Source organism: Pipra filicauda, unplaced genomic scaffold, assembly GCF_003945595.2.
Source record: "Pipra filicauda isolate LSUMZ 115617 unplaced genomic scaffold, ASM394559v2 scaffold129_size2064235_pilon, whole genome shotgun sequence".
NCBI lineage: Eukaryota > Metazoa > Chordata > Aves > Passeriformes > Pipridae > Pipra > Pipra filicauda.
In genome coordinates, this window is record NW_024103762.1 from 365,685 (window position 1) to 942,400 (window position 576,716).

The 576,716-nt window shown below is 42.5% G+C and overlaps 11 protein-coding genes and 3 long non-coding RNA genes across 29 annotated transcripts; 7 read left to right on the plus strand and 7 right to left on the minus strand.

Moving 5' to 3' along the window:
- Positions 1 to 19,257: 19,257 nt before the first annotated feature.
- GPR146 (G protein-coupled receptor 146) lies at positions 19,258 to 69,708 on the minus strand. 2 transcript variants are annotated; one of them, XM_027726156.2, is made up of 3 exons: positions 69,190 to 69,708; positions 47,155 to 47,196; positions 19,258 to 24,059 (listed from the first exon to the last, which is right to left on the minus strand). In XM_027726156.2, exon 3 carries the CDS (start codon positions 24,013 to 24,015, stop codon positions 23,011 to 23,013), a length of 1,005 nt encoding a protein of 334 aa, XP_027581957.1. In that variant the 5' UTR covers positions 24,016 to 24,059; positions 47,155 to 47,196; positions 69,190 to 69,708; the 3' UTR covers positions 19,258 to 23,010. The 2 variants fall into 2 exon arrangements, with proteins under 2 accessions (XP_027581957.1, XP_027581958.1); XM_027726157.2 differs by lacking the exons at positions 47,155 to 47,196; positions 69,190 to 69,708 and adding an exon at positions 26,755 to 27,958.
- A 78-nt stretch (positions 69,709 to 69,786) lies between these two features.
- CUNH7orf50 (chromosome unknown C7orf50 homolog) lies at positions 69,787 to 101,959 on the plus strand. Its single transcript, XM_027726162.2, has 5 exons — positions 69,787 to 69,879; positions 72,037 to 72,132; positions 75,935 to 76,134; positions 95,040 to 95,121; positions 99,411 to 101,959. Exons 1-5 carry the CDS (start codon positions 69,787 to 69,789, stop codon positions 99,591 to 99,593), a joined length of 654 nt encoding a protein of 217 aa, XP_027581963.1. The 3' UTR covers positions 99,594 to 101,959.
- Positions 101,960 to 121,372: 19,413 nt separating this feature from the next.
- Positions 121,373 to 130,985, minus strand: LOC113990599 (cytochrome P450 2W1). Its single transcript, XM_027726153.2, has 9 exons — positions 130,603 to 130,985; positions 128,616 to 128,778; positions 126,591 to 126,740; positions 126,339 to 126,496; positions 125,290 to 125,463; positions 124,159 to 124,300; positions 123,582 to 123,766; positions 122,959 to 123,100; positions 121,373 to 122,334 (listed from the first exon to the last, which is right to left on the minus strand). Exons 1-9 carry the CDS (start codon positions 130,954 to 130,956, stop codon positions 122,144 to 122,146), a joined length of 1,659 nt encoding a protein of 552 aa, XP_027581954.1. The 5' UTR covers positions 130,957 to 130,985; the 3' UTR covers positions 121,373 to 122,143.
- A 3,904-nt stretch (positions 130,986 to 134,889) lies between these two features.
- Positions 134,890 to 142,373, minus strand: LOC113990600 (cytochrome P450 2K1-like). Its single transcript, XM_027726154.2, has 9 exons — positions 141,910 to 142,373; positions 139,565 to 139,727; positions 139,240 to 139,389; positions 138,801 to 138,961; positions 137,694 to 137,867; positions 137,031 to 137,172; positions 136,293 to 136,480; positions 135,673 to 135,814; positions 134,890 to 135,286 (listed from the first exon to the last, which is right to left on the minus strand). Exons 1-9 carry the CDS (start codon positions 142,105 to 142,107, stop codon positions 135,099 to 135,101), a joined length of 1,506 nt encoding a protein of 501 aa, XP_027581955.1. The 5' UTR covers positions 142,108 to 142,373; the 3' UTR covers positions 134,890 to 135,098.
- Positions 137,292 to 142,083, plus strand: LOC113990608. The gene is made up of 3 exons (XR_005567162.1): positions 137,292 to 137,554; positions 139,201 to 139,340; positions 141,903 to 142,083. It is a non-coding gene; the product is annotated as an uncharacterized LOC113990608 (long non-coding RNA).
- A 6,953-nt stretch (positions 142,374 to 149,326) lies between the features above and the next one.
- LOC113990606 (cytochrome c oxidase assembly protein COX19) lies at positions 149,327 to 152,826 on the plus strand. Of its 2 annotated transcripts, XM_027726168.2 has the most exons (4): positions 149,327 to 149,529; positions 149,646 to 149,757; positions 151,070 to 151,183; positions 151,380 to 152,826. In XM_027726168.2, the coding sequence occupies exons 1-3, from the start codon at positions 149,448 to 149,450 to the stop codon at positions 151,155 to 151,157; spliced, it is 282 nt and encodes a 93-aa protein (XP_027581969.1). In that variant the 5' UTR covers positions 149,327 to 149,447; the 3' UTR covers positions 151,158 to 151,183; positions 151,380 to 152,826. The 2 variants fall into 2 exon arrangements, with proteins under 2 accessions (XP_027581969.1, XP_027581968.1); XM_027726167.2 differs by having other exon boundaries at positions 149,329 to 149,529; positions 151,070 to 152,826.
- Positions 152,827 to 158,765: 5,939 nt separating this feature from the next.
- LOC120325259 lies at positions 158,766 to 164,953 on the minus strand. Its single transcript, XR_005567175.1, has 3 exons — positions 164,847 to 164,953; positions 159,823 to 159,989; positions 158,766 to 159,167 (listed from the first exon to the last, which is right to left on the minus strand). It is a non-coding gene; the product is annotated as an uncharacterized LOC120325259 (long non-coding RNA).
- ADAP1 (ArfGAP with dual PH domains 1) lies at positions 164,022 to 212,722 on the plus strand. Its single transcript, XM_027726221.2, has 11 exons — positions 164,022 to 164,315; positions 173,658 to 173,788; positions 175,219 to 175,310; positions 183,953 to 184,035; positions 205,098 to 205,210; positions 206,974 to 207,120; positions 208,860 to 208,943; positions 209,830 to 209,892; positions 210,221 to 210,292; positions 210,737 to 210,965; positions 211,368 to 212,722. Exons 1-11 carry the CDS (start codon positions 164,231 to 164,233, stop codon positions 211,394 to 211,396), a joined length of 1,128 nt encoding a protein of 375 aa, XP_027582022.1. The 5' UTR covers positions 164,022 to 164,230; the 3' UTR covers positions 211,397 to 212,722.
- A 1,329-nt stretch (positions 212,723 to 214,051) lies between these two features.
- On the minus strand, positions 214,052 to 225,875 carry GET4 (guided entry of tail-anchored proteins factor 4). The gene is made up of 9 exons (XM_027726222.2): positions 225,659 to 225,875; positions 221,558 to 221,636; positions 221,061 to 221,142; positions 220,604 to 220,753; positions 218,881 to 219,019; positions 216,835 to 216,975; positions 216,676 to 216,751; positions 216,423 to 216,495; positions 214,052 to 215,380 (listed from the first exon to the last, which is right to left on the minus strand). Exons 1-9 carry the CDS (start codon positions 225,814 to 225,816, stop codon positions 215,292 to 215,294), a joined length of 987 nt encoding a protein of 328 aa, XP_027582023.1. The 5' UTR covers positions 225,817 to 225,875; the 3' UTR covers positions 214,052 to 215,291.
- Positions 225,876 to 226,416: 541 nt separating this feature from the next.
- SUN1 (Sad1 and UNC84 domain containing 1) lies at positions 226,417 to 255,699 on the minus strand. Of its 10 annotated transcripts, none has more exons than XM_039391038.1 (23): positions 253,612 to 253,851; positions 248,841 to 248,937; positions 242,993 to 243,187; positions 242,471 to 242,661; positions 241,367 to 241,393; positions 241,067 to 241,270; positions 239,276 to 239,398; positions 238,221 to 238,304; positions 237,798 to 237,908; positions 236,303 to 236,401; positions 235,545 to 235,638; positions 235,370 to 235,428; positions 234,051 to 234,196; positions 233,689 to 233,913; positions 233,108 to 233,194; positions 232,698 to 232,741; positions 231,588 to 231,723; positions 230,883 to 231,137; positions 230,276 to 230,360; positions 229,766 to 229,881; positions 229,122 to 229,289; positions 228,609 to 228,701; positions 226,417 to 228,184 (listed from the first exon to the last, which is right to left on the minus strand). In XM_039391038.1, exons 2-23 carry the CDS (start codon positions 248,915 to 248,917, stop codon positions 228,071 to 228,073), a joined length of 2,733 nt encoding a protein of 910 aa, XP_039246972.1. In that variant the 5' UTR covers positions 248,918 to 248,937; positions 253,612 to 253,851; the 3' UTR covers positions 226,417 to 228,070. The 10 variants fall into 10 exon arrangements, with proteins under 10 accessions (XP_039246972.1, XP_039246983.1, XP_039246986.1 ...); XM_039391042.1 differs by lacking the exon at positions 253,612 to 253,851 and adding an exon at positions 255,610 to 255,699 and having other exon boundaries at positions 228,071 to 228,184; XM_039391045.1 differs by lacking the exon at positions 253,612 to 253,851 and adding an exon at positions 255,089 to 255,296 and having other exon boundaries at positions 228,071 to 228,184.
- A 5,805-nt stretch (positions 255,700 to 261,504) lies between these two features.
- DNAAF5 (dynein axonemal assembly factor 5) lies at positions 261,505 to 287,237 on the minus strand. The gene is made up of 13 exons (XM_027726250.2): positions 286,676 to 287,237; positions 285,897 to 286,081; positions 284,735 to 284,859; positions 284,183 to 284,298; positions 280,580 to 280,812; positions 277,968 to 278,180; positions 275,718 to 275,861; positions 272,094 to 272,262; positions 269,237 to 269,384; positions 266,538 to 266,688; positions 265,036 to 265,192; positions 263,061 to 263,252; positions 261,505 to 262,543 (listed from the first exon to the last, which is right to left on the minus strand). Exons 1-13 carry the CDS (start codon positions 287,220 to 287,222, stop codon positions 262,404 to 262,406), a joined length of 2,520 nt encoding a protein of 839 aa, XP_027582051.1. The 5' UTR covers positions 287,223 to 287,237; the 3' UTR covers positions 261,505 to 262,403.
- A 2,006-nt stretch (positions 287,238 to 289,243) lies between these two features.
- On the plus strand, positions 289,244 to 383,468 carry PRKAR1B (protein kinase cAMP-dependent type I regulatory subunit beta). Of its 2 annotated transcripts, none has more exons than XM_027726230.2 (11): positions 289,244 to 289,406; positions 290,243 to 290,446; positions 299,865 to 300,035; positions 303,170 to 303,261; positions 341,947 to 342,008; positions 342,746 to 342,792; positions 350,576 to 350,734; positions 359,632 to 359,692; positions 363,189 to 363,310; positions 380,489 to 380,570; positions 380,997 to 383,468. In XM_027726230.2, exons 2-11 carry the CDS (start codon positions 290,270 to 290,272, stop codon positions 381,167 to 381,169), a joined length of 1,146 nt encoding a protein of 381 aa, XP_027582031.1. In that variant the 5' UTR covers positions 289,244 to 289,406; positions 290,243 to 290,269; the 3' UTR covers positions 381,170 to 383,468. The 2 variants fall into 2 exon arrangements, with proteins under 2 accessions (XP_027582031.1, XP_027582030.1); XM_027726229.2 differs by having other exon boundaries at positions 289,324 to 289,406; positions 290,263 to 290,446.
- Positions 383,469 to 406,574: 23,106 nt separating this feature from the next.
- Positions 406,575 to 442,653, plus strand: PDGFA (platelet derived growth factor subunit A). 4 transcript variants are annotated; one of them, XM_027726191.2, is made up of 7 exons: positions 406,575 to 407,747; positions 408,873 to 408,969; positions 416,247 to 416,351; positions 418,480 to 418,667; positions 425,836 to 425,962; positions 433,868 to 434,041; positions 440,817 to 442,653. In XM_027726191.2, the coding sequence occupies exons 1-6, from the start codon at positions 407,685 to 407,687 to the stop codon at positions 433,999 to 434,001; spliced, it is 714 nt and encodes a 237-aa protein (XP_027581992.1). In that variant the 5' UTR covers positions 406,575 to 407,684; the 3' UTR covers positions 434,002 to 434,041; positions 440,817 to 442,653. The 4 variants fall into 4 exon arrangements, 3 of the variants coding, with proteins under 3 accessions (XP_027581992.1, XP_027581994.1, XP_027581995.1); XM_027726193.2 differs by lacking the exons at positions 433,868 to 434,041; positions 440,817 to 442,653 and adding exons at positions 427,610 to 427,692; positions 428,905 to 430,127 and having other exon boundaries at positions 406,577 to 407,747; XR_003541683.2 differs by lacking the exons at positions 433,868 to 434,041; positions 440,817 to 442,653 and adding exons at positions 428,684 to 428,797; positions 428,905 to 430,127 and having other exon boundaries at positions 406,579 to 407,747.
- Positions 442,654 to 548,883: 106,230 nt separating this feature from the next.
- LOC120325234 lies at positions 548,884 to 557,259 on the plus strand. The gene is made up of 2 exons (XR_005567128.1): positions 548,884 to 549,022; positions 557,069 to 557,259. It is a non-coding gene; the product is annotated as an uncharacterized LOC120325234 (long non-coding RNA).
- Positions 557,260 to 576,716: the final 19,457 nt, after the last annotated feature.

The following is a 576,716-nucleotide window of genomic DNA, read 5'->3' on the forward strand; positions in this document are numbered from 1 at the left end:
TTAATCTCACTAATTTGAGCAGCTGCCGAACATTGTACCCTTGCTCTTTCCCTATCAGTTGCAGCTATTCCATGGGACTTCACAACGAGTGCCTGAATGATCCATAGTCACAGCTGTGACAGTATTGAGTCTCAAAATTCCACCTGTTGTACCTTATTGTGATTGTTCCTGAGAACAAGCACGAAAGCAACTGATGCAGTAGCATTTTTATTATGTCAGACTTCAATAACCCAGCATTCAGAATTCTCCTAGCAGTTTATTTTTAAATACAAGTAGTAGTCAACTTGTAAAACACTGTCTATATCTCAATAGACATGTCTACCACCCCAGAGTCTTTCAGGAGCAGTGATGTAATTGTCTGTGATGTACTTAATAGCACCAGGAGGCAGAATGTGTGGTATATTAGAAGATACTCTGTGTAATTTAGCAGACTTCAACATACGTGCCTGCTATTGTGCTGCTAAAAGGTGGCAGCTGAGGAGGAAGAAAGTGGGAGGTGTGAGTGTGGGAGAGAACAACGTTAAGAGGTCTGGTGCATCACAGCACTGCATGGCAGCCTCTCCAGCTGGATAAGCAGGATAAGCCCTGTAGGATGCAAGAGCTGTTGGATTCTGTCAGAAGTGTGGAAGTGCTTTGGGTATAAAGCTGTCGAGTCCTGGAGAAATGAGATCAGGGCCAGGGAGTCTAAAGCTGAAAAAAATAAGGTACTGTATTGCATGGAAGTGGAAGGAAGTATAAATTGAAATAATTTTGGAATGCTTGCAGTGTAATATAACCATCTGCAGAAGAAACAAGATTTGTGTAAGAATCTCTACTGAAACTATCTCCAGGGGAAATACAGATGCTGTTATACTGTTCATGACGTTTTGCAAGTACACTGATCTCCACATTCTCATCTTTTTCAACCACTGAATGACATCAGCGTCCATTACTCAAACCCCTGAAGGGTTTTTTTTCAAATGCAGACCAAAGTTTTGGAAAGACGCAAATATTACCAGTACAGAAGTAAAAGATTCTTCTTTGAATTTTTCCAGTATATCCCTGCATTAATTTTGACAGCCTGCCTATAAAAATATATGCTCTATTTCCTCTGGAACATACTGTTCAAATCTAGGTGAAGCCTGGAAGAAGTGAGAGTTCAACAAAGCTGTTGCTAGCATAAGGGAAAAAAGATCTCTCAGAGCAAGATTTTATTTTTTTCTTAAAAATGCTCTTAGATTTATTAATTATTTAAACATTATTACTTTAATCTTTGCCAAAGCTGCTTTTTTCTGCCTCATAGGAAACTCTTTTAGAATAGGGATGTTTGCTCTTATATTCCAACTGAATGTGAGATTTTCTCTAGGACTATATGTTCATTTTTGTAAACTTTAATATAACTTCTGAGTAACTTTATCAAGAATGTTTCTATGAAAACATTTCTGTATTGCAAAAAGTTGTATTCATAACTATTTGAGTTACTGTTCTACATTTTTCAACCTCTTCCCTCCTGTCTACCTTTGTTTTCTCATATTCAGTTCAAAGTCTTTTGATTGTACATAGAGATTTCTCTATGTCAATATAACCAGCCATCCAGAAAATACTCTGATTTTTTACACGACAGTAGTCAAGGACAGGGAAGAGGCCAGGGTACATGAACTCGAATCTCACAGATGGCAGCCAGGAGCTATACCCAGGAGTACTCACAGACTCACACCCAGTACTTCATTCTGACAGGACGTACTCATTCTCAAATCCTGGATCTGACAGTAGGTCCCTACAGGTTTTATTTCTCTGAGGCCTTTGGTTATGGTTCTGCTCTAGCTGTGTACCTTGCTGAGAGTGTCATGAAACATCCTCCTCTCCATGCTCAACTTTCCACCCATGCTCAGCCTTCTGGCTCCTTCCAGGTGTGTCACCACAATTCACTCACCATTAGACCAGTTTCCAGGTCCCAGCCAGTTACTGACCAGGTTTTCTTTTAGGCCCCTTTCACAGTAAGTCAAGACTCAGAAACAGCACAGTATTTATTCTTTCATCCTTAAATATAAAAGAGATGGAAGCTGTAAATAAAGTAGAATTATTTGTGCATAATTCCAATACTAGAAAATAGACCTCTTATCCACGGCACTGCTGAAACTATGACACTGAGGGATAAACAGCTTGCATCTTCTGACATTCTCCTTCTCTCAGTCTGTCAGCTTTTCCACTGATGTACAGCTCTTACAACTCATCTCTTCAAATTTCTTTCTGCATGGCTGATCTTTGGTCCATGTTGTTTAATCTCCCTCTTCTCAGGTGCAAAACAAAACCTCTGCTGCCATCTGAGAATCCTTTCACAAGTATGAATTTGGCTCTTGTATTCCAAGAGGTGATTCTTATCTACCTACTTCCTTTCTGACCACATTCTATAATGATCTGTTTATATGCAGAGTTTTTTAATTATCCATCTGTTCGTGCTGGCAGCAGAACAAAATTGAACAGGAAAACAGGCTGACACAATGCAATGCAGACATCTTAGCAGTTGACTTTTACATCTTGCAGAAATGTTGGTCCTTACAAACATAGTGAAACTACATATTGCCCTTTATTTGCATGTGATACAGTCATGGTCTATACATTTCAGGACTTGGATGACTAAGACTAGATCTGTATCTCTAGATACTAAATCTATATTCTGTATTATTATTGAACAAATGTCCTTTATTCTTCCATTTCTGCACTTGGCTGTAGTTTTGTGGAAGATGTTCATCTTCATCGATCAGTTCCTGCTTTTCTCTCTTAGGCAGCCTGTGCTGATCTGCACCAGCTCCCCACGCAAATCTGGACCCCATCAGGAAGACCTTTCAAAGGATACAACTGCAAAAAACCCTGTCAGTTCCATTAGCACCCGAGTGTCACGCAGAGGAACGGATTTAAGCATAAAAATGAGTTTTCTCAAAACTCTTCAGGTTGCTTGAGCCGTCCTCATCACAGCACCGTATTTTTATAACTTTGTGATCTAAGCTGACGTCATTATCCAAGATCTAGTACAATTTTGTGCTTTTCCTGTTTCCGTTCTCTCCACCTCTATGAGAGGAAAAGCTGAAACCGAAGCCAAATGTGTAAGGTGGCTCCTGGCCAGATTTGGTGACAGTAACAATGTGCTCAAAGTAAGCGGTCACAGCTTTGCACCTACCTCTCAGCTTCATCAGCTACTGATTCTGCAGGGCTACATCCCACCTCCTGTACCACAGCTGTTTAATTCTGATTCAGATTCTTTCCCCTTCTTGCACCATTGACCCATCAACTCTCATCTACATGTACAATGCTTCTGTCTTTTTTCCAGTAGAGCTTTGATTTCATTTAGGACCTGAGGCTATGCTTTTGTTTGCCCTCTTAAAAACACACCTCAGTTACACTGTTCTGGACTGGCATTTCTCTGGTTTTTATTTAGTGTATTGTTGAATGTGACTCTTCCAAGGCATACTTCTGAATGAACTCATCAGGAATGGCTTAAATCAGTAATTGCCCTAAGTCTAAATGCAAAGTGGAAGCTGAGAGGTCATTAACAAAAAGCTTTCATTCTTGCACAAAGTTTTAATTAGCCATCCTGTTGATCTTTCCAGTTCAATGCCTCACAAAGGACCAAAAGCTTTTCTTTATGGACCAGCATTTCCATTAATTTGAATTTTTTATTTTTTTTTTTGGCACAAGAAGTCAGACAGAAACTTCACTGCTGCTGCTACTGGGATTTACCAGTGTTATAAAAATAGTTTGTAGGGTAAGAAGTCAAAAGAGGAAGCATACCTGAGAGAATGCTTTGGCTGAGGATTTTTGCTTTTGTTCAGAGTTGCTTTCTGCCATGTTTTTGCTTGCAGCTTTGCTAGGGCATTGATATTATTGCACAAGCACAGTTCTATGGCAGCAGTACTCATCTTCCTGCTTGGCTTTGAAGTAACAGTTGCAGAAAATAGATGATTTTAATATATATGTGTATATATACATTAAAAAAACCCCAAACAACCCCAGACCCTACATGTGCTCTCAAAGATCACTCTAAATACTAGAATTAAAGATCTTTTTTTCTTCCAGTACTGCTAGCTGTAAGATGGGCCAAGTTTGGGTTCTAAAGAAGGAACAATCACCCTTTTTTAAAGAAGTGAAAAACCAAACCAAAACCCACAAACAAGCTGAAAAGTAAAGTGGGTTGACAGCTGTTCAGAACAGTGTTACTGAGACCCGCTTTCATGGGGCACGTTTGTTTCTGGTATTTCATGGTGATTGTTGGCAGTGGTTTTCCTTCGGCAGTTCTGTATGACTTTGAGTATTTCATCCTTGCATGGCTTATGAAGACAAAGTATAAACACCAAACTAGCACAGCTCTCACAGAACAACACTATTTCTGCAATATTCATCACAAGCTCGTTCTTCGTGGTTCCAGTGCTCTTCTGGAATTTCAGTGTTGTCCTGAAGAGAAGCATGAGGTTATAAAACAGGCGGCACATAAACATTGTTATGCTGATCACATACACGGCGGGGTAGGTATGGATGTGCTGTTGTAAGGCTGGAGCTTCAGCAGGTGCTGCTTTAGCCAAGAGAACAGTAAAACAGAGTATCTGAAGGAACAATGGGATTCCAAACCCAAATGTGAATTTAACGATCTCGTATTCAGGCCATGCAAACAATGGATCTAACTGGCAGTCTGTTTCCAGGTGATAGTTATCAGTGCCAACCAGCACTGCCTCAGTCAGGGACAAACAGAAGGTGTATGTGAGAACAATTCCAACACACAGGATGGGTCTCTGGGTGGCTTTGCAGAGAGCAGTCCGTGGTGGAAATCTCTTGAGTAACAGTATGAGAAGCATCAAAACGAAAACATACTGAGAATTGAAGTAACTGAAGTTGAAAAAGAATGACAGTACATTACAGGTGAGGTGGGTTGCTGTTAAATAGTCGGGTCTAGTAATGACAGTGAACGATAAAAGAATCATTATAATATTGCTGATGGTGAAGTGTAGAAGAAGCAAGTCCAAGTTTTCTATGACTTTGTGCTGCACATAATTCTTTATGAGAACAACCAAAATACAAATGCCAGCTATTAATCCTGTGGGCACAAAAAAGGCGATGTAGCAGTGCATGAGTCTGGATATGATGTTTTGAGAAGCTATGATGTCTTCGATTTCTTCTGGGGAGGTGAAAGCCAGGTTCTTACTTGGGTAGCTGATCCATGTCATGTTGTGAGAAGTCATCCTTCCTTCTGCTTTCCTGTTCAAAGGAGTTTGAAACTGAAATGGAAAAGGAAGGTGAAAGAGGTTTAACGTACAGTTTTAATATCTAATTTTTGCATTAAATATATTATGTGCAGTCAGGGGTATGAGCCATTTGTTCGCAATAAACGTAGTCATTTTTTAGGTGGGTTTTACCCTATGCTAATTTCAAGCTAACTTGCGTAATATTTTTAGCCAGATAAATCACCTTTTTATTTTTAGTGTGGGTTCTGCTCTTACCACTCCCCCCTTTTCCTCTCTTGGTGCAGCCAGGACTTTTACTGCAGCTCAGCCTTGAACACGACAGCCAGGATCCAGTGCACTGATGTCGCCTGTGGAATATATGGGAGTTGGCTGTTTGGGTGAGGAAGGAATTGGCTCTGGGATTAGGTGGAGCTGCTTTTCCTCAGCATCTTGCCAAAAAAGGCCAAGGCAGTGCACAGGGCAACTCCAGTGTGTGGGCAGCAGCCACAGCCACAAAAAGCTTCACTGTCCTGTTGCAAGGCGGGGAATTTTGGACAATTTGAACCCAGCTGCCAGTGGGGGCTCACTGAAGAAAATGCAAAGATAATCACAATATGAGGCACGAGCCACATTCCTTCCTTTGTTTTAGTTTTGTTTCCTTTCTGTTCTGAAATAAAGCCTTTCATAACTGCAGTCTGTACTGAGCAGCCCATATAAAATTAATGTGAGTGTTTAAGAACAGTTATGAACAAACTGCTTTTATACTAAAACATATTTATACATTAATAACACTGCCATTTCTTATATGTAGCTGTTGCATAAAACTGCAAAAAATAATGCTTTTCTGCATGCTCAACTTGGAGAAGACAATTACTGGTGCATTATAAACCTATTGATAAAGTTTTAGCAAGGAACATTTTTTACAGTTGTGTTATAAATTCCTGAAAATAGGGAATTTTAAGAGTAATATCAATAGGCTGTTAGCTGTAATGACTCTGTGATATATTGATATAATGATTCTGCTACCGTATAAATGTTTGGAGGCTCCTTTTTTTTTAAGCCAAAAAGCTTTTATAGGAACATAACATATACTTCTGAAAAACTGAGTGTAATGGGTATGGATATATGCATTTTACAGACCATCTAAAAGCATAATTAACTCAATTTCTGAAAAAAAATTTCTATGCACCTTATACTGACGGATGCAGAAAATAGCATTCTTTTTTTTTAGTAGCAAAGACGATTTTTAAACACAAGATAATGAGCTCTTCCTAATGAATTTTGAATGTTTGATTAAGGATGCTTCTCATTACTGGAAAGAGTTAAACATCTATTTACAGTGTAGAGTGTTTTCTGGGGAAAAAAAATTCTTCTTTATTCACACAGATTTCAATTTTGTGTTAGAGTTTGGTGTTTTTACTTTGTTCTGTTGTACATAGAGCAGGTCTGAACAAGTAGGCAAAGACAGGATGGTGGAGTTCTCCTTATAGAAATTTCTATACAGTCATACCAGTAAGAAGTGATTTACTTAGTTGTACATAATGCCTTTTCCATAAAGGGATTCTAGTGATGTTAACTCTTGAAGTGAAAGTAACTTTAAATTGGTAAAAGTTCATAAAGATGCATTAATGTTTTTAAGCAGTGCTCATTATAGATAAGTCAGTGTCTTAATACTATTTGACAGTTAATTTATGCTTGTTACCTCTGACACTACTTCACATTTCTGATATTTCTAATCTCTCCTCAAAATTGGAATTCTAATACTGGTTTTAATTAGAAAAGTTGACTTATCAAAGTGACTTTGATTAAATTGTATATAATCTTATATAATTATAATTTCATTTATAGAAAACCGTGGAGTTATGTTTTGATTCAGCAGTGTTCTTTGTCCCCTTTTAAAGACAGAGTTTCTTCCTTTCTAGAAAAGGTTATTTTCTGAGAGATTCCACTACACGAAGGACTGATGCACCCAGGGAAGATTTTTTGTGTTACAGGTACACTCACAGGAGGGGAAAAGTTGGCTGGTTAGACTCTGTTTATGTTCTGACCTCTGAGCTCGACATACACCATGTAGGAATGAACTGATGGGCAAAAGTGGTGCAAGTCTCTGAAGCAAGTCAAGAGTTAATATAATGTTGAAGCTTAAAAATAGTTTGTTAAATATGAACGATCTTAAGAAAAATTGTATGAAATTCTAACTTCTGCAATTCATTTATTCTTAAATACTCAGCAGAGGGAAACAGTGTAAGTCAAATTTTGACCTTCTATTAGTAGAGAGATTTGAAGCTTGATCCGATGAAGCATCTGGTGAAGGTACATTGTGGCTACTTGAGCATCTGAGAAAGTTTGTTGTTATCACCTCACACTGTAGCTTCAAGGTTAAGAAATGTTTACATTTTGAGCAGTTCCATGGGAGCCTACAGTGTCACCTTCTAATCCCATCAGGCCTTTTGCAAGGCTGAACATGAGATTTCAGCTCTGGCACTGTGAACGTCTCCATTATCTTCTCAACAACCATGGGCCAAATACCTGTGCTCATCCTCCTTGCAGAGAATCTCAGAATAACTCAGCAACATTCAACTTTTCTGGTAACATAATTGCAAAGGAAACAAAGGATGTAGTTTGTGGTTTCACAGGAAATCATATATGGCCCTACATCAAATTACAGGAAAAACAAGATGCCAAAACTTGGTTAAATTTGCTCAGGACCTGGCCTTGGTACTGAGACTGGGTTCAATTTTGACCATAGCAAGGGTATTTTTAATTTTATTTAGCTGCTCTTTGGGTGTTTAAGGCAAAGTAAGGAATATTAAACTTAATGCAGCATATTCCAATAGTTGCAACTTATTGTGTAAGCAAGTGCATCATCTTGGTTTCTCTTTCTGTACCCACCAGTTTAGTTTGCACATTGTGATATTTTAATGATGGACCAGCACAGTACTAAGGAGAGGCTGACAACTTATTTCAGCCTCATTTGTCATAGATGTCAAGATGAATGCCTGAAACAGTTTCAGGTGTAACCACAGACCATTACTTAACATAGTTGTTAAATAATAGCAGTGATGTTACTCTTCTTCTTGCCTAAACCTTGCTATTCTAACATAGATGTGTGTTTTAACTTCCCTCATCTGAGGAGGGATTTAAACTAAACAAAAGTAATCTATTCAACCTAGAATTAATATGCTCACTTGGGGGAAATAACAGTGCAACTATATAATCAATGTAAGTATTAATACTCTGAGCTGAGGAAAAATTTCTAGGTGTGCTGTTTTAAAGGGAACATCCCAAAAATCACTTTAGGATTCCCACACAACAAAATTTCACCAAAACAACAAACTTTTGTGGCTTTGCTGTGGTTAGTGGGTATGAGCATAATTCATGATTGAATTCAATAAAGTGTTTATCACAGAAAAAAAATTTCTGTTAATAGTTTGTAGTTTATTCAGAAATATTTTTGGTTGGCAAATAAGATAAAAGTCAGTTTTCCCCCCTTCAAATTATTCCTAGGAGCTTAAAAAAAATCACAATAATAATGTCAGACTATTTTCTTATTCGATTCTGGTGTCTCACTAAGTATTTAAAAGAGTAAAAGGCAATTCTGAGTTCCGATTTTGGTAGGAAAGGCTCATGTGCAGGGGCTGCAATCAGACATCCCAGTACTTCATACAAGCTGATACATGTGCACTCTTCTCTCTGAAGTGGTCACACTCCCATAGATATTTCTGACATGGCCTTATCCTACAATCTAATATTTCAGTGCAATTTGAGGATAGAAAGCACTTTCCAAGGTGCATTGTCACCACCTCATGAAGTGGCTGCATTAAGGTTTTCTAACTGATATTATGAACTGGGCCCTGTCAGAACAGCCTGACTCCTTTGCAGCCTCTGCACGTGATGGATTGGGAATAGTCACAGATGGCATAACCTCTCTGTACGTTTGTTTACATGGAAATGGGGAGCTTTAGAGATTCCTGTGACTGTAAGGTGCTCATCTATCATGTAAAGCAACTCTTAAGAAATTTTAAGTTTTTACAGTTTTAAAACATTCCCAAAGCATTAAGTTCATTCCCTGCACTAAAGCAGATGTATGCTTAGAATAACAATGGGATGAAGGAGCTCACAACTTCTGCTGGAGTAATGTGAAGATGTTTCCAAATTTTTATAGACTTGTGGTAATACTAATATAATTTAAAATAAAAATATATGTTCCAAGGGGGCAGCAGAGGGTGGCTCATTTTTCATGTGATTTTTTTCAGAATCTTCATACAACTGACCACATTTTTTGTCAAAGTACTTTGAGTTTCCATCATATAAAAATGAGGAATTTATTGTGTCATTTTCCTCTGCTCTGAGAAAATCTGGCATTCCCTCAGTTCTTGTCTGGTTCTTGATTTACTGCAGGGACTTTTTTTTTCCCCCCAAACGCATGTAATGTTTATGCTCTGCTTGGCAGGGGGGCCTTGTCCTTTACTCTTTTACTGGAATCTGTCAACTTAGAGTGCAACCACCTCACGACCTGAATTAATATTTTTTTTCCTCATAACTTGCTGTAACAAAAACTGGCTTTGTTATTTCTATTTACTGGTAACTGAGAGTAATATACAGTGTGTCATAGCTCACATATATTGAAGCTGTAGTGGAATCTTATTCGTGTTTCTCCGAAGATTAATTAGTGAGGGAAATCTGCAATATACTACTTGCATTATCTTTCTCTGTGTTGTCATGCTGCAGTATTTTGTCCCTTTACCTCAGCCCCCACCCCTTAAATTGGCCATCATTCATATGTTATGAATCCTTCCTTAACTTCATTTGGCCTCACTTTTTTTCTAGTGTTTTTTTTTTCCCTTTTCATATCCCTGTTTCACCACTATAATTTAGCAGTTAAATATGTTTGATTTTTGCTTCCTGAAGCACAGTGAATACATTCCCCATCGCTTCCAACAGATGGGGCTGAGCACTGAGTACAGTGTTCAGAAAGCAGTTTAAAAATAGCAAGTTGTGAAAGGACTTTCAGTATCGAGAGGACCCAGTCCTGAACACTTCAGTGGTTTTGGGCTCCCCATCCCCACTTTGATGTTTAACTTGCAAATGGAGAGCTTGGTTTCAAAGAAACTTGTGTTTATTTAAAGTGCAGAAAGAAGAGCTCCTAAAGCAGGGAGTTTCTCCCTGGCAGCCAGAACTCTTCCTCTCTAAAAGGTTTGGCAGGGCAGTCCTTTTGCATTCTGTCACCAGCCTTTAGAAGGAAAATATTCTTTCATCCAGTATAAAGCAATACACATAATGTTCCTTATGAAACTCTGCTCTTGGTGGGCATGTCCTCCATTGACTCATGAAAACACTGCACATAATTTGGGGGGTGAATTTGTCCTTTCTGTTTGCACTGCATCTGCAGAGTTAAAAGAGGGGGGGCATCTTGCATAAGAGACTGAAATGGGAAATACTGTATTCATCTGCCTTGTAAAGTCACAATTCCTGCACTTGGGCAAGTATCTGAACTTGTAAAGGTTTAAGAAACCCTACCCTTAGCTTGCAAAAAATTACCAGTTCCTGAGAAACCAAGAGCTTTTAGTTTTACTTTTGTAGAATATAAGCTAATCAACAGTAATTTAAACATAGTTTCCGAGAAGCATTGCTCACGTGTTTCCTGTATTATACAATTCCTGTAGTGTGGTATCGGGCAATGACCATCCTTTAAAAGACTGGTTTTAGGCAATGGTTGGAGTCTTTTTTGTCCAGACCACTGGGCAGTATTTCATCATCCAGCTCCCATCGGTTCAACAGGAGTTAAGTACTTACTGGAAAACAGTCTTCACATTTTCTCTCTTTAATGCCCAGCTTTATTGTAAATTTCAGCTTTATTAAACATATCAGCCTTCTGAGGATGTTTCCCAGATACAGTAGGTTACTTTGTGTAGTTCAAATGTTGTTAAAGAAGGGAAAACTAGAAGCTTTAAATTATAACCTTAGCTTCACAATTTGAGCCTCTTGTGATGAATAAAACATTGCATATTCAAAGTAATATAAAGCACTTACCTTTTCAAGAGAATGCTCCACAGATACAACAGGCTGAGACTTTCACTGTAAAATGCCAGATGAAATATAATTGTCGTTTGGAGCTTACAACCCTTTTTATTTCTGTAGAAAGCAGAGTGTATAGATTAGAATGACTTCTTTAGCTGCTGTACATCACGATGAAAAATCCAGGCGTTTGCTGACTAAAAAAACATTCAGTTCTGTAAAAAGGAAACAGGAACTTGGTTGAAGTCATTCAAACCATACACGTTGCATGTTTAGCAAACCTATGGTTTCATCATGTGACTTTAAAGTTCAAATTATCCTCTGCACTGAGATATTTTAGAACAGAAAAGTAGTGTTTGTCCCTGCCATTTCTAAGTGTGTGAGGCCATCCAGTGGATTTTATTTTCCTGTTCCTGAAGTGATCCCACAGGCACTGCACTGACCAGCCTTCGCAACTGCATTTTTTTCCAGTGCGCTGGTTGAAGTGCTTGAGGTCTAGAAAAGGAAAAGCCTCTTGAATAAATACCATGCAAGGCCCTTTTCTTAACATGACAAAAACTCGATACAAAGCAGGGCATGTAAAAAATATTAAGAGCCCTTCTTAAAAATAGGTGTCTTTCTATTTTTCCATGGGTTGGAACATTCCCAGTATTGTATACGTGCTATAAATTATTTTTCCAGATGCTCTGCAGTGACCATGAGGTGTTAAAAGACAGGATTTTGAGCCTGGAGGATGTTTTGGGTCTGGCTCAGCATCAGTTGTCTTAGTGACTGTTGAATAGTGTTCTTAAAACCTCAGATATAAATAGGCAGGAAAGGGTTGGCTTGTAATTTTTTTAGTGCATGCAGCCTGTCTGGGATGCATTGGCAGCATCACCTTTTCTCATATCGGGACATGGGGAAGAACATTTTTATTGTCATCTTTTAGTGACCTGCAGTGGCTTTCAGGTATTGAGAAGATAATTTGTGACCAGTGTTTGATCAGCACTCTCTGTTTTCATGGCTTCCTACTTTAGCAAGCCTCAGCACTTGGTCTGTGCTCCAGAACAGCTCTTCAGTAGGTCAGTGACTCTGTGAAATGTGATTTCCAATGAGCTTACACACAGTATTCAGAAGACTTCAATTCCCACAGGGACTTGGGTTTTGATCATCTTAGTGTAGCAGTTTGTTGGACTGGGTAGGTTGTTTATTAGTTCCTCCAAGCTGTTACAGATAAACTTGGGTAAAGCTGGCAGTGCCGTAACCATTTGTATAAACCATTTCCTTGTGAGATGTACCCTAATCCAGGTTCATTCTGTTGGTATTAGTTTGTCATAGTTAAGAATGGTGAAGAAAAAAATACACATGGTAATCACATGCAAATCAGCTGATTCTTTCCTTTTTCTGTTGATTTTCCATGAAAGATGCAAATTTGAAGTGTCACCTTATTCTCTCTAGGACTGAGGGCTGTGCACAGAGCACACCAAACTGCGTGAGCATAGTCAAAGGATTGTTTTGGAAATTACAGAAAAATTTCTGGAAGTTTTTGCTCATCACCTTGACCTTTCAGCTTCCAGAATGGATCAGGTGTGCACTTGAGGCAACGGTGAACAGTTGAAGCATCTCTTTGTTGCTGTACTTCCCATTGAAGTGCTTTGATTGATAACCTGGGCTGTGCTGAGGGCAGGGGGGGACTAAAATTATTTCTTGGCTGAGGGTCACCAGCAAACCACTGGGATTTGTGCATATTAGAAGTTGCATTGGATGGGTGTACACAGGGATATCTGGCTGTGCCATTTGTGATTATTAGTAAAATAAAGGCAAATCAATGACTGCACCAAATAAGGAATATTCACAAAGGTTTAAGTGACTCTGAGTTAATTAGCAGTCGATGAGCAGGGAGTAACCCCGATGTAGATAAGCCCTGTCACAGCAGTGTTAAGACCACATTTCCTGTTATTGAGTAACCTCAGTTCTGACAATGCGAGAGGTGATACAGCTGAACTCCAAGGGAGCTTATCCTCTAATGATTAAATTATATAAATAGAACCGGAAAAGCAAAAAGGGAGAAGCTATTTCTTATGCCTCCTGTCTTTAAAAAGAAAAAGTATTCAAAGAAAAAGCTCCCATCTTCATAATTGTGTTCACATTTACAAACATTAGTTCATACTTTGGCTGCAACCTGTATTAAGCCTCGTTATTCAGTGGTGTTTAGGGGGCAAGAACAAGTTTCCTGCTTGGAATCTGGAGCAAGCAGCACAATACAGTTCCAGAATGCAGACACAGATTCAGAGAATCACACATCAGAAAACACCTTACAGGTGGAGAAACTTGGCTACTGAGGAATTTATTCCAAGTTGATGGAACAAATTGAAAGCCAGGGAAGAAACAGAGGTTAGAAAATGAAAGTTGGTGATTCTGTATTCTTTATTATTTTTAGACCTTGCTGATTCCCATCTCCATAGCTGCCATTTTGCCTTATCTAAAGAAACAAAAAAACTTGGAGGTATCTTAAGAGCTCCCAGGTGGGGTTTTGGCAGCAGCTCCTGAGCTGTTACTGTCACAGTTAATGCATTACTAAAAGAAAAAAAAAATATTGCTGTTTTGTGCCCAATTGCATCTTTCCTTAGAAAAAACCTAATAAACTAGTTTTTTAAATTGCCTAAATGATCACAGGGTACAAGTCATATGAGAACAGTGGCAAACAGACTTGTGTTCAGTTGTATAAAGGTTTCATAAAACTGCAAAAAATGGTGGTCAAGTGATTGTGTTTGGGTTGATGCACAATGCTACTATTTTTATTAGTGATTTGTGGATTTATGATTTCTTGGTGAAATTTCTTAGCATGTATTAGTTTACTTGCTCTCAGTGGAAATTGTCTGATAATGGTATTCTGGATAGGGTGGAGGCAGGAAAGGTGGAAGTTGCAGAAGTGAAATAGTTGTGAGATACTGTGCCAGTATTTAGGGATTGGCTGATAACACACATAATTCCACCCACCACCCCCAGTGTGCTGTGGTGGGCAAAACTGGTTTATTTTTTAACACATCTTAGCTGTTCATATGGCAAAATAAATATATCCAGTACTGAGTGACAGATGTTGTTATAAAGAAAGCAGATGTGAACCACTTTTTTTTTTTTTTACCAAACCCAATAATTTCTCTGAATTGACCCATGTTACTGATGTGTTTAGCAGAGGACAGACCCCAGCCGTAGGTTTAATTTGAAGCGAGGGCTCCTTCTCTCACATCCATGTGTGCAGATGAGAGAAACCTCTCTGTCTTTTCTAACAAACACTCTTTGATACTTCTGGCCTGGGAGGTGCTGAAACCATGGAAATTTCAGGCTTTTAATTCTCTGGCTTCAAGCAGATCCAGCCTGTGAAGTACTATGGAGATGGTGATCCTGCCTTGCCTTTCTTCTGAAACATTGTGATCTGTTGTTCAGCAAAGAGCCACAACAATGAAATCCCAAGAAATGAATTGAATTGAAATTAAATTAAATTTAATTTGAATGAAATGAAATTCAATGAAATCCAATTAAATTTAAATGCCTAGACCCAGAACACACCTGGAACACAGGAACATGTGTACCTGGAACACATGGAAAACACACCCAGCACGTACCTAGAACACACCTGGAACACACCTGAAACACACCCAGAAACCCCCCAGAGCAAACACACACACATGTTCAAACACACCCGGACCTGGAACACGCCTGGAATACACCTGGAAAACACCCTGAACACGTTTCCAGACGTGTTCAAACACATCTGGACCTAAAACATGCCTGGAACACACCTACAACACACCTTGAACAAACCCGGAACACATTTGGAAACCACCTGGAACATGTTTCTAGGCTTGTTCAAACACACCAGGACCTGGAACATACCTGGAACGCACCTGGAATGTAAATGAAATTTCACGGAAATGAAGTTAAATGAATAATGAATAATGAATAATGAATAATAAAGTGAAATGAAGTGAAATTAAATTAAATTAAATTACATTTGTGTCCTTGATTAAAACACTGTGGAACATCAGGCCTTTGACATTAAAAAGGACACTCCCAGACAAAACCAAAACAACAAAACCCCAAACCACCAAGCCCCAAAACATGAGGGAAGTTGTACATAGAACTAAGAATTACTAGCTAGAAGAAAGTTAAAGGAACTTTGTGTATGGATGAATTCTAGAATAAAACCCCCTTGCATACCTTTATTGTATTATATTCTTTGCATGTTTGGTTTTGGGAGGGTTTTTTGAGTGTGGTTTTTAAAATGGAATTCAGATGCTTCTGCTGATTTATAAGGTACCCGGAGCTATATGAAATTGTAAAATTTGATAGTCTTTCTCTCTCTGCTAGGAAGGGGTTAGAAAAGCCCAAGTTGGTGATGTGCATCCATAAGAACTGGTATTAATAATTCCCTGTGCCTCAGAGGCTGCTGTAAATCAACATTTCTTCCTTTTATCTTAGAACAGCCATGCTTGGTGCTCTGTGACTGCTGCCTTCACATCTCAGGGTTGCTTGCCCATGATTCACTATTAGTGATTTTATATTGGCTTATTTGAGCACTGTTTGTAATGCAAGTTGTTTTATAAACAGCGTTTTATTATTATTACTCTGCAGTAATGTTTCTATCAATCACAAAATAAATTCCTCAGTAGGGGTAAATCATCTGTGCAACTCAGCTACAAGGGCTCAAAAACTGCCTGTATTTGCTAATAATACTCTACTTCTATTAAAGGGTGGAAAAAAGCTTTTTCTAATTGCAAATTTTATGAGAGAGCCGGTCTCTGCATAGCACTGCAGGTGCCAGAATGATTATTTAATTGCACATAGGCTGACCTGAAAAATTTCAAATGTCTGTATTAATTATGAAATCTATTTCATTGTGAACTAGTGAAACCATAACTTAATTAGAAGGATTGCAATACTCTGGAGCTGAATGGGAATGGCACTTCCTTTGGTCTTGGATTGGAGCATCTTGTCAACCACAATGACCAGTACCAGATGTTTCATAAAACAATACAAGAAACATGCTTTTTTAGAAATATTTCTTCCTTGTGAATAATCAGACCTTACAGCCTGGTTAAATATCCCTCTATTAGGTTCAAAACTAAAATTAACCATTGCTGAGGTTTGTTTCTTGCAACAGAATTGTCTCTTATATGCCTCACCCTCACAGCAGCAGTTGACTGTAGAAGTTGAGGTTAATTTTGTTTCTTCTTACAAATACTTGCAGCAACACCCTCACTGCCTGCAGACAGGACCAGTTAGTATATATCTGTGTTTAACCAGAAACTGGGACTGATTTTTCCCCCCTCAACAATTAATTTAAATCCTTTAACTAATTCTACAGATCTTTTGGGAACTGCAAGAATATTCTGCTAGTGGCCACCAGATGGAGTTTCTGAAACAGCTTTGATAACCCAATACTAGCATTCGTTTCAAAATGATCTTTCAAAGGTTTTGGAGATAAGAAAGAGTTGCAGAAGCTTAAATTTGCAAATTTTTTTTTTTTTTTTGCTAAAACTAGGCTTTTCAATTCACTTTGTAATTAGTAATTACAAATTGTATGGTGAGGTTTTGGTAGTGGAGGTGGGGAGAGGCTCCAGAGGAGGCTTCTGTGAGAAGCTGCCAGAAGCTTCTCCTGTGTCTGATAGATCCAGTGCCAGCTGGCACCAAGATGGACCCATAGATCACAGATCACTTGGAATATTCTGAGTTGGAAGGGACCCACAAGGATCCTTGACCCGCCGCTGGACAAGGCTGAGCCCACCAGTGCCGGTGGCAGCACCTCTGGGATAATGTATTTAAGAAGAAGGAAAAAAGTGTGCAAGTACAATTAGATAAAATAGATTCACCTTCTGGTTGTAAGTCTTGCCTTGAAGAACTTTTGATAGAAAAGGTTTTTTAAAATATATTTTTATACCTAATAAATTCACTTAATTTCATACTCCACTTATATACTTAATTCTGATAAGAATCTGATGTTTTAAAATATTTACTGTCATGATTTGTAATAATACAGAGGTTCTGCCTGCTTTAGACTGTGAATAACTTTTGACTGTTCTTGTACATGGAATTAGAAGTGCCAGTTCTTTAGAAGGAAGGAATATAAGGAAATCATATGGCCTTCCAAGTTAAGGAAAGGACTTGATGGGAAGAGAGAAGGATAAAATAGGAGAGAATACATCTCTGCTCTCCTGATGGAAAAAGAAGGTATTCATCATATGTCAAAGTGTTTTGATATAGAATGGAAAGCTAAAGGAAATACAACAGAACAAACATTTCACACTTCAGCCTTTTTGCCATGACAGTCTGCACAGCTGGGCTTGTACCACTAGACTGCTTTCACTTGGAAAAAGTATTGCATGAGATATTTTAGAAATACACAAGGTTTTGCTTATTAAGAAACTTCATAATTTAATCCATGAGCATCTGTTTCAGATTCATCAGTGCATTGAGCTCTTTACAGCTGCAGAAACTTAGGCAAGAATCAATTCTTCTCCAAGTCCTTGGCCCACAGCGGAACTGAGAACAGCACTTGGGCAACTTCTGCTTTTCTTTGGTCTTACCAGTCCTGTGCTGCTGCAGTGAAGCTCACGAGGAGGTCTCCAGCCTGGACACTGTGCTGCTTTCATTTTTATTTAGCAGTGATAAGTGGGGTATTATCTATGCATGTACCAACAGCACGAAAACAATTTAATTGCATTTCAGTTTTAAAAAAAAGGAAAAAAAAAAAGTGTTACCTCCCTTTGAGGTTTCTGGGAGCGGTGTCATATTTTCTTCACAACCTTGGGGCCTGTTTTCCTATTTATAATAGTTGAATGAGTATTTTCTGATTATGCTCAGTATTTCTGAGTATGCTCCAAAATGTAGTTGAGTTCTGTGAAATCTCATTGTATTGACAGAAAAGGGCAGATTCAGATGCCATGTCAGCCTGGTTTGTACTGGTGTAAACATCTTGACTTTGTTGAATCTGATCAACTCTTTTTCCTTGCATTTATGTAGTTCTCCCTTCACAAAGCTGTGGGCTTGTGAACTTGCATATGACTAACTCTGTTCTCACTGAAGATCCTTCAAGCCTCTGTTATATGCAAGGGGTTTTAGTAATCCAGCTGAGAAACAGCCTTTTTGGGTATGTTGGTTGTATCTTAAAGCTCTGTGGAATGAGGGATCAGGAAATCACTGCTCTATGTTTGTTCAGAGACGCTGGCTCTCCTATTTGAGTAACAGAAAACATCCTCTAAACCATTGTATGGAAATAAGGGAATCTTGTCACACACTAGGCTTTGACTAACTGGTGTAGTATTGCAACTTCCACTCTGACAGTTGCAATTTTCATTTGTTTCTCACTGAGACTTAAAACTCAGAAGCGCCTTGGACTGACTTTTTTTTTTTCTAAAGGAATTTACCAATAACTATTTTAAATAGAGTTTGCTATTATTTGCTGTCTTCCTACACTTTACAGGAAATTGAAAGGGAACAAATGAATAATTTGGTAAGTATAACTAGGAAAACACTTTCATATATGTGGGGTAAACTAACTGAACCATGGTCAGTGATCTTTTGGTTTTATGCAGTGGTTACTGCAATAAATGTGCTATGAGGTACATTATATTCTGAAAGCTACATTTTCTTTGGGATGACAGAGGTGTGGGTTACTGTATTATGTTGTTCTGGGAACCAAAAGGTGTTCTGCAGGGAGCTGACTGTGGCAGCACAAAGGAGAGGAAGTTGTCAGGATGTGGGCAATGTATGCATTAATCTCCATCCTTGTATTTTTGTGGTGCACTGTTACTGTCTTACAAGTTGCAGGATTTTTTACGCTGAAAAAATTTGGGAGAGTTATGTGCCTTTTTGCTTTCATTCTCAGCCAGCTTCATGCTGATGAATAATGAGATTTTAATGATGTCAAAATTATGGCCTGGAAATTTGATATCCAAGTCATGAAATTTGTTATGTTTGATTTAGTGAAGCAACACAGGTTTAACCTTGTCTACAATAGGTTTTTATCAAGAAAGCCAAAAAAAGTTCACACATCTCACTGACCAGATACACTTAAAACACTTTTTATTGAGAATGTATTATGAGTCAATAGTTCCTTTATGAAGCTTTCCAGAAAGTCCATTTCTGTAGTATTTTGACATGATATTGGAGGCCACAGTTCTTCATTGTAATAGAACCAGAAATTTTCTAGTGGCTGATCACTTTCTTCCATTAACTGAATTTACATCTTCAGAGACCAACACAATTTGATTCTGAAACTTTTGAAACTAGGACCTCTACTGAGTGAAGTCAACAAGGACCTGTCCTGAGTTAGCTGTGTTAATAACTCAAACAGAAGCAGAGCACGACAGTTTTGTTAGTTCATTGATTTGACTTAATTAGCGGTTCAGCAAGAGGGCAATAAGCCATAGATCAACTCAAATATTAAGTTTAATTCTGTGAGAAAATAACACTGTTAATAATGGCACTTAACTAGTGCTTACTTTCTAGTACACAGTATATACATATAGAAGCATACAGTACACCTTCCTGTTCAGAGGTTTACATTTAAATTATACACTTTAAGAAATAATTTAATAAACTCTTTGCAAATTCTTTTTACATCAGTAGGCTGATTTCTATCTTGCATATATACAGTATTTTATTCATATTTATTTAAATGTGAAATAGATAAGCCTCTATTTACAGTCATCAGAAACCTTCAGGTATTTGAAATGGAAAGGCCCCATTCTCGAGAACTTTGTAATTTGTCCATTGAATTTCTCTCTAGATTAAGATAACATGTATTTCCTTAAGTATTTTACTGCACTTGCTCCTCTACTCTTCTTTATATAAATATTGGAAAGCTCTCCCTTTCTGGGATACTGCTTTTTAAGAGATACCACGTGAGGGTGCTGCAATAAGTCCAGAATTTTCTTAAGAGAACAGCAGCCAGGCAGGTCCATGGCACAGTTGCTTTGAGGCAACTAATAAATCAAATTATCTCTTAAAAGAGGTTGAGTGGATACCAGTCTTGTTCATTAAATTATCAAAGCTGTTTGTATCTATGATTGCCATCACATTTAGTATTTATCAAGGATAAATGCAAACATATGTAGCTCTGTGGCAATAAAAAAAAAATAGGAAAAAATCAGATTTGATATTTCAAGCGTAAATTACATAAAACCCTGTCTTTCTCCATCTCTTAAACAGCAGCTTCCATTGAAATCATTGAATAATATTTGGGTCTTCATAAAGGAGTCATGCAAGTGAAGTAAACATGAGTGTAGAACAGTACCAGCTATACAAGTCCAAGCATGGATGGGAACAGGAGAGAAATGGAAGTTAAATAAATGGGGCAGAGAAGTGAAAAAGATAAAGAGAAATTATAGAAGAGCCATGATCTGAAACTGAGAATTTAACACAGAGAGAAAGGAACAGAAATAAAGGCAACAGTCCTGTTGGAGACAGAAAGTAAGATGTCTTAAGAGAAGGAGGAAATGGATGTAAGGAAGGAACGTGGAAGTTAAAATTGCACTTCGTGCTGCCTGTTCAGCCGCACTGTTCTGGCAGTGTCCCAGTTCTGAAAGCCCCTATTCACACCAGATAAGGCAGTTCCTCCCTGCTGGAACTCCTCCTGCATAATGGGACAGAATTTCTTTAACAGATTTTACGTGAGTGATTTAATGTGGTGCATTACGAAACCTAATTTTCCTCAGATGGGAAGGAGGAATCTCTTTGCTTGACAGCTGTAAGGAAAGATTTTTTTTCTTAAGCAGTTCTGTGTGGAAGTGAGTTTGAATGACCAAGATGTACAGAAATTCATAGAAAACCTTTCAAGAGGGAAAAAAATCAACCAAAACATCCACCATTGTATCAGCATAGAGGCACTATAAATGAGTGTGTGAGTTGGACAGAGTGATGAAGAACAGCTTCATTCCTTAACATGGTTTTCATCAAGGGCTAAAACTGTGAAGTAAACTGATGTAGTTATGCTGGATAGTTTTTGTGTGGAGAAAACACCACAGAAGTAAGATTATTTACTGTGTAGTCTTTAAGGGTTAGAAAGATTTCAATAAACTACGAAAAGCTGTTAAAAAAAGGACTAATGGAGAGTCTTCCACCAAAATGCTGACAACTTAAAGATGCTTGTGTATGAAGAAGATAAGCAAAGATGACTATGAGAAGAAATTGAGTAATGTTGAAGGGAAAAGGTATGAAAAGTCTGTTCCTCATCTGCTTTCCCCTTAGCACTTAAGCATGTGCCTCTGCTGACAGATAGGACCAGCTATCAGATGAGATTGTGCTCTAAGCAATGGAAAAGATTCAGATCTGGTTTTGCTCCATGTTTTTATTATACCTGAAGCTTGAAAAGCCACATTTTTTGCATAAGGTCACGTGGAATTTGAACTGTGTTGTGACAGATTAAGCAACAAAACAATGCTGTGGTGTTGCAGGGAGAGTAACAAAGATGTCTCATGGCCCCCAAACCAGTGGGAGAACCTCAGTTTCACTTGTACCCCTCTGTCATTAATAATGGAACAGCAGCACGGGAACAGGCAGTTCTTGGGTCAGTGCTTTGTAGTTTGTTGTTGTGGGTAATTATTTATGTGCTTCCTGCAGCATGTTTGTGGTTCTTATGTATTTCATCAAACCAGTAAAATTTGGTGATCTGGGCTGGATTTCTTCATCCCTACTGTGAAATACAGAAACTAGACTTTACTGTGTATCCAAGAATCCCATTGGGAGGCACTTCCATTTCTGGGAGGTCAGCAAAGGCTGATGCTGACTGGGATTCGTAGATATTACTCCCATTTTAAAACCTTGTATATATTGAGGAATTTTATATGGTTTCCAAAGCTTTAGTGATGCCCTAGATTAAAGAGAGTTTAATTTATTTGTTGCAAACATATCCCTTGAAAATACAAACTGTTAATCATAAACATATTTATTTTTTAAGATAATTACTCTCATTACATGAACATATGTGGACCATAACACTTAGCCAGACAATCTTTACTAGTTAAATTCTGATTTAACTTTGTAAACCACTGTGTCCTTCATTTTCATATGTGGAACAAACATCTTTAGGTTCCCTTAGAATTAGTCAATAAATATTTCTGGATTCTTGAAATGTTTTAGGATGCAAACAAAGGACTGGAAAATTAAAACACATTTTTGTTAATTGTTATAGCTAGGAAAAAAAATCACTTTACCATAAACTTTAAAACAGGTTAGTTGGTGTGAGAAAATAATTTCTGAAAATGGTAAATTAGGCTTCTTTTAGAGGGGATTCAGTGATGGAGAAAAAATTAAATAATTTAATTTATAATTAACATTTACTATTCGGGCATGTATAATTGGATCATATGATCTTCAGTAAAGATCATCTATATAATCTTCATTGAAAAACGCTATTTACTTCATCAAGGATAGCACTATCACTTCTTTGTACAGAAAATAAGGTAATACCTTTTTCTATACAAGATACAAGGTGCTGTGTCTTCAGTCAAGACTTCAATAAACTGCTTAGTGATTTCTTCAGACAGGAAGATTAGAGACATGAAGACAGAGTTTGTAACCAGTTCAGTGCACTGAAGGTATCAGATGTCACAGGTATTGCAGCACACTGGCCGGAGCCTCACGCGACTTCAGCAAACAACTATTTGAAAATTAAGACTGTTGCATTCAGCTGCAATGGAAGCTCCTTCCAGCCTCTTGGTTGGGACTCTTTAATGTCTCTGAGTGCCAACACAGCAGTATCACAGTCCCAAGAACACCAAGCACTGCAGTAACAGAGCACCAGGGGGGTTTGTCACACCTATGTCATGACTTGCTGTACTACTGTGCGCTCGTGAGAACACCCCTGATTCCCACAGTGTATCTTTTTAAGCAAACGTCGCAATTTGTTGGGAAAGTTTTTGTTAATGTATCTGTAGAGCAGAGGCATTACAAAGCTGCTTGAGAAAGCCAAGAATTTGGATAAAATCGTGGTAAAATGCAATATTCGAATGTAATTTATATCCGCAATTCTTCCTTGCAGGTTAGTAAACGTGCTTACCAAGAGAATAACGTAATAGGGTGTCCACAGCGTGAACTGTGTGCAGACTGTGGCAATCAAAAGCCTGTGCACTGACGGATCCAACCGCCCGGTGTCTTGATCCAGTGGCGTGGCCTCTTTGCGTATCCGCAGGATTAACGTGAGCGCGTAGAGCACCGCGATGGCGGGTACGACGTACCCGATGAACACCATGATGGCATCCGCTGCCTCTTGGTTCTGCATCTTGGAACACTCAATTATTTTGGTGGACACGTGATTGCAGACGTAGAACAGGAGAGATGAAAAACTCGTCAGCATGGCACCGCCCCAGATGAACCCACAGACGTGTTTGGTGTTGTACACACTCGACATGTAAGTTCGGGGGAGAGCGCGTTCGATGTAGTAGTCCAGACTGAGCAGTGTCGTAGAGTACATTGTAACTAAGGACGAGACGTTGAATAAAATAAGAAAGGTAATATAAACTTCATTGTTGGAATTCCAGATGGCCCATTTTGTATTGGCAACACCTAGAAGGTACATTGGTGCCAGAGCGTTGATGATGAGACCAGCAATGGCAATGTTGACAAAGTAAACATCTGGCATAGTCATGGTAGCTTTGTTGTAGAGGTTAACTAGGACCAGCAAGCCGTTGTAACAAAGGCCAATTGGGAAACATATAATGAGGTAGAGTAGGGAAAAGATGGACAGTACAAGGTCGAAGTCATGGCAGAGATGCTGGTCCTCACTGTTCTCAGTACTGTTGATTAAGGCTTCACAGCTCCACATAGTGATTTTAGCTTTTGTGTCTTCTTTGCTGGTTACCAGCTTTTCTGTAGAGAGAAAAATAGTGAAAGTGTTGTTGAAACATTATATTGTAAGTGAAATGCAGTATAGTGTGAAGAAAACATTTTAAACTTGAAGATTATATGCATCACATAGCTGACCTTGTTAGTCTAGGAGAAAGTAATCTGTGATTCAAAATTTTGTGAGACTAGTAAAGTTCTAACTAAAGTTCTAATGTCCTGAAGTTCTAACTGAAATGAAATTGGTTGCAAATGAGTTGATACAGGACACTCAACAGAAGTAAATTGTAAACTGTCTATAAGTACTGATGTAGTACATATGAATATTAGCACAATGGTATTTTTAAATTATCAAACAGTACCTTGTATATAGCTAGTAATATATAAGGGTAACTGCTGAAGAATGGAAGGATATAAACTGAAGCACAAATCTTTGTAATAAGATGGAGAATAGAGTTCTCTGAGGTGTTAAATAAGCTTTCCATTGAAAAGATGGTTTCTTGGGAGGCACATCCAAGGCAGTATGGTGGATGTGTACTGGATCACTGATAAAATTGACAAAGACTAGAGGAACTGGGAAGTGAGATGAAAGATTTAGGTTTTTTTAATAGGTCAGTTTGTATTCAGACTTCCAACCTATGACCATTTAGTTCTGAAAAAAAAACCAACAATGGACCTCTGTAGTCCAAGGAACCTAATATCAGGGCAGCCTGACTTTCAAAAAAGGCAAGAGTTAGCTATCATTTCCTCTCAAAATAGCATGAATTCTTTAAAGTATGCTACTATCAGTTGTTATCCAGCCATCTTTGCTTTATGGTCAGTAAGGAGATAACGTTTTAACTGAAATAACTGAACTTCAAAGCAATTGTGAAAAGTCTCTTTCCAAAATGCAGAAATAAGAAATAACCTCTAAAGTACAACTCAAAACCTGCACTTAAAATCACAGTTATGATTCCTGCCAGCTCATTTCTGGGCCAGTGTGGAGTTTATGCAGCAGGTGATTTCCCGTGTACTCCGACACTGTCACACACTCCTGTGGTTTTTTGCACACTTCCCTTTCAGCACGTACAGAAAAGTGTAAGCACACATACCTGCATTCTTTCCAGAGAGAGAGAGCAAGATTTAATCAAATCCCCAATAAACATTGTGCAATGAAAATGAATGCTACTAGACAACATGCTATACTCTGTGAACCATATGGCTGAATTACACAGCGTGGGGTTTGTAAGCTTATGAATACATGGGTGCATCTCTCTAGTGCTAATTCTTTGACACTTCAGTCACAGTACAGAATTTGCCCCCAAATCACGTCAACTTTCATGATTTATTTCCCATTGCAGTTGTTTTGTGTACATTTTTCTTATAAATACCATAACCTGTACCAGAAATCAGGCTAAAAATGCAGTCATTTTAGCTGGGCAAGCAAATTTTTATTCCACTGTCCTGTGCTGGCTTTCCTCAGAGAAGTGACTTCTGTGGCAGCAGTACCAGCTGCAGTTCTGTTGTTTTCAAAGCCTGTTTTCACCTTTGTGGGAAAACTTACTTTTTTGGTTCACTTTCTCAATTCAGTTTTTTAGCTATAGTACTGCATATGAATGGACTGTATCATATCTTTACGTTGTCTTTCCATCCTCATGCTATTTTTGAGCACTGAAAACAACCCAGTTTGTTTTCAGGAAGCATCTGTTGTTTTAAGTTTTTAAGAAAGAAAAAGCAAAGCTGTTTTTTGCGCAGTTGAAGGGAACCAAAACTACATTGAACTGTTATGACTTGATTCAAGCAAAGCAACAGACTGGAACCAGATATTGCAAATATATGCATTATGGTGAGTGCAAGGGTGACTAAGCACAGGCATGGATACAATCACGTAATTCCATTATGTAGGTTTATCCTTAAGCATGTAGCTTTGATTACTCCAGACTGAGTTACATCAGCCACAGAGTAACTTGCCTGTATATTGTCTCAGAAGATCAACAGTCTTTGCTACCACACTTTGTATTTTACAGAGCAGGGGGATGTCTGGTTTCACAAGTGTTTTTAGTAATTACCCCTTTTTTCTTCACATAGTTTAACACGATTCTGTTTCAATGAAATAGCAATAGAAATGGCAGGTGATTCTCTGTGTTAAACAGTCATCTGACGTGAATTACAATATTTACATCTGAAATGAGCAAAAATAAAATCCAAATAGAAATATTTTCGTAAGAAATTTTGTTGATGACTCCTAAGTTACCAGGTGAGATATTTTTGCCACTAATGCCGAAATCACCCATGTTTAATGGTCACTTACCGGCGAAGGCACTGAACCTGTTTGCTGTGCTGTGCAGGCCCAGCTCAGCATTTCTCACCCAGCCGTCTCTTTTGTCATTTTTAAAGGCAGTTTTGCCGTCACAGTTTTACCGTGTCTGGGTGAGTCCTTGCGATCCCTGAACGCAGCTTGACTCGCTCAGTCTAAGCTGACCCCCTTCCCTCTCCGGTCACAAGGAGCTCTGTCTGCAGTCCCAGGTTGACTCTGTTGCATAAGTGAACGCTGCAGCCTCTTGTTTACAGTGGCCTGACTCGGCCGGCCGCGGCACTTCCCAGGTTCTCCTTGCTTTTAGACCCGGGATCAGGTTGAAAATGAAAGCCGGCCGTGGGCAGGGAGCGGGGAGCGCTCCGTGCCCGCCGCCGCTCCGCGCCCGCCGTTCCCACGGCGCGGCCGCCGCGCTCCGGAGCCTCTTACCTTCCCTTCACATTGGCATTCCTCCGAGCCGCATTCCCGAGGAAGGAAGCCGGCCGCGAGGCCCCGGCGTGGTTCTCCTTGGGAACATGGTGCTGGCCGTGCCAGCGCCCGCCTGGGCGCTGCTGCCTGCGCTGCACTTGTTTTTGCTCTATAAGTTACTCACAAGTTTCTGCTTGGCTTGGCAGCCGCCTGGCCCCTCCCTTTCCCTGTTTACAGCCAGTTTCAAGAAGTGAGAGGCTCCGGTCGGAGCTGTGTTGGATCCAGCTCGCTTTTGTAGTCTCTGGGTTTCAGATTTACTACTTAAAATACACGGGGCTGCCGGAGCACGCAGGTTTGTCGTGGTATTGTCATCGGCGCTGGGGGTCTCTGGGGACGCTGCAGAGGCTGTGCCATTCCCTGCGACTGCAATCAACAGCCCCTGGTTCAAGAGCGTGGGGTTTATTTTTAACCCGGGATGAGAATGTGTAGCTTTGAGGTTTCAGTTTTATAGGCAATATATCCTGAACAATCGGTATTTAAAAATTCCCGTACTACAAAGTGCACAGGTGCTTGTGGTGCTGGTAAACATGAGCCAGCTTGTAGCACAAGGTAGGAAGAAAAGTTTCTGAGTGTTTAATTTGAATTTGGAGATTGTTTTGGTGTTGTGAAACGGCATTACGACATGACCCTCGTTTTGTGATGGTGTTATGGGGTTCAGTTCTGCTTCCTTTTTTAAAAAGTTGATTGCTCTCAAGAGTATTTGCATGTCACTCGCAGTTAATGGATGTGTGGATATTTTCTACAACTTTAAAATGCATCATTTCTCAAAAGAGTTTTTGAACTGCAGGTTGATAATTTATCCCATTCTGAGTTTTGTACTGTGGTTGTTCTGTTGTTTATACATAAACTCCTTGGACTAATGAAATAAAGTTAGTAGCTTTGAAGTGTGTTTTTAACTGATATCACCAATCAAAACAGTGTTGCCTTGCTTTCTCAAAATAATTTGTCATATTTTTACAAATTTGCAGGCTTTATTCCATAGCAAATAAACACCAATGTAAAACTCCTTCATGTAAAATTAAGCAGGTGTTTATGGAATAAATACCAGAAAAACACTAAAAATGGTTACTGAGTTTGAGTTCTATCTGACTGCAGTTTGGGTTGGATTTTTTTAGGTAAGGTCTGTCTGTGCTGCTTGGTTTGTATTTAAAGGTTCATTATCAGTATGTAAAACCACTGCAACTCCCAAATGGCAGAAATTTCCTAGGGTCCTGTTTGATACATTGTCCACAGACAGAATTGTATATGTGCTGTGGATAACTCCATATTACAAACTGTGGCATCAAGTGTTTGTTGCCTCAAAACTTTAGAAGGACTTTTATCATCAGAAGTTGACAGGAGAAACAGCAAAGTAGGAAAGGTATTTGTGTAGAAGCACTTTTAGAGTGCTGATACTTGGCCAAAAGCCAATTTCTTTACACTCCATTAAAGCTGAAGGTGGTTTTATTTAGATACAAATTTGCATAAGGTACTTAAGAAAAAACTTCTTAAAACGCAGCAGGAAAAGTTGAGAGCGCTTTGTGGCAAAGATTATTTTAGAAAAGATGCATGAAACGAACTTTAATTAATGAGAAAGAAACAAAGTGCTGCTCAGTTGTATTACAGAGTCCATAGCTGCAGTCAGGTTTTTTCAGGCATTTTCATTCATAATGCAGCACTAAGTTGCAGAGCAGGTTGGGTCACAGTTTGAAGCATGACCATTCTACACTCAGATTATTTTATTTGACTTAAAGACCCCAAACCTTTATCCAGCTGCAGCACTGTCTGATTTTTTTTGTTTATACACTAAATGGTTTATCTACTTGCTTGCTCTGTTATCATCTGTATGTTAGGTAGCTCTTACCTAGTTTATCAACCTCTGAATATGTGTTTTCACAAGCTGTAATATCATTATAAACTGTACATAGCTAATAAAGCTGGTGCCAACAAGGCAAGTTTCTAAAAAGGCCTAAGACTCGTACCTTCATCATGTTTTCTTGAGTTCCCACAGGATCTCTTAATTCTTACAAACTGAAACCCAAAGGTGCTGCCTAAGGGAAGGCTGGGCCCTATGTAGAGCTTTGCTGGACAGCACAGATTTGCTTCAGATCTAGACTGAGAAAACTAAAAATCTTGGCCAGAAGTGCTGCATTTATACATAAACCATGACTTAGTAGACTGTCAGCTCCTCATGAGGGTTTGAAAGTTTTTGAAAGTGTCGTGCTAAATATTACTTATGGATTAGTTCTTAAAACTTTAAATAGTGGATGATCAATATTTCTGGAAGAAAACAAACCTGCAATTAGCTGTACCTCAAGGGGAACATTCTCTGAACTCTCAAGTGTGAGAGGATGAAGTGTCACACTGCTGTAATGTCTCAGCCTGGGTAACATGACATTTCTTTAGGCTTACTAGCTTATGTACATACCATAGGGATTAACAGAAAACATGTTGGCTGGATATACAGAAAAATAAAACTCGATTGCCCAGGTTAGATGTGAGGGGCAAGAAAATGCAGCAGTGCAGGCAAGTAGGTTTCAGAATATATTTTCCTCATGCAATTGCTGAGTTGGTGCTGTTTATAATATAATGATACAGCTCAGATAAAATGCTTTTAACATGAGTAGAGAAGAAAATCCTGCTTGATACTGGGGGCTGGGCTGAAAAACAGGCCCCTTCCAACCCTATCATTTTATGTCTTTGTGGCGCAACCATTGACCAGTTTGGCGGGTGGTAAGTTTGTAATTGATATCGGCTCCATTTGTAACGTGGTTAGTTCAGTGCAATGCAAGGTGAAAGAAGGCACAACTAAATAGTAAGAGTAACTGATACAAAGAGCACTGAATATAAGTCTCTCTTGGATGCTTAAAAAGGAACAAATTAAAAAGCAAGAGTAGGTCAGTTGGAAGAGAGGGAGCAAGGAGTTGGCCACCCCGGCAGGTGAACTAATGGAAGAGCATGGTCCCACTGATTTCACCCTTCACTAGGCTCAGGGTTTAGAAAACCCTCTCCCTTTGCAGTATAACTTGCTTTAGTAGCGGCAAAACAATAATTAAAAACAAAACCCAAGGAAACCTTTGACTCATACAACCCAACTCTTGCCTACTCCAGCTTCATTCTGCACAATTGGAGTGCCCATTTCCACCTTTATAGCTTATTGCCTCCCCTTGGGCCAGCGTTATTTCTTAACTGTTCCTTCTGTCCAGGCATAAATTCTTATGTACATTTCCTTGTTCTTAAAAGAAGTCTTGCATTTCACATCTGCCTGGCTCTTGCTTTCCTCTTTATCTCTCCCTGATGACTCCTTTACAGTTAAAGTTGCACCTCCCACCATTATTTGCTCATACGACACACTTACGGTATCACACTCGACTTATGACAGGGTTTCCAAGTACTCTTTCACTTCTACTTCTCTTGTTATTTTCCTATGGGACATCCCAGGCTTTTCTTAGGCATGTTGAGTCAACAGGAAAAAGTACATTGTCAGGAACTATAAGGATGTATTTCTGTTGCATGTGGGATGAGTACAGAGATACCCATGTTTCTGAAACTGTTCTTTGCCCTTTGCTCATCCCTTGAGGTTGCTCACTCTGCTTTTCTAGAAATTCTGACTATATTTTGTCTTCAGAGCACTTCAAAGCTTAGCTCCTTCCTGTGACCTTCTTTATTGTTCCACATACGTTTGCAACCTCTGCCACTTGTTTATCCTTGCATTCTGTGAGCACAATCTTAGTGGTAAATCATCTGCATAGCAGCTGCCTGGTCCTTCAGATCCCACTTGTGCTATGATAATCTGCTTACTGTCCCTGGCCTCTTGGGAACCTAAATAGATGCACTTTTTTTCCCCTGTTTTGATGTTTTGGTGTTGTTGCTAAATATATAGATAATATAAGGTAAAGGTATTAACATAATATAACTGTTAACAATGTCAGCTGCACACTTTGTTGCTATTTAGACTGTTCAGCTCTTTGGAATCTGAGTTCATGTAAGGCCACATCAGAAGTAAGTCTCTGCAAATTGCTGTCACAGGTCACTAAGCATCAACAAATGAGTTCAGATGTTCTTTTGGTTGGAAAGAAAGAGGAAAACTTGATTTTAGGTTATGGCAACTGTTTTTTAAAATGTGCATCTTCTCTAATAGGTTAGATCTACAGAACTTTCTTCTGTTTTCAGAGTTCGTAGAGGATTGCTCAGAACAACGTGTGTACCCCTCAGACATGGATAACTGTATTTGCTTCAGTTTCTCTTCCACCCCTCAACATTTAAGCAGCTTAAAGCTTATGAGAACAGATAACGTACTCCAATAAAGAAAGACAAAAAAGATCAACTACTCTGGAAACCATAATAAAAACTGCCAAGTGGTGTTTTTAAGAGCCCGTTAGATCTGTTGGAGAGAGTCACTGTGACAGTGGTCTGGAAGGTTCTAATAACCCAGTGCTACAGGGTCAAAGTTCTGTGGAGAGGAGATAGTCCAGCGTTAGGGCCCCTAAAGATTCGTGTGGAAGGAATCCCATGTTCAGACACAGATATTATCTGCCAGGCACATCTGCCACTCTGGATAAATCCTCTTTTTGTGCTGTTTGTTTCTTTGCAGTGGAGCCTCTGCAGGGGTTCTGTTGCTGTGCCCTCCTGGCAGCTGCTCGGGAATGGGGCTCTGCATGGGTTAACTCTATAAACTCAATCATGTTTTGATAAGTTCTCTCAGTGTCCCAGTATCAGATGAGTGTGACTGGTCTCCTGCTCCACCTCTTCCCGACTCCAGCTTTATCACTGAATTCTGTAAGAGCCTCTAATATGGAAAACATGACATATCGTTTCTTTTTTAGTGTTTATGTGCAGCAAAAAAGAATTCACCTTAGAGTGAACAGTGCAGCTCTTAATACATCATATACGTGTGGTGGGTTAAGGTTTCACTGCTGCAAAAGGTGAAATACCTTATTTTTGTGCAGTTCTTCAGATGGGGATTCCATCAGGCAGAATGAATTTATGCAATGGTTACTTCTATTCACCTACAGGCAGCTTCACTGCCTGGGTTCCTGAAATGAGATGCAATTTTGAGATGCCCAAATAGCCACTAGATAATACTTTTTTTAAAAAAACTGAGTTATATGCAAAACAAAGCCCCTGTAATTTTCCTAGTATTCATATTTGCTTCCAGTAACTTACGGTGTATTAAATAACAGGAATAATTTGAATGAATGTAGTATTAGAAAATCAGCTTACATAAGGTGCTTTGGGTCCTGGACTTTATAAAGTTGACCAGTTGGAATACAAGAAGTGACAGCTTTTAATCATCAGCAGAGTACACAGCACCATTCAGAGTGCTGAACAGCCAGTTAGCACTGCTGCAGTTCTGGGCTGTGTTGTCAGAGCCCTTAGGAGCTGATTTTGATGCAGCTATCCTCTTTTAAAGCTAAGTGGCAACAAACTTAAATAAAATTCGGTGTCAAGGTGACTGAGAGTTGCTATGTATATATATATTATTTTTTTAACTGAACTATGGAAACCAAATTAAAAATAAAATTTCAGTTTCTTGTAGAGCACACAAAAAATATTTTCGTTCAGTTTAAAAGTGAATGTAAGTTGCAGATTCTTTTCATATGAAATATTTCGACTCAGTGGATCTAACAAGGGTTACATGGACCTTTGGAAGGCTGAAGTTGTGATGCTGATGTTCAGAACAACTGGGACTTGGTAGATTTACACAGTAGACACACTTTATCCCACTGTTTTTAGTTAAAGTATTTGTTCATTTATTCTGTTTTAAGGAATTGAATACACTAGGTGGGCAATATCATTAAAGAATCTTTCTTAAATGATATCAGTGTTTAACTGTAAGGGGTTTTGCCCCCAGTATGTACAGACACTTAAACTGGAGGGCAACAAGTCAGTTAATAGTGGTTTGAGGGGGAAATTGTTTATGAACCTTATATGTTCCTTTTTTAATATAAAGATCATCAGATCATGAAGACTAATTTAAAACTTTCTGCTAAGGCCTTTTTATTATTTGAGAAAATATAAGATTACAGGGCAGTTTTATGGTAAAATCGTTTCTCTAGGTAATTTCTTTAAATCATAGGTGCCACATTTGCACCTCTTACAAAATAGCAAGTGCCCAGATTTCTGCATTTCCAGCATTTTGGAGCTGCTCAGGTTCCAGGTAAGGAATGTCTGTACTTCTGGTTTATGTAAATCGGCATCACTCCAGTAAAGAAGAAAGATTCTCACCAGTCAAAATTAATGCAAATTATGCCAATGCTAGGCATTGCAGACTGAATTTATTCCAGGAAAAGAGTGTCAAAGGTGCATGGACTGTGCTGGAATTACTCTGTAAATGAGCTGGCACAGTGAGTTGGCAGGGTGGAAACAGCAGCTCTTATCTTCCCCCACTGTTTGTCAGCTCAGGGCTCGTGGCAGGGAACACTGCTGAAATTTGGCAGCACGGAAACATTCCCCACAGATATTTTGGTGCCAGTTGCAAAGACTGACAGGAGGCACAGATGGTACTTTTCCTGGAAACTATAATGTAATGCTGTTTCCTATTAGAAACGTCGGCGAAAGCTGACCCAGTGACTTATCAGCAAGACATCACGTTGGCTGTGTAGGAAACTGTTGTGGAACAGACTCTGACTGCAGGGACCAGGTTTCCAGTAAATGCAGAAATATTGACATAGTCCTGTATCAGATAACACATACAGGAATTAGTACGAAAATTGTTTGAGTTTTAGAGTTTGAAGGGAAAAATCGTCCCTCAGCAGATTTGCACTAAAGCTGAAATGACTTCAAAATTTGTCACATCCGTTGGAGATAAACATATCTTTCTGTTAATTGTCAGCAAGCCCGAGACATCTTGTTCCTGACACTCCTGTGGCTTTTCGTTTCCACTGCTTGGTGAAGGAAATAGCATTTTCTAGCTGCCTCCTGGATGAACTTGAACAATTACTGATTACATCTTATTCCATTTATAATGTCTGAAAAAAAATCTTTTAACTTTACATTCTGGGGGGTCCAAGTATAATATTAATGCTGATCTAAGGTTATTATTAGACTGCAAGATTTGGAGAAGGGGCTTGCAATTAATTAAGAGGCATCTTACAGATGTGAATGGGCTCTGACTTGTCCATGTACTGCTTGTCATGTGTCACTCCTCACTCTACTTTATCAGTGACAGGGTTTTTTACGCCTTAGTCATCAAAATTTTCTCCCAATAAACTTGATTTCTTATAGGGCTCCCCATTGCAGCCATATGTATATATGAAACCTGAAAAAGCCAGGAATAACCTTTAGCACTTTTTGTTCTGGGATACTGGCAAAGGGTTTGACAGGTTTAAGTATCTGATGATTTGATTTGAGTCCTTGGCCATCCTTTCACAGGTCTGTGGGTGTGGAGACTTCCTTAGATACTCCTAAAGGGTGTTGTTTTTCCAGCCCAGTATGAGGCTGGGAAAATGTTTCCAAGGGCAGAAAAACCCAAGTAGTACTAGGGGAAGAAATGAGCAAAGGAGTCTGAGAGCTCTGTAAACCAGGACTCTTTAAACCTAAAGCTTCCCTCTTCAAAAACATCTGTACCTGCAGCCACCTGTTATCCACATTGTGTCCGTTCCACGGTACTTTGGAAAGCCGTGGTTAGGATTTGTACAAATTCCTGGGACTACAGCCAAGTAAATGGCATGGAAATAAATACTAGTGCTTACTAATTGCAGTGTATTGATTCACATGCTGCACAGCAATCACTTCTTTAAAAAATGTGAACAGGTTTTTTTGTAGAGATTTTTTAGTGTCCTTGGTAGGTAACACGCTGCTTTAAAAGTCTTGCACACCCCAGGAAGCCAGCACGACTTCTGTAGCAGATTTGTTACTGCAGGAGCCTCCATATATAAAATTATATTGGGTTTGCATGGCAAGGTGTTCAGTTTTATTTCTCATTACCCTACTCTAATTTGATTGGTAATGAATTAAATTAATTTTTCTGTAAATTGAGTCCATTCTGCTCAGGATGGTAATGGGTGAGTGATCTCTCCCTGTCCTTCTCTTGACCCATAAGCCTTTAGCTATGTTTTCTCTCCCTTGTCCAGCTGACGAGGGGAGCAATAGAGCAGCTTTGGTGGGCACCTGGTGTCCAGCCAGGGTTAGCCCACCTCAAAAATAAATATATAATCTGCTTCCTCCTGTGCTAATGAGTGGAAGCCTGAGGAGTAATTAGTTTGTCACAGAGCCGGTTTCTTAGTAATGATTGATAAATGGATGTTTTTACAGAGCCCACACAGGCACTGGGTGCTTATGAACAGTAAAGCATAGTTTGCAGGGAGGTCACTGGAGCCTGCTAGTCTGTCCTCAGTTAAATGAGCCATACTTGTTGTAGCTGTTGTGGAAAATATGCAGAATATTCTGATAATCTCTTGTCTGATGTTCAGAGCCTGCACACGCGAGTTCAAATGAATCATTCTGAAGTGCAGATCACAAACATTGATGTCCACATGAATCACTTTGTCCAGACACTTGATTAACTTTTTTGCATCATTTCAGAATCAGTCCAGCTTCTGTAGAAATCCATGGAATTCTGCTCGGGCTGAAGTGATGGGGCCAATCAGACACGTGAAGGATGTGATGCCCGCATGACAAATAGGGTGCTGCCTTTTGTGCTGCTTTAGCATTTGTATTAGAACAACATAAAGTTCAGCTGACAGAGCCCTAAGGGAAAGTAGGTGTTCTGCTACATACAGTAGAAAACAGATTTGCAAATATCACGGTGATTAGTGTAGTTAAAAATGCTTAGGGAGGCTCAGAAGGCCAGCAGTTGTTCTGCTTATTCAAAGCTTCTGCTGAAAGCAGTTAGGAAATTTTTGGTGCTTTGTAGTTTGCCTTTGGCTTACCTTCTCTTATAATATAAATGAAAATGCAATTTAATTGTGAATAATTAGTTAATTAGTTACTGATGTGTCTTTTTATCTGCTTTGCAGTAGTATTTCACAGTATAGTTTGCTGTGTGTTTATTACTATGCTACAAATAAAAGATTCACAAAGATCTCACTTTCATTGAGAACTTTTTTCTCTATTAAAGGCTAACTGGATTAACTTTTGATCAATTCCTCTGCTATACTTCTGCTCTAGTACAGCTTCTAGATTTAATATACAAGAACATTTAGATCTTGTATATTCAGAGTGATTAATAAAAACCGTAAAAGCACATAGTCATTACCTAAACAGTAAGTGAGAAATCCAGCCTAATGTGCATGAAAATTGATATGCATAAGAAAAGCTACTGAACCTTTCTTTTAGCCAACCAGATAAAAGTGGGAGCATGACAAATTCAAACAATAATGTTTTCCCTAAAGAACTGTTACCTAAAACCCAAACACTGTTTTCTAACGATGGCACTATTCATTCATTGATCAGAGGTTTATATGCATTAGTGCAAAGTGTTTCTAGGCTCTTTAAAAAAAAAATGAAATCTAAAAGGAGAAGTGCTAAAAACCTCACCTGGTAGGCTCTGCCTTGCTGTCCCTTGACGGCCGGCAGAAACATTTTGGTCCCTCAAGTCGGACCCTTTCCCAGGAGAGCTCAGCAGAAACTCCAGTCTCTCATTTCTCTGGCAGGAGTGAACAAGGGCAGAGCTGGGGAAGCGGCGCTGCCCTCGGCGGTGGCACCGGGCTCTGACACATGTGACCGCCCCGCACATCCCGCACATAATCCCTTAAGCCTCGGCCGCACGCGAAAACAAGGGCCTGATCCTGCCATAGGGACAGCCCTGTGCCCCCTGTCCCTGGTTGTGAAAGGGGTTTGCAGAGGTCTTTTTGTTGTTTTTTTTTTTTTTTTTGAAAGGGCGAAGCGAAAGGACGAGCTGCGGTTCGGGGAAGGGTTCAGCCTTTTGGTGTCGTTACCCAACGGGAGACAAACATCAAACCAGGGGGGGCTTTGGTGGAGCAAGAGCTTTTTACCACGGGAGTAGCTGTTCTGCAAAGCTGTGCGTGTTAACAGGGTAACAGACCCAGAGCAAAACAAGCCAAGATGGCAAAAATATTCTGTTAGTAATTTCTGATTTTCTTTAGAGCTACTCATCACAGCTGTGTTTGCCAGGAGTCATATCCCTTCCCACCTCTGAAGCACAACGCTGTTTAGCAAAGGCCTGTAACATCCACTTGGCCTCTGGAGAGTTTAGACAGTAACCAGCATTAGGCTGAAAAAGAGCCAATGTGTGCTTTAAAAAGTACTTTACTGTAAACCTCAGAATTCTTTTAAGCATTCAGAAAGAACATTTTAATTGGGGAAGAAAAAAACATGTAAGGAAAATGCTACTGCTCTATCTTCTTAGTTTAATGAGATGGTAGGTAAATGTAAATTCTTTCCATTTGAATAGAAAGTGTGTAATATCATGATTCTCTCTACTTAGCTTGAATACAAATAGTCCTTAAATAATTTGCCTTTTTAAACTGTAATGTAAAATTAATTTATGTGTTTTCCTTCCTCCTCAAAGCAGTAAAGTTTAATATATGATTTTACTTATCGACCAAAAAGGAGTTGACCCATAAAATGAAAGAAGAATTTGTCATTCATGTTAGTATGTGTGTTTTTTTAAATGTATGTAATATAAATGTATTTTCTTATTTTATACCATTAGTTGCATATTTTTATTCTTACGGTATCTTAGAGGTTAAGTACCATAGGACTGTAAGACCGACTCTAAGCCACCTGAGAACTTTTTGAGTGTCAGTATTTATGATTAAGTATTTGCTTAGTTCAGTTATTTTTTTTGTTCCTTTTGGCTATGCTTCTATTGTTCATATTAAAGTTAAAGCCCCCCCAAGTCTCTATTTACAACCTCTATAACACAGAGGCTCTGTTTGTAAGTCCCAAGTTAGTATTTTCCATTAGATTCTCTATTGTTGGAGACTGGTCAAATTATTAAATAAACAAGTACCTCTTTAATCTCAGAAGTAACATTTCTTTGAGAAGACAATGGGGGGTAGCCCAGGATTATGCTTTTTCCTTTTTTTTTTTTTTATGGTTTATAGTATTTCATACTTATCACTCGTTTGGATAAGCTGTTATGTATGGTTTGTATTTTGAAACACAGAGGAAAAAACCCCAAACTGTGTTGATTTACATTTGATAAAATGCCAGTGACAGTTGGGTATGGAGTTGAAGGTGAGGTGTGCTTTCCTTTTGAAATTCAGACCTCATAAACTTTAGCGTATGGGCTTTTTGCAGGAGAAGAATGCAGGGACTAGGAGATGGAATAGCACTCCTTCTGTCTCCAGGGAGAGCAGAAGGTAATAATGTGGCTCCTTCAAGTCTGCTGCTCTCTGGGTTTTATAGAGGTAACTGCTTGTTCTTATAGGCCCCACCAGTCCATCACTTGTTTCAGTTTGCAGTGCCCACCACCTAATACTTTTTCCATTATCCTGGTTGGGTTTGTCTAGCAGGCTTTCCTGAGGTTTGTTTGAGTGTAGAGATACATAATCCCCAACACAATTATGCTGTGTAACTATTGCTTGTAGTGACAAGTGGTAGTTGATCATCTGTAGAAACCTGGGGTAGTTGTGGGGCAGAGGAGACCGTTGTGCTTTGACCGTAAAGGTCCAACTTTTAACAATATCCATACTTGTAGAACTTGCCCAGGTATTTCTTGTGTTTTCCTTTCTTCCCAAAGCAGTAAAGTTTAATATATGCTTTTACCTATCAACTGAAAAGGAGATTAACCCTAAAATGAATGAAGAACCTGTGGACAGACCCATGGATGTGGCTTTGTGCTGAGACTGGGTCCTGGCCAGGCAGCTGCGAGGGAACTGGGGGAAATGGCAAACAGACTTGTTTGAGGTTTACTTTAGTGACTTGTTTTTTAACTCTGCCTCACTGCAAAGTCAGCAAGCGCCAGCCTCAGTGAAGGTGGAGCCTCTTCTGTGATCTGTCAGGAAAATAAGCCCAAACTCAAAACACCTTTAAACACAAGCCAGATACTTTTGCTGTGCATGTGGTAGAAATTCAGCAGAATAGGACTCTGGTATGAGCATGACACACACACAGAACCTAATGCACTTTTTCTTTGCCACCACTAAGCAGCAGGGATCACTGAAGCCTTGAGGGTCTCTTCACCTGTTCAGTTTGTTGCAGTCTGCTGTTGCTATTGGCTTGATTAATGCACTGAATTAAATACAACAGTTCCCTCTCCATCTTCCCCCAAACACGGTTCTCATTGCTGATGGTTCTGCAAAGTTAATGCACAACCTTAAAGTTCATAATTACAAGTAACTTCGTTAATATGAAAGTGAGATGTGAGCAGTGCAGGTTTTTGTTTACAGAATGATCTGTAGTGATGAAGTCACCCTGACACACTGCTACATCTGATATGAACTCATAGACAATTCTAGTAATATTTTTTACTTACAGAAGCTAAATATGACAAAAATTAAGTTCTGCTCAATTTTGTTTGGCAGTATAATGACTTTCAGAAGTTCACCTTTTAGGAGTGCTCTAAGCAGTAACTTGGATTAAGGCAGGGTTAGTGATTCAGGTTGATCAAACAAATCACAGCGTTAAAGTGAAAGTAGTTATTTAGGACTGTGGTTGCCAGAGTATTATTTTTATGAGCTAAAGTGGTTTTGTTGAAGCATCAATACAACATTAGTGAATTAGTGGGTGTGTTTGAGCCCTTTATACCCATGTGTAATGTGTCTATAAAGAGCAGTTATTCATATTAAGGATTATCAGAAATATTTCTTGGTATACTTTTATCTTAAGCTGGTACCTTCAAAGGAACACAAACAGTTGGTGGCACCTGATAAAGAGACTGTGGTGTGGGCAAAAATCTACTTCCTCACATGGAATGAGGCCAGTCCCCACAGACATTTCTTCTTTTTTTCTAGTACTGTTGTTTTAAGTGTAAAGCAAGGTGTAATATTAATGGAATTAATTCAGGACTGTTTATTTCTGGTTTATTTTAGTGTGAATATTCAGCAAGTTCATATTTAGTCATAACAAGTCTGAAAAGATGTAAAAAAATGAAATTGAATATGCAAATCAGTTGAAGCAAGCAAGACTTATTTGCAAATTTTAGATTAGTTGCTTTGGAACTGCCTTTTAAATGGGCACAGCTTTTGAGTCCCTTTCATTTTTCATCTGCTACAATATTGCAGGTTGTAAGAACTTTGATGGAAAACTTTAAAAAGGCGACCACAATTGTCCCAGTGCTGCAACCCCATTAATCATACATTCATTCTGCAGAACAAGCATCTCTGGTTTGAGAAATTCACCCAGCTCTCCTAAGGGCCCTTCCAAAGGAGCTCTGCTGGCACTTGCTGCAGCACCTGCCCTGGCACAGCCTCCCTTCTGGTGAGGGCTGGGTGTCCAGGTGGCACCACAAAGCTCAGGGGCATTGCAGGGCACTCAAGCTGCTGAGACAGGTCGATGTTCCTCTCCTTGTGCCCCCTCCCTCTTGACAGGAGTGGGAACCTCCTCCCTTGCAGCTCCTTCCTCTGCTGACGTGACTCGGGATCCTCATGTGGTTTTAGGGAAAATCCCTCGGACCTGCTAACCCAGCTAATTCAGAGGAGCTTTCCCAAAGTAAGCTTTACCGAGCTTGTGGTTCATGTCAGTAGCATGCCTTTTGTTTATTTATTTTGAAAAGACTATGATTCTGTTTCAAAATAGAGTTCTCTGCTAAAAACACTGGAAAAAAAAGATAGTTGCATACAAATAGAAGTTATATTAATCAGCAAGGCAAGAATATTGGTGTCTTTTCTAGTCAGTAGGCTTGTTAACTTGGGCTCCTTTATATTTGACCCTGATCTGTATGGCCAAGCTGCTGAAATTCCATTAGGTCATTGCCTGTGTGGATGTATCAGAGACATTTTCTGCTGTGTCTGTGTGCATCTTTTGTCTCTGCATACCTTGGATAATTTTATTAGCTACTGTTTGAAAATGTCATTAGACATCAAATCAGTTTATTTAGCTATTGTGGGCTAATCCAAACATACAGAATATAATACACAGCTCCTGACCTTTTCCTGTTACCAGCAGCTCTTTCCTTTGCAGACCTCAGGTGGTGGGGATGGAGGAAGGGCTTTAACCCTGTGGGTATATTTTAGGAAGGCTACAGGACAGGCTGAAGGCACTCCAGCTCACTTGGCAGCATAGGAGAAACAGGAGAGGAAACAGATGTATAAGAAGAGGAAGAAAGTCCAGGGCATTCCTGTTCTCCTTAATAAATGCTTGGGTGCAGTCTCCCCACCTTTCAACCCTTTAAAGAAGTTGGAAAGCAGCGAGTTTGCCTGCTCAAGACTGTGGCTAATGAGCAGGATTTCACAGCCAACTGACCATGAAGCACTACCAGCTTCTGAGTCCACTTGACTGAACATTACTTCTTGAAATCTTCCAGATTTTGGGGAAGCTTCTTGCGCAAAAAGATGAGGTTGCATGTTTGTAGAACTGTTTCTTCTAAAGGATATGGAGAATCGAAATGGAGTTAAAACACCATTTCCTCCAGCTGTCCATTTTACTACTGACACTTTTGATCTGTGCTCATATGAAAATACGATTTATTAATAAATCTCTACCCCAAGAGGTATTTTGATAGCATAAATCTATTGTATTTGTTTTTAGTAGCAAATGTTAAAGGGAAGAAAAAAAAACAGAGGAAGAATGCAATAAAAATGTTGACCTCAGCTGGACTACTTGTACTATGAGAAAATGAGATAATTATGGCTATAAAATCCTGTGCCCAAAGAATGAAAATAAACAACAGAGAGAACCAGTACAGTAGGACAGATTCACTGAAATATTTTCTCCATAATAATTCTTAATAATGTGGGCACTTTTTTTTTTAGTAAAGGACTAAAACTGTCCTGGAAAGTGTTTGGCAGCAGTGCAAGAGGATGGTTTATAAACATTTCACGCCAGGAAAATTTTTGGAAACCAGTAATGTGGTGTTTTGCCACTCCTATTGTAAGCAGCAATAGATGCATTTTTTGTTGCATTAGAGCCATCTGGCAGGTTAGTGGTCCATTTATCTGTTACCAGACAATCATTCCATATAATTTTAGGCCAAATGTTCTTTTGAGGAAAACAAAAGTGATTAGAATAAAGGATTTCAGAGCAAGGGGTTAAAGCATCAGTTAAATACAGCACAATAACACTGGAAATAACGTTGCATCTAATATCTAGATTTTTAAAAGAATTTTCCTTTAAGCAATAGCTAAATGGTTTCCTTAGATTGTTCATGTGTTGCACGAACCATATCAGACCAGTCTGTAAAGTTCAGCATTTTCTCCAGTGTCTGAAATCCTACTACAAAAGAGTCCTTGCGTCTGAGAGTCTGACACCAAGTAGAAATAAAAGGCTGAAATAATAACACCACTAAATTGGTTTAATTAATTGTATGTTTCTGTACTTAAGCTTTTGAAGGGTGGAAAGTATTGCTTTAAAGACTACCTACAAAACTGGTGAATGAGCAGCCACTCAGGGTGCCACTTCAAAGAGAAACACCCAAAAGAGCAACAGAAGGGAAGCTGCTTTTGAATTCTCTCAGTTCCTCCTGGCAGCCCAGGGCTCACAAAGCCAGAAATGGTTATTTTCTTTTGTGTTTGTTAGTTACATAACCAGCTCCTGGCAAATAAAGCTGGAGGTGGAGCAGCTGTATAAAGATCCACTTCATAACCTGTGCCTACCATAGCTGCCAAAAGAATCTCACCTGAATTTAGGATTTTTTCCTTCCTGGCTGAGGGAGATTCCTTACACTGTCTGCAGACAGCCTGATAAAGTTCAGGAGGCAGATGCAGCTCTTGGTTGCACTGGTGGATATTTTGAGATTCGAGCCTTTGCATTTACTCCAGATTTATCCCTTATTGCTGAAGCTGTCAAACAGATCTTGGTTTCCACCATTTTTTATTTTTTGGATTTCCCTGTATCCAATACTGCTGTAGTTAATACTAAAGAAGTAGAAAAAAGTATCTGAAAATGGAAACCTGGATTTTACAAGAGTGCTCAGTCTTTCCTTTAGGATCAGTTGGAGCACCAAGAATTGTGCTTTCACGTTAATCATCCTATGCCATCTTTAAACTTTGCCTTTGCAGCCGTGTTGTAGCTTCCATAAACCAGCACCCAGGATGCAGGCTGGTGCTTTACTGCTGTAGATGCCAGCCCTGGCTTTGTCCTGGCAGTTGTGCTCTTTGCCTCCCCATCCACGTCCTCCATCCTCCCGCCTCCACCCTCTGCCCGCCGCGCGCTGACCGTCAGCTGGTGGATCACTGTCTCTGTCTCCCTCATTATTTCCTTCCCACAGCTCCATAATGGCCTGGTCTTGGCTGTGGGACTTCAGTTTGTGATTTACTGGTTATAAAATTCCGGGATTATGTGTGTGCTCTTTCATTGTCTTCAGGTGTCAGCTGTAACACCACTGCAGGGATATTACATTTTAAAGGATGATTAGGAGACCAGGCTGAGAGTAGCTACTGCTGATGATATAACAGGTAAAAAGGATCGAGAGAATTTATGCATCTGGCAGTTCTAACCATTTTTTACACTTACTTTATGTGAAATTAGACCTGGAAAGGAGGGACTTGTAATAAGTATGAAATTCTAAAATGTTATCCATGCCCAACTCCTACAAACTTTATTATCATTACCTCTGTATGAATTAAAAGTCAGTTCATGTACTCCAGAGCAGCAAATATTGTCAGACAATGTGTAATGGAAATTTATAAGAGCCAATATTTGACATCTTGAAATGAGAAGCATGCAGGATAACTTTTGAAATCACTCGAATTCAGTATATATTACAACAAAATATGAAGGTAAATATTAAGGTTTTTTCATCAGATGGCTTTAAATTAATCTTTGCATTTCCTTTAAAATAAGAAAATGAAGAACCTTTGAGTAATGGAGGGACAGAGTGCTCCTCATATTTCTTGCACCCTGAAGTATGGCACAGAGAGAAAAATTACTTAGAAATAATTCTATTTCTGTGTCTAAACTCTAGTTATTTGAGTCCAGAATGCTTTTAAATTGCCTGGTTTAGGCCTTGATACTGCAAATTAATTTTGGGTAGTTAGATGCATATAGAGAGGCAGAACAAAACCCCACTGAAATCAATAGGTCTCGTGTGGCCTGGGGTTCTGTCTCATAGGGCTGTTTGCAGGGGGGTTGTTTATTTTTAAAGTGTTTCAAAATGCTTTTCCCAGCTAAGTATGTGATGTTCCACAAATGACAGACGAGTAGTAGCAAACTTCAAGCCCTCTTACAAAGTAGCTTTCCTCGGCTTTGTTTGGGGAGATCTCTTTGATTCTGCTTGTATTTAAAGTGCTCTGCTGGGTAACCGTGGAACATCCATCTGCTTAAACCAAATTCAAAGAGTATCACGAACTGACACCTGCTTAGGTCTTTAATTAAAAGTGGTTTAATCTCTAACAATCTCTACATACATAAGCAGAAAGTATCTGTGTTTCATGTGCACTTTGAACTGCCATTCATTTAGAAATCAAAGATTTGTAAATGAAACACAGTATGCCAGACATGATGATGTTTGACTGGAATCTCTTGTTGGCATAGCCTAGTTTTCCTGATGCTGTCAGCCCCCGGGAATACATTCTTATTAGAAATTATGTATAGAGGGGGAAAATACAAAAAGAAGGCTATCTTAAAAAAAAGTGTATCAACTCTATAAAAAAATGTATTTAAAATAGACAAATATATACAGTGGGACATGTGGTGGAGAATTGTTCCTCCTTGAAAGGGTCAGCAGAAGGAATACTGTTTGTATTTCCAGATGTATGGACCCAATAGAAAGAGATTTATTTTCTCTATTTTTCCCAACTATGTGAATTTTGCTGCCCTAAGATGTCTTAAAATTAAAGACTGATCTTAGTTTAGTTAATGTTCATTCATGATAGTTCATTTTCTCTTTCTCAAATCTCTCATCTTTCCTCCTCCAAAATGAGCATGGTCTCATCTGACAGGGAGACTCAAACTGCATTAGGGAACGATGAACACAGTCCTTAATTTGTAACAGGAAGGAAGCTGATAGGGAGAGAGAGAATTAAGGTTTATAGTAATTGAGTATGAAGAGGACATGCAGCAGGAAGGATGTTGGGGCAAGCTGGAGACAGAAAGCTCCATGGTCATAAGTGGAGAGGAGTAAATTGGAAAGGAGACATGGATAATGCAGGAGGGCCTGGCATGGCTGTGGATGGGAAGGTGGCACATGTACCAAGCCAGTGGGGTGGGACAGAGGGATGTGAGGGAATCCCTAGTACATGCAGTGAGCTGAGAAGTGAGTAACCCTTTTGACCTGCTCATCTTTTCTACCTTGAACCACTGCACTGTCTGTGTTATGTTATGTGTTGAGTTTGTGCCCGGAAAGGAGATGAACATTCCTTGAAAACATTTCAGAGCTGATCTTTTGAGAATACAATGTTAAAGGCATTTGCTTTTGATTTACTTTTGACCTCCTGCAGAGCTCACCAAGCTCGTTTTGGGTAAGACAGGACGGCACAAAGAATTCTGGGTTGATTTTGATATGGGTAGTTTTACTTTAGGATGGAGACTTAAATTCTGAAATGTTAGGTGTCTGGTTTTTGCTTTGTTTAGATTTTTAGAAACTTTCTTTTCCCCTTTTACTAAGGTTTGTTTATATTGCTAGTTTTGAAATGTTTGGTATATTGTCTGGGTCACTGTCACCTGTTGTTTGTAAGTACATTTGTATTTTCTGGTACCAGTTTATACCATGATACAAAGAATCCAATGTGACAATCAAAAGGTCATGATGCTTCACCCTAAGTATCTGGCCAATGGGATCAGACTTTTTTAGTTGAATGTCTTGGGGGTGAATACTTTGGAGGATTCTTTCCTGTGCCAGCTCTAGGTTTTGGGGTAACAGACCTTTTATCTTTTTAACAATGGCCCCTAAAAGGATGGAGCTGCATACATGTAATGGCTTTGTGATCGGCCTTCAGTGAGGAATTTAAACTAAAAACTTGTCTTGCTGTAGCTGATATCTTACTCAGTATATCCTTTCTGGTTTTATACATAGTCTCTAAGATTAGTGTGGTTGAGTATATTGAAAGTAATAAAAAACAGACACAGAAAAATTGTTGCATGTTTTTTAAAAAAAAAATAATCATAAAATGAAAGAGGAAGTGCATCATTTATTATAACACCATGTAGTCTAATGAAAAACATACTGCAGGCTGGAAATTTGTTAAGAACTGTACTCAAAAAGTTTCCACTCCCAAAAAAATGCCTTGGGGCCTCTGGTTGTAAGCCTGTGGCTAAAGAGGCCCTGTGGTAAACTGACATAAAAAATAAGTACTCCATAAACAGTCAGCTCCTGTTTCACAATAGTTGGAAAGAAGTTTTATAAAAGTGTTACCTGTTGATGCTGACTGTACTTTATCAAAGTAAAAGGGAGGCCGTGCATTTATGTGCATTAACTAGAATGTTAAATTGGGAATTAAACACTGGGGAGAGGGACACTTGGCACCAAAATGTTATGTTCACTGTACATAGGAGAACATGAAAAAGATGAGGAGACTTGCTGAGAGCAACAGAACAGCACTTGGCACTGGCAGAGCTGGTATTAACATTAAATAATTCCTGGCTTCTCATCCCTTGCTCATTAACTAGAGTGGGGCAAACAAGTTCCCTGCTCCCCCACACTGAGCAGGTGCCACCCCTTGCACCCGAGCACGTTCTTCAGGCTGTGTGCAAATACACCCTCAGAGCATTGGTGGTGTTTGCACCATCAGGGCTCAGATGAATGGAATTGGCCACTTAGAGGAGACCAAGTTTTGTGTCTCTCCTTTTAATCTGTTTGGCTTTCTTAAAGGTGCCCCTTCCCAGGCTGGCCAACAAGGAGTTGGCTTTGCCTTCCTCCTTCTCCTTCATCAGCCCTTGTCAACATATGAAAGTCATTCCTGTGGGCTTTCAGACAGGTTTAAGTGTCATGATGCTCTCCTGGTGGGGAGAGCTTTACAGCCTCCATTCCTTCTTCACGTGGATTGGGAAGCAGTTTGCAGAAGTAATGCAAATTAAACCTTCTGATATTCCTCCAGTCTGTTTCTGCAGAGGTTTCCCTGCCTGGCAAGGAGCCCTGGAGTGCCTCAAGATCATGGGACACTTCCATGGAGCCCAGATTTCACAGACTTAGAAAGATGTAGTGAATTGGATGTACCTTTGTATGAGACTGCTTAGGTGGCTGGTTTGTGATCTTTGAGGACAATCTGAGACTTGTCTTAGTTAAGTCTTCAGTGAGGACTTGGTAATCCAGTACACCTTTTTAAAGGAGTAAATAGAAGGTCTAGAAGTCCCAATTATGGTAAATATTTTCACAGTTGTACCTTGGTTAAATAAATAATATTATTTATGTAGCTGTATTGCTACAGCTTTACTTACATGAGGTGCAGCCCAGCAGAATGTCAGTCTGAGATGGAGCCACTGGAAGGAGAAAAGAAAAAAATAAAAGGTGAGACAGTTATTTGTAGGTGGTTGAAAGAAATGAAAATTTAATCAGCTCTGATAAATATAGCTCACTTTCATTTTTTTGCCTTGTATCTCCCTGTACCGTGCTCTGTGTAGCATTTAAAGTATGCAGTGTTTTCATCCAGTGATTAGAAAATCTGTAACGTAATTAATTGTTCATGATGTTTGATGTTGTAACATCTCACAGTGGGGTTGATGGTTTTATTTACACTTGTGAGGTGAATTAAGGATCTTGAATAAAAGCTGTAGATTGATCTAAAAATAGAACCATAACTTCCTTCTCCTCATTGAAAATATCACACTTGGTGGGTTAAAAATTGACATGTAACAGTCCTGATAAGAAATATTTTTCATGTAATATGATACTACAATAAATGTCAGTTTGGTTTGTTACAGTAAAAAGTGGTGGTTTTGGCACCACAGTAATTCACTTTGGTTACTAATATGTGTCTGCTCCTTTGCACACTGTGGGGAAAAAATATAGAGAAGTATATTTTATTATTTTATTAAATTACAAGTATAATATATCTGTCCACTCAAAATTTGTAACCAGTGTTTCAGTATGGACATGTAACTTATCTAAAGGAGAAGAAAGGTAACTAAAGCACTGATTTCCCTATGCACTGCAGTAGAAAAAAATATATATATACACACATAAGGCATTAAAGAGGTTTTAGGTTAATGTTTGAACAGTAATATTTGGAGAGAAAGACAATCCTTAAGAGTAGATGAGTTTTCCCCTAAAAAAAAAAAAAGATTAAGAAGTTCAATTTATGACTGAATTTTGAGGTAAGTAGAATACTTCTTCTGGGAAAAAATGGTTGAAGATAACTGCCTGTGCCACTTCATTCCTTTTATATTAAAGTTTTATCGAGAGGTGCAACACTGGTCTGTTAAAGATCTGAGATCATTCTGATGCACATTTTTCCTTCCCCTTTTCCACTAGCACCGGTTATGGTTGTTATCACCACGTGTTTCAGGCAGAACTCCCCTGCTCTGCTTGGCCTCCCTCTGCCCTCTGTTTCGCATCTTGTGGTTGGCATTTAAGGACCCAAGAAAAACAACCAGTGCAACCAGTATTTCCCTTGCAATTTTAGTTTCATATTTTGATGGAGAATAGTAAATAGAAGGACAAACTGCTACTATTATTATGTCTTGATCTTGAGAGAAAGGGATTTCCATGGCTAATGTGTATTTGTGGTGTGTCACACAGGTGGAAATCGCCAAACACCAACTCTAGTGGTCTTAAAAGTGGTAGTGGCTGTTTGGTGACAGTCTCTGGCTGTCCTCTCTTCTCAGGAACAAAAATAAATGTGCCAGAAATCCATGCAGAGAAAGAAAAGAGCAGCTCTTCTGTTTATACTTTCATACAAATTTAAGTCGTGTTCAGGGATGTAGTGAGACAGCTGGTCCGTGCTTTAGAGCAGAAAATGGTTGGGGAGAGCTTTTCCTGGCTGGTACCTCTCACTGCTGAAGTCCCACCTGTGGAACAGCTGTAATACAGCTGGAGCTCTGGGAGCTCCAGCCATGGAAGGACAGGCTGTAGGAGGTGGCTTCCCCTGAGTAATGCAGCCCTTCAGTGCTTTAGTTGTGTCCTGTGGACTCATCTCCATGTGTGTATGGATATGATTAGAATTAAACATGTGAATTATTGAATTCTGCTGGCAGAGTTGCACGAGTTTATTTATATGCCTGGCATGGTGCATTGCTGAGATCTGCATTCCAAGGGCCACTGTTGTGTGCTCATGGAGCTCTTAGGGCTGGGCAGGGGAAACGTTCTGTGGTCACCCCAGTGGTCACCCAGCAGGCACCAAAGAGAAGCTTTGCTACTGCTGACCTACTCCAGCTTCCCAAGGATAACATGTATCTTGTTGCCTTCCTCCTCAGTGACTCAGTAGCCCTTCTGGATTGATTTTCTTGCTTTCTGATCCTTGTTGTTGAAGTACAATTTCTTTTATGTAGTAAACAGTGTTTCAGGATTGATTAAATCACAACATGAATCATAATGGAAATGCTGAGCTATAGACATCTATAAGACTGTGGAGGTGAATAACAAGTTCTTTAGTGACAGCCTTAAAGTGGGTTTGCAGTTTTGCTGGGAGCTGAACTCACTGGTTTTTGTTTTAATGTAGGCAGCTTGAGTGGAATAAAATGCTGGTTAATCAGTTTGAAATGAAGTTGTGGCATGGACAGAATGAGCATAGTATTTCTAGATAGCTGAAAGAATGGGGTATGATTTCAAAGGTCATATGTAATTATAATTTTATTCATGAGGCCTGTGTTTTATATTCTAACAAATGTAATTCATCTATTGTATTAATCACATAGAATTCTGAATCACATAAAATGTTGCAGTGCTATAATTAAGAAAAATGGAAGCGATAAGGAGTAGCAGCTGTGTAGCTAATGAAGGAGTTAATTTCAACGTGTGTTTTAGACCATTAAGTACTACAAAGCAAAAGGGTTGCTTTGCCAGCACAAACCAAAGGAAGGCAGTTAACCACCACTCCCTTCCCCAGCCAGCATCGCTGGGAATAACGTGGAGCTCCGGCTTCAGTTCGGGCAGGAGCGTGCACAAGAAATGTGGAAGATATAAATCATTAGTGCAGATTGTCATTTAGCATGGAAAATCTTTCATATTCTGCACGTGAATATGAATTTTTCTCTATGAAAATGTTTTTATCCTTTCAGGTTGGAGTACTTTTATAAAGTTACTTAACAGTTCGGGAGCCAAGAGCTCAGGCCTTTTTTTCTGTCAGGACTCTCCAGAGGCTGGGATCTGCAGGCCATCCAACACATCATTGTTCACTCTGTGCTTTTCTCTCTCATTTTTTTTTTTTCGCAAGTCTGAAACGTTTTCCTTGTGCGGTTTCGCAACCTCGTATTTTTTTTTTGCCAAACAGCATGAGTCCTATCACTAGATCAAATTTAGAATTCACTGCTTCCAACAATTGTCTAATGGATTCACATGTTTACACAGCATGACACTGGCGTCCAGATAGTGTCGTGAAAGTCTCGGACTAGTACTACCATTTCATGCTTCCTCCCTACTTTAAAAAAAAAAAAAAAAAGGAAAAGCTACAGGCACCTTTTTTTCTGGTATTCAGGGCAGCAGTGAATGGTCCTGCTATTTCAGCCACCAGTGCTATCTCACAGAAGTTTGGAAAAAGACTTTTTCCATCTCCTGTAACTGAAAATGCCAGCTCTCAGGTATTTTATCAGTATTTATTGTATCAATAAATAGATCTTAAAATCACACAGAATGGCCTGGGTTCAAAGGGACCTTAAAGATCATCTGGTTCCAATCCCCCTGCCATGGACACACTAGACCAGGTTGCTCAGAGCTCCATCCATCCTGGCCTTACTTCCAGGGCTGAATACTGCTAAATGGGAGCCTGGAAAATAACATTTCCAGACCCAATCCTTTTTTCTTTCCTGAGATTCCCAACTGGATGAAAACTTTTATGTCTGTGTGCCCCTCCTAGCAGCATAGGCACCACTGCCTTGGTGAAGCTCCAGCTGCTTCTCCCCAACACTGATCTTCCCTTCTGCTGATCTGAGCCTTTGTGTGGCCTTATGGTGAATCAAATCACCAAAATGATCCTTCTGAAAACCAACCTCAGGCACTTGGCATTTGCGTAGCATGGGAAGACCTTTGGTAATTTACTCGCCTGTGTATTTTGCAAAGTGTTTAATTCCTGTTCCCTGTGATTGTATGTGCATAAATCAGTAGCAATTACTTGGCAGGAACCTTCCACGGTCCTTTGCTCTGAAGAAACAGTCCCTGGTAGCATGAAGTAAAGGAAGGGGGGTTTGGCTTGGACACCAAAACCTTTCTTTTTTTTTTAATGCTCTCATGGGATCTTTCACTTCCACACAAGCAACTGCCCGAACTGGCCAAGCGGTCTTGATTTAGCATTGCCTTATGAACACGACTTGTCCCAGCTGCAGGATGTCACAACCTCTGTTTCCTTAGCTTAGATTTGAAATCTGGAGCCGTATGATTCAGATGAACCACAACTGCCCTTGCTTTAACTCAGTGTATTATTTGTTTTGAAAATACTGTTGTTGACTCCAAGTTTTAGCTGCTGAGCAAATAAGGCTGATCTGCACTGGTAAATGGGGAATACTTACCAGCTTCATTAAAAAACTACATAAAACCTGGGAAGAAAGCTCAAGTAATTTTTAGCTCATCAGTGCCAATGAAAACATTTCATTAGGGTAAATATAAAAAATGCAAAACTAGTTTTGAATACAAAAATTAGAGATTGTCCCTGAGATAAGTGTAGCTCTGATGCATAAAAACAAATTCTTAGAAAGATAACTGTATGTTGTACAGTATTTCAGGGAAGGACAGTGAGCTCACCAAAAACTGTTGCTGCAGACAGGATTCAGAATAGAGGATGATGAGCAGAACTGGGTTGGCTTTGCATTCAAAATTTGATTTTACACGGGCTCCTGTTCTTACGCAGCTTAGAAACAAGCTTTTGCATTTGAAGTAAAGCCAACTGGATTTGTAAAGATACTTATCTTATTCTCTGGCCCCATTCAAATCACCAGAAAAATATTAAGGCTGACAAGCCTAACTTGATATGCTTCTCAATTAATATTTTTATGCCAGATTATAGTACACACAAATTTGCACAAGTGCCAGGTTTGAAGTCACTCAGCTGGTTTTGAAGTGGCAGATGCTGCCTTCACTGTATGTCTGCTTTCCACAATAAAGTCACTGCAAATATTAGCATCAGAGTTTAGTGTCTTTTTTTGTAACTTGTTGCATTAGAGAAATCTTAGACAATTTTAATATGGGACTAAACTTTTCAGTTCTAGGTTCACATGTACACTGTGTGTCAGCTCCTCTTAATTCCTTGTTATTTTTGGCATTTTGTCTCCTGTTGAAATTTATGTGCTTATCAGTTGAGCAGGTTTTTTGCTGGTTTGTAAATTATTTTTTAAAGAGTAACCTAATCTAGAGTAAGCAAGCAGAATAAAAGCTGTGCCACATCCTTTCTGAAGGTATTCGATGGTGGGCCTTAGATGTGTAAAAATTTTTTTTAAAAAAGGAAAAACAGTCCATGCCTTGGACTGTTAAATTAAAAACAAAGAAACAAACAAACAAAAACCCCAAAGCTTGAAAACCACCCCCCACCCCCCTTTTTATTGAAAAAATTGAGACATGGCAGAAAAAGTGAAAAATCACCCAAGAGAGTCTGCCTGTTTACCCAGTCATTGGAGGTCAGCCTCTATTGCTGATATGTCCTGTGAGGGTTTTGTTATCACTTGTTATATAAATGAAGATGTATTTACAGTCTGTAATTTGTAGAATTTTTTTTATGATTAAGCTTATAAACATCATAATCTAATTGAATTCTTAACTTCCACTTTCTGTAATTGCCAGTTTGTAGTGGTAGTTTGTGAATTTTCTTGTTTATTTATTCATAAATGCTCAGAGAGACTAAACAAAAAGTTTAAGAGCTGGGATGCTTTCCCAAATATAGTTTAGAGTCAGTGAACTGCTTCTTCAGTGTGAAATAGAAGTAGCCCCAGCAGCACCTGCTGGGACAGCGTGTGCAGGACGCTGAGTTTGGCAAATCAATATTTGTGAGTTGATAACATGCTGGAGGATCAGTCTTAGGGCACCCACAGAGTTGCTTCTACTTGTCAGGCGTATTGTGGAGTGGAAAAGTGTTGAGGAAATCGTATTGAAATATTGAAAATAACCTTAAAATAAACAAGGAATTTTACTTGATGGATTTTTGGCAATTCTGCTTCCTTCCAAACTGCACGGGCTGAGTGAGGTTTTTCTTCTGCCTTCCATTTCCCCTCCCTCCCAGGGTATCGACATGAACTGGTTCAGAGTTTGGTGTAAGGCACTGGAGCTGTTCTGGACTTAAGAGCTGATGTTGGTGTCTCAAGGCAGTGCTATGGCCTGGGGACTTAGCTGAATTCCTTAGCAGTGGTTGCATGACCAGCCAGAGCAGTTTCTTGCACTTCACCATCCGTTGGCAATGGTTGCTGAAATTTATTTATGCCCTCCAAGATTTAACCCATCCCATACTGCACTTTGTGCAGGGTCTCAACCTTTTAGACTGACCTGACTTTATTTATGTTCACGTACATGCACGCAGACGCATAAAGCTGATATTTCACAGTCAGACCTGCAGAGCTGACAGCTGGAAGAGCTTTTTCTCTACCTTGCTTGCAGCTGAGAGGAGCTCCACGGCTCCATTGCTGACCAGGCAGCTCCCCAGGAGGGGACATGTTTGCCTCCTGGCTCGGTCACTGAGCTGAACACGGGCACTTTCTTGCCAAGCAACTGGTCCATCTGATCATGACTACCTCCACTGCCTCCCCTTCTGGTACGTGCCTGACTGCATGTGATTATTTCTCAGCTAACCTGCTGCTGGGACAGATAGAGCTGCCTCTGTGTCTGTTGTCAGTAATCGGCGTTGCCAGAGGGAGGGATTGCAGAAGGGAGGCAGAGGGAAGGACGGGAGCGCTGCAGTGCTCCTGCATGGAGAAGCTGGAGGTGGGTTGAGTGTGTTGTTGAGGCAGAAAGGAAGAATGGGATTTTGCAACAAGGAGGAAGTGGTGTGGTTGATTTGCCACATCACAGTTCTCAGTGGCCCACCCATTTGTTTTGACATAAATACCTACTCTCGAGCTATGTCCAGGCACGAAGACTAGACATGTACCTTCAGACTTGTGGTCTTCAGGGCTTGTTACTGCTCTTTGAAGCTTGAGCTTGATGTTTTAATGTTTTGTTTGGAGACTTAAGCATTTAGATTTGTAATTCTGCCCTTCTACTCATTTCCCTGATTTACCTTGCAGAGTAAACATTCTTTCGTTCCATTTCCCAGACTTCCTTTTCCTTTTCTTTGCTGTTGGCTTAATTTTGAGATATGATACTCGAGTCAGAGGTAAGTATCTCCTTGGGAGTGAAACAAAAAAACAGCTAAGGGTTTGAGTGAGCTAACTATTTTCTCTGTTTAGAAGCAGCAGCTTATTTTCCAGTATTCTGGAAGTCCTCAAACACAGATCCTGCCAAAGGCACTGACTTTAACAACAGCAGTGCTTAGGAGAACACGCTCAGGTTTTCTGGCAGCTCTTACAAGCCACTTAGAATAAATAGGCACATTGCTTTTAGCAAGTGCCCCAGAGCTTGAAAAGCACCGATGAAGACAAATTTGTACAGAATTTCTTCTTGTGGTTATAGTTCTTCATTTTCATGTCATGTACAGTGGGCCCAGTCTCCTCAGAGTTTGATATCTAGGATCTTAATAGCAAATCTGTAATTAATACAGCTGCATTTAGAGACTAAGACATTTGCAGGGTTTGTAGCAATAATTCACTGTGTGGCACAGCAGGGAACTCTCTGTGTTTTAAACATTCTCCACTTGTGCATGTACAGATTTTTATAGTTGAATTGAGAATTTATAACATGCTGGGTCTCATATTCCAGCTCTGTTTCTAAAGCTATACACAGAACTTGGACTAGGTCATAAATTTATGCAGATGAAATGAGGGCTGATTAGAATTTTAATATTAAGGAAGGAAATGGCCTTGGGTAGTGCACTACAGAGCAGAACAGACCTTCTGTTAATACACAAGAGTATTACTGTTTTCTTGAACTTTGCCTTCCAATCCAACTACAACTTGTGCCTAGAAATCATAACTCTGGTGCCTCCCATTTGATAATGTGGAATGTTATCCTTGTCCAAGCTTATATCATTTCCAGTAGTAAAAACTATCATAGTTATAAAACTGCTAGATAATATAGCCCTAAAATTGAATTATAGGCAGTAGTACATGGTCTTTGTTGATAAACAAAGCAGAGTCATGATGGTATATCAACTTGGCCCAGTTCTGTCTCTTTTTAAATTAAATGAAAGCAAGAATTTTTTCTTGTGACATGCATTTCTGGTGATGGCATATTGTATAATTCACTCTCCGTGGTAAGAATGAAGACAAAGCTTTCAGTGTAAATGATTTTTTTTTTTTCAAGTCAAGCAAAATAACGGGAATCTACGTGCCAGCTTTTGTTTTAAGCACTTCTGTGATAGCATCATGCTCACAGTATGTAATGAGCTCATACCAGGAGTAGTCCCAGCCAGCTCCTTTATCAGCATAAGCCATCGTAGCTCAGAACGTGTCCTCCCGTGTCCTCCTCCCGTGCCCTCACCGATAACTGGATTGAACTAGATGCTGCATAATTCTCTGGATCTGTATTTCCTGACACATCTTTGGTGCACATTCACAGCAGAAAACGTTATTACCGAAGTGTGGAGTCGCGTTCTGGTATTTGTTACGTGAAAATTGATTCCTCGGTATTTCAGAGTGTGTTATTAGCACAGTGAAACTAATCATTTTCTTACGAAGGGAATGACAATTGTATCCTTGTTTAGATGCTGATTGTGTATTTATAGGGTATAAATATATATAGCCCAATGTGGTGACTAAACTTGGCTGCTTTTCCTGCTGGTTTCTGTGGTTTCACTTCATTGTCCAGAAGAAGCAACAACATTCTTAACTCTGTTGCATCCCTCACCAGGATTGGTGTGATGTCCACTCTTGGCAGGAAAAGAACTATGTGTATTTGTTTATTTGGGCCTTTAAATGGTGTAGCAGACTTCATAGTTTGTTATCTATCTCTAAGAAGTTTTATTTATAGTTCTCACACCATTAAAATGCCACATTAGTGGCACAGTCTGAAACATATTTATCCCACTCAAAAGACTCAAGGGGTTGAGCTCAGGCTGTTATGCAAGAAGCTTTACTTTAGATTTCTTCCCTTTTTTCTTTGATCACTTGTGTAATGTCTTTGAAATGTATGTCTGGTGTTGATTCTGTGTTCCGTTGGGGGGCATTTGATTTTGCAGCTAAAAGGATTGAATACTAAGTGTTCTTTTTGCATGTGTACATAAGAGGGTGCTTCCTTCTTTCAGACAGAGAAAGGGCACTCCTAAGATTTAAGGCCCGATAAAGTAATTAAAAAAATAGCAAACCCCAAAAAGCCAACACAGAAATGTATTTTTATAATTTTGGGGATTTTATACTGTAAATCAGGACAGAAGGAACAAACTGGATGAGAGATGCTATTGTAAATTAAAAAATAAAATTATTAAATTATGTCATGCACATCGTAAGAACAGTAGGGATGAACTCTGACTTCCTTAGTGCTTTTTTCCCCCCTATATTAGCCCACAAGTGTTTCAGTAACCAGAAGTATACAGGTTTTTAATTACTTACTATAATGAATTCGATGCTGAGAAAGAGAGTTGTATTCAAAGATTTTTGTTTTCCCCTTCTTTCTTAAAGTAGAAAAATGCTAATGTTTCCTTCCTTTCTGAACTTCCAGACTGGAACAGCATTTGATAATACTGTTCCCAGGATAGAAGTGCCCTTCACAGATCCTCTTTGTAGAGCATATGAATTCTTTTGTTTGATTGTTGTAGTTTTTGGGCACAACACAGCAAGTTTAATGTCGGTATCTACACTGGGCTTGGCATTTCAGTGACATTCCATTTTAAAAGTTCTGTAGTGATTCAGTGCTGAAGGTGCAGTGAGTCTGCAGCTCTGGAAAGACTCCTTTCTTTCTGGTACCATATGTTATCTTTGATCAGGAAACCATTTGAACTGAGATGCCTTCAGATATAATATGAGCAAATATAGAAGTCCAGACCTTACTAGACAGTTTTACTGCAAGGGAGGATCCAGTTGTGGTTTTGCCTACAAACATTTTTTATCTGTTGAGTTACAGTTTTTAATTACTCACAACTGTGGGGGATTTTTATGTCAGCCATGTGAGCTCTATGAGCATTCAAAACTGAATTATCATTACAAATTTTCCCTGTATTTTTACTTCTTCCCCCTCCTCAATTCACTTCACTCAAAAGCTGAGAAGGAATTGTGACTGGATAGAGATCTCTTCCTTCAGCAGGCAGTAATGGAAAGCCTAAGCCAGTGATCCAGCTGACATCTCATACCAGAAGCTTCTCAAATGATCCAGGCATCATACAAAATTCTGGCATCAAACCAGCCCGTTGGTGATAACACAGAGCTACCAAAGCTGATCAATACCACCCACAGTGAAGGACACAGGAGCCCTGTGCTGCATCATGTGCCAGGAGCAGAGTTCCTACACTAACCCTGGAGATCTTCCCACCCTCAGTGGTACCTGCCTTGCTCAACATGGATAGGAAATAACCAACCAACTGCAGAACTGACTGGACACGTGTGTGTGTGTGTGTGTAGCCTGGTGTGTCCCCACGAGCACTGAATGAATATTTGCACCTCAGAGCTTCCAAAAGAACTGGTGGGAGTGCAGCTAACACCTTCACCCATATTCTTCCAGAAGAATTATGCTGTATCCAATGCTTGTTCTGGCAAAGACATCTTAATCTTATTGTAACAGTTTTTAATTACTCATTTCTGCAAGATCGCTGCCAGAAAGTCACCACGAGCCAGATACTCTGGGAACAATTATCCCAAGGAGTTGTTAATTACCGTGGAGCCACTACAGCTCTTTAAAATGTATTGCCTGTACCCATACCATAAATCCATTTTCCTCTCCACTTGTTATGGAGCCCTTTGTACTCTGGATTCTGTGTTAATGAAGGTACAGAAGTGCTGCTGTGGCTTATTCCTCGCACTGCTGCCTGTCATCTCTCTACAGACGAGCGTGTGAGATGGAGACATGGCTACAAAAGGCCCTGCTAACCCAGCAAGTTAGGTATTATATGGTCTAGGTTTTTTAATTCTGATTATCACTCTGGAGGAAGAGCCACAAAAATGCTACAAAATTGCCTGTCTTTGTAGTGGATTTTGCGGCTTCCTATTTGTAACATTTGTTGCGTGTAAATTTTTGCACTTTGGCCAAAACAAGACTGTTTTTATGACTTTACTTCCAAATGTGTTGAAAGCTTATGTTGGTGTGTTATTTATTGTGCAGCACTTAAATAACTTTACATACCAAACATATGCTAAAGCAGAATTCACAAATGGCATCTCCCTCAGTGTAACTTCAGAAGTATTTCAGAGAACCTGCAGTTGGTGTCCTACTGCAACCACGTAAATTTGCAAGGAAGACAGATGATTTAAAAGTTTTTGGACAGAAGTAGGAAAATTATAAATATTAGAAACGTTACACCTAATTTGATTGAAATCCCAATGCAAACCTTAATCTAAGAAGCTAAAAAGAGAGTAAAGAAATGCTTTTATTAGAGGCGAAGGATTTTAGAAGCCGTTAGAGATCTGTGTGCTCTTTTATATGGGTTTGTTTCTGGCACCTCTCAATGTGGATTTAAAGCAGCTTTTTATTTAAAAGGAAAGATATACAAGCAGTTTGGCAGTAGATCTGCTCTTTGAATGGATTAAAATGCCTCAAAAAACTTGACAGTTGCTTGTAAGAGGAGCTGTATTAGTTATTTTTCTGCTTTTATTTCTAGTAAATAATAAATCTAGTTATTAAATCACTCCTATTCCTAAAGCATTTCCCATTACCACTGGTGTCCCGACAGGAATAATCTGTTAGGAAGTGTCTAATATGAGACCAGGTAAAAAAAAAGAAACACCTTAAAATCTTGTGAGCTCAATCTAACTTTTGTTCTGTGGTGACCAAAGAGGGAAAAAATTTCTTTTAAATAAATTTGTTCTTTTACTAAATAGATAACTAGCCAAATGCATTTAAAATATTTGTTCAACTGATCAAATATTGCTTTAGGTTTAGAAAACAAATTAACCAAATGTTTGAAGAATTAGACATTTTGTACCTGAACACTTCTCTGTGTCATTACTTCTGTACCGATGACCCCAAATACTTTGGTCAAAATAAAAGACCCTTTTGATAAAAATAAGTCAGACAAATGTGTTTGCAACTTGGATAGTTCCTACTGTTGTGAGCATTCATGTTAAAATATCACACTTGTATGTTTAAATTCCAGTAGTTTCATTAGGGAAAGACCAGTCAAATTGCAGTGCTGTCCAGTGCTGGTAATAAGGAATTTTTTTCTGAAGGAACTGAAAATATAAACAGTAGTTAAAATTGCAGTGTTTTGTTAGTCTATAAGTATTGGGAAATCAGTTTCACATGCCTATATGGAACATTTGAATGAGAAAACAAAGTTGTAAGTTGAAGCAATTTTCCACCAAAGTTAAGTAGAATTACTAAGCTGGCTTGCTTACTGGGTTGTTTTGTTTTGGTTTTTTATTTCTTCATAAAACAACTAAACTGTGGAAGTTCACAATCTTTTTTTCTTTTTTTTTTTTTTACTCTCTTGCTTATGAGAAAGGCACACCAGTGTGTCAAATTTAAGTTCTTACTCCTGCTGTAGATACACTGACTGGCTGAAGTACTTTTAGATTAGCTATATATTTTTGGCAAAAGGATAACTTGATAGTTGAACATTAGTTTGAATTTGAGATAAACACATTTCTATGTGGGTGGGTTCAGAAAGCAGACCAGTCCATCCGGACACTAAATAAAAGCAGTTCCCAGGTGGAAATTCTCAATTTAGATGTCTGATAACCTTCTATCTCAGTGGCTGTGCCTCGAGATCCTGGCAGTGTTTGGATCATTGGTATTAGATACCATCCCTCTTCCTGTTCTGGAATTAGAAGCTGTGAACTCCTTTTTCACACTGTTAAGTGTAAGATTTTCTATGAATTAGCCAATAACATGAGTGGACTCAGAGACATATAGGCATATCTAATGCTCTTTTGCATGCTGCCTATGCCTAAGAGTTTTAAATAGACCAAAATAAAGTTTTGGCAGTAAGATTTCAAACTCTCAGTTGATTCTTACGATGGCTCTGCTCTGTTCTGCTGGTAGTACATTGTATCACAGTGTGCAGCTGGTGTGGGGTTACAGACCTTGGTGATTATTGGATGTTCTGTCTACAAAATTGTGAACCTTTCCAAAGGTTGCTAGAGTTTAACTCTGCTTGGAGTTGTTGCTGAACTGAATGATGTCTTCGGATGTGATGCAACTCCAAGAGGAAATGCAAAGGGAGGGACAGAGGATGGCAACACTTATAGTTCTCCTTTAACCACCTTGACCACATCTTGCAATGTATTTGTATTTGTATAGTATATGAAGATAACCTGTTTTCTTCATTACATTAAGTATCTTGATAAAGTTATGGGTACGGTTTATTATATAGATGGCAGCATTTGTTTAATTTCATTTTTAACTCAGTCATCATCTGTTAAATTACTGGAGCAATTCAATAATTGACTGCTACCACTACCCACCCCAGAATGAGCAAGCAAACCCATTTATTTCTGCCACAAATCCTTGCTTTTGATGTGTTTGTTGACCACTGATCAATAGGTACTGAATAAAGGGGATTTTCTTGCTCATTCGAAACTGCAGGAAGTGAACCAGCATCTTCTCATTGCAGTTGTACCTTGAAATGGCTGTAAAATCTGACAGCTCCATTGGAACCTGGCTGTATCCCAGGCTCTTTGTTTCCTGGCTGTGCCTCAGGGTTTTTGATGGGCAGGAAGTTGGTGTCTGTGCTGAACAGTCAAACCCTGTGATTCAAGGAGTCACAGCTCCAGCAGCCAGAGAACATCTGCTGAAGGGAGAAACTAACTGGACCAGCAGCTCAACTAAGAGGATGAAGAACAGAGGGGAATTTCACTTTTGCACAAATCCCCTCAGTATGGTGAAAATGAGTCCTGTACACTGTAAGAGATTTATAAATTCCTATACTGGTTATCTATTGCCATTTTTTAAATTCACTTGCTTATCTGCAAGAAAAAGATATTTGTCAAAATTGTAAATTTTTTTATAATATCAAACACCTGAGTTCAGGCCTTTGGAAACAAAAATTATTTTTCTGCCTTTACTAGACCCCTACTTCATTTTGAAATTAGAGGGAAATAATTGAAAGCCCATAACTGTGCAATGCATGGTGCTACTAAGGAGCATCAAATACCAAATGATCTGTGATAATTTAAGAGTTGGAAAGCTGAAGTTCATCATCCCTGTATGTAAAAGGTTGGGTACCCGTAGCAACGTTGTGTATTTTACACTTATATTTATTACTTTACATATTTTTACACTTATATTTATTTTAAGCAATGGTGTCTTCAGCCAGAGGCTGGAAAAAATGGGATCTCACAAGCTGCACATCCACTTGCTTCCACCTTTCTATCACTTCCTCTTTTTGCTGGCAGAAATGTTCACAGTACATCAAATTAAGAAACTGATTTGGTTTTAAAGTGACCTTTTTTAAGCAACAAAGAGGTAATTTTAACCCAAATGGGTTTTCAAGACCGTACAAACACTTGTGCCAACCCAAGGAAGAGGCGGGAGAAAATGGAGAGTGTGTCTTTTGGCAGCAGTACTAACTTATACAGCTTTAAGTTGTTGCTGAAACTATAACCTGAGATATTTATTCATAAGTGTAGAGCATTCTTTAGAGCCTAAACAGAAGTACTTGGTTGTGTAATCTTTCGCTGTAAGCAAAATATACTGCATCTAATTTATGAGCATTTGTTCTGCTGCAGTCAGTATGTGACTATATTTCTGCCAGTAAGTTAACAATTTCTATTCTATATAATGTGGGTATTCCAGTGTGAGGCGGGAAAGGAAGAAATCAGAGCTCTGTGTAATGACATTAAGCTTTTAGGCTATAGACAGCTTAAATGGACTCACAGCTGCTTAACATATGCCCTCTGCCTGAACTCGCTTTATCACTTGGTATCTGACTTCTCTCAACATATGAAAAGTTGATGTGATTGATAGTCGGTCATACAATATTTGTCAGGGGGAACTGAATCATTATGTGTATAGATTCAGGAGTATAGAAAAATAAAGCTGAAAGGACAACAACAAAAACTGTTGACATTTTTTCCATTCATTAAGCTTTCCTAAAGCAACTCTTTTTGTTTGCTGGAGTTAGTGGTTGCTGGTTTTTCTAAGCAGCAATTGCTGAGTGATTTAGAGTACATCTCTGCTCTTTTGTTTGGATTTCATTTGCGAAACCATTTAGAGTTATAAAACTGTCAACTTAAGAACATTCTATATATTTTGCCAGTGAGGGCCTTGTGTATGCAGAGTTTATGCATTTCTCTCCATTTTGTGTGCTGTTTGAATCTCAGTGTATATCACTGTTCTTCTTTGGGCTGGTTGTAAGTCCCATGGCCTTCTTTAGAGCAGCAGAAATCTTCAAGGTAATTATGAAATTGCATCTCAGATTAGTCATTAGATAAATGAGTGTGTAAGATTTGCTAACCACAACATCTTGCCCTTGGCCAAGCCTAACCCAGCAGTGTAGTAATAGAAGGCTCTGCTGATGCTTAAAAACACATGAAATTTAGAAGCCCTGAACTGCAACTGGAATTGAATCCTGCACCTAAACATTAGAAAGCATTGACCAGAACTGTTAGTTATGTTAATTACAGTTGTTAAGCCACAGTAGGGTACCTTTCTGAACTCTCAGATGCCCTATAATAACTACCAGCTGGGAGTTGAAAAATGTTATGCAAACTCTGTAGAGTTTTGCTCACTGTTTCTCTCCTGCAGAATTCCTTTGGTGGCTCAGCTCAGCTTTACATTGCACGGAAGCTGTAGGGCCCAGGTCCATCATCATTCTGCACAACTGTAATCTCTCATGGCCTTGCTGCTGTTTCATGTATTTCATGTATTTATTTCAGATTTTCTACTCCTATTTTTCATAGGGTATGGCAGACTTAAGATATCAGGTACTTAAATTATATAAATGCGGATGTGACAAGTCTGTGACATATTGTTGTGCTGAACACGTGCCTGAAGGTTAGAAATTTCTAAGCAAAGTTCCACCGTGGGTTTGAATTTATGTTACTTTGGGCAAGTTGCAAAGTTTGACTTGAACTGCCAACATGAACCACACATCCTGTCGTGACAGTTGTCAAGAGAGTGTTTGATGAATCAGGTTATTATCTTTCATTTCCAGTTGTATCCCTGGTCTAGTCATAGCAAGATCTGAGTGTAGAAGTAAAAAAAAAAAAATTAAAAAAATATTGCAAACATTTTCAAAGCAAGGAAAAGGATGGACCATGCTCCTGTTTGTATCTTGAAAGTTGGAATCTGTCACGAATTTACACCTCTGCATTTGTTCCTGGGTGCCTGGTTGATTATGAACAGTGGGAGATAAGTCAGTGCTGGAAAACCACTCTGGAATTTTTGGAGTCAAAAGTTTTTAAGGGGCAATGACAGATTTTATGAAAGCATTAAATAACTGAAGAGTTCACTCAGCGAATCTGGAAGGATCTGTGCAGGAAGTACAGTGTTTTGTCTTTGCTATCTTGAAAGGTTTTGGTTTTCCTGGCTTCCCTAACTTTTCCGGTGTTCCCTGTTCTCCTTGACTTCACACTCCAGTAACCATGCTGCCTGCATCACTGGCAGGAGATCATATCTCCATTTCTATCTTATGACCTTCCAGGACAATTTTAGCTCCCAGTATTCTAAGAGAAAGTATTAATTTTTTAAGAAAAGAAAAGAAAAGAATTAATGAGAAAATTTCTTCGTCAAACTTGATTTTTTTTCCCCTTTGCAGATCACAATTTTATTCAATGTGTTTTAGGAAACATATTGAGTTTTAATTTAACCTTTAGCAGAGAAGTATCATATCTGCTTGCTCATTTCACATTCATAATAACGGATTGTCTCTGGTTAAGGTAGAATCCTTATTTTCACTTTGATTTTAGTTTAATTTTTCCATTTCAAAGTATGTTGTATTGCTCCCAGGTAAACAGAAATATGAAGATTTTCTGTTGCCATTCAAGAAAGAATTCTGACATCTTGGCTTTTATCCAGACTAGTTAAATTTTTTTTAATTTTGTTTTGAAGATCAGGATTTCCCTTGAGATGGACCTTCCATTTGCTGTTAATCTCTCTCTTCCTTTGCTCTCCTTTTCTTCTGCCAAGCACAAACTACTTCACTTTCAGAGCTTTGCAGTCTAATCCCACTGTAGCCATTATCCCTGTGACTCTTGGTTCTCTAACAACTCAAACATTTACCTTTGACCATCTGCATTTTCTAATAACCATCTCCAGTGCCTTTTGCTGTTCTGCCCCCGTGTGCAGTGAAGAAGTTCCTTGTTGTTCCTATCTTAAAACTTTCTTTTGATCCCTGAAAAATTACATGATAACAGAACAGATATGTGATAAACTTAATCCTCCTGTTAGTGGGTGGGTCCATGCATTCTTGTATTTCACATGGTATTCCATCTGTAATTATCCACTCTATTTTGTAACTAACTTGAAAATTATGTAGGTAACTGCTGTTTTCTGTTGTGTTTGTCCTTTGTTTATCAAAGATGTAAAATGTAACTTTGGTAGGTAAAGCTTGGCTTTGAAACTATCATGAGTTGTAAATTCAATCCTTGTAAATTCTGGTATTTATTTTGTAAATATGTGTAAGCTACTTATTATTGAAATGTAGATTAATACAACTTTATTTTAGGATAACTTGCTAGATGCCCTAATTCCAAAATAAGCAAACACCGCCAACACCTTGTGTTGTGCTGCTTTTACAATGATATCTTTCAGTGTGGTCTGTTGGAATACAAACAGGTTTTATGGAACATTTTTTCTAAACAGTCAACAGGTTTTAATTTAGGTTCTTAAATCATAATTGTTTTTCAATTTTCTGCTCTGCCTCACAAACGCATAATGAGGGCACACCTGATGCTATAAAAACCAGATGTCATTTCAGTATTCCAGGGCTGTGTGATAAACTTGGAGAGCTTAAAAGTTGGTATCATAGATTTATAGTTATCGGGGAGCTCACAAGAGCAGAAAGCATGTAGAGTGTTGCTAAATAAACAGGATCTGGGAATGGATTGCACTTTATTTTCAGAGACTTTCAAAATGCTGAAATTATAGATGGAATTTCCTTAAGGAACTTTCAACAGGAGACCATTTCAAACTCCCAAACAATATATTCAAATTCTTTCTCCCTACCAGTCATGTTAAATGAGCCTGTGCAGTGCCACTTGCACTTGATCATGGTGATTTGAAGAGCAGCAAGCAGACCTGGAGGAAAATTAGACTGTGTAATTCATGCCAGCTCTTAGAAACTTTCTTCCTTTACCATTCTCCTTGAGATAAAACTTAAATAGGATGTTCAGTGGGAACTGAACTGTACCTGAGATACAGTTTTACAGTACAGCTTTGTAATACTTGTTTCTTTAAACAGGTTCAAATTCTGCATTCCAGTGTTCAGTGGTCTATTAATGGAAATTATAAATATTTAGAAGAAGAATAATTTCACAGAAATTAATTGTCAAGGCCTAGGTCACCCATCTCTGATTATCACTAGACATAAAGTCAAATGCAAAAATCAGTAACATCCATCACATTCATTCCTTATTTTGTGTTAAGATGTCTCTCTTTTCACAACCAAAGTGAGGGTCCAATCCTCTGTCTCCCAAATCCTTTATCCCATTGTAAAGCAAAGCAAGTGGCAAGACATGAGCTGAGGTTGTTGATACCCTTGCTTGGTTGTCATGGTATGAAACTGCAGGACGGTTGAGGGGCTGTTTGTGTTCTGGGTGTTACTGTGGGTTTCTGTTTTAGGGTTGTTGAATCATGAAGTGATCACATTCTGCTAATGAAATGAATCCTGCCCACTCTCTTTTTTTGAGTGTCTCCTCTCGGGTCTTGTTCACCACAAAGTGAAAGTTGCATGTTCCTGCATACACGTGTGTGTGCAGTTGAGTGTATGTGAATGTAGGCATGTATGAAATGCATTCTGCTAGGTTTTAAAAAAGATCTTAGTATAGCAAACTAGCAGTGATGATAGTTTTATCTAATGAGAAATTGGATAAAAGTTTTTTTGAGGTATATGTGGGAGAATATACAGAGGGTTTGAGAGTAGAGTGTATCTACCCCAGGACATTCATTCCCTCTAAGCCACACATCCTGTTGAACTGTGGAGCTGAAGATAGTGACAACTTGTTGGGAAAGAGGTATCAAGTTTTTTACAGGTTTTGATGACTTTGTTGTTTCTAACAAAAATGTCTTCCTAAGCCAAATGCAAGGATTCCCGTTTGAATTGTAAGGAAAACCACCTTTCTTAGGTATTGATAACCATTTATTTTTCATTTAATATTTTGTCTTCTGCTTCACTAGTCTTTCCAATAGATGGGAAAACTGTACCTTCTCCAGCTGTATGTTAATTACGTTCCACTTTTGAGGCAGAATGGGTACATTGCAGAGGAGCTGTCAACTTGAGAATGAGCAAACTAAATATGCTCAGCTGAGTGAATCCAGTACTGTGAATGTGAACCACTGGTGTAAATGAGAAAGGAGACACCTTGAAGCTTTACCACATTCAAGAAGTGTCAGATCATGTTCATTTGAAAGGGATGGCAATGCTCTTTCTCCAGCAGTGTAGGCATGAGTATTATGTTTCACCCAAGATGGGCTATCCAGGTGTTCAGCAGACTCTGATGTTTGCACCTTTATTGTTGAATTTCCACATTTTTTGAATAGCATTCAACTTGTTTTGTATAATACCAGATATTTCCCTTCATAAAATCTTAAATAGGTGAGATTAAACCAAAATATTTGTCCTTACACTTTTAAAATAATTTCATCTGCTTTGCTGACTGTTTCAAAACCTTGTGGACTGTTTTCAAACAGCTCTTTTACCAGCATTTGTTTCTGTAAGGACAATTGGCATGAACTATTAAGAACTCTTGACTATGGTGAAGATGTGATTCACTGTTGAGGACAAAGTACTCCCAAAGACATGGGACTATCAAGACTAGTAGAAATGGGAGAAATTGGTTCCCATTAGTTCTATTTTGTTGTATCCAACTCAGCAAAGCAACATGAGATCCTTCCAGATCTCCACACTCTAAAGGGAGAGTTGGAAGGACTCTGTCACTGTGCAGGGAATCTGCTTTAATAACATTGACATGACTGAGGAAGAGTGATAAATCCTGCCTTGTGGTATGACTGCTAGAATATCTGTATTTGATCAAAACTTCTGATTGAGAAAATACCTTTTTTTCTATACTGTGTGGTTGAAAAGAATATATTCCATTAACAGTAAGTGCTGTGGAAACTCACACCGCTTGGCTTCTGAAAAACACATCCCTTTGAACAAAAATATCCCGCACTCTGCTTTAAAGATAATATTTATATTTCTGCTGAGGGAGTAATGGGAGGGAATATCACTTGAGCTTGAGAATGTCAGTACAAGTGATATGTGTTGTGTAAGACCCACCTAAGCTTTCCTTGTTTGAAATGTTAAAAAAAGACTTCAATGAGTTCTTCTGCATAAGGATAAATTTAGCTCCAAGAGCCATGCAAAACAGACTTGTTGATTGGTGTGGGAGTGACTGCTGTGATTCCCAAGCTATGAAGGTGCTATCATTTCTGCAAAGGATCTGTGCAGGGGAGGAAAACACAGAACTCGTTCTGAAAAATGAATAATGGGTCTGTGGATATGACCAAAACCTCATATAGGGTCCTATTCTGTTATGAATCACAACTTTGCTTTTTTGTTGTAAATTGTTGTTCTTTAATTACATTTTGGCTATAATTTTGTGACTGTTTTGTGTGAAAAGTTCAAAACTGGATTAATAAATCCATGTAACAACTTATTACTATTTAAATACTGCCTCAGCTATATTCATAGATTTATTAGAACAGTTCATGCTTAAACTTACATCCTTTACTTTTGGTCATGGAAGTGTTCCCCAGGTCATTCTGTAAGTGTGTGAGTCATCCACTTCCATGTGTTGTGAAAATTATAAAATGACCCTTAAAAGGCGTGCATTTTCCAAGGAAAGAGCAACATTGCACCTGCAGAAATACATCTGCACTTGCTGTACTGAATTAGTGCATTCTGTCTTCTGGTACTGAAAGGGAGGAGATGCTTGGAAGTCTCATCTTTCTACCTTCATAGTCAACCAGGCTTTTGTACCCTACAGGTTGGGGATCATGAGGTGCCAAATAAGTGGAAGTGGAGGCATCCAGTCCTTCCCCAACCCTCTCTGGGACTGAGCTTGTGTGTTGCTGTCAACATCTAATGATGACCAGCATGGAGGGGACAAACACTGTTGCTCTTGCTCCACAGGCACCTATTTATTATCTGTTCCAGTGAATTCCTGCTGCTGCTGGAAAAGAGATGTAGATATCATCATTTTTGCTTGCTTTGCAGAAGGCGGGCTTTGATTTCATCCTCTGTGCCTCACTGAAGTCTACATAAATCATCTGAAGCTGGCCAAAAACTTTAGAAGAATGTTGTGATCTACAGCTGTTATCTGTGCCTTTCCCATTTTTGTTAGGGATAAAACCTGCATGCATTAGGGTAATGGCAGAATATACATGTGCTGCATAAACCTGTGTCAGTCATTCCTAAACAAGGTGCCAGAAATCCCCCTTGGCTGTATGAACAACTAATTGCAAAGTTCTTTTTGACAAAGCGATCAGCCTTGCCCCCGTGCATGCACGCTGCTGTAATTCGTGGTACAGAGCAGCACATGGAACTCGGTGCAAGTATGTTCTGTATGTGGCTGCTATGGTGATTAAAATACATAAATAAAATAGATAAATATGGACCATATTAGAAATCCATTACTGGCGCTGTCTCAGATCACAGTCTGCTCCAGCGTGCGGTGTCAGCCGTGTTTCCTTGCTCCGAGCGGGCCCTCGTGGAGCGGGAGCTCCTGGGGGGGGGCTGCACCCGTGCAATGGCCCTGTCCTACCTTGTCAGCTCGCAAATTCAGCACAAAACCGGTAAACAAAGGGCTTTTGTGCATGGTTTATAGTTCAGCGAGGATTAGTGGCCTGACACGGTTTTCAGACGGGACAAGCTTAGCGTTAAGTCTCCCGAGGTTAACGAGGGCGGACGCGGGGCAGGCAGGGGAGGCTGGGGCAGAGAGGTCTCGCTCCGGTTTCGTGCGCGGTACAGAGAGTTTTTGATAAAAGCGGGTTCTGCTTACCTGGGTCGGTGTGTCGGTCACGTGTTCCCAATGTTCCAGCTGCCTTAGGATGTGGATGATCTCAGGCGCTTGCTCGCATTCCTCCCCGCAGCTCCAGAGGTCCCCTGCGCCGGGCTGGACATCCTAGCCTGTTCCTGGGCTCTGGCTGGATCAGATTCCTGCTTTTCCTCCCCCTCTCACCTTTTAGCATTCTCCGACCGTAAAATCCATCCCTTTCCTGAAATGCAGGACGATGCACTTGTCCAATGAAGTTTTTCTAGGCGAGATTCAAATTCCAAACAAGCCTTTCATTTCCTTCGCGCTGGGGGGAGAGCGAAGGCAGGGAGGCGAAGGAAAGTGCTCGCTTCCTTTAAATCCCCACCAGCGTCTTCCCAGCGCTGGAAGCAAAGTAGCTTGTCATGGTGATCTTCAGAGTTTAACTTTAGAGGGGGAGGGAGAAAGTGGAAAGCAAACTGAATGCTGTAGTGGAGATTTCTCTCTTCCCCCACTGGGCCCCTTGCCGACTGTTTTTATTGATTTCAATCACTGGAGGCTAGCTGGCTCTCAGAAGAAACACTGTGTAATGTGTTCTTTCCTGGCTTTCATTAAAGAAACTCAATGCAGTGCGGTCACGCTGCCGAGCTCGCCTGGCAACCTGCCTACACCCTGTGGTACCTCTTTCATTGGAGGAGATCGAGCTCGTGGTTTGGGGTTGGTTTATTTATTTTTTTTCTAATTCTCCAGCAAGGATTTCAAAACAGCCCCTGCTCTGCTTCTACCTCCTCTCGCAGCCCAAAGCCTTTTCAAGCTTCGGAAGAAATTGTCAGCACCCCTAAAGGGGACGACTTTGGTGGCAATGAAAACGCCGAGTGCTGCGACAGTCTCGTGCTCCTTCTATTAAAATTCCTCCGTGTTTCTGGGGAGGGGTTAAAAGGGCTGTGTGTGAGCCACAAGGATGTGGATACAAATGACTTCCAAGGGGTTTCCTTTTCTTTTCTTTTTCTCTCTTTTTTTTTTTTTTTTAATTCCATCTCTTGATTGGTTAACGTGGTTTAATTAAGGGTAAGGGAGTAAGCAAAATCCTCCAACAAATATGTGAAAATTCCTGGCAGCGCTGTAGTTGCAAATGAAGCAAAACTGCATTCCCTGAGCCTGCAGTTGCGGTGGTGTCTGAAATATTTCTGTTGCATTCAGGGTTGTGATAGCAGTGGAGAAAAATGAGAAATACAATATGATACTAATTTATGCCTTAGAACCTAATCTGCTACAGTATGTACTTTATGGGAGCAAACAATCTATAAAGTGGAATTCAACAAGCTATGTTCTGTAAGTCGTGCATTCTGTGTGCCTGTAAATGCTTTCATTTAATTTGGTAAATTGTTCAATTTCTTCTTATTCAGCAGTTGCTAATGATAACACTTTATGGGGTCTTCACAGTTTTCTGTAAACCTATGAGACATGCAAAGATCACATAGTTTTAAATTAAGCTGGGTTTCAAGCTAATCAAGGTGCATCTATTCTAAATTACAGCTGCAGATTTAGAATGCTACCTGATCACTTGTGCTCCTGAGATACTATAGCTGTGTACACAAGGAGGCTTTTTTTTTTTTTTTAAAAAAAAAGGCATTTACATGACCACAAAAAGAATCCTTTCCTGGAGCAGAAAGATAAAAAGCCTGTTCTTATTTAAATCTGGTTTCCTTCAGAACTTGTTTGAGGCTTCTCTGCCTGGGTTGAAACTACAGAAACCTTTCCAAATCAACTTAATATAAATTATTCCCAGTGGTTTTGTTGCAAGGAGTTGAGATTCTAAAAACACCTAGCTTTTGTGAAAAATTTGTTATTTTTCTTTGAGCAGCATATAAATTTTAAAAAATCTTCCTCTGTAAGTGCGACAGACATGATGTAAGGAGGAGTACTTCCACATATTGCTTTTCATTTAAAATTTGCTTTCTGCATGATAATGAAATTTCATGTGGCCTCTCTGGTCATACTTCTTTTCAAAAGGTTCTAGATGATAGAAAATAATTATTTAAATTCAGTATGGCCATGAACTGTTCTATGCAAATTCTCTAGCTGTAGTTGGAGCACAGCCTCGAATAGTAAATCATTTGTCAATCTTTCTTTTATGAACCTTGTGTGTAAGGGTTTGCCAGCCTTTCTTCTCTGTGGGTTTTGAACTGTGTTTATAGATTCTGCTTTTTGTTTTTAAGCCGGCAGATGGCCAGTTATTTATCAGGGTTCATATGTATTGTGTAAGGCAGGAACAGGACGTTTTGCATGCTGATATTGTTCACAGGGCATTTTTGGGGCAGGAGGCTACTCGTAAGCAGAAGCCATTATGTGACGGGTCGGTAGCTCTTGGTCAGCGAACAAAGCCCCTTTTGACATTTCTCTGTATTAAAAGTTATGAAATAACGTGAGCTTCATGAACAAACAAGGTGATACAATGCTTCTACTATGAAATAAACCATATAATCTATTTCCCCCCCATTTTGAACTCTCTGGAGTTCAAAAATTTGACGCCCTTTTTATATGTTTGTCGCTGTTATTTTTCCCTTTGAATTTCTGCTGTTGCTTGCTTTGCTGTTGTACAGACTTGTGGTGCTGTGCTGGGAGGAAAGGATAAAAGTCTGTTGGTTTTGGAGGAGCTGGATTCACTGTTACTAATAAATAGTGAATTTGGTCTTGTGGCTTGGTCTGTGGTTACTGTTATAGGTTTGGCAGCAAAGCCAAACCCCTGATCAGGCAGAAAGTTCAGACCTACACAGGCGAATCATAAAGGCAACATTTAATGGACGAGTATTAGGTTGGTTGTGGCAGTTCTTCAGAGTTTCTGACTACATTGACTTTATTCTGTGCTGGCAGCAGGCAACCAGGGATGCAAATGTGGGAGGTTTGGACACGGTAATGGGCGAGGAGGAGGAACAGAAGTCTTCAGGAGATGTCTTCGGTTCTACTCAGGTATGAGACAGTCAAGGACTTTCATGTAACTATAAATCCGGAAACAAATTTAAAAATGCACTTAGTGCTCTGCTGAAAATACAACACAATTAGTGTGCTGTTAATCCCGTCTGGGTGCTGCTTGCTCAGCTATTATGGTTCATAGTCCCCTGGCAGTACAAGCTTTTATGCAGGTGCAGTCCCTGAAAACCTACACCTATTTGGTTCTGCCACTCTTGCTGAAATAAAAAAGGGTCAGATACCTTCAAGAAAACCTGTACATCTTTCTGCTGGTTTTCTCTTGCAGTTCTACTTATTTTTCTCTGCTCTGAATTGCTTAGCAGGGCTGCTCTACACTATTAAATGTTTCCCTTCAGTGTGAGCTGGCTCCCCATTTATGATGGGTAAGCTCATTTATAAAGACCACTTATAAAATGTTTCAAATTTGTGCAGTATTTCCAGATTGCAAAGAATGATGGAAAACTTTAACCGGTATCTAAAACTGCCACAGCTGAAGCCTCCGGATATTTTGAGGCAGATGTCTTAGACTATTTACAGCATATTGCTATATTTACACACAGTTCAGAAATTTGGAAACTGGCATTGATGAAAGGCACTGTATTGGCAGTCACAGCACTTTGCCTGCAGATGGACAGGGTACAGTATAAACTTTGGCAATTTGCTGGAAGATGCCCAACCTCACATCTCCGTAGCCCTGCACAGTTGACGTGGGTTTTTATGAGCGTAAGTGTGAAAGATTTGGGAGTCTGCCTTTTACTCAAAATATGGCATCCAGTGGCAATATCCCTTTTAGCACCTTTTCAGGCCTTCTGGAAAGCTTCCAAGTGGAAGACTCCCACCTCCTTAATCACGAGAAAACACTGGCTCTCCTCTGAATGTCATTCATTCAAGTGTGCTGACCTGGCCTGACCTTGTTTAGATTGAGATCTAATGAGCCCAGGATCCAAGGTGGTGTGGTAGCTCTCAGCAGGCTTTGCAAATAAGCAAGTGTTGTGTTTTTCTGTGTGCATGTGTTTTAAATTTATCACGTCAATAAACAAGTGTCTCACACACTCAAATAGGGACTTTACAATGTTGTAGTTAAGACTAAATTGCAGCACTACAAATTGTGATGTCACTTTATAAATATAGAAGGAGACAACGTGGAATATTTATGACCTCAAAACAATGAAGTCCTGTTGGTTGGGTTTTTAAAATTTAAGTAATGACATAACGCTAAAACTCTGCATCCAAATGGGTCACAAACTGGGAACACCTTTCAGAAGAACAGTCACATGAATGGTTTGGAGAAAGAGAAATTAAAAAATAAGGCTATTGATTTAAAGAGGTGCATCAATAAAGTAATAAATAATAAACACAGCTAGGATTTAAATTCCAGTAAAAGGTTTGGTTTTGTTTTCTTTCGAGTCCCAGGTTCGGGGGAAATGTTTTTTATATACAAATTGCGATAAAGTTACCCTCAGCCTCAGTAGGTAGAATGCAGGTATTTTCTGAAGCACATAAGGCTTTCAAATTAAAAACCAGTCAAGGACAGATTGTGGCACATACGATGACTAAATTCACCAAGTTGACATGGATGGATAAAAGTATAGTTGGAACCAGAGAAGTTGTTTGAGCTGTGAGGTTGTGAGGACTTTTCGTGGGGTGTGTGCTGGCAGTCCCAGACAGAAGCCTGATGAATCCAGTTTTCCTGGAATGATGCTGTGGGCCAGCAGAAGGTACCTCCAGCTGTAAACCCCGACTCTTTCAGGCTGGGACAGCCGCAGCCCTGCAGGAGAACAATGCTCTTGTGTCGGACAGCCCACGGCTCGTCAGTCGTGATGCTGGAAACAAACGTTGTTAGGGCCCGGTATTTACGTTGGGACCTACAGGGAGGGAGCAACTTGTTTTGTTTTTAATGGAGCGGTCGGGGGAGAGGGATAAAAAGCTTTTTGATAATGCCAGGAATGTGGGGGGGAAGGGGAGGCACCGAGATATGCATTTACTGTACGTATGAAGAAGCAGAGGCCTCTTTATCAGAGCAGCTCTAATGATGTGCCACAGTCACTTTATTTGAAAGCTTCATGGCTCACAGAAAAGTAAACAAATTCATTACATTATTTTTAAAAGAAGATTAACTGTAGTGTGTCGTCTGTTGGACAGCTGCTGTAGTAATCTTTTACAAACACTTTATAAATGACCACCCTCAGTGTTTTCCAGGGCTTTGTGTGGCTGGACTGTTATTTTACTAAGAACCAGGGTGGCTTTTCAAATGAAAACGTTGTTTCCTGTATAACAATTTAATTCTACCTTCACCCTAAATATTATTTTATTCTCAGCATGAACTATAAAATGCCTTCTATACAAATGCAACATATGTTGCTTTTTTTTTGCATGTGTTTGCAATGAATGCTGGCATTTCAACAAAAGTAGCTAAAAAGTGTTTTGGACGAAAAAAAGCAAATCCTCTTTACTTCCATTTATTCTAATTTTTGCTTTCTTACCCTTTCTTTGGTCTGTGAAAGCATGAATCTGAAAAGATGAGTCAGAGTAAACTTACATGGTAGGTGAATTGACTCTGAACAAATGTTTAGACCCCAGCAGGTGTCTTTGGCAAATAAAGATATGTTCAGGTATTGTCTTGTTTAACATCCTTTGGTTGAATGTCAGCGAGAATAACCTTATTTAGCTCTTTGGGTGGATTTGTGTTTGAAAGCACTCAACTAGCACAAATTGACATAACATTAAGGATTTGTGAGTTTATAATGTGCTTTTAACCAATCTTGCCATAAAGCAGTTGATCTTGTGCATTCAGGTTTCAGTTATGGGTTCCTCAAATAGGTGAGGAGGGAGCAGAGAGAGGAGGAAGAGCATTTCTTTCTCACTCAGTTGGCCTCCATGGGTATCCCAGGCTCTAGCAGAGAGTACCTCTTTCAGACATATAGGAATCCCTGGAGTCAATCTCATCTTGCTATGGAACAGTGTTTTATTTCTACACAGTGTAATCTCACACTGGATATGTGATAAACTCGATGTGTCTATTTAATGCTCTTCATCTGTACATGAAATATTTATTTTCATTTTCGGATAAGCTGATGCATATATTTATGGCAATATGGTTTCAGATGTGAATAATTAACTGTCTGTCTACAAACCTAAAGAAACGCCAACCTTTGTGCAATACTTCTCTGTATGTGTTTATTGAAGATATTGAAGATATTGTGCATATGTTCCCTCAAGATTGCTAAAGTTTCTCCAAGTGGTCTTGGATGAAGATGGTAGTTGTCACATCTTCTCCCTTGGCATAATCGAGCTGAAGCCTCTGTATGGCAGACAGAGGTTTTCTCAGTCCATGGAAGTGTGTGGCTACACAAAAAGCAGAAACAGAGAATCTCAGGGAAACCCTGCTGCTCCCACTGAAATGTGTGTATGCTAAAAAAAAAATCCAAACCCTTCTTCCACTATGAAACAGCCTCTGCTGTTTACATGCCCCCCTCAAGTTTGAGTGTGGGAGAACAAACAGCATGGGAAGTTTTAGATATGATGTTTAATACATAGCTAGAGGTGCTCAGGTACCTGAAGGTGCTCAGAACAGCATCATTATCTACAGAGGGCAGTTCGACAGATCTCTGCTGGTGCAGCATTTGCAGTTCTGTGAACTGGGCAGAGCAGAGAGGCAGTGGAAGTACAGTGAACAGTAAAAACATGAATCCTGAAGCTTGTTTTTTGAATATTACCTGTGCCTTTTATTTGAATTTATGCACATTTTGTTCCACTTTCGTATGGAAATATAAACACTTTATTTAAATGTCGATTATTTCAGGCAACAAAAGAAGAGGAAGAACTTATTGCAGAGGAAGAGCAAGAACTTACTCCAGAGGAAAAGAGGAAACTGGAAAGAAAATTAAAAAAAGAGCGCAAGAAGAAGGAGAAACAGCTGATGAGGGAAGCTGGAATCTCCATTAAAAAGGCGGCGCCCCAGAAGCCATCGGGATCTGAGCGGGCTCTGGCCTATTTAACCAGGTAAGAGCAGTAAAACCTCTGCAGGTGCTCCCTGCAGAGGGAATCTGTAAACCAGTAATCCAGAACAAGCTGCACCAAGTAATAGCACGTTAAAGGAAATTGCTGCAGTTTAGTACTAAGTTAATGTTTCATCTCAGTTGACACCCTGGAGGACAGTTGATCACCCCGTTGTATTTCTGTCACAGGAACAACAGAGAGAAGTGAAGTATGGTGCAAACATTTTACAGAAAGGCAGCTCCTGTCCTGAAGATATTATAGTTGCTATATGAATATCATGGGGTTAGCTGCACTTGGAGAGATGAAAGGCAGATTGCAGAAAAGATTGCAGAGAGCAAATGAGTTTTGTTTCTTGAGTGTGCTGTTCCAAGCAAAGGAGTTCCAGTTGTTCTCTTTATATAAGCAAATTCCAAGGAATGGTTAAGCATTATGGAGCATCTGAATTAAACCACCTGCATGATGTTTGGATATTTGTAAACTAAGATGGGATTATGCCACTATTTTAAGGTTAAATGTGTACAATGCCTGATTTTTGCATACCAAAATGTACAGCAAGTATAGTGGCTGATTTCAGATTGGAGGCAATTGCTTTATCTAGTTAGCACACTTATTTAGAAGTCTTAAAATTCCAGCACAAAGCAAAGTCTATGGTTAAACTAAAGAACTACAGGGAAGCATTCAGAGTACCCCACAGACAGTAAGAGGCCATGTATAAACAGGATGATGGTGTTTATTTTTTTCCAAACTGCAGAATACACCCTGTCTGTAAGACCTCCAGAAAGCTGGCATCTTACAAATAGTGGGTTACCACGTGGAGTAATTCTAGGGTTGCATCTCTGGCTGTGCTCAAAACTGAAGCATCCAGACTGTCTGAATTGTTACTTACCACTCACAGTGGGGAGGGAGGAAATTAATTGCATTCCAGGCAGAGGGACATGTGCATTTTTGTTACATAACCCTCAGCACGGAGCGATAGCAAAATGACAATAATATTTTTGATCTGGAAAACAGCTGGAGCAGTTCACCACTGTTTTGAACTGCAAATGGATTGACAGATAGCTTTGAACCATCTGCTCAGCCTGTACTCTGGTATGTGTGCTCTGGTAAGTGGTGGATCTCCAAATAATGGATTTCAGGTTTGGAAAGCAGAGGAACAAGCTGTGGGTTTTTGCTTGTTATTGCACTGTTATCTGTATGGATTTTTATCTTGTTAGGTGAGAGAACACGAAATTATATTTGAACTAATATTTGAACCAATTTGATTCTGTAGTTTCACTTAACCTGTACCAAATTACCTTGAAATAGAATACCTGGTCTGTCAATGGTCTTATAATACAGAGTCTATGGACTGTCTGTACAGTAGTAGGTTGTGAGGGATTCTTTCATCAGCAGACAATTTGAATTTTGTGGACTTAACAGGGATAGTCATAAGATGCTGAACTGCCAAGCAAACATAACCAGAGACACTGTTCTAGCCCCAGATACAGCAGGACCATCTTGCACCATTGTAAGTTATAGAAAAACAGCTTAATCCTTTTACATCTCAGACTTCTTTTCAACCCAGTAAGACTGCAAAAAGAAACAACTGGATTTAAAGGAATCACAGAAGAAATATATTAGCTGAGGAAGGGAAACAAAAATCCAGTTTCTGGAACTCCCTTGCAAACTCTCCAGCAACACCAGTGGGTCAAGGATTTCAGTCTGTGTGCTTTTGCAGGGCTTCAAGCATGAATAACATGTGTGAGGATAAGTAAATCTTGTAGATGCAAGAGATTAATATAATTGGAAGTAAACAAAAGGGTGCTGTGGATTTGTGTTTTGCCCCACCTACAATAAAAGGCTTACATGACATAAGGGTTGGTAAGTAGAGTGACATCTTAACTCCTTAATGACATGTAAAGCTCCTGTAGGACAGGTGGAACTTGAAGTACCATGTGATGACTGAAACTGTCATTTTTATTGATTGAGGGACTCTTTGCAGTGTGAGAGCACAGCTGTATGAGGCACGAGGTGACTTTCACAAAGCCGTGCCTCGTGCTGTTAGTTGATGGGAGTTAATGAAGGAGAGCATTGATGAGAGGGATTAAGGATCACAGTGTGCAGGGAGCAGGACTGCTCATCACATCCTGCCCTTCCTGACGCTTTCAGAGCAGCCCTGCAGCAGTGGAGCCAGGTTCCAAGTGATGCAATGCTGGACTCAGGCACGTGGGTGACGTTGGCAGCACCGCTGCTGTGTGCTCCTGCTGCTGGGGGTCTGTGCTGCTGGGCACAGTGTGCTACAAGCTGAGCTCTCCAGTTTCTTTATTTGAGTCTGAAAACAAATGGTCCTTGATGTTTTCCAGTCTCCAGAGGAATCAAATTATAATTTTATTGGAGGGCCATCCTAGCAATTGAGAGAGACTTTTTTCACCATGCACATGGCATGGCCACATGTGACAGCAGCTGATGCCAACTCTCAAGCTGCAGCCCCCACCTACTAAACCTGAGGTGCTGAAGGGTTTCCCCTGTGAGGTGGTGACATTCATAGCCCAGGCTTTTGAGCTGCTTGCCCAGGTAACGAGACCAGGACGAGCATGGCCAGGTTTTGCACTCCCGATGGAGGAGAAGCAGCCAAATGACTTCTGGCTTTTTTCCTCTCTCGCTTTCTGTTGGCCTGGGAGAAAAGGAATGGGGGAAGAAAAGAAGTCTTTGCATCAGCAATTTTTGTCTCACCTTTTCCCTCGATGAGATAATCTCAGGTGGTTCCCTAGGCAGTTCTGTCCAAGGAGCAGTCAGAATGTCTGTGGAAACAGAGGAAAGTTACTGCCATCAGACTCCCCAGCTTGGTGAGGGAGCAGACAGGAACAGTAATAGAGCTGAAGATATATAGAGGATTAAAAATAGGGAGCTGAAGCAGAAAGGTTATAAAACTCTGGAAAGGAAAAAAAGAGAATGTGAAATAATGAAAAAACCCAGAGTGGTACTGAGCAGAAGAGAAAAATAACTTGTAAAATTACTGCAGAGGAATAGGGAAAAGCAGGAGTGAGGAAGTGTTGGTGGTTGAATAAACTGCTGAAATCTCTTCCTTTTAATGATGACATGCCTTGTTTCTTTATGATGGCAAGTGATGATTCAGATTTAAAGCCAAGATTAGAATGTCTCATTACTGTGATTCTTGGAAAATCTTGAAAAATTCATCCTTTTCTGAGCATTAAGCGACTTCAAGTGAAAAGATGTTGCAATTCATGAGAATGGTAATTAGATTTAATTATAACCTAACTGACCTTCTGTGGTGTTAAAATGTTGGCAGAACTTGTTTGTCTTGGCAAGCCACTCTCTCGTAGAAGCTGCTGTTCTTGTGTTTGGCTTACAAAGTTCATTGCTGTATGGATCTGCACATATGGTTTTCTCCATCATCACATCAAAGGAGTAGACAGAGATCTGAAAAGATCTCACTGAAAGTATGTGGAATTACAAGATTGATATCATCTGAAGTAGAAGTAATAGATAATATCATTATGTGGATATTGCTGTGAATTATCCAAGCCTTTCAATACTGTTTAAAATATTAAAATTTTTAATGTGTTCAAATTTAAAAAATAAGGTGTTGGAGTACATGTTTTTAATGATTTGTATTATAGTAGTAATATATGTCACCAGAATGTTTCCCAAGGCTTTTTGCTTTTCTTTATAGATCTTTCTTTCCTCATCCTTGAATTTAAATTTAGGTGAGATCCAGAGATCCCTTTAAAATAAAAAGATGCTTTTAGAATAATACAAACCAAGGGCACGTCACAGAAACACGAAAGTGCGAGGCAGCCAGAATTCCCCGTGGCGTGGGGAAATCTTCTGACTCTGCAGAACCCAAGGTGGTTTTTGCTGAGTGTGGTGGCAGCTCTGCTGACAGCCCTGGACAACCCTGGGCGGCTGTTTATCTGCTGGGTTTGCAGGATGGAAACAGATCCCAGTCCTCTGTCCAACTTTATTAGAAACAGTGCCAAGCATGGGAGATTCCAAAGCTGAAACGTTGTTCTTCCTTTCGAAGAATACAGAAGTCTGAGGGGTGTTGCTGGAAGCATTTATTTTGATACTTTGGTATTTTTAAATATATATCATGTATTATATAGATACATAAATAGAACTAACACCTAGAAAGCATATCAGGTTTCTACTCCTGCTGGAGCAGAGGCCATGTGGAGAAGGGCATTAAGAGGTACCTTAGTGCTCGCTCAGAATTCACATCTAAGGAAGTTTCTGATTTTTCAAGGAACCAAGAGAGGCTTGTCCTGGGCTGTAAAGTGAGCAGCAACATTTGAGATTTGTGGCCAAACAGCTGAGATGACAGTGACCCTTCAGGAAATCACAAACCATTCATCCTACCCCACTGGGGGCAGGGGACTCCATTGGCAGAACTTCTGTGCAAACACAACCACGCTCATTAATGTTGAAAACCAGCTTCTAATTTTAAGTACTTCAAGCGGGCTTTTGTCAGATTTCGTTTGCTTTGTTCATCCATAACATTTTGAAGGTGTTTTTCTTCTCACAGGTAGAGTACTTTTTTAGCCGTGGTTAGTGATGTTCGATTTTGAAGATTTATTTAAGACATTCTTTTTGCTGCTGGCCTAAATCTTTATTAATTTCAAACTTGGCACTGGTGTTGATGTTTTGCCATTAATGGCTTAAGCTTTTAGATATTAAGGGTAACTGATGCACTAGAAATCTAAACATATACAGTTTTTAGTTTCTCCAGAGCCCAGCTCCTTGGGTTGGGTAGCAACTAACATTAGCATTTAGTGTCATTTTTCCTTCCTCCACCCTCCAGGTCGGAGATTGAGTTTCCTTCCTGACAGGGAGGTGCAGCATATATATAAGCTCATCAGTTATCTTGAATTTCATAAAATATTGGAGAACTGCTCAGGTGATGAATCTCAATTAGCCAGTAACAAAAATAGTATGTGATCTTAAGAGAAACTGTTGTAATTAGACATGGCAGCATTCCTGAATTCCCTTCAACAGTTGGGACTTTAAGGTGTCTTGAAAGAGCAGCTTTTCCTCAAAGATTAGGGGAATAGTGATGGAGGATAGTTTTGCTTTAATAATCATAGGACTATTTTTTAAATGTTCTGGGGCAAACATTAGCTATGGATGTGATTAATCTATTCATACATGCTTTTAGTCATTTTGTCATATTCATTAGTTCCATAAGAAGCCTCACGAATCCAGGCAGTCAAATACAGGATAAATTTGCATTTGGTGTTGTTCTGTGGCTGTTTTATATGAACTTGGGCAGGCACTTGCTGCTATCTGATTTCAAAGGCTTGCATTTTTCCTAATACTCTAGAGATCAATGAATTTGTTTTAGCACTTCTCCAACTTTCTATATTGCTTGACTTTTAATTTCTACTAGGGCCTGACCTTCCTCTAAGTGGGATTCCTCTCTTTGATCTAAGTCAGTGTCAGTGTGTCTGTAAAGCTGCAAGTTTTACATTTTATGTTAATAGTTGGGCAAATCTTCAGTTTAAAGGCAGCCACTCTCTCTATTTGTGGCAAAGGAGTCTTGTCTTATTGAGTTACCTTCTCATTATCCTGCACTCCCCTGTGTAAGTTCAGTTACATTCACTGGCATCTGCTGAAGCCACCCCGGTTTGTTTGCAGTTCCCTGGCAGCCCTGCCATTACTCAGGAGCTCTACAAATCTCTCTGTTGCAATGCCCACACCTTTCCTATTTTAGGGTGCCGGTATGCTGGCAGTTATTCTTGTGGGGGTAGGTGGAGGGGGCATATTCACTCCACAGATTTGGTGCTGCTTAGGGCTATTCTGTAAAGGTGCTCAAGCGTATTATCTTCTGCAGAAAGCAAAGCTTGCTGTTAGGGTATGTGAGAAATTGTTTCTGCTGTGTTGGACCTGTTATTGAGCAAGGTTTTCCAAATCACTTTTTTGCCCCACATTTGGTAAGTAACTTCTCCCATCCTGGTGTTTACAGCCTTCTTGTGTCTGTGTCGGGTTTCTCAGTCTCACTGCCCATTCAGTGAAACAGTACATCCCTGATCCTTCATCTGTTACTGCTCCTTCCAGACCCTGATGTGCTGTGGTGCTCTTCTTTGAACTCCTGTGTCTGTGATCCTTCTGGAAATGCAATACCTGGAAACAAATGTGCTGTTTTGCTGGCGCCTTCTTCCAGCTTCATGCAGAAGGGGCTGAGAGCCTTCAACTCCTTCCTGCTCCGTGTCACTCTGGCCTTGCTTTATGGGCAAAAACATTGGATTCATCTTTGGGCCATCTTTGAGTTGGGATTTCACACTGAATTTGCTGAACACTTTTCTTTTTTTTTTTTTTTCTCTCCCCGAACTGTTACTCAGTTTTGTGTGACAGTGTTGGCATGAACATGCCAACTACAGCCATAATACATTTGTCACTGACTGTCAAAGGGACAGAGCTTCTCATCCTGCTTCAGCGTGGGTGCAGCAGGTCAGACACGCTCCTGTTTCAGAGTTGGCTTTATGATGCCCATTTCCAGGTGTCAGTGTTCTCGTTATCATCTGATTATTCAAACCGTGCCTTTAGGATTCTGTGACTTCATGTTATACTCTGGGTAGCAGCACCATACAGCTTTTGCCTGTTTAATGAAGGTATCTGGTAACAGCCTGAGTTGATGATTTTCAGTCCCTGTGATAGAGTCATTGACTTCTGGATCCACTTTTCTGTACCTTGATGGCAGGCGATAAGCAGAACCGTGTTGGAGCCATGCCAGTGTTTTTCTAACCCCCACATGACATCCACAGGATGTCAGATTGTGCAGGAATTGCTTTTAAACTGTTATTAACTTCTTGCTGGGTTAGCTGCTTTTTATGGTTCTAATACAATTTCACTGCTTTGCAAGAAGCACATGAACATCTTACCCTTAATTTAGTGAGCTCATGCACATTACTGTTCCCTACATATATCTCTTCTCTTTTTGCACTTATAAATATTACAGCTGTCCATAGTCAGTGATCCAGGCTTTGCCTGATGAAGATCCACTAAGAAAAGGAAGGCAACAGTTTTGGTCTGCTGCTCTTCCATGTGAGTCCAGCTTTGCCGTGTAGAAGATGGTTGAAGAGATGCCTGCACAGGCACTGAACAGAGGCAGGTGCCTGTGCAGGAGTACTTGGATCTTGAAGCTGAATAACCAGGTTAACTCCCAGATGATCCCGAATTAAGAAGTCTGGGCTCTGCAAATGAGCTCAGACACTGCATGGAGCTGATTTATAAGTTACACCACTTCCAGAGCCAGAGTGGGCACCGAGGCTTCTTTAGCTGTTGCTGAAGATAAACTTGTCAGTTCAAGCTAATGCTGACAAATCATAGTATTATTTACTACATAATTCTAAAAACAGCAACCAAAAGTAAGAACCAAAAAAACCCCAACTTTAAGTGGCTCAGAGCCAATCTTAGCTATTTTTGCCAAGAATTTCTGGGAAGAAAACAAACTTTAGGAACATATTCTGGGTATCCGTAATACTATCCTGGAAATACTCCAGATGGACAGAATTACTTTGTAAAATAATTTCAGTGTAATAATTTCGAGGAAGTCCTCTCCATAGTGGTGGATCATGTTGTGAAGATCCATATGGGTGCTTAGAAATATTTTTTGATGTATTTTGCCATTTCCACCTTGCTGGATAAGCAGCTCTGGTTTCTAGAGACAAAACGCATGATTGCTTTGAAGATTCTGAAATGTTGGGTTCTAAGACTTTTAAGCATAATTATACATGAAAGTTCTTAGATGTTGCAGATATTTCTGTGGTATTTTCAACTCAGTCAGAAGTAGGAAGTTTTAGAAACATCAAGGATTGCATGATTTTCCAGCCAAATTAGTAAATGCTTATGATGCAACTCATTCAACTTTGGAAAAGCAGCTGGACTAACACAACCTTCCCTGAACCAAACTCTTATGGTTTAGCTATTAATATTATTCTGGATAAACTCCTTTCTATAGGGAATGGTTTTGGAGTAGCTTTCTCACCCCTTTGCCTAGCACTGATATGTGGCTTGAGAGGTGGAAGCAAGGGAAGTTCAGGTCCATGATAAATATTTCTCAGTCAGAGTCAGTAGCTGTCCCATCTTTCTGAATCTGCTCATTGTCCTGCTTAGTTTATGCAGAGGAAAGACATTTCTTTTTGTAATTTCCATAACTATAAATGGTCAGTAAATTTAACAGAAACCAAAAAATAGATTAGGAAACTCTAATCCTGCTTTATGGCTCCAAATCAAATTATTTGTCTTTCTAAATCTTTAAATTAATTTTATGGAAGGTCACAAGTACACCTCTCAAAGCGTATTTCAGTGAAAGCTGCAGAGTGATTTACTTTGAAACCTTCTGCCTCTTTGCATTTCTACAATTTTTTCAGTGTGAAACAAAGCTGTCAAAATATTTACTTGGGCATTTTGTTCAGACATTCTCATATGGAAATACTGTATTTAATAGCATCATTAACATGAATTCAGAAATCCTTCCATCTGACATCTGTCATTTACAGGATCAGCTGAAAAGTACCTTATTGACTAACCAGCCTCATCTTTAAATGGATTTTGAGATGTTGGGTTTTTTAAACATACTGTCTCTATCTTCTCCCCGCTGTAGTAATGATAATTTGCTTTTCCATTTTCCCTTCTCTGATAGCATATCACAACTGTATTTTGACAAAATAAATGAAAAATATTTTGACACTAATTTATTTACTCTCATTCTGGCAGCTTTTGAGAAATTGTTATATTACCCCATTTTTCAGATGGATAATTAAACACTGATGAAGTTTGTGACTCACCAAAGTCCTTGTACTATGCAAAGGTCTCCTTTCAGGCAAGTGACATGAGGGAAACTAGACACAACTTTCTTCTCGTCTGAGCACAGGCTCTGTTTTCTTTGGCCCTGTACCAGAGTCTGCTTCCAACAGAGCTGCAGGATTTTTGTCAATTCCTGATTTTGAAAGGGGAGCTTGCATGGATTTTGTTCTGTAGTGGTGTCTCAAGACATTCCTAAATGCCACCAGTCTCTGGGTGGGCGTGCAATGTATGGATTATTATTCCAAACCCTTCTATAGCTGTCTTGGGAGAGGCTTCTGTCTTCCATGGTTGGGGTCTCCTGGCAGTTGTGGTCCTTCATAGTATGGGTGCAGGTGACCAGAGCAGCTTTATTCCACTTCATTGCTGCTGATAAAACTAGGAATGAAAATTCCCAAGTTTGCCAGCTGGAGGTTACAGACAGCACTTTCATTCTCAGCCACATATATAAGATTTTCCTCCTGCATATGGTCTTGTATCAGATTAGGTTGGTGGCACTGAAAATGACTCATTCCCATGTGCCTGAGGAGGCTTCCCGTGCATTCTTGGTGAATTGATTTTTTTCCCCGTTTAGTTTGCTTTTATTTAGTAATAATTTTATCAATAGGATGGTTAGACTTCTCATAATTTTTCACATATATGTTGTCAAAACTGTTAGTTATATTAGCAGCAATTAACTGTAAAGTGATCTGTCAGATGGGGATAAATAGATTACATGTGTTAAATACATAAATATTGAGGCAAACATAATTAAGGTTTCTTTGCCTGATTCTTTCCTGTAAAATAACATCTTTATTTCCAAACCTGGTTAAGAAAATTTAATGTCCTCTTTCTTAATGACTCATTTCCAGTAAAAGAAAATTTAGTATAAATGAATTTTCTTAACAGTTCATTAAATGTAGCCATTAGATATTTATCGTTGAGATCCAGCTTTCATCTTTCCATAGTATTATACAAAAGAGATTGCATCTAATTGAATAATTAAGCACCTTTAATATATTATTTCATCTGAAATTACTTTTAGAAACCTTGTGAGATATATTGGGGAGATTCAGGAGTCTTTAAAAACAGACCAGTCTGCTCCAGGACTGTATCCTGAAGTTAAGTAGATGTTTTCAATCCTCACTGAAGTGCTCAAAACCTCACACAAGCACTTTGACCTTTCCCGTTTGTCTTGGGGGAAACCTGTGCACTGTTGGGGTCAAATCAAACCAGAATAATTAAAATAACTCGTTTCACATGTAAGTATTACAACAAACTACCTCTTGATATTTTTTAACTAAAAGCATATTTCAGGGATTGTTTACTTTATTGTGATAAAATGTCATTTGCAGTGAGGTTGCACTGAAGGAGTGGGAGGCACAGCTTTTCCTCCCGGCTTCTGAAGTCTGCTCTCCCCTGGCTCTCTGGACTCCTTGCTTCAATCCTGGCTCCAAGCCCAGGCAGCCCATCCCTAACCCCCCTTCTGGCTTTGAGAAAAGGCATTTTGTACTCACCCATCTCCTTCCATTCAGACTGTGTTCTTGACATGGCAGAAATGCAAAAGGAAGGTTTTATGTTTTCTCTGTGTCATAAAATTTTGATCGAGGAGAATTAACACCACTACTCACTTCCTCAAACACGTTCAAACTATTCATCTAATGCCCAAAGACTCGTAGTAGTGGCAAGTAGTTTTGTAGCTCTAGGGAATCATTTAGTCTAGTCAGCCAAAGCCAAAATTAAAATTTAAAATGCAGTTGGCAACGATTATTAATCAATTAGCTCCAGGGAGCTGTCAAGGCTTCCTAACCAGAGTTAGAATAACAAGAAGTATTTTTGAAATAATAAAACTAGATCCTTAATAAAACTTGTCTCTTCCTTCACACATTCATTAATATGATGATGCCGAAAAAGGTATCAGGAATTAGGTTTATATGAATGAAATTGAATTGGAATGGAAGCCGTCTGCAGGAAGCACTAATTTCTTTAAGCATAGATTACTTAAAATCTTAGTAGTACAACACGTGTCACAGGGTATTAGAAGAGGGGAATCTGATACTGTCCTGAACACCATTGTGCAGTATCAGATTTTATTATGCATTGAGAGATAACTGAATATCTCAGCTAAATAAAAAAAAAGTGAGTGGGCTGTCAACTGCTGTATACTTTTAGGTTGATCTTGATACTGATATTGGCCCTTTTTAGAACTCTTCTGCAAAAGGAAGTGTAAATCAGTCTGTAAGGTTACAACTTGGGAGATTCAAATGGCATGGGGTCTGCAACAGTGTCTCCATCTGCCTCTGCCATACTTCCTAATGAATGCAGCCGTGGGATGTCCAAACTGGGATGTAAAAAATGACAAGGATGGTTGACATGTCCTTTTTTTTTTTTTTAAACTTCTATATATGTTCTTGCCATCGGTCCAGAATAACCTCAAATGTGTTACTTCTCAGAGGCACTGTAAAAGCCATCTGTGTGATGGGTTATTTGAAGAGGGCTGTGTGGGGCTTCCTGTAACAGAGATGAGCTTTGTCTAATTAGCCAACAATACAAATACTTGGATTTCATATAAAAAAAAAAATTATATTTTTCTTTGAGGTGCTGGGGGGGGGGGGGGGGAAAACCTTTAAAAGTTTTTGTAGCTGATTTAAAATTTTAAAAGTAATGAAAATGAGCTACTCAGCTTGAGTCTGTGCCTTGGCAGGAGTGTTCTGCACCACAGTTGGGTGTTATGTGGTGTAATGGTAAAGGAGAAGAGAATTGACCCTATTTGTTTTTTCTGGGTCTGGTAGCATATCCCTCATCTGATCTTCAGAAAGCATTTATATAACTGGATTGTTGCCAACTTTTGAAAATGATTTTACATGCAGCTGGCTTCTTACATGATTTTCATACAGACTGTGGGGCCCTCTTTATCTCCTCGTACCCCCCAGGATGTTCTTCATGGGAGGGAGGCATAACAGTTGTTTTCATTTTCCCTTTCCCTTATTTCTGGTCCAGGCATCGTTGTGACCAGAATTAAGTGCAAGAAAAGATGGACATCTGGAGAGGAGATGGGACTTCAGCACAGCTTTGAGATAGCACTTGGTTGTATATTCCTTGCAGGAGCAGAACAGATTGGCTGTGAAGGGCTCAAATTCTATTTTTTATTCTTCTGTGATAATTCAACTCTTGCTTTCTGTTCTTTTTATGAATGTATGTAAAATAAAAAGCACATTTAGCTTAATAATAAAGTAATGGTAGCTGTGGGCTTTCAAGCCTGCTGCTGACCTTTTTGTTATTATTGAAAACAGCAGAAAGTGCTGAGCATATTATTAGTGCTATATATATTCTAGTATACAGTGCTATATATTTTTCAATATCTATTCTAATATATTTTTTTTCCTAATATATATTCTAATATGTAGTGCTACATATTTTCTAATCAAAATGCAGTTTTGCTGCAGACAGGCTAATGCAGATACCAGCAGCTAAATAACTGTATTAGGAAAATAATTTTTAAAGCAACTGTGAAGGTTTTTTTTCCCGGTGGAATGCTGTTGGCATTTGCAGGTGGGTTGGTGTCTGTGAGAAGCTGAATCACAGTAAGATTCCCTACGTGTGCTGTAGCAGATGCAGGAGAGAGGAGCTCTACTCACGACCTGCTGTATGATTTTGAGGCATTGTTACAATTTTCTGGGTCAACTTTTCTTTCCACTTATCATCTGTCTCATCTGTTTATACTTGAAGCTCTTCAAGGGAACGTCTCGTGTAGCATTTGAACAGAGCCTGTGGGGGGGGAGGAAGGGGATTTTTAGCTTGGCCGAAGCCTCAGGATGCAAACATAATATAAAACGTTACAAATAATGGCAAGTGATAAAAGTACATATAATAAAAGATAAGCTGCAATAAACATTTTATGTAGATTTAATCAAAGCTTTGCTTTGTGGCACAAAGGCCCTTTCCTTTTGCTTTATAAATACTTTCTAAGAAAATCCTGTGACCTGTCTGCTGTACGGATACAATCAGATACAATGTGTCCTTATCTTGGACATCAGGACAAAAATGGGACACTAAAAAGCACATTTATTTTTTCCTGCATGTGTGATTCCTAAATTAAAAAGAAAAAGCTTCCTCCCCTTGCCTTTTCACAAGTCTGTAGTCATTACGCTGCGTCTAAACCAGATGGAAGAATATATTAAAAATTGTTTTTAAACCACAGATTGAGAAATGGTGCCAGGATTTTCAACCAAAAATGTGGCACTGATTCTAAAATCTGTTGACAATTTTAACAAGTTTTCCTTTGGCAGAAGAGCTCCATTAGTGTCTTTTCTTCTCTTCCAGGAAAATAAGGAAAACCTTTATCTGAGTCAAAATTTATTTAGATTCCAAACTGGATCAGAGAATATCATAACTTTCTCCAGGAATTGGAGTTGGGAAATAAAAAGACTCATCCATAACATGAGAAAAACACAGTTAAAAATGAAGGCTACAACTGTCTCTTATGTCTATCTAGATCTTGGGTCCTGCCACAGATCAGTGTGTCCAAGATTTTAACTACAGCTGTTCCAGTCTAGTCTCTGAAAATCTGTCTAGGATTTAAATTTTGGTTATCTTTTTTTTCCAAATGAGGAAAATCAGCATCACATACACTTGAAATTAGATTATCTCTTGCCTTGCATTGAGTGCTGAAGTGTACCATGAGGTAGCTTTCTGGTCATGCAGCTGGGTACAAAACCAGACATTCCAAACCTATCCTTGTAAAAGTAAATTCACTTTAAATGCCCCCGAGAGAAATAGAAGAAACTCTGAATACCCCCAATAAAAATAAACACTTTTACATTTCCCTTTAAATAATTGTACGTGTTATAACTGGACAAAAAATTATTATTCCTGCCTCACTATATGCACTGTAAGGAACGTATAAAACTTCCACCCACATCCATATTTTTTTTAATATATCCGTATAAAACCTCTATCCGCAAAATGGCTCTTCTCCCACAAGAACAAGCTTATGCCCAATTTTTCCTCCCTCCATGCTGCTTCCAGGGGTTCCAGGGAGCCTCTTTGAGGAGCAGCATTGCCGTGCTCACCTGTTGGCCATATGTGCGTTGTGCTCACCGTTGGACTGACTCAGTGTTCAGAGTTTCCAAATTCGGGCCTTATAAGGGCAGTGAGTTGCCTTAAACACCGGTGCATGGGGTTTTAAAGTGGCTGCTGTTGTATGTATTGCACCATGAAATATTACAGCAGATCACCTGGGTGCCAAGTGTTTCAGCAAGGCTTTAAATATCTTTAAGGGGATTTTTTTTAAAGGACGGTGGTTCTTTATTGAGGAAACACCTGTGATCCACATTTTACTGATAGGATGCTGTTTGCAGAGAGTTTGGGCAATAAAGTGCCTAACTTGATTCCTGCAAGCCTTAGTCATGTGCCATAACTCCTGTTCAGCCTTCCTTGGGGGCCATGTAGAAGAACACAGGTGATCCTTAAAGACAGATTGCAGGGTGATGAATAACTGGTGTATCCAAACAGAAAACTACCCAGATAAATGAGGTGGGAGGAATGTGACAATTTTTGGGTAGTGTCATGGAATGCTGCTTTTAACGTTTTCAATAGACCTTCTCCATGAATGTGGTGCAGTGGGCCAGACCCGTGGCTCTGTCCCTCCTTGGAGGGAAACTCGAGAGAGTCAGACATGAGGGTCCTCATGGGTAAATCACAGGGGAGGCTGCACTCTGAGCTGGTCCTCAGGGCTAGAGAAACCTTTCCAATTAATTCCCTGATACTAAGCCTGGGCTATGTGCTGGAGAGATCTAAATTTGGTGGCAGTCTGCTTTTCCTTGGATAGATACCCAGGCAGGAAGGTGTATCTAAGCTGGACTGGACAGTGGCACACAATTGGAGCAGTGCATGTAGGTGTCCTTGCCTTTGGCACACAGCAGTGCTCTCGTGTCTTCTGCAAGGTTATCAGCAGTCACATCTCTGTCTGTCTTCCTGGTTTCTCCTACGCAATAATTTTTTTTCAAGTTGAATTAGTCAAATGGTTGGTTCTCAGCACAGAGCTTTTCTGCACACTGTGATTATTTACCAGTTGTGACAGCTTTGTAGTGTTTTGTCCTGGCTGGTAGTCTGAGCAGATGCATTGTGTTGACTTCCTGAATCCAATTTGTAACAATAATGTTTTTCTCTTACTGTGTTTCTGGAACCAATTTGACTACTTTCCCTTCCCCATCTCTTTCTACCAATGCACCCCAGAGGGTGTCCTGCCCTGCACGCTACCAATTGTCTTCTGTTTGCCTACTTATGCTGCCTGAATTCCCATGTTTTGGGAATAGATTTGTGTGAGATGACTACAGGCACTAAAAGTCATTTATGAGATAGACTAGTGAGAATCTTGGGCAGCTTTTCCACAGGAGACTCATGGTAAAAAAACGAAAGCCCAAATGTAAAATTTCCTAAGCTGCTTGATTTATTTGATTCACTTCCTCTGTCTCTTCAATTTCAAAGCCACTTGGGAAGATCATTTGCACAAACATTTAAGTTCTCTTTAACTAAAGTCAACCAATATGTTTTTTTCGATGAGCTGGAGCTCATAAGAAAGATTCAAACATTAAATGTGTAAAGAAGGCAATTAGTGTTTGTACAATATATTGAAAACTAGCCTAAGGCACACTGGAAAAAGACGTGTTTTACACATGTATATTTTTCATTCAATTCCATAGTTTATATTAGATCCTGACATAGATGATGCAGAGGCTACCAAATTAATTCAAACAGTGGAAGAGGTTGTGATTGTCTATAAAAAGAGGTTTTTTTAACTGTAACGTAGTTGGTCTTACTCTGTATATTTAATCACTCAAAGGAAAAGCCTTTTCTCCTGCTGTACTATGTCAAGGAAGATTATCTGCATGTAAACAGCAAAATGAGACCTCTCTTGTGTTGCAAAGGTTGAATTTCTGTGGTTGAAAAGTTGAACATTTCTAAAAATGTACTAATGATGTCATCCTGATAAAAGGAGATACCCCTCTCACTTTGTCATGGAGTGATACTTTCCATAGGTTTTAAAGCTGTCAGTGGAGTAGGAAAAAGCTGTCATAGGAATCAGTGGAAAAGTTTTATTTTAATAACTGTTGGGGAATCCAGTTACAGAGAGCAACTGTCATGTTATCTGCATTAAAGATTGTGCATCCATTATCCGGAGTGTTTTGACCACAGTTTGATAGGAATTCAGGTCAAGAGAAGGATCATTTTCTTAAATGGGGAGAAACAGGAGTTGATACAACCATGGATATAATACCAGTTAGAAACTTGGGAATATTTTCTGAAAGTACAAGTATAGCCATTGTCTATTAAGGAAAATACTATTTTTTCTTACTGTACTAATTTAGGATTTGATTCTAATAGGACAGAGCACAAAGCAAAAGAAATTCTGAGGTTCCAATGCTGTAATGGGCACAAATGTACTTTCTGCAGTTGATTATGTTAAAGTATTTGTTGTTTATATGAATTACTGTGGTGTATATAGAGCAGAACCTTTCAGGAAGACAAACTAAAACTTTTGTTTGTTTCTGCAAGAGAATTCACTGGATTGAAAGTCCATATGGGATCTTGGATGCAGGAGTACAACAACTTGCCTTAACATGTAGAAGAGAGCATATGGTTTTGGTAATAGGTTAATAAGAGCAATTAACCTTATAGTGCACTCATTTGCTGGTCTCAGTTGTTTATAAACTAGGTAATAAAAATATTTTAACATCCTATAGCTTTATGGGAGATTAGTGAAATCAGGCTGTGTTTTTGAACTTTAAATGCCAACACTACTCAGGTGATAGTGTAAGTGATGGAAACATAAAATTAGCAGAGAATAAAAGATTCAGAGTACTCTGTGGTGTGTCTAACCAAGGGATATTGCAAATGTCTAAATACATAGAATACTGTGGAGAAATACAAACATGTGTTAAAGGTTTTCATTAGAAGAGGGACTGTTTTCACAGGATGCAGTCACAGATCTGTCATTCAGCTTGTTCTTGTCACCTTGCAAAGACTATCATGTAAAGTGTTCCCAGGCTTAATTAACATAAAAAAAGAATTCTAAACTTACCTTCTTCTTCTTGAGGATGAACCTCATAATGGAAAAGGTTAAAAGAACAGCGAGCACTGTCTTTGGGTTTTTGTTTGTTTTGAAGGACTTCTAGAAGTTCAGTCACTTCCTGCAGAAGTCCCAGTTTCTCAGTCAGGAGCTGCTGCGTTTGCCTGGCAAACAGAGAAAGTGGGAACAAATGAGCAGGTTGTTGTTTGCCCCACAAATTGCACCTGCAAGAAAAGCCCTTTTTATTTCATCCTCTGTGGCCCCTCGCATTACAGGTGGTGTCATTTTGGCAGTGGTTTTTGTCCGCTTGGGCACCTTGCTGTGAAGGCAAAGTGACACCAAGGGTTGGATGGTCTTTGGTTTCTAGGCTGGTGGTGATGGGAGAAGGATGGTTTCCCTATAATAATAATAATTTCTTTTCCATTCTGTAAGTTTTGTCAGTCAGCTTTTTGGTCTCCCGCTTTTGTGCAATATTTGTTTTGGAAACTTCTGCCTGTTTATCGACAGTGTTCCAAAAGATACCTCTAAATCAGCTCATTTTTAGATTTTATTTGAGCATGTAAAAGATGATATATTGTAATTATTTGTCTGTCCTGGTTTACTGTTATTTGTCTGATTTTTACCTTATATGTTGGCTACAGACTATTGTATTAAGCTTAGTTGGTGATAACCCTAATGAGCTGTTGCTGCTTTTTCTTTATCCTGAGTTTGAACATCAAGACAGTATTTTTTTTCTTGAAGTTTTCTTCAGAGGCTTCCATGGAACCTTTCTGTGCAAATTTGTGGTCTCATTTTTTTCTCTTTCATTGAATTGACTGAACAATGTACTAGCTGGTGCAGCATTCAGCAAAGATGAGGACTCTTTTGCTTTATTAGACTTCACAGTGTTTAAACAATACTAATTCTCATACCCAGCTGGCTTTTCAATTGATTTCTGTGCTCTCTATTGCTGTGTAAAACAAACTGGAACATTAATGGCATCTTGCATGCTACCCTCTGGAGACTTATTTTTCTTTAGAGAAAAAATCAATTAAGTGTGAAAGTTTCTGGGCTTCTCCTTGTATTTTTTATTCTTTCATTTTAAATTCTATTTTAGTGTGCTGTCAGATTTTGTACATGTTAAGATGCTAATTTTCAAGCATGTAATTTTAAAAGAAGTCTTCATTTTATGGTGGGATTTGCTGGTTTGCTCATTTGTTTATAGAAATAAATGTCTCTTTCTTCTTCTAAAATAGAATATACCAGCTTGAAAAATATGTTCAAGATGTATGTAAATGTGCTATTTTAGCCCAGCTAAAATTTTGCATATTTAAAATGTGTTTGCTAAACAGACAAAGAACATTTGCAGATGTTAGCCATTTGTTTTGCCCCCTTGCTTTGAAGAGTATTGAAGTATTCCTTGTGAGAGAAACCATTTTTCTCTCCTGTAAACATAAATATTTAAGTCACACCTTTAGGCAAACCCAAGCCTTAAATATATGCTCCTCAAGAATGAATTGTCTGCTCTGAAACATCCATCTGTGATGGGCTCCAGCCATTGCTGAGGTGACCATTGTAGCACAAGTTTCTCTTTCCAGTCCTTCAGAGGCTGCTTAATTTTTTATAAATTTCAGTTCATTGCGAAATATCAACTTTCTGAAACCAAAATTTGATTCCTTGTCCACTCCACCTCCCCAAATAATCAGGTAGCCCTGCAACTGGGATAAGGATTTGGGGTGCTCAGTTGTTGTTGTGGGTCAAATGAGGGCAGTGACCTCTCATAAAGGACTGGCCAAAGCTGGGGAGTGGGGCTTGGTATTTAACATCAAGGAATGTGTGCTTTCTGAGGAAAACTTATAACATTCTTGGCTATGATATCTTCCTAAACCTTTCACTATTTGCACAGAAGCCAGGTGGCCTTGTACAAAATGTGTGCCAGTATCTGTGCCACAAAACTCCATGCAGTGCATACCAAGTCACTTGGAAGCATTGTAGGGAACATTTTCTGAATAAAGAATGTTTTGCTATCACAATATTTCATTCAAGCAAATTTATTTTTTTTTCTAATTTTCTGCAGCTGGTCTGAAAACCCAGGAGAATGGAAGTTTCAAAAGGCAAGACAAACGTGGCTTCTCCTGCACATGTATGATAAAGAGAAGGTTTGTATTAATGCTGCTTTTCTTGAGAACAAATATGATATAGTGTTATACATTAGTTATAGCTATTCTTTATTAACCAAAACTTGCTAGTACTAACCATGCACTTGTCTAATAATTTTTTAATAATTTATAAATTACTTTGTTTTTAACCAAGATGCTGAGTCATTTTAATTGCTTGTCATTGATATTTTTACTTTGTTGGTAATCATTCTCCTGTGTATGCTAGATTTTTATATTTGATGTATGTCAAGCATAAATAGGGCAGATTCATGTTTTATTTAAACCTAGAGTTTGCTGAGAATTTGAGTCATATCCTTAGTTTGAGTTTCCTAATGTGGAACCCAATACTGTAAACCATGATTCTGATATTGCTTCAGATATCTCTGGCTCCATAGAAGATGTACAGTCTTATTGCCAAGATGTTAAAATAGCTTCCTCATTAAAATATAAGTGAAACCTGATGTTGATTGTGCAAAACATAAAGTATAACCAGAAGCCAGGATTGCATCCATACTGAAATCCATTCATTTCATAACTGCAAAAACAACATAAATTGAATTTCCAATAAGCCTGACCATCGTGGTATCGAGTGGGAGTTTCAGGTCATTTATTTTGTTGCGTAATAGAACAAACATCTGCCTATTTGCACAGTGCCTTATTTATTGATTCATTTCATTGACACTCATTTAGGTTTTGCTGATGGTTTTGTGTGCACTTGAACATTTATTCATACCAATCTTCCTGACCCAAATTACTCAGTGGCTCTTAAGCCAATCACCTGACATAGGGTGTTACCTTTCCGGTTAAAAATACTTTTAGAGACCCAGATAATTAAAAGCAGAGTTTCATGAAGGCAAAAATGTTCACAGGGTGTAAATACATTAAAAAAGATGAGTTGCAGAATACAAATTTGATGGTGGTCTCAAGGTTGTTTGCTCTGTCTTCAGTTTTTAAGTTTCCCCTTTAAAAACCTTTATCAACCTTCCAAAATCAACATATGCTCTTCAAAGCTACCTAGAAATTGTTTGGCAGGCAGAACAATGTTTTTACTTTTTTACCTGTTTACCTTGGGGTTTGTGTTGAATTACACTGGGACATAATGAACCTAAAGTAGCGTTTGTTTTATGTATCAAAACACAGCTTAACCCCTTATTTCTCAACACTGAAATGAAACTTCCTTTTGCTTTTTAATCTGCTGAAAGTGCTGAGATTTATTTAAATTCACATATTTTGTGGTTTAATAATCAGAGAAGACTGAATATGAGCTTTAGAGAATGATGAACATCTGCATCCAGATTCATTTAAGTTAGTAGAACTCTTCAAGTGCTTATAATTAAGCATATGATGAAGTCTCTTCCTTCAGGACCATAGGGAGGGCACACCCAGCTTCTTTTGAATATTTTTTATATCCAAATTCAACTTCCTGTCCATTGCAGAATGAAATCTGTTGGTAATCCAAGCATGACTAAAGTACAAAAAGAGACATAAGACATAAGTTTCTTTCCTTCCTAAGCCATGTCTTTGATCTCATGATGTCACTTGGATGCCCTCTGAAAAGCCATGCAAAGCACTGAGTTGAGTTTTCTGCACTGCTATGCCTCTTTCTGTAAGAAATAATTTGAGATTTTCAAGTTGTTTGCTACATGAAGGGTTTTTTTAAGTCCCTTTAAAATCCATCTGGTGGTTGGCTGACAGCTCCCAAGCCGAGCCTGTGTACCTATGGTGTGTATACTTCTCCAGGATCCAGCATAAAACAAACACTGGGTCATTTGTTGATATTTGTCATCTGGCACAGCATTTTTAGGAAGTTATAGATCAGCTGTATTCAGCTTTGGGGCTGCAAGGCCTGGAGCTGAAGCTTCCTTGGAAGGCAACCCAAAAGGCAGCGTGGTGGCAGTGAGCTGAGGTCCTCTGTGCTGGGATCTGTGTTTGCTTTGCAAAATGCGTGGGGATCTGCAAGTCTCTGAGTCTGAAAACTTGTGAGTTGCATAGTTTAATTGTAAAGTGATAACTGTTCTTTTCCTGCTGCTCTTTTGTAGCGTTTCCCTCCTTTTCCCGATGAGAGGAATTATTTCACGTCGGGATATTTCCGTTTTAGTCAGCTCCAGTTAGAACAGAGGCAAGATTAGTGTGTGAGAGAGAAAAAGAAACGAGGAAAGGGTCAAAATGGTTTAACAAAAGAATAATAATAAAATCCCATAAGCATCACTTCCACTTCCAGAGCCGTGGTGGGAGATCTTGATCTCCAATTTCACACAAGTCTAAAACTTAGATCTTAGAAGAAGGATTGTGTTCCTTCTTGGAAAACCTCGCCAAGACCCCTGAAATTGCCGCTTTTGTAATACTGTATTTGAAGAATTAAAATTTGGATTTCGTTAAGTTTTTGCTGGCACTTTGTGTGTTCCAGTCCTTGCTATGGCTCTACTGTATAAGTCAGGAGGAAACATGACTTACCTTGCCTACAGGGTGCTGCATTGTGAGCTCCTGTTGAAATAAACCTCAGAGCTGTGTTAAAGAAAAATAATCAGCTGCATGTCAGCCTGTGCAGTTTGTATTTCTAAGTTTAGAGTAGGTTTTCAATTGCCCCTTCAAGCATTTTGCTTAAATGATATAATAATAACTGTAGTTCCACGGGTATGTCTATGCCATGAGGGCTGAGAACAAGAGTTGTAAATTACAGAGATAATTTAGCCAAGGTTTGAAACATGGAAATGTTGCTGAGCTTTAAAAGCTCAGTACTGAGTGCATTAAAGGAGCACTGTCACACTGAAATTGTTTGCATCTGAATGGTTTGTCTGTTATTAGTACCAGCTTAGTGTGAGTAAAAACTTTCAAAAATTTAGACATTTTTCATTATGTTTAAACATGTTTGATTTGTGTATTATAACAACACTTCATATATCATCCATTTCAGTGTTAGTCACCGTAAAATTAATATTTTTTGTAGCTATGTTGTTTCTTTAATGCAAGAGTGTTTGTGTGAAGAATTAGAAGGTTTTCTGTAGTGTACAAGTTATGAGGCTGAATGCAGACTTCGGTTTTGATTTATTGCTTTGTAATATGCCTGATTGATGAAGGCAGTGTTGGAATATTCTTTCTTCCTCTTCTTTTGGAGTGATAGAAGTTTTAGTGATCAAAGTTCTGCTGCCAAATGTCGATGGAGAAATAGGTTGTAAATTAAGTGTCTGTTGAAGCTCTGTCTTCTCTGAAATGTTGATACTTTGCAGGATTGAAACCGCCCTCGAATAATTAGTCTCCAATCCTTTAAATACTTACGTATGTGTTTGACTTGACTCATGTCAAGTTATATGTGTAAAGTTAAACATGGAGAAAAATATTTGCAGGATGAGGTAATTTTAACATCCCCTGATTCACAGCAAAATATATTCTGTTATTGGCTGAAACCTGTTCCACAGATACACAACATGAAGTCAAGATATGCTTCAAGATAAGTCTGTTCACCTATTATTTTGGTTTGAAATACTGAATAAATAATTCCAAAGTCTTTGCAAAGTTATTGCCAAGATTAAGGTAATGATCATTTAAACTGTATGTTCTACCAGATAAGCTAAAATTTAATCTATGACTGGTTAATTAGAAAGGGAGGGAAAGGGGGATAACACAACTGTAGATGACTAAAGTGCTTTTAATGTTGGACATGTTGGTTCAGCCTATCAGTTTTAGTCAGCGTGATTTTGAAATTATTTCCATATGTCTAATTTCAATTTGTTTTTCAAATTAAGTTCTATTCCTTTGTATAAGCATTCTGTCAAAGTGCATGATGCTGGGTGGTATCTCAAGTCAGCAAACAATTTTTGGGTAGGGACGAGGGTAATTCTGGCAAAATTCTTTCTTCAGGCACATTCATGCAATTCTCACCAAATTTAGCAAGATTCACATACATGTTTTCCAAAAGGAGGATTTGGCCAGTGTGTTTTGTTTTTTTCTTGCACCAACCCTCACAGCCTTGAGCTCCCTGTCAGGGAGTGTTTGCGTTTGCTGCTCAGCATTTCCACATCTGCTTAGCATTTCCTCTCAGATGCTCTGCCCATCCGAGCACATGACAGTCATCTCACCACGGTCCATCCCTCCTGGCAGCCTGTACCTTTCAAACATTTCCACTTGGAGTTGGGCATTGGCAAACACCAAAGCCTGTGCCCGTCTCCTGATTGCCTTTCAGGTGATGCTGTGACATGATTGCGAATGAGTATCGAGGGGGAAGAAAATAAATCAGATTTTTCTTTCCTTATTTTTTTGTTTGTTTGTTTGTTTGTTTGCTTTCTTTAAAGGTTCCAGACAAGTATTTCACCATTTTACTGGATTATCTGCAAGGCCTTCAGGGCGGGGCAAGAGACAAAACTGTGGAGAAAGCTGAAGCTTTTATGAAGGAATTTGATGGTTCTGATGGAGAAGACCCAAACGTGCTGGAGAAGTGTGAGCGCGTACGACAAGTTCTGCAACTGCTGTCCTGAGAGTATTTTTGTGTCTTAATGCTTGTCTGGTGGAGAGGAGGAGAGGATGTCATATACAGAGGCTATAACTGAGTTGTAAAGTCATCATTTTCTAAAAGTAATCCTAAGTTTTTTACTCATAATTTTTTGCAATTGCAAATATTTATCATGTTTTGAGGCGATGAAATAAAAATAACATATGTGGTCCATAGACTTGCTATTGATCTTACTGCACGTCTTTAACAAATAAACCTCTCTCCCTCTCATTAGTTTTTCTCCATCTGCCCCTGTAATTACTGTTAAATAAGAGGAGCTTTACAGTTCTTAATAAGAAGAGCAAAGGAACCAACAAAAAGCCTGGAGGGTCTTTTACAATGGCAGCTTTTAAAATGAGTGTACAGTACAGTGCGTGCTCAGCCAGCTGTAATCTATCACTTTCAGCTTCAGAAGGATGTCACTTGGATTTGGGAAAGATCATTTTCAGTCTGTTGAACATGGATTGTATAACACAGTTGCTTATTAGTACTTCACACGGTGATCTGGAGATACCATCAGCTTTGTTAGTTTTCCTTTTATATTTTAAAGTTTTCAAATGCATTAGGGCAATTTTTTAGGTATTTAGATAATGCACAGATGGGAACAGATCAAATCCTTGCTTATATGTGGTGAAATCATCAGATTGTACCTAAACTTACCCTACAACGAGAAGTTCTGTGCTGTATCTGGCCTGACAGTGCTACATTTTCATCTTTCTCTGGTAATTGGCATCCAAAAGAGTTAATTCCTCTTCGTTCATTTTGGTGTAGGACATTTGTCTCCTATGAACATGCTGAAAATGAGGCTTTCAAGTGAAAACCAAGGACATTAATTACTCAGAAGTTGGATGATTGGTTTATTTAATAACACTGGTATTCAGACAGAGTTCTTGACCTGATTCTTTAATGTTTCTGCAAACATTGTTCATACTTTACTAATAACAACTATATGAAATGTGTAGTGTTTTAGAAGAGTGTCTTTGGGAATTACAGCTTTAATTTGGATGGGTGAAGGAGGGGAGGATCTACAGATATTCAGGCCTGATTTTTCAATAAGAAGCATTTGAGTGGATTTGACAGCCTTCACAGCCATGGATTAATACAAATCTTTAAAAGTACGAAATATATTACTAATAACAAATAACTTATGCTTTCTGACTTCTTGAAGACGATGTTTGCAGTCCAAAAATACTAGAGACCAGCATGCCCTGCTCTAGCACAGTAACTGGGATGGAGTTTGGCACAACTTGGAGCGGGGCAGAATTGAGCAGCAGTGTCCAGGTTCTCCAGTGAGCTGCTGATGGTTCCTCGGCAGCTCAGGAGCTGTGGCAATACCACAGGGCAGCAGTTGGGTGAGGGCTGCAGAGGAGGCAGAGCCAAAGCCTTTCTGAGGCCCAAAGCTTCACAACACTGATCTTCCAGTGTGAAAGCTGGTAAAAAGTATCTGCAGTAAAAAGAAGCGATCCTGACATTTAGTGAACTCATAAAGATCATTGGATCAAGTATTTTGCATGTGAGAATATGCAGCTGGGAAAAGCTGCTGTCACTCCAAGCAGAAGCTGGTACTTTTTTCTTTCCGCTAGGAAAAATAGGAATTTCTCATGGATGAAGTTTTCAAAGTGTCCATTTGTGAGTTTTTCATTGCACTTTGTATGTCAGAGAAGAATTTTTGTTCTCTCTCAAGATAATTGAGCATTGCCACTTTTGATTTCTCTGTCACTCAAAACTGTGGGTCCTCATTGTGCACTTAACATACTTTGCAACTTAAAAGCACAAGCACATTGCAAATGCACTTCGGAATAGACTTGTAATAAAAAAGATGATAAAGGTAAGATCTGAGCAAAAAAAGTGTGAACCTTATATGATTTTGACAGCTTTGTCAAAATTTGCCTTTCTTGGACCTTGATTCTGACCATGTGCAAGTTCTGACAAATCTGTGAGAAGAGACGCTTTGTGGATCAAGAATGTCATGTTTCTTTTTATATCAGTTAATATTAAAAGCACACAAGACCTGCCAATCTGGAGTCCATGTGAACAGCAGTATTTGGAAAAGAACAGTTAGAGCCTCTCACCGGCACAGTAATAAACCTCTGGGAGTAAAGTCCTGCTCTGATCTCCTCTTCCTCAACTGCTGTTTCAGCTCTCCCTTCGCTCCTACCTATTGCTGGGTGTTTGGCCTCTGCTTCTTGCAGTTATGGAAAATTCAGAAGCTACAAATGAAGGTAATTGTTGCTGTGGTTGTGTTTGGCAGAGAAAGCAAAGCATGAGCTTTCTGCCTCATTCCTCTTGCTGTAGGTGCTGTTCAAAGGATGGAGGGGTCTTGAAATTTGATAAAAGGCTTGTCAAAATTCTGCTTGGTGGTGTTGCACGTGTCTTGTGTTTCCAAGCTCAATACGAAAAAATCTAAGAGTTGTCTTATACTTGATGCTGTAGTGTAAATAGGAAAGGATACTTTAATTGCATTTCACTTTTTTACTTTTCACCTTTTCTTAAGGAATCTCTCACTGGTTGGCAAACAAGTCACCTTCAGAACAGCCATGAAGTGCAAAAGCACACACGCTTTTGGGAGACATGTATTTACTGAATTTCTGTAGCTGGTTGAAGCTGTATGGGAAGATACAATCTGGCACTTTATTCACTGTGTTTTGTCATTTGGTCATGTAGAATTTTCAAATCTCTGCCTCACTTGTAGCTTAGGCAATCCTGTGGGTACAGATAGAACCAAATCACGTCTCTGCCTCTGTTTGAATCAGTTTGCTGTGTTAAGAAAAAATTGCATCCAAGGCTAGAAGTAACAGTGTGTGCAGAATGACAAATTACATCTCCATCTGCCTGTGCTAATCGTCTTCTAGTTGAGTTAATCTGTATTGTGGAGCTCTGTTTAGCAGAATGCGTGTCCTAAGAGAATGCTGAAGTCAGGATTTCTAGGCAAAATAAAGGAACATTAATTACTTAGAATTGCTTAAAGCTGGAACTGTGCCTCTAATGGAAGTACTAATTACTCAGAATTTGACAGTGTAAAAAGTTCCCTTTGATTTGGCTGATCCTTGCTATGGGTTGTGTGTCTATTTGGTTCTTTGCTGTCTGCCCACAGTTTTAATTTGTTATCACCATTGTAAAATAACTGGGTAAATGAACTCTCTGTTCCTATTTGGAAAGAGTGTCTCACAGTTGCTGAATGTGTAGTTTATTTCCTTATTTCCTCTCACTGGAGAATTGCTCTGCTGTGTTTCTCTTGATTTTAAAGCAAGGTGACTATTGACTCATCTCCCATCATTTCAAACAGCTTAGAAATTCACATCTTTGGGTTGAGCTTGGGGGTTTTGTTTTTGTTGTGTGGGGTTTTTTAAACTTTGCCACTGAATAAGACAAAATAACAAACATTAAAATCTAATCACATTTCTGCAAATCAGTGTCAGAAACAACAATCATAAAAAGAGATTTAAGTTGCAAAGTCAAGCACTCAGAAAATGAGAAAATGTAAGAATGGAAGTTGGTTGTGTAATTTAAATTTTACTCCTTCACACATATGTAGTATGAAGGAACTTCTTAATTATGTCATCAGGGCTGTGTTTTCCTTTGTGTGTAACTGATAAGTCATTTATTCAGTGTTTTTTCCTCACAGTTCTGCTGCTGTTCTTATTTTCAAAATTTAGGTCTATGAAGCAGTACTGAAACCAGAGAAGTAACTTTGCTGTTGGGCTTTGATCCTGCACAGAAGAAATAAGTAGGAACTTTCCTATTCCTTTGGTGTAGGAACTAGTCATAGACATTTCATCACAAATGTTCCCTTTAAAACATGTTTTAATGTTCTGATTCATTTACAGTCAAAATATTGAATTGATGTTACTTAATTTAAATCCAGTTTTGTTGACATAAAACTTTCCAGTGGCTTATTCTGGTTTAGCCCTTGGTTTCCTTTTATGTCTTCCTTTCTGTACAGCTGAATGAGCTCGTTATTTCTGTCGCTGCAAATAGGAATATTAGTTGTTTACAGTGATTCCAGTCATACAAGGACACAATTAAATGTCCTTGCCTTTGCAGGACAAGTTCATTTTAGCAGTGATTTATAATTATATTCTATTTTCAATTCTTCACAAGAACATACATAGTCAACAACTTAATGTGCTTTAAAATAGTAATTTTTTAAAAATATGGTTTTTTCCCTTACAAGGAGCAGGGAATAGCAAACTGAATGAAACTAATGAGTAACTGGTGGGGGAAGGGCAAAGCAAAACAGTGGTTTATCTTTCTTTGTCAAAACAAAGCTGAATAAGAAGCTTGTGCTACTAAGAAACTTTAACTGCTGTTACAGACACAGAGGGAGGGCCCTTTGGGTACAGAGGAACACTCATACAGCTGCTCTTACTCATTTTTTTTCCCCTACATGCAGAAAATTTTTGGCATTCCACAACAAAACCCACGAAAACACCTACGTCAAAAAGTTAAATAGGTTTCAAAATCAAATACTTAAAGGTCAACAAATGTCACATGTATATAAATGGCCAGAAGAATTAAAATTCTAACTCACTATGCCTCCTGCCTGGACAGTGAATGAAGGGGGGGATTGTGTTAGAGGCAAACAAGCAAAAACCCCTAAATTATGTGAGCACATAGTTAAAATTACCAGTTACCCTTCTATTCATAGGAAGGTGGAGTTACATTCCCTATTAATTTTTGTTGTTCAGATTTTTTAATGAAGATTTGCTGCTAATTGAAATTTCACACAGCCTTTTGGTGTGACAACTTACATCTATTCTCCTCATGGTCCCACGTGTATTTTATGAAATTGTAAGCCACGGGACACGGGATCTGTCACTCTTATTTGCTTATAAATAGCCAGACCAGCTACAGCACTGTGAAAATCATCATTTGCTTCTGAGCTCCTTTGGACCCAATGAATGTTGGCGCTGTGTTTCCCTGTACTGGTCTAGAGGTACAACAGGCTTTGGCAGCATCCTTTGTATCAGCCAGGCTTGCTTAAGCTCCATGAAATTGCCCAAGTCTGGTCCAGTGATGCTGCTGATGGAGGTTGCCAAGTGAGCAGTGACGTGTGTCTGTGGAGCACTGGGAGCAGGGAGGCTGCAGGGTCTCAGCTGCTCAGGATCTCAGGATGCTCAGCCCATGGCTTGCTGCTTGTTTTCAGTCTTGGGCTGCTGAGAGTTGTCACTATTTTGTTTGTCTGCTTTCTGTGGGCTTAACTGGACTAAAAGAACCGATGTTCTCAAACTAAATGTTTTAAAGCTATTTGGACATATTGAAAACTTAAGCTACAGTGATGGTGTTTGTCTGGTAGCATAGATACGTGTAAACAGACTTTATGGATCTCACAAAGACAGGACCCTTTATTAGAAGCAGAAGCTCTTGCAGGATCCTGGAAAGGACTGATCTGCACCCTGATTTACCTTGTTAAATAGGACTGGTGTTTCCGTGAGCTGTCACAAATATATGCTCTCAGATAGGCACGACAACAGGCAGCCAAGGAACCATGTATGGGCATCAACCATGCCAGGGGGGCAGGGATGACAGTGAGGAATGTAACCTCCTGAAGTTGCCTGGTTAAGGCAAAATGCCACCTGGCACAAATCCTGGCTGCCATAAGGTTAAAAATAACAAATAGCATCCCTATTACATAAGGAAATCTTTTGTCCTTGTTTAATGGAGCTGGAAAGAATAAATGTGAAGTCCTACTTGTGGTTAGTGCTCAGGGCTAAGCCAGCTGCAAATACCAGGGCTGATTGTAAGCCAGGCCCTGTGTATGAGCTGCTGGCATTAAACAGGTGAAATCTGGGTGAAATTCCAGTGTCTAAGTGTGCTCAGCAGGAGCCTCAAACCAGTTCACTGGTGACATCTCAGTGCCAGGTCTTAAGGTCTTAAGGCCCCCTTTTATGATGATTGCATTACTGTGACATAAATACAGAGGATCCTTGTGTTCAGAGCAGCCTGTGGACCCTCTGGAGGCTGCAGCCCATGGACCACCTTCTGCTGCTTATTGCAATAAAATGGATAATGGAGAAGCTGTGGAAGTTATTGTGGAAGAACTTGACCCCAGAAGTGGGATCATTTTCACCCCACCTCACCTGCCCACAGATCACTTCCAGTCCCAGGAAGGGAACACCTGCTTTGGTTTCAGTTAAAGAATTAACCTGAAGCGATAGCAATGCTCTTTCCTTTGTGTTCTACTACCTTCTCCTCCTGATCCCTCAGCATGAGACGCTGTCTGGGATGAACCTGCAGCCTGAGTCCAAGCCAAATTCTCCCATTTCATTGGCAGCTTTGAGGACTTCCAAAGGCAATGCTTATTTCCACTTTGACTGCACAGCTCTGCCTGTGCCAATCATCTCTTTGGCTACAATCCCTTTCAGGTCAGTACAGCTGTTACTTGGTAACCCTTACCAAAAATTTTTGGAAGCTTCCAGAGCTTGCTGTAAGCAGGAGCATTCATCAGCAGATGGTCCTCACATTTCCCTTTTAGGTCCTCAGCTGTACCCACACCATCTCCATGCACCCAGCTGTGCTTCCAATATCCATCTTTTTGTGAAAAGGTGCCCTTCTGATGCTTACCACTTCGGCTGGGATGGCAGAAGGCATTGGGGATTGAGAGATCTTGATATTGTAGTTATAAGAGTGGGATTATCCTTAAAATTTACCCCAAATTCCTTCAAGATGGCTCTGAGTTTCCATCCCATCAGCTGTTCCCTAGATAGATGTCCCACCGAGCAAATTCAGACCACATGGACATGCTTTTGTTTGGAAGAGACAATGCCAGTCTGAGCCTCATCCCAGACTGCATGTCTTGTAGAAACTGGGGGAGATGGCAGAAATTATTTAAACATTTTTAAAGTGCCTTAGGTGACTGAAAAGAAACCTTCAAATGGAAGGTCATAGTGCCCTGATAATGCCTGTGAGGCTCTGCCTCTTGTTGAGAGAGTGACACATGTTGGTGCTTTCCAGCATCCAGTCCATCCATTTACCCACCCTGGCTCCTTGACAGAGGTTCCAGACAGTATCACCCTCAGGAGGGTCATTCTCTAGGCTGTTCCTTTGTGTAAATGGCCAAATTACAGGGTTGCTCATGAGCCCACTCCATCCCTGTACAGGTGGTCTCAGCCATATGAAGGGTGAACACAGCAAAGGAACAGTCACAGGGAGATGCTGCTATTAGAAATTATGATTTCCTCATACAGTTTGTAGAGTACAGACACCTCAGTCAGAACTTGGACCTTTGTCAGATATTTTTATTATCGAAAAGAAGAAAACAGTTGGGATCATTTTAATTTGCAGTGCTTTTAACACGCTGTTTAATCTCAGAGATGGACATTCTGCAGTGAGGGGATGGTTGCATTATGAGTATTGCACCAGCATCCTTCTTGCCTTCCTGTACAACCTCCTGAGCAGATTATAATGTGCTTTAACTGATAGATGGAAAAGTTCAGCTGGCTGAATTAGCAAAGAAGATGAAGACAGCTCATCAAAAGGAAATGCAGAACTTAAAAATAGGCCAGGTATTGCTGTCTAGGTTCTGTGTCTGTGATATTGAAATGAAACTCATCCACCTGTGCAGCAATATGGCATGAAATAGCTCTCTGCACTTTGTTGTGTTACTTTTCTTTTGAGCAGCCAGGACTGCCAAGTGTAGAGCAGAGAACGTGGAAGGAAAACTACAGTGAACTTGGCAATTATTTCCAGAGATTGGTTCAGTCTTAGAAAATATCCACTGGCTCACTAAAAAAAAAAACCCAGGGGTTCCCCCGTTGTTTTCTAAATCCTTTTTTTATTATTGCAGCTGTCTTTGGACAAAGGGAGGGGGAAAAAGTGACCGCAGAGAGATCAGGAGTACATCTTTGACATTGCTTAATGAGGAATCACTGACTCTGGTTGAATCGCCCGCTAACGCAGAGCAGACAGAGTGTCTCAGTTCATTTTTGTCTGGCTTTTGTTTTGAGGGGTCCCAGTAGAAGATGAAAGGTGTGTATGGGTTTGTGCTGTTCCCTGCACAGGTGTCACAGATGGTTGCTGCTCCAAGAGAGGAATGAGGGGAATGTGACCGATGCAGTCCTTCTGCAAACAGCACGTCCTCGTGCTTTTCTGCTCTGCTTGTGCCAGTATTCCCCCTTCCTTGCTAATGGAAGGGCATTTCAGCCTGCAGAACGGATCAATCAACCTTTATTTGCATAGTTGCTGTGGCTGTGGGTCCTGTGTTCCTCATAAAATTGCTTTAATGGTCAAATTAAACTTTTGACCTGCTGTGCAGCTGCGAGCCACTGGTGGTTTGGATTGTCTGCAGGAACACTTCGAGGGTGCTCAGTGGGCTCCACATCAGTCCTGGGAAAGGGCACCTGAGTGCAGGTAGTGGGAAGCACGAGCTCCAGACGTTTTAGAGGAAACAAATTTCGCTGTAATGTGGAACTCTGTGCATGTCATTTGACACTGGCAATGGCAGCACGTGTGCCTTGTTGTGGGGGCCACAGAAGTTGCTGATACTTGTTTTTTTTGTGGTTTGGGGAGTGTTTTTGAGAACTGAGAGGTATTCCAGTTCAACCAGTTACAGAAGATATTTATCAGTCCCATAAAACTTTTTGCTGCAGACATTTGAAAATGACAAGATACTGTGCCCTGCTACTGCAACTCCATGGATTAAAATGTGCTGTAGCATTTCAGAGTGGTTTTTTAATACGTGGAAATGATAAAATAATTGTCTCGGAGGAAGGCAGACAGATGTCTCAGCTGGCTTATCTAGGAAATCCTGCCATTTCTCTCAGACATGCCCTTTACCTAGGTCATCCTGCCTTTCTTGCAGCTCAGCTAGATCATTATGATGGGCACCAGCTTGACATACCCTTGAAATGGATTCAAAATCCAGCCCAAGCTGTTTTGTGGATAGAAGAAAGTAAAATGCTTGTAGTCCCGTTCTGATTGTCAGGATGCTAAGGCTATAATTCAAATCATTAGGCTTAGTATATAAAGCCCTTCGTAATCCAAGTCTTAAGAATCAGAAAGGTCGCTTGTGGTCCAATAATCCTGAATAGTAAATGTGATGAGCTAGCGGTGACTGTCCTGATCCTAAAGCATCTCTCAAAATAAACCCCGGTCTCTGCCCCAAAAGCATATGCACGTTATTTCAAGATGATCCAAGAGGCTGTGCAAGGAATAAGCAGCTTGGCTGTTGGGCAGCATTGTGCAACACTGATTTGTTTGAAATTGTTTCATTAACTAGACTGAGGGAAAGGATAGAGGATGCTCAAGGTTTTAAAGACACCCTCCTGTGGCCACAGTAGTCCAGTGGAGAGAAATCTGCTTATCACCAAGATCTCCCAAATCCTCCCCAAAATGTGCCAGTGCAGCTGCTCAGGTAAATAAAATGAGCAAAAGTTGCTTAGATGATAGGAATGGCTCATCCCCTGGTCTGAGAGCAGTGTCAGACATCATTTGTGCAAGAGAGCATCCACACAAAGATGGGGACAGGGGGTGTGAAACATCTGGCCAGAGGTGCAGCCACTGGCATTTGGAAGGCAGGAGGCTGAGAAGATGTGGCAGATCCCAGGTAACTGTATCCCAGCTGTGAGCAGCTTTCAGGGATCCAAAAGGCAGCAGCTTTGCAGAGCAGCCCAGAAAGGAGGTTTGGTGCCTGGCGGTGCAGGACGGCTGCGTGGAAGGAGCCCCAGGGTAGTTCTGTGGGAGGAAAGGACAAGTGGCCATGAGGCAGACCTGGAGGGTGCAGGCATGGGCTGATGGGATAATTTACAGGGTTGATTAAACATGAGATGGAGGACATGTTTTGCTGTATTGCATTTAAGGAGCTCAGTCCTTTACCCACCTCCTTGACACTTCCTCAGGAAGGTGCCAGAGAGGTAAAGAAATGGAGGACTGGGAATATTTAACCATTTATGAGACCCCCTTGGTGCCTGACACTCCTTTTCATCCCTGTTTTTGTGCTGAGGGCAGTTAGATGTCAGCTGGGAGGAAAGCTGCATGACTTTGTTTTTCCTCTTAAATGTCTCCTTGCCTTTCAATTTGTTCAGTATTTGAACTGATTTCGTCTTTATATTGTATTTATTCAGTGGTGCTCTGGATATGGTTATTTTTGTGCCCTGAAGCGTCTACTTTTCCATTCCATATTAATATAAAACTTCTATTAACATTAAGACTTGCTGCATAAAGGGGCACTGAATAGCTAAAGTGTACTTAAATACCTGTGACCTCTTGGCTTTTCTATATGGAATGATTATTAATGCTTTGTCCTTGCCTTGTTTCATCAGAAGATGCTGCCACACAAGGCATAGCTGGGGAGGTCTGATCATCCCTTTATTACAGATGGGAAAAACAGAGGGAAAGAGATTAAAAGATTTGCCAGCAACACAGAGCAATCAGTGGCTGTGCTGAAAATAGAAACCAGGCTCCTGGTTTCCATTCTCCAAATCTGGCCTCTAGACAACACGACTATATTAAAAATGTAAATGCAAATATAGACAATATTTCCTTTTCTCTGCTATCATTTTGTGTCCTTTTGACTCAGTTTCACAGAATAAGCTGGTAGCACTTAGGTCGAAGGCTCAGGAACCAGCTGGGCTGAGCTCACTGGATGTAGCAAAGGGAACTGGGTTGGACCACCAAAACCTCAGAGTGACCAAAGAGCTCATGGCAGAAGGTGGGAGGAGACTTGTGTCTATTTTGAGACAGAAAAGTATTCAGTAGATGTAGGCTACATTTCAAAATACTTTGATTACTGTATTTAAGGAAGCCCAAAGTGATACTGTCGTGACAGCCAGTGCCTCAGCCTTTGTATTCTGGAAAATACTCTCTCGTAATGCTCCACAGATCCAAAGCTGGCAGTGTAAGGACATGCAGGCATTTTAACTGTTTGCTATTAAGTTTGCAGATGATGGGTAAATCAAACACAACTGAGGTTTGAGATGCATAACCAGAAGGGAGCAGTGAATTGGGTCTCAGTGAGGAGCTGCACAGCTGCAGCGCCTCCTGCTCTCCAAACCAGAGATGCCGGCAGTGCCATTGCTGTGCTCATTCCTTTGGGTTTGTCCCAGCTTTATTTCTGTTCCCATATTGTTCCTCTGTGCTGTAAACAGGCTTGAGGGTCAAAAAAAAATAAAAATAGTACGTGGATGCGACCCAACCAAACAGCCAGAGTAAACTTCATGGGAGAAACTGGATTTAGAAATGCAGCCCTGAGTCATGCCAAGGAGAGTCCCTGTTAAAGGCTTTTTTAAGAAGCAATTAGAAAGCAGTCTCCTTTTAAAGACATTTCCCAGGGCTCATTGCAGGGACATAACATGCAAATTACAGCTAAATTCTGCCAGTCATCCTCATGTGCATGTGTTTGTGTGAGCAGGGTACGAGATGTGGCTGCACTTGTTCAGAAGTCCCCTTGGAACCACTGGCAGCAGTACAGTACACAGCTCACTGCTGTGTCCAGCAACACTCTAAACACCAAGGGAACACAGATATGGCATCACTGGGACACCTCAAAGGGAAAGTGAGTGTTGTTGGAGCCTGTTGGGGATTAAGACCCCTGCAGCATGTCCCAAATTCCTGCTGTTTTTAATGGCAAGCTGTAATATAAAAAATGGAAAAACTCAGCTGAAGTCAAAGGGGCAAGGGTTGGCCTTGGTGAAGTTGGTGTGTCTTCCCTAAGGCATCACATCCCAGAGCTCAGCTCCTTCTGAATCCCTTTGCACTTGACAGAATCCTGAAGTAAGTGAGATGAAACGTAAACCAAGATGTTGAGCTGAGGACATCCCTTCTCTCTGGAGTTAGGAAGCTTCTTGCTCTAAGGACTTGTGGGACCAAGGGGTTGCTCACCTGCCCAGAGAGTGGGGACGTGGTGGTGAGCTGGGAGTGTCTCCTCATGTCTCTCAGGCCTGGGGCAACAACCCAGCTCACCTGAACAGGTGAGCTCAGCCTTGTTTGTGGAGTCAGTCAAGACCCCACAAGAACAAGGGATTCCTGCTTGCAATTTTTAAATTTTTTTTGAGAGTACAATGAGCTCTTCTTTATAAAAGGGAGAATACCTGCAAATACTTCAGAGTGACTTAAAAGATTTTATTCCAACAACTAGATTTTCGTTATCATAGCTATAAAATTGCAATACATAAGGTGCACTGAGTGCTTCTGGCTTCACTTCCCATGATCTCCTGTTTCACTAATGCTTTGGAGCTCTTAAGATTATTTTAATGTCTGGAAAAGCCTGTTTAGAAAAGATCTGTTGTATCATCTTCATGCTCGTAGTTGATATCAATAAAAAAACAGTTTTCATTTGCAAAACTGTTGCATTTTACCATTTCTGCTGGCTTAGGAGAGCAAAGTCTCACTGCTGAAGACTGAACGTGACACAGTTTTCAATGTGCAGCCCAGCAGGTTCTGAAATACATCCACATTTTGTGAGGTTTATAACCCTGTAGCCACTAATGTTGAAATTTTTACTGGTTCAGGCCATATGTCTCTGACCTAATTAGACTTTTACTGGCTAATGGTTTATGGAGCAAACCTCTAAGGATTTTGTGTCTGGTTCCTGAAGAATTGCTTGCAAGAGGGAAATGCACTTGCCTAGTGCTGTGATCCTGCTTTGAAATGGGCAAGTGCCTCCTTCACTGGCTGCAGGGTGATGCCTGTCCATGCTGTTAACCTGGGCAGCTAATACTCTACATTTTAACTTAAAATTACTGATTGGATTAAATATTTATCTGCAACCTCCAAAGGAGCACTGTGCCCCTTTGGCTGGTGGTGCTGTGCAGTGATCCATTAGCATTTCTGAACCCCACAATTTGTAAATCCCTGAAACGCTTCCAGGGGAGTCAGGGTTTGTTTAAAGATGAAGATGGGCTCATTTCTCAGTATTGCCGCTGCTCAGGCTACAGGTTTAAAACCACAGGCTGGATTTTGCAACTGCAAGTCATGTTTCAAGTACTCCATGGGTGATAAAATACCCAAATTGTGATAGATTGAGTTACTTTATTATCTGCTGGGGGCACGTTTACTGTGTCACCCCCTTTGATACGCCTGTTAGTGATGACTGCAGTCCTGATCATGTTTCTATCACTGTCTCATATGCCCTTTGAACTAATCTTTTCGCTTTTCCATCTGGATTTTTCTTCTCTAAACCAGAGATAATGGCATCTCTTTAGCTGGAGTGCACTTCACATTCAAGTGAAGGATATAGTGCTGCCTCTGGAGCAGAGCTGACATCCCTGAAATGAGTGACAGACCCCAGGCAGAGAGAAAGAGGATGTTGCTTTTCAAAGACAATCTATACCAGGCTGTAGAAGCTGGTGTTGCACCTAACACCATTTAAGCACTTTAACCTTCCTCTGACAAATGCCTGACCTGCAGCTCTGAAAAGAAAACCCAAAACCTCTCAAACTCAGTACGAGCCAGTGCCCCCAAGCTCTGTTCCGAGATCCAAGTTCACGATAGGCAGTTCCAGCCTGGAAGGCAAAGTTTGCACATGGATTCATGGCTTAAAGGCACTTGCAGGGTTCAGGGTCAGCAGCATTTTGGCTGTGGAAGGCGTGGAGGGGTTTGGACAGTGGATTTGGGCCAGAGCTTGCTCGGGGCTGTCCCAGCTCAGCTGAGCCAGGCTGTCATAGCTGTCGGCACATGTTAATTAGCTGAAGGGAAGGGTCTGAGGCAGCTCGTGCTGCTTCAAAGGGCTGTTCAGGGGAACATCTAAAACACAGTTTGCAAGAAAAATAAATGGAGGAGGGCTTAGTTTTCTCCTGTGGCTGGCTGCAGCCGTGAAGCAGAGCGAGTGCTGCCGAGGCCACCCACGCTGGAGGGCTGTGGGCTCCTTCCTGGCTGACCTGCCCTCCACACAGGTCCAGCAGCCTCCTGCTGATCCCACTGGCTTCCCAGGCACCTTCGTGCTTGCTTAGGGGCCTGCATGGAGACAAGGATGGGGAGGGAAAGCCCACTTGTGGAGAGAGGGGATGGTGTATTCCAGGATGCAACCTGACAAAGCCAAGCTGGAGACCTGACCCCGTCGTCTTGGCCAGGCTGCCTCCTGTCTGGTGTGCACCAGCACAGGGCTGTGGAGGTGGGAGGCTGTGCCTGCCCATGATTTCAGGTTTGCTTTGGAAGAATTACCAGTCTCGGGCTATGGAGGGATACATCCAGAAATGGTGATCTTCACAGTCTGAATTTTAACCCTACCTGCCCTTTGCTGGCTCAAGGGCAGGTGCAGGGAAAGAGACCTCAGCTTCTGTTCTCTGGTTCTCTTTGTCCAAGAGGGACTGATATGGAAGGGCTCAACCTCCAAATAATTATGCACAGACCAAGGAATGACTTTCCTTCCCAACTACAGACCTGTTCTGGCACTCTCTGTGTAAGGACTTTTCTTTCTGGGCTTCTTTTTCTGTGATTTCTCCTGTGACTTGTGACATGACCCTGCCCCGACTGGGGAAGTTTTGATTTTTTTAGAGAGGTCAGTTACTCCTAGATAAACATTAATTTTCATTTTAATTTTTAACTTAAGTCCCTGAGGTGACAATGCTTTTGTAGGCCATCTAAGAAGCTGTTATCTTTGCCCAGCTTTGCCTCTTTCATGGGTTGCTACACCCAGCAGGTAATGAGTAACCTGTCCTCGGCACTGGGCAGGCTGGAGGCTGGCAGAGGTGGGCTGATGGCTTCCTTCTCCCTTCTCTGTGGCAATCATAAACACATTTTTAGTGTCAGAGTGACATCTCTCTGCCTCTTGCTTTTTGTAATTCTTACAGTGTGTGATGATGCTGTTCCTACACCTTATCCTGCTCTTCATGGAGCCCAGGAGACCTCCCAGAAATGCCGATGGGGAAAGGGTAGGAGCTGATCCAGCCCTGGGGAGTGGGGCTCCAGGCACAAGGGCTGCATTCACAGCCCAGCCCTGACACACACCCCAGGGCACAGCCCTGCACTGTGCTCCTCAAAGCCACATAGGCAAGTCCTTGTCCAGGCAGGGACATGGACACACATATCCAGACTCCCAGTCTCCTGCTCTCACCACAGATGCTGCTGTTTGTAACACAAGTGGGTTTGGGGTGGATGGATGTTCCTGGGCGGTCCACAGGACTGGGTACAAGCTGAGGTCACGTCCTTTCCACTCAGTCCATATCCTGCCTCAGACGGGTGAAGAGTTCAGGTTTGAATGGGCGCTGTGTCCAGTGTAAGTGTGAACATCCTGCACCTGGGAACAGTCCCAAAACATCCTCAAGGCTGATACCATCTCAGACCACAGTACGGAGAAGAAAGATGATCAAATGCTCTTTTCTTACCTATGGGACCCTCGCAATGTTTGTGAGATCAGAGTAATTTTACAAAAGTGCTGTGTCTTTCCACTGATGTCTCTGACAGGTCTCACTCTGTCAGACACTGCCAGAAGGTAACTCTTCACCCACCCAGCAGGATGTGCCACCCACTGGTGACCTCCACACTCTGATTTGCCTCTGCTTCTACATATCAGAGAAGTACAACCGGGTGTTTGCTGCCCATTTGGGGTTTCAGAAGGTGGTGGTGGCTGGCTCTGAGACAGTAGGGGTGTCCTTCTGAACACAGAGGATGTGTTTGCAAACAGACCAGCTATACCAATATTCTATCACATCCACATGGAAACAGTACCAGCAGGTTGAACAGATAAGGCCCTGCTTGCTGTGCTGCTTCTCAAACGAGTTGTTGCAATTGTGATAGTATTTAGGAGTCCTTGAGCTGCATCCTTACTGTCAGGGCTATGTTTTGTAGGGCTTGGGGGACGTTGTTTGTTTTCTTAAGAAAAATATGTCTGGGGGTCTCCTTGTTTTCCTTATCAGTGTTTTGCTTTTAGTGGCACTCGGGTCACATTTCAAGGCTGGTTTTTTGCAGTGCAGATGGGAGGAAATTATTTTTCTGAACGCAAAGTCTGAGGGCCTTATGCAATCCCTTCTGCAGTTACTGGGAGTTCAGACAGAGCATGGATCACCCATGACTCATGATAAAGGCTGCAAGAGCTGGCAAGAGTGCAGTAGCACGGGCTGTTTGTACCTCAGACAATTACTTCTGTAAACAGATTTTTGGCGTGTTTCTGAATCGCATGTTAAAAACTAATACATTGCCCAAGACTAGACATTGAAAAACAATGAAGGGAATAATCCAGGGCTGAAAGAAAAAGATCTGGTGACCTAATACGTATATAATGCATACAGCATGTGTGTGGGGAGGGTTTCATCTTGTTTTGAAGAGTGAGGCCCAGTGTGAGGAAGGGTACACTGCACCACTTTCCCAAGCACTGTATGAAGATGTGGGCTGTGTTCAGCCCCGGAGCTCTCCTGGGAAGGGAGGGTTTCTGCACTGTACCCAAACACCTCTGTGGCCTCTTGACTGAGCCCCTTTTTTGGCCCCTGGTTTGTCCAGCTGGGGGAACTCCCCAGCTGTGAGCAGAAGGTGCCTCCCTGCCACCCCTCCTGTCCCCCTGCACAGTTTATCCTCTAAACCACAAGCTGTTCAGTGAAATCCCTTGTCCTGTCCATGGCAGGGATGGAGCAGTGTCATCTGCTCCCAGCCTTGCTCTCTGAAACAGCTGGGTCATTTTTCTGAAATAAAACAAGTCAGCCTGAGACAAATCCCATGCATTGAGCTTTTTGCTGTGTATGGCTGCAGAGAGACAGAGCTATAAACAAGCCAGACCCAGAGCCATGGTGTGAAAGCACCCAACTGCTTAAAATACTGCCCCCTGCCCAGGAAGATTCTGCATACCTGGTTTGTTTTGGGGGGGTTTGTTTGTTTGTTTGGGTTTTTTGTTTGTTGGTTTTTGTTGTGGTTGGTTGGTTGTTGGTTTGGTTTGGTTTTGTCAGTATTTTTCCTAGCAGTATCCAGAATAAACCACAAAATGTTATCGTGTTCTACTCCTTAGTGTTTCCAGTACAAGCAAGGCTCAGGTGGAAGAGACAGGAGGGAATCAGGTCTCTTTAGGGAAGGCATGGCCAGAGTTTCTTTCTTTAAAGACAGACCAGTGATAAAACTACTGAAAAACAGACTTTTTTGGTGGATGTAGAAAGAGAATTAGCCAGACTCATCTGTTTTCTGCTGGGTGCTGTGTGAACATCCCAAAATAACCTCTTGTCTTAAGGACAATTGTATGTGTATTTGGGGGTTACTAGGTTCAGTTTTTGCAGAAAACAGCAAAACCAGTTAGCAAGAGTAAAAGATTTGTGAATCTTATTCTGCAGCCAGTTTATAAGTGAGAAATGGTGTAAGTAACCTCCCTGCACATTAAATGCAACTGCTTATTGTGCTGTGAAATTTAACGATGCTGAGAGCTGAGTGTAATTGATTTATAATTCATGTGAAAGATAAAATCGATGATCTAACAACTCTAAAACATAAGTATTTTGGCTTGCTAAACACTTGGAGTTTTCTTTGCGTAATGCATAATGCTTTATCTTTTTGCTTTATTACCTCTTTAGAAATGTAATTTCATTGTTTCATGAGTTTAGTATCACTATCTCTTAATTGTATTTTTTTAATTCATGTTTATAGGTTCTGTCTAGACAAGTCTGATAGGCTCCATTCATTTCTGTAGAGAATTTTCACTAAGAGGAGGCACTTTTACATATTAACATTTTTTAGTTACCAAAAAAAGAGACTGCAACCACGTGTCATGTGTTTCCTCACATAAATGATTTCTCCATTATGACACTTGAGTGTTACATGGTAATGGGTGAATTTAATTTTTCCTGTGACTTTTTTTTTCCTGTTTCCTTTTAGCTATTTAATTTCTACTCATTCCTTGTATTTCTCCTCAAACCTCACAAGACCATACTAAAAAAGGTAGAATGGGGGGTGTGTGTGTGTGTGTGTGTGTGTGTGTGTGATCTTAAAGAACTGCATCAAGGAAAAGAAAGAGAGTATTAATCAAAACAACCTGACAAGCTACATTGATGCTTTGGTATTCAAACGAGCTATTTTAACAATATGATGATTCCTAGTGCCATATCCTATTCAGAGGTGCTGATTAGATTTCTGGTCTAATGAATACACTTTATGACAGTCTATTTATATAAAATTTATATATAAAATTTGTATTTAAAATATTTAAATTTTGGGTAATCATCCTCCTATTTTAATACATTAAATGCTGCATACTGAAGGAAAAGCAAGAAAAAATTAACTAGACCATATTGCATGAATGTCTAAAACTTGTCCTACAGTTCTTTCCTTGATGGAGAGCAAGAGAGAGGTAATGTCATTTTTCCAGCACTCTCCAGGCAGCCACATCCCTCCCTACAGGCATGGGAAGTGGCAGCAGATTCCCAGTCATGGAGGTGCAGAAATTCCTGTTGCTTCATAGCCTCTCACGTGTGCCAGAGCATCCAAAGTCTGAACATCCTGAACCTGTCCACCTCCATCCAAATGTTGAGTGCTGCCATTAAGGACCAAAGGATCTGAGGAGTTGTTCTCTATCAGCTCCCAGGGGCTGCAGACCTCCTGTCCTGGGGTATTTTGACCAGCAGGCAGCAGGAGCTGGGATTTACAGGTGTTTTACCACCGAGGGAAACTTACTCTCTTCCTTTCCTTTGTCCTGCAGAAAAGGTTAGCACAGAGATTGAGTGAGTTCTTGGCCCTGGCTGATCCCCTACCTCTGATGAGTGGAAAAACATGTACATGGGAAAAACAGATGCCAATGTAGTGATCTGTGAGGTGTGGAGATTTGTCACCCTCCTGCCACAGGTTCCCAGGTGCCCCTCAGCTGACACTTCAGAGGCTCCTTCATTCCCAAGGTATTTGCTGCTCTCCAGATGAAGGGGGGAGCAGCACACCAGTGACCCACAGGGCAAAACATCACAAGGAGTGAGTGAACTTCAAGCACAGTGCTTCTTGTGGGGAAGAGCTGGTTCCCTAATCCCTCATCTCCTCCACGTCCAGTCCGAAGGCAATATAACTTCAGGGTTACTCACACAACTTCCCATTTCCCAGAGCTCAGTCTTCATACCCTGGAGTCTGTTCCTTATTCTCTTCACTCTCTGTGGCTTTTCATGCCCTGCAGAGCAGTGCTGCCTCTGGGCTGCCAGGACATTGTCTCATTGCCTTGCTTGAGGGATGCAGGGAGGAGCTGGGCACCAAGGGAGCCTGGCCCATGCCTTTTCTCTGCTTCATAATTTAGGAACAGCCAACAACCACTGTAGCTTAATCACGGAATTGTTAACGTTGGAAAAGACCTTTAAGATCATCAAGTCCAACCATCGACCTAGGACCACCACCATGTTCACCACTAAACCATGTCCTCAGGGCCGTGTTTGCAGGTTTTTTGAACAGTCCATCACAAATCCGGATTTCCACCACCCTGCTGGGTTAGGGCCAGATCAGGCATTAGCCAGTAATTCCAGGGAACTGGGAATCTTCACTAATGAAGGGTCATATGGTTCTGTACAAGCCCAGAAATTAGTTGTTCTGAGGAAGAAGTTGGGTTACAGACACAGCCCAAAGGGAGGAACGCTGAGTGGGAAGCTGGAAACTTGCGACATCCACACATGCTACAGCAGAGCATGGTTGTGCTGCAGGGTACAACAGTGATCCTCTGCTCACCTCCGTGCTGCTGGATAAAATGGGAAAAATGGGAGATGCCGGATGAATTTAACCCCAATCATTCCTTGATTCCTTCAAGTTAATGGGAAATGAATGTCTTTGTACCCAGTCTTGCAGCAGGTGAATGCAGTTGGACTGGGGGGGGGGCATAAAACCTCAAGGCTGAGCTCTGCCCTCCTTACCTGGCCCCAATTTGTGCTGGCAGAGGGTTTTAGCCTGGGAAGGACCACAGGGCTGGGCTGGCTGTGACTCAGAGGGATCGTGGTGCCATCTCGTGGCAAAAGTAAAGTAGGAATTATATTCTGTGCAATGCTGATTGCTCCGGCCGGTGCAGAAGGGCTGCAGGTAGAGATGCTGATCATTGCCCCTCTGAGGGCAGGAGCTCTTGATCCCAGCATCACACAGTGCTTGGAATGGCAGCCTGGGCAATGGGACACGCTGCCATTCCAGCTGCCAGTGCCATGAGCCACATTCACACTGTGAATTGGGTTTGCTCAAATCTTATTTTAAACATCCAGCCACCTGTCCTGCCCCAAGGTGTTCACCTTTGATTCAGGTGAGTGTTGCAAGGCACAAACATGTTTTGCAGCTAGAGGGAAGACCCTCAGGGCCACCAAGGAACGTGGAAATGGTATTTCTACCCCTGAGAGCCAGTGTTTTCTGCTAGATAAATATGTAGTTGAGTCTTAATCAATGTTCTGCCATCGCTTGACTGAGCAAGTAAATGGGAGACAGGCACTCCACTTGGTGGAGATATATTCAGCTGTGTAATTCCGTGTGCTGGGGAGGGATCACTTCCATCCACCTGCCCACGCAGGCATGAGTAGGATGCGCTTTTCCAAGGAATCACAGAAACCTGTTTTCCTTGGATGTTTGCACCTGGTAGCTCCTGGCTCTTGTTGAGACAGAGGTATTACTGAATCCCTGTACCCAGCCAGCACTGCCGCCGGCTCCGCTCTGCTGCCGGGGATGCCAGGTGATGTCCAAAGAGAGCCAGCTCTGAAGGCTGCTGTGCCATGCAGGAAGGGATCCATCTCTCTACTTCCAAGCCATGGCAAGGGGTCAGGTCTGAGGTTCCACTGGTGAATTTGTGCAGATTTGAGCTCAGCCCAGCACTCTCCCCCAGAGCATTAGATTGCTGCCATATCTCTCTTTTGAATTCACGTTACTTTTGGAGGGGGTAGAGCAGGAACAGTTCTGCCCTCTCTGAAGCCCAAGGTAGAAGTATTTTTTTATTTCAGCAAGGCCAAGACTTCCTTCATGGAGTTGATATGTGGTTTGCTCCCCTGTCCCTCCCTGCCTTCCCTGGAGAAGACTCCATCCCACTGCCACCACTCCTCAAAAGTGGCATTGCCAGCAGGTGATGCTTTGGGAGGGCAACAGGTGAGAGGCTCGGGATCAAAGGCACTAAGCAGAGGACCAGCACCAGCATGAGGGAAGCTGTGATGGCAGCCTTTGATTCAGCCTCTGCAAGCAAGAGTAAAGAAGTGAGACTGTCCCCAGGGCTGACTCACAGCCCATAGCTGAGCACAAAGGGAGAGCAATTTGCCCTGGAGAAACCACCCTGCAGGTATGGAGAGTCTCCTGTTGAGCTGGTTTTTACTAGGTTGAGAGTATGCAGAACCTCTCATCCATGAGATACATCTGACATTATAATATTCATTGTCACTCTGGGCTCAGGATCAACCTTTCATGGCATTTTCATTTCTGTATACTGCAAAGTTGGGTGCCAGACATAGGAAATGTAATGAAGACGTGGGATTAAAACTTTATTGGGTTCCCATGAAGGGAGAAACAAACAATATGATAAAGCACATGATAAGAAAATGCATATGTAGGAGCGGGAATTCACAGGCAGATAAATGGATGAAAAACTGTGTGAGCTATACATCAGCTGGGATAAGATTGTGGAATATGATGGCAGACAAGAGTGTTACAGATAGGGATATCAGAGCTACAGATAGCCAGACAGAGCTTCAGAGGAAAGGAAGTCAACCAAAACCAGCTCTCATTTAATCCCTGATCCCAATTGTCTGTGCATGTGTGTGTGCAAAATGAGCACTGTGAAATTAGATGCCATTTTCAGGAAAATTGCATGGCTGGTTCCAAAGGCCAGACCATCCCAAACACTGGAATGACTGCTGACATGGGCAGGAGGTCTGAAGCGAGGAACAGTCTTTGCTCCTATTTAACAAGGTCAGGAAAGACAGAGATGCATAAAACTAGTGGTGGGTATAGTTTATTTTTCTGTATTATTAGCATCTTATGATGGGATGCTGGTGCAAATCTCACGTGGCCTCGTGATTTAAATTGCAACTTAGAAATGTGGTTCCTGTTTCATTCAGACTGTGAAGCACTGTTGAGCTTGGTGGTAGCAGCACTTCCTCATCTGGAAAGGTTTGCAGACTCTGGGCATCTTCCAGGATGCTATTCCAGGGCAGAAATAACTTTGTCCTCAAGTCACATGAATTGGTCTGTTTTTTTTACTCTTAGTGTTTGACTTGGCTGCCTGATGGGCAAAATCCTAGCGGGATTTTGCCAGAAGCTAAAAGTTCAGGAGGTACCTATGTGTGTGACCCACGGTGTATTTCTGTGGCTTCTAGCAAACCATGGTGTCACTTTCCTCAGGATTTTGGGCAGATTTCTGTGACATTATGAACTGTGGGAGCCTGGGTGTTACACCCTCATGGCTGCATCCCCGTCACCAGGCCAGCTGGTGGGTCCCTTCATCGGCTCCATGCACAGTCTGTCTTGAGAAGTGGGGTGTGATTGTCAGCACCATCACGGCTTGTAATTGATCCCACACAGCCCCCAAAGCACAGGAGCAAAGAGCAACCTATGGGGTGGATGGAGCAGTGGAGTGGGAGTGGATGGAGACAATGGGAAGGGGACGTGAAAGAGGGTGATGTGGCAGGACGGGGGGATGGCGAGTTTGAGCAAAGCTGGGTCTAAACAGCCTCCCAGTTTTTGGGGTGCTCTTGAACAAGGCTGTGGTTATTCACGCAGGACAGCACAGGTCGCCTGAGGCTGAGGCCTCAATGTGAAAGTTGTTTGGGGGACAGTAAGGTCCAAGTCAGACTCTGAAACTCCCGGCTGGGGTCGAAAAGTAAATGTCTGAAGCAACCCTACAAAGAAGACAAACAGCTCCATCTTGGCCAGGCTTTCTCCGATGCAGTTCCTTCGCCCTGCAGAGGAAAGCAAAGAGTTAACCTGATGGAAAAATCAAACTGGAATGTTTGCCATGGACACATTAGCATCTGAGATGTTGCAATGGGAGCAAGAGTGAAACCTTGAAATGCACTAAACCATTTTGGAATAGAGGAGTCTGTTGTTAAAGATAGCTGGCACAGTGTGCCTGCCTGGTCTTTTGTCACACAGCCACCTGCAGCAGCAGGGCACAGCCATGTAACGGGGTTATTACACATTAATGGTGTACCCTTTCCTCTCCTTAGCTCTTCCAACACTCTCAGCATCTTTAACCCTTTCTCTTTGAGAGGGGTTTTGAAAAGCCTGATAGATAAATGCCACCTCCTTCCAAAGTAGAATGGTTTGAAACTCACTTTTCCTGTGGAATTTATCCTAACGTTCCACTTATTTAAATGAGTGTGTTTCTTCTTTCCTACCCCTCTTTGTACTAGATTCAGTGGTTGGAGAGCTGGGCTCTGAAAGCATCCATTTGCCCAGATGCAGAATTGTTGGTTGCTTGCTTATTGACCGAGTTAAGGACCATGAAACCTCTTAAGTGTATATTGTAATGAAGTGGTCCTGCCATAGCCTCAGCTCTGTGTGCAGATCAGCCCTTTAGTTACCTGTGGAGAAGGGCAGGAAAGCTCCTTTCTTTACAAAATTCCCTTCAGCATCAAGAAAGTGGTTGGGGTTGAACTCATGTGGTGTCTCCCATTGTGTCTTATCCAGCAGCACTGAGGTAAGTGATGGGATTACAATTATACCCTGAAAGAAAGGTACATAAATTAATAAAAGAAAACAAAGTACTCTGTTTTGGTTCATTTTTGTCACACAGACTTTGTTGTCCCAGATTTGTTCCACCTGGAATAGGTGGAGACCCTGAGGGTTTTATCCCATCACTCAGTAGAGAGAAATCAGTGAGATTTCCCCACCAGTGCCAAGGACTGAAACCAAACCCCATGTGAAAACCTCAAGCAGAAGGTAAGATCGTACAAATTCTCTGGCAGCTACTTCACTGTGCAGATGGCAGCAAGGAGGTAAAGCAGGGTCACTCATGGAGTAAGTCCTGAGTATGAGAGGGAATGGTTTGAGTCCTATGATACCAGTCTCTCTGGATGCAAAATAGAAGCTCTTCTGGGGATGATTTTGGACTCTATCCTATAATTGCCTATAAAGAAACCACTCTCTAGTGACACTGGCAAATCTGAGGAGGGTGTTTTGTTCCTGGGATGGAGCAGGTACCTACCTTGGGGAGGAAGTAGCCCCTGAAGTGAGTATCAACAGCAGTGCACCGTGGAACGTGGGGCAGGAGGGTGATAAACCTCTGCACTTCGTGTAGCACTGCGTTTGTGTATGGCATGTTCTTCCTGTCCTCATACGTGGCCCAGCTTCCAGCTTTGACCGTTCTCCCGATCTCCTCCTGTACCTTTGCTGGAAGGAAAAAACAAAAGGGATGTTTGTCTCAGCAAGGAAGCCAACTCCCTCCTTGGATTTGGTTTTGGGACTCCATTATTCCAGAGTTTGGAGGGAGAGGATTCTCAAAGCACCAGTGTGGGTTTCCCTGCTCTGTGTCTAGTTCAGGCACATGGATGGGTTGTTTCCTCAGCATCATACTTTGGTCTCCACTCATCCTCTCTCCTAGCAAGAGACTAGCAAAGGGACTATTTTGTGACCTAAATCAGCATCTGGTTACATCAGTTCATCACAATGAAGAGGCAGGATTCAGCTCTTCAGGCAAAAGAGCTTCTGTGGATCTGAGGCCAGGCCTCTCCCTTCCCCATTTCAGCCTTGCCATGGATGGAGTGTAGGTAAAAGTTGCTCACTTTGAATCTCTGGGTATTTCATCATGAGCAGGATGGACCACTGGAGCGTGGTGGCTATGGTCTCTGTTCCTGCCATGACCAGGTCGAGGATGGATGCCATTAAGTTGTCATCATGGAAGAGGCTGTCTTTCTTGTTTTTCTCCTTGAAAAACACAAGAGGTAAGAAAGGTCTTAAAAACATCAGTCTTAGTATTCAGCAAGCTGAGGGAATACTGCAGAGCCTACAACACTGCTCAGTATGGCCTCGTGTTTGTGAACTGGGTGCTAAGATAGTATACCTGATCTTGAATGCACAGCACTCACCAAAGATGGGAGCACCACAGATGGAAAGTTTGGACTGGGGTTTGGGTTCAATATCCATCTCCACCCAGAAGCAGGAAAAAGCCCAGAGCCAGGTGCTGTTCACAGGCTCAGCCTTGCAGGTTTGGAAAGAGCCCTGTGCAGAAGGAGATTCAGCTAATCCTACCTCTGAGGGACTACTCCTGCCCAGGTTTGAATCCCCAACAATGTCCAAAATCACCTTGCAGGCCATTTTTTGCCTGGCCTTTAGAACTGTGCTAACTTTTCCTCCACAGAACTGAGTAGAATACTTAGTGCCTAAGGTCAGCCTGGATCCAGATGGAAAGAAGAAAAAACCCCAGAGCCCTAGTATTTTATGTTGAATGAAATCAACTGATGCGTGAAACTGCCAAATCTCTACTAAGTAAGATGCAGGGCAGGGTTAGGACTTGTACTGATGATTTATCATTCAAGTACTTTAAGCAGATCATTTATCTTAGAGCAACAGTATCAACGATTAATTGATTTGTTGTCGTAAAAAGAAAGGCAGCGTCAGCTTTCATGTGAATTCATGCATTTTCTGCTAGGAACAAGAAGCTCACATTATTAGTGCTGCTATTTCAGGAGTGCACTGAGACTGTAGCTTTGGTATCTTAATTTTGATAGAAAAATCCCTGCAGTAAAATGCACCAACTATAAGAGGCTGATGCCTGGTTTCAACACCACTAGAATAACAGCATGGATTTCAACAGATGTACATGACATGGCTGAAATCAAGACTTAGCAACTGTTTTAGCTAGAAAATCCAAAGGAGACATTAGAAACAGTCAATAGAGCTAAGCAGTCAGATACCTCTTGTTGCTTGAATATCAGTGCATCGATGTAGCTTCTCACACTGTTCTCATTGATATCCTCCCTGCTCGCCTTCATGTATTGCCTTAAAATGGCACGCACATCTTCTATTTTCTTAAGCATAATCTTGTGGGTTTTGAAAAGAAATCCAAGGAATGGGTAGAAATTGAAATACTAACGAGGAATTAAAAAAGAGAAACATTAGGCCTGCAGAAATATCACACAGAATCACAGAATATTCGGAGTTGGAAGGGACCCACAAGGATCATTGAGTCCAACTCTTAAGTGAATGGCCGGTAGAGAGATCGAACCCATGACCTTGGTAGGTGCTAAAACAGCTTCTTCCCAAGGCACAACATAACAGTTGAATTTTGTCTTCAGCATCCCAGGGACTTCCTGGGCAGATTTTCAATAGGGAGAGCTTTGCAACCATTTAAGTCTTTATTTAGTATGACCAAACTTTAAGCACTTGTGCTGTTCTGTGGGAACAGATCGTCTGCTGGTAACAGCCTGGTCAGCCTCCCAACAGAGTTGGGGCTGCAGTGTGCCAGGCCACCAGCCAGATTAGGTCAGTATGGGACTAGTTAGTTTTTTCCAGCATCAGTTGTGGAAGATCAGCCTGGATAGTTTGAAGATAAACCAGCTTTTCCTGGCACTCTCTAAGGAAGCATTTTTAATGCAATCCGTGAAGTGTCACCCACCTAAACATCAACAATGAATGTGCCTATAGAAAATGCAGCAAAGAAAGCCAGGATGGTTCAATTATGTTGAAACCCCCTCAAAAAATAATCTCTGGAGCTAAAGTAACCATAGTTCAGTTCTTATTTTAGCTCCACATGGATGTGCAGGATCAAAAGGAAAGTAGCAAAGGGGAATCTGGCAGCACATTTATGGTGACCGAGGTGGCACATGGAGAACTGTCACATTTTAGGTTTAATGGCTGGCTCTGAACATTTGAAAACTGCTGAAGCAAATCCTATGGTTTGTGTAGCTCACAGACGTGATGTGCCAGTGTAAAAAATTGTTAATCTGTGGGACAGGTCACTTACGTTTAAATATGGAGATCCCAGAAGAATCATAACTTCATCTATGAGTCTTAAGAGAGTGAGAAATGTTGGGTCCTTATAGTCAAACCTGTCCCCAAACAGCATGACAAAGGTGACGTTGATGGGAGCACAGTTGAAGGACGGCAGGGTAAAAGGTTCCCCTGCAACGGGAGGAGGACGGGAATGCTGTGAGATGTTGAGCAGCTGTGACACGTATGAGGCTGTACAGCTGTACAGTGATGGTTTCCAGCTCACCTTTGAAGGATTTGATCCTCTCAATGAGGAAGTGAAGCTCCTCAAAAATTCTCCCTTCTATCATCTGCTTCCCCATGCCGAGGTTGCGCATGCTGGACACGGTGAACCTCCGAGTTGTTCTCCACAGCTCCCCGATGGAGAAGAACAGACCTGGAGAGGCCGTGAGACATGGTGCTGGGCTCAGGCACGGAGGAGCCCCACCACACCAAACAAAACAGGGCTGGATGAGGCAGGATCTCTGCAAGTGTTTCTGCTGCCCAGTTTCCCATGGATTTAAGGACTAAGGGTCTCTCATTTCTATGGGCCCCATCCCTATATCCTCTCAGCTGCATTCTCCCAGTCTCACTGAGCCTGTCGTTTGAGGAAAACAAGCTCCCTCCCAAGCCAGTTACCTCAGCCCTCTCCTGCGTGGCAGATAAGCAGGGATGGCTTTCAGACCAGTACAGGTTGGCTGTAGAGCTGGAGGGAGATGTTGGTTTAAGTCAATCATGCGACCTTTCCGACCCCACTGTTTACAGGTCTAAGGCCTCAAGCAACAACCTTGTATCTCTGAAGCTTCTCCCTTTGTTCTATTCCAGTCATAAAGGTGTTTTATCTATACAGGATAGAATAATTTAGTCTTCTCAACTCTGGTCAGTGCTAAACTGTTTTACTGAGATTCCCAGCAATGCTGTATTTTCAGCAGTGGCAAAAATACTGATATTTTTGTGGATGTTTCTGAGCTCGTGCTTCGATGATCACTAAAACCTTCAAGCAGGGATGGGTGTTTCATCCCGTCAGAGTGCTGTAAATTAAAAATTGGGTGAATAATCAAAAAACTATCTCAGATTGTGTCAGTTGAAAAGCTGGATTCCAGCCCTTCACATCTTCATCTCGGCTGTGAGATTTTTATATGTGTTTGCTTTTTCTAGAGCAATCTCTGTTTTAAAACAGTGTGGTTTTAATTTGGAAAGCAAAACTTTTTTCTCTAAAAATCTCAAAGCGAATTTCTAAACTTCAATTATTAATTTTTCTCTAATTTCATCTGGATCATTCCTTTTCTGAGAACAGCTTCACAGTCAACAAATTGGCATTTTCTGGAGAAAAAATGTTTCATGGGGAAAATTTGTGACCATTGTTACTTAACAATGAGAACTTCCATCTTTGAGTCACCTCTAAGTGCCTCAGACTTGGGCTGAGAAGATAAGTGTGAAAGGACTTATGGTGCAATACTGTCAGTCTCCCACAGGGATATTTTACATGTAAATTAGCTCTAAAAAATACTTTTCTCTCCATCGATTCCTTTGATATATGTAGCAATAAATTCATCTATTGATATTATGGCTGGATAATTTTATTTCTAATTCTAATCCCAACTTCAGCCTGTGACCAGCATACAAAGCTTCATTTTGGGTTTAAATCTAAAGCCTCAGGTGAAGCAGAGGATGAACAAGGCAAAATGTCCTCTGAAATACTCAGGGATGTAGAGTTGTCTTGGAAAAATTATGGGATTGTTTGTGGGGGTGAATTTCCAGCCTCAGTCTATTGTTTCTGCCCGAACTTACTTCATGCTCATGCATCCAAGAGCCTTTGTGGGAAGGCAGAGGTGTGGGGACTGATAATGTCCAAAATTGAGGCACCTGGCAGTGGGAGAAAGGGAAAAACCCTACAGCTCCGAACAGCCAAACCACTTAGTCCAAAGGCCCCAGAAAACATGAGGAAGGTTCATAAACGTGGTGGTGGCAGTGAACTGTTCATATCAACACCTTATGGAAATTAACCCCAGAATCACCACCGTGCCTTTAAAAATCCCACTCCTCACCCTTGAACTTTTAGGATACGGATCAGCTGCAAGTGCATTAGCAAAAATGATGGAAAGCCAGGAGTCACTGAGCGCAAGCGAGGAAAGCCAAATGTCTTCTGTCAGCTTGGCTTCAGAAGGGCCCAAGGGGGATGTTTAAAAGCCGGGCTCCGGGGATGCACAGTTAGGCTGGCACTAAGCGATGGTGTCGTCCCTCCCACCCACCCCCATCATTGCTCTAGTACCGTTTCCGTTCTGAATTTGGTCAAATATTGGGATGGATGGTCTGTCTACAAACTCCTCTGTGTAGTTCACAAGCGCCTCCCGCACAACTTCGTACCCGGTCAGGACCACAACTTTCTGGAACCCAAAGTGGAGGGTGAAGATGGGGCCGTATTTTTCCGCAAGCTGAAAAAGAGGCGAGCTGTGATGGTCAGGAAGGGAGGGAGCGTGCATGCAGCAAGCACCTGTTGCTTTCTGAAAGGACATATTCCATCCTGGCATCCTGCTGGGAATGGCTGCAGAGCCGCTACCTGCAGAATGGCACCCATGAGCTGGAGCTCATCACGGTCAAACACCAGGCATCTCATACGGATGCCTTGCTGGCATCCATATGGAATTCAGGCCTCTTACCATGAAAGGACCCCCACCCCATCAGTTCATTATTAATCTGGTTTTGCTGTTAAGGAGGAAATAAATTAAAAACAATAAAACCCACCTAGAGTTAAAGACTGGACCACAAATGGCAACAAAAGTTGTCAAACCGGAGAAAGATGAAAAGAGAGAAGACAATTCAGTACAAATAATGATGCTGTTGCACAGGAAAATTCTGGTAGCACTCCTGCACCCCTGCTACTAGACCAGAGAAGCTGTGTATCTCCTCGGCACTGCACTGGGGACTGTGGGCGGATTGCTCCTGCCCATGTCTAGCCCATCCCTGCCTCTGTATCTTGCTTCCTGGCAACCTGAAAACAGCACTTGGGGACAGCCAAGAAGAGTTTGGGCTGAGCTGAAGCAAGGTGATGGGAAGCCACAGTCCAAATCTGCTGCCTAAACAAACACAAGGTATATATGTGCAGCCTTAGCCTGTGCTGGGCCACCGGCAGCTTTTGCAGGGAAGAGGGGACACCCATCAGTGCCCAACCAACACACACCAGCCGGTGCCTGCTGCTCAGTGCAATCACCATTTTTTGCTCTCTGTGGGGTGAGATGGAGGGATAACCCCTCTGGAGTAATCCTAAAGCAAAGGCAAATACAGGCAACACCAAATACAGAGTAGCAAGGGACAAAAGCGTGCGGAGGTAATTCCGAACCGCCGTTCCGAGGCTGCAGCAGCATCTGCCCAGCCCTGCTGGGTAAACTGACCCCAACCCTGACACTGCCCATAACAACACCAGGTGCTGGGGCCTCACCCCATGGCAGCACTAACCCCCCGAGGTCTGCTCCCACAACACAGCCCGTGTTTGCTGAGCACCAGTGTGACGGGAGCCGTGAACCGGCGCTGTCTGTTTGCTCACTCTCTCCGTGACCCTGGCGCGGGTCGGTCCCCGCGGGTGCCGTCTGCTAAAGCCGGGCTCGGCACCCACAGATCCGCCCCGGGCTGTGCCAGCCTCATCTTGCACCGAAGGACACTTTACCACCGTAAGTGGGGTAAGTTGTCATAATTACAGGTTAGTAGAAGAGCTTACAGGCTATTCATTCCGGTTCCTTAGCGCAACTTTCCCATCCCTCTCCTGTACTGCCATCCAGATTTTAACGCGTATCCAATTCATCAAGGGGATTTTGCAGTGGAGCGTCTGGATCTGGCCCTCTCCTCAGCAGTTTTGGGGTCACTGCATTGTGGAATTCCTCTTGCCAGATCTCCAGGGCGTACGGGAGGGAAGCAATTTCATTTCACGTTAGTTATGTCCTAACACTTTAAAAGATTTCTGGGTGTCCAAGCTGTCAAATTAATATTTCAAATCCCACAAGCATTATAGACTTCATGTACATCATCACAATTACATGAAGAAATCCCATATTACCCAGAGGTCTTTTTTTAATGGTTGATTGCTCCTAAATTACATTGCATCAACAAAGAATTGACCAGAAGAAGCCCAGAAAGATATTATAAAGCAATTTTCACACCTTTACAATTTAGTTTGAATTTAAAAAGACAAAAAAGTTCTCCCTGATACATCCCAGGCAGCTTTAAAATCTGTGAGGGTCTGGGTTAGGGGGTTTTTGTCCTACCTTCATTAGTGATTTATCTTGCCTTCTAAGATCCACCAAGTGCAGGTTACCAATGATCGGAAGAGGAGTTGGACCAGGAGGTAATTTGAAAGTTGAATTTTTATAGCCATTTGAAAAATAGACTACGGCTAATAATACTGTTGCACAGAGCAGACAAATTAATGTAGGATCAGAGAGAAACGAAATTAAAAAAGACATTTTTTTAGTAATAATCTGGTTTTTGGGGGTTATAAGCAATAAAAATGCAGTGGCACTGTTCAGTTTCTGCCAGCTGGCTTTCTGTTTGCTCTCTGCGATTGCTACAAGCACTCGATTCTTATTAAGGTTTGTAGAGTACCTAAATAAATACTGCATACTCCACCCTCTTTAAACACCTCAGAGAATGTGGTCTAAGCAGTTTGCAAAGCCTGTCCAGAAGTAAAGAGAGTTTCAAATTACAAACCCATGCATGTGTGTGCAAGAACATATACATGGGAAAAGGTGCTTGGCATTCCTCTATAACCTCCTCCTCCCCGAGACCTCAAGGTCCTTCATTAGCAGTACTATGACCCTCCAAGCACTCTGCTGACACAAGGAAATATAAAGGTTTTTATGAATCCTATTAGAACGTCCAGATTCAGATTGAGATAGGATTTGAGATCTCTGTGTTACTAGAGAGAAAAAATAGTATTGTTATGGGAGACTTTGGCTTTCTTGATGTCAAGTGGAGATCAAAGGTTGTTAATAATGGTAAAGCCCATGTATCCCTGGGGGCTTGTAGCCCATAAATTTCTTCATAAAGTCAGCTCTGAACTGCCCAGAAGGGATGTGATTTCAGACTTTGTGTCTGAAGCAGAGGACATGTAATAGCTAGCCATGGAAAATTAGCTTGGATCAAGTGATCATGAGTGGATTCATGAGTGGAATGGAAAGACAAAATTAGATTTGAAGCTTCTGGGAGGACTCTTCATTTTGTAAGAGCAGCTTCTAAGAGATAGAGGGAAGATATTGGGGAAGTTAATGAAGCCAGCTGACCTGACAGGCTCCGGAAGGGGAACAAGACAGGAGAATGAAATGATTTTAAGTCAAAGATGCTAAATACCTTGAGCTTGTATCCCTCATAAAGGTTTAAATCTTGTAGAAAATAACTGAAGTCTACCTGGTTGAATAGTGGTTTTCAGGAGGAAGTTGGAAATAAACAGCCAAAGGAATAAGATCGTTCGGGGAAGAATGAGCTCTCTTACATGATGAGGAAGCGCAAGGCTAAAGGTACGTTTGTCCAAAGGTTAGACGATATAAAGGCCATTATTCAGCAAATATGGTCCCTCAGCCTTCCAAATGCAAAGAAGACAGGGAAGGAAGAGGACCTGATCCAGAGTGGGACATAGCTTTGGTGAGTAGGGTCCCAGAGCAAACGGTGCTGTGTTGCACACTGGAGCTCTCTGTGTGGTGTGGAGATGTTACAGCACGACAGCCACCCAGAAGCAGAAGCAGCGAGTGTGTCACAACATTTCTGGGATTTATTTTTTTATTAGTTTCCAAGAAATGGGCTGGAGGCAACGGTTTCCCCCAGAGCATGCCTAGGATGACTCAACCCTGCCTGCTTCAGTGAGCGAAGAGGCAGAGGGGCTGTAAAGACAGGCAGGAAAGATCAGGCTGGCACAAGACACAGAACGTGGGCACTGTGATGAGAACTTGCACATGCTCTGCACTCTGGGCAAAATGCTTGTTCCTGCAGGGTTTTCTCTGATTGGAAGCCCCCTGTAGTGCAAAAGCTACATGTTGCTGGCGCTCTCCTGGTATTTCATCCTTGCCCTGGGAACCTCTGAAATCCTAAAAAGGTCTTTCAGAGACTTAAATTATCTCTGAAAAGCCAAGGGGAGTGTATTGTGGGTTTTTTTTTCAAACCAGGCTCTGAGTGCAATGCATTAAAATGACAAAGGTAAGTAAAACTCTTGGGATGACAAGAAATTCCTGTCTCAATAATGTGTCTGGTACGTGTTTCGCTCTGGAGCCGCGCTGCTACGTGCTGCCCTGCCTGAGCACACAGAGCCGAGCATGGAACACCTGCCAGGCGCTGACACTGCTCCGGGTGCATTCCTGGGGCAGCCGGGCCCCTCGGGGTGCTCCTGGCCGGGTTGTCCTCCATCCCTTTTGCCCACGTGGCACTCTGCCACCCCATGTGAACCGGGTGGTGCTGGTGAGGACGTGGAGCACGGGGCATCGGCCTCCTGAAGTGCAACCACTGCACTGCCAGCCAGCCAGCCTGGGGAGAGCCAGCCGGTGAAACACAGCCCTATGTCCTTTAACTTAAATCCTCCCAAATTTCTATGCCTCCCCTGCCAGTCCCATTCTTGACCAGCAGTGCACCCAGGACTGCAGGCTCAGATAACTCCTGATGGCTTTTATTGTGATGAGTTCCTTGTAAGCAAGGGCAAGAGACACAGGGACCACTGTAAGGGGCCACATCATAAGGCCATGCAGAGCCACATCCTGACTCACCCAGCGGTTGTGATTTTCTGGAATTAAAATTCAATTATTTCCTTTGAGCTGTTTGTGGTTATGAGTATTGCTCACTCTTTGTGTTGCCAAACATGTCCTGGCTGCATGTGCTGCCCAAGGATCCCTGTGCTCACCTCTCTAGTGTGGGTGTATTAAAGGTGGTGCAGTCCAACTTTATCAGTTTGACCCAAAATCAACTTCATACTGTAACACCAGATAGATAAACAGAACAAAATATTTAATGATTAAGTGGGTGATAAGGTCAGGCTTGCAGTAGTCAGACTGCAAATAGAGCAACAGCAAAACAAACGTACGCAAGCGCAGCGGCGAAGGTTTCCTTGTTGCACAGCTTGCCCAGCAGACTCCTTGAGCTGTAACCAGGAGCTGGCCCTGTGGTACAGCACGTGTACAAGTGCAATACCAGTACAAGTACAAGGTACAGTATAAATGTTAGAGTGCTGCCTTTAGTTGTGTGAACTAAAGCTAGTGAGAAGAGTCAGTGTCTTGGCCAGAGGCCACCCTACTTTGTCATCCCTTCATATTCTTTCTCCTTTCTTTCCTTCCATTTGCAGCACAGATCATCTTTAGGTGACAGCAACTTTAATTTTATGTTGTAGATTTGTTGTAACTGCCCCCTCAGTCTCTATAACTTTATTTCTCCCTTTTTTCGTTTCATCCTAACCTTCCTTTCTCACTTCCAAACCAACACAAAAGCAACTCTAGTGACTCACTTCTCCCTAACCCACGTGTGGTTTCCTGCCTGTTTCACAGCACACAAAGCAGCCTCCTCTCTTGTACCTGCACCCCCATTCGGATTTCACTCATGTAGTATCATGCTTCCCTCAATGAGTGTAGCCTTGTAGGTACAGCAACTTCTTCCTACTCCTAAGGGATGCTACATGAAATAAATCATCAATTGTAGTAATCAAACAGCTGCTCTAGGACAGCCACAGTCTCTGGGGTGTCCCCAGCTTTCCACAGAGATCCCCATACAACAAGTTAATAGTACAAGTAACCAAGTTGGTTACAAAGTCTAACCTGCTTCTCCTTCCAGACTCTATTATTAGTTCTACATCTGTTTTCACAAGGACAAGTGGAGAAGAGGGCTGAGCCTCTCCCAGCTCTCTGATGGAGTGTGGCAGTCCTGCTGCCCAGCCCCAGGCTGCATCGCCCTCCCACTGCCATGGACTTGTCACTTTAGCCACACTGATTCAGAAACTCTTCACTTGCCATGGCTGGTCATTTTCTGACAGTTTAGGGATCTATGATGGCCCAGTAAAGGATTGGACAAGTGCCAGAGGCAGGATGAAGCCAGGAGAGGTGAGGGAGTGGTAGAAATTCCTTTCTTAGCAGCAGCAGAAAGCTGCTAAATTGGCCCCATCATAAATAGGCTGTTCAGCATGAAGTGCCTGGTGTGAGTTGGAATGAACCCACTTCCCAAACCACTTAGATGTTTTCGATAACTGTCCTGTGCCTGGGTCTTGGCATCAGCCCACGTTACACCCTCATGTCTGGGACTCTGTAATAAAGATAAGGCAGGTTGTATGGCACAATGGAAGCTCAGTCTGAGGCTCAGCTGAACAACCGTCCTGAGGAGATTTCCAGATCCATTAAGTGTCTGTTGTCTCCAGCTGGGCCATCAGTAATTAGCTCCGCTGTAGAGCTTGGACTTTGGGCTGAGAAATTCCCCTGACAGAGGCTGTCAGGGGAGAGCCTCTGATGGGTTACATCTATAGAGGAGGCTTGAAGGCATTTCATTCTTTCAAACAGTCCTGAAAACAGCATCTCTGGTGTGCTGTTCCAGGAATGAATCACACTGCTTCTGAGAGCAGTATTCAGGGCTGTCTGAAGAGAGACACCACAAGAACTGTTGGAGAGAATAGCATGAATGAGAAAAATAGCAGTGCCTGGTGTCTTCCTTGCCCTAAAGCTCAGGTACAGATGGCTTTTCCCCCCTGTAACTAAACTTGCTTTCAAGCTCGAAATGTTCGCTACTCTACTGCCATGTTGTTTGATCATTCACAGGGCACAGCACAAACCAGGTGAGGCATGGGGTTCAAGGTAAAGCCGACATCAGCAGTGAGATCCAGGTCTGACTTATCCACTCCTGGAGGGGGATGAAAAACAAATTTGCGGAGCAAGCCCCCAAAAAAGAGGAACAGCTCCATTTTGGCCAGTCCTTCACCAAGGCAAGCCCTTCGTCCTGAAAACAACCAGGAGAGAAGTTAATGATCAGCACTGTAACTGTTAGTGTTGATCTCTGAGACCTAAACTGGAGATACAGTCTGTAAGAGCAGACTGCTGAGGTAGGAAATTTTCCCTTCCTTCTCTTTGTGTATTGAAGGTGCTACTGACTTAAGCTACACAGAGGGCTGTAGGTATATGAAATTATTCAGTGACTGTGAGTAAATCAGTGTCTCCCAGATCTCCTAAAGAACAGGTGGTTACCGACAGCAATGGTGGACAGAAAAAAATGACTAGAAATCCCTCATCTTCTGTTCTGTATCCCTGGCTTTCATACTTTCCTAAGTCTGGGGGAACTGCTGTTAGCCTAGCCCCAGGTGATACACACACACAACCCCCTCTCACCTACGGAAAATGGAATAAATGCTTCTCTCCTAATGAAGTTCCCGTTGGCATCCAGGAAATGGGAAGGGTTGAACTGATCCGGGGTTTTCCAGTGTAACTCATCATTCAGAGCAGAGGTCAGCAGTGGAATAATCTCAGTACCCTGAAAGGGATCAAAGAAACACATGGAAGAGGAGATCACTCTCCTAGTTGAGCAAGACTGCTTTCTTGTTTCTAATGTGAAGAGGCAAGTAAGATTGAGCCATGACAAACAGAACTGGGGATGCTTCCCTGCCCCACTGTGGTTCTGCCTGATATCAGTAGCTGCTGTTTTATTTTTTGGACCACAAAACATTCCTTTCTTACAGAGTCAGATCTTTCAAGAAAGATGCTGAAGTAGACGCTCCACATTTGACAAAAAAGATTCAAACCAGTGCGATTTAATTACGGTTATTCAAGATTCAAACAGCTGTAACAGACCACAGTCCATTGTATGCTGCAACAGTTATCCCGGATCCAAGACAAAGGGTCACATGAAAACATGTATCATGGTGTCTTTAATTATTTGTATTTTTCTTTGTCTGCTTTAAAGAAAAGTGTAAGGAATCTGTACAGCATAAGCTGCTGTCCTCAAAGCTCACCTTAGGAATCACATAGCCTCGGAAATTCACATCTCTGGGAGTTGATCGTGATACACCCATAGGGACAATATTGGCAAACCTTTGTATTTCATGTATCACTGCTTCTGTATAAGGCATTTTTTTCCGGTCCTCCAACTTAGGCAGCTCTCCTGGTTCAATGACACGGTTCATTTCTTCCTGAATCTTTCCTTGGAGGGAGGAAAGGATTAAGAAGCTGATAACAATCTTACCTTGCAACTGAAATGACTTCCAGTTTGGCAAAGATGAAGAAAAGGGAAAACTGTGATTATTTGGGAAGAGCAGAAGTGGGTAAGCCGGGGCATGGTATGGCTCTTTCAGGTTTGTAGTTGAGCCAAGGGAACTTGGACAGAGTCACTACAGTCCATCCCATGCCTGATTCTGACTACACACCTTTGTTACCCCATAACCTTCCACAGAAACCAGATCAGAATCAGCTCCTGAGGAGACCTTTAGTGACGTAAGCCCATAGCCTGCAGGCGAATAATCACAGGGGAGCTTTGCTGTAACTGTAGACTGCCCCTCAGCCTCTCCCACTTGGCTGGGCTGGTTTATTGCAATCCAGTTGAAAAAAATTCCTTTACAAAGTCAACGGTTGTTATCACTCTCAGAGCACTCAGAATCATTACTCTAGGCAGCACTGAATGAGTTCCACTCCCTTCCACAACCAAAGCCTTAAGCATACAACAAGGAATTGTACAAGAGACTTGTCAGCCTTACTCTGAATTTCTGGGTATTTCATCATCAGAAGGAGCCCCCAGCGTACAGTTGTAGATGTAGTTTCAGTCCCAGCAGCAAAGAGGTCCAAGGTTGAAAACATCAGGTTTCCATTGTCGAACATAGTGTGGGGTTTCTTTGACTCCTTCAAAACATTTGGGTAATGGCCATAAGTTCTACAGCAAGTGACACCTATATGTGACTGTGTTGCCACCATTTTTATCTGCATTTTAGCTCTCTGTGACTCTAAATGTGCTGGAAAACGAAACATTTAGCATTTTAGCAATACAGCCTGTGCTGTGTGGAATTTGTCTGGTCCCAAGCATATGGGCAATACCCAGCTCTAGATATTAGTTGGAATTTATTTCTTGCAATGCACTTTATAACTGTACCATTCTTGCAGGAAGGTTTGGGATGATCTCCTCTTTGTGCTGAGTGGTAACTTATGTCACACACATGGGACATCATGACAACCTTTTAACCAGCAGTTTCAGTGGAGCCATGGAGTAAGTCCAGCACAGCTCACTGTGAGTATAAGGTTTGATATATCCTGCTCACTGCAGTCCTTCTGTCTCCACGTGCTCCCAGTCCCTGACAGATGGCCAGTCCTAGGAATAAGTCATAGCTAAGAGAAGAGAAAGACTCTCAGACTCAGCTTTAAAGTACCTGTTGTTGCTTTACCAGAAAGGCATCAACAAAGCCTGTTAAGTCATTTTCATTAAGCTCCTCTTTGTGTTGCTGGAAGAGCTTCTGGAGGAAAGCGTTCAATTCACTGATATTTTGTAGCACAGTCTTGGAAGCTCCAGAGAGAAATCCAAGGTATGGGTAGAAATTATATAACTGTGGAGCAAGAGAATTCTTACTGTTAATTGACTTTTTGAACACATACTAGTATCTCAAATCACACTGCTTGCCCTTTGTCCCATGCCCTGACATTTCAGGCTGTAATTCCCCCACATTCACATGTACTGTCTAAGCAGCAATGGATTCCTGCAGAAGCAGTGTTCTGTTCTGTTATGCCTCTGCATGAGTCCTTGCCATGACTTTTGGGAGATTCACCAGTTTAAATCTTCTTTCAGGGCTTCCAGCTGTGTAGATGGTGGGACAGAGGGTTTCAGATGTGAAAGATTGGAATGAGAGCATTGTACTTATTCCAGGGAAGGTCCCCAGGTGTGCCACACCCCTATGGCAGCAGAAGGGACTTGAACTGGCCACCTTCACAGACAGACAACATTGCTCTGACCTGTGCTTGAGTGGTGCTTTTTGGGCTTTGCTAGTCTGGGGTTACAGACAGACACAGACCTCAGTGTGGCTCACTCCACTGGTGGTCAAAGCAGAAGCTTTGTGTCAGGAAGGAACAGGTTTATATCAGGCTGTTAGCTTGCTAAGGTTGAACTTCAGTGGCCAAAATAAAAGAAAAAGAAGTTTGTCAAACTTGGTAGTAGGGGAAGCAGAACTAAGAGAGTTACTGAATGTGGAATACAAGGAGGCAGGTTTGAGACTGTGCTTCTGCTCTTCAAAGAGGGTAAAGTTGTTCCTTTTGTGAAGACTTTGATGTTTTTTTCTTCTACTAATAAGCTTCACTGACTAAGTACAGGGGCCTGGGAATCTATGTGTTTCAGATACAGAACCACAGATGTGTTCTGTACAGGCTGGCTGGCTGATAATGTTCTTGTTTTCAAAAAGCAAGTTGTGGGAGGCCAGGAGAACAAATATGGACAACTTGATATCCCCAAAAAATCTGAAAGGTAAAACATAAAATAGAGCTCTTACCAGCACCATAGGGGAGCCCAACAGCTTAGCATTTTGATTTATCAGCTCCAGCAATGTTAGAAACACAGGATCATCATATTCAAACCTCTCTCCAAACAATATCGAGCAGATGACATTGGATACAGCACTGTTGAGTATCGTTTTCGTATCAAATGGTTTCCCTGTGTTTCAAGCAATTGAAAGAAAGGACATTGTGCTTTTTTTGGTCTGATTTCCTATAGAAATATAGTCCTGAGCTCCCAAAGAAAACTCATTCCCCACCCAGAATGCATAGCAAGGAACTTAGTTTCAGTGTTTTAAGGCCTCGGTTCAATAACCTACTGCAGCATATGCTGAACTTTAACCACGAGATACCATTTGCTCAGAGTTAAACTTTCATTAATTTTTATTGTTCTGCTAGACCTGTTTTCTGTCTCTGGAAGAAAGACTTGACACTCACCATGATAGGATTCAAAATATTTGATAAGGGAATTTACTTCCTCCAGGATTCGGATCTCCAGGGTTCTCTTTCCCATTCCAAAATCTCGCAGTGTGGACAAGGTAAATCTTCTCATAGTTTTCCATAGCTCTCCGTGGCTGAATGCTATGCCTAAAATAAAGATGTAACATCCTATGTCACCTGTTGTTCATAAACATTTTAAGGCTTTCTTACACACTGGTACCTCTTTCAGATCACAAAAATGGATCTGTAAGATGGCGATACCCTCTGCTGTAAGAAGGTACTGAAAAAACTACAAAACCTACCCAATCAAAAGGTCAATTACCATTTCCTTGTGTCATTTTCCTAAATATGGGTATTTCTGCCCTCTCTCCAAATTCTTCAGCATGATTTAAAAGGGCGTCCTTGATGGTTTCATATCCAGCCAGTACCACAGCTTTCCTGGGTCCAAAATGCACGGTGAAGACGTTGCCATATGTCTTGGATAGCTGACAAGGTGAATAAATATGTTCATTCAAAACCAGATCTGGACTCAAACAGTAGTACCAGCCACCCTAGGTGGATTTTAGACCAAAAGGAGCCTCCTAGCCCTGCCTGAAGTCTCCAGGTGCTGCTGTAATTCAAGTAATGAGCAACAGCTATCAATTTCCAGCATCTCAGCTTGCACCCTGTTTGCACAACAAGGTGTCTGCTATCACTGCTCCTATCAGAGGAGTCAATAAAATGCCATTGCATTCCTGTGGTGTTCTGTAGTAACAGGTCAGTGCAGTGATACCACACTGGGAGGCTGTTTGGAGAATGCTGTGGCAGGCAGGCCTGTTTATTGTAATGCTGTTGACCTGAGGCAAGTGGGCGTGCACACACCTTTGAGGCTGAAGCCACAAACACTGCAAAAACAAAGCTAGACAATAACTCTTTCTTTCAGGACAGCACTTGTCTCCAATTATGGCAAGGTGCATAGCGTTGCAGTCATTGCAAAATTATTTGCTGGCCACCAGAAACTAGGAAGCCTGTTCCTGTAGATAATGTCACAGGAGCACTAGGCTTTTACAGCAAATTAAATATGGATCATCTGCTACACAGAAAGGTAGCTTTGACAAGCTAATCATTCACTTGGTATTTTAGACTTCGTTTAAACACACTTCAAGCCACCAGCTCCAAATGTCTTCTTGTTTCTGATGTGCCTGGGTTACCATTTGCTATGCATTAGATACATTCCACAAATTGAATTTCAGATTAGAAGCAGCTCCTGTTATTACACCAGACAAATTGAATTTGTTTTCATCAAATGGTGGTTTGACGGCTTGGGAGATAACATTAGCACTGGTTCTTTCATCCCTGGCAGCTCACAGAGTGAGCAGAGCCAGGGGCAGGGAATCACAGCTGCCTCCGAGCCTTCCTTTGGTCATTTCTTTGCATTAGTGCTTCTTGGCATCCACTCTGTTTTTACTCAGAAACACAAGTATTGAATGTGGAAGGCCTGAAAGCCTAAATAAAGCTACTTAGTAGATTACAGGAAACGAGTCTGGTGCCATCACATGACATTTGTATTATAAAATCCCCCAGTACTGCCAAAAATAGTTGCTCTTTCATACTGACATCCTCAAACATGCCTAGGATCAGAAGGGAGCTCAGGACCAGAAGCCCATGACAACTGGTCTCTGCACTGTAAATCAGGGCAGATGAGCACTGCATGCCTGCTACAGGAATTCCATTCTTTTGCAGCCCAGAATGTCCTTTTTTCTACAATGAACTGGAGGATTTCAGTGTCTGCACTGCCCTCTCACTGCAGATGTTCAAGTGGCTGAAGGAGTGCACTGTGGACTGTCTTTCCTCCATTACAGTGTCCAGTAAGCACACACAGGGCGTATGACAGGTCACTCACAGCACCTCAGCTGTCTCTACAGCAACCAGATGATATCTGAATTCACACTGACTTGTCCCCACCTCCCTATGGGAACACAGCAGACACTTTCGGAAACAAACACTGCCCCTGGCTTTAAAATATTTAAGGGGTTTTTTTTCTTTCTTTTAAAAATAAAAGTATCCATGGTACTGTGTAAGAAAAACCAATTTTTTTAGCTAGACATATAAAAGCCACGTATCAAGTCCTTAATAACCCTGGCCAGTGTGTGTGTGCAGGGGAATGGCTAGGGAGGCAGAGTTGTGCTTTGCATTGCAGGGATATAATTAGCTTTGGAAATGTGTGCATAGGACCCCCTTCCCTCTGCTGTGGGGATGATACCCTTCCTTCCTTCCTTCCTTCCTTCCTTCCATCAATCCATCCTTCCTAGAGGTCTGGCTGCAGTGAGACATCTCTTGATGGCAAATAGTACTGATCTGTCAGCAGACTGGCCCAAATTGAGTCTTCTGCCTGCAGCCTCTGAAGGGCTTGAAACACCAACAATATGGAGCTGATTGCAAGGGATGGGGATCTACACTGAAGTGCATAAAAAGAAAGGAGTGTCTGTATTATATTTATACATATAAATACATGTTTGTGTGTGTACACCTCCGAAGGTAAAGTCATTCTGCCAGTCGGCCTATATGCCAAATATCTCATTTCTGCCCTCTGTGCAAAGCAAACACAATTGCATCTCCATTTCTCTAGTTGCATTTCTCACTTTGGGAATTGCACATTTTCCCCCTCTCTGCTCATCCAGACCCTACCTCTGTCAGCGACTGGAACGGCTTTTTCAGGTCCACCACGTTCAAGTTTCCGATCAGAGGAAGAGGCCGTGGCCCAGGAGGCAAACTGCAAACCGACTTCTTCGAGCTGGTGAGAAAGTAAAGAAGAGCAAACAGCCCTGCTGCCAAACAGAGCAGCGAGCTGGAGCCCACGTACTGCAGGAAACTCTGCATGGCCATGTCCAAGTCCAAGTGTGGGCATGAGCGTCTTGGGGTCCCTTTATAGCCCTTCTGTCATTTCCTGAACACACCTTCTGGGGAAGCGGCTTTGTGCAGAGAAAAGGACTCTGTGGTCTTGTTAACATCCATTTAGACCAGATGTACTTCATTATGCTGACAAATAAACCACCCTGTTTTATTCTGAACCATGGATTATCGTAATCAGGAGTTCGTATTTCATCTACAACACTGGGACAAGGTGTTTGTTTTCCAGTGAAAATCTGTGTTATGGGCATGTTGTTCTCTGCATTATTTCAGGGGCAGAACTCAAGAACAGGACCCAAGCTGGATTGCTGCCATGGTGCCAGGTCACAGGACTCAGCTGGACCACTGGTGATGCAGTGGAGGAAGCAGGACACAGGAAAGCCCACAATAACACATGGCCCAGGGTGCAGCTGGCAAGTAAGCCCTCAGGAAAGACAAGACTGACCATGGAGGAGTTGGAACGGTGGTTGCATAAAGATGTGCTAATTCAGGATTGCCAATGGGAGTAGATCTATTTACAGGTGACAGCTTTGATTCTCTTTGCTTTCCTGCCACCCCAGTGAAACCACCTCCTTGAGCAACACAGTTGCTAGCACTGTTATTGCTAGCACTGTTATTGATCTTTGTCCCAAAAATTCTCTCCCAGCAATCCCAAACCGCTCCTGAAACCACTTCAGTCATTATTTTGCAGTTTACTGTCCAGAGGACTGGGTGTCCATGTCTGGCTCTGTGTTTGGTGATGACTCTTTCTGTTTATGGGCAGATGCTTGTAATCCTCTAGGAGAAACCGTCCCCTCCAGGCAATCCTTCTGCCTAGATTGGAAAAGAGATCCCAAACCTTTGTAATCTGGGAGGAGCCAGGATCAGAGTGCAGCTGGCCAGGCAGAGGATGGAGGCTGCCTGGGCAGCTGTTGTAGAGGGGGTGCCAGGCAGGAGCAGCAGTTTTTTGGCCCTCCAGGTGCCATGAGTCATGTACCATGGCAGGGCAGGGGCCTGCAAGAGCCTGCGTGCCCGGGAGACAGCTCCCCAAGAGCCACCTACACCCTCTGCATCCTGGAGGGATGACAACAAAGCTGAAGTGATCATGAAAAATAGGCCACTGTTGAAATGGTAACTCTGGGGGAAAGAGTCAATTTGATGCTCTATCGCATATTCTCAAGTGGGGATATTTTGTTCCCCAGTTGCAGATTCTGTCAGATTACTGGGCTGGGCTGCTGTTCACCCCTTTAGAAATCTTTAGCTTTAATAATACTTTTGATAGAATTCTCCAAGGCTCCTGGGTGCAGGCTCCACTGATGGAAAAATGATGATTATTTATTAATAATAATAAAAGTACATTAGCTGAAGGCAAGGGGAATCAATAAACTCTAACTAAATTGACATGAAAAAGGTGCCTGCACATCTGCCTGTTCTCCAAGGCTTGTTATCAGGAGTGGAGTTTTTCACAAGGGGGAACTTTCCTGTGCAGGGTGGGCAAAGAAAAGAGGGCAATGGATGGTTGTGTCAGTCTCAAGATTTGCTGCAAAACTATGAGGTCTTTTTCTGCACTCTCTTCTCCCAGACATTTCCAAGAATATCAGATTCTTCTCTGAGAAAATGGTGTGACCACTGGGACTCCTGACACTCTGTAATACACAGTAAGAGGGAGGAAAAAACCCTACATGGGGCCAGTTGGGTACCAGTGGAGGAAATCTGTTGTTTCTGTTTACATACAGGTCTGTTGGAATGGAGCTGGCTGCTGCCATAGCAAGCAAAAGCACCTTCCCAAGGGCTTCCAATCTGTTTCAAGCTTCAGGTTGTACCTGGTGACAATATAGGGTGAAACCCTTTCTCAGATAGTGAGCCCATGGACTTGCAACCTGCTGGGCTGGTGTATGCACTGTGGGAAATAATGGAGGAGCTCTCCAGCGGGAGGGAATGATTGCAGTCTTAAAATACAGCCAATCTGATGCCTTCACCTCCACTTCTTCCTCATGTACCTTGGTTTCCAGTATGCAATTCCAAACTGCATTGCTGGCTTGCAGGTGAGGCATCCCACACAGGACTGGGGAGAAAACGTTGCTCCCTGCTCACGTGTCTTTGTCTTTCTACCAGCCCAAGCCAGAACTGATACCATCTTAAGGTAAGTAGACCTTGTGGGCACAGCTCAGTTCCTCCTAGAAAATGAGCCTGTACATTAAACAGCCACAGTAATTTCTGTGTGCTCATCTGGAGAAGGTCATATCATCTTCTAATGGGACACAGGTTAACAATGCTACAGTAACTGTAGGATAATGCAGGGAAAGAGTTGTTATAAGGCCATAATTCAGTCAATGACTGCTGATAACATAATAAACCATGAGAGTGAACACCAAGTGCTTGTGTGCCTTGCGAGGCTCTGCCACTGATTTACAGCCTCTGGAGATGCCTATCAGCCCGTGCATTGTTATCAGGAATATATAAAGCCTGAGCACACCCTATTAAACATTAACATTTTTAAAGACCCAGATGTGTTAAAACTCGGGCTGCTCCTTGCTAATGGATTTTGCTTGCCCTGACAAATGCCACTGCAAAAAGAAATCAAAAGCTTCCCGACTTTGACCTCTTTCAATTTTTCATCATTATGGCATTGTTTTATTGGATTACACCCACTTCTTCCCACCCTGCCAATCCGTATTTCTGCAGGATCACTACAGGGTGGTGATCAGTATCTCAAGTGTTCAGTATGCTCATTTTCATACAAATAACTCGTTAGTTTCTTTTCACTTATCTGTCAAATCAGTGTGGGCTGCAAATCTACTTTGAGAAGAAAGACTCCTGGAAAAATATTTTTAAAAATTGTTATTTCACTGCAAAATTGTTTTTTAAAGACTTATGGGGGTTTTTTTACATATTCTGAGCTGAAAGAATTTATGTGATGGGTCTGGTCACTGGGAGAAGAAAATAAAAAATCTGTGCGTGGGATTAGTGCATTGTCCCCGTGCAGAGCCTAAGGTGACAGTATTTTCCACTCCTGTTAAGCATTTACCATTCTTGGGAACTTCGGTGCTTTTAAAAGCCTTCTTCTTGTACTGAATGGAGGCCATTCCTTCCTTAGTCTCATTCAATGAGAAATGGGAGATCCTCGGGTTTGGTGCTGGTAATGTTACTTTTCAATATGCATATCTACAAAAACGTTTGCAGTAAAGTCCCTTGTGACCATAGCCAGAACCGTGTTCTTCCAGATCTCACATTTACACCAAGTCACAGCAGCCTGGCCTGGGAAGTCAGAAATCAAATCAAATGCCTTGTCATAACTCCAAGGATTTTTTGTTCAGGGTCTCTAGCCTCAGTCTATCTTAACGGGGAGTATTGCAGCAATTGTATTAATCCAAGAGAAATTTGGGACATATAATGAAGGGTGATTAGGAGGTAGGTATCTACAGAGCCAGCATCTTACTCTTGGGCCCCTGTCTGGATGCAGGTAGAGATGTGGATTTAGATAGCGTAAGATAAAGCAGCGTAAGATAAAGGTTTGCTTTGCATCTCAGTGCAGCATTACTATTTCTACAACATTCCTCTCTAACCTGATGAGGCTTTGGCTCAGTAATAACAGAAAATGAGCTATCACTCTGTACATCTTTGCAGAGCACATAACATATTAAGGCCCTGACCTCAACGGCATGAAACTACAATTTCCCTGTAAGTGCTAAACAATAATACTTCATTAATCATCCACAACAAAAATCCCCATTCCCCAGACTATTCTGGCAATATTCTGCATTTTTGCTTGTCTAGGAACCTGAATTAAAAGGGAGAAAAATGGTTTACAACAGCCTGTGGCAGTGATGTAGCAAGAGACCTTATGTAAGAGCTGGCGGCATGCTCGCCTTGCAAGGGTGAGGTGTAGGAATGAGTGATCCTGGAAGGATGTTTCTCTGAGGTGTGTTCTGTGCCTGGGCTGGGAACAGCAGTCTCAAGGGCACAAATTCCAGCATCTGAATGTGCTTGGTCTTGTTCACCTCATTAATTTCTTACAGCTATCCCAAGTGAAGCTACGAAATCCCCGAGTACTTTACTCAAAGCCTTTCATGGCTTGTCAATAAATTATTTTCAAATTAACTACCTGATAATTCGAGTCTTCAGGCTTTTAAAAGATGCAGCGTGGTGCAAGAGAGAAAATAATGGAAGTCACCAACTTTACCCTGCCCATAAAAAAGAATAAAGGTTCTTCTCTGACGTATTATTCAGTTTGGTGCTTCTGAAAAGTAGTGGTAAGTGTGTAATAACTTCTTCTGAAGAGACATTTGTACAACTGACAAATAAACATCAATAGTGGAATAAGTTTTCAGCGCTAACTGACAACATTGTAAAAGACCAAACAGTTTTTAAATGTTACTTTAGTCCATATTTAATGAATCTTTAGTCCCTAATTAATGACTAACAGCTCTGATTCAAGCAAAGGATTTTTTTTTTTTTTTAAATCTATCAACGTCTGTACCTTGAAAGAGGAAGATCCAAGATATTCCCTACTTTGTGAAGCCTTCTAATTTGAGCCTTCTAATTTTTGGAAAGGGCTCAGGACTCCAGACTAGAGATTCCGTGAAACACTACATGCTTTACAAATTATCTGATTTCTCTTGTAAAATGGGCACTTTTTTATTGAAGCAGCTATTTCAGATTTCCCTGATGCTGTCAAAGTCTCTCACTTCTTTGAAAGATAATATGGAAAAATCATTTAATTCTCTGTTTATGGCACTGCTTTGTTTTTATTGAATTTCCTTGGTATTGGTTGGCTTAATCTGCAAATGAGATTTTTTTTCTTCACACTGATTATTTAACAGGGGTTTCATTTGATCTCCTTGGGAAAAATACATCCTTAACTGCAAAAGCACGTGTACTAGGTTGTATGACAGCATGTACCTTTAAAGGAAACTCTAGAAGATACAACTGGCATTTGCAATAAAAACATTAAGTAACCATAACCAAACACCTGCTACTATACCTGACCTGAAGGCAGGTAACTACAAAATTTAAGGCTCCAAAGACAGACAGTTAATAAATAGGTTATAAAAATATTTGGATATAATAAAATATATCAACCTGATATAGCCTTTGCCTAGAATCATGGAATTGTTTAGGTTGGAGAAGACCTTTAAGATCATTGAGACCAACTGTTCCCCCAGCACTGCCAAGGCCGCCACCAAACCATGTCTCTCATCACCACATCTACATCTTTTAAATCCCTCCAGGGATGCTGGCTCCAACCACTGCCCTGGGCAGCCTGTTCCAAGGCTTGACAACCCTTCTGAGGAAGAAATTTTTCTCAATATGTACACTCCCACCCAACTGGGTGTCATCTACAAGTTTACTGAGGGTGCACCCAATCCTCTCATCCAGATTGTTGATATTAAGATATTAAACAGAACTGGAATGGATTGTCACTGCCTGTCTGGGAATAATTCTGCTGTGGGATTCCTGTGTATCTTTTTCCTTTGACTTCTTCCTTCATCACATGGGGAACCAGCAAGTCCAGAAAGTAAGGAACATAATTTGGGCAGTTTGCTAAAATCAAGTGCCTTGACACTTCAGCTAAACTTGTCCAGATGAACCAAAGCTGCTTCTCTGCTGCTCAGTCCTCTGAGATCTGGGAGACGGTTTGCTACATGTATTTATGAAAGAAGAGTATCTCGCTTTTACCACCAAGTGTTGTAATGAAGTCAAGTGGAAAAGTGCCATTTGCTGTATAATAAAAACCCTCCATTGTTCATAGCACTGAACACCTAATAATAAAACCTTAAATTTCAGGCTGTTTAAACCAGTTACTTATGTAATAGAACACGGTGTAATTTTCCATTTAGAATTTCAATACTGTAATAAGAAAGCAATCAAGGCATAAACAAAACACACTTTAAATAGAGCTGCAGGTAGTATTTCCATAATGACTGTCCTTAAAAATTGAAGCTATTTCTCTTTTTTTTCCCCAGCCTCGAATTCTTTCTACTTAGCTCAGTCATTTAATTAAAAGAAAAATCAACTTAAAACAGATGAAAGACTGTCTGAAACCAATTGCAGCTATTAGCAAAGAAGAAAAAATACTACTGTAATCCACTGTTAACACTTGGGTAGGTTAAATTAAAGCCATTTCTCATCCTCCTTTCAGGAGGAGATTGTGGATCTGCAGAGCATGTGCTGTAAACCTGCAGGCAATAGGGGTGTTTTTCTTGATTATCCATCCTGAGGACCTGGAAGTTCACCGTTTCCCAAACATCTGCCAAAAACTGCTTGGTTTTACCAGCCTCATCAGCATTCATGCCATGTGATGGGAACCCTCCTGCTCACCCATCCTTTGTAGGAGGCATAAAATAACTCAGTGCTGTCCATCAGGTTTGTGCACGGCATTAAACCATGGGGATTAATGAGGGATAAGCAACCATGTTATTACCACTACGGACAGCTGATGGAAGAGTTCATGTCACTGCAGCAGGATGGAGATGGCTCCTCCCAAAATCCTGCTGGGTTGCTGAGGGAAGTTCATACTGCCTCCCTGCAGGTGTTATCCCCAGGGCTCTGGGATCACACCAGCCAGGGCTGGGTCCTGAAAAATGTGCTTTTAAGTCAAGACTCAGCACTCTCAGAAGTGGCAGGTGAGGAACTTGTTCTTCATGACAGAGGGGAAGGAGGAGCCCGGCCTCAGCCTGGTCCCTGGATAGAAACGGGAGAGACTCGCTAGGGCTGGATCCTGTATGAAGCCGTTTGCTGTCACAAGATCCAAGTTTGGCTCTTTCCCCCTCCATTTCCAGCTGAACAAGTGCCAGAGACAGACAGTTTTTTCCAGGCCCCTCCGCAGGCAGGAGGCCGGTGGCCATCGCTCTCACCCACCCATTCACAGAACCATAGAATCACGGGATATCCTGCGTTGGAAGGGACCCACAATGATCATCAAACTGGCCAACTCCTGGCCCTGCCCAGGACAACCCCAAGAATCATTCGGAGCGTTCAGAGCGGAATTAAGACAGAACCACGGGTTTTTATGAGGAGGAATCGGTTTATTTCGCAGAAGCTGATGAAGCCCTGAATGCAGGGACACGAACCCCCCCGGCCCGACCCTCCCGCTGGGGCCCGGCCCAACATGGCGGACGGCGGAGGCGTCGTATCCATGGCGACCCGCCCATCGCTGCGGTTGCCATGGCCACGGGGACGCCGCGACCATGGCGGGCGGTTCCGCCCCGGTCACGTGGCCGCTCGATGCGCTCGGCGCGCGGCTCCCCCCGGCGGCGGGACGGACCGACGGACCGGGGCAGGGACCGAGGGACCGCAGGACCGTCCGTGCCCACCCCCCACCCAACACCGGCGACATGTCCACCGCCATGAACTTCAGCGCCAAGAGCTTCACGCCGCGGCCGCCGGACAAGGGCGCCTTCCCGCTAGATCACTTCGGTGCGGTACCGCGGCCGGGCGGCCCCGCGCCGGGCCTGCCTCCCCCCGCCCGTGCTGCGGCCCCGGTGGGTATCACGGCCCCGGTGGGTATCACGGCCCCTCGCTGTGTGTTACAGGGGAGTGCAGCGCCTTCAAGGAGCAGTTCATGGAGTGTCTCCGGCACAGCGGCTACGAGAGCGCGGCCTGCCGGCAGCGCGCCATGGCCTACCTGGAGTGCCGCATGGACAGGCGAGTGTGCCCCGACACCGGCCCTGCCCCATCCCGGCCGTCCCCGGGACACGCTGGGGACCTGGCGGCCAGCCCGGCGGTCCCCGGGGCGGGGGTCCCTTTGCGGGCACGGGAGGGGAAGGCAGCCCGCAGTCACACAGGAAGGTGTCCTTGAAGGTGCCCCGTGTGGCATCAGCATCACTTGGCTCATGTTTCCTTGTTATCCAGCCCGTGCGGTGGGATAACAGCGGCGCTCGGGCAGCTTCCATCCTGCACAACCGCATTTCTCGGTGTGAAGCTTATTTTTTTTCCCAACTGATTACAAGTTAAACTTTTAACTTGCACGTGCTTTGTTCACCTCCTGCCTGGCCTTCCTAATCAGCTCTGAATATGTCTTTAGGACCCCCAACAGGTATTTGTATAACTTAACCATGAATTATCAGAGCCAGTGGTATTTCTTTGTGTATACTAATGCAACCGAATCTTAATGCTGAGTTCAAAATACATCCTCGTATAATTCAATTATGTAATATATATTCCCATATAATATACATATATTCAAGTATATAATACATATTCAAGTATATAATACATATTCAAGTATATAATACATATTCAACTGTATAATATATTTTCCTGTATAATACATCCTAGTATAATTCAGGTATAGTTCAAGCAGAAGTACTTTGGCCTGTTAGCCCCTTAGAAATATGTGTCAAGCAGGCAAGTTAAAAATTTAACTTGTTCCTCAGGTAAAGTGAAAAAAGTGTTGGTGTTTGGTTTTCCAGGGATGTTTCCATTCTTGCATTGCTTTGCAATGCTTCCTGAACAAGGGTGACACAGGGAACTCTGGGAAGTAAACGAATTTCTCTGTATTTAAGGAAAATAGACTTTCATGGGCTGGTGTCAAGGAGGGCTGCAAATCAAAAACTTGTTTGAAAATCACTGCAGCAAAGGATAGTGGTAATTAAAAGTGGTAATTCACTGTCATAAATGGCACAGGTAGAATTTTAGAAAGGTCTTATGCAGTCCGTTAGTTAAAGATGAACCAAGAGTCAGGTCAGTTTCTGAGGAAACTCTTACTCAGTATCCAAAATCAGGAAACAACACATTTAATTGGAAAACCACTGTTAAGGAGAGAAAAAAATGATCCCAGAATGTTGCTTTCCGAAAACTGAAATTTCTGAGATCTTGCTAAGCAGCAATAACTCTCTATAGATGTCTTGGGTTTCTTTAGGGTAAACGATACTAAATGAAGTAAAGAATGCTGCTGTTCTTTTGTTTATAGACTGTGTTCTCTAAAAAGCTTTTTGTGTTCTTCTTTTTAACTTAGGCAGCTTATGGCTAATGAACCACTGGAAAAATTGGGATTTAAAGACCTGATAAATGAGAAATCAGAAGAAAAACCTGAAAAGTTGTGATGAAGACAGACAACTTTGCTCCTCATGTATGGAATGCATAACTCTAAATGTAGTACATATTGTACCTCCTATTCATATTGCAGCAGGAAATGTTTCCTAAAGGAACATTTTTTCCAGAGTTTAATTTTCCTAAAATAAGAGGGTTTTTTTAAATGAGCAAAAGTACTGCCTTTGTCTGATTTGCTCAAGTATTTCTTAACTTCTTTCTTTTAATTTCTCTAGAGGGAAAACAGTTACTGCCTGAAGTGTTCTCCATGTCTCTGTAAGAACAGTGAAGTCTTATTTTAAAAGGACAAAAGCCCCAAACCAAACAACCCTTTATTGTGTAGATCTTGAACTACTGATTAATCTTGTGTGGGCAGTACTAATATGCTCACAGGAGTTGCTTGTTAGGTGGAAATAAAGCTGTTGTGGTACTTGCAAATTGCTTTTCATTAAATACTGGTATTAGTGCCCATCTTTGGGGTGATCTCCTTCTCACCCTGCTATGGAAGACACTTGAGGTGGGTGGTTTTTTTCAGTCTTAAAATCTTCCATCCTTGTCAGGAGAGTATTTCTAGTTCCAGACACCAGTCAGGTGGTGATTCTGCTTTTAGTTACCATGCTAGCAGTGTTCACCTAACTTCATTTCATCATTTAACTAGGAATGTTTCATTCTGAATACATTCACTTATCCAAATAGAGCTGCCATATGTTTTGGGGTTTTAATATCTTAATGGTGAAATTAATGTGGAGACAGAAATGGTGTTTATTTGTGCTCTAAGTTACCAAATATACATAATGTGATTGGACAATTTTATTCTTTTAAAATCAAATGTTTTATATTAAAAACCAGGGTAGATCAGGAGTTAGCTGTCTAAGAAATCCAGTGTTTCTTCCAACATACGTAGCTGCAGCCCATACATTGAGAAGGCCATGCAGCAGGTGAGAAATCAGCTCTGAGTGTGTCTTTAAGATCCCTGATATGTGTTTGTATAATTTAACCATGAATTACCAAAGCCATTCTCTTGCATGTAGTAATGCAATTGAGTCTTTCTTAATTAATGTTGAGTTCAGGCAGAAATAGTTTGGCCTGTTAGCCCCTTAGAAATGTGTTTCAAGCAGGCAATAAATTTGTAAATCCTTTGGATGTATTTTCTACTGTATTTTCTGCCCTGTCACCCCTGTTCTTTTGTTTTTGTTTTTAATCCAGTGACTCATTTCTCTGCCTATCTGGTTCTTGAATGTTAAGCTTTAGGGTCAGGGCCTGCAGACAGTGATACAAACAGTGATCTGTTTGTCAAGGCAATTCTCCAACACTTTCCTCTTTATTTGGTGTCCTCTCTTTGATATATCTCCCCTTCCCTGCTGTCTGCTTTTGCTTCTGCTTCTCTCCACTGTGCATCTGCTCACACTGAGCTCCAGGAAAGGGTGGAAGAACATTTTCTGCTTTTCATATTGATCACTGGAGCTGAGATTTAAATTGTTGCTCAGGTCTAATCTGATGGAACAGAGTGCACACAGCTCAGAGCGGGTTCCTGTTTGAAAAGAACATTCGCCTGCTGCTGCATATTTTTATTCTACTTCATTCTACTGTTCAAATTATATCCTTTGGTGAGATTAGTACATTTATAGAAAAGAAAGCAGAGATTGTATTTCTGCAACAGATATTAAAAGACTTTATATTAAACCACTGAACAAGAGCTTTCTTTCAGTGATACCAAGTTAGAATTAAAATAATCTCCAGCATCTGCAGAAGAAAGAAATCAAATTTCATGCTTCTGTGCTCCTTGAATATTATAAGGTGAAGTGAATTCCTGGTAGGTGTGAAAGAACCCACCAGTGGTGGGGGAGTAATCTGGGCTGTTATCAATGCTAGTTTCAATTTTTGGGTGTTAGTCTGCACTGTAGTTTGGCCAAACAGTTCCTTCATGAGTTCAGTCCATGTTTTCCTGAGACATTGATGCCAGCTCTGTCCTCTGCAATGTTCTAGAGTAAAAGGGGTAAAGTTTTTGAGGTGTTGAGTGGTTGCCACTCTAAAAGGGACCACGGGGGTGAGAGGTTTGCACTTTTCACCAACCCTAAGATCACATCCTCATCCTGTCCAGATCCATAGGCACCTTTCATTCTGCTTCCCAGCACTGTGAGTCAGCTGCACAGCGCTGTCCCCTCATGCCAGGGCAAGAAAAGAGCTGTGAGTGGATAGTTGAAAACTTGGGGAATTGGCAGAAGCACATATTTCTTGTAAGGATTAGCTGGAGAAGAGAACATGTTCAGTGGAGCTGTAAGGTAAGCTCAAAGCTGGTGAGGGACATCAGACAGTGAGATCTAATGCAACTGAGATGTGGTGGGAAAAAAAGCCATTAATCAGTGCCAAACCTGGGTCAAACAGTTTTCCCAACTTGCTCTACAGGACAAGCCCCTGCGACACCAGAGTCATCGGGGAGAATTCCCAGAATGCTCTTCAATTAACTCCTGCCAACATACAGATCATTAGTTAAAGCCTCTCCATTTAAAACCTCTTTATTTTAGCTTTGCTTGTGGTATCCAGGTGTGCGCTCCTTTAAAATGAAAGCCAAAGGAAAGCTGTAAATTCACAGCCATCTTTCCTGTGCCCATACCAAGGAGAAACCTCTCCAGAAGCCTGTCACCAAGCTGGGAAAAAAATCTGTATTCTGGAAACGCTGAGCTGAGGTGTGTGTGCTAGAGGGGAGGCAGTTTGTCAGGGGCACTGCTTCCTTCGTGGAGCTGTTTGGAGTTGATGAGCTGCTCTGCTGCGGGAGTGGTCCCACGCAAGTGCATTAATCTTCCTGTGAGAAGCCTGCCAGGTGCTGCCTGAGCTGCTGAAAAGCTCCACCTGCTGACGAATCTCGCGAGCTGGAGACAGGCAAATGACTGGGAAATGAGGTTGGGCTGGGATTGATGCACGGACTGCCAGCCTGGATGTGCAGATGTGGAAGGGATAGCCCGAAGCAGGAGGCAGTGTTGACTGTGTTGGAGCGAAGATCTATTTGAGCTGTTACCGCAGCAATAGAATCAATAAGTGAGGGGGCTGTAATTGTCTTTTCCGTAGCTTTCCTTCAGCAGACCCTCATTCCCACCCTAAGGAGGCACTCTGCTGCTTGGGATCAGTCCCAGGGAGTCCCCGGAGGGCCCTGGAACAGCAGAGCTTTGCTGTTGGCACTGGGGAGAGCCTTGCCCATGCATTCCCCCTTTCTTTGCTCATATTAAAATCCACTCAACCACAAAGAGCTTAACCTTGATCACGGCAGTTATTTACAGAGGGAACATTGCTGCAAGCCAACCCTCGTTATGTCTTCCTGGGAGACCTTGAGCTCTAGGTGTATCTCTCCAAACAACTGCAGTGACCTGCAGAACAAGGAAGAAAGGGTTTAATAAAAATTTCCAAAGCTCTGGGTGTGCTTTCACAGAAAATCCTACACAAAGAGAGCCTCCTGTGCTTACTCTGGAAGTGGGCCATGGTCCAAAGTCCTTTGTGGGAGCACAATGAGCCCGTGCCTCTGGGCTGAGGAGGGATTGTTGCTCCATCTGCCACCTGGAATGGCGTACCTGGTGTAGCAGAAGGGTTGCATCTGTCAGCACCTGTGAAGTGAATATTTGGGGTTGTGCACAGTTAGAGGCAGGCAGTGGGTGTAGCTGCTGACCTTCACATTTGGCCCTTTTCCAAGGCCTTCTCCCCAGTTTGTCCTGCCTGCTTCAAATCCAAGGAGTTCCTTGTGCCTGGGCATTACACTTATGTCTAGTAGTCACCCACTTGGTTTCCTTTGGAGACCATGGAGTTGTTGGCCTTTGCTGATGATTAGTTGCCCTTTGGGGCAGCAATCAAAACAGCTTTCCCTTACTGCTGCTTTTGTGGTTTTGGCTTAACCAGCACTAACAGTGAGTGAGGGGTAACTAGAGTTAAAGCACCTCTTAAATTTCACCTTGTTGTCTTATTCCAAGCAGGCCTGGAGAGCACTGAGAGGCAACACTATTTTCACTGAGCCTCTGGAATGAAACGTATGTTGTGTGAGGCTATGAGAGAAGGAGCAGCCTGCTCCCATACGAAAAGTCTCTTTAGCATCGCTTGTTGCTGTAGGCTCTCAAAGTGCCTTGGATGTTCTGGTTCCACTGGAGAGCAGTATTTTTCTACATTTCTCATCCGTAATTCCTGGGATGGGAATGATGCTTCTGCTAGAATGCAGGAGTGTGGTCATTTCTGGTAGCATATTCAGTGACCCCAGAGGACTCAGTTGCTTTTGTGCCTGGAGGAGATCCATTCTGGAAGAGATCCTTCTGCTAAATTTGTAATGTTGTGTAAAGCATCGGGTTTCCCACAAAAATCAAAACTCTGACTCAGATTAATTAAAAACCTATTTGCAAGTGCACATGCAAGGGTCCATTTTCCCTTCCAGAGTATTTCAGTGAAAATTGGATGTCTGATTAATCTTATCCTGGTTCCCCCTTTTTTTTTTCTTCCCTTAATGATCCTGCTGCTGTGAATAACTGGCAGTGTTGCATTTTTTTCAGGATGCAGCAGATTTTCTAGCTTGCAGATTTTCTAGCTTACAAATTTCAAGACAAAATGCCTTTCTTCTGGAATGAAGGTGCCATATGGCTTGAAATGCATAATTGATCACTGCTCAAAATAGAAGCTTCATAGAAAGTCACCTAGAAGTTCAATGCATGTGTGCAGGGGACTTAATAGACCTTGATGCATTTTTTGTTTCCTGAGACTGATGATGATACAGGGACAGGTTTTTATGGCTCCTCTTAGAGGTTCTGATGCTTGTGCTCTCATTATTCCAGGAGATCTTGGGAGTTGCATTAGCAGGTGCATCAGTCTTATGCTTGCTGATCCCTGCTGGGCTTGGCTGGACGAAAAACACCCCAGAAAAGCCTGGCATTCACCATATAGCCCAACAAAGGCCACAGTTGTATCTGTGAGTGTAAAACAGTTCAGTTGATCAAATCTGGTGGGCTGAATCCAGCCCTTGGTGCCCCATATTTCCCACCTCCAGTGGGATGCCTCCACAAGCAGTCTGTCCCAGCTCCCACACAGGGTGAGGTAGGTTCCTACTGATGTGGGAGGGATGTTGGGGGTCCATCTGGCTGTGTGCCCTGCTTCCTGGTAATGAGCAACACCTTAGACCACCCAGTATTGTGGATGCTTTTCTGTTCTGGTCCTTATGAATTATGGCAAACTCTGATAGGAAGAGTGGTGGGAAGTTGCCTTGAAAAAAGAGAGCAGAGCAGGAAAGAAAGCGAGGAGACTACCCAGAATGATCCAGGCTTTTCAATTCACCTTGATAGGTTTAAAAAGCGGGCAGTGAAGGTGCTTCTGCAGCCCCTTTGGGCAACTGAGTCCTTTGTCTATTTTAGTAACCTTCAAGGAGTTGACAGCTCTGATTTCTGGAGGATTTCTAGTTTTCTCACTGCTAGCAAGTCCTGCTCAGCAAGAACCTGCTCACACACCCAGTTCTGCTCCTGCTTGCAGAGCTGCTAATCAAGGATAGCACGTGGGAAGGCAGCCACATGGGAGGGGGTGCTCTGCGAGGGAGTCAGGCCCAGTTTTGTTTGCTCAATTTACATTTCTCTGTTATTAAACCATGTTCTGCGTTTCAGCAGGGTTTGTAAGCACTGAATCTCTCCTTAGTGGACAAAGTAGGAGAATGATAGCACTACAGAATCTGGGACACCAGGATAGCCCTGAGGATTTGATGTGATGCTGTGTACTGCAGCCATCTGCTGCCAATCTACCAAGGACCTTTCCCCTCCGGGTTTCACTGGCAGCCCCAGGTAGTATGGCTGGATGGATGGTCCAAAGCATTTCATCACACTGAGGAAGCCAGTTTTGGGGCAGGCAGACTCAAAGGGGAAAAGAAATCCTGCTGCCACTCAGGATTGCAGAGAAGCTGCGGATCAGATCAGTGCTGAGAAAATTGCTGGTAACTCAGGATGCCAAACTAGGCAGGAGCAAAGCCCCCCACTGATAAATGAGCCTTCACAGACCCATGAACAAGCACCAAGCAGGAAATCCCAGGGGTGTAATGAGGCTGGCTGCTTGCAACTCTGGGATTGCCTCCCTTGGCTTTTGCTCTTTAGTGTCGAGGTGGGAGTTATGCTGTGCTGTAAACCCCTGGATGTAGCAGGTTGTCTTTAACCCCTCGTCCTCATCACCCATCGCTGTGGCCCAGCCCATAGAGAGCACACACTCCAGGGTGTGCCTGTTGTTTGGCACATCTCTGTGCATGCTCAGAGTGGTTGCTAAGGCAGCATAAGTCTGTCCCCTTTCTCTGTGCCTTCAAATGTCTGTCTGATCTAGAGGTATAGGTGTACTGTGTCCGTGCAGCCCCATCCCAGAGCAGTATCCCTATGGGAGAGCAGAGGCAATGCCACGGGTCAGGTGCTAACAGTCTGTGTGCACAGACATCAGTGTGAGTGGTACAGGAGAGTGGAGTGTGGGCTTCAGTTCAGTTCTCCCCCTCCCCAAACTGTGCTGCAGAGTCTGGTGGGAAAGAGGAACTATCCACTGCCACCTACAATGACACAGCATGGAGGTGAACAACCTGACAGGAGATGCATCCTGAGCTCTGTGAGGGATGCTCAGCATGTGCAAGGGCAGCACAGAGATGTTACAGGAACCAGGTCACTGCAGGGCTCTGGTGACAGGAGGTGTGTGAGTTCTGGTCAAAGGGACAGAGATACTGAGTTCACTGGCTGGTGAAAAAGAACCAGGTAGGTGAAAAATGAGAGCGTGTCTGGAACATCTACCTCCATCCTTCCAGCGTGCATGGCAGGAGACTTGCAGGTGTGGTGGTGCCAGCCAGAAGGACTCATTTGAACACAGAGATGTCTGGATTGATGGCTTTATTTCAGCTTATTTTAGCAAGTAATAGGCGGGGGGGGGGTGGGGGTGGTGATGTTTATCACTGAAACTGGAGCTGGTTGTACTTTAGATCACAGCTCTAATCGGTTAGACTGACTTGGACAGTAAATCACTTCAGCAGCACTAATAACACAGAGTGACAGGTGTACTAAACCCTCTATTGCAGCAATAACCTGGTCCTGCTGGTTCTTTCACTCAGGTTAGTGCTTCTGCTGTGGTTTGTTTATTAAAGCTCCTTCACAAAAGTCACCTGGGTGGCTGCTCTGACTCAGCCATTGAAATGGCTGTTCTCCTGCCATTCCCCAACCTGGCTTCGGCTCTTTTTATAGCCTGCTATAAAATTGTTTATTTTTGCACCTGTTTAGAAAGGCTTTTTGGCCACAGGGGTCTCATGATGTTGTTTTCATGGCTTCTGGAGCAGGGCTGCTCTGTTGTTGCTAGAAATAATTGCTGTTAATTAATTCTTTGCTGATTTTTCTTTGGCAAAGCATACTGAAATAAGCAGAGAAGTGAGCAGCATGCTCTGTATCTTGATGTTGTGGGAGCTTTTAGGAGGCATGCAGTGACATCCAAACAATCCCATCAGCAGCCAGAGGAAGAGTAGGACACAGTCCTCAACTTTCTGTGGACAAAGTTAATTGGGGGGAGGCTGAATTACCATCTCCAGCTGTTTGGCAGCTTCCTTCAGGCCATAATTTTTAATCTCTTTCTAGAGAAAAACCACAGCCTTGTTTCCATCTAATGCTTTATTCAAATCACAGTTGAGCAATGTTACAGAAAATTATGTGGTCTCAGCTCTCTGAGCTGGACCAGCAGCTGAAGGCAGCAGCCTATGACAAGAGACTGACTGCTGGGGCCAATAACTGCACCATTTTCTTTTCTGTGCCCTTTGAAAATGGTTTGTTCTTTTTTTTCTGAGGGACTTTCAGACCAGAAGTGAAGTGCTGGGCTTCAGCCCCTCTGACCTGTGGTCATGCCTGTATCATCTCCATCATTCTCTTTGCACTGGGCTCCTGGCAGGATCAGCCACTGCTTTCCCAGGAACCCAGAGCTGGCAGCAGCTGGCTGGGCCACTTCTGTCGCCACCCTGGAATGGGACATCATGCAGCCCTCTCTCTTGCTTGAATGTCTCCAAGCTGTTCCTGGAAGAATGAGCCATTTGAGCCAGGAAGAGATTAAATTATTGGAATTGAGCAAAAGCAATTTCCATGGTAAGTGCTTGCCCTGTGGTTGGCACATCGAACCTGTCCTGCCGTGCCTCTGACTCAGACTGAGTTGATGACGTCCTGCTCTGAATAATCACTTTGACTTTTCTTGGAGGAGCTGATACCCTGACATATGAGTGTCTTCACACATAGGTTGGCTTTCTCCATACTGAGATTCCACAGGCCTAAATCTTTTAATTGGGATAGGTGGGGAATAATGCTCAAAGCAGTGGTCTACCAGTGACATAGTTGAATTATTGATTTCATTGGCCTAATTTCATCTTCTCTGAGAGCATTAGGCCATAGAAATCGGCACAGCTCCAGACAGGTGCCTCATAGCTGCCATGGAGCCAATTCCCTCAGCTGCCCCCTCCATGTCATCTTTTACATCATATGAAATGGGTTTGGTACAACAGCAACATGACTGTTACAGAGCTGTTTTTCTGTGTTGAGATTTCCTCGTATGCTGTGGAGCAGACATACAAATATCCAACATCTTCAAGCTATCAATTACCCCCTTACTCTCTCTCTGAGGTCTCTTGGCTCCCAACAACACTGTCTGAGCAATCAAGCAGCCCCTGCAACCACATACCAACTCCCAAAGCAGCCCATTGCTGCAGTGAGCTGGCCAGGGGCAGGCGGAATGGAAGCTGAAAGGATATCCTGAGCACGTGACGGGCTGGTGATCGGAGAACTTTCCTTTTTGTTGGCAGTGTGGCTGTGAGAGATCAATGATCAGCTCTAGAGTGTTGCAGAAACCTAAAAAAAAGGTGTTTAAAGAAGTCAGCAGAGATTTTACTCTGAACCCCCTTCTTGTCCTCATTCTCCCCATTTCTGCTGCCTTACAGAGGATCTCTGTGTGCATGATGTTACCTCCACGACTATTAAATCACTGGAGCAAAGGATTCCCCATCTTTCACACTGGTAACACTGGGCTGCAACAGAGTTAACCACTGTGCAAATGGAATGAAACCCTGACCTGCAAATCACTCTGCAGTGAGGTACTTTTGGAGCTGCACCACACTTTGTCTTCTCTGAGGGCTGGTGCAGGTGCAGAGCAGCTCTGCAGACACAGGACTTCACTGTTATTTCTGCACCCTCTCATCACTTTCTCTTCAATTTGACCAACACATCCTAACCATGCAGATGCAATGAATGTGCTTTTCCCTGTTCCACAGAAGAACAATCCCACAGGATCCACACAGCAATTTGCTCAAAATCAGAGAAAGTTGGCATCAGTATTGGATTTTCAGTTCAAGAGTTTTTAATTCCCTTGATCTGAGCCCTCTCCTCTGTGGCATTCCTCCCTCTCAGCTGTTGCCACTCTTGATTTAACTGGATAACCCAGAAAACAAGATATGTAATTTTTTAAAGAAAAACCTCTAGGATTTAAGTTTCTTCCTTTTTTTTTTTTTTCTTTTTCTTTTTTTGTTTTGAACAGGAAACCAAAACTGCAACGGAAATGAGCTGCTGTAGCATAGGTGCAGCTGGCCAGTGCTGTAGCTTGTTCTCACAAACCTCCAGCTGCAAAAGCTGCCTCCCCTGTGGTGCTGAGGAAGCCTAAAGGATCCAGCCTGGTGTATCTGCTACTCCAGAGTTTTGCTTGAATGCAGTTGCGGTGGCATGAATTATTGATATCTCTGTTCAGGTTTGCTGTTCACGCAGGAATTTGTAATGCTTCCCCACCTTACGCTGTGAACGCGCTCCCGGGTCACATAAAGGGTTGTGTTTAACACCCTTTCACTTGCATGGTTCTGACATTGATTTAGCCATTTCAGGGCCGGGGCTGCAAAATTAACTAAAAAACCAGTGTAAAGAGCTCTTTCCTGACAAAACAAGGCAGTCTCGGGGTAAAAGGAGCTGATGTGGAAGGGCAAGGAGAAGGTATGGTTATGTCCGTCCATTATCAGGGTGTCACCACAAAGATGATGGAAAGGTTTCCTGAAATTTCTGAGCATTCTTTGCCCTGACCTCAGTATCTGGCATTTCCAGAGGCTGCCCTTGCTGCCACTGTGCTTACCACCTCAAGAGATCCCATTAATAACGTCCGTTTCTAAGGCAACAACCTTGTGGTTTAGAAAAGACTGAGTTAAAAGTGTGTGTGTTTACAAACAAACACATCTTACACATAAATATGTAAGTATTTACATACATATGTATATAAATTTATATCAGACCTACAAGTCACTTAGCAGTGGAGAGACAGAAAGCACCTGAATGATGGTGATGTGCTGACAGTGACAACGCATCTCCAGAGAGTTTGGCCAGAGACCTTGCAAGAAGTAGGAGCAAATTCATTTAGCATTCCCTGACAGGCCATACCCACGGGCAACTGTGGGGCAAAGCTCAGAGGAGGTGTTGACTCCTGTGGGTAGAGGCAGGAGGGAACAGTCTGACGTGGACAAGGCTCAGCAGCCTCTGGGAGCCTCTGACGGGGCAAACTTTGCCCTTTAACCCTCGTGAGACTATAAACTCGGATGCTGTCCCTGCTCTACACCAGGAATCACAATCCTTAGGAGCCAATGTCCCATCAGGAGAGCCTCACTGCCTGCCCTGGATCAACACTGGGACAATACCCAACCTCTTAACCTTGGATAAACCAGGCGTAAACTTACAGAGGTACTCTTTTATATGTGAGATTGGTTGAAGCCTTTGATTTTCCACTGAACAAAAGTTTATCTTCGATTCTGGCTCATTAAGTTCCAACTTTTCTCCCTGTCTCTCCATGTTCCCTCCGCCCATATGGGTTGTTTGTTTCCCCATGTGAAGTCTGGAGTCATTCTGATGAGACTTAAATTCTGAGGATGCTGCTGATTGACCCTTGCTGGCCCTGCTCTCCTGCTCTGTCCGTCCTTTATGAAATGCTCCCCTTTCATCATTGACAACAGGCTCTGTTTTATTTGATTTTATTACAAGATATAAATTTCTGTCTGCAGCCCTGGCTTCCAACACACGGAGGAGAGAGAGGGATTGCCTAGCAACCAGGAGAACAAAAAATTAAGAGAATCAATAAGTCTTAATGGAAAGCTAAACAGCGACTTTCAAACCAAACCCCCTCCCTCCTCCCAACCCTGGCCTGTGGTAAGTTCGTGATGCAGCATCCTGGCTATCATATGAAGCCTTCAGCAAGTGCCTCTCCTGGAAAAACCAGAGTGCAAATGAAAACCTGACCTAACTTGAGCTTAGGGAAAGCTCTGATCCTGTAAGCATTTACACTTCAAGCTTGAGCATATCACAGGTGTGGAGGATAAGGGCTAAGATAATGTGCTGAGCTGGTTTGTCTCAGAGGATGTTAGAAGTCAGTGCTCTGCTCTAGGTAAGTATTAGTGACTCAGAGGCTGAAGAAGGTGAGGGTCTGGATGCAGTAGCTCAATTTGCCCACCAAAGGCCTGTGTGTGGGACTGTGCCTTTGGTTAGCATGGGAATGAGTTTCCAGACGTTATAAGCCTATGTGTGTAAAACCAGCAAACCCAGCAGAGTCAGCAAGGAACAGTCCGATATCAGTTTAAAGCAGTCAGAAATCAGCCTGGTTACAGTTGCGTGTCTGGCAGCACAAATGCAAAGGTCATTTAGAAAAACATATTCTAGGCAAGTGGGGCAAACATAAATATGCCAGGCCCTGATTCTATCCGTATTTAAGAGTGTTACGCTATTTCCTCACACAAAGTGTCCTCTGGAACCTGCTCACATCTGGAGCAGGATCAAGATGGTGATTTGGTTGTGGAAGTCTTCCAGGATATACTGGCAGGCTCCTCCTGCAGATGCTCCTGCACACCCTGAACCTCATGGGCAGCATGAACGACATGAGTTGAACTTGCAGGAGGGCTCTGCTTTGTTGGAGGAAGTAGAGAGCGACAGCTTGAATGGGGGACTTGCTTTGCAGAACCAAAATTGTTTCTATAAGCAGAGATGTATGAACCACAAACAGGACACATCAGCATTGCAGGTGACCCATATCTGAGAGGAAGGTTTCAGCAGGAGTTTGGGCAGCAGCCTCAAGACACAGCTCCAAACCCCTCCTTGGCCAAAGGCTTCCCACATCGCCACCCACGGTCGCCCCCTAGTCCTTAGCTGGTAAAACAAGGACAGGAGCCTTGCCTGTAGGTGACATGACATGCACGAGGGGCTGCAGCCCTGGGTCCCAGCAACACAGACATGATGACACAAGGAAGCTGTGGTTCTTCCCCAGGGGCGTTTTCTGTCCTGATATTCCCTTGACACTATGGAGAGTGTGAAAAGCGTGGGAAGATGCTTGGAGGATGGTCCTGCCAAGACACAGACGTGGAAGGTGGTGGTGATGTGTGGAAGGACAGCAGTGAAGGAGGAGTGTTTTGGAGCGTGTGTGGCTACTAGTGAGATGTTCACAAGTACCCCCAAAAGATGCTGATGTTGAAAACGCTCCCCAAAAGTGCTGCCCGTGAACCTGCCAAGGTGCTTGAGTGGTGAGGCCATGGCCAGTGAGGGGTGGGGGATGCTGTGAGCTGCCACCTCCCCCAGGCAAAGACCCCCGGCATCCACCTCCCCCTTCCCCGCCGGCTCCCACCCCATGAGTGAGAGCATCCCCTCCCATCACCGTCACCCCGAGTTAAACCAGGGAAGGGACCACTGAGTGCTGGGGACACCCGGAGGGATGGGACGCCCTGAAGCTCGGGGACCCCCCCCAAGGGGGGGACGGGGCGCCCGGGCCACAAGCAGCCGCTGGAGGTCGCGGGCGAGCGGCGCGGGGGAGCCACCAGCCCCCCGGGGCCCGGCGAGAAGGCGGAACCGGCGGCGTGCCCGGCCGGGCGGCCCCGGCAGCGGCGGGGCCAGAGGCTCCCAGGGCAGCGGCAGCACCGCCCCGGCAGCGGCGCGTCCCGGCGGCCGGAGAGGCGCGTTCAGCGTGCGGGGCCGAATGGAGCCGCCCGGGCGCCGCCCGCCTCGCCAGCGCCCCCCGCCCGCACCATGAGGCTGCGGTAGCGCGGCGGAGCGAGCGGAGCCCCGCGGAGCCGCCCGCCGCCCCCATGGCGAAGGAGAGGAGCAGGAAGGCGCTGGTGGAGCTGCTCCAGCGGCCGGGGAACGCGGCGTGCGCCGACTGCGCCGCCCCGGGTAAGGGCAGGGCAGGGCAAGGGGAGGAGAGGCGGGGGGCGCGGGCGGCGGCCGCACCTGCACCTGTCCGCCCCGCACAGCACGGCACAGAACGGCACAGAACGGCACAGCACCGCGCGGAGGCAGCGACGGCGCGGGGGCTCTGCCCTCTGCGGGAGCGGCGGGGGTTGCGCCCCGCCGAGGGGGTGCCCGACCCCCCTTCCCCACCCCGGGGGGATGCGGCGGGGATGCTCCGCGGCCGGTGCGGGGATGCGCTGCGCTGCCGCGGTCCCCGCGGGCCGGCCCCTGCCGAGGTTTCCCCGGTCCCCCCCCGGCCCGGCCCGGCTCCTCGCCCGGCTGTGAGCGCTGATGTCATCCCGGCGGGTCCCCGCGGGCTGCAGCGCGGCCGGGGCCGGTAGCCGGGCGGCGGGGGCTCTGCCGGGGGTGCCCGGTGCTGCGGGGGCGGCGTGTCCTCCGTGTCCCCTCGGCTGCTACTGCCCTGTCAGCGAGCGGACAACCAGAGGCATCGCTGCGGCCACCCTGCCGACCAACCTTTGCCCAGCTGCCATCGATGAGTGCCTAAGCTGTGCAGGGAGCGGGGCTGGAATGTCCGTAGCCGTCTTCGTGCGTAGACGGGAGAAAATCTGGGCTCGGAACGTCTTTCTAGCCCTTTGGATGGTGAATTGTTGGGGTCGGGGTGTGATGCTCTTGCTGAGCAGGGTCTGCACGAGGCGGTGGGACCCGCCTTTGAGAACAACCTTAGAAAAATTGCAGAACAAGTGTCTTTCCTTTTAAAAAAAAATCACCATATAGAAACACCTAAATTTGTATTAGCTTGAGCAGGATGGCTCTGAAGAGGTGTACAGAAAGGATGTCCTTCTCAGCCTATGTCATTCTATAGGTTAAAGAAAACCCAACACTTCAGCTGAATCTTATTTTCCCAGATATTGATTTGCTTAGGATTTCAAGATCTGTTGGATACCCCTATCCAGCTCCTACCACTACCAGTGGTTTTATATCCCTAACCTGCATCTCAGGACACTGCAGTTCACTTTCAGACGTGTTGTCTCCCCCGGTACCCAGCTGGAAAGGACAAAGAACTTTCAGCACAGCGTGAACGGCTTTGCAGCGCCGCGCTGCTCTGCCTGCTCCCACCCATCTGCTGCCTGGTGCTGCTGCCTGACTGTACCAGCCCACCTTTGAGGTGCCTTGCTGAGCACAGCTTGGGCTCAGCGAGTAGGCGTCTGCCTAAATTGTTCCTTCCTGGAGAAAACTTTACAAACCTGGGTCTTTACAAACCATTCAGGTCTGTGGGATGATTCTCCCTACCCCTCTGCAAAATGGGAAGTTTCTCAGTGCTATCAGGGTGGAGGTGAGGCTGAAGGACAGTAAAATAGCTCACATCAGGGAAAGAGGGTTGTTGGTAAAAGCTCCAAAAGGGCTTGTAAAACAACAAAACCATATTTTGCTTTTAGTGATGTTTGCATACAGAGATGTCTTAGTGAATCTGAAACTCAGAGAGGAGAATTTGGGCCAGTGGCTTTTGTAACACAAGATGTGCTATATTAATACCATTCAGCCTCTTCTGAACTCTTGTGGCATTGCTTCCCTGGGACCAGCTCCTTGTTCATCAACCCAATTTCTTTAGTGACTACTTTGATTCAGTTCCTTTGGCAAACAAGAGCTACTCGTGGTGCGGAGTGTGCTCGTCTGCCTGGGAGTGACAATAAACTTGAGATGCTCTGGGTTACTTAAGATATTATCTCGTGTCTGGAGGTGATACAGAAAATATTCACCCTGAATTCAATTATTCATCCTGGGCAGGTGTGGCAGGCCAGGTCTTTCTGGGGATGAGGTAATGCAGATAGGCAGGATAGGGGTTAAGAGAGCCTCCAGAATGGAGTGCAAGTATATTCTTTGCTGAGAAGTGAGATGCACAGAGAGATAAAGGTGAGAGCTGGAACCAGGTGTGCAGCTGACCCTGGAAAAGTCAAGAAAATAAAGTGAGAAGGAAAGAAGTGGGAGGATGGGGAATGAACAGAAGATGAGGAAAGCAGGGTGGACTTGTGCTTTCTCACATGTGAGTATCGTCATAGGGCTGATTTAGTTCAGCTGAGGGGGAAGCCAAAGGTCAGGATCCCTCTTTTATTATTTCTACTTCTCAGGTGGGTGTGTGCCTTTTCCTGAAATCCTCAGTTAGAACAGGATCCACTTTAAGAGACAGCCATTTAGCTCAGGAATCCTGATAACAAAGAACAGGATGGATCAGAAATATAATTCTCTGTTAGTCACTTTAATTTGTGTATTTGGAAGCCAGCTGGGTTTTCTTTTTCTCTTGGAAATATTTGTTTTAGAAATCAACCAGCTAGTGAAATTTTGTTTGTTTCTTATCCCTTCCCTGCTGTCAAAAAGGGTTATTTTCTTTTGTTACTGTTTTGGCATTTGGGAGAGGCTCAGTAGCCAGAGCCCTGAAGTCACTGCTTGTCCCAGGTATTCCGTGTCTGTAACAAATCCCTGGGTTTCTGAAGCAAAGAAGCTCACAGCTTGGCATTGTTGGACTAAGCTGTGACCATGCAAAAATCAAAGCTGGGGATGGAGAGGGAACATGGAGGGAGGCAGTGCTTCTCCTCCTGGGCTGTGTAAATAACTTCATCCCCCGCAGGGTCATCACATCTCCTTGGGGGGATCCAAGCACAACCTGCTGCTTGCCTGGGTCTGGGCCAGAATTTGCCACTTAATCATGACTGAGGATTATTTAAGTGGCCAAGCCCTGCAAGCAAGGCTGCTGAGTTCAAGATGTGTGTTCCTCTGGTCTGTGTGTTCCTCTGGTCCGTGCACAGGATATGAACACTTGCAGCTGGGTGGAATGTGGTATTGAGTGTGATGTTCAGGAAGGTCAGATCTGGGTCTTCCCCAGGACCAGTGTATGTGCCTGGCTGCAAAATCTCTTGTGCAAAAAGCAGAGTTTCCAAAGATTCCTCCCAGGTTTTGAGGACATGTCTCAGATGGGGAGAACAGTCTTACAGTGACCATGGCAGCCGGGAATGCAGAAAGGATGCCAGAGCAGAATGTGAAAATCAGAGTGGAAAATAACCTGAGAGGTTATATTTTTCACTTGCAGGGTTTTTGTGGGTCTTATTTGATAACTTAGGTTTTTATTAATTGTATCTTTACAAAACCTTAAATTGCAACAAGAGGTTGTTTTGGATAAAAGATATTTCAGTTCCAAAAATGTCATCCGTCTGTAACGAGTAATGAGATTGCCTTGGTTACATCTTTGGAACTGAATGCTGGGGTAGAAGGCACTGTAATAAAGTCATTAGATGGGGCTTCGGGTCCCCTGTCACTACATACTTCTGTGTCCTGGGTGTCGGTTTGCAGCGTGTTTTTTTCATGTTTGTTTCGTGGGTTTAAAGCTGTGCTTTCACAGTGAAGACAGCGTCTGTAAATGCCGTCCTAAGTGCAAACTGAGCAATGTTGCTGAATTGCTGGTGTGTAATGGCTCTCTGTGCATTAGAATAATCTTTTTTTCTTCAAGACTAGTGTGGCAGTTCAGCCTTTTTTTTTTTCCTAAATGATTCTTTGTCTCAGGCAATCTTTCCTCGCATCATGAGACGGATGGTTATCTCAGGGCATAACAAGACCTTGAGTATTTCTCTCTTTACTCGGTTTTTCTATGACTTAGGCTTGTGTCTCCATGGAGTGAGAATCATTTTACATTGTAGGAGGACAGGGAGGCTCTGAAGACAGAAATGGAAATCCCATCAAAGCAATCCTGCAGTTTAAACCCTCCATCAGCCGTTTACATGGCTTGTTATCATTTTCATCTTTCTTATCTGGGATGGATTACTGGAACACAGATTCTGGGTAACAACAGCCTCTGTGCCCAAGGCTCAGAGGGGATGAAGGATGGAGGAAGAGCAGAAGGCACATGCTGGAGGGGAGTCTGGTATCCGAGCTTTGTGCTGCAGAGCTGTGCAGATCTGGTGTTTTGGTGTAACAATTCATATAAGAGCTTGAGGGTGGGTAGTGCATGGCTGAGGTGGTTGTAAACACATTTCCTGCAGGCCCAGCATCTTCTCAGTTCTAAGACAGGTGAAGCTTTTCCATTCCCTTGATGTCACCAAGTGAGGGTGGTGATTAGAGGGAAACACATGAGTGCTGGGGATTGCTTGATTTGCTCAGGATTAAGAAGGCGCTGAATGGATTTGATCTCAACCCTCTCCTTTATCCAACCCAGATCAGGAAGACAACTGAGTCATTGGGTCCTGCCTTGTGTTGCCATCTGCAGTGACTCTCCCCATCCCCTCAGGGGAGTGCTGGGGCTCTGCCTCGCAGCTCATTCTCTCTCTTGCCCCCACTGCCTCCCACTGCAAAGCTGTTCCGGAGCTTCGCCGCTCTAATGGCGTGAAACGGGCTTTTCATGTTCGAGCTGAAAGTGGAAACTTGTTCCCGCACCTCCATTGTCCTCTCACTTAAGTAGTGATTTTATTTATTTATTTATTTTTGTTCCCTGGGAGTTTGCCAGCCCTTCTCCCTGGCCATAAGCAGATTGGAGGGGTAAGAAGAAAAAAAAAAGAGTCTCACAGCAGTTTAACTCGATACCACTTTATGCAGGAGAAAGGACTTTTTGGAACAAAGGAGGTTTAATGTGACGGCGTTTTCTGTCTGGTCCTGGTGCCTGGGCTGCAGCACAGTCGTGGGCTGAAGACAGTGAGAGGGGGCTGCTGGGACCTGCCAGTTGAATTAAAAGACCTTGGCAAGTTTAGTGCCTTCACTGAAAAATTTTCCTACTTGAAAAGGAGTGTTGGTGGGAGGCTGTTTGGCTTCAGTGTTAATGTCTTTCATTGTTATTTTTCAGCGTGCATGACCGGGGTCTGTTTATTAGCCTCCTAATCTTTCCCCAAAGTAAATAGCTACAGAACTTCAGTGCTGAACACCAGGTTCTCTGACTGGGCCACGTAGGAAATCATCAGCAGCTGAGCAGCAAAGGCTTTGTTGCTTGTGTGGATCACATCAAAATCCCTGTGATTCTATCCTGAACCGATGATTTACCTTTCTAGTGTGGGGTAAAAAAGGTTTTGCCTACCTGGAGGGGTCCTTCTCTTCCTTTTGATCGGCCTTTATCACCTCAAACAGGAGAGAGATCAGGAAAATCCTTTGAATCTCCATCCCAACCAAAGACCAGCTCCCACCCAGCTGGGGTGGCTGGGGTGCAGCCAGACAGCTCATTAAGGGTCAGGCCATCATTTGTGTGCTGGAAAATGTGTTAAGAGCGTGTTGCTGTACATTCTAACAGATGTTTGCCTTGGTCGTCAATACTGTGCTATACCTAGTGATAACTGTAGTTTAAGACAAAAGGTGGAGTAGGTGCATCCAAATAAGTTTTGGGACTCGAGTTCTTGCTCTTGTCATGTGTCTACTTTGAGCCTGTTGCTGCTCTACTTCATGGGATTTTTCTTGGATTGATGGCATCTAGGGATTTTCAAACTGGAACCTTATGTTTATATTCTGGGTACAGGAAATATTGATTATTTATTTTAAAAATTAAATTCCATTGCCATTGCACTTCCAGTCTTTTTGGTTTGTGTGAATTGTCCTGTGTCTTCTGTTGATTTTTCTTCCTTAATATTTCTCTGGGTCTAGCCATTTTTTTCCCCTTTTTTTCTTTTGTTCAGTAACACTGAGTTCAAGCTGCAGAGTTCCCTGTTTTCTGTGCTGGGTTTTCCTGGGGCTTATGGAGGTAAAAGGGCTGGGTGGGGAAGTTAATTTTTGAATTTAACTGTGTTGCCCAAGGGTTTTAGTTTTGTTTCAGATGATTCTCTAATCTCTGGCTGTGCCTTCCCTTTCAGGTGAATGAGATGGGAAAATACCAGCCCAATGCCCTCCTTCTGAGTTTAGTTTAGCTTTGCTTGTTTGTTTAATTTTTAAAAGGAAGTTGACTCAAGTCTTTATTTTGAAAGTCATTATAATCTGTTTATAAGTGACCAGGAATCCTAGCACGTTGGGTAGTGAAAGCCTTTAAGAGCTGGAATCTGTTGTTCAGGATAAGAGACTTTCTGCACTTAAAACAGTGTATTTGGTTTAATATTCCCTTTGCTCCTGTTCATCTTTATTACTTTTGGCTTGAAATAATGGAATAAAGTAATTTGTGTGGAACTTAGGCATGTTGGAGAGTTTTCATTAGGCTTCACTGCTTTTTGCTCAAAACTCTGGAGGCTTAGGAAAAAAATCATCTTTTTTAAGCAATGCCCAAATGTTCCAGATTATAACATATTGCCATTTTGGTGCACCTTTTTTCTCCATGCCCAGACAGAATATCTTAAATAAAATTACTGAACTCTCAGTAATGTCCAGCGTGGAGAATGTGTTCCAGCTGTTGAAGTGTCTAACAGCAAGGTGGACTTCACCCAGCTATGGAGAGTTCAGCTTGCCAGCTGTGCAGCCTGGGGTCACTAGTTCACTAAACAGATGGTGCCGCCCCAAAATTCTCTTGTTTCATGTGAAGACACTTGTGAAAATTTATTTGTATGTTTGATAAGATGTCTTATCTCAAAGCAATGGTGCAGTCATTTGAAAGATGGGAGTCTGTGATGATGCCAAGGTCAGAGATCACTGGTGTTATCCACTGTGTTCCTGATCTGAGAATTTTTCACATCATTTGTGCATATATACCCTGTAATATAATCCAGCTTTTGTTCTCTTAATTAGACAAGGCTTGACATGGTGTAGAGCTGGGGGGAGCATGTTTAAGAGTCTGGTCTGAAGAAGACAGTGTTGATGTGAGTAGATTGCTTTAAAGCCATACTGTGCTTCAAACCTGTTGCTTGAGGTGCTGTTTACTCATGTCAAGAAGAGACAGCTTGGGTATGAGCTGCCTTGGTGTCCACTTGAGCTGGAGTCTCCTCCAGGATCTTTCTCTACCCAAATGTGTCCTTATGTCTGGTTGAAGGAAGGTGTGATATCTCCTGGTCCTGTCACACACAGCAGTGCAGGCAGTGGAGGGGTTACCTCTTTGAGAGGACTTTGGAAACCTGAGTCCAGGAAGTTGCAGATGACGTGAAGAAATCCATCTGCATGCCTAAGATAAATCTGTTAACATAAAACAGGCATTGGGACTCCCAGTAAAACCTGTTTTATTGGCCACTACATACTTTGACACCCGTTTCCCTGGGTCGGGCAGTGCTTTAATTGGATTTCATTTCACTGGGAAGGTTTGGAGCACAGTTATCCTGGGGTGGCTGTGCTGAGCACAGAGAGCTGCTGACCATTTAGCTCCCAGCTCCAGACTTTGATGCAATGGCTTTGTCATCGCTGCTCTGTGGCTGCTTCACCCTCTGGACACTTTCACCATTCCTTGTGCCTGATGCTGTGTGTGGAAGTCAGCGACGGATGTTTAAACAAGAGATCCTGGTGCTTTCACCTTGCCCAACTTGCATCATTTAGTCCCCCTGGGCTGCCACGAGGCAGCAGTGCTGTACCTTGGACTGTTTGTGAGAGGACTTTTGGCAAGTCTCAGACTTTGATTAGAGCCATGTGTTTGGAGATGGGAAAGGGCAACACGAGGAGTTAGAGCACAGAAACAGAAACATGCATGAGTGTTCAAAACTCTTGGTTCTTGTTGCCTGCCTACAACCCAATAACTGGCCACAGCCTTTGCGGTCGGAATAAGTGAGGGTGCCTGACCTGGGATGGTGTGTGAAGCCGAGTCACCCAGTGCTTGAGGGAGGAGCAGGGTGAGGATGTGAGGATTGGGGCTGGTGGGGCAGAGCACCCTTTGTTCTCACTGGCATGGCTGGATGTGGGCAGCACCTGACTGCTGCTGAGGTGCCCTTAGATCCACCTGACTGGTTTAATATTTGCCAGGCCTGAGCTGCAGTCATTGGGGCCTGGCATGAGGATAGGAGACCATGTGAAACAGAAAAAAGACATCTTTATTTGTAGTCTGCTGGTGCCAGCCCTGGGAGCCCAGGGAGCTGCGACTGAAGGGACTTGTAACAGCTTGGGAATTTGCTCCCCTCTCCTGGGTGGGCACTCAGCCACGACTGATGAGGCTGCTCGTTTAGCTCTGGGGTTTATATTTGAGCAGAGCCACCTCTGGAGAACCGAATTGGTCTTCCCTAGAGTGTGTTGCAGGAGGCTGGTGGCCGTCCCTGCGGGCAGGGCTGGTGGCAGCCCTCGGTACTTCGTCAGAGGAGCTGTGCTGCCCCATGCCAGCCTGCTCCCTGCACCGACACAGCCCGGGCATTAAATACGTATGGGGAGGAGAGAGCGCATTCCCTTGCCTTTTATAAATAATTGCTGCGCTGTGAGGAGCGAGTGTTTAGTGTAATCACTGCGGGGAATATACAGACGATGAGGATTTGTGAGAAGGGAAGACCTGCCCTTACCCCTCGACAACCCGATGTGATGGGGCGGCCGAGGGACTCCCGCCCCTGCAGGTTTGGGAAGGACGGCGCCAGGGGACGTCCGTCGGGAGGATTTAGTGGCTGACTTGGTGACTTGCAATGAAGCTCTTTCTGCTGGGGCGCAGCTGGACTCGCAGGCGCTGACATTTGCCAGTGGGAGTTCAAACAAAGATCTCTGTATTGGCTTTATTGGCGAGGCAGTGCCAGGGACACTGGTGGATATGTCCTGCCCCCGGCCCCTGCCCTGCTCCGGTTCCTCTCTGTCTTCCCGCTTCAGGCGGTGCCTCTCCCAAGGAGGAATTTGGAGGGGACTCGTGTTTAAAGTGCTTTGTGTGAGATGTCAGCTCGGGGCTGTAAACAGCATGCGGTTTTGCTCAGAGAAAGTACAGAGCTGCCACTGGCAGCATTTTTCCATTAAGGAAAGGGCTGGAAACCTCCTGGATGGTGGGCTGAGCTGCTGGGAGCTGCAGCTGTGGGAGGACAGTCTCTCTGTGGAGCATATATAATAAATAAATGATAATAAATAAATAAAAATAAGGCAAGGGAGCAGCATAGTGGTTTCCCTGAGCTGTTTGTTTTAATTTTCTGGGGTTTAAGTTTCTGTTCCATGCAGTTTTTGGGTGGGATTTGCTGATGAAAGATGGATATTCCCCTCTTCTCTTCGTGTGAGCATGGAGTGAGTTTGGGAGGTCTTGGGCACATGTAGTTGTCTGTATACTGGGGATTTGTGAATAACAGCTGCACTGGAGATTGCAAATCTGTTAGTTGTTAGTTTAATTTGTATTACTATTAATATAAACAAGCACATATCCTATTTTGCTTGTATATTTATTTGATGCCTTTAGAATCAGGGAACTTGCACCTGGTGACTCCTGAACTCCCCTACCATGCCCTGTTCTGCCCTGAATCCGAAAGATCAGTCAAGTGCAATTCTCTCTTTCCTTCTTGCTTTCAGACCCAGACTGGGCATCCCACAGCCTAGGGATCTTCATCTGCCTGAATTGTTCAGGAATCCATCGCAATATTCCCCAGGTCAGCAAAGTGAAGTCAGTCCGCTTGGATGACTGGGATGATGCTCAAGTGGAGGTACGTGCACCCGAGGCTGGCAGTACCAGTGAGTTTGGGTTCTTCCCTTTAGAGTCCTTTCTAAAGACGCCACAACAAATGTGATTTCAGAAAACAAGTCTAGATAATTCCCGAATGTGGGAATGAGGTCCGTGATGCTGATTGAGATAGAACAGACATTTTGCAAAGAATTTGTGAGGGTTTCCCCCACCCGTATAAAAACATCAGTGACATAGAGTGTGTAGAGATTACTAATTTTTAATGAATTGTCTTCTGTTTCTTACATTATCATATCTTACATTACTTACTAGACCTCTAGTCTAAACCACCCCTGCCCAGCTCAGCTATTTCTGGCTTTGTTCCCCTTACTGTTGAAGACTCTTAAACTCATGTCTTGAAAAACCAAACCCTCACAGCATAAATTCTCTCTATCTATGCCACACACCTGCCTAGATTTGGGTGATGCTGCTAAGGGCAGGCCTACCCAGGAAACCTTTCTGCTTTGACTCATGGTGTCTTTAAAAGCACGAAGAACACTACCAGTCATTGATCTCTGTCTTCTATGTGTAGAGTTGAGGTTTTTCTGAAAGCTGCAGCTCACGGAGTCATGTTTTTTCTGATAAAAATAGGCCTTAATGTTGCAGGGGTTTTTAATTCCCTGATTTTTTTGGGGGAATAGATTGAATATGTAAATGTGAGAAACTCAAAACCATGACAATAATGAAAAAAAGCTTAGCTGCTTGTTATGTTTGTATGCTTGGCATTTGACACAAAACAAAATGTATTTAGCATGACTGCCTGGAAAAGAATGGGGTTTTTACACTTGTAAAGTGACTTTCATTAAATAAAATATATGAATAAGAAAATAAGAACTCTTTGCAGAGTTCTCAACCATCCATTTGTATACAGGATCAGAAGAAGAAGAGGGCTGTCAGGGCAGATAGAAATATATTTATTTATTGGAAAGGAGGGCTGTCAATGCAGATGGAATATTTATTTATTTATTTATCACTTTAAACTCCTTTCTGAGGTTGCTGGCATGACGTTGCAAAAATAAAATTATCCTTTTGGCACAAGTGATGTGATCTCAAGCAAAGGATGTGTTGTCAGAGCCATCTCATTCCCATGCCAGTGAGGAAGTGCCACTGCATGCTGCCTTCTGCTCCTGTGGGAACCGGTTGGGATCATGTAGGTGTGACTGTGACAAGAACCTGTCCTGACCATCATATTAAACTGTAGGATCCCTGGCAATAATGGTCAATATTAACTTCTGAGCCCTGGTTTGCAGGAACAGTCTTTACAGCATCCCTTCTGTGCACAGTCCCGGGGAACCCTCTCAAAGTGAACAGATGCCCTATCCCAATCATTTTATTACTCTGTAAAAGCAAAAGAGGATAAAGGAAAATGCTCTTAACCTTTTATAATTATTGCTGTCTTTTCTCTTTTAACAGTTTATGGCCTCGAATGGAAACAATGTAGCAAAAGCAAAATATGAATCTAAAATGCCACCGTTTTATTATAAGCCAACGTTTCTTGACTGTCAGTAAGTAAATACCTCTGCTGGTAAACAGCATTTATTTGTTTGTGCAGCTGCAGCCTCTGTAATACTTTAGTTTTAGCATAATACCTTTTTTTTTTTTTTAGCCACAAAGGAGGTTTCATTTATAAAAGGCCCTGAAAATGTTTTTTTCTTCTGCACACATATGGTAGAGTTTATACTACGTGTGGGATCTTATTTAATAAGTACAGTTGAGATGATGCAAGGAAGTCAGTTGTTTGTCTGTTCCCCAGGCTCTTCCAAGTTTCTACAAAAACGCCGATTTCTACCCATTGATTTCCTCTGCTTTTTTCAAATCCCCCCTCCTGCATCAAAACAGAGCTTGCTGATCTGCTGTGTGAAATGCTGAGTTACCTGTAATGCAAAAATGCTGGGGTTTTATGCCAAGGGGGTGGATTTTCTTTTTTTTTTTTTAACTAAATGACAGATAATCCCTGTGAAGGCAGGTAAAACTTATTGTCTCCCATACAGTGTAGAGTAAACCTCCCTAGTCAGCTGGGGTGGACTTTGTAGACCAAGAAGCTGAGCAGCTGGAACGTGCTGTACCACCCAGGGCACAAGAAGATGAACTAAAATTGATTTTCAGGGTCCTGCCGAGTACCAAGGTGGTTTTGTATCTTTATGTGAGTGGTGCTGCCTGGCCTGGCAATAAAATCTCATCCATTTGTGCAATGTTCTGAGCTCCAGAATCCCAGCAGTTGAGCTGTGCCATTTTGAGACTTGTATGTGCTTGTGATCTTAGGGTTGGAGAAGCAAGATTTTTTTCCACCTCATTGTCATTAGTAGGAGAACCACAATTCTAGGGGATTTTATTTTTTTACTCCTAAGTTTCAGTTAAGTTCAATTAGATGCTGTCTATGTGATATTCAGGTTGTTCAGGAGCAGAGTCCTGGTTCTTTTCCGTGCCGCATCCCTGCCTGAGGGTGTGCAGAGCTTGTGCTGGAAGTGGGGCAGTTCCCTCTCCAGCTTGGGGCATCCTGAGGTCTGGGTGCAAATTGTACCCTACTCTCCTCGCACAGGTCAGGCTGAGAGACAGAGAAAGCTGGTCCTGCACTCAGGCAGCTTGGAGACCATAAGCATTTTCATTCCTTGTGCTGTCGGGCTGGCAGCAGTGTCTGTGGCTGGTTCTGTGCTCGGTTGGTTTGGCTCCCTTGGATGATGCAGCTCAGCCTTTGCTGCTGTGATATTTTCCTCCCTCCATCCTGCGGTGCAGTTGCACTCCGGGGAGCTTTGCCAAGCAGTGGCTGAGCTCCAGCCACAGCCCTGCCAGAGCTGTCTGGGATCACACAGGGACCGTGCTGGAGTGGCTGATCCACGCACAGCCCTTCCCGACGCCCGATGGAGCGACACACTGCTGGGCTGGTAACCTGTGAGAAACAGGAGCAGGAGAATTAAAGGATTTTTGTTGTTGTTGTTTCTTTGGTGGGATGAGGAAAGGCCAGTCTTGCTGCAAGCAGCTGGAAGACTAATTTTTGGCCCTTTTCTGGTCCCAACTTATGCCTCTTCTGCACTGGGACAATTAGCAGCCTTGCATGGCCTGATTTCTGAACTCAGCCTGGAGCTCTGCTCATGAAGGTGTTCTCCAGACCAGCACTGCTGGGTCTCTGCCATAGCAGCAGGGTGCACTGGGATGGATGTGACCTCTCCCAGTAGCAGATCTCCTGACACTGCTGCAGTATCAGCAGCTGTGGGCATGTTACACGTTGGGGGTGTCTCAAGGATGGTGTGCCAGGCTGTATTTTTCTTTCCCTAGTCAGAGGCTCTGTGCCTTTGCACAGATGCATGCTAAACAAGCGCAGGGGAGTGCTGCTTTTTACAGGAATATATATTTAGCTGTTTCCCCGCCTCACTGCAGTCCAGTCACTGCAATAGCATGAGCTGTTCCCAGCTCCCAGCCCGGGGTGGCATCGCCATGGATGACACCTCCATCCAGTGCTGGCACCGAGCCCTTGTGTCCCAACCCACGTTCTGCAGCATCAAGAGGTTTTGATGCTTCTAATTCCCACAACAGCATGTGCTGCTGGGCAGCTGCAGGTGGCTGGGCAGGCTCTGGGGGCTGCCCTCAGCACAGCAGGGTGCTGACATATGAGCCATAACAAGGACAGGCTGTTGGTTTGTTTGAAACTTCTTAATTTTATAATGCTCCTTCTGGAATTCCTCTGCTTTGGTCACTTGAAGAATTGTGAAGTTCAGAGCAAGAGGGAAGAAGTGCTGCAGCACCAGCTTGTCCTTTTTTCTTCTACACTACAATGTTGTGTTTGACTCCTTGAGAAGTCCATGGTGTTTGCCTGCTGCAATTGGCATCTGTATCCTTCAGGAACCCCATTGTGGCTTCCTGGTCCTGTATGACACCTGGCAAAGGCTAGAGAAATTGCAGGGTGCTCTGAAATTGCCCAGGGAAAATTTACCAGCCCCCCCCCCCAAAAAAAAAAATCCCCTTCTGTCCTTTCCTCTCACCTTCTGATTGCTAATACCTCAACATGTGCCTCAGGAGCAATGAACAGAGCCAACTTCTGTACCACTGGGGAGTTCCTGAGGGTGAAATGAGTCCCAGACTTTGGAGTGTTCCTACACCACAGCAGTGTTGGCCCCAAGAGCCTTGGGTGAGGAACTTAAACCACAAAAACCCTCTTTGGATGGTCACCAGTGGTCATGGCCCAGCTTTGTACACCGCAGCAGCAGACCAAGAGCTGTAAAACAGCCTTTCCTGGGGCAGACACATTGCAAGCACATGGTCAAGTTTTGAGTCATCAGTGAGTAACAGCATCGCTCTTGAGCAAAACCAAAGGAAAAAAGCTTTGTTCAGTCTTTTGCTGGCTGAAAACTCATAGAAGGAAGTGGAGATGATCTCTTATTGGACTTTTGCAGGACTGGAAGTACATCCATGTCCCTGCCTAACACTTACTGTTATTTTCTGTTGCCTTTTTGCTTGATTTGGGAATGCAGATCATCATCCTGCAGAACTGGGTATGAGCTGCAGTGCACTGTTCTGCTCTGCTCCTCTCTCTGTGCTTAGATAAGTGGGAGCTACATCTGCTCCTCATGCAGAACACTTCAGTGACTGCCAGCACATTTGAGCACCTTGGTAGGAAAAATGGGGCAGACTGCAATGGCATGAGTTGTACTGAGTGGTTGTCTTATCTGGAACGAGATGAGACATCAGTCAGAGGATGTATCCTGGTGAGGATCACATCTTGAAGAGTCACCCATGTAGTCATTTAAAGAACAACAGTTATTAGCTGAAGTGCCTTATTGTATTGATTGAAGTGTGCAGGGACAAAATTGCCTGGTAAATCTCTGGATTTTTTTTTCTTTATTGTTTGAAGTTTGGTTCATTTGATAGAGGAGCAACCAAGCCCACCACCTCAGTCTGGTGTCTGAAGGTCAGTGTGGCCCCCTCCTCTCCCATGAATGGGGCATAAGGATAGTCAGGGATGCAAACCAAATTTCCTCTTCCTCTGTCACCTCCTTTTCCTGGTCCTTTATACATAAAAAACTTCATTGCCTAATGTCCAGAGGGGTAAAATTGAATTTTGCTCAGGCTCTTACTTATTAATGAGGGTCTTCAGATTTTACATCCACGGCTTTCAAAAGTACCTGATTTCTTGGGTGTAAAGTTTGAGGTGCTGCTGTGTGGTCTGTCCAAATGGCTGGTGATCAGTTCCAAAGTGGTAGAACCTCCTGTGGTGGCTCAAACTGGGCACTCAGCCTTGGGAATTCTTTGTCTGAGCATCACCCTGCAGTCAGCTGAGTGCTCAGAGCTGCCCACTCCTTCAGTCCTGACCAGCCACAGGGTTTTCTTTCCTTGTTGTTCATTTTCTCTTTGCTGTTAGCTCCTAAGCCTGTTAAATCAAATAGATTCCTTTAATTTTCAAAGGAAATTGCTACAAGGTTAAGGTAGTACCGACACAGGCTGTTTCCTACATGTTTTTAATTGGTGTTTAACTGTTCTGAAAAGTAGCATCGGGGTGAACTGGACCGTGCGTGTAAAACAACCAAACAGAAAAGGAACCAGTTAGCGTTTTAATTGAGGATGTTGTGATTTTGCATACTCAAATTCAGCTTTAACTTCTCCAAATCCATCATGCAAGGGTTTTATGCCTTGTTAGCCAAAACCCCCCTGTCTTTTTTGCTCTCCTCTGGAAGCTTGCTGTTGGGCACTGGTCTTGGTTGGGGGATGGCACATCACTCCCCGGGGCTCCACGAGCTGAGGTGATGCACAGAGCACCTGGAAGAAGCCCCCCAGCTGCCTCATGCCTCACAAAGCCATTTAAAAGCAAGTTCTCACAGCAAGGACTTACTAGATAGAAAAAGAGTGTGAAACTAGACAGGCTTTTAGTCTGTGCTGCCGTAGCTCTCCCTGCAGTCTGAGCAAAAAATTTGGACTCGGGCTTAAAACTTCATTAAAGGAGTTGTTTGACAGAAAATTGGCATGGCTGCATCCACCAAGCTGTCTGTGGAAAGCAGATTGTTTTTTGCTGGAAAAACCTCTGACAAATTCCAGAAGCTACAAATTTGGCTTTTGGAAATGGCGTTCCTGGATGACATTCATTTCTTTTGTCTTTCTTGGACTTGGTGGTGCCTCACAAGGATGCAATTAGAAAGAGGTGGTGTATGGTGTTTGATGTCTTTTGGGCCACTTTCACCTCTGGCTGAGGTTTCTAGTCTGTCATAAGTCTCCAAAAAACCACAGCAGCTATGCTGCCTGTGTGGTGTGTGTTCTGTAGTGCATCAGCCAGGCCAGCTGAGAGTCTTGGGAAATAATAAATTGGAGACTCAGAATTTGGCTGCCCAGCACTCCTCCACAGAGCACACTGAAGCCACGCAGCCACAGTTTGATAATTAACTGCTTGAGCAGCTTTTCCTGTGGTGCTTTTTGCTGTGAGTGAAAGTCTTTGAGTAGGTGGAACCAAGATGAAGCTGCTCCAGTGGCTTCTTCTGGAACCTTCCTTGCTGGCCCCTGGGCAGAGAGCCCTTGTTTTCATGTGGGTGGTCAGGCAAGCAAACAAGTGCCTACAGTGAGATTTGGAGCTCTTGGTGTTGGCAGTACTTTGTTGGCCTCTGGACCTGCTGCCTCCTCAGTGAAGCCCAATCCTATTCCACCTGGGGGAGCGAATTTTCCCTTATTCTGTTGGAAATGTGGGTTTCCTTAGCGGTTTGTGTTGTTGGTGGGAGTTTGTTTTCTTTGCTCCCAAGTTTTTATCTTGATGATTAGCAGGACTTTTCTGTTCTAATTGCCAAAAAATGACATGTTCCCTGTAACCAGCAGCCTGACAGACTTTAGGTGGGCTGTTAAATCTTTTGGAGTCAATCCCAAGAGCTGCGCATCTCTGCAGTTTAGGAATGATGTGACAAACACAAATGGCATATTTGCTTATTTGCTACATTATCCCATCACCAGAAATGCAGTAAAATACTGGGAGACTGTTACTACAGTCCTTTCTGTTCACAGAACTCCTTTTGGGATCAAAGGTGTATTTGGATGGAGGGTCCTGTGTTCGGCATGTGATGTCTGCCCTGGATTATTTACACACATATTCACATCTGGAAAAGTACATTTCAACTAAAAAATAGCAACAGATATTTTAAAAAGCCCCTGAAGGCATACTTAAAATGAAATTAAGATCAGGTCTGCAGTCCACTGAAACAGTGACTGTTATCATACAATCCTTGTATTGTTTGAGGGTCTTCTGGATGGTCCCTGCCCTCCAATTGCTCTCAAATCCTGTAGATACCAGGACAAATTCCCGCTTCTGTTTGGATTCATCAAAGCTGTGCTAGTGAAACTGGGGTTTAACCCCAGGATCATAAGCAACTTCTTATGGCAGCATTGCATCTAGTCCATGAGAGTGAGTGTGGTCAAGGCCCTGCTCAGCTTCTCTTTTGCAGTGAAGGGAGCTGGTGGATTCCACACCGTCCTAGTTGGGGTTTTGTTTTGGTTTCTTTTGCTGGAGTTGTTCTGCTTTCTATAAATAACCACTGGAGCAGAAGCTGCAGCTACTGGCCCTGCACTGAGTTGTCCTAACTGTGGGCTGCTCTTGGTGTTTCTTGGGTTTTGGGAAATTATTGCTAAAGAGCTTGGGTTTGTGTCGATAAGGAAAGGGGAAGGGTGTGTGAACTGTCAGAAAGCACTTTCTGCGCGCTGGGAAAGTGGCACGGCTGGAGCCCTGTGTGCCGGGGGAGTTGCCTTTGGGGCCACTTGTGTTCAGGGCCAGATGCTGGGAGAGGTTATCAAGAGCATTTTGCAGCTTCTCAGAACGCCCCGGATGGCTGCCCAGAGTGTGCTGTCTTGCACACAAGCTCTGGAGACGTTGAACCACCGCTGTTGGCAGCGCCGTGGGAAGTCAGTCCCTGCAGAGCAGTGTTCCCCAGGGCGTGAGCCCGGCAGGGTGTGTCTGTTGTACGATCTGCATCCTACAGCAGGAGTGTTTTCCCACTGCTGCACATGAATCTTAATTTATACTGTATTTAAACATCCGTGCTGGAAGGCTGACTCGCAGAGACTCGGAGCAGCTGCAGCTCCTGCTGAATCCACTGACGTCAGCGGGAGCCGAGGGTGGTGTGAATTTTCATCCCCCTAGCTCAATCCCTAATCATCCTGTTGAAAAGGTCCAAGTTTGGATTCAGTGATAACAAGCTGTCCACAGCAGCTGGGCTGGAAAAATTGCAAGAAGGGTAGCAAATTTAAGTATTTGTGTTGATTTTATGATTAAATTTTGGTAGCTTTGCTGATGAGTTGCAACTGTATGGAAACAGGAATTTTGGTGCCAATTTTTGGGTCATCAGCCACCTATGTTTCTAAGCTACCACATTGTGGATATCAGATCCAGAAAGGGCATCCTGCTTGACACAGAGCAGCCCCTTTGGATGCTGGATGGGGTTTGAGCAACCCCATGGCAGGGGGGTTGGAGGTAGATGACCTTTAAGGTCCCTTCCAAAACAAACCATTCTAGGATTCTACAAAGCTTACCTGCACCTCCTGAGATGGACTGAAAATGTGTTGTACTCAAACCAGAGTGCAGCACAGGGTGGCAACAGAAAGGAGATGGGTGTTCATCTTCAGAGCTCACAGTCAAACTTGCAGATGTGTGTGTAACAACTAAAGATCAGTAATGAAAACAGAAACAGAAAGGGGAAAGGCAGAATTGGTGCATTATTTCTATTAGAGCAGAAGCTCACAGTTGGGGTTTGGGTGCAGGGAGCTGATGGTGCTCCTTGAGCCTTGGGGGAAGGCTGGTGCCCCAACCAAGGAGATGACACAGTGGGTGGAACAAAGTCTATGTAATTATTTCCTCCTTTATTGCCAAGAAACCAATCACAGCCACAGTTCTCACTGGATAGTGCCTCGAAGATTTGTTGAATGCAGTTGCTGTACCTGCAGGTGAATTTTTGTAAGCAGTGTTGGTATATTTATCTTCTTTGAGCATTTCTGGGATGTTTCTGCTGAAAAGATACCATTGAGTTTGCATCAGCAAAAAGGAAAAGGTGATTAAACATGTGAACAGTTTTCATTGGCAGAGAAGTTGATGTGTTGAAGTGCAATGGTTTTATAGAACACATCCAATGATGGGGGATCATTTACTGTCTTTGGTGTAGGCTGCTCTGAAGTGTCTGCTGTGAAGCTGGGCTAACACATGCCTTTATTTCTGTGTGTGATTTCTGCCTGCTTGGGCTATTTAGGGTTCTAGGGCAATTAAACCATTTTTAACTGCACTTAGTTCTTGAAGGAGTTTCTAGCATATTCTAGATCAAAACTACTTAATTTGTTCCAGCACTCATACTAAAATAAAAGAACATAAAATGTATTTATAATCTTTGGTATATTTTTAAGTTTTTGGAAGTTAAGTGTTTGGATCCTGTGTTCCAGCCTTTACATCTTTACCCATACATTTTCTCCTGGTCTTTTTGAGGCTTTTTCACTTTTCACACACCCCAGTTCCTTCCAAGAGGTTGGCCAGGGCCTGGGATATGACTATTCTGTGTTGTTCCTGGTTTGGGAGGTGTGTGACACCCTGCAGCAAGCTCCATATTCACCAAGTCAGCAGGTGTCACCTGTCCCTGGGCTGGGCATCTCCTGGTCATTACAAGTGTAATTTTAACCTGACACGTCACAATTTCTTGGAATAGCTGTCCATGCATGACAAGATGTTCCCTCTGCACCTTTGACTGCCAAAAGGCCATCACATACATGCATCACACCAGGCATCCCCAATTTCTGCTTCTGTATCGATGGCTTCAGGGCAATAATCCCTCTTTTGTCTGTAGTTTTTTGTTTTTTGTTTTTTTTCATTTACTGATCCTGCTGTGGTCTGAGGAAATTAGGTTTAAAATAGTTCATATACTGAGGGAGGTTTTTTTTACAGTCTGATTGGGTGGATGGGAGTGGGCTATTCTGCTAAACCTGTACATTTTATTAAATAAGTTTCCAATAAAATTGGATATACAATTACATGAATAATTATTGTCCAATTGTAAGCAGAAGAAACCCTTGACTCCAGGCTGTACAATGCAATTTTTAGAAGACTTCTAAATCACAGTTGTATCTTGATTGAAGAATTAATGGTTCTGGATTCTTCCTTAGTGTATCTTGGACCATGTTTCCTTTTCTCTGTATTTCTTTTTTCCAGACTGCTGCGGGAACAGTGGATCAGAGCCAAATATGAACGAAAAGAATTCATTCACAGCGAGAAGCAGGAGCCTTACTCTGCAGGTAGTGAAAGACACTTTCGACAGATAAGATTTTTGATGTCCAGCACCTTCCATTTTCTTTGTCTCTGTTTATATGTTCTTTATATTGACTATTGCTCGTATGTCATTAAGTAGGAGGAGCAAGTGTGGGTTTTTTGCAAAAGATCCCTCCTGGTATTCCCCGTATTTGCTTTGGAATAATGGGAATTTCAATACCTGATGGAAATGAATCGGAGTCTTTCTGTTGACTTCCAAGGGCTGTTCACCAACAGCAGGTCAGACAAAGTGCCAGTGGGTTCCTTGCTGGTGGGTTGGTGGAGCAATGGGTTGGATGATTTCCTTGTGGAATGGCAGGATTTGAAGAGGAGACCCAGGGCTCGACCGTGTTTGTTGTGTGGCTGCACCAGCATCAGGACCACATGAAAGTGCTTGAAACTAGCTGGGTATTTCTGTGCCATATGTAAGTGGCATTTAATTTACTCTGCATAATAAGTAGTTGACACCAGCTATGTGCTTGGATGACTCTGGGATAATTTTATTAGCAAAGACCGTGCTACAGATTAAAGGTTAAAATATTATTGTCATGATGCTTTTCAAGACTAATAATATGCAGGTAGCTCCAGCATTTTGCTGATATGAAAACCACAATTAAAGTCTTATCTCATATATTCTCAATTTATGTTTAGAGCATTTCTGCTCTGCTATTTTGTATACACGAGGCACACACATAGTGTGTGGGGAGTATCCATATTCATATAGAGAATGTTATACAGATTTTTATTTTAGATTTCTCAAAGCAGTTTGCTGGAGTTGGACATGTTCTGCTAACAATAAAAATAAACAGTTTGATTTCTTAGATAATTTTGGAATGTATCTGCCAATGTGTGTGTAATGTTCACCCAGGAATAATGTTTGTAATTTCTACCTTGCAACTTCTACATAGAAAAGCTCAGATTCAACCAGTTACTTGAGGCAAATGCATATTTTTAAGCACGTGATTAGTCCTTTCAACTCAAAGAAGAGCGTGTACCTGTTTAAAGTGAAGTAGGTGCTTCAATGCTGTGTGGGAAGAAGGGCAGTGTGTTTTGAGCATTCTGAAAGATATTATAAGAAGAGTTCAAAGGGGAGTTTATTTTAGCAGCATATTTTCTAGGTGTTCTTCAGTAATGTGGCTGCATAATATTTAACTGCATGGTGAAGTGACAGGGTTTTCTCCCCTCTCTTTGAAGTTCAAAAGCCATTAAATACAGCATAGAAGGGAAGGGGGTAAGCCATTTTCAGTGAACAGTGCTCTCGTGAGGAGGAGGGGAAGGGAAATAGGCTCGTGGGCCTTGTGTAGGTTGTGTATGAGTGATTTTAGGTTGTATCTTGTCTTTGAGAATTGCACTGTTGCTAAAATCCAGCATAGGAGTTGCACAAATGACCTGTGCATCTGAGATGTCATTCATTGATTCTTCTGGACAGGAAACTCCAAGGAGGTCTTTGTCCATGTAGTTCCTCCTTAGGGAGACCAGATTGGTGTTACAACAAAACAAAGCTGGGGAAATACACACCAAACTTCCAGTGCTAACTTTTCCCTTCTGCTGCACCACAGCAGCCCCCAAGTGTAGCTGCCCACCCGTACTTCACCCTCTGCCAGACAGTGCTCCCTCTTCCACACTGTCGTGCAACTCAGTTGAGGATGCTGTTTTCAGCTCTTGGGCTTTTATGCTGGGAGCTGGTTGTTTTCCAGGGTTGTTCCTGAGAAGGGAGCTCAGGGAAAATCCTGTGTCCTGTAGGAGAGCAGCACAACGAACACCATAGAATCATTTATGTTGTAAAAGACCCTTAATATCGTTGAGTCCAAACGTTAACCCGGCACTGCCAAGGACACCACTACACCATGTCCCATGTGTGTGTGGGGACAGTTCTTGCATCATTTGGGTGAAATGGGGCTGTTTTGACATTGTGTCATTCATGGTACTGGACCACCAGTTTGCCCAGCTGGTGCAAACCAGTGCCATCAAAGCCAGTCTGAATCACAGTGACACCCATGAGCCCTCCAAGACAGGCTGGAGCGTGGTGCTTGCAGAAGCCACACCACACCACACGCCCTGGCTGTGCCCTCCTCGCTGCTTGCAGGGGTTGGTACAGCTCAGTGATCACACCAGCAGCTCGGAGGATGCCCCCTCCGTGGGCTGGACCTCCTGGTTTTGCTGGGCTCAGCATGGCCAGGAACAGCAGAGGATCTGAGCTGTTGCTTTCTGCTGTTGACCTAAACTGTCTGTGAACACAATGAGGTGGGACGGACACCAAGGCACCCTCCTGCCCACCCCACACCCAGCAGTGTCTCACTGGAGTGTATGTATATCTCTGTTTTTTCCTAATGCTGTCTCAGACCATTTTTTCTCACCGTTCTGAATTCCCTGCAGCAGTATTAGATTACCAGTTTCAGAGCATGAAACATTTTGTTGCTAATAGAGATGTCAGTATCCATTTTCTCATGTTTGTTGGAAGATTTAATTCCATTTTCCAATCCCAGGGGCTATTTTGCATTCTGATATTTGTTCAATAATTGCATAAAAAAATAAGAAAATGCTATATTTGAGTAGTTTTGAGAAACATCCTTTTCCAGGCAGCCGGACGAAACCTCAGTCAGAAATTCAGTGTCTTTCAGAATATCCTTTGGGGAGAGACTGTCTGGAGCCTGCAGATGCCAAGCAGAAGCTATCACAGCCGAACTGACAGACTTAGGAGAAATGAGTCTCGGGACAGGAGTGTCAGATGTGCAGGTCAGAGCTGAGATAGTTGTTCAGGGAGGCCTGGCAGGAGGATGCAGCAAACTTCAGCTGCTGGGGAAGGGTATAAATAAGAGGCAGTGTGGGATGCCCCAAAAGGCACCTTGCATAGCCCCCAAACCACTGGGAAACATCTGCCTCATGAGATAGAGAGTGATGCGAGGTAGCAGAACCAGAATTGAGGAACAAAATTGGGAAACCAAGACACTTCCCATGTGCAGAAATCCCCAGTGTGGGCAGTGTTGAGCATTGGAACCAGCTCTTGAGCTGAGTCTTGGGAGGAGGATCCATAGCTCCGGGTTCAGTCCCTAAATCAGATGCCCTGTCCTGGGGATGTGCTGTTTTAGGTGTAGTCACAGCCGCTTACCCTCGGTAGGACATTGCAGTGAAAATTCCTGTAAGGGAGTTTTTAGAGAGTTTCTTGCTCCCCCAGGAAACCTTGGAGCACAAGCCCATGTGCTATTCATGCCTTTCAGCTCCTCTGCCTCCAGTTAGTATTTAAAACTCCAATGGTTTCATTGTTAATGAGTATATCAGCACCATTGATTTTAGTGTGAGGAGTCAGTTTGAGTTCAGATAGTGCAGAGAGATTAGTAAAACTGATTAAATGTTTTGGTGATCCACTATTGATTCTTAGATACACCCATTTATACATTTGAGCTCTTCATTCAGCTGTAGTGTGAGCTAAATAATTTGTTTGCCCTAGCCAGACTTTATGAAACAAAACATTATTTACACCCCAGCAATCCCAATTAACACCATAGCCACATCCTTTCCAATAGCAGTACGTTTGTTGCACAACAGCACAGAATGATAAGAGTTTTGAGACTTTCACATAAACGTGTTTCAGGTTGGCTTTATCCCTTCTGGTAAATGAACTGGTGAAATTACTGTCAGTCTCCAGCTAATTGTCCCTTTTAACAGAGTTTAATGGGGCACAGGTGCTGAATTCTCCTAGAAATGGGATGACTGTAATTGCCATCAAAGTCTGGATCTGTATCTCAAGGCAACTGCAAGGTTTGCTAAATTTTAAAAATATTTTGATTGGCTTTAAAAAGTTTGAATGTTTTCCCCTGCTGTTGACAGACAGCAGTTATGGCAGTGCTTTCCAAAAGTCCTGCTGTAAGTTAGTTCATTTGGGTATTTTTGATTTCTCTTAATCAAAGGGATTTATTTTAACCAAGGGAGACATGGAGGAAGAAAAAAGCAATGGTATTTGCAGGGCTGGAGCACTATGATATTATAAACTGGTCAAGGTGTAGCTGCTCTGATGCATCCCAGTCCATGAACGAGAGAATGGGAATGTGGATGTGGCCAAGAAAGAGCAAAAGGGAATTGTTTTCTCCTTGAACTTTGGTTCCACTGCTTTCATTCTTTAGTCATGGGAGATTGGAGCTCCTCAGCTGATATAAATTGCCATAGATCCCATGAAAAGTGTGGAGGAATCCAGATTTATACCAGCTAAAGATTTAAACCGTATCCTTTGGTGTGGAAGTTTAAGGACTCTCTGATTATTTGACTGGTAGTTCCATAGTTGGGTGGGATGGCCTGTTGGGCTGCACAGTAAGATAATATGGTGTTACTGCAACCTTATTTTCACTATTCAGATGAGCTCTGGTTTATTCAGGTAGTTACTAGGGGTAGCATTTCTCTGAAGGTACCTATTTGCTTGTACTATCTTTTGTCAGCACCCTAAGGATTTCTTGGCTTATATGTTATTTTGTATTTGTCTGTAAATATGATGGTAAAATAAATTACAAGACATAAAAGAACACCCCAAAATAGTAAAATCTGTTAATATGCACTTTCCATTCCATGAGGCTCTTGCATAATTTGGGCAGCAGTCTGAATTAAGTTTTCCCTGCACTCACACAGTTGGAAGGAGCTCTGACTGCAAAGCACTAGGGAAAATGCACGGGACACAAAAACGTCCTTTCTCAGTGTGAGGAAGAGACCCTTATTAGCTCAGTCTGACCTGCAGTGATGTAATGCAGTTTATTTTGAGCCTGGTCAGACAAAACAGTGAGCAGTGTTGCAGCTAAAACCCAATTATTTTAACTGACAGACCTCATCCTCTGCTGTCTCTTACCCCATTTCACCTGGCTAGTGGGGAGCTGAAAGTGTTAGAGCAACACCATCTTTGCAGTGCATTTTTTTCACAACCTCAGGAGCAAATTACAGGGCTGAGCACACCCAGAGAGCAAACCAGTGCTAATGGCAGCCTAAAAGGGCACAAGTTTTACTGCACTTCAGAGAGCCTGAAGCACCGAGCAGGGAAATAAGGCATCAGCTTGAGGGGTCCTGGTGCCCTTTGCTAAGCCCCTAACACACGTGGTCTTTAAGGAGATGCTCATGCAGAAGGGAGTGTGAAGCCACATGAGAACCATCCCCTCGCTTCGCTTTGCAAGCACACGCAGTAAAACCTGGTGGTGGAGGTGGCACAGGGAGAGGAGGTGAGGTGACACTGTGTGGGTGGGGTGGTGGGTGGCTGGGGACAGGGAGGGTCTTCTGATCTGTGGGTGTTTGCAAGAAGAGAGGGTGAGAGCAGAGAGGGCCCACAGGCTCAGGGAACAGGGCATGTTGCAGTCAGTAAGATTTTTATGCTGCAGACTGGTGGGGATAAAGTAGTGGTAGAGAGTGTGCTGGCTCCAAGGAGAGGCTGTTTTCTCCAGGAGCCTTTCACATACACAGGCTTACCTGTGCCCATAAATCACTGCCTGGCAATACAGCCTGCTTGGGCTCGGCTGCAGCTCCCTTGCAGGGGAGGACAGTTGAATCAAAAGGGCCAAGGATGCTGGTGAGAAGGTTTAAAGAAAGAGCACAGTTTCAGCTCAGGGCACTGCAGCTGTATCAGGGTCAGGGCAGCAGGTTGTTCCTGGATGGGAACCTGAGTGGGTTGTTGCTTTTTTTTCCCCTGCCCTATTCCTGCCTTGGCTGGGGTGAATCTGCATTGCTCCATCAATGCTTGTGCTGGTTTATGCTGTCTGCAAGTCTTAATGTGGGACACTTCTCCCTCCCACTGGAGCTGCTCCGTGGTCAGAGCATCGTGCTGTGGGTAGGGAGGTGCCCTGTGGGAGTGACTTGATAAGGGTGATACACAGCTGTTGTGTGACACCAGCTCCTTGTGAGTGGGGAGAAGTGCCATAGGTGCTTCCTGTGGCATCTTGGCTGACGAGACACAAGACATCCATGCTGAGTAAAACAGTTGAATCGAAACTCTATTCTTGCTAAGGTGTTATCAGCTAAATCAAAAGCTGCTTTTAGCGCTGGGGAGGATTTGAGCCAGCTCATGTGTGTGGTCGGGATGGTAGCCAGCTGCCATCTCAGCTTCTCTCATGCAGACCAGCCTGAAGATTATTTCATTGTTCTTTTTTCCCCCAAGTGCAGCCCACATCCTTGTCCGATGTTCCTCTTCGTATTTCCACCAACTCCAGGGCAGCTCTCCTGGCTTTTCCCAGGTGAAAGTCTGAGGGTGTCAAGGTGGTGCTGTGCTAAGCACTGTACAAACGCACAGAAGGATGTTAGTGTAGTTGAGTGTAAGGTGAGAGCAGGCAGGTGCCAGCTCCTCAGAGAAGAAGAGGCAGTGCCCCACTACAAGGGTAGTTCTGCAAAACACAGGGATGAAGATGATTTTTAAAGTGTGTAAATTATCCCATTGCTTTATAAGCAAGAGAGAGTGGTGTGTTTAGCAACACAGCAAGCCACATCTGGCTGAAATTATCCAAGATGCTGAGAAGCCAGAGGGAGAGACAGATGAATAAACCTTGGTTCCTTAGGAAACCGAGTTCACAGGAGCACTAAGAGAAACTATGAGATAAAAGCAACCATTTTGAGGGTTACCAGCAGCAAGTCGATGGGCTTTGTCCAGGCACCATGTGTGCCATAGGGGAGCGTGGTGGTGCAGAGCAAGGTCACCTGCAGTGCCTTGTGTGGCACGGGGTGCACCAGGGTGTGCAGGAGCATCCCAGTGCCTTTCAGGAGGTGTGTGGTGTTTGGCTGGTTTGGGTTTGGTGTGTCTGAAGTAACACACCACCATTTCCATGCTGTGCCTGAACGCCAGCGTGGCCGCCGGTTCGAGGGCGGCTGTGCCTGGCCACGGCACGGGGCACTGCTCTGCCTCCCTCCTCTGACCTGACAAGGTAGAGAAACACTTCGGCATTTTTTTTTTTTCCTCCCTTAAACCTTTCCTCCCTTCCCCCAGTCCCCTGTGAGCTTACAACATCTCCTCGTGCTAAAAATAGCCCTCGGTGTCAGCGCGGGCTGAGCGGAGCCGCTGTTGCTCCGCCTGCCCTTTGTTCGAGGGGCTGCAGCACAAACCCGGGGCAGCCCCCGGGAATGTTCGATGCCGGAGCTGCTCCGCCGGTTGATGTCACTGGTTTTGCAATGACAGCTCGGAGTGGTTTGTAATTGGGCCGTGAGCACTTTGTTAGGAAAAATCACTTTATAATCTCAGCTACCTGTTCGGTGTCTGAAGCAGTGGAGGAATCTCTGCAGAGCAGTTGCCATGGTTTGTATTAACGTACCCAGAAGCGAGTGATGGCCATGGAGGTGTTTCTGGTGAGAGCAGTGGCGTTTGAAATGTCGCTTTATGAACACTAAGTCACATTAGGCTCTGAATACCAGAATAAAAGCTTTAGTGCCACATAATGCTGCGAAATTATAAATGGCCTTTAAAGCCCTGGCTGCGTTATGCGCCTGTAAAGTGAATTGTGCCATGCAAAGAAAGAGTTTTATTTCCCCCTCATTCTGTTTTTTTGCTGGCACATTTCCCATAGTGCCAGTGGCTTGCCTCCTGATTTACACCATATATAGAAATGTAGAAAAAGCCTAATTATAACCGACTCTTCTAGCATTTTTTTGAGTTGAACTTCTGAAAATACTGGCTACATCTGTAACCTCGATCCAAAGGTTTGAGTTTTTCAGAAGTTTCTGTGAATCTAAGTCTCTGTTTAACCTCAATGCAGATGTGGCTGATGGGCAAACAGAGCTGTCAAAAGCTTTAGCAGGCCTTGATCTTAGTCCTTAGAGAGGAATTTTCAATATAAAGAAATAAGTTAATTTATTTCTACTTATTAGACCCAAAGAGAAGTTGCTGCTTGGCTCCTATTGCTTTTTAATGTCACTGTTATCTGATGCTAGTTGTAAAAAGGATTAAATTCTCTTCTGATGCTTGAAAGGCTCAAGTATTAGAGCTGAGCTTTGAGGGAAACTCGGTAATTTTCTGCTCTGTCCCTCGCTGATGGGAAGCACTAGTTTTTGTGATGCAGGGCAGCAGCGTGCGTCGGGAAAATGCAGCTGCCACGAGATCCCTCACTAAGGGATGCTTCCTGGTACTGCTGTCTTAGTCCCTCTTTCCCATCCCTGTAAAGCAAATCACTCATAGACCTAGAGATGGAAACAAAAAAATAGTAGTAGCATGGTTAAAAAGCAGCACAAATCAGGGTAGCCTGGTATTTCGTTGAAAATTCGTGTTGACTTTTGCAAAGCAGAGATTTGCACATGAGAGGGGAGATGTTTCATGGTAGGAAGTCAAGACACCAGTTCCCTGCGGTGTGTGCTGGTGCTTGGTGTGCAGGCTAGGATTGCATCACTGGTGCCTCCTGTGTTAAATCACAGTTTCCAGTGAATTCCCAGCAGCTGGTTCCAGTATTTGGCTGCACCAAAGCTCCGGGTTTGGCTCTTACTGGATTTCAGCAAAACTGTGTTACAAATCTCTGCACTCAGTCTTGCCCTTGTCTGTAAGGTCTTGGCTGCTGGGTCCCAAAGTCTGCTGCATTTTCGCTTTTCCCAGCTGACACCGGGAGCAGTTCCTCTGCTTGGCACTGGCACACCTGGCAGTTTGTGTTTGTGCCCTGGGGGAGCTGGAGATGGGACTGATCTCTGAACGCAGCTGGATTTATGTCTGAATGAGGAGCCCAGGGCACAGGGATGCTGCACCTCTTTGGCATGGACCTCTGCCCTGTCTCGGTGTCCCAGAGAGTAAAATGATTGGGCAAGGATTTACTGGAGAATTTGGCCTCTTGGCTGTTTTGCAGCCTGCCGTGAGCTTGGTGCTGTGCAGGTTCTGCCGACGCTTCTCTTCGTGGTCGTAGGAGCTGTGGGGGAGCATGGCAGGGAGGGATGCAGGGAGGAATGTGGGAGAGTTGGCTAAGTGGCAGCAGGTTCTAGCCCTCTCTAAAAAGGATGCAACCTCATCACAGTTTGCTTTTCAAGGGAGCATAAGAATGTTTTAGCGCTTCAAGGGTGCGCAAGAGTGTTGTGTGCAGATTGCATCCAGTGCTCTGGGTGCTCCATTAGATGCCCTGAAAAAGCAGCCCCTGTCCAGAGGTTATCACAAGAGGGCTGAGGGTGTGAGTGTCCAATGGACAACTCCAAACCCTGCAGTTCTCCCAACCCAGCACCAAGGTCACTGGAGGCTGTTGTCAGGAGGGGGTTAAAGCACAAGCATCCTTCCAGTGAGCAACCTTGCCTGGCACGGAAACCTCCTTCTCATGCTGCCAGAGCCACAGAGAGGCTTCTGTTCTCTGGGCACTGACATCAGCTGGGACATGAGTCACGCTGGGAGCCAGGCTTGGTGGGCGCTGGTCCTGCTGCTTCCCCACACCCTGGGTGATGCCTTGCTCGCTGGGTCCGAGCCCCCACACTTGGTCCTCACCTGTGCAGCACCTGGCACGTGTCAGGTGCAATGTTTGCAGCCCCAGGAGCATGGAATGATGCCCCAGTGGGTGGGTGTGAGGTCTGGTGTCTGCATCCATGCCCTGGCATTTGTGCTGTGGATTTTGGGTACAGAAAAGGGGGACTAAGGCCTGGGTTATTTTTTTCCCCCAAAACTTTTGTCTAATAGGGAGGAACAGTTGAAGATGAAAGGCTCTGGAAAAAATTTAAATGGTTGAAATAGGAAAGTCAAAAATATGTTCAGCTGAAGCAGATGGGACACTTTTGCTGGTGCTAAGTCTCCCTTTCATGTCTTTCCAATATAATCCTTTATGTGTTTAACATTACACAACTCCCTGTCAGGACTTGCTCCAAAAAAACCTTTCCCCATCCTCTCCTTGGAGGTTTGATGGAAATGCAGTCATTCCTTTAAAACAAATATCTACTTCTTCTTCCTCAGTGTGCCCTGGCACTGGTACCACAGGAAGGGGATGGGTTGGGGGGTGATGCTGTGCAGGTCACTTCTGCTCTCTGCAGCCTCATCCAGAGCAGGGCAAAAACTGACACAACAGCCTGTCTCCAGGGTGAAAAAATACTGAGCTAAATTGCCTTGAAAGGAAAGGGATCCACTTGAAAAAATCCACTCAAGAAACCAGCAGCAGATCTAATCCCCAGCCAGACTAACAGCATCCTCTGCAGCATCTGCAGTGGGTCTGGGTGGGGCTGTGGAGGGAACAGGCCCTCCTGGGGAGCTGCCTGTGGTGGGTCCTGCTCAGCCTCACTCCATGTTAACAACTCCACAATACAAATGATGTAAACATCAAACACGGACTTCGCTGCACTAAAGACGAAGCACATCAAAGAGCTGTTTAACAAACTAAACTCATGAGGAGGATGCAAGGGGAGATCACAGTGTGTTTGTCTTATTATTATTTTTTCTTGTGCAAGGGGAGCAGGCCCGTGGCATTGTTCCCGTGCCAGGATGCACTGACGTTTTCACAGAACTGTCATCACATGACCAGGAGCTGGAGCAGGCTTTCAGTGCCTTCCAGGAGCATTTGGAAGTGCTGATTCAGACACAGTCCAAGCCCTCTGAAAGAGCACGGCCGCCTCCTGAGGCTCTGTTAGAATCAAAGGAAGATGCTGCACCATTTCCCAGACTTGCTAAGGAGACACTGCTCAAAGTCACCACCAGAAGGCAAAGGGAAGGGCTCCAAACGCAAAAGCCTTTCTTTTAGAGTTAACTTTGGAACATTTTTATTTTTTCTACCTCTCTGGGCCATGGCAAGAGGCCAATGACTGCTGTTACGCTTTCCAGGAAATCCATGAACATTGCAGTGACAAAGTGATGGGGCGGTGATGGATCTTACAGATAGCTGCTGTAGGAAGAAAAACATCTAGCAAAGAGAAATACTCTGATGTCTTCAGCTCCCCTAAAGCAGAAAATCATTTAGGCAGCCAGAAATCACAGGTGAGGACCTGTGGGTCTGAACTTGGAGGAGGAGGAGCAGTTGGCCAAGCAAGGCGTTGGCAGCCGGCTCTGGGAAGGGGGTAGCACCACTGTGAGCTAAAGCTGGATGTTCACAGCTAGTTTAGGATCCAGCTATAATTTTAACAGCTGGTTCTGTCAAGCTGCCTTCAGCACAGCTCTGATCCAGCTTCTATAATTAGCCAGAGAGCAGCAGCTCTCGTGCAAAAAGTAAGGCAGCAGCAATGCTCGTTGCAGGGGAAGCAGAGCAACGAGGGAGTGAACCTTGCTGAAAGGGGTAAGGGCTGCCCCATGAAATTTTAAATAGTTAGAGGTTGGTCTTTTTTTTTTTCTCCATCTAAGCACTATGTGCAAAATGTTTCATTAAGGGTTTTTTTGGCCTCTCAGAAAAACACACCTAAGAAATGTTGTTTCATTTTGCATCATCCTTAACAGAAATGTTTACATTTGTCAGCTCAAACCAAAAGCATTTAATTTGTGGTCAGTTTGAGGTCAGTTGAATTTGCTGAACTAGTGCAGTTTCTCATGGGTGAGATGGTCTGAACCCTTTCACCCCTTGGATTCCCTTGGCAGCTGAATGTGCTGCCTGTGTCTTGGGGTGTGCTCTGGATGCTCCCTGGGGATGCCCTGAGCTGTAGGTGTTCCCTGGGAGAGTCAGGCCACCTGATGAGCATAGACTATAAGATCAATAAATATGTGAAACACCCCAACTATAATTATCATTACTCACTCCTGTCCTTGAGCTTTCCCTATTTGAGGTCAACCACCTTGAAATACTGTATTTTGATATCGCTAAGGCTGCCTGTTCTTGTTCAGCCTTCTTGGGTTTTTACAGGCAATAAATGGACCTATACCAACTGGAGAGAGATGGTTCTCCATGTTTTTGGTGATAAACATTTACTGAAAGAATAGAACCATCCCTTCCCAATTTCTGATTTATGAAGGTAGTTATTGGGGGTCTCCTGGTGTTTCTCCATGGTTTTATACTGTGCACGTTCACATTCCCTGTGTAGTGACACAGGACCAAAAGGCTGAGGCATCTTTTTTCTGCTAATGAGAAGGGAGTGACTGGGAAGCAATAGGATAACAAAGGACATGGAAAAGGCTGTTTTCATGGCAACTTGTCCTAGCTTAATTAAATTTCCACTAAAGAAAGATCCGTTTTGTGTTGAAGACCTGTGCAGGGTTGGGCGGTTTCTGTCTCTCACCAGATAAAGAACATTTTCTGGGGTGAGGTCATGTCTTTTTCTGGAATTTGCCAGAGATGTAGCTGAGCTAGATCATCCTCGACTCAAAAGTGGGAGCAAGCTGATGCTTTTCTTCCCACCACCAGCCCACTTCCACCTGCATTTTCCCCCTATAGGGAGATCACTCACCTTTTCACCTTGAAATCTCTGATGCAGCAGGGAAGCCTCTGCAGCAGAGGAGTTGTCCACACCTCACTTCTTGGATGCTTACAGTGAAACTGGACTTGGAGGTGGCTCCCCAGCTGACTAAATAGGACTGGTTTTATAAATCCTGCTGCAGTTGAGGTGCAGACAAAGCAGCCACCTCCAGTTTCATAACCAGGGCAGCCCATGAGGGACATAGTTATGTGGCACAGCAGTAACAAACAGTATATCCCCAAAATACCTAAAAGACAAGGAGGCTGCTCCACAGGGAGTGAATTTCAAACTTTCACGCATTGCAGAGGCTGGAAGAAAAAATTTTAGCCCAGCAAAGTCGATGAGAGTTTTGGTCAATGGGACAGAATTTATCCTTGATTTATATAATTCCAGGAGTTCATTAAGTGGGATTACATTGCTCCAGGGGATGGGGGGGTGATAGTTTTAGAAAAATCGAGGTGTGCAAATGTCCTTGTGCAACCTGGAGGTTGCGGCTGCGCTGCCAAGTGCTCCTCCCTTGATAGCACAGCTGCCAGATCATCCTGTACTGGCTGATTTCTGGGACAGCTGTAACACCAGCAGCCAAGAGAGGAACAAGTCCTAAATTTAAAAAAAAACACCTCCTTTCCTGCATAAAGTTTTGACTGTAAATGTATTGAATGCTCAATGAAAGATATTCAGGAGCCATTAGCACTGCAGCAGATATGCTCAAAGCCTTTTGGATTTCTCTTCAAAGCAAAGAAAGAGGAATGTTATGTGCATGTGAGAATGGGTTTCCATGATCTATGTTTGTGTGGCAATGCTGCCTGTGTGGGGGAAATGCTTTGTTCTAGGATGCCCTGGGCAGAGGGTCTTAAACCTGTCTGAAGTCTGTGGTGAACTTCTCTTCTGACTTCTGTAAAGCTCTGTTGGGGGGTTAAATTCATCTCATCCTTCCTTGGATTGATCTGTGTGAGCAGCTGCCCAGGCTGAGTTTTTATTTATTGGTGTGGGTAAGAGACACCTAAAGATCTAAAGCTATTCAGGGCTTAGAGGCTCCTGATCCCATAGCTGGGGTTTGAGGATGCCTCTGTGAAATCCAGACCTTCAGGTGGTCCCTGGTGCTTTGCAGGTGTTTCGAGCTGAAGCCTCAGCAGCAGGTTGGTGCAGCTCATCTGTGGTGTGTATGGAGGGTAGAACTCTCCTCATCCCCAGCTCTTTCAGGGTGTCACCTCTTTGCTTTCTGCACAGGACTCGTTGCAGTTGCATGTGAGGGCTGCATCTGGCTTCTCCCTTGCCTTGCAGAGGTCCAGGCAGGACCAGCTCTGTGGTGGGCAGGGGGGATGGGTGTGGGATGGAGGCAGCAGTTCCTCCAGATGCCAGGAGGGAAAGCTGCAGAACATCCTCCCGTGAGCTTCTGTGCAAGTAACTCACAGTGGCTGCAGCAAGGATTCTTTTTTTTTAAGTGTTTATGTCTTGCCCAAGGAGGATCCTTGCTCTGTGATTTGGGAGCGGTTTGGCTTTCAAAATTCAGCTCCTGAAGTGAACTGCTGTACAGGTGTTATTATGACTTAGCACTGCATGCCTGTCCTTAAACATTTTCTTGCCCAGCTCTCCATCTAAATCAGGCTTTGAGTGCACTCAGTGCTGGTAAATGGGATGAGCATCGCACTGGGAACCTCCCAGCTTTCATCTGCCTTTTATTACAAAAGACTGGCTTCAAAAGATCAAAACCTGAAGGTTATTTACCTGTAACAGGGTTTTTTCTCTGAGCAGCCAGCAGCTCCCAGGTGGGTATGCAGGGATGCCACTCGAAGAGGAAGCGTTTGATTTCCAAGTAAAATTAGATTCCACATTCAATTTTCAATAACGCAAGCGCAAGGCTTCCAGAAAAGACATTTTCTGTAGCAAGGGGTTGTAACATCTCCCAGTAGATACAATCGAATTGCTCTGCAGCAGTCAGCTATGGTCTTATCTTTAATATGTAAACACTTGCTCAGTAATTAAGTTACCACGGAAGTTGTACTGTGTCGATGGTCAATTATAAGATAAACTGATAAAAGGGAGGATGTGGCTGTGTTCTCTACCAAACCTGATATGCCTGAAGCAGACAGGTGAAGACTTGGGAATTGTATATTTTGGTGTTTTCTCCTGATATTTGTTCCCACGCAGCATTTTCAGGGGAGGTGAGTGCTCACTGGGAGATCACTATCACTCTGCTAAAAGAAGTTTTTTCTCCGATAAGAGTCCTTTGCACTACTTTACCTTGCAGTCTCTTGCCCACTGGCTGTCACTTCCCGATGCCGTGATTTCCCACCTTTCATGCTGCTGATGGCTTCCCTGGCTCCACAGAGGCACCTCGTGTGTCTCGTTCGTGCCACACTCAGTCGGCACAAGGGGAAAAGCGATCCCATCTGAGAAACCTTCCGGGAGTATGAATGACTGTGCTAATGTCTTTGTCACCTGAGAGCTGCTCCGTAGGGAATCATAACATGTGATTAAAGAAACCAGTTAAAAACAGCTTAGGAAGCTGGATTAGGTACATGATCTCTTATTATGGCTCCTTTCAGCTGACAACCCGGTGAAAGAAGGGGGGGTTTGGATTACATGGGGAAACATCAGACCTGACAGGAGTGTTTTCTGAATGTTCGGCTTAGTGGTGTCATGTACAATTTTAATCAGATTTAAATAGTGGCAAACATCACAAGCTTAATGGATTTCGGCTTTATTATTGGGGCTTTGCTTGCAAGCAATTTGGATTTTCAGCTGTGAGCCAGCAATGAAGTGTATTCACAATGACATTAAATGGGACTGGAAACCCAGGGACCAACCTTGCATTTAAATGCCACATGTGTGTGGGGACAGACCTCGTCTTCTTTCTGTCAGATCTTGATGTGTAGTTAAGCTCAGCCCCATTTTTTTCCATGGATATGGTGCATTTGGCTCTATTTTCCATATTTATCTGAGCAGCTGGGTAGCTGAACTAACACCTTTTCCTATTACAATAGTTTTGCTGCTCAGGATGAAGCAAGATGACAATGTCTTTTTGCAGTGATCTGGAGAGTTTGTTTTCCATGCTTGGCTTCAACCTTTAAGTTGTTCTACACATGTTCTAAAATGGTCTCTGTCCTCTGTTTTAGGGGACCTGGGTTGCTCAGCCCATGCTCAGGCTTTGAATGGTTTTGGCTGTGATGGTTTGGGGTGATTTGACCAGAGGAAAAACAGTCTCTGAGGACACTAACACCTGTATTTCTGCAGAGATGTAGTCCTGCCTCCAAACTGGCTCTTTGGGGGCATCTTTTTTATGTTGTGGGAGAAGATGCCTTGGAAGAAATCAATACTGAAGGTGGTTTTGTAAAACGTTTGACTTTCCTCAGAGGGCTGGTAATGGGAGACAGCCCTGTACCTCCAGCACTCGGGGACTGAGTATCCAGAGCTGTCAGAGACCAAAGGTACCATTTCATGACAGCTGGTAGTTGAGGTCTGGTCAACTGGTTGGTGCTCCGGGTCCTGCATGAGCAGAAAAAGGAGGAAAAGGGGAACATCACATCGGTGCTTTTCAAATTCCCCTTTATCGGTAAAGGGAAATATGTGTTCCTTCTCCCTTGTGTTTTCTGTGCCACCTCTCACCACCGACCTGAGGTTTCATCTACTTCCAGCTCTGAGCTGAGCATTAGTGATGGTGTTTTCCCTCAGAAGGCCAAGGAGATGTCTGTATGGTGTTATCTGAATCATCTACTAAATCCTGGCTTTCTGTCTGATGTAGCCATTCAAGCGCTAATTGCCTTTGATTAAGTCAATCGTTTGCAGAGTGAGTGGGTTAATTGGGTATTGTGGAAGCAATCAATCTCATCAGCTGCTTGCATCCATAGCTAAGGCTCGACAATGCAGCGGGACAATAATTGTTTTATGAGCTCCGGGAAGACAGCAGAGGCAGACTGGATGGCAACAGGAAACCCTTCTCTGCAAAATGGCCTTTAGGAAAGGTAATTTGGATGCTAAGTGCTCATTAAGAGAGGACTGTTTGATTAAGAGCTGGGAAACTTGCGCCTCAAACTGTGCGTGCCTGAGAAAGTGGCTGCTGTGGGTGTCAGGGTGCTGCACAAGGGAGGTCTTAGGCTCCTTTGCCTGGCTGGGTGAGATGTGATGAGGTTGTGTTGTCTTAGCTGGGAATAAAGAGTTCTCTAAAGAGAGGTGAAGGGAGATCACTCCCTTCTCAAGCCTGTGACTGTGAGGTGAGACATGCCAGGCACCCACCTTGCATCAGGTGCACCAAGAACTTATCTCCCAGGTGTCCTGGGGGCAGAGACTGGTTTGCAGGATCCCTGAACGCATCCTCATTCACTCCTTGCTGAGGCTTTAATTTCTGAAGCACTGAACCGTGCACGAGCAGTAGCAGCTCTTGGTGGCTCCTCACCTGGTCGGTGCAGGAGAAGCCCTGGGGGAAGGATGCCCATCTCATTAGCAAACCCTCCAGGTCCCCTCTGCCTCCCGTGCATCGGGATGCTGAGATCTGAGATCTCCAACACTCCTGTCTCTGCACTGCTGAACATGGGACCAGCACGAAGCGTATTTATCTGGAGATGACTGCAGAATTGTTTGTAGAGAAGTTATAAGCTCCTCAGCACAGCTGCAGACAGGGAAAACAAAGGCAAAAAAGCAAGCAGGGCAGGGTAGTGTTTGCAGCTTTGACTGAAAGCTCTGAGGGGTTTGACCAACCTTGACCCTGCTTGCAGGAGGGCTGCCTTATGTGTGGGGAGGGTGTGGACAGAGAGTGATGTTTTCACTGCATGAGAAAATTTAGTATTCCTTATTTTACAACTTGTATCGGAATGCAAATGCTTAAAATATTCAGATTGAAGTCATTGAAATGTCTTGCTTTGATGGTGGCTGAATGCTACAGGAAGAAATATATTAAAACTTAAAGCAATCAAACCAAACCATTTATATTGAGGCCAAACAAGAGGCACAGTTCTTTAGGCAGCCCTATTACAAGTCCAGTCTGTAGGGAAAACAGAGAATCTTCTCCATCCAGCCCTCTGACTATGGATGGTGGGGGGGTATTTTGGAAGGAGTGTCCTTCAGACTCTTTGTTAAAACAAAGGTTGTGACACCGGGGTCGGAGGGGATGTGGAATGTCAAGGATTCACCACTCAACTGCTCCCATAATTATGCAGTTCCTTAACCTCTCAGAAAGGGTGGGCACATCATGTCTAGTGAGTACCTATCCCCCATTCTGCCTTAATTAACATCTTACAATGCTAATACAGCAGAGTGCTCAGCTCCTGACACACAGAGGAGTGGAGATATATACCCTGCAATTTCAGCAGCAAAGGGATGGAGTTGTATTTGTATCTTCTCCAAAGCTCTGAATTGGGGTCAACACACTTTAACTGCTTAGAGGAAGGGAAACCTGCTTCTGTAGGAGGAGATGTGCTGCCTGAACTCTAGGAAATGGGACTGCCCTTGGATTACTTGCACAAGTACATTTTTTTCCTCCTATTTCAGCCTCCCATGCTTTGTCTTGCAGTGAGAGAAGGCAGAAAGAAGCCACATAATGATGCATTTGGGCTTGGGTATGGTATTGCATTTGAAACTGCAAAGTAAAGTGCCAAAGAAACTGAAGAGCAGATGTGGTTTTAAGTCCCAGTTTATAATGCCTTACTTAAGATGGCAGAAGCAAAGGCCAGGCCTGGTTTTTGCAAGACAGTGGATCTGATCCACTGCCGTCAGGAGGGTTTTTTCTTCTCTGAGAACAAAGGCTAAAACTGATTCTGAGTACTTCCTACAACCCACATTCTCAGAGACCAAAAACCCCCATCATTAACTAAGCACTGTAACAGCTTTCTGAGGTGGGGAAGTAGCAATATCCCTCTTCTTAAGAAATAGGGAACTTGAACCAATTGCTGGCAGAAGTCAGATAGAAAGATGGTGGCTACCTCATATTTTCGTTTTAGAAAGTCCTCTCCCTTGCTTCCTCTGCAGCCCCTCAGACAGCAAGAAGGCTGGGCTACACCAGAGCACCCAGTGGGTCCTGCCAGTTTTACCTGCCTGGCTTGAAGGAGCATCAGACACCAGCCCACCTGAGCTGACACAAGGCCATACACTATCTTCTTTTCAATCAACCAAGAGGGTGACCCTGTTTTCTTTGCCCCCAGAGTTTTAGCTGTGGCGATGGAGTGAGTGTGGAAGTGCCAGTTCCTTATTTTACCTTGGAAACCATGTTACAGGTCAAAAATACCCATTTGGGCTGTGTGGTTTCAGGTCATATTACATGCCATTTGTTGGCTAACTTTGTCACGACTGCTTGGTGGGTTTTTTGCAAGTGTCACAGGTTTGTGCCAGAGCAGCTTGCAAAGGCAAGTGGTTGATTTTCCTCCTTGGCAGGCAGCTGAAGTGATGCAGAGAACTTGACATCCAAACAGCAGCGGTGTTAGCAAAGCAAGAGTGGCATTTCTAAAGAGTGGCTGTAGGTGCTTTGCAGCAGGTAGTCCTTTCTCCAGTCACAGTTGGGTGCTGGTGATCAATGGGATGATGGCAGGCAGCTGCATTCCTCGTTCTGGGCCTTGGGAGAGTGTTGGTGACATGATGCTGCACAGTCTAACACCAGTGACCAGCAGCTGTTGTAGGGCTAGTGGTTGTTCAGCTTCAACACAAGCAGAACAGCCTTCATAGAGTCCCAGAATGGTTTGGGTTGGAAGGGACCTAAATCTAGTTCCAACCCCTGCTCTGGGCAGGGACACCTTCCACAGGTTGTTTCAAGCCCTGTCCAGCCTGGCCTTGAGCACTTCCAGGGATGGGGCATCCACAGCTTCTCTGGATAATGTGTGCCAGGGCCTCACCACCCAGCAAGATCTGGATGTGGCCAGAGAACTCTAAATATTGCTAAGGTGGTTCAGCCCACAGAGACAAGGAAGAGAGGGTTTGGTTTCCAACTCCAATGCCCTCTGGTGTGAGATCTGTTGCCTGTTCAGCTTCCTGCAGTTTTGTTTCTCAGCACCTTCTCTAGTTGTTTTCACAACCCTTTAGATCAGGACACTGAGGACATGTCTTGCTGACACACTGTTTGCCTGGGGAACCTGTTTGGGTTCATGTTGGGTTCAAGTCCAGTTCACAGTGGTTTGCACTGATGGATGTTGACAGGGATGCAGGCAGCAGGTTTGGGCAGAGCAGAGGAGCAGCTCCCAAGGATGCAGCCCTGGAGGGAGGGAGGGAGGGAAAAAGGAAAAAAAAAAAGAAAAGAAGCAAGCAGAAATCTGTACTGAAGAACACTGAAATCAGCAGCTGGCTTTGTCAGAGCAGCCAGGAGCTCTTTTGCTGAGGCAATCTGTCTGGGAAGAGCTGCCATGTGAGGGATAACTCTTAGTTGTGTTGGGTTTTTTTAGTTCTTCCTTGCAGTGGAAGGATACTGTGTTTTACCCCAAAATGTTAGAAAGAGAAGATCAAAATAATTAAATGTCCCTATGTAAGAAGGGCAGGGAAAACAGGGTTTCCAGCCTGACATGAACACTGGCTCACAGCCTTGTCCTGGGCAGCTCACCAAATCTCTTTGGGCTTCCCTTCCTTCATATATGCAGCTGTTACAGTGCCCATCTGCCAGGTGGCCATTAGGTAGACTTTACAGATTTGGAATAATTTGAGGTCATCTTTGGGGAGATGCAGAACAATTTTTTCTTCACCCCTTAAGAGCTAAGAGTAATCACAAAAGAAGGTGTTTTGGTGGGGAACAAGTTTTACCAGGAATGTCTGCAGCATCCTTTGCCATTCAGATGTTCATAATGAAACACTCAGGATGAGTGAACGGATGAGACCCACAGCCAGGACTTGTAGAGCTGAGCTGCTCTGGGAACTGAGCTCTGTGTGCCCATCGTGCTCTGATGTTCAGGGGGGCAGGATGAGGCCCTGCATTTTAAAATCAAGCCCTGCTGCAGCACATACCTTGTATAGAATAAAGAAACAAAGGAAAAGCTGCTGAGAGCTTTAAATATTTCCACCACTTCCATGCAGTTCAGCAAGGCTTGCATTCAGCATCACCACAGGCTTGGCCATTGGCTGTATTTGTGGCAGACAGTGATGACTTTGTCTGATGTTGAGTAAAGTCTCTTTGAGGAACTGGAGAAAGTATTTGGTGCAGGATCTCGTAAGTCCAGTAGAAGTCTGTGTGTGAATTTTTTCTTGCTTGGGTTTTAACGTCCTGGAAACATTTTATCTCACTTGTAACTGTGAAGTCAATTTTGAGGAACTAGTTGAGGGATTTTTTTCTGCATCTTTTCATCAGTGGTTTAAATCAAATCTGTATCAGGATGGACAAGTGAAAAGCAGGCTGAATAAGGAATTTCTGCACACCACTGGCTTGTAGCAGGCAGGTGAAGGAGAGGCATTAATGTGCTATTTGGCATATGGGAAAAAAAAAGGTAGTTTAGCTACAGTTTGCAAGTTGTTATAAAACATAATTTTTAATTTTAAAATCCTCATTCCTGAGAGCCAGTACCAAAAATCGAAAATAGGTGAAACTAAGAAAGGGAACACCATTTCAGTGGGGCTCTTTGTATAATTATATCTTAAATTGAGTGTCAGAGCAGGGACATCTGAAGCACAAGCTGTTGGAAAAGAACAAGGGTGGAATGAAAAGGGCAAAGCTGAAGGAGAAGGCCTGTTTCATTCGTGTCTCGAGCAAAACAGCCACGCACTTGGTCTGCTTAGTTCTGAAGCCAGGGCTCATCTCCTCTTTTTTTACCCCAACTCTTTTTATAAATAGAGGATTTTATCCCTGGTTCTCGGCCATTCCTTTCTGCTGCAGGGTACCGAGAAGGATTTCTGTGGAAGAGAGGACGTGACAACGGGCAGTTCTTAAGCCGAAAGTTCGTGTTATCGGAGAGAGAAGGTGCACTGAAGTACTTCAACAAAAACGACGTGAGTACCTGGGATTTTGCTCTGTGCAGATCACAGCTGTGACAGCATCTCTGAACACGGGATTCCTGGGCCACCAGTTTATTTCTGCAGTTTCTGTAAGCACTGAACCCCCAGTTGCTCCAGGACGAAAGCACCAGGTACAGCTCACTGCTCTCTTGAGTAGGGTTTGCTCGTGCTCCACCACCACAGTCATGGTGAGATGCCCCAACTGGCCAGTTCTAGCTTTGCACCATCCAGCTGACATGGGTTTCATAGTGATGGTTAGCTTGTGATGAAGGTACCACCACCTCACAGTGGTCACTGGGGCCTGAATCATCCTTTGCATAGCATGACATGGAATCTGGAGGGAAAGCTCTCTGTTTTTCAGATCCCATGTCAAGTAGTATGGAAACATTGGTCTTTTTCCCCAGAGCACATTTCATTATTGTAAGTGAGAAATGGAGCTGTAACCATGAAAATTGCATTTGTGATGAATGGATGGACACTCCACTGTTCTGCACCACATACTGGGGGGAGACAAGGTGTTTTATATGATCTTTGAGTCTTCCCTGAACATCACAGCTGAGAGCAGCCCAGGACAAGCCACCAGACAGTTTTCTCAAGTAGTTAATGCAGTCGTGGTGTCGTGATGAGCCACAACCTGCAGAGGAAGGGACCACCCACCCTCACTTCTCTGTGGCTTTGACAGCACCGTCTTCTCCTTCAGCTTGGTCTGTTACGGTGCAATTGCATCTCATGGAGAGGAGAGAGCCCGTCCTTACTGAGGGAGAAGTGAAAGTCCCACCAGCCTCATTCAGTCACTCTTGACTGCTCTGATAGTTTAAAGCTGCTTTGCTTCGTTGTTGACCACAGCTGTTGTGGGAACAGCGCTGTCTAGACATGTCCTCTGTGCTGGGATTTCCCCCTCCGTGGTCACCCATGAAAGCTGTGTGTCCATGGCAAGTCCCCAAGTTCCCAAAGTGACAATAACAGCTCTGCCAGCTCAAGAGTTCTGCCTGGTGCTGGGGACCATGGCACCACGACACGACCTTCTGCTGGCCCCTGGCTGTGCCCTAAACCTGGTGTTACCAAGTGCCTGATCTGTATTTGTTGGAATGTCTTATTCACACTTGCTGGTTCACTTCTCAGGGCAATCCTGAAAGATGGTAAACTTCTGAAGACATTTTGTAAGAAGATGAACAGTGCTATGGTGGTACCTGCCACAGAGGTTGCAGCTGGGGTGGTGCCTGAGAGGGCCTGATCCAGGCTCTCTGTTGGGCTAACCCACCCAAGAGATGGGCTGTAAGGATTATATTTGTGCCTCTGAAAAGAAAGTTCCAAGTTTGGAAGGCAAGGGGAGGAGAAGAGTCAGCAGCCAGTGGCTCATGTGAGAGGATGGGGACATGCACATGGTGTCCCTGCCAGCTGAGCACCCAGGTGTGATATTGGCAAGGGGGATAATCCTCCACCTTTTGGGACAAGGATGAACTGGCTGTGGGTGCTGGAGATGCAGAAAGCATCCTGGCCTGTTAGTTAGCAGTCTGTAGGATTTTTTTGCATCTCTGCTGAATTTTGCCAAACAGAGCATTTTTCCAGGCTGGCGGGAAGGACTCATTGATGCCCAAGCAAAGTCTCTGATATCTCATCACCAGGTAGTTTTGTGGGCTGGGAATCAGGTCTTTTTAGCTAATGGCCTCAATCAGGAGTTTTTTCTGACCAAGTGAACTGCTTTCTGGTTTGAAAGCCAATTCTCAGGTGTTTGCTCACTCAGCTGTGTTTTCCAGGCAAAAGAACCCAAAGCAATTATGAAGATTGAACACCTAAATGCAACTTTCCAGCCTGCAAAAATTGGGAACCCACATGGACTGCAGATCACTTACTTGAAGGACAATAGCACAAGGAACATCTTTGTCTATCATGAAGATGGCAAGGTGAGGGCACAGAAGTAATGAGAAGGGTTGGGTTGTGGTCCTGGAGGTCAATGCTGCCCAGAGCCAGCCTGTGGCACACCAGGCTCTAACCCAGCTGGAATTGTTGGGAGGGGGTGGAAAGAATGGGGGTACAGGATGTAGAACAAGCTTTGAGCATGTTTGTCATGTCCTTCCAAGCACAAAGGTGGCAAAATGTGTCTTTTAAGTAACAAGATGCAAATGGAAGGAATTGCTATTCCTCTGCTTGCAACTTGGAGCAGAGGATTCTTTAAGGGAGGTTCCTCAGTGCCTGGAGAAGGAGATGGGGTGGATAGAGCAATGAAAGATGAGGGGACTTAATCCAAAGACTCGCCAAAGGGGAGCAAACTGGATTGTAGGAGAAACGAGGAATTGTTGTTCTGCCTGTCTCATCCTTTATAAAATGCAAATATTCATGTTTGTATTGAAACAAATCCCTTGCTCTGATGCCTCTGAAGGGAGATGTGAAGAAGAGGGCTCGTGGGTCTGGGGCTGCTCACAAATTTACCCTCCCCTCCATCCTCCACTCTGCCTGGTGGGATGTGCAAGTCCCGTGGTGCAGAACAGGCACCACTTGTGCAAGCACAGCACAGTGTCATTCAGGTCACTCTCAGGCACCTTCCTGGCTGCAATTTGAACCAGAATAAGAGGAAGAAGCTCCTTCCTGTGAAAGCTGCATCCCACCATCATGCCTGTGTCTGTGGTTTGCTGGGCTTTGGTGGTTTGCTTAGCCAAGCTGCGAGGAGTGCAGTCAGGGTTGTGTTTTGGATTTGGGGTTTAAAGTGCTGAGGTTTCTGTAGGGGACTGGTGGAAGGAGAAGTGTCACCAGTCTCATGCTGTAGCTCCACTGTGTCAGTGGTTTGGCAGGATGTGCTCTCCTGCCATCCAGTAATGACCTGGCTGAATTTTTTTGGACTACCCTGAAATTGGTCTGTCCCTTTGGCTGAGTGAGGGCTGCAAGAAGATGAAACTCTGGGGTAAGCTCCTGCCCTTTGGGACTGGAGGCTGCCCCATCCAACATGGTCTTGAACACTTCCAGGGGTGGGGCAGCCACAGCTTCCCTGGGCAACCTGTGCCAGTGTCTTACCACCCTCACAGGGAAGAATTTGATCAAACCCCATTTCTGGTGATGTGCCAGAGCTTCTGGGAATTGAGCTGGGACTTCGGTGTCACTGTGGCTGTCTCTAAGGACTCGCAGACATAACTGATAGAGTGGGGTACAAAGATAAAGAGATACTTACCTGCTCTTTTAGCAAGGCACTGAAGTATGTTGCTAGATTTTGGGTGGGATTCAGGCATTGCTCAGATGTCCTGCCAGAGGGGCTGGGAGGGCAGGGGGAGTGAGGGAGCTGCGGGGGTGTCAGGCTGCTTTTGCACCAGCCAGCACGTGCCAAGCCATTTTATAAGGTCAGGCTCAATATCTCAAATGCTGATTTGGGGCTGGTTTTGCCAGTTCAGAGATGTGTTTAAATCCTTCCCTCTGCAAAAAGGCCCTTGGTGTTCACTGGTTGCTGCAGAGCTCTGTGCACATCTGGCAGCCCAGGACAGCAGGCAGATGTTCCCCATCCTTCGCCCGTTTGCTGCATTCTGTATTTTTTAGGACTGCTGCTACACTGTGCCCTGGCACTGGGAACAGCGATCAGAGAGAGAAAATGCAGCAGGACCAGGTTATTTTGTGTGCAGACTATGTTCCTCACTGTGCTTTTCTTTCTCTTTATTAGGAAATAGTGGACTGGTTCAACGCCATCCGGGCAGCACGTTTCCATTACTTACAAGTGGCATTCCCTGGAGCCAGCGATGTTGATGTGAGTGCTCCTGCAGTTTTGGTCGGTTTTTTAATTTCCTTTTCCCCTCTTGCTCATTTTTAGCATCTAGTTAACAAGCTGGAAGGCTTGGGGAGTGCTCCATCCTTCGGAGCATTTTACAATTACCAGGCTGAAATGACTGTGGTGGGATGTCGAGCCCACGTGCAGCACCTGCTCCCAGCATCCAGCCTTGGAAAGCATGTGCACGTGCAGTCACACATGTTCACCCTCACAACGTGAGTCGTGTGTGTGAGTAACTCCAGCACTGCCATGTGTGTGGAAGCTGTCAGCATCTTTCTGCTGCTGTAGTACCAGAAAGCTGAAACGAAGGCTGTAAGGTAGAAAAGATGAAAGCAGAAGGATGTCAGTGCCATACCCAGGCCTCTGGATGAGTTCTTGTGTGCAGGTCAATGCAGCCTGGCTTATGAATCTCTGGCTGTGTTTTCCGGGTGCTGGAGCTGCTAATTGTGTTACCCTTTGCTAATTTAATTCCAGAGGCTGCACTGGCAGCCAGGGCTGGGGGTTGCAGTTGGTAACGTCACTGGTGCTGGTTGTTGTTGATTACTCCCTGCTACCTCCTTGACCATAGATTTTGAAATCTAATTGCCTTCTACTAATTACCTGGGAGGGGTCCAGTCGGCTCTGAGGTGCAGGGTGGCTCCTTCTCTGGCTGCCCCGGCAGCCCTGGGGCTCCTCCTGGAGGCTGCTGGTTGTGCTGGTGAAGTGCTCAGAGATGTTTCATGGTTCTTGGGTGGGTTCAGGCTGGGGGCCAGCTCCATGTGGGCTTTCCTTCCAGTGACCCCCCAGCCCTGCCCAGCACCCAGTGACCCCCCAGCCCCCTCCAACCTGAGCTTGCTCTCTTTTCTCTCCTCTTTGGTTGCTCCAGCTGGTGCCAAAGCTTTCTAGAAACTACCTGAAGGAAGGGTACATGGAGAAAACGGGGCCAAAGGTAGGATATGAAATATTTCTTATGTATTATATTTTGCCAGAGAGGCAAAGCTGTAACACCATACATTTTTATCACCTGGGAGCAAACACTAAAAAAAAATCCAAAACCACTTCACAAACTCACTGCCCCTTCCTGCAAGCCCCCATGGTACAGCTGGCCCAGATCCTGGCTGTGGTGTCTCCTGATGACACAGAAGCTGCCTGTTCTCAACTCCCCCAGACCATCAGGGTCCTCCAAGTGCCTTGAGATCATGGATCTCCTGGATCATGTCTGGTAAGAGAGAAGCTGTGCTATTTCAGTGTGTAATCCAGCATTTTTGACTCTTCAGCAAACAGAGGGATTCAAGAAGCGATGGTTCACCATGGATGACCGACGGCTCATGTATTTCAAAGATCCCCTGGTAAGATGAAGGTGCCTGGGCTGCCTGTTGGGAATTATCTGCAATAATAATACTAGTAATTTTAATAATAGTAATAATAATAATGATAGTAATAATCTGCAGTGAAGCTCAGGCTGGTGGGAGAGCCAAGAGGGCACGAAGCTGTCACTGCTCGGTGGCTCTGCCTGGTGTCCAGCGTGCAGTAGCCCTGTTCATAGATACTCACCAAAAATTCTTTGGAAGCCCTGTTCACTGGGCATTCTGCATCTGGATTTTGGCTCCCTGGTGTTGGTGCTGTATTGTGGGTGCCCCTGGGGGATGAGCAGGGGTTCTTGGGGTGGCTGGTGCTGTTGGGGTTTGGCTCATGGGACTTGTGACTGATGCAGGGTGAGCCATGTCCCAACTGTCTGGGACCCAGCGCCCCCTTCACACTCACACCTGCCTGACTGCTCTGCTGTCTCCTAGGATGCCTTTGCTAGAGGGGAAGTTTTTATTGGGAGCAAGGAAAACAGCTACAAGGTGCTGGAAGGGCTCCCACCGTCCACGCAGGGAAACCACTGGCAGCACGGGATAACCATCGTCACCCCGGATCGGAAATTCCTCTTCGCCTGCGAGACAGAGGACGACCAGCTGGAGTGGATTACGACCTTTCAGAAAGTCATCAGCCGGCCCATGCTGCCTCAGGAATATGCAGGTGTGTTTCCTGGTGGGGGCTGGATGTCAGCCTTGGCTCTGCTATTTCCCAAGTGTTGGAGGATGCGATGGCTGGAGGGGCATTGGGGATGCAGCGACATCGCTCCCTCCTGTACGATGTGAGCGGGGCAGCCCATGAAGGATGTCGGGGGAGGATACAAAGGCTGTTTGAGCAGAGAGGGGCTCACACTGAGAGGAGGAGGATGGTATCCTTCCTTCTTGATTGCCTTTGGTTTGATGCCCATGGTGCTGTAAGGATCAGTCGTACAGTTATAAGAATAATCGGAGCCAAGGAGCATCAGCACAACAAGAACCATTAGCAGGGGGGGCTTATGCAGGGCTGCCACTGCCTGCCAGTGCTTATCCTGCTTTTAACTTTATTTTCTCTGCTTTTTCCTTTCAGTGGAAGCCCATTTCAAACATAAACCTTAGCTGGGACTGGCTGGGCAGACCTGAGGAGTGAGCTTCTGTTTACAACACAACGTGGTTTTATTTGAAATGTTTAAAATAATAATTAATAATAATAACAGTAATAATAATAATAATACTTCCCTTTCCCCTCATCATTCACTTGATCATGTTGGAAACCGAGAAGGACGGCAGCAGAACTTTGGAGAAGATGCTGATCCAACTTGAAATTCAGCTCTGTAGCTGCTCCACGGGATGGGACAGGTGGTCTTGCCCCCCCCATCACCCCACACCCACTGGAAGGGGTGTCCCACCCAGATTCAGCAGGATGGCAAAGACTATTGGTGGCTCATTCCAGGGGGAGATGGAGCTTTTCCACATGTGCAGGTCCCTGGGCTCTGGAGCTGAGCATCCCCGCAGTCCCAGCTGGCTGCCAGCCCTTTCCAGGGGGCTGCAAGTCCCCGAGCCGTGACATCCTCGTGGGATGGGAAATTGCAGCCTGGAAACACCTGAAATGGTGCTGTGCAAAACGGCTGGGCCTCCCCATGGCACTGGGGTAAATGATAAGTAAATTACCTCCCTGTGGAGGGGTGGTGATGCTGCACCTGGACAGGGTCAAAGGGGATTTAGAAATAGAGGAAATGGGCACGTGCCATCAGGCTCATTACTGCTTAGGGAAGGGCAGGGAGAAGGGGACTCAATGGGGACAGAGCAGTGTTGCCCCAACCCTGCAGCCCTGCAAGGGAGACACGAACCCATGAGGTAATGCTGGGGAAGCAGAGCTTTGGGGCCCAGGCCTGTGCTCTGCTCCCTGGGTCATTCCTCTGTCATGGTTGGGGGGGGATTGCACTCTTTTGGGAGCTTGGTATGGAGTTGGGGGGGGGGTTGAGCTTTAGGTGCAGTTTTGCTGATAGGCACATCAAAGCCTGTCCCAGCCCACCCCCAGCAGGCACGTCCCTTCTCCAGTCTTTGGTGGTTGCACTTTTTTCCCCAATAATTCTCTCAAATTTTTTTTTGGTTGATTTTTTTTTCTTTTTCTGCCAAGAAAAAAAAAGAAAAAAAAAAAAAGCTGCTTGAAGTGACGTTTCAGCGCGGTGTTGAGCACTGTAATCCCTGCAGTCGGGGCGGGCGGGCTGGGACCTGCACACCAGGTGCTGGATTTTTACCCAAAAATGAAATTTCTGGCGTCCGCGAAAGGACCAGCCCCGGACACGGACCCGTCCAACGCGTTCCTTAGGTTGGTGTGTGTAACTGAGAGCATCTCATCAGCTGTGTGCATTCGTTCTGTCACTGGTAAGACAACTGTGGTACTAAATGTCATTCGAACCAATAAATTATTATTATGTCAGAGCCGTGGCCGTGTGGTGCTGGGGCAGGGGAGGGAGGTGGGGTTCATAGAACAGGCAGAGCTCTGGGGGTGTGGGACACCCACAAAACCACCTGCCCCACCCTGGGCTGCTCTGTGGGGTGTTGGTGAGGAAGAAGCTGCACATAACATATTCCAGGTAAATATATTTCATGCAAGCTACACACAGTTATGTGTATTATTTTATATATTATTTGTGTATATGTGTGTATTTTATAGTGTAGATTCTATATATTTTCTGTGTAATACTCCTGTATGTATGCACACACATACACATATATATACATGGATATACATATATATACACACTCATACTAGTTCTTAGGATTATAGACATAAATATTCTTAAATGGTTTTTGACTATTCACAGACACAACTATAAACTGCATAGGACATAGAGTATAATATATGTGTGTATGTATGAACTGTTCATATGCACACATGCATGTATATATAGCACTCAGATACATACATTTAATTTACAAATATATAAACTAAATGTATTTCATACACCTGTCTATGTACATTTTTATAATTGCAATTTTATAAAATATGTAGTTATATAAACATGTGCATGCTTTTTATATAAGTATATAATTTATAAACATATAAATGTAAGAGGAATATATTGCATATAAACACAAGTATATCCACATGCACAACTCTAATGATATATTTAATTTGTATTAAAAGTATTTATAAATGTTGCACACACACTCAGGCTCACTTGTCCTTACTTACCAACCAAGGCACGGCAGAAGCAGGGAGAGGACAGATTGGACACATTGCTTATGTTTTATAACTAGCTGTAAAGATTGGTCTTTGTGTATGTATAATTAAGAATAATATATTATCAATTATATGCCATACAATTATTTAATTATAATCTACACAAAAGGCTGTTTATATGTGTGTGTATATACACAAATGTAACCTCACACTGGGTCATATATGCAGGACACAGGAGGGGACACTGCTGCTGGACACCTGTGGACACCTTACACCACCCATTCCTGGCAGCCAAAGGCAATGAAATGATGTGGTTCTAAACCTGTCGACATTCCAGATCATTTATTAAATGTCTGCAGCACCATCCTGGGTAGGCAGCTCTTCCTTAAACTTGCTGCAAATCAAAGCAATCCACCTCTTCTCCAGACATTCCAATAACCCCCTAGAATTACGCCTTCACTGCACAAAGGTGAAGCTGCAGCACTGAGGGCTGGATGACCCACAGTCAAATGCAGAGTGGAAAAAACAGCAAGGAAACTAAGATCTCTGCATGGAAATCTCCCAGAAAGCAGCACTATTGCACATCCTGGTATAAAGTGTTTATTTGAGACTTCACAATTAACACAAAGTCTTCCTGTCAATGCCTTTTTTTTTTTTCATACAGTCAATAAATTTGTATTAATCCCTCCCCCATGCATGATTGCTGTTTATTAATCTAAGCTTTTTTATTTTCATCGTGAAAAAATAAAGCATTGTTTCCCCACCCTTTCATCTGTTCCCTGCACCAGACTGTGCTGCATTACAGAGGAGACGGAGAATGGCTATGCCTACTGCTGGGGGTGAAGTTACTCCATTATTTATTGATTTATTCTTTTTAACAGAAAATGTTAAATGAATCAATCACCCAAGAAAAATAAATATATCATAAAGAACCAGGAGTTCTGCAGTATCCCTTTTCTTTACACACAGCTCAGTTCAAACACATACACTGCTCATGGCAAACTGTGTCACTCACTGTCACGCCGTCGCCTGTACGTTGTTATGGACTTACACTGAAAAAGAATCTGTTCCAAAGGAGAAGAGCCACAAGCCAGAGGAGGTATTTTAGATGCCAAATGGAAGCCAATTACCTACGTTCCACTGATGGGCTTTTACTCAAGAGCAATTCAAATCTTGTGCTTTTCAGGAAGTATCAGCTAAAAACACATGTGTGGGCTCGGCCAGAGCCAGACCCTGGGGAGAGGGACAGGCAGTATGAAGGGTGTGCATGTTACTCATGGCAGTGGAAGCGAGTTCTTGTATCAATGTCTCTTGCCTGTGCATCTCAAATTATGCTGCCTGGCTCGTCTCGCAGTACTTTTGGCACCAGCCTCGCAAATAAATTATTCAATTGCTCCCCCTGCCTTTCGAGATCTTCCTTGGAGAGGGCAGAGGTCAAGGAGGCTTTCTCATAACAGAGACGGTACTGGGCAGGCCATGAAGGACAAGACCCATGTTTATGCTTTATTGAATTACTGTGCAAAAGGGAATACTGCATCAGAAACTGCAGAAGACTATATTTTAATCAGTCACCAGCCGCTGCATCGGAAACCCACTAACAACTGCTCCGATTGGTTCGTTTGGCTACTTTTTGTTGGTATCTTTCTTTTTTTTTTTTTTTACATAAATAATATAGACCGACATTATAAACATTTCAGCAACCATTTCTAAAAGACCAGAGGAGCCCTTTTAGGCGCCAAGAAACAACCGCAGGATTCAAATTCCAAAAGTGTCTTTGGAGTCATCGAATCATCAGATTTACACGGCACCCAATGACAACAACATTCAGTCGAGCTCGATAGGACTGCTGTCTTCCTGACCATCTTCTGTGTCATCATCTTCTCCAGTTCCCATCAGACTGTTTAAAAGATTTCCTAGAATGAAATACAGGACAGTTACAATTGCTAATTTTACATTCTCATCTCAGAAACTTTTAACTGATCTCCTTCCATCCTGCTATGGTGCAGATTCCTGTAACAAAAAAAAAAACCCAAGACACACAAAACCCAACAAGAACACACAACCAAAAAAAAACCTAAGAGGAGAGTGTTTTTTGAAGCAAGACATTAGTATTTTCACACTGGTGTCCATTAAGAATATTGATTTGGGAAGCTGCACACTGTTAGCCCTACAAAGGACTGCTGCTGTTTACTGATACTGTTCCTTCTCTAACAATACACTGGAAAAACCCATCAAAGTTACATATTTATGTGCTACACTTGCACCCTGAGGGGAAAACACACCCAATCACATGAGCAGCAGTGAAACTCTCAAGAAGGCAGCAACAGTCCTGCGTCACCCTGTAAAAAACTCATTAGAAATTCAAATGCACTTAAAGGTGCCAGAATTGCTGGAAAGCAAATTACAGATGGTAAAAACATGATGTTCGTGTTTTTCACCAAACTTTGGGTATCAGTGAATTGATATTTGTAGTTAAAGCTTCGAGTCAGTTTACAAACAAAGAAGCTTAGTTCTCAAGGGAAAACATTCAATTTTATTCACCTTTTACTCAGGAGCCAGGAAATGAGGGCTGAAATTCTCGATTCCCTTTAATTTCTTGTAGAAGGGCAGTATTAGAACTCTAACAGAGCCCCAGACTTGACTTAAGGAAAATCAGCCACTGAAGTCTGAGGAAATTAAGCTTTAACACCAGTAAGACTCTTCTTTACACTAGGAAGTTATACCACAATGTCAAAAATTAACCATAAGAGTCATTTACGTGCATCTCCCCTTCTCAAAGATGAGAGGTCTACTAACTCCACCAAACTAGTATCACATGCAACCAATTAATCCTGTATTCTACAGCAGGGACTGTTTCTACAGGCTATGGAAAGAGCTATAAATTCATTAGAACAGATTATGTTTCCAGCACAGATGTTTTATGTAAGTCTGGTGGTCCCTATAAACCAACCATACCTAGCAATCCTCCGTAGGATGAGGTCTGCTTGGGTGGAACTCCAAAGAAAAGCTGTCCTATTCTATCTAGGTACTGAAACGACACAAGATGAAGAAAAATGTCATTTATTCCATTTACTGGTGGAAATACTATGAGCAACAGTCACCCACACAAGGTAGATCACCAACTTCTATTTACAAGTCACAAAACAGGAGACAACCAGCTATTTTTTAACTGATTCAGGAGGTTAAATCCTGTTTATGAGTAACTCACCTCATTATACATGGGATCCCTTTTCAGCGAAGGTTGATACTGTTCACACAATACTGTAAATACTGTTAGTTTTCCTCTAGAAAGGAAACAACCAAAAATGTAATCTCAGTAACAACTGAAAAATAAACCAAGAACAACATGACAGAAATCAGACTGTACCCATCAACTGCCAGCAACAGAAACCAGATGAAGTTTAGCAGTGGTTGAACAAAGGGTGGGCCCTTCTCTATTGAAGGATGTTTCTGTGTGTATGTCGTAAAAACAACTGATGCGCTGGTCTTATTTTTTAAGCAGAGAAATCTGAAAAAGGAAAGAGAACAAGGCAAGTTAAAAACAAAAGGCAGAAAAACAGTTTCACACGCAGAAAGAAAAAGGGAAGCCAAAAGCTCAACAATCTACTTCATTTGTGCACAGAGGCCATCTCAGGCTTAAACTGATGGCAAAACCCAACTGGTAGAGATGTACATCTTTGGGAATGGTTTGGCCATCAACTGAGGAAGGGGAAAATCACTACTAGAATACACTGTGGAATAGGTAGGTTAGGAGGGATAACAGACATTAAATAATAAAGAATGAGTTTAACCAGGATTTAAGCAGCTCGTACACAGGATGGTTACTAATAGAGAGCATCAATTTAATCAAACATGGAAACACTGGCCACCCTGTAATTTACATTTAACATGATATTGCATTTACTGGTCCAGAGATTACTATGCTGAGGCAAAAACTGAATTAAATCCAATCCAAAACACATCTCCTTTCAGTACGTATCTGTCAGTGTCCGATGACTCTGCCATTCTTTTGACACCACCTCAAAATAACCTGGCATCAGGACCATTAATAAGTTCAACACACATGCCTAAAAGTCTCATAATAAAGCTACACTTCGAGCTCCCAAGCCATTTGTCCCCAGCCAACAGATCGATCCCCCAAACCGATCAAATCTTCGTTCAGGTCCAGTTAATTTAAGTGGCAATCTCTGCCAGTCCCATTGGCCTAACGGGCCTTTATGTGGGACAAATGCTGTCAGCAGGGTCTAGGAAGGTTGCCACAAGCCATCTCATTTTTGATGGCAGGCTGGCCTCTAATTCTGCACCCTCACATGTGCAAGGGCTTGGGGCTCTTTTGCCTCACTGCTAGGCAAGGAACTGCAATTATTTTCATTAGAGTATAAACTGCTATGTAAGAGGATTTAGCACAGTATTTGAGATATAGGCCAGTAAAGGATGCAGTAGTAGTGCTGTGTAAACACTGAAAAAATAGTCTGTTACTCTTAATTTCTGCTCAGAATTTCCCCCCCTTCAAAGCAAAGCCCCATAAAATTGCTTAAGAGTCCTGCTTATACTGGATTTCCATAAAGGATTTGAGCTACTGCTCAAAATCACAGCAATCTATAGCAACCAGCTATGGAAAGGAGGACAAATCTGATATGACAGCTCAGTGCTGCCAAAAGAGAGACAAACTTGCTCGCACCTCCTCCCTCTCCCCCAACACCTACTCTCTCCCTGACTCCCTGCCACACAGTCCTGTCTCCACCTCCTCCTCAGACTCCTCCATGAGCTGCTTTCCCTGACTGAAGAAAGCCATCAGCTGATTAAACACAGTAAAATTGGCTTTGTCAACCTTCATTCTACATGAGCTCTGCAAAAGCACATAATTGCATTCCCACCTCCTACAAAAGAAATGCCTGAAGTAAATGAGAGCCAGCAGCAACTCTGTCAAACCAAAAGCCATAGTGCTGCTGCTCAAGGACCAGGGTGACCAGGATAAATTGTCTCTGAGGATGAGACTGAGAGCAAGAACTGTGCTAAAGGTAAATACAGAGCCTGCTTAGGTCCAGTCTTTGTAAGAACATCAAGGTAAGCCCTCACTGGACATAAAGTGGTATTAACAAAGCTAAGAATTGTGCTTTCAGGGTCAAACAGATTGCATTAATTCTTCAGGCAATTAACAGGATTTCAGGTTTCAACCTAAATACGTTGGTTGTTTTTTTTTTTTCCTCTCCAACCTGACCAATTTAACACACCAGTTTTCAGATGGTTTTCTCCTGTTGTTACCACGCAAAATGACTTTCAGAAGCTCTGGCCAGTTTCACAGTTTCTTTCGAAAAGGATGCATGGTTAAACCTACAGTTATCCTGATTAAACTGGCCCCAAAACACAATGTCATCTCAGCAAAATACTTGCACAGAAGTTTAACACCTACTGTAGTACTGCCTGAGCTACAAACATGTCCACCTCACTGCGGTATCCGCGGGACGACGAGTATTCTACCAGCATATTTGCACAGCCCTCACCATCTGTGGAGTGCAAGAAGTGATACCGAGATTCACTATAGTTTTGCTCTGGAAAAAGAAAAAAGAAAAAGGCTTTTAAGAAATCAGTTCATCATACCTGAGTGCAAAACCAAAATTTATCAGGCTTGCACTTTATCAGCTGGTAAAAGAACAACAGCTGCGCACGTGGTATATAAACAAGACAATAAGTAAAAAGTTTATAAGTTACAGACAACTTATAAAGGGAAATAATAAGAAATTTCAACTTAAATACATTTGAAAAACTGCTATTCAATACAGTTTATTCAATGCCAGCTACCACTGGCTTGAACTTTGGTCATATCATTTTATCTAACTGCATATTGACACTTCACATGCTTTCATCAAGAAATTCCACATTAGACCACGTGCACCAAGAAGTCAAACAGCACCTTCAGCGTCCTTCTTTCTAAGTGCACAGAAAGAAGGGATTTCCTATTTTTAGCTTAGCCCACTCTCGCTATCAAAATTAAAATTGCTTCCATATGCTGAACAGAACAGCAATTATACAGGAGAAAGGTGTAAGAAATGGCAATGATTTGTTAGAACTTGAAGCAAAGCATCGTGCAAAAATCACTGCAATGACAGAACCCGAGAGCTGCTAACTCTTGGAATTTGAAAACTTTGTTTTAAAAATCTGAGTCTTTTCTGATGAAACTCAAAAAATACAGACTAAGGAAATGTAGGCATTTTGCTCTTCAAGAGAACAGTGAGCAGACAGCTACAAAATGGAGATTTTTACTTCCAGAATGCAACTGTTTCTTATCCTAATTGTAGCTCAGCTTCTAACTCAAATGCTCTGAGGAAAATCCTCCCTTTCTGGCTGGCAGCAGCCATCAGGCTAATGTAAGTCCATGGGAGCAGCTATGGGATTGCCTATGGCAAGCAGACAGAAGATGAGCTGCAGTGTTGACCATTATTGGGGTCAGGATTGTTACATGAAACCACTGTCATCACTTGGCAGCTACTGAAAAATGTAAAATAAACAATCATTTTGCACAGTTACTCATGAGTAACCACAGAAGAAATGGCATGTATTCAAGTGTTCTCAATCACCTTTGTTATGTTTTGAACACAAGACTTTAAAAACTGGCTATCATCCACAATTAAAATAATTATTTAGATCATTTTGTGTTTATCTGACATCCCATCACAAGTGATAAAATGGCTCATAAATAAAAGGCAAGAGCATTCATTCTGGAATAAGCCTGCTGGCCAACTTCTCAAAAAGTACTTATTTACAGTCCAGAGACTGTTTTGGATACCAGGTGGAGTGTTTCAATCTTTGTCATGTTTATCCAGGATTTAAAAACAAAAATCCTCACCGACAAAACAGCTTTGCTCCCCAGCAATTTTCCTCCTAATGACACAAACTACCTCAATGTCCAAAGATTCAATCTGTCATTTATAGAGAGCCTTACAGCAGTTGTGATTTGAGGTTTGCACTAATGTAGAGCTACAGCTCCATTTATTGCAAAAATCAGATAATGGCAGAACTCAATCAATCACTTCTATCTCAGCTTCCTCAGATTATTTCCAAAGTAGATCTCATATAATATCTTGCTTTCAATATTTTCAAAGGGAAACACAAAAAAGCCAGTTGATTTTTCTTACCTTTCCACAGGGTAATAGCTAGTAACTGGTGTAGTTTTGGATGTCCAAGTTTTCCTGATCCCCCACTGGACCATTTTAGTGCTCTGGATACGAAAGCCACTCGTTCAGGAGAATTTGGATCCATTAAACTAAACAATTTAGCCAAGTTTTCTAGAAAAAATAAGATTCAAAAATATTTAGCATTAAGAGAAATAACATGATCTGCTGCTTCTAGTGCATTTATAAGATACATCTTTAAGACAGGCAGTGATGTTAGTTCCAAGCATCCACAAAGTTATCAGGAATCCATTATTCTCTAATAAACTTTCCCCTCAGTCCATTTCTATGGGGAAGGTAACCCTGAGCCATGTGGGAATGCATCCAAACAGGATTGCAGCTTTCAAGACTATTAACAACAGTCACTGTGAAGGGAAAGCACAGCTGAACACCATCAAACCGAGTGCAAAGGTCACCTCACCTAAAAGGTCTTCTGCTACTTTTGCATCCGATTTCTCCAAGGACTCCAGAACCAGCATGGACAGATCAGCAGCACTGTTTTGCTACAAAACAGACACACACTGGCAGTGATGAACATATGAGCACATAAAAGAAAACATCAGCCAGAATTTTGGCAGCAGCGGGTTTAATACTTTCATCAACGTCTACAGCCAAGGCACAGCATCAAGTCTCAGCCCTCCTTTATAAAAAAATTATAGTAATTTGATGGCATCAAAAGAGAAGCCTCCAGGAAAGCAAAACATGGTTATTGTTTGGATGCTCACAAACACTTCTGCTGCATGTTCCAGTTTGGCATAATCCTTCTTTGTGGAGAAAGGCTCAACAGAGAGATAAAACAAAAGATTACAAAGCAATTAGCCCAAACATTTACCCCTCAGAACTCACCATTCATCTCTCAAAATCTTGGAATAACAATCCCCTGCCACCCAAACCACACACACAAAACCAGTGACTTACTTGGTTATGACTGAAGAACAGCAAAGCCCCTGAATACATAAGTTCTCTTGCTTCTGCGTGTTTTCCTTGTGACATATACCTGAAAAAATACCAAAGCCATGATAAAAATTACCATGAAGTTAGTTATACTTAAAGGATTCAAAGATCACTAAAGTTTAAAATAAAGGCAACAAATAATTTATTTTTAAATCAGGTTAGTTTCAATAATGATGTAGCTTTAACTGCAAGTTGCAATTTGTTTTCTGCTGCAGACTTCATGGAACAAAGCAAAGGATACAAGAATGAAAACTGAGAGCTACAAATCTGATTTGGGCTGGAACAAAGAAAAGGCAATGATGCCAGGGGTTCACCTGAGTAAAATATGCCAATGCACTGAACTACACCACTCAGAAGGTGACTTTGGAGCCTTTACTGAAGCCATCCCAGTGAAACAATTTTTGGAACAGCCCCTGGAGAGCTCACACACCGCCCAAGTGACTCCAGCCCTCTCCTCACTGATGTCTCCTTTCCACTGGTTTAAGTCTCTCTGACCATTACAACTCTGCCAGGGGACATCAGCCAGCAAGATTCACCATACGACACTTTAAAAGAAACAAACTATAACACTTCAAAACACACCTGCTGCAGCTTCCATCTTCCTTACTTAAGAGTCAACCAAGAAATGAGGAATGAAAGAACTTGTTCTCAACCTCAGGAGCCTCTGACCACACAGCTGTGATTGCAGCCTCCCGCACATCATCACTACCAGTAACTAAAGCTCTAGATTATAAGCACAGCATTTCCCATAAAAGCCCAGTTTAGGTGTGGCAGCAGACATAGTTTCCAAATTCCATTTCTCTTAACTGCTTCTCAAGAAGTTTGTGTTCTCAGTAGTTAACAACAGCAGCTGATTTTCTCCTATCAGCAGAGATAAGATGACCATGCTGCTTTAGAACCTGCAGTGTTTGGTTTGTCCTCTGTGCCACACCTGGCTGGGCTGTGCCCGTGTCACCCCTTTCCATTCCCTGGGGGTCAGGGCAGCCCTTCTGCTCCTGCAGCCCAGAGGTCCCCCAAGGTGACCCAAAGCCTCAGAGTCCCCGTGGGGTAACACAGGGGTTGGTATCTCTGGGGTGAAGCAGTCAGGGTGGTGGGACAGAGGGGGCATGGGGGGTGTCACACTAACCAGGGGGACAACTGGATGGAGCAATGCATCCCAAAGCTCTTGTGCTGTGCCTGAGATTCCTGTCACACGTGACAGCTCCAGGAACAGGCCCTACTGGTAACATCACACAGACAACAAACAAGGAAGGAGACAGCCCTCCCATCCTGCTCAGCAGCTCCCACAAACCCCAAGGTCTCTTATACAAAGTAGCAGAACTGAAATAATGGATGGCACAATGGTGGTGTGCTGGAATAAGGATCCTCAACAATTTGGATTTGCAACCACCACGGTGAATGTTCCTCATGTGAGTCAAATGGATCCGCAGCTCCAATGTTTTTATAGTTGGGCTCACATCCAGGTTTGCTTCTAGGAGTTTGACTCAGTGTGGATCCACTTCCACAAGTTCTATTTCCAGCAGACTCACAGTGCTATTTGGGAGCTCTTAATCTGGGAATTATTACAGAAGATACTAAAAGATGCTGAAAACGGTTTCACAACATAAAATACATTTTAAAGTGTTAGGGGTTTTTTTTAAAAGAACTTTTATAAGAAAAGTTCTATTTAATAAAAAATAAATATTGATGGCACTGCTCTAAATGGTATTTAGGACAATGGAAATCCTGGAACATATTATTCATACCAGAAAAATCATTAGCAATGTCAGGAAAATAGAAATTGATGTCACAAGGATGTTACACTTGGAAGTTTGACTCAGTCACCAAATCATGAAGAGAGAAGGGTTCAGCCCAGCCAGCTTGTGGAGTGACACCAACCAGCCCAGGTGCTCCTCTCTTCAGAGGAGCTCAGGGTCAGGCAGGAACAGCAGTTTTCCACCTGCTCTGTGGATCACAAGGAGGGATAATAACTCTGCAGGAGGCAGGCTTATGGTAATCTTTCCTCCTCCACTTCTTCCCCTCCTCCACCCTCAAATTCATCTCAGTGTATAAAACTGAGTCAGGATTTCAAGTTTAACCTCTGACAGACCAGACTAACGTTTTACAGGCCAGTGTGTTTAAAAGGAGTAAGCACTGGCTATCCCAATCACAATTCCAGTGCTGAGGTCATCCCAATCTGTGTTAACGTGTCTCTGGAAAAATGCTGATATTTAACACATTTTACAGAGGACTGACAAGAGTATCCAGCACTTTCTTCTGGCTGCAGTGACTTTCCAAACAAGTTTCACAGTCACATTTCACCTTTTTGCCTAGAAGGAAGTCCTTTTCCCAGCCATGCAAATGTCACCTTTTCAATTAATTGAGCACCTCCTTTCACTTGCACTTAAAATTGAAAAGGCAGGATTTTTGATTCCAAATTAATTCAGAGAGGCTTAAGCAAAGTATGTGAGTTAATACATCCAGAGGACTGGAGGAGAAGTGACCCGCTGAGCCAAGACTTTTTGCACCACTGCAGACACCACATCACATAATCCCTACTATAAAATAGGCCAGGCTTTGTCTTAAATTTAGATTTATTCCCAAATACAATTTAAGTCTTAAGGCCTGGATGGTGCCTTGCTGATCCCATCAGAGGGTCATGGCAGAATGAACTGCTTTAATTTGATGGTGCTGGTACACGGGGGCAGGGCAGGGCAGGCTGTCTGATGAACACTGGGAGCAGAAATAGGACTGTGCATCAAGGACTTTCTTCTCTGGCTGCTATTCTTCTGTGCTTTGTCACAGGCCTGTTCCTATCCCAACTCAGATGAGGTCTGAGGACAGGAGTCACAAGACCAGGAAGGTGGAAATTTCTTCACAGAAAAGGTGGACAAGCATTGGAAGAGGCTGCCCAGGGAGGTGGTGGAGTCGCAGTCCCTAGAAGGGTTCAAGAAACAACTGGATGTGGCACTGAGTGTTCTGGTCTATTTGACAAGGTGATGACTGGTCAAAGACTAGACTTGATGACCTTAGAGGCCTTTTCCAACCCAATGGATTCTGTGAAGGCAATTTTCCCTCCTGACCTCTCTTAGCAGAGCCACAAGCAAAACAAAGCTGGGACCAACCACGGAAGCCCCTGGAACAAACACCTTATTCTGTGCCCCTGAACACAAGGGCCTATATTTTAAATGCTGATGAGAGAAAGTGTGACCACTGCAAGTTGCAGTGAAACATAAAATCTGAAAAAGTTTTGCAATAAAAATAATTTCCTTATGACGTAAGAGGCAGCAGCAACATTTCTGAATAAATGCCCAGGCCTGCTCTACCTAGTCTCCGTCACATACACAAATACTACATCAGATGGAATTTACTCTTAAAAACTCCTCCATGCAGGCGATTTTAGCCACGCTGAGCTGCCCCTTTCCCTATCTGACAGGGTGGCTGTGCCCTGTAACAAAGTAGCCCTGTGTCCCGGCCGAGCAAGTCAACCTTCAAACCCCGAGACCCTGACACAGCCCCTGCGCTGACATTTGGGCCGAGCTGGCAGCGCAGGGGCCGCGAAGGGCTCAGCTCCAGGACGGCCCCGCAGCCCGGGACAGGGGCGAGCCCCGAGCCGAGCCCCGAGGGAAGGCCGGGGGACCATCACTCGAACTCGCCGGGACGTGGGGCCGCCGAGAGGCACTGGGGGGAAGGGGGGGTTAAATTCCGCGCTGCCCGTGACCTCCGGGCAGTTTAACGCAACACCCGCCGCGCGTCACCGGGGCAGGGACCGGGCAGGGGCCCCGCCGCTCCCTCAGCCGGGCTGGGGTCGGGGTCTCCCTCAAGCCCCTCTCGGAGCCGCCGGGGCGGGGCCGGCCCGGGGGACCCTCCGGCCCCTCCGGCCGCCGCTCCCCGGCCCGGCCCGGGCCCCGCCGCGCGCCCGCCCCACCCCGCCCCCCTGCGGGCCAATCAGGGAGCGGGACTCCGAGATGGACAGGAGGGGTGGCCAATTGCAAGCGGCCGCGGGCGCGGCGAGCGACGGCGGAGCCCACTGCGTGGGAAGGCTCTGCAAGGCCGGGCGGGGGGGGCGGCGCGGCCCGGCCCTACCTGAAGAACAGCGTCCGGTACATTTGGTGCGCCTCGTAGTAGTCGCCCTTCTCGACGCTGGCGCGCAGCTTCCCCTCCACGCGCTGCACGCCGCCGCGGTTCCTGCCGCCGCCGCCTTTCGCGGCTTCCTGCTCGGCCGCCATGATCGCCGCCGCCATCAGCGCGAAGCACGGGGAGGGGCGGTGGCGGCGGGGGGGCGCATGCGCACGCAGCGCCGGCCCCTCGCTGCCCGGCTTCCGCCCTCACGGACGGCGGCCCGCGAGGTTCATTCCACGCGGCTGCGCGCGGCGTCACGGGGGCGGGGGGAGCGGTAACGGCCCCGGGAAGGGCGAGCAAGGAGCCCCCGGGAGCGGGTCCGGCACCGCTGAACCCGCCGGGGAACGGCAGAACATATAAAAAAATCAAGGAATAGGTGATGGAGCGCAGGCAGTAACGCTGGCTGGGCGCTGCTCTGGCTCAGGGACGGAGGCGAGGCTGGGGACAGGAATTAAACGACCCCCCCCCCACATTTCACACAGATGAAAAGTCATCCAGCAACTACCAAATTGGGCTTTTCTTCAAGAATTTCAGTGTGATGTTTATCTACTCAACACATGCTGCTCCTCAGAGCTGTGTGCCCCTGCCCCAGGAAAAGCCCGACTTAAGCCCTCTCTCCTCACCCAGAACACTCAAGAGCAATGACCCTGCTCAGGGAGGGGGGAGAAATTTTAAATTAGTCTTTTTCCTCAGTTATTTAAGCAGCTGATCAAAAAAAAAAATTTACAGAAAAGAAGCTTTATTTCTTGTTTCAAGTATTACATGCACTTTCAAAAATTAAAACTCTTTATTTAAACATCTGAATAGCATCTTGTCAGTTTGGAGGCAGCAAAGAATAACAGACATTTCGAAAAGCATTTACAAAAATACATTGCACAAAGTCCTATCTTGCTTTTTTTAAAAATAAGTTAGTGTTATTCAAAATATTCCCCCCCCCCAGCTACCTAATTTCAATTTACACAGGATAATTCTAATTTTAAATATGTAACCTATAGTATGAAAACACCTGTACATGTGTCATCTACTCCTCTGCGTAGGCCATAGGTTATGTCTCTAAGTCAAGTGAAAAAACAGTTCTTCACATGGAGACTTTTGTATTTAAACATTCGAGGACTGTTGTGCAACATACATAACTCTATTCAGAAAACCAGTCAGCAGGTCCGTGTGGTAACAGTTCTCTGTAACTACAAAACGCACTAGAACAGTAAGATAAAAATTCTGCATACAAGTAAAGTTCAGGAATCTTTTTCTGAAAAGGATCTTCAAAAGCAGCAATGCTAAGGGGGGCAATAAGCAGTTTTCATCTCGTTCTACATGGAAATGTTGCTTGTGGGAGCAACTCTAATCATCTCACGCCCGACTAAGGCTTCTGGGGAGGATCAGGAATGCCCGTGTGTTTGCAACAGCAGCGCTGAGCACAAGTCCCTCTTGTAAGTGTGACGTGGAGAGAATTACTTCAGTCTTGTTTTCCACACACTGAATTCTCACAGTACATTTATGGAGTGTAACAATGAACCAGTCTAAGGAATTCTCATCCCACAGAGATTGCTTTTGACATACTAATATTGTTCAGTTGCTGTATACCAATGTTTACTGAGCAATTTAGCAGGTTTATCAGCTCCGATCCAGACAGTCAGTACATCAAGGTCGATTCAGAATTAACACTAAAAAAGAACAAACTGGCCAAGTTGCCATGGTAAAATACCTTAAAATAACTTCAGTTACTGAAAGTTATCCCTGACTTTTAGAGCAATTCACGGCCACAAATTACAGTAAAGCATTCTCAGTCGCTGGTGTTTAAACTGGTTTTGGTTGTGTTAGCTTTCCCTGACAGTAGTATTCATTATATTCAACATGTACCAAAGAAGCCCTTTTGGATCCACCAAAAAGGTCAAAACCAAGGGTCAACTGAAGGACACCTTTAGCCACAGTCAGTGTCCAAAATATACCACAGTTTTTGGCTCATGGTGCCGAGCCAGTAGAAGGATGCAGTTAAGACCTGGATTAAAAAAGAACAGATTCCTAGTTGCAGAAAGTGTGGTTTATTCTTTTAAAAAACCCCTATACATTCATTTGTAATAAAATATGTGTCACCTGTTTGCCAACTGGGCTTTATGAACCAGAGCTGTTTGCATGCATTATTTCCCTCAGCATGGACACAGAAACATGAAGCGAACTGGCAATTACAAGCTGAGCGTTAGAGCAAATAAAAATCGATTTTTTTATACATTTCTGCTGACAGTCTTCTGCCTTTATCAGAGGACCAACAGTTCTGCAGTGTGTATCTTGCATCCTCGTCCTTTACAGGTTCCAGTGTTCGAGGCTCTCCGGTATATACAGATTAGGAACAAAATGTACAACGAGCTGTAGTGTGCTTTACTCGGCAGGTTTCCCGTGCACTCTGAACCGATAAAGGCAGGTGTACTCTGCGTGGCCCCAGTTAGAGAAAATCCTCAGCTCCACTATCTGGAATGCGTCTTCATTTTCCTCCTGGAGACGGGAAAAGCAAACACACGAGCCAGAGTTAGGTTTGCTGGTATAAACACCTGCAACTGAAGCTTTCTTAGATTCTGCAACTACCAACAGTCATTAATAGCTAAGTCACAGCTTGGGAATTTTCTGCCCCTTTGAAGAAAGCCTTCCTTGGATTACAATTATTTATTTATGAGTCAGAAGCAGCATGAAACAGACTCTTCATATGTTTAGCAACTTCACACCATTTGTGTCCAGATGGCAACAAGCCTTCCTCCCTTATCTCTTAAGGCCATTGGTTTTGAGGCAGATACTTTTATTTTCTGTGGTTGCGTGCAATGAGCAGTGAAGGGAAAATGCCTCATTCTCAGCTGGACACTGTAGAAGCTGAGGTAGAAAGTATCTGTCTCCTGACACTTTAAATCTAATAATTCAGACTCACCATCACTGGAAACATCTGCAGTGGCTCTCCTTCTTGATCATAGACATACTCTCCTAGAAGCTTGCCTTCTTCTTGATATTCATCATCCAGACCCTGTAACAACAGGATAAAGGTTTTTACTTCCATCAAATTTCAAATCAAACCAAAACTAGAAGCATGTCTACACAGCTGAGTATCAACAGACAGCACTCAGAAGACTATCAAGCCAGAAGAGGGAGGAAGGATAAAACAACAAAGTGTATGAAGAACTAGACCAAATTAAAAACCATCATCTCCCTCCAAAAATGTTTACTGTTGCATAAAGCAAGAGAAACAACTCCCCCAAAATTAATTTTAACACTTCTTATTCCTAATCTCAAATCTTACTAAAAATATATATTCAATTTTGAGAGCAATGACTGAAACACTAACATCATCTCATCTGTCCTCCCTCAAGGCATTATTTTCCAAAGTATGTAACACAAATATTCTTTATGTGTACAAACATCAACATAAATTCAGAGACAGACTTACATATACTGCAAAATTCCTAGGAGCACTGGTGATATTTCCTGTTGGTGAAAGTGTTTTTGGTATGTGTTCCACTGTAAAGGCAGTTGGATAGATCTTCATTGAAAGTCTCACTACAAGATAGCCCTGGGATCCTTTGAAAGCCCAGCAGTTTCCTGGATACATGTCCGGCTAGACAGGAGGAAAGTGGAGAGAACAAGATGAGACACAACAAGAGAAACAATCCATTATTGTAATGGAGAGTTGTAATGAATTCTGAATTCTTAGGAACAGTCTTAGATAGCAAGTGACAGAAATAATCTCTTTGGTGGAACTCTTCAGGAAGTCACCACATCCACCCAAGCTCCCAGCAGTGTTTTGAAGACCCACCATGAGATTACTTCTCAACAGGAACCCTCCCAGTGCTCACACTTTGCATAAGTCCAATGCACCACCCAAGCTTCCTATAAGGGTCTAAATTTTGCTAGAGTAGGACTTAAGCTGTGTCCAGGGACTACCAGAAGAATCCCACTCTTAGGAACGTAGTTCGAAGTACCTGTGCCCCTCAATATATTACAGACAGGAACACCCAGCATCCAAAAAAACCCAATCCAATCCACTCAACACAAAATAACATTGCTGAATTTGTTTACTTGGCCTTTAATTACCTGAATCACCACTCTGGGAGACTGAGAGTAGTACCACAGAGGAATTCCAAAGAGGCTAATTAATGCTGTCTTGGTCTCATAGGTTTCAGAACAGCGAGTACTCAGAATGCTGCCACCTCAAGAGAGATAGATCAGGTTAGCAAAAATAAATGTCTTCGGGAAGAAATGAGATTTATATAAAGCATAATGAATACCATATTAAATATATTTTTAGGATCAAACAATTTTCTGGGGGTACAAAGCTTCTGTCAAGTACAATGTTATTTTATTTTAAGAATATGTCAAAGGTTTTTAATTTCTTTCTTATCCAGTTGTAGATGTGCTGAGAACTGTTCTAGCCCTGTCCACACACACCTAAGCTGATATACAGCCCTGTAAACACCATCATAGATTGCATAGATTGCCTGATGATCAGGTAACACACAAGACTAACCTCTAGTCTTCACTGTAAGATTTCTAGTAAATAATGCTAAAAACATCAATAGGAAAAATGGTGTTTCCTCTATTTACCTCCAGATTCCAAGGCGAAATCCACCATTCCAGTCTTGTCTTGAGAGTAGAGTTTCAGTGCATTATTTACAATAATCTGTGCTTGCTGCAGATGTATACATAGGAGAATGGAAAGAGAAGTATTTCAACAAGATCAAGTGATAAAATAACTTATATATACATATCTGTGAAGTTACAAGCATCTTTTTGAGATGCTGCACTTCATCACAAGTCTTTGAAAGCCTCTATCAAGACGAGGCCATTTTTAATCCATGGTTGTCTGTCTTAAAATACAAATTCACACTATATATCTTGACCCGTTTTCTTAAAAAAGCTGAATTATTTCCCCCACCCTCCCAAGACCCTGAGCTGCATTTCTTTGGTATACTTGTTCTTTGGGAATTCTTCCGTTTTCAAGACAGCACACTGAATTCAAACACAAATGTTCACAACAGGCATAAGCAATGCTGTAAGAATACACTTCTAAAGCATTTTCTGTAGTTCTCCTCGTTTCAGTGAATGTTCCTGACATCCCTCAAAATCATCATCATTTATGTCGACAGTCATGTTCCGCGAAATGCCCATAAAAGAACTCTTTACAATTTAACTTTTGAGAACTTAAACTCACCGCTTCCGTGATCCCAGAAATCCCTGCATTAGTCACAGCATTTGTGACTACTTCAGATGTTAGTTTTTGGTTTGTAACAGACATATGGAGAGTGATATTCTTGAGGATCTGCAACTCCAGATCCCGCAGCAAAGTCTGCAGATCACTTTTGCTCACAAAATTGGACGTAAGCCACTGGAGAAGTGATTCAGGAAGGTCTTCTTGATGATCACCAAAAAGCAACAGCTTGACAGATTCTCTGACCTGGGCATCTACCTAGCAGAAGCCATTAATAGTTGTAATAGAAATTATTACTTTTCATAAACTGTTAAGTAATACTCATATAAAACAGGCACATAGCTAGACCATATTTGAGCAGTATTACAAGATGGTACTTAAGTCAAAGTTGATAATCCCATATATCAGTAATTACTGTTGTATTTTGTCAGACCTTTTAAAGCCTTCAAAAGAACTTAAGCATGTTTTTTTAGAAACAACTCTCAGATGCAAACCCCTGCCACTGCAGAAAACAAGCTATAAACTCTTGTCTAGTGAAGTGTTACACACAAATGGAAAAATGAACAGTACCCCTACATAAAACACTGTCATTCTTTGAGATTAATACTACTCCCATGTTACCCATTTCAGTACATTTCAGAAAGTCAGTGAGCAAAATTAAGTAATACCAAGTTTTGCTGGGATAGTTACAGAAGCTGCAGAACCTACTTTTTCATGAATGACATCGATTTTCTCGCAACTCGTCTTCACGCTTCCCTCAGATAACAGCTCTGATTTCATCTGAGACAACTCTAGTTCCAACATTTTAATTTTGGACATAAGTTGACTGTGTTGATCATCATCTCTGACAAAAACAACGAGACAGTAATTAGAAGGAGTAGTCTGAATCATTCCATCAAATCCCAAAGGTATGAGAATGTACTTGTCTAATACAAAGTGCTCTCCTAGTTTAATTATTCATCAGAATACACATAGTAAACTCTGAAGATGGTACTTTAGACATACACAGAATTAATATATTCAAAGCAAAGTATTTTGAACTTGTGGACAAATCCAGCAGGGATGACTTCAGATCATCAACAGGCTGCCAAGCTAATAAACATATATAGATTTGGGGGAATTTAAAGGTTTCTGGCAAAACAGTTTGCCACTGGTTAGAAAGAGTTTCAGGCTACCTTACTCAAACCAGAATAACTTCAGAGGAAGTGCTGAGTTAAAGTAGCAGCTCACATATGACAATAAAGATCAGTGCTCAATGCATGCTATGGAAAAAGGTATCAGCCATCACTCTAAAGCCATTTAAATGGCAATTCAGCAAATAAGTGTTTATTTTTCTCTTCTAATTGGGGAAACTACTTAATGAAGTGCTGAAGTTTTAATCCCAGCATTACACAGTACAAGTGGAAAGTAGCCAAAAAGTCAAAAACTAGTCAGAACTGATACAATTCAAGAATTTAAATATAAAGGCCATCAAAAGCAGTTACTGTCTACTTCACTAAATGATCTGAGGGAAAATTCTAATGCATTTATAAGAGGACAAGAAGTCACTCATTCTCCTCCACTAAATAAACAGCTTTCTCTAGGGAAAATGTAGTTGCAGGGTTGCCCCCACACTGGAGGTGGGTCTTGTGCTGATGTTCAGCATCCCAGTTGAAATCTACAGTAAGACAGAAGAGCTCTTGTTGACAATACAAACCCTCAGGGTCAGTTAACTGACACAAGAAAAGGATTGTTTTACCGGAAAGAACAACACACATAAATCACTGTCTGTTGTCACCAGAGCTGAAAAAGCAAAATGTATCTGAAAAGTGCTTATACCTCACTGTTTTTGCTTTGGCTATGTCAAGCTCCTTCTGGATGTCCTAAAAAATACAGAAGTTAGTTTTAACATATACAAAGAAATACAAGTGACAGAAATAAGAATGTTATATGAAAATAAGAGATTCTAGCACCACCCCTGCAGGACTGTGTGCCCACAATTATGTTTTTACCTCTTATAATAAGGTTTTATTCCAAATAGAACCTGCACCACTGGCCAAGTAAATAATTTTTAATCTTTGGACTGAAACCCTCTCCAAGAAGGGTGAACAGAAAACAAGTTTTGAGACTTAAAGAACTGTAATAGCCAGAGTAAAGGGAACTGGTGTTTGGGACAGCAAATAAAAAACTTGGTCTGTTTTATCAACAGATTACAATTAGAACAAGTCAGTAAAGCTCACTTTCAATACCTTGGATTCAGCAGAGAGTTTTCTAAGAAGGTCTTCCAGCGTCAGGATGCGCAACTCATGTTCTTGATGTAAAGCCAGGAAGTCAGTCTTAAAAAACAGGGAAGGAAAAGGGGGGGTGTTTGCTTTTGGAGTACAAATACTATAATTGATATTTTCTGCAAAGCTTTATTTTCATTCCATTTTGTGAATGTTTAAGTGATTTATCCTGCAGGTACCGTGAGAAATTACTGTAATAAACACAGCAGTCTGATTCAGCAGTAGTAGGGGCTATAGAGAGGGAAGTTTACCACAAAACCCCTGCTTTGTCACTAGTCCTTCCTATAGTATTCTTTATCTGTATGGAAACAGGATAAATCCAGCTACTTTTCAGCTATTTAAGAATCTACTTTAGGCCACCTGTCTGGAATTAATCCTTTGTCAGCAATAACAAAAGAGGAACAAATGCCCATGACTACTCCCAGGTACTTACCACCTATTGGTTAATTCTGTAGCAGAAAAAGAATCCTACAGTCAATTGATAACAACCTGTATTAGTAAAACAGAACACTTGAATCAGGATCAGGAACCATTAACTATCTTACCTTTTCCTCCAATTTCATATCTTTAATATATTGACTCATCACATTTTTTATAAGCTTCAGTGTTTCACTTTTGTCACTCATCTTGGCAACCTGATCTTGAAGATTATGGAGCAGAAGCATCATTTTGTTATATTCTTCATTACGGTCATGGCATCTGTCAGACACAACAGCCATTTGCTTTTCCAGCTCACTTATCCGACCAAAATCAAAGATATTTATGGTATCCTGAGGGATAAAGATAATTTTTTTAATATATAAAAATTACCCTTGTGCATCAAGTAGCTATTGCAAAATACTGAAGACAAAGGAGTCAAGAAGTCTTAAAATATATGCAAGTTCCTCCCTGGACTGTTCTCCCTTACCTTTGGAGGTTGCACAGAATGAAAAGAATCATCCTGTGGTTCAGGAACACGAATGGAATCATCTGTTCTCTGTATTCTGTCAACTCTTGTCCAGTTCAGTGGAGGTAATAATGAAATGAAGCCATCAAACCCCCAGAACCACATACCTAGAACAGAAACAAAAAGAAATGTGCATTCAAAATAATTCTCCCTCCAGACTGCTTATATCTACAGATTTCTTCTTACTTAAGGACAGAAGCTACCTTTAGTTTGCCAGATAGGTGCCACACAATGGACACTTCTCCAGTCTAAACAAAACTCACCATGAGTCAGCTTTAAAATTTTTAACTCAAGCACCCAAGAATATCAGGGAACATCCATCAGTACCACTCACACAGTTGCAAGGCAGGCAACTTGTGTTTATATATATGATGATATAATCTTAATCTCATACTACTGCTTCCCTGGCACCTTGATCACATTTACTGATTAAGACAGGCCGTGTTTTCTGAAGGCAGATGTAAATGTTGCTTTTTATCTCCATGGAAAATATGTTGCCTTACACTCCACTTACTACACACCCCATTGCGTAAGAGCTAATAAAATTGGGAGTAAACTTAGGCCTTTATGGAAATAAAATAGCATTTCACAAGATTACACTTCTTTTTGCAATATCTTAGTGAGAAGTAGCAGCATTTTCTACACAGGGTGAACTCTTCCTTCCTTATTCACCCTACTACAGAGAACTTTGAAACCCCACTGCAGGTTTCCGAGAAGCTTCGTCTTCTCCACAAAATAGCTGCAAGTTTTTGGACACACAAAGAATTGAAACTGCTTTTCTGAAATGGCCCAGCACTTTTACTAAATATTTTAAACTGAATTTATTTCAAAATTGACAGCTGATCTGAAACACTGTCTACTAACCAATTTAAAGTGAACAGTAACTTAAGCAACTATAACATGGTCTAGAGCATAGGAAAAAGACTTAGGATGAGTTGGTAAAAGAACCTAACAACACTTTTATTGAGACTGACAACAATCAAAGCAATCAGCACACAGCTCACTCTTTCACTGCTACACCTATGAAGGGAGGTAAAGAAAAAAGGACTTCAAAGCATCTACTCAGTCTCTACAAAGAGCTCTGTGCAATTAAATCAAGGGCATTCCTTTCATGAGGAAAGTTTATTGACTTGTCAGTACTCTGAAAGCTTGAATTACTGTCCTGTTCACAAATTTGCTCTTTTCTGCTTCTGCATCTTCTTCATAAACCAACTAAAACCGCTATTTTTAGAATAGGTGTAGTACACACATCAATTTGTATGATAACTAAATTGACATACCTAGTAGAAACAGGAGTGGGATAAGAAACAGTAATGACTTGTAGTTCTTTGGAAGGCATCTAGAGAAAGAGAGAGGAAAGTTTACAAGAAACAATACATTTATCATAAATTATTGTTTCATATTAAAACTGGTAAATAACTTGCTCATAAACAAATTTTTTCAAAGGATACACACCTTCTTACAAGAAACACCTTCAGCAAAGACATCAGAGTAACAAGTTGATACCACCCAGTTCTAAGCAACCTGTACATGCCAGAAGCTGCCCTCCCTAGAAGACAAAAAGTGGGAATGTGAAATATAATTACTGCAGCACATGTTCAAAGAAACCAAGCAGAGGGACAAGCAGCTGTGGCCAACAATGCTTTGCAGAGCAGAGAAATGCACACGTACAGGCAATGCATGCAGCTTACAGACATCTAGATATCACAAGTATGACAGCATTGTAACATCAGCTACTCAACAAAACCAACAGCCATGCAAAAAGGTGAAGTGCTCCTTTGTTATGACACTGCTATCTCACTGGAAACTCAGTATTAATGTTTGAACACAAGTTATCACGGACTGGGGACTTCAGTAGGTTTCAAGAATTGCACAGATTAGCAGCATCAGCTTTTGGTAAGAGGAATACCAATACAGGAAATGACTGCCAAACTAAACACACCCCACTGTTCTTGATATCCCACATTCAGTGCTATTCACACACTCATGCCCCCATGAAACAGCCCGGTTGGTCTCCTGTTAGGCCTGTGAACAGAAATATACTCTCTCATTAAGCCTAATCTGGTCAGTAAAGAAAGTAAAGTAGCGCATGCATTTCAAAATACAAAAGCTCCAGCACAAGCACAGCTGAATTAAGATAAGCCACATACTGCAGATTCCTAGTTTGTCAAAAGGAACAGGCAAGGCACACACACATGGATTAGAATAGTAACCTGGAGAAAGAATGGCCAGCCAAAGTAGAGACAACACCTTCTCAGACACAAGCCATCCCGTTGCTCCCACTGTTCGCAACACGTGAAGCATAAAGTAACCTGGATTATAACAAATTAACTCCATGTGGTAACTGACACAAATGAGATGAAGGTTCTTTTCAGTACATGCAGTAAAACACACTCAATCCCCTGCCCATTACATGCTCTGCAGAATTTTAAACTATACCTTTCAGTAAACTCAAACTTGGTTCTTCACTACTTTAAAGTAAAGCAAGCCACTAATAAATATGAAGCCAAGTAAAACCAAGAAAATTTAGCAATTGAATTCTCATGGACAGAGAGAGAATGAAAAACAGCATCTGTGCAGTTAGAATACTACTATTCCAAAATCAAAGTTTACATTTTGTTACATGTTTATCCAACAATGCCATGCAAAGTGTAGCAGAGGATAGCAAAAGAGTACTACCATAAAAACAAGCTTTAAGCACATAATTACTTTAGAAGCATCTTATTTGTTCCAAATTATACACCAAGTCTGTTATCTGGGTTACTGTGCAGAAGAAGGAACAATTAAAATTTTAAATTCCAGTGATGTCTAAGAAATATTGATAAATAAAGTATTCCCTACTAAAACTTGCAAGCAGTACATTTTCATTAAGCTGAGTGTTCCTAAGGATGTTCAACATGACAGTTTTGTATCTCTTAAAGAGAACAAAACCACCACCATCAAAACCCTCCACCCAAGGCACTATAATAAAATGCTGTAACTTAAAGCCCACTGAGGCCAAAAATTACTAAATCCACAACTAGGACTGGTTGTTCTACAAAACAAACTACGTAGTATGTTTAGAAAATAATCCTACATTTTTAGAATAGCAGATATGTCTGGGTTAATCTGAGGGATTATAGATATACCAACCCAATGTTTTGCAAATCATTTAGGTGACTGAAGTGTCCCAAATCATTTTCTTTTGCTGAATAAAGAGCACTCAACAGATCCTTGATGCCTCTGTCACTCAAGCTAGGGAACGCTCATCTCACAGGGAAGAGTCTATCCCTATATAAGATTCCTGTAAAAATTGACTATCACTAGAACAAAAATAAAATGTTAAAACTCCTTTACTCAAATAATCTGCATACCAGTATCTCATACCTTGCTTTTAATAAAAGGCAGCTTTTCAACCTATCAAGCATACAGATCTCCCCAAAGTGCAATAAATGAACCATCTGACTTGTTCTAACATACAACATGTACATGATTCCTACTAATTTTTACTTATAGGTAAGCATCCTGCCAAGCTTGTAAAACAGTCAGAATCAGAGCAAGAAGTCAGAAAAGAAAGGTGTTAAGTATGTTAGTTTTCTAGGCACTTTACACTTTTAACCTACTTTGACAGATGAAGGAAGGAAGAAAAACCCCAAACACAAATCCTGTATAGTTAACATTGTGAGACTGCGATGCAAAATAAAAGCAAACAAAAAGGTCCAAGTCAACCTGCAGAAGAAAAGGTGTGCCAAATGGTCCTTGCTACCCTTTTGGCCCATGAGGATTGCATGTGGTCTGTGGTGTACATTTCAAGATGTTTCTTCCCCTTACAGTCATCACCTGTTGGTTGTGGTAACAGTTGATTAATGGGACAAAGCCAGGATCAGCCAAGGTTGTTACAAGATAAGGTGAACAAGGCTATTTCACAGTATCAGTTATCAGACCAAAAACCCCTAAGGAAATTCAGTGCAATAAAACTTGCTTGGGGAAATACTACAACAACAGGTGATCACCAGTCACCCTCTACATGGAAGTGCAAAGTGAATATTTACTTTGTAGCTCCCACAGTGTCACGGGGTGTCTGATACTACTATTACAGCAACAGCCTGGTGTACAGCCCAAGGCTGAGACAACATTAATCACTATACTTACATATTGATTCCTCATTCACACCAAGATGTCTATCTTCTCTGTAAAACTCCTTTACATTCATGCTTCCACAGTAGTCCGAGTGAGCTGCAACACATTCAAAAAGCACATAAAGAATCTAATTCTCAAGTTCAAAGCCTTTCATGTATGTAGATTTTAGCTAAACTGCCTTGGTTCACTATTAAAATCAGGTTACTCACAGGAAACATGAAAAATGATTGAGGAAGAAGCCTACTCTGGGCAATCTTATTCTTTGTTAAATATCAGGGGGCCTCTTGGTTGAAAAATATTTCTGCTTCTTTTCAGATAGCAAAGTTTGTAAAAAAACCCCAAACCCTAAGTAACAACTCATCAAGTTCCCTGTTCCCAACATTTCCATCAAATGGGCCAACCATTACATCTCTGTGTGGTTTTTAACAGAGTTGTTAAAAGGAGGAGAAAGCATTAGCAAGCTATCTGAGCAGAGAGAATGGGGAAAGCAAAGTTCTACTCTCACACAAAAATCGGTTACCTTCTGCCTATGGCACTTTAACTTCACTCTCAGAGCATGTATTATAGAAAAGAAAGCACCGAAGAAGAAATTAGTGTTTTCAAAGAAAACAAGATGTGCTTCACAGGAGTGCAGAGTGATGATGGTAGTTTTAGTTTTGCAAGATCTAATCAAGCTTTTAAGTGCACAGCAGGTTTAAGGGTAACAAGATGGACCTAAAGACATTGAAAAGTTAGGATTTGACACTATCACACCAGGTTTTAAAAATCAACTTAAGTTTCTCAGTTTAAAAATTGCCCTCTATCGCTTTCTAGTGAAAATTGACGTGTGAATCCTAACCCTAACACAGATCTTGTATATGGGAATCTTGGTACTTTCAAAAGAGAGGGGAGGTATGAAAAGTGTAGCACAGCTGAGGTAATAATAAAAATGGGAGAAAGACAGGAGCCAGCCAAAAGACTATAGAAAAAGAACACTATAGTGCCAAAGATGAAGACCATAAGAAAGAAAAACCAAAACACACACTCTGGCTTTGTGTAGAGACCAAGGAGGACAACTGAAAAGGTACCTTTGTATTCATAACCCAGCTTCAGCAAAACCATTTGAAATAGTTGCACTAATAGTGATGCAAAAGATGCTGCAGTATGTTTGACCAATCGTAGAATCTTACTCATGTAGAAATAGGTTCCTCCTATTGAAAAAAACAGTGTGAATACAAATTATTCATTTACAGAAAGATGTAATTCTGTTTTCTGGACACCATTAGCTTGTGTAAGAGTGAGGATGAAGCACAGAAAAGCCTTTGTTTAGCCTAGAGTATGAAACTCAAGCAAGTCCGCTTCGAAAAGTCTGGATGTCTTAGACCTTACATCAAAGCTTTCATAAGAACCACACATCCTAGGGATAATGACTTCAAGGCAAAATGCATGACTTCAGCAAGAACACATTTCCTTAGTGAGAATGCAGAACTCTAAATAGCAATGAATTCCTTGCCTATGGAACTCAGGATTCCTCACTGATGTGAGCTGCAGACAAACTGCATTATTTTGGATCCGAAAGGGTGAGGATTTTCACTACCTTCTCTGCTGATACACCAGAGGAAGTTCCTACAGTGGCCTGCCTGAAGTGCTGGAGACACACCCAGAGTCACAGAATAAAGCAACAGTCCAGCACTGCTGCTTTCCTAGACAGCCCCCCTCCAAAAATCTGCCACAATTGTGTGCTCTTCCCCAACCACATGACCCCCAAATTTAACTCAAACTTCTAGATCAAAGGAATGTACAACGATGACTAAAATACTCTTATGTGAATACAAACTCAGGAGCATAGAAAAGAGTTTTCATGCAGTGTCACGTTAAGTAGTTGATTGTGACAAGTCAAAATAATTCCAACCTGTGCTACACAGTAACTAAAGTGAAATACTTGCCTCAAAGCATTTGAAGTCACATCCTATAGCCCAAACAAACTAATTTCTTGCAACTGAGAACACCCTTCATTGAAGAATAACAAACCTATAGAATCCTAAAATTGGTTCTTTTCTAATTCAAGGTCATTTTAAGAAACAAATCCTTTGTGGTAACTGTGGACTACCAACAATCCAGAAGCTCAAGATGCTGTGCAAGAGGCAGGCGGACAAGCCCAGACACTGAGGGCAACAATCCATTCAATGGAGATTGTCTTGGAAAGGCAGAACCTTATTTGCACAGACTCATTTGTTTTCAAGCTCTCAAAATGTAGTCACTAGGAAGACTACTTGGAATCAAGTTTTTTCCCCTGGGAGTTCAGTTTTTCATATAGAGGTTTAGCTTCTAGAAACACTCTAGAAAGCCACAAGGTTAAGTGAGGAGAAAAAAAATGAAGCAGGAAGTAAAAAAGCCTCAAGAGATTTCCTGAATAGCAGAAGCACTGCAAAGTAACAATTCTGCTCAATCTTGAAAGTTCAAATCATGTAAGAGATAAAAAATAACATGAGAAAAAGCATAGAAAGTTTCTATCTGAAAACCATGACCAAAAACTTCATAGACAGATCCACACAGACCTGGCATCAGATTAGGAGACTCTTACAATCAGTGCTGGTGGGGCAAATAATTTTATCGTTTAAGGTACCAGAGCATTTTCATTTTTGATTGTTTCATTCCTACAGCAGCACTGAAAATCAGTAGGTAATTAATTACATATCAGAAGCTGACAAGTACATAAAATTTCAACCGATACAGACAAAGGTATTTCATATAAACTGATCTCTAGAATTCCGTTATTGGCAACTTCACCAGGGCAGCAGAAGTGCTTAAATAACACAAGACAGAAAATGAACCAACTGAACCGTACGTCAGACAGAACACAAGAGAAAGTCACTTACTAGATGCATGTTTCTGGCTCCTGTCCCGAGTGTAGATCCTGGAGGATGGCACGTGAGCAGCCGAGTAGGCCGTGAGGACCTCCTTGCGCTCGGAGAGCATGCTGCAGTCGCTGCACGTGTAGCCATTCATCGGGGGCTGCAGCTCTGCTGCTCCTGCTATGTCACCATTGCCCTGCAGCAGTGTAGTGTCACTACCTGCCAAACCCAGAGCACAACACCCAGAGCACCCACGTCAGTACTGCCAGCACTGGGTGCTGTCACACAGAAGGCGTGTGGAAGGAAAAAGCAAAGTGTAGTTACCTTTAGGGTCGCCTTCTTCGTCAAGACCTTCAAAGGGAAAAAAAACAAACAAATTTGGTCCCAAATATAAGAAAGGCCTGTATTTAACCACAGTATCAGACAAACTCAAGTCAAAAGTCCTACTAATTTTAAGGCTTCAAAGAAAGGCACTTTACAATTAGCATTTAACATATTTTGCAGCCAATTAGAGAAACATGTATCCGCACAGTAGGGCAAGTTGTGAAAAGTATTCCACCATGGAAGGGGTAGACAAAATAATATGAATGACAACTACACCTTTACTTAACTTCCATGTGACTTTAAAGCACCTAATTACAAGCTTACAGTGTTTCTGTTGCTTGGTAACTACTTTGATACCACTGTATTTAAGATTCTGTTTTAAGGGCCAGGTAATTCAAGTTTAGAAGGGGTTCTACCAAGATTGAAACAATTCTTCCCATTAGGACTGTGGGAAGGTCACAAGTGTACTGACTAGAAACAGACAGTCTGAACTGGGAGATAAAATAAATTGTTGATCTTCTCCTACAGAAGACTTTCATAGATAACTCTCATATTTTTCTCTTTGTTGAAGAAAGCAGGTTCCAGGAAAGTATACTTTTATATACTTGCAAAACCAAACCAGCCAGCCACACACAACAACCCTTTAGGGAAATCCTCAAGTGCCACTGATTTGAAACTTTCAGATTAAGGTATGTTGAAACACACTTTTGCCTATAACAAAGAAGAAAATGCTTTTCCTTTGTATTTCAAAGACAAGTTATATGTTTACCATTCTTTAAATACAGTACTCTGTGTACCTTTTGAAGAAAGTAATGATAGGAGATAATTATGGTGTTGCATCACAAAATTATATATGTTTACTGGCATATTAAATTGACAGTACAACTTGTCTTGATGTTAACTATGCCAGTAAATCAAGTTTACATACTGGACCACAAATTTCCAGTGGGCATCTTAGCAAGCAGACACCTACAGCAGAAGTGTAAGTGCACACATGTTTAGGGACAGGATGGAAAACAGGTGGGGAAAAGATCGTGAATTTATACACACCAAACCGTAAACTGTTTCCACAGTTTGATACAAGAAATAGCAATCATTGCCTACCCCAGAAATGATCAACTTCTGTCTGCTCTCGAATCAAAGACTCGTCCAATATAGTGGATACCATTGATGTATCACTGGCATGGCTATTGAAACTGCTCTGGCTAAAAATAGATGAGCTGGACAGATTTTTCCTCGGCGTGTGTCTTACACTGACAGGCTGTTTGTTCAGACTTTTGCGTTGCTTTACCATCCTAGGAAACAAAGCAAAGACAGGTAAGACACAGCACTAAACACACAAATTTCTGTTAATCTCTCACTTTATAAGGAATAAACAGTCATTTCAACACTGATGTGACTACACAGAGCAGATTAATTTTAAAAGGAAATCTTCACCTTCCAGCACCTGTATTTTTACAAAGATTTCGTTGCAAACCACATACCGAACATTAATTTCAAAATATGGCAGTAAATACCGAGAACAAAGAATAAACCAGCAGGTGACCTGTTTGCATTATTGTGTTCAAACAGTAAGCCTCAGGATTCCAACCCACAAATTAACTTGTGATGATTAAAAATGCTTACTTAGAGGACTGTTCTCTGAAGGACACGTTTCCGGCGTAAGAGCTGTCGTGAAGGGAATCACTGCGTCCATCCTCTGCTTGGCCGTATCCTGCAGCAGCTAACCGTAAACTACGCCGGGACATCCTCGGGGAATCGAACACTGGATCTATTTTGTTTTCAGTCTCAAAATCCAAAGCAGATGAAGAATAACTTGAACTGCAGTAAAATAAGAACAGCGACGTTACTAGGGGAATTTTCAACCTGGTAATAAACATGCCCTTCAAGCCAAAGTTTCCATTAAAAGCAGTTTATTCAGGGTTACGGTGCAATTTCCACAAGACACGCCACGCAACCCAAATAATCTAGACATGTGTAGATATTCAAGGTTCTCCCAAGCAACTCATATTACAAGTTCTACAACTGAAAGCAAATCACAGTTAGAAAGAAACAACCACCATGGAAACCATGTTTGAAGTTCAGCCAGAGCAAGCACTCATTCTTTAGGGACCAATTTGAGAGTGGAATCCATATGACAGTTTCTTCACCACACCCAGCAGCAAATTAAAAATCATGACATGCTCTAAGTTGCAAAGCAAAGATTAGTTTTTAGTCAAAGTTTATTTTTGTCTATTTTTTGTTTGCCAAGTCCTTGTTTTGAGAACCAAAGATCCGTATGCCACATTACTCTGAGTTTCCATCTCTCAACAAGTAGGAACTTCCTCCCTTTAACATATTTAAAGACTTCCCTACTTCAGCTACTTCAGTTTAACTACTATAACTTTTTTTTTAAAAGCGGATTAAAAAGATTTCTTAATTTAATGCACATCATTGAAATATTTAACTCTGAGCAAACAAAAAATGTTTAAAGACTTTAATTTGTTTTTCTCCACAGAGGCAAGTTTACACATAGATAACTTTCATATCACTGTCCTGGGAACTTCACATTTCAACATGATTCTCTCAGAACCTCCATAAAAACTTACAGTGAAGACAAAGCAGCAACACAAGGCAAACACAAAGAGATTAAACTAAGGAGTCTGTAAGAAATACACTTGCAAAAACAGAAGTTTAGCCTAAAGCAGAATACTCATACTTACAACCCAGGAAAACATTCAGTTATGTAAGTGAGCAGACAGAGGCTGTTGCAAGAGCACAGCACAGCAGGTCAGGCTCTAGAACCACTCAGCCCTGTGACCCACAGCATCCAAATGCTAAGTGCCCTAGGACAGCTCTCCTAAGGGCTCTGTCCACTCTCAGGGCACAGGGATGTAACTGCAGTTACTTCAGTGTTCCTGGGGTTTTTCATTTGGTTTTTTTTAAAGAGCTGAACAAGATACTGTTAATGACAGCAGCTCCTTATCCCCAAAACTCCAAACAAAAACATGCAAGCAAATTAGATCTGAATGAGTAGATTCTGCTGTGCAATCTGTATTTGAAATAGGTTTCCCTTTAAAAATACAGAGAAATAGCTACTATAAAATGTATTTGTGCAAAAAAAATTTAATGGAAATAGTTTTCTTACACAATCATTAAAGATCTCAGAACACCACAAAGGAATAACATGATATGTATTGTATTACTTTAGCATACAAGTTAACACCAGAAGGCCTTGGAGCTACACTTACAGTAATGATGCAATTCTGACAAGCTGGTGCTTTTGAAGCAAGTTTCTTCATTGCTCCACAATGCAAAGCAAAGCACATAAGACAGGACTATGTCAGACCACATGAAATGCATTTCTTTCGGCTAAAAAAACTAACCCAGACAACACATTGCAGGAAAACATCTTGTGGCTCCAGCAGCAGCTGGGCATTCAGCCCACAGGGCCAGACCAGAGTCTGTCCAAAGTAACTTCTTCAATTGCCCAGAGGTGCCCAGATTTGGTGGCAGGTGTTTGGCACTATGTGCTGGATCTCACTGGCGTGCCCTGCTCACCCTGGCACGTGCAGTGCAACCCTGTGCAAGGCAGGAGCCTGAGCACAGCCTAAGACAAACCCAGCATACATTGCTATATACATGAGGCTTATTAATCCCTGCTTGCATTTGGCTGGAAGGGGGAGAAGAAATAAGACACTTTTTCTCATGTACCTAACAAATTGTAGACTAAAGAATATAACTTTTACAGTTTTCAAAAGCACTAAGTACAGATAACTCACATTGTGACAGATGTGAAGTGAGAATACGGGTTAAATGTGGCTCCTCCTGTTGTTATTCTGAAAGCATCAGAGGCACAACAGTTTTCTATTGAGTCCCTCCCTAAACAGTTGTTTCAGAACCCAGTTTTGCTATTTACACTTGCCACTACGCATTTGCTTTTCCTCATCTTCACCCAACGTTTCTTACAGATACTCAATTCACAAGAACACAAAGTACACAGAACACACTGACAGCTGTGACCAGCCTCAATTTGTTTCTGTTTATGAACACTTGCTGTTACCAAGTATCTCAGTGAGCATTATATCAATCTGGGTTGAACACAGAGCTTGGAGTTGGGCTCCACTGTCTAAAAAAACTATAAAAATCATGGAATCTTTTCCTTTTTAAACAAAAGGAGCTTGTGTCTCACGCAGGATAATAATTCTCTTCACATTTTCTGTCCTCTGTCAGGACAATACCTAGAAGTCTCCTAACTTGCCATCTCACTTTCCACACTTTGGAATGTGGCCTTTTTTCTTCTACAGAAAAGATTACAGTAAATAAAAAACCACTGTCTTTCCTTTTGAGGGTCAGAAATGAACATGTACATTGATGGTACTTCTATGCAATATGTACAGCTAACCAAAAAAGCATCTCAAGGTGGGATGCAATCAGCCCACGCTCTCAGATAACCCACGCAAACAGTGCAGACTTTGGTTCCTTCCCCCCACAAACAGCTCCCGTGGTTGCTGGCAGAGCTGCTGACTGGATCTAGTCTTACATTTCCAGCTTCTATTACCTTGATACCTCCTTCACATGAGCTCCTACAGAATAAGAATGTCCCAGACTTCAGTGGGTTTTCAAGTTATAAATATATTAGTGGAATGAGAATGAGGTCTGCCAATTTTAGCACACCTATAGCTTTGTCTGACAGACCTTAAATGTCATTTATTTTTAAGTATTCCTTAGAATGAAATGGGCAGTGCTGTTCTTGATTATTCAAGATAACAGATAAATGCAACACGCCCAGAGAAGTACAGCTAAACAGACATCATCTAACATGGACACAGGTACATGAGCACTATACAAACATTCATATGCTATCTGACCAGGGCATCACTTACACTACCTGAGCAAGGGCAGACACTACCTTGAGTTGTTCAGTTATTGCTTCCATCAGTCCCCAAACATACATAAAAACCCCCAAAGGATTTTATTCAACTACTGTGCAGAAAGTTACATCCTGATTGAATGCTCTGACACAGGAAAAAAAAAAAAACCAAACCAAATTCTTACTGATTTAATCCATACTTGTGAAGTGCTGAAGGCATCCAAATTGACAACACAACTCAAAAGATGAAGGTGACTAAAAGGAAAGATCAGCCTCAAGAGGGGGGTGTAAATTATATGTTGACAAGTGGGTGAGATTCACAAGTTTGCCTTGCATTTGGAGGAGGATAAAGATTATTTAGGTATATCAGTTTAATGTTTTTCTGCTTTGGAGGAATAAAAGCACAAAGCTGAAACACTACAGTTATGAACATGCAGTAATCCCAGTGAGTATTAATATAAGTTCTATTAATAAGTCATAGCCAACTCTATTAATAGCTTTGTGGTATCAAACTTCACTGCACTGCTTTCTGCAGGGCTACGTGCACAAGCCAATTTCTTTAAAGAAATTCTCAGGCAGATTTTGTAAAAATGAATTGTCAAAGGCAGAACAAACCAGACTGGAATATAAGCAAAACAAACACAAGTGAGCAGAGAGAAGGAATGAACTGCAACAAGAAAATATTTCTGATTAGCAACTCTCCCTTTCCTCAGATTCTTCAAACATTGTCTGACCCAAGGCAGGATGAGCTACAGTAATACAGGTCATCCTGCACGGGTTCAGCAAGCAGACACACAGTAAGAGGCTGCTCAAAAGACTGTAGTTTACTCTCTTGACACCCTGAAAGCAGCATCAAGACAGTGTACCAAGTAGTTTTCCCCTATTATTTTAATATTTGGGGCTTCACAGAATTTTTCATGAGGGAATTTTAAAGAAAGTGCTTGCCAATTCTTCCTTTCTACACAAGGAAGAATTACAATGAATTAATTCAACCTAGTTTAAGTATACTTGCCTTCATTAACTCAGTTATTAGACTTCAGATTATCCATCTTTATCCGTACTTGAATAACTATACTTAATACACTTTAACACAGCAAAATGGCAAACTGCAAAGTTTCAAGATACATAACCCTCCTTCTCCATAAATTCTCTTTTTTGCAAAAGAACAGTCTTCATTCCTGCAGGAAGACAAACACTCCAGTTGTCTTCTACACAAATCCCACCAGAGTAGTAATGAACTATCCTCTAGATGTCCAATTGGATTTATCATCCTGCATCTTCCTTTCTTCTTGCACACAGTTTTGTTGGACATGAGCTTTGGACAAGAACACCACAGGAGCAAAGATTAACCTGCCAGGAGTTACAATATTTCGGCCAATCTCTAAGGTACATTTGCAACACAGAGGTAACTAAAACATCTCAGTAATACAGGAGTGAAACAAGGCACTTAAATCACCTTTCCTTGTCTAGCATGCTTTTCTTCAAATTAGTAAACAAGCTGGTACTCAACCACATTTTACCAATGATTTTCATAAGATTCATGAAGAATTGTTATTCAATTGATGCAACATAAAACACATCACCTTTTACAACACTACTGACATCAGGCTATCGTTTAAGGGAAAAAAAAAAACCATGATTCCCAACAAAAACTGACAATGCTACAGTTTTGGAGCACACAAAAGCAAGAGTATTAGTCAATGATCTCTTAATTCTACAGTTTTTCCAACTTCTGTTTTATTGGCAAGTAGCCAAGTGTTCTCCAATCTATATACTGCATTTTGATATGCAATAGACAAAATAATGACTTACAGACACAGAACAGGAAGACAGGAAGATAATCTCATCCTGCATCCTAATGAACAATCTTTTTCTTTTAAACTTAAAATTAGCTAAACCAGTAACTCAGGTTCACTGACATATACTTATTTTGAATTATATCTATCTCAACATCAGGAAAAGCTCCACAGATCAAAACAGTACTAATCTGCTCTATTAATGCTAAAAATCTCAAATGGGCATCACAACATTTATTCTGAATACATAATACAAAAACTAGCAAACAGTGTTACTTTTTAGAGAACTGAAGCGATTTAAGAAAAACAATCTAATAATAGTCAGTTTAATAAAGAGACACAAGATAAAACAAGTTCATTAGAACACAGATTTTACATTCACACAACAACCAGTTTTGCCAAAAAAAGTAATCAATATGTTACTCCCAGCCACATTCCACATTAGCAGCAATGAGTGCACATCAATCAGTGTTTTAAAGTGAAAACAGTCCCAAGTCACAAAAGAAAGCACACTCAAAAGTTACAAGACACAAAACATCTAAGAATTTTGATGACATATTTATAGAAATCAAACAGCAGTTGTAACTAGGCGGGCACAAGTTATTCATAGCAACTAATAAACACTGACTCATTTTCTTAGTCATTGTCCTCTTAGTTCAACATGTCTTTTTTTTCCTCCATTTAGGAGAGAGTTGTTTTCAAACCACACTAGATAAAGCACGTGTCTTCAAACAAGTCAGCTACTTACCACGAAAGCTAAACTCTCCAGAGTTAGCAACGCTCAGAGAACATACAGTTTCTCTACAAGAAGAAAAAGAGTTCTCACCTGAGTGCATATGTATAGCCAGTGTTCTCTGGCAGACATTGGGGAGGAGTGTACGTATGTAGACGTGAAAAGTCCATGTTGACTGTTTCAAATCATACTGTAAAAGGTGAAAATAAAGTAATGCAATGACTTAAAATTATGCCAAATCAATGTAAGAGCCCTTGCACTGTTCAGCCTGTGTTATTAAGTACTGAAATAAAAAAGCTGTTACCAGAAACATGGAGCTCTCAGTATTGGAGCAGCATTGCTGCTAGTGCCAGATATCCCTTATCATTACTGCAGGAAGCTTGGGGTATTTCTGACTGAGACTTTCTTTATGATACTCTGCTTCCAGTTATTTCCGAGTTCTCTGGAACGCTACTGTAACAGGATCCAAGCTCTTATCACAGCTATACTACAACACTTCCACAGGAACCAAGTCAGGCTGGCATCCCCAAAACCTAAGCATAAAAATCTAAACAGCTACATAGCCGAGTTTCAGAGATCTCTTCACAAGGAGTTTTGCACTGAGAGCCCACTGGGCAAAGCACGGGCTGCTCTGTGCACCAACTAACATAATGCAGATGAAACTTGAGACAAGTTTTTACATACAGTCAAATCATTTCACTCTACAACCTTTGAACACCACCCACTAAGCTGCAAAGGAGTATCCTTCATTTCACATAAAATTCTAATATATGGTATTGGATAATTTATTCCTGTCATTAAAACCACTGACTACACACCCTGGCAGAAGAGCCAACTGCAAAATGACTCACAGGGCTAGAATTAGGCACATTTTCCAGAGTGCCATCCACTTCCAAAAAAACCCCAAAAAACAAAACTACCAAACCAAAACCACCCAAGCAACACTTGTAAAACTTTCCATGGGGTCTTTGAAAGCTTTAGGAAGAAAATAAAAACTGATGTTATCATTTCAACAAACTTGCAGAGCTGCACGGGTGACTACTTATTATATTATGAACAATTTGACTTTCAAGTTTAAAATATCTGCCAAATCCTTGAGCCCTTCTCAGTTTTATTAGCCACAAGAAAAGTTTTGCTTTTCTAGAAAGATTCTCTGGTGATGGTTTATTTGTGGTTAACAAATAGGGATTTGGCTATGCTGGATTTGCATGGTTAGCAAAGCAGAATCCTGGCTATTTTCAGATTACCTACAGCTCCTGTTTCAAGAGCAGTAAAAGATATTCCACACAACTGTGATGACATACCTAAACCAGGGTAAAAATATCTCCTGCTACACTCTAATTCTTATAATCAAAACAAGTCTCTCATTTTGGAGGTGCACTTTCCTACACTGAAATAAGAGTTTTTATTTGTATAGCTACCTATACATAAGAGAGAGGGACAAAAAGCAATGTCACAGGTACAGATTAAAGCAGCTCAAAAAGCAATCTGTACATGCAACATCAAAATGCTCTTAGTCATTCCACCTGTAGCCTCCAAATCCTGAGGTCAGTAAGGCAGGAAGATATTTCCATTACTACTGAAGTCAGTTTCCTTCTTGTTTTTACAAAAATAAAAACTTACAGGTCTAAACATTGTGGCTTTCTGAATGCAAGCACCTCCCTGCATTTGTGGGGTTAATGAAAAATAAGGTCTCACTTCTGCTATTTACTTTTTTTTTTTCAGTATTATAGAACACATTTCCATTAAGTGATCTTTCTCTACACTTAGTTCATTTGTCCCAGAGCTATAATGCTTTCACTGACTTGTATATAAAATTTGTTGTTTGTTTGGAGGAAGCTTAAATCAGTAGTGCGGAAGTATTAGCAAAGCAGCCTCATTCTCTTGCTAGAATAAGCAGCAAATTCTGCTACAATACATAACAACTGCTGCCTTACTTTATCGACAAATAAGAGCTCAATTTAGCACATAGGAAATGGGGACCAGAGAGCAACGGCTCTCCAGCAACAAAAGTGGAAATACTATGAATTTCAAGACGAGGGATGTTGATAATATCAGATAACACTTGTTTTAAAGAGCAGTAAAACATATTTCTCATACATATGCCTACTGAAATTCAAAACTATGATTGAGGATGATCAGTTTGAATTGGTTTATTTTTAACACGTAAGCTATGAAACCTTCTGTTAATTTCCACTGGAGTTGATGTGTGTGCTTAGCACGCATCATTTAATCACAAAACCTATTTTTTAACTGGCAACTCAGTAGCTGATATAATCCTTTTGACACTATGGGAGAGAGCTTTGAGTAGCTCCTCAGCTCCTCCCCATCTCTGCTGCCCATATGGGCAGGGCAACGGCCGACTTTGAAAAACAACATATTGGCTCAGTTTCTCTCCTGTCCTTTTCCCCTTCACCACCAGTTCTCTACTTACTTGACTTCTGAAGAAATCAAATGCTAGAATTTAAATAGTATTTCTTACTTGATAAGGTTTTAATTGTATCATTAAGCTATTATAGACAAAATATGTACTTGACAATGGCAGTGCAAACTGCAAAGCCTGGGAGGTATTTATGCGTAGGACTATTAATAGCCCGTTTTCATAGCACCCAGCTCTCCAGTAAAGATATCAGGTTTGCCATCTAAACACCACGGTTAGAAATCACTCTCAGAAGATTTAAGGGCTTGGTTTGATTCACTGTTTGTCTGATGTTCTTTATAAAATTAATTCAGACTCAAGGGGGAAAACCTTTACTCAATTTTTCAAAGCAACAAAACAGGACTGACTTAAAAAGAACTTGAAAAATCATCTTCAGAGATGACCACCAGAATTTTCAAAAATGGGCATCTAAAATTTACTATGCAACTGGATTTTTTTTAAAACCTGGCTATTAGTTCAGCAGCTTAATTTTAGTTATTCATCTCTTCAAAACAAATGATTAACCTGATTTATTTAAAAATATTCTACATGCTTATTACAGGGTAGGGGTGGGTAGGCAGAGGACAGTAACTCTCTCTAATTTGTTCACTCATGTTTAACAGCACTCCACCTTGCAGGTATTATCATTCTTCTTGCTTAGGAAACTTTCATACACAACTGGAACAGAAAGACACGCTAATAAAGTATTTTGAAAATTTAAAACCCACAAAACTTGGCAGAGAACCTGGGAGGTGGGCACAGCAGTTAGTTCCAGTTTGAACACTTCTAGGTGTGCAGCATGTTTCTGATTTAGGTACCACAGATCTGTCTGGACTCAGATCCAGAGATCTTTTAGCATCAGCAGTGTTGCAAGCATTACTAGGCCCAAACTTTAAGTAGCCTTTTTTTCTTCTTCAGAAGCCTATAAACATCTAAGTACTAAGGGATGTACAGTGCAAGAAGCATGGAGTTATATAAAATCCCTAAGTAAACAGAATACCTTTATAAGACAACCCAAATTGAAGAGAATTTATTCTCTTGAAATTAAAGAGAAGCACAAACTTCTGCTAGAATGCAAGGGGGTACTCAGATGGGCCTCAGCTTACAAGACAATTCCTATGTTCCTGCAGAGGAGACAGATGGATTATTTGCTTCTTTGCTGCAAATAACCCATCTTTTTTTTGGAAAGCAGACAGCAACAATCACCTAAAGTATCATTTCTCCCTTACGATTCAACTGAATCAGTGTGACAAAAAAATCAGCACATTAGAAGGGCAGGAGAAGACAGATTCTAACTTGGTCAGAACGCAAGGAAGTACAGGGACTCCTGTAATCAGTGCAGCAGAATTTACCTTCACACAAGGCCCCTTGGATGTCTCTAAAGGACTCTGAGGCATCTGAGTAAGAGATGAGACATGAGGCTGCCCCACCACCTCAAAAGCTTGTTTGTCTGACAGTCCCTTTCAAAACCAGGCAGCCTCAACAAAACCCCTAGTACCACAGCTTCCTGTACCATCCTGGCTTCCAGGGAGGGTGATGAGATGCTCCACGAGTGGCCTTTTTGCAAATAAGCATCACAAGGCAGGGGAGCAGCACCAAACACTGAACATGCACTACAAACACTTCCCAAGGACTGAGACAAACCCTCACTTATGGCTTTTGGGGTCCATGAACAGACTTTCACAAACACAGTGTCCAGGCGGTTCCTCACGAACACCCTTCGTGACAAAGGAAGTGGTTAATTGCCATTTCACAAACAGGACCCTGGCACAGCAGAAATACTCACCGAAGTCCATCAGAAAACAAGAAAATTTGCAAGACAACATGTCTTACTTTTAACATCACAAGGGGCAAAAAAATTTTTAATTGAAGTCTTAGAGAGATGTTGGTGGTATTACCTCACCTAGAACCCATGCTACTCTATACCTAGGAAAGCCAACTAAGTTTAAGTCACTATGATTTAACACAGTAATGCCACCAATACTAAGCAGACTTTTGGGCAAATTATTAATAACAATGAAACTGGAGTATGCAACTCCATCAATTCCTGAGAGCAAACCATTTTTATCACTTGTAATTTCGATTTTTATTTTCTTCTACTTTTCAGAATAACAAATAAAATACCTACATATACTCCACAAATGATGTTTCCACATACCAAATTAAGTATTAGTTTAAACAGGCTGAAGAGGAAAGAGCTCCAAGCTAAATCAACATTTTATTAAAACACACATTCATAAAACATTATTATTCCTTTAAAAGAGCAACACAGAAACAACAAACAAAAAAAATCCCAAGTAATAAGACTGATATTTTAAAGTAAATGTTAAATGTAAATTGAGCATCATGGCACAGTTCCCCAAACATAGGTGTCAAACCGTAGCGCTACCAACAAACCCCAGGTCCATCACAAAGCAGCGACATCCGCGCATTCACATTATGTACCTCTGGAAACGCTTTTTAAAAGGGAGGCCGGTGGAAACCAGCCGCACATTCAGCCGCGGTGAAACAATCAGCGCGCCCGTTCATTGTTTACACGCCGGGCCCCGCTGCCAACACACCATTTCGCAGCCCAGGCCGCTCGGCCCCCGCAGGCTCCGCGCTCAGGGGCTGCGCTCCGGGGCTCCCCCATGGGCGGGGGGTCTCGGGCCGCCCCCGCAGCCGGGCCGGGCTCGGGCCGGGCCGGGGCTCAGGGCGCGCTCCCCGGCGGGCGGGACATGCTGTTCCATGGATCCCAAAATGGCTTCCGGCCCCAACAAAGCCCGCAGGATCGAGGGATCCGGCCCGGCCCCCACGCTCCCCGTCACTCGGGGAGTTTGAATTCACTGGAGGCGGCGGCGCTGCCAACCCACCGCCTTAACCCCTGCGGCTCCCGGCACACAACAAAAGGCGTGTTTTACCACGCTCCTAGAACCTGCCCAATAAAAACACCACCAGTGTTAACTATCAAACTGCAACCCATCATCTTACTCCTTATAACCAACACCTATACCTGAATGCCTAAAACGTCCACAACTTATCGACACCAAGTCACAAGTCAGCCAATCACTGCATACTGAAAGATACATGTGTATATAAATATAGATATATTTACACACAAACCACATCTACTAACACATCAACGTAAACAGCCTACCAAGCTTGTTAATAAAACCCTCTTGTCCAGATCACTCACAACAAAAAAAACCCCTGCAACTCACTTCCACAACACTGCCATGAAAACCAGCAAATAGTAATTCACCCTCATATGTAAAAGCCGGAATTGGACATGAAGATTAACTTGAAAATTCAACAGAAGCATAAGCCTGGAATAGTCAGTAGCAAAGCACTGAAACAGAAAAATTTTTAAGAAAATGAGCAAAGATTTCACTTCCTTTTTGCGTAATGTTAAACTGAAAAACCAGACGGTGGGATGGGGGCACTGCAAGTGCCGCAGAAACACGGAATTTGCTAGCTAAGGCTTTCCTTCCCTATAACGTCTTATCAACAATACATTTTAAAATAAAGAAGCGTAGAATAAGGCAAACCAAATACTTTTTCTTCCCAGCAGACATAAAACTTCGGGAGACTATCAGAAAACAGGTGCTGCCTCCAAACAGTTCCGCGTTTCAGACGCTCCTACCCCTCCGGTCACTGAAGAGCAGACAAACGTGAGCACCACACGAGGGACACAGCCCTACAACCTCCAAACGAGCACCACACTGAAACAGCACATTCTGCTGTAAAAACGCGAGCAGTCACTCCCTCGCCGAGCGACGCCAAACTGTTTTGCAGTAAACCCGCCTGTTTAACAACACTTTCCCCAGAGAAGCAGCTCGCTGACACCAGCTGCCCCGAGGTGGCAGCCGGGGGGGACGATGAAAACAGGTTTGTCTCCCTGTGCTCCCCATCCCAGAGCACAACACCCGTCACAGCTCGGTACCTTTGCACCAGGGCTCTGCAGCTGCAGCGAGCGCCGGCACCCCCGCGCGCTTATCAGCTCGCTCTCAATCAGCGCGGAAAGCTGCAGGTCATAGTTTCTTCTGACAAGGAAATCCTCCAGGTGCCAGGCCCAGGGGCACCCGAGCGGGGGAGGTTTCCCTCTCCTCCCAGCGCCGACCCGCAGAACCCCGGGCTAACGAGGGGCCAGCGCTCACCCCACGCCCCCAGCGCCTCACGCCCCGCTGCCTCCCCTGCCCAGGACGGCGATCCCCCGCCCGGGGGAGGCCGCACACCGAGACACCGCGCCCCGAAGGGCTCCCACGCGGCCCCGGCCCGGCGGGAAGCGGCGGCGGGCGGGCCGGGGCGGGGGCGGGCGGCGGACGGGTGACCGCGGGCGGGGGGCGGTTGGCAACGGCCGGGGCGGGCTGAGCCCCGCCGCCTTCCAGCCCCGCGCTCCGGGGACGGGCGGGGGAGCGCGGCCCGAGCCCCGAGCGACGGGGAGACCCGGGAGCGGGGGTTTACCTGGTGCCGGTGCAGCGAGAGAAAGGGACAGCCGGCGGCGGCGGCGGCTGAGATTGTCCGGGCCCCGCCCGCTTTCCCGAGGCCGCCGGGAGCCCCCGCCCCGCCCGCGCGGCGCGTGCCGCCAGCGCCCCCTCAGCGCCCGCCCCGCGCGGCCCCTCACACGCCCGGCCGGGGCTTCGCTCCTCCTCCTCCTTCTCTTCTTTCTCCTGCTCCTCAAGCTCCCCTCGGGGTCTTCCCTCGGCCTTTTTACCCCCGGCAGCGGCCACAGCCAGGCCTCCGCCTGCCTCGCCTTCCCCCTCCGCAAAATGGAGCCCTGGGAGCCTCCGGAGCGAGCAGTGAACAGACGAGGAGAGTTACCTCGGATTTTCACTCCGGCCTCTGTTGCTTGACTCACTGACTTTTCCTCCCGGTGTTTTCCCCTCGCTGTTTCCTTCCCACGCTGCCTTTTCGAGGTTTTCTTTCCTTTTTATATGCTGTTTTCCGCTAAGGCTTCGGCGCTAGCCCAGCACACCCGGCCGCTTGGTGGGACTGAAGCGCTTCGGCTCCTGTGCGGTGCCCAAGCGAGTCTCACTGATGCCAACGCTGGGTTGCAGAAACGTCTGCACCAACTGCACAGAAATCATAGAATGGTTTGGGTTGGCAGGGACCTTAAAGTCTTTGCAGTTCCACCCTCCTGCAATGAGCAGGGACATCCCTCCCTGCTCAAGGTTGCTCCAAGCCCCATCCAGCCTGGCCTTGAACGCTTCCAGGAGTGGAGCTGGCTCTTGGCAGCGAAGAAACAAGCCCCATTGTTCAAGTATTTGGGGAAAGTATGCAAATAGATTGAATTTGAAGCCTGTGCCCGAGTCACGTTTTGTTAAGCCTTCAGTCTCCCCAAGCCCGCAGTTGCCTTGCGGGCCTGGCAGAGCTGAGCGCTGTGGGCAGGGGCAGTACAATGGCAGGGAACAGAACAGGGAATGTGTCACTTGGGAAAGGGTAATCTGGCCATAAATTGTTATTTACTTGTGTGTGAGAGAGAAATGACTCAGCTTACTGGGAAAGACTGGGTAATAAATATGTAATTATCAAATAATCCAAGTGTTTGGATACAAAATGGGTGAAAGCTAATCCTTAAGAAACAGAGATGCAAGATAAAGAAATTCACTTAAGGTGTTGGCTGATGTCGATGCAGCACTGATTTGGGGCAATTACTGTTTCTTTTAAAAGAGCTTTGCCCCAGCTATGTGACAGTTTTAAGACGCTGCAGCCAAAGTCCAGCTGGCCCCAGCAACACTTGGAAGCCAGCGCATGGTTTGGTCAGATGTGCAGCTCCTCACCAGTCGCCTCCTCCCTGCATATGGCTGAGGATTTTGCAGAATCAGTTTTCTGACTGCTCCTTCTCCTTCTGTACTTATTCCACACCTGTTTTCCTGTCCTTAGAGTAGATAATGTTTAAAGGCTTAAGATGCTCAGGGCAAAATCACCTCTTAGTTTAAATCTCCCTGACGTTCCTTGGTGGTGTGAGGCCAGGCTTTCTCGGGGATGTTTTCCTCCTTGTTCCCCGAGAGCCCAGGCAGGGCAGGCAGTGCTCAGCTCTGGCAGGACAAGGCATGTCCCTCTCCCCGGGCACTGCTCCAGCTCCCCGGGCTGCTCTGACTTGTCCCAGGCAGTTGTTTTTCCATCATGACCAGGCCAAAAGGCTGGATGGAGGATGACGACTTAAGCTCAGCTTTCCCTCCGCTCCTTAGCTATGAAGAGCAATAGAATATTTTTTTAGCCTCAAGGATTTAAGGGAATCTTGGTCAGATGTCCTGATTTTGTTAAAGGAAGCTGGTACATACAAGGAGTTAATTTTTCCACATTTCAAAAGAAACTGCTCTGAGGCAAACAAAAATTCTTTCAAAATTTCTCAGCATCTAACAACGAGCTCTGAATATAAAGTGGGCTCACTTATTTTATTGTCTAAGCTAAAGTGTGTAGAAAAAAGATCAATAAGAATAAAAACTGATCATGTTAAAAATGCTTCAGTTTTAACACTGTAGAGGGCAGCTAAGAATGTAGGGGGGGAAAAAGCTTTCTTAACTGACACCAGGTACAGGAAAACTGCAGTACAGGGCAAACCAATCCAAGGTGCACATTTATCTAGTTCTACCTCTTCTTCCCTTCCCATCACAATTCCCATATTTTTGCTCTCTTCCTTCCCACCGTGATTTCCATTCCCAGTGCACTCCTGCAGTCACACCTAGCAAACCTGTTCTGCTCCACATTCTGGTCCTTGCTATCAAAAGGGGGAAGTCCCCACAGCTGCTGAAGGTGTGGACTGACTGTGACAGAAACCAGTGCAGGGAGGTGTTTCTGACTGGTAGTACTGGGTGCTGGGCATGGCACGCTGCTGTACAGGCTGGAAGAGTGGTGACTTTTATGTCACTGGGGAGATGATCATGTGTGTGTATTAGTATGAAAATTTCCTAAAATATCTGGAAATATGATTTCTTGCTCAATAAAGTTTCTCCTCATCTGCATCCTTTTATGGTTAAGCTCACCAGGGCCCTCTCCCTACACCATCACTGCTGTCAGCCAAAGGCAACGAGTGCTCTGTAGAGGGGAATTAGGTTACCAGGTAAAAGGGGCTGCAAAGCACTTCAAGTCAGTTTTGCCACTAGATCTCCATCGTCCTGACTTACAGGGGATTTCAGACATTAACAAGAAAAGCCGATTACACTCAAGGCAGGCCGGCAGAGCAGCCGTTCTCCTCACAGCTCTCATCTGCTGCTTCAGCTCAGTTACTGCTTCTCTGGGGGACTGATCCCAGTAAATGGACACAAGCTTGTTAACTGTAATTTTTGTTGATCCTTCAGCTGCCTAAGAATGAAGATTTTTGTGGTTTATTTTTCTTGTCTCTTTTTAAACCGTGGTTAGACCTGCACATAAAGGGCTGAGACACAGAGCAGTCCGTGGTGTATCCACCAGGACCAGCTCTGATCCACTCTTTTAGCCAACAGCTGCTCACTTTCCCATGCAGGGATCCTAACACAGGTTCTGCAAATGAAACAGGAACTTGGCTCCTCTCAAACCAGCATTTGGCTTCCAAAGGCAAGATGTTACTTTATATCTGGGGCAATGTTCTCCTGTGTTTGTGTTGTGCAGACAAGGGGTTTCCCCCAAGCAAGATAAAGCCTGTGCAATAATCCATCAGAACTCTAACCTCTCTATATAGAACTAGAGCTATTATACAACTTATAAATAGTAAATAAATAAATAAACTTCTACTCTAATGACAGAAATAGCTATTAGGGTTATGCTGTGCTATAACAGGATAGTTTTACTACAACAGTATGTTGTAAAACTGTATTATGTATTACACTAGTTCTTTCTGGTAACTCCCAGTTTTAACTGGGAAGTTGTTATACTATAACGGCTAAAATTTTATATGTAGAAATTAGATTAGAGCTCCATAATAACTCTCCAACCATAACTGGAGGTGAGTCTCTGGGAGCAGACTGCTGACACATGCAGAGAGGTGCCTTAGTGCACCTTCTCCATGGGCTCACATGACTCAGTGCACCTGCAGACACAATGTCTGCAATCTGCCAAAGCATTTCCGAGGAAAACTGCAGATTGCCTATAAGGACCCACATGGATGAGAAGTGGGTGGATCTGGAACATACTTAACCCCCAGCCTCTCTCTGATGCAGACCTTCTCAGAAAGTCTAGATGCCTCACTTGTCAGTGCCCTGCCAATGTCTAATTAATTTAATCTATTTAAAGTAGTTAACAGATATTGGGAAGATTCTATATTCAGTTAGACAAATGCATGCACTTACCAAAACCCTTTTGTTTTGCTGAGAATCCAAGTCCCAGGATCCTCCACAACAGGTCTTCTGGCTTACAAGCACGAAGAGAGAGGCACATCTGTTCGTCACAGGAAGGGCAGGGCTAAAGCCTGCTTATCTAAAGTGTCTGAAAGTCTGAAAGTTCGAGATAACTGTTCTGCCCGAAAAAATTGTCCTTGCTTAAGAGTTACGTAATGCATATGGCCCTAGTGACATCCTGTAACGAGCACAAATTAAATCTAGTACATAAAAGAGCTGATCTGGCAAAATAGGAAAAAAAAAATGTATATTTCAATTGAGTTCCTACTGATGCAGTAAAAGACTGAAGCTGACAAAGTTGAGTCTCAAAGAAAATAACTTTAAAATCCGTCATCCACAGGAGACTCAATGGTAGTACATTTTTGTAAAGGGATTTGAGAAATTTGGGATATAAATGGAAGTGTGGTAAGCTATAAGCAGGGTCACCATATTGTCGAGTGCTACGTCCAGAAGACTCTTTAATAAAAGGATGCAGTGGCAGATATCTAGTTTGTCTCACACACACAAACAAGATCAGGCCGGTGTTTAACATCTCTCAAAGGATTATTAGGGTACTCAATTCAACCTCTTCTGGCTCTGAAGAAAAAGCTGGCTTGTTGGATGATGCAGTGATTTTTCTTTGGGAGGCATCCCACGATGGACTGCTCTGAAAGATAACAAAATGTTCAACATATGGAGACAAAAAATTTCCCAGTCTGCTGAAGACATCAAGCTTGATGAATACTTCAGCTATTACTATTTGTGTACCAGCTTTAGAACATCTTGAAAAACTTTGACTGGATTCCACTTCACCCAAGAATGTTCTCTTCTCTAATCCCACATTTGAAGTTGGGTTTGCAAACATCTCTTCTTTAGATCACAAGGGTGTTTAAAAGCACCTGCCCAACATTTGCACTGCAATATCATGAGGCTGCAGTCAGTGGTAAAGTAAAAGAATCTAAATTTTGCCAACATAGCAAGCTAATAACATCAGGCCAGTAGTAGTGATGTTAAGTAGGATTTATCTGGGGGACTTTCAAGGAAACTTTACCATAAGAACTGGGTTCTTGCTGCTGAAGTGAAGCTTTAGGTTGTATTGGAAGAATGTTCTTCTTTGCAGTGCTTTGAAACGCTACTTTGAGAACAAGGGCTCTGCTAGGATAGCTACATTCCACTTTAATTAAATTGGCTTTTTAATAATTGATTAGACTAAGGAAAACATTTTCTTGGAATCACAGAGGCCCCTGGAGATGATGCAGTCCCACTCCTGCCCAACAGGCTCAGGTAGAACAGGTTTCCCAGGACTGTGTTAACTCAGGTTTTGAATATTTCCAAGGCTAGAGACTCCACAACCTATTTAATGTTTTCTAGGGATTTTTACTTCACTCACATTGTGCCTTCTGAATTTCAGCTGATCCTCCAGTGAGGTAAATAGTTAGAAGTTTTTAGTCAACTAAAATGCTCAGTACAGGGACAGTTATACTTTGGCTTTCCATCAAAAGTCAACTTCAAAGACACTACAAAGGATCTAAAATGAGTATTCTATTCTACAGGAATGCACAATAGCTTTTGGATTCATAAGAAATGACTCAATTACTCTGTATTGTTAGTATTGTTGTCCCTTTTTGGAGAATTTTCAAAGCAACATCTTATTTTGTGGAGAAGTGGCCAGAAGTTTGCCTAACTGGTTTTAAGCTAGGAAGACAAGACACTTGTCTCGTGTCTGTAATCTGTCTCAAATGTTTCTCTGAGAATGCAAGTAGATACTGCTGTAAACAGATCCTGGGTTTGTTAACCATTATGTCACAGCCTGAAAAGGTAAAGTTAGGTCAGAAGGACAAACAAACACCAGGACTTCCTACAGCATAAGGAGTATGAGCAACCCCCACTGAGTCTGTTTTTAGACTTGATACAAAGCCAAGGCACTTGGGAATTAGAAGCCAAAGAGCACTTTCTGTCTGTAATACAGATGATTAAATAACCCCAGATCAGAATCCTGATTTCCCATTATTTGTGTGTGCAAATAATAAACAGCACACTACCCCACAATGATGTAGACAAGCAGTTAGGAGCTCACTTATTTTATTACACAGCTGAGAATATAAGACAACACTAAAACTTATACACTACAAAGGTATCACAAAACCCCCAAACAAATCAAGCTTTAACCTAAAGCTCCAGAATTTAATTACAAGGCAACATGGAGACAAATGTTGCTTGCTTTCCAAGGCACAACGGTATAAACATAAAAACTGCAAATGTGATATATTTAGTACAAAAATATAAATCTAGAAACTAAATATACAATCTAAATGACAAAACAGCACATTTCCTCCCATGTATAAACCTTAATTTAAAAAATTCAGCTTTACTCTCAGTCATGAAATGTAGTACAATAACAATAAAAACTATTCTTTTAGTGACACCTACTATGTCCCTATTATACCAGCATAAATATGAGAACTCAGAACATTATAAATTTTGCTGCATTATGCAAGAGAAGTTTGGCTGCTTTTTTTTCCCTTATAAAACTGATCCTCACAAACCTGACTCTGCAAAGTCTGATTTTATCCAGAGTTTGAAATCCTCCTTGAAAGACTGAGTCCTTGCTTTATTAAGTTAATAACTTTGACGTTAAATTGTTACTTTGTTAAAAAATCTTTCTTAATTATAAACAGTGTTAAATTCCTGAAAAAGCATTCCTCCTTTAAACCTTGTATCTGAAAAACTTCCAATGCAAAGTGAATTAAAACATTGTTTTATTGCTAGCAAATACAAAGAACCGTTCAAGCAGCAAAGAACACAGAATTGTGCCAACTTGACTTTTTAATGAGCCAACAGTGAACTTACAAAGAAAAAACAATCTATTTTCAGCTCAGCCTTTCTCTAGCAAAAGAAAACATGAAAGTAATCCAGGTCATACAGATTTCAGATCAGTTCAGTAAAAAGAATCTCAGCAGTGATTCACAAAGCTGATTCCTTGGCTGACTGAATGTGATGTAGTAGTTGATTACAATAGAGCGGCGTTTGATGCTTATGTACAACCCCTTCGATTTCTCTCACCAGCAGATCTGGATATAAAACACTTCCTTCCTTTAAAACTTCTGCAAAACAAAAATATGTTCTATAAATCATTAGCTGTTCTGTGTTTCTCTATTCAAGTTCTCTCAAAGGTAGCTGAAACCGAACGTGGAAATAGTTGTTCTATGAGTGGCGCAGTGATTACACCCCCATTCCTCCCTCCCCCATTTGCTGAGGTCTGTGTTTTGACATTTATGTTCTTGAACACAGGCTGACACACTAACAAATTCCAGGGGGCCTATCAAGCAGGCTGGGATATGGTCACATCCTGCAATGGTGGGGCTCTACGCTCCATATCCTGTTTACCATCTGTAAACTCTCTGGTAGTTCAGCTGCCCTGATATTTCTCCCCCTGTGAACACAGGACAAAACATTACATTCTGCACACAGGTAAAAGGTCGGAGCTCATACCCACTGAAACCCAAAGGAAAGCTCCAGCCTGTCAGGATTATCCTCTGTCTGGATGTGCCACTTTCATAGAACACTTAGAATGATGATTTAAAAAGTGTTGTTCAAAGTACATATGACTGAAAGTCTTACCTAGGACTGCATTTTGGAGATTTTGATCTGGGTCATCGAGATGTATCAACAGTTCTTGGTACAGAAACTCAATATGACCTTCCATTGCAGATTTCACAGCACTGTCCTTTAAGCACTTAAACCAATTAGCCAAGGTGTGAGCAGCTGCCAGTCGTACATCACACGAAGCATCATCCAGACGCTTTAAAACCTCTGAAAAGGAGCATGTAAATAACCAAACAGCTCTGTGAACAGGGCAGTTAGCTTTTGCATTCGAAAAAAAAAAAGTCTTCTGTCATCACTGAAATTATTGTTGCATTTATGACGTATTTCTGTCTTTTGAATATTATGAATACATGTATCACATTGTTATTGGATTGTTATGTTGCCAAAAACATTAATAAAGATATACATGGAAGTATTTAGATTAGTTGAACATTCTCTAGCACTCCTAACAAGGCACTATGAAAGTCTATTCATGCATTACAGAACTACAGAGTTTAAGTACTTCTATGCTCTATAAAGTGCAGTATTTCTATCAAATGTTACTGTTTCAGTGAATGACTGCACTGCAGACTAGTTGAACATGCAAGGTGCAAAGTTATACTTTGACAATTGTCTGGTCATGTACCCCTCCAAAATAAATATGTTTGTTGTTAGATTTCTACTGTACTATGTAAGAAAGGGTATCTGTCATTAAGATGCTGAGTTTGGGAAAGTCCAAGTTACTTGTATACATGAGAACATAAATTCTGGTACATATATGTGAATAGTCTGTCCTTTTGATTCATGGATTAGCATTTAAACTTTGTCCCAAGAAGCATTACAGATCCTAGCTCTATTTTACAGTACAGAACTCTAGACTAGGGTTCTCTTCTTTGGTTTTTCGGTTGTTTTTTTTTTTTTAGATAAAACCCCAACCCACTACCTATTCAAGTCTATTTATGGTACACTGAAATGGTTTGCTCTTGGCCCTCAAACACAGCACAGAGAACAATGTGACTTCCATTTATATACTGCAGCACTGTTCTGCTCTCACTATACTTAGCACATTATTTCATATAGACTAAACTCTGAAGCAATGCAGATGAGGTACTGGCAAGCCCTGCACAGACCAAAATATTGAGTGAAGTTCCATCTAGTGGCCTTAGTGGATAATGACGTTGGAAATACTGCTCAGTTTGGCCAAACTGGGAGCGAAGACATTTCCAAAGGACATGAACTTGTCTGTAATGCCCTTCAACGAAGTGAAAAACTGCCATTGAAAACCTGCTACAGTAAGGTCTTGCAAGGGCTGTTGGAGTCACACTCAGCAATGCCTGCTCAGGTGTTTCACACCTGGAATGTGTCTGTGTACTTTATACATTTTATGCAGCCCCTCTCAGCAGTTTAAAACCACGCCTCAGTCTCTGCAGGATTAAGAAATTAAAATGCCTCTCATAACCAAAAATGCTGCTAATGGTATGAGTCTGTGAGCACTTTACTTTTTCCATTTCCTTAGTATCTATAAAATTACTCTCTAGGGGAGAACTACCGAAATAGTTAAAATACTCGCTAAGAGAACACAGAAATAGCATTAGGATATGTCTATGGGAGTGAAATAAGAAGGGGTGAGAAACGAGTCTACATAAAATCTGCCCCTATTTGTACCTCAAATTGTTTAAAGGCTTTTTGCTCTTCATGTGGGATTAAAGCCAGATGCCACAGTGACATGCAGCAATATCTGTCATTTCCTAGTCTGTGTTAGTGCTTTCAGTGCTGCAGTGAGTCTGCAGGTGATGTGGACAACCTGCATAGTGATTCCTAAAGCCATACAGCAAATCTGCTAACTGCTCCAGCAGGGTGCTTTTCACCCTTAAAAGCTGAGCTAACTGTGATGCTTTGGGTAAAAAAAAGCAAATGTAATTCTTCCACATGGAGATCTTGATTTAAAAAAAACCACACCAAAACAACAACAATAAACAACCCCTCCAGTCAATTAAACATTTACACTTACCTGTGTAAGTGTTCTTAAATTTATCTTCATCAAACTGCCTCCCACAGGCTTTTAAAAAAGCATCAACAATACGACAAGCCATCAGTCGAGTAATTTTAGAGTCTTCATCCATGGAAGCAATGATTTGGGGCATTAGCTCATCTTTGACTTTTAAGATCTACAATTAATAGGAAAAGCATAGAAGAATAACAGCTTTTCAGTCACTTTAAAACAATATTTTTAGTGGTTAGAGCAGTTACCATTAGCTCTGACAGATACTGGTTTGCTTAGTTTAAAAAATTAACTTTAAAAGTGAAAATCTCAGAAGTTACACAGCTCTATTTTTGCCTCTAAGCTTGCTTGGAAAACGAAAATCCACCAGTCGATCATCCAGCTCATGAATGCTCAGTGTACATGCAGATGAGTTTTATGTAACTTGTAAAAGCTTTAAAACTTACTCGTCTGTAAAAAAACAACCCCCAAACTGTTGCCAGGGTTTAACCAAACCGGAGCTGAGGATGACGCGCCCGTACCAGGAGATGGCGCTCCGGCTCTGACAGCGAGCGATGGGATGGGATGGGATGGGATCGGATGGGATGGGATGTCTTGGGGAGAGTCGGAATTTCACTTTATTATGTACATTTCTTATCCATTAGTGAAAAAATAGACATTGAGGCGTCGATTCAGAAAAAAAATGTTCAACTGGAACAGTAATCTTGATACCAATGTTTTTGTATGTGTGAACTCAACCAGTCGTGTGTTGTCTTTTTTGCTTTTGTCTGTTACAAAGGCAATAAAGACTATGAACATTTAGTAACATTTTAATTCAATTTATTTTTCAGAAATGCCCTTATATTTTAAATATTTCCAGTGCATTATCTCCACATGCCATTTTTGTTAGCAAAGATGCTTCAGAAACCCCCTCAGATTCAATGAATCCTTAATCACTGGTGGGTAACATCTCTGTAAGTGTAGTCCTTGCTAGGTCTCCACTTCAGTTTCTACAGATATTCTTCACATTCCATCTCAATTCCTCCTGCCCTTTCCAGGAGTCTTTCAGATTTTATTTTTTTCCCCTAAATGGACCTTTGGGCTCCAAGGCAACCAAACAACTTGTCTTTGCCACGTGACACAGCAGCATGTCCTGACTGGTTCCAGTGCTGCTGCACAGGCACAGGCTACGAGTCCAACAATGTCAAGTGCCCAAACTGTTGTCTTAATAGTGTGCAGCATTTTGTGCTACAGAATTGATGTTATATTAGAAAAAATATCTACAAAAACTTGATGCTAGCCAGTCCTACAGCTCAGCATCTTGCTGGCCTCAGGTCTCCTACCAGGACATCATCTCTCCACTGATTGTTTCAGTCATTAATATTCAATTACAATTAATGAATTTTATTATGAAAACTGTCCATCCATCTGAAAATATTACTTACCCTAAGGATTTATTCTTTTTTTTCCCCCCTTGCATTTATTTTGTTTTCCTGCCTAAGATTTCAAAGGATGAGAAGGAGAGAATTTACCTCTTTTGGTGAAAGCATTTCACAGTGGATGAGAGCCCAAAGGCACAATACAGCTGTAGCACGGATGGCAGCTGCTGTTCTTCCAGCATGCCACTGCAGATTAGGAGCCAGGATGTCTTTTATCACAGTCTCAAGGTAGCTAGGGAACAGCCTGAAGCCAAAAATAAGAAAGCAAAATAAAGGTTCATGAGAAAGTGATAAAGAGACTGACAGGATGTAAAAGAGAATGTTCTGTCATAGAAATATAGACAGAAAAGGGAAAAAAAGAAGACTCTAAAAAAAAAAACCTAAATAAAATCATATAAGCCAATGTGATTGTAATGTATGTGATAAGATTTTCATAACTTAATTTTTCTAGATAATATTTAAACAAATACCTAACATTCATGGCAGGGGGAGGGTAGACTTTTTCCCACTTCAGACGACGCCCATGACTCACTGTTATCTTGGTAAACTACTTACCTTCTCTCTGTCTCACTTGCTCTGCCTGTGAAGTGGAGATAACACACCCCATGTGAGTGCTGTGAGGATTCATTAATATCTGTGAGGCCCTTTGAGACTGTCCAGTGAAAAGTATTTATAATGTCAAAAGAATGACTGCTATTGATGATACCTGACCTCCCGATCCTGCAGGGAGCCTACAAAGAATACTTCAGCTCTCCCTTGGCTCAGAAACTCATCTCCCTCAAGGATGGGAGGTCAGCAGGATTTTCTGATGGTGACAGTCCCAATACTAGTTTGTTTTTATCACAAACACAAATTTGTGATGTTTTTGCTGATGTTTCTTCCTCCTCTTCTATTAAATGACTCTTATGCTAAAAGTTGCTGTGAGAATCAGTACTTGTAATAGGCAGGATTCCCTCACAGCCATTTAATTCCATTTCAAACAATTTTAAATTAAGAGAGAAAGATACAGGTCTGACACACAAGTTAATTAATACTTTGCTGCATCAAAGAGACATTAGTGCTTGTCTGTGGCAAGTAACTGGAGCTCAGGTTATTCACTGCCTTAAAAATCAGCTGGCAGCAAGCAAACAGATTGGCAAGTAACAGATTAAATCTACCCTGATTCCTGCCCACTCTGTTCAAACTTCTGATCAAACTGTGACCACTTGAGTGCCAAACAGCACATCACCACCCTGGTGCTTGGCAGAAAGGGAAGAAGCTCTTGTTGACTTTTTTTCTAAGAGTCCTGCACTTCCAGGATGAATAAGTGGCCCATTCATGATGTGCCAAGCCACAGGAGGAACAAAACAGGTACATGTTAACAACTAACTTATCAGTAAGCACTTAAAAAAAAAACCCCACACAAAAGCAAAACAAAATCATCCAGCAAGGATAAACCAGCAACAAAAAAATTCCATAATAATATTGTTTCAATGTAATAAGAAATATAACTGTAGCTACTTCTTTCCTGTAACTACCTCTTACCCACTGCAGGTAGTCCATGTTATCTGGGTATAACCTGACTAAAGCACAATAGTTATCTACTGACACACAAACACCTGCAAATCTCTACCTGCAACATGATGAAAATAGATACACCTGGCTGCTGCTTTGCCCTGTGGCAAGGGAACCCTGGGTGTCTGAGGAAGGCAGAGATCCAGCCACTCCTGCTTCCTGTCAGCAGATGGCACTTAAGTAATAACAAGGAATCTGACATCCCATTAGACACATCCAAATCTGTAAAACTCTTTAGATCTATTATTTTAAACACATTTTTGAGAATTAATAATTTTCTATTCAAAAAAGTTGCTGGAAAAAAAAATATAACTAATGATCACCATCATTTCAAATTTCCTTTCAGCTCCAAAACTAGAAGCAGCTCTGTGCTATCTGATCAGTAGCTGCTTCTGTTTTTAATAAAACCTTCTATTAAAATGCAATGAAAAACGATCTGTGCAAACACAAAGGTAAATTCCACCAGCATTATGTTAACCATAATGCTGAGCTGCTTGTGAGAATCTTTGTTCTAGTGCCTTGAAATAGAATCAGTAAAGCAGTATCTGGCAATTATCTGACTCAGTTCTATGTCAGACTCAAACACAATTAAATGACCACACAACTGTGTTTAGCAGAATAACCAAAAGCCTTCCTATCCAAGCTGTTAGGATAATTTTAAGGAGCTAAACAAATTAATGGCAGCAGTGAAAGCAACAGTGTAACTGCAACTTATTGCTACTTCCCAAGACTATCTCTCATTACCACTGAGATGTACTTTTGCTGTTGGTGATGCAATTAAATTCTCCTCTTTCCATTTTCAGATTTTATTGTTGTAAATCTGTGTAAATTAATTCTAACAGTGAGTAATTTCCATGAAAGTAAACAAGTAATCTACTGACAACAAAGACATTTCTTATATGAATAGGGATTTTAATATTGCATCCTGAAAATATAGAAACAAGTAACAGCACACTTCACACTGAAGCGTTCAGTTCAAAAGGTAGGAAGACTACAGTGGAGAAAGTCTAGACTTGAATTTATTTATATATTTTTAAAAATTATTGCACTCCACCCTTCTAATCATTGTTCAAAAATACAACAAGTAAAATATGCTGTAGAAGATGGTGGGAAAGTCTTTTTTCTCCAAGACATGCCAACATGGGCATGGTTATAAGGGTTAAATAACTACCATGGTTATTACTTCTTAATGCCACTGTAGTGTTCAAATAGCTGTGTGAAATCAGACCTCCACTTACCCCTGAGAATTGATGGTTTCACTTGCTTTCTGGAACAACTGTGATAAAACAGTAAAAAGTTTTAACCGCATCTGGGGATCTTTGTTTGGCTGAAGACACGTCTTCAGAATGAGAATAAAGTCATCGAGAGCTTCACCTATGACAGGACCTAGAAAACAAAGAGGTAAAGCTTATTTCAGTTCTGTTTAAATGTTTAACGTGCGAGTGCAATAAAATTTGTAATACATCTGGTATTAAAACAGTACTTAGCTTTCCCCTCTTGCACGGCAGCTGTTAAAAGTATCCACATTACATCGTATTAGGGGGGCCACAAATACCCAGACTAATTCCTCATGGGCTCAGGTACCCACAGTTTTGGCTGTGGCAGTGTGGTGCTCCCTGAGGATCTGTTTTCTCACATCTCATTTAGTCAGCTTGCTATTGCTGTACCACATTTGCTCAGAGAAGCTGTGGCTCCCCCATCCCTGAAGTGTTCAAGGCCATGGATGGAGCTCTGAGCAAACTGGTCTAGTGAAAGGTGTCCCTGCCCACAGCAGGGGGTTGAAAGTAGATGGTCTTTAAGGTCCCTTCCAACCCAAACTATTCTATCACTCCATGATTGTATCAGCATGGACATATGCATGACACCCAGTAGTTTCTGGGACCATCAGTACAAGAGGACATTTTGGGTGGACTAATGCATTTGGGTGGGGGATTAATGCTGTTCCTAAGTAACTCTGAAAGTCTAAGGCTAGGCAAAAAATTTTGGTTTCATTAAATTTAATGAAAAATTATACTGAATCTGGTATGACCCTGACACCCCTCTCCATACAGCAACATTAATTACACTTTTTTCTTCTTTCAAGTTTTTCCACATGCAGCATTCAAAGAAAGGTGCTCGTGACTCCTGGAGGCACAGGAAAGGGCATGGTTGAAAGGATCAACTTCAAAAGTTGGCTAATAGAATTACTGCAGCAGCATTCTTTCTCCATGTCTAAGTGATGCTTATTTGCATTTTACAAAAGAATCTAAAATATGATGAATTTTAGGAGCTATTTGAAATAAAAATATTTTCTAAATTAATTCGTTAGTTTGTCAATATTTTCACACCTCTGCTGAATTCTGTTTTCACCTCTAAACAATAAACAAACAGAACTCTAAGCTGTTATCCCAACATTTTAAGAAATTATTTTCCTGAAACTGAAGGAAGTTTGTGCCTTTCTCCTTGATAGGGATTAACATCTGCATGGTTTTAAAGACAAAGAGTACACAGAGACCGTACACAAGCTTCTAGCTGTAGAATGCTCTTTCTGCTCTATTTTTGCAATAAACTACTCTAGGAACTTCTTCAGCTTTGCATCCCTGAGATGCACATTCCATTCAACCCCAGTCACTCAGAAAATGTTCCCAGAAGGAGACACAACACTGGCATTTCTGATGACAAGAATATTCCTCACACATGGAATGGACAGATTGAAGTATTCAAGATTGCAAAACAAGTTCAATAGCATTTAATAATATCTGGAAATTTAATGTTTAAAATAATAATGACAAACCCCCAAATTTTCACTGTCTAGACTGAAGCAATAGAGGGTGTTGAACTGCAGTTTGCTAAATGTCTGTGCCAACAAATAGGTCTTTATTTTCACAGCATTTATTCAAAATACACCACTTCATGTGAGTTCTGAGACATTCATAAGCTACTACTATTATATCAAACTGATAACAGCAAATTCAACAGATGGAAAATAAACAAAATAAACTACATTGCTAATTTCAGCTTAAGCATACGTTCCTGGAAAACAGTAAAAACTGAGAAATGTGAAATGAGTAAAGTTGATTAAATTGATTAAAAACAACATTATGTGTGGGAATGAAAAGAAAGAAAAAAAATAGCTCTAGGAGCTGCTGTGTCAGACAGAAAACACAGACAATAGCATATTACCAGTGTTGGGTGCAAGCCAAAATGTTTGCCCAGACATTTGATGATTTATTTAGCATTAAGGAAAACAGAGACAACTGTCTAGAAGTCCCTCAGTCATGGAAATGGGAGTACAAATATATAGAAAAGTTGGCCCCTCAGATCTTGCACTGAAAAAACTTTTTGTTCTTTCCACAGATGAAAACCAGAAAAAGTGCTTATGCTGGTAGCTGCACAAACCAGCAAGTGGGTGCTTCACACAGGTTTGATGAGGGGTTTTTTGAGATTCAAGGATTAAATGCATAAGATAGAGTCCTTTAAAATACACCTGTCCACATTTAACTATCTGCAGTAGCCACAATGATACTTCACCTGTAGCTGAAGTGACTGTCTGACGTCCCCTGTTCAACCAACAAAAAGGAAAAAAACAAATTACGAGGATTTTCCATTCTAATAATCTTCAAATGTGTGTCTAGGTGAGAAGAGCTGCCTGTCACCACGGTCCTTGCTGTAGCTGCAACCTGGAGAGCTGTGTCAGAGGGGTGTCCACTGTGCAGGACTGAAGGCATGTGAAAAGTGCACCCAAGTGTTTCACTCATCTCTACACAGTCACGTGTTGAAGAACAACAGTGAGGAAGTGTTTGTTACAGAAAGTATCCTTTGAAAGATCAGTGAATGGATGGAAAAAATAGATACATTTTTGGACAGATAAGCTACATCAGTTTAATGCTCACCTATTTCATTTACCTGAAAGTGCACTTTTCCATAAGTGCTTTTAACAGGCTCCTTGCAGCCAAGGAGTCTTTTGCAATATGAGCTGCTTCAACATTTGTTTTGCTTTCCATCATGTTCTTGTGAAGTTTCTGAGTATTACACTGTTCATTACAAAACACAACCTGGCTGCAGGCTATGGAGATTGAGACTAATTTTTTTTTAGGATTACTAAATAAGTGGTACCTGAATGGGTTGCAATGACCTCTAACTGTAACACTTCTGGAGAGTAGCAGCTCCACCCATCACACGACACTGAAACCCACTCCATGAGCTGAATTATGTGCTGCTTGTAGAGACAATGAAAACTATCCAGTTGCTGCACTTCAGCTAATGAAGACATTGTTTTCTCCACCTGTTAAAACAGAGATAGAATACTTTAACTGAAATGAGATTAATAAAAAACCCCAAACTTTTAAACTCCTAAGAACAGAAGGGACACAAGAAGATTTTCATTGTTTCTACTTAAACAATCAAGATTGATATTTAATGTCTGCCTCTATCATATCCATTAACTTTTACTTGAAGTGAAACATTTGTCCTGATTTCAAAATGAAATCATGAGGAACACAGCTACCTAACAGCAAAATGAAAGAGTCTCTAATCTGTGTGCAGACCTATCCAAAAACTAACCACATCATAAAAAAGGCTCTTAGTGCTTATAAAGATGCAGTGATTTTTCTCCTTAATTTAAGAATGATTTAAAACATTGACATATGAGGAATTTCTCACAAGCCCATCTAACAGGCTATGGCAGCTTCCAAAAACCATTGCTGTTGCAGGTCAGAGAAGAGCTGGCATTTCCCCTCTCCCCCTTCTTCCCCCCAGTTTAATTATGCAAGACGTTCTCTCTTGACAGTAGCTGGGCAGGATCATTTTGAAATTCTCAACTTCTGTTGCTTATAATACCAAAATTCACTGTTACATTGGAGATATCTTCTTCATATTTACAGTTAGACTATTCCATGAGATATGCAAATAAAACACGTACAAATGAAACACGTAAAAAGAACTACTAAATGAATTCCAGACGTGATCATGATGCTTGGCAAGGAAGCCTATTGATTTTCTTAATCACTTGCAGCAGATGTATTTCAAAGGAAGGGAAAATTTGCTTTTACAATTCCTGAAGGCATCTACCAGGAGCATAAAACTCCTCCAAGGAAGAGATTAAAAGCATGCTGGAAGCAGCATCTGTAGTCTCAGTGATTTCAGTAGACAGGGAAGCAATGATGAGGAGCAAGACACCATTAGGAACCCCACTAAGGAATAACATGTGCTGCCAGCATGGCCAGTTCCAGCAGGGAAAGATGTAGTGCAGAGCTCTGAGTGACATCATTTGACTCTCAGTGCTTCAGTAGAACTACAAATTGTACTCATAGTTTTAATATTTTTAAGCTGAACTCAACCACACAAGTTAGCTGGAACATGTCTAGGACCTTTAGACTCTTACAGACTAATCACTTGCCAGACAAAGATGTTTTTATGGAAGGACCAGATGTGGAGAGAATAAATGAGAATTCTAGGAAAAAAAAAATATAAATCAGGAATTGCTAAGGACAAAGGTTACTCTTAAGGCAGGTTTGCCTGCCTCAAGCACAATAGATTTCTCCTTTCTGGAAGCATTCTGCCAGCCAGCCAAAACAACTCAAATAAATGAATATATTACGTATAAGTTATTTGTAAATTAATTGGAACATTTTACAGAATATGTCAAGACAGAAACTGTTCCCCATTATTAATCCCACCATAACACACAAGGGTTTTTTTCCACTGAACAAGAGACACAAAATAATACACTGTTCACATATGATTTAAAATAAACTTTCAGTGGTTTCAAGAGTGCAATTAAAAAGAGAGAATAAATTAAATATGACTAGACTGATGCATATCTTCTCATTAAGAAGCATCTCACAGTAAAATAAAAATAAATAGCAAAGGTGATTTTCTTTCCCTTATTCGAAAGTTTAATGACACGTTATTTTCACGCTACCATTCGAAGAGCTAAGATAGCACAGGGCACTGGTAATGAAACAAACCTTTATCCTTAGGTCACCAGTTAAACCACTGGCAAGCTCAAATCATGCATGACAGACTCACAACTGAAATGGCTGCAGTCTCTTTGGGGCTGTAAACCACCCTCCTGCTCGTGCCACTGCTGTGCTCAGTTGGTGGTCTTGGTCCATTCCCTCAGCCCCGAGCAACCAGAAACGTGATGGACACAAAGCAAAGGGGCCAAAAATCAGGCAAGACCTGAGTGTTCACCATCAGGTCACATCAGTTGTGATCTCCACTATCTCAGTGATCTCCTGTCCCCTTCCAGTAAAGCCTGAATTGAAGTTCTACAATGCTAATTTTTGGATAATTTATGTTTATACTCAGAATCTTTTGATCCTGAATACAGATTTCTTTTCTGAACAACAAATTCATACTTGTACAGCAGCTGTAATACTTTTGTTCTGTATGTTCTTAAGCTCTTTTAACAGGGACTTCTTGCCTCCTGCAAGATGTACAGCTCACTTTGAAGTTTCAGAACAGTCAGTAACTGGAGGAAAAAAAATAAACTCAAGCCATATTTGTCTTTGTGGCACTTTTGAAATATTGCAATTATGTAATCTCACTGCCAGATTTTCTATGTGTCTAGCTGAAAGAAAGGCTAATGAGAAAAAAGATTCTTATCCAAAGTCTTGTCAACTTAAAAAATCATCTGCAACTGCAGGAACATCTTAAACCTTTAATAATCTTGGGAGATTATCTTTTCCATATATGAAAATTAGGATTTATTGCTATGAGACTGCTTTCTCTGTAGGAGTATGAAGTTGTAATGTTTTAAATGGACCTTGCTGACTTTATAGTCCACTGCAGGGATAAACAGACAAGATACCACAAAACATACCAGATCCAACCTTACTTGGACAGATTTTTTGTCTCAAAAAAGTCCCAAGCAAACAAACACCATTTCCAACCCCTTCAGGATCCCACTCTTGCACTGGCTCTCCATTAGACAGATTGTCACCCCAACCCTCTTTGACCTGTGAAGTCTTTTCAGTACTTGTTTCAAGCTTTGTTCTACTTTATTTCTTCCAGAATACCTCATGCCTCCTTGGAGGCAGCCTGTCAGCTCTGGGGCCATAAATACTGATGCTACACAGGCCTTTGGAATACCATGCCTGGGAGCAAGAGAAAAGGAAGTAGAATAGTCACCGCATTTAAGGTGTGTGTTTGAAAAAAGACAACTGGGAGAGGTCATAATTGTACTGCACGAGGATGGCTCGCTGATTTATATGATATTTAGCTCAGGGAAGAAAGAGGAAGAGAGAAATAAAGGGGTGAGATAATGTTAAGCCAAAAAAGCTCATCTATTATGTGGGAATGTACAGCTGTCCTTGATTTTAAAGCATTCCTGTGACATCTAAACTTTTGTTTCTGGTGTGGAGGTAAAAAGGTCAACTACTGTAAAATCAGTCTGATCTCTGGCTAAAGATTAAAAAATTACTATGAAACCATCACTTTTTTAAGGCTAGTAGAGCTCGATCTCTAGGTGAATTGTTCCTTAAAAGACAGAAAATAAATTTGAGTTTTTTCCTGTGTATAACCAAATATTCACTGGCCAGTGACTGATATCCCAAACTGTAAACCCAACTCCAATCTTAATTCTGTTATTAACCATATACAGCCTGTACAGTGAGAGAAGCACAACCTCGGACCATCCTCGAGCCATTACTCCCCACAACTAACTCCATTTAGACAAAGTGTCTCAATAGTAAAAGTCAGAAACACAACAAAATATTAAACCAGCTCATAGTTTACCTTTTCTTTAAGGTCCTGAGAGGATGGTATTGCCATTATGGTCACCAAAACTTTCATTAGCTGCAAGCTAATTTCTTTGCAGTCTTCCTGGCACACTTCAATCAATGCTTGCACACAACAAAGCAACTGCTCCATATAAAAGACCTGATTTTTAACAAAAGCAGACAGTTATTATGTTTTCTTAGATAATATAACATTCTTTTTAAGAGATGGGAAATGACAGTAATAAAGTCTGAGCATTGTAAAATCCTCTACATTGGTAACATATTGATAATTTAATGTTAGCTCTTCTGACTACCTGCATTCTACTTTTTATAGAATACAATATAATCTTCCTCCCACACTGTCTGTTTGTATTTACCTTGTCCTGTTAGTAAAATAAATGACCCTGCTCTTAATCACACAATGGTTCCACTGGTGAATGGTGAATAAAAACATCAAAGCATTTTGAAGTGCTTGCTGATAGTACTTTCTCTTTCTGAAGTGCAATTTGTTAATTAATAACGTATTTGTTACAACTCTTTGAAATATTATTCCATGTTTGACTATTTTGGATGAACAGTGACAGTTAAATACATAAACCAAGAAAACCCGAGCGTTTGCTTTTATCTCAGCCAATTTATCTCATTTGATTCAATATAATTCCTGTTATCTTGATTCAACTGATACCAGTTGAAGTCAATACTGTTGTCAGTTAGTTTGCCATGACTCCTATGATAAAGTGCATCAGACATTCATGGAGCTGTCAGTGAACAGAAGGGGCCATTGTTACAGACTTACTTCCCAAAAATAAATCAAGTCTAGGTAGGAATAGGTTAGCTATAAATGTTATTAATCTCATGGACATGGTCAATCCTTAGCTAAACAGTGTCTGTGCAGCATTCACTGGCTAATATAGAGAAAGATTGTTTTCCAAGACTAAAGGCTAGAACAATTCCCCCAAACCTTCAGCTGCAGATGGATCTGACTCCTATAGCTAATGCCAAATGGAAGTGGTAAGCTTAAACCTCATAGCAATTTTGAAGATACACTTCAGGGAGTTGTTATTTGAACAATCAGGTTACAGTGCTTCCACTTATATGAGTTCCTAATCATCACAGGCTTCATGGAGATTAAGGTTAATTCCTGCATCACTGGTACATATTCCATTAGGGAAGAAACCTAATGAAGGAAGAACTTCAAACATATATCTTACATTGGCTCAAAAAGACAATTAGGCCAGATTCAGTCTGCACACATGAATAACTGTTTTAAGGGAAGCCTGCATCTGACATGAAATCAGAGTTTCTGAAGGCACAGCACTGGCCCTTTTTTGGTCATCTTAACAGCAGAAGCCTAACAAACCTCTGGTGGAATAAAAGCCAGGATTTCATTTGTGGGGAAAATTATAGGGATTCCTCTTGTGCAACTGTAACAGATCTATTTCCACATTTGAATAAGTGAAGGGAAAAAAGTCCTGCAGGTTCAAAAATCTCCATTCCATTTCAAAGAGAATCTCTCACCTCCTTATATAGCAATTGATGAATATTCTTCATATGCTAAAATAAAAATGATTTTCAGGCTCAGCCATTAATTAAGGATACACTTGGGAGTAAATTTCTAATTAATAAAGATCTTCCTTCTAGATTCTCACTTCAAGAGAAGGAACCAGGCCCTAAAGTTTACACAGTGTGCTCCTAAATGCTTCCTTTTAAAATGGGAATTAAGAATACAAAACAAAAATAAGATGACATTAAGAGGGAATCTTTCTTCAGAAACCTGACATGCCAATTATAATGGACTATGAAAAATCTTCAGCCATTTTTACTGATGAGGATTGAGTACATGATCTTGTTTGGATTGTGAACACAAGGAATTTCAAAACATGGGTTAAACTCTGCCTCAGGATCAGCCAAGGTAGTCCTCTGTTAGCACAGTACTTACTAAACAGCTGCTTCTCTCCCTGCCATGCCTCTTCATTTTCCTACCACCATATGAAGCCTTTTACAGCGGTTCCCAAACTTGAACCCACATCTGCTGAGAGGATGGACTGTCAGTAAGCTTTTGGAAATAGCAGATTTGCCCAGAAAACCACGACATGGCCCAGGAAGGACAGGGAAGCTCCTGTTTTGTCTCAGACACACAACCACAACTATATCCTGAGATAGGGTGGGGTAGGTGTGCAAGGGATGGATAAGAGTGGGAACATTCAGGGAAAAAATAAGTAGGTCAAAACCTGTAGCCAGCTGTGTGTTTCCCAGCTTTCCTTACCTCTTCAGATCGCTGGCAAACTCCAGGCTGGGACAGTGTGTTGCCAAGCTGGGCCACGTGAGGCTGTAAGATTTCTTTTGGGCTCCCTCGAATCACTGCAGCCAGAACCATCACACAGGAGGGTTTGGGTGTCTGTTCAAAGGCTGAGGTGATTAACCTCAAGGACACCTTAGGGCTGACAAACGTTCCAATCAGTTCTGCTGCTTTCACACTCTGAAAAAGGAACAGGAAAACTTGAGAATTTTCCTGAAAACACAAAGACTATGCAACATATCATGGGCTTTTTCTTTTTATGATTCCAGCTGTTACTTTAAATGCTCCAGCAGTTGCCTTGTAGGCCTTTTCCACTCGCTCAGTAATGATTATATGCATGAAGAAATTTTCTTGATGTGTTCAGTAAGCACATAATAAGGCATGCAAGCACCCTTCTCATCAGACAAACTTCCATGGGAAAGCAGTGCACAGAAATGAAGTGTACAACTTTCAGTGTAATAAAGTTTCTAGTTTAGAATAACCAGATGTTGCAGGTTTAGTGTTTTGTCCTCCAAATGCTGTTCCAAGGCTTACTCTTAATGGACCCACCCCCCATCTATTAAAAGCTATAACTCTAAAAACCTGAAAGATGAATTTTTTTGTTATTGTACTATATCTTGAAGCTGATATTACAGATCTGGTTTAGTGTGGAAACACTAACATGGAGGAACTGCCCACTGCTTTCCATTTCTTATTTCTTTAACTAAAAAGGCCTAAATTATTATTTATTCCCCATGGTGCTGGCACCCTTTCATGCCATCCCTGCCTTGCAGATATATCAGTATGTTGTGTTCCATGTGAAATGCCACCATACCAGAGCTTACAGCCTGACTGATGCCCAAAGTTTACAATCACCTGCATGAATAAACAAAATACAATCAACTATTGCACCACTACCTGTGCAATAGCAAAACTTCTTCCTAACCTATGTGTTTAATGGTTGGCTCATTCCTCATATCTCTCTTTGTATATTATTTTTAGTCTAGTGATTTAGCTGTGGATTTTTAATTGCACCTAATTAATACTTGAATCACGCTAATTTTTTTTGTCTCAATGGAAGAACACAGCCATGAGTTCTATAGTTGAAATCTGCACTATTTATAGCTGTTTCCTTTCACAAAGACTCAAAGGAGTTGTAACATACTCCATGTAGATGTGAACCCTGTCCTCCTCATTTACTATAGAGAAAAAGACTTTACTGCTCTGAAAACTGGACAATACAATTAAACAGTTCAAAAATATGAGTTGATACATTTGTATAGATCAATTTACTCATTTTAACAGGGGAAAAAGGAAAAAAAAAGTAAGAAACAAAGGATAAAAGACCATCTGGTCTTTTGTATATCTCATTTGGTATTACTAGGCTGGAGAAAGAGATGGACATTTTCCAAGTTGGTGGCTGCTCTGGAATGGGTTCTACAGTTACAGACTATAGAGTATGTTATCACAGTACCCTGGGAAGCAGCACCACTAAGAGATAAAAGGCATTCACAAACATAAGTTGCTGAATCTTATGTTTTGGCACAAAGAAAAGTACAATTAAGTACTGCAATCATCTCCTAATTGGGAATAAATCTCTTGGAAGCACCTGTGAGAAGATTAGTGGTGGAATTTCAAGAAAGAGACAAGTATGGTCAATAAAAGGCGAGGGACAATTATGTGTTGCTTGAACACATACTTTTGAATTTAGAACTATAGCAATAAGCACTTGATAGAAAATTTGGTCAGGATAGCAGGGCCACGTGGCTTTACTCTCCTAATTATTTAAGTTTTCTTATAGCCCAACTCACAGCAAGAACCTAAAGAAAAGTCTGATTTAAGGGTTGGCCATTTGGTTGGACTACCTGCATCCAGTAAGCAGAACACATTCTTCCAATATCCCAGAGCAATAAAATTTGTAGCTGTGAAGTAAGTTACATGGATATTTTTTTGTTATACATGTGTTCTCTTCCTTGTGTAGAAATACGAACAGAAGATTTTATCTTCAAATTGTAAAAACATTTGTACCACCTGTCCTTCTGTTGCCAAATTTATCTAATGTCTTCAACTACAACTGTTTTAGTGATTTGTCGATCAAAGTGTTGAAAGCATTAACTGTTGGAAAAAACGGAGCTAATTATTCCTCACAAATTACCAGCATTTTCCAAGCATTAAGTCAAGGATTCAAAAACTGAATACGGGTATCACATGGAATAAACATACCTCAATATACAGTCGGATTATGGAGCAGGGGGAGATAAGTGAAATTAACTTGAAAGGGCATGACCTGCACATTTCTTTTACATTGAATTTATTACCTCAAGGCTTTTATACTTTAATCCACTGCTTATGGTTTTTAGAGAGGTCATTATGAATGCTTCATGGGGTTGGCATATGAACTAAAGTTTAAATACCTTCACTATCGGTCTTCTACATAACATAGTAGGTAAGCACAAAGTTCATGTGTTTTTAACACCCACAAAAACCTGAGCCTGATCCTTCAGCAATTTCCAGTGACCTGTGGTAAGGTCAGACTCAGAGCTATAAAGGACAGAGTCTTTATTCAGTGTACAACAACTACTGTGAGAGACTAAACTTACATTTTTAACCACTTCACTCTCTTCATCCAAGCATGACTGGTACAAAGTTCTAAGCAGCAGCTCCATGTGTTGTGTGATGTGATCCTCTGCATGCAGCAGTAATGTGTACAGGAGCTGGGATGCTTTTACTCTTGTGCTTACAACCCAGTCTGTCATATCGTGACAGAGACCTGGAAGGATTTTGGAGAGGTTTCTTGACACAAGTTCCCGACAACCTAGTCCTGGTCGAGTCACTAGAAGAAAGAAAGAAACAGAAACAAAACAAAAGGAAATATCAAAGGGAAAGCAAATGCAAATTAATTCTCAGAAAAGTTTAAAAGTTCCAAGGTAAGAGCTCTGGGTATCTGTTTCAGCATAGAACAAAATATTCCAAATGCTTCTGAGGAATTTACCTGTGCAAGTTGCATTTCTTTAATATATATTGCAGAATTTACACTCCGCAGAACTCTTTGAAAAGTTGTGTATTTATTACTGGATGGTGATTTTGATTTCATGTTTTAAAATATTTACAGAAGAGAAAGGGAAGTTAATGTGTGACATTATCCACTTTAGATAACACAGCTAAATAATTTCAATTTTTATAGCAACACAAATCTCTTTATAAAAAACAAACTGAAACACACAGAGATGAACAAAACTCAGGGTAGTATCACTGAGTGAAATATAATTTAGAGTGGAAAAGAGAGGTAAATGTCACAAATAGTACAGAGGACATGAGCTGCAATAAAACAGACAATGTCAATTGTGCCCTCTAAAGGAAAAGGTTAAAAGTGTATCTGGTAAATTGAAAGCAGAAGGGGCACTAACTATGGCTTGTACAGGTTCTGTGTAATAGATCAGGCCAGCAAATTGATAGCATTTTAAAAATCACAGCTATTATATGATCTCTTTGCTAAGGTGTTTTCAGGAAAAGCAGCTCATTGATGTGCCTCTTCAATCTCTCAAAAATTAAATAACACATTTAAATGGGTAAGAAAGATTATACAGGAGCTGAGGGGGGAAGGAAAACTGACTAAAGTAAATGGTCTGAAGACTACAAAAGGCTTATAAATGCTTATGAAATACCTAGAGCAGGGAAGAAAGTAAAATTCAAGCATCAGGATGTGAATTGCTGCTTCTTTTGTCAATGGAGGATAAAATTTTGGATTATGAAAAGTGACAACGAACAGCAAAAGGTCAAATAAAGAAATCTACCTGAGACAGCAAATACAGACTGTGCATCCTATTCGACCCCAGGCAGAATTTTGTTTGAAGAATTCGGACCATTCTTTTCAGCAATTCCTTCATTTCAGATGTTCAAATGCAGGTATTTATCCCTGTAGCTACTCCTGTCAAAGACTTCCCTGCTATAAACTGTCTGCACCTGTATCCTAAGGCAATGACTGCTGTGGCTCAGTGGAAGCTGTTCAGCTGGGGGGATGACACCAGGTATGGGGTCTAACTCTGGTCTTCCTCTGACCTGCAGGATCTGTCACTGTGAGATCAAAGCAGGGGGGCTCCTGTGTCAGGTCCATTAGTTTGACAGTTGGACAGTTGAGTAAAATGTACCTTTAGCTCACAGTTGTAAAAACATATTCCAGTACATTCAATAAGTCAGAAGAAATGGCAACAAAGTATTAAAATACATCATTATCATACTAAAAAAGAATCCAACACTCCCCCCTTCCAAAAACAAAACTGACCAACAACAAAAAAACAACCAAACTCAAATGTTTCTGGAAAGCAAACACAGAGGAAGGACACATATAATAAAAATCATCCATATACAGTCTGTGGTAGGACACCACAAATTATTAGCTGAAACTAAGGTATATTAGTGGCCCTGATAAAGTTTTGTATCTGTAAGATTAAGCAGCCAATCATCCTTTCCTCTGATTTTTCTTCCCTCTTGTCACATAAAGCCTGATTGTTAATAAGACACAATTTGGAAGTAAAGATAAGCAGGAAGAAATGATATCTTAAAGTGAGCATTATCCTGGGACCCAAGTCCAAAATTACCACGTCATTTCTTTAAAATATTCTTTAGTTACATATGTCATATATAAATACACACACATATGTCACATTCAAGCCTTAAATGCATCATTCTACCAAGAAAATTAAATTAAATGTGGGGCTGGAATGTTGCCCAAATTCATGAAGCATATTTCTTGTGCTAAGAAGATTATTTTCGAAAGCACATATCATTTAATTATGAAGTAATTGATAGATGCCACTCTAAAAAGCCCCAACAAAACAGCACACACACACACAAACCCCAACACACACCTAGAGAAAACTGACCAAGATATAACACTGTCAGCTCTACAAATGGTAATCTCTGTTTCAAGGACAAGGATATTAAGGCTTTTAGGACCTTCACTATATCATGGTCATTGCAAAATAAGTGACTGGAGCTCAGACATTCAACTTCATCACTTTACGTATGTTAAAAGATTCTCTGACTATCAGAAGAAGAAATATGCTTCTGCCATCATCAGTGGGAGTAAAAGCACTCTTTAGAATTTACAAACCCCTGAGGTAAAATTATATATAAAATAAGGAGGAAAGAGAAAAAGTTAGAAAGGATGACAGATCAACTTGCCTGTCTTCAAAGCTAAACAGTTCTGTCAAACCAGTCACCATTATGAAGCGCTTCCCCTTTCATTCAAGCATTACTGACTAAAACAACTTTAAAGAAAAAAAAAAAGAAGTGTAATTTCAGAGAAGAAAGGACTCCGGAACCCACTGTCATGGAAAGGATTTTGCTGCTGGGTATTCTGTGATGTGATTGTCACGTAGGCACAAGTCAAGCATGAACCTGTTCTTTCACACCAAAAGAGTTTTTGTTCTGTTAAGTATGAGTGCAGAAATCAATAAATGAGCCAGTTAAACCCTCTCTCTCACCAACTCCCATGTGCATATTTTTAAACATTAACTTCATGAACCCGAGACAGGAAACAAGCTTCAAGCTACTGCAAACACAATGTTTTAAAGCCACCTATAAATCATACAGAACGAAAAAGTAATCTACTCATTCTGCATATCTTGACAGTTTTTTGTGTATAATAAAAGAAATTATTCTGTTGCCACATTCTTCATGTGCACTGTCGGACTGGTAGCATCCCAGTGTCTCACAGAGAAGTCTGAAATAATTTCACTGCAAATTTTTCTTCCACACCAATTACGTGGATCATTAATGCTGTGATCAGTTCTCATTACTCAAGGACTCAGCTCATCCTGCCTTCCTTTCCAGTCATCTCTGTGCCCATGGTGCACCTGGCTGATGTAGAACTTTCTGCTGTTTCTGCACCACTGCTTTACCTTTTCTCCATCATAGGCATTTTCTCTTACTCTTTCTCCAAAATGCATTGTATGGTTAATGGAAAAAAAATAATGTAGTTATTGAACCAACATTTTTAAAATTTAAATTAAACATAAATAATTTAAATAATTTTATATATATAAATGCTCTATGTGATATTTTTAATATGTGCCACCCCTGTACATTAACTAACATTACAGCTTGTAATGAATATTACACATCCTGCTCTGCTGTTATTACTGCACTGCAGCTCTTGGAGATTTTCAGGAAGCAAAAACCACTTTCAGTGCAACACTTACCTCCTTTGGGATAATGAGATGGTGAAAGACTAAAATCCATCTTATCCTTCAAATCTTCTTCATTCTCCTTCTCCCACTGCAAGCCTATCTTCTCCCAATAAGTCCAAGCCAGTTTCCTAGATACAAAATAAGAGTTTTATACCATCACGCCCCCACAAAAGAAAAACATTTTAAAACGAGACTTCTAGAAAAGCTGACTACTTAAATTCAGAGGGAAGGATGGGAAGCATTCCTGCCATTTAACTGAGGTACATTAAGTAGAGAGTTTATGCTTTTTTTGTACACAGTGGACAGAGGTCTCCTCTTCCAAGGGATAATTCTGTCTCTGTCTACCTCTGTGTTTGTCTCTCTCACACTTGGATGTAGCATAAAAGGACAGTATAACAAAAGTTACTGAAGATAATGCAACATTTTGGGTTTAAGAAAAAAATGAACAAACAAACAAAAGTAGGGGTTTTGTCCTCCAAGCAAGACATCTGTGAATACAGGAACACTTCCATGTGTGACATCTATTTGGGGGGAGGGAAAAAAAGAAGAAAGTGCTCCACTTACTCATTTTCAGGAATTTCATCACTAAAGCTGCCAAGTAACAAAGGGATAAGCTTGTGAAAATATGAATATCTATCTCGTAGGTGCAACAGCCATTCTCCAATGACAGTTGTTACAGCGTGTCGTACCTACAGGGACACAAAAGGACTATTTTATATATGTCAGGAAAATAACAGAAAAAAAATTAAAAACAGTATTTGCTTTCTGTATGGTAAAGCACATCAATGCTCTCAGAAGAAATTAGAAGAACCCAGGATTTCCTCACTTGCATGAAGCATCTTTAGTAACACCCAAGGTATCACACTCCCTTGCTTTCTCACTGCCTCAGTCACTCTGAGACTGTTTGCTGCACGAAAGCACAACTCTGAGAGGAAGACAAGGTACAGACCTAACTCAAAAACCTAAAATGTCATGGTTAATATCTTCCAGAGAATGTAAGAAATGTACATTTCTCTGGAATTTGTAGCTTTCCAAACACATCTTCAGAAGAAGATTTCCTCTGTTCACTACAAAGGAATGATGAAGCTAATTTTAAAATTACTGCCTCAACTGCATCTTATGAAGGGACCAATACTGTGTTTGTTAAGTATCTGAAAAGGCCACAAAATCAAGGCCTGGAGAGATGTGACAGAGAGTTTAAGACAGAATTTAAGGTACTCATCAAAACAAAAAGGTGCCTACAATCTTCAACACCCTGCAGAATTAGGCAAGCAGTTGAGTAGGTCACCAGCCTTGGGTTTGGACAGTTTACAGCTGATAAAACTTGTATGGGAACTTGTCCTGGTTTCAGCTGGGACAGAGTTCATCTTCTTCTTATTAGCTGGTACAGTGCTGTTTTTTGGATTAGTATGAGAATGATGCTGATAACACACTGATGTTTAGTTGTTGCTAAGCAGAGTTTACCCTAAGTCAAGGACTTTTTGGTGTCTCAAGCTCTGCACAAACAGCTGGAGGGAGCAATGCCAGGACAGGTGACCTGAACTGGCAGTGAGTGAGGGGCTGGGATTTAATTTCTGGCTGGGATTAAACCACAATAGACATATTTACTTAACTGAATGAATGAAAGTGGAAAACTGGGGGAGGAGGGAGGGAAACACAAAAAAAAAAAAATCACCCTGAAACAGAATTAAAATAAATCCAGACTAAAGAAAGAAGAGAAGCACACCTTGGGAATCTCATCAAATAATCTCTGGGCCAGATGAGACAGAACATCATCCACAGACTTTCCATTCCCGAACTGTATCACTGCTCCAGTAGCCTGAATCACATCGACACGAACTCTGTAGTGCTGGTGTGAAATTGTCTGCATTAAGGGTTTTATCAGAGATTCTGATTGCATGTGGAAGTGCTCTGTTAGGGCGAAACACAGAAACAGCAACCATGTGAGCTGTCACAGTGAGTGGCATCCCTGTCCGTGGCAGGAGGGTAGAACTGGATGATCATTAAGGTCTCTTCCCATCCAAACCATTACGTGATTCTAAGCAGCACGGACATACCCATGCCACCCATTAGCTGCTGGGAGCAGCAGTACACGATGACATTTCGAGTGGACTAATGCATTTGGGTGGGGGATTAATGTCCTGTGATTCTGTGCCTTTATGTGGGTGACAGACCAGGAGTAACATTTCTGTAACACTACGAACAACAGACTGAATAATGTTGCAGCATTTGTGTAGCAGTCGGATTTAACTCTACACTGTATCAGAGCTGAACTAACTCCTCCTCCTGCTGTCACCCGCACGTAACAATTCAGCCTCCACTCCTGGCACGGCTTTTCTCCAGCAGATCCTCCAAATCCCGCAAAGCACTCCCGTGAAGGGTCTGTGCGACTTCTCATCTCTCTCTCTCCCTGTTCCCTCCTGTCCCTTCCTCATCCCCCATCCCCCAGGATTCTCGGGCTCGCACCATCCCACCGCTCACCCCCTGCCCGTCCCTAAGCCCCACCTGGCATGGCCTGGGCACAGGCCACCGCACACCTGCAGCTCTCCCGCCTGACCTCGGCATAGTGGTCGAGGAGGGTGGCCTGGAGGACGCGGGCGATGTCCCCGAGGTAGGGGGCCGCGGCGGGGCCGCAGCGCTGCAGGAGGAGGAGCAGCAGCTGGACGAGGCCGAGCCGCAGCTCCTCGCTGGGCTCGGCGGCCGGAGGCGGGCACAGCCGCTGTGCGAGCACCGGCAGCAGCACGGGCAGCGCCTCGCAGGGCCGCTCGCCGTGGCTGAGCCCGTGCTGGAGCAGCTGCAGGGCGAGCTCCCGGCACCGCTCGGCCGCGTCCCCCGCCAGGCACCGCGACAGCGGCCGCAGCAGCCGCGCCGCGAACACCTCCTGCAGCAGCGCGCCGGGCACCGCCCGGCCCCGCAGCTCGGCGCCGATGGCCTCCAGCGCCCGCAGCCGCGCCGCCCGCCCGCAGTCGGGCTGCTGGAGGAGGCTGAGGGGCCGCGACAGCGCCTGGTACAGCTCGGCCCCCTCGGCCCCCTCGGCCGCCGCCACCGCCATGTTCCGGCTCCGCGGGGGTGGCCGCGTCGCCAGGGACGCGCGGGGCGTTTGCGACGGCGGGAGCGCGCTTTACGGCAGTGCCGGGCACTGCGGGGGGACCGGGACAGGGAGACAGAGGGTGAGGGGACGGGGACAGAGTGAGGGGACAGGGAACAAAGCGGGGTGATGGGGCGGGGGATAGGGATAGGGACAGAGAGGGAGGACAAAGAAGGGGGACAGGGACAGCGCGGGAGGGCAGAGCCGGAGGGACAGGGGCAGCAGGGTGACAGCCCCTCCGCGGCTCTGCCCCGCGCTGAGCGCACCCCAAAGCACCGGGGAGGCGGCGGTGGGTTCGGTGGGTTCAGCCGGTTCTGCAGGTTCAGCCGGTACCGGCAAGGGGGGACCCGCTGTTCGATCACGCGGGGAAAAAAGGATGCAAACCCGGGAGAGCCCCGAGGGCGGTGGAAGGGCTGAGGGGAACGGGAAGGCGCCAGACCACTTTCACATATATCGCTTCTCCCTCCTGTTTTCTCCCTGGAGGGATCAATGGGCACTGGCAGGAACTCACCAGGTTCTGTAGCAGCGTTATATACTTTGTAGTGTTCATTTTTATTAGTTAAGGTGTGTACATACTGTGCTCATATTGTACTAACGTGCTTTACACAACCTAATGTTTTGTGTTCTATTCTGGTGGATGCAATGAACATGCATCAAACTAAAGGGTCCTTTTCTTGAGTGATAATACTGAATTTAAAATACAATAAACTACAGAACTAATTAAAATTACTCTTCTATAAAAGCCCTGTGTTTGCCAGCAGAGTTTATTCTCTTGTTATGCTGCTCCTAGCTTGAGTGTGAGCCTTCAAAGTCTTTTTGTACCTTTTATTCTGTGGGAACCACGAGTGTTGAATTCCCTGGGAACAGAGGAAATGCTAGCATGCACTGGAGTATTCCTGACAGCACGTCCTGGTCCATGGCCACGTCCCTGCTGTGACCACCCTCCTCGCGGCCTTGCATGGAGGTGCTGCTGGGTGTTATGGCTTTGCTCTAAATACCCAAGGACGGACCTGGTGAGCCGCTCTTCCCAGAGCTTCCCGAGCTGTGCGTGCAGAAGGGCTGGTGGCTCACATGCCACGCTCCTGCCTCCATTCAATAGCCTGTCCTTCATGGCCAGGCTGTTGTCCTTTGTGGCCAGGTTGTCCTTCATGGTCAGCCCATCCTCCCCCATGCTCAGGCCACCTTTCATGGCCAGGCTGTCCCCTGTAGCCAGACCACCCTTCCTGGCCAGCCTACATTTCATGACCAGGCTGTTGTCCTTCCTGGCCATGCCTGTTCTTCACACTCTGGCCACCTTTCACACCTGTACTGTTCTTTGTGGCAGACCTTCATGGCCAAGTTGTCCTGCATGGCTGGACACCTTTCACATCCAGGCTGTCCTTTGCAACCAGGCTCATCCTTCCTGGCCAGGCCATGTTTCGTGGACAGAGTGTTGTTCTTCACGGCCAAGTTGTCCACCATGGACAGGCCACCTTTCACATACAGGCTGTCCTTGGTGGCTGGGCCCATCATTCCTGGCCAGACCATTGTCCATCGTGGCCAGACTGAACTTCATGGCCGGGGCACCTCCCTGACCAGTCTGGCCTCAGGCAGCCAGGCCAGGCCCTGCCATGCCCGCTGTGTGCCCGTTCGGAGCGGAGCAGGTCGGAGCGGTGCAGAACGGGTCAGTGCGGAGCGGAGCGGTGCAGAGAGGGTCAGTACAGAGGGGTCGGTGCGGTGCGGAGCGAAGCAGGTCGGTGCGGTCCGGAGCGGTGCAGAACGGGTCGGAGCGGGTCGGAGCGGGTCGGTGGGGTGCAGAACGGGTCGGAGCGGGTCGGTGGGGTGCAGAACGGGTCGGTGCGGTCCGGAGCGGTGCAGAGCGGGTCGGTGCGGTCCGTGCCGCCTCTCGGCGGAGGCGGTGGCGAAGCCGCGCCCGCCCGTGAGTGACGGCGGCGGCACTTCCTGCGGGCGAGCGGCGGCGGCGGGGCCGGAGCCTTTGTGCGGGAGCGGGAGGAGGGTCCCCGCGGCGCCCCGCGGCCCCGGGCGGGCGGGCAGGAGCGGGGGAGGCGGCGGCTGCAGTGCGGATACCGGCGGGGGAGCCCCTTCCTCCGCCTCCAGCGCCGGGAAGGACAGAGGAGGCGCCGCCGCTCCGCCGGCTCCGGACACCAGGTATTTACCGGCCCCTGCGCTCCCGGGGCCCGGCGGCGGGGCAGGGGCAGGGGCGGCCGGTCCGCCCCGCCGGGCGCGGGGGATGCGCTGCCGCGGGGACCGCCCGGCCGGGCCCGGAGCGCTTCCCGCGGCCTGCCCCGCACAGCCCCGCACAGCCCCGCACAGCCCCGGCCGCCCCCCGGGACTCACCAGCCCGGGCAGGGGCGGCTGGGGCCGCGGTAAAGCTGCCCTCGAGGTTTTGAGCTCGTAACAGAGCGGTCATATCCGCGCTGGTGGAAATAAAGAGGGGTTTGGGGTTGTTCTCCCCCCAGTCACCAGACTTCCCCTTGGGGGGTTCACTTCCCTTTGGGGGGCTCAATTCCCTTTTTGGGGGGCTCTGCCCGCTCCTCCCCAGCTCCCCCGGGGCCGGGAAGGGTCGCTCGCTGGGAAGGGGGGAGATGCTGAAATTGACCGAAAATGCCTCTGTCTGGGAAAGCTGGGCTTCTGCTGACAGTTCCCATGGGGATAGAAAAACAAGGCTTTACGCCATCATTTAACAGCTGTCTTTGAAACTCCTGGCCTCGTGGGGTTAATTGCACTGGATTTTTTTCCCCTCGGAGATTGATCGCTGTTTAGGAGTTAAAATCCTGGTTTTGTACTTACTGGGATGTTGATCTTACAAAGATGACACACTTCAGCGTTTCCACATACAGCCCTAGAACATTAAAACGTTCAGATTCAATTGCTCTTGAATGGGCATCAGGCAATGGTAAAAATGTCTTTGCTCCTTCAGATCTCTCTGACAAAGAATTTGGGAACTGTCTCTTATCTCTTTCTTGCACCATTTTCTTACCTAGGTCTGTTTTCTGTTTACAAGCCTGAAGATGGCTGCTGCTGCTTCCTGCAATGTGGAAGAAGATGAGAGCCTGAAGGGATGTGAACTCTATGTTCAGAAACACAACATCCAACAGATTTTAAAAGAGTGCATTGTAAACCTTTGCATAGCAAAGCCAGACCGACCCATGAAGTTCCTCAGAGAACACTTTGAAAAATTAGAAAAGGTCAGTGATTTTCAGGTGGCTTTCCATTTTCCATTTTTAAACTGGAAAAGATTGTTTAAAGAGTTTCCAATATTTTGGTACACTTTTTCTTTCAAATTTTCAATTATCATGAAACTGTGAAAAAGTAGACTGTTAGAAGAAAAGAAACCCAACTCTTCATTTGCTGATGTCTAATGTAATATTGGCTATTGTTTAGAATTTTCTGTGCAATATTATAATTCCTCATCAAACTGCACTTGTTAAAAATGACCCAAATTGTTATGATCATACTTTGTGTTGTGATATGTGGTATCCTGAACTTTCATCTGTGGGAAGAACCTTCCTGTGGGCACAAAACATGTTGTGCCCTGTTTATTCCAGTGTCAGGTGATGCGATTTTCCCTTCCTCTAAAACTAAACAAAATCAGGGAACCAGCCAGTTTTGAAAATCATTAAAACAGTTTGCTATTTAATTTCACTGCTCCCTCCCACCTGCAGTACTTATCCCAGGATTCTCTGACAAGGGATGCATTCAGAGAAACCTCACTTACTGTGACTGTCTTCTTAAGCGCCGTAGAGGGGGAAACATTTTAGAACATTCCCAGACAAATTCTTACTAAAGCCTATGGGAGTCTTTGCAGGAAGAGCATGTTCTGTGAGCACAGCTTTTCCCTGGGGATGAGATTCATCCAGAAATAAATGGGAGCACAGGGCAAGTTGTTGGCTATACAAGTCCTCAGCCTGCCAGAGAATTTATTCATATACTTAGTTTAAGAAGAGGATTATTTGCTTTTTTTTGAAGGAAACATCTGAAGTTTGTAGGCTTAAGAGATAAGTTTTATGTAGTTTCTTCCTTCAAGAGGCAGAATTTTATAAGGATAGAGTAAGAACAATAATAAACAGTGACTAATACATAAAGCTGGTATATTACCAGTGATGTAAAGCATTTTAAACATCTCACTGTCTGCTTTTCAGACACATTTCTGTATAGGTGAGTGTATACCAAATTCATGTAGTTTTAAAAGAACCCAATCATTGCATTGTGGTGGCAGCCCAGTAAGAATGCCTGTGACATCAGAGACGGGTAGGAAGTACAAGATGGTTTTTAATTCTAATGCTTATTATTAAAAAGAAACAATCTCTTAATTCTGCATATTCTAAAATTCTGACAGCCAAGACCCATTTTGAGAGAGTCAAAACTGTTGAATTTACTTTATTGTGTTATGAGTTCTTATCCATCATAATGAGTGCAGTTTTGGACTTCCAGAAAAGAAGGATAAGCACCATCTTTGAAAAAAAAAAGGAGTTAAAATATGCTGTAGTATTTTGGAATATGCTCCATAGCTAGAGGAATTGTACTAGGGGAGTTTGGCTTCACTGATCTAGACACAGTACATAGAATTGAAGCAGGAAGGCAGTTCCTACCATTGAGAAATTCTATATTTTTTCATTTAATCTCCTATTATTTCCCAAAGAACAGCAGATACCAGAACGCTGTAGGACATCAATCAGGATGCAAACACAGAAGCTGATGGATATCACTTGTCTCAAAATGGAAGGAGATGATTTAGAAACAACCAGTCTCAAGGCATCAAATGCAGAGAATATCATAGTTACTGTGGGAGGAAACAATCCAGGCACTGCCTCTCTAGAGCAGCCTGGGGGGCTAAGCCTGCTGAGCCTGAAGGCTTTAGGCTGCTCCTGGAGGTTTCCTGAACTGTAATTCCTGTTCCTGCAACAGTTTGACTTCCTTGTCCAACCATCTCTGAGGGCTTTCTTGGGATGAATTGCACTGTGGAGCATTTTCTGCTGCAGAATAATATTTTGACTTGGTTGGTTGCATAATACCAGTTGAAGGAAGGCTTGTAAAGATAGAGAAATTCTTTCAGTGAGTTTTATCCTGTTTTCATACACTTGTCATATGCAGCTAGTTTGAAGAATCATAATGGAATTGTTAATTTAGCAATTGTTAATTAGATTTTTGTATGTAAGTGAGCAATACCAATATGGCAAATTTGCTATTAGCTCCTTTAGTTTTGATCCTGTGCAGGGAGAGGAATGAAAATTTTTGGGTTTAAGCATGATTTTCTAAACAAAGTCATGCATTTTTCCACCCAAGTGTGGTATTTTGGGCTTTTTTTCCAAACTCATTAAAACAGACAACACGTTCCACTGAAGAGAGCAGTAGAATAACAGTTTATCTGTCAAAAAATCATGTGGGCACTTTGGAGATGAAGTGTAGGATATTTTTCGAGTGATTAAAAAAGGAACTCGTGGAAAATATGAAGAGCTTGATCCACAGCAATATACTGGAGCTACCTCAGAGGTGAATTTTAAAAAAAAGTGTATTTCATTTTGCTAATTCTTAACTCCATCTCACAAAATCAACTCATAAAAGCAAGATTTATTATGATATGCAAGATCAGACTGGATTATAAATGCTTTTCACCTCACTTCTGATGACATCAGAGTTGGGTCCACTGCCTTCAGCCCACATCTGTGCTGCTAAATTAGAATGGGTCAGGGACTAACCCCTGACCCCACGACACTGACTGGCCCCAAACATAATTCTTAGGTCTAACAGGTCTAGGAGCAGGTTTGTTTTGGCAGGAGTCTGTAGGAGCAGCTGAGAACAGAGCCAGGGAATGAGCTGATGGTTGGGGGATGTGGACTGTCTTGGGCTGGTGCTCAGGCCCGTGGCTGGGCCTCTTTTATTTCACAGTATGGACGTGGCCTGAGAGGGCTGTAGAGTGAGAATGTGAACAAATACTTAGGAATAATGTGCTGGAGATTGAGGTTTGATGTTTGATTTCATGGTCATCACTTTCAGCTGGAAGAGTGCCCAGGTTAGAAAGAAATGCCCGATGCCTTTCTAAATTTGCAGCTTATTTGTATCAAGTAAAATATTAAAAAAACATGAAAACTCTGAAAATAGTTGTAGCAGAACTTTAATAGATATTTTTCAGTTCACTTAATACTGTCAGGACCTGCTTGTCTTAAGATGCCAGTAATTGCTTGGAATCAGCCTATATTTCTATATACTGAAGTTTGCAAGTCGGTTTTCATATGTTGTGACCTAAAGACTTCAAGATGACATCTACTCTGATCACATTAACAGCTACTTTGTAAAAATCTGTAACATGCCCTTGAGTACAGAAAAAAACTGAAAACAGTTTAGGTACTTGAGATTTTAAAAACTGTCATGTTTCCTTTAAATTATTTGTTTTATGTTTCCCTGTGACTGTATAGAATTTCATGTTGGTGGATGGGGTGAGGAAAGCCCTTCCCTTTGGGGCATTAGTTGGCTCTTTTAGAGTGTGGGAATAGATGTTAGCTAAGAAATTGTGGCATTATTTAAATAGCTGTTATAAGGTCCTGTTTACTTGAGGACTAAAGAAGGCATAGCAGAAAAAACAAGGAAGCCATATTTTGTCTCTGGTTCTTACTTTATGTAGAAAAAGTTAATTACTAAGAAGTTACAGGCAAAGCTTTATATTTTCAGCCATATTGAGACTGCAAAACTTTAATTGGTGTCAGGCTGTTTAGTGCCATGATTATATGATCAAAGGTGGAGTTGTCTTGCCAGGCTAAGCTTGACTGTTCAGAAGGAAAAAAAAAATTAGAATAAAGAGTAGAACTAATGAAGAAAATGGCACAAAACAAGGGGAGGCAGCAGGAACCTGCAGGATATGTTTAGGCATTGCTGGGTGCTTTGCTGAAGCCATTTTGCACGCAGTGTATTTCAGAGCAGTGGCTGTGCTGGCTGAGCCAGGCTTTGCTGGTACCTTCTGGACCTGAGCTCTATCCAAATCCCCTCTGTTGCCCTCAGTACATACAGGAAATACTATCTTGCTCTAATAAAATTATTGTCTTGGATTGCGGCGGATTGGCAGTTTTTATGGATGCGGGCTGATGCTGCGTGTCTTAAGGTACCACTGGAAAGAGAATTTTGGGAAAACCTGGACCGAACCATCTGTCATTAAAAAAATTGCGCTGCCCCACGTAGCTCCTCCTGGCGGCGTCAGCCAGTGCTGCAGCCCGGCGCTTGAGTGACAGGTTTGCTGTGAACTGGCATCGAAAAGAAAGGGTGTAGTGAACCACAAAGTCACTCACTGTTAGTGAAATACGCGGTATTTATTTGTCATAAAGAGTTTCAGAACCAAAGGCATTCGAGCACCAAAATTTGAGCATTAGGCTTTTCTTCTGCGACAGCGTTCTCTCTCAGTGTTTACATTTTGTCCCAAAAGGAAATTTTTCAGTCAGTAATTTCCACCAGAACCTGTCCAAGCCAATAAAATTCACTCTTATAAGTACAGGTGATGATGCTAAGTATAACTCATTCCTTTCAGGTAGGCTGGGGAGAGGTTATGGATTGGAAGGAAAATCCTGTGGAGGAAAAACTATATTAAAAAAATGCATTAACTAAGCAGTTTCATGAAGACTAGTAACACAAATACTTCTGTGTCTTTCAAAGCTTGCAAAGCAGTTGGGTGGTATCTGCTTGGTGGTCAGAAATGAGGGTAAAGCGTGAGGGAATGTACCTGAGCTACCTGAGACACTGAGGAAGCACAGTGATGGGGGCACCAGCTGCCCTTGCTGTGTGACTGTGTTTCTGAGCAGGCTTGGGCAGCCTCTGCTCCTGCCTCTCCTCTGATATCAGTACTGGGAAGAGCTGGATGAAAATTGGCTCAGGTGGGACCTCTGTGATTGCTGCAGTCAGCCCCAGGCAGTGCGTGAGAGGTATCAAAAACAGGGTCTGTGTTTTGGAACGTGACCTCTCTTACTTTACTGTGAGTCGAGGGTAAAAAAGTAGGGAAGAGGTGGTGATGGGTTGAGATACTGGAGACACTGGGGAGGGGGAAAGACGAGAAGTGTTAACAAATTGCAGGAGGTAAAAGGATGCCAGTAAAGGGTCTGCAGAAGGTCAGTGATGCAGCGTGAGTGTCATAGAGTAGGTGGATTTTTGGCAGAAGAATTTTGTCTAGATGTGAAATTACGAATGAGCTGAGATGAACAAAAGCCACAGAGGATATAGTAATAGTAATCAAAGTGGTGGATAACTATGGAGTGGGTAAACACATTAGTGGGAGGAGTGGATGTTAAAGATATTTCTTAGAGATGCTGTAGAGGAAAAGGCAGCACATCCTGTGGGGAAGACAGTGGAAAAATAGTTGGGATTGTGTGAATAATCTCTGATGACAAGGCTGAATGATCATACAGATTGTCCGTGTGGCAAAGATAAGACTGGAAAGGACATTAAGACCTCCCAAATTTCTCCTGCTTTCAGTGATGGCATCAGTCAGTCCTGTGCTTCCAGCAAAGCGAAATGCTTTGCCTTTGGCCTTTATTGGTTGCTATAAATCATCATGTCAGTCTCCAGGAGTGGTGGGTGGGTGTTAGAAACCTTCCTGGATTGAGAGCATTTCCTCTGGGTCAGTTCCAGTGCAAAGAGAGATTAGTTACCTGTGCATGAACTGCACATCCTGCACATCTTCTGTGGATAATCCATGTCTGTCAGTCAGAAAACTTTATGAGTGCGCTTGAGGGGGAAAAAAAAGTCATTTAGGAAAGACTTTTCACAACTGTAGCTAGGTTTTTGGTCACTGGTGACATGGTTTGAACAGAAGTGGGATTAGATTACAGATATATGAAATACAGTTATTGCCACACAGCAGCATTGGTTTATAGGTTTGGGGTGTGTTGGACTGTGGCAGTGACACTGGGGGCTTCAGTCAGTGGTGCACACCTGGTCCCCTACTGCCACTTAAGGCTCCCTAAAATATATGACATGTCCACTGGGGCTGACAGATGTGACACAGGACAGCGTGAGACTTGTGTCCTCAGCTGCAGCCGAAATCTGAGCAAGGTCACCCAGAATGGCACTGGACCACAGTCTGGATCAGACCCTACAAGTCAGGAGCTTCTCCACTGAGGCCAGGGAAGGCACTGCTGTGAAGGGAACAAGATGCTCAGAGAGACTTGGTCAAAGGCAATTACTCTGTCTTGCAGTTGTGTCTTCCATGTGCTTTCTCATTTTAAGGTGGACATAATTGGGCAGTATGGTTGTGAGTTATCAGTGCCATCACAAGAGAGAGAGAGGGAGCTATCACTTGTTGTCATGACAACAAAAGATGATGAGGTGTTTACTTGAAATTGAGTTCCACACAAGGATTCACATCGAGCCGCGTCTGAAGATCCGTGTTCGAAGAACTGTTCTTCACACAGTTGATTCCTCCTTTAAAATATTGGCTGCATCTGTGCAGTTTTTCCCCAGGATATCTGGAAGATGGCTCTCTGAAAGCTTAACCCAGGACAGAGCACATACTTTTATTTCCAAAAGGCACGCTTTAGTTCAGGAGTGGGGATCCCACCTAGACTCCAAATAGCGACGTATGGAAAAGCCAGCCAGTCAACTGTCTGCTGTTTATGTAAAAGGAGTTTGTAGTGAAGAGACTTCCTTTTGAGATGAATCACACAGTAACTCACTTTTATAATCCTTTAATATCTTTTGGGGCTTCTAAAAGTATTTAAGTTTAAAAGCATGCTTTGTAGTATTAATTTTATCTCACTGAGCTTTCTTTTGTGTATAAATCTGTGCTGGGGCAGAGGAGGTATTATTTATTAATTCCTTGGAAGTGCCTTTTATGCAATGTGTACTGAAAAGGAAGTGTGTATTTGATATTCAAATGGGGCAAACTACTACCCTTCTCTCTGAGTAAATATACTGTGTATAAAAAGAACTATGTGAGTGCTGCATACCATTAGTTAACTGGCTGCCCTCTTGTTGTACTTAACCTTTTAGTGTACTTTCAGCTGCTACTGTTCAGAAAGGTCTTCATTACCTTTCAGTTAAGCCTATGACTAAGGTGCATTTGATTTTGTTCATTTAACATAAAGAAAATGTTTACAGTGCCAGAGATACCTAAGCTACAATAGTCAGCAATGTTATTTGAAATTCTTCAGCCGTAACTTTCGTTTTGAGTCATGAGATAAATGAAATACAATGATAATATATAGCACAGGTTTGTTTTTGAAATATTTGTGTTTCTACAAGTGCCTGATTGTAGTTAAGGAGAGACAGTCAGAGAGGTGTAGGGAAGAAGTTAATAGAATGCTTAAGTAGGACCTGCAGTTCTTACATGATAGGAAAAATCATGTAAGTCATGATGAGTCATTTTTTACATACCTAGTGCTGCTATTTGAAATTTGAATGTAAAATGAAAAAGTTTCAGTAAGGATTTAATACATAGGAAGGCAAGTTTTTTTCCTTTTTTTTTTTTTTTTTTTTTTTTTTTTTTTTTTTTTTTTTTTTTTTTTTTTTTTTTTTTTCCTGGTTACAGCACTTAGCTCAATTGTGTTATGGTCTGGGAGTTATGTTATAATCCCAATTTAAAAAACCTCAACTGATCTCAGAGAAGTACCACAGAACTTGGTACTTTTTGAGGCAGGTCAGGATCTTGAAAAGTCAGAGCTTTAGCCAGCCCTTTACCTTGTATCTCTGAGCTTGTCTCCTAAATATTTCAGTAGTCTCTTATTCAAAACAAGAATGTGTGACTTGTTACTTTGAGTCATGCAGCATGGGAAATACTGTTCAGTTATTTAATTCAAGTAGAAATAGTGCATCAAAAGCTGGTGTCAAAGGCTCCTTAGGTTAAGGAGAGGGACAATGTAGGTGATGGTCAGGAAAGAAAGTGGAATAAGACCAGAAAAGACAAGTGGCATGTCTGGATTTGTCAGACATTTGTAAACATCAATGGCAAAACATATATTAATCATCTGTTTTTCTTACAAGCTTAAAAATTGTGAGCTTGTGCCAGTTTTCTGGTGTCATACCTGATGAGTTACTGATAACTCATTTCCTCTGTCAGTGAGACCAACTGGCTGTGTTGATAATCTGCCACTTGTCTAGTGCTGGTGCTCCCAGATGCTCCCTCCTCCATCGAGTCCATATCTTAGTTCTGATTGGAAAGTCTCACTGGAAATTAGCTGTGTGAGATGGGGGCCAGGTTCTGGCACCCCTGTCAAAGGATTGTTGGTTTATGGGGTGTACAGGGAGCTCAGCATTGCTGTGTTTTCTTTTGGGTAGCCTGCAATGCTGCTGATCTGAATTGTCTGAGCAGTGTTGGAGTTGCTCAGGGAGCCATTGGATGATAAGTGGATACTTGTACATCAATCAACATAACACTGAGGCTATCAGGGTGTGGGTTTTGCCTACAGCTATGTAGGAGATGAGAGCAAATAAAATACTGGGCTGCTGCTGCACCAGAGAGCCTTCTTACAGTGCTTGTGTGTCTCCTTCATGTGCCCTTTACTTTTCTGTATCAGACAAGCTGAGAACAGAACATATGGTCCATCCCATCTCCAGTTCTCTGAGTTTAGAGAGGATCAGCCAAGACTTGAATGAACCAGCCAAAAAGGCACTGATGAAGTAGTGAAGGCAGTTTGTTGTGGTGTGTTGTGGACAGGATGTCAGGCTGAGGGGGCACTAGGGGGTGAGAAGGTGGGCTGGGTCTGAGCACACAGGCCCCTGTTCCTTTGGCTGACAGATGCAAAGGGAATTTTACTCCTTTCCCTCGAATCCCAGGAAGCTGAGGGGTAGAACATGGGGCTCTGGGAAAATGCTATAATTATGGGTAATTTTGTTTGTCTCACTTCTTTAGAAGTCAAATGCAGCATATGAATTGACAAAGTCTTGCAACTCTGATGTCCTTTATTGGAGGTTTTCTATACTGTTTCCTGCTCTTGTTACTTTCTCTACAGGGATTCCCCTTCCTATTTTATTGCCCGTTCCATGAGCATGAAATTTGGAGAATAACCTCCCTATTGGCCAGCTGGTGCTAGGCCAGCCATAATTTTTCATAGCCCTCTGGAGCCTACCTTGGATCTTATTTGCTTGGAAGTAACCCCATTGATTGTAAATGTGTTATATGGCAGAAATTCTGGAGTAGGGAGCATCTTTGTTGTTTCTGGTGATAGTAAGCTTGCAAAGCAGAGCAAGATGAAGAAACCTATCTAATATATTGGTGTGTGACTTCTGATACGTTATCTGTACAAGAGACAAAGATATGTACAAGCCAACTGAGAAAATAACAGCTGTGCTGTTGGAGAGTAAGCAAAAGAGGCTTGTTGGTTTGCTTTCTCAGCCAGGAGTAGCTGCAAAAATATGCTCGCAGTTTATATACATTGGTTTCCATTATGTGGAAGAAAGAGTTGAACAGGTCAAGTACTGGAGTGATGATACCTGTACACACACTGTAGTTAATGCTGCTCACATGGAATTTTTCATTTTCCTCCAGCAGTACACATGTGTAAATTGACAGTCATCCAAACGTAGAAGTGAAGGGCTTGCTGGTAGTCATAAAAGAAGAGTGAACTGAGTATATCCAACAAGGGAGCTACATGGGTAAGAGATGTTTTATTGTCTCTTTTTGCCTTGCAGGAGGAATGCAAACAAATACTGGCTCGGCAGAAATCCAGTTCCCAGTCTGATTCTCATGACGATGAGATTTCCCCTCCTCCTCCCAACCCAGTGGTCAAAGCCCGGCGCAGGAGAGGGGGGGTCAGTGCAGAAGTGTACACTGAGGAAGATGCTGTTTCTTACGTCAGAAAGGTAATGTGTCACCATCTCTCTGGTTCTGAGAGGTACAGCACAATTCAGTGGCTCAGATTTTGCTCATAATTTGGACTCACGGGTCAGCCTGTAGGGTGTGTTCTCACTCCATCATGGGCATGGTTTGACCATCTTCACACTCAAGTTCTTTTGCTGCATTCTTGACTAAGTGCTTTCACCATCAATGGGGCTTCAACATTTTCTGTTCCTTCCTTTTTGAGATGTGCTGCTCATCTGTTTCCCCATCTAACAGTGTCAGTATTTCTCAGCTGTTTCCTTGATAATCACTGACCTCAGCATCTTCTGAGTTTGGTCAGAACCTCACACTTTTGGAGAGCAGCTTTTTTATTGCTTAATTTCCTGCTCCCCCCCCCAAAAAAAAAACCCCAAACAAACGCAATTCTACCTCAAGTTTTCTTCTAACCTAAGTCATTTAGGTTTCCTCAGTGTGGCTCTCCACGTTGATTGGCTACCACCTAACCAGATTTTGGAAATCTGTTGACCATACTTGGGCAATTTTATGTGACCGTTGTCTTTGAAGGAATGCCAATCCCAAATGAGGTAATTTCTTCACTAGGAGCTCTAATTTGGGCTTCTATTTTTTTTAACTGCCTTTTTCACAAAAGTATCTAGCTATGTCGTGGCTTTGAGATCTCTTAATAACTCTGCAAAACAGTTTGAAGCTGTCTAAAGCTTTCAAAGGTTATTAAAAGAGAGATGTTACAATAGCATATGTCATGTTTGTTTAGGGAACCAGGCTCAAAATATATTTCATAAGGTTGACAGATGCTACTAATGTGCTTTTGTGCACGCCTGGAGTAGCTTTAACTCAAAGAGCTTTTTCTTTATGGGAATACATTTTGTCAGTCACTGTTTCTTGGCAGAATACTTTTTGCCTTTGCAGTCAGATGTGCTTTTGTCATCCACTTATGATACAAGTTCACTGGCTGCTCTGGGCACTTCTGTCCCAAGAAACAAAGAATTAGGAGAGCCAGTCATCCTTAAAACAAGTATGGAGGAGTATTCCTGTGGCAGTTAAATAATTCTTGCATGTATACAGTAAATTTTAACTGCACTGTGGTCAAGCTATTAATGCCCTGCACTGTTAAAAAACTTGCATGATACTTCAAAAGCCACTTCCAAACACTTCTTTCTGCACAGTTCGCAATACCCCCCCTAAAAAACCTCCATGAAGAGATCACATTTGTTTGAGCTTATTATGGGTTCCATCTGACTCTTCTGAAAATCAAAGGAAATGTTCCTCCCTACCCTCTGAGTAATTCTGTTATGTTTCTAATGGAACCTGAAGTTAACTTTGTTTTCTTCATTTTCTGATTGTGATGCCTTTAAGTCCAGACAGTAGCAAGGATAGGCAAGAACCAGAAGAAGCAATACAAATCACGTTCTGTGTGTTCTGTGATTAAGGTTATTATGATTTTAATATCCTAGGAACTGACTGAGCTTAAATAATAATAATTTAGGGGACGATTTCTTGTAAAGCCACAGATGCTGCAAGGAATATAGAACTAGCATTGGAAGGGGTTTGTGTCAGTGCTTTGTCTTCTACCATAAGCAAATGAATCCCATGGTGAATCCCATGGATGTGTGTTTTTGACAGAGATTTCTAGAATACAGAAATAAAGGTAGACACTGAAAGGACAAATTATGAAATCTTAAAGGGTAAAAAGCAAGGCAAAGGTTGTGTTAGACTATTGGAAACAGATGGAATTTTAGATAGTAGTCAGGACTAACCTCTGACTTGAATTCAGGTGTTGGATAGAAACACATCTGGGTCATAAGCCAATTTGAATGTTCCCCTGAAGGGATGGTGAGCTATGGAATGAGTAGTGCTAAAGGCAAGGCAGTGAGTTAAGTTGCTGGAGAGCAAATCAAAAGAGATTTAACTTTGTGGTTTGAGCAAGCACATGGCATGGCTCCATTCAGAGGAGCACTGAGGAAGATCCCTGCGGAGGGTTATTTTGTTGCTTCATTCCTGAACTAGAGAAAGCAGTATTTGTCAACACATCTGGCATGACATAATAAGCAACTAACAGAACAGGAATCTTGCTTTAAAGAGAGTTATCAGCTTGAAGAGAAGATTCAGTATTACTTGGAAGAGTGATGTAAGAAATGGTTGAGTGATTCTTCCCAGCGCTGGATTTTGGTCAGATGCCTGGTTACATCTCAAGAATCTCTCCCCTGTTTTCTGTGTCCCTGCCCCAACAGACCCACAAAGCCTTGTGGCTTTCATTGCTGCAAATTTACACTGAGAAAGGCTAGTCTGTGGTATTTCAGAATCAGCCAGAAAGGTTGGAGTTGAATGTCTTAGTGATTTGATTATCTACCATTTTGGCTCATCAGCAGTAAGCTGAACAGCTTGGATGTTCTTTCTTAACAGAGCAAGAGTTCAGGACTGCAATTCAATCCAATGTTCATTTGATAGGGTAAAAACCAAGAATAAGATACTGGCCAAATGCTTGTTTAACACTGAGGAATTTAAGCTTTTAGATAAATTAGATTACATATCATTCTGATACAACCATGCAGTTTATACATATATACTCCTCTCACTTAATTTCAGTAGTGTAATGACTACAGCAGTCAATACAAATGATGTCTAAAGCCAGAGTTTAACTTCAGATCTTCACAGTACAGTATTTCCCCATGAAATAAATATAGATAATTCTTTGTGAGAACTGATTCTACATCACTTTTACCTTTTACCTAAAGAAATTTTGCTAATTCCCTAATTTTAGAAATAGGTTGCTTCTGATATTGTTGGGGGAGGACCCAATATGAAATATGTTTTCCTTAGTCCAAGAGATTTGAAAGGAGACTACACAGCTGCCAGTACCTGCTAATTATAGTATTTTTTGGATATCCTTCTCCCCACTCATCCCTGATCTTATATTTCTTTTCTAGGTGTCATTCTGAAAACATAAATCCTTATGCTCACATTATCAAAACTGTAATTCATTACTTTCCTAGTAGCTTTATATTATAACCTCATCCTATCTCAGTAGTTGAAATCAAATTGCATCCATTTCCTTGAAAAATGGAATTTTCAATACATTTCACGATCTATGAAGAGATACAACCAGGCATATAATTACCCTTCATTCTTTCCTCCACAGGTTATTCCAAAGGACTATAAAACTATGACTGCTCTGGCAAAGGCCATCTCCAAGAATGTGCTCTTTGCTCATCTTGATGACAATGAACGAAGGTATGAGGTGCTTTATAATTTCAAGGAATATCTTGGTCTGAGGACAAGAAATTAAATTAAATTTTAACTCAGGAATTGAAACTACTCTCACTGATGCATTTGAGTTATACTAGGTGCACCCTCAAAAGCATTTATGGTATTATGAGAGAGGGTAAAATCACAAGCTAAAAAGGGACAAGAACAGGTGTTAGAATGTATTCAGACACATGTAAAATTTTCAAATCAGCTGTACCTGATGAACTTTATTCTATATTACTTAAAGAATTGGCTAAAGCATTCTCAGAAGCATTTGTCATTACTTCTGAGAACTCGGGGAAGATAGGTCAAGTGCTGGAAGAGAGGGAAAGAAAAAGCATGATGTCTGTAAAGAGGTAAAAGAGAATTACAGGTAAATTATGTTGTTCTTTGAAAAACTGGGACAAAAAAATTATATTTAAGTACCTGAAGGAGACCAAGGAGTTCAGTTGCAGCCAATGTGACTTTTAAAAACTTGAAAATATCTTTCTAGAACTGAGTAGCAAGTTGTGTAGCTGGGGGAGACACAATGGAGGCCAAACAGCTTGACTTCTAGTCACGTTTTTGGCATTAAATGTGTATGATGGTTTCATAAAAAAACAAGGGAAGCATTTCTTCAGTGAAACCACCATGAAGTCTATGCAAAACTGATTGACTTACCATACCAAGTAGCAGTTATCACTAGTCCATCATTCTAATGGAAAGATATATTGAAGTGTGGGAGGGGTTGGTCTGCTTTTCATCATTATTGCCGTTAGTGACCTTGGTGGAACAGACAATGAGTGTTGAGTTTTTAGATGACATAAAGATGGAGAGGGCTGCTAAAACGTTTGGAGACAAGAGTAGAATTCAGAGTCATGAATTATGCTGACAGGGTGAAGAAATGTTCTAGTAAAAGCAGGATGAATTGTCACTAAGTCAAGGGCAGAGAAGTATCCTTAGGCAGGGAGAACACCTTTATAACTATAAGACAGTTTTGCAGTTTTGGTAGTTCCTCGAAAAACTACGTGGAGCTTATTGTGACTCATCCTCTGAATAACAGTCATTAATGTCAAGCTATTTTGAAAATACTAATGTTTTACTGGAGTAAATAAACAGAACATACAAGACAAGTCCTGGTGTTGGAAAGATTTCGGCTGTAACACAGTGCCCAAACTGGGCACTGAACTTCAAGAATAAACAGTGGGAGGAAGTTCATAGAAGGGTAGTGGGAACAATCACAGACCTAGATAACATCACTTCTGAAGGAAGAATGGGATTGGTTGCCCTGCAGAATAAATGTTGGGGCAGAGAGATGCAATAATAGCTTATAATTGTGTGTGAATAATATTATATGAGGAATAAACTGCTGTGTGGGCCAGAGGGTAAAGAGTAACGGATTTAAAGTGCAGTAGGAGAGAGTCAAGTCAGATCCAAGAAGAGGTCCCTGAGTGCCTGGGTAGGTTGTGTAGTCTCCACCATCTGAGGCCATTAAGAACAGATTAGACTGTGGTCTGCCAGGAATGACATAAGCAGTGTCAGTCCTGCCTTGCAGCAGACACTGATGTGGGGAGGTCCTTGCCAACCCCACTTTTCTGTGCTTCTGTGGTTAGAAAGAGCAAAAACTTTGTCTGTACTGACGCTTTTAGTTCTGGCACAGAACATCAGCAGCACAATCCTTTGCTGGGGCTACTCAAATCCTTGCAGTCAAAGCACGTTCCAACTGTGCAAATTTTGCTCCTTCTTGAAGATGTTTACACAGTTTAATTACTTTGCAATCTTAATGGTACCGTGATAACATGCAGATTTCTGGAGTAATTAGAAGAGGATTAACTTTGCACATTTCTTCTAGCTTTTTCTCCCACAGCAGAGAATTCTTGTACAGAACTGCTATAAATCCTGATTATACTGTCAGCATACTGACGTGACAGGCACTGAAAGGACAGGTTTTAGGGCTGGAAAAGGGACATTTCAGTAACATGTTATCAAAGTAGAGTGAGAGACAAAAACTGAAGGAAAAGGTTTTTTTCTTGCACTGTCCTGATTGTACATCATGATCATGTGGTTTCTCCTATCTGTTCCCTGTGTCCCTTTGCCTCTGTCAGGCATGACTGTCCTGTCATGGATATATGATAGGAGTGAAGAGATGTGCACAGACTCCCATGTTGCATTGCAGACTCTTTGCTTTTGCAGCCCTCCAGCTATAGCTTGACCAGGTGTATTCTGCCTCTTCTGTCAAAAGATTTAGAAATTTCTGGGTTCTGCAGTGGAGCATATTCATCTCTATACCATCTCCCTGCTCGGGGATGTGTCGGTGGGCTTCATTCAAGCCTCATGACAAGCACAGCAAGGTATTGCTGACATTGGGGAAAAAAAAAAGAAGGAACTCAGAGAAGGATGCATGCATTCTGCTCTGCAGACAAGACTGCAGTGAACAAATAGGTTGTTCTCTTTTTGCATTTAACTGATCTCACTCTTGACATCGTGCTCTATTGCCCTTGTCTGGTTGTGTTTGACAAGCACGGAGAAGTCAGCAAGCTGGAGCATCCCATCGCCATCACTTCCAGTCTGCATCTTGTTGATGCAGATTTGAAGTTCAGTAAAAGCAAGTGGTATATGACTTTGTTTGGGCTCTGGGATTGGTGGAAAGCTAGGCGGGGTGATTTTGTTTTCTGTTCTGCAATGGTGGTGTTGGTGTTTATTTTCCTCAGCGCTTTCTACACTGAAGACAGTGTCATTGTTTCATCTAATTTCATCTCTGGCCAAAATGTGGGAGGTGTTCAGGTGTGGGAAGGATGGACTAGCAGGGCTTAATTCCTCATTTAGAATGGATGACTCTTCCGTTTTTCCTTCTCTGAAAAGATATTTATGTCAGTCTGCTCTATGGCTGTGCCACCCGTGTAACTGGTGTTGCACTTGCTGCTTGGCAGCTCTGAAGCTCCTTATGTCTGACATAAACCCTTATTCATAAAGGCAGAGTGTAGCATATTATCTCTGTGTCAGATATTCCATAGGAATGATTGATTGCATGAGAAATGCTGAATTTAAGGTAAGCAAGCATCTTTTTGCACTGGTGTCTGAAATATTTTTCTCCAAGTCTTATTTTATATCACATCTTTTCCTGTGCCATGCTTCAAACTGGGTTGCCATCTATGCCCTGCACACACACACAGAGTCTCTGGTGTAAAATGATACTGAAAAGTGCAATAAAAGGGAAACTGTAACTGCAACAGTACTAAAAGCAGCAGAGCTAGTTACCAACAACTTTTGCCAAACTGTTCAAAAGTTGCTAATATTATAAAGAACAGTGCAGCTCTGCAGAGTGATGTGGCAGTCCACTGTTTTCCCATGGAACTTTTCCACTAACTTCAAGCAGATCTTGATTAAAGTCTGGAGTAAGGTCCTGGTTCTCTCAAAGCCAGTGGCAAAATGCCCATTATCTGAAGTGGGAATGGGATTTTAACTGTAAGGAGCTGCTGTTCTCATTTGCATAACCAGGAATGCATGGCTCTTTAATTGTGTTTCCACACATGTGCACCTGATGTATACTTTATGTGGTTCCTCCTTTTCCTAGAGCTGCCTTGTTACATGATCACTGGCAGCAAGACCTCAGATTTACGTGGATGTATCACACATTCATTATCCAAACCTTTCCTTAATTGATGAGGAGTTAGCTGTAAAAAGTTAAAGCAATATCAAGGCTTCACAAGATTAATTTCTTATTGTGTTTTAATAGGTATAGGTATATTTAATGATTTGATTTTGATTGTGTAGTAAAATATTGTACATATAACAAAAATACTGGACTATATTAAATTTTCTGGGAAATACTGACAGGCAGTGTAAATATTTATAAGCTGCGGGGGAAAAAGGGCTGTTAAGAAGGTGATGGGCTTAATTATGAACAAAACAGCTTAATGAGTTGCAGAGAACACATGGATGTGTATCAGTGAGCCTACCAGCCCAAACTGAGTTGCAGTCTGTCAGAGGAGCCTTATGTCATATGTGCATTGATGGAGTTTTCTTCCCTGGCTGGGAGGTGTGACAAAGCCCTTTCACTTCATTCCAGGTTTGGATGTCTTTACTCTGCAGTCAGGATGTCTTTACTCTGCAGTGCCTGGGTAGTGAAGCTTGGATATGATAATGCTGTTCTATCACCTTTCAGGTCCACAGGCATGCGTGCTCTAACTTCTCTCTCCTTCTCTCCCACACCCCATGTGATGACAGAGGGTTTGTCCACATGTTCACATGGGGGTTCTGCCCTTTGTTCTCTGCTTCTTCTGTGCTCTACTTCCTTTGTGACTCCACTCAAAAACTCTTGGAAGAGATGGCTCCAAAAGGGTTTTGTTAGGTGGGCAGTGGAGCATGTTAGTTAAAGCTCAGAGGTGGCTGCAGCAAGAAGTTCTGGAAAAGCATAGTTCATACTGGTGTGCAAACATCCTGCAGAAGCTGTGGAGATGGTCACCAAGAGGACAGTTTTCCCAGGCAGAGAGTGTTTGTTCTAAAGACCTGCTAGTTATAATCACTGCAGGACCAGCAAGCCTGGTCCTGGCTTGGTGCTCATCAAAGCCTTACATATGCACAGCCCTGCAAAACAGCTTCTGAAGGAGCTCCTTGCAGCACAGAACATCTTCTGATGCAGAAGACCAGGCTGTGCACCCAGAAGAATTAGCAATTGCTCTGCAGTCTGTTCAAGGATGAACCAGCCTTGAGAGAAAATGTCTGTGGAGCTGGACCTACAGCCAGGTAAGAGGCATTCACCCTCTCCTCTGTTATACTGGGGAAAACTGAAATGTCTGTGAGGGACTTCTGCGTTATAAATTCAACATTTTTATAGGTGATATTCTTTGCAAAAGTTTATCTTTAAGGTCAGTTGAGGGCAGAGGCCATCTTGTTTCTCTGGTCTTCATTGCCCTTGTGATCCAAGAGGAAGTCCTAGCAAAAACAAAAAAAATTGAATAAAAGCCTTGATGATGGCATTTGTACCAAATAAAAAGACATCATATTTGAAATTACAGTGCTTATTTCAGAAAGTGCATCTCTATCTTTGTGATGTCCCTCCAGAATGCTGGTAGGAAGTCACACATAATAACATTCCAGTGTTGTCCTCAGTGGCCTGTGCTAGAGATTCTGATGGCTGGATAAGGGGAAGAAGTTCCTTGCAGATCTTATCCCTCCTGGTTCAAATGTGATTTCACGATTCAGGTCCATTCTGCAGACCATTAAGAGTTTGCATAAACTTTCCCCCTTCTTTCGGGCAGTGACATCTGAGAGTTTTGCATGTGGGAGAGATCAGCCGGAGGCGGCACCGCTGCCCTCCCTGCTGCTCTGGCTCCGGCCAGGCAGGGAAGGATTTCTGTCTATGCAAAGATACAATTACACCCATAACTTGGCAGCATTTTATTTCCTCTCCCGCTCTTGGATATCCAGCGGATTAACGTCCTCTAAGGCCTCCTAGTTGTGAAATGGTGTATAAAGTCAAAATTGGTGACAAGGGGCCAGTCTGACTGACCTAATCTCTTCTAACCCAGCAGTGTAGCTACCACGATTTTTTATCGTTCATCATGTAATGCTGGGATACAAGTACACCCACTTGGCTCTGCCGTGATGTTGAATAGTTAAGGGGAATCAAAAGGCAGAAATTGTTCGTTTTCCTTCTGTGGATAAAAATAAAAAGTATTTTTTCATCATTTCATTGACAGTATGCTCTGTCTGTACTGGACAGGGGCAGACACTGAGAGGGGGCAGTGAGGAAGTTCAAAGGTGACCTGCTGTGGGAATTCAAGATGGAACCAAAGCTGATGATTGTCGAGGAGGAGAAGGAAATATAACTGAAGCAGAACCAGTGGGGGAGAGAGCAGGACTGAGAGCAGCAGGAGTGAGTGTCTCTCCTGCTTTCAAGATGTCACCAGTGCCTGGCTGCTCTGCTGAGTCATGAGGCACATCTTTTGGGCCCTGTTCAGAAGCTCAGTGGCCTCCTGACCACACAAAGAAGTAGAAAGGTTAAACACTCTCCATATCTGTATGTAAATGCTAAGTAAAACTTGTTCATCAAGAAGTAAAGAGGGTAGATAAATATTTAGCTAATGTCATCATTTTTAGAAGCATTTATTATTAATGTACAGACAGCTGTATTGCCTGCAACAGCTTTTAGAATACTTTTGTGTATTTTATTACTTGGATTAATAATAAATTTGTTTCTGTGAACAGTATACTGGTGTGAAATTACTTTGGAAACAAGGAAATTGTATTTAATGCTTTTACTAAAATGCTGAGCTCTTATAAAGGTACAAAAAAGTACCAACAAATGAACTTGACAGGAGATAAAACTGCTGTATTTATTCCAGCAGCACACAGTGTTGTATTTACTCTTGTGTGTTTCCTGCATGGCAAATGTAGGAGAATAAAGGGTGTTTTTTATTATCTGTGCCTGTTGGGGCCCAGATGTAAAGGTGAACATTGGCACTCATGCTTCATGTGCAGGCCAACCAAGACTTTGCTTCAAGCAAAAATTCTTATGCTTTTCCCAGCATCCTCCCAAACATTGTGGAAGGCATATGCTACTGTGATACTGTAGATAAAATTGGAGACAAGTTGCAGATCCCATCATCTTACTGCTCCTGTTTCAGAAAAAAATGTTCTGTTACCTTCTTACCAAGTGTGTTTTGAGTAACCTGTGTGCTGCAGTTCAGGCAGTTTTATAAGCCATGATCCGTGGCAAAGTGCAGTCCTGTAGGGACTTACTGGGTGTAAACATAACACTGTTTGGAAGACATTCATTCCCAGATTAAGACTTCTTCAGCATCAAGATGCAATAGTGTTCTTAAAATGTATTAAGGGCTGCCACAAAGGGGAAATGAGTTATCATGTATCTCTGTCCCCTGAATTCAAAACATCAGAATTAAGCTTAAATCATAAAAGATGATGATTTGCCACGTGTATGTAAACTATACATGTGGTAATAATTTCCAGGGGTAAGGATACTTAAATAGATTGCAGGATCCAGAATTGTTAAGAACAGATTAGGCAAATCTCTTTGAACATAATTTTGGTTTCTCCTGTGTTTGGATGGGAGAAGCTTCTTAGCTCTCTCTATTTTTTTAATTCGTGGATCTCTTGGAGTAGTGGGAAACTCTTTCACTGTGTATATTTGTTTTCTCTTTTTATTTATTTATTTATTTGTTTATTTGAAGGGTTATTGTTATTTTGTTCATCTTCTGTTTTCTCAGCTGGATGAATTCTCCCCATCTTCCTTTGCAGACCAGGTTCCTCAGACTCCTGATCATTTTTATTGTTCTCAGCTCTCTCTAATTGTTCCATGTCTTTCTGGTTTCTTTAAATTTTTCCCAACAGTGAGATATTTTTGACTCCTACTTAGCATGTGATCACTGGAATCACTGGATCCTTTCCTGCAGAAATACTCCCTTGGCAGTGAATCTTCAGCTTGTATTTATGTTGTTGGTCACCGCTATACTAATATACTTAGCTGTTGTGTCTTTACTGAAAATATATCTATTTTCTCAGACTATTTCTTCAATGTGTAATAATTTTACATCCTAATGTTTTTTGAAGTGCTTGCAGATCCTTTGCAGTGAAGTATTGTCTTCGAATTCAGAAAATACACTCTCTATCTGGGTCAGTAATGACTTGGGTGTTTTTTTTTCAGTACAGGCATAATTTATCATGAGAAAAATGGTTTTCTGTAGCTAACAGATGAATTTTAGTTGTTGTCCATTGATCTTGTATTAAAATCTTCTTAAAACTTCTGGTGATTAGCGAATTTCAAGGACATTATTATTCCTATAAGCTTTATTCACTTCTGCATAATACCATGTTTTATTAAAGCACTGGCTGCAGGCCAGCTGGAAAGCCTCATATATGTGGAAGAAACCTAAGACGGCACCATTCAGGAGCAAGATATTTTAGAAACAGGATGCCACAGCTATGACATATTCATTACACATCCTGTGTTTTCCTTGCATTTGTAACTTAACTCTTTTGTTAAAAAACAAACACGGATTTAGCTTCTGCCCATGCTTCATATATGCCTACAGTGTGCAGAGCAGTGCAAGAAAAATTCCCTTCCCATGATACTGCACTAGTATTTCTGTATCTCCAGGAGTCCATGTTGGCACAACATGGATGTTAAGGGGGGATGAGAAGATGAGAGATGAAAAGATGAAAGATGAGAAGTAAGAATAAGAGATGAGAGAGAAATTGCATAGTGAGGCGTGAAGAGTGGGAGTGAAGGGCTTTGTTGAGTCCATAACAGGCCTTCCTTGGGTTATATGTATTAGGAGTTTTTGTGAACAGGGTTGGACAGGTTTCTTCCCACTCCTTTTTGGGAGTAGCAAAAGAGAGAGGAGATGCAGCATCATCCCAATGCACACGGTGCAGATGCATCCTGTGAAGGTTTGTAAGGGTGTGAATGCCCCACCTGTGCTGGAATTCCAGGAGGTGGTCAGCAGAGAGTGGTAGCTTGGGGGCAGAAGAGGTGTGAATGTACAAGTTATATTCACATGTAACAGGTTTGTTACTGAAGAAAGTGGTGCAAAACCTCACTGTGTGGGGGATTTTTTTCTGATCCTCAGTCCTATTGGATGACAGGACTGTGAATTCTACTTGTAAGCAACCAAAAAAAGAGGAAACTCAAATCAACCAAGGCAACCTAAACAAAACTTTCCTTCTTTGGGTAACACCAAGGTACTTTCCAGGTAAACTTCCTGGCAATCCAGCTTTTCTTTGTGCCTTTTATGCCTTGTTTATGGCCTTGGTTCCTCATGGTATTTAAAAATGCTTGTTTGACTGTGAGTTGTTCCACTGACTTGCTATGGATGTCAAAGGAACTATTCATGTGTTCAAATGGAAGCACATTCAGTCCTGCTGAATTGGAGCTTGCCAATGAGGAATACTGCTTAAACTAGAAAAAGTTATGGATTTTGGAGACAAGAATCATCTGGCAGCACAGATGGAAATGAATCCAGGTAGAATTGCCCAGCCGCTTGGAAAATAAATGATCCAATTCTCCGCTGAAGGATTAACTATGAATTTAGCACTGACTTTATTTTCCAGTACATCCATCTCATTTATCCAAGAATTATTGTCTTTAATTACCATTGTGGTGCCTGCAGGCAGCAGTCTTTAAATTAGTTATGCGAAGTTCTGCTCTCAGCAGTCATCAGGAGATTGTATCTGCTTTGGTATCAATCCCCTTACAACAGCCCGACAGCATCAGACTCTGTGCTAGGGATGTGCTTTTTGTGATGTCACTATTTGGCCTGGTGGGTAGGTTAGTCTCTTAAACAAAACTAAAAGCACACACATTTGGTATTAGTGGATATTTTTATCTGGAGAAACAAATACTGTCAGTTTGTAGCTTTTCAGAGGTTGTGATTCACCCCCAGTGTTTTGTTAGACAGTTTATATTCTTCATCACAAATACTGGCGGCGCCATGCCTAATGGTGGTTATTTTTAATTCTGCATAAAGCACTGGTTTACATATGGGCAGTGTGTCACCCATTCTGAAAAACAGAGTTAAAGCAGAGAAGTTATTTGCATAAATCCTTTTTAGATCTAGAAAAAACAGCCTGAGGCAAATAGTACTCATGCATGCTCATGAAAAAATCTTGAGTCTAAACTTATCTCTCTCTCTATAAAATAGAAAAATTATAACTACTGCTGAATTTAACAGGCCTTGTAAAATTTTTCTACCACTGCAATATATGTGACCGTGCCTTTGTGCGCTTCTTTACACAACAATTAGCTGGCAGTGGTTCTGAAAATACATTACTCAATGCTAAGGCTTTGCAGAATTAAACACAAAGGTTGAATAAAAGAACATCCCCTCTTCTCAGCAAGTCTTTGTCTTCTGCATTGGAGCAGCTGGAAGCAGTAATTTGTCTTTGTGCGTGGACGAACAAGGGTTTATTTCAACTACAGCTCTTTAAAATGCTGCTTCCTTTCTTTTTGCCCCCAGAAGGGTTGTAGGTAACCTGTCAACAGTTACTCCTACTCTAATAAGTCTTCATTAAGTGACTGATTCTGCAACCTTGCATGGCTTTGAAAACCTTCGAGTCTTTGAGTGGGGGTATTACCGGTACCGGTACTGGAGGATCAACTCTGTGATTAAGCTGCTTAGTTATGCATTTAGGAGAGGATGTTCAAAGAGCTTAAAGGAACTAGATATTCGTGTTGATTGATATATAGTGGGAAGTGAATGTTTAACTCCTCCAAGGTTCTCTTGAAAATCCCCACCTTATGTTCTGGATGGTTAGACCTGTGCATTTCCATTATGAGATGACATCTGCTTAGTAACACTGTGTTTGGAAAGACAGAAAGAAACTGACCTTCAAACAAAAAATATTCTGTAATACTGTGAGATTTAGTGGTGGGTTTTTTCTACATAGAAAGAGTGGATTCAGCTCAACAACCAGATGAAATTTCTCTGTCATTCCAGTGCACTTAATGGAAATACCAAGCGTAAGTTATTTGACTGTTAAGCTGCTAACTCTCTCCTAATGATAAAAAACCTGACAAACCCAAACAATGATTTAGTTCTTGTTTTACAAGTTCCTTACTAAAGACTTTGACCTGAAGTACATCGCATCTTGTGAGGTAACAGCTGGTCTATCATTGTCTTTGGAAAAAAGTAACAGTTGCTAAGATTTCAGGAAACAAAGATGGTCTTTGAATCAACTGGAACAGCTGTAAGAGACTGACACACCATGCACTGTCAGCTGCTAAATTCAGATATTCACACTGCCCGAAATGGGATACTTTCACCCTTTGGCACCACCAGATTCCTTTTCTCTCTCTTTTTCTTTTTTTAAAAAGGCAGAAAAAGAAATTGGGTTTTCAGTTTGCCTTTTGCGCCCAGAAAAAAAAGCAAACTCCCAAACTATCACTTTCTTTATAGGGATTTTATTTTTGATATTTATTCAGCTTCAGATTTAAAAGTCACCCAAAGACATGCTTGCTGACAGCTGAAATTTGCATTAGAAAAGTATAATGTGCTTCTCTGTGTGGTGCATTAAAAAGAAAATATAATAGTGCATATCCAAAAAACAGCATCAGATGCTATTTTAAGGCAATCAGCATCTTCCCAGTTTTGTCTGTGGAGACTGTATTTAGTTTAACAAAGCAGAATGAAGGTGAATTTATCATATCTAAGAGGGAAAGATAAATGATAGCAACAGTCTCTTTAACAGACAGAGGCATGTGAGATCCAAAAGCTGGTGGCTGAAGTTGGGCACATTCAGACTGGAAAAGTTTAGTTTTTCTTTTTAGAGTAATCAGGGAACTGATCCATAATTTAAATTAGCTTGGGATGTGGCAGATTTTTCCATAGCTTGAAACCTTCAGATCAAACTTGGCTCTCTGCTTTTTCTGGTTCTTGCAGCACTTTCTGAAGTGCTCCAGAATACTGTGGGCTTCTTTTCAAAGATGGCAAAATGTGATGACATGAAAATTTATTTCACTTAATGAAGAGTCATCAGCCATCTCTTGTGAACAAAACACTTGTATGGCTTCGGTACCCCTGAAAGCCGAGCTCTTGCAACTTGGAGCCCGACTGATTCTTGGAAGCCTGAAATAGGCACAGACTGGGACTCTTGCTAGACTATTGTTTTAGTTCAGTTACAAAGGATGGGGTATTATTTAGGAGGCTCTGAGCTCTTGTAGCCTGTGTTAGATGGTATCAGGAAAACTGTGCACAGCGTGGCTGATCTTGCTGCTGATGGAGAAGGTGAAGCACCCAGTGAGTGGTACCCTGAGCCCTCTGCACTGCTGGTCAGACAATGAGACTGGTGTCTCAGCACTGAACACTCTGTTTTCTTGCCAAAAGAGCCATGCTGGCTCAAAACTTGTTCCTGAGTGATTTACTTCAGTATTCCCAAGCAGTGCATAGTGATGACTTCTTATAAAAACTCTTTCACTGATCACATCTAACCTACTTTCTTGTATCCTGTGCTGCTGATCCTGCACCATCTGAGTAACTAAAAGATTGGCAATTATCATCACTGTTTGCAGAGTAAAGTTTAGTTTATTCTTCTCTTTGTGGATATGACTGCGTGAAAGAAATAGATTTACACCATAACCCCAGAGGATTTGAAAGTTCCTTGCTCATGTGAATTAATGTCCCAGAGTAAGGGCTGAGACATAAATTGAATAATTTTCCAGATGTGATAATTGAGGTAAGCAGAATAAACTGCTCAGTCTAGAGCTTTAATTCTTATTATTAGGAAAGCACTTTACTGTCCTGATAGTCTGTTTTATATTTACAGTTAGTACAAGGTCCACATAAAGGCTACACCTCCTGATATCCCTCTCTGCATTTGCAATGACAGACCAAGTCTGCTGTCATTAAGCCAAATTCCACCTCTGCTTTCCACATCTTTGTATTTTTCATCTGTCTGATATTCTGAGAGACATATTTGTCATGAAAAGCTGGGGAGAAACAAGGGAAACAAAACAACAGATTTAAATATATTCTGAATTTAACTTTGTCTTATTTTATTCTTGTTGAAAGGATATGTAAGGAGACTTTGCTGCTACCTTTGAAATGCTTGCTCTTCTTTTCCCTAGCTGAGGCACATCATTATCTTATGAGGTGAATGGGAATTACTTTTCAGTATCCAGAAATAGACTTTGGCCTTTTGACACCCTAATATTCCCAGAACAGCCAACTGAACCTTCACCACGATAGACTGGATTTGCTATATTAAAATATTTTAGTGCTGCCCTGATTTCAAGTCCTGACAGTTTCATCACTGCAGTTGACCCATGTTCCTCATACAGCTGCTTTCTGCAATGTGGTTACAACATCAGTGCAGATTTTCCTTTGCTTTTAGAAACTTGGTTTAAAATAGTGAAAAGTTGTGTTTCCTCCAAGTTTACCTACTGTTCTTTAATGGTATGTCATGTATCCCGTTTCTTCTCTTATTTATTAAATCCTGTGCTTTGACTAGAACTTGTTTCCAAGAATATTAAATTATTATTCTATTATTAGAGCACAAGGTTTGATTTCTTGACAGGCTGACAAGAGCTCTGCAACACTTTGCAGGAACAGCCCTTCCTAATCAAAACTGCCCTCAGCAGCGTCAGTCGGTTTACCCTGGTACTGAAATATAGTTGAAATAAAGCTGCTCAGTTGCTTGGGCAGCGTGTTGTGGCATCTGGGACTTAATGCTCTCCTTTTCACAGTCACCCCACCCTCTGATACGGACAGTCATCTTCAGAGCAGCAGCTACCAACACACGTCTCTTTAATGCCTGATCCCTTACATACACGTCCTAATTGTGTTCTGCATAAATTCCAACGTCTGTCAAGTTTCTTGGCCATCATACAGCATATGAATATAGGCTCGTGGTCATCTGTCTTCTGCCATTTGTTGGTACTAAGTAAACTGCATTTAGCCTAGAAAGACAATAAACCTACTAATTTGGTGCACCTTGGGATCTTCCTTATGTTGTAGGGCTTTTTTTATTCAGGCTTCAGAGTGTTTTCATTTACTGTGCTCTTTGGCTCTTAGACTTCCTTCCTCTTCTGGTTTAGGATTTTAACCAAATTCAGCACTCAAAATCACTTAACATGCTCAGTGTAGGCTCTTTTTAATTACCTGGACTATATATCACTATGTCAGAAAATTTAGATTTATTTTCCAGCAACTTCCTATGAAAACAGTTGCCTTACAAATACAGTTATTGTGAATGTGAATGATGTGGTTTTACAACAGTTTCATTTTCAAAGAGTGCTTTCATGGAAAACAAGGTTAAGTTGTGTGGGAACAACGGAGATTCTGCAAACAGCTCTAATAGGTAGTTCCTTTCTTCCTTCCAAGACTTAGTGTTAGGAATCAGATTAGAGCACCAGAGATACAAGGAAGAAAAGAAAATACAGAGTGATACTGTTCTTAGACTCGAGAACCATGTGCTTAAGGCCCAGGGGTGAGATGATGAACAATTCATGCGAAGGTTACATTGAGGTTATTTCTGCTAGGGCTCTCCACATCTCTTGTTTATGTCTTTTATTTGTTTTGTTGCTCTGTTCCGGTGCCGTAGTGACACCCTCTGGTAATGGCAGGATAGTTTCATTGCCATTAGGGAGCTCTTCAGCAGTCAGGGAGCAACCTCATGGGAAAGGCACGGGCGTGCCATGTCCTTCCTTCCCTCAGAGCTGGTTTGGCTCAAGATTAAAATTCACACATGTGAAGTTAAAATTAATGCACATGATGGCTAATTGATACAAATTAAAGTACCATGTAATAAATGACAGTGGGCAGCTTTTCTTCTGGTGAGGAGCTTGAAAAGTCTCCCTTTGTACTAAAACTGATTTGTTTGCATCAACTCTAAAGCACATTCTTCTCTTCTGGAGTGCAAAGCCCTACTGATGATGGGTGTGGCTCACACCAGAACAGAGTTGACTTAGTGATCCTTTATACCTGTGAAATAACTGGTTTATAAAGATGGAAAAGCTCCTCAGAGTTTTCAGCCTCCTGTTAATTTTGTATTTTGCGTTGGTAATGCTTTTATTTGTGCTGTCCTTCATGATGGGTCACAAAATGCAAAGTTCTCCCAGTTGACATTTTTATAGGCATATAGAGAGAAAAAGCAGGGAGCTGTTGAGGCAGCTGGAGCAGCAAAGTAGGGTGGCTGAGGCTTGGAGAAAGGCATTAAGGCACCCAAGTTCTATTAAAATCAAGGTGTGGGAGAACACTTAACGTTTTTTGTCTATCTAGATCTATGTCTCATTTAGATAAGAAGCTTGATGCATGTCTGCAGGACAAGCTGGTAATACAGAACTACCTAAATGGTTGGGTTTGGGCAAAGCAATTGCCTGGCTGCAGCAGCACAAGGATCCCTGCCAGGCACCTCACTGAGCTTCTCAGCAGCCTGAATTAGCCCAGAAACAGATGTTTGTGCTGCTGGACTCAAGCAAAGTTGAAGACTTGTTAGAGAAACCTCCATGGATAAATGGGGAGTGGAGGTTCTGAGATGAAAACCTGAAGTCCTATTGATTGCTCTGTCCCATAAGGGCTTTTATTGACCTGCTTGGAATGAGCCCTCCCCAGTCCCGTAGCAGTGACCGAGCTGTCCTGGACTGATTCTGGGGACTCTGATTTTGGGCACAGGGACTTCTCAGCATCATGAGGAAATACGAAGGTCTGGCTCAGCTTCTCAAAGCAGCTGTGGTTGTATCTGCCACCTGGGGTCACTGTGATCAAGGTTATTAAAAAGCAGAGGTATGAAAGTAACAAAGAAAATATAAGCAGTAAAAAATGTACTTTCCAACCCTAACCCCTGGAGGCTAAAATCGAGATTGCCACAAGTATACAAATTAGTTGAAGTTTTTATTGTGTGTGAAAAGATGAAGCCCTATGCTTCAGTGTGTAAACAGAAGTCTGCTTTAACAGGGCAGGGATTTGTATAAAGCAAGACATGAACTACCACAAGAAAAGTGTTATCTCTTGTAGAATTTTCTTACTGCATTTTGTCTTAGCTCTTCTACCTGTTGGCTCCTACAGTGTGTTACGACTGACTTTGAAGATCCTTTTAGCAGTGTAGTTTTGTGGCTGCAAAATCTTCAGTGTTCTTGATGCTGATCTTGTTTAACACTGGAATTGCTGCACATATCTCAGTGGCTGTTCATATTATTTACATACGTGAGATTATAGGTGAGTCTAATAGATATTTTGAATCTGCACCCATCCTATAGAATTTCTTAAGTGTGCTGTTAATGAAACCTTTGTCTCAGCTAACCCCACATGATATATTATGTACCAGCAGTACTTCTTAAAAGCACTTTAGCCGAATTTTCAAGCTGACTAGGCTTAAAGTTGTCAAAATCGTATGTATTTACGTTAAAACTCTTCAGAATACTGTGTGGATGTAAATCTTTTTGTGGAGGTGCTGCATTGTGAGAGAGAAAAGGCACTTTGTGTGCTGGGAAAAGAGCAGCTCCAGAGGATGCAAATGCTACTTCAAACCTCATTTATTGTCAGAGCAGCACTGCAGCGTGTGAGCTGCTTGGAAGCTGGACATCCCTGGTGCTCTTTGAGAGCTGTCTCTAACAGCAGCTGCAAAATTGCTGCCTCATAGTCTGAAAGAGAAAGTCAAAGCTAAAGCAGTAAGACATACTACTCTATTCTGTTCACAAATCCTTTTAGAAAGGCCTGTAGGTACCCAGAGAACAGACTTCTGCTGCTGTACCTGCCACTGGGTGGCCTCCATTGGAGCTGAAGGAGATAACATACATCTATGTAGTACATCTTTTTTTTTTTTTTTCTTAGCTAAATATTGCTGAAGCTTCTAGACAATGGGACTGTACAAGACATTGCATGGAATTCAGCCTGTTCTTTAGTATGAAAAATTGGTAAATCAATATTTTGAACCTTTTTTGTCCTTACTAATTGGAATCAGGTATATCATAGAATCACAGAATGGTTGGAAGGGGCCTTAAATACCATTTGGTTCCAATCTCCTGCCATGGGCAGGGATACCTTCCACTAGACCAGGTTGCTCCATGCCCCATCCAACCTGGCCTTGAACACTTCCAGGGGTGGGACAACCACAATTTCTCTGGGCAACCTGTGTCAGTGCCTCAAACCCTTCAGAGGAAAGAATTTCCATGTAATTTACTTATAATTGTATCATTTCCTTAATGCTTTTGTTGACATATCTATGCATTCGATTAGATCAGAAGTACTTCAGTTACAGGTATAGTTGAAGGAGAATGAGATTGAAATAACAGTAGTAGTGCTTATAGTAGGGTTTCTTCATAGCTCTTTGCAAGTGGAAAACATCCATTCTTTGCAATCCTGTAGGGCTATAGGGTCAGAATTGCCTTACTCCTCTGCCTTTTCAAATGAACTTTGCATCACTGGCACCACCTCTAAACGAAATTATTTAACATCTTTTATAATTACATGATCTTTAAAGCATCTCTCAGAACCACATTTTAGTCCTATTATAGTCAGTGTTCTTTGGAGTAATTAATTATGTATATCATCACGAGGTCAGAATCAGAACATTATGTTTTCATCTCTTGTAGTGAGATAGCTCCTCGTACATCCCATCATGCTGCTGTACACATAATTAGTACTATATGAAGAATATAAATTAACATGTTAGTTTTGATGGGAATGTTGATGAGCTTGGAAAGGCATCATTAATATGCTCAATAGTGCAAAATAATACTTCTGATTTTAGCTTCCCTTGCTTTTCCTTTCAACTGGTTAAGCTAAAAATATGGCACATCTGCTTTCCCTTTACACATGTGAAAATGTGTGGAATGCGAAGTAGGAGAGAGAACAGCAACCCTTTGGGTGAGAAAACGTGAGGTTCAGTGCTGAGACACCAGTCCCTGTCTCATCAGGGGAGCAGGGCTAAGGGAGGGCTCGGGGTACCACTTGTTGCTGCAGGGATGGAAGGGCCTCCTGGCACAGCACTGCAGCATCACCACAGCTGCACACAGCAGGGTGGGTTCTGTTACTGGCTGAGCAGAGTCAAGATGAACTGCTGGCTCCACTTGGAGATGCCACTGCACTTCTTCCTTCTCTAAGGCCTAAGTAGTTTTAAGCACTGTTGAACTCCTCCAGTCCCTTGAACACACGTGGTTTAGTCCTCAGTTAATGGATCTAATGGATCTAATGCTGCTAATGGATCAGATAGAAGATTTAGACAGAAGTAGAAGATCCTTATGGATGTAAATCAATACTTATTAATGACATCTAACTATGTTAAGTCTCAGGACAAAGGAGAATCCAGCTATAGGATCTGATCTGCAGCTTGATACAAACTCTGTGCAGAAGACCAGTAGAAAGGATGAATAGCAGCAAAAAGCAAGCGATGGAAAGCTTTGTGAAGTATATTTATTTTAATAATAGTTGACTCTTAAAAGGTCTTCTTTGCCTGTTGTGCTCTGGGCTTTTTATTAAGAAGGGTAAGTAACTATTATCCATGTTGACCACTTTTTGGATATCCATTGCTATTGTGGTTGATGAATAAAATTAGGAAGCGAGTGTCTGATCCTGAAAGTGGATCTCTGTAAAGCTTGTGGAAACTGGAGGAGCTCAGTGGACATCAGTGGGAGCTGCTACGGGAAGGAGGATTAATCGATATTAAACTGGCGGCCAAAGTAAAGGAGCTGTCAACTGGGAGCAAAACAACAGGAAATATTGGTAGGAGAGAATTAAACTGTGCTCTTAGATAGCTCTTTTGTAAAACTGATTCAGTCAGAAAGTGACTAATTAGTTTTTACAAATTCTGGCGGTGGTTTAAACTTGTCTGCCTTTCATAGTTACTTGAAGTCTCACATAAAGTAGAGTATATTTCAAATGTGTTTATTAATGTTTTCTCATTACTGGAGTCTGCTTTTTCCTTTCCTTTCCTTTCCTTTCCTTTTTTTTTTTGTTGATTTAGTATGCAGGAGAATAATATTGCATCGGTGCAAAATTGCTTAGATTGCAAGTGTATGACTTTAAACCCAGTATATTTTCCTAATCGTCATTTTTGAAAGTTTCCATTTTTTCTTTTAGTTTTCTTAGTGGTTTTTAGTTCTTTGCTCCCAGATTCAGCCTCTTGGTAGTGACCCAGCTTTCCAGTCACACAGGCATGAAAAATCAGCATAATTAAAAGCCACCTAGTAAAGCAACTTCATAATAGTTTTCTTTTCTGAAATGCTAATGAGAGATAAGAGAAGACTCACCCATGTTTGCTCTGTCAATTGCTTGAAAAAAAATCCATCTATTGCACTTGGTGATTTGGTGCTGGTAGAATATTGCAGCTATTTTTATTGAAAACTCAGGGTTTAACTAAGACAATGCTTTTAGTTCCTGACTTACAATACTGATTATAAATTCTGGTCAACTTGAATTTTCTTTCTACCTCTATTCCCGTGGAATTCACAGTGATACCACTCTACCTTTCCCTCTTAAATCCATTGGGTTTACATTCTGGTAATTTTCCACTTTTCTCCTTCTCCCGGCCCTCAGCCCTCTGCCTCACAGCTCTCTTCCACTTTGCAATTTCTGATTTATTTCTGGCATCTGTTCAATTTCAGAAAAAAAATAATTCTAGCCTATTAGTCTTGAAAGGAAATATAAATTCCATTTTTATCAACATTCGTCAATTAAAATCTGATATTGCAAAGCCTGTTTATAAATAACTTGACTATTCCAAATTTATGTTGATAATGCCTTATACCATTCATTCCATATATATAACACTTTAATGTGGCAGATGAGGAGAGATGTTTCTGTGAGGCTATATAAATTTACAAGTACAGAAATAAAATCCATTGACTGCACTCCAGCGTCACACTCACTGTGTGTGCGCTCACACTTACACACATGTTCATATAAGTTGCTTTGAAAGATGAACTTGTATATAATTATCTGATAAGATATAAAACTGAAGCCTGAAATCTGGGCTGATCTCTTGAGTTTTGGTTTGGGGCCAGATTCTGGAAAATGATTTGAGTTCCGATTCCGGCAAAATCCCCTGAATATGTTTTTCTGGCAATATTTTTGAGAACAGCTGATCTTTTCACATTTTTTCCATTTGGGTTAGAAATCTTAAGAGAGTAACCAAGATGCCACTGAAATACTGCTGTTTGCTGCTCACTGAAAGGAAAATGCAGCCCATATACATGGAGCCATAATTTTGGCATTTTTCTCTGGTGTATTTCAAAGCTCTAGATGATAGATAATGACATTAAGGAGAGTGAGTTGAAGTTAATTGCAAAGCATTGCTTATTAGGTTTGAAAGAGATATAATCACAGGGCATTCTAATTCCTTAAGACACTGATTAATATAACAGCTACAGAGAAAAAACTGGCAGGGAATACGTTTCTAGGGAGTTTGCAGGATTGCTGGTTTATGCATTTTCTTTTACAGCCTACACAGTTGGAGATAATTCAGAATCTCACTGTTTAAGAGTAAGCCAAGTATCTAAAATCTTGTGACCATATTTAGGGATGGATGAAATGTTTTGGTTAAAATAGCTCACACTCCCCTACACATGCCCGTGTTTCTGTCCGGCCTTCAGACCGGTGAAAGGAAGAAACAGGAGACCTCAGACATTTCCTTTGCCTTTCTTGTGATCCACCAGCTGGGTGCTAATGATCTCACGCTGCTTATTCCAGTACCCAAACATCTGCCTTCCCTCTGGACTTGGTTGAATCACCCAGTGCTTTTACCAGTTGCTGTGTTCATCCACAGCTCTGTTTTGGTTTAATCATCCCATTAGTTGAAGCTGAAGAAGCACTTTGTGGCATGTGGCACTGGTTTGTTCTGCATCTCATCCAGCATGATGATGGGCTATGCCAAGTGGGGTTGTCTCCTTGCAAGGGTGGAAGAATGTGGGGGAAATTCAGAAGTTATGGGAATGATAGCATTATTTGGTGCTTACACCTTTTTTCTTGCTGTCCCACCGATGCTGACCTTTCCCAGTTACTGTCATTCCCTGTCCATCCGGCATGTTTGTCTGGATAAAGGCTGTCTGCATCTGTGGTGGGAATGTGCAAAATACAGAGAGGGCTAGAGCAGTGTAAAAATAACATTTATTAGCAGACAGATTACAAGCTAAAGAAGGATGTTTGGGGGAACTGCAAGAGAGGCAGTCCCAGCTACATCTGTAATAATGAAATTCTTACAGTAGTCTCAGACAATCTGCTCGCAGTATGTACCAGGACACAAAGCATCACCCACGGCTGTGCCAGGAGCCTGAACTCCACACAGCTCCTGACAGTCAGGAATTCTGCACAGCCCATGCAGTTAGACAGTTTCTCCAGCTCTAATTGGCATCTAGAGGATGCTCGAAAAGACCCCTAAAGTGGGCAAAACGGAGCAGGCTTCAGCTACAGGAGGTGGATTCTGAAAGCCAACAGTGGCAGAATGGGGAGATTGTTTTTGGAGAACGAGATGTCTCATTCCTGACCCCGTCACCTTCCGTGCGAGCCGGGGGAGAGCACTGATGCCAGTCCAATAGGCATGCTCAGCAGATGTCCAAGGCTCTGGTTTGTATCCAGTGATACTAAAGGTTGTTTATAAAGGCAAGACGTTATTGTTTTGAGTGTTTGGCACTGCCTCTCATCTTTTAAAAAGTTGAGAGGAACAAATCTGATGAGGTTTCCAGCTATTTTGTCTCGGTTACAAGAGCAGGCTGCAGAAATCAGTGTGTCTTCTCTGACAGTGATCCTGCACTTGTTTTACTCTTCGTAGCCCTGCTAGGAGACATCTTTTTACTTGTCCTTGGAAATACAATCTGAAAGGGTTCTCTTGAATCACCGTGTTCAGCCATCTGATACTGTAGAAAACCAAGTCATCTGATCCCTCATATAGCCTAAATGAAGATGTTTTTGTTTTCTCCAGTTTATTGGGCTGCAGTTGTTGGAAAGCTGCTCCACAACACTACTGTTCCCATGGCAAGAGAGCATCTCACTTCCAGACTAAATGTTTATATGTGTTGATTTTTCATGGCTTCATTGTCCCTTAGTTGAAGTAACTCTTTCAACTCTGTTGTTCACCCTTACCGTTGCCACTGATCTCTATGTACTTATAAATTAAAATGGTATTTGTTCTTTACTTACTTTACTGCTGTAAATGATTCCTACTCTTTTCTTCTTTTATAAAGATAGGCTCTCCATTGCCCTTATCGCCCCAGAATACTTTTTTCTGTATAATTTTCCAATCAAGTGCATCTTGTTTCTTTGTTTCTGGGTTGATTAGAATTGTGCACAGCATTGAAGTGAGATAATTTACAGAAGTGCTTTTTACAAGGGCATTAACACTTCCTTGCTCACTTGATAGTGACCCAGTTTATACTGATAAAGGGTGGGTTTGCCTTTTTCCCAGCCAGGGGTATGCCAGTGGCTTACGGTTATCCAGTGGTTTAATTAATTCAGATTAAAGTGGAAATTGTTGCTGTAACTTCAACATGCATGGCCTTTCATGTTAGATAGATTACTGAATTTCAATCCAACTTTATTACTTCAATCATCAAAAGCATCCTCTGTGCAATCCCTCCGAACACAGAATCTCCACTTCTTAGGACTGGGCCTTGAAATATTCTTAATAAAATTACCTCTGGGCTTGTTCTTCCAGTTCCAATATCAGCTGTTGTTAATCTACCTTAAATCATTGCCTTAAACACATAATGGTTCTTCTTCCTAATCAACTTTCCCATTTTAGCCAGCAGTTTACCTCACAGCACTGAACCTGCTTGCTTGAAGAATCGATTGATTTATCTTGTCTAGAATATCAGTTATCAAATAAAGGCAGAAAGCAGATATTGCAGTGTGTCTCATTTTTCAATTACCTCTCTGACTTTCATTATTCTTGACTCAAAAATTTGTTTTCAAGCCTTGCATTACTGAGTTTGGACTAATGGTGAATCTATAGCTGCCCAGGTTACCTTGGGATGACATCAATCCATAGACATCAAAGATGATAAACAAAGTGACTTTTAGTTCAGTCTTTTCTGAGTTGATTATTAAAATGTCAGACATCCACGATGCAGCCCTGATTTCACATCAGGAAAAATATACCCTTCTGAGCCTTTCACGATAAGAATTTCAGATTGTGGGATGTCTGACAAATTTAGTTTTCAACTGCAAGAAAATGAACAACTTGGCTGTCTATCTCTCAAAATGCTGTTGAAATAGACAGTATATTTACAAATTTCCATTTCTAATTAAAACAAATGAAACTGAAAGACATTTATGCTTTTCCTTTTTTTTTTCTCCCAGCAGGTCACTGAGTCACTACTTCTCTTAAAATCTCTTCCAAAACTTTCCTCGTTATTTCCTCATAGTTTTGCATGCTGTGAAATAATTACCATATAAAATGTTCCAGCATGTAAATGAGTTCACCATATAAAATATATATGGTATTACATTAAGAATTCATAGTGGGATTTTCACAGTAGCCAAAAGAACTCAATTTTTAAGGGAATTTTTTGGGCACTATTTCAAAGAGAAAGTGACATTAAATCTAAATATTCTGAATATTGTAATTGTTATCACTGTTCACTGATAGTCCTTTCTAGAGCATCCTCACAGGGGTAAATAGTTTGCCAGAAAAAAGATCTGCATGTTCTGGACACAGATTCTGCTCAAAGGAGACAGCAGCAGTCTTTTGCTGAGCTTTTCAAAGTTGTGCTTATTAACTGAGTCTATTTTGGCATCGTATTTTTCCTGAACAGGACTGTTCTGAAATTATCAGTTCTTCTGAAAACCCATAAATGTGGATTTTTGGCTTTTAATTTTGAAAATCCTGGCTATAAGTTTTATATAGTGGTTCTGTCTGTTGAGAGAACACTTAGCCTGAGATCTCATCTGGATTTAGAAGACAGAGTACAAAGACATTTTGTCTTTTGCTTGTCAGTTTATTATCTTTCATGTTCCAATTTTTGTACAGTTGAAAATCGCTTTTCCTTTCTTTGCAAGTTAAGAAATAAATCCTGCTTAAGAGTGCAGCCGTTCTGCCTTTCCTTGAATTACTAAGAACATTAATAAAATTCAATGAAATACACAGTGCTCATATTAATGAGAGTTCAGAGGCTTCTAAAATATTTGAAGCAATAGTATTTCATGGATTATTTTGGAGTACTCCTTGTAGAGGTCAACTGTGATATGATCACTGAAACCTGTGGCTATACTGGAGCCTTAGGAAACCTGTGTAAAAATAAACCACATGGCTTTGATAGACCAAAGCAGCCAGCAGGAAATAAGGGCAGAACTATACACCCACTGCTGAACACCAATGGCATGAGAGAGGCCATTAAAACAAATAATATAAATGAGCCTGAGCTGGCTATAAGACCTGCAAGGTGATTAATGCCTGTGGTGACAAGTTGGAGGCATAGGAGGAGATTAAAGATTAAGTTAAAGGTAAGAGTGCTAACAGGCCTTTTCCTGCCCAGTGCTTCTAATTGCTCTTCCTTCCTGCAAATCCAGTGGCCAGCACTGCCTGCACAGCACCACATTCCTCCAGGAGGCTTGTCAGGCTGGTAGATAAATGAAATAATTTTTTTAGAGCACTTTGTTCTGTCTTTTCTTTCTTTTTTTTTTTTTTTGTTATTTTGTTCTTTTCGCCTTTATTTCCTTTTTTCCTTTATTCTTTTTAGCCTGTTCTGTTGTCCTTTGTAGGAAAAAACTGAGAAGTCATGTGGGAGCTGTCCCTGTTGGCTCTAGGCAGTGTCCTGTGTCGGGGTGGTAAGTATAGGTTGGTCCAAACCAGCCTCCAGCTGCCCACCCAGGCTGGTGTAGTTGGCAGAGGAGAGGCCACCAGGAAGCACGGGAAAGGACTGCAAATTTCTCTCACTTGGCTTTCCAAAACAAGAAACAAGAAAAACCTCGAGTATCAGAAAGCCCAGTCTCCTGAACCACCAAGGCTCAGTTGTAGTGTATCTGCTGCCTTATTTGCAGAAGGTTTTAACACTTGACCTGAAAAGTCAACAAAAGAATCACCGTCTCCCATCTTAATAAATTAAGTTCTATCTTCTCTAATCACTTCCTACAAACACACAAAGTCATCTGTTTCCTTTTGGCTTAGATCTTGTATAATGTTTGGAGGAAGAAGGTCTACTTTTGTCAGCACCCCTGTTAAATTTATTTGCTTTTCTAGTTCAAGGAAAAAGCCTGTAACTCTGAAAGTCATCCAGTGCTTTTATTTATTTATTTTGCTAGATTTGATTGATACATCTTTGTTCTGAGCTCATGCAAAATTGACCACAAATACAGTAAAAGTGCTTCTTGTTAAAACACTTCCAGAACATCCAGGTGTTCCCCTCCCGCGCTTGTCTCTCGTGGGAAGAAACTTGACCTTAGATGAAGGTACATTGAATTCAGAAGTGCTCCATCAGAAATCTTTCTGGCTGATAAGTCCAGAGCTTGAAAAATATTCAAACTACTTTGCTGCATGTAATTCTGCTGCTTGAGTTACAAGCAAGGGTTCTCAAGCCAAGATGGAAATAGGGCAGCTGGTTTGACTTCCTTTTGTGTCTGAGAAACCTTTACCTGGCTCAGAGGGCACAGAGAGTCACTTGGAGAAGCAGAAATGTCACCCTAAGATATCATCAGTGCTGAATAGATGCTTCTTAACGCTGATCCATAATTGTTCATTGGTTCTTTCTGTCATAATTAAGAAAACATGCTGTAGAAAATGAGGTTGGTGATCATTCTTCTGAAGAATTTGTGTAAATATCAGTAGATATACTTGTGTCTATGAATGTATATATACATGTATATTTATTTATTTCATGCTGCATAGGCCACCAAGATTTATTGTCCTTGGTAGTAAATATTGACCTTGGATTTATCTCAGTCAATGTTTACTTCTTAAGCCAATAAATCTTGAGGTTCACCTTAACAGAAGTCAATATCTGCTTAGTGTTCAGCTCCATCATTAATATAAATATTTTAGTGACCTTTGCATGTATTAGTCTATTTTAAAGTCAACTTAGTGTTACAAATCCTATGGCACATGAGCAGTTTATTTTTCAGGTGTTTATTAATTTAAGATTTTTTTTAATAACCTCTGATATTACTGCTGAGGTGGTGCAGAAAGCGTGTGGTGTGTTTTCTGAGGAGAATCTCAGGAATGTGAGTGCAAGTTGCTGTGTCCAGTGGAGAGGGAAGTGGCCCAGAGCACCCGTGTGTATTTGTGTGGTTCATCACGTATTTACCTACTACCGGGGTAGAAGCATTGCTTTGATTGCTGCCTCTTCTCTGGGCTTTTTTCTTTGTATGAGCAAATCTTTCTGAGATCAAGTGTTTGCTTTTCTGTATCTGTCACTGAGTTTAGGGTTAACAGGGACCTTTAGACCACCTAGTCTGACCTTTTTATCTCCTGCCATCTTTATCTCCTCCATTTAAGAAACACTTTTTGCTGCCTTCTGCCTCTCTTCTCTTTTGACCCTCACCAAGTGAAATTTCTCTGCAGTGTCCTTATTAAAGTTTTTCTTTCTAATTGCAATCTGGTTTGGTGTGAAACCATCTCAGTCTAGATTCAAACTGAAGTGTCCCAAAGGAGCATTGCTTTGTGAATCAGTCTGGGCTGTCACCCCAAACAGGCACAGACAGTGCCCTTTCCTACCCTTATACTTAGGCATGAGCATTGCATCTGAATGTTATCTTGAGCCATTCAGCCATGGGTGGGGTCTCTCCTGTGTCCTCCCATAAAAAGTGAGATGCAAAGTGGAGTCTAAATTCTTATGACCTCTTCTCACCTCCTCTGGCCACGGGGAACGGAGAAGAAGCCTATGATGTGGGTCCACGAGTTGTGAAACCCTCCCTTTTAAATAAAGGAGCCTGAAGGCTTCAGGACAGTCAATTCAGGCACTGGTCTCAAAATTTTCCTTGTTATTATTATTATTACTGCACCACAAAGCACATATCCAATACTCCTGATTACAAACCACTTCACCAGCACAGATAAGAGACATGTTCTTCATCCCAGAATGTTCTCACTCCAAATCCCTGATTCTACCACCCCCTTTTCATTAAATTACTCCTTTTATTCCAACTTAGAGTGCTGACTGTTCACATGGATAAAAGCTTGCAGGGTTAAACCCTTTGTGAGCCTATAGAAAATGTTCTGTGCATGTGGAGAGGTTTCTATTATCCTTTATAAAGGTGCTGCTGCAGTAAATGGTTTAAAAACATTGTGCTATGGAGGCTTCTGATCCCTGTCACATGAAATAGCATAAATGTCAGACCAGGGATTTATACGAATATTCCTTGAAGAGAAGCAAAGACAAGGAATTAGTTGTTCTCTTGTCCTATTTATTCCCTTTAATTGGATTTATTTCTAAGTGGGCTTTGGTATAGAAATTTCTGCTTCATTTCTTTATTGTGTTTTGGAATTTCATATCAATACAGATAAAGCCTGCTTGCCCTACATTAAAAAATATGTTTAAACCAGTGGAGATGCGTTCCTTAAACAGCAAAATCATCTATTTTTTCAAAACTGTTTTTTAAACCTATCCTAAATCAGTTCTCATCTTACAGACAGAGTAAGGTGCTGGTGTTGGAGCAGTTCACAGCAGCGAATGCAGCCAGGATTCAAGATCCAGAGCAATTATAGCTGCTGATACATCAAGTCTTTGAGGGAAGGAACTGTGAAGCATTTCTTTTCCCAGAGGGATGTGTGTGCTACAGGCCATATCGTAGCTGGTTCATGTGAGAGACCTGATAGAGCAAGTACAGCACTTGGCTGGTTTTTGGTGCATGCCTCCAAGTCAGACTGAGGAGCAGCTTACTGTTGTCAACCTTTGATTCATGGAGTTGTGTAAATGGGCAAAAAATTCCTTTCTGTCATGCCAGAGGCCAAATTAAACAGAAATCTGTAAACTGGGAGGGTAATTTAGTTGGGAGGAAGCAACATGAGTCGTGTGATAATGTACTCCTGCAAGTTTTTTTGCAATTTGTTTCGGGGCTGAGTTTGTCCTTGTTTATTTAATGCCATAAAATATAATTCTTTCTGCTGAGAAATTGCTTAAAAATTATACCGGCGTGAAAGCAAACACAGAGTTAGCAGAGCCAAGCAAAGGTGTTTGAAGGTTTGGACTAAAAGTGACCACAAATGTCGGCCTTAATACTGATCCACCAGCCTGCCTGGCGAATTCTTCATGTTCCCTTTCAACCAGGCATTTAAAAAATGTACTGCAGATATGCAGGAAGGCATATACAACACTGCTTTTCCCCCTCTCCCATCCCAGCTATGCTAATGAAAGCCCAGCATAGCTGAGATTTCCAGATCTGCTATCGCTGTGGAGAGATAAAAGTAGACCCGTGCACTGTTACATTGCAGAATTTAACTCTGGGCACTCGTGATTTTTGTGATGTTTGCAGCAGAATGCGGAAGAAGGAGGTTAGTGCAGTGTTTGCTGGGCAGGTTTTAGAAACACAGTGAACTGCTGGGGAATGAGTGCTGGGAGGTTGGAATGAGCAGGTGTTGCTGCCAGGGGTATTGCTGGGTCTCTTCAAGATGTCTTTGATGTGCATTGTAATGGTTAGTGAAGGCTCAGAAAGAAAATTAATACGAAAGATGGAAGGAAGTAATGTAATGGTGTCTGAATTTATTTCCATAGGTATGAAGGAAGTGCGCCCTTAGGTCTGTGTTTGTGCATCTATAGATTTATGCTTTTCATGCTTAAAAAGCTCCCTTTCCTTGGAGCCCTGCAAATGCAGACCACTTAAGAAAACATGCATGTATCGTCTGATCTAATCAATCTCTATTTTCTCCTTCTTTGAATTAGTGGAGCTGTAAAAAATGAAGCCGCTGAATTGCGATAGTTCACTAAAAAAACTCCTACAAAAGAAGTATTTATTGTCTGGGAAAATTTTATCTCTAGTTCGTTTTATTGTAGAAGATTCTATCTCGGAAATGCTGTGAATCACAGATGAAGGGGAGTAATGATGAACTTAAGGAAAACATAGGGAAAATGCGTGGGTGTATGAGTTTGCACATGTCTGTAAGCTATAACAGATATGCAAATAGAAAAGCAAGGGCTTGTGGACATGTGGTTTTGTGTCAGATGTGAATTTTATTCATCAGCTCCTTAACAGTAGATTTACACACTTTTAAAAAACCATTCTGGCTCATTCTAGAGAACCTCTATCAGCTATTTTATAATGATTTCATTTACCGATCCAATTACAAACCAAATTGAATCCTATCCGCTAACGCAGGTTAAAGTGCTTTTATTGTGCACAGCTGTTTGGTATCTCCAGGTGTGGGAGCTCACAACAAGGGTGGAAATTAATTAAGCAAGATGTGGGAGATGGCTGCAGCCGTGTGTTATGAGCTTGTCAGCCAGAGGAGACACGTGTCAAACACTGCTTGATTGGTTGCAGCACACGCTGAGTGACTTGGAGCTACAACTCTGCAGAGCCTTGGCTTCGGTCTCTCTTCGCTCCCCAGCTTTTCCAGGAGCACTTTATATCGACACATATATTATCAGAATTACCCCAGGAGTTTCCTGATATACTAAACTACCTTACATGAACAAAACCCCCTCTAACTGCATTTATTGAGCATCATATCGCTCTTTAGCATCGTGTTATTCTTTAGTGTCTTTAGCATTCTTGGAGTATTCTGATTTTTATGTTAATGGCAAGGGCCACCAGGCATGAAGGGTAAAGATTTTAGCCTAATAACTAATAGTTCTGATATAGTTGCCAGGCAGAGGTGCTGTCTTGTATCACTCAAACCTTTCTCCTAGGTGCACAAGCTATAGCCATAAAAATAGTGCATAGGAGCAGTAAGTATATGATTCGAAGGAACAATTATAATTATCAAATACAGTTTAATTTTCCTATATTTATAGAAAGCTGTTGGAAGTGATTCCTTCACAGAGTGTAAAAAAAAAAAATTGGAAAAAAAAAAAAGAAAATAGATTAATATGTTCATGTCCAAGTTCCACAACCACAACAGTTTGTGTGCAGACATGCTCTGAACAGGAAAATCGAGTGAATTAGTAGAATAAAACTTTCTCTTGTCAGAAATTTGCTAATCACAGGGATGCAAGAAAACAAACACATATAATTTAATTTTCATGAAAGAATGTCCTCTATCTCAATCTGAAAAGCAAAACAGAAAATACTATCATTGTTGAGGGGGAGGTATTCCTCTTCACTGCATAATGTGAAATGTAAGGTAATGTGTATAGTATGGTTTTGTTCATATTTCCTTAGGTACATGTGAAATACAATTTATTATAGTTTATTTTTGAAAATAATGTCCTATGTTCCTATATAAGAATATCCTTAGGGATATATGTTCCTTGTCCCTATGTTGAGGGACATCTTCTCCATCATTTACTCCAAGAGATTGCATAATTGTGCATTTCCAATTGCAACCCTCTGGGACCTCTTTAAATCTCAGCTTATACTGCTGTAATTTCAGATAACTTCAGCTGTAGTAACTATGGAATTGGGACACAGTGATCAGAGATCTGTATCAGTGCCATTTGCCCAGGGCTTCTTCAGCTTTATTACCTGATTCCTGAAGTAAGGATGAGTGCATAGTGCCTCTCCAGCTTCATTGGGATAGTCCAGAAGAGGGAGCTTGAAAGTAAAGAGTGAAAGGATTTAAAAGTACCAGGAGGGATAAACTGTTCAAATATGACTTTGTTGTGGTCACCCTTTATCACTGGTGGAATTTGCTTCATATTAATAACAACAGAGGCTTGTTTTGGGGATGATAATTATTCTTGTGATGTTGTGTTTTGGTCCCAGGAGAAGAAATTTTCTTTCAGTTACTAAGTTAAAATGCTTATTCTTTCAACTATCACAACTTTTCAGTGTGATGTCCTCCATTGCTTTTCCAGAATTTTGAGAAAATGACAAGTAATTAATTGTGGGGAAAACGTAAATCATATACTCATATGGGACATAAAGGGTCATCCTCCTCTTTAGTCAGCTCAGATACACCAACCTCATTTCAGTGACACTAGAGCTGAATTTGGCCCACTTTGTCTGAAGAGCATGGTTGGTCATTGTGCTAAGCCTTCCCTTGGGTCACTTCTACGATGCCAGTGCATAAAAATAACACCTTTGGCTTCATTACGGTGCCCTTTCATGCTTCAAATAATGATGTATTTGGAGCATTCTCAAAATCAGTGTTGTAGTAAAGTATTCTTGCAGCAATGCTGTGTTCTTACAGCATATAATCTCTGTAAATGTCTCTGCATTAGACTCTGGTACCTGCTGGCCAAGGAGAGAGTTCCTAATCACTATATGGTACCTACTAAACCAGAAAGAATCCTGTACAGTCTAGTATGTGTGTTTCTCTATATCTGTATGCATATATTTGTACATCGTAAGCAAGTAGAAAATGTATTTTATTGATCCAAGTTTCTCTGGGAGTTTTTTTTTTTTGCTTGTTTGCTTTTCTTTTGGCATTTAAATTCCTCTCTCATCTTGAATCTTCGTTCCAAGATGAAAATCTTGAGAATGCTCACACAGAGGAAAAAAGAAAAGAAATATGATTAAGTTCAATTGAAATAACATTTTCAACAATGCCTCATTTTGATTTTAACTTATTACTAAGAAATGTAACTTTGAAGTAATTTCACAGTGAAAAGTAGATCCTCTGAAGATATCACAGTAGGACAATTGGACAGTTTCAAAACTTTTAAAACATTTTAAATTGGACATGACATCAACCGTTTTCCACAGGAATATCCAGTTTTTTGAGCAAATTGCTTTTTTTCCCCCCAAAATGTTGTTACCCAATTTCTAATCAAGGCCTCCTGGTATGCACAGGCTCTGCTGATGAGCAGTGCTGTTAGTGATGGGAAGCTGGGATACAGCCTCTTTGCAATTATTCATGCAGGAGGGCAGATATTCCTCCATCAGTACACAGAGAGCATATTTTCCGTGCATTATGCATGGGATTTTCTCCAGCTGGCCTCCTGACTCACCCTCCCCTGCCTCCCCCGTGTCTGCGGCTGGGCCCAGGACCACCTCATCCCTCCCACTGGGAGAAGCTCAGTGCCAAGCCCTGGGCTCCCGGCAGGTGGACGGGGCTTCCAGACATCCCTGCTCCGACCTCCCGCTCGAAGCCGGTCTGCGCAGAGTTGGCTGCTCCAACCCAGAGCCTTGCCCAGCTTGGAAACAATCCCCTTCCCTGGGCCCCTCTTCCAGTGTTTGACCACCCTCGTAGCAAATTTTTTTTTCTTTATATAGGTTGGTAATTTCCTCTGTTCCAATTTGTGCCTCTTCTCTTAACAGCAATAGGATCTCCCTGACTGTGTTTTCAGAAGACACCTTTCCCACCTTCTTTGCATCTGCTGTGTGCTCCAGGCCCTGAGCTACTTTGAGCACTCACTGTTTGTCAGTGTGTTTCTTGTATGGCGGAGCCCAAAACTGGCCATGGTACTCCAGGCTGTCCCACAAGGCATGAACAGAGGGAAATAATCAATTCCCTTAGCCAGGGCTTGGCAGTGTGACTTCAATGAAGTGATGCTTCTGAGGGGTGGGAGGAAAAGAGGCCAAAGCACTGGGGTAGAGTGTGGGATTGGACCTTGTCATTCTTGAGCCACAAGGTTTGGCCCCTTTTTGTCCCTCTTGTTGCAGTAATCCATGGCAGATAGTTTTCGGAGATCCCTGCAGAAACTGTCTCTGAAAGCTGTTGTTAACTTGTGAAGGTGATGTGACCCATTGGCACGTAGATGTGTAGAGTCTGTAAAATGAATTGATGCTCTGCTCGTGAAGTTGTATTCTGTTCATTGGCTATAATAATTAATTAACCTATAAAAGGACTTCATAAAACAGTAAAAGTGGAAATATTTCACAGAAATAGAAGATGACAGATTTTTATTTCTTTCTGTCTGCTAGTTATGTGGACCTGTGACTTAATAAATGTTGTGGAATTAGACATGGACTTTAATGTTACCCTGCCATTCACAGTCTTCTCATGTCCAATTTCAAAGACTTATATAGTCATTATGGTAAAATTAATGCATGTCTTAATTGCAATAATAAGTAATTGTCAGCCATTGAAATGAAGTAATTAAATATTCTAAATTGTTAATAGCTTTGTAAGCTACTATAATTTATTTGTTGCTGTCCTAACAGGAAAAGACATTAAGAGAAGCAGATGGGTAATGTTTTTGTTAAGGCTTCTGTACTGACTCTTTCTTAGGTACATGCCTATGACACCACATATTTGGTTGTAGCAATTGTAAGCTTGGGGCTGTTGATTTTAAATACCTCTAAAAGGGAATCTTTTATTTTACCTGGGTGCTTTGCCTTTATTCTCAGTAGTCAGTAAATCATATTAATAGTTCTTGGTGGTTTCAGTAGTGTACATCAGGAAGGACTTGCAGCATTACAAGGAACAAGCAGTATGGATTGAAGCCTTATATTTCCAGAGAGAGCCTTGCAGAGACCCTTGCAATTTATTCTGTGGTAAAGTACCATGTTTATTCCCTCAATAAACAGATGTTTACTGAAGCCAGTTTGGTTTGAATTCTGTGCTCTTTGTCCTTACAGAGCAGGGGAAGCTGTTGTTAGAACAATTGCTAGAAAGTTGTTGTCTTTTCAGGAAACGAATCATAAGAAAATCTTAGACATACACAAGAAGACCCCATACAACACCCCCCCACACACACACACTTCAGAAATCTTAAAATAGTACCCAGATAGCACCCAGACACAAGAGCTACAGCTAAAGGAGGGGTGGAGTCACTATCAACTCTGTTTACTAAACTTTAAAGGTATGTAAGTAGGAAAGGTTTAAAATGCTTGAATCCTCCTGCTAGGGCAGCCTCACTGCGAGAAAATGTTGCGTGTCTTTTGTTGAATTATGCCAGAACAGCTCCATATCTTTTAAAGCTGTCCTCAACAAACAGGGCTGGCTTTGTTTTGCTGGAGAGATAGCAAAAGAAGAAAAAAACTCTGCATAGCACACACATTGAAGGTTTCCTGAGGCTGCCTGCACAGTGAAATTGTTCTGATTGAACTCCTGACAAATTATAACCTGCAGGTATAACGAGGATTTTCCATTTTTGCCTAACACATATACATTTTGTCTCTTCCATTTTTCCTTCCCTGCAATGCATTCAGCACAGCGAGGGCTGGAAAGAAATCTGATTGTGAAACTGATAAATTGTCTTACATAGTTTCCCTATTTTGGCCATTGCCATGGTCTGGTTCTGAAAGTGCTTGGAATTCTCTTTCTCTGGCTTTGTTTTAACAAGCTTCTTCTCAGTTGCCTATTGCCAGTGCTACATTACCCACAGTGCACATCATTTTTTTTCCATCTCCTATTCTACGTCGACTCCAAGCAGCCCCGGTGTAAAAGCAGATGAGATGATTTATTTTTATCACTCACTTTTTCTCGTGAGAAAGAGAAACCCTTGGCCCTGCCCTCTCCACTGGCTTCCTCTTAGCATGGGCATTTGCCTCTTGGCAAATGGGGTCTATAAAATGCTACTGAATTAAATCAGCAAAGTGTTTCATCATATTTACTTTGCAGTCACTGCAATAGATTTTTTTTTCTGGTCTAAATAACTGCAGTCTCATTGGTTTGAGTGGGGTTTGCCTTCTTGGCATGAGAAGGGAATTACTTCAAACTGGCCAGGTGGCCAGGAGTCATCAGAGATGCCAGACAGCAGAGGATCAGCCCCTGTGATTCCAGGCCTGATCACAGTTGTTTGCAATTCTGTGTACACTCATGGAAGACACTCTATGTGTTAAAACTTGCTGCAAGCCTTTGATATCTTTGACCTTTTAAAAAAAGTCTTTTAAATTTTGATATTCCCTAAGAAGACAGCTGGTATTTTTTGATTGAATAGATAGAGATTTCATGTCTAAACGCATTTCTTGGTTTCACTTTGTTGGACTAGTTCACTGCTCTCTGTATGTTCTCTGCTGCTCACAATCTTTTCTTGTGATTTGTTTTTGAATGATACTATTGAAAGGTTACAAGGAATCAAACCTGCAGAAACCCCCCTGGAAAGCATAAGGGATGTCCCACTAGCATCTCCTTTTGGATCCAAACATGGATATTCCGGTTCATACAGACCCACCTGCAACTACACTTCCAAGCCAAAAAATTGCCCTTGATACCTTTTGATTGGAACAAATGTCTGACTCTTGAGTGCCACGAGTAACCAGATATAGATCCTCTGGGAGGAGTTAGGGAAGCTGTGAAAAAATTGCAAAGCCTGTCAAAAGCTTTGGCTCTGGAGAGGGTGAGAAAGAGCCCTCCAAGTGCTGATGCTGAGCCCAGGACACGCTGGGGGCAGAGCAGCTCTCTTGGTCTGTTGCAGCTCTCTTGCAGTCTCATGAAACAACAACTTAAATACCAGATCTGGTGCCCTATTTTCTTCATCCATCACCTGAATAAGTCATCTGGAAAGAGGGCAAACGATACATTGTCAACAAAATAAAGAAATCCTTCTGAGCAGTTCTCACTTACAGCACAATCATAAAAATCCTGGCAAGAAATCAAACCATTTCCATATCAGTTGAGCACAAAGGGTTGTGAGCATGGTCGGTGTCAACAGTGCAGGGGCAGGAGACAGAGGCTGCTGTGTTCTTGGTGCTGCAGCTCAGACAGAAGATGAAATCATGGTAGTTCAACATTTGAAGACTTAACTACTGATTTTCTGGCTTGCTTTTTATGCCGGAATAAAACCTGCTTGAAAAAATTTGGTTGTCAGGAATGTGTTTGCATGTGTTTGACCCTAATAATTTAACACAACCTTCAAACCCAAGAAATACAACTACCTACCTTTGCAGAGCTGGAGAAGAGCCTAATTACAGTCTGTGCTTGGTGCTGGGATGTTTGCAGCACTGGATTTGTAAGAGCCGTTTTTTGCTGTAATGGCCAGAGAATGATTTTGTATGTCTCATAAACAGGTGTGTGGTACAGGAAAAAACATCAGACCATGTTTTTGGCCTTGGCTGTATTGTTTATGTCTTTTGCAAGTGCCTTAACTTATTCAGGATTTAAAGTTTGCTTTCTCTACATGGTGCAGGCCCAGGACACATGGCTGGAACTGAATATGGAGCATCAGACCTTTATTGGGGAGGTGGAAAATATGTACAGATTTTGGCTTGAGTCAGGAACAAATTTTTCAAATTTTCAAAGTATTTTGGTGTATTGATCCTTGTGACATTTTTGTATTTATTTCAGATGCTGAGGATAGAGGCAAAAAGAAAAGTTTCCAAACAGATTCTACACTCAGTCCGAGTTAAATCAAAAGGCAGATTTCATACAGGGACGTTAAGCATTTGGTACTTTAGGAGATGATAGTTTCCAGAAGGGTGGTTTTCTTTGGTGGTATTCTGAATGGCCCAGTTATTGGCTGCCAGACTTGTAGGCTGAGAAACTTTGAGGCTGCCTGCTGATCCATATCACTGGAGATCTGAGGATGTTTAATGAATCTCAAATTGAGCATCCAAAAGCAGAAACACTATGACTCGTTAATCACTGTGAGAGATCTTAGCCTAACTATATCAATTAAGAACAGTAATTCCCTACTAGGAAAAAACATCATGATGTGTTGTCAGTGACAGGTGTGATATTATTGGTCACTTATATCAAAGACATGCCCTTGTTTCACTTTGGAGTTGTAAATGAGCACCACCACAACTTTGGGTAACTTGTGTGTCTGTGTTTTCCTGTGTACCTCAGGACATGTTTGATGACATGTCCTTCAAAGGTCTCTTTAAAAATCCAAGTCTTGGTCTAATAAGATTAAGACTTCACTGAAATAAAATGAGGACTTCACCCCATCATATGTGGGGTGTTAGAATATTTACACCTATATTCTGCTATACAGAAGAATATTAGTGTAGATGTACTGTTGCTGCTAATAGACTTTGGGTTCGTTACACTGTCAGCTGAAAGTTTTGGTCTGTGAGTTTTAAAGAGGGGTTTTTTGGATAAAACTAAAAGGTGATGTATAATTGAAATGTGGAACATTTTGGAGAAGGGTGGAGTGGTATACATAATTTATTGGACACTTTACAGTCAATTGTTAAGTCATAAATAAGGTGCAGGATTAAAACAAAGATGAAAGGGTGAAACTGGATAGTTATTTTCTCTGTATTTCTATTTAAAAAGATAAGGTTTCCGAGTTTGTTCGAACAGCACATTTTGATTTGGATATTGATATTCATTGTGTTGTACCTATTTTTGGATCTATCACATTGAAGACTTTCTTCTCTGCCACATTTCCTCAGTAAATGTTCTGCAGGCTGCAGGACTGTTCTCAGAGCTTGGTGAGGTGCCCCAGCACAGCCAAAGGGAAGCCACAGGGAGGCAAAGGAGCCTCTGTCATACTGAATTCCCAGGTCCCAGAGCTGCTGGAAAATGACTTGCCTCATGGACATAAAGTCCCTTGGAGCCTGTTCCAGTTCATCACCTACCAGTGTGGTAGTTTCCCCCATCCCACTGGAATCTCAGCTCCCAGTTCTTCTCGGTGGAGGGCTGGCACAGGCACCAGCTCCAGAGATCTGTCTGTACCAGGCAGATGATTTTTACCAACAGAGAAGTCCCTTGAACTGGAGAAATGCTGAACCCATCTAAGATCACAAAAATGAGTTTAGTGGATTTAAGAATATGGTCCATAGACTTTTCAAAGTAATTTATTATAGATCTTTACATCGGTGCCCAAAACAAGGTGAGAAAGAGGTTTCTCCTTGATGCCTTGGAGCGGGCTTTGTATCCGTAGTGGAGGTGTTTCCTGGATGTGAGTAGGAATAGCATGGAGTGGGCCTGATGAAACAACAGGAGTGAAATACATTGTTTTGTTATATTTAGGTCATGGCTGAGCATCCCTTGCAGGTGCTGCGGAGCCACAAGAGCTGCCTGGTCTGAAATCTCCCAGTTCTCCTGATGCAGAGCTGTGATACTGAGCAAAAACATCCAGACTGCTCAAGAGGAAAGACATGAGCAATTTGAACTTAGGAGTGAAACATTTCCTAGAACTGAGCCTGAATAAAGTCTGGAACAGTTGAACAGGAAATAAGCTAATAATGGGATTTTACAGTATGCATTTCCCATATAAGGCATTGAAATGTAGCATAGGTTTCACGGGTTTGTTTGCTGATCTTCTGGCTATTTTGATGAAAATTTTGGGTTTCTCCAGTGTTCACGTTCCATCATGGTTGTGAGGACTTCGCTTCATTCCAGGCTGAAGTGTTTCATCTTGCTGCTGTTGTCAGTGGTCCCTGGATGGACCATTCCTAGGCCAGACCAGGGAAGAGACTAGTTAACAATCCCCTCTTGCTGCCTTTTGTTTGTGTTGGGGAGCTATTTCCTTTAGCCCTTGAGGCTGATGCATAGGAAGGGGAAGAGAGGTGGGGAGTGCCCATCTCGATGTGGTTCATGCTTCTGAAAATAAGTTCCCCAAAATCTGATGTGGGGAAAGGAAGCCCTGGCTCCACGAAGCCTGCTGTCTCCCTCAATAAACAAAGGACTGGATTTGGGCAAGTTGCCCGAAGTGTTGGTGCAGGGTGTGTTCCCGTCCCTACTGCTCTGCCTGGCCTTTTAAGGCTATGTGACAGTGTGCTGGAGACATGGCAAGGTGTGTAATTCAGTTGTGATTAATGAGCACAAGGCTCTTCTGCAGCTCCCCTCTTTCTGTAGCATCGCTCAGATTCCCTTCTCACGAGCAACTCGCTGAGATTTTCAGAGTTTGGCCTCTTCTGCACTGTGAGTGCAGTCTCCTGCCAGCTCTTATGCTGCGTTAATTTAGAGCCATCTACCTTTCCAAGTGTGCTCTGTACTGTGGAACAGGTTTTGCTTGTAAATGTGAGGCCAGATGTTCAGAAGAGGAGAGCTCCCATTTGGGCATCTGACAATCACTGCTGGGGCACAGACCCATCGCAGCTGAAATCCCAAATCTCTCTGCTTAGACAGTGCAATACTCAGGCTGACTAGTTTGTGCAGTGCTGCAAGAAGTGCCTTTCTGCATATAATTCAGGAGTTCTTTCAAAATAGCATGCACTGAATCATGGTCTCGCTTAGTTTTAAACCACAGCTTGTGCATAACTGGTTATTTTGATTCCTTGCCGAGCAGGGGTTCACTTTCCAGTTACAGCTAAAATTCTCCTTTTCTTTTTCTGCAAAATCTGCTAACGAAGGCTAAATAAACAATGAAGGTACGTCTACTGGCTAGATAAGAAATAGGTCTTATTTATTAATAAATGTTTCTTTTTTTTTTTCCAGTGATATATTCGATGCCATGTTCCCTGTCACACACATTGCAGGAGAAACAGTCATACAACAGGGTAATCCTTTCCTCTTTTATGTTTGCTAAGGTTGTATAATTCACATCTCTCCATTTGAGATTTCACCCTCTTTGCTTAATGGAAAGAATAACCATATTCCAAAAGCATCTAAGTGTGCAGCTATGTGATAAGTTCATGGATGCAGTTTTTTTGCTACAAATGGAGAGGTCTCCTACAAACCCACACTAGTAGATCTCCAGGGTTTCAAAGTGCTGCAGTTAAATGTAGATAAACAGCACTCAAATTAAGCTCTTCGTTCCTTAACTGAAGATAGTCAGGAAGTAAACCTCAGCTCAGAATGCATAAGGGTGGCACAGGCTGGCTGAGAGTAATTAGAGATGGAAAATATTTTTATGGTTGTTGGGAATATTCAACACCTCATTGTGCTGTATCAGAGTTATCGCACTTGGCAACTTACCTGCATGCCTGCAGCACGCTGTGGAGGACTTCATTACCCTCAGGCTATATTATCTTGGGTGTTTACACTGAATGAAGTGTTGAATCAATCAAAAGAGATAAATTAATGCAATTGAAAGATATTAATAGCAAGAAATCATAACGATACTTTTATTTATGAAGGCAAATAGGCAAGGATGTTTCAGAAAATTAATCTCTCTGTAAGTAATCTGGTGTACAAACCTGTGCAAATATGTACAGGATTAAATACAGGGACAGGAAGTTATTGAATAGCTTGGCAGACCTTCAGGAAACAATCACCTTTTGTATTTTGCTTCCAGGTGATGAAGGAGACAACTTCTATGTGATTGACCAAGGCGAGGTGGATGTAAGTACACCCTTGCAGTATAATATTTATTTTGAAGCTACATAATAAAACTGTGTGCTTTGGCACGCAACTTGAGCCAGCCATGTGCTGTGGTTCTGACTCTTTTCTTCTTGAACTAGATTTCACAGCATTCATTTCATTGCCTTGCTTTTGTTGTGTTAAGTCATTTGTTCATAATTTTAAAATTGGCATGTTTTACATCCTAGCTTATTTGTCCATTCTAAGCAGGAAAATATGGTATCAAAACTAAGCAAATGACATTATCTTCAGAGCCCTAACCACACCTGGAGGTGTGCAGTCTTTGGCAGAGCAGGCCACCGTGCTGGAATGCACCTGAGGGTTTAGATCAACCATAAGGAAAATATTGTCTTTAATCAGTTAGCTTAGCTCATGTGTTGTTTGGAGGTTTTTTTCACAAATTGAGATACAGCCTCAGGCAGTGAGTTTCATCTTAGAAACCTTAATTTGCTTTTAAAATTAGGTCCAAATATATGAACAATGCAGCATATTAATAAAGGAAGGATTATTATAAGTGTAAAGTGATCTGTTAGACCACAAAATGTTTACAGGAGTATGCAGTGGTTTAATCAGCAAGTCTTTGAAAAGAAGCTTCTTTCTGAACCTGCCTTCCAAATCATAAACTATTCACCTCTTATAATTTTTTTTCTGTATGAAACTCATCCTTTTGCAGTTTTGCTACAAGTTCCTACACACATCTTACATATCCACAGTTGTCGGGTAGGACAGGCTTGCTCATTAGCAACTTTGCTCTTCAGATGCCCACATGAGTTTTGTTTGGCATATTTAAAGAAGAAGGTGATTTATTTTAAACCCAGGCAGGAGGCTTGGAGCTATTTTAGTGAAAGTTATTTTTTTTTTGCAGTCTGTTTGTGTGAGGAGACCATCTAATTGGTATTGTTGGGAATTGAGAAACCTCACACGCTGCCTCTGCCTCTGGAAGTTGCTCCTCAGGAAATCCGTCTGACTCACTGTTCCTATCAGATGTACCTCTCAGTAGCAAACATTGCCACATCCACAGGGCCAGAAAATAAAAGAGCAATATTTATAGAACAGTGTTAAAATTTAGTTTTAAAATAATTGGTCAGGGACCGATAGGGAGCCTAATGAGTTCACTGGCTTTGAATCAGACCCACAAACACTCGCAAATGCACATGTTGAAGTTATAGATTAATCCTCTTTAAAAATAATTTGTCCTCACTCAAAACCCTTAGGAAAGCTTTCTTCAGTGTTTGGCTCAGGGCTAGTGAGGGACTGAATGACATCTGAAAACAGTCTGCAAAACCCTTGCAATTAATTGCAAAAGAGATAATATTCCGTATGCACATATTGCTCTTACAAAACACTGACAAAATGGGGTTTCACTGAGTAGATTACAACTTTGATTTCATGAGCCTTCTCAATCTCTGCTCCCCTAAAATCAGCCTATAGCTGGTAGGACAGATCAAAATGGACAAATTCACATAGTCATCCTGACGCTTCTCAGAGACATGTAGGGACATGTCCCGTTGGACAAATACTTCCTGGCAAGACTTAAAAATGTAATTTGAACTGAGCTTATTCCAGAGACAACCAAAGCTCCTGACCACGTAAGTCTTGCCAAACTCTTCTGTGACCAGCTTTTGTGCTGTCCCACTCCAGCATCCTCCAAGGTGCATCCTGCTACACCTTACCCCTGCTCTCCCTGTGTCAGTTTGGTGCTCTCTGCTTCCTAAGCTGTTCCTAAAACTTCAGCCAAAACACACCCTGAATTCCAATGCAAGATGCTGTGGAAGGCACAAGGCGTTTGCTTGTCCAGGAGCTACACCCTGGTAGCTACAGGAGTTCCCTACATTAACTGCCCTGCTGGGAAGCTGCAGGGAGATGATCCCATTTCCCTCTCCAGAGCAAGTCTGTGCCAGGGCCACTGGTTCAGACTCACTTGCTCCTGTGTAAGGCAGCAGCTCCCAGATCCCCTGGGCCCGCACTATCACACCACATATAGTGCTCCCCAGAAGAGTTCTCCCACTTTCTGGGCAGAACTGCTGAAATCCTTATTGTCTGAAGGAACTCCAGACCGCTAGTAAGCAGGCTGCAGTTCATTTAAGCCTTGCCAGATAGTTTTTTGGCATGCTTCCACACTTCTCCATGAAAAAAAAGCGACTTGGAGTGTAGACAATTGACCCTGAGACTTAGAGCCTCGAGCCATTTTCTGCCTGGTTCAGCTGGTGTTGGCATGTGCACGGAGGCTTTAACCCCTGGCCAGGCTCTCTGCTGTCATTACTTCCCTGATCTGCTTGGAACTGGCAGGTATTCCAGGAGTGGTGGATTCAAGGAGCAATTTACTCTGAGAGCATCATGACTGATAAGCACCCAGGTTTTCCACGCACATGCAGAGACACATGTAAAGGAGGTTGCAAGTGCCATCATAAAATTCCTACCCCTGGAAGAAAGTCATGGCAAAACTGAAATAAAACCCCAATAAAATCTATCAACCAAGCAACCAAAACCAAACAGAAACCACCAACAAAGTGAGAATAACAAGGTCAGTGTGTGGTGTTATGAGTTTAAAAAGCTGCAGCATTTAAAAGTAATTTTTGTTGGAGTTTTGGCACAGGCACTCCAAAGACTAAGTAAGAGCTTTCTAATATTTTCCCTTACAAAATAATCTGAGTCAAATTAGAAGTACAATAAAATATTTTTTAATATAATAACACTTAATTCTCAACTCTTACATTTTCTTGGGGTGTACACAGGCACTGATAGCACAGAATAAAGTATCTGTACGTTTTCTTCTCAGTATTACTGTGGACAAACACAGGAGACTCCAAACCCTTCCATTGGCAACCACACTCCACATGGACTGTGGACCAAGGGGAGGGCACAAATTTTCCTGTGTAAAAGAAAGGATTTTAGAATCAGAAAGAGGTAGGTCTTAGAAGGCCTGGGGTTTTCCTCTTATATCCTGTATCCTACAAACCAGGTGTATCTTGATCAAAGCTGGCATTGGATGGGAAAGGACATTATGGTGTTATCAGTCACCTTCCTCCTCAGCACATCAGGGTTGAGGAGAATTATTAACGCATGATCTGTCCCTGCAGATGGGTAAAGTGTTCACTAGGTAGATGATGGCACGAACTTTGAAGTCTTAGAGGTCAATTGTCTACTGGAAGCTTTCCTGCTCAGACAAATGGGAACATGTGCCAAAAAGTAGATGGCAGAGCTTTAATTATAGTTTCCAGTAAAGATGTTGAAAGTACCTGCTAAAATATGACTTGCAAAAATCTCTAATCCATATTTCTAAATATAAAATGACTTCCTGTTTGTTATTTTAATCTCATAACCTCACATTTTTTACTTTAAAAAGCACCGCCGACTACCCTTTTGCAAACAGATGTATTATTTTTTTAGACTCAGCAACTTCCTTTTCTGTGTAATGTCACAGCAACTTTCTCTACAGGCATTCTCAGGTTTTCTTCTTGTAAAACAACAGCAGCCAAACTGTAGCATGGTGAAAATCAAAATGAAAACTTTTCAGTGGTTTTTTTTCTTAATAGGTTCTGTATTTGCTGTATAAATCTCCATGTGGACCTCTACATGAATATTGTGGATAATAGATAAGACTGTCTCTTGCTTGTAGGTCAAATCTTCTTGATCCCTTATTTGTATATACGAACTGTCTAATTCGTATATACAAAGATGAAAATTGCACAGTGTTTTATGTGGGAATTCTGTTGGATTTAAAACTAGTTATATTTAATGGTTAGATTCCCTAGATTGCTTCTGGTTTGAATTCTTCCATCATCAATGATTTTCCTAATTTCAAAAGGTTGCCATTTGAAATTTGAAGCAGAACATTTCAAAGTTTGGAGTTTTTCAACTTGAATTTTTGAGGATTCTTAAGGCAGTCTCCAAGTTCATATATTCAAATTCGAACTACAAATAAAACACTGGCTTTGAGAAAACTACCCACATATAAATACCCTTCATGTCTAAGGCTTGTTTATTTTTCCAAGAAGAAATAAAACTCATCTTCTTGTTTGGATAACAAATATTAAGGCTTAACAAGACACAAAGCCCAAATTGCAAACAGATCCAAGGGAGGGGATTTAAGATGTAAGAGTTGCAATGCCTGGAACAAATTAGACTGTCCACATAGATCGCAAAGTGGCAGTAAAAAAAAAAAAAAAAAAGACTAGAAATTAACTTGAAATCAACAATACAAAATTAAAGATAAATTCACTCTGGTAAAGCTCAGAGACAGACATTCATATCCTGCCTTCAAAGTAAAATGGCTGCATCCCTGCTCATGGCAAGGTCCCTTTCTGCATCTCTGGAGAACATGAAGATAAGTGAGGCCCAGATCCAAATCCTGTTGCATTGAGTATTTTATGACTCTGCATCTCCTCCCACAGTCAGTGCCCATGGATATCACAGCCCATGAAGAAAGGAAATACTGATGTCCACAGGAGATTTTTCCTGTTTACCTCCTAAAATATAATGGAATGAAAAAGCTGTGTGATTCTCAAGCCCGCAAAAACTGGAGTGCTCATACAACAACGATAGACATCTAAAGTACTTCTCATGTGTGAAAAGTAGGTGGTCCTGAGGGCTTGGACATATTTGGGCATCTGAAGTTCTACTTTTCTCCTCAGCTGCATGAAAGAAGGTTCCAGCTATTACAGACCTGTGATTGACAGCTCAAGTGAAAATTAGGAGTAATTCATTTATGTACTCACCACTTTGGTGAGAGTTCACAGATGCCTAAAACTGGCTGAGCCAAAACCTCAGCCCAGCGTTTTTTAGGATAAATAGGGAGATCATCTGAGCTGCTGCCATATAACATTGGCTTTCATAAGCTGTTCTGAGCCTAAAATAGCTTTGCTTCCCACACCTTACAAACAGAGCTACTTTCCTTTCTACTTCTTTTTTTTTTTTTTTTAAATCTATTTTAAAGGGATTTATAGTGGAGCCGAACTCCGTTAAAGGCAGGATGGCTTTGTAGTGTGCCATCAATGCACTTTAACTTCATCATAAAGACAAAAGTAGATTGTTGACTTAGGCCTTTGCAGAGAATGAAGTGCAATGGTTTTCCTTCTAGAAAATAACTTATTCTCAAGCTGTTTTCTCTTTCAGAGATTGATATTTGAAATGACATTTTTATTGGGGGAGTGAATGCTGGGCCCAAAGACTGTCAGATCAGTGATTTGGTTACACCTCAGAGTATTTTGAACCTGACACCCTCAGGGTGGACGAATGACCATTTGCATAAACTGTTTAAGGCGAGATGTCAAACATGTTTTGGAGAGTCTTGTCAAGTAAGACAGCAAAATTAAAGGAGTCTTAGAGCAGAGCAGTAGCTTCTATAACAACTGTGCAACATTAAATGTCCATCCTTCACTCACTCAAACTTGAGTTTTACCAGCATAATTCCCCTGTCTGGGATGCAGTCACACCCTGCACACTGCTTTAACAAGAAATGTCACCATATTGCTTTAAAAATACATGTTGGAATGAGTTTTATTTCCTGCTTATAATTCAGACCATTCTGCAACAACAAAATCTTCTGTGTTTTTCAACAAAAGAACATGTAGAAACACACGCACTTTTGGTGTGCTGAAAAAGACTCAAGGGTACCATGTCAGTTGACATTAAGGATGTGGTCCCAAACTCATTGGCATTATTAGATTTTTGCCATCATCCCTGAGACTTTTTACTGGGGACACATGGATTACTGTACTGTAGCAAACCCTGGGTCCATCCAGTGAAATTCCCACAGAAGGAGAGTATCCCTACAGTCAAATATGCATCTGGACAATTTTGCAATGAATTAATGGAGTTTAGAAATGTTCATACATTCTCACTATGTTACAAGCTTTTCAGAACCCTCCTTTTATTCATCCATTTCTCGTGCTTGTCTCACAAAAAAAAAAAAAGATCCAGGAGCCACAGAATTACCTGCTTGTTTCACCAAGAAAGTGCTTGGGTTTTCCTGGCTTTTTTAAAACTTCTTTTGCTTTCATTTTTTCATCATGAGGGGAATCAAAAGCAGATTTGGTGTTCTATGAGATTTTCTTTCTGTGTGAAAGTTTGAAAGGAAAGGCTGTTACTGTTCTCTTGTGTGATATTCTCCCGTGTGACATTCATTCTGTCATGGTGAAGAAATGAAGCTATAGCTTTTGTGGCTTGAGCTCTTTCTTGGCAGTCTGCTACCACCTGCCTGTTTGGGATTATTTTTACCCTTTATTTTTCAGCCCCTTTATCCTCAGATGTTCCAGAAGCACCAGGAGCCACCACATTGCCTGGAGTTCAGCAGTGGTGCCAGTGCTGCTCCTTTTCAGCTGATACCCAAGAGGTCTCTTGATCAGCTGAACTGCTCTGTGGCCTCATCCATCTCCTACTGAACCAGAATTTCACTGACCTCAGTAGGAGCTGGAGAAAATCTTAATTGAATATTGTGAAGATAAATTGGGATTGATTCCAGCTGTATTTTGTAATACACCTTTTCATCATAAAAGGAAGATAGAAGTAAAATGAATACTGACAGGTTGTTGAATTTTGACCCCAGTTCATTTATTTTGGTCACCATCTTTTCTCATGCCCAGCTTGAACACAGTCCTAATTCATATATTTTTTAAAACCTGCTAGTTTATTACTCAGTAATTGGTGTTAGGTTATGATCTCTGCCTTTGCAATACTTCTCTTCTTAAGATAAGAATAACTGCCTATTTTCTTCCTATTATTTTTCTTCACAGAACTTCCAAACAAATGAAATTAATTCTGGTTGATTTCTGCTGTTATTGGTCTGTAACAGTTTGGGATACACTCTCCACTGGGTATAAGCACCCAGCCTTTCCTTCCCTCCAAATTCAAGGACACATTAACAGAATTAAAAGGGTTTATTGTGTAGTTTATGGCAGCAAGCCTTAGAATGCACAGTCCACACCAGCCTTTGCATACACTGTCATGTCTCTTGAGCTGTGTTGTCCTTGAGTGGAGAGGAAAATGCAGCCCAGTGGAAAGCACCTGCACAAGGCCCCTTCCTCCTACCCAAGTGTAGGAATTCTTCTCAAATTAAACATAATCCAGGAAAAATACAGTGATAGTGCTATAGCTGAGTCATGTTCCAAGAGGTACCTAAATAGACTGTGGGTCAAACACTGCTTCCTGAGTTCTGTAGAGCTGATGTTAAAGACAAAGGGTAGTTCTACATAGAGCTCCTTGAGTCCAAAGCACTTAGTCATCTTCACTAAGGGAGAAGGAGATCTGTATACTCATATTTAAATGGTTGTTGGAAGCACTAGGCTTAGGGAAGGGAAAAAAATGTTTCTTTTGAAAAGATATTTCCTTGTTTTGACTGTTTTTCATTTCATGGCCATGGTGCTTTACAGCAACCCTCATTACACATATCAACAAATCTCCTTCCTTTCAAGTCTGACAGTGTTAATAAAAAGCCAAAGTTGTGACAGTTCTGCTTGTTGACTGCCTGAGCCTTGAACACAAGAGGGAAAACATGATGCCAGTTAACCATGGGAGCTGAAAACTCGGAGAGTAAATACAGTCATTGTACTGAAGCAAGACAACTTGAAATTCTGTCCACAGAACAGGTTGTTGCCCTCTTTGGGGACTGACTGCAGAAAGTGTTACGCTCTTGTTTTCCTTCTGTGTCCCCAGAGCTGATGAAAGGAAGTTACTGACAGCCTTTTGGGTAACTGGCAGTAGAAGGAGAACTGCATCTCAGCCCCCAAACTGCTATTACTTCTTGCTTTGTCTTGTGCTATGGTAGGTTTATGTCAACGGGGAGTGGGTCACCAGCATTGGAGAAGGAGGCAGCTTCGGGGAGCTGGCACTGATCTATGGAACACCCCGGGCTGCCACTGTCAAGGCCAAGACAGACCTGAAGCTCTGGGGCATCGACAGGGACAGCTACAGACGCATTTTAATGGTAAGTTTATGGAGAAGGGCTCCTCTACGGAGTCGGTGTTTTTATATTTTATCTTTTGTAGCGCCAGCACTTCTGTGTTCAGAGTGCTCTGGTGATAGAAGGCTGTGCAGTCTGTGCTTCTGCACAAAAGAGAGCGGACATGACAAAAACATTGAGTAACTGAATTAAGTGAACTGAAAGAAAAGGGGACAGGATTCAGCAGAAAGACGCTGAGTCAGAAATTCAGCTGAATAACATTATGTGTAACTGCTACACATGAATGAAAACCTCAGGAGGCCTCTGGTACCCACCAAAGCTCTGCAAATCCTCTCCTTATCATGAGCCTTGAAATGTCTCTCAGCAGCACCTCTTGCCTATGAAGTCTTTGTCTGAACTTGTGTTATATTCCTCAAAGCAGGTGATAGAAAGTAAATCCAGGTCCACTAAAATAATAAAGGAGTCCTGGTTGGACTGTGCCCCTCATCTGTGTTAGCCAGCACCCAGCCACAGGTACCATGGGATGGGAGCTGCAGAACCCCTGCCAATGATTCATTGCTCTGCTCCTTTCAAACTCCCTCAGCCCTGCAGCAAAGCTCAGCAGACTTTTGTGGCACCTGGGGGGTGTGTGAGCTTATGGATTTGATGTTGGTTCTTGAGTGGAGAGTTTATAGTGGAAACTTTGACAGATAATTAACTTCAGCAGAGTCATAACTTTTTTTATGAGTTTGTTTCCAATGTCCATGTGCATATCTTCCTTCTCCTTGAAATATTCCTTTCTTTTTGATAATTAACAGACATAACTCTATGTAAAGCTTCTTTCTCAACATGACTTTTTTCTAAAAGCTGCATTATTCCATTCTGATCTGAAGGAAATGACACTATGCTCTTAGACTAATAAAGGAGTGTGCATTTTGAGATCACCTATATTTCCAGTGGATGTCATGGAAAACAGAAAAATTAGGAAAGAAATAGAAATTTTACACTTACATGATTAGTTCTTAACCACAGAGTGTAAGAGTGATCTTTATTTATCCTGTTGGATGTCTGTATGAGCACTGCTGGTGTTCACTCCATATTTCAAGGGCTGAGTTCAGTGTCACATAAACAAAATTCACACTGACATCTAGGAGAGCACATCTAATGGAAATTTACTCTATCCCAAAATATTCAGCCTGATGGCTCCAAGACAAAATAGAGGAATAATGATGAGAAGTGTACTGTCTTCTCTCTTGTGGGTAAGCAGGATGAATAGTTTTGAAAGCTTCCCAGTGCAGGGAAGCAGGCAGAGGTATTTCTGAAAGATATTTCTAAAACATAGAGCAGGAGAATAACTAAAGAGATTTAAGAGGCACATCCAACTTATTTGTCCCTTGTCCTTCATGGATGCAGTGGAGGGATGCCTGGGATAACTGGTGTGATGAACCTGCGTGCCACAAAGAAGAATCCAAAATACAAAAGAGTAGAAGTGTAGGAGGGGAATAAATGTCAGGACAAGACATATATTCCTTGGCTTTTTAAGCAGGGCTTTTTGCAGCTGCCTGTAACCTTGCTACTGAGGAATTGAAGGGACAGATTCACAGGCTTAGCAGCCCAGAGGTGATTTCACTGCTAGTGGTGATGGAACTGGTGGTACCTGACATCGTCCAGCCCTGTGAGCTGTCAGGTTTGGTCATGTGTCCATTATCATCTCATAGCACCCTTCAGAGGATGAATACTTGATGCAGAGACAAGAATTTGCTAAAAGGATTTCAAGTCTCAAGTGGAAAAGACTTTATTCATACATATAACTTGAATATTATGGAGATACTTCTATTTGATTCTAGTGTAGTGCTAAGTGCTTTTCAAATTAATTTACATATTCTCTTGACCAGTAACTGCTCTACCTTACCTAGCAAGCTCAGTTTCTGCTATTGATGAGACCTTTAAATTAACATGGATGTGTTTTCTTTCCCTCTGTCTCTTCTTGGGTTTTTTTTACAGTTGGGGCCATTGAAAACTGGTGGTCTGTTACAATGCATTAGACACCCAGACAGCATGGTTGTAGTATTTCCAATACTCAGATAGGAAATATTTCAAGTAGCATGGTGAATTAATTGCTGCAGGTATAGAAGATGTCCAATTTTCAATGCTGTTCCTGGTGAGTGCAATTTAGCCATCCACACACTACATGAATCCTGTCATCTTTCCATTTATTTGTAGGTGCAGGGTGGATAATTTCTTTGCTGTAGGTGAAATCAGACACCTGTCTTTGTGCAGTCGTGTGAGGGCAGGTTACAGTGGCTCTCTGCACATTTCCTCAAGCCTAAGAATTAATTACATCATGTTTCAGTGGCTGCATTTCATACTTGAAGCAAACTCCACCATTACAGGTCTGGTTTTGCTGTGCTCAGTTTCAAGATGTATTAAGTAGCTGCCTTTCAAGTCCCAGAAACATGGTTTCCTGCCATTTAGCCTCTAACTGGATATTTTAGACGTAGAAATGCTTCTGCCTTTAAATAAGAGGTAGTAACATTTAGGATATTTTTGAAATCTGTCATTTAAGCCGGTAAAACTCGTGAGTGAGCAGGTTTTTCTTTTCTTTTAATTTTCTGGTTGTGAGCCCTTTTGTCCAAGGGATCAATGACCTTTTTCTCCCCAAGTTATGGTTTTTTTCTGTAGTCAGATAAAGCCCCTCCATAACCCAGGATAATTATTTCTCTCGTCTGCATTCCTTCCCTGCCGTGACCAACCCCGTGTTTTCTCAGCCTAGTGTTGAAATTTTATTTGGGTTGTAAATATTTATTTGCAAATCACGCCTTCAGATCCACACTTGCCAAAAAGATTTTATCCTGTCATGAGACACTTGACTCTCCACCTCATTTCTCCTTGCAGTCACTGTTTTGGTTCTTTGCTTTGCATTTAGTAATTTCTAGTTTTTATTTCTGTTTAGTGCCATTTTCCCCACTTATGTGTCTCATTGATCCTGACTGGTTTATGGTATGAATAAAATGCATTTCTGGAGGCTTGGAGTTTGGGTTTTCCTTTTTATAGATGGACAAAGCCCGATTCAGAAAGTTCCTGCTGGTTTTTAGTTACACTTGTCATCCATTTATTATTTAGCCAGTCCCAAAGGAAGTTTGTTAAAACAGATATATTTCTTTATTTCATTGTCTCAGCTTAGGTACCCTGATGTCTTGAATGTCACATTCAAGTTTGTTTTAGCAGCTGTGATGACTGTAAACGTTGGGATAGGTCCTTCTGTCAGGATTTGCAGTGAAATTGCTTGGCTTTCACTGCAGTCCTTGACAAAATATTACACCATGAAATTCACTGTACTAGATGGGTTACAAAAAACCACTTTGACGTGTTCCCCCTGTGGTACACTCACAAATTATCTGTCCATCTGTGTGTTCCAATTATTTCATAAAATAATCTTTGCTGAGTCTCATACTTTTCACCCTGTTGCAAATTTTTTTATGTGCGTGTTCTCTGTGTGTGCACACATAAGCACAGACACATACATTTGTGTATATATTCAATATTTATTTACTTACATTCTTCTGGGAGAGCTGCAAAGGATTTTTTTTGCCATAGGCTTCTCATGGAATTCAGTTGCTGCTCTCTTCTTTGCAATTTGGATTCAAGAGCATCTCAGAATGGGGAACATCCCAGGGTAGTACAATATTTGTATTCTAAATATAGCAAATACCACAAATACCAGAGAAGCAAATGTCTGTATCCCAACATCAGATTGTTCCCCTAGACAATTCAGTTCCCAGACTAAGAAAATTTGAAGTATTAATTTCTTGCAATTTCTTTTTTAAGAAGACTTGATTCAGGATAATTTAACTATCCTCTAGTTCCCATGGCCCAAGATACCTGGCTCTGCGAGTGGAGTTGTACAGTCTACAGTACTTTTTGCCTATTTGGCAAACTTTGCTCACAGAAAGGGAATTGTAGTATTGGGATGTAAGTCATGACAAATCAAGGTTAGTCAGTTCCTGATCTTACACTTCATTTTATTTATGCTCTTTTTGGTTTCTTCTACCATCTTTTCACAGCTTTGAACCTGAGAACAAATTCCCTAACAAGTGCTTTTTTTTTCTGCTCAGAGAAAATGAAATCAGGAGGACTTTATGTTGCCATAAAATGTAGGTTGTGTAGTGGCCAGAGCATAAAGCAAAGCCAAAGGCTGCAATCCATCCGACATCTGTGGAATAAAGCCCAGGGATCGTGTGGGCTGATTTGCTGTGGATCATGGTCAGCATGCACAGAGACTCTTTCTTTCATGCTCCTGTAAGAATGCACACCCAAAGCATCATTCAGTATCAGGTTGTGCAGGGATTACATGGAGCTGCAGCAGTCCAGAGGGCCATTCCAGCACCTCCTGCCAGGATAACTCTTTATTTGAAACCTGAGTCATGCTTTGCCATTCAGTAGACATTTGTTTGGCTCCTCACTGAAGGTGAGAATTTCTAAGGAGGACCCAATCAACTCCACCTGAAAAAATGAAGTAAGAAAGAAGACCCAAAGAGTGCTGGAGGGAGAAAGAAAGATCAGACTGGAGGACTGAGAGGAAAAAATGGAAGAAAACAAGGAAGGTGAAGAAAGGGCAGTTGGAAAAGAGATGAAACAGATGTTGAATAGGATCTCAAAAAGACCTGTTATAATCTCTGGGGCATTAATATTTCCCAGCCTGTGTGTTGCTTAAGCTAAGCCTAGTGCTTGCTACATTAAGTGGTCCTAAAACTGGCTTTGAGCCCTTTTCTGTGTGGATGTGACGAACAGGAGTGATCTTGTTTCTCCTTGGGATTGTCTCAGGGAGGAGCACTGCAGCTTGGAATATTAACGAGGCTTTGTAGTTAATGGGAACCACTGTCTTTAAGGAGATGAGTTTGTGCATGACAGCTCAGAACCAGGGAGAAAGTGAACAAAGGAAAGGGGGGAGAGGGAGAAGCAGCGACTATTGAAATAAGATATTAATAGGTTAGAAAAAAAAGCAGAATTAATAAAGACTTCTTAAAACATGCCATCAAGAACCCTGCCAGTGCAGAATTATTCATGTACATTTACTATTGTTTTTATCTGGCTTAAGCAGTAAGATTTCTACTGCTTCCCTTGGGAAACTTCTCTGCAAGGGAATAATTCTTACATTGGGAAAACTTTTTTGATATTGATCTTAAATTAGATTTTCTTCATTTTCTCCTATTACTTTGAGTTATGTTAAGTTATGCTGTACTGAATTGCCCTCTCCTTCTGTCATATATCTGTAGATGATTATCACTGTCTACTTAAAACCTTGCCACGGTGCGTGCCAGCTATGAGGATGACATACCTGTGATCCTAGTGCTGAGCCAACAACTACAGGCTGAATTTGTTTTGCTCCTTCCTTATCAGCTCTCCCTGAGTGTTTTAGCATTTCTTCAAGCTCTGTTGGATTTGGGAGCACGTTTCTGGAGAAGAGGTACCGAGACAGAATGTAGCACACCAGGCGCCGTCACATCTGAGCCACGGAGATGGAGCCTCTAAACTTCATTCCTGGATGATATCTTGGCATGTACAGACCAAAATAGCCTTGGCTGTGTTGTTGTTGCAGTCTGATGCAGGTCTCACCTACTGTCTGTAAATCTCTTTCAGCTTTACAACTTTCAGGTCTTCTGTTTGTCAAACATCTCTGCTCTGGATTTCTTTTTCTTAGTTGGTTTTTTTCCCAATGGAAGCTAATTCTATTATTTTCTAGTCCCATTTTTAATGTCTCTAGGTCCTTTCTTGTTATTTTCCTGCTCTGGCAAGCTCTCATAGCATCTCACAGTCTGTAGGTATTGTTACTGTCTGATTTGTTGCTGCTTCTAGAAGATCTATGAAAATATTGCATGAGAACAGGCTCAGCACATGTCCCAAGGAATGTGCTGGCTGGCACTTCGATTAGGAGAGAAGTTTGTGATGGTGTTTGTACCAGTGGCCTCAGCAATTTGGGTGAAGTGAGTAGACCAAATAAAACAAGTGTAAAAAGGACCTCAGGAGTCAGAGGTGACATTAAGGCTATGGGAGGGGATGAGAGGGGAATATAAGGCCAGTCAAGGAAGGTGGGAAGTACCTAGATATCTTTAAGGTCCCTTCCAACCCAAGGCACTCTGTGATTCTATAATTCTATGTTCTCTGTTTCATGGGAGAAAAGATGGTTAATACCAATGGAAATAAGCACATAGTTTGGTTGGTTGTAAGAGTTCTACTGCTGGGATTTTTCTAGCTTGCTTAAGGTACTGATCTCTCAAAATCCTTCCCCTCACTCTGCTTGCGAAAGCTTGAGCAGGAAAACACTTTCAAGTGAAAACAATATATGTGAGTGTGAGTGAGGCTTCTCCTGTCTGGAAGAAAAATTGGGATCTGGTTGTTCCAATTGGGATCCAGCCTCGGGTGCACTGAAAAGGCAGAGAAAGCTTCTGTGCCTGCCTGGGCACCCTGAGGGGAAGTTCTATTGTTGTGTGGCTTGTGCCCCCTGTGTTGTTTGTCTCCCTCAGGAGAGAGGAAGGGATGGATGGAGCCATCCTGCAGGTTGAGTCAGGAGCCATCAACTGGGTCACCTTTGGCTTCAGTGCATGTGCTGGGAAACAGGAGTCCTAAGCCTCAGTCACTGGTTCCTCCCTAGGCTCATCTTCTCCTTCACCTTTGTGGAATCATCCTGAGGCAGGGGATATTTAATGCAGTGTAGCCTGCATTAAGTGGAGTCCCACTGAGGTTCTAGACACTATCACAATACAAAACATTTTAACAGCACATTTAATTAATTCTTTCCGCTTCAGTTTTGCTTTTGCACTTGCCTTCACTGTGGATTCTGTACTGCTGCCCTGGCTTAGTTTAGCCAAGACATAACACACCTGTTTTCCTGTAGGAAGTGATGGGCTCTTCCTCTCTGGGCCAGGTGGGATGTCTGCAATTCCTGCCTTCCTGGGTCTCTCTAAATACTCGAAGCTGTGGTCAGGCGTCACTTATGGCTGCTGATTACTGCTTCTTAAAATTCATCTGTGTCCGCAAGTCATTTAAAAAGCATTTTCCACATCTGTCCCCGGGTGTCCCAGCCCATCAAACTAAACCACCAATCTGGTTTTCCACAGCTGTCAATTTTGCTGGACTTGTTTCCACTCGATTGCAGGGAGGAAAGCAACAACTGCGCAGTGTCCAGTTTTCCATTCTTTGTCTCGCAGCGAGCTGTCAGGGGCTGGCGTGGTTTGCAGAGCCTCCTGCGTTTGAAGTTCTTCATTTTTTTTCTTTCTGGCACTTCAAATGCTTTCAGGGGCCCCCGAGGTTGAGAACCAAGTTTGTCAGACAGAGAGGTCAGACAGGGGTTACCGATGCTATCGCTGAGGAGAACTGTCATCACCAGACTCGGAAATTATGAACGGGGTGCGGAAGGGGAGACCTCGGTAGCTGGTGCTGCTGCTGAGCCAGAGCTACCTGGGGAGAGTGGCAGCTCCTGATGGTGCTGTGGCTGTCCTGGAGCAGGGGTGGCCCTGGGAGAGGGGCACAAATGGGAGCTGTCCCCAGAGGAGAGCACCTGGCAGCCTCAGCTGCTGCTTTGTCCAAAGCTGGATCCAAAGCCTGTTGGTGTTGGTGGAAGGATTCACGTTGCTTTGGGGGTTGTTGCAGCCCCCCCTGCACAGCACATGTAGGAAGGGGGATGATGTTTAATTGTTAGTTACATCACAGCATTTGAGTACACCAGCCTTACCCATTTTCATACTTTAAACACTTCTGGATGCTTTCACAGTGGAGGGTAGAATGTTTTTTCTCTCCTTTTCCTTTCTCTATCCTCACTTTCTGCCTCTGCTTCCAGCACTCACAGGTGCTCACTTGGAGAAGGAGGAATAGAGAAGTGGCTTTTTCTGTGGCAGACACTGACATTTGCTTTCGCCTTCTCTACCCAGCCTATGAATAAATGGCATCTTTATCTCCCGTTTCTCAAGAAGATGAATGTGTCATCCTTGTGTTGTGCCTTGTAGATTTGACTAGCAGGCACCAGGCAGCCTTTGACATCTACAGGGAATCTGTCCAGGCAGAAAGGATGTTGGGTGTCATCAGTGTGGAACAAACTGCATGGCACCAAGGCAGACCCTGGAGTTCCTCTTGTTACTGGGGAAGATTTTGTTTTCAAGTCATTTGTGTCACTGCAGAAGGAATTAAGGATTAATTAATTATTTTTGTATTAGTAAAATTGCATCATAATTATTCCTACGTGAATGGTCTCCCAAAATCTGTGCTGGAATGGTGACATAGTTTCTGTCTTGGTGAGCAAACGTGAGCAGAAGGTGTCTTGGTAATTATCACCTAACAAAATCTTAGTAGAATGGGGAATGACTGTGCTGGTGGCTGCACATACACTGATGGATTGTCTGCCACAGAACGTTTAAATCCTGTTAAAATAATAATATGAATAGATTGCTCAGCAGTAACAATAGATACAACACTGTACAAAATATTACAGATAAATACTCTTGGCATTAAAGAGTTTTTAACCTAAAAGGATGGGATCCATCACAGGGACATGTTAAGTTTTATCCTATTTTGTAATTGCAAATTCCCTTCTGGCAGGGCCTCATTGGCAACGAGATATATATTGAATTAGCTAAAGAGTTAATTGAAGCTCAGGCTTTAAAATGAGTGCCTGTAAATAATGGATACAATTCATCCTCAGTGTCCAGTAACACCAGTGAAGTCAGTGAAATTACACCAGGATTGAATTTGAGTCCTTCTGTCTTTGCTTATCAGCAATACAACTTGCCCAGACATTTTATGGGGAAAGATTTGCCTGAGGCTGTTTACACTGGCTATGCTTAAGAGTTGGAAGGGGAGGGAAGAAAAAAAAGAGCAGCTGTAGGAAGAAATCACAAAAATACTTTGTGTAATGTTCTGCCTCCTTTTTCTCTCTCCTGTAATAACAGGGCAGCACGCTGAGGAAGCGGAAGATGTATGAAGAATTCCTGAGCAAGGTCTCCATTTTGGGTCAGTTGCCCTTTGGAACTTGGCTGTTATTTCCCCGGTTATACGTGTTGGCAGAGTGAATTTTGGTCTTTGATGGCAAACAGCAATGGTGGTCAAACAGAAGGGCTCACATTGCACTGTTTCTGAAGGAATGAAAGTGTAAAGGGTCCTTTACAGGACTTGTTCTTCTCCATCTTTACTATGCACTGAACTTGTATTTGAAGCACACATTAAACATGGGAGCAGGCACACACTGGTAACCTTTCAATAGCTGCTGGTCCCTAAAGATCATATGGATGGAGCAGAAAGCAGTGCAGAGATATGAATTTGTCATAAAGTCTAGTTACATCCTTCCAGGGGACAGGTGAGAAGCTTTTTCCTGCAAGAATACTGTGTTTATGTGCACTAAACAAACTAACCTTAAAAATCAAAGTGGACTGATCTTTTTTCTTCTGTGCATTTTACAGCCCCTGTCTCACATTCTTAAAACATCTGTTTAGCTTCTTGTCCTTGGATTTTGTTTCCCTTTGATTAATGTGATAGCCACGAAATTTGGACATGTTCTTGATGGCCTTCAGTAGGAAAAACAACAAACCCATAATGCCTGACCAATCAATCACCATTAGGAGAACAAAAGCCTCTAATAAGAAGGACAGTGTTAGACAGTACAATGAGTTGTTGATTCTGTAGGAGAAACATGTTTCTACTGGGGCTATTTGGAAAAAAACAGTTCAGGATTCATTTGCTATATAATTAAAGTATTTGTATTTCTCCTTAAAAATTTTCTGGTTCTTGTTTATGGTATTCACCTACCATTTGAGCTGAGGCACCTGAAATATGAGAGTGTCTCAGTGAGAGTATACTTGAACTTCTGAGAGGTGCTATCCATGAAATTTTCAATTACATTTGTATGCTTAAAGTAAGGCCAAGTATGTTGCTGACTTATTAATGAAGTTTCCATCATTTAAATACCTTCTTTTATGCTTAATTTAAATCTTCCTAAATTAAGAGCACAAATTATACCAAATTACAACGAGTATTTCAAGAAAAAAGGATCTGTGCACCTGCACTAATGAGGAGCAATTACAACAATGAGACATCTCAAAACAATTTCAGAGTAGAAAGGTTATTCAGAGATGTGCTTCCTTAAACATGCGGTTTGCAATGTAATTATAGCCTAATTTGTAGTGTGGCTTTTGAATCTCAGTAAAAAAAGAGGAAGGACTTCAAGATTTGAACCTTTTTTAAGTACAGAAAAGCAGTGAACAAAATAACACATCATTGCAGGAACATGGAAATTAAGGTGAAATGTGTAAGGATCTATTTGACATGTCTAAAAAGTAGATGACACCTGGGAAAGCAGGAAGATATTTTAGAAATCTCAACACAGCACGGAGAATTCAACTTCACTTCATCCTTTAATGTGGTCAGAACTCTGTGATTTCCTGGTGGAAAAACCTCTACCTACTTCTTCTATATATTTTTTTTTTCCAAGGCCTGTCTAGTGTCTGTAATTAGCCATATAACTGTAAGAGTCACATTTTTCTTTTTAAAATCTAAGGATTTTTTTAGGTTATCAGTAACTGCTTATAGTGTATTGAACAAGATATGGAAAAACTAGTTGTTTTAAATCTTTCCTCTGGAGTTTAATTAAATATAAAGCCATGAATTGACACGTACAATTTAGGAATTGCAAAAAATTTCATATGGTCTACTTTATTTGATGCTTAACTTCAACTCTGTGACTAAAACTTGTAGAATATTCTATATAACGTTTGTTTGCAAGAATTATTAACCAATGTATTTGTAGCGGTACAATTCCCTTAGACAAAAAAGAGACACTTCGTGACTAAAGCTAGATTTAGCTTTGAATTTTTCATAAAACCAACTGTAGAGGAAGTTTCAAGAGACTCTTTCTTTCCATTGTTAATTACCGAGTTCCTTAAAAAAAAAAAAAAGAGAGAGAAAAAGCCTTCTCTAGTATGTATGAAAGTGTTTTATGCTTATTTTTAGTCAAACAGAGCAGTTTTTGAATGTTGCATTGACAATATGGGCTTGGTCTTTGACATTAATGCTGCTGCAACAAAGGTCACAAACACACCAGGGAAGGGCTGTAGTGATTATAGGTAGGGAAAATGTTAGAAACAATAATTTCTCAAACATAAAGTGGCCTAAAAACATGAAGACATGTGTCAGCCAACTCAAAACTTACCTTTGGTGCACTGATCACTTCTATCTGGTTTTATTACCAGACTCAGTGTACCCTTCTGAGCTCAGCCAAAAGGCTTTTTAACTTCTAAAGAACAACTCTTTCACCCTCACACAATACTTCTAAGAAATATTTTGAACAAAATGGGGAAACCAGAGTCTGATAGAACAGCACAGATCCTGGTGTCAGAAAGCATATCTTGACTTACATTGGTTCAATAGTTCATAATAATTCAGAATCAGCAGAGCTCTGGCACATGAATTTTAGCCCAGCTTTTTGAGGCAGTGAAGGTGAAACCATTGTATTATCTGTTTCTTTTAATAACTTTTAAACCTGTAATTTTTCAATCAAATCTGATAAAAGTACAAAAGTTCAAGTACAATTCACTGTCTTGAATTCTCATGCAAATGGGTATTGGAGAGAGACACAGGTGGCACCTCTCCTCTCCAAGGGCAGGACAGAGAATTCACCCCTCAGGCAGGAGGAGGAGGGCAGTGGGACAGTGAGCAGTCCTGGATGTGCCCTCTGCAGGCTGGCCTTTGCCATGTAGGTACCACATGTAGGGGATTTGGGGCAGGTGCAGCGGGGTGATGAGGACCCCAGGCCACAGGGAGCTGGCTGTGTTTGCTCCCTTACTCCTAAAACACACAGGTTCCCTTACTTAAGTTTACTTTGAAGTTTTCTTTCTAAGTGGGGGAATGAAAAGGAAAATTTACCAGCTGTCCTGCTGGCAAATGAAACAGCAGTGCCATCTCAAACATCCATGAATCCAGAGGCCTCTGGTGCCATCAGGGGCTGGCTGTTGGCTCTGGTGGTGCTTGATCTCGCCCCTGGGCAAGAGTCATCTCTGAGATCAATGCTCTGCATCACTTATCTGCAGCCCATCAGGAACCAGATGGAAGCAGCTCTGACGAAAAGACAGTAGGACTTGTCCTGACATCTGGTGTGGGATGTGGCAAGAGAATCCCGGCGCTCCCACATCGCTGGTATCTCCAAACAGCTCCTCAGCTGCTCCAATCCATGGCAGCATCAGGGCACCGTGTGTCAGATTGCAGGCGTAGGGAAACGGAGCCAACTTTTCCTGTCCAACTTTTAAGATTACTATCTGGGTGATTACTAAAGTCTAAGACACGATGAATAAATACATTCATGTTTCCCAACTGGAGGTTTGTGCAAAGTGCCTGGATGAAAAGAAATGTTTCTTTTATAACAGAACCAGGCATGGCAGAGCTGTCAGTTTAGATATGAATCTTCTGCCAAAGTTAAGAGTATTTTTATAATATAGCTTTATGATCTTCAATATTTTAGAGTCCCTGGACAAATGGGAGCGGCTGACAGTGGCTGATGCACTGGAACCTGTCCAGTTTGAAGATGGGGAAAAAATTGTTGTGCAGGGAGAGCCCGGTGATGACTTCTTCATTATTACAGAGGTAAGATTGGCATCCTGATGAGCTCTGTCATTTCCTGGTAAAGATCAAGGCTGTGTATTAAAGACATTTGGGTTCAGTTCAATCTCTTACTTCAGCATAAATCTAACTCCACTTAACCCAGGAGACCTACTCAAAATTCAAATGAATTCAGAGACCAGTTCCATGGAATTGTCTTAAGTGGGACAATCTTATTTCCAGTAAATTGAAAATGCAGAGGAATTTCAAGGTGTGTCTATTGTCTTTACTGTTTGAAGGTTTGGTTTCCACAGGAGATTTTTCTAGTTCCAAGTTGCCAATACTTCAGCAGGGCTGGCCAGCCACACAGTGCATTGATCGTTGTTCCCAAAGGGACTTACAGGGTTTATCACAAACGGACATCTGCAAACTGGAGCAGGAGATCTGATCAGAAAATGGATAATTTGTTCTTTGTTTTGCCTTAAACTCAGTCCAAATGGCTGAGCCATTTTCTTGTTTACTCTCACACAGGCAGACAGATCTGTCAGGCAGCTGAAAATGCTGACATCTTTTTGGGAGATTATCTGACACTTCAGTTCCACCATCTCACTTCTGCAAACAGATGCTGACGGGGTTTTTCCTCCCTCTCTGACATAAATATTTTGATCTTTGGTATCTCATACAAATACCAAGGCACTGTGATATAACACGTTATAAAAAGGTATTAGAGAGACTCAGACTGAATAACAAGAGAGCATTAGGATATGATTGTCTATGGATTGAAGTAGGAGCTTCTCAGCACCAGCTGTGAGTGTTCATACACAAATATATAGATGAGGAATGACCAAGATTTGACTTGTGGTGACAATTCCAGTGCACATGCCAGGCTGTGTCCAGCAATGAGGCAGTGGTGGCACAAGGAACTGGGAGGTAATTGGAATCCCTCACTATGGGAGAAGGTGGGTGAGATGGATGTAAGAAGCTGGTGTCGCTGTGTTGCCTTAGGACCCAGTTGTATGTACACAGAATGCATCTCTGGTTCCATCAGGCTGCTGTGCTGAGATGTGATTGAAGAGGAAAGAGATCCTGCTCTGCTCAGGTGAGAAAGGGCTTGTACAGCTCCCATTCCAGATGGTTTCGAGGTCAACAGGCTTTGCTTTGCTTGCTCCTTGTCTGTGGATTTTGGGACAGGTGCCTCTATCTAAGGCAGACAGAATTTGGTTCATAATCAATATGTGACACTTAGAATTCCAACCTTGTTTCCTCTTGAGTGTTGAAAATACGTATTTGATTTATGAACATAGTTTCTCTTTGATGCTCACAAAATTGTCAGTGCCAGTAACTGCACCTGTCTATCACACAGTGAGACACTTCAGGAACATTAAATATGTGACAAGCACTATCCCTTCAAAACAATAGTGTCAGAATAAAAGAGACTAGATACTAGGCAATCTTTTTTGTTAAGAAGATAGTTAGTATACAAGAAAAACTTAGGAAATGTAAGTTTTTTCATAAATACAGAATTTGAATCTCTCCCAGCGTTACTAAGTGTACTGTTATTCTTTGCAGCAGCACGAGACTGGGAAAACCTAATTTTCTTAGCCATGGAATCCCATGTGGAAAATTGGCAGCTTGCTTAAGAGTTACCAAGGCCCTTTATTTTCCCCCTCTTACTGAAACAGCTGTTAAGACTTGAATGGGTAGAAAAGCATTAACACTGCATACTGTATAAAGTATCTGCTCACCTCACCCTTCCACTGTAAACCTGACACAGTTTCTCCCTTTGGAAATTGCCTGTATTTTTCTGCTTTAAAGAATGAACACCCAGTATCAACTATTTCTTGTGCTGCAGTAGTATTTCTGCCTGCTCACATATAGTTTTAGCTTGGTATTATCAACCTGATTTCGCAGGAGTTTACATCTTTGATGCTAAACTTTTCTGCAGGAAAATTACTGCAAGTCACCAGGAACACGTTATCCTGCAACATGGTTGAAAGTAGTTTTGGCTGGTTTGTTGTCACAATATGTTGAAAAGCCATTGGCTTTATTCACATACTTTTTGATGTTTGTGGCCTTTTGATCCAAAACAGTAGAAGTGCAGCCAATTTGTTTGGCTGCTGTATGTGCAGAAACCATTTCATATATTACTGGAATGCAGCCTCCTTTGGAGCACAGCGTGTCCAGTAGTACAAAGCTAACTTTGCCTCACAATTTTTGGGCAAGGTACTCACTTACCTTTCTGTTTATTCATTTTACATTTTGAGGCTGCCCAGAAAGCCAATTGTATCCCGGGCTGCATCAAAAACAGCGTAGCCAGTGAGTCAAGGGAGGAGATTCTGTCTCTCTGCTCCTCAGAGGATGATTAGAGGGATGGAGAACCTCTCCTATGAGGAAAGGCAAAGAGAATTGGAATTGTTCGACCTGGAGCAGAGAAGCTTTGGTATGACCAAATTGCAGCCTTCCAGTACCAGAAGGGGTCTACAAGAAAGATGGAGAGGGACTATTTACAAGGACCTGGAGTGACAGGACAAGGGGCAATGACTTCACACTGAAATAGAGTAGGTTTAGATTAGAGATTAGGAAGAAATTCTTCCCTGTGAGGGTTGAATTCTTCCCTGGAACAAGTTGCCCAGAGAAGCTGTGGCTACCCTATCCCTGGAAGTGTTGAATGTCAGGTTGGATGAGGCTCTGAGCCACCTGGTCTAGTGGAAGGTGTCCCTGCTCGTGGCAGGGGGTTGGAACTAAATGATCTTTAAGGTCACTTCCAACCCAAACCATGATATAATTTTATGATTTATTATAAACCACGATCATTCTTGGCATGCCTTGGAAAATCAGTTATCAATTTATAAAGCTTTGGTGCACCAGCATCCCAGATACTGACTCCAAGTGGATTCTTGTGCCTCCTATCATAAAAGCTTCTCTAAGACAACCAAGACTCACACATGGATTTAAAATTGTTAGTACAGTTTTGTATGAACTTTGTAAATTAGTCATTCATCTCTGGTTAGCCTGCCATGCCGCCTTCCCCTGTGACATCCCTTTGGGAACCATCCTGTAACTACCTTGGTCCTGCCAAAGGACACAGCCTATGAGTGAACTGGCACCTTCAGGATTTGCAGACTGAAGAGAAACCATTAAACCCTTTTGAAAGGAAGACTTATAGCCCTGCTGATGACCGGAACAGCAATTCCTGCTTTAAACCAGGAATATCATCCTGGTTAGTATGGACAAGAACATTTAGTCTCACCCTTCTGTCAAGCAAACACATTCACTTTTTCTCTGTATTTCTTCCTCTTCTTTCTTCCTTTTTTTTTTTCAGGGCTTTCTGTCCACCCTCTTATCCCCAGTGTTGCACGGGTTATTTGGGGTGCAGGTTATTTGGGGTGCAGGTTATTTGGGGTGCAGGCTGTATGCATGGGAATGCTACAGTGCTCCTTGGACAGCAAGGCTGCAGCAGGAGCTCAGCCAAATTATTAGAATAACAGAAAATGTGCACAGGGAAGAATCACAGGAAACCAGATATTTTCAAGTTCACTGCTCACAAAGCTGTTTATGATTCATTTTTTTTTAAAAAAGTCTAATGAAAGAAGAATTACCCTGAGATTCTAGGACTGCTATGGTTCTTCTGTCATCCTAAATCTTCACAGGCACCAGTAAAATGTTTGCTTGCAGTAGGTTGGGTGCTTTTCCATTTAAATCTATCTCAAGCAGCCTTCAACAAGATTTAGTTTTAATATTTAAAGGCTGTGATTTTTTCCAGAGATAGAATTATTGTAATGTTTATACCATATTCCTTAATTTGAAGATAGGATCAGAAGTGAATGTCTGCTTACAGAAGCAAAGCAATGACTTCTGTGAGATTGATTTACTTGACACTGGTAATTAAAAAAAGAAAAAAAATAAGCAACCCTGCAGTTTCTGTATATTCAGATATTTCCAGGTCTCACTTTCCCACTATGGTTTTCACACAACAAACTCGGGCTTTCCCAGACCAGACAGATGTGGAATGTATCTGCTGGATTCCAAGGTCATGGAATTATCCCATATGAGATTCCTGGCACAGAGGTGAAAAACTTTAAGCACCGTGAAACAATTGTTGCCATAAAGAATTATATTTTGGCAAGAGTAAATCATAACAGATGTACGGTTTCTAACAAATAAATTTGCAGTTGTGTCGTGCACTGCCACACTGTGTACCCAGCAGCAGGGAGGATTTATTCATCTGACTTCAGATAACGCAAATATTTTTAGCCAGCATTTTAAAGTGGTAGATGCAAAGGCATGTGAGCTTTGTGGAGTTAAAAGTCCCAGTAAATGAAATGCCAGTTGAATGGGAGCTGATTTTATTCCCAACTTGAGCTTTGCCACTGACTCCAGCTCGAACAGTAGTTCAAACTAGTGGAGTAGTGCTCTGAAACTGGAAAGAAGAGAGGGTTTTGCTGTTGTCTAGGTTACTGGGGAAGGTAGTGACAATAGTATTAAAAATAGCGGTTATGATCGTGTACCACTCTCTCAAGTTCAGCTTCCAACTTGGCTGGGTGGCACAGTACCTCGAAGTCTGTAGCACAGCTGCCAAAAATGCAGAGACCTGCAGCCGTGAAGTGCCCTGCTGGGTTCTCCAGCTCCCAGCCCTCCCCGTGTCAGATCACTCGGATCACTTGTCATGACCGAGCACCGCACACGGCACACGGGCACTGTCACGGGACTCCACCGCCTGCGCTCAGGGAGCCTTTTAATCTCAGCTGCACTCTGAGAGCTTGCTGAACTGCTGCCATATGGCCCTAATGCTCATTAAGTTTGACACGGTCTAAGAAAAATGTGTGCACAGACACAAACGTGTGCAGGTGTAGGAGGAGAGAACAGCAAAAGGTTTCTGAGAGGGCCACACTGCGCCTGAAGAGCACAGCTTGTAACTGCCCTTTAAATGTGCTCTCTGCAGCCTGTCATCTCCTCCGAGGACAGGTTGGTTTAAGTGGTGCAGAAAGCATAGAAATAAAACTGCATGAGAAGTAAAACATTTCCAATTAATAGCCGGTCAAGCTGCCCAGCAATAGCATGCAGCAGCCTAAAAATAAAAGGCCTAAAAATAGAAGAAAATTCACAGGAGACAATTCAAGGAGAAATGGACCCATGGTATCAAGTAGTTTGGCATTAGATTTTTTGTTTTAACTTTAAAAACTAGCATATTTAATTGCAGATTAGTGTTAAGTTACAGGGGGTTGTTGCACCCTCCTCTGTAATTCCTTTGTCAAAAGCACTTCAAAAAAGCTGAGGATTTGTGGTTTTGATTATTATCCTGCTGGTTAGAGAGGAGGCAGGGTCAGGGCATCTGATTTTAAGTCTCACCTGTCCAGTTTGTGGGCAGAACATTACCTTCCCTGTTTCCCCATCAGTGGTTGTAATGCTGATGACACTTCATAAAGGTGAGCAAAAACTTAATGGGAAAAGGCATAAATATCTGTCACTGGTGAAACCAGGCAATGGGAATAGAAAAACTGGCAAATAATTGAAAAAAAAAAAAAATCACTGAAAGTGCAGAAGTCCTTTCAGAATTAATGCATAGAGCTGCCTCACTGACAGAAATAAATCAAATTAATTGATAATGATTATTTGTCCAGCAGTATCCTTGGCTGATCACATTGGAAACTGCCCAGTAATCCTTGGGGGGGCTGTTCCTTTCATGCTGCTGTTGACATTTCAAGTCAGGACCACAAACTGCCTCCGGTCTGGGCAGGATCTGTGGGGAGTTCTTGCCCAGAGTGTACTTGAGATACTGTTCTTAGGTGAAATCAGTGTTTCCAGCCCCGCTGACACTCTTGGCACGCTGCGGGGCGTCTCTGCACAGATGCAGTTCAAAGCCTTGTTAGGTGGAACAGTGTTTGTAAACTCTTCCTACCATGGAAACGTGCACCAGCAGCGGAAGGGCCGCGGTCGGCCTCGGAAGGGCACCCCATCCTGCAAGGAATTGGGCCCTTCTGTAGGAAAAGTCGACTTGAGCCTTAAATTGCACAACAAGCATCTGAAGATTTATGATTTTAAAAGCTCCTCAAGAGGGAAAAGAAAAAAAAAAAAAGAAAAATAATAGCCCAATTGTTTCCTGCCCTAAATTGTTGCTCTTTGACATTCTAACCTAAGAGAGACCCCTTTGGCACCTACCCCTGCGACAGGCAGGAGAACTACAAAGTAAACTTCTTCCGTGCGGATAATGAAGTCACTGCCTTAGGCACACTCTGCTATCACACCTGATAATCTCTTTAAAACACAGTGCGATTAATTATTAATTAGGAAGATGAATGTTGTCTAGAAAAGGAGTTTCAAAGGCTACAATCAGAACTGCTTAGTGTTACTAGGATTTTGTTGATACCAAAAATGTTTGTCAAAGGCAGTCTGCAGCGACTCCTAATGTACCCAATAAACAAAATATACCGAATAAACAGAGCCAGCAGGCACCAGGGCTCTGTACTCTGCTTATTTTTAACTGCAGACATTGTTTCCCACAGTGCTCTTACAGGAAAGGGACCTTCGATTTTCTTGATATCACGCAGTTGTGCTGGAGCAACAGCACTTCCATTGGCCCTGCTACAAAGTTCCTCTGTGTTCAGGATCCATTTTTTAGTGGCCAGCCGACGCCAAAGATGGAAAGTTAGGTGTGTGATTGGGTCCCATCCTCACTAGAGATGGAGGTGAAGTATTTTGCTGAGTCAAAGGGACAAAAACGTTGGCTTAGTCCAGCTCTTGTTCAACTCAGTTTAATTTTGACTTCCATGGGCGGTGGATCAGGCTGTGCATCCATGCAGTATCATGAGACAGTGGTGTTTCATAGGAATCAACCATCTGCCCCCGTTCTTCTTCCCACCAGCCATGGAAGACCCGTCAGTGACTGCAGCTTTTGGCCTTTCCTTCCAACCCTTTCTCCAGACTCACTAATAACCACTGCAGTGCAGTTGCCTGTGGTGAACTCTGCAAAATCTGAAACCCCAGAAGTGATGGACGATGGAGCATTTCCTTCACGATTTCGTGAAACTTCAGATTAGTCAGTCTATTTTAGAACTTTGCAGATTTTGTTCCTCATTTGTGGCAGAAACCAGGACAACTGTATGTAAATTTTGAGAGTTGCTATGAACCCAGAGAGTGGAGAATAATATATAATAGTTTAAAAATGTACAGTTAAAAAAAATACCGTCAAACCCAGTCATGACTCAATCTTGAGTCCACAACCAGAATTAAGTCCTCTTGCTTCATCCTTCTCCAAGACCATTAAGATCAGAGAGCTTTTATACTAGGAAAATAAAGTATTTTGAAAAAGAGGTCTGATGGGAAGCAAAACAGTGTAAAAGCAGCGTACACAGCCAGTAGTTTGTGATGGAAAAGAATTTTCACCTGGATTGGCCCATCCGTGTAGTGTGAGATAAATAATTTTATAATTAAATAATTTCAAGAGTTGTATTAACTGTGATATATATGTAACCTTTTAACCAGTTTATTCCATCTTACCTACGTGAACATCTCATGAGCTTCCTGGGGTTTGTCTTCACCACACCCGTGTGATGAGGTGCGTGAAGCAACCTCTGTGGTACATACTATGATCTGAAGCACAGGCACAAGAATTAAGATAGTTCTTCCTTCCTGCTGAAAACAATCCATGAGAGTTAGACACCTTGAAGGTCTGGGCCTCCATGATTTTGCTCGTGGAAGGTCTCAGGCAGAGAAGCAGTGCTAACCCTATGGCCAGCATCCCATCACTAACAGATGAACCTTCTTCCTTTAGGTTAAATTTTGCCACCCAAAAACGATGGGTGTTATTTTCTACTGCAGGTTATGTGCAAATCACTTGCATTTTGTATTGCTGACAGAAATTTGTTGATTTCTCTGCCTGTTTTTGTAGAAAAGTCTTTCATAAATCAAAGGTTGGCAAACAATAACAATCCAAGATTATTTACTGGCTAAAGGAGTATTTTCAGTGTCTTTGGCTACATAGTTCAAAGGATTTGTCTTCTTTTGGAAAGTAGCCCTAGAACTGCTGATCCTTAGCTCTAACATAAAAGCTGTCCCAGGAATGATGCTATCAGCAGTCCCTGAGGGCTAAAAGGGCAGCTGAGGAGTGATGTGCTGGTGGTCTTCCAGGACGCTGGGAATGAGGACATTGCTTATATCAGCATCATGAGGTACACACAGGACTTGCTGGGATACTCTGTGTCTTTGGGAGACTGGTAAACTTAGGTCTTGAGGCAAAACCCCAGGGAGGATGCAGTGTAGCCATAATATTCCCAAAGGCTTAGAAGTAGTTTTCCCAACCTCTCTTCTGCACATGCTCTACCCAGCACAACAAAAAAAGTGTATGAATGTTTCCCCAGTTCACTTTTGACATGACAACTTGTGTAGGAGTCTTCAGTCTCATTCAGCTGTAATTTAAAACATCTGATTTGTAAACCCATAAAATTGAAGTTTATGCTGGAATGACAGACACGCCCTGGCCTCTTATCCCACCACTATAGGATATGTGGAAATCTGGGAGATGGTTTGGTGTGTGGAGAAGTAAAACTCAAAATTAGTAATTGGCAGTTTCATTCTTAATATATGCATGCTCCATTTGAATGTGTATAGAAATCAGTGTGCAAGATTTTCTCTGTGTTCAAAACAGCCTGGAACTTCTTCCTGAACTGTTTTGGGGAATGGTTGGTGCTCTTTAGTCCTGTCCAGTAATGTCTTCCTACCAGGGAAGTCTACAAAAGCACTAGAGGTCCCCAGGTAATGAAACACCTCTCCATGGGAGCAAGGAGAGCAGCACATGCTGTTTACCCCTCAAGGTTTTCAAAAGGTTCTCAGTATCCCTGTAAGCTCCTTTGGCGTTGAAGACTGAGCTCACAAGCCCTGATTCAAAGCATTTAGTCAACGTGAGCAAGAACTTTATGGCCTGAGGCACATTAAATCTGAACTGAAATTGAAGTGCCGTGTCAGGAGCTGGGAACTCTGTCCTGAGGAGAGCTTCTCTGTCTTCAAGGAAAACCACCACAGTATAAACAAGACCTGAAATATAGTGGTGCCCAACCTGGTGCAAGAGAAATGGAGAATTTCCTGATCCCTGCTGAAGTTCATCCCTTTCTCTGAATCATGTTAAATCTGTCCCTTAGTGGAATGGCTTTTGTCCTTCCTCTGCCAAGATACCATTGAGATGGCTGCAGATTTCCTGCAAGAATATATCCCTTAGGGTTCCTTCATTAACTGTGCAGTGTGGATTTTCTGGAGCATGTAAGACCCTTCCCAGTGTGCTTCAGGATGAGGCAACTTTAAGTTTGTGAGGCTTTTTTCTTCTGGACTTCAGAATTTGGTCCTTTGAAAACACGAGATTCACCAACTGAAGGGACTTAGAGAGAGCTTTCCATGGGGGATTTTACTGACCTCTGCAATAAACTCTCTTCTCTCCTTCCCCCAGTTTGCTCCAAGTTTTATTTCTTGCTCAGAAGCTGCTGCCCTCGCTGGCCACAGCTGCTCTCCCAGCCCTGGTCACAGCATTAGTTATGAGACTTTAATGACAATGTCTGCCTCAGCCTTTTGCTTGGTCTGGTTACTTCAGCATCTACAGAATGTTTTCACAAAGAAGCAGATGGTGGTAGGAGTAATTGGGCCGTAAAACAACATTAACAGCTAAAAACGATTTTCACCAGAAAGGATTTTGTGGGCAGGGTGAGGGAGGTTCAGCACTGTTTTCGTGTTTTCTCTCCCATACATTCACCCCTGCCCTGGCTGTAGGTGGTAGCGCTCCGTGCTTCTGCTTCCAGGGGATGAGCCCTGTCAGGTCAGTCACAAATATGAACAGTTGATGAATAACCCATTATAGAGTCACTTTTATGTTGACTCAGTGGACGTTTCCTGGCTTCAGAGAGAGTCAAGATAATGGCTAGCTTTGTAGAAAGAAAGAATCTCTAAAATGCAACATTTTTTTTCCTTTGTGACTTTTATTGCTTTGTACGCTGACATGTCTGAGGGAGGAAAACAGGGCCTTGTTGCCAATAATGCTTGGCACAGACGGTCTCTAAAATCTGGCACCAGGATGAATATTAATTCAGTTGTTTTCCCACAGAAGCTACTGATTAGTCAAGGCCAAGTATCACTGAGATGATTCATTAAAACCAACATCTGAGCCCACCTTTACTGAGTAGATCTGCTTCTTGTCACCCCTGCAACAGGTGACTGAATTTGTAATTAAAGTGGCGACTAAAATCCCAGAATGGAGTAAAGATAAAAATGCCAAGGAACCCCAAAGGCTGTGGTGCAACTGCTTCTCAGCTTTCTGGGCATGGAGCCAGGACAACTAGCCAAGGAGGATCACACCCCAGGCAAGGGGTTCCTCCCATGGCTCAGAGCTGGTATCCTTATCCCTCTGTCACCACCCCCTTGCTCCCAGGCTTCCCAGTCCCAGTTGGCAGCTGGTAGTGTGAAGAAGCATGGGACTACCAGGGCATGGAGGCTGTGATGTCCCTCCATCTTATGATGGGGGATGATGATGATGATGGTGATGATGAAGTCATAAGTCCCCCAACACATGGATACGCCTCTATTGGACACCTGTGTGATCTTGCCTGATTTTAGCTCTGCTGCTGTGGCTCAAGGGCAACATTTTTAAGTCAAAATACTATAAAACTTAAAGTTTCCCTTCTCAAAAGCCTTTCAACAGAAAAGGCTTAGCAAAAAAACGCCAATTTTTGTGAAAAACCCACTTTATTTCACCCAAGTATTGCAGGGGTCTCCATGCATGAAGCAAATTGCAATTGGTGCAGTGTATTCTGCTTTTCTTGCTTTTTTACTATGTTTACTGGTCTCTCCCTGCCTGAATCTTGACTTCTTCCATCTAATAATATTTCTTTTACTGCAGGGGGAATGCATAGGTACAGCACAGGTTTAATGCAGATTGTATCAAATAAACACTGAAGGGGAAGATTGTCTCAAGTACTGCAATAGGAGGACGAACAAAACGATTGAAAAGGTCTTCCCATGTCAGACATCTATGATTTTAAATACTGAACCATCAAGACAAAGGCATTTCCTGGTGATTAATGATGGGCTGGGTGTAGTCATGTCTGGGCCTTAACCCTGGCCTCCCATATATCCCTAGGAAATGCCCTGCGGCTGCTGTTTTAAGCTACACTTGGCTTATGATTGATTGTCTTTTTTAAAAGTACCTTAATGTTTGTGGCTATTTTGGTGACTGCTCTAGACAGCTTTGTTCCTCTCTCTCGGGCCTGGGTGTTATTCCTAAACTAATATAAATGTGTCTAAATAGCAAAAGGGCTGGAAGCTTAGTCACACATAGGGCAGTCTGCTGCAGGTGTGATATAGCTGGTACACACAGCAAACTGTGCCATCACTCTGATGTGTAGGACCCCTGCCAGCTGGGCAGTGACAGGTGCTTTCCATCTCTGCCAGATTTTGATGTGCTTTATTGTTGTTGAGAATCAGGGCCAATAAGATTATGATGCATTAGTTAATATTGACAATATAATGATCATCATAGACATTGGTGCTCTGGTTGTTGCAGTGCGAGGGTGCTTTTGGCAGCATGGCTCTCTAAAGGAGATTGGGTGGGTATCAGGGTGCCTTTAGAGCTTGTCTGACCTTGCATTATTAATCCTAACCATATTCCCAAGGTGCTGGCCCTCTGAAAATCCCCTGAAATCAGTGCAACTCCAAATTCACTGAGTCACAACCACATTTAAAAAGCTGAATGTGTAAAATGTCACATGTTTTTTCTCAAAAGCTCTCAGTAGCTCATTAGCTTGGCCATTGCCTTGCACTGTAATTGTAGTGAGCCCTAATGGATGCAAGAAAGAACCCACTTGCTGGAGATAAGCAAAGCAAACAGCCACCACTTTTTCATTCAGTGCAAACCCAGGGCTGTTAATCCAGCCTGTACCCACCCATGGCAACAGACTCATCCTGAACCATAGTCATGAGAGGAAAGTTTGCCAAACTGAACCAAAGTTGTTTGAGGTTTCACATCAGACAACAGAACTGATTTAAATTATTGTTTTTTAAATGGTGGGTGAAACAGGTCTCCCAGATTCACCAGGCAATCACTATTTCATAGAATCATGGAATGGTTTGGTTGAAAGGAGCCTTAAAGGCCATCTAGTTCCAACTTCCAGGAGTTTCTAGGAATTTTATGTCATTGGGAGCTGTAGCTTTTGACTCTCCTTAATTTAAGATAATGATTTGGAGATGCTCTATGAATGATTTATCACATGCATTAACCTGTAAGTAGGCAGATATGTTTAAATAAGGTGCAACTTACTATGGTTGTAGCTATTATAGTGAAAGAACATGGCCCAGGCAGTGTTTGTAGATAGGGGAATGGTGGAGGTTTTTAGCTATACCTGGAGAAACAGGTAACCTGAAGAAAGGCATATATGCCCAAAAACTCTTCTCCCTTTTCTAGCCCCGCTTGTTGGTCTAATAAAATATATTACTTCCACAAACCTTGTCTTGCCTGCAATTTAATAAAATACTGCCAGAATCATACTGTGTGACAGATCTTTTAATTCATTTCAGAGCTGCAGCTCCCATCCAGTCCCTCTGCTTCACCGTGCGAGCAGGGGCGTTTTGTTCCACTGCACAGCCCCTTCCTTCGCCTTTTGTAGTGACTTTGCAGAGATTTAATAGTGACATATAATGAGGGTTTATGTGACTGTGGAGTGAGGGGAAACTTATTTTTTGAATGTGAGAATTATGGAGTGTGCAGATTAACAAAGTGAGAAAGAGCAAAGGTATGTTCGTAGCTGCAATTGATGGAGTTAATGGCAAACGCAGATGGATCAGCCTGACCTTTCCATCTCTAATTCCGTAGACTGCACTGCTCTTTGTAGTGGGTGGTGAAGAGAAAAATAAAATGGGCTAGAAAAACTTTCTAAGCTCAAAACTAGGATAAAAATGTAACATTTTGAGGCCATGGGGGAAAAATTGTCTTCTGTGCTTTTTTTAAAGTAAAAAAAAAAAAAAAAAAAAAAAATGAAATAAAAATGGAAATAGAAGAGGTAACTTCCTGCTTATGAAAATTGAAATTATTTTCTTATACTTTTAATAATTATTCCTCTTTAATAATTATCTTTTATCACAGATGGAGCCTCACCAGATTTTTTACTGATTGCTATGTCTCTAAAATGGGTGGTTAGACAAGCAAAACCAAACGATCAACATGACTGACTTTTATACCAAAAAGTTTCTAAAACAGCACTGGGTTTCCCATCCTACCCCCTGGCCCTGGTGAAGCCCATCCTGCACAACCTGTCCCACTCAGGGGTAACACAAGCTACCACATTTTGCCTTGTGCTGCCTGGGAGTGATCCCATCTGATCCACTGATCTGGAATAGAGGAAAAAAATACAGTATTTCAGTTTTTAGCATCATGAATCATACTTGTCTTTTGTAGCCAGGCTATTTTGGCCAACTGCTGGCTATAGGATTCCTACTTAAATATAAAAACAGGACTCCTGAAGCAATTAGTGCTTGTAAGTACCTGCAGGATAAGGCCTGGGAATCTCAGTGTTGATCCAGATGGGCTGCTGTCTTTGTATTGTAGGATGTCTCACTCATTTGTGGGGTCCGAGAGTTTAAAAGTGAAACATCTATCAAAATCTCATTACTTTGGAGAGGATGGGAGCTCATGGATTATAAACTTTAATTTATTTTTTATATCTTAAATTCTGGTGCCATATCTGAGCCATAAATTTTTACAAACCAAACTGCCGATGCATTTGAAGGAGTCGAATAAACACTCCCAGCACTGCCCCAGAACAGTGACAGAGGGAGCAGGCAGGTGCGTGGGGTGAGGGTGGCAGAGAGGTGGTGATGGCACATTGCTTTGGGAACTCCTACTCTTGTTGTTTTTGCAATAAGATGCCCGTATTTACTTGGGAGAGAGGAGAGGAGGTTAATGATATCGGTTCCTGGGAATGCAGGCACTCCCCAGTGACTGAAAGGGAATATTCCTGGATCCCCCAAAGCCCATAATTTCACTCCCAAGTGTCTGCTAGCAGAGAGACATGCCTGTCTGCCTTCAGTTTAATATCGTCACAAAGGCCTGATTTATTACATGGTGTCAAACTTCTCGACAGTTTTTGAGCCCGGGCACTGTAGGGTTTGCTTGGTGATGTAGGAGGCTGAAGTGGCTATGAGTGTACAAGGCAGTTTTTTAAACTGGGCAGCACTAAACAGCCTGATCCTGCAAATCTAAGATTGTGCAGTTTGTTTCAGGGATTGATCTTGCCAAGTTTTGTATGGCGTTTAAGGAGAAATCTTTCCCACTGAGACCAAATGCATTTGGGAGGGAGAGTGATAAGCCCCTGAATCCTTGCTAGATAATGCCCATGCCTCCCAGGACAGAGCTCAGAGGATTTATTCAGTCCTATAATTTCTAGGAGGTGGGATTTGCTAAAGCATAAGAAGTATAGAAAGCTCAAAAACTTCACCAGAAAGATTTGACAAGTAAAGTAAAATGAAATACAGCCATGAAATCTGTGATGAGGGCAAGGGTAGGGGTCAATACTGAATTCATATGGGAATAAAGGATTGTTCCTGTAGCATTTTATTCTGTATTATATTTTATTCCACATTATTTCATTCCTGTACTGTTTTTGCCCCAGTTGCACTGTTTGTCTAGAATTGGACTCTTCCTCTAACACAGTCAGAGTAGCGTTGATTCCAGAGATAAGACACACACAGTGAAGGTGATACAGACAGACAATTATAAATACATCTTCTTTGTTTCACGGGGTGGACAGTCTTCCCGTGAAGGTCACTCTGACAATGCTCCAGGATGTACTTGTGGAGCTGGTGACTGGTGCAACGAGAGGCCAAGCAGTGTAATCAGAGCTGACATCTGGGTGCTCGCTGTCAGGGTTTCAGGAAACTTGTTTTGCTCCATGATAGACCTGTTCTCACTGGGCAACGGGAAAAGCCTATGTGACTGTTAAAACAAGAGTGGAAAAATATGTATCTGGAATATGCATTGCTTTATCCTGCCAAGCCAAGTGTTTATTGTGGAGGCCAGACACATCTGTCCTTCTCCAACAGATATCATGGTGTTTCTTGGATTAAAAAGGCCGACTGTAGTGGAACAGTGGAAGAAATTGCTTCAGAAGACTGACTTACTGGAGTCTTATATCATATGGACCTTGTCAGAAAAATATTAGCCACAATAAAAGCTGACACTCAGGGAGATGAAAGCAATATTGCTTGATATTGTGATTACCTTTATGGCAACATGCTCAAGGTGAGCAGTGGGGAATTGAGTCCTTTCTTCGTTTGACCTGGGCGGTCAGTATGATTGCTTCAGGGACTTTTTCTTGGTTTATGTAATAAAACATCTGTAATAAAAGATTTAAAAGAAAAAAAAACAGTTTTGGGAAAGAGACTGGAGACAAGGATTGCAGACAGCTATTTGGGTCAAGGGGTTAGGTTTTTGCCAGGCTCCAGATGGGGATGGAGAGGACAACAAGGGCTGGAAGTGATTCTGAAGCTGAATCCATGTACTCTGCACAGGCAATGAGAACAGCATCAGTTTAGTGACCTGCACCTGATCTGAAGTTTGGCAAGAGAGAGGTCGGTACACACATTATTCCCTGTGTGGGGTATTTCTGAGAATGCTGCTTGTGAACGTGTGTCTATTCTGAAAGCTGCAGCGAGTGTGAGTAACAGCGCTCAGCACATGTCTTTGCATTTTCATGCCCTTGCAGATTTACTGGAAGATCTTGGGAAGCAGCAGCTTTGGTGGAACAGTTTAGTTATAGCAAGGACAAGGAACTTTTGCTGAAAACTTGACAGAAGAAACAAGATTTACCTCTTCATTCGTATAGCACATGAGTTAACATAGAGTGGCCCCGCAATTTGTAAAGTCTGTGGGCTCAAAAATAACCCTGTTATGAAATAGGACATGATGCAATACAGGAGTGTTAGAGCAACTTAGTTGTGCTTGTTCTGAAGGAAGCAAGTTATGATCATTTGCTACATAATAGTGGATATCCTGCAGCTTTGGGTTATTCCTGGGCCCCCAAGGTCCTAGAAAAGCAAAAGGAGACCTGAAGCAGCCCTGACAATGTGTGGGATTACTATAGGTTGTATTTAAACGCAGTGCAAAAGTGAAGGGCTGGTTCTGCAGGGTGCTGAGCACCTTTAGCTGCATTGAAGCCAAGGTGATTTGGGATGTCTCTCAATCTGCCACCATACCTGGAGGTGCACAAGTGTCTTTTGGTGGAAGGAGGCTGCAGAATATTTGCAGCCAGTGAATGTGCACTGAATACTCTGCACTAGAGGAGGCTTATATTTTCAGTTACAATCAAAATATGTTAACATTTTACCTTTCCCTATGCTTTTGGTTCGGACTCAGAAGACTCAAAAGACTCATATGTTACTGTAATTTTTTTTTTCCAGAAAAGCAGATACCTTGTCTGCTCCTCTACAAAAGCTTTATGCCACAATAATTTAAGATTTCCTCCAGGTCAGAATATTTCTGCATGTAAAACCTCTTTGAAGGTTTAAATAGACTGTAACTGAGTTTTGACATGTATTAGCACGTGTCAGGTACAGCAGTTATTAAGGGTAGTGGAGACAAGACACATTCCATCTCTCCAGTGACTGACTCACAGGTGTCCAGATCACTACAGGCCACAAGCGGGCAAAGCCACTAAAAAAAAAATTTAAAAATCACCCTTTGTTGCAACAAGCATTAAAAACTCCTTTTACCATTCATTTCAGCAATAGATCAGGTGAGGGATAAACTCTAGTTGCTGTCTTACAAAATCATGTCCCAGAATTGTGACTGGGAAAATTGTCTTTTCATTCCTTTTGATGTAAATCTTCTCTCTTGCAAGGTTCTGGGTACACCCAGAATGTATTTTTAAATTATCTCAAAGTATACATTTGCACAGCGTGATGTGCTTTAGTTAAATAGGAGTTCCTGGATTCTGTCCTGTTCCTCTTCTCTCTATTAGCTGAATATGTCTGCATCCAAACAATTCACAACAGAGAAATCGTTTGCTCTGCTGATGGATTTTTTTAAATTCTTTAATTTCTTTCATTCTTATATCAGGAATTGACTAAAATTGTCATCTCTCCCACAGCAGAACTAAAGGAGTGTGACATGCAGAAGGAAATACCCAGGAGTGGATACTTTTCAAAGCAGAACAGGTTTGAGCAAAGCCAGCTGACCCTCTGCACTTCTCTTCCCAGGGCACAGCTTCCGTCCTGCAGCGCAGGTCTGACAACGAGGAGTATGTGGAGGTTGGAAGACTTGGTCCATCAGATTATTTCGGTAAGAAAATTCAGCTAAGCATGGTTCAGAAAGACAGGCATGTCTGGATCAAGTAGTTATTGTCTTAATTAGTGTTCTACTCTCACATGCAAAGGGTTATGTGCAGGTCAGCCGCTGCTTTCAGTGATAGTGAGAGATTTCAGGGAGGCTGAATCCATTCCTTGGTTTACACCAGTGAGGCTGGCAGGAGACAGATCCAGAATCAGCAAAACAGTCTGAAAGCATTTGTTTTCAAAGGCATTTTACACGCATGCATTATGCATGTGTAATGCATTTGTACTGTCAACAGAATTATGTAAAGTGTCTATCAAGAGATATATAAAGGGAGATGTTCTACAAGCGAAGCAACCGGATGGTGCCTGGAATATGCACCCTCCAAAAAAAGAGGCCCAGGGCGTGTGACAGCGTGTTTTTCCCTGTTTCCAGGTGAGATAGCACTGCTGCTGAACCGGCCCCGGGCTGCCACGGTGGTGGCACGTGGACCCCTGAAGTGTGTGAAGCTGGACCGGCCCCGCTTCGAACGAGTGCTCGGCCCTTGCTCCGAAATCCTCAAGAGAAACATTCAGAGATACAACAGTTTCATTTCGCTCACCGTCTAAATGGTTCCTCTGGAAAGCTGCCTTTGTGTGACCTTGTGCACTTAAATTTGCTCTGCGCAGCTCCATAGCTTTATGAAGAAAAAAAAAAAAAAAGAAGTGTGGATTTTATGTGTATTTTTTCTGTTTGTGTCACGTATTGGATGTCAGTTCAAATCTCATGTATCATGGAAGTGGGAAGATAACTGTTTGGACAAGACTAGCTTTGGGGAAGATTGGGGCTCTTTTGGGCTCTTGGCTTGCAGACAAGATTTTTACCTGTTTTTGGATCATATAGCTCAAAACCGTGGTTTTAACTATTTAAAATACATATGAATTTCTGTTTTCCTTATTATCTTTAAAGTTGGTCTTATCCACCTTTTGTCAAGCTCCTTTGATCAAGTGATGTGAAAGGTGTCCCTGCCCATGGCAGGGAGTTGGAACTAGCTGGTGTTTCAAGTCCCTTCCAACCCAAACCAGTCTGTGATTCTGTGATATCTTTCTGTCACTTCAAAAAGACTTTCACTGGTTATGGACTGGAGGGTTCTGAAACCCCATGGGGTAATTGGCAGTCGTGCAATTTAAGGGGAAGGTTGGAGTAAGGTTTTGATCATTCCAGCAAGCCAGGGAAAAGTAGAGCTTTTGAGTGATTTTGTTTGTGTCTAAGATATAGGGGCCATTTTCCTCTGTGTCACAAACTCTTTTGGGTCTGCTTTGTAGGATATGCTAAGGCAAACAGCCTGCTCCAGTCTTCTGGGTGAAGAGGTCAAGGGACAATGTTTTCTAAGAATTCAAATGGAGCCTTTAAGACCTGTTATTTGTCCTCAGCTATTTTTAAATGAGAGTTTGCATTATAGACCTTACAAGTTCAATGGGAACTTCTCTGCTGAATTAAGTGGGCTTCGAAACTCAGCAGTGTCCTCAGCCACTTTTCTGAACACCAGGGACAAATACAGCAGCCTCTTTTTAATAAGATCCATTTAATTAAATTCAAATGCCTTTCTTGTAGTATATGACTAAATTTTAGAATTTTTTAAGATTTTCTGAAAGCCAAATAAGTGCTTCAAAATGCTGCCTCTCTTCCAAAGGACAGGCATTGTGAGACAAAGAGCACCAGGATCCTCAAACCCAGGTCCCTCCAGGGTCCCACAGCCTCACTGGCAGTCACTGCTGCCCTGCCTAGACATGAGGCTCCTCCTGAACAGAGGTTTTTGCAGATCCCTTGAGGGTGGGAATCTGCCCAGCCCTCAAGGATGGGATCATCGGGATTATGCTTTGCGAAGCTTTTCCTTTGCAGGTGAACTTGTTGCCAGCAGCAGCAAAGCTCTGCATCTCAGCCACCCTAAACAGCACTGCCTGCTCTTCAGCTGGGGCAAAACTCCATTTCTTCTTCACAATAACATTCTTCTGAGTAAATACAAACTTTCTGTACCTTTGATGTGCCAAAGGTTATGCGGTGAAATACAGCAGCAATCTCCCTTTTGAAACTAGAGGTGTAGGTGAACTTGCCCAAATGTCTAAAATTACTCCTTCTGGCACACACTGTGCTTTCTTCTTTGAAATTAACAAATACTAACTTGGCATTTTCCTGTTGACTCCCACCAAGGGCCCAATATTCCAGTAGCTGCCTGCAGTGGTTCTCACAGAGCTAAAGCTTCTCAGCTTCATGCTCCTCTCATCACTTAAAGGTGCTTAATTTATTTCAGCATAATTTCAGCGGTCCCTTTAGTGTATATCCGTTGCTGCTATTTATTTTGGTTATGTTATGCTTCTTGCACGTGTTATTAAATATGACCATTCGCAGTTTCCAGCCTGGCAGTTTTTATCACATACATTTACATAGGCAGACCCCCATCCTATATAGAGAGATCAACGTATGCGCATTTGGTTATTTGCTGCACTGTTTTTGTATTCTCTTGTGCAATTTTTAAAAGAAATATTTTTTAAAGGTTACCAGCCACTCAAGTATGTTCTTTTACCTATTGCATTTCTGTTGTGTTGGTAAAAAAATTGTGAGTGTTTCACATAATATGCAAGACACGTGTCTTGTCAAACACCAAGTATTAGCCTCACTGTTTAGAAGTTACTCGAGCACACAGACACACTGCAGATTCTTTGCTTTAAACCTTCACAGCTCATGGAAAATAAGTTTGAATAATGGCTCTGTTATAAGCAATCTGAAGAGAAGTGTAACCATTTAACACCAGGATTCCTGTGCTTTAAGTGGAACAAAATGATGTTCAGTGATCTTTTAAAGATAATTGTAATATTTGCAGTGGATGATGGGACAGGATTGCAGTATGAATAAAATTCTTCTACGTTATATGTAGCCATTGTGGGTTTATTACTAATGGAAGTCTGTGTGAGTAGATATGTTCTAGTTAAAATCTGCATATCATCAAAAGTTTGAACTCTACTGAAAATAATCAGATGCAAAGGGACAAAAAATAGACCAAGATTCCCAGTGCTATATATAGTAATGGAAACCAAACTGGTTTGTGGAGGATTAGCATGAAGAAAAAAATTTCTTCTGTTTAAATGTAACCATATATGTCTACATAAAGAAAGAGAGGTTCGAGATGTCTCTTGGACCTTCCTGTTGTTTTTCAGGTGCCAGATTTGAAACCCTCAGGACTGCTGCTGAGTCTGTTGTATGGCCAGTAGAGAGACCTGGGAGAAAACAGGCTCTTTCCTTCCCAAACACCAGTGCTGCTCCTTTTTCCCAGCATCATAGGCAAAGGCCTGACTGAACCAGGGATCTTTCCCAATCATTCCTCTCAACTTCTGGCCACACATGGATTTTTAGAAGCACATCTGCCCTGGGACTGAAGCACAACCCCATTTTTGGCACCAGAGATGTACTGTGCTGCTGCCATGGCTTGTGTTCCTGCCGTGGGCTGGCCAAGAACTACACTGAGAACAAACTTCTCAGAGAAGGCAGAGCCTCTGAAAGAACCACCTGTACCTCATGCCTCAGGGTAAAGGCATGGGTTGAAGGACCAGCATGGCTTCTGGGTGAGGAAGAGGTGTTCGATGTGTTGTTGGTGCCACACTACCTGCCAGAGCTCTGGGTGGCCACATCAGTACATCTGTTGTGGTCCAAGCTTGGCTCCAGACCTGGAGCTGTCACCCCAGAGCAGCAGGCAGGGCCAGTGGCCTCACTCCATGCAGCTTCTCTGCAGTGGCCCCTGCACAGGAATCTTGGGCGGCTCCTGGCATCCAAGGGCTGTCCAGCTTTCCATTTTTGGAATGTGTTATTTTTCCCCCTTTTGCTATGATTCAGGAGGGAAGGACTGGTCTTTCCAGAGAATTACTCACATTATGTAGTAATCAAAAGTGACCATTCTCTCTGAGGTCCTTCCAGAAGGACATTACCAGCCCACGCTCCCCAGAAAAGAGCATCTCGCCACTCCTCATTGTCATTCTTTTTTCGGTCGGTTTTAATTGTGTCACAGCCATTTCAGGACTCCTGAGACAAAAGAAAAGACTTTTTTATTTTTAATAGAAACTAATTGCACCTCAGGTTTTTACAGCCATGTGGCTGACCAGGCTTTGGTGTGTATCATATTACTGTCGGCTCGCTCAGGCATTCCCACTGCTTCTTGGCACTGGGTGCCTAAATTCACGGAGTCATATGAACTCTGTGAATCCCTGATCATCAAGCAAGCACAGCCTGACACCATGTTACCTGCTCAGGTGTTGGTGGGAAACAAGACCGGTCGGAGAACCAAGTAACCCCAGTGCACACCAGTTGGGCTGTTACCTGCTGGGTTGTGTTTCTTGTGGTAAGTGGTTCTTTGGAAGTGGAGTCACCACACAAAGGATAACATTTATTCCATTGTGAAGGTTGCACAAGGTGTGTGGATCCCATTCAGTTTTAAGTCTTAAATGGGGCATAAATCCTTTCACTTACCTATTTATGGAAGAGATTGTGTTTGTTCTTTGTGCCCATTTCTGTATAGCAGAGAGAATGTTATCTTGCGCAGAGGCAACACTATGACAACCTCCTTAAAGAGAGCCAGAGATCCCACTGCCCTCTGCTCATCACAGTGCCGCAGGGATGCACAGTCACTGCAACTGCAGCAGCATCCCCAGACTGTTGCAGGTGGATGGGACTTAGCAGAGTACTACAGAGTAGGTGACTCTGAGCACCAACCAGTTTAAAGTTTCACAGTTGATCCAAAGACCACTTCACTATGTAGAGACTGAATTATCTACTCTCTTACATTGCCAGGAATGGTTTTTTAACTTGTTTCTATTGATTTGGCAACTCTGACTGGAGCTTCAAGTGCACACGACTGCTCAGAAACTTGTAAGAGCATTTCCAGCCAGAGTCACTTCTGTAGGTCCCTCTTCCCTCCAGAGGAGGAGAACATATTTGGATATGAGCATATGTGTAGCCTTGGAAATTCGATGTTACGGGAACACATTGGCTTGGATGCTCCTCCTCCTCAGGGGATTTCTCCACGGCTCTTTGCTGCTCCACAGAGTTGTATCTGGGATGCAGCACTCACACAACAAGCTGGCCTTTTCTCTGGAAATGCTGCCTGGCCAAAGGAGCTGGCATCTGCAGCCATCTGTTTTTTTTCTGAAGGCTGAGGATGTTTTTTGTGCTTGATCAGGCTCCAATACCAGAGTGATTCTTCTGATTTCTAAAAATCTGGATTCAGTTTTTAGAAAAGAGGCTACTCTTTGCCTGGGCAAGGAAAGCAAAGCATGAGCATCTCCTTGGGCTGCTCTGACTCCTGTCTCAGATGTGCATGGGTTACTTTTCACTTCTGAGTGCACCAGCCCCTCCCCAGATGTGTTTTAATCCTTGTTTTCAAGTCACTCTCTGCACAAGTATCACAGAGAGCTTCCACAGCCCAGACCAGCTGCAGCAGACATCCCATGCACTTGTGCTCCAGAAATTTTAAGTGTGCAGAGTTCTCTTTAAAAAAGTTGTGAGATCTTTCGGAGGAAAAAAATAATCACTTTGCCCAAGAAGACTGCTCCTATTCCAGTATAAACTGCCTCCAAACGTGGAACAGTGGCATGCCATGGTGCTGCACGGGCCAGCAGTGCTGAATGAATTGGCAGATGCTGTGCTGCTGTGTGATCTCTGGGAGCTGGGCTGTGAGAACGCTGCTCCTCTACTCACAGCTTCGGTTCGAAGCCGAAAGAGTTGGTTTGCCAAAAAAGTGCCCCTCGCCCAAGCCCTGATGGGATAAATGGAGCCTCGTGCTGCCAAGGCTTGCTGGGTGCATTCACCTTACCCTCGGTGGGTGCTGACAGCCTCTGCTCTTCCCAGAGCTGGCAGTTGGAAACGGGATGTATAGACTGATGATGAGGTAGGGAATTTCTCACCACTGCCTGCTGTTACTGGCGCTCTGGATGTTCATACTGCTGGCTCCAGGGAAATCAAGCCTTTCTGGGAAGTGGCTACTCCCTATCCTCTTTATACAGAAAATGTATTGTTATTATTTGAAAGCACTTTTGTATTGCCCTTAGACTACAAGCATGGCGATTGTTCCATTAGAAGACATCATGGTGCATAGCAGTGAAATACGACGTACAGTACCATGCAGTATGTATTTTCCAGATAAACTGGGAAAATAGTGAAATGGATCTGCAAAGTGGGGGTACAATAGCTGCTTTGCATTCCTCCACATGTGTGGAATTTATGTGCACCACAGAGTGACTCTGTTTCGTTTCCATGTGTTTCTGATGGTCGGATGATCAGTTGTGTTTCTCGCCGGTTTCGTTTTCTCAGTTGCACTTGTGGGCCAAGCACAAAGTCGCAGCAACTTCAGCTTGAATTAGTGCTGGCTAAACCCTCCCACCATTTATTTCCACTACCACAGCAAGGGGGAACAGACTGAGCAGCTGAAAAACATGAGAGGTTGTTTCTCCTTCTCAACCAGGGCAGGTCAAGCAGTTTGCCAGATAGAAGTAGTTGGCTGCGCTTGCAGACTCTGGGTTATTTGATTGAGATTTCCCAGCCTGGAGGTGCATCTCCTTCACACCCCACCCTGGCTGGGGAGCTGAGCAGGGAGATGTGTCACTGTTCACAGTGACTCTGGAAATCGCTGTCAGAGGAGAATTTGTATCTCTCAGCGCCAGCTCTTGCAGAGATGGACAAGCCCTGGAGTTGGCCCTGCCAGGAGGAAGGAGTCATGCCCCTGCACATGGTTCATGTGGCTCTTGGCGAGACTGAGGCTGTCTGGGAAAGCAACAGAGCTGCTCCCCACCCTGGAAAGTCTTTAAGTCACTGCTTAAGGCCACCACAAGCACCATGAGCTCTGCTCCATGGGCCAAATTCCCATGAGATGGCAGGATGGTTCATATCCTTGACACATATCCAGTAAAGCATCACACCCTCTCCTATTGCCTTGCATTTCTGGCTCTTAGCCCAGGATTTAGCTTTTAGAGAATAACAGGATTAGCCAAGGAGGTCTTTTTAAACCTCGGGTTTGCAGAGGGCAGGAGAAGGTACCAAAATGGGCAGAGGTTCCCGAGGAACATGAGAACCAGCCCAACAAAGGTGCCCTTGTGCAAGCGGGAAGATGCAGCAGAACCTGTGTCCGGATGAAAGCAGCCCTATCAAAATAGCCATAAACAAACCCGCCTCCTCTGCTACAGAAAAGCTGTTGTGCCAGGAGCATATTAAATTGTATATGCTTTTTCTCAAGGCAAAAGAATTGCAGCAGTGATGGCAGCTGTGTGTGCTGGAGCCGAGCCACCGTATTCAACTCGTGAAGGCCTTGCTGAGGACGGGGTGGGGGAAGGACTGTGGATGAATGTATTATTCAGAGGGACCCACACTGAAATGATCTACCGGCACTGGGGATGTGTGAAAGGGGGAAAAAAGCGACAGCCCTGACACCAAAAGCTGATGCATCTGCCGGGGGCAGCACAGGTGATGGGCCAGGTCCCCTCCCAGACTGGGAGCCGTGGTCCTGCCAGTGCTGCTGTTTATGGGATGAGGCAAGGTGTATTTTGCCTTCCATGGGTTTCCCTGGGGAGGTTCTGGGTCTCGACCTTCAGAAGCAGAGCTGAGCTGCAGCCACTGCTCTGACCAGGAAGGAGGAGCAGGTTGCAGGCAGGGGGTGCCCAGCCTGCCAAGTGAGGAGCAGGGAGCTGCAGCCAATCCCATCCTGCATGTCAGTGGGCTCCAATGATGACCACCTGGCTGGTCCCATGGTGTGGTGGGTAAATGGGAAATAAAGTGGCCTCATACCCACAGGATGGATTGTTTCAGCCTGCTTTTCTCCTGGCAGGGCTGTTCCCTGCCTCGTGCCTGCCTATGTCCTGGAGAAACAGGGTGCAGTGGGCTCAGGACTTGCCCATGGTGCAGCCAGAACCTTGTATCAGTGAGGCCACCTCAGCATGCATGTCACCATACCTGGGACAAGGGCTCTGCAACCTCTGAATGTTGGTGCACTGTGAACAGCCACAGAATGGGATTTCATCACCGTTCACACCATCTCTGCCATGTGTGATCTGAGCCTCCCAGCCAAGCTCATTGCTCAGTTGGTTGGAGGAAGATCTCTGAGTTTGCTGGCCAGTCTTTGCCCTTCACTCCTCAGGCTGTTAGAGATCCAAGCTTGGACCTTGCAGCCCAGCGGAGACACACCTGTCCCATGGATGCCCACAGAGACCTTCTGTGAAACACAGGGAGTATCTAAAATATTTTTCCACCTTGAGCTGCAACTCCCTTGTGAGAAAAGCTGAGTTGCAACTGAAGGATACAGGACAATTTTCCATTCCTCCCAAAATTTAGAAACATTGAGAAAACTAGCAGGATGCTTTCCTTATCAACTCAGGAGCATGCTAGGTAGAGGCACCTCCTGTAGATCTCCTTAGGAGGGAGTGAAAACAGAATAAATTCAGAAAGGATGACTTCTGTGCAGACACCTCGCAGGTGCCTCATCAAAGATCAGTTTATCCCCAGGCAATACAGTTCAAACGCTACAGCAAGGAAATGGGAAAGAAGATCCTGACACCCATCTCATCTTAAATTCAGTCACTGCAGCTGTCCCCTTCTTTAAGGCAGAAGAGGAAATTTATGGTTCTTCTGCAATGCAAGCAATGCTGTGAGGACCCACAAGGTAAATGCCCTTTTGTGCCCGAATCCCTTCCCTATCTGAAGTCACTGCATACAGAGTGCTAACATGATTCAGTGAAAGAAAACCCATTTCAGTTGCTTTCTAAGCAGATTACAGCAGATTAGCTGACTAATCTATATGGAATCCTCTCTCCAACAATTTCAAACTGTAAACAAATCCAGCCACTTTTGCATTGCGCATAAATATTTACTGTGGATTATATGAAGATTAACTTCAAATGATACTTGCAACAAAGGTTTTATTTTGTAAGTTGCTACCTTTAGTAATGTAAAACCTTTGGAAAGATATATACCTTCCACAAAGCATGGATTTAAGGCCCATCAGCTGCACAATAGCATCCACCAGAGCATACACGCAAGCAGGAACAGAATATAGTATCACCCACAGATGAAGGAAACCAATAATAAAAGCTACTGGTGCCAAATAAAAGTGCCTGGGATTATCATAACACGGAATTAAGATCTTCTCTAGGAGATTTAACTTGGTGTTAGTAGCTGACACCTCACTGCTACTCACAATTGGTTCTTCACCTGCAGAAAAAAGCTGTGCAAGGTTTGCAAGCAAAGGATGCTGTTTAGTGTCCTGAGACATCGCCCTTCTTGGTGGGCAGTGGGGGGGACCTGGCCCTGCTCACTGCCCAGGGGGCTGGTGAGAAATGAGGCAGCCTTTGCCATGAAGCAGTTCCTCTTCCTGCAGATCTGGGGTTCTCATCAGATCTCCTTCATCTTATCTCCAGTCATACGGGGAAACCTCAGAGCCACCAGCTCAATGCTTCAGAGGCTGCTGCTCACCCTGGTGAGGTCCCCACAAGCACATTGACTCTGATTTCCAAATTTAAAATGCCCTTAGGGAAGGGAGGGGTGGGAATCACTGTCTGTATCACACGGCTCACAGAGGAGGGAACCAAATGATTGCAGACTGACTTCTCTTGCTTGACCACACACCTGTAGATGAATCTCAGCACACACCCTACTCCAGGACAGTGAGGGAGGGAGAAGGGGGTTCTCAGAACACCTTTTTCTTCCAAAGAACAAGAGACCAGAGGCCACTGCTGAGGAACCCCACACAAAAGCTAGAACTGTGTTTGGCAACATATGCTGCAAATAGGATGTTTTAGGGGCAGCCAGCACCAGCCTGCCTGCACTGCTGACTCCTGTGGGGCTGTGCCTGTGGGTGTCCAGGCTGGCCAGATCTGGTACTGCTGCTCCACAGGGAGAAAAGCAGGCCTTGCACAGCATTTGGTTTGGACATGGGGAATGTTGTGTCTACCAGAACAGTGAAGGAATGCTCAGTTTACAAGGCAATGGCTTTTTAGGAAGCCAGAAAAAGTTAAACAGCCTTCCCAGATGGAAGAGCGTCCTTTTCCACCCTTTGTATAATTAGGGCAGCTCCATTCTCCTATAAAGAGATGATCTGTTTAATACAAGAGATTTCCAAAGTCTTAGTAAACGAGTATCTGAGAACTGGCTTCTGATGTGGTTTATGTTCTTTTTGATAGATTTAGGTTATGGGAATGTTCGTTACAGAGGCAGTGAGTGATTCATCCTGAAACCATCCGGGTGCCATCTGACCCATGCTGTCCATTTGAAGGTAGAGGGAAGCTGCAGCCTGCTCTGTGTTAGTGCCTGCAGTTTGAGCTGTTCAGTGTAAGTTATAATTGCAGAAAAAATTACTGCAGCAGAGAAGAAGAAAGAGCTGCATTTTGCAGAGAGATGTAATCCTCACCAGAGCAACATTTCCATAGCAAGCTGGGGTCTGACAGCAATGCCTTAGGACCTCAGACTGCTATGCTCCGTGTAAGGAGCTGTACTGGCACCTTAGGAAAAGAAGGTTTCCCTTGAGAGTCTCTGGCTCCTGCTTGTCGAGCACAAAGCAACACAGACAGGAGCCAATTGCTCTGTGCTACTGCCCACCTTGGAGCAGTCTTGGAAAACATCATTTCCCCACTGGCTGCAGTTTTCTCTCAGTAGTACTTGCAGGATCATGCCCTTGATGAGAGAAAGAATTGTGGGGGAGAAACAGCATTCTCCTCTACTTTTTTTTTCTATAGTCGAGCATTTGGAAATCTTGTATCCACCTGAAGAACATCAAAGCAAGCAAAAGGGCAGAGGGTGGGCTCTGAAAAACCTCAAAGGGGAGCTGCCCTGCACAGAGGGACTGAGGCCCTCCAGCCTTGATGTGCTCCCTGGAGCCCACGTCCCATCACAGCACCCTTTTTGCCAGGCTGGGTCTGGGCTGCCCAGGCTACCAGCTGAAAAGCCACTCCAAACAAACCTCAGCACCACATCAGGAGAGTGGGCACTGAGTGTGGAAAACTGGGTGGACAAAGCCACGGGATGCACTGTTGGGCAGTACTATCATCCAAGAGCCTTGCAGCACATCTCTGTGCTCACTCCTGTCACAAAGGCAAGAACGGTGGGAAGCAGGGATACTCCTCATTAAAATTCATGGATTCCCATTGGACCTGCATAACTTCTCCAGGACTCGTGTGAGAGCAGGGCGAGGCCACCAGCCAAGAGCTTTGCAGCATCACATACCTCTGTTGCCATGTAATAAGCAGAAGACTCGAGGATACTGTGTTTGTTTGCAGGTTTTCCCCCTCTATGCTCGTGTTTCAGCTGTACATAAATCCAGAAGGAAACTTTGGAACATTTTTTTCACCTACCAGATTTGTAGGTGAACCATGGGGGTTCCTTGACCACTTACTCTCAGTAATGTTAAAATTCAGAATCCCTAGGATCAGCCCCAAGAGTCCCACCATGTGCCTGAGTGCATTGTCCTAGCGCTTCTTGAGCTCTGGAAGCCTTGGTGCTGTGACCACTTCCTTGGGGAGCCTGTTACAGTGCCCAACCACCCTCTGGGTGAAGAACCTTTTCCTAATATCCACCCCAAGCTTCCCCTGACACAGCTTCATGCCCTTTTGCAGTGTTTTGCTGACCGTGCGTCTGCAGGGTTAGTTCAGAAACCCCAACTCGCTGCAGCTGCTTCCCTCTGTGACTGGGAGGGACAACAGCTGCATCAGGAGGAGGGACAGGTATCTCTCCTCACTCAGCATCCCTGTTCTATTGCAGGCTGGTGGCCTTGGCTGAAGGCCGACCCTCCAGATAACCGGGCACCGCCGAAGCCTCCCCACGCTGGCGGAACACTGGCCAAAGAGTAGCGCCGGCAGCTCCTGCCCGAGATAAGGCAGTGTGCTTTCAGGATTTATTGCCTTTATCCCCATTTACTGCCAGCCTGAATGTTTCAATTATCTTTCTTTTTTTTTTTTTCTGTGGTGGCATTTCCCTAACAAGCAGCGTTATTTTGTTGCTGCTGTTTCGGCCGGGACAGACGGGGCCTTGTTTTCCAAACATGACACACATACATTGAAAAGCAAGCGGGCGATGGCAAAGCATATTTGGTCTGCCTTGGTGGTTTGAAAGGTTATTATCTGACCTCTCGCTCATCACCTCAGCCCCATAAATCTAGCAAAGGGGCCATTCTTAGCCCTTTAGAAATGCATCCTGTTTCCTCTGCAATGGACTCATGATTTAATTGCTGACCTTACCAAGTAATACCCCTAATTCATTCACTCTGAGTTTCTTAGAAGTTAATCCACTTCCCAGCTTGACTCTCTTGAGGCAAATTCAGCCTTGGGGCAACTTTACCCATAGCTGGGATTAACATTAGCACCAACTTTAGCCCATGGATCCTGCTTTTTGGTTCAGGCAGCATCTCAAATTGCTTATTGGCATCGGATGGTTGTTTTCAAGATCTCACATAGCTCCAAGTCCTCCTCTCCGATGCTGCATGTGCTGATAACGAGCTGTGTTAGCTAATCCCCCATCAAGATTCATAATGTCAGAAGAAAAACCTGGTAGGAAAAATGTTCATCACAGTTTGTTCTGCAGTACAAAAGGTCGTTCTGGCTGAATAGTTTGTCAGAAGATTTCCATTTGGTGTGAAAGTTTTTCAGAGAAAATTGTGAGTTTCTCCTCTGCGATAATCAGAATATTTCAGTTTTCAATAGCTGCCAACTATACCCTGTACCAATGTGCAGGGCGAGATGCAAACACAAAAGGTCACTCTCTCCACAAGTGCTCATGAAAAGTGTCTCCAGCAGCCCTTCCTGTGACCCTGAGCTATCCATTACCTGCTGAAACCCCTCCAGACAGTCTCTAGACCAGCACAGCACCCCCATCTCTCCAGCTCCCACAGGCAGCACACAGATTTCCATAGGGCACAACCAAGGTGGTGATAACTGGGGGAGGATTATCTGTATCTGGATTCCACATAGTGATGTACAAAATTAGATTGTTAAAGGGAAGAAAAGCAGAAATATAAACTGATGAGAGCTTGCCTTATGTAGCTGCCAAACATGATCCTTTGGCATTAGCAGATTAACCTAAAAAAATTCTGGCCTCTGGTTTTTAATCCGTTTCACATCCCACCCATCATTACAGGCGAGGCTGTTGGCAGACCTGGACGTGTGTCTGAAGGGATGGGACCAGTGAATGTCCTCAGCAGGGGATGTGTGTGTCACAGGGGGTCCTGGAAAAACTCCATCACCCTTCCACTGAGCAGGGTGTGATGGAGACAGGGTGTTGGGATGACAGCAGTTGTATCTGAGCTCTGAATTCAGCCCAGGCAGCAGGTGGGGAAAGAGAAATAGTGGATACAAGGCAGGAGGCTGCTGCAGCACCACATCCAGCAAGGATGTTTGATGTACTCAGTCCAAGCAAAGCCACAGGCTGCCAATCACCCAGGACGTGTGAGAGCATCGCAATGGAATCCCAGGAGAGACCTGTCTGTCCACCACGCAACACACACCCCTGAACACAGCCTTGCAACAGCTTCTGGAAGCCAACATGCTTCATTTTACCAACAGAAAAACACTTGCAACCTCAGTTCCCAGGAGGGAATGACTGAAGGAATGTCTTTTGGCCAAAGGGTGGAAATGGATTAAACCTGTACATCTGCCCACAGCAGTGCAGGTCTGCTGGGTGCTGGGCAGGTGAGGGGAGGGAGGGCTCTCTGTGGAACAGGGTTCGCCTGGAGCTGCTGCTGAACTCAGTTTCTAATGCAGTATTTTCGATTATTTCCTATTCACTTGATACGCCACCAAAAGAGATCCAGTTCTCCCCTGTTTTAGCCTCCGCTAAAACCCTCAGACCACATCTTCTCCTATAACAAAAAGTATGTGGAATTGGCTAAAAAAGAAACATTCCTGTTCTCACAACACTTAAAAAAAAAAATCCACTTCTTTCCTAAAGAAAAAATAGCACTTATAAGACTTTATAAAACTGCTTCTGTCCAGAAGGCTCCTGTCTCAGCTCAGCTTCATCCCTTTAACCATTGCTGTGCCAAGCCTCGCTATGAATTATTAATTATCCCAAAATAGCTGCTGAAAAAAGAAACAAAAGGGAAGGTTCAATAACAGCAATGCATATGGCATAATTTATTTTCATCTTACTGAAAGTCTTTAAGAAAAATCTTTGAGAGCTCAGGGTAGGACAAGGGAATGATGAAGCTGCAGGGATGCAGGCAGGAGCCCATGACCTGCCAGGGAGAACGAGGGATGCCTTCCTGGACTTGGGGAGTAACTGTGAAAGGGAGAAGGAAAGAGAGGGGAAACCGAGCAGAGAGCTGAACTTGCAAATGTTTTTGGCATGAAATCATGAGGGCAAATGCAGAGCTATCCGCCCACCAGCACATGTGTGGAGCTACCACTTTATGGGGACGGTCCTATATATATGCATATGTGTAACTGTGTCTGTATGTGTAAGGCAGCGAATGAACTGGAGAGGGGCTGTCAAGGGCTCCTCACCCAGAGGAGAAGGCTCGTGGCCCTGCTGCACAATCCCAGTGCTGTGCAAGAGCAGATGCTAAAGGGCAATGAGGGTCTTGGCATGAAAGCTGGGTAAAAGCACTGTTTTGCAGCAATGTGGCGACTCCAGGAAGGTGCCCGGCCCCTATGGATGGGGATGGTTTGTGGTGCTTTGTGCCCAGCCAGGGGGTGACCCTTTCCCTGCAGTGAGGGTGTTTTGAGCCCAGCAGTGGGGTGACCCTGTCACCAGCAGTGCCGGCGGGATCAGAGCAGAACAGACTCTGTGCCTCAGTTGTGGGGGAGTGTCGGGAAAACCTCACCCAAGCGGAGCTGCTGGAGAGAGAAGGACATTTTGTTGTGAAGGGGTTTTTCTTCTTAAGATTTTTTTTTTCCAAGCTGCATTTCTTTGAGAGGCTTTGTGGACAGTGTGGGCAGATCCAAGTGGAAGGAATTTAAAGGGAGAAGCCAGTTCAGGGTCACGGCCTGATATGTGAATGTAAACCAAACAGTTGTGGATGGTACGAAGCAGCTCCCCAGGGCCGATGCAGGGCTGTGGACATGCTGTAGGACTGGCTCTGGGGGCTGTGGAGAGCAGTGTGCTGGCTGGCCACGGGCATCCCACAGCCAGGAGCACTGGGGGATGTGTGGGAAAACAAGGACCATGGCACAAGAAGGACCTGCACAGGGTGACAAGGCATGGCAGGAACCCGCACAGCAAAGAGTCCCTTTGAAGCACAAGTCTGATGAGGAGCAGCTGAGGGAGCTGGGGGTGTTCAGCCTGGAGAAAAGGAGGCTCAGTTGGGACCTTCTCATCTCGCTCCCTACAACTCCCTAGAAGGAGGGTGTAGCCAGGTGGGGGTCAGTCTCTTCTTCTCCAGGGTAACAAGTGATAGGGCAAGAGAAAATGGCCTCAGGCTGTGCCAGGGGAGTTTTAGATTGAATATTAGGAAACATTTCTTCACCAAAAGGGTTGTCAAGCACTGGAATAGGCTGCCCAGGGAAGTGGTAGGGTCACTGTCCCTGGAGGGATTTACAAGTGGGACACGGTTTAGTGGCCTTGGCAGTGTTGGGTTAATAGTTAGACTTGATGATCTTAGAGGTCTTTTCCAACCTTAATGATTCAACGATTCTAACAAGCCTGACTGGGCTGATTTGGTCTTGGCCCTTAAGCTGTGGAGGGAGTTCCTGGGCAACTCTCCAGTGGGGGCAAGGGGAATCTGGGAGAGAGCAGCTGAGTGAACATGGGCTGAGGAAAGACAACATCCATGCCAAGAAGCCTTGCAAGAAAAAAACCAGTTGTTTGCTCTGTTGGCTTCACATACAGTTGAAGACTTTAGCAGTAAGGGGTCTGATTCTCTATCAGACTATTATGGCTTTATTAAATGAAACCTGGAAGGCTGGATTGCTTTTCTCTTGCTCTGTGTGTAATGACCTTACTGCCATTTCAGAGTCACCTCTTCTCTGGCACCTGCTTCTTTCCAATTCCTGCACAGCGAGGTTAGAAAATAACCATCAGCAGGAAGGAAGGCTGTACCGCAAGAAATTGTAGCTTAGTTTAGTAAGGTTTTTGGATCCTGTGTGCATGACCAGACTTTGTTCTCACACTGTTTTAATCTTAGGGAGACTCCAGACACAAACTCCTTACTTGCTTTTTACTCTTTCTTCTGACACTTTGGCAAGGTGTCTCTCACCTGCAAGGAGTCTCTCACCAGGTACATGTGGGCTCAGTCAGACCTCTGGGACTGCAGAGTTAAGAGTTTTCATGAGAATTAGCAACGAGGCAATTTTAAAAATGGCTTGAAAGGTAATTTGGGAGAGAAGGAAATGTTTTCCCTGCGGAAGCTGGCCAGGTGGGCAGTGCTGCAATTAGAATTTCCCTTGCCACAGATAGTGCATGAGTACTGCTAGAGATTGCGTCACCCTGTGCAGCAGGGGACACTTCCCTCTGGTTTGAGGGACCCCCATACACCTCTTCAGACCTCCCAGTCAAAGCAGGGGGTGTTTATAGGGGAAGTTTTTCTGGCATACATACACTAGGAATTGGACTGAGCCCATGAAGTTCACTGTGGATCAGAGTTGCATTTTGGAGCAGTGATGTCGAGGTTACAGACTCCACTGCTGATTCCCAATCTCTTGAGCCATCTGGCTCCCTGTCAGTATTTTATCTTTCTCAAGTGCTATCAGTGCAGAGGCCCTGCTCTGGTGTGATGGCATTTTGAAATAAATTGTCGGCCAATTTGGGTTATGCAACCACGAAACAAAGAAACAAAAGTCCCTCCCAGCAAAAGGTGTCTGATGACACTTATGGGAGTAGGTGGCCCAAGGCCTTCAGGGGAAATTCCCGATGGATGGGAAAGTAGCAGTGATACAGCAAACCCCTACAGAGGGTGAGACTGTGGGCACATGGTGAACCACCAGAGGAGCTGTGGTTATGAGATCAGATGGACGGCCTGGGGAAAGTCAGCAGAGATGTGTGGAAAGCCAGTGGGCTGCTCCCAGTGTGATGCCGAGATAAGCAGGAGATGGGAAGGGTGTGGTAAGGCAAACTCCAAAAGACTAAATACTTGCTTAATGCCAAGAAAAGAAGCAGGTCCATCCTAATGATGACGTCAAGAGAGTACTCTGTGCCCTGGGTTAGTCATGCTCCTTAGTGCTGGGTTGAATCTGGGCTGTGTTTGACCCTGCCGCTCCATCCCTCAGGAAGCCAGGATTGAGCAAGACCACACATCACCAGCACACCTCCGGAGGGAAGTGATTAAGCCATGAATAAGAGATCCACCAGCTGTTGTGCTTTGTGTGTGTGCATACACCATGGAACTACTGCAAAAAGCTAAGCCTAGGGCCAAGAGAGCCTGGGACCAAAGGTGAGACCTCCATGAAGGACCACGACAATAACTACACGACTAAAAGCATGAGCAATGGAAACAGACACCATGCTAGCGTGGATGTTTGAATTTGGCATCTTAATTTTAAACAAAGGAGGATAGAAGAGTATTTTTCAAATCCTTCTCATTAAGTAATGCCCCCAGCTCCCATTTCAGCGGGAGTTGAACATGTACAAATCTTTGATGCCCTTGGAAATTTTGACCTAACTTTAGTATCAGCCCTAGAAAGACAGTTGGGTTTGTTGTTTGTTTTTTCTTTTTGTAGAAGTCTGTCATAGCTGGCTTCAGGTTCAGCCCTTCCTTGTTTCTGAACAGCTTTCATGCCTGTCATTGATGCCTTAATGTCATTCATGCCTTAAAGTCATTGATAATTACAATAGAAGACTAATCCCCAAAGACTTCTACCACTGGCTTCTGTAGAAACAGGCTTTTACACTGGGTGTTGCTAAGGGCACATATTTTCCCCAGTGGCTTTGGACTTGGACTTGCTGTCCACATTCAGAGTAGAAGTGGAGCAGGCACTCAAATAGCATCAGACTCTGATCTGGCCTTTTTCACTTCCGCAGCAGCCACTACGAGCATCCAGAGTTGAAATGATGGCATTCCCATCCAGCAGCCCTCATGGCACTGCCCCCAGACTCCAGACATGCACTGGCTGGAGGAGCATCTGACTGCTCTGGGGCTGTTGGAGCATGCTGGAGCAGGTGGGCTGGCTGGCTGCAGCTTTCATCCTCCCTGGTATCCGCAGAAACTGAAATGACACAGGAAAGACATGGCAGAAGATGAAGAAAATAAAGAGGTGGAGGCAATCTGGAAATCACAAACTAGGGAAAGGATGGGCAGGAACAAGGGAAAAATGCGGGAAGAGAAAGAAAGAAAGAAAAAGTCACAGCAAAGGAACCGCAGTAGTAACCCCTGTGATACAAACAGAAGCAGTTTAAGGTTTGTATGCATTGTGGCTGGGCTGTTGCCCGTGGTATTTAACTTCACAAACTAACCCAGCCATTATGCACCGGGGGATTGTTAATGCAGCAGATGCAGCCAGACAAACGTAGGAGTGTGTTAATATAAGGCCTGATGTAAAAAACACCTGCTATTTTGGCAGGGTGTCTCAGGAAAGATACATGTGGCTCGTGTGAGGGTGCAGTATTTACAAAGGTATCTGCTGCTTTCCCATCACACCATGTGTAATTCCCATTTGCCTTAACGGGAGCTTCACACAGTGACAGTGTAACAGAGACACCGGACTGAAGTTGGATGGATCTGGTCCCATTTACACCAGCAGGGAAGCTGACGTCTTAAATGTTCTTCTTATTTTTCTTTCTTTTTTCCTTTTTTTTTTTTTCCATCCAAAATATCTAGGACATGGAAAGGAATTCTCTCCTACAATACCTAGGCTCCAAAGCTGCTGTGTTTACAAATGGCTTAAGCTTTTATAAGCCTGAAGGAATTGCACTGATGCCATGAAGTTACAAGGGGCAGAGGCACTTTTAGAAGATTGTGGCTGCGTTATCCTAATTCTGGATGCCGCACCACTGAAGTGGATGTGTGCCATTACCGAAGTCTTAGAGGGGCTGGCACATTCTCCCAGTATAAGATTCTCTTGCAAACTGAAGACTGGGCTGGTACTGGGCAATTAGGCAGCAGTACTGAGCCAGGCTACTTCCAGGAGCATCTCAGGGATGGAGGGCTCTGGCTCACAGGCAAATAGCAAAGAGCAGACAGCTGCAGCAGTTTAAGATGTTACTCCACAGCTGTCTGGCTGGGCTCTTGGTGGGAGGTTGCCTGTGAGCAAGGGTGACCAAATGGCAGGGATGCCTGGGTCTCAGCTGTCCCAGCTCAGGGCCCAGGGGATGCATGGAGAGGGTAAATGGAGAACTGGAGCTGCTGCAGCGTGGGCACCGATGGCTCCAACACAAACTGGGGGGCACCACTGGCATTGGTGCAAAGTGCGGGGAAAACTAATCAGAGCTCATTTGCTAGGACCCTCAGCAAACAGGTTTATTCTCTGCTTCCTCATTGCTCCATGGGATTCCTTTCCCATGCTTTGCTCACTTTTGCCTCTCTGCTTGCCCAGCTATCCTTACTGGAGCTCTGGCATATCCCACTTCCCACCTCTCTGCAAGGTGCACGCACAGGAGAAAGCCTCTGGCACAGGTAGTCACACCACAGGAGCTGATGGTGGACAGCCAGCACCACAGCCAGCCACAGCAGTGAGCCGAGACACAAAGCAGGGATGCAGGGAAAGCTGTTCTTTTATGTCCTGGCTTTTGGCTTTCTTCTTGGTGTTTTAAATCTTTTCTGCTCACCTTGCTCTTTTCAGATTTTCTTCCAGCCCAAGATAACTGCAGCAACAGAATCCACTGCCTTGCATTTCATTTTCAGCCTCGCAGTCACCACTTTATTTTGCCTTTTCATGAAAGAACGCAGTCGCATGAATAACAGGATTATTTATCATCCTCTCCCTCCCCTTCCAGGATGACTTGCTGTTTATGGAAAGCACTCGAGTGCAGGAGAGATCGTGCTACAGTTAAACAGACAATGCTTAAAGGGCCATTGCCTGCTTGGTTTTTACCCTGTACTCCTCACTGGTTTCCAAGAAAGGAGTTCTGTATCCTGACTGATGGGTACAGCATCTCAAACCACCACTGAAAGGTAAAGAAATGCTATGTTCAATAGGATGGAGAAGATGATTAGACTCAATGATTTTAGAGGTCTTTTCCAACTTAAATGATTCTACAATTCTCTGGTTCTGCACCTTTTTGCAAGAACCAAAAAATTCAATTCTGGTGTAAATGTGGTTATGTGTTCCCTTTCTGGCCCAGCAGCATATCAAGAACACACTCTTAGTGACCATGCAATGGTGTCTAGTGGGTGACAGATCAAGCTAAGACATCTCCATGTGATGCAGACAAATGATGTGACCACTGTGTGCTTCTCAGAGGTCTGTTGGACCTGGAACGTAGCAGGGCAATGATAAAACCTGTCCTGAGGTGGTGGGTGGCTGTGAGAAAAGGGCTTTGGCAATGGTTGCTCCCAGCTTCTCACCTGCAGCTTGGCCACAGCCCCATGGCAGATTCATTGTGTTCTCTCTGCATTTCTGGTCACTGATGCACCTTGTGGCTACAGAGCATCTTTATTAGCTTTCTGTAAGAAATTGCTTAAGTACAAAGTGTTGAGAATAAACAGCTGGAAAGGACTGAATTCCCTCGTAATTTCTGCTGAGGAACAGATGCCACAACATGGGTTGCCTGCTCTGGTCTGGCAACCACACTGTTAGTGGGTCTGTGGGTAACAGTGTGCCTCAAAAGAATGGAAGTGCTCAGGGAGGATCAGCTTTGGAGACTGAGCATGGGCCCCATGAAACCCTTCTGGAAAGATACTGCACTGGCTGGGGACTTCAGGCATGATCCTTTGAATAATGTGTAGCCACTGAGACCATGTGAGGACTAGGGTGCTGTGATGCAGGAAAATGAAAAGAAAAAGGTAATAACTCTACAACGGAGTTTCTGCTAAAAAAAAAAAAGGGCAAAGCAATCACCAATCCTTCTATTTGCTCTTCTCCTTCCCCTATATTAACTGGGTTTCTGTGACAAAAAGGGTCAGAAATTCAATTAGGAAACATCACAGCCATTACAAACATCTGCAGTTTTAAATAAATTAGCAGTTCCACTACAGCAGCCTCCATATCTCCTGTGTCCTTTTGGTACTGCTGGATCCTGCAGTCTCTGGTGTGCACAGAGTTGAAAATGTGTGTATCATTCTCGTGAGTTTTTATTGTAAGGGAGGGAATCTCACAGGACAAATGTGTAATGTTGTAAGAGCAACAAGGTTGCATAGATACAAGAACACAAACGGGGCGGCTTGCACTTTGAGAACGAATATGAATTCTTCAGGAAGAACAACTATCTCACTGTGTTTGGATGGAGCTTAATAAAACTGACTGCTCCAAGCTAGGCCTCTACAGGCCTCCAAGCTACAAACAATGAAGAATAATATCACAATTTTATGGTACTTAGCATGGCTGAGTTACATCCTGGATGGTCTCCACAGAATCACTGCAACTGGCTTTGATTTGAGTCAGAAGAGCTTTACACCCACATTGCCAAGGAGACATAAGCACACCACACATGGGACCCCAGGGGCTGAGCCCTGTGTGTATTGCTCTCATTTACAATGTGTATCAGCATACCTTAAGCTGGGTTGGTACTTTTACAGTCATTCAGCTGGATGAACTACGTATTCCTGACAAAACACAGCCCATTTTATTAGGTTTATCCACTAGGCAGAGGATATCCTGCACTCACAGCAGCTCTGTTGTCCCACAGGGGTGGGGAGCAGGGATCAGCTTCATACACCCACCAAAATAGCGGCCAGTGCTGGTATGCAAGTGCCCTAGTTTAATGCCTAAACATGGTATCTTGCTACCCAGGCTGGCAGGGCTGCCAGTTTGTGCTCCAGCCCTGAAGGTGAACTGTGTCACTCAGCAGTGGCTCCAGCAGCAGGGAAGGTCAAACAGCCCCTTGCTTTCGGCTGTGCTGCTGAACCTCCTGGGTAAGAAGCAGCTGGGGAGGGGGGAGAGAAGAGCACATTAACAAGAGCATTACTAACTGTCTTTCTCAGCTATTAGACCAAACCATTTCTCCAGGGAGAGTTGGGTCTAACCCCCTCTGAAGTCAAAAGGGCAGTTTTGGGTGGAGGATCAGCTCTAGAGGGACCCTGCCCCATTCACTGTAGGGCAAAGCATCTTCAGAAATATTGTGGCTTTAAGAGTAAACCCACGTAGGTGGATGTTGGCCATAGCCACCCTCTGTGTTTAGGGAAAGGACATCATAAATCTTTTCCACACCACTTCTGATCACTCCATTTAGCTGAAATCTTGTAGCAGATTTGCATCTCATGACTATTTAAGAAAGTTATCAACCGTGAAAGCATCTGGAAAGCTGCACCAACAAAAGTTTCAAAGACAACAAAGCTCAGCCAGAAGGACAGAGCCAGTGCAAGGATCCAAAAGGAAGAGCTGAGAAAGAAGGAAATCATGTTTGTAGGTGTACCAGCTGGAATAGTAACTGCCTTGCTTGTTCTTCTTGCAGCTTTCCTTGTTGCTCTTTATGGGCTAAGATTCAGGAAAGGGAATGGCGTGTTTGCCATCAGTGCTTTCTGCATTTGTAATTCCTTGCCTGTATGTCATCTGCACCTGTGCCAGCCTCGTGCCTGTTAATGCAGGTAGGCAGGAACTGAGCTGCAGAGTGGGAAAACAACCTCTCCCCACCATGGCCACATGCCCCTCTGAAGCTACAGGCCAAAAAAAATGTTCAAAACTAGAGAGGAACTACCCAAAGTGGGTCAGATTCCTGTCCAGCTTTCTGGATTTTATGTTCTGAACTTTTTTCCTTCGTTATACACTGTGTGGCACTGACACAGAACAGTGCAGGTCCAAATCTGAGACCTGAGACCTGGTCCCTTTCCAGAGCCAGGACACTCTTGGCTCCTGGTCCTTTCTCAGCTCTTGTGGTGGGATATATCCTGTAGAACATACCGAGCCACTTTGACCAGCCCCAAACACAAAAAAACCCAATAAAAAATAAAAAAGCCCCAAACACTACAATAAAAACAGGCCACCCTTCCAACAAAACCCTTCACCCATATTCATTGTTCTGTTAATTTTAACTGGACTATTTATGAGGCAAAATCCCCACTAAAATCAAGTCTGAAAAACACTCAGACAGGTTTCCCAAGACTCCCTCAGCAGCAATGTCATGAAATGCAATGAAATGATTCCTCTTGCAACCTCAAGACTTGTCAGGAGAGCCAAGCAAGTGTGGTTTCAGCCTGACATCTGAAACAGAAGTCAAAGGCTGAAGGTACCTTTTTGGAGCCAGCCCAGTGCCCCCCATGGTACTTGACTCCAAGTAACGCAGTGCCCACCTTGCTGCCCATCCCTGCACTGCACTTCTCCCAGTGACCTTTCCACAACCCCTGTGCATGGCAGCCTGGCACACGTCTGTGAAACATGAGTTGGTCCAGCTACATGGCTTGACCCGAGTTTCTAACAACTGAGCCAGCAGAGATTTAAATGAGCTCTGTAGTGGGTGCTGGAAGCCTGATTTGGGGCGCCCTGGCTTCAGGTGACACTGTTCGAAGAAAGCATTGGTGACACTGAAATGGTTTCATTTTGTGTCAAAGAGCTTCTGCATCCCTTCCCCCATGCCAAGTGCTTTGCAAACCCTGGGAATCCTCCTTCTCAACGCTCTGTCATGGTGTAATTCTATTATAATTCCTCACATTTGAGGGACTTCTAACAGTACGTGCTTTAAATTAGACAAGGCAATATCTTGCTTGCTGCTCTCAGATAAATAAAGGAGTGCAAAACCTAATATTCTGGTGCTCTGTTCTTTGTACTGATTTTCTTTTAAACCTATAACTACCATCCTGTCACTCTTTCCTCATGCATGGCTTGTAGGTGTTACATAAAAGATGCTGCTTCATGTCTGGCGCACACGTGTGTGATAGATGTGCAGACTGCAGGAAGGTGCCACGCTGAAGCAAACATGCACTGGTGTGATGTTTTTCACTCAGCCATACCTTTGCGTGCTTGTAGGGACCTACGGGGCACAAACACATTTTTAGATCAAACAACAGACAAGGACAAAATGTGTTTTGTAAGCAAACACACAACCCAAGTATAAAGTTGTTTGCAGAATCTGTGTGAATTTTATTTATGTTCCCTGGTCTCCGCTCTCTCCTGGGATCTTACATATTTTGCATTATTATCAAATATTTGCAATGATCCCCATAAACAGTCTAATGTTAAAAGCTACTCCAAGTAGCTTGTACTTGTAACTTGACCCAGAGGAAAGATGCTTATCTGAGCTCCACAATGACAGATTTAAAAAAGATGCTGATGCAGTAGTCTCTTGTAAAATGAGAGGAAGGTAAGAAAAATCAAAACTGAATAGATTTTTTTTTTATCAATAGATAAAGCAGGAGTTATCTTTGTTGGTTTTCACAGTGGAAGATCACTTGCAAGAGCTACAAATACCCAGCACTTCTGATCCCAAACACTCTAGCCAACCAAGGAAGAAAGGAGAGGAGTAAATGCTCAGCCAGCCAGTACTGTCAGAATCTCTTTCACTGTTTGGTAATTATTTTTTTTTATTACTATGACAACACAGAGCATAAGAATTGTTTCTTTAACCCCAGCAAATGATAAGTGCAGATGAGACTTTTTTTTTAACTGAAGTCATCACTTTTTACTTCTGCCATGTAAGAAAGTGATGGCACTATGAGAGTGCCCTGCCCTGCCCTGCTCTGCCTCCTCCTGCCCTGCATGGATGGCTCTGCTGCAGTGTCAGTGTGGCACTCGGGTCATTTTTTTTATATCAGGAGGCATTTGAGAATGGCTCCACACTGGCTCAGCATTTTCTGTCTCAAAAAAAAAAAAAAAAGTAGCAGCATTCTGCTTTTTAAAGTGCTTCCAAATCTTTTACATCTCTTTTCCTTTTCTCTCTTTTCAACCCCCACCTTTTTTCCCCCCCTTGTGGTCCTGGAGACCACCCTGTGAGCCTACATGACATCATGAGAGAGAATTAAATGTACTTGAAAGGCCACTTCTGTTTTGGTGGGAACTTCTATGCAATTGCAAAGTGCCCATTAAAGCACAGGTTGTTTCCTAGAAGCATGTCCAAGCCAGTAGCGTGCAAACCCCTTCAGGGCTTCTAGAAAGCATTCGCTTTTGAAATGCTGAAGGAAATTCAGAGATGAAAGGATAAGTCTCCCTGGCTGTGCATTTACAGTCTATTGTCTTCCATGAAGGATAGTATCACTCCTCAGTTGTGTTATTGCAGTTAATCCACTTAAATGCTATTGGATTTTCAGATGAGCTGAATTCTTTGCATCTGCTATTAAGAAGCTTTGTTTAGATGAGAAAGGCCTGTTATTTAAATCACAATGAGTTCAGGGAGATGTCAGGGTGCAGCAGGCACCTTGTGCCAATCTGCGCCGGGGAGCAGGGGGCAGTTTTCTCGCCGGGGCAGCGGGGAGGCAGGATGCGAAGGGAACGCCAACGGAGCAGCGGGGCCGGACCGGGGCCGGCTGCGGGGTTCGGAGACAGCTCGGTGAGGGTGCGGGGTGCCGGTGCGGTTGCGGGGGTGGGTCCGGCTGCGGCGGAGCCCCGGGGCGCCGCGTCCCCGCGGCCGCGGCGGGGAGCCCCGCGCCCGCGCTTGCCGCAGCCGGGTGCCGCAGGGCGGAGGGCGCCGCTGCCCCCCGCTCCCCCCCCCCCGCCTTCGTTCTTTTTGGGGGTGATTTTGTGTTCCTTAAGGGGTGCGTGTGTCTCCGTGTGTGCGTGTTCTCCTTCGCAGTGAAGGCTGCGCTGCAACAGCAACGTTAAAACCCCCACACCACAACCCTCCGCCGCTCTGCTGCCCCTCCCCTTCTGCAAAAGGAAAGCCCCTTCACCCCCCCCCTAAAAAATAATAACAACGGTAAGAAAGCGCGCACACACACACACACACGATCGCTCCGTGGCCATGGCGATCCGCTGTGCCTTATGTAAAGGCAGGGCACACGGCCGATCCCGCCAGGTTACACGCCGGCTGCTGCGCAGCAGCGCCCGCCTCCCCGCCCGGTGCCGCAGAGGGCCGGCGGCGGGGGCTGCCCTGCTCCCCCCGGCCCCTGCCCGCCGCCGGCTCCTTATTTTCCCCTCGCAGTGGGCAGAGCCCCCTCGCCCTCGAGCAGGCGCCGCAGCTGCCGGCACCCCCACGACTTGTTGTTGGTGGGTCTGGTGCCGGAGCACCCGGGAGGAGGGGCGGGGGCGGCGCACGGCGGGGCGGGAGCGGTATATGCTGCTCCTCGCCGGGGCCACCCTCCAGACCGGCCACTGCTCCGGAGCGAGCCCGGAGCCTCTCTCCGCCTGGAGTTGCAGTTCGTCTCCGATCCCCTTGGGATTTAAACCTTCTTGCATATATATATTTTTTTTTCCCCTTCCTCCTCCTCTTCCTCTCTTTTTCTCCCGTGCAAAGTGGAGCAGGAACTGCACCAAGGCAGCCCGCGAGATCCTGCAACACTGCTCCGATTTAATTCCCTGCTATTATTCCTAATTAATTATTATTTTTGACCTCGCCCCCCCCCCCCCTTCCGCCGGGGAGGGAAGCGGGACCATTCTCGGCAAGAGAAACATTTCGCTCCGTATCTATAATAAAGATTTTTGATTTTTCCCCTTTCCGAGGAGGGGCCGGGTGGAGGGCAGGCACGGCAGGGGGGGGCCGGCCCTCGGTGGAGAGCGCAGCCCCGCGGTCCCGGCGCGGAGCGCGGCCGCGGCGGCGGGGGGAGGCGGCCCCAGCGCCGCCCGCGAGAGGGGGGCAGCCGCCCCAGACAGGTGATGGGCGTTTCGGCTGCGCTCCGGATCGACTCCTTGGGTTTCACTTTGGTCTGATCTAAGCAAATATGCAGAAGTACCGGCTGGTCTAGTCCTAAGAGCCAAGAGGAGCGAGCGAGAGCGGCAGAAGGGAGAGCAGCCACGCTCCCGTAGCGAGGGGAACGTACAAACAGCGGCCGCGCCGTCATTAAGCTACCGCCGCCCCGGGCAGCCCCGACCCACCCCTGGATGCGGAGGACCCCCGAGCCACCCCGCTGCCTTTCCCCTGAGGGATGGTACTGAATTTCTGCGCGGCAGGAGCCGGCCTGCAGCTCCTCTCCATCAGCGTTGCCTTCCCTCCGTGTCTAAAGTGCACTAGACCGCGATGAGGACCTGGGCTTGCGTTTTGCTGATAGGTTTTGGCTACCTGTCCTTTACCTTCTCCGAGGTAGGTGAGAGCGGCTCCCTGCGCTCCCGGTCCCCGGGGCACGGCCGCAGCCGGGGGTCGGGGCGAGCCGGGGCGGAGGGCAGCGGGGAGGGAGCGGGCTGCCCACCTGGGCTCCGCGGGCATCCCCGCGCCCCGGCCCCGCCGGCAGCGCTGCCCTGCCCCGGGCCCTGCGCGGCCGAGGCTTGGGAGCAAGTTGCCATTTCACGCATGGCAGAGGCGAAGGGGAATGACCGTGCATTCCGCTCCCAGGCTACTGGCTGCCCTTAAAAAATTATATATATGTATATAATACATATATTACATATATTATAAATGCATGGTAAAATATCCACGCCCCGCGGGTGCCAGCGGGCTGCGGCTGTGTGGGAGCCGAGGGTGCGCGGAGCCGCCCGGCCCGGCGCGGCCGCCCCCGCGGCGCCCGGCGCTGCACCGCGGGCACCGCCAGTGCCGAGGGCAGAAGTTGGGCGAATCCCCCCCCCCGCCCCAAAACGCCCCTCCCCGGTTTGCGAAGCTCCCCCGGAGCAGCCGAGAGCCAGCCAGCCTGCCCGGCCGCTGGGGACGGAGGGGGCGCGGAGCCGCGTCCTGGGGCTGCTACAGGTGGCCGCGGTCGGGGCGAGCGCGGTGCTCGGCGCTGCACGGCGGCTGTAACTTTTCCCGGGACCGGGTCTGCTTGGCACTGGGAGCCGCGACGTGGGCGCTGGTAGGATGGCGGCGGCCCCGTGGGACGCGGTCCTCCTCCTCCTCCTCCCCGGGTCGGGGGAGCCCGCGCCCGCGGGGGACTTGGCACCCGCTCGGGCGAACTTGGGCAGCCGCTGCCCGGGGTGGGCTCCAGCCGCCGAGCGGGGCGCGGGGGCACATCGCTGCCGGGCACACGCCGCCCCGGCCGGGCCGTGCGGGATCGAGCCGTGGCGCAGTCGGGCGCGCAGGCGGGGGCGGCGGGAGCGCTCCGTGGAGCGGGGGTGGGTGTGTATGTGCGTGGGTTTTTCTCCTGCTTAGTCCAAACGCGTCCCGCGAACGCCCCGCGCCCTCCCTGAACCCCCAAAGCCCCGCCGCGCCGAGCGCCCCGAGCTGCGGGCGCGCCTGGCGGGGACTGCGCGGTGACCCGCGGTGTGTGTGTCTTTGAAGGAGGCCGAGATCCCGCAGGAGCTCATCGAGCGGCTGGCGCACAGCGAGATCCACAGCATCCGCGACTTGCAGCGCCTCCTGGAGATTGACTCCGTAGGTAAATTAGTCCCGTCCTCCTTCCTTCCGCGCCGTCGGCCGCCGCCGCCCCGGGGGGAGGCACCGCGGGCGGCCCCGCGCCCCGCTCCGGCCCCCGCACCTCGGGGCGAGACCCGTGCGGGGACCCGGCCTCGGTGCTGGGCTTCTTTTCAGAAGGGAGGCGGCGGCCAAGGGGCCGATCGGGAATTAAAACTTCGGGGGGTTCAGGGTGGAGAGGGACCCAGTGACCCCCCGTGTTTTCAGACCTCTGCGTCTCTCAAGCGGAGAGAGGAATTTCCCTGAGGTTTGTTGTTGGGTCTTGCAATGCTCTGTTATCTTTAAACTACTGTCCTAGAGGTATTTAAAATATTTGAAACAATATTTATGAATGAAGTAATGTCTCTTCAAGCGCTGGGCTTTATTAAAAGGAAAATAAACCGTCCGCGCTGATTTTAAACAGGAACCTGCATATGAAGCTTACCCTTAAAAATACACTTTTTTTTTTTTTCTCCAAAAGAAAATAGTGCAGGGTTATTTTCTGCATCATTAGGCATGCAAATGGGTGTAGTGAGAACGTGCAGTTAAACAGATCGTTGCAGCAGTAAATCAGATCTAGAAGCACTGTATTGCTGGGCTTCTTATCATTTGGTTTCACTTGATGCACTTTGTTCCTGATGATTTCTTCCCTCAGTTGAGAGAGAAACCCGGCACCTTTGATATGCCCAAGGGAAACCTGCATCTTGCTGAAGCACAAACATGGAGAAAAATGAATGAGTTCTTGCTTGCATTGGTACTGGGCCATCTCCCTTTAAACCATATGCTGTGTATTTTTGTAAAGTCTGTGCCAGGTTCAGTCACCTTCATTCAGTGTTGCAGGATCCTTCTAGAGTTTTAACTCACTGCTTTTTGTACAGTGCTCTATTAATGAGCAGGAATGCATTATTTTGCAGGCTTAGCTTTCAATTTTCATGTGATTAGGGAGCAAACGGTTTCCCATTACACTGAAAATGGGAATATTTCTCTAGAAGCACGGACACTTTACCATAGAGGCTAATTACTATTTACCCGATTGGCATCAGTTTAGTATTTTTGGAGAGTGGTGCTTCATCATTGTTGTTTATCACTGCAATTAAAGAAGGGAAGGGGTATGCAGTACGTGTTTCCCCAGTGAAGGCTGTTTTGGACCAGACAAGTGCACTACTGCTAAAATCTTTTTCCCAGTGAACTCAGTAGAGTTGGCTGCTGTTGCAGAAGGGCTGGATCTGAGTGCTCACATTTTAAAATAATGCATGCTGCTTCTGCCTTTGAGTCAGGGTTCTGTGGCTACCAGAATACGTTATTTTTTCAAATACCTCAGTGTAAGAAGCACATGCTTCATTTTTAAATACCACTTAGAAGGAGAGCAAAAGTTCACGTGGCTCCATTGCAAGAGAATCAAGCAGACAAGTGGAGCAATGGCAGGAGCTGAACAAATTGGTAGACGGAGCAGAGAAATTTATTTCGGAACATAATTATTTACCTCGTGGCGAATATTAACCAGGGGATGCAAGACCAAAAATGGAAGAGGTCAGCCACGAGTTTACCATTTCATTTTGCTGTTTTCTTGCAATTTGTCAGTTTAGAAACCATTAGAGAAACAAGACACATAAATATTTTACTATTTCAACATGAAACAGTAATTCCTTAAGACATGAACTCAAACAATATTAAAAAATAAAACCAAAATATTCAGCCTTTCACCAGGTTCTTGCTTATGTGAGTGCTCCCTTTGCCCATGTGCTGAGCTGCACTCTGAGCTGCACAGGCACGATTGGGTCTTTTCAGAGTAACCTGTCTTTACTACCAGCATTTGCATTTTCTGGGCACAGTCCCACGGGCTTTACTGTCATGAGTAATTCTTACTAAGGGCTTATCAGAGTGACTAATCAAACATTGAAATTGCCATGCTTTCTTCAGTAAACAGGATCAGGCCTGTTTACTATATTTAGTATTAGCTTCAATTAGCAAATCAAATGCTTTCTGGTTGTCCTTGATAAATTGATATTTATGAAATGCATTTCCTTAGGGCTGCAATTGCCTTTAGGGAAGGGCTAGTTCAGTGAGGGCTCGTACAGTAGGTATATTTCTCTTTTATAGCATATACTCATTTTAAACTCAGGCTCAGAGCAAAATCACTCCAGCGACTGTTCTCTCCCTCATTTTAGTGTATGGTATTGCCAGTCCTTCTGCATGTGAGTAGCCCTGTTTAAACTCTGTGGGTGGACTTGAGAATTAAGAATGATCTTGTAGGCTAAGAGTTTGCAGGATCAGGCACGCATGCAGAAAATGTCTGATATTCCTGAGTAACAAGGCGGAATCTGTGGAAAATGAAGGAAGAACAGTCATTTTCTCTCCTGCAGTGCAAAACATATATTTTTAATTGGAAAAGTAAGTTCTGTAAGTCAGAGTGGGCAGGTTTTTCTTCTATTCTGACAGATTTGGTCTCTATATTGTAGCGCAGAGATGACTGATAACCCCCTTCATAAAATTAGAAACCACACCCCCAGACCATCTGGCATATTACTTAAAGAAAAACACTACCCAACATTGTATTCAAAAAAGAAAATCCAGGCCAGTTTGTCAGAGCCCAGTGCTGCATGTCCAAAAAGGCAACGTGAAAATTCTCTCTTTACATCAGAAAATAGGGGTCTTGTATTAATTTGCTGTGGTTGGGACCCATCGGCAGTGGCAGAATTGCCTTGGCATGAGGGAGAGCAGAGTCTGACCCCGTTTGAAGGAGAAAGCGTGCCCAGCCCCAGGAAGTAGGCAGCTCTAGTGTGCAGAGTACAGTTTTACTACGAGCAGACTAAACCACCGAAACGGGGGCATTTCCCATATTCTGCCTGTGAAGTTCTCTCCGGCTTAGCAGGGTGGTTTTTCTCCTCGCGCTTCACCTCTCCCAGTCTGTCCTGTGGGAGGTAGAGTTCATTTCATCACCTATTATGTTTGCCTCCCGCCGGGAACAGATTTTCCCCCAGTCATCTCCCTGCGTGGGGAAAGGCAGGGCTGAGTGTGCTTCTTTGCATGGTTTAAGGGCATCCACCGCAGGGTCCCCTTAGGCCATGTGAATTTAACGGCCTGTGATTAAGAACCAGCAGAGCAGCTTTTGTTAAGTGGAGAAATGTTCTAAATTAGCAGTAATACTTTCACGGAGAAGCCTTAGATTGCTGCAGAGCTCAATCTATTGGAAAATCTGCTGTTGACTTTGTGGCTTTTGGTGTGGTGCTCAGATGGAGGATGTTACAGTGCAGTGTGTTGGCTTTCCTTGCACCTTTTAGACATGGTGAGAGGAGGGCATCTGCCATGTGTGTCCTGTGTTTTTCCTGAGACAGATGAGGGAATACTCCTCCTCCTTTACAGATGGTTGATCACATCTAGGTAAAAGAAAAAAAAAACCAACTAAACAAAACAGGATCTTGCAGGCTGTTACTTATATTCCCTTCAATAGATCAAAGTTGAAAACTTAATGACGTCTATCTCTGCAGTTGGATGTCAGAAGGGCGTATTTTGAATCAGCCAAAAAGATCAAACAAACAGTCTGATGTTGCCTTGGGCTTTCTGGCTCTAGGACCGATTTGTAAGACAGACCATTTCTGTTTATTGTACCTTACATTGAATTCCTGAAAAAAAAAGAGATAATGAGAATTTCTTAAACTGCTGCTGTTGGTACTAGAAGTCTTGGATCTGTACTTTCTGGATGCACATCAAAGTGACGTCTAGGAGGGTTTGTGTTGAGACTGCATCATGTATTGGGGGTTGTACCTCACATAAAGTAGTTTGGAAGGAAGATGGTAATGCAGAAGTATAAATTGATAAATATAAAATAGCAGTAATCTTAGGATGCTTTCCACATGCTTCTTCAGGGAGAAGAGTAATCACGTATTGGCAGCGTCACAGAAACTCTGTGATTTATACTCCATGACCCAGTGGAAAATTGCCAATCTGACAAAAAAGAACAATTTCAGCTACACTAATGGATTGACCAAGGCTAATTGCGAGAGTTTTTATGCCCATCATTGATATGTTGTCAGTACATAAAAGATTACAGAGAAATTTCTTGATCGGCTGCCACGAAAACATTGTTTTATTATTAAAACGTTAAAAGAGAGCTGCATTAATCTGGCTCTGTGCAGCATCCTCCATCTTCGCTTGGTGACAAGCAGTGTTCGATTTCTAAACTAAGAACCACCCGTTTCTAGGCTTTCTGCTCTGAGCCTCATTTTGTGAGGCGCTAAGCACCCATAAACTCCCATTTCCTTTGCTAAGAACTCATCCTTATCCTGCAACTAAATCAGTACATTAGGGAGAAAAACTGATGCAAATTAGGTATCAACCTTCCTTAAGTCAAACTAGAGAGTGCAATTTGTAGCATTGTAGTTTAGATGAAATAAAAGTAAGTCTTCTGGCCATACATCCAGGGTCCAGTGTGAGTTTCAAAACTAACTGGGTGATTTTTCAGTCCTGCTTGGGCAAGACTCCTGTTGACTTAGGGATTGCTTGAAGTGCAATGATTTTCCCATTGACTTCACTGGGAAATGGAATTTCTTCCAAATGCCTGTGGGGATCAGGGGGATGCCAAATGCCTTTAGCATTTTAGTGTCTTCTGGCTCCAGCCATGTGCTCTGTAATTCTGTTTATTAAGAAAAACCCAACATGGATGCTGTGTCGATAGAAATAATACAATTTGTGTTGCATAATGCACTGAGGTTTGACTGGAACTTGTTTTGCAGTCTGCTGTGCTGGCTTTGTAGATCTCTTTTTTTTAACCCTCACAGAAGAGACATGAACTTAGGAAATGATATACATGTTTAAGATATGTAGTGAGACAGCGAGATGCAGTATGAGCCAGGGGCCTTCTTCACCTTAAAAATCATCTTAGAAGCAACACATGGTCCTCAACGTGTCATTTTGCTTTGTAAACATGACGATGGAATGTGGCAAATTGCAGCTGAGTCGAGCAGTTATATATAAGCACATGGCTTAACATATTGGTTAGCTGATCATACTAGTCCTTTACTCTAACCAGTTTCTTTAAACAAGACGGCAAGAAATCCATCATGGTAGAAGGGAGCTATGCCAGCGTGTTGAGTGTGGGATTAGGACCTGTGGCCCAGACCTGCCATACAGCTGGCAGCATCCACAGTTTCTCTTTTCAGCAAGGATGCGTGTGCCCACCAAGCAGTTGGGATTAGGGGTGTTAGTTTTGTGTTTAATCTCTTTTTAAACACTGTTTGCTTGTGGACAGAGATGCTTCTTGCTCTGAGCCTAGCTTGGATCTTAGGCTGAGCAGAATTCATGCTGCTTTCTTTTGAGTATCACTTCATTGCCTCAGATTGAGGGAGAGGTTATGACAACTCGAAGCTGCCAAAAAGGAGGTCAGTATGAAGGTGTTGGGTGGCTGAGTGCTAGGAAACAGAAGAGGGCTGGAGACACATCAGAACGGATCCTCATTTTGCATAACACCATTTGGGATCAGGTGGATGGCCTGGTGCCATTGGAATGGGATGTGGGAGACCTGGCTTCACTCTCCAGCTCAGTTGCAAACTTCCTGTGGGATCTCTGGCAAGCCATTTTATTTATCCCACTGATGAGTTTTCTGGAGTATGGGGTACAATAAAAGCAGAAATAAAATCCATTAGTCATTGCTGTGTTACATTACAGGACTGGGACTGCAAATAAGGCCCAATACCAGATAATTGGTCAGGTTCCAAAATTTCCCATCAAAATCTATGGGAAACAGGCACCCTACATAGGAAGTAGGAGCCAGTTTATTTGGGTAAATTGAGACTGGATTTCACAATGACTTATTTCATACAAGGATCTGTTCAGCTGATAAGGAGAATAGGCAGGAGCGGTGGGTGATCCTGGCACTGTCTCTTGGACCTCCCATCATATCTTCTGTTAGCTACCTAAAATAGTATTTTCCAAGAAGTGATGATAAACCCTGAGGCACAGAGCTCTTTCTAAGGTGCTGAAGATACCGCTGTCTTCACATCTTACCTGGCTCTGCAGGTGATTTCACAAGCTCCATGTTCCTTAGGGCACGGTTTCTTGGAGGGAGGAGAAAAGGAGTTGGTTGGTTTGTAGACCAGAGCCTTATGATGTGTGTTCCTAGTAAAGCTGAGAGTAAAACAAGTTCCAGACTCACAGTCAACTGAGTATAGAAAAGGAACTGGAAGCAGGGAGTGTGACAGTGCAGAAGATGGGAGTATAGGATTTTGGTAGCTTGCAGAGAGGGTAGTTGAGTCCTGTGTGATATCCATTTACATTTTTTAGTGCACATCACAGTTTTCTTTGGAGCCAGCAGTGAAACCTTGAAACTCTCCAGTGATGTTACAGAGGACACTCCAAGCAGCAGAGTGCTAAAATCCTTAGTTTTGGTGTACTGGAATCTGTGTGCAGTCCTCTGTTTGCTTACATCTTCCTGATCCTCTGTTTGCAAATTGTGCTGGTCGTTTTCAGAACCCCACTGCATGGGACACGACCTGAACTGCTTCACTTAACAAAACCAAATAGTTGGAGCAGTTATTTTGTTGTTTTTTATGATAAATGAAATGCCAAGTTTTCCATCTTTGCTTTTTCTCATGGCCCTTTAACCCATGTGGTAGGCTTATTTAGGGAACAAGACAAGCCTGGATGCAGTCCCAGAGTCTGCAGTAGCTTCAGATGCCCCTCCAAAGGTTAGGATACTTCACAGGGGATTTGTTCTGCAACAGAGAGGCTAAAAGGAAACCCATGCTAGTTACTTTTTGCTTTTGATTCTGTCCTAGTGCTGCCCTGAAAACCAAGCAAGAGAAAATTTACAGAGGCAGCATTGTTGCTGTTGGGTCTGTAATACCATATTTTCTACTGTAGCCTCATACAAGAACTTCAAAATGCTTGTTAGAAACATTTCACATGCAGTATTATTGTTCCTATTTCTACACCTTTCCAGTAAGAAAAACTGTATTATGCCTTTCACATAAAAATGCAACTGTTTTACTTTAGATATGGTTCTCTGCCACAGTGCGTGCACTGTTTCAGGGTAAAATGGATATTAGAATTAAATTGTGCATGCTTGTACATGACATTTAACTATGTCTGTGTCTTCCCTGCCTTTTGCCCTTGCAATTGCATTAACGAGGGAATATATTAAACTAATTGCAGTAGGATTTGGTCTTGTGCATATGAACGGCACAGATTTATATGTGTGGAACAGCACTGTAGAGACATTGATGCAAATAACATACCTGAGATTTAATATTTTGTTTCCTGTCCTAGGATATGATGATGTTTCAGAAACAAACTTGAGATCCTATAGCGTTCATTCTGCTAAACATGTGCAAGAGAATCGTCCTGTGCCCATTCGCAGAAAAAGAAGCATTGGTAAGAAACAAGCTGTTTGTACTTTGGGAGTGAAAGCAGAGGGGGTGCTTTTGGTCAGCCAAGCAGGACATTTCACTGGAAAAATGTGACATGCACAAAGGGAAAAAAGGGCATTTCTGGTTTCTGCCTTTCTTTTTGCACAAAACGAGCCGTTGCCTGAGAAGCTGTCTTCTGGAGGATGTCCATAGGAGACAGACAAGCACAAATTCTTTACATTCACTTTCTTGTTGCAGCATGTTCGAAAGCTAGACCTCGGTTAGAAAATGCTGTGATATTCAATGTATAATTCATAGTGTGGGGAACAACTACAGCAGTGTGCCTTAAAAAACATCAACAGTTGGTAGAGTTTTCAGTACAGAAGCTCCACAAAAGGAAACAGCTTGACTCTTTATTCACAAGAAAAATACAGCTTATCCTAAAAATTAAAAACCGTTGATGGAAACGCCGGGACATTGATTTCCATCATTGCATAGGGCACCAGGCATGTTTACAGGGGATTTTATTCTTATTGAGCGACGACGACGGTGACCCGACAGCACCCGAATATAAATTTAAAGAGATGCTAGCATAGGGTTTGTATGCGATGCTTGTTCATCTGATGAGGCCTGGGTGTTCTGCCGTTCCCATTTGACTGTGGAAAACATCCATGGTCTTATCTGGGATGGGTGGTTCAGAGTCAGTCTATTTGTGCTCTCAGCTGTGGTGGTACGCGGCGATAGCGCAGCGTGCTGTCAGCGTGGATTGCGGTGTGAATTGGCAAGCGCGCTCGTCACATTGAATGCCTCCAGAGAACAGCGGTTCTGAAACAGTCTGCTACACTTGGCACCTTACCCTGCAAGGTGTTGAATGCCTCCCCGTAAAAGTCAGTGGGAACTGGATATGCTCAATAACTTGTGGGAGTTGCCAGCTATCTTGCAGTATTGGATCCGTTAATTTTCCTGAGTTCACGGCGCTGGGGATTGAGAAAAAGAATTTTCACTCTGTTTAGTCCATTGAAATGCATCTCTTTCAAAACTGAGCCTAGATTTTCACGTTACAGGCACAGGCCAGGCCTGAACTTCTTGTACTTCAGAAGTAACTGAAGAAGTGCAGGCAGTGTTCCAGTTCCTTGACACATCTAACCCAAAGCTATCACTGCTTCCACTGTAAGGCAAAAAAAAAAAAATCCAAGCTGTCTTTGGAGAACTTATCGTCAAACAACTTGTCCCTGCGATTGCTATTTTTTGCTGGACCATTTTGAAATATCAACTTGACTTCTTAGGCAGTCCCTAGGATGAGAATGATAACATGGTTTGGATCGTGACCGCATTACACAGTAGTGCAGAACTATATAATACGTGGCTGAAGCTGTGATTTGCAGGCTCACCTTACCTGAGGCCCAGCAGGATTTGGTTTAGCTGCAAATTTTTTGGTCATGATACTCTTGTGGCTTTGCCTCATTCAAGAAATAATAAATTAAATAAAACCCACCGTGTACAAAGCTTTGATAACTTCAGTAAAAATTGCAATTGCCCTTTGGAGTGGTGGATGGACCAGACTCCCTGATGTGGGGATGTTAAGGTTTTGGAAGTGGAAACTCAAATCTCGAAAGGTTCAAGCTGGTGCAGGTTTTCTCCCAGCTGAACCAGTTTGGGTATGACTCAGGTAACATCAGTGGAACCGCTAAGGTGTTATTTGCCACGTATTGCATGTTTGTGTGATACCATGTGTGTGCAGTGATTGCCACAGTGCTGGAAAACAACAGCCACTCTTACGCAGTCGCTATGAGGCTGTATTAGAGGGTCATCAAATCTGGAGGAGCCCCTGGCTTGCTGTCACTTCTAAAGAGCCAGGATTGTCTTATCTAATGGTATGTGCTCCGAGCTATGTCGGGAGCCAGGCCATTGTAAACCCTCGTTTCTGGGCTGGGCTTTTGGGAGCGAGTCAAGCTTCTCTCTCGGGTAGCACACACACAGTTTAGTGGCAGGCAAATAATACTCAGCACCGACTTGTCCGTAACTGGGGGGAGCTCAGAACACCGTCTCAGCTCACAGCTCAGGGGTGCCACTTACGGGGGGTGCAAAACGTCTGCGTGCTGTGGGGTGAGAGCAGCCGCTCACCTGGAAGTGTGAATTTCTTGTGCCCGCAGAGGAGGCCATCCCGGCTGTCTGCAAGACACGGACGGTCATCTACGAGATACCTCGGAGTCAGATCGATCCCACCTCGGCCAACTTCCTGATATGGCCGCCCTGCGTGGAGGTGAAGCGCTGCACTGGCTGCTGCAACACCAGCAGTGTGAAATGCCAGCCGTCCCGGATACACCACAGAAGTGTCAAGGTGAGCAAATCCTGGCTGCAGAGCCCTCAGAGGGTCCTCTTCAGTCCGAAAACTCCATATATATTCTCATGGCTGTGCCGTATGACCCGAATCTTCATTGTCCATCCTCCCAGCCACAGGATCAGATAGAATGCTCCTCTCCGTTTTGAGTGAGCAGATGGCCTTTTCAAGTTACGTGATCGTTGGAAAATCTTGGGTTTGGATTTGATTTTCGCAGGATTCCCTTTAGGTTTTCTTCTTTTGTAATGAAAATAAAGTTGATTGTGTCTTTCCCATGATCTCTCGCAGTACAGATCTTAAAGTTAAGAAGATAAAATGACTCAAGGGGCATTGGACTTAAAAAAATAAATAAATCACAGTATGGAATGCTGTTTTCTTAATTAAATATTATGCAGCCTAAATTGGGCTTTTATATTTGACAACATAACACTTTTGATCTGAAAAAATGTGTTTCAAATTATCTTACCCCAGGGATAGAAGACTCAACAGCTTCATGCTGTATTTACTCATTAGACAAAATCCCTATTGCAACTTTCCAGTAAATATTACGTGAAATATTTATGTTCATTTGGCTTCACTGTGTTCTAGTTTTTATCAGTATTTAAACAAGTACTGTTGATCTACATCTGTGTGTAGGAGATTAGACTTACACTTAGCATTTATATTGTGAAGACTCTAAGTTCTTGTTGTTCTTGTTGCCCTGAGTATTTTGAGAGCAGAATTTTAAAAAAAAAGAAACCACCACACTCTTGAACATAAAATTGCCCAGCACAACACACTGATCACTGTACTTGCAATGGATTTCTTATTTAGAAAAGTGCTGTTCACGTAGTGCTGTATGTCCTAGACAGAAAATTTAGGCACTGAAGCCATTTCATTGTTTTTCATACGTGCAGACATGACTCTGAGCAGGATTTCTTTTTCCTTTCTCTTTCTGAATATCTGAAAAATGTTTTCACATCCAAATAAACCGGAGAAACATCTGAGCAGGTTCCCTCGGTGTTTCCAAAAATAATCATACTTTACACTTGCTTTCTGCCTTTCCTTTGTGGGATATGCTTTGCAGAAACAATTAAAAATGAGTTAAAAGTTGGGATCAGTAATTATTTGAGGGTTGAGAACAAACTGGGGAAGTTGAATGACTGCAATTGAGAGCCTTTCCAAATAGGAGCTAAACAGCAAAGTGCCTCAGGGTTTAGTGCTGTTGCCTTTGGGTTTGATGCAGCTTCCAGTTAGTTTTGTGTAGCAACTAACACATACAAAGCAACTGGAAGTGCCCAGCAAAGAGTTGAGATGTGTATTACAAACTTGCTGTTGGTACCTGTGTGTGATACTGCAACCTTGTGCTTCTCTTCCTACCCGTGCAGTGATGGGGGAGACAACAGATGAGAGAGAGAGGTTTGGCTGCCAAAGTCCCCCACTGCTGGGGACACCAAGCGTCCCCTAGAAGCTGCAAACTCCCCAACTGGCAACAGCTTTGCAGGATGTCATTGCTGGGGCTGCTTCCCTCATTCACTTTGCTGATATGGTTGTAGTGCTTTTAGATTTGCATTCATTTTAGTAGGGCACAAGCTAAAAGTAGGCTCAGCTGAGCAGCTGCTTTTCGTGGCTGTGTAAATATATTGCCACCAGCAATATCAATATACGTCAGCCAGCTTTGGAGGACATTTTTTTTTTTCCAAGCTCCAAGACTGCTCCAAACGGTCATTAAGTAGCAGGGGAAAAAAAGGACAAGAGGTCAAGCAGGAACAGGATGTTCATTGTAAAGGTTGTAGGCTGACCCCACTGTCACACCAGAACACTCAGAACACAATCCATATTTATGCCCTCCAGAGTCAGATCCTCTTGTAGCTTTGATGTAATTGATGGTTTTCTGAGCCTTTTGCCAATCCTGTGTTTAGAGCTGAATGTCTGCTCATGCCATTAAGTAGCTGGCCCAGAGTGAGGGTCGCTGGAAAGGTAGGGGGAGCGGTTTTGGAGAGCCTTCTCAGCTGTTCTGCGGTGCAGTTGGAAAGCCGGCTTGTGTTTTCCCCTGATGTCAGACTGCATAAAAGCTCTCTTTTGATTGAACATTGAAAAGGCTTTCCCTGCTTCCTCCTCATTGACAAGGTAGTGAGATCATAGCTGGCCCATTCACACTAGAAAAATGTTCATCCAGAAAGGTCAGCAAGTAGGTTTGCATCATCCAACAGGCGAAAGCAGAGGGTGTTTTCTTTGTCTTACTGAGGGCCACTGTAGTCAAGGTTAAGAGATGGCTGTGGCAGTGTGGGAGGAGCAGTGGAGGTGCTTGCATTGGGCATTCCGTTCTTGGGACGTGAGGCAAGGGCTGGAGGGTTGGGGGATGTCCTTACTTTGCCTTCACTGAGCTCTGGTCAGTGAAGCACCATTAATGGGCTTGTGGAATTGGAGCTGTAGGGAGGCTCCAAGCCAGGGGTGTGGGTGGAAGAGCTTCCTTGAAATGAGTCTTCTAAGATTTCCCTTTCATGGGGTGGGTTAGTGAAAGGTAGGTTTGCCTTGCACCGTAACAGAGTGAGCCCACGAGAGCACAGCCTCCTGACCCTAAAGGCATCTCTATGTAGCAAGCTGCACTTGCACAGCACTGCAGAAATGAGACTGAAATGAAGAGGCTGGTTGGGAGTTGCTCTCTGATAAGAAGGAAAGGATTGCATTTCTCTCCTGGTAGAGTAATGGTGACAAGAATGGGTGAGTTAGGGGTGTTGGTGTTAGTTACAGAGAGATTTCCTCCTCTATCTGCAAAAGCATTTCAGTAACATCTGCAGATTAGGTGCTTCTGCCCAGCGAGATCAAGTACTTACCAAGTACCAGACTTGCTTTTTCTTGGAGGGGTTCTGAACTGAGTCTTTTGAAGAGGCTTTTTGTAGTGTTGAGCATGGTGGTGTTGTGTTCTTGGTGGTTTTGGTCACAGCAACATAAAATAGTTAATGTTACAGAGCAAATCTTGATTATACTGCTAATTTTAAATAGCCAAGCTGAACATTATGGTTGTTTGCTCATTTTCAAACTAAGAGAGAAGAGCTAAATGACTCTATCTACCTTGGCTTTGCCTCAGGTTGGCCTTCAGCCATAGCCCTGCCAGCTTCAGCCATTTCTGCATATTCAGTGTTGAGCTAACCTGAGGAAATTTAACCTAGTATGTTCTTACAGTACAGTAATAGGAGAGAAAGATGCAGAGAAAGGACCTGGAAGGGAGGGAATGCAGGAGCAGCTCCTCAGCTGTCACTGGGGAGTTGTTCAAAGGTTTGAAGAGAGATGGAAAAAAATGCAGGAATTCAGAGTGAGTTGTTCAGCAGAGCTACCCAGCCTCTGAGGAGGTTAAAAAGGCCTTGCAGAATAAATGGGACGTGTAGGTAAAATGACTGTATGTCATGTTTGCAGGTTTAAGAACATTTTTCTTCAGTGACTTTCTGTCAGGAGGATAAACAGCAGTTTGATTTAGCTGTGGCTTAACTGGCGATTACAGCCAGCACTCGGTGGGACCTGCAGGCAGGACTTGGTATCAAAGGTCAGTTTAGGAATGGGAGAAACAAAGGAAACCCTGATACAGGTGAAGGCAGAAAAGCAGCGATGAGCCCTCAGAGCGTGAGGAGCCCTGGCAGAGGGCAGGGTCTGGCTGCTCTGCTCAGGGACACGGCACACGGAGACCCCACATCAGCCATTCCCTCTGGCAAGGGGTGACGAGTTTGCTTCAGCTGCCCCTGCACCTTGAGGCTTTTCTGAGGCAAGGATTTTGGCAGAGTAGTGGCCTGTAAATGTGTTTTTAGGATGGGTGGGTGCCAGACTCTGAGGCGCTGGGCAGGCACAGCTGGCACGGTGTGCCCTGGAAGGCACCATTCCAGTCCTGCCCTCCTCTCCCAGGAGCAGTGACTTGCCAGGCCCCACAGCAGCCCTGATGCCTCCCCAGTACTTTATTCCCTGTTGACTTATGTCTTCCTTGTAGACAGGTTTTCCCACCATCATATCAGCATGCATAATACAGAGGCAATATATTCCAAAAGGTATCCTCATTCAGTTGCTTTTAGGGTTTATTTCTCAACCAGTATTTAGCTGTCAACCACATGAGTTCTGCTGTTATGAGGAACTTTCTGTACCTTGCAAGTTCCTGCCCACAATAAGGTTTGGCTTTGTGCTAGAGGTGTTTTGGACATTTCTGCTTGCAGTCTAGTTTTTTTCCTGCTGTTAGTCCCTGATTTCAGCTCTCCCAGAGCAGCTTTAAAAAAATGTGTTCCCATGATGTTTCCATTTGGCCATATATTTTTATCAGATTTTATTTTCATTTTTACTTAACCACCATGCTGTATTGCAGGATGTAGACCTGGAGTCTACAGTGGTGCAAGGATGGTGCCACTGATTATACACCATTTAAGTTAGTCAGTCATTTCACTGCCTTTCTCTTGAAAGGTTTTTACATAGTGACATTTCGTGGGTCTGGAGGATCTGAGGATTTTTATTTTTGTTGCATTAGAGACAAGTCAAAGAAGCTTGTTGATTTGTGGAGGACTGACCACCTCGAGGCATTGGGTAATACACTTGAGACTAACTGTACAAGATAAACACTGGGGAGAAAAATACAAAGAAGAAAAAAAGATCTGTACACAAGGCCAGCTCTCATGCTGTTCACAGCTATCCCTGTTTCTACCCACTGTAAATCTGACCTGCAGCCTTCATCATTGTAGATCAGTGCTGTGTGTGGCAGCAGCATTGTGTGTGTTAACAGGTGACACAAACACTGCAACTTGTTTGGTTTGTGCTGCTTCAGTTTGAATATTTGCAACGTCTTACAAAATGACAGTGCTTTAACTTGTGTAGCATGAAGGAGGGCAGTGGAACATGTGCTGGATTGTATTTTAACTGCAGCGGTAAAAAACAACTTTAAATTGCTGCTTAAATTAATTATGATCCTCTTCAAAGTATTATCTTTTTTTTTTAAGTGTTGTTTAATACCAAATAGCCACAGGAACTCCATGTATCTTTCAGTTTGGAAAACCAAGCACAACAAGGGCAGACTTTTAAAAGCTTGATTACAGTTTATTTTTGTTGCGTGTAATTTTCAATGAGACTGGTTTATTCTAACAGCTGTAATAAGCATGGCAGATCTGAAAGCTGTTTCATGATTGCTGGGTCTCCTTCTTTGTCTCTGATGATGGAGGTGTCTTAATTACTGTTTGTTTTCATAAATTTTAAGGATTAGTCATCCTTTGATGCCGCATGACTCAGCTGTACCATACATTTTCAAATCTTTGTGTTCAAAGGCTGGATGTAGTTGGCTTCTGATAGGAGATTTTGAAACGTACTGCTTCAGCCCATAGCTAGTCTTTCACCTGAAGTGTTGTATGTCATGGCTAGCTCCTGATCTGTTTATATGGAGATCTGATAGTTTTGGAATGTACCTTTTAATGTGGATACTTTTTTATTGCATCTGTCTCTGTAAGTTTTGTTTGCTGGGTAAATGAAAATCATCTCCAGATCCTGTTGACACAAGGGGCAGTGACTAGAACGGGGATCTGAATTCCTTGTTCCATGAAGGAGGAGGCAGATCTCCCACTGGCTTTAAGAAGGCCAGGATTTTGCTCTAGCTTCTGTCACTGTCATTCAGAGGTCCTTGACAGTTGTGTCCAGAGAGCCAGAAGAGTGTTTCTGGGAGCTGGGAATGTGATGGGTTTTTCCAGCCACCACTCTCATTTTGTGACACTGTTCCAGTTTTGGAAGGGCAAGGGAATGATTTTCATAGTGTGAAGGTTGATTTGGAACATTAAATCCCTGTCAAACACACAAGTAAACCATGACTGGGAGAGTCTAGTGTAATTGTGGATGCTTTATTTGGTAGCATCAGGAGCTTTTGGCTGGACCAGCCTTTATGGCTTTGTCATGTAACTTTTGTAGAGACAACCAGCCTCTCCTGTCCTTCTTCTCCCTCATCTCTCTTATTTATGCATCCATGTGATATGTAGTCATCTGTAGTTTGCTGGGACAGCCACATTGCAGTGCCCTTTTGTCAAAGGATGAATAGGACTGAGAAACTATGATTTCGTTTCAGTGATTTCCATTTCAAGCAATTGATTATCACTTAATCTGCAGTGTTAAACACAAAACTACACACTGGACCCCTTACAAACTCTCCAGGACTCTCTTTGCCCACATAATGCCATATTCCCTTGCACAGCCATAACCATCACACCCATTACACTTAGCACAAGTCAGTGCCCAGCAGCCCACAAGCCATTTCAGCACCCCAGAGCATGAGTGTTCCTGCCCTCTGTACCATTCCTCCTCTCCTGGCTTCCAACCTGTTGGTCAGGATGTCCTAAGGTTTGGCATCCCCCCGACCAGTGTCCTTCTGTTCTGCATTGGTTCCCTTCAGATGAGAGACCAGCGTGTAGCCAGAGCTGCTCCAGCAGCAAGCTCCTTCCTCCAACCTCACCTTGCCCTCCAGGCTTTTTTGTTGTAAGGATCCCATAAATGGAGCAGTGCACTTGGAAGCAATTGGAAAGACTGGAGAGGAATAGTGTGCCTGCCAGTAATCCACAGTAAGGCCAAAGGCTGTATCCAGTTTGCAAGTGGTAGTTCCCTTAGACCTAAAAACTATTCATGGGAGCTCCTGTAAACAAGTCCTAGGTTGTTGCAGGAAGTGAGAAGGAATGGGATTGCTGCTCTCTGAGGTGATACTCAGATCCTGGCTATATAGAGTTGAGCACTTCACATTCAGAAGGCTCGGAGACACCAATTTGTAAATAATAAAATGAATTACAAACCAGTCTAATGCCTTCACTGTCAGCCTTTAACAACATGTACAGAAGATTGTGCTAAAAGTGGTAGTTCACAAGAACAACCACTGATTTGAATCCACGTGGAAGTTTATTGTGATATGTGTGAAAACTGAGTTGCTTAAAACTTCAAACCAAAATGAATGGGAAATTGTTTTATCTCTTGGGGAAAAAGCAAATGGTTTCAAACTGCTGAACTTGAGTAAACAAATAGTCTGTGCAATAAATAGCTACACGATGCACAATTAAGATAAAGGATGATTAGTATGCTAACGTTTTGTATGGGTTTGGCTACATTAAAAACAGAGGTATATAGTTATCTGTCTTCAGTTCTGAACTATAACCATGTTAATGTGTCTCAGTACGTACCTCATCGTATTTTATAGGTGGCAAAAGTGGAATATGTTAGAAAAAAGCCAAAATTAAAAGAAGTTCTGGTGAGATTAGAAGAGCATATGGAATGCACCTGTACATCATCAAATACTAATTCAGATTATAGAGAAGAAGAAACTGGTATGTTTTCCTTTTATTTTTGCATTAATGCTGATTTCATATGGACCTTATATTTTTATTAGTAAAGAATGCAAAGCAAATGTTGCTTCCAGTGAACTCAGTAGAGAAGCTCCCAACTACTTCTCTGTGTGTTGAGGATGCAAAATTAGGGACAGTTTGTGCTATATAAGGAGTTTGGATTTCAAGTTTAAAGTGTATCAGTTCTCTTTAGATTAGACTTTAAATAAATGTAAATGCCCAGTAGTATTCAGGTCTTGCTTCACTAAGTTAAAGGTTGTCATGTTGCAGCTTATTGGTGAGCTCTGTTGCCTAATTTCTTTAGACTTTGTGGAGACAGGGCTAAGTCTGAGATTTACTTGACCTTGGGGAAAATATTAATGAAATTAATGTAAAGCACTTCAGAATAAATTCAGTGTTCAAGGGTAAGGAGTTAGTTTTGTAACAACATTGCCCATTCCTGTTGTTTTCTTATGTATGTGTGATCAAGAATTTGTCAGTTTTCACATTAAACCTAAATTTGCCTCATCAAGAGAACATTTAAGTTACAATGCGGAAAGATTAATGGGGAAAATGCTTTCATAAAATCATTCTAAATTGATCTAAAATCATAATCTAAAATCTTAGCTCAGATCTTCTTACTAGGGTGTAATCAATGCAGAGCTTGACACACGTATTAAGGAACCCCACTACAGCAGAAAGGACATCTCCCTTTCTTCTGATACTGGTTGAAGGCAAACTCAAAAGTTTGTTTTGCACCTCTGCAGGAAATTTAAGAGTGCAGTAGATCCAGCCCAAAATTAACAGTCAGTGAGGAGCAGGTAAAAATAGGAGGAAAGCTGCCCAAAGGTGGATTTTGTAGGTGGCTGGGTAAGGAAGGACTTTCTGTGCTGTCTCCTTCCAGCATGGAGACATAAACCTGGTCCAAGCAAATGTAAACTTCAGTTGCTAAGAACAGAGCAGAAGAATTAGAATTTGTATAAAAACAAAGTTAGACCTCTGCTGCGATTTTATTGGACATCAATTTATAATCTGAACTGAGTGTTTAGCTGAAACTATGTGGAGTTATGAGTAGATAAAACCACATTTAAAGTGGTTCTTTTTGATGTCTGTATGGTTTGATATATTTTCTATGTCTTCTATTTGGAAAAAAAAAAAAAGTTTCATTTGATCAGTTTCACTTTTCCAAATTGTCTTTAACTACCAAAGACTAAAGCAGTTTTAAGGTTTTAAGATGAAAATTTTTCTTTCTGATACGTGTAAAAAATGGGGTAGAATCGTCGTGGAAAAATATAGATTTCTAGGATTTAATTACTGATAGGAACAAAACTTGCACCAGCAAGTGGATGGTGAGCTGAAAATAGCTTAACTCCAGAGCTGAAAGCAAATGTTGAGTACTGCATGGTAACAGTAATTATAGCTGGATCTTGGAAATGACGTATGCAATGCCAACTTCGTTTATTATTTCTTTACTTTTGTATAATTACTTTGTAAACCGAATGTCAAATCAGACGTTATGAAGTTATTACTTTAATGCAAAGGATAATGAGATTTCTTTGAAATGTAAACGGTTTGAGTATTTATTACTTCAGTGTTCAACGAAATGCGTTACCTTAGGGCTTTTTACCAGCCCTGCCCTTATGTTAACAGGAAGGCCTAGGGAATCAGGTAAAAAACGGAAACGAAAAAAGTTAAAACCAACATAAAACCTACTGGAACTATTTGATATTCAGGTAGGACCTATATGCTGAACACCCTAATAGCACAAGTACTGGAAAACTTAATCAAATGCCATCACTTCAACTTAATCACTGTTCAAAATCTTGACACTTGCTACCTCAAGGCTGCGAAGAGATTAGATTTGATTGGCTTTGATAATTCTACTTGCTGGTATTTTCCCTTTAAGCTCCACATCACCATCAGCATCTTACATTCTTTAGCTACTTCCTTTTCTTGCCTTTTTCGTTTCTTTTTTATTGGAGGGTGCTAATACTTCAGCTTCTGAAATCTCAAGTTCCATTGCCTCTGCTTGTGTTTCATTATTATTGATTTCTGAGGTCAAAGCATCACATAATAATGCATGAATGAATTACCAGGTTACAAATTGTTGTGTTCCCAGTCCTTGGCTGTAAAACATTGAGTGTACATACAGCAAATACTATTATATGTGTGGCCATCAAACCCGTGTTCTGGCATGAACTGGGATTGATTGTTCACGCATCTGATAATCTGCCTACCTGGCAAGGAAGATGCTTAGAAATACCACTTTTTGTGTTGCAGGGCCCTGTGTTATTTACACCAGAAAATTAAGATCTCTTGTTTTTTTTTTTTGGTCTGTTCAGTCTCAGTAGGATGATGACAGTCAGTCATCAAAATTCATGAGGTTTTCAGTGTAGTGAAAAACTAACACCCTCTCAGTGCAAAAATGACTGAAATCCTTTGGCCAACATATTAGCAGTGTATGATGATGGCAATACACATTCCAAATTAAATATGGAATTTCCATTTCTAAATGACTTGAAAGTATGTAAACTGCAGCACTTGCAACTGATTCTAGTATTTGGAGTGGGAATGATTTGGATTTTGCAGTGTATGTGCCTAACGCCTGGATGATGGTGAATTTAATTTCAAGCCCCTGTTTTTGCACATAAACTCCCAATGGCAGTTTTCATTTATACTGATGTACCGTTTCTGAAGAATGCTAAACTTGATATCCTGTTTCAGATTAACAGGTATTTATTGGGAGTAGTATGATAGAAGCAAAGATTTTCTAAAATTCAACTTTAAAAGTGAGCATGTAAACTCAATCAGAACAGCATTTAGAACTTCTTGTCCCAGGTTAGTGACTCTTCATGCAGAACAGTTTTTTTTTTAAGTCATCTGCTTCGAGGACAGGACCTTTGATTCTAATCATAGAGTTATTGTATCTTTTTTCTCTCCTACAGATGTAAGGTGAAAATAAGCTAGAAAAAAAACTTCTCTCTGGGACATGGATGTACATGGTTTGTTACATTCCTGAACCTACTATGTATGGTGCTTATTGACTGTATACTTTATTTGTTCTCCTGTGTGAAAAAACTGGCTCAAAAGAACACTTAATGAGAACAAAGAGACAATGTACATTTGTTTAATGTGACATCAAAGCAAGTATTGTAGCACTCTGTGAAACAATAGGAAGCTTCCCTGTCCAAAAAAGAAAAAAAAAATGAAAGAAAGAAAAACAGAAAAGAAAAAAAGACAGTTGAATGAATGGAGGATACCAAAAGTACTCAAAAACATGACAAAAATCTAAGTGAATAGTGGATTTCTGTCAGAGCAGTCAACGGTGCTTTACGTCAAGAAATGTGCCTGCGTTCTTGATGAAGATGGATGGACACTGGTGGACTTCAGGCACAAAAAAAGCAGGAATGTACGAAATGATCAAATGCCACGCAAACACTATAGAACAATACATCCTTGCTTGGTGGTGTTTTAAAAGTCTATACAAAAAAACCTTCTGGGGAGCCTTAAGTGGATTTTTTTTTTTACACCATAAAGTGATTATTAAGTTTTCTTTTTACTCTTTGCCTAGCTTTTTATTATCTCTCGGACTACATTTGCCAATAACACATATAAAAAGACTGGTATAACAATAAGCAGAACACAAAACATTATGGTATTTCTCCTAGTGGGATGCAAACTAATGAGATGTATTAAAATAAAAATGGTATACCTATGCATAATTTTCTAGACGTTTCTTGGTTTATGTTCCCCAACCTCCCCCGTAATTTAAAGCATTACATAAAAGAAAAAAAAAAGAGAAAAAAAAAAGAGAGATGTGCGTAAACAAATCATAGGCTATCCATGCAAAAATCTTCTTTTTTTTTTTCCTTTAAGACTTATGCCAGTTGCCTACTAGTGATATTGTGTTAGCAATTGTCATTCTTATCAGTATACAGATACTTTTATTTCACATGTTGGAGCTGTGTGAAATGTACAAATTCTTGTATCTGCATTGTATAATGTCATGGTGGCATGGGAACTACCTTGCTGCAAATATTTGAACAAAACCTAAAATTCTTTATTTTTGGTAAAATGTTATGCTTTATGTGTATTCAACAGAAATATGTGTTTTTGTAAAGGTGAAGTTTGTATTTTTATCTAAAAATTAACAGTTTTATATACCTGAGAAAGCCTGCTATGTTTTCTTGAACCAAAAAAAAAAAAAAAAAAAAAAAAAAAAAAAAAAAAAAAAAAAGAAAAAAGAAAAAAAAAAGCATTTTGTGGTCATATTTTTGTAGTAGAATAGCCCAAATAACATCAAAATCTATTTTAATTATAGCAGGGCAGATAAAATACTCTGGCAGCAGCTCCTGTTTTTTCAAAGTGCCAAAGGATTAAATGTTCAGTTCCCCTCGGATTGTGGTGGGAGCCACATGGCTAAATCCTTCTGTATTGCTTTGGAAATTTAGGGCTGTGCCAGATATGACATGGCTACTCACTTGGCCAAAATCACTGCCCCACCCCAGTAGTTTGGATTATGTACCCTTTGTTTTATTTGGATTATCACACTGGATATGTAAAATGAACTACTGGATTCTTTTATTGTGAAACATCTACAAAGAGATGAAAGAGTTTTCTTAGTTTGGAACAACAAAAAAGTTTGTCTTGAAGACAGTTTTTCCACTCAAAAATATCTTCAAATGTGAATGAACTGCAGAACCTTAAAACAACAAAAGAGAGCAAGATTTTTAACCTTTCCACTTCTCTAAATATAGTTCAAACATTCCCCTCCTGTTCCTGTAGCTATGTTGAATTTCAACCAAACAAAGCAATGTTAGCTAACAGGCATTATTGGCTTCAGATGCTAATGCAGAGATAGAGTTAGTCACCGTTCTATTTTGTGATCATTTTCCCAGTGTATTTGTTGAGCACCAAAACTGGAAATACATTTAACTAAGATTGTCTGTGCTTGTTTTCCACTAAGTGTACTGTTCACAATGTTATGCACATGAATGTATGTGTCTGCGTTTAAAAAAAGTGTATAAAATGTAATTTATATATTTATGTTTCAGTGGGATGCCAGTAATGTTGCTCCGTTCCTTTTTTTTGTCTAAAAGATATCTAATGAAAAAAAAAAACCAAACATATATCCATTAAAATCATGTAAATGAAAAGCATTATGTGACCCACTCAGACACTGTGCAGGTGATGAAAGGATGTCAAAGTCACTTAAGTGGAATAATTTGAAAAACAACTCTTTGAGAGTCCTGCACTGGCATAAGAAGGTTGTGTTGGGATCTGTGGGCCAGCTCCCCTGGAATGACTCCATGGAGCATCCTGCAGCTCTGCTGATTTACATCACGAGGGAGTCTGGCCTTAGAGTAAAGTCTTGAAAACAAAGCCAACCGAGGGGCACGTGTTTTGTTGGTGCCAGCAAATAAACGTGTTATGCCAAATTCAGCAAACCAGGGGAGAATGAAGACTGAATGGAGTCCTTTCCAGTAGTCATTTGTTTGAGACTTGTGGTCTCGAGTTGATTTTGTTACGGGGAATGAAACGCACACGAGTCTTTGTTCTCAAGCACAGTGTTCATGCGGCAGAAAACACAGAAATCTCAGGGCTACGTTCTCAGCTACTATAAATTGGCAAAACGTTTCTGACTTCAGCTGCCCCCAACCTAATTTACATCAGATGAGGATCCAGTCCATGCTTTTTAAATTACAAGGAGTAGTGTCATGACATGAGCATCACTTCCTATAGTCCAGCTGAGATCTTTCCCGCCACCCTATCCAACGTTGCAGGCTGTGGGGTTAGTCCTTCAGAGTGGCAGATACAACCAGAGGGAAGAGTGACATTACAGGTGGTGACACGGGAGACATTAATTCAAAGTTAAGTTGGACATTTCAAGGGCCATATCCTCAGCTGGTGTAAATCACCATCACTCTGTTGCCTGCAATGGAGCTGTACCAGCTTACACCACTTGAGGGGCTGGTCCCTCATTCTTGCTCATCCCTTCCACTCCTCGGTCCCGCAGGGATCCCGGGTTGTCGTGTACGGTCAGTGTAATCCTGTGTTCTCTAATACTTAAGCACAATAAGTGAATATAAGAATGAGTGTCAGACTTAACTTTGAATGTCCGAGCTCTGAAATGGTTTGTTTCACCATTGTGGCTGTAAATTAAACAGTTCTCTGTGCATTTGTGAATGCCGTGTCCTATCTTCTTCTGCTGTCTACTGGAGGTGGACTCCCTCTGGACTTGTAATGTGCTGCATTTGGAGTGTTACAGGGAAGGGTGTGAGCAGTTGGAGCCACAAGGTATCTGACTGACAGCTCTGTTATTTGTGGGCTGGGGGGCTTGTAGAGGGCTTAATGGAGCTGAGGATGATAGTTGTCATAAGTCGCACTTCCATGCGATGCTGTAACACCTTGTTGGTTTTGTCCTTCCACATTGTAGGTAGTGATTTGGGGATAAAATGTTTTTCTGTTTCACATTCCACAGCCACTTCCTCTTTGCAGGGATTCAGAACTTGTTGATCTGATTATATTGGTTTTTTGAGGTCTTGTCTGAACAGAAAATACATAGAGAGAGGACTGCCCCAAACCAACCTCCGTTGTTAAAATATGGTGCATGATCACTGATTCTCCAGTCAGTTCATTATGTTTAATTCCGTGCTTCATCTTTCCAGACCTTTCAGTTGCTTTTGTTGAGTGAAATCAAGGATCACGTGCCAGTTTGCTTTCCTTTTTTCCTCTCCTCTGCCCTCCTTGGCATCTACTTTATTGGACAGTGCACAGTAACTACAGGCAGTTGCTCCTCTCCAGCCCTGGAGGTTCCTAGGCAGCTCCACCACTTTGTCTTTGGGCTTAGGCTTTTTAATCTGCTTGGAACAGCGTCTGTGGGTCTCCTCCCTCCAATGGGCTTCAGCATTCCAGCTGTGAGGTTCTCTTGCCTGTCCTTCTCAGGTCCATGTTGTCTTTCTGTGGTCTCTTTTTCAGATATTCTCTGCCTGACTTTCCCATCCCTGTTTCTGTCTCTCAGAAATTATTTTGCTTTCCTAAGATGTGTCTCATCTCTCTTATCTCCTGCCTCACAGAACAGCCTTTGATCTGTTTGTCTCTAGTTCAGCTGCTTTATCTGTGTGCCCCAAGATCCTGCATCCCACACCTATAGACCTATAACTGACCCACCCCCACACACATGAAAGACAAATGCTGTTGTATAGATGTGTGTTTGTGGAGAGAAAAAGATTCAGCTTTGCATTTGGAAAAATACCCATTACTGAAGACTCTTTGCTAAAGCTCTGTCCAATCACAGCAACATTGTGACTCTGAAAGAATGGCAATGAAGCTATTCCAGAGATCTGACAGTTTAATTAAGATCAGTGGCCTCATTTATGATTTAATTTGAAAGTTTCAAATTTTATTTTGAAGTTTCAAAGCTACCTCAGATTTGCATGCTCACATTTTACTGTAAATTGAAGGAAATCATGTTTGTAGGCCCCTTCCATAGCTTTGAAAATCTTACTGTGAATGATTATCTGACCCTGCCTTGGGCTGGAAATCATGGTTGTTTTAAAACAGACACCATGTGAGGTTTTCAATGAAGTCATTTTCTTGGTGTTTCTAATACACAGCTTCTGGTACTAGCAGATCTCAGGTGAACTCATAAGAATCCCACTTAAATTTCCTTTAATTTCAAGTAACAGAGAAAAGCCTATAAGTGCTGCATTCCTCAAAAATCAACCTATGTTTTGTATTTGTTATTCAATTTAATTACTGTCTGCGTTCCCACATTTTACTAGCAAGGCATTATTCCATATCTGAGCTTTTCTGTGCTGCTCTTTGCTGTAGCATCTCTGCGGCACAGCCTTGAACTGGTTTGTATTCATATCTCTGAAATAAAGAACTATTGTTGTCCCATTTTAGGCGAGACCGAGGCATGGAGAAAAGACTGTGCAAGGTCATACAGCAAGGCTGTGGCAGAACCAGGGATAGGACTCAGATCTGAGTGCTCATCCAGTGCCCTAAATCACACGACCATCTTCCCTTTCCAAGAATGAATCCTTGCACCCTTAGAGCTAAATACTGAAAAGATTGAGGGTAAGTCATTTTGCCTAATTACTGTGCATCGGATACATGATCAAAAGCCACTGCTGTATCATCAGAGAACGTAGTGACTGATGAAAATCCATCTTTCTGCCCTTGCAATTAAGCAGCCTTTTATCCTATCATGAGCTGGTCATTTCCTTCTGCTCAAAGGAGTCAGCCTTTTGTGACTTAGAGTGAAAATTATGCACACAGAACAAGACTCAGATTTTATGGGAATTGACAAAAATTCAGTAGACAATTTTCATTCCTTCCTTTTATGGTGTGGGTAACATTTCCTAAGGGAACTGTTTTTGTCATGGGCCCAATTTTAATTTTTTTTTTCCCAGACCCTAACGTGGAAAAGCACTTTAGGAGATGCCTCTGTTTGCTCTTCAAACTAAGCATACTCCTAGCTTTGGACAAACATCCCACTGACCTCAAGCAAATGGAGCAGAGTTGATGCTTTCTTATTTTTTTAAGTAGGGTGTGCCTTCCTGACACAGGATCCCAGTTGTGGGATGGGGGTCTTCATGCTCATAGAGGATTGAAGTATATTTTAAACAACCTTAAAGATAAAGTATCCAGACTAGTATATACAACTAGGAAGACAGCTGGGAGAGTTCCACTCTCTTCTGCTCCCATGGAGACTACCATTTTGAGCTACATATTTGTTGTTTTGGGGGAAAATACTTTCTTGGCATGGGTGGATTCAGGAGTGCAGTCACTAATGCCAGTGAACCCATTTAAGATTATCTGTTTGGGTACCTCAGAGAATACAATTTGAAAACTCACAGTTGTACTGATAACAGACAAATCTGAGATGGGAAAAAATTAATGAGAGCAAATTTCATGTGAAATTTGGCAATTTTTAGTTTAGGGGAAAAAAATGAATGAGAAGGTAGAACAAACAAGATCAAAAGCTCTGTCGTTCTTTTTGCAGTTGTGGCATGTCACCTGTCCCTTTAGTCATTCTAAATATTTGCTGCATCAGGCTAAAGTATGTGCTGAAGTAGCTCAGAATCACTACAACATGTAAAAAGTTATGGCTGGTTCTTGTTGAACTGCTGCCTATTATCATGGCATATGACTGTGAGGTGGGGCCTGCAATCACAGTTGTAAATCAAAGAACAAGTCATAGGTTAGGTTCTGTTTTCCTTAGATATTGTCTCTAAGTTTGTTTTCTGTATGTTAGTCTCGAGTGACGTTTGGTGAGCTTTCCAAATAGGTGTAAAGTCACAAATACCTAATTCCCAACCTGAAAGTAAGGAAGTGCCAACTCTTGGTCTTCTTCACAATCAATAGATGAAATTCTGGCAACTTCTCGGTGGTAGAATTTCTGTCAGTAAAATTTTCAGTGTCACATTTTTCCAGTGTTAACTTCTTCCCTTAGAGGGGAATGCAATCATTATTATATTTGATTCATTAGCAGGCCATCAAATCTGACTTGATTTGAGTTTTGAGTAACTCAGAATTTCCATTTGGACTGATACCTCTGCATGCTGGTTGTCTTCCAGGAACTTAGATAAAAATACAGAAAGAAAGGCTCACTTGTGTGCTTCAAAAGAAAAGAAATTCACATATGAAGGCTGGAGTGGTCCCTCAAACCAGGAAATAAGGAGCCAAGTTTTATAACAAGTGTTACATGCTCATCTGCAGATCAGACTTGCTGTTTTGGCCTCTGTGTACTATCTTTGATCTTGCATAATGAAGGCAAGTGGTTTTACTGTCCATCTTTGAAACTGAGAGTAGCTGATAAGATCAGGGGTGCCAAAAAGCAGAAGCACCCAGTGATGCAGTTGAGCTCTTAGTGCTTGAAATCCCCTGGGGATTTTGAAAACTTCCTGATTCTGGAAAGCAATCACAAATAAATAGAAGAAAAGCATTTTAAACACTGCCGAAAATCCCACCCTGGATTATTTGGCAGGTGAAAAAAGAATCCAAAAAAGAGACTACTTATAATGATCATTCAGTGACAAAGTAGATATTCATGGAGAATGCTCATGCTTAAATCTCTCAGCAGTTAATTATCATCTTTACAGACCATAATGCTGGAATACTTCACTTATCATCAATACTTCAGGGCTTGGATGAACTTTGAGACGCATGAAAATGAGACACTCCTTAGGCTCGTGGTAGCTCTGTGTTCTAGTAACTGATCAACCCATTACATAATTGGTCAGATCACTAACTTGCATGAATAGATATAACTCCATTGCCTTCACTGGAGGTGACAGTTACCTGAGAATTGACCCGAAACTCTTGCCACAAAGCAGATAATGGTTTCATATTTTGCTGTTTAGTGTTGTAAAAATAGACTCATTTCCTGGAGCAGTTAAAACAAGAAAACAGGGAAAAGCAATTTCCCACAGAGACTCATCCGCACTGGAATTCACCGAAGTCCCCGGATGTGAACATGTGCTGTTAGAAAACATAAAACAGCAACTTTGTTTAGGGAAGCCTCTGACCTGTCAAAAATGCAGAGCATTTCTAACCAGACTTTTCCTTGGCAATTAGTGGGTAGAATTACTCATAGAAATTGTTTTGTTTGCTCACAAGGGGAAAAGTAAGACATAAATTCAAGATAGCCCCCGTTTGACCACAAGAAAAAAGACTGTTCACAGAGGGCCTGTGGGTGAAGTGCTGAGTGGCTTCAGCTCCCTTTGGGGATGAACTCAAATTTTTTGACCTCAGTGAAGTATGAAGAGCCCCTCCAGACTTACTGGGCATCCCTAGCTGTGATTTTTTTCAGCAGTTTAAGGGATTTGGCATCCAGTTTTAATTCATTTTTATGTGACTTTCAAGAAACCTTTGTTGCCTTCAGAATGTCTCTGTTCTGAAGAGAGACTAATTTTGACCCAATGATGTGACCATGCCTTCCATCTCTAGGTAGCAGCACTCAAACCTTAGGTTTGTTTTTTTGTTTGGTGTGTTTCCCAGCAGTGACTTTTCAAATGCCCCATTCACTGCTGGAGCAGCCTGACAGTTCAGGTGGGAAGTTCCCCTCACTCCAGCCATACATCACCTTTTCCTTAGCACTTGGGTTTTACGTGTGTTTTCTGTATAAAGGTGGTGCTGGTTTAACCTGAAGACTAGGGAAATTTCAAGTGGTCAGATTTTGTGCTATGGGCCCTGTTCTGCTGCTGCTGAGTCTCTTGCCCAGCTGTGTCAGCTATGTGGGGTCAGAGAAGGAGGGAGAGATGCTCCAGCACGTGGAGTAAGTGGGCTGAGGGCTCTATGCTCACACACTTGGAAGTGAAAGCATTTCTTGGTCCAGACTCACCCACGGTAAAATAATCTGCTCGGAGGTCTCCTTGGAGTCAGGAAGCTACTCAAAAACTTGTTCAAGATCTGAATTCCCCTTGACTGCAATGGGTTTCCACAGCAAAAATGAGAGAAGCAATTTGTCACAGATAGAGTGGTTCCTTCAACAGGCCATGTAGGAGTTGGACAGGTTAATGGTCAGCTTGTGTACTGTACTGATTGCCCCAAATACTGCTTTTAAATCAAATTTGAACTGTTTTTTCTGGGAGATGTTTCTCATAGATGTGCTTCAGAAGAGCTTGCCTAACAGCTTGTATCCGTTTGTTGTGAAGGGCCTGCTGACCCATCCAAAATGGTCAGCCTATGCCTGCGTGGCTAATAGGGGTTTTGGGACCTTGCAACTGGGGTTAGCAAGTGCAAATGTTTCCCATTAGCTCCCTGCATACCCTAAGTTGTGATTCATCAAGAGAGACAGTGGAAGGCTGAACTTGAGACATGAGATGTTTCTTTGAAGTTACTCGTGCTTAAAGTTAGGCATGATCTGGTCTGGCTTCCTAAGCTGAGCCCCCAACGAGCCCACTGGTGCTAACACAGTGCAGTTTAGTCTTTTCCTCCTGTGCATTGACCAGAGTGATGCTGTTTCAGAAGGGTTTGAAACCTTTCAGAAAACCATTCCATAGTAACAAGGGAAAACTTGAACTATTCAGTGCCTTTCTACCAGCAAGGTCAGCTACACTAAAGAGCCCATAGCAGTGCTTGCCCTCTCTGGGCCTCTTAAGGTATTTTCCTTCCTTATTTTCTTTAGCATGTTTCTTTTTTAAGTGAGAAAACTATCTTAAAATGGTACTGTAAAAAGGTGGGAAATTAGGTAGATCATATCATCTTGATTCCTTTATCTCACTTAATTAAGGAGAAGTTTGCCCATAGTGATCTGGTATTTCCTAAAACAAGCATACATGAAGAACACTTTGAGGAACTTCAAAAGAATTTTCAGGCTAGATCAGGAAAAGATAAAACCAGAAGTGGAAACTTCTAATACACTTTATAGCTCATTACTTACAGGAAGTACATTGTTACATAGGATACTAATGAATTCTGCAGGATGAGGTTTCCAAAAGAAAAATAAAATGGCACCTTCTCTATCTTAGAGGAAAGGTCTGAGGGCTTTTGCAATTATGACAGATATGCAGTGGATATGTATGGTCGTATCACCTGGATAGAGTCTATCTCTGGGAAAAGGCTATTTAGAGTTTCAAGTGTGTACACTATTGAATTTCTGCAGCAACTTCCTGGTCTACCTGTTAAAAGTGATAAAGGTAATGGTAAAAGTCTATCTTGTTTTCAGTTGCTCTGTTCTACACCTCAGAGAGCAGAAGTGCTGCCCTGTGTATAGCTGGCTGTGAGCAGGGTGGCAGGAACACAAATTTGGGTGACTGAGGATGAATTTGATGTAAAGTTGATGTAAAGTTGATGCTGATGTTCCCAATCAGGTAGTGAGGCCAGCAAAATGGAAACAGCAAAATGGATACTCAGATTTTTCCAGTGACACTTGTCTGGGAAATTATTATTTGGCAGAGTCTTAATTAACTGAAATGAGCAAGTAATTCTAAAATCCCGATTTTGGAATCCCAAACTACTGGATTTACTGTTAGTGAGTTAATTCTGTCAGAGGTGTTGTGGTACAGGAATATTTCACATCTGTAAAGCACACAGAAATCCTAAGGATAACAGGTAACAGTTTTCTACTGCCTGAAGAGTTCCCTGGTGTAAGGAGGCCCCTCGATGGTGCCTCAAGAGCTGAGGGGTTGTGCCCCAGGCTCAGCTCATGGTTTCAAGTCCAGACGTGCTGTCCCCAAGTCAGCAGCACCTGGAGCTGGGTGCACCTCTGTCACATGCAGTTATTGCAGACATGCTGGTTACCTTGTGTTCTCCACCACGGGGGATATGTCCACCTGCCAGCTCCTGTATTTCACTCAGATTGTAAGGATAGCTTTGCTTTATGTATGAACATATTTTAGGTGGCAAAGCATTTCCATCAGGACTGAAGCACTTGGGCAGTGAAGCTTGAACATTTATTCCCTGTGTACAGGCAGGATATTTAAATATGGGATTAGTTGCTCTTTGTATCTTCAGGGGCCCAGATACTTCTAAACCTGTGGTTACTGGAAGACTGTCTTGCTGAAAATCCAGAGGCTTTTGCCCTTGTGAAAATTTCTAGTCTTGCTTGAAAGTGAGATTTGGACTCCTGAGTCTCAAAGATGCTTTTGCGAGTGTTGTATCTGCCTTTCTGCTTTTCTATAAATCAACTTGCTTGGCCTGAACTGAGTGTTTAAATAATAAACAACTGAAGGACAGTCTGATCACTTCTTTCTGAACGTTTCCCATGGGGAGCGCTTGGGGTCACATGGCATCTGCTCTGACCTTAAGGACCTGCTTTCTGGAGGCTTTTTTACGATGCTGACAAACCTCACATTTTAACTAGCTGTTAAATAAGCCAGTCAGTGGTAACTATTCAGGACAGGGATTAGAAGAGTATTCTTGCTAGGATACAGGATGGCTCTGTCCATGTGCTGGCCAGGGATGAAGGGCTGGAAAACTGTGGTGGAAGGGACTATTAATGTGATTTTCCACAACTTTCCTTGCAGCTGCATTTTTGAGAGGAGAGAGAGAGATGGCTAGGCTTGCAGTAACATGTTGTGCCGTCATAAATGCTACAGCCACCATCTGTTTCCAGCCCACGACTTGAAAGAAAACTGAGCAGTAATCTCATAATTCACATGAGCGTTTTACACTTCTGAACCCTTCCCAACCTTTGTCTAATAATGAGGGGAGTGTGTGGTGCTAAGTTTTATATTTTTTCCTACACTTATTAGTGTTTATTTGTATGTCTCTTTCTCTTTTGTTGTTTCTGGGGGGTTTTTTCCGTAAAAAAAAATGTCACTGGGAGGAAAATCAGACCAGTTCCAAGGACAAAAGAAACATAATGAAGGCAAAATCCCAATTCCATTGATCTTGCTGACAGAATTCTCCAGGAGGAGGTGCATTTAATATTCCTCACTGTGTCTGCCTTATTTACTTGTTGATTAAAAGAAAGACAGTAGAAAGTGAAGAGGCAGGTTGCTGAACTGCCCTTTCCCTGCAGAAACAGAGCTGCTAGAATAGCTGGACATGTGCATTTTAAACCCAAACCCTCAGAGAGGATGGTAATGGTAGGTTGGATTTTAATGAAAACAAATTCTTCTGCTAATCTTTGCTTGGGGCTGGCCCTCCACAGGATTAAGGATACCACCTGCTGTGCCAAAGACATGCTCAGGTTCGAGGCTGCTGGTGGGTGGGAAGAACACAAACATCTGACTCTGGTGAGCAATCGCAGTCTGTCCTGTTGTAGTGCCCTCAGGGAAGCCAAAGAGTTGAGATCATTTAGTTGATGGAAATACTGCTCCCCTCCAGCCTGCAAAGCAAGGATAGCATCATTAAGGATTTCTTTTTGGCTGTTCTGCAAAATCAAGGGCTGCTCTTTCTCTAGGCCTCCTCTCGTCCTTGGACCCAGTTTGCACATCTCCTCCAGCCACAGCCGGACCGGCTGAATGGACTCCTGCTCTCCTCTGGCCTTAGGAACAATGGCTTTCATCATCCCCACCAGACTGCACTTTAAGGATGAAAGGGCTTCTCATTTCATATATCCTACTGCTGCTAGAACTATAAATCATCAATGGACTGAATTTATAGCCAACTGCTACTGCAAGTGAGTGAAATTTATTTTGTGTTGTCATATGTATGGTCAAACTGTCCAAGAAGTTGCCAAACAAAGAACTGAGCTGCTGATGGGCAACCCACTCAATCTATTCTCATTTTATTTAAAAATAATAAATAGTTATCAATCAAAAGAACTTATTTTGACATGTGCTACCTGTTGGGTGATCCTCAGTATGTCTGGGATGTGTCCATAAATGGAAGAAAACTGCCAGCTGTTGCCAGGTCCAGCAGATATTACATGGATTTCCACCAAAAAAAGGTTTGTGGGCTCACTAGGGTTGGGGACAGGTTAAGGGCCATCTCCTTTTTTAGCACAACTTGCTGTTCTGAGAGTGTTTGCTCAGGTAGCAGGTGTGCACAGAGGCCACATCCAGCCACACTGACCTCTGCTTGAATCAATGGCAAATCTGCATTGACCTGTATACAGCAGTGGTCCTTCTTCTGTCTCACAGTTTGATGGCAGGTGGATTTTTTGTGGATCTTTGGGGTCTGGAAAGCTGGCCTGTGTCTATTTTGGTGCCTTGTGATGGTGACGAGCTAAAAAGGAGAGAGTAGAAACTCTTCAAGTTGCAGGGGTCTGAATCATGCATTTCTGTATGATTTTCTTACAGAGCGAACAAGCCTGAAAGGTCATTTTTGTGTTTTACCCAGGCTCATTAATTATAGCTGGGGGTGTTGGGAGCTGCCTTTCCCTGCTTGCTCCTGTTGTCCTGCCCGATTCAATCCCTGCAGCCTCCCACCCCCTTGTCTGTGGTTTATGGCCACATCTGGAGTGTCTCCCTGCACACGTGCTGGTAGGAGCCTCCACCCTGCCAACACACACATTGTGGCTTTTTGGTGTCCGTGGAGTTCTAGGCATCTTTCCCCACACTTGTTTTTGCGTGAGAGGGAAAGAGAGAAGGGGCACGGGAAGGGCAGTGGCAGAGAAGGCCTCTGACATGAAATTCCCAGGAACAGGATTTGCACATTTTATGACCGTTCAGATGGAAATGCAACGGAGCTGAATTATTCCTCCTTAATCCTGCTTTCTCACTTTTCTCCCAGCAGCCTCTTCCCCTCCAGTTTAGGTAATACAGAAGCTTATAAACAAATCCCCCCGCGTGAAAAATAGCAAAGCCGGGGGAAAAAAAGGACCTGGGTTAGGGCTGTGATGGATAGACAGGTGGAAGGCAGGCACCAGAAGGGAGGATGAATGGTAAAAGCCTTTGATGGAAACACTAAAGAGCTATTGAAAATCCAAGGGGTAGGGGGAGGGAGGAGAAAGAATAGCAGGAGGAGGGAAAGCAAGGCAGCCGTGCCCCCGTCCCCCCGCCCTCTTTCTCAGGATGTTGAAAGTATTTGTCCTTCATTACAAAATGATTGAACTGCCGCCAGGCCAGGCCACCCTTCCAGCCATTGCACTGGGAAACTGGCACTTCTGAAAGCCTCGTCGCCTCTCAAATTTTATAGCTTTCCCTTTTTGTGGGAGTTTTTGTGTTGTGCTGTTTGCAGGATTGTTTTCAGATTTGCCGCATATCAAAGAAACTATATTTTGTTGCTCTGATGAACACAGAATCCAGGTAATGAAAAGAAGAATTTAAAAAATAAAGGCCCATTTTTTATCAGAATACCCAGCTGTCTGCCTTTCATTGAGTCAGAATTTCATACATTTGGTATTCACTGTGTGAATTTGGTTTACCTCTAGTGCTTTTTGAAGGAGGAATTTCATGCTGTAAGTAAAGCTTCTACTTTACTAATGTCTCTATTTGCACAAAAATGATGCCTATTCTTCATAGTCAGAGTACTGAGTATGATCTTGTTGTATCATAATTAAAATAGTTTTTGCATCAGGTACACATAGACAACAGTGGAAAAAAATAATCGTTTCCATTTTCAGAATGATCCCTGAAGTTCTACAATGTCTTTATCCTGCAGGATCTACAGATGGGAATAACTATTGAAGATCTGCATACGAGACTGTTCCTGCTGCCAGAGGCTGTATTTTTATCATGTATTTATATGTGTATGTATTTATATAAGCCTGATGCTTGGAAAGGACTTCAGCCATGTGTTTTCTCAAGAATTAGATTTGGGTGTCTGTAGACGCAGCCTCCACCCAGGCTCTTGTTAAACAGGGGAGGACCCAGGGCCATGGTGTGTCCCTGATGACAGTCACGAGCCATCCCTGTCAGAGAGGAGCTTGTGGTGCCCTGACCAGGTGGATGATCAGGGCTGTCCCTGGGCAGGTGCCCACTCTGCATGTGGGGTGGGTGCATCGCCCCCACCGCAGCCTCAGGGGTGCTTCTCTGAGTACACTGTGCAGACAGTCAGCTGTCTGTTGCCTCCAAGATTAGATCCTGGGATTAGGTCTCTGATGGGCTGGCTGTGACATATAATTAAAATAGTCCTAGAAGAGCAGAGAGGCAGTGTGCCACCCATACACAGCTGAGTACTAGGGGGCTGTGCTTCCTCACAGACCCGCCACAGCTGAAAACTACCATAATTTACAATAGCAATTTCCACCTAAACATCTCCAGTGCCTGGTTATGTTCGTTATTGTTTGCAGAGAGAGAGGTAACACTGCCTTTATCCCCACTTCCAAAAGAGGAGAAAGGGTAAGTGGTTTGCTCAAGGTTAGATGGGGAGTCACTGGAGATGGTGCTCCAGTTTCCTGCCTTCAAAGGAATTTGCTGCAGTGACCAAAGCAAACAGTCCCTGCTGTTACCACGCCGGACTGTGGCGTGTCATTCGCACTTTGTATCTGAGATGCTGTGTCTGGGTAGGTATCACTGTCCTCGTGAACTAACTCTTAGTTCTGGAGCGTGGGTGAACACTTGTCATCATGCCAGGATGACACAAAGTCTAGAAATTATGATGGCAATTCAGGTCATGGGATAACGGGGGAAAAATGCTGTCTCAGAAGTGTCCCTGTCTGGTGTCACCGCTGGCAATTATTTAAGCTGCAGGACATGGCTGTGGCAAAGATCAGGTTGTAGCTGATATGAATCATGCCTTGCAATAACACTTTCCTTCTTACATTGTGAAAATTACAGCGGTATGGGAAGTGAGGGAAAATGGGATTTCCCTGGAGGTTAAAGATTTTCCTTTAATCAGCTTTCATAATGTTAATTAAACGTTTGGAACAATGGTTCAGTCCCGGGATCCGCCCGCTCTTGCATAACCATCTCACAATACCGTTTTCACTTTCATGTTTATTTGCCAGCACGATTCAAAGTGAGAGCTGAGCAAGATCGCCGCACCAAGGAGCTATTTGGGATTTGGGAAAATTCACCTCCCTCTCTTCCCTCACCTAGAGAGAGAAGACCCCAACTCTGCCCTCCCAAGGAGGAGCAGCCCAGAGGGATCAGAGCACTTTGTCTGTCATCATCACCCCATCTGCAAAGGGGGCTAATAAAAACTTATTGGTATTTTGAGGCTGGTACATATAAATATATACCCACCCATATGGAGAAAAGGGTGTGTTTATAGAGATCAGTACATGGATAGATCTATTCCGGGTAGGTAAGATAGATTACAGTGCCACTTGTTCCCTGAATTTTTCACTCTCTCTGTAGCGTAGTTGCTATGTGCCCATGGGACCCATCGTCTCTGGTCCTTTGAGCAGTGGGCTTAATATAACCCAGTCTCATATCACACACACATGGAGCATTCTGGGGAAGATAAAATTTGGGGAATGGTTCACAGGCAGGGGATGACACCGATTACCCCAGGGACCACACACCATGGGAATGGGAGTTGTGCCGGGCATGTTTCCTGGGCCTCTTGGTGCCAGACTGGGACGTCTTTCCTGGTGGTCTGAGATGTGTCAGTGTGTCCCAGAGCTGGTCTAGCGACGTGCTCGGAGCACCCACTAGCCACACACGTGCAGGGGGTGCACATGCATCCAGAGCCACAGCCCGGCCACTTTGTTCTTCAAGTTAGAGAAGATCTTTTTCAAAAATAAGGTATTAAAACGTACAAATGTCAGACACTATCAGAAAAGAAAAAATGAACCTTTTATATTTTAGGTCAAAGTGTTATCTAGCTCAAGATTTCTAAATATGTGCAAAATGCAGTTTCTGCAGAAGGACCATTAATCAGTTGCTGGAAGAACTGCCTTTTCTGCCTTTTTTTAAGCTGCAAAGATGAAAACAGAATGCAGTGAGTGCCGGGGCAGCTCCATTTTCCCATTGTGCGGATGGCGGGTCTTGGAGCAGGAGGGCACCTTTATCCATGAGGGCTCCTGCTTCCCTAGCAACGTGTTAACATCTCTGCAAAAGCTGTTTAAATACACTGAGCCGCTTGCCATGCAAGCTCTACATGGCAGTTTCCCTGTTGACACACGCTTTTGTCTGCTCAGAGGAGGTGCTCTGTAAACACCAGCGTTAGACAGTTTTTATGTTACTTATTTCTGATTCATTGGTTCTAAATTAGTAGCTCGGAGGCACATACCTTTTGTACAGGCAGGGAAAGGGATTGCCTCTTCTCCCCACCTTTGGAAACTTTGACCTGCTAAGATCACAAACTGTAGGAAATCTCAGAGGCGAAGTCCCAGGTAACACCAGCAGTAAAAGCTCGGAGTAAACAGATTAGGTGTGTTTGAAAAACGCTTTAAGGGAGCTTGGACTATCTGGCTCAGTTTCCATATACCACAAGCAAGATTAATTTCAAGGCTGATTTTGATGGCATGAAGCCTTCCTCCTTAATATAGAAATTGGCTGTGTAATTTATATATATATATATATATATATATTTATCTTTTTTCCTGTTTGGCAGTGCAGGACACGAGGAATCGAAACTTCTTCTCCACACCCCTTTGATTAGCACAGGAGTGGCAGGAGGAATTTTTTTTCTCTTAGTCATTCTGGGCAACCTTTGAGCCCAGCTTTTCCACCCTGTTCCCATTAGGAAGCGGCAGAGGCCACGCGAGTGAGTTCCTGGCCAGCTGGGAGCCGTCAGCTGCCTTCAAAGCCTTGGCCAGCCCTTCTGTGATAAATCTGTGGCAAGGTGTGTATGGTATCAGCCCCGTATCCCACACAGTTCCTGTCCCAACAGTGATGAAATTTTTAAAATAATTAGAACACAAAAGGGGTAAACCTATTTCTTGAACTTATAAGTCATTTTATGGAGCAGTCAAGGGTGTTAAGGTTGGGTCTTACTCATGTTCAACTGAGGGCTGCTGGCTGTAGGTTTTACCACCCTTTCACAGGAGTGGGGTGGCAAAACCCTGAAAGCTGAGCTGGTCCCTCCCGAATCCTCCCTTGCAGATGGCGAAGGACATTGTTAATCTACACAAAAAAGAAATGCAGAATCCTGTCTATATATTTTGGGCTGAGAAAAATGAAAATTTTGTTGTCAGTCTGGCTTGGCATCACCTTTCCAATTCTCTTTTGTTTGGTCTCTCTGTGATTCATCTCTCCATTTCACTTCTCTTTTGTTTGCTCCATAATTGCTGGCTTAACCTGGAGGCATGAGGCTTCCTTGTGGAAACATCACCAGGCTGTCAGTCAGCCACGGAGAGGTGGTACAGCTGGTACAGTCCATCCTCCCTCTCAGGAGTGAGTGAATCATCCCTTGAATATGCAATATCATCCAGGACAGGAGCCAGGATTCTCAACAGGCACATGAATTCCAGCATCTCTGGAAACATTATTTCCACATTTTGGGCAGACTAAGAGACAGTAAGTAAATAAGCAAGCTGTGGCATTTACAATCGCTGTAGTTTTATTTAAAGTGACTGCCTGTGCTCTAAATGCTTGTGTGGGTATTAAAAATACAAAGAGAAAAGCGTGTATCCTTGATCTGATACTGCCCAAGGCAGCTTCACGGCATGGCCCATTTAATGCCATTGAGCAGTCCATTGAACAGTTAAGAACCCACCAGAAACAGTAACTGCCTGCTTTGCTCCTGAAAACTCACATGAACTGACACATCCCAAACCCTCTCTGTTGCTGGCCTCTGGATTTCTCCTTTGAAACAGTGTCTGTGCTGGCTCTTGGTCCTGCATGGAGTTGTTGCCCATCACCGTCGGACAGAAGCAGCAAAGGGCACACAGGCTCCTTCCCTCAGCCGGGATCTTGTTCAAAGGTGTCTCCTCTCCAAGGAAAAGGCCAATTTCCCGGGATTGCTCCTGGGCTGTGGGTGGAATGTATCTGGAGAATCAGGGAACATTCACTGCATCATCAGGTAGCCTATGACACAGCATTTTACAACATCAACTGGTTTTCCTGAGCTCTCGTGTGCTCTGCTCATGAATTCAATAAAGCTGCCCCAGAATGAATATACAATTAGATTTCACTGCTGAATGTGTGAGAGAGATACAATGGGAAAGGAACACTGCTCTGACTGAGCTGGAAAATACTGGTCAGAAGGGCTATGATATGGTTTTCCCTACTCTGTTAGTATTACCAATAGCTAAGACTTTTTCTGCTTTGCTTTTGTGACAAGGTTATAGTTATGTGTTAACCTTCATCAGTCCTTCCGACGATAACAGTGAAAGCAAAGTACCATTAAAATTATCTTCCTATATGTTTAAACCACTCTGGCACTTTTCCAGGCAGTATTTGTGCCCCTGTTTATGCCGCAGACCCTGGTGACCCTGGAATACTTTTATTTACGACAGCATAAGCATCATTTCCATGGCAACATGCTTTTCAAGCTGCAGATTGAAGATTGCAATTTCCTGAGCAATAGAAGAAGCAATGGTGGATTTTTTTTTTCCTAATCAGCTAGTAGCAACTTTCATGTGCAAAACGACCAGCCACGACAAATCATTTAAAAGCTACATTATCATCAAGGCAATTTGAAAGCTCAGCATGGTTAGCCTAAAAATAAAAGAGAGTAAGATCCAGTTGTTTAATGGAAATGAAGATTGTGTGATGATATCCTCACTGCTACTCCAGTAAATTGGCTTCAACGTGCTCTGCAACGCTGCCTAATGAGGAGCAGAGCAGTTCCCTTCACTGGAATGACACATTATTTACAGGAAGACTAGGACATAGTTATGATCCTATATGGTTTCAGACAGTGCTTTCCCATATTGGAGGAGACGACAAAGCCTGTTTGAAAACAGCCCAAGCTATCAACAAAGGAATGTTATTAGCAGATATGCTGGTGAGCGGCTCATGTGAAGCTGCACTCAGTGCTTTCTGCCTTCAGAGAGCACTGGGGTGGAGCTGGTCCCCGAGACAGAACGGCCGCCTGTGCACACACAGATGCCAGCACAGCCCTGCCCAGTGCTGTGAACAGAAACACAGAGCTGAGTCTTTGGGGAAGCATCATTTGGCAGTGCCACAGCATTGCTTCCCTCCCCCAGATCAGTTTTCAACAGTGGTTAAGCGTTGTCACTCCACAAATAGGGATGCTATAAGGGGCAGAAAGATGCAATGATGTGCCCCAGTTTGCCCTGGCTGACACTCACAGGTGTTCCCTGGAGTCCCAGGACACCATCCTGTCTACCAGGGGCCATGATCCATCTATCAGAGTAGAGTGTTAGAAGGCTCGAGCTGTCCTCTGCTCAGCCAGCTTGATGCCCAGCACCATTGGGATCATCACCACTCGCTGGAGGACAGCACTTCTCACAGCTGCTCTTCTCACCATCTCTCACTGGCAGAAAATTTGCACTAAAAATTCTGCTTTAAGGAATTCAGAAAAAGGTGAGTATTTTCTTTCCTGTTAGATTGCCCTTGAGAGCAAAGAAATCTTGCTTCATATCCAGGCAGGATTTGATGCCGACAAGCCTAAGCTCAGGGAACTGCTAGGTACCAGAATGGGTGGACTTAGCAGCACTTATTCACACCTCCCTATATTATCAGTTACTCGTGTCTCTGAGTTCCAAGTTGCACTTAGTGGTGAGGGTATCACTTTAGAATTATCAGAGGCAGATTTCCAAGTCATGGTAGAAATTATTTAAAAGAAAATAGGTTTTACTACTGGGTTTCTTTTCCCCGGAATTATTTGGTGTGACAGGTAAAGAAACATTAAACTACATTCTGTTATGGTAGAGGTACGCCCTAGTTGATAAAAGACTGGTTTGCTTTGGGCCTGCAGTAGTTTTGTGGCAAAACTTTCACTGGTTTTGAAAACATTAGAGCAGGAGACGTGGCCTCCAGTTTTAGGGGACCCTCACATCCTGCAAGGTACAGCTGGTCATTAACTCTCCTGGTGGAAGCTGAAGAGATGCTACTTTTAAACACCAGGTTTTTCATGCCAGGGACCGGGGAAGTTAGTGTTCTGGGGCATCAGATATTGGACCAAGCACACCACAGAGCTCAGCATCAAAAGCTTTCAGGACATCAAGAACTGCAACAAACCGTGGACTAGATGACCTTTAAAAGTCCCTTCCAACCCAAATCATTCTATGTGATTCTATGACTGAAGTCTCTGCATGCTAATGTGCAATGCCAGCTGTAGCATCCTAGCGTCCCTTTGAGGTCACTTGTCAGACTTGATTTGGAGCCTGGGCACCTGGGATAGAAACTCAGGCAACCACTAAGTGTGTTCTGACTTGGGAAGAGGGCTCACCCTCATGCTGGCTGGTGATGGAAGAGGAGGAAGGTTTTTCAGCCTGTTCTTATGGTTTAGACTTGAACTTGGAACTGTTTGTTTTTGCTACGCCACCCCTTCCGCCCTAGTTAATAGCCAACTTTGAAACCCAGCTTTATGTCCCATGTGTTTGATTTACATTTCAAATGCAGGGCCAGGAGGGCAGGCTGTCTAAATCACTTGTCAGCACAAGGGAAGGAGGTGACACAGTGGGAGGAAAAAAGTGAGATGCGGCTGTGGCCCAGTATAAACTCTCAGGCAGCTGGACAATGCTGTTACTGGGAGAGTCCCCAGCAAGTGACAAATGCTCACCTTGCTCAAAGGTTGGGGTCTAACCCAGGCACCACACAGGGACCAGCTTGTCTCCTTTGATTTACGCTCCATTCCTCCAACTCTACAACCCTGCATCCTGTTTTCCTTCTCCTCTGCAGCTGTATGTGGAGGTGAGGGCTCAAAAAGACCTAGTTAGAGGAGTTTCTTTTGAAACCAAAAATAGCCTGTCATGATTTTACTTTTTCTTTTTGGTCAGCATGTCGTAATCTTAAATTTATCATCGATCTGTAGCTGAATTGGCTTACAGGAAGCCTTTCTAATCGCCAGTTGGAGGGCACAGGGCAGAGCGAGTTCACCGGCCACTCTTGAAAACAGTCTGGCTGGAAATATCATTTTCAGCTGCTCTTTGATGAGGTAACATCAAGGAGCAAAGCGACTGCACACACCACCCGGGCCACTGCCAAATGATTTGCAGGGCCAATCAATGCCACATTGAGGAAAGGGGAAACATTTGCAAAATCGGTCAAAAATGAATTAGATGTGTTTTAAAGCAATTACTTTCCAGACTGTTTACTCTGAATTACACAAATATGGTTGGCCTGTCCTTAGAGACTTTCTCAGGCTTGACCTGATGGATGTGGTGATGCCTAATCCTGCCCTGCTGATGCTGCCTGGAGGCGCGCTGTGCGTGTCTCGACAGCTCATCAGCAGAGTCTTGCTGGCTGCCACACGCTGCCCTGATGCGTTTTTACAACAGGACAACCTTTCCCTTTCATCTTTTTAAATTAAACACAAGATCCTCGGGCTGCAGAAGGAACAGTCCCTTGTGGAGGTGGCAGGTGGAGAAGCCAGCGCAGAGCCACAGCCCAGCACCATCAGTGGTGTGAGCATCATGCCTCTCCAGTGAGCCATACCTGCTCCAGCTTCCCAAGATTTTACTGGAAATAGCTACCTCTGCTTCTTGCAAGCATGTTAGAAACTACCTGCCGGATTCAGCCGATGTAAATCCCCATAAATTCATTCACCAGCCTTATTCCTGGAGAACTGCTGCTTAACGCTCTGTTTCTTCATAGCTGCAATTTCTCTCAGTTTATTTTAACGTGGTGCCTTGCTCTCAGTTTCACCACACATGTCCTCTGTATTGCCAAAAAGGCACTGCTGAACATGAGCTGTCTTACCAGAAATCACATTCCTTGGCTCATTTCTCCCTCATTTCCCTTTACCTTCCTATTTTAAGACTGCATGCATGACATACCTGTCAGCTAGATCCACTCAAATATTTATCCAGTAACTTAATCAGTGAATTTCATGGTACATTGCTAACTACATTGATGATTTTCTCCTCATTCACGTAGTTTGGGTTGTGGTGCGTTCGGGAGCTGGAAGGCTGCAGGTTCACGGGGATGTATGAACTCAACGAAGTTTATAAACCACAAAGAATTTCTCCTTTTTTTCTTGCAGCCCAGAGGCCTGTGAGGAGCCTTGGCTGTGTGCTGTGCTGAGGGGAAGGGGAAAGTGCCAGAGCTTGCTGAGACTTGGACATCGATGTGACCCCCTCATCAGCCTGAGCTGTGGGCCAACTGCCGGCACATGCCGAGGGAAAAGCAAACAGAAAAGGGGCAGAGTCCACTGAAACAGGCAGTGAGGAATTTTACCTTTAAATTTCAGAGGACACCCTTTTCCTTCCCCCCCCCCCCCCCCCCCCCCCCCACCTAATCCCCCGTCATTCAGGAGAGAGAAACTAGTCTTTCATAGGAAACTATTCCCCACAAAGAAAGCCCTCTCTTAAGCCAATCCCAGCTTCCAGGCTAGAACAACTTTAGGGGATACACCAAACCTCCAGACTCTGCTCTTGAAGCCCACTATGACCCTAGGCTGGATCACTTCCAGCCTGCACGAGCTCCTCAGAGCCAGGGACCAAGCCTAAGCACCCCAAAGCCACCCTGCTGTGTGCTCCAGGGCTGGTTAACCCTGGGCTCTGGTGGTTTGGCCAGTCAGCCCTTTCCTCACCTCAAAACAGGGCCTCAAAGAAAGGGAGGATGAGAATTAGCACCCTTTTATAGTGTGAGTAACTGCTCTGCAATATGTTCCCCCAGGGCAAGGTATGCTCCACAGCCATGATTTCAAAAGATGTTTGAAAAAAAAAAACAACAAAGAAGGAATGAGGAACTAACTCAACACACCCTGTAGGTAGGTTCTGGCTTCCCAGGGGAGAATTAGAGTACAAACTTCTAAACAGTGTGCTTAAAATGTTATAAACAGTTTTTCCTTTTTCTTTTTCCCTCTCCCCAAACCTGAAACCCTGTTTCTTCACAGGATAATGCTCTGCCTTGACGGGATGAGAGAGATGTTGCATATGTGTAGATACAGATACTTTATCATCCATTTCCATTAATAGCTATTAAGAATAGGGATAGAAGCTATAATCTCCCTCTGTTGCATCCTGTGCCCAGTCTCCAAGAATCCTGTTACTTAATGTTTGAAACATCCTTTGGAGGTAGATGAATATAATCGTCCCCCACTCATTCCTGGCTCTGGAAGCAGCAGCACACCCGGAGCTCACCGCAAGCACTGGATTTGGCCACAGTGGTTCAGGCATTTGCTGAAGGGCTTTGCTGGGCTGGTGTGCTTGATATCTTGCAGGATAGGGTAGAAAGGCAGTGAGAGATTAAGAATTTTATCATGTTCCCAGGAAAGTTCAGTACAGAGTTTCTTTGATTTGTGTAGAAGAGGAGCTGACCCTAATAGTTGGCACGGTCGGGAAAGAGGCCTGGGACATCCCAGTGTCCCATCCTTTCCTCTAACCATTAGACTACACTTCTTGGAGAAATATGGGACATGGGGGGATTTACACTCTCTTGCAACCATGAAGGTTGCTCCAAAAAGAAGCAATATTCTTATATAATAACTAATAGAAATCTATAATAATTACACAATGTATAATTGCATCAGTATAAGTACCAGGCTGGACACCATGCCTTTAAGAATACCTTGGCAGTTTTGCCAAAACAGCTGATAAGTGGAGATTGATACAACCTTGTCAGAAGTGTGGATTTTTTTCCCCCTGTAATACCCGCACTTAGCTGAAATTCCAGAGGTGATTGCATTTTACTCAAGTGTATCTCCTACGAAAGTGGCATGAGGTATATTCGGAAATAACTTAAAACTTACTGAAATTCAAAGCATTTTCAGTGTATCAGTAACCTCAAACAGTTCTGGTTAATGGCTGAGGTAACAATGCTGGGGTAACCTCTCAAACAGTGTTAGCTGATTTTAGCCAAGATCAGAATATGAAAAAGTTCTAGGCTGGAATCTCTTCTTAAGGCTCTTGTAAATGCAATCAGACTAGGTAGCTCAGCATGCCCTGGTTTTCTCAAAACTCTTTGAAAAACTTATAATAATAATTGCAGTATATTAGTTAGTCCTCAGGGATAGCTCCATTTTCCATGCATGTAACCTTTACTGCTTTGGGATGCAAGCTATTTGTTTTGGCAGCCTGAAACAACCCATAACTTCACCATGATAACCATTTTTAGTTTGGCCTGTAGATGTATTTTTCCCCCCTTTTTCAAATCCATCTGTCCTGAGAAGTCAAATTCCTGATTTTATCTCGCACCACCCACCCTCTTCACTTACAAAGGAGACCTTGGAACAAACCCTCATCCTCTTCCCTTGCTCTCTGGTTTTCCCTTGCCTCATTCTCAGAGAGATCCATGTTTCTGTTTCACTATGTCTGGGTTAAATACTTCTGTCCCTGAAATTTCTGGACTCTGAGGTAGAGAGGTTTTGTGTTTATTACCTTGGAATAACATCTGAAATACTTTTGTTGAATTTACAACTATGTTTGAGAACAATAAAAGCAACTCAGAAATACTTTTCCTGCCTTAACAAAGCTGTTGATGATGGGTGCATGCATGAGAAAAGAAACCAGCACTTCCCCCATCCTTTTCTATTTTTTTCAGAGGAAAAAACAGCAAAAACTTCTCTGCTAGAAAAATCGTTTGGTCTCATTGGCAGTGCTTTGCCATTCACCAGGTTCATTCAGGCTGTTTTCATGGGTGATTCTTTTTTCAGATGTCCAGCATCCAAATATAGCAGATGTGGATGTTTTCTGTCTTTGAAAAGAGAAAAATAGTCATTTTGCTGAAGATAGTGGGACTGATGCAAAGTGCAGACTGAGACCTGAGCGCCTGGTGAGAGCCCTCAGCTGATTTTGATCTTCACATTGTCCTGGGGACAGCTGTGGGGAGTCTGTAACTAATTCATAGTGGAACATGGGGTCATTCCACATTGCCATAGGATCAAGTTCAGTCCAGAATCCTCACAAGGTAGGAGGTATACAGGTCTATCTTTGCCCTGTCCCTTGAGAGTGTGTCCCCCATGAGCTGTGCAGCCTTTGGACCAAGTGCTCTCAGTGCACTCATCAGCTGCCCAAGTGCAGTTAGGCCTGAGCAAACTCAGTGATGGAGGGAAGAATTATGCTGAAGAATTGTCTTAGGAGTGCTGTGGAAATGGCAGTGATTTGAGAGACACTGGAAAAAATGCCTCTGGTAAAACATGTACTTCTTCATCAGTATTTTTGGCGTAGGAACAAAATGATGTTGAGTGTTTCTTGCATCCCACGAAGTGCAAAGCTGTTCCTTTAGGTTCATCCCAAATCATCCGAGTGACTAATTCCCTCTCGTAGTTAACAGGGAGAGACACGTTGGTCTGTTACATGGAGTTAGTAGGGATTATTTGGTTTATCACCATCAGCTTTCCTACAGCCCAGAGCCACTCTTATTCCCAGCCAGATGTTCAGAGGTGGGCCCAGCATCTGGGCAGTGCTTCACCAGATCCTCTGAGCCTTTGCTGACAAATACCTGCAAAAATACTTTTTATCTGTTTGACTTGTCACAAGTCCACACAAAACAGCCCCACAGGCTGGATTCTGTTACTTGGACTCCCACCTGACCATCTGTGGGTGGGCAGTCAGGGACTTTTTTGGGTTTTGAGCCTCTGTCTGTTTGGGGAACTCATGTAATTGCCCATTTTGCTGACAATCAGAACTGCTCAACAAACTGCTGCTTTTTGGGAACAAATGCATAGATATTCTTCAGTAACATTAATGAGTTTACCTCTGTGCTTAGGAACAGATGAATCTTAAAATAATTAGTATTAAGATATTAGTATTAATATATGTAATATTTTAGTATATCAAGATACAAGTATTAATGAGTTAATGATAATTTCTAGATAATTATTTTTTTTTTTAAATTGTAATTACTATTGTTTTCAACATCCCAGTCTGAAGAGTACTGGACTGATTTCTCCTAGCCATAGCTGAAAGGTGTCCTGTGTCATTCCAAGGAAGGTTACTGGATAAGTACAAACACGCCACATTTATTTAAATCTGTCATTTCCTTTCCCCATAGTTACTCCTAATTCAACACCATGAAGGATTTGCCTCCTTGATGATGTCAGGGAAAAGTCTTTGTTTAAACCTGCTCTGCCAACCCAGTGACATAACCCAAGCTCTCAGATATCTGTTTCCTTGCACACAGGTGTCATTTCTCTGGGTCTTTCCAGTTCTACTGCTAAACTGTATTCCATTTATTCTGGTTATCTAGAAATCCTCCCTTTCCCTCCAGCCCAGTCCACCTTTCATCCCAACCATCTGGAAGACTGCTGTTAGGCAATGCTATCTTAGTCTAATTTGCAAGAAATAATTGATTTATTACTGCTACATACCTTTCCTGATTTTCCTGGGCATGGCAGAAGTAACAGGCTGTTCTAGCCTTAAAGAACTTCATATAAATTGCATTCACACACAACATATCTCAGTGATAAGGGGACCTGAGCTCAAAGGAAGCCGCATCATATCTCAACTCTCTGGAGCTTTGAGAGGTTTATTTTAATAATATCCTGACTTTAGCATATACAATCCGCGGTATTTGCCAAGCTTAAAACAACAGCCACAGGAGGATCCTGTCGTACGTTTTGCAACCGGTTCTCACATCAACAGAGTGCTGATCCTGCATGGAATTCATTCCACATTTTATTCATTATCTGAACGAGTTATCAAGACAGCTCTCTGCCTGGCTGGAGGTACCAACATAGTGCAGACAGATTTTTTCCCACAGAACTCTCCGAAGTGATACTGTCAGCATGGCTATATTTAATGGGCTCTACCCATGCAGTCAATCTCTCAGTGCAGAAGGAATAGTTTACAGTCTCTGAAACCCTACACTCCCCTCTGCCATGGAGCAGGAAAAAGTAACATCTACCGTCATTCCTTTTGCATGTCGCTGGATCCAGGGGGAAGGGAAAGCTAATAAGACAATGAGGACATTGAAAACAATATTTTAAGAGGCAGAGCAAGGCAAAAAAAAAAAAAAAAAGAAATCAGTAGTCAGCAGTCAGCATCTGCAAGCAATCTCTGACCACAGCTAAAGGCTGCCTTTAAATTCACATATGTCATGCCCTACTTACCTTTGCTTTAGGCTTAGTTTGGAAATAACCTGTGATCTTCTTTATATCATTGCTATTGCTGAGTGAAGAGTTAGGACAAAGACTGTTGCATGCAGAGTGGTTTCCCCCAAGTTAAATGCCATTAGGCAGAAAATAACTGACATTTTGGGAAGATAACACAGGGCAGCATTATCTGCCTCTGAGTTCTCCCTGCCGTAGCCCTGCAGCAGTGCCTGACAGAGCCCTGTGCCACACACATCCAGGTAAAGGTAGTTTGTCCAAAAGTGATTCCCATGAAGTAAAATTGCCTGTTTCCCACTTTCAAGGAAAGGTCTAGTTTGTGGATATGGCAGAGAAGTGTCGTTACATGCTGATCAGGGGGCTGGGGTACGTGGCAGGGCAATGGTGTGACCTTCACTTCACATCTGAAATAAAAGCCTCTCGGGGTGTGGAAGAGGGGTCGGTGAGTGATGTCTGTGAAACCTGGGGCCGGGCTATGGGAAGGCTCCACTCTGTGCATGACATAAGCACCATGGGGGGGAAAACCATCATTTTAGTGAGGTTTGGCAGGATTCAGCATCAGGACTATGACGCTGAGGAAAAATAAAATGACCAGATGAGTCAACACAGCTGGATGGCAGCGACAAGAGGGATGGAGAGCACTTTACCTGGGAATGAGCAGTGGCACAGCCGTGTCAGGCAGCTCATCATGATTGGAAATACAGCATAGTTGTGGCAGGGAGAAGGCCAGAAACTTATATAAGACATCTTCTGTCTCTCTATGTCCAAAATGCTATTTCCAGGGTCTTATTGTTAGAAGTGTTACTGAGTTGGGAAGTGTGGAGGTCTTGAAATGCAAACATTTGGAAGCTACCTTATAGCTCAAAGCTTTGGGATTGATATTTATCACTTCTTACCATGCTGTATGCAGTATGTGTGTAAAACTCTTTTTCTACACCAATTTTAATTGCCCAGCTCAAGGTTTGCCCTTCTACAAGGCACAGGTATAAAGTTGACTGCTCTTATGACACAGTTTAATTCTCCAGTTAGACAGGAAAAGATCCAGAGTCTTTTTGCCCACTGTGTCCTCCTCCTCCCCCCGTTATAAAAAAAATACCAAATGTGCAGGTTATAAATAACACAAGTTATCTAACATTTCACCATATAAGGAATGAGCAGAACTGGAAATGCTGATTTCTTTTTTGCCTTTAGCATTCAAATTAAATGGACAATGTGGCAAACTGAATATTCCCAGCAAAAATGGTTTATGGGTAGTTCTGGTGTTCTTGTGTCCTGTTCCAGCTTAGTTGGCCCATTTGCTAAGGTTTCAACAGCCAAGAATCGGAAGTTTGACATTATATTCCTGAAATATATTGGTCTCTCAACAATTTGAAAGCAGGGTAAACAGGATTCTCCCACTCTTGTGTTACATCCCATGTAAGGGTAGGGAACACATAGGAAGGGACTCTTTGTAGCAGCTGTTGGGACAGGTATGTACTCGCCAAAGACTGTCATGAGCTCAGTAACATCAACTTCATTGCTGTATTTAGCCAGAGAACTGATATTTTGAGGGCAAGTACAGACAGTTAGATCTGTTGTCATATAGATTAATCCTGAGGTAAGAACTGAAGCTAATCTAGGGCTAAAATTGCATCTGAAGTAACTGGTTGGTTTACACCATTTTTTCCCCCCTTATTAAATAGTAGGTGTCCTTCCAGACCCCCTATTCCCCATGAACAGGAGCTGATTTGGTTCTGGGAAGCAGTTCCCTTCCCCCTGTGCTTCTCCTCTGGAGCCTGCACTGGCCTCCACTTAATTCATATGGAATTAAAGAAGGGGATGAAGGTATGAAGCTGTTCTGAGCCTCTCTCTCTCTCATACAGGGAGATATCAGCTACTGAAAAGCAGTTTTGTATCCCCTGGTAACACCAGGCTCAAGAAACATTTCACAAATAAAGAATCTGGCTACCTGGTTATTAACAGCCCAGTGCTCGCTTCCAGTTATCTCCTACCCTATTTGCTAACAACCAGGTATGAAAACATTTCTGCCAAAAAAATTAAAATAATGGGAAAATTCACTGATTTTGGAGACAAAGTGAGTTAAAGCAATGAACCGCAGTACATGTTTTTTTATGCATGTACAGCAGCATAAGGAAACTGTGGGAAGCTAATTTGCAAGCCTGTTTACTGAATACCTGGAACAACTCCCATTTCCCATTTAAATTAGCTACAGGAAGCCAAGTGTCTAATTTGCTCCTCCAGTACCTGCTTGTTCCACTCATTTATGTCCTTACCCTCGTGCATTTTAGTAGAGCATCTCTCCTGGCATTTCAGATGTTTATTGCTGCATCTATAGTCTGTGGTAGCCTCTCCTGGGAAAAATAAACGCAGCCTGCTGCAGGCCGGGCTGGCTGGCTCTGTACCTGCCTTGCACTTCATGGGCACAGACAGCTATTTGGAGTCAGGAGAACAGCAGGTCAGGGTTACAACATCCAAAAAATCCCTGGGCCAAAACCAGTATGCAGCTCTTGCAAAGGCAGACCGAGGAGCAGGCTCCTCTTTGCGGTCAGCGCTAAACCTGTTCCGTATCCGGAGAGGTCTCGCTACCCAGTGTTAAAGCAAATGGTACCCAAGCAGTGTAATAGTGGTATTTAAAGTAATCCTTTCCACACACAACAGCATCTCAAAGCTGCTTTCCAACCTCCTCTGCTCAGAGCTAACCCAAGCTGTGAAGAAAGCCTCGTGTGTCATCAGTTTTGTTGTCCCCTTGGAAAAGGAGGGGACACGGCTTTGGCTCTGAGAATTGCTCATGGAAAACGTCCGGGGTTTAGTCCCTGTGCTCTGGTCTCCAGAGTCTGCGAGCTTGAAAGCTCAGCTGTGCGTCTCTAACCAATTATGGGCTGTGTTAGCATTGCAGCTTGCTTTTCCAGAGGCAGGCTTCTCGCTGGAAAAATGTGAGAAGTGTCAATAGATACTGACAGTTTTGAGAGCACCGGGCCAAGGTTTTGCCTTGCCTGTGGACACAGTTATATAATGGTTCTTCATCATCTGAGGACTTTTCTTAACCAAAAATTGATCTGGAATATGGAGGTAATACAGGCAGTGGAAGGTAAATGCCTCTTGTTTAGCAGCTGAATGTTTTTGTTTACTCAGAGTAAGATTGAACTTTAAGGTCCCTTCCAACCCAAACCATTCAATGATTCTATGGTTCTTAATGGCATAAAGCATGTGGAGCAGCATTTTAAATGCCTTCTCCAACTGCTGGTCAGGTTCTTCCACCAGCTTGCCTCTCTGAGTAGAGGTTGACATTTCAATAGTACAGTAAATGCCAGTTCATCCCCTTACATTTTCCACATTTGTTTGTTTGCTATTGACAAAGGAAGAAAATTCCTTTTTTCTTTTCTCTCCTCTCCCTCCAGAGAGGTCAGGATTTATCCCTGAATGATTACATGATCTGTTTCATGCTAATTAAATAGAAGGCAAGTAAGAACTATCATTTCTGGAGTCCTTAAGCCCAGAGGTCTTATTTTACATTTCAGAAGGAAATTGAAAACATTATTCCTTAGAGAACTGGGATATAAAAACACTGGGAAATATTCATGTAAGCAGAGCACACAGAAATATCTTTCATTTATGTTCCCATTTGTTAAAACAAAACGGTACTTTTTTAAGCAAATGATGAAAACTGAATACTTTCTTCACAGTAGGAATATCACTGGTATCAGTCTTGTAGCCAGAATGACCATCTCCCCCCTGGCCCTGGAAAACATCCTTTATAGTACAGTGGAGTCAAGGTTTGTCCCAGTAGGTGACTTGTCTTGCTAAAGCTGTTGTAATTTGCACTGTGTTCTTCTTTAAAATATTCATTTAAAGAAGGGTTTGAAAAAAGAACTGTCATTCTCTGAGTATCAATGTTTGATTCACTGTTTTGACTTCTTTAAACACTTATCATTATGTCTTCCTCAAATGCCATACATAGTGAGTGAAATGCCTAACCTGTAGTTAAGAACAGCATATTTTTAAATCAATACTGAAGACTAGGTAGTTCAATGGAGTTCTAATAAAGAAAAAACAACCCAAACCCCCAAAAGCTAACAACCTGCAACCTGCAGCTGCTTCTTTTGCCTCCTCAGTGACTTAAGATTAATTTTACAGGCTTTATTACATTACATGATCTCACCCTTTTCTTTCTCCAGGTGGATGAAAACATGGTCATTGAAATGATATTCCCATGAAACCACTGAACTCAGTTTGGTGGAGGAAGAATGGGGCATAGGTGGTAAATGTTTCTAGGACTGAATCACCTAAATTAAATTATGGTTCCTATGGAACCTGTCTGGAGAGAACAATTTTAAAGCAAGGCTTATAGTAAGACAGGTAATCAGTGGAAGGAAACCTGGTGATCAATCAAAATAGTGCTGAAGAAGATGAATTATGGAGGGACTTCGTCTTTAATTGGCTTTGGATACAGTTATAGTTAAAACCCTCCCCCCTTACTTAAGGTCTTATTTGACATATATGAACAAGGGATTCAGTGGAAGGTGGATGGGGAAGGCAGCAGCAACCCACAAATGCTACACAAAATAGCCAAAGCCATTTATCTTAGTGACAGTCATTAAGGAAGGCTGGTAAGTTCCTTTCTCCAGTGGATGGTCTCAGTGAGCTCTGGGATGTCAGTGCAGTAACCCATATCACCCCTGCAGAGCAAACTGAGGGTGTTTTCAACAATAACACAGGGGCAAGTGAAGCCATTACTGCAATATTTCACAGAGTTTGGAAAACTAGACTGCGTGAACATCCTTCCTGCAAATGTGGGAAACACTAGCTCTGCCATACTATCCTCCATTGCACCTTCCTGAAGGATTGGGAATGTACCTATCAAAATCCCTTCGATTTCATGGTTTTTCACTGGCTACTGATACCAGTGAAGGGCTTCAGGAATCCTTCCATGCCCAAAGCAGCTGTTTTGCACCTGGTTTTATGGGAAACTGTGAAATGAGATTTTCTCAAGATTTTTGGGGGGTTGAGGGTGGGACCTAAAGAATTTAAAACAATTATATGAAGCTTCATTACTTACTGAAAATCATACATTCTGGAAGAATTCAGTATTAGAAATCTAATGAACTGTTAGGACCTCACATTTCATGTTTTCATCTTAAACCGATTTCTGATAAATATTTTCAATCATGAAGGCTGGCTGTGGTGACTAATCTTGGAAAAGTATTTCATACCAAGAGAAAGCCACAAAAGATTTGGTTTCTGTACATAAATAACCCACAGAAAATAAGCATGATACTATAAACTGATTTTCAGTTATACAAAATACTGTGCTAAGGCTGCTGGAAATTTTTCCGTCAAGATGGAAACTGTATTGTCAGTTGAACATTTTTTATTAGTATTTGCTTTAGTTACGTGTCCATTTTCAAGCAGAAAACTGATATTTTTTTGGCTGAAAGTTCTTCCCTCCTCCAGTTCCCAGTGCAAAAATGTCCAACCATTTTCTACTAAACAGGTTTTTGGCTTTCAGGTTTCCAAGAAACAAGGCAAATATATCCACCGTATCCCTTGTCTAAGCCACTTGGTTTTACTACAGCGCTGGGGAGGTTCACAGCTCAGTAGAACAACAGTGTGCAGTGTGTGCCAGCAGATATGCAGGAAAATCATGTCTCTGCCCCCACAGCTTGCACTGTTCAGGGAAGAGAGGGAGAGGAAAGAGAAAGAGGAAAGATGTGCCTGAGCAGAGATTTAACTGTATTTTACAAGCCCAGTCATTCTTTCCTTCCTAAGAGTTCCAGTGAGACCATATGCCTTGGGGTGAAATTTGGAAGAGGATGTTACGAGTGAGGTAGGAGGGAAGAATGATGGAAAAATAATAGTGGAAAGGAGAGAAGGAATGTGTGAAGTGGGAGAAAAATGATATAGAGAGGGAAGAGATCAGAAAAGAGGGGAAAAAAAAAAACACAATAGAGGACAGTGGTGGTTGGTGGGGGACCTGAACAGATAGGAAGGAGCAGGACAGAGGGGACCCCACAGCCAGGGTCACTGCAGGTGAGGAGAGCAAAGCCTGGAGTCTCAGAGCTGAGGAGGTGGCAGGGGCCCAGAGTGATGTCTCTCCCCATGGCTGCTGCTCTTCTGTGTGTGGGTCACCCAGTTCTGTGTCCTGGCCAGGGTCCTCTAGGAGGGGAAGGTAAGAACTGTACAAGGGGTAATGGCTTTAAACTTTCACAGAGCAGATTTAGATTAAATGTTGGGAAGAAATTCTTCCCTGTGAGGGTGGTGAGGCCCTGGCACAGGCTGCCCAGAGAAGCTGTGGCTGCCCCATCCCTGGAAGCGCTCGTGGCCAACTTGGACAGGACTCTGAGCAACCTGGTCTAGTGGAAGGTGTCCTTGCTCATGGCAGTGGGGTTAAAACTAGATAATCTTTATGAACCCTTCCAACCCAAACCACTCTGTGATTTTATGACTTCTCACCCTTCCCATCTGCTGCTGGGACAGTGTTGATCCCAGGGCTTTTGCCCCCGTGGCAGATCAGCAATGGGGTGGCTGGGAGCTCTCAGTGGGGAGCAGAGCACAGTGTACGGTGTGATTAGAGTGGTGGCTGCAGAAAAAAGTATTTACCACAGTGGAAAAGGATACACACAGATGCATTTCATTCTTCTACTCTTAAATCGGTAACAGGCAGCACGGCTGAGCGAGCCAGGCGATCCTATTACATTTCAAAAGGTAGCCCTAAGAATTCATCTTCCCCACACTCTGTGCTCCCATATGTTGTGTGAAGGAGATGGCTTTACTGGAGCTACTATCTCCTGTTGGCACGATGGGTATATTCCAGGAAAGCTATTAAGTGAAACATCTAAGTCTGGTGCCGATGGTATTTTTCCTCCCCCCGAGCAAACTTTCTTTCTTATCTCTGGCTGTCTCATGTATTAGCACACATGAAAATTTCACTGATACGAATTATATAAATCCACTGGAGAGGCTGCAGAACAGAGAGGCTCTATTGTAAAAACCACAAAAAGCACCTCATGGATGAATGAATATAACAGAACAAGAGAAAATCATTAACAGTCCACAGGCCAGCTAAGTGTGCTGACCATAATTTATTCGTATTTGCTTAGGTTTCTCTTCTGATTCTGACTAGACATAAATTAGAAAACCTGTTCAATCATATCATGATCTCAGGGACAAGTGCACCTTAAAAACTGATGGCGGAAGTGGCTTCTTTTCAGCAATCCTCACAGCCTTCAGGAGGGTAACAGACATCTTTTGGTGAATTACATCCAAGTAGTGTAAGATGTCACCACCTCCCTGGTAGCAGAAGATAACACTCAAGGTCAAGTAGTCTTTTGGTGAATTACATCCAAGTAGTGTAAGATGTCACCACCTCCCTGGTAGCAGAAGATAACACTCAAGGTCAAGTAGTCCCCAAGCCTCCAGTGGCCTCTTTCATCACCTTGGTGTTCCGTATATGGTTTGGACATGGTGGAGCAGCGGAGTGAGGAAGAAAAGACAGTGAGGGGAAGACCCTCACATTTCACAGAATATTCTGAGTTGGATGGGACCCACAAGGATCATGGAGTCCAACTCTTAAGTGAATGGCCCATACAGGGACTGAACCCACAACCTTGGTGTTAATAGCACCATGCTCTAACCAACTGAGCTAATCTCAGGGTCATGGCAGCTCCTTGGGCGCTTCAGGTCTAGAGGTCAAGGCCCAAATCCCCTGCTGGCAGAGCACAGACAGCCTGAGAAGACCTGTCACAAGCAATGGTGGAGGAAAGCCTCATCCCAGGCAGGTGTTTGGACAGGGTGCTCTGGTGCTCCCTGCATACCCAGCCTGCCGGAGGAAACAGAAATGCCAGGAATATTCCTCAGAGTAGTGATGAGCAAAGTAGTGGAAACACCTGTTTTTAAGCTATCTCCCTGAAACAGTTTATGGAGAAAGAAGCAGCCCTGGTTCTCTCCAACACTACCTGGTAAGTTGTTGAATCTCTCTGTAGCTGTCCCTAAGTCATGTTCACTCAAACACCACTTAGAGACACCATTAAGGTCTGTTCCTCAATAAACATTTCCCTCTGTGGGAGGAGACAGAGCCCACCCAAGTTTGGCCAGACAGTGAAAATTTGCTTTGTGTTTGGCCATCTGAGTCAGAGACAAGAAAAAAATCATTGTATGCATGAAAGTCTTTCTATCTTGTGTGGGGGAGTGGGGGACCCTACCAGCATTTTGATGATCTTTTCTGTTTCCTTGCTGAAGTTCTCATCTCTGTGCCCTGCTCTATTGAAAGGCTGGGGACACTTCTGAGAAACCTCATATGGAGTCAGTCCCATTCACTTCCTGCAGCATGGCAAGGCACAGGGGAAGTCTTTGCAGAAGATCTCTTGGTTGCAAGGGATTTGAGATTTGGTTCCCAGTCTGCCTAAAACAACTGACACCAACACCTCTTCCACCAAAAGAGAGAGCAAAGGTGGCACTGGATCACAGAGCTCCACAGGGGAAGAAGGTGCATTTCATATTCATAGTCATTCCCCATGCAGGAGGACAGCTCTGACATTTGAGTGATAACCGTGTTGTCAGTCCTGGGTCATGAAAATCAAAATGCAAATCTACTTTCTCTGAATGAAGAGTGCCTTCCCAGGGCTTTTTTTATATTCACTGGACACTTCAGTTAGTTGGGTAACACCACTGAGGAGAACCTGGCTGGTATTTTAGGTGAAGATACTGCCATAAAATCCTTTGAAATTAACAAGCCTGTGGCATCTTCTAACTTTCTAACTGAGACTCCTTGATGCCGACTGAAGGAAACAAGAGGGGAAGGACAGAAGTGAAATCTGAACTAAGTTACAGAAGGGTTACATGGTCATCTTCCTCTTGACTGAGGATATGAGTTCCTATAAATGTATTTTTAGTTATGCAGATGGCTAGGTCAGCCTCCTTCTCTATCAGCAAACCAATAACAACAGAGGAACAGCCAACCTGAGATGTTTTCAGAGCCACCTTCCGGGACAGAAGGAGAGGATTCCCCAGAGGGTGCAGGTCGACAGCTGCCTCTGCAGCTGAGGCAGGATGAGACCAAGGCAAGGAAATAAGAGATGCTGCTGAGACAAAACCTGGATGATGAGGTTGCTTTGGTGATAACTGGCATGTAGGGTCCTAATTGCTTTAGGTGCCTGATGACATGGTTTGGAGTGGCACAGGTAGTCATCAGCCTGGTTCTCACGGACTTTGAAATCTGAGCCACGGCACAAAGAGTTGGGCTGTTCTCAGCTGCTGATCGTCCTGTCAGCAAGGCAGTCCTGATTTCCAGCCCTCTTTTGAAAATAGGTCTTGAGATCTGAGATTAACATTTCCCAAGATATCTAAATAACTTAGGGGCCTATTATCTGGTATTAACATTTTTAAGCAACAATAGCTGTAGCTTGGATGATAGATTATTTTTAATAATTAAGAAATTACCTAGGTAAGTCCTCCAAAATGCTGTGCAGCTGCATCTGGGTTTCCAAGGGGTTCTGCTTCTTTATCTTCTGTGTGGGATCTGTGATTCTCCATCCCCAGGGAACAGGCAACCACACATCTTTTCTTGATGGCTACATGGATAAGGTCCCAAATTTTTCTCTCTTGAAGTATGGGATCATGGCAGAGAAGAGGCTGACAACCACTGGTCTATATTTATAATTTCCTATTTTGTGCCAATCCTGTTATCATTCTCCTACTATACTGCACTTTTAATCTTCCCAGGGGTCTAGTTTCTTTGAAATATTTTCTTGGGGCTTTTTTTTTATGCTTTGCATTTTTGTACTGAGATCATCTGATTGAAAGTAAACTTTTTTATTTTGTTTTATATAGCACTGGCATTTTTGAAGAAAGATATTGCTACATTTCCTAGGACTTTATTGTATTTAGGTCTAATTGCTCTTTATTTAAAATCCGTGGCTAAACTCCTGTTGACCCAATAAAAGCAAGTTCTATAAAGAAAAAATATATTTATAGGATTATGAAAAGAATGGATTATTGCATAAGCTTTTCGTGAAAGCAGTAATTAACCAATTGAACTGTGTTTGCATGGCCCATTTGTCTATCAGGTATTGTCAGTGTTTCTATACATTTCCTTTATCCATTTCTAATTCCCTGCTGAGCCAATAACATTTCCAAAAATACTTAGGCAGAGGGTGAATTCATGGCTGCCCTACTAAATGGTAGCGTGTCTATATTTTTGTGACCCAGTCACAGCAGGAAGGTTAGCAATGTTTGAAAAAAAAAAAAAAATGCTGCAACCTATGTAATTGTTCTGCAATATCTGGGGCAGGGAGTGCAAATCACATGTTGCAGAAGCCTCTCCTGGGAGAGGCAGGTGGAGGAGCAGGAATCCAAAGAGCAGCAGTGCTGTGCTGTGCTGATAGTGACAATCGCTGCAAGGACCTCTGACATCACCAGTCACTGCCAAGCACGCAGTTAATAAATATCCATGATGGAATTATTGCTGAGTCACTGTAGGAATGCATCCCTTTTGGCCTCACCAGGGCAAGCGAGAGCCGATCTCTGCCATGCAGATGTTGGTCTAAACCAGTTTGCCATTAAGCAGGTTGCCACGAATGAGTTCATGGTGGAAGGGCACTTGGGGACAAATTTTGGCTTCAGTGACTGTGTCAGACATTAACTGTGTGGCTGTAGGTGCAGCCAGCTGGTTTGCTACCTGGTAACCAGAGTGGGATTAGAGGTAGTTAAAAAAAAACTTTGGAAAATGTCTAGAGGGGCAATAAGTACCAATTTTCCATTACAGAATAATTAGTTAAGACACTATGATAAATTCTTTCTCTCTCCCACTTTACTTGTCATTCAGGCTTGTTCTTGGGGTGAAGAACTGTCACCTTCAAGGCAAGGTGGGTCCCTGCCTTTTGTGCCTGGTCTCTGCGAGCTTCCTTGACACAAGTAGTTAATAGTGAGACCAGTGAGCAGACTTCAAATGGTTGCAGCCCAAAATACATCCCTTGCATCAGAGACCCTGTGTTGCAAAGGGGATACCACATTGCTCAATGTCCTCAGTGACTGTCAGCTTTTGGAAAGCTGGAGCAATAATCTGTTTGGAGGTCTGGGCTCACAGCTGGACTGAGCTCTGATTTACCCTTCCCATGTGTGGGGATAGGTCTGCCTGTGTCTTTTGTTCTAAATTTCCATTTTTCTCTGGTAATGTCAGCTACATTTGGATTGCCAGGACACAACATGATGGTGTAGCCCTAAGGACAGAGCTGCTTCTGACTCAGGGCTGAACATTTCTGATTTTATTTTATTTCATCCAGGAATGATGCTGTAGGAAAGTAACATTAAGCAAAGTCATGTCACTGGTTCTCTGTGTTCTCAGTAAGTCCTGGGCTTTGTCAATTCCTTGTGGAGGTGCTCACACCCAGGACCATTAAGTTTCGAGATGCCAACACTGAATTTTTTCCCAAGCATCTGTAGATAGACCATCCTTTTGTTCTCATCCCTTCTCCCACCCATCACCATTCCTTAAGCCTCCAGAGAAATGATGCAGTGAAAGTTTGCATGGAAAACAAGGAGGGAGCTGTAGACACTGCTTTCACCTGCTGTGATATGCACAATAGCTGGACGCTGAAAAGACCCTTTTCATTCTTCTAGGAGGAGAGTCTCATGTGAGCTCTCAAAATAGGACTTTAGCAAGCCAGAGCTGAATTTCATCCAGCCCCATTCTCTGCTGGAGAAGGAAAAACTTGATATTATTAACGTAAGAGGTGAGGTTAGCTCAGGAATCTGTGCCAGAAGAGGCTGAAATCCCTGCTGTACGCTTTGGAGAGCTGGAGTGTGATGGTTACAGGATGGGGTAGGTGCCCAGTTCTGTGGAGTTTCAGCTGGAACCGAATGGCTGATGTGCCCTTGAAAATCCCAGCCTGCAATTCCTCCCCACTGCAGTTACAACAGCACAAAGACAATGTGGTAATGTCTGCTGTGTTACAGAATCTCTTTATCTGGGAAAAAAAAAGTCCTGTCAGACTAATCAGAGAATTAGCAGTATTACAAAAGTGCTCCTCACAAATGCTAAAATGCAGACATGACTCAGATTAATTTTCAGATCAGGAAACTTATCTTTCTAGTGTGCAGCACTGGCCTGTGTGAGAGGATTCTGGCTTTAATACGGATTTGTTTGGTGGCACTTGGCAGAGAAACAGAGAGCTTTTTTTTTTTTTTTTTAAATTATTATTATTTCAAAATCTACTGGAAAGGATTTAGCAGCCCTTTGGAAACATTACATTTTCTCTATTTTGGGGAGATTTTTGACCTTTCCTAAAGACTTTAATTGTCCAGGATTGTCACATCTGATTTCTTTAAATACCCATAAGAGGAAAAACTCACAAAGCAAATGAAAGGTTAGTGAACTTTGCTTTATTTTGCTCACAATGCGAACTTTCAAACGATTGGAAAATAATTTCCTTCTATTTTGAATGATACAAGTTAAAGATAGGAATGACCTATTAGATCACTGCGAGCATTTCCTTGACAATGTGGTTCTGTTTCATTAATTGGAAGAGAGGAACACAAATTTCTAAAATCAGGGGCCAATAGTGGCGTGTGGAGACCCTCATCGTGAGGAAGACCTGAGCCAACTCAGCAGGGACCGGATGCCTTCAGCACCCGGCTTCTGTTTGGTGGCCTTATGAAATGAATGAGTTGCGTCTGTCCGATGCGGAGTGACCGGGGATGAATAGCACAAAAAGCACAACTATGACTGCTCCATTTATTGGCTCTTTTGGCAGCATGGCTGAATAGCAAATGGATGTGGAAAACTGCTCAGAAACTCCCAAACAGGGACCCAGCTATGTGGAGGAACCTGCACTTCCTTCAACCTTTGACATTTTATTATTAACTACTAATTTTTCAATCCGTAGCCCATTTGAAGGGCACGAAGAGAGGCAGCTTAGAACAACAATCATCTTGTTGGTTAAAAGCACCAGTCTGTGCTCCGGTGCTCACATGACAAAATTTGTTTTCCACAATGTTTCCTGGGCACTGCTTAACTGCAGGGTAAGTTTTTATTGGGTTCTTTTTTTTTTTTTCCTTTCTTTCCTTAAACCAGTATTACAGTGGTCGAATGTATTTCAGATGGCAGGAAAAAACTTGTCCTTGTCCGGTTTGGAAGTAATCATGGAAAAGTCTCTGAGTATATCTCAAATGGAACAAATTGTTTGGATGTCCTGCCCACTGGCTCTGCAGTAGCTCCTTGGGACAATCTTATTCAGTTCGAGGATTTTCCATGGCCAGTCTGCCCTGCAGTTTAAAGGTCCTTGAGCAGTGTCAGAGGGTTTTGCTTTCAGAGGGTGACAGACACAATTACTGCTGTTCCAGTTGAAATTTATCCTGAGCCTTCATGGCACTTTATTGACTTTGGCTGAGGCTGGCTCAGAGCTCCTGTGCAGCAGGATGATGGATAAGGCACATATTGCAGGCTGTCAGTCCCGTGCACTCCTGAAGCTACAATGGCACCTCCCAGTAAGCTGAGAGCTGGGTATTCAAACACTATGATCTTCAGAAAGCTGATCTGTACCCCATCAGCAGAGACCTACCTCTTCTCATGGATCCACAATAAAATCCTCCTTCTTTTAGGAGATGGGAGAGGAGTTGGATACTCTCCCAAGGGTGCTAAGGGTAGGGAGAATTTAGTGGGAGCCAAACTGTCATAATGTCCTGGTTACAACCAAAGGCAAGAGCTGAAGAAGCAGCTGTTTCCTTATCAGAGACTTGAGTGTGATATGCAGAGTTTGGATATGTAATACATCTGTAGAGGTTTGCATCTGGAATGGAGTCAGATCTAAAGAGACTGAGGTTGTTCGGGTATCATTTTGTCCCCGGGAATGTCCTGTCATGTTAAATCCAGACCTGTGGTCCACACTGCATCTGCAAGAACTGTGGAGTGAAATGGAAAAGAGGAGAAAGTCTGCTGAGGGATGGCCAAAGAGGAGGGTGGTTGTCCAGCTGCAGGGCAGTGTCCTCATTCAAGTGGCCCACCAGACAGGACACGGACAGGCTGGCTCCACACATCCCTCACATGGCCTCTGCCATGGGGCTTTCTCTTTTTCCTTCGTGGCTCCAAGTGGGGCAGATCCCTGTGCTGTAGAAGATGCAGGTACTGTAGAACTTTTGCATGTCCCAGGTTCTCCTTCACAGAGGCCAAATCCAGGTCACAGTCGAAAGATGAAACAGATCCACATTTGCTGAGCCCTGTGAGAACTACAAAGCTACAGGAATTGAGAAGCGCAGTGCTGGGAAGTCCAGCCTCCTGCTCTCTCAGGTATCAGACCCAGTAGTCCCCCACTGATTTTAGAAATTAATTTCTCTCTGCCCCCTCTCTCTCTGTCTCTCTGGAGGGTGGCACCAGAGAAATACACACAGATGCTGGTACAAGGCAGGGAGCTGAGTCCCTCTGAAGCTCCATGCCTTGTGGGGTGTCAGTCCAGATTTGTCCTGAGGCTGGGAAGACAAGTCCACATGTTACCTGGTGCACCTGACACTCTTGTTGTGGGGTAAATGCCACACAGATGAAGATTCATTTCCATTTGTGTAATGCCTCCTTAAAAGACTGAGATGGAAGAAACAAACAGAATGGCAGAACAAACCCTGTTAATCTGTGTGTGCCCGTTCATGTGCCTGAATAGAAGTGCCCAGCGACTTTTGAGATGCCTTTGAAAACTTTGGCCAAACTCTTTCCTTATAAAGAACTCAATTGGATTTGGTTTTCCCAGCATGGTCTCAGCTGCAGAGCATTTAATTCTCTTGAAATAGGTAGACTTTGTTTAGTCCTTCCGTATTTGTGGAATTTTGCATATCCTGGAGAAACCCCTTTATTTCCTAGGTTTTGAGAACATTATTCTCTAATAGATTTGAACTGTATTTATCTCATCATTTATATTTTCTCCTTGTTATTCTTTGCCCTGAGACAAATTGCTTTGGGATGGATTGGCCCTTTGAGCTGTCTTGCCTTCCCTCTGTTTTCCAGTATTTCTTTTGAAATGATATACAAGATCACACATTTCACCTTGGCATTTGGCAGACCCTTCCCCTCTTATCTTGTATTCATGAGCTTTTAGACATGTCCTGCAGTAGCCTTGCCTGACTGCTGGGTGTCTAAGGCTTTTAATAGTTCTGCTAAGTTTAATTGTACTTGATTTTGCTGCTTCGTTTTTATACGCATGCCAGACAGCTCATCCCCTCAGGAATGTCCTGAAGGCATCCTCTGCCATAATAAATAACAGAAGTGATAGTTAAAGTATACATATATAAATAAAGTTTGCTCTAGTGTGTGAGTTTGCCTGGCAAATATGAAAATGTGACCGAGGGCCTGCACCTCTGCATTCAAATCCTCGCTGTACAGTGAAATGAACTGGAATGTGCTACAGCGATTTTCTTTGATAATGTCTGGTTTATAATTTACTTTTGGCTGAAGCAATCAGTGAGGGAAATCCATTTGAATAGCTTTGTAAGAACGCTTTCTTTTTCTGGTGCTGCAGGCTGCAACTTTCACACTCTGAGACTAAATCCCTTTCGCATCGTCCAGGTCCTGGGGAGAGACATTTATTTAAAAGTAGCTGAAATGAAGCACAGAAACAAACTGTAAGTGATTTTTGGCATTACAAGTGCAGTGACTGTAAAGCAGTGGCTCGGCTCCATACTTTAATAGGCTTTAACGTATCAATTATAGTGCTGAGTAGTAATTAGGGCAATACAGCAAAATGCAGAGTGACCTCTAAACTGTTCCAAAGTTGTGGGAACTGGTGGGAAGGGGGATTTGGGAGCAGACTGAATTCTGGTAATCATATCACAGGGTACAAAAGAGAAAATGTGACTATTAATAGTTGAATTTAGTTTCAGCAACTCAGGCAAGCCTTGTGGGAAGAAGGTGAATCTTCCCAAAGCATGGAGGTAAGTAAATGGGTTAAGCAGTGGATAACACTTCTGGGACCACAAGCAACAGCGTGCTGGTCCTGCCAGCCTGCCCACTCCATCACATGAAATGTGTCTAAAAGCCCTGCACTCAACTGTACTCAGCTGCTCGGGAGCCTCTCGGGAGGAGGGTGAAAGCTGAGAGCTGGGGAATTCTGCTTCTCGTTTCAGCACGGCCTAACGACACCCCCAAAAATTCCATGGTACAAAGGGATGATGGGCCTCCAGAAATGCTCCTTCCACCCTGCACTCAGCTGGTGAAAATGCACTCATCCTGGCTTAGAAAGGGTACTCCAAAAATTTTGGGGAACAGAGGCACTGCATCCCCTTCATGATAATAATAATAATGTTAAGAGTGATACAAACCACAAAATTACAAGTTTTCTTCTCTTAATGGTTGTTTTCTGCTCAAATTGCCCTGGAGACAGAGTGAAATGTCCGGTGGTACTGTGTATGTTTAGTTGTAGGGATGGCAACATATATCCATGTGTGCCCTGAAAGAGCCAAGACCCAAACTCTTGTTTTCAGGGTGGAGACAAAGCCCTGAAACGCTTCTCCAATGTTTGTAGCCAGTGATCAGTTCTAAGCTAAAGAAATATTTATTTTAAAGCGTAAACTGAGCAGTGTGATTTTTTTTTTTTTTTTTTGCCCAGGATATTCCTCTTGATGTTACTATTTTGATATGCCTAAATTCATTGATATAAATAGGGTACAGTTGTCATCACATTTAACTATAAAAAGCCCTCCTCAGCTGACAGCATAGGTATCATAAAGTCACATCACCCCCTACTAAGCAATTTTCACTAGAGCCATATGCAAGCCTCTGAATGACAATCCTGCCTTTCTGGCCTTGACTGGCATATAATTTAGGAGCAAGGGAAGAAGCAAAGATTTGTAGGCTTGACACAGAGCACCAATGAATCATATACTTGAAAACTTTATCCACCATAGCTGAAAACAAAAATCACATACAAGCCAAAAATGCAAAGTGGGCCCCCTGGATGTGACATTGCTTGGCTCACCTCCAGGAGGCTTCAGCAATCTTCTAGCATGGTTGGAAACGTGCCAAGTGTCCTTCATGAGGGTGGAGGGAATGAAATGCTCAAAAGAGCTAATTTCTTCATGTGAGATCTCACAGAGAGAAGTGGCTGTACTATCCTCGTGAAAAGCGAGATGAAAGTTTATCCCATTTTAGGATTCAGTCTTGTCTATCCAGCAAAGTACTTATATGGGCCCCATACTGTCCTGCCTGAGCGAGTTGTGGTCTTTAACACATTCGTTTTTGTGTGTAGGAAGGACTGATATTTGTGCTTCAGCTGGTGAAGGCATGAATGGGAATGCAGTGTTACACCCCACACTGAGAGAATGGAAATTAGCATTGCTTGTCTCAGCAGCAGAGCAAGTCAGGAGGAGCTTTACTTGAGTGTATCTGAGCATAAAAAAAGTAAAGGAGAGGAGAGTCAGTCTGAGCAAAGGTAGGGAGAACTGCCAAGACTCAACTGGATAAGTAACACGTAGTAAATGCTTAGAGTCACCTTGCCAGACAAATATTTGCCTTTCACTTTGAATGAAGACCAAATCATGTTCTAACTAGTAGGACCAAGAAATTCCACACATTTTAGTAAGTTGAGTGTCCTGCAGAAACTCCCATGGTAAGTGTATGAGAGCAGACTTTGGGGCTTTGCTGGACAGACAGGAGGAAAAAAAAATAACTCAGGAAGATATTTCAGTGCAGGAAAAAGATCAGAGGGAACACTGGAAGCTGGGAACAGAGTGGAAAAAAGCTTTGTAAATGAGTGTGGCTAAATACACCACTGTACTCAGTGGATAGACTTCATATTTAGCAGTGGTCAGAGGGGTGGAATCCAGGACCTGAAGGGGTCAAAATCTCTGGAGAAACACTGGAGACAAACTGTCTCCTCCCTAAGTCAGATTATCTCTGATAAGTATATTATGGGAAGAATTAAAATCTAGAGTAAAGACCACTGGACATTTCCAGTAATTTCTAACAACCACATAGACTTCCTTCTCTTGTTCAGTGAACCAAATGCAGAAGATGATGGCAGACAAAGGACAGCAGTAGAATTGTTCTTTTTGTGACAGATGTGACCTTGGTGTCATTATTTAAGGACTACACGTACAGGCAAGACTCATTGTTCTCAGGCCATTTGTTCTGTCTGCTGTAATAGCCTTTTATGACCATATTTTGGAAACAACTGTTTTGTCAACTGTTACTAGGTTGTTACTAGGTGAGTAGCTCTGGTTGGACTTAAATGCATCTAACTCAGTTTTAATGAAAATACAAAAAATAAGGGAGAAAGGCTGAGATGGACCAGTTATTTGATCATTGGGCTATGCAAGAGCAGAATTGGTGTGATCCCTGTTAGTGTAGACTACTCCTCCAGTATTTTTTTTTAACTTTAAAATGAGCCAGAAATGACACCTTCATGATTTCCCTAGGGAAACCTGGGATCCAGAGCTCTTTGCGTTCAGTAGGAATCTTTCCATTGACTTTGATGTCCTTTGGACTAGACCTTATATTTCCATGGTATTTCTGGGATGTGTGTCTGAAATTCACTTGCTTTCCTCAAGCTTTCTCATGCATCATTCTGGCCAACACAGTTACTGCCATAAATACAGCCTGGTGCACAGTTAAGAGTTTTTCAGTTTTTAGTCAGGAGCAAACACTGTCTGATAGTCTGTCTAATTTTCCTTTCCAGCTTCATCCCATTACAGCTCCCTATATCCCCTTGGGCCTCCGTGACTCCTCTCCATTCTAGCACCTGTGCAGTCATGTTTTGTGACCTTGTATCATGTATGTAAACATGAAAAGCTTAATTAAAATGAACAAATATATCAAATTGTTTCACAATATACAATCTAAGTACTCATGTACCCTTCAAAGGCATATCTGAACCACCGGAATAACGCACTGTTTAGCAACTATTAATTAAATGATGTTTATACAGTGCTTTGAACATGTAAAGTGATGAGAGTTTCCAAGCATATCACAAACATCATTATCACTGTTACACAAAAATCAGGAATGTGCTGAACTTCTGTGAATCCCTCCCAATTACCAAAGATTTTGTGAGTTGAAGAGAATCAGCCACGGCAAACTAACAGATAGTCTTTCTTCCAGCTGGGCTGTCCTTTTGTCTCCAGAAAATGGTAAAAAGTGTAACTTCTTTTACCCATCTTGTTTATTTAAGCCCATTTGTCAAAGCCTACCGCAGAATGGTTATTGTAGCTTGCAGAAATCCTTCCGGGTCAGAAAGTCCTTTGGAAATCTCAGATCCAACAGCTCTCCCTTCCCATTCCCCCCTTTTAAGTCCTGAAAGTCTGTCAAAGTCTGGGCTGAATTCCTGAAACCAGTTGGAGTGTAGCTCTTCTTTTGTTCCCCGCTGCCAACTGCAGAAAGCTGCGTTCACCGGGTTTTGTAGTCACCAGCTTTAAAATCCCTAAGTGCCACAGCTTCCTTTGAATGGCCAGATGCAAAGCAACACTTTAAACCTAGGAATGACTTTACAGAGCTTTTCACTTGCCGTGTTGGATGGGCTGCTGTGCTGTCTCTGATTTCAGGGAGGAATGCCTTAAGCAGCCTGTCTGTTTCTTAAGACTATCAGAAGTAAGACTAAAACTTGCAAAATAACATCCAGAAAGCCCACATCGTTCTCTAATATAGAAACACTGTGTTCATCCTTGGTGTTTGAAGGCTAAAATACAGTTCTATCGGTGTAATTAATTCAGCTTAAAGGGATGTCTTCCATTTTTAAGTTATAAACATTTAAACATGGTTTAAATGGAGAACTGCTTCAAGTGCTGTAGGGCTACTGAGTTTTACTGCACTTGAAGGTAGTAGATGTTTGGTTAATTTTTGTCCTCTTACTATTCACCAGTGAATTAAATTACTGTTCTGCTCACGGATAGAAGTACAATCCGATTCATTAATCATATTGAGATTTTTAAACCTGCACTAGTCTGTTACGACTTGTTCTTCATAAGGCTGAAAAATATTTCTTTCATCAGAATGGCTTAATGCCTATAAACATGTTCTAATTATATTTTCTTGGAATTAATCAAGTTCATTATGTTAAGTTTGGGATCTACATCTGAAGTGAATCTGAATTGTGAGTGTCTGCCACGTTCCCTTCAGACCTTAGTGATAAAAATATTGGTGTGGGATTTTCAGAAGTACTTGCTTTTGGCCTAATCCTTTTCCTCTCAAAGTCAATTTAGTTTTACCCTTCCTTCTGCAGTGTGCATTTTGGTCAAATATGAGCACTTCTCAAAACTTTATAGTTTTGCAAATTTTTCAAACAAGACAAAAAATCTACACAAGCTGTCATTTAGAATGAACTATAGTTGTCCCTGCTTGGTTGGTGTTTTGTTTCTTTTCCCTAAAATAGAGGCTTAGTGAACATTTGAGATGAGAAGTGATTAAGCTTCAGTATAGTCTGCTATCAGAGATTTGGGGTTTTTAGATGAGAAAAATCTGTCAGATACCTAGAGAATCCCTTCCAGACTCAAAAAGTCAATGGGCTTATACAAAGAAGCCCCACTTGTATAGAAAATAAGACAATCTTTTTGATTAAAAGCCCTTTGAGAGAGTGATCTTTATCTCCTTAGTTCAACCACAGTTGTTTCCATTACAGCTTATTCACAAGGACCAGATCTTGAGGTCCTTCACTCAGAGTTTGGTCAGGTCAAAGAAAGCTTTTTCCTGAGTAATGGCGCCAGGATATGGCCATTTACAGGTTCCTGATCTTCCTATTGAAGGTAAATGAAATCGTACTTCAGAACTGTTCAATGTTAAGGATTGCCCAAAAGGAAAGGGTTGAAAATGAAGGGAGAAACTCTCGGCCCACCAACCCATCATCAGTGTTGTCAAATTCCATATTTTAGCAAGCACAGCCTTATGACATGGTCAGGCAATGTTCAGAAACACACCACCCACCAATTCAAATGTTTCTTACCCTTGATTCTATTTGGTTCAAGTGCTATGGAGTCAGCAGTGGAAATGATGCAAGGGGGTGCAATTCTGTGAAGTCAAGGAGCCAAAAAAATTAATTTCCCACAGACAATTGTGCCTATCACCATTTATGAATCTTGCTAATTGCATTCCAGTAGCTCTGAGGGCCCCTCACTGAGATCAGTGCCTGCCACTGTAGCAGGTACATGGGATGGGTTTCCTCTCCCTTTGCTGTCTCAGAATTGGCTGTCTGGCTGCAGGTGGGTGTTTAGACTCCCATGGTAACCCGTAGAGTTATACCTGCTTCCAGAAGTCAACTCACCATATCAGACCCATAACTGAGGTGTGATGAATCACCCTCTGGCTGTTCTTACCTCTCTCGATTGATGACAGGAAAGCCCAGATGGGTAGACAACTCTGTGTTAAGAAGCTGAAATTGGATGAGATGGATCCCACCCAGGTTGCTCACAAATCTCTAATTTCAGTGACAAAAGACCTTGCATATACTTAAAAATACGTATATTTAAAATAGCCAGCTCAGGCACAGGGTGGGCAATGGGATGTGGAAGGCAGGTTTTGGGACCTGGCCTGAATTGAGCAGATGTTGTTGTAGACCACACTGGGAATGTCCAACTGACCTTCCTCAAAGTCAACATGACCACGTCACCATAAGCTGTGCAGCTTGTGGAGCTGTGGGGGCTCCAGGGGGCAGCAGGACAGCAAAGGCTGAGGGAAGGAGCACAAAACTCATGTCCGTGGAGGTGACAGTGGCAGCAGTTCCAAATCCCTCAGCTGTAGCCACCAGAAAAGTCTTTGGCTTTGCCTGACCGTGTCAAGACAGTTGCAACCACACCCAAGAACTCCCAGGATGAAAACTCTTGTCTTGATCTTCCCAACACCAGCTTCTAAGTGGCTTGGCTGCAAACAGGTTCTGCAGCTGATTTCATAATTAAAGAGCCATTTTCATTCATTTCACAGGCAGTGCCCAGATCTCCCCAATGTCCATTTGTTACAGACTATCACCAATAGACCATTAAACTTGGCCCTGGGCTGTACTTCTGTGCCTGCCTTTTGGTTAAGCACATGTGTTTCGCCTGTCAATAATTACAAGGAATTGAGTCTTGGCTCTTTTATTCTGGGAACTGCCCTGCTGCTGGAAAAAATCTAACAGAACCGTGCTAGTGCGGAGTGTTCAAGATTGTGACACTGCTTGGCATGAGAGATAGCTACTTCTGACAAGCTGAATGCTAATTTTTATTGAAGGTAACAGTACAATGGGAAATTGGTCTCTGCACTTCACTTAGGCAAGAAATTAGGAAGAAAGCCGCCAGCAATCGCTGTTTCAACATTATAAACTTTGCTTTACAACATGCTGCTGAACCAGAGGAAGCCCTTTGATTATTAGAAATCCATGTGGATTGCTGATCACTGGGGAAAATATGTTATTTTTTCCCTCCACGCAGAGACAAATACACGTTTCTTTGTGGGGAGCTGAAGCAGTAATTATCTTAGCCATTGCAATGTGGCACTGCAGTAAGCCTGGGCCAGTGATCCAAGATTTTAATCAATCAGTGGAAATACCTTCTACAGAAGGAAAGAAGTTTAAAGGATCAGAAGACACCGTGGAACTTGCTAACTGTACCTGACCCCAAGTCCTTTGAAATCAGTGACCATGGGTTGACCTGTGTGTTGCTGTGTGTGGCTGCTCAGTGCAGCTCCAGCACCCGGGTTTTTGCTTGGGTGCCCAACAAAACCCAGGAATACTTCTCCAAATTCTGCCAGTCTAATGCCTAAATATTTATTTTACTTTGCACTTTGATAATTTATAATGTATATTCATATCTCCTCTGGCAGGTGTCCAAATACATGAGATGAGCTTAGAAAATGCAGAAAATAAATACAGGGTGCAAAATATGGGACTTCTTTTTCATCAGCTTCTGGCTTGTTAAAAACATTGCTCAGGTTTTCCTTCATAGACGCGGGGAGTTAAAAACTTAGAATTTCTTCTATTTTAAGAAAAAGCTCTGAACCTCATGCAGACACTTGTCTCCAGGGAGACCATTTAGGAAAAACAAAATACCAAGAAATGAGGGACAATTCAAAAGAGTTAGAAGCAATGTATTAGTGTTAGAAATATTGATTGGGCTTTTTGGAATTTAATTTTCTGCTCAGCACTCCAAAGGCCTTAGGTACTGAAAGGTGCTCTATTACTCATTTTATCTATAAAGCTCTCCCCCTTACCACATCCTGTAAAAGCACTCAGGGTGTTGTATGGTAATTAAAAGGTGATATTAATATTTCCTGACATGCACTATAAAACATCTTCAATCAGCTTCCTGTAAGTATCACACACATAAGGAAAGAAAAGGAATATAGTATAAACAGAGAAAGAAAATGATTGTGAAGGTGGTTCTGTATCAGACCATGCAAAGATTCCTCTGACTTTCTTGCTTGAGTGTCCTTTTTTTTCCCCACAAAAAGTAGTAAATCATCTTGGTTTCCCTGTCTGCTCTGTCTCTTGGACCAATACAGCTAAAATCCCCAGATACTGATGTTTTTCAGGCTTGTTTCCCATTTGGAGCCTCGTGGGCAAATTACTCTGTCATACAGAGATTTTCTGTAAGAAAATAGAGGAATTTATTCCCAGAGTTCAGATTTCTCCAGCCTTTGTGCTGTCCCAACCAGTGGCACCAGAGACACCTGATTTGAAGTGCCGTGGCAAATTTTTGTGCTTCTGTTGTGATGTTTTGTAAAGTGGGCTGTAGGCAAGGTGACCTGCCAGATGTTTGCATCACTTGTCCTTCCTGCAAGAGAGAGAAAGAGAGAGAGAGATGTCTCTCAGAGCAGTGCTTTATATGAAGAGTATGGTTATAAAATAAGGTCCCAAACTCAAACTGCTAAAACACCCATTCTTGTGGAAAGCTCTTAATGTTGTGTAGTGCAGTTGAAAGGGATTTTTTTCTTGCGGTGGGATTTGAATTTCTGCATTTAATTTGGGTTTTCTGCTGGTCTTGTTGCCCCTTTGAAATTTTTCTCCCTACACTGAGTTTGGTATCTGCAGCCTCCTTTCCCCAAGCCCCTTCCATGTGACCTGCATGACATCTGTCTGTCATCAATTTGTAGGCAGAATGATGCCAACATTAGTAAAATAACTGCTAGGAAAGACATCTCAACAGACCCAGGACAGGTTTGGGCACAGATAAGAAGTGCATGAAAACCTGAATCACACATAAAAATACAGACCCAGCCTGAGCTGATGTTTCTGCCCCATACTTCAGGACATCATTAAGATCTCACTTTTACCAACATGAAGAGGAACAGGGTATTTAGGAAGTGTGAGATATAATTCAGAGTATTTTATAGACATGGATGTTGTCTCACTGGGCTAACTTTACAACATCAAGCCAACCTCTTCTAATGCAGTGCAACCAACACCCATTTATTGCAGGAGTAGCTTGTTTTAAATTTAAATTCGGGGGTTTATTTCAGTGCTGAAACTGTTACAGGATTTTTTACTTACCAGTGTTCAAAAGAACAGCTATAGGGATGGACACACACATCAGTTCAGTGTGAATGTGACAGTCATTGGTACAAAAAGCTTCAGAGTGATGTGAGGGATACAAACAGGGGCTTCTGTGAGGTTACCTGCACTCCCTCATCATTTCCTTGTGGGTTGCATCTTGATTTTTAGCCATTAGAAACTGGTTCAAGCCCTAAAGAAGGATGCTGAGTAATCACACCATGATTTTCCCTCTTGGTATTATTTTTGTCACTCTCTGGATATCCTCAGAAATATTCAGCCTCTTTTTTTGATACTGTTAAGCCCTCTGTGACTTCCTGTGGTGGTGATGTCCATAAATTCATTGCACCTGGATTTAAGCTAAGTTCCCTTTTATTGGTTTTGGATTTGTTGCTTTTCCATTGCACTGAATGTCACCTTGTTCTTCTGTGGCGGCAGCACAGAGGTCAGAGCACCTGCTCTGGGAATTTCACAGATATCAGAGATACCCATGCAGGGCTCTTTCTAATCCTTCCAGTCTCTTTTATTCACTTGAGAGTTTCAGCAATCCCTTGAACATTTTCTTCCCTCCATCCACCCTTCCCCAAATCCCTTTCTTCCAAGCTCAATGCTGTGCATTAGTTTCTGCTCTACCATGCTTTGTTGTGTCAAGCCCAACTCCATGCCCAGCAGTTCAGCAAAGCACTTTAGGCCCGTGGTAATCTTTAAACTCAGAACATACTGAAGTGCTCCACTTAACAGAGATCAGATCATTCATGTGCTTAAAGATAAGCATTTGCTTAAGTACTTTGCTGAATTCAGGCCTAAACACACACATTAGATTCATCACCTAGGACCCTTGACAAATTTTACCACAAAGGTGCCTATCTCCCTCCATTGACTATAAAGGGAGTCTAGGTGACTAGTTTAAACTAGATAGCTAATCTTTAGACAGCTAAAATTAGGTGAGAGGAATCCCACCCTCTGTATCTCTCAATGGTGTCAGGCACTGATCTCTGTTGGGGGCCCTCCATACTCCTGTGAGGCAATTAATGAGAACCAAAAATGGTGATGGGCTCCAAAGGTGGTGAGGAGGGAATTTCTGGCTCCCTCCCTCCATGAGAACAGCACCCAGGTGCAGTAGGTCAGGAAGTTAATGGTTTATTTCATTCTCAGACCTGAATTCTACCCTGTAACAACACTGGGCAGTTCCGAAATGATCCCTTGGCAAAGATGAGACTTTGAAGTCCATGTGCTTTAAAGTGAGCCACGTGGCTGCCCCGCTGAAAAATTCCTCAGAAAACCTTCAGCCTTGACCCAGTGGTTCAAAGTTACAGAGATTGAGCTGAAACGTGACTTTAATGTTATCTAAGCTTTTTGTTTCAGTTTTGATCATTAAACTCGGGGTTGCCACATAGTCAGGAGTGATATTGGGTTTCTGCCAGACCTGCCAGTGGCACGAACACATGAGCCATTACGTACACAGTAACTCAAGAGTGTTGTAAATGCTGATGTGTCTGCAGGGTTGCCTTGCCTATAATGTAAAATGTGAGAGCTCTCAGCTGCATACTAAAACAGTGCCTGTGTGAAACAGCATGGTTTTGCAATGACCAAGGTTTGCACCTCAAAACCCAGGCTGAGGGTCCAGAGTAGCTGATGGAAGGGTTGCACCCAGATTTGCCCTCCCTGGCTATAGGATGATACACTACAAAGTGTAGTAACCAAGACATGGTATGTGACTCCCTACCTGGCTTCTTCATTTTGGCTGATTATCAATTGCCTTGGGAATTTTAGTAGCCCAAGCCTTGATTACCAAGTCCTGACTTTGCCTAGCATGGTCTGCTTGACCATGAACAGAAGAGATTAATTTAGGTGTCAAAAAAAAGGATATTTCTGAAGATATTCCCTTTTTTCTGCTGAGTCACTCTACTAGGAGTGACATAACTCATTAAGCTTCCAATGCTGTGTCAGCTTTAGGTCAGTTCCTTCATCCAGGGCTGCTCACCAGCTCGCTTTCAGGCAGGACCATGAATCTATGATCTATGGCCAGGCACACAAACAAAACCAGGGCTTTGCAGCCTTGTGCAGAGGGCCAAAGCCAAACACAAACCCATCTGACCTGGGGACATGCCTGCAAGGTGCAGAGGAGCCTGCACTTGCTGCATGGCAGCTTCAGTCCTCGGTGTGTCCTGTGTGGAAATACTCTGTCATTGGGAGTTCACCAAACTTTATTTTCTCTTCCTTTTTCCCCCTTCCCTTCACTCATTCCCTCCCTTCTCTATGCCTCTGTTGCTTTGTATTCACTTTCCACACCAGTCCTCCAAACAGGAGCCTTTCTTCTGTGAGCAATGTTGTCATCATGAATCCAGAGATGATGCTCTTCACCCTGCTCATACTGGAAAGAAGGACCTCCCTACAATCTTCTCCAACTGGTTACCCACAGCAGAACAGAACAGCACAATCAGCCTGGATCTGAGACAGCATTTTGACTTCCAGTAAATGTTGCTCTTCTTACGTGATACTCAGCGTTCCCTAACTAAATGTCACTAATAATAATGGCAATCCTTGGAGTGGAAAGACTCGGGGTTTCCACCGTGAAATGGTTCATTTAAAAATAAAAAATGAATCAGAAACTCACACTTCTCGAAGCCAAGAACATTATGTTGGCACTGACGCATCAGAAGGGAATTAGAAAAGTCTCTCCTGGGCTGCAGTGCTTCCTGGCTGATCTGCAGGATTCCTGTGTGTTCCCCACTGGGACCTGCCCCAGACACAGGCAGGGTAATTCGACAGTGGAGGATCAGATCACTCGGTCTGTGCCCTAGGAAAGAAAAGCTTGTGTCCTGACAACATATTTGAGCAGCACAGTCTGGGCAATACATTGAGGCATTAAGCTGTGCAAGAAATGGAATGTCATAATTACTGAGATTTGAGGGGGAAAAAAAAATCAGCATGGGAAGAGTTACCCCCCCCTTTCTTCTCCCCCCAAAGCATGTCATTTCTTAGCTGTGCCTCTGAAGTGTTAGTTTGCTTTTGGCATTTTTCCCCTTTATCTAAACCTCTCAAATAAGCCCTAATGACAGCATGAGTTGCATGTTACTTCATGTACTGCCTTGCAAAGCACTGGAATTCCTTAGGTGTCTTAAATTATGGGCTCTTTTATGACAAATGACTTATATTCTGCCTGATATTTACTAAAATACTGCGAACAACACATATATTGGATAGAGTTCATATCACAATTACATAGGCATTCATTAGTCTATTCACAGTTAAAGCCTCGTGTTTTATTGAAAATGGACTTAACAGTTTAATGAACTCTCACATGGGACAAATACAATGAGAATGTTGGTAGATCTGTATGTCACAACCAGAAAAACTAACTACATAAACTCTTACCAAAGCTTTACTCGTAATATAAGCTCCTTCATTCACCTGAATGAAAGAATTTTTGATAATAAGTTCTTAAAATTTCCTTTGATTTTTCTACTTGGATCTTTCTTTTTATTTCATGGAAAAGTCTGACAAACCTTTTTCCAGCATATTTTCATTGGGTTGGGACCAGGATTTATTAGAAATAATACAAAAAAAAAAAAGCTAATCTCAGGGAATTTTTGTTCCTGGGAAAAAGCAAAAAGATCTGAGGAGTTTCAGTTGAACAACGGCTATTATGGGGCCATTTCTCCCCCGACCTATAATAGGTTTTGTCATTTAAACTTTTGGAAACTGGGAAAGCAGGAATATTTCTCTACTGCAATAGAAATTTATATCTACTTTGCACATGTCTAAATGAGCACAGGAGGGATGCAGTGGTGGGAATCTGGACTGTGGATCTGCACAGTCTGGACCACTAAGCTTTTTCACTGATTCCCAGAGTGAGGAATGATTGCTCTGACATTTTTTCCCTCCTTTCAGTACTGAGATTCTTATGAGAAATCCAAAGCTGCTATTTTTGGCAGGCATGAACAGTATGATCTTTGGTACCTTACTTAAAAATGTAATAATTTTTTTTAAATTGCCACAACAGCTTTATAGTCCCCAACACTTCTAAAATGTTTCAAGCATTAAAAAATAAGCCTGTAAACTAATGAAGAGGGACCTTAGTGCAACATCCTGCTCTCCACAAAAGCAATCACACAGAATATTGAGCCCTAAGAGATCATACACTTAACACTTTCACTGATACAAAGCCAAATTCTGCTCTCATTTGAACCACATAAAATATAGGCCAGTGGACATGAAAAATATCCCAAATCTGTAGTTTTCATACAAATGAAAATAAGTCATAATACACGAGAGATCTTTGCAAGTGTGGGCACTGCTTCTTGACCTCTTCTGTTTGAGTTTGTTCCTAATTCAGTAACATTGAACGTGACTTTAACTGTATGGAGCTGCCAGCTCTAAGAACTTAGGTCAGGAAAAGTGCTATGTTTTTTTGTGTTGGTTTTTTGTTTGTTTGGTTTTTGTTTTGTTTTGTTTTGTGTTTTTTGTTTTTTGTTTTTTTTTTTATTCTGGATCTTTGTATTTATTCCAAATAAACCAATTGGACTTAAGCACACCATTTGAATGGAAGCAATTTCTTGTGCACTGTGCTGTGCTGATTTGGGCTAAATGGGAATCTTAGAAACTTGTCAGTTGTGGATATTGACATTTTCTGAGGTATTTGTGGGTGAGCTTTTATTAACAGCTCTGTCCTTCAGTAGAGGTTAATAAATCACCGTTGAATTTGCAGGCACTCTCAGAATAGATAGGAAGCCAATTGGTCTCTGAAAGATTACTCCTCTGTTTGTTTAGCCACTGGCTCTTTGCTTGTAACCGATAGGTTTAAGAGCTGCATTTCCCTCTATGCTTTAGTTGACTTGTTAGAGATAGTTGTTTGTGTTTGATAAACGAGAGGATGATGAGGCACTGCCTAAATGTGAGGGTGGTTTTTTTTTTTTTTTTTTAATCTGCAAAGGTTAGAGATGGGAATTCCTCAAGTAGGCAAAGCCACTGGCTTCTGGCAATGAGTAACTGTTTTGTCTTGGATGCAACCTGAGCTCATTAGTGCTCTCTCTTCCCTTCACACATACACACACACCCTCTTGGGTCAGCTCCAGACCCGCATGATGGCTTAGGGGGAGCCAAACTGCTGCTTCTCTTCACTTGGCTCAGAAGTCTCAAAGTGTGTAAAATGCACGTGTGTACCAGTGAAACCCCAGCTGCCTGAGAACACACTTGATTGCACTGGAAAATGTGCAAAATTGCAAATGGAAATGTGCTAAACGTGCAAAGAGTGGAAAACGTGGGGAAAGTGGGGGAGCCTATCTGAGGAAGCCACTGCAGTTTAGAGAAGTGTCAAAACGGACCAGGCAAATTTAGGGGCCATATTTATGTTCATGTGGGGTAAACACAGGACCAATTACATGCAGTTTGCTGCAGCACTAAACAGAGAATAGGCATTGGACATAAATAGCTGTATGCACTTGGTTCCAATGTCCTGACCACCTGTATGGAGGTTCTTGTGTGGATACCCAACAAAATACATTGTACAGACAAATCATTACAAGTAAATACCCCTGGTTTTTCTGAAAGTCTGTAGCTAAGTGCACCTGTCAGGAAACATCTCAGTTTTAAAAACCTATTGCAAATGCTGAGATTCTAAGCAACATCTCTCTGCTCTTTTTTTGCAGATTTATATTTATGGTATCCCTTAGCCAAGGTGACCACGGGCATTCACAATGGTCTGGATGGTTCTCAGGGGTGTCATCCAACCTCAGCTGTTCTCTTGATTCTACAGTCCCGCCCTTGGACATTGCTGTAGTGTGAGATGGTTTGAATTTGCAAGTTGTCTTCAGTTTGGCTTTTCTGCCTTACACAGAGGTTATTTTTGATAAGTACATAATCTAAAAATAACGATTTGAATACGGTGATTAGAAGTGGGTCAAAGAGGCCGGGATGTGAATTGTACCCTGGGAGTGTTTGGAGCTTGCACATTAGCTGGTAGCTCCCAAAAGGCCCTTTGAATAAACAGGCAGCAACTGCAAAAAGATCGATGGTTTGGCAATCAAAGTGGCCAGTGATCAAAAGTTGCCCCCTTACTGGAGGAAAGGAATGGATTGGGTGATGCTGGGCTGCCTGAATTGTAAATTATCTTAATGAAGAGTAAACGCATAGTGTGAAAAATGAAATAAAACAGCTTTTTTTCCCCTAAGGCTTCAAAAAAAAAAAAAAAAAAAAGATTATTTCCCTGGTGAAAGCAGATGTTTAATTGCCCAAGACCAGAAGCAGAATAACACATGGCTGGTCTACCTGTGCGTGTTACAGCTGCGTGTGCTGCATGCTAAACCTGCTCTGTTGCAGCTGCAAACAGCGTCTGTTCACACGGTAACTGTGAACGGTGTCATAGTGTCTAAAAATCAGACCCGCCTGGTACGGTGGGGGAACAGGGAAGCAAATGTAATTCTTGCCATTATTATGAATACCTGCATAAAAAGAGTGGGGGTAAGCCCAGTACAATGCCAAAGGTTCCTTCTGTTCCTGAGTACAACACAATAGCCCCAGAGCAGTTTTTTGAAACCTCTTTCCAATCCTGCCACTGCTCCATGAGCCTCTGGTTGGTCTGCCTGGAGGCTGAGGGTCCACACTCAACCTGGGCTGCATTTCAGCTCCCTGGAGCTGTTGCACGATCGGGAACCTCCCATGGGATTGTAGGACTGTGGAGCAGCACTGACAAAGTCACAAGGTGTGTTGGAGCAGCGGAAGGAGAAGGCACTTCTTTAAGACAAGTAGCATGGTCAGAGCTCAGAAAATCATAAATTGGTTAAAATTTGTTTTAGCAGTTTGTTGTTGGGTTAATCTGACAGCTGAGCTGCAATCCCTCCTGTTAGTGTTTGCAATGGGCAATGCAAGATAGAGCCGGCACAGCACTTCCCAAGGCAGGACTTCCATGACAAATATATTCCACCTTTATTTCTTCTGTGTCTCTCAGGGCAGGGAAGGGAGGAGAAATCACTTCACTCTTGGTGCAGCTGGCAATGATGTTACAAGAAGCAGAGGGACATCTTGGCACCCTGTGTGACTCTTGCAGACACCAAGCCAGTAAAGATTAACACCTGTTTCCAACAACCACATTCTTGACTAGCAACTTCCTTCCACAAAGCTAACTTTAATTTTTTCCTCTCTCTTTTTGTTTTGTTTCTAGCAGCACACAGTTTTGTTGACAGCAGAAGCTTGTGGTGTCCCATGTGCCCTGGTAAGTCTCTCAAATGAGCAAGTAGACATACTTACCTTTGGAAACTCTTCCAAGGTGAAAGACCTAGGGCACTTGGGATGTCACAATGACATATGGTTTGTGAAATGGGAAATCTGAACTTCAGGTCCAACATACAGACAACTCCCCCAAGCCTCCAATTTAGGAAAAAAAATACTTTTGAATGTGTTTGATGAATAAGCTGGCTATTTTTATTTGAAAATTGTGTCCAGCTTGCTGGGTCTGAACCCCAGGGAGAGCCCCAGGAGAAAGGCAGTAGGAAGAGGGGAAACAAAAAAAAAAAGCAAGGCCTTATGAAAGTCACAAATGAGGGAAAATATGTAATATTCACTTATTTCTGGTTGCAGAGATTATTTCTATTAATCCCCTGTGGTGATGATAGTTGGGCCCCATCAAATAAGCACAGAGAAACCCCAAATGCTCCAGCCCTGTGTGTACAGAAAGAACAAATATTTCTGTTATCAGTGGAGCAGGGGAAGGGTAGTGCAAGGATATTTTGCTGACAAACTCAACTCATTGTGCAATTAACTGGCATAGCCTGACACCTTGTATTCATTTGCATATGTTTAAATGAATTAGGCAAGTCCTAATACCAAAGCTGTCACCCAGACATTTATATTTATACAAACACACCCACCTTGGCTAAAAAGGTCATAACTTTCAGTATGGACTTCGTCTCTCTTTCACTTGATTACACCTATCTCCTCATATAGAGACTTTTAAATTATTTATAGAAGATGCCTCAATCCTTATAATATTTCTAAATGAAGCATAAAATCAAGTATTGTCTCACATATTTTGAAACACACAAGATCCATTACTGTTTTACAATTGCTAATTTACAGATAAATGTTTCATACTCCCACATTTTTTATCCTCCAGATACAGCAAAGCAAACAGATTAACAGAGGAAACCTGAGGACTGCAATATCTGTTTTATGATAAGAGCATTTAGTAACTTAATCCCTACTATGCTCAGCTCTCAAAAACAATGTACTGGTGGTTATGTGATACAGAATAATGAACCAACACAGAGCTACATTTGTGTTGTTCTCTGGTTAGAGTGGGAGCTGAGACTTAGACTCTTAGTTTGTTGGGTTTTTTTTCCTGGGCTTGCTACTGGTTTAAATGACTTGTCTAAGGCTGTAGAATAATTTCAACCATTTTATAAGTGTTGTGCTATAAAATGGAGAAAATACATAAACCCCTCTCAGATGTGCACCCTTGTGTATCATTGCATGGGGGCGTCATCATTATTAGACTAACAAAACAACCTAATGCAAATGTCTAGTATAAAAAGTAATGACAATTAGCAGTAACACAGGATGGCAAATAATCACCTTCAGGTGACAAATGCAGGAAACCTGAGAAGTACAGAGAAGGGAGTGGGACTTCTTCAGTTGCTTCTTAGGACTAATTACCTAATAAACCCAGGATGTGATTGTATGATACTGAGTCATAGATTCAACATGAGACGCTGTGCTATATTAGAAGATGAAGTAAAAAGGTATTTTGAGTCTCTCTGGCCAGGAGTAAATCTCTTATCTAAAAACCCCACATACATTATGGTTTCAGATATCTGCATTTTTCTGGCCTAATTCCTGATTATTGCAGAGGAGGTATTTGTTTAGCATGGGACTCTTCCCAAAGCACCGCCATTTAAATTCTCCAGCTTGCAGCAACACACTTTCTATTTTGGCAAGATGAATCTTCTGGTATCTGCATACCTCTCCTGTTCCTTCCTTCCTGTAATTAAGGGTAAATCTGCTCCAGGATCTGTTCTTTTGTAGAAGCACCATTTTTAGAGCAATACATCATTGGCAAGTCATGACACTAACAGATCCTTGGAGAGGACTGCCTCTCTAAAGAGATATAATATCACCTTGATCACTGCTAGACACCACTCAGTAAAGAGCTCCATCAGTTGGTGAAGAAGCAGGAATAAACTAATTTTAGCTATGAGGATGAAGGTGGAACCTGCTTATCAATGAAATAGCCTCAACAATTTATGTCTATTTTACCTTTTCCTATTTCCCCTCAACATTCCCAGTAACCTTATTTCGATTTAGGGATTCAAGTTGAGCTAGATGGATAAATAATGTCGAGGTTTTTTCCCCCAGAAATATTTATTTGCATCTGATAATTAATCACTTCTATTTTTGCACTTCCTGTGCCTTTGCTTTCCATGGACATTTGGCTGATATTTTCGTATTGACACGAGTGTTTGCAGAATGCAAACATCAGAAGGAGCTGGGTCTATGCCTCCTTTCATGGGACTGAGGAATCACTGTGTTTATATGCCATGGCTCTTAGTCTAAGCACTTGCCCATAAAGAGGTTTGTGAATTGGTTACTGATCTCAGGCCTGTAAAACTGCAGATGAAAAGCCAATGGTTTCAGAAACTGCTGTTCCACAGACCAGTCTGGTCCCCAAATCTTGGAAAGATGAAGATCAAGGTGCTGAAAACAAACCATATGAACAAATTGACCCATTTATCAGCACAGTGTAGAATATTGCCCAACAGTCAGAAGGCATTAAAAATATTCAAAATAGAACTGAAGAAACTAACAGAAATAAATGTGAAAAGAACCGCAGGTATGTTCATCATGTAATAGCATTTTTGGGGTGCTTTTCTGTGTTGTTGTGGGGGCAATCCAGAATAGCTAAATGAACATCCTCAAAGGTGGTTGCTTAAGGAGCTCAACCTCAGTGACAAAATTAGATGTCCAAAGCTGGAGATTCTGAATGCTGCCAACCTCTTGGCAAACTTGGCCTTATCTTTAGTTACCCAGTACCCTCTTGAGGATGTAGATGCTGGAAAGTGAAACCGCTCTCCCTGTCACGATGATATTTCCTCTTCTTACTAATAGCCGGAAGGAAACCCAATGGATTAACACACTGGTTGTACTGTCAGGATGATTCACAGGATGATGTCCCCCCTGGCCCTGCCGTGTGCCTTGCTGCTGCATCAGCTGCACTGCCTTGTTACCTGTCCATCCATCCATCCATCCATCCAGCCATCCAGCCATCCATCCATCCATCCATCCACCCAGCAGTGTGAGCTGAGCCAGCCCTGGTGTGTTGTATTGTTCTCAGCTGAGCTCAGAGCACGTTCGGAAGCAACACCCAGAGCCGGGATTTCCTCCGTGTCAGCACACAGAGGGGCTCTCCTCTGACTCATGGACTGGTCCCAAAAATAGCAGGTTCAGAATAGAAACCTTTGTGCCCTCTCTGCCCTGGAGAACAATGCCTCACACTTTTTTTCTCCCCGAGTATGAAATAAATCCCCTTTTTGCTTCCAACTTGGCAGTGTTAAGCTGGACGGGCTTGGTCCAGTGCTCAGAGCACCTGACTGTGTGCTCTCGAGGAGAGGAGTCAATCACTGGGACTTGTATTCTCTCATTCTCAGCAGGGATGTTATTTAGTTCATTCTGACCAGGGCTCTCTGTTTTTTGTCTGGGGACATGGAAACTTAAAATGGGAAGAGATTCAAGCAAAGACTTCTCTTCACAGCCTTTTTTTTTAATATTTTTGCAGGGCAGTTATAAGGACACAGACAGAACCACCAACGAATACAACAAGAAGGAAAAAGAATATTCATGAAGTGTAAGATCCTTCACACAACTGAAGTGCCTGTGGGGTTTTGGAGTGTTTGCTTACTTTCTGTTGTTATTTATAAAATGTCTAAATATCTGTCAAGCCCATCTGAGAAAGAGTAAGACCCTTCTATATATAACTGTGTTGTCAGCGCTTTACAAATCCAGCAGCCAAATCTCTGTGGGTTGGCAGCTGCTGGTGTTCCCTGTACCAACCCTATTCCTGTTGGGCTGCAAGGGAGTCCTCAGGGAACAACATCGGCAGTGGGACCCCAACCTGTCAGCCCTTCTGTTGCTGGCACCCATCACTCGTGCAGCCTGGCTCCTCTACAAGCTGGCAGCATTCTGATTTTGGGAACTGATCTGCTGGATTTTAGCCACTTACTGTCTGTAAGGGCCTTATCCAAACTGCATCTCTTCAGCTGAAGACAAGACTGGGTTGCTGGGCTAAGCTATACACTCTCTAAGCATTGGGTAGGCAGTCTAACAATATCAGAAATAATTTTCACGGCTTCAGATGATTTTCAGAGCTTCATTTCTTCAGTTACTCTGAAAATCCTGGTCTTACAACCCCACGTGGGAATGCTTTCAGGGAGCCAGTTTGTTTCCTCAATGGAGATGGTGACTGTCACACAGAGAACTGAGAAACAGAGTAAACAATGTCCCAATAAAAAGTAGTCCCAAGCACCAGAGAAAAGCATTTTAATATATCACTCCCTGAGAAGTAGGAGAGGTGAGATTCAGCTGGTCTGCTTTATAGAGAGAAAATCCCAAACCTTCTCTAAAGTATGTGTTGAACTTTTGAAAGTCTTCCACTTCCCCCTCCTCCTTGCCCATCTCTACAATAAGTACAATTTTTAGACAAGGCAGGTCTTTGTGCTCCAAATTTAATACATAGTTTTTGACCCATAGAGTGATAAGCTGGAAAATAATTGGCTGGATTTTCCCCAGTGTTGAAGAACGCCTTTCAGATTGACTTGGGAACTTGCCTATTCTCGTCTGCCCACCTGGCTTTCACTTTGATATCCCTCACATTATCATAACTTTTATTGTGTTTTCATGTCAGTCAAGCCTTCTTCACTAAATTACTTTCGTTTGTACATCCTCTCCTGCTATTTGGTCTCATCATCATCTAAGATTTAAGGTGAAAAAGTTTCTTCTATTTGACAGGGTGGGAGGTGGAAATTACTATGTGAGCAGTAAACTACAGGTTACGTAAATAATATGTCATTGTATATCACCCAGTGGAGCCTTAAATCAATTAATTAGTTTGTATAAAGCTTTTGTCTGCCTTTTAACTGCACCATATCCAAGCTGATTGCACATTTGCTCCAAGTTCGTTGTTTTGTTTTCTTTCTTTATGTCATCAACTTTCAGGATTCTTATATAGTTACTCTGTGTGTGTTTCTAAAGACTGTTTTTCTTTCTTTGGAGGCTTGGTTTATGTTTTTTCCCTCCACTTCTCAACACATCCCTAGCCTGAGGCAGAAGTGTGCATTTTGTTCACGAAAGGTAGACACAGAGATATTCTTCCCTGTGCATGGAGTGAAAGGCAAGCTGAGATATGCTGGATTAATGAAAAAGGTACTGAAAAGCAGCTGGTTGATTCAGAGCAAGCCATTCACTTGCTTTCATGCTGGTTCATAGCAAGAAAAAAAAAATCTATAGACTGAAGTGTACTGTACAGATAATTTATCCTAATGCCAAGGATCCTACCACCCTTTTCACAGGCTAAGTTTTCTTTTACAGGCGTCCCTGGAAAGGTTGCCTTTTGGTTGAAATTGAGGAGATTATGGTAACTCAGGTGAACTTTGTTTTGGAAGAGGACAGAGTTGATGGAATGATATATTTTTTTACAGTCTTTAGTGAAAAACTTAAGAAGTTACTAGTGTGGGGAAACAAGGAAGAGAAGGACATTTTATTACATTGTCAGTAACTGTCCATGCTGAAATACTGGTCTAGCCTGACTGCAAAGCCAAAACAGACATTGCTTTGATATGATGATTGATTTTATTATTCCAGCTGAGATTTTTTCTCTTTCATTTTTCTGCAGATCTCCTCTGCTCAGTGAATCAGGAACTGTACAAAAGCCCTTTACAATGCAGACTTGATGTATAACAATATTAAGCAAGAAAATATTCAAACAGCCATGAAACAGCCATCAAAAGTGCTGTTCCTTGTTTCAATCCCTGCAAGAAATCAAAACCTTTCAAGCAGAGCCAGATTTTAACGAAGGGTGGCTGTTTAAAGCAGAGTTGCCAAAAGCCTTGGCTGTGCCTGGACTTTTATTTAAGTATTTGTACCATTAAATATTAATATAGGTCAAATAACTGATCCCCCTGAGCAGATGAAATCTGCACAATGAAAACAAACACACTGTAAAACATGAGCCAATGTTACCCACAATGTTACTGCATAAATATGCAAATACAGACCCCGATTTCCCTGAACAAGTTTTCTTATTGACGTTATGGGAGAATGAGAAGGAAAATATAAAAATTAAATAATAGTCACAGCACTGAAACTTTTAAGAGCTGATCCAAGGCTCATTGACCCAAGGGAGCTTTGCCTCTACTACCTTAAAGAGCTGCAGTGCTGCAGAACCTGAAACACACCCAGGGAAATCACAACGTGACCACACAGACAAGGCAATGTCACATTTGACAGCAGATGTGTCCTTAAGGACATATTACTGTAGGAATTAAAAAGAAAAATGTGGAGTGGATCTGCTCATTTTTTACTGCAAAATTTTACAACAGGCTCCCAATTTTTGGAGCAGTCCTGTCTGCACGTTGCTGTTGGAGCAGGAATTGGGGTTTTGCACCTTGGACAGCTGGTGATGATGAGGAATATGGGAGATCCTACAAGAATGCGTGAGCTGTCTTAGGTCAGGGACCTTGGTGAGGTCCAGGCAAGATGTACTCTTTGTCCAGCTCATAGTTAATATTTGGAGGAATATTGATGAAGAGCATGCAATAAAATTGAAAAGGAGGAGAAGTTCATAGCAAGGATGGAAACTGAGAGTTCATTGAATTGATCAGTTTGTATACAGCCTCAAATACTATTCTAGAGGGACAGCCATGGGAAGCCTTTGCCCTTGATCCTTTGATCTCCATTTGTCCCAGTCTTCACAGCTGGCAGAAGCTGCATTGGGTTTGTGCATTCAGCAGCAACCTGTGTGCTTGAGGCCTGGCTGCTCTGGGATGTGTGAGCACTTGGAAGTGCTTTGGGTTCGAACTGGATACGGCAGAAACTTAAAGAAGCTGTAAAAATACCCTGGGCCAACTTCTGATCCCTGTTACTTCTCAGCAAATTAGGAATAACTATTAAAATTATGGCACTGGCGTTGCAGAGTTATACATTAAAAATAATGAGTGAAGTTACAAGAGCACTTAAAATAATAGTTTAAATTATGCTTAGTAATAATTTTTGCTTAATTCAAAGTTTTAAGGTTTTCTTTTAAAAATTAGAAAGTGAGAATCCTATCTAATCCTGTGCTTCCAGCAGCTGAAGAGTTAAGAATAATCCTGATACTGCAAAATTTAGAAACCTTCACACAGGGAAATATGGATTCCTGTAGCCAGAGTATTCTGACAACCCACACTACAGTGGATGTAAAATCCAATTTCAAATTTTAAAAATTAACAGATCCATGTCCTAAGCTGCTTTCTGCCATTTTTTTGCTTCCACCATGTTTGGGAACAAATTATACAGGAGGACACATAGTTACTTTAAAGAGGTAGAAACTAGATTTTCAGCTTCCTACAATGCAGTTTTGAATTGCTCCCACCCAGTAAATAAAATCAAATCCATAGAAATATTTCCTTCAGAAAGAGAAGCTTAGGTTTCTCCAAATATTTAAAATATTAAGTAGACATATTTCAAATATTAGGTAAAAACATTGACATTAAAAAGCAATTATTTTATTCTGAAAATAAGTTCTAAAAAAAAATCTAAATGTTCAAGAAAAGTCTGTGTGATAGGAACTTTCCATTTAATTTAATTTCTCATATAATCTTTCCACTCTATTGAAATCTGTATTTGAAGAAATTTTCTAATTTCTTGCATTTTGAGTAAAAAATTTAATCAGGTTTTCTAATGATGTGCATCATTCTGGAGGCTGCTTCTTAAAATCTAACCCAAACAGTCCAAAATATTCACATTAGTGTGCTGATGTGAATGAGACAAAGCAAGCCTGGCTTAAACCCAAGTGCTCAGCCCTTCCAAAGCACACTGATTGGAGTCATAACCATCCAGCTAAATGGAAGCTGGTAATTAAAAATATGCAAAATGGTTTGGAAATAATGTGGATCTCTCTGAATGTGGATTTTGAATATGGGTGTCTCTCACATGGGTAAAGTGGATAATTGCCTGCCTATCCTGCTTCTATTCATTGCAAATAATTGAGTTGTTGTCAAACACTTCTAACACTGCCTATCATAATAAATATGAGAAGACAGAGGGGCTCTTTGAATAATCTCATTTTTGTGGCTGAGGAAGCTGTTTCTTTTGTGCTTGCCTGGGGAATGGCATAGCAACAGGAAATGAGAGCAGCAGAAAGAATGGAGAGAGCACTGCAGACTTCGCTTTATTCCTTTATTTCATATCTCTACATTGCATCTAAGACTCCAGTCCCACACCTATGTTTCTCCAGGGACTTCTTTCATGCAAAAGCCCATGGTTTGTGCATCTTATAGGAGTGGTAGGATGAGCCTGGTGCATGGGGACAGCAGGGTGGGGACCAGGGATGCCAGACATACATGGGGAGCTTTGCAGAGGTCTCCAGCTGAGGCGCCTGTAAGTCATGGGGTGCTTGCCAGAGAAGTGGGGCATCTTTGGGTAACGATTGAACAAACACCTACACAGCACAATCAGGCTGCAAAATGTCACCAGTGTGACTGAAAGCCCATCAGAAAACCTGCTTGTATGTGGCAAACCAGCCTGACTGCGTGGAGGGGGTGTTGTTATCTCCAAGCAAGCTCATGTGCTGCTCTGGGCTTTGCTCTGATCCTTGGGTGCTGCAGAAGGACTCAGGTGACACTTTTCATTGCTGTGGCTCCCTTCTCTTACAGACCAGCAAGGCTTTGCTTCTCAACAGCCTGTCCCGAAACACCTCCCTCTGCACATCCTTCCACCACAGTGCTGCTTCAGCAGCATTTCCTAAGCCCCGTTTCCCACACTGTCACAGCTCTCCATATGCTACTGCACCTCCCTTTCCCCCAGCTTTTAATCTTTTCCTTCCTACAACAGGAGTATTCCCTGCTGGTTTCAACAATCCCCTTGCACTTTCCATCATGGTGCTGCTTTGGGGGGTGGTTACTGTGTTTTGCACGCTTGGATTTCTGCACAGAGGGTGTGGGTTGGGTGGCTGGAGCACTGAAAACGTGACAGTGACACTCCCAGAGAGCTGAAGAAGACAGGTGGATTTTTTCACCTCTGTTTGAATCTCGCTGGCACACAGTGTGGGTGCACAGCCCCATGTCTGCTCCCCAAGGAAACACTGACCTCCCCCCGGCTCTTTCACGTTTGAATTTCAGTTTTGCTCTGAGGTGTCTCCTCTTCAGCCTCTCTCAGTCTCTTTCATACAGTTTCTGAAATGAAAGTGCGGGCTGAGCCGGAGGATCAGCCACAGAAAGAATCACTCTCACATCTCCATCTTCAAGGTTTTGCTGAGGATCAGGATCCTGCCTGGAGTATTTCTGGACACACCGTGATGAGTTTCTCAAAAATTCCCTTTCACCTTTAGGGCCCTGACATTTCTGCTGCCACCTTTAATGTAAAGCAGAGCTTAACCCAGAGATGCTGCAGCAGAAAACTGTTGCACTTTGCAGCAACCAGAGCAAACCTTTGATACCTGGAGGCTGATTCAGCTGTCCCCTTCAAAGGGCTCTCACCGTCAGGCGAGCTTTTGCCACAGTAATAATGCAGCAGTCTGAGGGCCCAGAGATGGTTTTGCCTGTGCAGCATCACTTTTGTAGAGAATAAGATGCACTTGGGACCTATTACGGTCCCTGGCAATTAGACAGAGTGCAGCATCTCCAAAATGCCATTGTCCATGCAAATTAATTAATGCTGTACTCCTGAGACAAGGATTGTCAGCAATGGCAGTGCTGGAGGCAGCTGACCTAGCTGAGTGTGTTGGCAGCCTGGGGCTGCTGGGGAGAGGAAGGGGATGCTGAGGCCACCTTTCACCTGGGCAATTCCATTCCTGGAGGCCAAGTGACTTCCAGAGGCCACACATCAAGTGCCGGGCACTGTTATCCCTGGAGCTCAACCAATGCCTGGCTGAAGGCAACAGGCCACAATATCCCTTTCCATACTGTAATTGTTGGTGTGTTTTAATAAATTCCTCCAGGGACACGTGCCATGTAAAACGTGTAAGTCAAGCAAACAGGAAAGCAGATCAGCTTTACACTGTCATTTATATTGGAAGAGTAGGCATGTTAAATCCCCTTTTCCACAAATCCCTTTCAATAAATCAGTTTTGGAGCAATGCAGCTGTTTGTCAGGTGCTTTACTGGTGCTGTGCTCTCAATGACTCTCTGTGCTAAGGGATGTTCTTGAAAGTTATGCTAACATAGTCCAAGCAGTTTTGGAAAAAAGAGGAGTGTGTCCAAACAGCTGGAGTGAATGAGTTCATTCTATATATCAGGGAAATGCACAGCAGGCAAAGGGTGGCCAAAATTATAGGCCAGGTACTTTCAGAATGTTCTTGGCTGGCTCCACAAGCAGGTGTAAATCTGCTGGATGCATTAGAAGCCAGTGCAATTCAGATGCAAAGTGAGAGCCTTTGAGTAGTCCTGGAAGAGACATCCTGGAACAGAGGAAAGCCTGGCTCCTGCTCATTAAAATAGCTGTGCCTGGGAGCTTGTTGGCTACACCTGCTCTGTAGGAGTAAGGTCAGTGCTTCCTGCAGGGCACTGGTTGGGCACTGTCTTCTGAAGGCAGGTATAATGCTCAGAGGCATACCCCAAATATGCACAAGGTATCCTGGCCACTGGCTGTAATTAATTTCATGGAGTAAAAGGACTATGAGGAAAGCATAAAATGGAGGTGATGAGAAAATTGGGTAGCTGACTGTTGGCAGAATATCTTTCACTGGCTCTGTTCTAATGAATAACCCATGGTGGCTGCTGAGCTGGAAGGCCCCATCCCTTTCCACTGCCTTCACTCACCTTAGTTTTGCAGGACTTATCTTCTCACATGGGAGAGCAGAGTCCCAGGATTTTATCTTGGCTACAAATGATGTGGGAACATTATTAGCCCCTGTTAATATTTTTTAGGGCAAAATACTTTTGTTACCGATTCATTTCCACTGCCCTCCAACTTGGCTTAAAAGTGTTCGAGCAAGGGGAAGAAGGACCCAAAGCACCCTGGCTAAATCTTGTGAGATTTTGGTAAAATTTGGTTTTCTTTACTCATTTCTGAACCTTAAAGATCTGCATTGCATTCAGTCATGTAACTATACGAATTAAAAACTCGACTTGGCAAAAATCACCCTGGAGTCCTTTGTTGGCACCTTTCCTGGAATGCCAGCTGTTCCAGAGAAGCAGAGGCCAGGCTCTGCTGATTTCCCTAGCCTTGCAGATACCTGCTCCAGATTTTGGTTTTTTTTAAGAAATAATTTAACATACAGGTGGTTTTGGGATTGAAAGTCACTGGTTTTTTGTAGATTGCCAAGACTGATGTGACATCAGGTTCAGATCCAACTGCTATCATCAGGGAACTGAATTCCAGTTTTAGCAAAGGATGCAGTTTGAAGTCCATCTCTGAATTCAGTGACAGGTATTTTAGGACAGGAATAAACCCAAGAACTGTTTTCTTCTGAACTGCAGTTCAAACGAACTAAGTTCTGTATAATGAATGGTGATTAACACAACTGATTTTATTATGACAAAAAAACCCTAAAAAACAGCGATGGGAAGTGCCAGCATCAAAGCCTGTGAACATTTTCTATGTTTGCATGTTGGAAGTTATATATATATATTTAAATGTTAGACATTTAAAGGTTTTGCAGATTCCTGATGTAGAGCAGAACATAGTGAATTGCTTTGGATTCATGGGGCCACACTCCCACATAATGCCACTATACATTAATTGGCTGCATCACCAATACCTCTGCCTGAAAGTTGTATTTTTGCTTCCCTGTAATGCACTTAGAATTACTGGGACATGCTGAGTGATTCCCTTTACTGAAAGCTTCTATCACGTAACATATATGCAAGAAAATCAGCCCTAAGTGAGAGAGAGGTTAATGGGGGAGCATGAGAGATAACAGTGATAAATTGAGAGAGGGAAGGTTCCAATTAACAAAAGAGTTGAGGAAAGATAATAATTTACCACGAGAGACCTGTCATATTGGAAGAAGTTTCCCAGAGAGGCTGCATTTGGAGCATTGGGATAGACAAAGCCTTGGGCAACCTGGGCTGAATTCAGTGTTGTTCCTGCTCTGAGTAGGAGACTGCACCAGAAATCTGCTGATGTCCTTTCCAATCTGAACTGCTCTATCCTTCTGTGAGAAGGCTGTGAGGCTGCTGAGCCATGAAATAACCACTCAAATCCTCTCGCTATTTTTTTCTCTTCTCTGCCCAATTTATCACTCTGAATTAAAAGTGCTGATGGGCTGCATTTGGCAGAATAATAGGCAAGCAACATAGGTTGCAATCTAAATATTTGATTCTGCCATCATTTTATTGCTGTTGAATGAAGATGTGGGTGAATTCCAGCAGGGAATCTACAATCTACCTCTGTGTTAGTAATTACTGATTTGATTTCCAGGTGTCCTACAGCTGAGTACTGTAGTTTCACATTGATATAAGGTTTCCATCTTTCCTTGAGAGCTAATTGTGTAACATGCAAACAAGAAATCAGCCATGAAAACATGGAAATTCCCAGGTCTTCATTTCCTCTCTATTGTTTGAAATTCTGCTGCAAAGGTGGGGTTGGGTGGACACAGCTGGGACAGGATCAAGGGTTTGTGAAGTCAACATACAAATTAAAAAAAGGTCAGTCAGCAAGACCTTGATTCTGAGTGTCACAGTACAAAGTGTTGGGGGAAGGAGGATGCAACAAATTTCAGTCTTTCTATTCGCTGTGTTTATGCAAAAGCCCTGTGCCACACACCAGCAGAACTGATCAGGGTGAGGGCATTTCATACCAGTGAGCAAAGATGGCCATGCTGAAGGCAGAGCCATTGCCCTCATCCACTTCTTCAGAAAGGCTTTGACATAATAGGTTTTAAAAAGAGGGAAATTTCTGTTCATCCAGACCAAGCAAATGCTTTGCAGTGCTTGCTGTCTATGCCTCACAGGTAAGAATCCTTCCTTCAATATGCAGCACTGTCAGCATAACCAAAATGGCAAGAAGATACCATGAGAAGTGCACAGCAAAACGGCATGAAATTCTTTTTTCATTCCTCAGGATATTTCTTCCCACTGAATCTATCTACCACTTTTAAAATGACATTATGATTTCAATGAGTTCTTTCTTGCCTTTGGGGTTATTCTGGGTAGAAAGGCAGGCAAGATTTAAAGAGGAGGTCCCTGATGTTGAAAAAAAGGAAGGTTTTCAAATGTATAATCCACTCGAGCATCCTGGTGCAGCCAAAGGGATTCACCAGGTCTTCCTCCTAATGCTGTGTCAAGGAGAGCATAAAGCCCAGAAAGGTGACCCACCCCAGAGGCACTTTAGGCAGACTGCTGCAAATAGAGACTAGCTTGGACACATAGCAGTGACACAGCCAAAAAGTAGTTGGTCCCTGCAGAGCCCTAGTGCTGTCCCAGATAAAAACCCAGGCCAGGTTCCTCCCCGAGTGCCTGCTCTGCTCCGCTGCCACCCCCCACGGCTCCAGCAGAAGTGCTGCTCTCTGAGGCCAGCTTTGTGTTGTGCTTGGCACGCAATAAGGCCCTGAAAATAATCTCTTGTATTAGCTGAAACCCTCTCATGCCAACTTCGTGATCCCTCTGACATATTTGCTGCCAGCTTTTGGTGCCAGCGTGTTGGCCCGTGTCTCAAAGCAGTTACATTTTTAATGCTGCACAATGCGTACCTTCTCTCCGTGCATCCCTCTCCTGTGGATGAGCAGGACTTGGGGAATTTGGCTGGATCATTGTTTTCCCCAGTAAAGACTGGGGACTGATGGAGAAAATGATCTGCGGTCCCCCACAGGGTGTACCAAAATGGCATGTGCTAAGCCCCATTCTGATTTCTAAAATGCTGGATAACTGCCAGTGTCCCTGCTCCTCCAGCCCCATACAAAGTCTTTGGGACTGTCAGTTCTCCAAGGCCTTATTTGAACAATTCACTGAAGAACTGGAAGGGATAAGGTGATCTAAAAACACAGTGAAATTCTCCAAAAAATCCAGTAAGATTATTGCTGGATTTTACCATATTAATAAATAACTCCAGTCCGCAGAAAAATAGTATCAAAGCATTGTAGAAAATTGAACAGCCATCCTTATAAAAAATAACCTTGTAATCACAATCAGCTAAGCGCATCTTGAAGTAAAACCTGAATAGGTGTAGGAAATCAAATGTTTTAATGTCCTCCTGTAACCTTCTCTCAGGGGCCAATTTTCACTTCACCTTTAGAGCAGCCAGGCATTTTGCCTAGTTGGGTTTAGCTGGACATTAACAGAAGCCCAGGCAGGAATCCAGTGTGGACCAGGAAAAAAAGGCCCTTTAGTTGTTGAAAAGTAGAAACTGGTTCCAATCCTGTGATGGAGAACGATTGCAAGGCAGTTGGTGATATCAGTCTTGCTTTGTCTTGCAGAGCTTTGGTGACCTCCGTGCTGTGCCAGGCAGTCTGGGACCTGAGGTATAGAGACAATTGCTGAAAGAACAAGTTTTGTAATAACAAGACCAAAACTCAAAGCAACAAAGGGATAAAACATCACAATGGAGAAAAACAGAAGGTAGCCACAGCTATGGCACGAAGTCATGAGGAGCATCAGTGACCACACAGCATTGGACATGCACCCACAGAGTAATCCAAGCCAGTCATCAAATGGAAAATGAAACAGCACCTGTGTTTTTCTTTAGCTCAGACTGCCTTCTTGTATTTGAGTCTATCACTGAGTATTTTGCTGCAATGGATTAAATATCTCAGGTGGCATTTCACTGATACAAAAAAAAACAGTGAAAGGTGTACAGTGCTGGAAAAATTCTTCTTACTCAGCATCTCAGTGGTCCTTCACAGAACTGATATTTTTCTATCAAATACCATTCAGTCTCCTAAATTAAGAGATCAATCTCAATTTTGTTCCCAGATGGGGAAATTTTGGTATTTCCATTTTGTCTACACGCACAAAATAAAAGCAAATGGTAATTTATCTTTTGCGGACAAAATGAGTTTGGGTTCTTTCACTTTTCTTTTGGCATTCCTTCCTGTTGACAGCATGATTTGCACAAAATTACATTCCGTTGATAAAAATGTGCTGAAATGTCTTTCAGTTTCATTGACTGAATGATTTGCAGCAAGAGGTTTGACAAAATGCACGTCGACGGAGTGAAATGGGGCGGGTGGAGGAAGGAATACATTTCAGACATATGGAGCGAGCAGTTACACACTCACTTGGTTTGTTAAAACCTCTGCTCAGAGTCTATTAAAAGAATTGTCTGGGATTCAGATAAGACAATAGTTACTTTGGAAAAATCTCATTTGCACAGATACATCTGGCAGTGGGGAAAGGCATAAAGAAATTTAACGGGTGCAGAATTTGGCCAGAGATCATTGCAAGTGCTGTTCTGCTTCTTTAGATGTCTTTCTATCCAAATAAATTTCCTCCAAAGAGTTTACAGATTTCCTCATGCAGCTTTTAAGGGAATACTTGTACTGGAAATGAATGAGACAGGGAAAAGAAGTATGTTAAAATTTATGAAAACATCTGTTGGAAGCTCTGAGAAAGATGCTTTTGTTTTAATCGTCTAAGCAAGACTGATGGATTTTATCAGAGCTAAGTACCAAAGAGTCCCAAATGTGCTCTTTATCCCAAAGGCGAAGCACTTAAGCATATGCCTAATTTTAAGCATGTGAATAATGACCTCGTTGACTCCAGTGGAAAACTCAAGTGCTACAAACCGAGTATGTTGGATTCTAAGGTACTTTGGATTAGTGTTAAAATCGTGACCAAATTGTGCCAAAAAATAATCTTGAGAGTAACCTTACAAAAGTATTGCTGTTAGGACAAAGTGTTTTTGGTAAAATAAGAAGTCACATTAGGTATATGGATCTTATTTTGATATGGTCTAATACATTAGGATAGAAAGACAGTTACTGATAAAACAAGATAAATATTCATTTATTCAAGGAGATTGACTTGATAAGCTTTAAGTGCAGTAACACAGAGAGCATCAGCCTGGTGGGTAAGCAAAAATCTTGTTTGCGGGGATATTGCTTCACTTTATCCAAACTTGTTCGTTACACAATGTATTCACTGCTTTAAGTCAATTCTGCAAAGACCTTTAGCACCTTTTTTTTTTTCTTAGCTGTTTTCTCACAGCAGCATCCTTTTGTTGAGCACCAAGTCTGGCTGTCAGTCAGAGAGGAGGAGGAAGAGCAAGAGTCAGATCTGTGCTTTCTTTCACAAGTGGTTCTGTAGGTGTGGTAATGAGCTGTGGCTTCTGCTGGGAAATTTGGGTTGTGGATTAAGTTGTAGACGGTGTTAAGTTTCCATCTCAATGTCCAGCTCATTTTTCTGTAAAGGTTGCTATGGGTATCAGAATGTGGTACCAAAATACCTTAAGCCACTATTCCGATTACTCTTATTTCAGGATGTAAATGCCTTGATTCCACCCCCACACTAAAAATCCCACTGGCAGAAGCTGGATGAGGGGAGTAAACAATCGTTTTTCATGTGCACATACTCAGTTCATTTCACTCTGCTGTCAAAATCGATTGCATTTTTCTGTTCAAACATCAAATGTACCAAACCAAAGGAAAAACCTGTGAAAAATGCTGCTTTCACGGGGACAAGCTCCTGGTGGTTGGATGAGCTGAGGCACTGCAGGAGCTGAGGAGCAAAGTGGGCTGTAGTTGATAGGTTGGAGGAAGAGCGAGTCCAGCATTCACCTCATATTAGAGTAGACTTCGGGTTACTCATGTTTGTGGTCCTAAAAGAGCTGATTTTCAGGAGTTGCAGTCTAACATAATGCTTAAACTGGAAGCTGGGGGAATGAGCTGAGGCAGGACCAGTCATGCAAGGTAAAAGCATCTTCCTGGCACCTATCAGCTCTTGTGTTCTGATGAGGAGGCCAATGCTCATGGTCTTTTTCAGACAGGCATTAGCCAGGAGACCAAATTTGTCATGTTTGACTCATTCTAAACACTTGCACCTGGTGGCTATTGATTCCTAATTTTGGAAAACCATAATATACATTGCACATGGCCCTTTTGAATGGAAATGCTGTTTAATGGCATTTAACAGTGAAAGAATCACAGCTGGAAAACAAAATGTTTAACAGAAATTTTAGAAATTGCTTTTTTTTTTTTTGACCATGAAAAAGCTTCTTCTATTTTGCTTGAAGGATTTCATCATTCTTTTAGTTCTTAAGCAGTAATTGTCATCCAACTAACCAAGAGCTGGAAGTGCAAACTTGTCTTCAAACCTAGCAGGGGATGTTGGTTTATGTTATGATGTGTGCACATCTTTTCACTGAAAATTTGCATGTGTTTGGGGCTGGCCCTACATGTTGGGCAGAATGTGGGAGTCTTCTCAGGAAAACAAGAGTCCAGGCAGGTTTCTGTCCATGAACTCAAGTGAAAGTCAGCTGGAGGGAAGATATAACACAGATAATATTGTCAAATACATTATCTAGAAAGAAGTTTGCTTGGGGAAAAAAAAAGATACAAAAAAAGCTGGATTTTTCAAAGCCATGGAAAGGAATGGTAATAGTAGAACTGAAGTGAAATGTTAGAGAGTACAAGCTATAAGCTGCCAAAAAGAGTCCATCAAAACAAAATTTACACTTGAATTTAAAACTAGGCAGATCTTTCTGGAAGAGGGAGAATGCTGGAGTACAGTAACCAAGCACAGAGCTGGGGCTTACCTAAGCATAGGAAAGGGTAGAATCTGTCAGAGCATTTTCTAATTCTGTTTCTATTATCTGGGAGTAGAGCAGATGACAAATCTGTTAGTTCAGAGTGTTGACACAATACACTTTTATCACTTTTTGTCAACAGAACATAATTGTGTTCAGATTACTCCACCACAGGGGAATAGCCATAAGATCACGCTGTCCATAAAAATAAATGTCATGTTCTATTTCTGGGAAAACAAGAGGGAAATAGGAAAAGCAGTGCAAGAAGAGAAAAACCTTGAACATACTCTGTTCTTTGGACAGAGTTTCAGTTACACAGACACTGTGATAGAGCAGTTGTTCACCCAAACCTGACACCCTCAGGCCTCTGTGTTAGATGCCAAGCTCCCGTGCTTCTAATTTGTTTCCCTCCCTGCCACCCCATCCCACCAAACCCAAACACCTCAGTGCTCTCTTCCAGAAGTCTTCTATAACTGATGCCAGCTATGGATCATGAGCAGCGGGTCATCAGCAGGGATTACAGAATTCCACTGAGGAGGGAGAGCAGTGCTCTGCGGGGCTTGGAGGTAGTCAGAGGAGTGGAGCAGTGAGGTTGAGATGACAGGGAAGTCTCCAGTTTGAGTCACCAGCCTGACTGCCTTTGTTGTTGGACTTCATGGGTCATGTTCCCAAGAACCTGAAGTACAACCCCTGTGGGGACATGGCTGTTGTGGGCTATCAGCTTCTCTCTCCCAGGCTGGATGCTCTCTGACTCTGAGAGGGGAGGCATTAAATTGCATCTTGCTCAGTTCCCCCAGAAGATCATTCCACCTCAGGCATTCATTTCCTAGACAAAATGCAAACTCAGCTGCAGGAACATGTCACATTTTTCAAGATTAAGTAAAGCAAGAACTAGAATTTTTAATAAAGTTGTTGGAGATATTCAGTTGGCTTCATTCTAACAGAAATAAAATTCTGCCCATCCATCATCTTTCCTTGTGACACTCTGGAGACAGCTGTAAATGGAAATCTGGGGGCTGAAGGAGTTTCAGGCAGGTACCGATATTTGTGCACAGCAGACAAAGGGGATTAGTCAGTGTGGGGAGGAACCAGCGTCACTTTGGGCTCCCTCATGGTCCAACACAGGTGCAGTCCCTCCCGATTTCCCGTAGTAATTACGGTATGAATCACAGCAATGAATTCAGGTTTTAAAATAGAATCATATTCTTAAGGGGAAGAAACAAACAGAAAAACAAAGTTCGTTGTCAAAATCCAAATTCCATCTCCCTTGTCCCAAATTTTATTTTCTCGTAAAGTCGTGTCACGTCTCACACCTTCCCATTAGTTTTTGACGTGCTGCTTTACCAACTGAGAGACCCAGAGGGGATGGGGGATGTGGGAGTCTTAAAAAAGAAATAATTAATCTCCACTGAGAGTAACATGCTGCCACATATCACTCAGCATTGCAGCAATAGCCTGATGGAGTCAGGAGAGGTGACTGAGAAGGAAACAGGAACTAGCTTTTGGTGTTTGATGATGAAAACTGAGATATTTAAAATCTCCAGTGCCCATTTGCTGTGCAGTCTGCTCAGACACATTCAGTGTGATTACAGCACCCAGACAGAAGAGTGTCATCTTCAGTGCTCTTGGTGCCACTTTTATGGCAATTTAGAAAATGATCACATAGAGATGGAAATACTGATTAGTTAACACAGAGAGCCTTCATGTATTCTACTCGTGCAAGGCTTTGAACTTCTGGAAGCTGTCGTACTGAGGAAATGTCTCTCCTGTAGGTAGCTATGATTATATTGCTGTCATTATTTACTGACACTGTGTGCAAGCTTTGTGCATGAGACAGAGTGTCTCCAGTCTAGAGGGGCAGGTACATCTTAGATGCAGAGAAAATGCTCATTAAAGCAAGAGGCTGTTGGGAGAAAGCATCAGCCATCATCCTCTTATTGCTGTCACCTTTGGAAAAGAGGGGCTGATACCATACCTAAGCCTGAAACCCTACAAGATTGCAGTTTTGGTTTGAGCTTTCACTTTGTAGCCTAAAAAAACCCCACCTTTTAGGCTGAGATGAAGGGTGAGAACTAACCCTGGTAGCTTCCCACAGATTAATCGTGAGCAGGTACACAAACAGACTGTCCTTTCTACATTACCCAGCCCAACTCTCCTCCCTGACCCTGCCCATATCTCTTTTCCAGTAGCATCAGGTGGTGGTGAAGCCGGGTCTTCTGTCCCAGTTTTCAACTCACCCCGGTGCACTGAAGCTGTTTAGAAAGGGAATTATTTTTTTTACTTGCACAACTGGAACAAGGTAGGAGGAGTACTAAACCCACCCAAAAGCTCCAAAACCGGAATAATGAGCAAATGTTAGAGACATGGAACAGGATGCATTGCTCTAAATGGTTTGCAGGAGGCACACAGCCACAGAAGAGAGCACAGGAGGCTGCAACTCACTGCTTCTAGTACATTCTCTAACTGATTAGGTCCCTTGTCCAGTCCTAATATCTCAGCACACTCCCATTCAGTGAGACACCCAACCTTGGAGTTTCTCTCTGTGATTTGCAGACAGATTAATTTTTTATTTGTTTCCTCACAATTTCCATTGGCTGCAAAGCAAATGGTCTGATTTCTCCTTGGTTTGGGTCCTGAGATATTTATATGAAAGAATGAGAAAATGGCCATGTGCATAGCTAGATACCCCGAAGCCTGCCACCAGTGGTGAGGATTCAGTGAGCAAGTAGCTGGGAATTAAACTGATGTACCAAAGAGAGAAGGGGATAGATAAAGTGTCATCTGGTCACAGCTGTTCAGCTGCTCAGATGAAATGCAGAGGGTTTCTCAGGTGGAGCAGGCAGGAGGGAGACACCAAAACAAGTTTTCATCTTTGCTTCTGAAGTGTGTAAATGAGATCACAGTGGAGTAGCAGCAACAGATGTTCACTCCAACCACTATGTCAACATCCAAAAAATCAGTATGACAGGGAGGCATCACCCCCTGAAGTATCGTATTTGACGAAGTGGGCCTGGAGCAGGTGGGGAGCTTCAGATAATTGTTTTTGCTCCATGACGGGTGAGCAGTGTCCAGCTCTCAGGAGATGCATTCAGGACTGGCTGCCATCTGATCCTGATGAATTGTGGCTGAGTCTTAGACGTAGCTCTCAAAAGGACACGGGACTGCACTGTTGTTAGGCAGATTGTGGTAGTTCAACTGAGAGACACAGAAAGCATGTGAAGTTTTGAGAGTACAATGGCATAACTGGTATATATGGAAGAAAAAAAGTAACATTCCCCATCTCTGACTTTGCTACTTAAAAGGGGAAAATTTCCTTTTAATTCGTGAAACGAACATCCCTGACTTGCCATTAAGTTGAGCTTACTGGAAATTTTAAAAGAAAATTCTAACTCGAAGTTGCTGAGCCCAATGGCTTATTTTTGCATAGTCACTGGTGCCAAGTGCTAAAATACAGTACTTTTAAAAAAAATTAGAGGCTTTGAAAATAACACATCAGCCTCTCTCCAATTTCACAGTCACTGTTGTCCTTCTCACCTAATTTCTCTCTTTATTAAAATAGACTGATTAGTGGTGCCTACTTGGTATGAAGCACAGCTTCTCTTTGAAGCCACCAGTGCAAAAAAAAAGGTAAATGGGGAGAGAGAAGGAACTTATAAATGATTCTGCTGGACATCTTGGCTAGTAATACAAATGTCAACACAGCCACAATTCAGTAAGACACTTACATGTGTGCTTGCATTTAAGCATGTGTTTAAGCCTGTTCTGATTCAGCTTCCTGCCAAGGACACACCTCACTTGTGGGACATATATGACTTAAGAATATGTTAAGTGTTTCAGTGTTTTGATACCAGACCAATAAATGCCCTTCACAAGCAGCTGACTATATGCAGTTGTTTCTCAGGTAAACGATGTTTACAGCTGCACAGTTTGGTTGCTGTGATATCAGCCCTGCTGTGCTATCAGCCCTGCTGATCTTCAAGTGCAGCATTGATTGAAGGACACTGGGGGACAGAAGGAGTCTCTGATAATGTGTCTCTGCATCTGTGTACCCAGACTTCTCTTTGTGAGCCCTGGCAAACTTGCTTTGATATCTAAGAAGAAGATCATCAAATCTGCCAGTTTGTGAGTTATGGATGGGAATGAAGTGTTCTGCCATGATGGGCTCCAGTGCTGGCCAAGAATGCTGCGGTCAGGGAGAGAGAAACATGAGCTAGACTTGTCAAACAAAGGTGTGAACATCTTCAGATGAGCTCTGGCATTTCATAACCACCTTTCCAAAGAAGATGTCAAGGATCACCTTGGGTTTTCCAGGTATTTTTGACTTTGGTGCTTTGATACTTGGAAGAGAACATAAGACCTGCCTTTGATGCAGCAAAGTGAACTGATGTTCTGGTTCCGTTCCTGCGAATTCAAGGGGAAACTTGGAAAATTATGGAGCTGACTGGAATCCTACAGTTTTGTGAATGACATTTCTTTCTTTGTGGAAGTCATCTCAAGCTGTGCTTTTCACATCTTTTTTCCTGTACAGTGACAGGACAGGACAGTGAGAGGAGCAGACTCAGCACTGAGGATGCAGAGGGCCTTGCTGGGCAGCTGTCAGTGGTCCCACTGCTTGTTAAACACAACAGTGCAGTGTGTGGATGCCCAGTAAATGAGTGCAGTTCATCACAGCCTTCAGAAAGCTAATAGGCTACTAAGCTATTGAAGGGTCAAATACATTAGTGTCTAGCCTCACTCAGCTCTTTGAACAGTAAGTGTTTAGGAGCAAGTCTGATTAGCAGAGTTCTTCACTGTCTTCCACTCCTGATGTACACTTATGAGTGACCTTTTGCTGTTGTGTGTGTGTGAAATGGATAAAGACAGAATGCCTAGAAATAGCTTGCAGACAGAGTTAAAGGCTGTGCTCAATACAAAGTGCATGATGCTTTTAAAGTAAGTAATTAGGGCTGGCTTTGTGGGTCTGCATTTTACTTAGAGTTTGAAGCAGATGAAAAGCATCAGATTTGATTTTCAGCCCTTCTTTCAGACATAGAGAAACTTCAATACAGGAATACAGATGCATCTATATTCAGGCTTGTTCAGCCTGTCGAGGGCTGAAAATCCATCAGGATTTTTTTTACAGGATTTTATTTTTTTACAGATCAATCCTGAAGTTTCGTAAATGTCCCCTAACTTAACAGGGCAGACCCCAATAGCAACACTAGGTGAAATTATTTTCTTGTGTGTTTTCTGAAGAGATGGCAGAACATCAGAATTGCTTCCAGAAGTGCTGGCTATTGTTTTGATTTTGAAAACAATTTCTTGTGGCCTGGCTGCAAATGCATGAACTGCTGTCTTGAACATTCCCCAGAACTCAGATTTATTATTTAAATACAAGCTAAGAGCGGGAAACTCTTAAAATTCCCCAATTCTCCCTCTAAAAATAAAGATCCATTAGTTCAACTGTGATAAATAATTCTTAATTGTTCCCTCAGGTGAAATTGGACTCCTACCTCCTTGAGTTTCCTTCTTGGCTTTCTCTGACTGTGGGTGCAGCATTTTTGTCTTGTTCTTCCAGTGACATTCAAGTGTTAAAGCTGTGCTTTGTGAAGCCGTACGAAGGGCAATGCTGGTTCTGATGTAATTCACATAGTAGCCTGGAATGACCCCCATCCACTCATGGTGACTCCTGTTTGTTTTGGCCAGTGCCTAGAGCTCCATTTTCCCCCCTCTATCTGGAAGATATCTTGCATATGCTCCCTGTTTATGATCATACTCGCCTCTGATGTTTCCTTTTTAGCATTGTTATCCATCTTCTGGATTAGACACAAACCCAAGATCCTGAATGTTCCTAGTCACTGAAGATCTGAAGATGGCACTTTTCACAAAAGGAGATGACTAACCTCCATGTCATGGCCACAAGCCAACTTGGCTAATTATGCTCTGCCTACCAGAAATTCCTCCTGCCCTTTCAATGACCATGTTGTTTTTCACTTTCTGTCCCAAACAGCTATTGAATACAGGCTATTTTTCACTCCATGCTACAGTTCAGCAGTGAATGGCCCTTCAAGCTGGTAGCACCTCTTTCTGCTTGTAAAATGCTTTGGGCCTTGGGGGAATGATGAGGTGCTAGAGTTTGATTTTCGGAAGCAGTCCCCAGTCTTTTCACACCTTGCTCTGGAAGGCTTCTGTCCCTGTTTTCTCCTTACTAGCTATTATTATTTCTAGCTATTCTTATCTTGATAACATTTTATGGAATGATTCCAGCATTTTTTCTGTTTCCCGTCTTTCTTTTCTTGATGCCTTTAGAGAGAAGTGCTGGGGAAGGTGCTCAGATGCTGTGAAACAGCCCATGGTCCAAGACCTCAGAGTTGTGTGCATTTCCAGCTGCTGAGAAACCCAGCCAAGGACTTTTTCCATATATGGGAGAACTTCTAATTTAAATGAGTACTATTAACTCTGGTTGTCTTCTGGTTGGTTTTTAGTTCAAAATTAACTGAACATATGACTGAATTTTTCTCGGGGTGGGTTCCAAAAGAATCCAGGGGGTAGGAGACTGTGGTGAGACTTGGCAGGTAGGAGGGCTGTGCCTGTGAAGCCTCCTCACTCCAGCTACAGTGCTCTCACCCTATTGCCAATTGCCATCTTGGAGATATTTCACTTAATCAAAAAAGTTGTGGTGCAAAACAAAAGATACCAGGTCGTGCCAAGAAATATGTGGGAAGGGTAGAGAGAATGTGTGAAGCACCAAGAATCATGTGCCCAGGGATAATCAGATTTGCACCATTTTTCTATTCTTTTCTATTCTATTTGATCATGGTTTGCCAAAATCAACACCAGTCATTTTAATACAGGTGCCTTTGTTCCCAGAAATGGTCTGAGTGAAACCTGGGATTCTGAATTCTTTCCCATGTCATGCTGAACCTTGGGAAGCTTTCTATGCAGTGGGTAATCCTTTTATTATTTATTTTTTTCTTGTCCTGTTTACTGTTATTAACTTCCTCTACCCAGCTTTGACACTGCTGTTGTAGTACTTTGCTCTCCCACACCATGGTGTGACAGTGGGGCACTGCCTGTTACAGATGGAGCTTTTAAATGTGACTTTGGTTGCTAATGTGTCTTGGAAGGTCCAATCCAAATGATATCTGAGATTTTAGTATTGCAAATGCTGTATGGAGAAGCTGTTGGCCTTAGTAGAGTCAAAATTTGGGATCAAGGCTGAAACAGAAAAAGGCCTTGGAAGTCTACAAGCTGCCTTCCACACAAGCCTTTCAGGCACATTCAAGTGTAGAATATAAGAAAAAGTGCCTCAGTTTCTCTGTTCCTTTAAAACTTGAATCTCAGTCCAAGATCACAAATAGGTCCTCTCAGGTTTATAGAATTATAAAGGGACCCCGGCCACTGTTTTGAGTAAACCTGGACTAATCGAAGTCTTAGTAATAAAAAAATATGTGAAATCTGTGGTTCTGCAGAGTTCCAGTATGAAAGCTGATGAAACTTGTTAAAAGGGAAAGGTGGTTGGTGTTTAATCACATACCTGAGGCACAAGCAATGGGGGTCCTCTTAAAGAGGTTTTTTGGGACAAGTCATGTCACATCTTTCTGTATCAGGTTTATCATCAGTAATGACAGGATGAGAAGATTTATCTGCCCTACCTGCTTGCCTTATTTGCAAAATCTCTTGAAAATCCCTGGAGACAGTGTAATAAGTGTTAAAATTGCTTCATTGAAAGCCATTTAAAGTTTCTGTCTTTGGAGTGGTAGTAAATCTTACCTTTTATACAGTGAAAAGGCAGCAGCTGACCTATTAGTTTGCATCCTATATATAGTGATCCATCAACACCAGGATCAATTTCCTGAAGGTCACCAGGTCCTTTAAATCCTTCCGTCCTCTTTGAATTCAGACAGTGGGGATTTGGCTTCTTTCTTCCTCACCTGCATTTTCCCTCCTTTCTCTTCTGATAAACATAGGCATTGCAGCTTTAAGATTTTAAGACCTTTCCCAGATGGAAAAGGTCATTTGTCTTTCACTACTCAACACTTCCTTCATGAGTTCATTTAAGCATTGCCAGGCATCAGAAGAACAGAACTCAGCTGTAGGGTTATCTGTGTCTTATTCCCCTTTTGTGTAGGTGGCAAAACTGATCTAGAACAAAACTGTTTGGTTCCCATAGCAATTTACAACATGTAGCAACCATAATACTGTACCCTTCCCACTCCTTATCTACACCTGTTATTTCTTCCTTTGCCACCCAGCTAAGAGCTGTAACACTGGCACTGTTTTGAATGGCATCAAGCAGGCTGTTTCCTAAGTTTCATGCAATTTCCCCCTGTTTTTGGTAAGGACAGGATGCGTTTTTAATCTAAGCAGCAAAAAGCAAACATTTTATTAGCCATTTCCAATTGGATTCTCAATGAAAAGTTAATTAAAGGAGTGGAATGAAGAGATGTTACAGTGCATCTACTAATCTTGGTACATTATTTATATGAAATCAGTCATCAAAATTAGTCATGTGCACTATCTTGCTGTGTGTGGTCTGGTTTGAAATGGTGTGTTTGTTTCCATTCAGCTCCACTGGATACAGTTAAGGTACACATTTGCTGCGTTATGCAGTTGGATCATATTTTGAAAGTTTATTATGCTCTCTATCTCTCTATATCTGCAGGCTCAGAGTCAAGGGACCACTAAAAGCTTTCAGCTAAACTTTGCAGTGTGCCTCAGATGAGACAAGTGACAAAAGTCATCCTTTCCTGTAAGTTAACAGGCACAGCTGCCAAAACCTCTGTGGGCGTGGTGCCGGCTGCTGGCACGTCCCCTCCCAGACTTCTGCCCTGTTTCAGTGTGCTGGGTGCTTGGGGTGCATCTGGCTGCTGGGGCAAGCGGAGCAGTGGCCCACAGAGCCCTGGGACAACAGGGCCCTGCTGTCCTCCCTGCCGTGGCAGCAGAGCATCACCCTTTGCCCCCCGGCCCTCACCAGTCTTCAAAGTGCTCCCACTCCCTCTGGCTCTGCTGTTAGACACCAGTGAGGTCTTACCCACTGCGGGTACCACACTGCTGGCTTTTTTTTCCTCACTTTTCTCTTTAGGATGTGCACCAAGAGGAATCAGGGCTAAAAAAGTAATTTCAAGTTCTTCCTTCTTTCTGGGTGGTCAACGGACTGCTCCCTCCCTCCCCGCCTTGTCTCATCCTCTGCTGCAGGGAAAGCAGATAGAGTTACAAATTTCAGGCAAGGAGAATAGTTTAATGATCCCTCCTTAAGGTCACTGTCAATGCTGTTGCATAAATTGACCTACTAGGGGCTTCTGTAAGAGCAGTGCTGTTAACTGGACACGGGGGAGTGTCGCGTTACAAAGCAGTGCATGGAAGTTGCCCACTTAAATCACTGAAGCATTTTAATTGACATTCAGTAACTCTCTCCTTTTCTGACAGCTGCCTTTAATAGAGAGAGCACGGCTAATGCCAGTCATGGGGTCGTTCTGTGCTCCCTGGTACAGCTCCTGGCTTGAGCTGCAGGGGCAGAGCAGTCCCTGAGAAATGTGCCTGAAAATTTCACCTATTCACTGCAAAGGGGAAGATATAAAAACACAGGCACTTGCTCGACACAACATAGGGCTATGAGCAAGTGCAGCTTCGATGGGAAGAGCCAGGTTATGAAATAAGTGTCTGTGGTGGCTGTGGACTGTCCAGCTCAGCAGAGAGTTGCAGCTCTCTGTGAGTTTTTCTCAGAAGATATGGGAGAGTTTGCCTACTTGTTTTGGGGAGCAGGGAAAGCAATGCAGGGAGGAAAGTATTCCAGCTGTTTCGTTTTCCCTTCAGTCCTTCCTCACTGATGTCCTTCAAATCTATTATATTTTTAAACTGGTGAAAGGGTTGTCCAGCTTCACATCAACACCTCCTTGTTTGAAGACAATATGCTTTTGCAGACTTTATAATGTGGCAATAATTTCATCAACTCCAGATTTACTCTACAACAGCAAATAGGCAAATACCCTTTCACCATCACACTGCTTTGCTTACTTGTGGGCAACTTAAGATTTGATACAAGGACCTGATACAGAATTCATCTTGCAGTCGCAGACCAGATATAAAATCTGATATAAAATATATAAAGATATAAAATGCCCAGATCCTACAGACTGGGGATTTGTGCTCTTGAGCATCTTCTCTTATGTACATAGCTGAAATGCACTGTGCTCACAAGGGAGAGCAAAGTGGCTTAAGAAATCTCACTCTAGTGAGCTCTACACAACCACTCCTGCTTCTGTCGGGTAGGGCCTCACTCTGGAAAAAGTCTAATTTTTTCCCAGCATTTACCTCTCTGAGCTGTTCCTCCCAGTGGATGAAAACTGTGATCCTTTCTGCTCTGGTTCTGACAAATGGGGCAGCTGGGGTAAAGCTCTCAGATACAGTGTGAATGAATGGGAGGATGCCAGATATGAAAAATCTGCTTGAAATTTCATTGCAGCTTCTAGCAAAACTAGGAAGCAAGCCACAGTCTAGATTATTTTTTGTATTTTATAGCCTTTCCTCATTATTTTCCTGGTTACAATGAGTATATCAATATCTTCAGTTTCTCACAGAGGCAAGATTCATTCTCTGTTCCAGAAAGAACTACAGCAGTAAGCATAAAATGGATATCTCTTGATCAAGGATACATCTCCTCTGACTTTCCTCATAAGATATTAATAAGGGAGAGGCATTATCAGTTTCCATTTAACAGGTGTGTGGAAGAGGGGGAAATCTCATAATCATTTAATACCTTCTGCAGGAACATCCTTCATCAGCTTTTGCTAATTATGAAGCTGAAGCCATTTTCTATTTTGTTTTCCATTTAAAGCTGAAGATGAACTTCAGGAGACAGCAACAGCAATTTATTTGCTAGGTTTTGCTTTCTTCATGCAAGGGAATGCCAAGGTAACCTCACAGGGTTTCATTTAAAAACAAGAGTTCAGAGGAAAAAATGCCATGGCTTTAGCCCACTGTCTCTGTTAGTTTATTAAAATATTAATCTTGTAGGTGTGTTAGATTGATTTGCCTTGCAAGGTGTTTAAAAATAGCTGTGAGAATAATGGGTTTCATCAAAAATCATTAACTGGGACATTACTTTCATTTTTTAACCACAGAACAAAGTGTCACAGCCAGATTAAACAAGCCAGAAAGCATTTGGAGTGCACACAAACAGCCAGCAATTTTTAAATATACCTTAACTGTGGAAAATCCTGAAAGATATCAGCCAACTTCCACTGCAGATTGGTCAGAATCCCCAAGAAAGGTCGGATTGTTCGAAGTGGCTGGAATTTGTACCAGCTGACACAAAAAGGTTCAGTTATTTATAGTGGTTTGCCTGCATCCCCACAATGCTAAGGGACTGAATGAGATTGCAGAGATGAAAAGGACGTCTCAGTCTAACAACTGCAAATAGCTGTAGCTCAGCAAACTCCCAAATTATGGCATTACCAAGCCGGAGAGCTGCCCAGCTCAAGCACAGGCCTTAATCCCTATCGGGTAACAGGATCCCGTAGAAACCTTTTTTTTTGAAGGGTGCCTTTTATTTGGATAAAATTTAGTTCCCTGTGTAGTGCAATCAAACTTTAGGGCTTCCCTTCCAAGTTTCCCTTATGAACTGTGTCGTCTTTATCTGGTTGTGTCAGCCAGCCACTGTGATGGAGTTGTTTTTTTTAGCTATAGGACTTGGACAGCGAAAGAAGAAACTGGGGTCATGTGAGGAGAGTGTTAGGACTGGGAAGAAATGTGGATCCAAGTTCATCAGGGTGAATGCTCACCCCTTTTGCTGAATATTTGGTAGGCGAGTTACCCCCCAGAGATCAAGAGGGAGTAAAGGAAGACATTTCTGATGAAAAGCAAAACACTGATAACACTTATGGGAAAAGATAAGGGCAGTGATCATGGCCAATAAGAGTGAAAGCTCCCGTAAACTGGCCCAAAATTCCAGGAGATCTCTCTTGAAGAAACCACCCACAACTTCCAGTTTTACTGGGCTAGTCAGGTCTACGGGAAAAAGGTGCTTTCTTCTCGCTGGCAGGTCCCAAATCAGCAGGGAATTAAAGACTTTGGAGGTTGGCCCAAACAGCCAAATGGAAGGAAAAGGCCCTTTCAGTCCGTTCGGCCTCATGGGAAAACTCCCATTTTGCACCATAAGCAGCAGGCACAGGACAGCTGAGCTGTTGTTTCTTTAAATCAGCCCTGGGTTTGATGTGGGATGCCCTTTGGAGCATGGCTGACCAGGCCAAGTATGAACAGGGTGTTATCTCCAAACAGCTCATGAGCCTTCCTAACCAGATAGCCTGCAAACAGCCCCAATGACTGGCCCTAATCCTAAAGCCTTCCCTCACGCAGATAAACCCCCTACAGAGAGAGGGACAGAGGAAATTACTGATATTCACTCATCTATTTATATTTAGACAAAAGATTAAACAACTTGGAACTGTAATGATATGTCCATGGCGTGGCTCCTGCAAACGTGTAAGCACTTGCAATACTTCTCTGCACAGGCTTAACTGGAAATGGACTGGAGATTGTGGACATCTTCCAACAAAGTGTACTTACTCAATGAAGGAAAGCTATGTTTGGACAGGAAACCAATTGTTTTTTCAGGAGGAAGTTACTGAGAACCACCATTTTGATTAAAACAAAAGATTGTGTTTTCACTCAAAAAATCCTGTTGAATTTGTGTTTTTCTAAAACTCTAAACAATTCCGTAGATATGAAGCATTGTAAAGACTGCAGGCATGTTGAAACAAATCTATGCAAATAGGATGTTCTGATGCTATCAGGGTAAAATCACTCAGGATTTCCATTTCATGGGAAATTTCAACATTTCTTGTTCTTTTTCCGGTTAAGTATGAAAAAGAAATAAAATCAGAAGACTGCAATAACCCTGGCTTCAAAGGGAAATTTCCAGCTTTGCTAAACATCCCTCAAGTCTTGACTGGCACTGGGCCGGTGCCAAGGGAAGCACCTGAGAAATTTTATGGAATTGCCATGTTATTTCATGATCCTTTCTCCCACCTTCTTTCTCTCAGTAGACATTTCTTTGCAAAGAACACCCATTCTGTCAGATGATAGAAAAACACATGAGAAGCAGCACCTCTTCTCCTGCTGTGTCCTTCCCTGTGACACAACCATGACCAATCCAAGGTCACTGGAAATGCTTTGCTTTTCACCCTCATGTTATTTTTGTCGAGCTAGGCACGCAGAGCAGCACCTTCTGGTTTGACTGTGTGTACGTGGTTTTGAGGGATAGCTCCAAGAAGCAGTTTCTGACCATTGCTGACTGCTCTAAGGAGACTTTTTAAAGGGTTTTGGTGTTAGAGAAGATATTAGCAATTGTTTTTCAGGTAGTGTTTCATGCCATCTTACCGGAGACTCACACAAACTGGACTGCCTTCCTTTTATTTGTGTTAGTAAGACTGTTGTTATGGTCTCAGTGCCTCACTTTTCCCTCCCTTGAGTCCAAACCCTAGACCAATATCCTGTGCTTGGAATACTCACATGAAAATCAAGAGAGACAACTCCCACACCATGGGACACCTTCTCTGCCAAAGCTGCCTCTGCAGGACAACGGTTTTCTTTGGGATGGTCTACAAGGATGGCATGAACCTCTGCAGGAATGCAGTGTCATCACAGAATGGGTAGGAGTGGAAGGGACCACTGGGGGTCACCTAGTCCAGCTCCCTGCTCAAGCAAGAATCCCTAGACCACAGTACTCAGGACTGTGTCCAGACAGCTTTTGGATACCTTGGGAGGAGGAGACTCCATGGCCTCTCTGGGCAGGCTGTTCCAGTGCTCGGTCACCTGCACAGCAAAGAAGTTGAGAGTCTCTTTTCCTCATGCCTGGACTTTTAAAATATAGATATAAAAATCACTGATCCAGCAATTCGGAAATCCAGTGTTGTGATTCCAGTTTGCCCCTGGCCTCACCAAACACGAGGCCACAAGCAGACCTTTCTTCCCCAAGAAGAGATGAGGGAAGAGACTGGTGACAGATGTTAATTAGGGTGTAAAAATCACCTCTGGAAACAGCTCAGACATGTTGGGGAGCCTCCCAGGATAAATTTCTTTCCTTGGAACTTACTTGTGAGTCCTACAATTAGTGTGGAACCTGGCTATGCAGTGCACAGTGCACAGGAGGTGGCATTAAGGAGGGCCTGTTTTCTCCGACTTGTTATTTTCCTCCTTGCTTTCTGCAGTATATATTTATGTTAATTGTAGCAATACATCTGTCCTCAGAGTTTATCAGATTCGAGGAGATAAGATATTGCCATCAAAGCCTATTCTGAGCTATGAGCTCCTCAGTAAATCAATGTTACATGAATTAAGATTGCCTTGAGATTGTCTAAAACATTTCATCTGCCCATATCTGGAAAGAGTTTCTAATCAAAACCCTGTAAAAGATGGCTTTAGGAATTTTCTCTTCCAGCTTACAAACTCTGCGGTCTCAAACAAGCTTTAATTACCAGGGCTTTAATGGCAGCAATTTTATGATGTTTCAGAAGTGAAATGGTTTATACTCTGGTGATAAGGACTTCATAGGAGCCAGTAAAAAATAAAGCAGAATTCCACAGCAGGAGATGGATTTTTTAATGGATTTTTGCAGATAATTCTTAGCCTTTTCCACAAAAAGGAAAGATACAAAATGTGTTAATGACCACTTACATCTTCTTTATTTGCAGTGGTTTCACCTGTTGCTCCTACCTTTGCATTTTTATACAAAAATTCAATCCCATTTCTGTCCATTTGAATACAAAAAATGCCAAGCATACTTCCACCTACCACAAAATCTGCCTCTCTTAGAGACCACCTTAGAGAATCTTTTCCCTGGCTGCAGAGGACAGCTGTCACCACAGCACAAGCCCTGCCACAAGCTCCATGTGGTGCAGAGTGATTGGCATTCTGCACTCACAATGGCCACAATGGAGGGTAAATATGGAAGGGTGGTCTTGCATGTCAGAGCTGAAGTAAACTTGTGGTGGTGTTGGGGTAGGTGAAGACTGTCAGTACGTACAGGAATAACTTCAATTATCCAGTGCTGCTGAGCTCTGGACCTCTAGAAGAATAAATATTTACTATTCTAAATGAAATGTGTATTCCATATGAGTGTTGCAGTCTATCTTGGATAGCTTAGGGAAGACTAAAAGTTGTCAAGCTTGAATTAAAGCTTTCCTCTATGTAGAGAGTTGCTATTTTAAAGTTCTACCACCTGCAGGAATCTTCCTCTCTGTATCAATCTTATCTGAAAAGCTCAGGTCTGTCTAACTGGTGACACTGCCCTTCCTGCAGGCACTGGGGGCCAGAGCAGACCTAATAACTGATGACTCTGGAGCCCTAAATTCTGTCCTTGCCTTTGCCACCAGTCTGTGGGGTGAAAATGGGCAAATTGTTTGTCCTCTGTGGTAGCGTCAGTCTTATATCTGAGGTACCAGCCAAGCCTTTGCTCAAGGCCAGACTCGTGCATGAAATTTGGATGCAGGTGCAGATGAGTCAAAAGCACAAGGAAAGAAGACAGGTTTGACTCTTCTGGACTGTGACTTCCTGCACTTTCACGGTGAAATGACTCCAGGAGCTACTACAAAGCAAATAATAACACCATAGCGTTTTACAGTTCAGTTTTAGTTTGCTGGAAGGAGTGGGTCTGACCCAGTCTCAGCCTGGACAAGCCTCTGTCATGTGAAGGTTGCTTTGATTTATGCCTGCACTTAACAGGATCCAGGTGGCCCAAGGAGAGCGTTCAGTCGTTGTCGCTCCCGCTCCAGATGAGCGCCGGGTGTTTGTCACCAGGTCACTCAAACAGCAATATAATGTTGGTCATTCCACAACACTGTAAATCAGGCTGCAAAAACCCACATTTGGAACAGTTAATGTCGTTGCCTGGGGCGATACCGCAGACACGGCTTTATTTGCTTTGAACAGAATTAAAATGAGAAATAAAAACGCTGCTTTGACAGCAGTTTAATTTTAAATAGATGGCATATTAAATACTGTTTATTAGGGTTAATTATGCAACCTCTTTCCATTGTATCTTGTTTATAGGAATGGACTGAATCACCCTGGCTTGTTGTGCTTCACATCTCTCTGGCCTGACTTTCATTTTGGCAGAGCAGTTACCCCTTTGCAATATTTTGATACGCATCACAACATTTTTGTCTGCAAAGCCATATTATCTAACTCACATTCTCAGATAACCTTTGGGCTGAGTGGATTTCTGAACCTTGGCAACACAGGCATCTTTCTATTTACCATCTTCCTAAAAATACAAATTGTTTTAGTGAGGATAATTGGTCACACTCAAGAAACACGCTGGTTTGTTTCTGCCACAACTTCCTTAAACCTTGCTAAGTAGTATCAAAATTTAGTCTACATATCTGGTTGTAGATTATAAAATTACCTCCCATAAGATTAGGAAAAAAAATTTTGTTTAAAAAGAAAATTAAAGAATTGGAAGACAATGAAAATACCCCAAAATCATATGGCTATGGGTCATCGTATCGAACACATATATTTCTAAAACAACCTAGAAAGCTGTTCTTGAGTGCCAAGAGCAGTAGCAGAGTGTCTGTGTTCATACATATACATGTGTGCACGTGTACATGCACACACTAACTTTTCTGACCCTTTTTACTGGGTATCCTTCCCTTTTAGGAGCACAAAGTACACTGAAAGGGCCTCATTTTCACTGGCTGGAGCTCAGTATATTTTCACAAACCATCTTGTATCAGAATTTGGCCCTGAAAAGCTTTTTTTTCCCCAGTGATACATAATAAATCTTCCATCTGAGGGATTTTCAGACACGCTCCTACTTGACTCAGGAGTAGTGTTCATTGGAAAAAAACTTTGATGGAAAGGGTTTTTTTTCCCCCATCAGTAAAATGCGGTAGCACTAAAATAATAATAATAAAAAAGAAGTTTGTGAGCTCATGTTGCTTTTGGGGAAATTTCATTTAAAAAAAAGTAATGAAAAAGTTCCAATAATGTTGAAACATCCTAAATTAGCTCCACACTTGAAAAAAACCTTCAGATATATTATTTTCTTTTGAACTTGTGTCATTTGTTTTTAAAAATTGATACTGTGTTATATATTAAGTATTAAAGAGCCATGAGTGAAACACAGCTTTTAATTTCTACCAAATCAAAAGTTTTCCATGTGAAAGAAAATTAATTTTGTTCTGAAAAGGAATGATATAATTTCTGGAATCCCCAAATCTCTGTGCAATGAAATTCCTTGTTTCTTTTTGCTCAGGAGCAAAATTATCAGTGGTGAAAAAGATCCCCAAAAAGCAAACAATGTATTGATTCATTAAGTAAATCCTTTTTTCACCCCTGAGTCTTGCAGTCTTTTGTGTTCTAACTTCGCTGACCTTGTTTTATTTCAAATGCCTGTGTCTGTATTTTATGGCAAGCTTTCCTTTTCCAGATTCAAGGTCTGGTGGCTGAAATTTCAGAGAATGCACCGGCCCATTTCATTCTCTTGACTTCAGCATGTTTTCTCTTAAGGTTTGCTGTATGAAAATCGTGTTATAGTCAATCAGCAAGAAGTTGCCCTTAATGACAGATCCATCCACAAGACTTTCTAAATTTTACAAAAGTAAAAATACTCATTGATGGTGTGACATTTCCTCCCGGGGTCACAACCTGTGGTTCCTAACCACAATTAAGAAGGTTTTTGTTCACGTTTCTTTGCAGGAATTTGCTCTGTGCTGTGTAACAAGAAAGGAATAATGGGGTCATAAGCAAAACATCCCCAAGTGAATTCTGTTAGAAGCAATGTACTTATGGAGAGCCACAGCAGGGGAAAGCCTGGAGGACAGCAGACCAGGTGTCACCTGGTTGATCAGCATTTTCATGAAACTACCAGTTACAGTTTCCTAAGGAGACTCTTATATTAGTTTTGGGTGGATATGGTGAATAAACAACTGATGATACCTCTGAGATCTTGCTCCAAGCCAGTAGCTTTCTTCTATCTACAGAAAACTGGTGAGATCATGCTAGTGGATCTCCAAGGTTTTACTCCACTAGAAAGAACAAAAAAACATCAGCCAGTATGTGAGGTAAAGGCTTTTTTTCTTTCTCAGTGAGTGATCTCTTAGAGGGAACAAAAGTGAGATATGTTGATCCACCAATGTCAAAATACTTTTTGGGAAAAGCTATACTGCTTGATTTCATAGCTGAGATTGCACAAACTACGTGGTAACAGGAAGGTTTTATAAACAGGAGTTGTGGATTAGTATCTAAGTTGATGTGACAAGACTTTTTCATCCTGTTGTCATAAAGAAAAAAACCCAAACAAGTGAAAAACCAAACTAAAATAAGAAAGGCCCAAATAGGTGGCCAGTAAGGTCCAAAGAGCCTCAAGGTGCTTTTCTTCTGGATCTTGGTGAGTCTTTCAAGCTCCATGTCCTGTGACTGTGGATGTCTCTCTGCTTTAGAGTTCTCTGCTTACTGAATGATATCAGTCTTCCTCAAATGTAAAGAAATAGACAGCCTCTCCACGGAGCAAAAAAAAAAGGAGAATTTGTCTTGAAAGTATCTCAACCTGGAATTCTCCCCTGTAGGTAGGTGTGGAATAGTCCTCTCCACACCTTCAGTTTTTCCCTCGTTTCTAGTGGAGAAAAGAACAACGTGACAGGGAAAGAAAGCTCACAAATGAGGGCTCTGTGGTGAAAGACAAGTCCAGATATCCTGGCCAGCTTGCATCAAATGAATTTTCTGCTGGTGTCATCTAAGTGACTTAATATTAGTATGCCTTTCTCAGTCCTCAGAGCTGGATATCAGATGCTTCCAACTGCTTCCTTCGATGCCTGTCCCCTTCTTCTCACTTAAATAATTTGGACAGGAGAGAGGATGGAACTTCACAGCTTGTCACCTGAGAGCCAGCCAATTTTCTTTGCCCGTGTTTTGTGATGAATAGAGACAGAAGAAAAAAAATGGAGAAGTCTATACACTTAATCTAGGAAAAATGCCATGGCCAGGGAAGCGTCAGTGCTGTGGGAGAGAGCCAAGAGCAAAGACGCTGAAGCTGGGACTGCCAGTCTGCCCTGCTGCCCTCTCTGCTCCTCTTAGCTGTGGCAGCTGCAGGAAAGGTAACCTTCACAGCATGAAGCTGCACTGTCTTTGGGTTGTGCCAACAAACCCAGACTCTGAAGGGTGTCTTGTTTTTCTGTTTACTGTTTGTTCTCAGTCCTCCCAGTCTTCCCAAAACTACTTCACGGGCAGAATTTCAAGGGCAAAGCATTTGATTTTTCCAAGTACCGGAGTTTTCTGTGATCCTGCTCCAGTTTGAAGTGGTGTCAGTGGATGCATTAAAACATTCCCTTTTTTGTGTGCTTTCCCATTCTGCTTTGGCAGCAGACCGGCTTAAAAATCCAGAAACGATCCCTCCAGTTGTTGTTTTTGGGCAGACAATGCAGGCATTGTGCATTGCTCAAATGGAGCAGATTCCAGTTGTTTACACTTCTTGTGGTATTGTTAGGCTTAAGCAATTTGTCTGCTGATAGCCCCATATTAGGAGTTCTCGTTTGCAGAATAACTGGAAGATATGATCAGAAACAGATCCGTGGTAGTCCACATGTCATTGCCAACCCCGTGGAGTGACAGACAGCCTCATAAAAAGGCTACAGGGCGAGCTGAGCCAGAGATGTTTTGCTGGCCTGAGTGACACTGTTATGTACAAATGATTCACATTTGTCATGAAAGCAAGCACCAAAATGTGTCAGATGGCAGCTGAAGAGAAGGTAGATAAGGAGAAAGATGTGACAGTACTTCCAGCTGGATTTTCTTTTTTGGACTTTGGAGTCTCTAAGTCGTAATGCACTTGACTGCTGTAAGACATAATAATAATAATAATAATGATCCCTTAAGCCATTTCAGGTGTGTTGCTGTTTGTCATCTGCTTTGAACTCTCAGTTTTGCTGCTTTCTCTAGGGAAGGGCAGTCTGTGAACAGGGGCAACTTGATATGGCTTTCTCTTTGGAAAAGCTTTCCTGGAGTTTTCCAGTTTCAGGGAGCTGTCTATGAAGCCATGCATATGATCTAATTAAAAGCTTATGCGGCTGAGGTAGATAAATAAGGGGAGGTTTTATTTGAAAAGAACACTTGCTGCATTTTGGTGAGGCTTTTACCTGAAAGACATTTTGATTTGCCACATCCCACAAATGTTTGCACCTCCATGCTGGCCTGCAGGCAGGTTGCACTGGTTCCTGTTCCCAGCCCTTTCTGACACAGGATGGGTCTTGCTGCACTCCTATTTATTTTCTGCAAACTTAAATTCTGGTTCTCACCAACATGTCTTGTCTGAGATCAGTCCCTGCTTTGTAGCCCACAATGAAGACAGTTCACCTTGAGCTTTCAGGCTTTATTTGTTGACCTTGGTCTGCAGGAAGCCAGGCTGCTGGAGCAGAGCAATCCTTTCTGGGAAATAACTCTCTGTGACTTTGTCATACAGATCCTCTTGTTTAGTCCCATCTTCACAGCTCATTACAAGTGTGAAACCACTCATTTAAAATACAGCTGTGGCCTGTTGCATTTACCACTTACTGAGAAAAAGTTCTGTTTTCTGAGCTTTAGCAGAAGTTACATGTGGCACCACTCAACAATATTGGTTCCTGGTGTCATTCCACATGGAGCTGACACCAGCAGCTATCACTACAGCACTGTCTCTTCCTGTCAGCCTTTGGCAAAATTACAAGGAGTTGGTAACAAGGCCTTGTAATGGTCTCTACTGGACATTTTCCATGCGGGGTGTATTCTTTTGCCTGAATATTTTGGGGAACATTCTAGCAAAAATGGTTTCATTATTTTGAAGGCAAGAGACATGATGAAAAAACAAAATTAACAACCTTAAAACAGTGTTTGCAGCTATTTCACCCATAAGTTTGCAGTGCTGCTTTGCTTTGGGCTAGGAGCTTGAAAATGAGCTGAGTAGCTCGCCTGGGGACCAGGTTATAGCTTTTAAAAAGAAAACTTCTGAAATAATTTTGACAATAATTTTGAAAACATTGCTGCCTGCACATTCTCAAACTGTTAAACTTCTGAGGACACTATGCTGATCTTGGAGACAGTGGCTTCCACAATCAGACCATGGATTTGGAAGTGCTCTTCGAGGCTGATGAAGACCATTCAATATGGGATGAGGAACAAGGAGACTTTCTCTCACTCAACAGATGCTACAGCACTGAAGACAAATGAAGGTGCTGGTGGGTACCCAAGAGAAGCAAGAGGCAGGCTGGGGTGTAGCAGGAACAGCAGAGGATAAAGACTGGGTGGGTTAAAAGGCTTTTGAGATGCCATTTTATCCCTTTCCAAATTTGGAGGCCGGTTTTCCCACTGCTGTTTTCCACCTAGCAGAGTGTCAACAACTCATTTGCCTCATCCCCATCAGGACTTGCTCAGAGAGCAAAATGCTGTATATATTCTGATATCAGTTCCTCTCTTAGCTCAAAAGGTAGAGATATATCTTGTATCTCTCAAAGTCCAGTCTTGCTGGTTGGGTAGGTGAAACTCAGTAGGTTTCCACCTGCAGGAAGCCCTGCTTTTTATAGTTTTTTTCTTAAAAAAAAAATAAAAAAAAAATCCAAGAGTATTTTGTTAGCAGACATTAGAAGAACTGAATTGTAGTGTCTGGCATTTCGGCCTCTAGCAGTGTTTGAGAATGGTATTGAGGAAATGAATCATGGTTTGTGCTGAAGGAGGCTGTTGTTACCCAGACCATTGCCTCACATGTCCTAGGAGCTGGAATATACAGTAAATGAGGCAGAGACCTTGGTGAAGGACACAGATGGATGATGGTGAAGTTGAGGGACCTGAATCCCTGACCAGAATCACTGACTTTCTCCTGAAGTCCAGCAGGGAGCTCTGATGTGATGCTAGATAATTGACTTAGAGGAACCTTTCCTTATTACTTCACTCATGGTAAATTCCTCCTTTACTAAACTCCCTCGATACAAAGAAGGTTCCAACCTGTAAAAAGAAAACAAAACAAACCACTAGGATGTCACCTAGACCTGGAACTATGAGGTTTGTATTTGTACATTCCTACCTTTGTCCTATCAAAGTACAGTATAGTCAGCCCCTATGTTATTCACACTAGAAAATATGACAGGTTTAGACTTAATCCTTCTAGGCCTTATCTCCCAGGATTGTTGTAAAGATTAACTGATGCTTGTGGAATATTGTCAAACTATAGCAGCAATATAATAGGAAACTCAAGGAATATATGAACACACCTTTATGCAGTACAATGCTTGGATGTAAAGAGCAGTAGATAAGACCCGAAAACACTGTTGAAATTACAAGGTTACAAGAGAATACAAACCACACATGGTTTCAGCGAGCCCCATCCACTCCTTGTGATAAATAGAGTGAGAGAACAACATGTGTTGAGATAATTCATGAAAGTTTTATAACGGGCACACAAAAGGGGAAACAACAACCGCACGTGAGACTTCAACAGGCATTTCCTACTGTGCAAGCATGAGACCTGCCAGCCTGGAATTTTGGTGGTGTAAAACTGTGGGGTTGTTTTTGCAGAAAATGTAGGGATTTTTCACCAAGCACAGTGGAGCATCTCAAGGTGACCTGAATCTGCTGGCACACAGAGGACTCCCATGCGATGCTGTTCCACAACACCAGGTTGTGCCTGTGCTTTATCCCAGCCCCAGGAGAGTCCCTCAGCTGTGGTCTTGTGAGCCATTGAGGCATGATAGATTTGAAATAAAGTTTTTTTCCTTTGTGGAAGAATCATCCCTCCAGAGCTGAAGGAGTCTACTGTAGCTAGCCAGGGCAGTGCAGAACATATCCAGGAAAGAATAAGGAAGGACTATTTGAAGATGGGACTGAAGATGTGACCTGAATGGGGTTTAGGAAACCCTATATGCAAAATAAATGCAGTTTATTTTTCCTTGCTAGACTTCCTTGTTCCACACTTTTCATTCACCATGAGCCAAAAGAGACCAGAATACTAACCCTCAAATTATTGGCAATTTGTTCAACTCTCTAGAAAAATGCCTCCAATAAACACAAACCCTGCAAGTCAGTGTAGCATTAAATCAAACCTTAAAAGATGAAAAATGCTTCTTTCACTGTTTTATCTGAAGCCAAAAAGGATATTGCTTTACATTTTTTCGAAATAGAAGTGCATAGCTTTACTGCTGCCTTCCAGCATCGAGAGATGTTCCCCCCGGTAAGAGCTCATTAATTTGAGAGTAGGCTTGATTAGACTAGAACTGAACAAGACCAAAACATTTCATTTCATTCTTTCACACTAATCTCTTGGCAGAAGAAACCCCTTTTTGCCTGTCACCCCCACTCAAAACACAAACAAAAATAAGAGCTCTCCCTCCTTCAAAATCTGTATGGACCACAAAATAGCCTGAAGGGCTCTTTTGTTATTACCATAAAATGCATTACACAAGTGAATAAAATAGCTGTTGGTAGCTCAGGTCTATGGGATACTAGTAATCCTATATAATTGCCAACTTGTGGGGCAATTGGTGAAAGAAACCTTAAAGCCTTTTTATTTTATCTTAGTAATGATGAGGGAGTTACCCAAAACATATGAATGCACCTCTCCTCCTTTAGACCATCAAAGGTTCAACAATGAATTCCTTTCTTTGAGAAAGCTGGGCTTTAGTCTGCCATGAAACTCAATCCATGGCCCTCTCATTAATTTTGCTAAATAGATTAGCCAATTGGAGTTGCTGCTTCAGAGGGAAGCAACCTCCAAAACAAGTTTTTCCCCATTCTCAAGGTGAGATGTTTTGCTCACAGGACATCCTTTCAAGTGCACTGGAGTACTTTTAGGCTGGATTAGCAGAGGCAAATGGATTAGTCTTTGTAGGTATTAGAACCAAGGGCCTTTAAGAAAGGAAAACAAGGTGCCTAGTTTCACCAGTATGCCACTAAAAGCTACTTAGTGCAAACATCCGTAAAACTGTCAAGAATGGGGACTTGTAAAAGCAACTGTAAGCACATCCTCAAGCTAATTGTAAGACACACATTCACACAGAAATATGCAAACTGCAAACACAGGCTGAATAGGGACCATCACACACGTATCTGATTTTAGGGAGCATAAGGAATTTTTAGCGGTGTTTCGAAGGACACTTGAAATGCTGCAGCATCTGCTAATTTTTCTTCCAAGAAAGTCATTTGTTTAAGTCATTAATCCTCTCACAAAAGCAAGCCCAAATGACACTCCTCTTTACTGACTTTCTGAGGGTCCAGCCCAGAGAAGTGCTAAGCTTTACAGAATGGGGGAATCCACACATCTGCGGCAACGTGCAGCCATTCAGGGTTAGGGCTGAGACTTATTCCTTGCATTCACTTCTTGCCTAACTGTGAAATAGTAAACCAGCAGGAGCAGAATGCTTGTGTGAAGCTCAGAAAGTGACTGAAGAAGACAGGAATTTAAAATACTTCTTTTTCCTAAAAGGCCGTCTCCCTTATCCCAACAAGCATTGACTTGACTTAGTGTTAATGACTTAGTGTTAATGAAGGACATATTCCTATTTCTATAGAAAAGCTTAAAAAACCCCCAAACACCAAACCCCATAATTTAGATGGATAGGCAATACTCACCACAAACAAACCACACAGAAATAGAGTTAAAATACACATTTATTTGACCTCCTGCTCAAATATCCAAAGGTTTTTAATCTCTGTAGAGGGTTCAGATGTTGCAGAAACCTTGGCACGCTAATCATTTGAATCATATCTACTGCTTATATTATCTACTGCTTATATTATACATCTGCAAATAACTGCAAATAACATGTCTCATGTCCTTGGTCATAACAGAGGCAGTCACATGTGTTTGTCCCAGCAAATGCTTATAAAGGTGTTTTGCAATTATTCCATTTGCCACTAGAAACTTTAGGAATTATTATTCTGCAAGGAACCCAAAAGGCAATGCTTTTCCCATTTCTTTCAACTGCACAGATCAAGGAGAGCCTTGATTTAATTAATGTCTCTTCTCATGCAAAGGAAGGGAGTTACTGAGTCTTCTTTAGTTTTTCATGAACTTTCCTCTTTTCTGCTTTGTCAGTTGAAATATTCTTTTTCCAGTGATGCTGGTAAACCTACTGATGTTATAAAGCAAAAAAATGTGTGAAAGCCTGTCTTGTTAACCATCTCTCTGGGTATAGCCTTACTTCTGAATGGGTATAGTAATATCATACTTAAATGACAATCTCAAAATTGAGAAATGGAAGAAATCTTTGGGAAGGGTGGCTAATCCTTGATCTTACTGACCAAAATCGCTAAAAGAATGAGAATGAATCGTAAATACTAGAAATTAATTTATAAAATATAAAAAGGCTTGATAATTATTGTGTATCAGTAAATAGTCTACTTAAAAATTCCATGAACAAACTTGTGTGTGATGTTGGGATAGTAACACTCTGTTGAGTATCCTTTAAAAATCTGTCTCTTTTGCCAACTGGGTGAAAGCACATAGAAATGACACATACACTTGAGAATGTGATCAAAGTATAATTTTCCTTATCTTTTGCATGAGTACTGTAGGAATACCTATAAAATCCACCCAGACATGATGACCTACTGTTCAGTAACACCTTCCATTCAAAGTCTCACAATTCATTACAGCAATTTGCAGAATCTTAACAACTCTCTGAAGAAGGGAGAACATTTTTCTGATCTAGATACGTCCTTTTGGCAGCTTCACTGGGAACAGTGCACTTATCCTAGGGATGTCATTGGCCTTTTGTCTGCTTTCAGAGCCGAGCCTGCCACCCTCAGTGGGCACAAGGGCAGCTGTAGGAGCCTAGACCCCTTCCAGAAACACTGAGATAATATTCAGGGGTTTTATTCATGTAGATATAAAATGTTGATCTAAATTGTAAATGTTGTTTTCAGAAACACATCCCACTGTGAACAGCTGGAGCCTTGGATGCTCAGTACATCTGAAAATCCAGGCCCTTGGGATGCAATATTCCCTGGTGTAACCTGCAGACAGCACCACCTTCCAGCATATAACAACTGAAACAGGGACATTGGAAAAGGCCTTTGTTATCATAGAATGGTTTGGGTGGGAAGTGGCCCAAAGATCACCTCATTCCCACCCCCTGCCATGGGCAGGAACTCTGAGGTTGCTCAGAGCCCCATCCAACCTGGTCTTGAACACTTCTGGGGATGAAGCAGCCACAGCTTCTCTGGGCAACCTGTGCCAGGGCCTCACCACCCTCACAGTAAAGAAGTTCTTCCTAATATCTTATCTAACCCTGCCCTCTGTTAATTTAAAGCTATTTCCCTTGATCTGTCACTCCATGACCTTGTCAGTGGTCCCTCTCCAGCTCTCTTGTAGCCCCTTTAGGTACTGGCAGGTGCTATAAAGTCTCCCTGGCCTTCTCTTCTCCGAGCTATCCTATCACTCTGTATGTGACCAAGCTACAGAAAGCAGGGTTGCCCTCCACATTATGTTTACATCACTGATCTCTCCAGGTTTTTCCATCAGTTAGATGGATAGGGAGCATCTTTGTAAAAACAAGCTTGCTTTTATGCAGCACATCAGAGCCATCAAAGCTTGTGGAAATCCAACAAAAGTACTTTATTTACACGCCTTGTCTAACACACATTCTATTTGTTTGTGGGGTGTAAAGAACAGCTCCCTCCTAGTGACACACCAAGGTTTATGTTTATTCTCTTTGCTGACCTCAGTGAAAGAGGAAGAGGCATTAGGTAATACTCTGGAAAACAGTCATGGAGCTGTTGTCCAGTATAAGAAATTTGCACCTGCAATGTACCAGCCACACTGCAGGTCAAGGAAAGGAAGAAGTGCCACATGCACGCTGATGAGGAATACAGACACACTGCATCAGATCTGCTAATTGATCTGATCATAGATTAGGCCAGCAAGCAGGGACAAGTGATAGTAAAGTAACATGAATGAAGGTAATGAAAACTGACTGGAAGCAGATTTAGGATGAACATAATTAGACTTAATGTTAGCACTGAAAGCAGAGATTTGGGGGTTGGTGGTGCCTGGGGCTAGTTGACGTTTATCAGCATAGCTTGACTGTCTCTTTAAGTGGGGTTTTGTACCTGGGAAGGGATTCTGACATTTTGTTCACAATTGGACCACCTGCTCATGTCTCATCAGCTAAAAAGAGCTTAAAGGCTTCTTAGCACACGGGAGGTATGGATCAGGCATGCAAAAATATCTAAGTCTTGGATGCAGCATCTCTTAGCCATAGCCACAGGAACAGATGACTCTTATTTATGCACTTATTCACCACAATTAAGGCATAAATATCTAAATAAAGCCAATTTCTACCTAGAAATACATGAAGAGTTCCTTTATATGTCTGAAGATATAAACATGCTGAAGTGCTGGGATATATCAAGCTTTCCTGAGCTCTCTTTTGGTGCTTCTCACCTACCCCAGCCCCAGTGATATTGTGATCAGCACAGACCAAGGGCCCCACCATGTGTCTGCTCTGATGTGTCCACTGTCAGTCTGGGGACCGTGTCACAACCTCACTTTGGAGTGTAACCTTGACCATTAACAGGCTGAATATGCTGTGTCTCATGAACGTTTTCTTTGCTGTTAGTTTTAAATGTCCAATCATTTCCTGATTACTCCTGACCTGATGTAGTGAGCAAATGCTTCTGGGATGATGGTGGCAGGTGCCCCATTGCAAACCCAGTGAGAACAGGTTCTCCTCTGTGACACCTACAGGACAACTTGGGGCAGGACAGTGACTACCTGCTTTTGGGACCAGACTGATTCATGTCACATTTTCCTCTCTTCAGGGTGCTTACTCCTTCCCCTTGAAGGTGCAAGGATACTCTTGTTAACGAGTAACCAATTATGACTTTTTAATCAAATCCTTGGAAAACATACGGGGTAATAATTCTAGCCTTGGCACATTTAACAAATGCACTAAAGAGCAAAAATGGACACAGTTGGATATTTATTTCTGTCAGGGATTGAACAAAAACTTCCAGTTGAACCCTTTGAGTCCCTCCCCTCCTCCTTTCCTCTCCTTTCTTCCCCCTACGCCCTTTGCCAAAGTTCAGCTCAAGTTGATGAAGAATGTATATTTTTTGAATGGTAAATGCCTGGCAGGCCTAGGAACTATCTACAAGACAGGTGTGTGGCTCAGGCAGCTTCCAACTCCTTGCTTGGGACTGATAGTGCTTTTGTAAGAAAGCAGCTTCAATCCTGTCCTGGAAGAAACATTCCTGCCCCTGGGGGACAAGTGATTCATTCAGTCAATGAGGTCAGTTCTGCTGCAGATCTGCCTAAGAAAGCTGCCAGCTATATAGAACTTAATTCATAGTCACAAGCCATTATGGAATTTGTGCTTTCCACTGTTTTGCAAAATGGTAGAAATCATGACCTTGGATAAGCTTGGGTCTAAAATTCAGTGTCACAAGGATGAGCCATTATTGCAGCCTGACTGGGAAAGTAGCACATGAAAGCAAACAAGCATGCAGGGGAATGAATCTCCCCAAAACTGAAAGGTGAAGTGAGAAAGAAGGAGGAGATAAAGAATACCTTGAATCAATCTGCAGAATTTATGACTGTTGGTTCCCAGTCTCCTTGCTGTGAGGGGGTTCCTCGCTGAAGGGGATGCTCAGGTGCAAAGGGGAGTGAGTGGGGAGAGACAAGACCCTAAAACAAGAGCGGCAACTGAAAAGCTTTACAAGGTGTGTGATGAAAACACAGCTGCTGCCGTGTCTCCAAGCACAGGGTTTGTGTCACCGCAGCAGATGCAGCAGAAAGGAAGAATGTGTAAAAAGGAAGGCTATAAATCTCTGGGTCACAGACCCCAAGGTGTTGCTGGTGGAAGTCTGGGGCTGTTAGGAGTTTGCTGACATCCCTCCTCCAAAGACTTCCCAAGAAGCATTCTTGCCTCCTCTGCTCACCACCTGCCAGCCCCTTCGCAGGGGGCTGGAGGACTGTCCCCACAGCAGGTGCCCTCCCTGGTTTGGATTTCCTCTTGCAGTTGAAAACCTGAACTAGCTTTGGGCTGCAGATTTTTCTTCTGGGCTAAAACAGTTGTGTAAGTATAAGACTCTAAAAAAAAAAAAAAAAAGTTGTCAGTTTTAAAGGAAGTAGTAACATCCTTTACGAGAGGTCAATGGCATTAAAACATCTGAGTCTCCTCTGATTTTGTTATCAACTTTCCCCATCATTCTGAATTATCTCTAGCCCAATGGAATTGCAGGACAGATGACCATTTTTGTTGATTTTTGCCAGTTGAAGGAAATGTCTTCTTTTAAGAGGGCTTATAATATTCTGAGGGGCCTTGCTAGATAAATCATTTATTGCTGGGTTGCCCAAAAGTTGTGTGGGACTGACAAGATGCCTGGGAGGAAATTGTATGCAGGTCTGACCTTAAGAGTCCTGGTGCAGAGAGGGCTACACTAATGTCAAAGCCAGGTAAACATGGTTCTGTTTTCTAACTAGGGCCAAATAATTCAAACTAACAAAGACATCAAAGCAATATCAACAATAAAATAACTTAAATAACTGAAAATATGCAGAAAAGAAATCAACTTTGACAAGCAGGAATTTCAGGAGCTGTTTGATCTTCCAGCTTCATTCAGTCAAGGAAACTTTCCCTATCACTGTTCTGATTTGACTTTCTGGATTGATCAGAACTACCTGACAATTTTCTCACAACAGAGGTTTTATTGAAGGCTTTGGCCATGAGTTTAGACACTTGCTTAGTGAGCCTACAGTCAGCAAACTAGATTTTTTGTGATTACCCTTTAAAGATGCAACAGGTGATGTGACTTATGTATAAGGCATTTTTTCTCTTTAGTGCTTTTGGAAGATCTTACAAATGCTTCACCCTCCTGTGCAGACCCAACACCCATCAATGACCACCCTCTTCCCTTTGTGATTTCTCCTCCCTTTGTGGTTTCTTATACTTGCCCAAATGTGTCAGCGGGAAACAACTGGGCAAAAAGAAGTACAAAAGTTCCAGGTTTACGTCAAAACCGTGGGATGTAACAAAATAGGAGGACTTCCTGATTCAGGAAACTGGCCTGGCTGGTTTGGGTCAGAGGAACCTTCTCCTTCCTCTTCTTTGGAAAGCCTGTGGCTCTTGTGTCAGACACCATAAGGTTTCCTCGTCCTTTTGACCCCACTCTTACTACCGTGAGCCTTGTTAGTTTATCTTTTTGAGTAACAAGGAATGTCAATGCCTTTGTGTGTTATGTTCCTTGGCCAGATGTAGGGTGGCAGTTGCACAGTGGCTGCTGAGTCATCCTGTGCTCCTCTGTTGTCTCCTAGGGTCAGGGATCGATAACTATTGATATGTTGGAATGTAATTGATATGTTAAATCCAAGCTAAGTGACTGAAATTAGCAGCATCCTGGAGAAAGCGTGTCTGAATTTGCCGTTTCATCAAGATGTGAGTCAATGAAAGTCACATGTTTTACAGAACTCTAAAAAGAATGGACATGGAGAAGAAAAACAGGAACTGGTTTTAGGGAAGGTTCTTTTACTCTCATTTCCGGAGTAGACAACCACAAGACACTGTATGACATCAGTTTTGGGTGCAGGGCCTCTGCAGGTGCCTAAAAACAAATAGTTGTCCAATGAAATGCAACCTTTCAGACAAGTTTCTCGTGTATACCTTCAGAGTTCTTTAAATATTATTGAACCACTATTCCTTAATCCTTCTACACCCTTTGGGCCTGGGAATTGTCACATACACATTACCAAAATAATGCTTTATGATCATCATTGGTAACGAAATTTTGTGTTTCTGATACATCTATAAGGGTCAGAATTCACAGCATGAATTCACCTAAAGCAAAAATAATGTAAATGGGTTTTACTCTGTTCTTCCTGCTGGCTGGTTCTTTGTTGATGTACAAGACAATCTCCTATCACTGTGCAGGCCACACTTCCTTCTAATCTCTGTGTGGATTCCTCCAGACTCTTGCATGATCCCAAGGCTTCAGAGTGGGAGCATTGGTGGTTCAGTCACAATGGTATGATTCTTTGGTGGATCTGGGTATTGATGATGCCAATGTGGCAACTCAAGAGGGGTAGAGCAGTGGTCAATGTCCCTTTCAACCTTTGAAGACATTTTAGACCTTGTGGTTCCAACTTCTCTGTATTCAGCTTTGAACAGTTGATGTCATTAAGCAAGTTTCAAGGCATTAAGCAAGTTTCAAGGCAAAAGTTCCTATGTGTTTACTCTCTTTATCTTCCGTGACTCACAACAGTTGTACCAGGCCTGGCCCAGCTGAACCATGATCAGACCTGGCAGTGTTTTCTGAGCTGTTTTATCAGCACAGGGCAGGAGGGTTTAGTGAGGGCAGAGAGCAGCACATGGCACGCCACTCTTCACAGGTACCTCTCTGGCCCATGTCAGCGTCAGCATATCTGCAAGGGAGCTTGGCATTCAGCCACAGCGCTAGTCAGCAGCTCCACTCCACTGGAGTTCTGGCTAAAAAACTGCTGCTACTGCTCCACAGGTGTGCTGAGGTCAGACAGTGGCAAAAACAGGCTCCAAATATGACCTGCTCTTCGGGAGCATCACCTGTTGACCTGACCAGCGCCTGTAGGGAGCCAGACAAGATGCAATGCTGAGAATTCCCACTCTCCTGTAAATTTCTCATGTGTTTTGTGACAAAAACATCACATCTGAGACTGTCACAGTCCTATCTGTTCTCCCACACTCTGCCTTGTCCTCAAAATTCCTGAGTTTTCCGTGCCAGTCCAGCTCCTGGGGATAATGCGTAGTGACCTTTAAACACTGGAAATATCGATGGGTGTCTGAGCTCAAAAGCAACATTTCACAGCTGTGTCTCAGTTTTTGTACTATATAAAAGCTGAAACTATAAGAAATGAAACACACAGAGAAGTAAAATTACTTTGGAAAACAAGGACCTTTCTGAAACAGGTCAGTTAAAATACTAATGGCCTTCACTGTCCCAAGAATCCTGCCCAGAGCAGCCATAGGTTTTTGTCTCAAACGTGGAACAGGTATAGACCTTTGTCTGGAAGGTCTTGCAAGTCTTTCACTGAGAAATAAACTAAAGCACAGTTAACAGATATCAGAATGATTCTGGTTAAGCATGTCCATATGACAGATGCAGACCTTTCAATAAAGGGCTGAGCTCTCATCAGCAAAGCAATGGTACACAAAGATGGGACGAGGAGTCCGCACCCGCTTAGAGACAGTTCAGAGAAGGAGCTGTCTGCCTTTTTGCCTCTTTTATATCTCATTAGCTTATTTGTCAAGGAAGAAAGACTTGAATATGAACCTGTGGCCCAGCAAGGAAAGACTTGAACATACACTGAATTTCCTAAAGATATTTTGCTTCTTCAAAATCCTCCAGCCCATGACCCTCTCTAGAGATTGAGCTTGACCACTAAATCTAAAAAATAAGTAAACACATTACCAAGTGGCTCTGGTGAACTGCATTGAAGGGAAGGAGATGAAGAGATAAATGGTGCACATATCTCAACAACAATGGATTTCTGAGAGACCAGTAAGTGGTTTGCTTTGATTTGCTCACCCACTAAAGAGAATACAGATGTCTCGAGGCTTCCCTGGAGAAGGGAAGGTAGCCTGCGAGGAAAAGAGGCTGAAGACAGATAAAACAGAAATAGGTTTTTGCATTGCTGAGGAAGCAACAGAGAAGCTGCTATTCTCTGGCATCAACTGCTTGCTTCTTCCAAAGCTGATGGAGCAGGGTGGGCTCTTGGCACCAGTTCAACCCTGTGGACAGTGAAAGGAGACTTGCCTGTGATGACTGTCCCCATTTGTCACCCACTCCCATAGATCAAGCATAGAGCAAAGTGCAGTGACCAGTTCACAAGAAGAGTGAACAGCCTGTGCAGCCTTGGCCTCAGCCTTCAAAGCCACCAGGAAACGTATCAGTATGGGCTGGTCATGATGGATGGTGATGGCCATTACCCAGTCTGAAATTAAAACCTTGATGAGCAGGCAAATGTGTCCTGTCAGGGATCATGGAACAACCCCAGCCTTGATTGATGCAGTCAGATGAAATTATGCCATTGGCTTCTACTGAGCCATGGTGGGAGTTGAGATGATTCTGAATCATCTGTCCAGCAAGCCAGGGTGAGAAATCCCCTGATCTTCTGAACTATTTTGGATGTATAGGGACTTCTACTCTGTGCTGTACAACAGTGAGGACTGAGGGATCTCAGTATATATGAAAAAGAAGTTCACCCTTGGCAATAAAATGCATTTGGTTCCTAAAAAAAGTGAATATCTAATGCAAAGCCTTCCTCAGAACAAACCTACAGCTGGAGGTGAGTATAATTTAGGAGCTCTCTGGATGATGACAGCTTTTCCAGCCATGATGTCTCAGCCACAGAGCACAGAGGCATCAGTGCCCAATAATTGCACCAAAATAGGGCCCAATTGGGATTTTAAAATAGACCCACTCCCACTGGTGTCTGGTATGTTCTGCTGGGCTGAGGGAGAGCAGGATCCGACCTTCAGCTTTTCAGCCTCCCAGGCCTCCCGTTTCACACCAGTACCTGTGAGGACAGCCCTGTGATCCAGTGGAAAACTTATGAATGAAGCACATTGCAAAAAACAAAGCGAGTTTTTCCTTTAAGCCCAGGAAGGTTATCAACCCTGGAATTCCTCTCCCTTCTCCCCCTTGCTGTTCCCTCCTGCTGCACACACTCCTGCCCTCTCCAGCCCATGTGAGGAAACTGGTGACTTGGGGGAAAAAAACAAGAGGAGACTGAGTCATGAGGTCATACCATTATCACATTTCTATTCCAGTGCTTTCTCTCGCTGCCTACAATTATCACTCTTTTATTCTTGTACTTGGCTTCTTAGACTTTGATCTAGTCCTTTGCTTCATATCCTTTGATGCATTTTAGCTTACATTGTCTGTAACCTGACCCCTTGCCATCTAATTCCACCAACTTCTCACAACCCATATCAACCACTCTCTCCCCCCTTTCATCTTTCTTTTGTATAAATGTATACAGGGCTGTAACAAAGAAACTACAGTGTAGTTGTAGCACTTTCAAGAGCCCTGAAGTGCTGGATAAAATCTCTATGCATTTATTTTGCTCCTCACAGGTCATTTTAAAACATCTTTGTTTATCCCTTTTTTACCTTAGACAAAATAAAAACGCAAAGGAAGGAAAAGCTAATTATGGCTTTTTTCTCCCTGAATTTGTTATGAAAACCCTTTTAAAATTATTTTTGTTGTAAACCTATCTTCAAGTTCATTCCAATGACATTAGGACTGTAGAGACACGGTACATTTTCATCATTAAATACTGGCAGACTTTGATCATGTTTACTTTCATTGAGGCAAAGGAAGGAAAGGCCAGTGCTTACATTGCAAATACCAATTAGTGCAGAACTACACTGTGTGCATATGTATTTATAAATATATATTTAGAGGAAAGAAAATAATTTGGTTTCTGCAAAGTAGGAGCTGTGGGCAAAAATATATGGTTGTATTTTGCAATGCCTAAGCAATGCAGAAACAGACCTGCAATTCTCAAAGGTCATTGAGGAGCCTGAAGTCTTTAAATCTGTGGATCACAAGACTTGACTATGTCTGAATATTTGGGAATATTCTCAACTGTGTCATCATGTACCTAAATTTTGTTGTTGGTCAAGTACTAAAATCCTTCAGAAATTGGATTTTGAATTTAATCAGTGAGCCAGTTTTATACACTTTTGTCCTATACTTCTGGGTGTATATTTAGCAGTGAGTTGGAACTGAAGGAACAGAGAGAGAAGAGACTTTTTTAGATGCCTCTGCATAATCAGAAGGATATTTACAATAATATTTGTCTTTCTGCTTGATAATAATAGACTTGTAAGGGCAGAAAGAGGTAGCTGAGTGCAGTTTTGCATGGTGGCTGTGACTTCTAACTTAAGAGAGTGACTTGCTTTATTTTTAGCTGATGGGAAGCAGCGATGAAGGCAGAGTGTGTTTGGTTTGAGCAGTCCTGGTACCTCCCAGGCAGGTCAGACAGGTCCCAAATTGTTAGTGAAGAAATGTGGTGTTTGCATGTTCTCTGGCCACCCAGTTGCAGGTGGGATCTTGTTGTGGATTGATACTCTGTGGGCTTCGGTCTCTGTGGAAGAATAATTCTGCTCTCCCTCCAAAACCCAGCCCAGCATGGAGAAATGGTGGAAAATGTGCTTTGGGCAAACGCTGCTACTGTAGCAATTTGATCCACAGTTTTCAAGCAGGACATTGGAAAGGAACAATCCCTTCTGCCTGTTTTGTCCTGCCCACCTTCCCCAGCAATACTGGGCTGCGACTGCCTTGGCAAAGCTGGGCATATAAAATGTCCTGTGTTGTGTTACATACATGGTGTCCCCATTCAGAGGCTCAGTCCAGACTCAGAACCCGACTTTTAGTCCCTTTCCCTCCTGCGAGTTCTTTTCTGTCTGAAATGTTGCAACTGTGAATAATAGTTCCTACAGATACTTTGGGAATTTTGTACCTAATGAATTCCCCCACTGCCAGCAGTTCCCAAGGATGCCAGGCAAGCAGTATTGCAGGTGCCAGGGGAAAAACATAACAAAAACAATAAAAAGAGATGTAAAGAAAACCTTGATTTTTGCTTTGTCCTGCAGTAACCAGTTGGTTAAACACCTTTTCTTGCTGTCTGATTTCAATCTCTAAACTCATGTTTTCCGTACCAGTGGGCCAAATGGTTCCTGGGTAGTTTGAACACCTGTGAACCTGGCATGCTGAGCCTCTAAATAATGCAGACACAGCAGTTCACTTTGTACCTCTCTGGTTCATATCCTTTCCTAGCTGGCAAAACCCTCTGATAGCAACAGTGTTTTGCAGCTGGAAAATAGGTCACCTTCAGAGCTATATATTTATAGACACGTGTGTGAGTATGCCCTGAAGTTGAACAAATACGTGGAATAGCTCCATTCAAGGGAGAACTCCAGCTTTTGCTCTTCCTGAAAATTCCTGAAGGGATGGTGGGGTTTAGTGGGACATCCAGAGCTGAAAATATGTCAGGAGGCTTCAGAGGCAGCCCAGAGGAAGAACTTTCCTGGCATAAACTGCTCAAGAAAGAGGAGTCTATCAGTAGATTAAGGTCTGGTTTCTGTTTGGTTGAGGTTTGGGAGTTTCACTAAGTGTGTTCACAGTCACATGTGCGTGTTCATATACTCAAAGAGAAAATGTGTCCTTGAGAGGAACTGCAAGAATTCTGCCTCTGAATAATCAATTATTTTATTCAGAGGTTTCTGTGCACAGTGGTGAACCAGCAAGTTTATTTATACTGAAGAAGTTTCTCATCCATAATTGATGCCTAAATCAGCTCTGGTCTTTCCAGGGTCTGCAGCTCCTCTAATGTGGTTGTGTGTATGAAGCAGCTTTGAGTTCAGCATGAATGGTTTGCATGCAATCAATTATGCATGTGGTAGACACAAAGGGACTGTTTAGGGAACAGGGGAAACTTCTCCTTCCTCTTATAAATTTTCAGAGGCAAACACTTTATACCAGAGGACTCAGTCTCAGAGTTCCCATCTTCCCATGCCTCCTCTTATAGCACCTCATTCTCTATCTGCTCAGGACCTGCTACTCATTCAGTGAAGTCCAGAAAAAGCCCTTTAGCCTAAAGTTTCAGACTCTAGAAGGAAGCATTCAGTTTGAAGCTACTGCCCATGATGGGAAGACATACTTTTCTTCACAAATGTCTTGGTTAGTATTGTTTATTATCTACTCTGTTTCAAAAGAAACATCATCCACTGCCAAATCTATCTATTATTCTATAGTTATTTAAAAAAACCCATAACCTCAGCTTTGCTTCTGGAATATGTGTGAGGCTATAAAAATATGGTACATCTATGCACAAACAGTGTAATGGACTAATTTTCTTTCCTGGAAATCAGCACAAGTTTTACATTTAACTTCAGAATATCCAGAGGACTCTACCTCCACTTACTATGGACACAACAAGCTCTTGTTCAGACGTGTTTTGGCATGAGCACGACTACTAAACCAACTTACCTTTATTTATGGGAGTACTAACCCAAAGGGTGGGACATTCTGCTTCAGCAAATCCATCTACAGCTGTTCTGCCCAGCTTCTGAGACCTGTGCTGACTTACACCTCAGAAGTCTCAGTCAAAATCTTTCCTCTGAACAACTGAGGAACATATGAACTGCTACATTTGTTGGTTATACCTTCGATCCAGATTTTTTTTTTGTTTGTGTAGCTATCCCTCCTTTTGTCTCTACAGGGAATAGTCTTGCAAGGTAAAAAGACTCAAACCAGACACAAGGAATTCCCTGTTTTCTAAATGCCATGGTTTTTTTAAGCTCCTTTTTTTGTTCTCTCTTGGAGGGGAGCTCTCATTCTGCATCTTAGTCCTCCTGGACCAGGAGGTCAAGCAGCACACTGAGCTCCACAAGACCACTGACATCAAGCTGCTGTTGGCCACTTTCTTTTCCTGGCATTAGAAAGGATTGAACTGAGCTGTGGCTGCTTCACATAACTGTAGCTGAAAGGACTTCTACAGAGCAACAAAAACTTAACGGCCCCAGCCATTAAATCAAGGAGTATCAGATCCTTTGATGGAAATATGAGTGTCTCTAAACTGGAGGTAATCGAGGACTGAATTTGCCACACATGGTACTGACATCTTATAAAATGTCATGGACGCTTGACCTGAGATTTTTGAGACACAGCTGGTTCTCCAGGGTGGGATTTATGTGATGGTGGGAGGTTGGAGAGGTGATGGTTAATGTATCTTAAGAACTTGGTGAACCGTTTGTAATGTTCAGGAGGAAAAAAAATAAAATAAGCAGTTAGTCATTTAGATGAATTGGGGTGGCACTTTACAGTGTTTTGTACAGTCTGAGCCATGCCATGTGAAATCTACCCTGAGTCTTCATGGGGCAGTTAGTTGGTGTAAATACCCATTTTTTTACATTTGAAATAACCTATTAATACTTAACAGAACTAGGAATGTTGCAGATTTCAAATGGCATATAGACCTCAAGGCTGAGGGTTTTTTCCCCTTTTTACAGATCTAGATGCCAAATTCCAATTACAGTTATTGGTAACTTTTTATCCAAATTGCTTTAACAGCTTTGACTATCTCAGCTGTAATATGACAGATTATTATGACCGCGATTTAACTGTGAGAAACATGGAATAAGAAGAGCACAGCAAACAAAATCCATCTGTCATTATATGATCCTCACCCTGCCAGATCACCCAAAAAAATGGGGCTTAACTGAGGATGCAGCTTTCTAACTGGGTGTGAGATTTGATTGCTTTTGAAAGCCTCTCTGGCAGCATTTCTCCCCTCTAAGACCTGTGCTTGTGCTTTCTTCTCAGTGGTTGGCCTGTGTGTTGTGGGTGGACACTGAGAGATTCTGCAGGGACAGAGAAGGGAACCTGGTAATTTTTTTCAGCAGAACTGGAGGTAATTCACCTTTCCAAAACACTTGGATCAAAGGCTGAGGGAGGTTCCACCAGTAGGAGAATTAGATGAGCTCAGCAGAAACATGGGATGGTTTTGCTGCATGAATCCCTTTGCACCTCCCCAGCATTGAAGTGCTGCATGTGTTTATGCTTCACAAGACCAAATGTCTCATTTTTTCCCTGGAAACGTGTGTGTATTTCAGCGTGGTATCATTCCATTTTCAGACCATCTAGGTTTACTCTATGATTCTTTATTCTTCACAAGCAGCAGCTCATGGCACTGTAAATGCAACATTTCTTGACTAGATGGCAGATAGGAAATATTTCCATTCAGAGCACCTCTGTCTTCTTGTAAAAATCAGGCTATACATGACCCTTTCTACACATTTCTATTTTTAACATGTAAAAAAAAAGCAAACCCTTCTATTTTTAGGTACAGTTCAGTTCTCTAGACTGGCTGGTTCTAATAAAAAAATTCCTCACTCTCTAAAGAAAACCCTGCATTGAAATCACAAATCCAGGGGAACGTCCTGTACTATTAGCAAACCTACTAAGATGAAAACCTCAGCTTCTTAGCGAGGCCTCCAAACAAAAACATTAATCCAGACTTAAGAGGAAAAGCAGGCAAGGAAGAAGCATTAACCTCAGCAAGTTTTCTACCATGCTCCCCCCCAACATGAAAAATATAAAGAAAAACATCTTCATCAGCTCAGAATGGAGGTCAGGACTTCGGACATCTTTCAGATCTCTTTTTATCTGGCCCACTTGGCTTAAGTGCTGTCTGTGTGTCTGACAGCTTTTTCTCTTTTGGAGATCATAGAATCCTTAAGGTTGGAAAAGAACTCTAAAATCATCCAAACCAGTTGAAAAAACCAGACATTATTTAAGGGGCATTCTGTAGAAGAGCAAACATACAGCCTATGTGTGCTAACCACTTGAGGGACTCTCTGAAGACACTTTGGGAAAGGTTTTCCTGGGCCTTGGTGCTTTTTTTTCCTGCAGTCTGGAGCATCAAAGGTTCCTCAGCCTATTTGGTTAGACATCTCATGTACATACCATGGAAGGATTGACAGGCCCCTCCAAACCTTTCACAAGTTGCAGTTCAGGCCTCTGCTCCACCTCTGACTCCTGGTGTGACCTTGGGCAGGTCATTGAGATCTGGATCTTCAGTGTTTTCAAAACTAAACTAGAAACCTGGAGATCTCAGAAACCCCATTCATTTTTGAGTCTTAGTTGCAAATCTGTAAATCTAAGGTGCTGTTAATAACTAAGCATGTACTTACTGCAGGGAGAAGCAGCTTAAAGAATTTGTGAGCAGCGTTGAAACTGTAAGTGGAGGTGCTCTGAATACAGAGATGAAGAGATAGTTCCTTGGTGCACATGCTATTCCCCAGGGCATGGAGCAAAGTACACTGTGCTTCCCTGTATGTGACTGCACCTCAGGGACATGAACAGGAATGGAGCATGATTGACAAGAGATTGCCCTGCGAAACTTGTACAGCAGAAAGAGAGCAAAAGACCTGCTCTTCCTTTTGGCGAATGTGGCCATATATATTCATCTTTCACCTGTAAATCAAGTGCCAAGGAAGTGCACCAGGAACAGGCAGGGGGAAACCTGCTTCAGCAACCCTGCACACCTGGTCATGCCGGGTGAGAGGGAGGGAGAAAAAGATCAGACTGAGTTATGGCGTGCTGTGGTGTCTGCATGCTACAGTGATTGACAGCACAGAGAAACCTGACAGACACCAGACCTGTCAGGGTATCACCTGCATACACTCGAACTCCTAAGTCATTTTCAGACAATTAAAGTTTTCAGAAGATAAGAATTCCTGTGAATACCGCTTTACAATGAACATGATGTGTCTGGCGTAATTATATCCAGTCCCTTGCTATGTCTTTGCACCATCAGCCTAATCAGTGTTTCACTAGTGCTGCCCACCAGTTTCTTCCCCTACAGGGAGTACCAATTAAAATCATTTTATTCCTTTCAAAGGAAAGAAATCAGTGTATTTTTTTTTTTTTTTCCCCCAGCCTTTACAGCATGAGGCATTGTAGTGAGGAGCAGGAAAAATGAAGTGGTCTTTTTTCCTTTGTGGGGGTGACAATTAGGGACACTTAGCAAAACGCCTCCCCTGCTCAAGGTGGCACTCCGCCCGTTCCTATTGACACGTGTGAACGGTGACTCAAAGGAGCCCTTTGTTCCCAGAACACACAGATTATTCCAATTGTGTGCTACTGTCCACTGGGGGCTAAGAAAACACCAAAGATGTTATCCAATACCATAACTAACAGAATGGCATGAAGAAGAATCCAAAACCTGTGAGCACAAGTGGTTTTTTTTCACTCTGACCCTTGGACTGCCCTGGCTTGTGTTTCAAGTGTCTACTTTTTTATCTAAAGAAGGAAACTGCTTCTGTTACCTACCAGTTCACTAGTTTTCAAGGTGTTGCATGCAGGGTTCTCAAGCACTTGATTACAGAGTAGTCTACACTATAATTTATAACATTAATAAATCAAAACCAAATAGTACAAAACACTCTTTTTAATAGCTGCTTCATCAAGGATTTAAAATGTTAAAAGATGTGCTGATATGAAGCTCTCAACCACTGTAATCATTAATTTTACTTTGAAGTGGTCAGGATGTGTCCTGAAACTGGTGGGTTTGTGTATTTATCCTCTGGAATGAAAAGTATAATTTTGCATTCTTACTCTGTCCATAACTCAGACTCACCTTTGTGACCTTCCACTGGCATCATGAGACTGAAAGCAGGCTGGGCACATGTGGCATGGGAGCTGTTCAAGGCATTAACCTCTTAACTTCTCCCAGGGCTGCAAGGTGATGCTGAAAATGTGCTTGAGGACTTGGTTGACAAGGAATTTGGCTGACATGGATCACGAGGACTGGTTGAAATGGAAGTGGATAGAGGAGACTTCCCCTCCTCAGTTTCCTTAACCAAAGACAGAATCAATGGCCAAGGTCACTTTGATGATAATTTCTGCTGAAGATGGACAAGGGGAGAGGAAAACACTAATAAGTATAATGACCTATTTTTATACTGGAAGAACAGTTAAGAAAAATTAATAATTCCCCAACATGTACCCTTATCTGACATCCATGCAGATGCCCTCCATGGGTGCAAAACCCAAACCCAAAAACCCAGCCCCCAAAACTTTACACACAACTCCACTGGTCAGTGTGCTGGTTTAGATATCTCATCATATGCTCTGTTTCCAACCTTCCCCGCTCTTGGCTGTCTACAGCAGAGCTCATGAGCCTGCTGCTCCAGGTGCACCATGCAACTCCTTTATGGTTTGTCACCACCATTTAATAATGATATGGCAAGAACAGAATTGGGGCCAAATTTTGACCATATAAAACTGAAAGCTGGGAGGCTGGATGTGGTGTAATTTTTGGTCCATGGAAGGAACCACGTGCTGTATCTTCTCTCCTAACTTCCCGCTAAACAATGCTGCATGGTTGGGATCTGCTCTGGCTCACTGCCAGTGCTTGACAGACTGGAGTGATAGAGGATGCTTGATAAGCCTTTGGAAATGAGTCTACCTGAAGGTAAGGGTTGGTGGAGGTGTTAACACTGATGCCATATCTGACATCTGCAGTACAGAGAGTCCTAGTTCTTGGCACCTGTGTTTTCCCATCAAGTAACACTCATTTGTTATCATATATACACACCACAGGTTTACATTGCTTGTAGGGGTGAATCATGCATAATTGTGGCTTCTTACATGACAGTTCATATATTAACAAGTAACTTATTTGTGTTCCATAGTGAAGAGGTAGAGTAGGAGCGTGTGGACCTCTGGCGTCAGAACCATATTCGTCATTATCTGGAGATAAAACAGGAGTTCAGTGGTTTAAAATGAAATGGGAAAATAATTGGTGGTTGGATTTGCCAGTACCACTGGAAACATTGCTTTGATTTATGTGTATATCTCTAGTTACCTAATGAAAATATGATTGTAACCAGGAATCCACCAGTGTTATACAGAACATAATGAAAACATCAAAAGTCAGGCTCGTAACAATTTCCCCATGTCCTGCAGTGTTTTTTTGGATGAGCACAGGAGTTTATGAACATGAAGAGAAGGTATTCTCCAGGAACTGTAGAACACTACATGTCACAGGTTCGAGGAAGTTCCGTTGGCAGTGGTGTTGTCTTGGGCAGGAGCTGTCACACACAACACTGTCCTTCAGAACAGCAAGGGGCGGCAACTTTGTGTGGGTACAACAGTGTTCGGCACCTTGTGTGTCAGCATCAGCTCTTTATAGGTTATCCTACCCCAAAATGTCCCAGAGTTGTGGAAAATTCTGTTCACAGCAAGTCCTACACCGGTCCCACCAGGCAGCAAGGGACTCGTTTCACAGGTACTTCTAACGCTCATGTCTCCCGGGGGGCTGTAGCCCGTAGGATTCCTGTAAAAGGGCTACAAACTGAGGGAGCTTTCCTCTCCCGTGAGCCAAGAGGAGCAGAGCAGGCTGCCAGCCCTGCTCCCAGCCAGGTCTGACACCTCCAGCTCCAGCTCCCAGCTTGCAGGGCCTGGATGTGAGCGCAGAGGGAGGGGTGGCACAGCCGTGACCACCTCCCCCTCTGATGAAGTGTGCAGAGAAGATGCAGCGTGCAGGACGTTTGGCCAGAGTACAGGGAGGAAAAAAAGAAAAACTCATTGTGAGGAGACTTGGTTCCCACAGAATGAGGAAAAGGAGACAGCTCTGCATGTTACTGTTCTCTGGGTAGGGCAGTTCTGGCCACAGCACAGAGCATCCTGGGGAGTGGGACCCTTGGGGCATGGAGAGTAGGTTTTTCTAATGGATCTCCTAGGGGCTGATGGATTTAATGGGTGAAGTAAGTCTGCTTTTATTTATTTTATTTTTTTGGCAGCTGCTGCAAGTGGAATTTTATGCATTTTTCTGGCTGTTACTGCTTGTCTGGGCTATTTAGATGTTGAGCTACACTTGTTTCCTTCGTGGCGGATGTTTTATTCAGAGCAACCGAGACACCTGCAATGGCACGTTACGGTACACTTCCATTTACAAAATGTTCTGTGCAGTTTTAGGAATGGTTATTAAGTACTGTGTGAGCAGTATTTGATCAGAAGCTCAGCAGTGGGTTACAGAGATGAGCTATTGTTCTACACAGTCTAGTGGCCTGTTAGCTCACAACACGTAGTCTGCTAAGGGTTGGAGGGGACAACTGTTAATATCTGTATCTGTGAGTGATGCAGACATAATTTTCCCTCTCTCCTTGGCATATTCTTCAATTCTGTTGTGGTTTTTCTTACTTTTTACATTATCAAGGTGTTTAGCTGTGTTTCTGCTGCTGAGTTGACACTTAATCCCAGATTAAGGACACCTTGCTCAGCCTTTAGCATGTCCAGCTCTCACTCAGGCCAGTGAATCTTTTGGTAGACAAACAACATTTCTTGATTTTAGGTCTTAATTAAATCCCAGTGTTTGAGACTTTAACTGACAGTTTGCATGATTTTCCTCCCTCTTAATTTTTGCAGAAATCTCTGCTACTGGATACAGCTTTTTGCACTTTGAGAACCAAACTGACTTCCTCCTGTTGATTATCTGTGAAGATCCTGTTCTGATAAGAGTCAACTTTCACTTTGATTTCCTTATAATCATCCAAGGACCAAAATGTTCTGTGTGAAGTGAATAAGGACATTAGAAGTTAAATTTTTGCTAACATAAATCAGTGCAACTCTATATATGCAAAGGTTTGCTCTAGGCACAGACCTGGTATGGAGCAATAATTCATTTTTGTTATAATCTCTTCCTATAATTCAATTCCTCTCACCTTGCAAAACTCTTGAACACCCTCCAGCTTGTCCCTATCTTTCTCATCATTAGTTACCCAGAACACAGACTGGGCTGGATACTGAAGCCTCTATCAGTTGTGGGTTGGCCTCTTGGCCAGGTGAAGTCAGATCGCACAAACAGCTTGGTTTTCCTCTGCTTTGTGTCTGCAAGGTCTCTCTGAAGGAAAACAGCTTTAAACAGAATTGCCTTTCCTGCTACCTCATCATCTTGCAAATTCTTATCCAGGGTGAAACATCCATAAATCTCTTCTTCCTATCAAGATTTCTCCCTGACTCCCTTTCTAAGATTGTGAGATGGTTTGTAGATACATGAATCTGTAGATAACTCTTCTACTCCTCTTGGTAAATATCAGAATGGAAGGCATATTTATCTCCAGACTACGCAGTAATATTGGCTGGCAGTCGTGGTCCTTAGTGTGTAATATCTCCTCTGCTGCTTCAGTAAAGGGTGAGAAGGCAGAATCACATCTATAGAGCCTTACATGAGAAGTTAATTGCCTGTTCTGATATTATGAGTGTAGTAACACCCAAAATAAAAGCTCTACTGGAAATTTATATTTTCTCTGTCAGGACACCTATAAAATTGCTCTGACATTATGACCTTGTAGTGAAATAATGGTCTGGAAGACTGTCTTCCTTCTGCTGTTATGCACCACTGAATGCTAGTGATTTTTATAGTTAATCATAAATGCTTGCCCTAAGTTAATTGATGTCCTCATTATGTCATACTTAACTGCAGCTTAGGAGAGTTTTTTGCCATTAACTTCTATACCAGTTAGCCTTACAGCATCGAGCAGCAGTGAAAACGAAGAAAAGATCCCCAAAACAAATTGACCATTCCTGTGACCACCACATCACCATTTAAATTTGTAAAGGTCACAAGAAAATGTTCCCTTCAGCCTGCATATTTCTCACTCTGCACATTTCATGAATACCACAAGCTAGAGTGATCTTCACAGACACCTGGAGGTTGTAATTAGCAGCAAACCAGTGACTGCCTACCAGTGCCAGTCCAAACGCTACACTTTGGGATTTAGTATCTGGAAATGCCAAAGAGTTGAGGTTTCCACATAAAACTTGGGAACTGAAGCTGTCTAAGAGACATTGATGATCTTGTGACAAAGCTTCAGCTTTATCTGCAGCTCATTTGCAGGCTTCTGTGTGTTGAAACTCAAGGGTGAGACCATAACTCCCACTGCTTGGGCTGTGAGGGTTAAAGGAAAGCTGGTATTTCTTTACCTGGAGTGACAGATTTTGGGGTGGAATGTGAAAGAACTGGTAGAATGGGGTCATGGCTATGGCAGAAAAATACCAGACATCTGATTCTTGCTTTTAAAATATCCCATTGCTTCCAAAGCCCCTTTTTATGGCAGTAATTAACTATTGCCATTAACTTCAGCTAGGTGCACCCATTTCCCATGACATCAGAGGGTTCCCTCCATTCTCAGTCCTCACTGGCCTGTCTTACTGGGACAGCCACCGAGGAACTCCCTGTTCCAGAGCCACATTAACCTACCCTCTTACTCAGTGCTTATGTTTGCTCTTTCCTGTTTTATTCATCTCTTAATCCTAGTTAAAAGCTATTCAAAGGTTTGATCTTGGCAAGCATTTTACCTAAGGCGTGATTCCATCCCAAACCTTAATCCCAATAATCTTGAAAAACAACCTGTCTGACTGACCTTCTGAAAACATTCCTTGTGTAACAAGATGAGATGGACACTGCAGATCAATATCCTTATGAACACCTGATGCAGGCGACTCAGCAGAGATCCTGGCCCAAGGCTTCCCAGCAGAAATTCCACCTGGTTACCCAGGAGATAGTTAAAATTGCATTTTCAGATGTTGCATCAGGGTGTCGTCTATCACTAACATTATCTTTCAAAATTCCCAGCCTTACACATCATGGTGTGTCATGTCTGGTGAAAAGCAATACTTGATTTGACTGATGTGCTGTAACTGGGGTTAACTTATTAGTCATGATGAGCCTATTAGTCATGTTGCATCTGCCTCAGAGTAGGGAGGTTCCTGTGTGAGTACAAGAAGTAACTTCTGTGTATAAAGTACAGCTGAGATAACCCTTCCTGTGTAACAGGCATCATCAGTTTTGAATTAGCTTGTGGCTGATACAGAATATTTCAATGAATGCCCTATCTATTAAAGTGTTCCAAATAAACTCACAGAATAAAAACCTCAAAATCAAACTACAAATCTTTCAGCAGAGACTGTTAGTAGGAAATATATATGAATCTAGTAACATGTGACCTTGTCATCCTTGTGGTTTGAAACCCCCTGCTAGAAGACGAAATGTCAGCCACAAGAGCATGGGCTGTGATTTCAGGGTAACTTTGCCCAAAAGAAAATTAGGCTGAATTCAATGGATTAAGCATTTTGCCACAAAGACTATGGGAAACAGCTGAAGGAAAAATCCAGCTCTGGCTGGAAAACTGGCTTCATTTCTGAGAACACATTTCTGTGAATCTGGGTCCACCATCAATTAATTTTTTTTTTCCCAAACTTTACCCTAGACCCTTCCCAACTTGGATATTAGCAGGTTGCCAGAGGAATGTGTATTACAAGTCTACTGATACATACTGAGCCCAAGCTAAGATGTTCCAATGGTTAACCAGCATTGGTTAAAAGAAGATTCTTATTTTCCCATTGGATTTGTCTGGATTTGATTTCCAACTGGCAATTTTCAGCTAACTAGAAGCTCAAGTCTTATCACATACTAGTGGATCATGCTTTACTGCAGGCAAGGGAAGCAAGGAGAAAGGGAGGAGGATTGTCTGGATGTTTGGTTTTCCCTTTATTTTGGTAAAAACTCCCACAGCTTTGTTGTTAAACAGCAAAGATTTATGCAATTGTGTAGCACAAAGGGCTGTTCAGCATCAGCCTCTTGCAAGAGGTACCTGGTTTGCCTGAATGGCATCTGGCTGGAAAGCAGCACTCACACTATGCATTATCCATCCTTTTTAACTGCCCCCAAAAGAGGTTATGTGCCAGCTTCTCATGACCAGCACTCTGATGGGAGCTCAGTTTCTGTCTGGCTGGTGCATGACAGACCATTAACACTTGTCCTACCAGGAAACCCTGTGTGGTTCAGGATCAGGTTCTGCTGTTGGCTGTTGGCAGTTTTGAGCTGGCTTTGGTATCTATAAACCTTTGCAAAGAAGAGTGTGCAAGGCAAAACCTCACCTAACTGCTGATTGCTTTCAAAATTTTTACAGAAGACATCACTGCTTGCACACCTAGGAAATCTGAATATTAAACTAATGTAAAATCATCTACTGGTAACACTGTGCTCTTATCCCTCTTATGATTTATTCTCTTCAGTCATAGATTCATGTCTTAGTCATTTAGGGACTTTTATAAAGCCCATCCCAGTGATTAGAAAGTTTCCTATTGTCTTCCCTGACTTTATATAGTGTTGTCAAAGTTTGATCTCACTGCTGTTCAGGTCATTGGAAAAACTCTTGTTGATTTGAGTGGTGCTGGATTAAGGCTGTCTATTGTACTGGGGAGGGAGGCACTTCTATGATGCAACGTGACCTTTTCTTTTTAAAACTTGATCTTTAGCTCTGCCGACTTGGCAATTCCAAGCCAGTGAGACAAAAGTTCATCCTCTCCCTCTTTTATGAGGCCATCTGGGAGGACGCTGCTCTCCTAAGCACTACCTCTGTAACAGCTCCATCATTTTGAGCTGAAAATTCTCGTGCCAAATATAAATGTGGGGAAACATCCCCCTCCAGCCTGTGATAAGTGGTTGAACCTGGCACAGCTGACAGGAGGGAATATCTGCCAGAAAAGCTTTAGAGTGTCTAAAGAGGAGAGAACTTGGATCCTTCTGATCTTGGAATGACGTCCTCCCAGGGAGATGGGGTGTGTTTTTCTCCATGAATTTCTTGCTTATCTATCCGGATCAGTGCCTGGATGCAGGTTACTCCTCCTGCACAAGATGGTCTTCATGTATTGCACCCAGGATTTCTTCCATAACTCTACAGCCAACAACCCACTCTATCTCTTTGTTTTATTTAATGAAGAAAACTAATCCCATCTTTTGATCTAGCCCTAATTAGGACAGGTCATGGAAGTCCAATTTCCCTAAACCTATCCTTACAGTCTTTTTCCAGTTGGCATAGTGATTACACTGGATATGTGTAGTTTAACATCTTTATTTGCAGGGTGTTGATGACGCACTACTTGAACTATTAGTAGGTATTTTTGCATTTCATTTTGATTCTTAAAGTTTCCCACCTGGACTCCTGAGGCAGGATGTGTTAAGTCTGGCAGATTATTCAGACGCTGTGGACTGTTTCAGATAACAGCTCCTCTGTCTGGCTTCACAGATCAGAAACTATGTGCTTTTCTGTGTCAGTTTTAAACCTGAAAACTTGGACTCATTTCTGAGCCCTGCCAGTGAGATCACTAACCCTCAGACAAAGATGCTTTGTTGGGTGACAATCAAGGTGTCATTTCTTCTGCTCTGTAGAGCTCCAGTTCTTGGTTTGGGTCCCTCTTCTGTCACCATAAAGGCAATAACTTATGCTTCTAACTGTTTGCATTTTTCTCATAGGGGTCTAAGATGACTGGCACCTAGACCAGTCTGGTGTGAGTTTTCCAGTGTTTCTTGTAGCAACATATGTATATGTAACAGGGGTGAATTTAGTTTTCCCATCTCAAAGAATCAGAAGATGGATAATTCTTTTTAGAGCACTTTTGGTAATTCGAACAGTTCTTTATCTTTCCATAACAGTAGATCTTGACACTCTAATGGACTTTTTGGAATGAAGTTTTTTGTACAAGACCCAGGTTGAAGATTGATGGCAAAAAATGTGGACTGTTTCACAAAAGATAGGATTATGATTTGATTTGTATTCCAGCCAGGTTTTAAATTCATGAAGAATCAAAACTGGCAATAGTGGTTGTTCTCAATATGTAAAAAGAATTGAATTTATCTGTTGCCCCTGTTAGTGAACTAAATAGGGATGTTCAGATGCTGCACATTAGTGTGGCACTCACAGAGGATCCTAAATTTGCATGTGACATTCTAAAGATGAAAAATAATCATAAATAACAGGGTTGATTCTCCAGTTTGGAAGAAACACAAATGCAGCACAGACAAAGTAAAACATCCCTCTTCCTTCCTCCCTTTGAAAAACAAAGCCAAAATTCACCAATTCAGTAACTTTCACGTTTGACAGGATTATTGCATGAATGACAAACTGACAAGTTTTGTCCCTCTTTACTTGTTCCAGCCTCACATTTACTTGCTAATTCATGCAAAGTTTTTCTAAGTGCTCCGTACTGGAGGATGTTGGCTCTTCTCTGAAAAGCAGTTTCTCAACCAACCTATTTCCTCCTTCAGGCTCAGTGATCTGGCACAAGAGCGAAGCACTGCTTGCTGCAGCTCAGGCCAGAGGCTCCGGAAGGCAGAGCACAACCTCCCCAGCTGGTGTGAATTCTGGCTTCTCTATGGCACTCCAGCATCCCTCTCTTCCTCTGTCACCTCATTTTAGTTCATATGATTACACAAGGTTCGCTCCTGACACAAAGTAGAGAGGGCTAAGGAATTAAGTGTGTTTAATTTAGGAGTAACAACAAATTATTTGCAGGGCAGCACTGGCCTGCAACGCTTCCCATTGCAGACGTTCCTCCCTCCAGCTCTTCAAGGGTTGTAGGGTCACGTTCTGTTCCTGGCAGTGCCCTGAAGGTCCTGCATCCTCTCAGCCAGGTTGGCCCTACCTGTACAGCCCATCAGCACATTCCTGGGTTGACTTGAGGAGAACCACTTGAAAATGGCTATAGATAGTCAGTGCCCTTCAGGAATGTGCTAAACAAGCGCACTCCCCTGCGCTCTGCAGCTGCCTGTCTGGAGATCCTGGTTTCCAGCCAGGGCAGTGGGGAACTGTAGTTCCCTTGACCTGATTTAGATCCTGCCTAACTGCCCAAATTTACAGGCGTGAACCAAGAAAAACACTGATGTGTGCTTACCACAAAGGCAGGGACTGACGGTCCCAACCAGGCCATCGCAGAGGTGTGGACTGATGCCTAATGGCTCACCCCTGCTGTGGGCAATCAGAAACCAGAAACGTTTGTATCTCTTTTTTTAAAGATACCATATCTCTTTCTTATCTTTTTTTTTTTTTTTTTTTTTTTTTTTTTTTTTTTTTTTTTTTTAAAGATAACACAGGGCTGAGATGTACTCTTGATACCTGCCTTCCTGAGAAAGGTGGATTAGTATTTATATACTGCTCTGGTCAACTCCTTTCTTTGCACATTTATTTCTCAAGCTTGTGGAATTTTCTTCTAGCTCTCACCAGCGACCCTCCTCCTCTTCATTCTGTGCATAATGCAGATCAAATCCCCTACCATTTGATGCATCACTTGGCTTTTGATGCACCACTTTGGTTTTGCAGAACTCACCAGTTCTAGTATTTTCTTCTCGTTTAGAGAAAAGAAGGGACAGCAGAGAAACAATTTGGTAAGATTCTGCTATATTAAAAATCAGTGTTGTATTTCCACTTTTCACTTCATATTTCTAGTGAAATGTCCAGCTTTGGCCAACAGGGACTCCAGATGCCAGTGTGTTAATGGCAATATTTATTTAGCTATCAATGTAACCCTTTGTTTTTCTAACCCTGGATGGATCATTAAGATCCCATAGCTAATGAAGTTCAAAATATTTTGTGGTATCAGACAAAGCTAGGAACGTAACAGCCTGATCAATATCTTTCAGTGATAGTTTTACTCCAAACCTGTGTTTTGAACATGAACCTTCAAAATGTTTTATTGGCCAAGACAAACGGTGTCTGTGCACAGTTATGTTTTTACAGTATTTTAATTCCAGTGAATCAGTACAGTAAATATTGATACACTGTTTTGCCTTCAGTATTTTTGGACCTCTGTCAAATTAATTAAATAGTAAATAGCAGAGTGGATATCCCGGCACACTGTCCTATTAAACGTTAAGCAAGATTAGAATGCCTGATAAAAAGATCTTTATATTCCTGCAAATAAAGGCAGGACATGGTGTTTTCCAGCCTTTGTTGGCATTTCCCAGGTGGTTTTCTGAAGTGAACATTTACTTTGTGTTCTTTAACAGATGAGAAAGCTTCACTGCTGGTGAATGTCTGCAACATACTTTTATAATTAACTTTCCATCCTCGGTGTTTATTTTTCCCTTTTTCACTGTGATTCCTCCAATTTACAGGTTTTTTCCCTTCTTCTTCTCCTCTTGCAGAACTGAGACACCCGTAGGTTGCTAACCTCCATCTGTGGTGGTGTCTGCAGAGTTTGCAGCTGCTGTTTATCTGCCTGCACACGGATCACCTCGCGTTTCTCCGGGATAGTCTTCAACCACACGCAGAGGGAGCTGTCCTGTTATCCTTATTATTGTCCTCATCCTATTAAAACCTTTGATGTCAACACACAGAGAACACAAAACAGAGATGATTTCTCCAGATACTGCCTATCTCCCTCATCTGCTGGCCAAGGCACAGCGATGAGTTTGCTGCAGGGCCAGGTTAGGAAGTGCATGTTCTTCCTGCCGGGGCTGGGAGAAAGCAAACACCACAGAGCTGCCACAGCCATTCTGAGGAGCAAGACAGCAAAGCATGTTGTCTGCAGCATTTTGCTTACTCAGCACTGGTGTGGCTGACCAGCAAAGCCTGCAGGCCGTTACAGTAGAAATTCAGGCTTTCTGACCTATTTGTTGACTCCATTCCTGGCCCTGCAGGCATCTGCCTTAGCAGAGACATGTGACCAAGGAGGAGATCGAAATCCATCGCATTATACGGTTTGGTTTCCAAAGTGGATGACCTGGGTACCTCCATTTCACTTTCTCATTTATCTGTACATGTCTTCTGTGCTTATCTTTTGTATTGATTTGCTTCGGAGATTACAGAACTCCAGCTGTGGCTTTGCACCTCTGACTCCACAAACTCTGAAGATTTAAGTACTTTAGTGCCAAGTTTCTGCAAACTTGCCTTTTTTTTTTTTGTTTGCCTTTTTTTTTTCTGTGTGTATAACTTGGAGAATCAGTATGTTTCAGCTTTTTAGTACAACTTGCAAGCAAAACTGAATCCATATTGATACTGAAGAATGAATTGGCTTTTACTGACAGATACTTAAGCTCACATTCATCACATTGCAATGTTCCCAAGTAAATTTTTTTCATAAAAACAGATTGAAAGCTTGACCCAGATAGACTTCACAAGAAAGTTTGTTGTCACCAGGAACTGAAAACAAATCTCATGGAATATGAAACAGACTTTAAAATAGATGGCAGCCTGTATCAGTAGAGGTTTGGGTAATTGCATTTCAGTATCCTGGATTATCCAATTTCCATGGAGGTTAGGATACCTGGAAAGCAATCTGTTTTTTCAGAAAGGTTATAATAACTTCCATATAGGTGTATAACAGGGCATATACTCTAGTGGATCCAGGTCTCACATAGTAGTTCTCCTTAGGAGATATAATTTGATGTAAGCATTAGGTATGAACCCCTGCAAATCCTGTAACTCCTAACCCCCCAGAATTCCTCCTGGTTTAAAAGAAAAGTCTGTGATCCAAATCTGAGTAAAGTTTCCCCTCACACACAGGAGCTTCTTCCCCGTTGTTCAGAGCAAGCAAGGCAAATACTTTCGCAGAGCTTGTTTGAACATGCATGTTCTTACAGAAGGGAACATAAAGCAATCTGACATGGTCTTGTTATTTTTCTTTTGGGTATGTCTGTACTCTTTTCATTTTTTTTTCCACTCTCTTTCCACATGAACCAATTCAGGAGAGAGCAAGAGAAGTCCTTTGGGAGAAGGAGGCATGGTGTGTGCTGGAGTGACCTTGGGGATTTTGCCTCTCTCCTTGCTCTTGCCACCTCTTGATAAACAGCAAGTGAAATGGATTTACAAGACTGCAGAAATCATTTCAGTTTCTCTCATTTTATCAGCACAGATGGAAAGCAGGGCTGTATCTAATCTCAGTCCAGAATCAGCTGGAGTTGGACTGATAGTGTATAAAGACAGCAAAGGCAGCAGACCTGTAAATTTACCAAGCTGTAACTTGTGCTGTGTGAGCTAGAAGGACAGAGCTTTTCAGTAGTTTGTGCTTAAGGAAGATAGAGATACAAAGCCATGCATTTTGACATCCCATTTCTTTAAAATACTCCCTAGCTCTGTACCGGATGTTACATTTCCAGACGTTTCTACTTTAACTCTTGCTTTAAAATCTTTCTTGGAAATATAATCTAACAGGGTCAAGTCCCTGGGTTCTTCCCCTGGAAAGGCACATGGGTGAGAGTGCGCCAACACCTCACTACCTATCCTACTCAGGAGGATTCATCCAGATGGCCCTGAAGTTTGTTTGGCATCCTTTTGCTTTCTTCCTCTCTCTCCCTCTTCTTCTTTTTTGTTTGTGTGTTTTTGTTTTTTTTTTTAATTTGTCCTGAGTTCTTTCTGCAGCATTTGAAAAATTCCAAAAGCTCAGGGATGCCAATGTAGTGCTCTGCAGGCAGCCAACTGCACTTCTAAGCCTCCGCCCAGGTATGCATCTGACCACATTTGGCAGCGCCTGCTGAAGAAAGGAACTATTAAGACTTGTTGAGGACCAGGACTAAATTGCCCTCTTACCTTAGACTGTGGTTCCTGTGATTCGGGGTTAAGTGGAGGGGGATGTCAAGCATGCTCCCTAGGAGTAAACTGTTGAGCTAGACATTTTGTCTTTGAACAGGGTAAGGAACTGCTGCAGACCATTCCAGTAAAAATATTAAAGAGACACTTAATGTAATGTGTAGCTTCTACATATGTTCATTCATGCACAGCAATTCAATTAGTACAATACCTCCACAATGTAACCGATGTCTCCCATCAGCAAGGGCTCGTCTGACACATTTCTGTAAGGATGGGGAATTGGGAATTATGTACAGTAAAGAGAAATGTGTAAAATTAGCAAGAAACTTCATTACTTCTGGGACTAAAAAAGCCTCTCTGTATTAACTAGCAAACTGATGAAGCGCTAAAAATCAGTGCTACATCTCCATCAGTCCACTTCATGTTCATTACTAAGGGGTTGTGTTGAAAATTAATATATAATCACCCCTATGAGTTTTGTAGTGATATTGTTAATGTGGGGACTCTGGGAAAGCATTCCAGCCTTTACCTTCTAGACATATGGATTTAAATTCAGGGTTAACATGCATTAGAAATGACCACTGTCGCTTGTCCACTTGTTGCCTGAAAACATCAATTAAAAAAACAAACCACAAACAATTTGTGCAGATGATGGTCTTTACATGGCCTGGATGCTATTAATCCAAATTCTAGTAAAATGCAAGAATAAAAAATGAGCAGCCATGTCCGTAGCCAGGAAAATTGCTGCACGGGGAAGGGATATCTTCAGTTTCTCTGTCTGCTGCAGAGTCATGTGTTAGTTAAATTCAGCAAGTGTTGCACCAGCAGGCATAATATTTCATTGGGTAGCAAGACAAAGGTGATGTGGGAGATTTGGGGTCCTTTCCTGGCTCTATAGCAGTCTTGGGTGACTTCAAAACAAAACAGCTGAGATGGAGAGCAGAGGCCCTCAGGAGTCTGGCATCCTCAGGCTCTTTTAAGCCATTAGACTGCAGGAGCTGTAGTGCTCTTGTAATTCAAATAACACCGGTGCATTAATGTGCAAACAAAGCTTTCTGATGCTGAGGTTAAACTAACTTCCTTTCAGAAGCTTTAAAGTTTCACCTTGTCTTGAAAGAAAAACATATCACATACAGGCTTGAGAGTTTTTGGTAAAAGCTGCAATGTTTTTCTTCTTTTTATTTCCTTTTTTTTTTTTTTTTGTACTTAGTTGTATTTGGAAGAGGAGATACTTCTTCAGGAAGAAAAGCTAACAGGTGTCAGAAATTTTCAAGTTAGAAAAATACAAGTTGAAGAAGGGCATATGGGCCCTGACATGAGTAAGTTTGTCCTTCCTATAACATGTAACATACCCATTGTTTGGTGTATAAATGAATTTTTGTATATAAACATATGCAATACACTTTTTTTCTCCAAAGATCTCCAGTTACTATAATATCTCTTTAAGTATAGTGAATGTTACTGTTCCTGTAAGGAAGCATTCTCCTGACAAGACTCTGAGTCAGATTTCTGTTGCCTGCTCCAGTTCCTTTCTGGCTTTCAAGCCGCAGGTAGGAGCCAAATATCCAGCAGATCTCTCCATCTGATATTCATGGGACATTATGGGAGAAGGAAATACAGAAAATGGGATATGGTGCAGTCAGGGCCAGGGGTATGACGTGAAATGAATGTCAGTTGTTTCCGGAGGCTTGAGGACATTCCACATTAGGTCTGATTTTACCTGAATTCATTGCATTATTTTATTCCAGGAGAACTAGAGACCCTTCAGGTTTCCAAGTGCCAGTGGCCTGAGGCTGTTGGCTGGGCACGGGGACATTCTGGCCTTCAAGGGGCAGTCCCCTCATTCCTACATGTCACTGCATCAGTCAGTGGTGGTGCATTGGTTTTCCAAGTTGTTCCACCCCAGTGGGGCTGTTGTGCTGCTGCAGAATCAGAAAAAGAAGAGATTCCTGTATGAAACCAGTCCAGGAACCAGAGAGTCAGAGCTGTCACGTGGGAGGTTCTCCCTCTTTTCCTGCTTCCCCCCTACAAGCAATGGATTGCGAGGGGAAACTCCCTTGGCCACGAGCTGTACGGAATAGGTAAAGGAAAAAGGGTTGGTAAAAGAATGGCAAAAGAAAAAAAGAATGGTAAAGTCTAATGCCATGCTTTTGTTCCACTTTGTGCCTTTATTTCTTCTCTCTGCAGGATCCTGCATCAAACTGCCTTCATCAGACAGATATTAAATGTAAATCTGGAGCAATCTTGATCCCCCAGGAACTCAGTGGGAACTTTGCTTCCTTTCCAGCAGCTTCTCATCCCTAATGTGAAATTCGGGGAATATCCATTTTCATGCTTCCCCTTTCAACAGCCACAATTTTTTTCACTATCTGTCAGCAAAATCACACAGCACTCATTTCTGATCTAAATTTCAGACATCTCGCCTTAAAACCCTGGGATTACATCAGCAATTAGAGCTTTAGAGACCTTTTGTCTTAAGTGATTATTACTGCAGAGTTTATTCTAAAACTTTATCTGGCCTTACCCAGCCCATATACATCTGGACTGCATTCCAGGAATGCCATTCCTTCTCCATTGTTTCTCTTGTGTTTTTATGTAACTATTCGAATGCAGAGATGCACTCATTTTTACATTGTAGACATGGTTTTAACTGGCACAGCAAACATTTCCCTACACTTATCTTTAAAAACAATATATGTAAGAGATAATCTAATCTTAAATTTAAAGTCTAACACAAATACAGGCAGAGATGACAACTTGTGAAACTATTTCTCTTTAAGACATGCTAACACGGGTGATAGGATAGAGTACACATTATTTCTCAAATGGGGAAAAATGAATATTTAAGACCTACTTAGAAAGTTCTGTATTGCTGTTGACAGCAGTATTGTGTCTGAAGAGGATCAAATAGAGCTCATTGAATAATTCATTAAGTGCATTTTGCAAAACTGTTCAAAATGTTTGTTTAAATTATTTATCCTGTTCTATGTGGTAAAACTCAGAGGAATGAGCCCTCCCTAAAATGCTGCAAATGTTTTACCGTATTTCCAAAACAGAACAACCCTCTTATAACAATTATAATAGCTTGGTGCTATTTAACCTGCCTGATACTGAAATGAAACGTGATCTATCACCACCATTTATCATGTCTGAAATGGACCCTTGGTCTGGTGCAGGGATGTAAATGGGTTGTGGAAAGGACTGGGTCCCAGTCCTCTCAGGGTTTAAATGAGTGAATGAGCTGCAGATATCAGTTGCATTATCTCAGCAGTGCTTTCCATGGGGCAGTGATTGATGAGAGAGATGGGCACAGAGGTCTGTTTTTTACCTCCACCTTTGCCCATGACCATGGCCAGTCCCCAAGACGTGTGCTCAAAGTCACTGAGCAACGCAGAGCACCCTGAGTGCTCTCCTGAGCCCTGAGTTCCGGAAGATCTAAGAAACCCCAGTGTGGACTGAGAGGTACTCACCAGGTGCACAAAAATAGATGAGGTTCAGATGTCAGGTGCCCTGCTCTCACCCACTCCATGCTGCACTTCTCTAATTTTCTGGTGACGCCTGGAGCGTGTTCAGGGAACACCCTGAATGGAAAAACATGACATGCTTATTGTCTGCACGTACCCTCAGTAGCAGAATAAGGAAGAACAGCATCAAAACATGACTGCAGGTCCACAGTTAAGAAATGCAAAATGCACCTAAACCAATTCCCCCTCCTTGTGTATTGATATGACTTGAACTAAAAATGTATTAAAATACCTATAAGTGCATTTGGCTTGTCAATGTGATGCTCTGTTTACCCCCATTTGACAGATCTGCTTCAGTCTGGCAGAAGTTTTCATTTGCCATCACTGAGAAAAAATAACTCCCAGAAAACTGAGTCAAAGTGATTGCAACGTGGATATTAACAGGGACACACTGCTTACTGAAATCCTTTTAAAATACCACTGGATGTTCTTGCAAGTGAAAGAGAGGGCTATAAATATTTGCTGCAGAAAGAAACCAAAATAAAAATTAAATGCCTGAAATGCAGTAAGCTCTTCACTTACATAAGGAATATCATCTTTGCAGTGGGTAATTCTGAAGGGTGATTTTTTTCCCTCTCTTATTCCCCATTTTCGGCTTCAGAATATCCTTGCATTTGTATAACGTTCTCTGTCCTTCTGTCTTGTGTTACACTTTCTATATGGTTATCAGAATGTCAGTCTCATTAAATCAAATCTCTATAAACTGCATGGGTTTGCATGAACAAGAGCTTTCCAGAGGTATTTAGGTCCATCAGAGTGGTGAGACCATTACAAATACTGATTAGTCACTGTGCTGCCATCTATAAACAGCCTAGCTTAACTTTCTCCTTTGAGTTGCTACTTTAATATTTATCTTCATTCCAAGTTGAACAGCACGAGCTTCACTCAAAAAGGGTTGGAAGACTACCCTTCCCACAGGGTAAGTTGTAGTCAAAAATACTTATATTTTATTCCATTTTTATGCAAGTAAATAGCTTACGAGGGAAATGTAGAAAAAGGTTGCATCCTCAGAACTAAACTACTCGTGGTCACACGTAGCAGCTTGTAAACCTCTCAATTTGCTGTTTGTCTGACCAGTTTTACTGCTGGTTCTGCTCGTAAATGTCCAGCAGGTTAAGTACTTTCGAATAATTGTCTAAGCACTCAGATGCCCAATACTGGCTCAAATATTCACGTCCACCAACATTCAGGAGGAGATATTATCCCAAGTAAATATTGCAATTTATTCTCTGCTCCAGCAGCAGATCACACTTTCTGCAGCTTCTTCCACATAGCTAAAGTCATCACAGGGCAGGGCTTTTCCTGTGTCCTGCGGCCTCAGCTGAGCCCTGACTGGTGAGCAGGTCTCAGGGTCCCTCCAGGTAGGGAAACGAGCTACACTGCAGATGATTTTAACCTCTGCCAACACCTGCTGTGCTTAGGGCTCATGCAGAGCCATCTAGAAGGGCCTTGTACCCAGGTGACCCCTCTGTAAATGCATGGGCCAGCTTCGCCCTGTGGGATTAAATAGGGAAGAATTTGATTCTTCTCTTTATACTAAAAGTCCCAAGCTATAGCCACAGAGTAGCTCTGTATTCCCACTGTCCTCCCACTTGCTTCAACTGTAGTGGAATAATTTAGAAGTACTACATTGCTATGAAAACGCTATGTAACACCTTTAGGAGAGCAAGAGCATAATTTTTCCTTGAATTTCCTAAAAGATAATTAATTTCTGACTTGTCCTTCAAAACTGAAGTGTGAACTGGATCTATAGTTCTTTGGCTACAGGATATTTTCCCATGCTCATTTTGTTCTTGTCTGTCTTACACAGAGGCACAGAAAACAGGCTGAAAGGGACCTCTGGGGGTCATCTACTTCATCCCTCTGCCCCAGGGGAGGATTACTTGTCCTCTGTGCTGTGCTAGCAGTTTGAAAACCTCCAATAAGTGAAACTTCACAGCTTCCCTAGGCAACCTTTTCCAGTGCTAGTTACCCATACCACTGGAAAGTTTTCCTAAAGGCCTAAGCAGGATGTCCCTTGTTGCCACTCACGAACGTTTCTTCTTGTCCCATCTGTGATGGCGAAGAACAAGGATTTGTGACTTCCCTCCCCATAACTCTCACATATTTGAAGACTCTTTGTTTCCTTCTCTAGACTAAACAGTCCTCAAGCTTCAGTGGTCCTTGTTTTCAAGACCTTTGGTCATCCCTGCTGTCCTCTGGACTCTTGCCAATGGCCCACATCTTTCCATCTTTCTTAAACTGAAGTGCTAAAGTAGGATGAAGTCTCCCAGCAGAGGTCTTCCCAGCATGATGTGGATGCAAATGATTTTGTGTGCATGTACCTGTTAGAGACAAAACTGCTGGGTGTTATATCTCAAGTGCATTTGTGCATTTGTTGTAACAACAGGGATATTCCTGACCATGCTTACCTTGCAATGCCCTTTAAACCTCAGGTTCCTGAATGCAGAACTGGGTGTGTTGATGGTCAGTCACATCCTGAATTTGTGCAATCAATTATTTATATGTAATTGCAGAAAATTCTATTTGTTCTTATTCGCTTTCATCCTTTCTTGCTCATTTCCCCAATATATAAGATCTTTATGAATTTCCAGCATATAGCAGACTTTCTAGCTTGATTTAAAAAGCATATTATCTAGTCAATTGTATGAGTTATTATTTAATGTGTTAAAAGATCAGTAACAGGCTTTTAGAACATCCTAACCCTTACACTTCTTTTCTAGGAGGAAGCTGTAGATAGGTCTCTCTGAGAACAATTTTTCACACTTTGTGTTCCCATCTTGCATAAGTTTATTTCCAATCTGTTTCTCAAACTTGCTGGTAAGAATACCATGAGATACTGTCAGAATTTCACTAAATTTAAGGTATATCTCCAAATAGTCTGGAAGATTTAAATATCTTATTTCTAATGTTTCTGTAGGACACATGATCATTTTTGGTCCCAGAATTGGTTTTCTGAAATCAGACCAAAAGCCCTGTCCCCAGAGTGGTGACTCTGCCAAGCTGCATAAAAATGCACTTAGCTATAATTCTGCTGCAATGTTAACATTTTAAATACACACACTTAATACAACTATCATTAATCTGTCCTTCCTGAAGGTAAATCATTTTCCTCATTAAGGGTAACGTTGAAATACTGAAATACTCTCTTCCCTCCTTCTTCAGCATAGTCAAATGTAAGGGGTCAATTCATGGTTGCCCAGGACACTGGAAACTCTCCCTGGCTTCAGGTCCTACATAACACAGGGACCAGAGGGACATGGGCACATGAATTTTGAAGCTGTGCTGATCCATAGCAACTGAAAAATATAAAGGTGAAGGCCATTACCCGGCCAGCCTCCTAGCTGGAGAGATTAATTGCACTTAGTGAGATGTATTTGATTACTTGGTCCCATGAGTAATAATGGGTTTCCTGAAGACTAAAGAGAGTAATGCAGAAAAGTCAGAAAGAAATATGGGGACATATTAAAAGGTAACTATGAAAGGGAGGAAAATATATAGGAAACCACAAGGCATGTAATTAACTTAGCATGGGACTAGATTTGTTTGCTTAATTATTCCATGAAGCTTCATAAAGCTCTGAAGAAAGTTCATAAGTGACTTAAAACCCCCTAGAATTCACTTTAACAAAAGATCATTAAATTTGTGAATGAAAATCCTGGTTTTCTTAAGGTCAATGACTCCTCTTGGTTCACTTATACTGGGATCTCTCCCTATGCTGAGTGTGGAGTTCTTGACAATTTGGGAAGCATTCACATGGCTTAATTTAGGATTTCTAGCTTAGGTATCCTGAATTGCTCTCTGGAGGCTGCATTGACACTATAGGGAGCTTGGTCTTGAGTTAGATCTAAAGTTAGAATATGTCAATGCTCTCTTCTGTGTATAAAATTTTAGAAGACAAATATTCTGCAGCTGACCAATGCCTCTGAGATTATGCTTCCACAGAGAGGTGACACAGTAAACAGGAAATCAGGGAGTCAGCTCATATTTCCATAGATATGGTAAATGTCAAATGCCATGTAAAAGGTGTTACACATAACTTTGTTACTTATGAGGAAAATAAAGTTAATGGAAAAGAAGCATAGTTTGACAAGTCAAAGAAACAGAGGTTGCATATGTTACACAACTCTGCCAACTGTGTTTTCCATGAGGGAATATTTTACTTCCTATTCAGTCTTTATCTTCTCAGAAGAAGGTCTTACTCATGGGTGGTGATGTGAGCACTGGGAAGTGCTACTGGCTGGGGGGTCCCCCAGTAAAACCAGCCTGCCTGCAAATGTGGCACTAAATATCAGTTTACATCCCTGGAAACCGGGCAAAATTAGTGACACTCCTTAGGATGGGGGGCAGAAAATATTGTAATCTTACAAGCTATCTTACTGAGGAGAGAAGGCCTTAAGCAAAGAGAAATGAGGCTGAGGGAAGGGTGAGTTGATGGGAAAGCCCTGTGCAGGTGGAGGGACTGCAAGCACCCTTGAGGACTCTGACCAAGGAATGCTGAGGAGCGATCAAGAAACTTGCAGGTGCACTGGGGAGTTTGGATGTTTTGTTAGACCTGCATATTTCTTTTAGTGTCTGGCTCGCAGCAGAATTGTGTTGCAACGTCCAGGTGTTATGTGCTTCAGCTGTTACCTGCATCTGGGGAGGTGAGCTGTGAACCAGGGGCTCTGCAGTACTCCAGGGGACTGCAAAGGGATGCAGGTAGGGCTGCGTGGGAAAGGGGGGGCTGCCTTTGGGTTTGGTGTGGCACCTCTGCTGTGAGACTCAACTTCTGCAAAGGGGAACGGAGCCTGTTGCAGAGGTAATTCTGGAGAGATCAAATGGGGATGTCTGCAGAGTCATTGGGTTGCTGGTCTCAACCATCAGATGGTGACTCAGCCTATCATTAGAAAGTGGGACTGGCCCTGAAATTATGCACAGCTTTAAAGCAATGAGTGGTGGAGCCCATCCCCACTCATGTGAGTGCAAACACAGGGTGCTAAACCCTTCACAAAATCCCTATTATTCACAGTTAAAAAAAAAAACCAGCAATTTTCTCTCTTACTCAGAGGAGACTGGATGTGCTTGTATGCACACAGGCAGATGTTAAAGTCCAAGGGATGCAACATCAGTGCTGCCCAAGTGAGCATGGGCACAGCAAGAGACCCATCGTGCTGTGGGCTGTGCTGAAACCTGCTGTCAGGGACTGTTCATCCAGAATAATGCCTTGGCAGCAAGCTGACTGCTTTGTCAACGCTTTTCTGTGCAGAGACTGAGGTTACTCAAATCTGGCCTTGCCCCATTTTCATACCAATATCAACCTCGCTCGTCCTTTCCACCTCCCTCTGCCTGGGGTTGAACATGTTCCAAATTTTTGCTGGAAAGCCCCATCTGGGTCACTGGTAGTGACTGAAGCAACATCCTAATGATGGCCAGTATTATGTGACGGGAAGGAGGAAGGCTCAGCTTTTCTCTAGAGGAAAATGCAGAGTCTCACCTAAAGTTGAAGTTGTGGTGAATTTTTCCCCCTGACCAGGAGTGCAGGATCACGTCCTCTGAGAGACGGGGGGGTTTGTAGGATGTAGTTCAAGGATAAGGGGAAAAAAAAAAATGACAGGCCTAATTCATGCTCTTCCAAAATTATTATTATTTTTCATCTAGGAAAGGAGGAGACAGGATGTGGTAGAAAAACATTTACAGGACTTTGGCATGTAAAAACCTGAATGATGGATTAACAGCTTATGCCAGATTTTACCTGCCTTTAAGCAGGTAACATTTCTTCAAGCTCAACAAGCTCCTGCTTGCCTAGAGCTATACTTTTCTTCTCCAGATGAGTGAAGCCAAAGAAGCTTGTGCAGCTTTCATTAGCTCCAACTTTCTCTCAAATGTTTTCTTCTGCAAGTTTAATTTCACTCAGAGAAGCAGTGGCACTTGGGAAGGATATATCTAAATAAGGATCCCTTCTTTCCCTCGGGTTTGGGTCTGGTTTTTTTTGCTGGGGGGTGACCTGAGCTCTCTGGGATGTGTAGCTGGCAGAGTCGCATGCACACAATCACAAGGCTAAGGGCAGGAGCTGGAATGCAGAGGATAAAGCAGAATGTAAATCCATTCAGCACAGTAATTTAAGGTGTGGGAGGTCTCCTCTTATGCCTAGAAAGGTCCTGTCAGTAAATGAAGCAGGAATCTCTAGCCTGCAAAACAGATCTGCCTTTTGAATTTCTGGTTTTCCCTCTGCATTGTGAGCCTGAAAAAGGAACATAAACCTGCTCTTTTCCCCCTCCTTGCTTGTCAAAAATGTCTACAAAACAGATCTGGATGGCAAATGGCTACTGTATGTGTTGGTAACTGCACAGCTTTCCCACTGTACTGGAAGTAAATGGTTCCTTTTCTGCCTTTTTTGGCATGTCCCGTGGTATCTCTCATAGGAATGGGAGTTTATCCTCCATGTCTTGCCTAATTTTCCCCTACATGATTTTAGTTTTCCCACGGTAAGATTAAGCTATTCTATATACCATCAGTCCCATAATAGTCAGTGAACTTTAGGTGAACTCTAACATCTAGACTCAAGTCATTGCATTATCCTAATAAGTTCATTGGATAGCTGAGTATTTTAATATTAATCTTCCTACTAAATGCCTATATACACTGCACAGACTTTCATACAAATGTCTCTCCTTGGAGCAAAGGGTGTCTGAAAAGGCCAACTCACTCTGAATGTGGCACAAAGTGATTTAGTAATATACCCTGGGAATAAAGTGGAATTTGTCATCCAAACTAGAAATCACAATGTGAGTACTCCAGCCTTTGCAAGCCTGGAAAGCTGGGCCTAGATGAGGAAGGAGCAGGGTCTGGGCTCTGATGGGGTGAGGGAGTGCAAACAGCAGGGCTTATACCATGGTTTTAAGGACAATTCTCTTCCCTCCCATTCTTCAAACCTTTCTTTGGCACCCTTTTCTTTGCATTCTATAAGCAGATTTTTGGTGTCTCCTAATTCCTCACAATGACAATTGAAATCTTTTTAGTAAAAAAAACAAATTCAGGAGAGTCTTCTTGGTTTTTGCTGCTTGGGCCCTGTCACCTGGGCGAGTGGTAGCTCTGTGCTACTGAGGCTCTGCACTAACACAGCTCTGCAAACAGGGTCCCTTTATCACCTGGCTTATGTGAGAAGTGAATAGTTTTCCCACAGTGAATAGTTTTTCTTCCCTTGGTTAAACAGAACAGTTTTTCACCTCCATCACCATCACTTGTGCCTTCTGTTCCCTCCCTCCTGTTCAGATGGAATAAGACAATGGGTGGGAATACACAGGGCCCAAAACTGTTTCTGCTGTTCCCCCTTTGTGGCAGAAAGGAAAGTTTGAGACATGACCTTTCGTACCATCTTGGCCCAGGGTGAATATTTGCCCAAGAGGCCAATGAGTGGGTCTGAAGATGTTTGCAGTGTTTGGCCCAGGCTCCCACTCAGCATGGGGAGCTCCAGCAGTGAGGGATCCTCCTCCAAGGTGCAGAGGGACATGCCAAACCCTACCTGTTAATGGGCAGGTTTAAAATAAAGGTTTTCTGTTCTGCTTTTAGGAACCTCAGTATGGTCTCCAGTACCTTTTACCCAGCTATGTAAAAAACACAGTCTCTGCAAGTATGAAAGGTTACATTTCAGCCAGCCAAGGAGTGGTATTACTTCATAAATATTTTGGAAGTTCCCAAAACTTAGATAAAGGTTCAGAAAGCTATTTGGGCCTGATGCAATGCCCATTTAAGCCAAGGGGATTTTTTTTTTTTATTGCTTTCAGTGGGGTTTGGATCTCATTGTCTGCAACAGCTACTACAAGCCAGCTCGTGAATGAAAGTTGGGTGAAGGATTTCCTGCCTGCCCTATTTTGGTGAAGCAGCAAAGGAGGGGGAACACTGCTTTTAAAGAGATAACTATATTAAAACCCACTTGGCTTCAGATGAAAGACAGATCAAGCATATCATTTTAAGTATGTGCAGGACTTAGCAATTGCACTGAAACCTTGGCAGGACCCGAACTCACACAAAATAACAAAAACGTCTTTGCCACTAAAAGTAATTAAAAAAGATACAGTGCAAGGAGGTAAAAAAGGTTAAGCAGTACAGTTCCGGAAAACATGGGAATTCTTCCTGGAATTAAAGAATATATCTGTCCACAATTTAGTTAAAGAAGACCATTTATGCTCTTCTTTGGATGGAATAAAGAAGTTTAACTCCTCCAGTTCTCACAGGATATGGGCTTATGGTGGTTTTTGATGATGAGCAACAATCTCTGGCACTTGGTTTATATGTACTTCTTGCCCCATGATTCCTCATGTGTGGTTTGTCACTTATCTTCATTATCACTCATTTTATGTGGTTTAGAAAGACAAAATGAGCCATGAGAGGGCCTGTATTTTCCACTGGAAGCAACAGTAGAACTGGTCAAGGTCGACTAGATGTTCTTCATTATGTACCTGAAGGAAAGCCTAATTTCCCTGGTTCCCTGCAACTCCATGTCACCACCTCATACATAATCACCCTCTACAAAGTCCCGTCAAGTTTGGATTTCATTACAGTTGGGCCTGGCCTTGGTGGAAGTTCAAAACTTTTGAGTGAAAAGTGGTCCAGTTTGAAACAAACCCTACCTGCAGACTCACTGAAAAGTCCCTTTGGAGCACAGACCGGGCCCTGTGCACAAAGCTTAGGCCATATTATTGTAGTGGAAGCATTTTTTATTTGCACTTTAGTTCAATCCCTCTGCTTCCCTCACTGGCTCGAGCCAATTGGAACAGCAGAGGTCTGGTTTGTGCCCACAGGGAGCCACGGGATGGGAGTATGTCTCTGGAGAAGAGACCTTCTGCTCAATGGTGTAAATAAACACGGACAGAAGTAGGACAGATAGCAGTTAAAAATATGCCACATTCTTGCAGCTCCAGATTGTGAACATTACAGCAGTGTAACCACAGCTTTTGTTACGCTGGATCAAGGAGATATGAGGATGCCTAGGAATTCAAGTTAACCTTAGGAAGTTTGAGCAGCAGCATCTTGAACACCCCCTCAGATCAGGCTCTTCCTCATTGTGCTCTTTCGTGCTCCTGCTCCATCTCAGGGCAGCCGTGCCGGGGCGAGTGTCCCAGTGCCACGTGCCACCACTGCCCCGTGACGCCTGCCAGGTGAGGACTGAATTGCCCAAGGGTGTATTGTTCCTCCTTTCCTGTAACAGGCTCCAGGAGGAAGGGGAGGAAGTGACTAACATGACTGTGCACTCCAGCTAAAAGCTTAAGAGCATAATAAACCAAGAACTGCCATTTTGGGTAGCTCCAGGTCTCGCAGGCCATATAGAGCCATATCCTGTTCCTGACAGTGGGCAGAGGTGGGTGCTCAACGAGACTGGAAGCAACATGGTTTTATGGAGATGTGTTCCTGTGGATACTCTCTGTTGTGCAGCAGCAACTGGGATTTATTTCCAGAGCTGGAGGGTGCTGTGGCTCTTTGAGTGTAGGGCTAGCAAACCCCTTGAGAAAAACTAGATGGGTGCATTGTTCTCCATGGGCTGGAACAGGAAAGCCAACAACTTTCCTGGAATTAAAATATAAATGAACACATTGCTTATAAGAAATACTTCCGAGATAAGTCATTTATAAACCGTAGAGAAGTTTATGACATATAAGGCAATCTGTACTCAGGCAGCTGTGAGAAATGCAATTAGCTAATTGGCAATGTTTCTCCTAATTGCTACTTTAGTAGGAAAGCTATACCAGTTAGAAAAGACATGGTGCTTGGCTCAGAACAAACTGGATCAACCCCAAAAGAGTTATTTAGGGTAGGAAGTGGGAGTTCCCCTGTCTCCAGTGTCATTATATGCGTAGAGTGAAGCCTGTTACAAGCTCTTGCTTTGCCAGCTGGGGAAGACACCAACACCTGGGCACGGGGGCCAAGCACATTACCATCCTCTGAAGGGAACAAGTCAGGAGAACCCAAGGAGAAAACAACCAGTACTCAGAAAACAAAAGTTATTTTTAATCCAGATTTAGCCTGGATTTCCTCCTATCTAGGAATATTTTTCCCTTTAATGAGCATGCCATTCCCAGTGACTGTCTACCCCCCAGACTCTGCAGCTCAGACTAAATACCTAAATTAAGAAGTGGCATTAAAGTGTTCTTCGCAATAACTCCCTGGGGAGGTTTCTGTGAGGTCGGCATCAAAAGGAAACATTCAACGGCACCAATAAGAAGATAGCTGATCTCTAGGCCTCTTTATTGCTTGTAAAACTTTATTGGAGGTAGAAAGAGCAGGGATAGATAATGTTTTCACTGTGAAATCATAGAGCGTTATCTTGGTGTCAAAACAAAAATGAGTTCACTTCTCCAAAGATTAACACTTGGTATCAGCTGGAGCAGTATCTAGCACCTCAAGGAGATATTATTAGTTTCATTTTTTGGTTAAAGAATTCCCTTTTAAATAGTGTCTTCTGGAATTTACAGACCACCTATGTCTGGAATGCTTGCACAGAAGCTATAAATAAAATTATTTGCTAAAAATGTTTCCTAGTACAAACAGACTGGGTTTACCAATATAAACATACTATATGTATTCATGCATATTTTAAATTGGTTACTGTGGTTCTTTTAACATTTGCTTGAAAGATAACATGACATGAGTACATTATATATTTCTAACATTTTATTAGTGTGGAGTGCCAGTTAAAGACTGTGACATTAATGAAATGAAGAGTTTTAATCCTCTTTTCACTTATCTATCCACACACTCATCTAAGTACCTTACCTTCATTAACATATTTCAGCCAACCAGTAGTACCTTGAGATGGAGAAGTTATTTCATTGATGGGGAAAAGCCAAACTGGGCAGGCTGGGTGCACGTTGCTCAGCTGGGAGCTGGCATGAAGTTCTCACAGGTCCATCCTTGTGTGCCTTACAGAACACGTTATGTCTATGGTAGATCTGGAAGAACTGATCAGGTCAGAGTTACAGATTGCTGCTATCAAAAACAAGGTAAAAATACTTTATCAGAGGAGTCCACATTTAATTAGACATGACCCATATGGTTTTTCAAAGTATAGAGCTGAAAATGGAGAGCTAATGAAAAGCAGGGGGATTTTTTTTTTGTCCACAAAAGAAACCAGTTACATTAATTCCCATGGCATTGTGAGGAACTTTTCTTTCTTTTTAAATAGGAAAAATGTATAATGATTAGATGAGTTCCTTCTCTAACCTTGTTAAGTTGAAGTTATTGGAGAGATAGCAGTACACGTACAAGGTCATGTTTTTTCCTTTTTCATTATTTTTCCTCTTTGTCTTGCCTTGTTTAAGCCTGTATCTCCAACCCTGAAGGAGCCTTAAGAAGCGACATTGGTTTTACTGAGGGAAAACTTCGCTGACTAAAGATGGGATTTTGCATAGCCATGAGCAATTAGAAAATGAAAGCTTTAAAATAATAATAGTACACTGAAAAAAAATAATAATTAGTGCACTGTGGTAACATTCAGACTTTGCACAGACTCCTCAAGGTGTGGGATCATCTCCTGCTCACTGCCCATTCCCATCCCATACCCCCACGTTTTTGGTTCAACCACCACACAAAGCATCTGCTGAATGGACTCAGTGAGATGCTGTCCCTGGAGTGAATTACTTCCCTAAATGGGAAAACTTTCAGCAAGTAGTTTTTGTCTTTTCCCCCCCTCATTAAGCAATGATCTTTAAAAAGAAATACCCCTAAATTTATTTGCCTTGCACACACAATGAAAGAGCCAAAGATTTATTTCTGGTTAAAGTAGTGGGTACTGGAGGCAGTACAGCTTTGCTAGTTTTCATTAGCTGAGGAGTTGGCTTGATGCAATCACATCATACATGCCAATAAAACTGAAAGGTAACCAGCTGTTTTATTCCAAACACTGTGTTTTTTTTTTTTTTTTTTTTTTTTTTTTTTTTCTGGAGGAATTTTGCAATATATGATTTGTAAAAATTACTTTTATATGTAATTAGTATAGCAATAAATATTTTCTGAACTGCAACTGTTCTTCTAATTTTGGTTTTCTAGGCAAGTCTAGCCAAGTCATTGCAAAGAATACAGCATAAGAAGAGTTATTGCAACAAAGCTGGAGTCAATGTCAATAAAATAATGCCAATAGAATTTGTAGGCGCAGAAATGCACAGAAATTTCCTCCTACATCTTGAAAAAATGTATTTGCAAGAAAGTTTAGGTTTCAAAACTTATTTAAGCATTTTATAGAGATCTTTTAAGGTAATACTGAAAACACTATCAGCTTAAGAAATCTGAGTGAGTTCCTTATATGAATAAAATTCATTCAGCACGCACAGCATGCCTTACTGCAAAGGAAAATGATCCTTAATACATTACATGTTAGTTTTCATTTGGAAAGAGACAAAAGAAGCTGATGGCTAAGCACATATCTTGTAGTAACACACACACACAGCTCCACTGTACACGCTCCAAAGGGCAACAGTTCCTCTCATTTATACAGCGAGTTCACTGGTCTGGTGTGTGCAGGGACAAGAAAACAAACAAGAAGTGCAGTGTTTCAGAATTAACACAGATCCCACAGACCACGGTGGAACAGGAGCTGATAACTCCACAGAGCACAGAGTGTGTGAGGTGCAGGAGCTCTGATGGTGAGACAGACTCCGGAGCCACGTCCAGCCCTGGGCAGCCAGGATCTGTGTGGGAGAAGGAGACCTGGAGCGGATTAGACCATCTTGCTCGCTCTTGTGTCCTGCAAGCACACAGGTAGCCAGGGCAGAGGAGGGCATTGTCCTTCCTCAGTGCTCCTCAGTCAGGATTTGGCTCAGCTGTAGCTTTGGGAGAGCTGGACTGCAGGTAGGGTGTGAACCTTGGTGTTTAACAGCCACTGGTGGACAGATCCCCTGTTAGCTTACTGGACTGTTTTCAGGGTCTACGGTCTTCTCTGCTTTGTGTGGCACGAGGGACTTGTTTCTGTATTTGATTATTGGCACAGAGAAACCACAGATATACTGAACTTATTGCTGATCCAAGGGAAACAACTCCTGAGCTGTAATTTGTCTCTTCATGATTTAAATAGGACGAAAGCAGCCCTGAAACAAACCAAAGCACTGCAAAGACTTCCCTGGACAGCATTTTCAAGACACTTCTTTCCGTGAACATCCAATGACTTCTGTTTGAAGAGATTAAAGAGTGTTTTAAGAGATAATCTCTGATGTTGCTTTGGATGAGGTCTTGGGCAGGGTGGTCACATTGCTGAGCTTTGTGTTCAAAAGTCAGGGGGCACATCTGAAGCTGGAGGTCAAAGGCAGCTCCACGAGTCCAAAGTAGGAGTCCATGCATCAGCTAGGACCCATCTGTAGCTTGAAAGATCACAACCCTGATGGGACCTATGCCAATTTGTGATGTCCAACCTCCACTTGATCTCAGATTTCACCAACAGGAGACTGGCAAAGAGAATGGCTTCTTTTCTGTGAGCTAAATTTCGAAAAAAAAAAAAAAGGAAAAAATTGGCTAATTTTGAATGACAGGCAAAGATAGATAGAGACAAAACACATAAAGTTTGTTCTCCAGAATGTTATGAAGTCTTTGGGTGTGCAGAGAGCTTCCTTTTTCCTTCTGAGCCATTACAATCCATTAAGTCAAGACCTCAGGATCTAAAAGCTGTAAGTAATTAGGCATTGACCGAAACAAACCATTTTGCTACCGTGTCTATTGTGTCAGCAACGTTCACATTAATGCAGAAGGACCCACCAGAAAAGCTGATATGGTCAAT

Coding starts and splice junctions, on each gene's coding strand:
- GPR146 (XM_027726156.2), bottom strand. CDS start 24,015: ATGTGGAGCTGTGAAGCCTTAATCAACAGTACTGAGAACAGTGAGGAC.
- CUNH7orf50 (XM_027726162.2), top strand. CDS start 69,787: ATGCAGTGCGGTCACGCTGCCGAGCTCGCCTGGCAACCTGCCTACACC. Junction 69,880..72,036: donor GATCGAGCTCGTGGTTTGGG/GTTGGTTTATTT, acceptor CTGTGCTGGCAG/CAGGCAACCAGGGATGCAAA. Junction 95,122..99,410: donor ACATGTATGATAAAGAGAAG/GTTTGTATTAAT, acceptor CTTTCTTTAAAG/GTTCCAGACAAGTATTTCAC.
- LOC113990599 (XM_027726153.2), bottom strand. CDS start 130,956: ATGCAGTATTTATTTAGGTACTCTACAAACCTTAATAAGAATCGAGTG. Junction 123,767..124,158: donor GAAATACCCAGAGATTCAAA/GTGAGCAACTTT, acceptor TTTTCCTTCCAG/CAAAGGTACAGGAGGAGATC. Junction 123,101..123,581: donor GGGGCTACTTCCTCCCCAAG/GTAGGTACCTGC, acceptor CCTTTCTTTCAG/GGTATAATTGTAATCCCATC.
- LOC113990600 (XM_027726154.2), bottom strand. CDS start 142,107: ATGGCCATGCAGAGTTTCCTGCAGTACGTGGGCTCCAGCTCGCTGCTC. Junction 139,390..139,564: donor GAAAATGACACAAGGAAATG/GTAATTGACCTT, acceptor TCTTTATTTTAG/GCATAGCATTCAGCCACGGA. Junction 137,868..138,800: donor TGGGCTCCCCTATGGTGCTG/GTAAGAGCTCTA, acceptor CTTGCTCCACAG/TTATATAATTTCTACCCATA.
- LOC113990606 (XM_027726168.2), top strand. CDS start 149,448: ATGTCCACCGCCATGAACTTCAGCGCCAAGAGCTTCACGCCGCGGCCG. Junction 149,530..149,645: donor CTTCCCGCTAGATCACTTCG/GTGCGGTACCGC, acceptor TGTGTGTTACAG/GGGAGTGCAGCGCCTTCAAG. Junction 149,758..151,069: donor CTGGAGTGCCGCATGGACAG/GCGAGTGTGCCC, acceptor TTTTTAACTTAG/GCAGCTTATGGCTAATGAAC.
- ADAP1 (XM_027726221.2), top strand. CDS start 164,231: ATGGCGAAGGAGAGGAGCAGGAAGGCGCTGGTGGAGCTGCTCCAGCGG. Junction 164,316..173,657: donor CGCCGACTGCGCCGCCCCGG/GTAAGGGCAGGG, acceptor TCTTGCTTTCAG/ACCCAGACTGGGCATCCCAC. Junction 209,893..210,220: donor TGGAGAAAACGGGGCCAAAG/GTAGGATATGAA, acceptor TTGACTCTTCAG/CAAACAGAGGGATTCAAGAA.
- GET4 (XM_027726222.2), bottom strand. CDS start 225,816: ATGGCGGCGGCGATCATGGCGGCCGAGCAGGAAGCCGCGAAAGGCGGC. Junction 219,020..220,603: donor AGCTATTACCCTGTGGAAAG/GTAAGAAAAATC, acceptor TTCTTTTTCCAG/AGCAAAACTATAGTGAATCT. Junction 216,976..218,880: donor GTAGCTCAGGCAGTACTACA/GTAGGTGTTAAA, acceptor TTCCTTTTTCAG/ATTTCTCTGCTTAAAAAATA.
- SUN1 (XM_039391038.1), bottom strand. CDS start 248,917: ATGGACTTTTCACGTCTACATACGTACACTCCTCCCCAATGTCTGCCA. Junction 236,402..237,797: donor GCACACCTTTTCTTCTGCAG/GTTGACTTGGAC, acceptor GTTATAATCCAG/GTTACTTTATGCTTCACGTG. Junction 231,724..232,697: donor GCCAAAGCAAAAACAGTGAG/GTATAAGCACTT, acceptor TGTTTTTGTCAG/AGATGATGATCAACACAGTC.
- DNAAF5 (XM_027726250.2), bottom strand. CDS start 287,222: ATGGCGGTGGCGGCGGCCGAGGGGGCCGAGGGGGCCGAGCTGTACCAG. Junction 284,299..284,734: donor GATGAAATTCCTGAAAATGA/GTAAGTGGAGCA, acceptor TTTTGTATCTAG/GAAACTGGCTTGGACTTATT. Junction 265,193..266,537: donor AAATGCTTTCACCAAAAGAG/GTAAATTCTCTC, acceptor TATTAATTGTAG/ATCTTAAAAGTCAAAGATGA.
- PRKAR1B (XM_027726230.2), top strand. CDS start 290,270: ATGGCTGCTGCTGCTTCCTGCAATGTGGAAGAAGATGAGAGCCTGAAG. Junction 342,009..342,745: donor AGAAACAGTCATACAACAGG/GTAATCCTTTCC, acceptor TTTTGCTTCCAG/GTGATGAAGGAGACAACTTC. Junction 363,311..380,488: donor ACTTCTTCATTATTACAGAG/GTAAGATTGGCA, acceptor TTCTCTTCCCAG/GGCACAGCTTCCGTCCTGCA.
- PDGFA (XM_027726191.2), top strand. CDS start 407,685: ATGAGGACCTGGGCTTGCGTTTTGCTGATAGGTTTTGGCTACCTGTCC. Junction 407,748..408,872: donor TGTCCTTTACCTTCTCCGAG/GTAGGTGAGAGC, acceptor GTGTCTTTGAAG/GAGGCCGAGATCCCGCAGGA. Junction 418,668..425,835: donor TACACCACAGAAGTGTCAAG/GTGAGCAAATCC, acceptor CGTATTTTATAG/GTGGCAAAAGTGGAATATGT.